At 40.0% G+C, this 481,240-nt stretch overlaps 2 protein-coding genes and 2 long non-coding RNA genes across 11 annotated transcripts; 2 read left to right on the top strand and 2 right to left on the bottom strand.

The window, feature by feature from the left end:
- Positions 1–6,384: 6,384 nt before the first annotated feature.
- On the bottom strand, positions 6,385–44,870 carry STX17 (syntaxin 17). Of its 3 annotated transcripts, none has more exons than XM_037491827.2 (8): positions 44,838–44,870; positions 40,566–40,751; positions 36,706–36,771; positions 27,309–27,534; positions 18,909–19,024; positions 18,780–18,830; positions 13,509–13,595; positions 6,385–12,802 (listed from the first exon to the last, which is right to left on the bottom strand). In XM_037491827.2, the coding sequence occupies exons 2-8, from the start codon at positions 40,686–40,688 to the stop codon at positions 12,563–12,565; spliced, it is 909 nt and encodes a 302-aa protein (XP_037347724.1). In that variant the 5' UTR covers positions 40,689–40,751; positions 44,838–44,870; the 3' UTR covers positions 6,385–12,562. The 3 variants fall into 3 exon arrangements, with proteins under 3 accessions (XP_037347724.1, XP_037347725.1, XP_037347726.1); XM_037491828.2 differs by lacking the exon at positions 44,838–44,870 and adding an exon at positions 44,707–44,801; XM_037491829.2 differs by lacking the exon at positions 44,838–44,870 and adding an exon at positions 44,728–44,801.
- Positions 44,871–61,272: 16,402 nt separating this feature from the next.
- Positions 61,273–77,349, top strand: LOC119232168 (uncharacterized). 2 transcript variants are annotated; one of them, XR_008549633.1, is made up of 5 exons: positions 61,273–61,414; positions 70,619–70,718; positions 70,930–71,022; positions 71,660–71,843; positions 76,878–77,349. It is a non-coding gene; the product is annotated as an uncharacterized LOC119232168 (long non-coding RNA). The 2 variants fall into 2 exon arrangements; XR_008549634.1 differs by lacking the exon at positions 71,660–71,843.
- Positions 76,806–112,315, bottom strand: NR4A3 (nuclear receptor subfamily 4 group A member 3). The gene is made up of 7 exons (XM_037494091.2): positions 112,139–112,315; positions 108,993–109,966; positions 105,296–105,425; positions 104,679–104,851; positions 95,469–95,668; positions 92,481–92,659; positions 76,806–80,041 (listed from the first exon to the last, which is right to left on the bottom strand). The coding sequence occupies exons 2-7, from the start codon at positions 109,962–109,964 to the stop codon at positions 79,794–79,796; spliced, it is 1,902 nt and encodes a 633-aa protein (XP_037349988.1). The 5' UTR covers positions 109,965–109,966; positions 112,139–112,315; the 3' UTR covers positions 76,806–79,793.
- Positions 112,316–118,220: 5,905 nt separating this feature from the next.
- Positions 118,221–428,756, top strand: LOC119231862 (uncharacterized). 5 transcript variants are annotated; one of them, XR_008549417.1, is made up of 10 exons: positions 118,221–118,281; positions 210,559–210,696; positions 319,608–319,747; positions 342,070–342,143; positions 361,255–361,313; positions 363,085–363,396; positions 368,035–368,214; positions 382,811–382,895; positions 427,852–427,935; positions 428,175–428,756. It is a non-coding gene; the product is annotated as an uncharacterized LOC119231862 (long non-coding RNA). The 5 variants fall into 5 exon arrangements; XR_008549418.1 differs by lacking the exon at positions 428,175–428,756 and having other exon boundaries at positions 363,289–363,396; positions 427,852–428,099; XR_008549416.1 differs by lacking the exon at positions 428,175–428,756 and having other exon boundaries at positions 427,852–428,099.
- Positions 428,757–481,240: the final 52,484 nt, after the last annotated feature.

Below are 481,240 nucleotides of genomic sequence, written 5' to 3'. Positions count from 1 at the left end.
CTGTTGGTATTTTCATTATCACATTTCTCAAAGCTAAGGGGTATATATTATGGATACTTGGGAAGGGAATAAATTAAAATTTTCACACTGTGTACTGTGTTTTACTGATTGGTCGGATCTTGCTTATGAAAATTCCATAGTGGTATTTTTTTTTGATTCTTAAAATGTGTAACTTAAACATACTATGACGAGGAGGAAAGCCATAAGCCAGAACATTTGGCAGGAATTGTCCTTATGAATTAAGAAAAAGAAAATGAAAAGCGTTATTAAATTTCTATGAGTTTGTCTAACAACATGGTATTTGGATGGTATTTAAAACTCTGAATTTTATCTAAATCTGGGCAAGGGAGAGACTAGTGCAGCAGGTTAACTGGTTAATTGAACTGGATGACTTCTAAGGCTCCTCCTATCATAACACTTCAGTTTCCAAAGAGAAAAACCAGCAGAGAAATTGTACTTCAATAATTCTAACCTTCTTATGTCTTGTAGAGTCTTATTACAGTTGTATAGATATAAACAATAAGGCACATATGTTTTCCTTTTTTTTCCATTGTAAAACTGTTAGAAGACCCTAACCTCTAGAGTCCCTGATTTCCCAGGCCTGCAGTGTACAGTCAAATGGGTCCCTGTGCCAAGCCGCAATACTGCCAGGGAACAAAACCAGAGGGAGAGGACCCTCAGTGTCATATCAGGAAGCCCAAGGCCAGAGGACAGACAAGTTCAAAATTGGCTTTCCTCTGGGCCTGGGTTGGTGCTATAGGCCAAGAGTCATTTTATACTTGTAGTCTAAGTCAATCCCAGTTTGGGAAAAGATTATTTTTAAGCTTAAAAGACTGACATGTGCCATTATATGTAGTATGTAATATATGTAACATCTTCCAATTCTTTTAAAATAAAGTGAATATTTATAATGGATATTTAATGATTGTTATTTTTAAAAATCAGCTTAGAATTCCTAGTTATGCATGACTGACTTGTCATTTCATTCAGAATAATGAATGTTGCTAATAAGATGGTAAGGGGCATGTTTAGTATATTTTACCAGATTATTAACTAGAAAAGCAAGAGAGAACTTCCTGAAGGTTGGACCTAATTCTGTTCTCTTCATTGTTTTTAATCAATAACTTGAATAAAATCAGAATTGTAAGTTTTCAAGAAGGTCATAGGATGGACCAAATCTGAGGCAATCAGAATGAAAATTCACAAACATTCAGCAAGCTGGCACATAAGACATGCAATTAACTGGAATAACTGTGTGATCGGCTCTAAAATAATAAAAGATAATACTCACTAGTTTAAGGAGAATTGGCTTGAGAGTAGTTTTCCAAAAGACCTCAAGGAACATGTTCCGTGTGATCTAAGATAATGGAGTGGCTATTAAAACAGTGAACAGGCTTGTGGCTGTGGTATTTAGCATTCATGCACATTGGAGCTTAGGATCTAGTCCTGCCACTATCATCTTCTCTAGATTGCAAAACTAGTGAGGAAAGCAAGGACAATGAATTTTTGTCTATCTCCAGTGTGTAGTATTCGCTAATACCTATTAGATAAATCTCTAGGATAACAGATGTTTTAAAACATAGGTACTAAGGCTGTTTTGCTTGAAGATTTGGATCTAAGAGCAGTCTTGGTATTTGAAGGACTGTAATTGTCTAGGTCCTGATAGGGAAGTAGGATTGGAGGAAGTCTTGGGGGAAATTTCATCTGACATTTGTTCAGTGCAGGTTTATTGGTGCTGTTGTATACGATGTATGCAAAGATGAATAGCATAATTCCTTCCCTGGAGTTCCTTATGGTCTGTCTAGCGAGGCAAGTAGATCTGTAAACAATGAGTGTAACAAGGGTTATAGATGTAAAGAAGAAAACAATGGCTAATGGAGCATAAAGGAACAATCAGTTTCAAAGATTTCAGTGTGATTATTTTTATGATGAGCTTTTAATAGATAATAGGTGTTCTTCAGAAGGTAGGGATCTAGGTGGAGAGAATAATCTAAGCAGGTATGAAACAACAAAATGCAATAGAGAAAATAAGTTCTCACCATAGGGCTAGTGTGTGGGGGTAGTGGGGAGGCCTGTGGCTAGGAAAAGGAGAAAGTTGGAGAAAGAAATGGGAACTGATTATATAGGGCCTGTATGCCAAGTCAGGGGGTTTGTACTATATCTTAAGGCAGTAGAGCTCCATCAGATTTTAAGCAGGGACGAGGTATGTTTATATTTAAATTTAAGAAAGAATACTTTGGAAGCAGATGTAGGTATGATAAAATGAGTCCAGAAGAGGAGAGACAAGGGCCAGAGCTAAGACAGAGATTGAAAAGAACAGACACAGGAGGAGTCAAAGATGTGGATTCCATGGGAATTTGTCACCTGCTGGATGTACAGAGAGAACTTTAAAATCTAGAACTCACAATGTAGACTTCTTCCCCTCTGAACCAGGAATCTCAGATGATTACGGGTAGAGTCTTCTCATTTTACCCAGTGCAGCCTGGACCTCAGGCTCCTCAGCTGTGAAGCGAGGGGGTATAAGACTAGACTGAAGAACACAGTTGAGTCACAAAATGAAAATAAGCAAGATACCTGCTTGGCAGCCCACTGCATTTTCCAGCTTTTCAAAAAGTGTTCTAGTGATGAGGGGGACCAAAAGGATATACACTTTTCCTAGGGGAACATTTTTTTAAAAGTTGAAAGGAACCTAGAGAGCAGGCTAGAGAATGGACGTCTAAGTCACGTCAGAGAGAGCTCTCTGCTGAAGTCAGGCTGGCCAAGATTGTATAAGGGAACACGCATGAGAAAGGCCAAAAAAGGGGAGAGAGAAAACAATGTTTGAAATGTTAAAAGCTAAGAATGACCTAAAGTTTTCAGAAAATGTAAAGTTGCCAAAAAGTCTTCCAAAAAACCCTAAGTCAAGACAACAAGAAAATGGATAAATGAATGTAACAGATTAACAAATCAGGAAAATGGAGTAACTCAGTAGTCTGACTTGATAAAAACAAAATGATAAAACTTACAAAACTGAGAACTAAAAAATAACACCTTAAATAATTTCAGGGCATTTAGGCCCAAACTTTGGTGTCCCAGAGAGCTCCTGGAAACTGCAAATGCTTTCAGTTAACTACTGGGAATTTTCAAGAAACCATGGAAGATATAAGGTGATAGTAGACTAGAAATGAACAAAGATCATTCCAGTTCTCAAGATAATTACAATTAATGACTTTAGCTATTTTTCTTAAGTAACACATGTACCCACATTGAGATGTTAGTTGTCTATATTTGGGAGAAAGATTTAAACAGGCGTACAGAATAAAACAATTTTTAAGCCCAATTTTAAAAGACCCTGAAGAAAACAAGTTGGACTTAATTGTTTGAAGCTGGTTATAACTGTTTTATGTATTCATTAATACAGGTTGGATAGGACCTCTGCTTGGCAACTGTTTTTTAGCTGTGTTTGAACTTTTGTATGTATTTCCAAGTAATAAAACTATATTTATAAAGTATTTCTATATTTGAGACTTTTTATTAATTCACTTTGCCATAAATAGTATTATATAATGTGAACATTTTGCTCAGAATCCAGATAACCAGAATCACCAGTTTTTTCTGGTTTTAGATTATTTAATAGTATTTGAATCAGAATGGAAAGTTTTATGAATCCATAAGCTGATTGACTCAAACCTAGCCTTTAGTCGAAGCATCAGAGCTCCCTAAACTCATTTCAGAGAATTGGTCTTGGTACTAAGACTGGAGGGTGCTAGATGTCCCATGAATAATGTAAATAAATTACTTGATTCTAAAAATAATAAAATGGAGGAAGAGCTGGTCTACCCTTAGACAACAGGTTTTGGAATCACTGGAGGGAGAATAGTGCAGCTCACAAATTATTTTTCCAAAACTCCCCCTTACCACCCTCTCCCTCACCTTTTTAGGGAATTCCTCTATTAATGCCCAGGACAATTACCATCACTGGTGGCCCCACAACCGTCTGAGTTTTACAGTACCCAGTCTAATCCTAAATTGGAAGCACATCCCTTTTCCTTATCGCTATGTGAATGCCCGGGAAGCAGGAACTATTCTTTGTATTCCTAGCAACCTAGAGCGCTGCAAGTGATCAATAAACCTCTGGTGGAAAAAAAAAAAAAAAGGGCGAGAAACATAAATGAATGAATATAGGCCAAGAAAGCATCACCATAACTGGGGTGGATTCCAATCGTCTGATGATCTTATCAGTCACAAACATGATTGGGGAAATCCAGTCACCTTGAGTTGTAGCCTAACTTGCTATGGGGTCCAAAGACTTCTAGCCTAGAATAGATTAAAATCTTTCACCTGCTCAGATACATGCCTGGAGTGCCCTCTTGGGCGGTGCAGGGTTCTGCAAGGGTGCTGGATACTTTCCTGCTGACATGACACATTTTCTATGAGGTGCATCTGACTGCTCAGTTTCCCAGCCTTATGGAAAGACAGATGATAGTGAGCTGACAAACACCAGGTGTGGTTCACAAAACACATTTACCACTTAGCAAGTGTGAGTTGTCTACTATTGCCAGGCCCATGCAGTGGTGAACAAGAGCATGCCCCTGCCATCATGGAGCTTGAAGTTGTGTGAAGGAACAAATAGAGGAGTAAAAAGGTGACTAATAGAATGTGGCAGGTGCTCTGCTGAGTGCAGCACAGTTAAGTGTGGAGGCATGCTTACAGCGTTGGGGTCAGGAAGCAGTTTCTTTGGCTAGGAACAGAAAGAGGCTATATTTTCCTAAATCTCATCAGGCTCCCTCTCCCCTCCAGGAGAATTCTATTAACGAGGCTGTCTTTATTCTCATCTCCTGCTTCAATAGTTTAGGATTGCTTGGAATTGCTTGTCCAGTTGTTTTTGACAACTGCAGGCCTCTCAGGTAAAAAGACCTTGCTTGTTTACCTGTTTTGTGTTTCATGTGTTTTATTTTTGAGAGTGAAATGGAGTGTTCATAATTTTACAGGGAGGACAGATGTGCATTAGGGCTGATCCAGACAAACTGGGACGTTGGATCACTCTAGTCCTACTCATTGTGCCACCTTAATAACTAAACCTTTAAAAAGTCATTTTAAGGATTTTTGATATATATTTATCAAGTCTTCACTCATTTTAGTTGTCTCCTTAATGCTATTTTTATAAATACTTGATATGTTCATTACCTTTTCTTTGAACCTTGAGAAAAAAAAATAATAGTAACAATTACAATAATGACAGTAGCAACTAATATTTGCAGTTTATGAGAAAGAGAATGGCCATTTGGGGCACTTAACATATTCTTTTAATCTTTAGGACCACCTTGTGAAATAGGCAGAGTATCAAGGGGAAAGTGGGGGTGCCAGCAGGGGAAGGCTAAGGAAGTCCTGAGATGTTGACCCCCACTCGAACAGACAAGGGGCAGCAGCAATCTGTTATAAAAATTAAATCTGAAGAAAGACCTAATGTCCATGGAGAATTAGTAAATGCCAAGTATTTTCTTGTCATTACTATCAACTCACTGAGAGGCTGTTTGGTGGAGTAAGTATATGAACCTGACTAGCAGGGACTTGGATTCAAATCCTATCAAATGCCTACCTTCTAACTTCAGCCCTGCACGTGCCGAATTCCAGTCTCTGCTTGCCTCACTCAGCAATTCCATTCCTGTTGCTGCCCTATTTCAATACTAAGCCAGCAGATTATAAATCCTTAGGTTCCTCATATTCTGGCCTCACTGATGCTATGTAAGAGAGAAAATAAGCCAAATTTCCTCATACCATATCTTCAGTTACTCAGGTCCTATGGTATCCTCTCTCTTTCAAGTCAATAATTTTAATTGGGAAAAAAGAAATAACCTTTACCTCCAAATTCTTATATTTTCATTTTCACTTCCAAGTCCTAGAGATGTCTTCTGTTGCATCCTTTGTTCCTATGTTAATATACAAACATGAGTACTGAGCAAAGTTTGGTTATGTCTCAGAAAGCTTTTCCACGTGTCAATACATGGCCCTGAAAGACATCAAAGTGCATGTGCTATGACGAGAGTCACTAATAAAGCTTCCTTCCCCTTCTCGCCATACTTAACATTGTAAAGTACTCCAAGCAGCAGACCACAGGGTCTCTACCTGAAAGAAGTCTATAGGCCAGCTGGGAAAATCACCGCACCACAGAGGAAAGACTTTTATACCTATAAAGTAGAATTTACAAATGAAAATGGGAGCCACTGAATTGCAGTGGTCAAGAAATACTCATGTAGAGATGGAAAACTGGACCACGGAGGTCTGGGACACTGAAAGGGAAACTTCATGACTTTCTCAGTGGGTTGCCAATAAATTTTATGGAATGAGTAACAGGACAGGAAGAAAGCAGACATTCAATATTAAGCCGGGGATCTCAAGGCAGAGAGGTCAGAAAGCACAGATCATTTCTTACATGTAGGAAAGAAAAGCAACTATACCCAATATACGAGAACCCAGGTTTATTACTAACTTCCCAGGCAACAAAAGCAAAATGAACTCAGAGGTTACATGTTTCATCTGACACAAAGCAACACGCCAATTCCTTTTAACAAGGAAGCGATAAAATGTCAGAAGTCATAGCCACTTCAGTCCATTTCCATACGGCCTGCTTCTCACTCACAACAAACATTTAATTCTCCGTTTTCTCTAAGTATGTTGTGCTCTTTCATGTTTCAAATCCTTTGTGCATGCAATGCCTCTTCCCCACAACCTTGTTCTTCAGGGTGTGGCTTATATGCCACATGTTCTAGAAAGTCCTCCCCTTCTTCTCCAGCTGGAGCTGGTCATCCCAGCTGTGCCCTCACCTTACTTTGGCCTGCCCTCTTGTGGGTACTTACCCCATTATGCTGTGATTTACCTGCTGTAGGTATCTGAATTCATCATCCTGAGTGGCTCACGAGGATAAATTCTATAGGCCTAATATTTTTCTATGTATTGCTCTGGCACATAACACAAAACAGGCATTCAATTAAATGTTACATGAGTCAATTTATTGCATGTTTCCTTATATAATCATTATTTAGCAACAAAATAAAAGAATTTAGTAGGCTTTACAGGGATTGTAGGCATTCTCACCACCAGGCCTTTTCTTGTGCTTACCCTTGCTAACACCAAAGGTTTTAACTATAAAGTGGAAAATATCTTTAAGGGCTTTAGCTAGTGAAACCCTGGTAAACATCATTTTTTATCGATTAACCTTAACACAGGAAAAGCTCAAGTACTGAGGACTATATGGGTTAACATAGACTCTTGCATGTTTTTCTCAAATATTAGTCAAGTTTCTCACAGGAGCTGGACAAACACTCACTCAAAACCAGAGCACCTATCTACGGAAGAAAAATCCTCATGCTTTGGCTATCACACGCACAGGTGACAAGGCTGACACTGGAGGTTAAGAATCGAGTGCAATTTCTTTTTGTTAGGGGGAGGGTCTCTTTTCCCTAGGAAACAACTTTCAAGTTTGTTAGAGTTTAAACAAATCTCAGTAGACCAGTGTTGTAAAATAAAGTATCACAGAAATTATTTTAGTTTGGAAAAATGCAAACAGTTTACGCTTAGCCACAGGAAAACCTTAAAATCATTCTTGTACAATGTCTGGTTTTCAGTGGCATTGTCAGGTGGTGAGTAGAGAGTTTGAAGAAATAAAGCTGGGGCTAGACTAGTGAAGGCTGTGAAGGCCAACCTAAGGGATTTGAATTTGACTGCATATGCAGTGGGAGCCTCTGAAAATATTTCAGCAGGGAAAAAAAAAAAAAAGATCTGGTTCTTTTCCTTCAGTCCAGCAATGTGAGGAATGGCTGAGTGTTGGGGAAGATGAAGGAGGGATGTGAGATAATAAAGTCTTTCATTAGAATAATGATCATGAATATATTTAGAAATGGATACAACTAATATTCAAAGTAGAATTGACAGGACTTGGTGCCAGGCTAGGTATAAAAATGAAGGGAATCAAGTTGGTGATCACAGTTTAAGGCTGGGGAATCCCCAGCTGGAATGGAGAAAGCATCTGCCAGTGACAAAGCTGAACTACAGCCCTGATCTGCTGATTCCCACCCAATTCCCTTTCCGTCACAGCCATGACCTGCTTTGGAATGACTGAGAGACAAGTCTCAGTAGGCAACTTACATGGCATAAAAAAAATTAAGCTGAATTACTTTGAGGATTTTTTGCTGTGCCAACTAATTTTGTGATATTAGGTAAATATTTGCCTTTGACATCTTTTATATTTTTACTTCTATTTTGAGTAATATTACACATTACTTCTTGTGTCCCATAATAAATTTCTTTGAGGGTAGCGATGTGGATCTTTGACCACTGATTGATTATAAAATACTCAAGAAATTTCTCTGCAAAAGGGTATCAGGTTATTGAGCACAGCAAGAACCACCTGTTAGAAACCAAATGCTGTTAATGAAAACAAACAGACCTTGAACCGTTTACATTAATTTAGGCTTTTGGGGAGCTCCCTACCTTTTGTTGGGCCTCTGACTACGTAAGAACATGGTCTGACGTTCAGAAACAGCTGAGCGCCATGGCCACGCTACATTTGATTACAGGAAAGAGAACCTTTGTCTCAGGCTTTTGCTCATTTCCCCCCTCATCCTTCCTCCCAAAGATTTCACGTGGCAGCAATGAAGAGCAAAGGGGACCCTGAGAAAGATCTTTCATTTCTGAAGTTAACATTAGGATGGTGTGGTTTGGTTTTTGTACTTTCACTGGAGAAAAATACACACTGTGTATTTATATCATGGGTTGGCTCAGCTTCTGTGACTGGTACTGCCAGTATTCAGTCCTTATCACGGCACTTGAGGAGGGGGAAGCAGGCAGCCCACGGAGGAAGGCTGTAGACTCACAGGATTCTCCCTTCATCACACTAAGCTTTAGCATAACCTAAAAGTTCTTCCTCCAGGAACTCTGGCCAGCAAACCCCACTCTTAGGCATCCTCAATTTTCTGGCACCAGCATAAATAAGAATTAAGTTAGCAACATAAAAGCAAAACTGAGGAAGGAAGGGAGGAGAGGTCATAAGGAAAGGAGCATAGTCTGTGACAACTTAACACTGAGATGGCTTTTTCATGTGGTTTGGAAAAGATCTTTGGCAGCAGCTCCAAAAGAGAAGTTTCAAAAACGTTCTAAGAAATACCAGTGTCACTACAGTAAGTGTATGGCCACCTCCGGTTACCATTTTAAAGGGTAATAATTTGATTCTGTGACTTAGGATGAATTTGTTTTTAAAAGCACTTCTTTAATCTTTCAATTAAATATAAAAAGCACTACTGAAGTGATGGCTATAAACCAGAAATACTATATATATTACATATAATACAGGAATATCAATAATAAATTAAGGTATGTGGGTAAGATGGAAACATCTTAAATTTTATAATCTATTGACTGAATTCAGCTCTATATACTTCCGCATTGGCCACCATTAAAAACGGAAGCCATTGGATTTGGTGAACAAAGAGGATTCTTTAAAAAGTGCAAATGAATGCATGTGCAATCTCAAAGTAAGCTTGCCTTAAAGAATGGGTGGATGAAGCAAATTGAGTGGCACACTTCAATTTTGTGTAGAGAAGCAGCATTCTATGAGAGTAGTAAGTTTTGTAGTTCAGCAGACCTGGTTGACATTTTAGCTTCACTCTTTTGTAACTGAATAACCCTTTACTCTGTGACTCAGTTTCCTTACCTGTAAAAGGACTAATGAGCTCCTGGCAAACAGAAGGTACTAGTACCAGTTCTTCTCAAACTGAGGGCAGTAACCCATTGGTAAATCATGAAAGCAAATGTAATAAGTTGCAACCAACACATTTTTGAAACTGGAAAAAATCAAAGTGTACTAAGCACAACAGTAAGCATTCTGTTATGCATGTGCTGAGTTTTACGAAAACATTTTTTTCGCTATGGGTTACAACCAAAAAGATTCAAGTTCTCAGCTCTAAAAATTCTCAGGTCATCATACCAAAAGTCTTTAGATGTGCTGCCTTTCTCCAAAATGAGCCTCTGTAAATTTTAAGACCTTAAAAGAGTTCCTTACCGTCAACTTGTTGCAGTAAAAATGAGACATGAATCTAGAGAAGATGAATTTAATTTGATACTGCAGGGTATTTTAAGATTGGTTTCTATGTCACATTGACTAATTTCTACTTTTAAATACTTTATCACTTATATGTACAATTTGCAGTTGATTAAACACCTAGAAATTTCTACAAAATTTGGTGACTGGGATCTATTATTGGGAAATTAAATATCATTTCTAAATTTTAAATCATGAAACTTTAAAAAAAATCATGTAACTTGCCTAAGCATGAAGACTGCTGGGGTAACATTTCAGTCCTGATGAGTAGTAAAAATAAAGGCCTCGATGAACGCACATAATGGTGCCCCACTCTGGCTCAGTAGAAAGCAGAGATCCCAAAACAAAACATGAGCTTCAACTACAGGCCTCCTCCATCGGGTGCTGACATAAAACCAGCCTGACGTTCTAAATCGTCCCTACTGCTGCGTGGATGCAGGCTAAAAGCACAGTCAGTCGGGTATGCAGCGTGGGGGTGATATACAGTGAAGATTGGGCCACACCGAAGGGTGGAATATTAGCAATCTCTGACATCAATGATACAGCTAATCTTGATGTAGCTACATCTCAAATTTATCATTTCAACAGACTGGGCTGGACGGGCCATTATTAGGATCTTACCTATTGGACTGACTTTAGGAATCCTGTTTTAAATAAGCATCCTGGGTGATTGTGATCCTCATTCAGCTTTGAGCACCCTTTGTTAGAGGTTCAGAAAACAGAAAAAAAGTTGAGTTCAAAAGTAATTGTTGTAACCTTACAGGTAATCTAATATCAAACACTGGATCAAAATGTGACACGTAACTCAAAATACTTCCTTCTTAGTATTATATTAAAGATACAAGTCCGCATGTAGCAATACTTTGATATTTTCCAGTTATTAAATGACAATAAGAAATGCTGCTTTCTCTCATTGAAATTCATTGGTGAGAGTCAAAAAGTATGAAAGAGAAAGGTCTTTTTAGATTAGACACAGAAGTAAAAGGTAGCAATCAATAAAAGTTGTTAACAGTAAACTCAGCAAGAGAGAAGTGATAAGCCATTCAAATGCCTGATGAGTCTGTGTGGCTCCTGCTCAGAGATAGTTCATACCTTTTGTGGTGCGGGTGCCTATTCCAAGTGTCCTCAAAAGAGTAAAGAGTAAGGCAGAAGGTGGTTCCTTCCTATTTCGAGGTTATGGGATGATTCTGCCTGTAAATTCTTTTTTTTTTCCCCTAAATTTAAAAGCTTTCTGCTGTTTAAGTAGACATTGTGTTGGCTGGACCATGCTTGCTGTCAATGTCAAGTGTTGGGATTAGTACCACAAATCCTTCATCAGCACTGAGTCACGGCACCAGGCTTTGTTTATCATCATCTTGAATATAAGAAAAGGCATGAACGTCTTCACATTTCACAGCAGCTGTGAAAAGTGAAGGAAAACACAGGAGATAGCAAAATCGGGGGATAAAGGGTGGTAGTAACAGAAATGAGGTAGTTCTTAGCTCCTGCCAGGGGCAGCTGAAAGAATTTAGGATCAGAAACACCCAGTGTGGGAAGGAAGATGCCCCAAGAAATGACCTCATGGTCCCCCCCCACCTGCTTAACTTTTCATTCGAACTCTAACGATGCTGGAAATAATTGTAGCTTTGTTCCTTCCTTCTTTCTTCCTTTCCTTTCCTCTCCTTTTTTCCCCTACAGATTTCAGGAAAGGAAAGGGTGAACATAGATGGGAGATAACAGAAGGAAATTGATTATGAGGAAAGTCCTCATTCCACATGGGTAGAACTCACCCCACAAATCAAAGAACTAAAAATTACAAGGGAGGGAAGGCAAAGGACATTGGATCTTTGAGGCATCAGGAGACAGGCTGACAGAGCAACCTTAACGACTGGCTTAATAAATCTTCTACCACTTGAGGTTCTGTGTCCTTTATTTAGAGAGGCAGAAGAGCTCAGAAAACAAGCCAGCGTCACAAATTAAGATATCTGAAAGATGGGCCTCGCTTTTCATTTTCTTACTAATTTCCTTCACCAGAAAATATGGCTGGACCAAACTGTTCACCAAATGGACTCCATTATGCAGTTCACCTGTCCCCTTACAAAATACGAATTTCACTATCTGATAAGAAAGGCTCCTGCACCCCCATTCTTTTCCTTGCTGACAAGCCTAAGTAATCTCTTAGAAATATGGTTAGTTTTAGGGTGTCCAAGTCCACATTTCCACACTCACGTCTTTATCAAAGTTATGGGTCAGTCTTCACGTTTCCAGGCAGAAAATCAGCTCCCTGGCAGTCTTTAAACTTTACCTGATAAACATCATATATCCTCAATCTCTAACACCCCAGCACACAACAAAATATATCCACTCGTCACAGTTCAATCCTACTTGAGTGTCTCTAGCCACTATCTTGATATAATCATGTTGCAAGGGCTGACTGAGTGTCCAACAGCAGCACAGGTCCTCCTTAGGGCAGACATGTTGGTGCCATTAAAAATGAAGTTTGGTTTTTTAACTGCATTTTTTGTCAGTCTGGCTGGAGAGATCTGGACAGCTGGAAGTGAGCTTCTCCATCATTTTCTGTTTCTTTCTTTGTATCAATTTTCCACCTGTGAAGCCCAACACCCCACCACCAAGTGCAGCTGCAATTCCTGCCACTTTGAAGCCTGCAAGGAGGCCAATCGGACCCCCTACTACTCCTCCGATGAGTGCACCTGCCACAGGCAGAGCTGCCAGCTTGTATTTTGCAGCCTGTAAAAAAAAAAAAAAATTCAATTTAGAAATTGAGTTGAGAATATCTGCCTGTGGTGATGTGCATTTTCCTCTCATTACTCCTGGCAATGCCTCTTTAACTCTTGGTACATAATTAAGCTTAGAGACTGTACTGGGGGAGGGAGGATGGCAGGGTGGGGGAAGAAAGTATTCCACAGGTAGTACAATTGCTCCAGATCTCAGAAATGAGAAAAGAGGGGTACGAAGAGCAGGCTGCAAATTGATTTTACTTGCAAAACAATCAATCCACTAACTATCTAGCTGGCTTATTTAAACAGGTTCAGCAGCCACAGATACCTCAAGCTTTTATGTTGGACAGAGATCATTCCATGCTATGTACCTGGGGTTAAAAACAACATTCTATGGAAAATAGCTGGTCTCACTGCACATGTGCTGTCACTTTTGCTCCTACTGGATTTTACCCACATTCTCTTGTAACACGAAATGCTTTATAGTGGGTTTTGGTTTACTGTCTCTTTGAAAAAATTTCTCTCCCGACAGAATGAATCTTAGAGTAGAATATTACAACAGCCATTGATTTCTTGCACTACCTATGTGTCATTTCTTCCTTATTTCCTTAATTGCTGGTTCCCTCAACATTAAAGAGAGCAGATCAATTGGGTTAATACTAGAGATTCCTGGGAGCCAGAGTACCATTGATTTGTCAGCGGGAGCAGAATCTTACCTTCCCCAAGTTTTTGGTTCCCTCTTCAACATTCACAGCAGCACTGTTGACATGGTCTTCAATGCTGTCAATCTTCTCCTGCTGAGACTAGATGCAAAGGAATTATGAGTGAGCGGTCCTGCTGGGGAGCAGCAGTCAGCCAATACACACTATTTTAATTCCTGTAATCAGGGCTCCGTGTACTGCAGTCTTGCAGTCTTAATAGCAGTTCATTAATAGCAGCTGATAAACCATGTCGAAAGTACAAATTCACTTGCGTGAAGAAAAAGGAGGGCAACTTAATTATTAGGTAATAAAAGGGTGGCACCTTTATAGTGAAAAGCATCTCACACTAAAATTCATTCAAACATACAAACATAGTATTCTCCAAATGAATGTACTTTCTAGGAGGAAAAAAATGCAAAAAGGCTTTTACATGTCACATTGGGGCTGACGGACAATAAGAAAAACAAATACAAAACCAACCAACCAACCAAAAATCTTTCTAACTTTACTTCTTTGAAGATTCTATTTAATACAGGCAATTTGCCTTCGGAACAAAATGTCCTTGATCCTGTAAATACGAATTACTGTGTTTCAGGAATAAGAACACAATATGGTTTGATATACCAAGAGATCTTTCCACTTCTGATATGCAGTGAATGAATTTTCTGTACTTCACACCTGTACATTTTAATAGGCTTTAAAATCACAAGTTACAGTGTTCCAGATGAAATATATTAATAAAGCATTCTACATAAAACAACACCTGCACTGATACAGCAGCTACTGTGGCTCTGACTACAAGGAGTGTGTAGGTGGTTAGTGTGATTCCCCTCAGATGTGTGACGCTCCACCACTACTGTTCTGAAGTGGCTCCTGAACTTCTGCTCAATACCTTCAGCGACAGGAACTCGTTACTCACCACAGGTTCACATTCCCATTTTAAAATAAGTTTATTTAGACAGAATTTTATAGAATTTATATACAGTGATATGCATTCACTTTTAGGGTACAGTCTGAGGAGTTCTGACAAACCTATATGCCTGTGTGACCATCATCACATCAATACATAGAGTACTTTTTCAATTCACAGAAAAAAAAGAGGAGAATCTCTCTTTGACCCCAGCTAAATGCCAGCTTCTACAATGATTGTGAAATAACTCAACTTCGATTCTTAAGTATCTGATTGTCCTTATATAACTGACCTCTTTGCTTACAGTGAAGCAGATAACACTAACACTCATTCTAATGCCAGTTACATCTTGTTTGGGAATATGAAGCCTACACAACACCATTCATTTCCCCCCAGTTGCTTCCTATCCGCAGCACTGACATTGCTTCCCTCCCCACATGTCCAGTGGGCACCTTTCTCTGTTAGCCCTTCCACGGTATTCCTTCACTTCTGTGTTCTCCATCATATCTTGCCATCTGCACACAATTCCTCAAGCAGTCCTTTATCAGTTTTCCTTCCAACTCCAACAGAGGTTCTCTGTTAAGTGGGCACCAGAATCACTTTGAGGACTTCTTAAAAACACTGATTTCTGTATCCCACTCTTAGATTTTCTGATTCAGCCGAGATGGGATGAGGCCTGAGAATCTGCATTATTTCTATTGAGTTCCGGGGGATGCTGATGCTGCCTGTTCATGATTCTTACACTTTGGGAACCACAAGTATATGTCATATATACGAGATAGGTTGATGGGCACAGTCTCTGGTCAGATGTCCTGCTTCTTGAATAAGGAGTACTCAAAGGCATGACAGTGATAGTTAGGCAGCAAGCTGGTGTTAAGAGCTGTGCATCGGGCCTCCCCTGGTGGCGCAGTGGTTGAGCGCTGGGTTGCGAAGCTGCCTGCAGCCTCTGCAGCACTGGTTCGACCCCTGGCCACTGATGAGGGTCCCACATGGCGCGCAGACCTCTCCTGCCGCAGCTGCTCCCCTCAGCAATGTATTTCGTCAGTCTGCCTGTTCTGCTCCCCGCTCTGGCTCTGGTGAATTCTCTCACCCTCCCGTGCTTCTGACTGTACCCAGTGCTTGTATAAATAAATAAATAAATAAATATATAAATAAATCTTTAAAAAAAAAAAAAAGAGCTGTGCATCATTGGCAGCAGCACGCCAAACTAGATCCCATCCAGAGCTGAATCTGTTCACCACTTGTCTAGTCTTGGCTAGAATGCTGGCTCTGAATGCTGGGCCAAACCACACACACAGCCTGACCCCAGCACAGGACACCAAGTCAACAATAATAGCACCAAAGAGCCGCCTCAACTCTACCTTTCTTTTACTCCTATTTGCTTATGCTTGTTTTCACCTACCTGGGCATCCCATGTTTAACAATCTTCAAACTCCCTGACACTTTATGCTCTGACGCTTCATATGTGATCTCGGTATCCCTTTAACAAAGAGTCAAGCCATTTATGAGGGACGCACAGTGTTTCTCAAGCTAGAGTAATGTACACTTTTTTTAAAGGAAAAGAATTCTCAAGACTAAAAATGTGTGTATGGATTTCATTTTAAGAAACACTGATCCCTTTATCTGCCTGAAAAATAAATGAATCCTAGTGAGCAGTTATAAGAACACCTAAGATTCTGAAGACAATGTAATTCATTAAATTAGTATTTGTCAGATAGAAAGCAATTTGGGCATGTGAAGTGAAGCTAATGAAGAATTGTTTTCCCCTTGCATGTAAATGGAAGAAGCAGACATGCAGTTGAGGTTAGTGGAAAGGAAGGGGGTGGGAAGTAACAGACATCATTTATTTTGGTCCTGTCATGATTTTTACAAAGCTCATTGTAGTCAAATAACAGCCTAAGATCACATAGGTAAAAGATGGAGGAATTGGATATAATACATTACAACTCAATATTGATGCATATAGAGTAAAACTGGGTTCTAAAAACCAAAGGGAATAGAGTCAGAGACAAAACAGGACCAGCAGCAAGGGTGGCGTTCTGTCGAGCAACTAGTTCAGAGTTAAGTTTCCCTGGATTAGAAGTAAGGCTGGCTCTAGTTATAGGAAGAGTGTACTTTAAAAAATGGAAGAAAATTGCCACAAAGTGCCTAGCAGATGGTAGTTCATTGATATCTACTGGATTACACCTGGACTTTCAATGGCTTTGTAGATTCTACTACTAGCGGGGTAAAACATACATACCATAAAATTTACAACTTTAACCATTTTTGAAGTTTGTAATTTAGCGACATTAAGTACATTCACAATGTTGTACAACTATCACCACTGTCCTACAGGTTGTTTTATACTGTTCTTCATTCTTCATTGATTTGACTTAGCACGGTATCATGCTCCATAAATACATGGTTAATTTGTCTAGTTGCTATCGTGTCCATGTGATGGTAATGAGAGGATGTGGTGATTCTAGTTATGTTCCCAAGTCATTCGGTGCCTAAATGGAGCTTCTGTGAGTCCCTGACCATGTGGTCATGAGAACACAGTCACCCCGGAATAATAATCAGGGGTTCTCCTTTGAGCTTTTGCCTGATAGCATTGTTTCATGTCCTGACACAGATTATTATAAATAGGACATTTGTATATAGCTATGGCTATATCTAAAGTTCTCCTGCATGAATCTTTCTTAGGTTAAATGTTAGAAGCTGCTTACAAAACTCAATCAGATAATAAACTGCTAAATAAACATAAACACTTAATTTTCTTTTCACATACCTATCCCATTGGAAGGGAAATGTGTTTGTCTTGAATGAAAAGAATGCTGTACATATCTTATTTTTAAATCAATTTTATTGAAGTGTACTTTACATGCATTATTAACGCATATATTTTGAAGTGTACAATATATATATATGTGTAACCATACATGATGAGTTACAATAATTGAATAAATTTTGAAGCTACTTTGGGATTCTGATTCTTATTGTTTCATTCCTTTTTCATGTAAATAGATTAACAGGCTATACAGATAGCTAATCCAGAAACTTCAAGCATTTTACTTTCTCTGACTTAGAGGTGTCAAAAAAGAAAATGCTTCAAATAATTTACTGCATTCAGTGTTAGTTATTACACTTCAACAAAAAGAATCCACAAACTAGAAAACAGAGTAAGGAAGTAAGGAGCTAGTACTGAAAAGCCTAGAAATAATGAATTCCAGAAGGAATGAAAACATTAGAGAATCAAAGGTTTGTAATAGAAGGAAATATGGTAAGGTGGAATAGGGTGACTAGAACTGATGTTTACAGTGAACTTAATGCAGAATATGCACATGTTGATTCTCAATGATGTACTCCTGAAACTTACATAATGTTGTAATGCAATGTTACCTCAATAAAAAAAAAGTTGAGGAAAAAAAACTTTTATATGGAAAACAGACAAAACTTGTCAGCATTTAGTTTCCACAAGGAAGAATGTGTAAGAGTTAGAGTCTTCAAATGGAACTTCAACATTAAAGTATGAATTATGCTCTGTAAATGTTAAAGAGGCAAAAGACATACTAGAGATCTATATGAGAAGTTGGGGAAAGAGGATTAGATTAGCCAGCTTCTTAAATCCTTTCTAATCCCAATTTTGAGGTTTTATGATCTAGGAACTTGCCAGGTGTATAGCTCATTTTTCACACTGTGATCATTCTGAAGCACAAACTGCATCACATTACTCTAACCTGCTCAAAAATTTGTATTGGCTCCTTAATGTCTGCAAAATGAAGTTCAAATTAGTATGGCCTCCAATTCCATCATAATCTGACCCTCACGCTCTTTGCTTTGCTTTTCCGTGGTATCTTATGCTGTGGACACACTGTGGTACTTGTCATTGCTGAGAGCCCATATATACTCTTCTCTATAGTAAGTCTTGTTTACCTGCTCTCAAATGCACCTGTGGACATTTCACTCATTTTTCAAGGCTCAAGCAAATACTATCTATTTTTTGACACTATCCTTATAACTTCTACCTCATAACTCCTGTCTCCCTCTCCTGGAATTAAAAGCATCTCCTTGGAGCTGATAATATTTTAGATCCAAGCTTACTTCTACTGACTCTAAATTCTTGAAGGCAAAAAGCAGGCTTCATTTATTTCCATGTCTAACCTCAGCAGACCACAAATACCAGGGATCTAACACTGTACATTTTTATATAATACATGTTTAATAAATATTTATTAAACTGATCTGCAAATTGAGAACAATCAGACTTCCATCTATGACTCAATAGCAGTCTGAGAAAGCATAACTTCTATTAAAGTTCTAATTAAAGCCCAGTGATTGATGAAAGTCTTTTATCCTATTAACCCAACAGTTCTGAGCCCAAAACAGACACTTACCATCACCAGTACGGAGAAATCAGTGACCAGTTGACTAAGTTCAATTAAGTCCTTAAAAAAATAAGAGAAAGGAGTTACTCACTTCTATGCCTTTTATTTTTCCAAAAGTAAAAAAAAATTCTCACATACCGCTTCTAAGTTTTCCCATGATTCTGCAGCATTTTGGTCTCGGGGAATTTCGGGCAAGGCATACACCTGAGTCAAACTCTGGGTATCAGCTTCAGTTTCAGTGGTGTGAAGTACTCCTGGATGAACACAGCCCCATATATGGAGTTTATTTGCTTTGTTAGAAAGTCAATAGCATGAATCAATTTCATAAAACAACTGCTATGCAAAATGCTTACCAGCTAAATTCAGACTAAAAGCAAATTGATTGTTCTGCAAAAATAAATTCATCCACAGGCAGACTATTTTGAGGTTAACAAATATTTTTTCCTTAATTATTCTACAAAGTCAACTCAAAATAATGGCTACAAATACTATCTGTTCATTCTGAATAATTCAAGGTATATGTAGAAGAAATACCAAAAGAGAACTATTCTGTCTGGCTAATGTGAAGAAATGTTCAGTAGAAATAGGGTTAACACTTTTCTTTGCTAAATCATTAACCTCTCCTCTGACTATTTTAGTCATAAATATCAGCTTTACAAGTTGTTTAAAGTAGGAAGTGATAGGTTTTTATCTATGAAAGTAAGTACTAGTAACAATTTGTTATCAAAGTAGCTCCTCTGGCCCTGTATCTTTCTGTACACATTGTCACCCTTTTTCTGGTCCATGCCTTCACTGCTTCACTGTCTTTTGAGTTCAACCCAACAGGGCTTTCCTCATTAAACACTGCCTTAATGATGAATTAATTATGCTCCAAACTCTACCTTCAAGCATTTCTTATTTTCTTGTACTGACTTTATCAATCATTCATTTATCAAACTGATAGTTACTAAATGCCTACTCCATTGCCAAGAAATATTCTAAAGTGTTGGGGACACTATGGCAAACCATAAAAACAGTTCCAAGGAGTCAACTCTGCATACTGATTAGTAGCATAAGCCTAGTCAGAAACCAGACTTAGAATCCTCGTTTGGTTATTTAACTAGCTCTTTAACTCAGCCATGGATTCAAGGTCAAAGACCTCCTTGACTTATTTTTCCTCATTTTTAAATAAAGTGATACTTTGCACTGTGCCTCGCTTACATATCAAGTGAACTTGTTAGATAAATAATTACTACTGCTGCCATTGCTTTGAGAATTGAGAATAAATTTGAATTTCATCTGAAAACATTTCTTTATCTTAAATACCAGATACAGAGTAAGTTTCATATTACAACATTATGGCAAGTATCCAACTTTTTTTTTTTTTAAGATTTTTTATGCATACAAGAGCTGGGGTGTAGGCCAGAGGTGTGGGAGGTGAGAGGATTCACAAGACACAGAGTAGGGAGCAGAAAAGGTGGAATGACTGAAATACACTGCTGAGGGGAGCAGCAGGCGAGACAGAAGAGGTCTGCTGTGCCATGTGGATAGCTCCCTGGCTGGGGATGGAACTTGTTGCAGTGGATGCAGATAGCTTCACAGTGCTGAAACTTAACCCCTTGTGCCACCAGGGAAGCCCAAGTATCCAACATTTTATTTATTTATTTATAGATTTATTTATTTATTTATTTATTTATACAAGCACTGGGTACAGTCAGAAGCGCGGGAGGGTGAGAGAATTCACCAGAGCCAGAGCTGGGAGCAGAGCAGGCAGAAGGACCGAAGTATACTGCTGAGGGGAGCAGCGGGCGGCAGGAGAGGTCTGCGTGCCATATGGGACCCTCCTCTGGTAGCCGGGGAGCAGCCGGGGATGGAACCGACTGGCGCTGCAGAGGCTACGGGCAGCTTCGCAACCCAGTGCTCAACCGCTGCACCACCGGGGAGGCCCAGTATCCAACAGTTTAAAAGCTCGCTCTGATTTTAAAAAATGCTTAAAAGTGTTGTTTACCCTATGTCCTAAGTTAACACAGAAGAACTTTCATTCTTGCTTTATTCAAAATTAATATTCTGATTATAGAAAGAATTCCAGCATCTTTAATATGATGGTTAATAATGATAACTTTGCTAATTGTTATCATAAACAGAAGCTTTATAATGGCTACATCCATAAACTTTATAATGGCTACATCCACCTGAAGATTTTTTATATCATAATCTTAGTACTATTAAAGAGAATCTGAATGAAGTATGACAGGGAATATAACAAAATAAACAGAGATTGCCATGCATAAATTCTTGATCTGAAAAATAAAAGGATGGGAAATGTTTGACATTTTAAGCAAACATAAAAGATTTTCCTCAGTCAAAATTAAGAAATGTTTTAAGTCATTCACATCTCACTTGAAACCAAACTACGTCTGCATCTTAGTTCAAATGGAGTCTTAAGACAAAGAGATCTATTCTCTTGCATGGAAAGTCCTGCTGTAAACTTACAACTCTGAACATCACTAATCAATTCAAGGCATGACTAATAACTAAGAAAGGAAACTCTTTAATTTCTACAACTTTCATAAATAATATATTCCAGCCCATATTATCAATTGACTCTAAACTTTCATATACTGCTACAGACATGAGGTGGCAAAACACTGAAACAGATTAGAGATGCAGAAAACAAGGCTGAAGAATTCTTATCCTGTCTATATTAGTCAAAGTTGCCATTGTTTTACAAGACATATTTTCAGATCATTCTATCCATATGCAAATAGCCTAATCACTATGAAATGACTTTTAAGTCAGAAAACTTAATTTTGCTGCAAAAGAGGACATTTATGAAAACTAAAGTTAAAAGAAAATACATTTTCTGAATAATACACAAAACCTTCTACATGTTTCACAAACTGTTCAGCACATGTATATACTTGTGATATAATCTAATATTTCATCAAACTCAATATTCTAGACTGAAATTCCCAGCAGTTTTAAGATTGGATTCTCTATTCTTTTGTGAATATTTGTTTAAAATGTAATAAGATTCTGCTCCTATTGTGCTGGTGAAGTGTGTGTGCTGGATGGCGAGTAAGAAAGACAAAGCTGAAGAGAAGCACTGACTCACTCTGTATGACTTTATATACCTTTCTAAACACAAATCAAATTTGTAGGCTCATCACTTCTCTTGGTGGGAAGCAATATGCTAAAAATGAAACTAGATACACAAGTGAGACAGAAGGGAGTTTCTCAGATCAAACAAGATTGGCAGAGAAGATTTACTTCAGGAACTCTCAGAATCTGTACAAAAGAAACAGCAAAATCATCACAGCTTCCCCTCCCCCCAAGTTTAATAAGCTTCTTTCATTCTCCAGAGAACATAAACCATCCTATTCCATTTGTCATTTCTATCTGTAAATGAAAAACTATTTTTGTATTTTGATTTCACTCATGGAAATCTGGCAACACTGCTTCTGAATCTTTGCTGATGTTTCCAATCAATTTATTTAGAATCAGATTGAATTTTTAAAGGAGAAAAGTATTTTAGGGTACCTCCATGCAAATAAAACACTTTTTTCTGTGTAGGCTGTCACTACTATAATGAATGCCTAAAGTAAAAATAGGGAAGACCAGAGCGCATAGGATAAGAACGACAGAGAAGTCCACAGCTTAGAAAAATACATATGGAGCAAGCCCAATTCCTATCCTACTATTAAAGTCTTTTGAAAATTAGTTACTTTCTTTTTATTGTTCTTCTTTACCATTCTCTCAATTATTTGTTACTAAAAATATTTTGGAATTTAAGGCACCCGAGAAGAAACTTTCACCCTTGGGAAAATACTTAGGCACATAGATTCAAAGTCAAAGCACAATCTAACCAGCATGTTATCTGGAATATGAAATTATACCCACTGTTTTAGGGGTAACTTAGGTAGGTGATTTTATAAATGAAATAACTATCTTACTAAAAATCAGCACTAGTGTTAAAGATTTGATTTTGTAGCTTTCTCCCAGTGTCAGCTGCTTAGGTCTTTAGCCAATTTGGTGTTATAGGAGCCAAGAAGTATGAGATGAAATAGTTGTAAAATTAAGTACACCTGCTATTTCTTCTGCCTTATCCCCTGGTTCTGACCTGATATATATTTTTATTTCCTTTTTACATGTGTCCTCAAATTTTCCTGACATCTTTGTCATAGCAGTCAGCTTCTTACAGAGAAAACTGCCAGCAGAATGGGTAACTGCCTCCTTCTAATAACCTTATAGCCCCCGCCCCTGAAGATATATAAACCCAAGTTAGCTGAGCCCAAACTGTTCTGTTGGTGGAAACACAATTTTAAAAAGCAAGTATTAGATATCACAATATTGTAATAAAACTCTCAGAACACAAATTTTTTGTTTGCTAGGGTACTAGTGATGATGGGCAATTCAAGGCTAAATAGCAAAAGAATGATGCTAGAGATTCTTTTTTTTTTTTAAAGATTTATTTTTTTTATACAAGAACTGGTGTATAGGTCAGAAACGCAGGAGGGTGAGAGAATTCACCAGAGCCAGAGTGGGGAACAGAACAGGCAGATGGACCGAAGACACTGCTGAGGGGAGCAGCGGGCGGGGCAGAGGTCTGCTGTGCCATGTGGGGTTCTCCCTGGCCGGCGAGAAATCGAACCAGCACTGCAGAGGCTGCAGACAGCTTCACAGCGCGGTGCTCATCCACTGCACCATCAGGGAGGCCCAATGATGCTAGAGATTCTTTCCAGAAAATTCAGCTTATCTTCACTGTTATTACTGCCTTGACAAGTGTCACAAAGTCTGGGTAGATAGGATGGCCCCTAGAATAACATGGAACTATAAATGAAAAGGCCACTTTCTCCGTACATCCACATGAAGTGTCAGTTTGCACCAAATAAAAAGAACAGCATTCAGTCTCATCAATATAGTGGTAACTATATGAACAAAATAATGTAAAAAGCAGCTCTAAAACTGCTGAGTATTTGCATTTCCTCTTCCCCAAAACATTTTATGGGTATTTACACACAGAGTGGAGTGATTACAGCACATCTGAAATTACCAAATTGATTTGGAAAAGATGCATTCATTCATATTTGTAAAACATTAATGATCCACTATGTGTCAAGCACCATGTGCTATGTACAAGGTACTATGGATACAATAAAGCAAGATTACCCAGAAACTCTGGATGGTGGCCTAAATGCTTTTTCCATCATTATTTTTTAAATTTCCCTGTAAATGACTAGAACATCAGCACTGAAAATATAAGTTGAAAACACCTGGTTTTGTAGGACAGAAGTAGTAGAGGAGCATCCTGGGTAAATAAAAACAGAAAAATTGGGCAACTATAGGATCTCTCAAATTCTATTCTAATCTGTAATTTATTTATACCCTATCTTTTCCATAAAGATTTAAGGCAACTTAGATTTATGAAATGTTAACAAGATGAGAGTCCAGGAGGATGGTGGTAAGACACTAAGTAAACCTCCTACCAAACACACAAAATTGATGTAAAACAAAGCCCAAAAAGCCCTGTAGGAAAAACTGACTACCACTGCACATGCTGGGAACATCGGCCCAATATAAAGGGGTAGGAAAAATTTCATGTGAACTCTCTTTAAAGTGACAACAGGTGGGGGGCCTCCCTGGTGGTGCAAGGGGTTGAAGTCTCAGCACTATGAAGCTATCCGCAGGCATTGCGGCACGGGTTTGATCCTCTGCTAGGGAGGGGACCCACATGGCATAGCAGACCTCTCCTGTCTCACTTCCTGCTCCCCTCAGCAGTGTATTTTGGTGGATCTGCCTGTTCTGCTCCCCACTCTGTATCTGGTGAGTCCTTTCACTCCCCATACCTCTGGCCTGCACCCCAGTTCTTGTATGCATAAATAAATAAATCTTTAAAAAAAAATAAAGTGACAACAGGGTAGTACCACCCACAAGATGGAGCAGTGGCTGCAGTGCAGAGCCCACTACAGCCATGCACTTGGGCACATGCCAACACTGGGTGTCCTAACAATGGTACTGGGAAAGCTAGAAAACGACACATAAAAGAATGAAGTTGGGTTACTTGCAAATGCTTTACACAAAAGTAAATTCCAAATGGATTTACAAATTATATACAAGCCTGCAACAATAAAATACATTGAAGAAAATAGTGGTGCTATGTTCCATGATATCAACAATAATATAAAGATATTTTGGTGACTTAACCCTTATGGTAAGGGAATTAAAACCAAAAATAAACAATTGGGATAACCCTCAAATTAAAAAGCTTCTAAGCAGCAAAGGAAAATACAAGATGATTAAGTAGAGAATTAGAGAAAGTATTTATACAATATATAAATGATAAGGAATTAACATGCAAGATATATAAAAAAGCTCACACATTTCTACAATAAAAAAATAACCCCATTGGGCCTCCCTGGTGGCGCAGCAGTTGGGCGCTGGGTTGCGAGGCTGCCTGCGGCCTCCGCGATGCCGGTTCGATCCCTGGCTGCTCCCCGGCCACCAGAGGAGGGTCCCGCATGGCGCGCAGACCTCTCCTGCCGCCCGCTGCTCCCCTCAGCAGTGTACTTCGGTCCTTCTGCCTGCTCTGCTCCCTGCTCTGGCTCTGGTGAATTCTCTCACCCTCCTGTGCTTCTGACTGTACCCAGTGCATGTATAAACAAAAACAAACAAACAAATAAATAAATAAAGCATGCCTCTATAAAAAAAAAAATAAAAATAACCCCATTAACAAATGGACAGCAACTATAAACAATTCACCAAAGAAGATATCCAGAAGGCCAAAAGACATAAGAAAAAGTGTTCATCATCACTTCTAATAAGAGAAAGGCAGATTAAAACTACAATGAGATATTCACACCTGTGAGAATGGCAAATATTAAAAAGACCTCCAACAACAAGTGCTTGAGAGGATACAGAGAAAAAAGGAACCCTATTACATTATTGGTGGGAATACGAACTGGTGTAAATATTATAGAAAACAATCTGGACTTACGTTAAAAAAATAAAAATGGAAATACCATACAACCTGGCAATCCCACTTTTGGGCATATATCCACAGAATCTGAACACATCAACAAAAACCCATATGTTCCACCATATTCTCAACAACATTATTCACACTATCTAGAAGAGAGAAGCAGCCTAAATCTCCTTTGACAGATGACTGCATCAAGAAGATGTGGTACATACACACTATACAGTGTAATACTGCCATGAGAAAGGTTGAAATGCAGCCATTTTCAACAACATGGAGGGAATTTGAGTGAATTAAGTAAAACAAAGTAATTCAGAACAATAAAAACAAATACTGGACACTCACACAGCAGCACATATAGCTCACATTTGATAGCATAAAACACTTTTAAAAACTACTTGATATCAATAAACATCCTGAGGGCTCTGAGGTTAAGGAGGGTGGGGAGAGAAAAGGACAAGAGGACACAGGGATGGTGGTGGGGAAAAAACATTTATAGCAGAAATTTCAGGACAGAATGTAAGCATTTTCTCTACACTACTATAAAGGAGACAGGTAGGTATATAAGAGACAGGTAGATGAGAGATTTATATGTACAAACAATGACTTCGTCAGTGACAATTTGCTTTGGCAGGTGTATCACAGGGACCCATACTTAAAAATACCCTCATTTGCATGCAAATAAAAAATAAGAAAAAAATGGTATTTAAGATTTCTGTGCTTGGGAGGAGGAGCAGGCAAAAGAGAAAGCTTTAATGCTGCACCAAGGATCATTCTAAGAGCCTAAGCCAGAAAAAAAGTAAATAAATGGCAAAAATCAAAAATAAACCTTTAAGACCAAAAGGAAATACATAAAGCCATAATATTTAAAAATTTTAATTTCTAGTAAATTTAGACTTAAGTTTTCTAGTAAACAACTCAAGTAGAGAAAGAAACTTTATCAGTTATGCCACACAACACTTCTAAGATTAAAAAAAAAAAAATCAATTGCTTTGAAGTACTACTATGCATTAAACCAGCAATTATTTTCAGGATTCCTTATAAAGTTATTCACATAATATAATCAACTATTATCAATGACATCTTTGAAAAAAACATAAAGGCAATTCATAGGATTGTCTCTTGGACTATCACTTCATAAAAGTTGATGGCATGACTCCCAAAACATATTTTTTTTATGTTGTTATTTAAATTTCAAAAACTGAGCATGGAGATAGAGCTAACAACCCTGGTGAAAACCAAAATGCCTAAGAAAGAATCAAGTCTATATTACCTGGAGTTGAGGGAGAAGTACTCTGCAGACAAAGACGACATTTACCTTAAAAAAAACTTTAAAAATTTATGCTCATTATATAGACAAATAGGCACCTGAAACCTGTACTCTATATGCATAGTCACACAGTTTTTATCCTGAAAACTTTCATGGTATGTATGTCCAGGCATACTCAGGGCCCAAGAATTCAACATACTGGAATAGGAAGTGAACCCCTGAGATTTATATGTCATCTGCAGTATCTATACAAGGAGCTTAGCTTTATTTAATTAATCACCATGATCAAGAGTAAGACAGAATAATACATTACCACCAACAGTCATGGATCTGGTTAAAGAAGGCTGTAACAAAGTTTGTTCATCATTAAATTGCTTCTTAAGTTCTTCTACAGATTCCAAATGGAGTTGGAGAAATTCTGCTGTTGCTGCTGATGCTTCTGCCTTAACAGGATCTATCATTCTCTTCAGAAGTCCTAAGTCATCCTTTCGGACTTTCAAACAAAGCTTCTCCATTTCTCGGATATTGGAGCGGAGTTGCTATAAAAGAAAAAAAAAAAACATTAAAGCCACCATCTTTTAGATATAAAATACCTTTATTTTTAGAGGTAATTTGTGATTATGGTTGTGAATGGAAATGATTACAGGATTTCTACAATAGAAGGCATGCATAATACTTTTTCTATTTTTCAAATCTCTGATCAAGTCTAGTTTTTTAGAACTGACATGCTCTACTTTGAACTTATTTAGCATTTTTACCTTCATTTGATTATGATAAAGTAATGCTCTTCATAATAAATCAAACAATGCAGAAACATATCAAGAAAAATTTAATTATTCCCCCACTCACCAAACCCCTTACTTCTCTTAACCCAATATGTCTACACATTTCTCACTGGGCATACAAACATTAATATATATGTTTCTTTCTCTTTACAAAAACATTGCATTATGTATAATAATCTATAACTTGTCATTGCACACACTAGCTTTACAATACCATCATGGATCTCCCTCCTAGTGAATAGCTACATCGTATTTCATGGTATGGATATAGCATAATTTATTCAATCACTCCTCTAGTGATCAAGTCATTTATGTTGTTTCCGGTTTTCAGTTATTACAAACTATGAAACATGTCCTTGACTATATAAATATATATGTATTATACTACATATAATTATATTTTGTAGGAATGATTCCCAAGAGTGAGAGTACTCAAAGGATAATGTGCATTTTTATATCAATAACTACTGGGCCTCCCTAGTGGCGCAATGGGTTGAGCACAGCACTGTGAAGCTATCCACAGCCTCTGCAGCACAAGTTCAATCTCCTGCTGGACAGGGAGCTACCCACATGACGCAGCAGACCTCTCCTGTTTTGCCTGCTGCTCCCCTCGGCAGTGTATTTCAGTCAATCTGCCTGTTCTCTTCCCTTCTCTGTCTCTGGTGAATCCTCTCACCCCCCTGCACCTCTGGCCTGTACCCCAGTTCTTGTATACATAAATAAATCTAAAAAAACTATTATCTGGTTTTTCCCCACAAGGCTGTGTACCAATGTACTCTACCACCAAAGTATAAGTATCCATTTCCCACACACTGTCAGTAGTACATGTTATTTCACTGTAGTTTTACTTTGCACTTCTCTCCAGTGAACTTACTGAATTTTTGTCAAATGATTTTTCCTGTCTTTTAAGATCATTTAGCAAAATCATAAAATTTCCTATAATGAATTATGAGGTTTCATGGTATAGAATCATCTTTATATTTCTGAGATAAGTTCTTTCTGGTCAATAAAAATTTAAGTATGCTGTTAGATTCATTTTGCTAATATTTTATATGGAATTTTAAAACATATGTGTGTGTACACATACATGCATATGTGAACAGTGTGTGTGTCTATACTATCTTTAATAGGTTTATACTCATTTTAACAGGTTTGTGGTGCTAGATTCATAAAATGAACTGGGGAGTTTTCCAATTTTTTTAATGGTTTATACTTTGAAAGACATAGAAACCAACTATTCTTTGATGATAAAACAAATCTGCAAGAATGATATAAGTATGGCACTTTAAAAAGTTATAGAGCTTCAAAGAAAAAGAAAAATACCGGATGGTCTCACTCATTACAGGAATCTAGAAAACCTAAATAAGGAACCAGGAATAGGTTGTCTATTTCTTACCTGAGTAGTAGTGGTTCCATGAGTACATACAGCATAATTTATTTAGGTGTATATTATGTCTTATTCATTCTATAATGTCACATTTTACAAAACAAATCATTTAAATAATATCTTTACAAAAGAATATTATATTGAGTGGACAATTAGCCTACAGATAGAAATAAGTTTGAAAGAATCTGGATAGGGGAAAAATTGACTAGCAGTCTCACTATGGAAGAATACTGGCTACCACTTTGCTGGATAAGCATAATAATTCACTCATTTCACCAGGTTTCAAAGTTTACGGGACCAGAGACTATGTATAATCTTTGCACCATTATATACTAAAGGCCATATTTGGCCCCTGATACACAGTTTGAGTCAATAATGTTATGTGAATGAATGCTTTCTTAATATTTTCCACCAAGTGGCAACAGTGATCTCCAACCAAAAAAAAAAAAAAAAAAAAAAAAAAAAAAACCCAGCCAGACTTCTTCCCTGGAAAGCATAAGTCGCTAGCATATAAACTATTTCATATGTCATTAGATGGAAGAAATAATGAAAAAACTCATTTTTGGAAATAATTCTGACATACAAGCATAATATAGTGAAGTAGAAATCAAACTCATGAGAGAAAGCAATCTTGCCATCGTGGGAGTTCATAATAATTATAAAAAGGAATACTGGAAATAGTGACACATTATGGAAGTGATTCAAGTTTAGAGAAAATAGTTGTATGATGTAGCAGAAATTATATTGTGATAAGATCATTTTTAAGAGTTTCTAAAAAGTGAAACTCTGACGCTATAAAAACAAGTAAATCTGATAAGAAAGAAAAGAAAGTGGCATCTTAAGAATCCAATATGGTTGTATAAGAAGTGCTATGATAAGCTCTGCATTTTAAGACTTCTTTTAAATAAAGGGGAGGGGGGTGATAAAAAGAAAGCCATGTGAACAACCAATATGAAAGAGTGGTGTGAAACAAGGAGAAACATGTAAGTAAAGAAAGCCCAGAATGAGCGGAGGCTGGTGAAAAATGTTAAGAACAATAAAAAGGATTTAAAAAATATATGAAGAGCAAGAAGAGCAAGAAAGAAGGTTTGGACCTACTGCTTAGGGCAGATGGTATAATGTTAACAGATGATGCAGAAAAAGTAGAATTTGCTTAACTTCTATTTTATTTTTGATTCTTTATTAAGGAAAAAATACTCAAAATTGAAAGGGGCATAAGAAACATGCTTAAAGAAAATCTGAAATATACTAGAAGGATCTAGACAATCTTCATGAAGGAGGTGAGATTTATCTGAAAATTAATAATGGGAACTATAAGACACTAAATAGAAAGAAAAGACTGGGGGAAAATAGGTGGAATAAAAGGATAGAAGCTTACTAAATAATACATTTCATCAATTTTAGGATAAAATATCTTTCCACATTTTAACATCTCTGAAATTTGAACATTTCGTGAAATATATAGTTTAAAAGACATTGTGCCACTTCGTTGAAGCCACTTTTTCTTTCTTAAAGGCATAAAATAATGGTGAGTCTTATAGCTGATGGTTCTATAGATTTAATCTTCTCCCTGTGATTTTTCAGTATCTGTCAATCAGATTTAGGATGTTGATTTATCAGTTCATGAATATTTCAAGGCTGAATTTAAGTTTATATTCCTCTCAAGCTCATAATAATCTAAAACAATTAACCTTTTAATAGCATATTCATTTTAGGAAACTACTATCTTCTCTTCCATTCTATAACTGGTCTTGCTTATTCTTAATCTTTTCTCCTAAATTTGCTCTATCTGTGATTCTCCTCGCTTCCTCATCCTGTCTTTTCTATTGTTTCTCCCTTTTAAGCTGTCATTTTTAAGGAAAAAAATTAAAAAATAGCGCAAGTGTTCTAGGTTCTGTCAAGTAAAATCATGAAAGTCACATTTTATTTTACGTTCCATGGCAGATTTTATTTTCGTAAATTTATGCTACCTATGGAACTGGGACAGGACAGTATCTTTCCAAATGTGGTCTGAACTGGACTGAATCAGAATCTCAAATAAGAGCCCCCAAAATTTGTGTTCTCAATGGCTTCCGCATCACCACTGTTGTGCAGACCTGGCTGATCAGGTTTCAGTAAGTTAATGTTCTTCAGTGAATTACAGAAGTAGCAACAATTTCCAAGTCTTTTACTTAGTTTCAAAATTTGACCACAAACTCCTCCTTAATACTCATGTTTTCTTTCTACTTGCAATTAAAAACTTTAAAAAGCTTAAAAACAGAGTTAACAGCAAGTGCTCCCTTTAAAAACAGAGCACTGGATAGAGTACTAAGGAGGAAGTACTGCACAGAGAACCCTGGAGATGTACAGGAGTCACCCCTGAGTACTCAGCAAAGAACTGATCAGAACAACTAATCAGAACAAGAGGAAACCACCCAAGGCTGGAGTAAAAAACACCCAAAAAGATTAGCATGAACAAGTGCCAATCATTCATTTAAAGCTGGAAAGCAACAGTTCCCACCAGCTAGACTAGAAAAACTAATTCACAGGGCACTGGGTAGAGCACTCGGAAAGGTTTTGCCTCAGTAGTGGGGAAATAATCAGTCCTAGACTTTAGCACTACGCCAGTCAAGTTTAATAAATCACAAAAGAAAGAGTTAAGAGGATCAAACTGTTACTGAGTAATTAAATTCCTTCCAGAACAAAGTTCAACAAGATTTATGGGAACATAAAATATCCATCACTCAGTCAGGCAAAGGCCACCCAATCAAAGATTACTAGATCTACAAAGAAACAGGAAAACACAACTCAGAATGAGGAGAATAATCAATTATAATTGATCCATAGTTGACAAAGATATTAGAATTAACAGAAAGGATATCAAAACAATTACAGTTGCATTCCATATGCTCTAAAAGTTAAAAAAATATGGAAGATAAATTTAAAAAGGCCATAAATCAAAATCCTAGACATAAAAAAAAATAAACTGAATGGATTAAGAGAGATTAGACATTGTTGCTGCTATGACTAGTGACTATAAAGCTACAGAACTAGAAACTTGCCAAATGAAACAGAAAAAAGTAAATTTCCTTTTCCAGATTTGGGACATATTCTCTTATTTCTTTAAATGTTCTCTGTTCCTTATTGTTTCTCTTCCCCTTTTGGGATAACCATTATTTTTATATTACCCTTCCTTACGGTGTCAGTTCACAAAGTGTTTCTTCATTTTCATTTACTTTGATTCTCATTTTCTTCTTTCATTTTGCTTCTTTGTAAATTTGTATCTTCACATTCACTGATTTGCTCTTCTTCCACTTGGCTTGTTCTACTTCTGTTGCTTTCTATAGCATTTTTTCATTTCTCCAATCTTTTTTTTTTTTTCATCCTGAAATTCCTTCGTTTCCTTCTTTATCATTTTCGATCTTCTGTTCATTGATTGTATTTATGAATCTTCTTGTATATCTTTTATCCACTTTTCTGCATCTACTCTGAGTTCTTTGAGTTCTTCAAATTTCTTTATGATGGCATCTTTGAATTCTGTATCTGATAGAAGGAATAGATCTTCCAATTCTTTGTGTTTGGGTTTTGGAGATATGTTCTCCATATGTGGTGTTACAGTCCCCTTTTCACTTTTGCTGCCATTTGTTGTGTTATTCCATCTCCCACCCCTTTTTTTTTCAGGATTTTACTGCTGTGGGTCCTGCCTCTGTTAACCATATCTCCACTCCTCCCACACTGGGCCAGGACACTGAACAGAGGGCAGCTAGGGATTGCTGCCATTGTGCAGGGCCCTGTGTGGCCTGGATTTGAGTGTGCACTGGTTCCCAAGGTGCTGGTGACTGACCAGGGGGTGGTAGAGGTAACTTCCTGAGGGTGGATGGGGGCCACTGTTAAAGGTTGAGTCCCTGTGCAGCCCAGTGGGACCTGCCTCTGCTCTTGATGTGCTGGTGGGTGAGCGGGGGGTGACAGATTCTTATTAAAGGGTAGCTGGGCCACCACTGAAGGGTGGTCTCTGTGCAGCCCACACTTGGGCCTGCATTTGCTCTGAGGCTCTGGTAGCAGAGCCAGGGATTGAAGAACTTCTGAAAGTGATCTTTTAAAGCCATATCAAGTCATCACCTGTTCAGAATCTATCCAAAATTCAAGTTACCACATCCTGAAAGGGTTAGACCCGCCTCTGATTTCATCTCCTTTATCCTCTTCCTCATACCAGCTAAACTTATCTCCTTACTACCCCTTGATTATACCAAGCATCCTCTCACCTCAGAGTCTTCACACTTGATTTTCCCTCTGCCTTGAAAATTTTCTCATGACTAATGCCTTTAATTCAAGTTTCTACTTAAATGTCATCAGAAGCCTTCCACAACCACCTATATACAATAACATCACCTTCTTTGATTCTCTGTTCCCTTTAACCTGCTTTACTTTTACTACATGACACTTATACCCATCTAAATATTGTATGTTTACTTTAAAAAGTTATCTATGTCTTTCCACTCACCATTTTCAGAATATAAGTTGGATGAGAACAAGAATTTTCTTCTGTCTTGCTCACAGCTATATTCCCTTGTCAACAATAGTATCCAAAACATAATAAATGTTCAAATGTTTCAGCTCTTCTAATAATCAGGTCAGAAAGGCAGATTTTCTGCCAAGTTTTGAAATATTGTAGGACTATACACCAAATAAATGGGTCTATAACCAATGTATTAAGTCTAAAAAAAGAAAGCATACTAACTTAGTAATTAACAAGCTTTGCAGTATTCAAGTAGTTAACGGAAAACTATGGTCAAACTTTCAGTAAAATTAAGTGACAAAATTCTTTAGTTTTGTAACTAAGTTTAATAACTAGTTATGGCTTTCCCCCCTTCCTACTGAAATATCCTGAAATTTCTTTCTAAAGATTAAAGATGTTTAAATATATAATTGTCTATACTGATAATTGTTAAAAGTAATTATTCTGAGTTAATTTAAATTCTGAAAAATAGTTAATTATGTATTTAATGATTAAAAGAGTGGCTATGCATATATTTGCCTTTGTTAAATATTGATTTAAGGATTCCTAATGTGTTTTATAACATGCAATTTTGAGAGTAGACTGTGTACAGCAGAAAACATTTGGTATCATAATAATCTGCTTTCTTTACAAACACAGAGCACAAGTCCACTGGTAAACATTTAAACAACTTAGAGTAAATATATTCTAGACATCATATAATTTATTACTATGGGCTCCAGGATCATAACTATTTAATTAAAATAAATCTGAATTATTCTTTTCTTGTATTACCTAACTACTACACTAAGGTATTGATAGTATTGTAATGACTTCACATGTATTTCAACTTCAAGAGGCAGCAAAAACTGAACTATCAAAAGGAGTACAAATAAAGGGAGAAAAAGGTTTCCATTTATTATTCAACATATATCTAATGAGCACCAACTACATAGTTATTAAATGCAGTACTCCAATTTCTATTCACCTGTTAATTAAAGGTATTTCAGATTAAAAAGAAAACATTAAGAGACAATGTTGTAATTCATTCTTTTAAAGGATTTTCACTAAGTGCCTGCCAAGAGCATTGACATTATGCTAAATAAACTGGATTCATGCAGTACCACTTATTAAGACCTTGCCCTTATGCCAGATAGCAGGCATTATATCATTTATTAGTCTCTACAGAATATTTGACTATTAATAATACACTGACATCTATTAGCTTTTTTAGTAAAGTTTTAAGCTATTAAATAATTTGATAGTTTTCATGAATTCATGCCTAGGTAAATTCCTTCAAAACAGAAATTGTGATATATTTTTCAGAACCTTCTATTATTAGCTTACTGCATTACTGTATCTTAAATATTCGGGAAGGAGGTAGGAAGACTGAGCTTTTGTAAATACATATTTTCTACTTTTGTATGAAAAACCAACCAAAATGGGGAAAAGTGATATGATTAATTATAGTGTATTTTAAATTAAACCTATGGAATGTCAACAATTTTTAGCTTGATGTACCAGTTAAAAGTGGGAATATAAAATCAAACATTACTAATTCCTCTTACTTAATGAATGTCTATTATATGACAGGGGCTATGTAGGAACTTTTTACACAAGATCAACAATCCTTCCAAGCAAACTGCAATACAGTAGAATGAGATTTTACTTGCAGAAATAAGTCACAAATGTATAAAATAGTATTGTGAATTCTTTCACAGAGAGAGCTTTTTGCAGAAAGACCTTATCCAAAGGTCTTTTTATCCAAAGATAAATTTGAACACAAGCTTGTTTATAACAACTTTTTTTTCCCAATAACCTATGAGCAAGATTGAAAGAAGTCACAAAGAATCAAAACAAGAAATCAAAAGAACGTGTGATATTATAAGAACTATTATTACCATAAAAAGACATTTCACATGACAGTTGTGTTCCTCCAACACAAGCATTCTGAGAGAGCCAGTGCAAGCTAGATGGCGTTTTCTCACCTATCCTTAGAAGTCAAGCAGCATTACTGCTGGCTTAGCCGAGATTTAATGGGAGAAGAAAACGACTCTACTTGATAGGGGTGAAAACATCCACATTAAGTAACAATCCAAAGAGATTTAGAGTAAATATTAGAAATAACAATATGAAGCTAACTGGTCATAAGACCTACATATGAAAATAAACTATACTTGCATATATACCACCAAAAGTCAGAAAACATAATTTAAAAGATAACATTTAACACCTCCCCCAAACACACACGCATGGTTGCACACATGTGCAAACCAACACACACACAGTATTTAGTAGATTAATGAAATAGATGAACAAAATAAATGAAGGTTGTATTTCAGCCATCTGTTGCTATATAACACATTCCTCTAAAACTTAAGAGCCTAAAACCACTATTTGATTTTGTAGATCAAAAATTTAGGAAGGCTTAGTTGGGTAGTTTTCACTTAGTCTCCCATATGGTTGAGTCAGATGTCAGCTGAGGCCACAACCATCTGAAGGCTTGGATGCACTGGATGTCCAGGATGTCTCACTCCTATGGCTGGCACTTAATGCTGGCAGTTGTTAGAGCTCAGCTGTGGCTGGGGCAATCTATCGCATGCGAGTCTCAGGCTACTTGGACATTTCACATGACAGCTGTGTTCCCCCAACACAAGCATTCTCAGAGATCAGTGCAAGCTAGATGGCCTTTTCTTACCTATCCTTAGAAGTCAAGCAGCATTACTGCTGGCTTAGCCCAGATTTAATGGGAGAAGAAAACGACTCCACTTGATAGGGGTGAAAACATCCACATTAAGTAACAAAGCAGCATTATTTTATAGCGCTAGTGTTGGTGTGGTTTCTTAAAAAGTTCACTGATAGAGTATAAGTCAATATATCATTTCTAGAGGAAATTTTAATAAAAGGAGTCAAAACTTTAAAAATATACATGACATTAGAGTCAGTAATTTTTGCTGAAAATGTATCCTTAAGGAAATAGCTAGTAGGGTATTTATCTTTGCAAAATTTTCTTAAAGCTGTTATTTCTCATATTGAGCTACTAAAAACAATACAATAGCCTTACCTGAACTGTACGTCCTGCATTGATATGCTCTTCGTGTAACTTGTCCCAGATTCTGCATCTTTGATACTGCATAAACAAGACGGGAAAAGATTTTTTTGAAGGGTTTTTAAATCACTAGGGTGATTATTTCTAGTTATTTCAGAAATACCCACTCACCTAACAAAATTTAAATAGCCTTAGTAGTGGCAAGTAACAATCCAAAGACCACATAAGTGGAAAGTTTTCAAAAACATTACATATGAAATTCTGACACATACAAAATGGCCATCCTACCCAAAGCCTATAGATGGCCTATAGAAAGAAGCATGGAGATTCCTCAAAAGACTAAAAATGGCTCTGCAATATGACCCAGCAGTTTATATATATATATATGTATATATATATATATTTATATGTGTGTGTGTGTGTGTATATACATACACACACAGATAAATACATATACATACACATATATGTGTACACATACAAGCCACTGTATAAGTGTGTGTATATATATACACACACACACACATATATATACATATATATGGCATTTCACATGACGGCTGTGTTCCCTCAACACAAGCATCCCCAGAGAACCGTGGAAGCCAGATGGTCTTTTCTCACCAATCCTTAGGAGCAAATACCTTCCCATTAGCACTCTTAAAGATCATCAACTAGCAAGGAAAGTTTATCATGCTATAGTTTAACACAAAACAAGGAAGGAAAGAGGAAAGGGAGGGAAGAACAAGACAGTAAGAGAGGAGAGGAAAGTATAGAGATAAGAAAGCAGAAGAAAACTTAAAAAATAATAATACCACCACCACTGAGAGATGATGAGATGCTATATCCATCAAACAAGAACAGGAAGATTTTGTTTATTTATTTTTAAGTGATATGTTTAATAGGATGGTTTCCACAAACTACACTCTAAGTTTCTAACCATCACAATTCTGTGAAGTACAAAACATTAAGTTACAGGCTATGGGGTGAGAAGGCAGCATCCACGGTGGCACCTTTCAATCCTGCCTGGTCTAGGAGTGGCTGGTAGAGGAGGTTTCTTTTTAAACCAAGCCCTCATTTCAATGTACAAAGGAATTTCTCTGATCAATATTAAATTAAATTGAAAACAAAATGAACTAAAACAGCAACTACTACTCTACAGTGGGGCAGAAATGGAAGGAAGGAATGAGTTCATCAAAGTAAAAGGGAAGAAATCAGAGGGAAGGTCCTGTGGCTGTGGCCACTCACACTGTTCCGTTTTTACTTTTGGTGGTCTTTAAAGGGAAAAAGAAAATAAGAGAGAATTAAGGAAAAGGAACATAGTTAGAAAAAATGTGATTCCGGTTATTTCATCTTAGCAAGTAGCAGGAAGGTGGAGATGACAGGTGGAGCTGATGCAGTCATTTCACATGCAAGATAGAAACAAGTTGAGGAACAGAGAACAAAAGAGAAGGAGCGTGGCTCTTTAATGCCTGTTGAGCTGCCACTGTCACCCTAGATGACCCCTGGAACTATGAGAAAGTAAAAATAACAGTAAAAAAAAGCCAAAAACTTCTATTTAATACATTATTTTGGGGTTTTATGCCACTTGCACCTTAACGATATGCTAACCAATACAGCATGTGCTACACAACAAGTTTTTCCCTTAACACCTACAATATGAAACATAGAAAATTGTGTTCCGAGCTTACTATCTTGTCATTCTTAGCAACTATGCTGAAGTCTATCTTAGATTAGCCAAAAAAAAAAAAAAAGGCTGAATGCTAACACTTCAAATTTCAGGATTATATTCTAATCAAGTCTATCTTGTGTAATAAAACGTAATGCTGAAGGACCTATGGAATATAGTCCCAGGTGTCCACAGCACACTACTCTCATTGTTTTCAGATATTGCAGAATCACTCCACTGAGGCTTACCTTCAATTTCCCTTCAGTCTTACTTTTTTCTTTTAAATTCATATTGGATGACTGATGGCTAACATAATAAATATTTTATCTTTCTACACCCTTCCCCCAGGAAGAATATGCCTTTTTGAAAGTGAGGCATTGTCAGACACCTGGAGTCCAAACTTAGTTCTTAGCTCTTTTGTCCAGAATAAACATGGCAGCTTTTAAATGTTTTTACATTGCCATAAAGTAGCTATTAAAATATGCTATTCAATGTTATATAGATTAAAAATTCACTTTCATAATTAAACTAGAAATCCTAGACAGTAGAATGATCACAGACATGGAATAAAACAGATCAATGTGAGTTTAGCTGCTGAATTTCAGACATCACCTGTTCTATAAATTACAAGTATTCTAATATAGTATGGAAACTTCCACAATAAGTAAAAATTTTACAAAATGCTAAAGGAAAAATGTTCTGGCAGAGAGACATCAACATAATTCTGGAATAATTTTCTTACGATGTGTAGCACAACTAAATCAAATCATTAATGGACCCATTCTCTATTTCCACCCACTCTCTCCCTGGGTTCAGACTTATCAGTTCATGGGTGACTGGGTGGTATATATGGGTAAGATCTGAGGGTAATGGCTTTTGTATAGAATAAATATAACAAAAGGGAAATCTAAGATATGGCAAATCTCAAAGGTAAAATAGGACAATAAAGACAAGACATTTTCCAACTCTGTGAATAAATTCATTGGCCAAATTCTTGTTATCTTTGTAACTGAGCATTTTAATGTGAGCTCAGAACTTTGAAACACATCTTATCAAGCCTCTTACCTGGATAATATCAATTGAAAGTAAACAACTCAACTGCTGTTATAGAGCTAAAAGAATGAGGCCTCCCATTAATCAAAGAACAAGACTCTTTAATTTGTTTATGTTCATGACAAGAATAACCAGTTTACCACACAACCCTGCAGCCTTAAGCATCATAGTACTTACTACTTATGGATAAAGAAGAAAGAAATGAAGGAAAGAGAACATACTAATCTTGAATTCTAATATTCTTGGCACTTATTTCCTATTATGTCTCTAAAAACACTTAAAGACTGATGGTAGCTATAGGAGAAAAAATTGACACTCTTCTTACTTGCATAAGGTGACAGTGTTGATACTGAAAGGCTGCATGACCACTTCTACACCCATGTTCCCGAAATCAGTTGATGGCCACACACCTTAAAATTTATCCTGGGGGGCCAGTGGAGTGGGTGGGGGAGGTCCTTTTGAAGCAAATACCACTGACAGTCCCACAGCAAGTGAGGTAGCATATTCTGCCAAATACATGCTTAGTACTCAGTACACCTGATGGCCCCACATATGCCACCAACACTCCGCCAGCTTCCGGCCAGTACAGTTTCTATGCAACTTCCACCATTCCTTGAAACCAGTTCTTCCCTCACCATTTCCTATACTGACCTCTAGGCAATATTTCTCAATTTTGAGTTTTCCTCAAATGGAAGCAATAATGTTGGGGATTTTCCCGCCTATAACACAATGATTTCACACTTTATCTATGCTTACCTGAAAAGGATATGAGTGACTAATAGACACTCAAAGTGCAAAAACCTTGCCAAAGTGTGGAAAAATTAAGGTAGGATCCTTAGCCAAAGTTCCCCAACTTTGTATCATTGTGCACTATCAAACAGTTAGTATTTTAACTATTAACTGCCGAATAAGTCAGTATGTACAATTTAAAAGGTAAATGATTCTATTCTTTTATCCCATTGTAAAAAAAACAATGAGCAACATATTTGTAGAAAGTAAAAACCAGGTGGAAAAAAAAATAAACAGCATTGCTAATCACAGTAGGAGCTAGATATTTTAGCAAAGCCTCTTATCTATTATTCTAAATTTAACTGAAACTGCAACAAATGATATGTAACTGCTTGTTGTATTATAAAATGGAAAAAAAAACCCTCACCTTCTCAATATTTATCTGGTGCTTTCTTAACCTTTCCAGGTCTGTTGGAATTACTATCTTAGTAAATTTCTGGATAGCTGGTTCAAGACGGCGTAATTTCACTTTTTCTTCATCTTCAGACATCCTAAAAAAATGTTGTGTCACTTCTACTTGCAACAACTGACTTCTCCGCTCATACGGAAAAATCTAAAAGGGAAATATTTAAGAATATTTTAAAATCAGCTTACCGTTATTTATAAAAGCCAACAATTAGGCAATTTTATAATTTATTCTAAATATGTATTCAACTTAATGCTGAACTTAAATGACTTGCTTTCTGTTTATAAAGTCTTTTATTCTAAACCCTTTTTCTCTCTACAATCCTAAGGTATGTTTAGAGTGTTTAGAAAATATAAAAAAGAAAATAAACAATTATCTCTTCACCTATAGTTAACTATTCTTTCCACTTTGATGTCTGTCTTTTCAGGTCTTTTTCTACCGAAGGGTGTATATATGTATGGACTTTTCTCCCCCCAGTTTTTTTTCCCCTTTGTTGAAGTAACATTGGTTTACAACATAATATATGATTTAGGGGATCAGGTTCACACTTCTTCCCACCCCCTCCATGCAAGCAGCCACATTCCTATACCATAGAACACTGAAAGCCCCTTGCACCTTTATTCCTACCCCCACTCTCCCACGCTCCCTCCCCTTCTAGCAGCCTCAATTCTACAGTCATATTTCTAGGGTTTATTTTGGTTTAGTTTTGTCAGCTCCTTTGTGTGTTTTTGTTGTTGTTTTCTCTATATTCTACATGAGTGAAACCATCCAGTACTAAATACCTTTTTTATAAAAAACTAAGAGTCTACTGTCCAAGCTTTCATTTCCCAATGTATCTCAGACATTGAAACATTCTTTTAAAAAAGTATCAAATGGCAAAACTGGCAGAAAAATTTCATTCTTAATGTTTTGGCTTGTATCATACTCCACTTCTAATGACATCATAATGTAACTATATAATGATATACTTCACATATATTATAACATAGGACTCTTCTCATTTATGTTAAGTTGCCTCTTCACCTTCTTACAAAGTGATTAGCACTCTACAACTGATGGAAAAACTGTGAGTTGCAAGTTATTTCCAATTTCCCACTATTATAAACTGCACCACAGTATAAATGCCCTCATACATAAATCCACACTATGCTTAGTTCTTTAAAATAAATACCTGGATGACACAGAAACATTAATTCCAAAGGGCACCTGCATCCCTATGTTTATAGCAGCACTATTTACAATAGCTAAGCTATGGAAGCAACCCAAATGCCCAAAAATAGATGACTGGATCAAGAAGATGTGGTGCATATACACAATGGAATATTACTCAGCAATCAAAAAAGATAAACACATGCAGTTTGCAGCAACATGAATGGAGCTAGAAGGGATCATGCTCAGAGAATTAAGTCAGAAAGAAAAAGAAAAACACCGGATGGTCTCACTCATAGCAGGAATTTAGAAAACCTAAATAAGGGACCAGGAAAAAGACTAATTAATACAAAGTAAAAATCAAAATCAATAAGGAACTATAAACCAGAGACACACTGGGAAGGAAGGGGAGAGGAAGGACTAGGGTCAAAATTAGGTGGGGGGGTGCAATTGTATGGGGAATATAACCAAAATGATAATGCATACATTGTGCAAAAATGAAAAATGATGTAAGAATTATATAAAATAAAATATTAATTAAAAAATAAATAAATACCTGGAAACAGAACTGATACACCTTTTTTAATGATTTTGATAGGAAATGTCCCCCAAAATGATTGTGCCTATTTATATCTCCATGAGCAACATATCAAAATGTTCTTTTATCTATATTCCAAAAAATACTTTATCATTCTTAGACATTTGACTGGTGACAAATATGCATGTTATTTTACATTATTTAAATTACTGATGGGATTGACTTACTAGTCATTTGTATTTCTTTCTCCATGAATTAGTTGCTCATGCCATGATTCTGTTTACTATAGGGTGTGTCTTTTTCTTATTAATTTATAAGAGTTTATTATATGCTACATTCAATTATTCCTCTCACATTAATGTGTCCAGGTTTATCACGGTCTCTTGCATTTTTTCACTACTATGCAGATGACAAACAACAGGAAGATATCTTCATATTGCCACCATTCCTACCAAAATGCTTTTGAACATAACCAATGCTTAAGAGAGGCTGTCTTTTCATATATATATATATATATATATATTTATTTATACTCTCAATGATCAAACCTGGGACAGTCTGAGACAGAAAATAATGAAAGTGTAGAACCACCACCAATAAAAATAAAAACAAGTCCATACTGATGCAAATAAATAACTGAATAAACAAATAAATGGAAAGGGGCTTTCTTTACAGAGCTCCAATAAATAAAGGGAATCACCATTAGAATCTCTCAGTGATAACTACTGAGGGCAAGATCCATCAGTGGATGCTAAAAGTAGCAAATAAAAATTTGAGAACAGGACATTCACAAAGTTTAAAAGCTTTCCCCAAAGATACAAATTACAAAGGGAAAAACTATAACTTTAGAGAATCCCAGTAGCTATCATCCTAACCAAGTGATGGAGAATAATATCAAAAGCAGTAAGTCATATATCTTTTTAGATATGAATTCAAAAGGCACCTAAATATCCACAATATGGGTGAAAATGCATGACCTTAATCTATCATGAGAAATCATCAGACAAACCCCACCTGAGGGACACTACAAAATAACTGACCAAGACTTTTCAAAAGTATAAAGGTCATGAAAGACAGAAAAAGACTTAGAAGCTGCTCTGGAACAGAGAAGATTATGAAGCCATAACAACTAAAGGCAGGATGAAAGATCTTAGACTGGATCCTGCAACAGAAGAAGGACATTAGTAGGAAAAAAAAAAGACGAAATCTGAAGAGTTGGTTCTATAGTTAATATTGTGCTGATGTTAATTTCTTTCTTCTTAGCATTCTTCAGAGCAGCAATAGTTTTATTTACACGATCTTACATGCGCCTCAAATACATGTGTGTATATATATATACAATTGGAAAATCAATACAATTTGAAGGGAAAGAAATAAAGGCAAGGATAGTTTTCCGGGCAGATCCATATCACAGAAATTGATGTCATCTCACCCACCTAATTTTCAGTGATATTTACAAAAAGATAGTCTATCACAGGGAATGATGTTAATTTCTTGCTTTTGATTTTAATAGTTAGTATATAACTATAGTTACATAAGGTGTTACCATTAAAGGCAAACTCCACTTTTGTAACTTTTCTGTAATTATAAGATTTTTTTTAATGTATGAATTGATGTATCACATATGACAGGTGAAAGAAACCTTTTGAAGTCAGAGAACTGCATTCATATTTGCTTGCACTGAGGGGAAAGCGCGTGTGCCAGGTGCTTTACAAACTTTATCCTGGGGTGCTTACGAGTATCAGCTGAGCATCATCACACTCACGTTTCCAACGAGACCAATAAAAATACTGAGAGGTCAACTAAACTACTGAAGAGGGTGTTTATAAGTGAAAAGCCGTATTTCTCAAAATAAAGCGTCCAAAATCGCTGGCAACCCCACCTCGCAGAACTTCCAGCAGCCTGGAGAGCCCACATTCCGACACTATGGAGGTGCCCGAATGCCTCAGGCCGGGGGGCCCGGTGTTCTGACTGCGGGACGGGGTCCAGTGCTGACCCGGGAGAGAAGGGTCAGAGCCTTGGGTCCTACCGTATGGTCACTTCTCCGGGTCTCCCATCCCGAATTCACACAAGGAGGGAGTTAGATCTGGGACCTGTCGCCGGGTCTGGCCGGCGGGGGTCGCCCCCCCAGGGTCCCCAGCCTGGCGGTCACCCTCCTTCGAGTCCCGGGAGCACCTGGGCCACACCAGCCAGCCCGCCCCAGCACCCCAAGACGCGCGGCCCCGTCCCGGGACGCGGGCATCCCGCCGAGCCAGGGCCCACAGTGGGTCCCCCGCAGAGCCGGCGCCGCCAACTCTCCCGCCCCGCGATCCCGGAGGGACCCTGGTGCTCGCCCCACCGGCAGCCCCCCAATATTCTCTCCCACAGGCGCTTCCAAAAACGAAACCGCCACTTCTTGGAACTGGGAGGAGCCACCTCGGCGCTCGCTCTTCCGACCTGATACCCCGCTTTTCGCAGGCGCCGAGCCAAAGCGCCCACTGGGCGCGACGCCCACGGGCCAGCCACGGCCTGACGCCCCCGAGGCGGCCGCCCCCGAGGCCCCTTACCTCCCGCCGGGCCGCCCGAGGCCGGTCGGTGCGCAGGGCGCAGGCGCACGCGCGGCGGGGCGGGGCGATGGGCGGGGCTTCGAGGGTCACGCCCCCTTCCGTCCCGTCCTGGCTTCGCCTGGTCTGGTCCAGGTTACAGTGAGTGGGAACACTGTTTTGCCTCCGGACCTGGGGAATCTTTTTTTAGCAGCTATAAAACAGAGACACACTACGGGGGCGGGGAGAGGAGGGATTAGGGTCAAAATAAGGGGGCGGAACCGCATGGGGAATATAACCATAATGAAAATGCATACATTGTGCAAAAATGAAAAATGATGCAAGAATTATATAAAATGCAATATATTAATAGAAAATAATAATTATAGAAGTGTTCTTAATTTACTTAATGGTGGTGTAACCCCGAAACCTGGAGGCAAGAGACGCACAAACCCTTGTTGGGTCTGGTTGTTTTGTTTAAGGTGTGAGACAGTTCACATTTCATTTTGCAAAACTTTGCAGTACATTTTCCTTTATTCGGTCAGGGATTTTATGGCAGGCTGGCCTATATTCTTAGCATTTTAAACCAGTAGAAACAGAAAGGTTGTGGCTTCTCTCTCACACTCCCCAAAATCTTGTGAGGTGAACAATGCTCAAAAAGTGAAGCTCAAGGGCCTCCCCGGTGGCGCAGCAGTTGAGCGCTGGGTTGCGAAGCTGCCCGCGGCCTCTGCAGCGCCGGTTCGATCCCCGGCTGCTCCCCGGCCACCGGAGGAGGGTCCCACATGGCGCGCAGACCTCTCCTGCCGCCCGCTGCTCCCCTCAGCAGTGTACTTCGCTTCTGCCTGCTCTGCTCCTCGCTCTGGCCCTGGTGAATTCTCTCACCCTCCCGCGCTTCTGACTGTACCCAGTGCATGTATAAACAAACAGACAAATAGACAAACAAACAAATAAATAAAAAAACAAAACAAAAAAAAAAAAAAGTGAAGCTCAAACAAGTTGTGATATCCCCTCCAATATCTTGTGGAGCCCTTATACGAATGACTTATACCGATTTTATTGATAATGACATGGAGTGGCAAAGCTTTTAAATGACTCACTCCAGTCCAACCGGTTAGCAACAGAGTTGGAACTCCAACTGGGTTTAATTTCTGTCCCAAGTTCTTCCAGTTAAACCACCTGCTGCCAATGAACAAGCAGATGGCTAGCTTTGAAACCCTGTTCAGGTGACAGATCCTCCTTTCTGAGTAGCCTAACTCCCAGACGCAGTCTGTTTTATGTGCGTGACTCATATTATTGTCGTCAGAAGTCACAAGGAAGATCTTCCAGTAGAGTGGGAATAGAGGTAGAAATTGTGTGCCAAGGAAGATTAAGGGCCTGTAAGAATGCTTTGGAAGGTAATTTTAAAAAAATTATTTTTTAATTTAATTTTTAACATTTTCTTACATTGTTGTTCATTTTTATAAAGTATTTGATTTCTCCCTTCAAAATGTAGTCTCCACATTTCTCATACTATCTTACCACCCATATTCCCTGTAGTCTTCCCTCTGGTTTTGACCCCCTCTCCTTGCCGTATTCCTCAGATCCATGGTCAGCTTACTGGTTTTGTCTTTTCTTGACCTTTTGTTTGGTTTCTCTATATTGTGCATATAAGTGAGACCATTCAATATTTATCTATTTCCTTCTGACTTATTTAGGCCAGCATAATCCCCTCCAGCTCCATCCAGGTTGCCACAAATGGCATGGGTTTGTCTTTGTTGGTCACTGAGTAATATTCCATCATGTATAAATACCACAGCTTTTGATCCATTTGTCTATTTTGGGGCATTTGGGTTGTGTCCATGTCTCAGCTGTTGTAGATAGTGCTGCAGTAAACATAGGAGTGCAGGTTTCCTTTCAAATTAGTGTTTTTGTGTCCTTTGGGTAGATTCCTAGGAGTGGAATCACTGGATCACATAATAGATCTATTTTTAAGTGTTCTGAGAGTCCTCCACACAGCTTTCCCTAGTGATTGGACCAGCTTACATTCCCACTAGCAGTGCCAGCAGTATAAGGTGGTTCCTTTATCTCCAATCCTCTCCAGCATTTGTTGTTTCCAGTTTTTTTTTTAACGTGGGCCATTCTCACTGGTGTGTGGTGGTATCTCATTGTGGTTTTGATTCGCATTTCCCTGATAACTAATATTGTTGAACATTTTTTTCATATGCCTGTTGGCTGTTCCATATGAAGGTAATTTCTAATATAAAATGCAAAGTCTAAACAACTGGGAGGAGGGAGTAATAATGAATGCTGATGTTTGTTGTACAAACTCCAGGAATTAGCTCTAGAAATGGGGTGCTAATAAATTTCTAATGTAAAGGAGAAAAAATAGGGGATACCCTGGGGAATATTTTTTTAATGCAAGGGCCAGTTAAACAAGGTCTAAAGTACAGGCCATTGATGTTAATTTCTGAAAAAGCTACCACAAGTGAAATGGAGGGTTGGGGGTGTGGTATATAAGAATTCCAAATTTGGGTCAAGTCTTATAGGTTATTATGTGTGTGTTTGTTATAAGTAAGGTGTGTCAAGATAGCTGGATAGAACTTTTTAACCTAACAGTTGGTGAGCTTGATTTATAATCTTTAAATATTTAGACATATGGTGTGTGGCCCTCCTTTTGAACTCTTGCCCTGGGCCCTGAAGTTGTTAGAGGCAGACATGCTATAACTAGCCAACATTTTCTTGAGGTCGAAGGTCAAACAAAACAGTAAAAATTAAAATATATAATAATAAAAATATTGTAAATTATAAATATAAATTCGCGTATATAGTTACTATTTCGTTTGACCTTCCTGAGTCAGTGTTTAAAAACCACTTTCACGTATATACAGACCTACGGGGATGAATTGAAACAAATTCATAGAGAAATAGCTTTTCTAAGCAACAATCGCCACTTTAAAAATATAGTAGGGAAAAGAGCACATTCAAAACCAGTAGAATCAAGTTTGTGTTTATAAGGAATCACAATCCCTATTAAAGAAATAAGAATTATAGATGGGGAAGGGGAGGATGGTGGGACTAACAAAGTTTATTGTGGCGCTGGCTGCATGTATATCAAAGATTACAAAATTGTACATTTAAAATATGTGTATATGTGTTTGTTTGGTGAACGTCAGTTATGCTGGAATAATGAATTGCTCCAAGAGCAGACAGTTGACTCAAGATGGAACAAAATAAGGTATTATTCTAGAAATTTGGGATCAGGACTAAGATTCTAACTTTAGTCTGGTTGGTTCCTTGAAAGAATATTTGTGGCAGAGCTCCTGGTATCTATACTTTTCACACCATATTTTGATGAATGAGAGGAAGCCATGGTGCATATAGATCCCATTTATATGTATAGAGAGATGCCATATGTATTCCTCAGTCATTGTGTGTAAAAAAGCCGGGGGATGGCTTTTTACCATAGTTTATGTTCGAAACCTCATTGAAAATCTACTACCTTCACAGGGTTCTTGCTCTAGTCATAGATTATGGAAATATCTACTGCAGTTCTAAATGCATTTTGTTTCCTTGTGCATTCTATCATTCCAACCATTTTGTGAACTGAAACAAAGTTAAAAATAAAGTGACAATTGCGGTTACTTTGGGGATGGGATTAACTGGGACAGGGAATCAATAGCTTTCTGGGTTGTTGAAAATGTTCTATATATTGATCTGTTCTGATTACATATGTGAAAATACATCAAGCTGTACACTTAAGATGTGTGTGCTTATGTTACATACCACAATACAAACAGAAAATAAAGAACCAGCAATTCTTGATTTAAAACAAACAAAACCTCTTAGTAAACTTCCTTAATATAGTTAAATACTATAGGAATACTTCCTTAATAAAATTTCTATTGCCTCTCTGAAGTAGTGGTGAAATAGTAACAGTAATCCCTACCCTTTGGCCACCTTTGAAAAGATAGTAAAAAACCACGAAAGAAAGTGGAGGGAGGTGAGAATGATCAGATGCACAAAAAAAGAAAGAAACACAATTTGGAGCACATTTGAATTCTTCATTCTAGTAGACTCCTGAGGTTTAGCTGCACCCCAACACTTAGGTCTGGTTACATACCCAAGCCTTCTAACTCCTCACCTAGCCCCCACCTCTGCTTTCTGTTTAATTGCATATTAAACAAGCTCAGGTGAACTGTTGTATGACTTTTGATCAAAAGAGCTTTAAGGGCCCTCCCCCGCCCCCCCCCCCCCCCCCCCCCCCGTTGGTGCAGCGGTTGAGCTCTGGGTTGCGAAGCTGCCCGTGGCCTCTGCAGCGCTGGTTCGATCCCTGGCTGCTCCCCGCCATCGGAGGCAAGTCCCACATGGCACGCAGACCTCTCCTGCCGCCCGCTGCTCCCCTCAGCAGTGTACTTCGGTCCTTCTGCCTGCTCTGCTCCCAGCTCTGGCTCTGGTGAATTCTCTCACCCTCCCGCGCTTCTGACTGTACCCAGTGCTTGTATACATCAATCAATCAATCAATCTTGTATAAATAAATAAATAAATTTTTAAAAAAAAAGAGCTTTAACTGGTCCTCTCTGGTGGCACAAGGGTTAAGTCTCAGTACTATGATGCTATCCACAGCCACTACAGCGTGGGTTCCATCCCTGGCCACTGCTCCACTAAGCAGTGTATTTCAGTAGATCTGCCTGTTCTGTTCCCCACTCTGTCTCTGGTGAATCCTCTTACCCCCACCCCCCACACCTCTAGCCTACACCCCAGTTTTTCTATGCATAAATAAATTTTCTTTAAAAAAGAGCTTTAACTATTGTGGATACAAAATCCCATTTATTTCTACTATCTTATGATATAATTTTAAATTTATATCACTGAGTTTGGTACTTACACCTCTCCACTTTCTGCTTTACTGTCTGTCCTCCATCACGCACACACACACACACACACACACACACACAAACACACACACACACACACATATCCCATCACCACACAGTCTGTTCTCATCTATTAAAATAATACAGACTGGGCCTCCCCAGTGGCGCAGTGGTTGAACGCTAGGTTGCAAAGCTGCCCGCAGCCTTTGAAGTGCCGGTTCGATCCCCGGCTGCTCCCTGGCCACCGGAGGAGGGTCCCACATGGCGCGCAGACCTCTCCTGCCGCCCGCTGCTCCCCTCAGCAGTGTACTTCGGTCCTTCTGCCTGCTCTGCTCCCAGCTCTGGCTCTGGTGAATTCTCTCACCCTCCCGTGCTTCTGACTGTACCCAGTGCTTGCATTAATAAATAAACAAACAAACAAACAAATAAATAAATCTTTAAAAAAAATAAAATAATATAGACCTTTTAACAAACCAAAAGGGATTTTTTTGAGAGCCCAGCATGTGAGCCATGCCTGTACATGGACTTGAGGTCTGAGGGAAGTCATCTGCTGTGAAATAACAGAAAATATATATTGGTCTCTGGTTCCTGACACAGAGCTAAATCCTTTGGAATTTCCTGGGTAATAGAATTGCCTTTTACTTTTAATGAAGCTACTCTTGTTTAACTCCTGGATAGCACCTAGATAGCGCCAGAAAGACCAAGTCACGATTAAAAGTCTGGAGCTTTCAGCCTCACCCACCCCCCCAACCACCCTCCAGGAAGGGGCAGAAGATTCAATTCAAGATTGCTCCTTCCTATGTTTTGGCACCTCCATCAAAATTGTAACAGTAACACTAGAAGGCCAACAGTAACACTAGAATACTCCACTCATTAGTCATTCACCACTTAGGAATGAATGCCCAGCCATCTGCCTATATACTCCTCACCCTCCTTTTAAATTTTTATTCTTTTAACTACCTTAATTCTCAAAACTTACTGTGACCAATTATGGTAGCACTATATGGGCATTTTAAGCAATTTTGAAGAGTAAATTTGACTAAATTTTGCTTTATTCTGTGACTTTTTTTTTTTTAAAGATTTATTTATTTGTTTGTTTGTTTGTTTATACAAGAACCAGGGTATAGGCCAGATGCTTGGGAGGGTGAGAGGATTCACCAGAGACAGAGCAGGGAACAGAACAGGCAGACTGACAAAATACGCTGCTGAGGGAAGCAGCAAGCGTGACAGGAGAGGACTGCTGCACCATGTAGGACCCTCACCGGCTGGCTGGGATCAAACCGGTGCTGCAGAGGCTGCGGACAGCTTCACAGCGTGGTGCTCAACCGCCTGCGCCACCAGAGGAGGCCCTATTTTTTTATTTTTAATGACAATGTTAGTTTATAATATAATCACTCTTTGTTTCCTCATACCCACATTCCTTGCCATCCAGTTTGCCTTCAAAACTACTATACTTGCAATTAAAACACATAAGTTGTGTTAACTTAGGCAATTTATAAGGCACCTTGAATTTTGTGGTATTATTATCATGAATGTCAATATCACTTCATAGAAGTACAGACATGCAAACTGATAAAGATTCTACATGGGCCTAGTCTCTCTAATTTTATCTCCCACTACTCAGCCTCACACAACCTCTTTCTTATATAATCAAACTCAGCCTCAGTATTTTTCATACCAGCCCTTTTCCCAGTCTTACCCTTTTCTTCCCACTGGAATATTCACCAGTTGCCGCTCTGTTTATACATCCAAATCCTACTCATCTTTCCGTGTTCACTCCAAATGTCACCACTCCTAATATTTCTAGGATTTTTAGATTTAATGCCTTTTTCCTCCAAACACCTGCTTTGTAATCTGATCCTTTTTTTTTGACATTTCATTCTCTATATTTTATTACAGTAACTTGATTTGTGTCCAAATTGCCACCTCCAGTGCTTTTCAGCTTTTTTCCTGTCATGGCATAAATAGAAAATGATAGGTGCAAGGCAAACCTGAAAGAAATCTTCTCAGCCTCTGTCTGTGGCTCAGTTGCACAGGTTACTGGGGAAGTCAATGCCTCCACATAGCTGTAAGAGATTCAAGCAATGGGGATTCAAGCAATGGTATAACCCCTTGTTAGAATATAGACTCCCAGAGGGCTGGATCCATGTTTTCTTATTTGTGTATGCACTTACAGAGTCTAATTCAATGACTTACATCTACAATATGTGATTGTAAAGTGAATAAATGTCAATGCTATTTAGTTTGCTTCTGCGGGGTTCTGAGATTCTCCATTTTCAACGCTGACATGTAAAAAACTTGAAAGTCATCATTTCAAGCTTACTATGTTACTTTTCCTGGACTCAAAAAAACCAAAGGCAATGAGAAAATCCTGAAAGAAACAAGAAGGAGAAAAATGCCTACTTATAGAGGGATGAGGATAAAAATGACATCAGAATTCTTATTAGAAACCATACAAGCAGCAGAGAGTGGAGTGGAATATTTAAAATGTTGGGGAAGGAGAAATCCAACAAAACACAAGTCTAGAACTTGATAGCCAAAAAAATGATCCATTACAAGTGAAGAAAGAATGCTTTTCCAGACAAAAAAGGTCAGGGAATTTACTTCCAGCCATATTTTCTGCAAGAAATGTTAAAACAAGCTCTTCAGAGAGACAGAAAGTGATACAGGTCAGAAATTTGAATCTATGTAAAGAAAGGAAGATCCTACAGAGGGGATAAATAAAGTTGAGATAAAATCTTTTACTTTTCAAATTGTCAGAGGAACAGTGAGGACCAAACTCTGGGCCAGTGAATAGTGTGCTGAACAGACTCCACCCCCATCTCCATGCCAACAAGATCCCAACCGCCTTGGATTACAATTCCCAGCATGTCATGAACTGGGCATCCTGAATGGGGCTGTTGGGAAGGAGGAAGGAGCAAGGTGGTTATGCAATTGGTGTGGCATGAGGAGGAAGGAGGAGACACATTGGAGAGGCTGATCCTGAGACTTTAGTGATTTGTCAGGTGGGCAGGATGGTGACAGCCATCATCTTGACCTCATGGTGGATTTTATGATCCATGGTGCATATATGTTATGATCCATTGTGAAATTTGGTCTCTCCTCCTGTCCCAGCTCTCTGGGAACCACCTAACCCCATTTTTGTAGTTCCCCCCAATGGGTGGTACCTTAGACTTCTGGCAAGGCTTTGGGTCTCAGCCATGTCTCCCTGTGACCAGCCTGTTTGCCTAGGCATTTGCCCATCAGAGACAGGTGATTTTTGGAGTTTGATCAGGAGGCTGTTATTTGAAATCTTTTCTTCTCTCTCTTTTTGCCCTTTGAATTTCACACCAATTAAAGATCTTTACCTTGATGCACACAGATAGACCCTTTGAAAGGGTAAAATGATTTTATTTTTCCTTAACAGCTTGGAAGCCTTGGGGCATGCCTCAGTTTTGCCTAGTTTCATTCTTGTTCATTGAGTTAACAGATAAGTGTTCAAAATACTAATAGTGCTAAGTATTGGGTAAAATAAATGGTAGCAGTATTTTAAGGGACAGGAGGGAGGTATTGGATATATTCTGTTGTAAGATATTTGTGCTACCTGAAAGGTGGTAGAGTGATATTTAAGATTAGTTGTAAATATATATTATAAACTCAGAGTAATCACTTAAAAAAGCTTTAAAAGAAATATAATTGATATACCGGAGAAGGCAGAATAATAAGAAACAAATGAAACAAATAGAAAGCACTTACAAACACAGTAAATATTAGCCAACTACATCTTTAAACAAGAATGCTCTGAATATACTAATTTTTTATCATCATGATTTCAGAATGAACAAAAAACAAGACCCAACTTTATGTTTTATACAACAAACCCACCTTAAAATAACGACAGTAAAGTTAAAAGTAAAGAGATGGAGAAAGATATACCACGCTAATATTATTCAAAAGAAAGTAGTAATAGCTGCTCTAAAAATAGAAAAAATGTCCTAAAATGCAGTCATTTATGCCAGACACCCCCACCTAGATTAATATTTAATCTAACTGTAGTTAATATTTAACCTAACCTCTTCCAAAAGTGTATTCTTTAATTATGTTCATTGAGGTAACACTGGTTTACCACACTGTATATGTTTAAGGTGTACAGGTTCCCAACTCTTCAAATATGTATTACCATATACCACACTAACTACCAAAATCCCAATAATCTGCCGTAGTTCCTTGGGCCCTCTCCCCCATTTCCTATGCACCCCCCCCCACAACCCTGTGCCTCTGGGAGCCTCAGTTGTACAGTCAGATTTCTAAGGTTTGTTTCCTAAAAGTATAATCTTAATTCAATCAATCTGGAGTTCCCAGATCAGCCCCAGTGGGGTAACTGAGGGGCCTTTCCAGAGAGGGAAGGTGATTTTACAGGAAAGAATCTTTTATTTTGCTAATAACCCACCTCTTTCTGTCTATAAAAGCCATGCATATTTGTAAGCCCTTGCAGCAACTAGAATCATTTAATACAGCCAATGAGATCTTTAAATTTGTGAATTTTGTTTTTTTAACAAATAGCTGTATTAATTCCAGAAAAAGCAGATTGTGTGCACCTGACTACATAAAATATGACGGAAACCGATAGAACTGTAAGAAGTGGGCAGAGTGCCTTACAAATAGAATATGAGAACAACAGGGCCAAAATTAAGTTCATGAAAGTTACATTTCTTCAGGCAGCAAGACTGTCACAGAAGAACTAAGGAAGTATAACAATAGGGCCAAATGATTTACAAGATACTAAGTACTTCCAGATTCCTGTTGGAGAAGATGCCAGGAGCTCTCTTTTACAGGATTATAGAATCTATCCTCAATCCTTTGACAAGTGACACTCTCACCAGTGAGCCCTCTAATCCCTCAACTAGTGAAATACATTTACGGAATTGAAAATCAACAAAATTCACAAAGAGCCCCACCTTCCCTCTTCTGAACCCAGCAAGCCCCCAAATCCCATTGTCATACCCCTTAGGGGACTTTTTCCCCTGTCTGTGGGCCTCAATGAATTGCAGGGGGTTTTTTGAGTGATATTTATATTTCTTATAACCAAAGACACATTAACTTTATGTTTCTTTGGCAGATTACTACCAAAGAAAGAAATATTGCTTGCTCCATGGAAATAAATTGATAGGTTCAGCAACTATTACTTTGCTTTTATAAGTGAACACTTCAGAAGAGAAATGCTTCAAAACTTTACAAATGGTTTTAAATAAGGGGGGAAAAAAGTCTTGAATCCCCATACTTCAACATTAAAGGACATAATTGCTAAGTCTGAATCCTTCTTCCAACATATGGTGAGTGCTTTCCCCTGCGGTCAGTCTACACCACCACCATTCCAGCAACTGTGCCAGACCTGGTGATTGAAAGTTTAAAAAGATCCCATTCCTGTCCTCCAGGGACAGGACTAGACAGAAAGACAGACAAGTCAATAGGTACTATAAACAAGTGCTATATTAGCTACACTTACAAAAGTTCTATAGAAAGGAGCACAGAAAAGGTAGCTTAAGAATTTAGTTAATGTAGGATTATCAAAGATGGGAGGAAAAGAAATTGAAGAGAGAGAACATATATAAAAGGCACAAAGAATGTGACAGTGTTATGTTCAGGTCCCCAGAGTAGAGGAGGCAAATAAGTAGAAAGAAGGTTGCCAGAAAGCAGGAAGACTAATGTATTTTTGTTTGTTTTTGGAGATGGAGGACAAGTAATGATAAAAACAAGATTCATCTGAATACATTTCAAGATCTAATCAGCTTTATGGAATAATTCATGAGTCCACTGCATTCCATCTAGCATGTAGGAAGGTGCTCAAGGAGTTGTACAAAATATAAGGTTTTCATAGTCAGAAAGAGGATGAAAGCAGAGAAGAAAGATTATTTCAGATGCTGGGGGGAAAAGGGAGTTTCTCTTACCTCAGATAACCATACTATGTTGACCAGGAAATTTCTGATTGGTTGGTTTTAAATTCCACATTTGGGAGAGGCTGAAATTAAATTTATGTTAGCTATTAAGGCTTGATGGGAATTGGCATAAATGACTCATTTTGGGCCTGTTTCTTTTAATAGTAATATTTGTCAAATCTCATATTGATCTGTTCCTATTTCAGATCTGGTTGTGGCATTGTTTAATTTTAAACCTTCCTTGTGAGACCCCTCCATCTATGAGAAACATCATACAGACTCCTTGTGAGGGCTCAGAGGCCCTCCATCAAGTATTAATTTTAATTTCCAGACTCATAGCCCACCGTTTTCTGAAGAACCATTGGAAGAACCATCAGGTTCCTATAATTTCCTATTATCCCATCCACTTTCTTGCTTCTGTGCCTTTTTTCTAGCTATTCTTCTCTTTAGAATGACTTCTACCACCTTTCCATTGATCAATATTTTACTTCTCCCTGAAGACCCGCCTCAAAACCCCTTTTCCCTCAAGAAGTATCCCTATTCTTTCAGCCAGTGCTCCCACAGTACCATGATTTAATTTTCTTCTGCAGTGTAGTTGTTCACACATCTGTCTTTCCATCCAAAGCAGACACTTACTGAAGGCAGCACCATGTGTTATTTATTGTGTGTTCCCAACACCTACTACATGGCCTGGAATGTGGGCTTGATAAATATTTGTCTTAAATGACACATTTGTCTCATCACCTTTGTGATCTCATCAGTCACCTCTAGTTTCACAACTGAGTTGCTCTAGCTGGAGAAACTTTCTGAAACTCAGTTTGCCAATGAGATGAGATTAGAGATAAAAATAAGAAAACCCCCTGAGGTATATATTCTCAACCCCGAGGACACAACAAAGCCACTTGGAAAACATAAAAAATATAGTTGCCTGGGTCCCACATTCAGAGAACCTAATGTAATTGGTGTGGAATGGAAGGTAGGCATGGATGTATTTTTTTGAAGTTGCTTAGGTAATTCTAAAGTTCAGTCAGTCAGTTTTGAGAACCACTGACTTAAAGAGGAAGTGAAAAATATATGAGCTACAGTGATTTCTAATTCACTTTTCTCAAAAGGTGATACTTTCCTCAGGAAAAGATAGCTGAAATATTGGAGGCCACACAATAAGTCAAACTAACAACTTTCTAGAGAGATTTTTGCTACAAGAAGTCTGAGTTATACTGTAAGAGGATTCACATTTTGGGCATGATTCTGGCCTTCATGTTCCTACACAGCATGCCTAGAGAATCTTGTCATTCCTACCCAGTCATCTTTAATATGAACTTGATACTGAGCCAAGGGACTGCTGCCTGACTCACATAAAGCCAATATTATGATGTTGTAAGTGCATCTCCATAAAAGGAGGAGCATTACAGCACAGTGAATTGGATGCCATTTTCCCCACCCCCACTTCCATGTAGCTGCCTTATATTACAAGTTCCAGTGTGCCGTGAACTGGACTTCTGGAGGAGGGGAGCTACTGAGCATTCATGTGGCCCTATGCAGGCAGGCACACTCTCTTGCTTTTTTGGTTTTGACTTGCCCCTAGGGACTTGAGGGAGACCCTGGGAATGGGTACTTGGAAGAAACATATGGGTGAGAGACACATGGGGAGGCCGTCCTTGGCAGAGATAATGGCAGCTGTTATTTTGATTTGTACTTTGGTTTTGAATCTTGACTCCTTTTGTCCCAGCTCTCTGGGGCCTGCTTAATCCCTTTCTTTCTTTCTTTCTTTCTTTCTTTCTTTCTTTCTTTCTTTCTTTCTTTCTTTCTTTCTTTCTTTCTTTCTTTCTTTCTTTCTTTCTTTCTTTCTTTCTTTCTTTCTTTCTTTCTTTCTTTCTTTCTTTCTTTTTTTCTTTTCTTTCTTTTCTTTCCTTTCTTTCTTTTCTTTCTTTTCTTTCTCTCTTTCTCTCTTTTCTTTTTTTTTGCCAGAGGGTATCTTAGACTTGTGGTAGACTTTCAGTCCTCAGTGACCCCACTTCAGGATGAGCTTGTTTGGCTGGGCATTTGCTCATGAGGAGGAGGGTAATTTTTGGAGTTTTATTAGGCATATCCTTGCTTCTCATCTCTCTGTATGTGTGCTAATTCTATTAAACTCCATGAACACTCATTCTGTTAAAAATAAAGGAGATTTCCATAGTGGTCTCCATCTTGGTTCTGTTTCCCAGTCTTTCCTGGCTTGCACTGTCACTTCTGGTGAGAAATGAAGAACCTTCTCATCAAAATACCTCCACTGGAGTCTTTGCCTACCTGATGATGTCTTATCAGAAATTCCCCTAACTGGCAGCCCTTGTCACATGCTTGCTACACTCACTATGTTACACCATCCTGCTGAACTCCAGCTAGAATTGGTCCTTAAATTAGTCACTGTAGCAGTTTCAGAAAAGGTGTTAGTTCCTCCTCAGTATCACTACCCTTTTTATTTTTTCTCACTAGCCAAAGTATCTACAGAGAAGGAAAGTACATATTTTGTGTCTAGAATTTGGCTGTTTTTTGGGGGGTGGTGGAATCAAATTTAACAATATAAGAGCAAAGGAGAGGTTAATTGCAGTAGTGCTATCCATAAAAATTTATCCCAGCACCTGGCAGAGAGTAGGAACCTAAAAAAATGTTAGTTTCTATTGTTCTCGGAGGGTGGTAAAATGTGTGGTATCGGTGATGGGTGGTATAATCTGAGTAGTTTTCTCTTTTTACATTTTTAGAGAGTGTGGAGAGAGCAGCAGGGTCCTCGAGGTTAGGAGAGGATTATTTTTTTTTCTCTCGATGAAATTGTTGTGAAATGAAAAGGAAATAGTAGTTGAGCATGAGAGAATGTTGTATAAACTACAAGGCACTATAAATATATGGCACTATTATTGTCATAAGAGATGTACAAGGCAAATGCCATGAGGGTTTGGAGAGAACTTATCCCATTGTGGAATTCAGGAGGAAATAGCATCTGCTGCTTAGTAAGGATGTTCTTCTACAGAGAGTTGGTTTCTGCACTGCATAGCAGAGGCAAACTGGTTGTGAGAACAGTTGAAAATTTTGTCTGCACTTTGTTAGCTATAGAATAGTAAACAAATACAAGGTGGTGTTATCATAGGTATTCCTGGTGATGGCGATGTTATTTTTGAATTTGAAAATATTGATCAGAATTTAACAGGTAGATCTGGCAGGGAAAGGTTGCATGGGAAGAGAAATGAGGGCTGGGTTGGTTTCCACCAACATTCTGGGCTGACTGAGAAGCTCTGTAACATCTGTAACATCTGTAACAGATTTTCTCTTTGAGCATCGGTTGATATCTATTCTGTCACATAGACCTGTGACAATGCTGGTAACACAATATTGAATAAGAAATGTAGTCTGCCCTTCAGGGAGCTCACCTTGATTTGCTTTTGAGGATGACGAAATATCAGATCAAGAAGTCTAGAGTTAATCTATAGGCAATGGAGAGCCCCTGCACATTGTGGCACAGAGGAGTGATAGGGGCCTGGGTTGCATTTCAGGTACTTCTAGAAAAGTGCTTCCCCTCAGCAGTGCTTTCGGTCCGTCTGCCTGTTCTGCTCCCCACTCTATCTCTGGTGAATCCTCTCACCCTCCTGCACCTCTGACCTGTACTCCAGTTATTGTATAAACAAAAAATAAATCTTAAAAAAAAAATCCCCTATTTCTTTGGGAAAAATAAAAGTACTTAAAACAGCTTTCAACCGGTTCGATTTACTATGGGGAAATAATGTCGGGTTAGCAAGTGATTGAGGCCTTCTATACTCAGGATTTCAAACATAGAATGTTGCCCCTCCTCTAGACTTTATATGGGTGTGTGAGTGATTCAATGGTAGAATTCCAAATAAACTTTATTTTTTTAAAACTTCATGTATCATGGAACTAATTATTTCCTTTTTCACAGCAGAGACTAGAAAGTGCAAGTCATATTTAGCAAGTACATAGGACTTCAAAGCATGCATGAAAATATTTACTCCAGCCCCACTACTTTCCCCACATTCATCTTTTTAACCTTTCCTTTGCTTTTAAAAACATTTCATTGAATTATATGTAGTTTTATAAATAATCTGTAACCCTTTCTGGAATAAGGTTAAGTAATAAATAGATGATGGTTATTACTTATTCTTCTTATTTCATTTCTTAATTCAATTTTTGGTGAAGATTATTTAAAATGTCCACTGGGGAAATTTGCACAAATATGGTATAATTGGAAAAGTGACATTACAAGCATACTTTCTGATACTACTGCTTATCTCCTAACTTTTAAAATATACAAGTCATAACCATGTTATGAATGGTTGTAGTCATGTATAACCTAACACTTGAATATAATGTGACTCCATCAGTAACTGAATATTTTTGCATTTAACGTTTGGATTTTGTTTTCAAAAGAATTTAAGAAAAGATACAAACTTAAAACTACCTAAGTCTTTGTTCCTGTATGTTTTTAAAATTCTATTCAGGTTCAAATAAAAGAGCCCATCGGGACATTAGAAGATAAAATCTGTTATCCTGATTTTTAAAAATCATACATATAAAAATGCATTTGAAACGGAATGAAATCATTCTGTTACTAAGATATTTGTAATGCTCTGATTACATTACTAGAGCAGAAGAAAGGCAAATATAGAAAGTGTATGTCTTCCTATTTTCAATCTCCCTTATCACTTCAAGCTTGCATTTTTGAACATTTGAAAACAAGCTAATTTTTAAGAATTTGAAAGTACTAAGGACATTTCCCTTCTGTTAAAAATCCCCTTTTAGTGATTGTCCCTAGGTCCAGTTTACCAGAACTCCAATTAAATCAAGTTTCCTGGGATTATCAGTATACCTGTGACATGTGTTTCCCTCAAGTACCTGCTTCCTCATTCAACTGACTAGGTGATGGAAATTCATTTTTTTTTTTTTTTATTTCTGGTAGACTTGATTATTTCTGAAAAAATAACAAATCCATTCTCTGAATGGCAATGACTTTCTACCTGTGAATGTTATAGGACAGGGAGAGGGTCAGCCCAAACCCCGCAAACCTGCCTATTCTAAATGGGTTCTGCCATCCGCCGCATCAACACAAAACATAGGAGACTTTAATGGGAAGGAACTTTAATAAAACTAGGAAACAACACAGGTAAGGCAAAGAGTCTAGTTTCTAAATGAAGCACCCAAAGTTACCCGTCCCCTCGTGGGTAAAAGTCCATCCAAATGGGATTGGCCCAGAACAAGGCCCCAAAGCCTGCCACAAGTCTAAAGCATCTTCCAGTGGGGACCCACAGCAAAGGGTCACAAACAACCAGACAAGCCCGGAAGGAAAAGAGCAAAATCAACATCAAGATAAAAGCTGCCATGGTCACCTCCCCACGGGTCTCACCCACATCTGTGTCACCCAGTCCACGACCAAAAGACAAGCGCAGTTTCTTTACGTGTCTCTAGGCTCCATGCGCCTCCTCCAGGTCTCCTGGCTCCATCCTGCTTCCTTCCTCAGTCTCTTCTCCAGCTTCTCCTCTTCCTGCTCAGCTCCACCCTCCCTTGGGTGGGGCAGGGAACCTGGAACTTCCCCCTTTCCTGGGGACCACCCTGTTACATGAAGACAAAATAGTAAACTTGGAACTGGAATCCTGAAAGAGAACTTTGAAAATGTCCCAAATAAAGGCACATTATTGGGTTGCCCTTAGGGTGACTGGAGGAGGAGCAGGAGGGGCACATGGTCAGGATGGATTCACTACTTACTCTTCTGAAGAACACGTAATTATTGCTAAGTTAACTGATTTGGAACATAGAAAATTAAACACCACCCAGTTGACTTTATTATTCAAATGTGAGTTTCACCTTAATTCTGATAAACTAATAAATAAATATGTCTGCTAAAAGCACCACCTAGATCTTAAGTGACAACCAGGCGGAATGACTGTTGAGTTTGTAGTGAACTCACATTGATTCTTGGAGATCACTGCTTCTTTTCTATGCTCAATCACCTGCCTACACTTTCCCTGGGGTTTTACTTCTGTCTTTTTAGGCTCAGATAATTTCCCTATTTAGGAATCAGGATACTTGCTTGTTTCTGGTGTTTAAGTACTTCTTCTCATCTCAAAATATCTCAAATATCTCCAAGGGTGATAAATGGTGTCTGTGTTTCTTGTATATTATGGGGTAAATTTTATCTGGGTCTAGAGATTAGTCATGCAGAGTAGTTAAGGGCACTCTTTCTTCCTCTCCAGATATCTTGAGCCACAGTTCTCTACTTTTGTGGTTTGTCTGACCCTTGTGAGTTCTTATTATGATTCCATTTGTACCAGGAGAAAATGGAAACCTAGGTGAAATTGAATATAAAATGTCAGAACCAGAAAAGCTATTAGATCAAGTTCAGATAAAGAAACAAGTGAGGGATTTAATCTGTCTTATTCCTTCTGAAAACAAGTGCATTGGTGTATATCAAAGCTAATGCTATTAAACACTTGAATTGTGCTAACTCCCCGTGTTCTGAGTCTCTGCTTCAGGCTTCTGATAATAATATGACTTTCAATGCTGATCTGTCTATAGAATTAAGAATATACTTACCAGAGAATCTAAGTCTTGAGGTTCATGGTTTGTACATCAGAAATTGTTAGCATGTGTCCATGGAGAAGGGTGGAGTGGTAAGGGATAAGGAGAAGAGATAGACCCATTGTTGACATATCCATAAATCAGATTTCTAAGGTATAACAGCTAGAATATGTAGATCACAGCAGGCCACTGTCTCTCTGAGGTCTCTCTGGGTACTCAGAAACTCTTCACTACGGGGTACCTTGACTCCATCTTGTTGCTAGCTGTTCACAAGCAACTGCTCTGTGAAGACAGTTCACATTTTGGTTTGCAAGACCAGACATAAAGATAGCTACTTCATGAGACAGTTACTGACCAATACAGGTTTTTCTTCCTAAGAGCAAAAGTCAGAATCCCCCTACCTGTTAAATTCTGTGAATCTTTGAAATGTCCCATGAAACAGAGACTGTTATTTTTTTCTTTAGACATTTGACATGCAAATCCATTTGTACAGTCATACGGTAAAATGTACAGTTATATGGAAAGCATCCAGGACAAAGAAATATTACAATAGATTTCCTTCCAAGTATTTAGAGATTCTTCAAATGCTGGTCTGTAATTTGAGAGTTTGACACATATTCCAGAGTCTGAATTCAGGGTCTTCACAGCAACTAGGAAAAAGGATTGAGGAAGCCTAAAAGCTCTAATGCCCATTAAAAAAAAAACACTTGCAAAATATAATTATTGTAAAATACTATTTGGAACTATGTCATGATTAAGGATGCATCAGAAAATAAAGTTCCTTGGCAATTTTGAGTTACTCTCCAACTAAAAATTCTGTTTAATGGACTTTAAAATGATTCTGTATTTGAGTTTAAAAAGTATATATCTCTATCCAGCTTGACAGCTTAAGTACCAGGCCCCAGCCAGATAAAATCTGAAGTGACTGAGGCAGTGCACCTTAAATAAGAGCAATTGGGACTGCCATCCCAAATCACTGCCATCTCTTCTGGCAAGACTAGATTAGCACTAATTCTCATCTGATAAGGGAATCACCTCAAGCTTGGAAATGGCTAGTTTGGATCATCCAATGAATACAGGATAAAACCAGAACAGGATCCCACAACTCAGTCCTGTGGGTAGTCCACATAGATATAGAATGGAGACTCTTGTAGCAGTGATATAGGTAACACAGACACAAGTGTTGCCCCTGCCTCTTTGGGCCAGAGCAAAATAACAAATACTCTCACCAGCCTCTAAAGGTGAGTCACTGTGATGGTTCTTTTTTTTTCTCTTTATTTTTCACTTCATTGTTCATTTTTAAACAATATTTGCTCCCCCCGCCTCAGGCATAGTCCCCACAGAATTTCCTTCACCAATTCTCTCACCCTCCCCCGCTTCTGGCCTGTACCCCAGTTCTTGTATAAATAAATAAATCTTAAAAAAAAAAAGAATTTCCTTCACCAATGCACCCATGCAAGGTTCTTAACCACATCTTGCTTTACATCTTCTCTTTGTCTCATACTGCCACCTGACTCTGGTTCTGCTTCTAGCCCTTTTGAATTGGGTTTGAATTTGGCCTCTGTGTTTTTAGATCCTGGGTTTTTCTAACAGAATCCAATCTGGTTTACTCTGTTGACTCTATGTGCTGAGCTATCCTGGTTCTGGCCCTTCTGTAGCTAATTTCTAGCACAACCCACTGGATGCCAGAGTGTATGTGAGAGTATGGGGTGCAAGGAGGAGGGCTTATGTACAATTTGTATACTCACTTCCTAAAATGAGAGAGAGAAAGAAAAAGAAAGAGAGAGAGAGAAGTGAGTGGGGAAATAATGCATTTGCTATTCTTTATTAACCATCCCGAGGTTTGAAGTAAATACTTAATTAGGTATTTACTTTCCTGCCAAAAATTTTACCGCAGTTCTCAGATTTTGCTGCCACCTGGTGCTAAAATGTTCCAGGTAGTGATGACTAAATAGTTTGACAAACTTCAGAAAGTGTAACCTAGATTCAGAGATAACACAAATCAGGATGCTGGAAACGTCACATGATTAATAAAAGCTACATGAACTTAGAAAATAAAGCTAAGTTAATATAAAAATAAATGAATGTATTATATTATATACCTATTTTATGTATTATAAAAATGTGTAAGAAGTAATACTAGTCAGTTACTATGCAGTTCTGAGAAATCACCATCTCTCAGAATGATGGCCCCCCTGAATTTGTCACTCCTGAAGATGACAGAAGACACATCATTTCTCTTAGTTAATGACCGCCCCCCCCCCAGTTGAAAGCAGTTTGCTGCCTACTCCTTATAGATCACGATGGGCTCATTTTGCCGATAGCTTATTTATATGAATAGAAACTATTTTTTTCCTTTTATGGCCTTCATTGACCTGCCATTTCTCCCCCTTCTTTATTCAGTCACTGTTGTTCTCCAGGCAGGATCTGTTTCCATTGTTTTTGATGTTTTCAAAATTATATTTTGTCTTTATTCTTCTCTACTCACTGTTGGAAGAGACGTTTCCTTCCAGATAATAACTTATCAGCATTTCCTAATCTAACTTACAAAAAAATGTGGTTCTCTTAGACTCTGAAGTAGAGAAATATTTTGCTGCTCATTTAACTTTTGAGTACTAGGTGTTGAGGAATGAACCCCCCACCCCCACCCCAAGCCCAGGGCAGAGAGAAGTTCAGTAGTGCCATCCATTTGTGGCAGGTTATATTTTCCAAAGATGACCAAAAGAATGGGTCTCATCCCACATGCTCTTGACAATGTGGCCTTGACTCTCCTCCCCTGGAGAAGAGTAATTGTCTCCATCCCTAGAGACAGGGGGTTTGCAGCACAGTCTGTAGAGGCCTGCTAAAACCCAACTATGACACCACAGTCACTTAGCTTTTTAGGCTCAGATATTTCAATTCCGGTTACATCACAGATCTTCCCAAGGACAGTAGGCCGTTATTTGGTGTATAAGCAAAGGGCCAATTCAGACCTTTGTGATGCTGAAACAAAGGACACTCTGCCTCAGGGTGTCTTTGAGCAGGGCAAAAACTGCTTACACCAATTTAATAGCTGTTTTGCATGGTGGGGTTCTTCCCATCCCCCCTCCCCCCCACCAATATAACTGGCACAACAGGCTTCGTGGAAGCAGCCATAGCTCTTGTTCAAAGTCTGCTACTGAGATTGCATTTAGGCAGTTCTCCCTGCCTGCTGATAACTGTGCAGGTGTCTCTGTTCCATTATCATTTTCCTAATAAGCTTGTCCTTTTAAAATGTAACCTTCAAAAAAAAAAAAAAAAGAAAAAGAAAAGAAAAGAAAAGAGAGAGAGAGAGAGAGATTGCATTTAGCACTTTGACATATTGCCAACATAGCTTGGATGAGAAAGGGATACTTTATTAATATTTCTGTGGGGCTAGAGGAAGAGGTTTACATTGAAAAGTGATATTCTAAGACTTACTAAAAGCCCCTGTTAATATTTTTCTTTCGCTAGTCTTCCATTATGGACATCAACTCACACTTCTTTTCAGTCTCTCATCCCAAATCATAAACTCACCCCCATCCTGTAGTTTACCATTTGCATCCTCAGATCCATCAACACTCAGAAAAGGAATCCTCTTTAAAGAGTACCCTCTTTAAAACAAAGAAAAATATGGTATACAATCACAATTTTTTTTCAAATACCTCTGTTGTAAAAACTTCTAGAATCAGTTTTTAGTTGATTTTCAAGTCTTTTTAAAAATTTATGAATGAAATCATTCCTACAAAAGAATAAATGGAATGTATATGTATGTATTAAAGAATTAAAAAGAACAATACACAACACCCAGTTTCCTGGATTATGCTGGGACAACGTGGTTAAGCTAGGAGTTGTGGTTCCCAATATTCTGTTTACTCTGTGATTCACAGCTGGCAAAAGAGAAACTTAGACAAATATGGAAGGTAGAAGAGGCACAGTGGCCATTATTCTCTGAAGGTCACTGTAGTCAAATGTGGTGATGAACAGATGTCAGCAAGTGCCAGCTTGTCCTCACTCTCCTCCACTCTGCCGGTAGCTCTTCTCCTAACTGCTTATTTCCCTGCAGTTCCCGTGTGGTTTGCTGAAACCAAACAGCATACCCTCTGGCAGGTATTAATAAGGCAAATGCTGTTTTTTCAATGCCCATTAATAAAGGCTTCCAGAAGCAGTTGTCAGATTCAGCAGATTCAGTGGCTCTTGAGTATCTTGACAAATAAAAATACAAAATAGAGTACGTGGCAAGCCTTTGTGGGTGAATCCCAGCACAGATTTTTTGAAATTTTGAACTAAATCGTGTCATTTTCTACCAATTTTACTTTTTTTTTAAGAATTTTATTTTATTTTTTAATATTTATTTATTTATTTATACAAGCACTGGGTACAGTCAGAAGTGCGGGATGGTGAGAGAATTCACCAGAGCCAGAGCGGGGAACAGAACAGGCAGACAGATGAAATACACTGCTGAGGGGAGCAGCGGGTGTGGCAGGAGAGGTCTGCGCACCATGTGGGACCCTCGCTGGTGGCCGGGGATCAAACTGGCACTGCAGAGGCTGTGGGCAGCTTCGCAGCCCAGCACTCAACCGCTGCACCACCAGGGCGGCCCCAATTTTACTTTTTCTTTTGAGAAACAGCTTGTGGCTTATTCCTGGGCCCTATTAAAGACTAAACACCTGACGATGGTCACCAAGTTATCTTGCAATATGAGCTGCCAGTCACGAAGTCAGTGATGTCTGACCAATAAGCCAGAATGATGGGGATGCAAAAAAGCACTTCATAATCAGTGGGCCTGACATGTAAGAGATCTGGTTCAAGCAGGTCCTAAAGCATAAAAATTTCACCAGTAAGTGTCTCAGATTCCCATGAACCTTACTTCTGCTGTATTACTTCTCCTCTCTCAGTCTATACCTCACTGTGTCTCACTGGGTGTTCTTTATGTCCAGTTGATTAAGGAAGGCCCAAAATAGGTCCAATATACAGATATTTCTACCAAAATGCTGGTTCTCCAAGAAGTACAGCTGGTTAATTTGCCTGCAAGGAAAGACACAAAAGACATAGATCTACATTAATTCATGGGCAATGGCTAATGATTTTGGTTGATTGGTTATTGACTTGGAGGGAATATTTTTAAGAATTGGAGACAAAGAGGTTTGGAGAAGTATGAGAAATACTTCTTTGAATGAGATATGATGGTATTTGTGTTCCAGGTGAATGTTCACTGAAAACCAACCTTATCAAGGAAGGATCTTAATAATCCAGCAAACAAGGTGACCTTTTTCATGGATGTCAACTAATCTTTTCCCCCAGTCATTCTTGTACTTGTCCAATGCACTATTTCCCCTGCAGGGATAGAGGTTATCTAGCAGTATGGACTTCCTCTTACCAAATCAAGTCTGGTTACCTATGCTGCTGAGTCCTTAGGTGCCAAGAGCAAAGCCTAACACCAGCTAGAGATGTGGCAGTATTTCTCAGGCCACCTGGCATCAGTTTGATTACATTGGACAATTTCCACCATGTAAGAGGAAGTACATTGTTCTTACTAGAATATATACTTATTTTGGATGTGGCTTTTTCTTTCCTTCCTGAAGTGTTTTTTCCAAAACCACTCATCTCTGGACTTAAGAATCATCATCATAGTCTCCTGTACAGACTTGTTTCTGACCAGGAAGCTCATTTTACAGAGGATGAGTGTAGTATTGGTCTTCTCGTCACCTGAAGACAGCTGACTTGATTGAATTATGTAATAGCCATTGGGAGACTCAGTTTAGTGCCAGATGGGTGGCATAGCTTACATTTTGGCATGGATGAAGCAGACTTTGTGTTATTTTATTCGGAGAAGTTTCGTCTGTTTTCAACTGTAAAAAGGATAGCTTAATCATGTTATTAAAAAAGCATGGTCTTGTTGATGTCTTTATTGGAAATTAAATATGGTGAAAGAAGTGTGTGTAGATCCCAAGTTGACAAGGGGTGGCCTGTCTTGGATGATACTATGTCAACCTGGTTAAACTGAGAACTACATTTCCTAGAATTCCATTTTTTTAAATGATTTTTTAACTAGAGTAGGCAAAGAGAGGTAATTGTGCTAGGCTTGAAAGGCAAAAGTAAAGCATTCATTCCTTTTTGAGGATTATTGTGGTCAGGGTAGTGGTGGACAGATACAGAGGGGCCCAGCAAATCCATCTTGTCCTTTCTCACCAGCATTCAAAATCTCTTACCAATCTTTACAAAGCACTTCCTGGACTGCATGTCCCTTGCCATGCTACCCTCTGTACTTCCAGCTAGCTCTGTCCATTTTACCTTTCTCCTCAGTCATCTGCATCTGGCCTCTGTCACATCCTTGCCCCTAAAATGACTCTCAGTGTTCTTCTCCCTGTACTCATTCTTTCTGGATTTCTATTTCTATGATATACTAATGACTTTCAAGAATAGATCTGTCCAGGGCCTCCCTGGTGGTGCAAGGGGTTAAGCACCACACTATGAAGCAGTCCACAGCCTCTGCAACACAAGTTCCATCCCCGGCCTACCGGTTGCTCCATGTGGGAGCAACCTACATGGCGAAGCAGACCTCTCCTGTCTCACCCACTGCTCCCCTTAGCAGTGTATTTCAGTCAGCCTGCCTGTTTTGTTCCCCACTCTGTCTCTGGTGAATCCTCTCACCCCCCCTGCATCTCTGACCTCTGACCCAGCTCTTGTATGCATAAATAAATAAATCTTAAAAAAAAAAAAAAGAATAGATCTGTCCAGGTGTCCACTTTGAGTTTCATACCTGCATAGCCACCTGGATGATAGACAGGTACCTACAACTCAGCAAGTCCATAACTAAACATCTTTTAAAAAAATTAATTACAGAGTTAATTTTCTTACATCATTTTTCATTTTTGTATAATAATTGGTTTCTCCCCTCAGGTGTAGTCCCCATAGTTCTCACACCACCACAGCACCCATGAACTATTACCATATTTTCTTGTGCTCTTCCCTCCCAATTTTTACCTCCCTCTCTCCCTCCACTGCCCCTACTGGATGCCTGAGATTTATGGTCAGCTTGCAAGTTTTGTCTTTTTCTTGACCTTTTGCTCAGTTTCTCTATATTCCACACATATAAATGAAACTATTTGATATTTATTTTTTCTTTTTCCTTCTGACTTATTTTGCTAAGCATAATCCCTTCCACCTCCATCCACATTGCTGCAAATGGCATGAATTCATCTTTTTTTTTTTTTTTTTTTTTTTTGTGGGACCCTCGCCTGCAGCCAGGGAACGAACTGGCGCTGCAGAGGCTGCGGGCGGCCTCACAGCCCAGCGCTCAACCGCTGTGCCACCAAGGGAGGCCCATGAATTTATCTTTTTTTGATCACTGAGTATAACTAAACACCTTACCTCCCCTTGAAACTATTTCTTCTTTACATCTCAGTGAATGGCACAAGCATTCACTCGGGTGTCCAAGCCAGAAACCTGGTTTGCAAGTTTTCTCCTTTCCTGCTGCCATTCTCCTTGTTGCGGGCTCCTTTTTCTCTGGCTTGGATTACTGCAATAGTCATGTGTCCTGAAGTTGTGAAAATCTCATTGACTAAAACAACTAGAGTGCACCATATAAACACTATAGTTAATTTTCAGTGTAGAGCCTGAGAATATGGGGCATTCAATCTGTTTAATGGGAGAAGTTGGTATCAATAATGGACCAATAATTTCCCTGACACTTGCACCACAGTGGACATTTTCAGAGGGTTGTACCTCGTGACAATGCTATTCATTCCACAAATATTTATGAATTTCCTACCATGAGCTGGGAAGTATGCCTGCAAGAGAAGTTTCCAAGGCATTGATTCACTGTGTACGTTTTTGGGCCCACCACCTTGTGACATGCAGAGAATACAAATAAAAAAAGAAAAAGTCATAGCTTCCAAGGCCTATTATTTTCAGAGAATAAATTAAGTCAATCTAGAGACATATGTAGACTGTTGTCTAGAGGCAAAGATTCCTTTCCTGTGACACATAGGGACCACCTCCTTGGGACCTGAATTAAATTGCAAGCAATCTCAGTAATGAATTCAGCCTTGTGCTCAGCCCATTCCCAGAACCTCTGGTTTAATTATGAGAAGAAAACCTATTTATTCTGGGACATCACCACTTTGGGATAAATTCCTGGAAGTCATCAGAGAAGCGAAGGGAAAATCTTTCTCAGAGTCCCTTCTCTGGCTTTCTGAGAAAGAAGTGTTTCATGTTTGGCCTGTCAAGTTGCTTTTAATATCTGCCCATAGATTTGACCCTTATTGAATTCTCTTTGAACTTAAGTTTTCCTGTCTGTCCAAAGACCTGGGGTGTCTCCTGTGGAGGAGTTGGTAAATGTTTGCCTCCCTCTGATATCATCTTTCCCTGAGCACACTTTTCACATTATAGTTTACAAAATAAATAAGTAATAATATTCCTGTAGTACTTTACATCTTACAAAGCTTTTAATGTGTTTAAATTCATTTAATCCTAATAGCAACTCCAAGAGGCAAAACCATAAGGAAGCTAAAGATCAGAGAAGAGTAACTTGTCTAACATGGCCCAGTCACAAAATGACAGACCGCACAAAGAACTAGGTAATTTAATGCCTATATTCCCCCACACCCCCAATGTTCCTCCCTACAGCCATCCAGTGGCTACATTTTTCACTAATTCAAACTGATCCAATTAAATTTTTTCTGAAATCTGAATAAAGCTATGTTGATATTGTGAGCCCCTAATATCCCTGATGAAGGAACACTGATCTTTGGGGACCTATGACATATACCTTTCCCCTCCCCCATTAAGCCAGGCTCCCAGGACTCACCAAGAATAAGGACATGCAAAGGGAAGTTCTCCTGATGCGAAAGTCCTCAACCCTAGTTGCTTGCTGAAGACATGGTAGGTTTTAAAAAAATAATGAATCCTGAGTTCTAGCCCTACTGATTTTTAATTGCTCTTGAGGACAGCCTGGTCATTGAGGTATTAAAAAAATTCCTCTGGTGAAACTAGTGTACAGGCAAGATGGAGAAACATTGCCTGAGGGCTTCCATGTTCACGTGTTCCTTGTTGGCCCTGTTGACTCATTCTCTCTTTTCTTAATGCTTATTACACCTATTATTATTTCACAGTCGTTGAATAAAATTTAGAAAATGCAGATTAAACTTTGGTGATTAGTCATAATTTTTCTACAGAAAAAAACAAATACTGTTAGCAATTCAGTGCATATCTTTCCAGCTATTTTTTCTATGTAGCAACCCATAAATAAGTAAGCCTATACTCTTTAAAAGTCAAAATGACGTCAAGCTAATATTTTTGCCATTTTAAAAAAATGTATCAATAAATTTCCAAAGCTTTTATGGCATTCCATTATTTGGCTATACCTCATTTAGTCTTTAACAACAATAGGACTTTCCTTTTCATCTCCATATCCACTTCCTTTCACACAATTTGACACTTGAAATCTGAGAATCTATTAAGAATGATCAGATTTGGTTGTTTCTCTTAGCTTCTAAGCCAATTCTAATTTACTTGGCAGAATTACAACTAAACACTATGCCATTGTGGAAAAATCTTTTTGGAGGGAAGTTTGGAAACTATTTTAAATATATAAACCACAATAATCTTAAAGAATGAGAGAAACTCTGGACCCCACAATCCTCAAACCACCATGTCTTCGGTTGTTGGGGTCTTTTCTCACATTGTTGTAACCAACTATCTGGGTAAGTTCATTGAGGAAGTATATGAAATAATGCTAATAATAATTATAACTAGCATCTTCTTAGCCAGTTAGAGTGGCTAGTTCTAACATAAAATTAAGAACTAATTAGCATATACTATAGATCCTTATTGAGAATCAATATGCCAGGCAGAGAACTAGGCACTTAATATAGTCCTCTGTTTGATATCTCTCATAAAGATGGCACAGTGTATTTTTATCCCCATTTTATATACAAGGTATCTATGTTCAAAGGAAGGGCCTGAATTTACTACTGAGATATGGATTTTGTCATGGCTTTTTCTCAGCATTATATCTTAGAGCTTAGCTCAGTATCTTGCAGTGGGCCTAGAAATGCAGGCGCTCAATACACAGTTGACGGATGAAGAAAAATTTAATCACATGTTGTTCTATTAATTCAAATTGTCCCTGAGTGATGCAGAAATGTTCTCCCCAGAAGAGATTTGCTAACTGAACCTTAATTTTCTGGCAGTGATTACTCACATAGGAGTGATTTGCTGGGTCATGAAAATCTGCCTGTAATTCTTTTTTAAAAAAAAAGATTTATTTACTTATGCACACAAGAACTGGGGTACAGGCCAGAGGTGCAGGGGGATGAGAGGATTCACGAGAGACAGAGTGGTGAACAGAACAGGCAAATTGACTGAAATACACTGCTGAGGAGAGCAAAGAGAGAGACAGGAGAGGTCTGCTGTGCCATGTGGGTTTCTGCCTGGCCAGGGATCGAACTCATGCTACAATGGCTGCAGATAGCTTCATAGTGCTGAGACCCAACCCCTTGCACCACCAGGGAGGCCCTGCTTGTATTCTTTTCATTCTCTGGGGCAATGGCCCTCAAAATATGGGCCCTAACTCAATAGCATTGGTGTCACTTGTGAGCTTATTAAAAATGCAAATTCATGGCTCCTACTCCAGACCTCTGCATCAGAATTTCTGGACATACATCTCAGGAAACCTTTTTAATAAACTTGCCAGATGATTCCATTGAATATTAAAGATGGGAACCATGGAGAATAAATGAATAATATTTGATTTGGATGATTAGGTGGATGAAGGAGCCCTTTATGGAGATTGGGAAGATAGGAGGGGCAAGTTTGGAAGGAGGTCATGGATTTGGGTTTGCTATCTTAAATTTGAAGTATGTGTGGGATATCCAGTTGAAGATATCTGGAGCCTCCAGGTTTAGAGCTCACGGGAAAGAACTAAGTTAGAGATATAGGTTTGGAAGTGGTAGCTGACGCCAAAAATAAGATTGCCCAGGACAGTAGGAAGACAAAAGGAAGGCCATTGAATACTCAATAGGACTATTTAAGGAGAGTGAGGAAGAAGCCCTCAGAGAAAGAAAAATCTGAGGACAGTCATTTGTCCTTGTAAGTGACTTACATTGGAATGTTTGCCTCATCTTCCCTTCTGGATTATAAGTTCTTTAAAGGCAGAAACTGTGTAAACTTGAATAAGTCACTCAAACAAAAGTACGTTGCTGTACAGTCTGTGAATAATCAGTGAATTCCTACCAGGATTCCACTTTGCAGAAATCTAATGTGATCAGAGCCACCAGCAAGATGTTTCCCCCCAAAAAGACTTCTATAATTTCCCAATGGACAGTGTGGCAGATTAAAAATAAGTGAATAAATAAAGGGTATCATGTGTAATCCACTGATATCCATGCTAACCACATTAATCAGAGTGAATTAATTACACCTGAAAACAGATGCAAAGTTAAATTCCTTAGAAAATCAATTCATTAAACTCATATTGAAATGCACAGTCAACAACCCCCATGTTTAGAAACTATCAGTGTGATTTGTGGCAACTTCTGATTTACTCACAAAACTGCTTAAAACATTTTTAAAGGCAATTACAATTACTGTCTGGCATTTGATGGAAAGAAATCTCGTCAGCATTGTCCCTTGTGTGTCAACTGTCACAATTTTCTAAAAATTTTGAGGCGAAAAATAGGTAGGCTCTACTATTTGCTAGCCTCGATTAGGGTTAATTCAATGTGTGTCTGCAAATAATAGTGTTTAATGTAATCTCTCTAATTAGAGATAAAACACATTTTCAGTCATGCTCATCACTGACAATATTTTGGGATAAGTTAAACTGACAGCTGCTTTCTAGAGGAAAGGAAAAAACAAACCCTTCCTTGGGGTTGTGTTGATTTTCTCTCCTTTTTGCATTAAACTTCAAAAAAAATGAAACTAGACACTTTGGCTCTAGATATCAACTTTGGAAATCATGACATAGTTTACTTCTTGGGAATATGATATGCTTTTCATCTCCTACACCCATCAATGAATATCTAACTTGAAATCACTCAACAAATATTTTCTAAGGGTTTCCAGTGAACCAGGCATTGTGCTAGACACTAAGGAGAATAAGAAGGAAATTTTCTACCAAAGCTGTCTCCCACAACTGGTCTTATGGACCAAGTCAAGCTTTCTACTGTACTAGATGTGATACTCACTGTGCTGCTGTATTTAAAGCCTCTTCTGTGTTAAGTTATTCAAGCCCCACATGAAGGGTCAATGCATGTTCCTCTCCAACTCCAGCTGACTGTAGATGACCCAAGGACACCTAATCCACAGATTGTTCAGGGAACTTCAATTGGCCTGGCATGAAAGGCTGAGTGAGACCATTAGATTTTTCTCTCTCAGGAACAGGAATTGGAAAATATTGAATAAGGTGGTTAGTGGTAAAGGTGAAATTAGAAAATGGTGAAAAACTTCAAAATAGAAATAAGACCATAAGTACACAAGCAACGTCAGGTCTAGGAGGTTATGAGGAAGTGGAAACACGGGGCCTTGTTTAAGGTTGAGTGAATGAAGGGATTAATAAATGAACAAGTAGGGGCCTCCCTGGTGGCACAGGGGTTAAAGACAGCGCTATTAAGCTATCACCAGCCACTGCAACACGAGTTTGATCCCCTGTTCCATCCCTGCCAGCCAGGGAGAAACGCACATGGCACAGCAGACCTCTCCTGCCTCGCTCGCTGCTCCCCTCAGCAGTCTATTTCAGTCAGTCCACCTGTTCTGCTTCCCACTCTCTCTGGTGAATCCTCTCACCCCCCACCCCCACTGCACCTCTGGCTTATACCCCAGTTCTTGTATGCATGAATAAATAGATCTTAAAAAAATAAATGGTGGCGCAGAGGTTAAGCGCTGGGTTGCGAAGCTGCCCGTAGCCTCTGCAGCGCCGGTTCGATCCCCGACTGCTCCCTGGCCACCGGAGGAGGGTCCCGCATGGCGCGCAGACTTCCCCTGCCGCCCGCTACTCCCCTCAGCAGTGTACTTCGGTCCTTCTGCCTGCTCTGCTCCCCGCTCTGGCTCTGGTGAATTCTCTCACCCTCCTGCGCTTCTGACTGTACCCAGTGCTTGTATAAATAAACAAATAAAAATAAATAAATAAATAAATAAATTAAGCAAGGCAGTCTGTTAACAGAATGAATCAAATAGAAGTAGAAGGGGAAAGGTGGGGAGAACAGGGTGTGGAGAGAGCATGTGTATGTGCTGCAGGAGTATAGGTGCTTGGGCTGTGGGTGTGCCAGGGTGACTACACCTGAGGGAGGAAATCCTGTACTTCCAAAACTCTAACAAGGATGTAAACCAATGGTATTTCAATTAAAAACTAAAACAAAGAAAAATAGAAGTAGGAATCTGAAACAACAGCTAAGGTAAAAAATGGTAGAATTTGCAGATATTTTGAGGTCTTTGGACTTCCCTATTTGTGGAATAATGAGTTCAAAAGAATTTCTTTGAGATCCTAAGCAGAGTCCAACTGTATATATATGGGTCACACTAAACTTGTGTTTGTTCCAAGAGCAGCCCCATATATAAGGGATTCTAAAACTCACCCATGATGACACGATGCTAGATTCTTCTACATTGTTAAGACTCTCCAAGTTGAATTTACACCCATGGAGTCACTTTCTGGGACAAGAAAATAGTTATGTTGTCTCTGGAAGGCCACCATCAAATGCCATTTGGAAAGGAAGAATGACATATAAGACAGTATTCAGATTTCTAGCCTGCAAGATTGTCAAAATTACATCACCTTAGAAGCGAGAGAGCTGGGAAGGAAAGGAAAACTGGTCCTGAGGTCAGGGAATGACTTATTCTGTGCATATTGAGTTTGTTCATTCTCCAAAAATGTAACTAGAAAGCACAACAGGATGTCATTTTGCAGTCACTGGATTAGCAAAAATGAACAATTGAGGAATTGAAGGTATTGCCAAGAAAGGGAAGGGGTTTGGCTCCTAACCCACACACAACACTAAGATGTCCCAGAAAATATTTTATGCATGCAATGATGAAGTAACCATGAGCACTCCCACATTCCTAGTTCTGAACCATCACACACACACACACACACACACACACACACACACACACACACACACACACAACCTGCACTGAGATATGAGATATGGTGTTTGGGGTTGAGCCAAATAAAAGCTGCATTTGTGTTGCCCACAGAGAGGGGCTTCTAAGCAGTAATGGCTTCAGCAAAAAGACAGAATTCTATCAACCTTTGGGAACTCTAAGCCTGATTCTTGTAAATTCTGGTTTCATAAACAATATTTTTGATATAAAAATGTTCTTCATACCCTTAAAGAAGACTTTTAGGCAACAAATGATTGAAGTGATACAGTTGAAAGAAAAAGAATTTCATACATTGTGCATGATTGTATCTTCTCAAAGCATCCAGCAGTGCTTTGCCCCCAGGAAGCAGTCAATAAATGGTTATTGAATTTAGAATGTCCTTCTTCCCAATCAGTGAGGTTTAATATATTTCCAATTCAGAATGCCTATTAATTTTTCAGCATTAGCAAGCCTTTTAAAAAATCCATTTGGGAATATGTTTAAGAGTTCACAGCAAATACTATTATATAAATGGTTAAGAGAATACTGTTAAACAAAGCATGCTTATTCAACACACCAGTAGTCATTGATAAAATGTAATTTAATCATTTAAATTTACATTGTTAATATACAAGAGCATTTCTTTCAAACCACAGGTTAACACACACTAAAGAGCAATGCTGTTAGAGGAGCAGAGAAACTTTGCAAAACTCTGCTTTCTGAAATAAAAGCAAGGCACTCTCCATTAACAGCTGGTGGATTCCTGATTTCTGCCCACAGAAGCATGTTCAGACTGAGAGCTCTCCCACCAGGGAAGAATCACCTGCTTTATTTTTGCTGTTCTCTTCTGAGCTAGTTTGGTCATCCACTCTGTATACATTTGTGTGTCAACGTTAAGACCAAGGGAAAAAAAAAAAGAGTTGGTTGATGACTTGGGAGGCTCTCATAGTTGCAATAACTATGGAAGACAGAAGAACACTGGCTATACTTTTTATTTTCAGCACTAGTGTCTGGATCTATAACTAAAACCTTTTCTCACTCCTTCCTACCAATTGCTATCACGGCTAAAATGTCTTTTCCTTAAATCTGATGGGTGTAAAAAGAAAAAGGAACAGCATTTCTCTAGAGCTCTGTTTTTTGCTTTGTTTTCTTTTTCTTTAAGACATGACAAAAAACAAGGAATAACTTTCCAATACTAATGGTGCACAAAAGGGTTATGTATGCACAGTATTTCTAATTTATTCAAATTCAATTTGAATTTGGTCTGAAGCTACCTTGTATGAAATGTTAGCTTTCCTGATATTTAATGATGTTTATTATGTTTGCATATAAGCTCAAAAAATTAATGCAAAAGTACTACTTTACCCATAGTTATCGCCAGGTAAAATGTAAATATTAGTGGTTATGTTAAAAAGCCTGTTTTCCTATAGATGCAGTAAGTGTCTAAAGTCCACAGAAAGGGGAATTAGATCCAAGTTTTAATTCCATTGTTAGCTGTTAGACCTTGGGTGATTCTTTTCCTTTCAGTTTTCCCCTTTATGAATTTTAAGGAGTAAGATTAATTGACAAATCAGGCCCCTTCCAAGTCTAACATTCTAAGATACTAATATTCCAGATCCTATCATCTTGATATAAAAATAATAATCTTTCATAAAAGCTCATACAAACATAATAAGAATCAAATATCAGAATGACTCTTGGGAAAAAAGAAACATATATGATTTGCTATCTGGGTTATTCTTTGCAGCAATTAGGCAATTCATTTGGCATTTGTTTGATTGTATAATTTAATGACAATATAAACAGCATAGTTTTGTTATTTTTTTCTTTAAAAAGACTAAAGCAAAAATGATTTAAAGCTAACAAAAACTACTGTAACATCAGTTTGACATTCAAAGTTGTTTCTTAGCAAAATGGCCAAAGATATTTTGACTTGATACAGAGTATATAATATAAAGACATTTAGGCCTAAAAACCTTCAAACATTATTCGAATTTAGCAAAACATAAGCAAAATTTTAATATCAAAGTGCTAAACAGTACTGCCTTAAAAGTCACTGCAAATGAACCATAAAATAACCGCATGGAAATAACATTTATTGTACAAATGGTTAATAAAAAGACACATTATAAATATATATGTAACCTGCTATATTTATATATATATTTGCTTAATTTCTAATTGGTGTATCCAAGTCACTGCGAACACCCCATTGAAGTACTCTGTAACTCAGCTTCCAGGAGCTGGTGGTCTTGCAATAAATACAGGCAAAGCTATTACAATATAACGTGCATACAAAGGTTTATACAAATAAGGACACTATGCAACAAATTATCTCATAATAATGTGGCATTAACAGTATAAACATACAAAAGGGAGTACGAACACGGAATGTTGAAACGCAGCCCGCTAATCCTTTCTAGTACTCACATTCATACTATTTTTTTTTAGACTAAGACTTGCTTGCTCTCCAGAATTCTCTTTAATCAATAACAAAATTAAATTATATATTCTTAAAAAAAAAGCCACATTTTCCCCAGTGCATACCCTGTGTGATCCAGTTCCTACTTATTTGAATGTTTTCCTCTAGGGATCAAACATTTAAGACTCACTGACTGCTCCAGAGCCTCTGAATGAATGTCAGTCACTTACTGTAACTGAGGCAAGTTTTGAAACTCTGGCTGGGTTGATAGAACACAACCAATACATTTGTATGCAATCTGCCATATAATCCAAGTCCCCTCCCGGTCAGTTGGACATCAGGGTAGGGATCTGGATCCACTGAGAATGGGCCTAAAATCTGAAATGGACCATACATACCTCAGAAGGGCTCTACAGGGCAGGTGGCCTCTGCTAGGAAAATTAGCATGTGTCATTTGCTGATATAACTGCCTCCTTTTTTATTTCCATATAAAATAAAGGAGAGTTAATAAACAAGACTTAGTAAGACAGCACTTTAAAAATTGCACTTGTATATGGAAGCGAACAGCCATTATCATTTTGCTATGTTTGATTTATAGATAATCCTCCATCTTCCACCATTTGTTAAAATAAAATAAAGGAAGAAAGAAAATAAGAAAAGGGAATTTCTGCCTTGTTTGCACCACATACACGCCCTTGATGTGGAAAATGTATTCTAAAGGGCTCAATCTCAAGACACATTTGACCCTGGTGAACAACGTGGCTGTTGTTTTTAAATACAAAGCAACTATAATTGTATTCCCCAGAAAGAATTTTAAAACAGTTATATTATCCTTTTTTTTTTCCTGCTGGGATAGCATCGTCCAAAAGTGCTTTGTTAGCAATTTCTTAGAAAACGCTCATGAACTATACCCCAACTCCCACCCCAACCCCAAAGCCTAAATATAAAACACAACCCCAACACAATACTCCGCAAGTTTTCTGGCTTTAGGTTGTAAGGAAAAGTGCCAGAAAAAAAAAAAGTCTTTTCTATAGGAGCTGCTTCTCCTCTTAAGGACAAAAAAAAATGGTCGCTGTCCAGACCCATCCCTTTGCTGCTTAGCAAGCAAGTGCTAGCAGATGAGGCAGCTCCCTGCTCAGGAGGCTCCTGCTCAGAAAGGCAGGGTGTCCAGGAAGAGCTTGTCGATGATAGAAGGTGGAGACACCAGGTCTTCCAGCTTCAGGTAGAAGATGCGCTGGAGGCCCAGGGTGCAGATCTTCCGCAGTTCCACCAGAGCACCCCGGACCTTGGGCTCGGTGGGCTCCAAAGCCTGTCCCTTACTCTGGTGGTCTTTTAAGCTGCTTGTGATTTTGTTGCATAGCTCCTCCACTCTCTTTGGTTCTTTTAACCCATGTCGTTCTACAGAGAGAAAAGGGCAAGTTGAGGTGGCAGTTACATCTTAAGAAACTCGGCATCGCTACTCAAGGCCCCTGTCCCATTCCACCAGCTGGGATAGCGTTTTGCGAAGTGCACTCCCTCTTCGAGGTTGTTCACGGCCTTTGGTATCAAATCTGCACCGGGGGTGAATCCCCATCACATCACTCCTCACTGTGTACCCTTGAGTAAGTCTCTTAACTTCTCAGCTATGTGTTCCTTCTTAGATGAAGATAATTGTTGCACCCACTTCAGAGTTTCTGGGAGGACCAACTTAGCTAAATAACACATATGAAGCAGACAGTTCCTGACAAAGTGACATTGAATAAATGACAGGCTGGCTGTTATTTTGGACACATTTTTCTACTGAGGTCCACATGCCCTGTCAAGAGGCAACTCTTTTTCAGAACTCTTTTTCACATCCAGGCAAATAAATTAATGTTCCCATCTAACAGATTCCCCTGGGTGGTGTGTGTTCGGGGTGTTCTGTAAATTCCATTTGCTCGTGTAAGGACTGACCGATTAGATGCAAGGTAAAGTGCATTCTTGTGTTTTCATGTTAACTAGCATAGAGGAGAATCCACCTTTCCTTTCCTTTTTTAACCTCTTCAAACACCTATTGCCCTATACCTGGTGCTCTAGACAAGATGCACATGTCCTCCTGCTGTGGAGACGGAAAAGTCAGAGAAGGGAGGTGGCCTAGCAGGATGCAGGGCAGGTACTCTATAATGTAGCCAGTCATTAACACCTGTATATTATATTTATTAAAAAAATATATACACACATATATATATACATATATACAAATATATATACATATACATATATATCTCCCATTGGTAAATTTTATTATCTCTTATTTTATGTGTGAGATTAAGTGATTTTTCTAAAGTCTCCCAGTAGCTACAGGCTGAGATTTGAACCCAGTTTTTTGAGGCAGATTTTGTCCTCAGCTCCAGAGCCAAAGAGTATCTCCCTATAATGAGAAAGGAACCTGGCATCCTTCCCTCAGCATTTAGGTATCAGTGCCTCTTTCCTGAGGGAAATTGGGCCTCAGTTATCTCAGTCAAAGATTTCATCTCTTAATATAATTAATTAATTACATGTAAAACAGTTCTTGAGACATGAAAGATAGCATTCCAATAGGAAATCAAGTATTTCTAATGTTTTCTACATTAATATTTTTAGTTGGAGGTTTTTTTTTTGTTAGAAGAGTTATTTTCTTAAAGCAAAAGTCAATCAGAAAAACAAAGCAACTGTTCAGACATTTTTTTACCCCTGTCTCTTGCCCAGAAGCCGGAGATCTGTATTCTTCCTCAGCTTGGCTACTTGTGTAGGACTTGGATGAGTTCTGCCCTCTCTAGGGTAGAAGGAGCTTAGATTCAATGACCTCTAAGGTCCCTTTCAACTCTGATGTGTTATAATTAAAGCACAAGCATGATAATTGCCAGCAGACTCTCAGTGGCTTGTGACTTGCAAGTCTCATCTCCATGTAACAATGTAGAGAAAAGGGCATTGGGCTTGGAGTCCAGTGGATGCAAGTTTCAATTTGTGTTTTGTCACTGACTAGCCATGTGCCTTAATCTCTCTAAGGTTCACTGCCCTTCTGGGGAAATGGGGGTCATTAGGTGGTGGAAACATATATCTTTATTCCTTTCTGTGTATTTTAAATGTTACATAACAAATTAAAAGGGAAAGTACAATTGTAATAAAACCCTCTTCTGAGGGTCACTGTGAAGCTCAACTAAGATGTGGCTACATGATATGTCCTGTCAGCCGCAGAGGCCACACACGTGGCATTGTCAGCTCCTAAGACAATGCCTTACACGTGGCAAATGGTTGGCAACTTCAGGATCAAACAAAAGACAATAAAGTCTCCTGCATCCCAAGCTTCTGAGAGCATGGTTTCAGGAAACTTCTAGTTCATTAGCCCAAGTGTAAACCTATCTTCTGTGGTTTATCATCACTGAATATGCCCCCTTGTTTCAGTCGCAGAAGAAGCACCCAAGAGTGAACTTCAAGAGGAGTCTTGCCTACAATGATGCTCTGCCTAAAGTTTTATTCCAACCCCCCCACCCCACCAAAAAAAAAAAAGTGAACTATTATACAAATCTGACAGTAAATTTCAAGAGCTATAAAATGTTCATAGCCTCTGACCAAGTAATCCCTCTCTTGGGAATTTATCTGAAGGAAAAATTCAACAGAATAAGACTGTAGGCATGGAAACATTTTGGGTAGCAGCATCTATTTTAAAAAACTGGAAAAAGATAAAGAGTGGAAGAATAGGGTGAAAAGTGGTATGTCTATGTAATAAAAAGGTCTGAGGACATCAAAAAGGACAAATATGAAGAATATGAAGCAACATGGAGAAACACAACACATCAGTTAAAGAGTGGAACATAAAACGGTATATAAACTGTGATTATTTCTATGCAAAAAATAATTCTGCAAATAGAGAAGGATGAAAGGAAATAGAAAAGAGAAAATATTTATGAGATGGTCAGATAACTCTTTTCCTTTCTTTTAGACTTTCCAGGTAAGTGCCGTTGTGTAATAAACAACATTAAAAAAAGAACAAACTGAGCTTTAGTCTTTGTGAAGCCCTCTAGTAGCTATAACATGATCAGGCAGTCATCTTGCTGATAGTAAATTCTGTTAATACTGAGATATATCAAATTAGGTTCATAACCTGGGGAGAGAAGCTTTTCTCAGAATAAAACGCCAATCCATTTATTTAAGCTTTCCCTTCCTCTCAGTCTTGCATTATATACAAGATCCCATATTCATTATCAGGATAAAGAAACTGAGCAATGTGTTGGCTGGATTTCGGGAGGGGGTTGATTATGGAGCTTTGTAACAGACTTTCTCATGGCCAAACTCGGAGTTTTCCCTGATCTCCAACCAGTTGTGACTGCTCAATAACTATGGCAACCATTATTTATTCAGTGAATTCAAGTGGAGATCGATACCTCCTGCCAGCTGGATCAACCCTAGGCCTGGAATTCCTTGAGGAATTCAGAGACACTCCTGTTAGAAGCCAAAGGCACCTTCTTTGTTGTTTCAAACAGCTACTGGATTTGTGGCTTCTTTACTTTTTCAAAAGAGCTGAGATAAAATTCAGTCTCCATGCAAACTACTGTCAGCAGCCAGCAAGATTTTCAAATTGCTAGGGAGTCACTAAGTGTCTGGGACCTTCCTAGCAATCTGAAATTCCTTAAAACCCAAATCACTGACATTTTAGTTTAAGGGACCCCCTATTCTCCTTGTAGCTTTGGTAAACATGGCTGAGAGCTGGTTTACAGAGAGTTGGTGAATTCTGAGGAAACTCAGACATTTGGATTTTCCCCTGCCTAGAAAATTATACATAGGAGAGTTTAAGCTAAGATCTTTGCCCACCATTAAGCAAAACAAGCTTCTCTGTATTTCTTGCGTTTTGATCATTTCTTATCCAACAGTTCAGTACTTTATCTCAGGCATTATATATTTGAAACTTTAAAATATAATTTATAGAAATGGTTAATGGATTTATGCCTCATAATCATAGTTTATATGAATTGGAAAGGATTTGAGTCATTTCATTCAAACTCCAACCTAAAGCAAAATTCCTACCACAAGACACCACAAATAAGAGTGTATCTGGCACCAGCTGGACTAGGAGTCCACCATTTCACCCTGATAATAAAAAACATTTTTTAATAGGACTTTATATACAGCTCCTTTACTTAAAGTATTTTATTGCACTCTCACAACAACTTTTAGAATTAGGTAGAACATCCATGATCTTTATTTAATAGATAAGAAATTTAAACGTGACTTGCACATGGTTAAAATGAGCAAGTGACTAATTTCTTTCTCTTCAAGTCCAGAGATTATTTCCCTTCTACCAGGCTGCCTTGAACATTATTAGAATGTTCTTCTTCCTGCTGAGATGAATCCAGCCTCCATGTAACTCCCTCCTACTTTCTGTGTACCTAATTAATTAATTGATTAATTACTTCTTACAACAAATATTTATGGAGTACCTATTCTGTGCCAGACAATAGTATAGCTACTGGGTTAGAGCAGAGAACAAACCAGAAAGACAACAGATCACATTCCTAACCTGTGTGTGGTGTTAGTATTTAAAGACACTGTTGGATTCCTGTGCATATTAGCTGTCTGTGCCATAGACTTCTCTGCTGAGAGAAAGGAAGGCAAGGGGGTGGGGGGGAAGCAGGGGACTGGAAGGGAGGTGGGGGGAGAGGGAGGAGAGCATGAGGGGAAAGAAAGAGCTGGAGAGAGGGAGAAAGGGGGAGAAGAAAGAAAGAGGAGAAAGGGAGGGAGAGGGGAAGTGTGTGTGTGAAAGAGAGAGAGAGAGAGAGAGAGAGAGAGAGAGAGAGAGAGAGAGAGAGGTAGCTAGTGAAATAATATAGCTATTTAGGTCTGTGCTTGTATTTTTCTCCTCTTCATCTAGCTAAGGTCTACTCATCCTCTAGATTCAAATAGAATCTAGATCAAATATTTCTTCAAGGAAGCTTCCATTTTATTTATTTATTTATTTTAAATATTTATTTATTCATTTATACAAGCACTGGGTACAGTCAGAAGCGGGGGAGGGTGAGAGAATTCACCAGAGCCAGAGCAGGGAGCAGAACAGGCAGACTGACTGAGGACACTGCTGAGGGTAGCCGTGGGCATGGCAGGAGAGGTCTGTCGCGCTATGGCCAGGGATCGAACTGGCGCTGAGGAGGCTGTGGGCAGCCTCGCAGCCCAGTGCTCAACCATAGCGCCACTGGGGAGGCCCGGAAGCTTCCATTTTAACTTCCGGTCTAGACCACGTTCTCCTGTGACAGTCTGTTTTTTTTCTCCCCCTTTGGGTAGGATAGAACGTTTTAAATTAGGTACTTAACTATTGCCAGCCTCACCCTTTAAAATGTAAGCTCCATGGGGGTATGGACTGTAGTTGTTCACCACTGTATCTCTAGCACCAAGCCTAGTATGTAAAAGACACCCAATAAATATCTGTTAAATGAATAGGTAAATGGAGGAGCAAGCACCCATACAATACAATTAAATGAATACTAAATGTGTAGGTTGCTCAGAAAAAAAATGCGGTTATTAAGAAGCTAATAATAAAGAATTTTACAAACTAAAACCTACACATCAGAAGCTTTGGAACAGCTTTCCTGGGTATAAAACTCACCACTTAGCTGGGTGACTGCATCTGTTTTCACATTTGTAAAACAGAGCTAATTATGGTACCTCCTCATAGGCTGTTATGAGAAATAAATGAGTTAAGACATGTAAAGTACTTGAAACAATATCTAGGCTATAGTGAATACTTTATAAATTTTAGTATCATCAATGTCTAAAATTCAATTCCACTCACTCACTTGCTAACTAAACTTCCCCCTCAAATCAGTCACTTCTCTTGAGTTCACCTATTAGTGATATCACAATCCTCCCCATCACTCTTCTAATAATCTCTAACAATTCCTCTCCCCTCACCCATTATATTCAACCAGTTACAAGAACTTTGATTATTAGCTCCGTTATGTTCCTTGCATCTATCTCCTCCTCTCAAACTCACTGCTTCTGGACGGAATCTTCAAGTTCTATCACCTAGATTGTCTTAATAGCTTTGAATGGCCTCTGTGCCACCTATCTCTGCTGTAATCTAATCCAGGTACTTTCAAAACAGGTACTTACTAAATGACATTAAATAATGTCATTGTTTAATGGCACAGTGTCTGGCACTGGGTATTTAAAAATGGTAGCCATTACTAGTTTCAAGGGAGCTCTTGTCATTGCTATTCAAGTGTGGCTCCTGGACCAGCAGCTTCAACATCCCCTGGGGAATTGTTAGAAATGCAGCACCTCAGACTCTGCACCAGACCTACTTCATCACAATCTGCAATCTAATAAGATGCTCAGTGATTTGCATGCACAGGAAAGCTGGAAAAATTCTGCTCTAGTCAGTCTTGGTTCCATTAAGACTCTTGACCTAGTCTACACACAGTGTCTGCCTAGTCTCTGTAAATCTCCCTCTCTAAGGCAGGAGCTCACTCCCCACAGCTGCTTTTTCCAATTTCAAATCATTATATTAGAAAGCTTTTCTTATCTTGAGAAAAATATTGCCTTCCTACAGTTTGCAGTTCTGTCTCTTAGGCCCCTAAACGAAATGTTAAACGTTCTTCCTTATGGCAAAGAGCAGGGGACAAGGAAAGAGATGAAGATAGCCATCAAGAGCCCCTATAAGGAAAACCAGCTCCTCTTTCTGAGCAGGCCTCCAGGAACATGGTGACAATAATATGGTTCTAGTCAAAAGGGAAAAAGAGGGCTCCCGGGGAGAGATGTGTGCGTAACTCAACACCAACCAACAAACAGGATTTCCTGCCACGAGCTCTGCTCTACCTCTGGGAAGTCATTTCACTGTCACTTCTCATGTCATACATAACATCCTTCCCTGAGAAGCAGTCCCTGGGACACTGAGCCCAAACTGGTCAGGAAGCCACAAGTCAGCGGGCAGCCGGTGCTGAGGCAGTAACAGTGTGTTTCAGTCTGTCTTTGATTTTTAGAATCAGACTCTCTAAGGATAAGGGATTGTATGCCTGCCATATGGAAGATGCTCAATAAATACTATTAAATTAATCTGAATTGAAATAAGGTCAATTCTCAGCATTTCAGACCATATTTGCTAAAATACGAAGCGGTGGGTTAAAAATAATTCAGATTTTTTGATATTCACAATCAACCCATTGACTCAATCAATATTTGTTATGTGCCAGACACCTTTAAATGCTAAAACCATTATAAAGTTGAATAAAACTTTTTTTTTGCCCCTAAAAAAACTGCAGTTGGAGCAGACCTCTCTTGGCTCGCCTGCTGCTCCCCTCAGCAGTGTGTTTCAGTTGATCTGTTTGTTCTGTTCTCCACTCTGTCTCTGATGAATCCTCTCACCCCCCTGCACCTCTGGCCTGTACCCTAGTTCTTGTAAAAGAAACTGCATTTGGAAAAGAAAGACACAAATTATTTAATACAGTGTGTTTTCACAATTGTAGGGTTGTGTGAGATGCTTATGGATTCTTAGAGAGAACAGCCAGCTCTTCCTGCATGTGCGCAGAAAAATAACATTTGGGGTAATAATTATCTAGTGTCTTTGTCTCTGCAAAGTACATATTAGCTCCCTCAATTTTTACAGGAAACCTGCAAGTAGGCATCATTATCCCTATGAAAAAAATGAGAAAACTGAGATTCAGAGAGGGTAAGGAACTTGCCCAACATTGCACAGCTAGGAAAGAACAGGGCAAAACCTGCTCCTTAGCATTTCGATCTCTAGTCTTAGATCTCTAATCTTCCAACCCCATGATAACCCTCACCCCTTAAAAAAAAAAAGTCTTACAAATTGCCTTGCTCAGTTTACACTTAGTTTTCCTTGCAATGTAGCTGATGACTTTATCTGATACAAAAACCAGGTAACCAAGTAACCAGTTAGAGTGAACAGGGGAGCTCTGGGAAGACAGCTGGCGGAGGGTGTGGCAGGATCAGCCACCTGCCTAGCCCTGCCCTGTCACTCTTTCATTGCTTTCTGCCCTGGGTTCTGCCTTCCTTCCTTCTGAGCAGGGAAAAGAAATGCATGGGGAATTTTCTTTCAGTGGTGATTTGCAAAATAGCATTTGGGAGGACACTCAAAATTCCCTCCACCATCTGGTCCAAAACTGTCTTTCCAATCTTATTTCCTTTTTTATTATATGGAAAATGCATTTTACTGTGAGGGCAGGTCATAATGCTAGGCCAGCAGATAAATATCAGATAGAATCAATTTTTTTTCCCTGAAAATTCTTTAAATTTCTCAAAAGCTCAGGACACGCTCTCAGCTCGCACTACAAGAAGCAGAGAGACCATGATCTACAGTGGATTCATGTCTTCTCTCTCATGTTCACTCCAAGGTATACAGTCATTGACTATAATGGCCTACACTTTTAAATTTTTTCTCTCCTTTTCATTGAGATTAAATATGTTATTAAACACACAAACAATGCAATGCCACTGAACTTGCATTTCCCCAAACAGCACGTGCTGAGGTGTTCCACTCCCATATTCTTGCTATGCTGTTTCCTTGATCCAGAATGTCCTTCCTCTACATCTTCCCATGTCCAGATGCTACCTCCTTGGAAAGGCTCTCATGGCTAGTGCCTCTATCTTCTTTCACACCCCAAATGTTAGCAGTAATTTGGACTTACCCCTTCAATGAATTTGTCCTTTTTAAGGACGAACACCATACTAACACCTCACAGGGACTGCATTATGTCATAACCATATACAACTTCCTAGTCGACCATACACTTTCTGATGACAGAATTCATGCACTTTGTAGCCCTAGAGACTGACACCATGCCTGGCATATAGTAGAACTCTTGGTGTTTATTCAATGAGTGGATATTTATAAAATGGTAATTCAGACTAACTTTCTGGTTGCAGGGGGAGGGTGCTTCCCATTTATTAAACAGAACGAACTGCGGTTAGATATCACCTCACTATTGTCCCATCAGGAGCAAAGCATTTCTGTTACTCCTATGTCAGGGTGTAGCACTGGTCTAAAGGCATGGTTAGGCCTTTAGACGAACTGGAGACCTAAAAACACTTGACTATCACAAGTGTGGGGAACTCCCTTTTACTGTAGGAAAGGAGAATGATCTGAAAGAAACCATTTCCTGCCCCACCTCACCACCTAGTTTTCACAAAGAGTTGGAGGAAGAACAAAAAATTAGAAAATAAAAAAGTCATGTTTGTACAAACTCCCAATACTATCCACATTCTTAAGAATCTTCCTGGAAATGAGGCTAGTGAAACTTCTAAGACGCCATTTCTTTTTCATAAATTCTCGGTGTTTGGGGGCAGACAATTTAAGCAGGAATTTTCTAATGCCAATAGCCCAACACAATCACCTTCCCACAGTCACCTTGTAAGATCAGCGGAGATAACTTAGAAGTTGAGATTCCACAGGAGCCCATACTCAAACAAAAATGAACATTCACAACAACGAGCACTGCTGGTTCGAGGCATTGCTTTTTCTGCCATTGCCTGATGCTTTCACATATTTCACCCCTCTCCCAGCTAGCAAATTACGAAGGGAGTACTGTGAGGTCCAGAAATGAGAGAGAGGGGCTTATTTTTCTTGCGGTTATGGCTATAACAAGCGTTTGGCACAGGCTGACAGGGACTGAGGGCAAGAACTGGAGCTACCATGTGGTGGATTCTCAGTGACTGTAAGTGCAGCTCGATGCCTTTACTGTCACCGTCCCCGTGGAGCCTCTCTCTCAAGCATCCAAGGAGATAATCTCCAGATGTACTACTTCCACAGCTACCATCTGTTTGCTTTGTCACTGAGTCTGACTACCTAGATTTCCCAGGGGAAAGGGGCATCATGCACCTAATTTTTGGGAGTCCCTGTCACTATTCCTCTAGGATGGAATGTGGTGGACTGAATGCCCATTCTAAATTCAGTTTGGCTACACCGCAAACCTAATTTTCTGCAATCCTCACTGCCACCTCATGGACCAGATGTTCCTAGCCTCAGTTTACAGATAAGGGAACTGAGCTTCAGAGAAATGAAATGCATATCTCAGTAGTGCGTATTTATTCTGTGTAGGCCCTAGATTAAAACTGGGGGGTTCTGGATTCCGAAGTCCATGCTATTTCTGCTACACCAACCTGCCTCCTTCCAAGCAAGTCTCCACATAAATGGACAGCGGGCTGCACAGCTGGGCCCAAAGAACACACAGCTACCTGGAGGCTGAGTCAGGTCTGGCATCACCGTCTCCTAATTTCTATTCTGTATTCTTGGCACACTCCCAGCAGTCTGGGACTGCCTGGCACTCATGTCCTGTTTCATTGTTGTTTATTAGTTTCTACTTAAAGAGTAAAACAAATCAAAGATGTGGGCCTTAGGTGTCCTCCTTTTAAACTATAACTCTTACACCTGGACTGATCTTTTCCCTCTTGACCTCTTTCCTGCTCTAATTTATACTCACAACCAGCAAGTCTGGCGGTGATACCTGTGGTCAAAACTTACTGTCGATACAATTACTCTCAAGATAAACTCCAACCTCCTCACGGAGGTGTGAAATGTTCTTCATTTCCTGCCCCACCTTCGCCTACCTAGCAGTCTTCTTTCCCATCACTATTATTTTAATTGTTTCCTCCCTGAAGTGTATGACAGTCACATTTTCAATGGCTTTAGCAAATTTTCATTTATGCTTAGACTTCTTACTCCCTTCACTTTAGCCTGAAGACATCCCATGCTTTTATCCAGGACTAGCTCCTGTTACTTTGAGCTCACCCCTCATGCCTGGTCTCTGTGCCCTTGTGCTCACTCCCACAACTCCCCACGGCATTCAGCACCTGCCCCACATGTATTAGTTTGCACATTTCTGCCCCTCCAGAGGTGTGTGTTATCTCTGAAAACCCACTGCCATGCAGAGGCAGAAGCTGAGATGAGCAACCACTCGTTGATTAGCTAGATTTAATGCTCCTTTCCACAGGGAGGTGGCAATGTGCTGGTTTTATTTACCAAAAGCCAAGACTGCCTCTAGGTTTTCTTTCCTGTCTTTAATTAACAAAACTCCATACTTGCTAGTTTTGTTTTGTTTTTGTTTTTGTTTTTAAATGCAGGTTCTGACTCAGTGGGTATGGAGTGCATTTCTCTCTTTTTTTTTTTAAAGATTTATTTATTTATGCATACGAGAACTGGGGTGCAGGCCAGAGATACAGTGGGGGGAGGGGTAAGAGGATTCACCAAAGACAGAGTGGGGAGCAGAACAGGCAGATCTACTGAAATAAAATGCTGAGGGGAGCAGGGGGCGAGACAGGAGAGGAGAGGTCTGCTGCACCATGTGGGTCACCTCCCTGGCCGGGGATCGAACTCATGCTGCAGTGACTATGGATAGCTTCATAGTGCTGCGTCTTAACCCCTTGCACCACCAGGGAGGGCCCATACTTCCTAGTTTTGAATGTTTAACTGTCCTAGGAAGAGCTGAATGGTTTAGAAATTGAGCTGAAAATTTCTGGAGTGCTATGCTTGAGCCCTGAATGTACTTATATTCCTCAGGTGTTCCGGCATGCCTTTTGGAAAACCCTCTAAATCAAGCCCAGATTCTTGCAAACTGCCTGTATCTTTTGTGTTGTTAATTGTTCCTTGGAAGTGTCTGGAAGCCCCATCAGAAGAACTGGGTTTCTCATCCAGGACTAAAGACCAAAAACTGCTTGAAATACTGGAAGGGGTGGGGAGGGACAAGGGAGGGGAGGGGACAAGCTAGTTCCTACCATAGCACCTGCCACTTACTTTTCTTTGCCTTCATGTAAACCAGTAAAGGTTAAACAAGCTTAACCCTTTAAAGAACCCCCAAACATCTCCCTTTAGCTACTGGATGTCCTAAGAAGGTGTATACAAACAATACACATTTCTGATGCATTAGTAAGAAGGGCCCATCTGAGCCAAAGGATGCATTTTCTCTGCTGTGAAACTCACCACTGCCTGAAAAGCATGTTTTCTATACTCAAGGGTATCAAATCTGAATGCTAGACCCCAGTCCAACAGCCTCGTCTGTGCTTGAGCCTGATGAAAAGGATGGGAGGTGAGCCCCACATCTGCTACCCTCTTCTGGAACCACCACCTCTTGTCACTGCCTCACCAGGCCTTAGTCTGGGAAGGACAAGATCAAACAGGAAACTCTGAAAGGGTGAAGGGGCTAAGGGAGCTGGGCTCAAAGGCAGCCACAGGGGATGGTATTCTTTCTTACCCGACATGCCTTTGTCTTTTTCTTTCTCTCTCATTCTGCCTTGGGATCCTTTTTCTCCCAAAAGATAGAAAGGGAGAGACATCTAAGGGGAGAAAGGCATACTGCTCCTGGCAATATTTTGTTTTATGCTCTTGGTTCTTAATTGAAATTTGTTGAGTCAAACCCCTTTTTCTTTTTATAAATATCCATTTTCCTCAGTTTGCCAATCAAAGTTGTGAAGTAAAGGTGCACTTTTCTATGCATGCCATTCTTTGACTTTACTTTGGCTCACTAGCCAAGGACTGGAGAGAGGGGGAGGACTCATTCCTCTGCCTCACAAGAACAGGCTGGATAAGGTAATCTTTTGTCAATCCCCCCTATAAAAATAACCTTGAAGCAGCTATTCTAAATGTCATCAGAGGACCTATGGAAATTTAGATTTTTATATATTGGTTCTGCTAACAGTGATAACTCAATAGGCTCAGAACATGACTCATTGCAGATGTATATCTTTTTGTTTAAGCTAGGTTTTGTTTAACAGATTTCAGAAAAATGGCATTTTCCTAATCTGGGGTGTGTGACAGCCAAGGCCAGAATCCACCTTAACACAAGAAAGGAGAGAAAGGGAGCGCGGTCACTTTAGGTGACAGCAAGGTTTTGCTTACCTGTGATCATGCTCAGTGCTGACAGGCATGCTAAGGCTTGGATATCAAGGTTCAGGCTCTGCAAACTTAAGGAAAAGTCTTTAATGGAGTCGAGCCACTCTCCAAATCCACGAAGGCACTGAAGTCGATGCAGGACAAGTCCATTGCAGAACACAAACTTATCTTCAGCAGTGTTCGACCTGTAAGGCCAAGCCATGGAGGGCGGGGAGGAGAAACAAATCAAACAGGTTGGTCCAAGAGGGTAACCTCCTAACACCCAGAACCCCAGGCTGTCACGGGGCACCCTTCAGAACCCAGTGGGTGGCTGCGAAACCTGCCCAGACACCCTGTGTGTGTGCTCCTGCTCCACATCACCACACCACTTGTCTGAGCTGACTTCCTCAGTGATTATCAGCGTGGACTCTGCTCTCACTGCTCGAATCAGTTGCCCGGCTCTCCGTGCGTGCCGGGACAGTACAGGGCAGAGCAGGCACTCACAGACTGGGGAGTGGAGACCAGGGCACACCCTCTCTCTGCAGTGAACATGACACCTTTCCCTTCTGAGCTCCTTTGACATAGCCTCTCCTTTGTTTTCTTAAATGTCAAAAACCAAGAAAGCCTGAGGCTACATGCTACAATTCCATTACGCAGACTCTTAAACACACAGAGCACCAGAGTCCATCGCAAACTCAAAAGGGGCCTGAAGTAAAAGGAATCTTTAATTTGGGGGGCTATAGAGGGCAATTTCTAAATGTGCCCCAATAGGTTATGTGTTACATCCTTAGTCACCCCATTCTTCTCTCATGAAAACTACCCTGGAGCTTCTACTTGGACATCAGCTCTTTTTGGCCTCAGGCACTCCTTTAATCTCTCCGGGCTTCCTTTTTCTCACCTTCCAATGGGAATTCTAATTGCTACCTATTAAGATTGTAGTGGGAATTAAGAAAAGGCTTTAAAAGTCCATGCAAAGTAGCTGGTACATAAGAGGAGCTCAGTGAATATTAGGTGTCACCAATTCTCATTTCTCTGTGGTCTTTACTTTGATTTTAACTTTTCCTTTATTTTTCAAATCTCTTGCCACATAGTTATCTATCTCTCTGGATCTATGAACAAGCTACTATCTCTTTAACTGCTCCTGGAGGAATAGTTTTATTCATTCATTCCCTTAGCAAGTATTTCTGAGTATCAAATATGAGCTGGAGCCAGGCACTGGAAAAAACTTAGTGAATGGGGTGTGTATTGTGTCTGCCCACATGGAGCTTATCTCCTACTTTACACTTCGTTGCCTGCTTGACAGATGATAGTTTCACTGCTGGCTCAGTTTCTGTGCACACCAGATTGGTGTAAATTATGTGAATTACCAGCATTTTAGCTGTGATTCCACCTCTCTGTCTCCTGCATATCCTCCAGAGAGGCACACAGAACAGATAATTCACTCTCAGAGTTTAAAACCTGGGCCTCAGACCAGCAGCATCAGAATCACTGGAATGTGATTTAAAAATGCAGATTTCTAGATTTCCTCCCAGGTAGCTTGAAGCCAAAATACTTAGGAATGAGACACAGGAACCTGCACTTTAAGTGAGTTTCTGATAAGACAGTATGAAATTGACCAGAGGGTGGTAGGGAGGAAAAAGAGGGGGAATGATAATGTTTTTTTCCTATATAACATCTGGGGAAATGTTGGTACCATGTCCCAAAAGTATACAACTACAAGTAAGTAAGGAAAGTGGAATTTGAAAATGCTACATATCGTAGACTGCTCCAGCCTCTAGAAAACAGTATGAAAGTCTCTCAAAAGATTAAAAATGGATTTGCCATATGACCCAGCAAGTCCACTCCATGGTATCTATGTACCCTAAGAACACAAAAACACTAATAAAGGAAACCTGCATTCCCATGGTCATTGCAGCACTGTTTACAATAGCCAAGCTATGGAAACAACCTAAGTGCCCCTGAAAAGATGAGTGGATCAAGAAGGTATGATATATATCCACAATGGAATACTACTCAGTCATCAAAAAAGATAAACTCATGCCATTTGTAGTCACATGGATAAGGCTGGAAGGGATTATGTGAAGTGAAATAAGGAGGAGAAAGACAAATATACAAATGCTGGATAGTATCACTCATATGTGGAAAATAGAGAAACCAAACAAAGGATCAGATAAAGTCAAACTTAAAAATTAATTCTTGAAAACTGACTACAACTGAGGCAACCAGGGGGAGGGGTGAGGGTGAGAACAAAGTGAGGAGTGGGCACAATGGATTATGGTGGTGGATTGTTGGTGCTTTGTGGTGTGTGTGGTGTGGTAACAACACCTGAGGGGATCCTGTACTTCCAAAATACTAACAATGATATAAATAAACATTGCCCCCAAAATACAAATTTTTAAGAAAAGATGCATATTGACTCTATGAGACAATATTAGATTCCAAGTACTAACTTTTTGAAAAATCACCACCTCTTCTTTGGTGTCACTGAATATAACAGGTTGAACCAAATCTTTTGATCCTAAAGCTATCCTCTTTGTGTAAATACTAGGGTTTAAGATGCCGTGGGAACTCTCTAGAGGTCCATCTGGTATATTAGAACAGTAACTTGTTAAATAGAAACCAGTGAGGTAAATGCAATGTTTAAAACAAATACTTGCTCCCAGGAAATACCTCCTGCACTGTGAAGATCATGCTAGAATCAGAATGTTGGCACGGCAAGGGGCATCAGAGATCATCAAACCCAAACTCCTCATTTACAAAGAAGGAAACAGAATATCTGGTGAGGCAAGTCACCTGCTCAACGTCTGACAGTAAGTCACCGTTAGACCTGAGACTAGAACCCAGGAGTCCTGGCTGCCAATTCAGTGCTCTTCCCACTGCTCGATTCAATGCCTGATCACGCTTCATATTCCCTTCTCGAGCCAACTTTCACCCATGATTCAGTTACAAACACAGTAGGTTCTGAACTTCTTTAAAGGAAGGAGTAAACTGAGGAAGATAAATAATAGTGATTACCTGATGGAAAGTCTAAGAACAAACAGCTCCAAAAAGGCTGATTCTATTAGTAATGTCTGATCTTCTTTAGGGAGATCAGTAAATCCGGGAATCTTTTCTGCCCAGCTTCTGGATACATCAATGGAGGCTGTCAGAAGGTTGTAGAACTGTTGTACATGCTCAGCATCTGTGCCTGCAGCGGCCTGGTCAGTGGGACAGTACTAAAATGCAAACCGCAGATTGCAGCGTTATCTCAGTTCAACTGATTAACAACATCATTTTTGCAAACTGGCTCTTCCAATGCTTAAATCCATACTCTTAGGTCCCACTGTTTATAAAAGCCCTTTAGCACTCACGGTCTCATCTGATTCTCACAATAACCCTGTGATATAATAAATAGAGTGAATTTTGTCACCACTTAATAGAAATTTGCTTACATTTCATTAAATGCAGTAGTTTTCAACCTTGACTGCAATTACCCAGAGAGCTTTAAAAAACACTCATGTCGGGGTCATATCCACAGTGATGCTAACATAACTGGTCTGGGATGGGATTGGTCATCAGGAATTTTAAAAGCTCCCCAGGTGATTCCAAAGGGCAGCCAGTGTTGAAAATCATCGCACCAAGGTGTGTGTGCAAGTGTCGACTGATTCCACTGGATAGCACAGCTGTTTCCAAACAAGATGCTTAATTAACCCATGGTTCTCAAAGTGTGGTCTTGGGAATATACTAGAAATGAAAATCTTGGGCCTCACCCTAGACCTACAGATTAATAACTCTGGGGGAGGCCCAAGAAATTGTTTTATCATAATGATTAGGCGATTCGCATGCACACTGAAGTATGGAATCATAAAACTAACCAAGATAGAATGATTTTTGTTGCTGTAGATGGATTTCTGTGAAATAAAGCAAACTAGGATAGGCCGGGTGGGATACTGACTTCTTGGCAGAAGAAGGGCCCAAAGGCCTGGGATGCGTGGCTTCTTTAAATTAATGAAATTAAAAATTGAGTTCTTCAGCTGTACTAGCTACATTTCATGTGCTCAGTACCATATGTGGTATAAAACATTTCCATCATTTGCAGAACATTCTATTGGACAGCACTGATCTAGAGGGTTTCGAGATAAGAAAGGTACAACTAGGAACAGTCTCTACCCTGCTTGTGGACATTCTGGTAGAGTCAGGGTTTTGCTTGAATCACTAGAAGATCTCTCCTGCTTGGGGCAGGAAGAGTGATGTGGCAAGATAATTGAGGAACAGCAAAGCAAAGACTTAAGAGACAGATCTGCATAAATTCTTACGTAAGTGTGTACATCATGGCCTTCACACTAACACCTGAGGGTGCTTTTACATCCCTTTTCTCAACTGATCCTCCTGGGGCACAGGTTTAATCCTTATTTTACAGATGAGAAACCCCGAGGCTCAAAGAAGCGAAGAGATTTCCCCCTAGTTACATAACCAACTGTGGTAGAGCCAAAAGCTAAACATGGCCCAGTGATTTCAAGGCTTAACCTCCTGGCTGTGAATGTCTGACGTTACTACCTGGTCGTCCAGTTTAAAGGATTGTTATGCTGGGCTCCAACTGGAGGCCTTCAGACATATATTTACTGGGCTACGTTTATGTCAGCAGAACAGTGACTGTCACGTAATGGAACTTCAATGAATCATGGCTGAATATTGTTTCATGTGCGAATAGTCAGGGGAGTTCCTTGTTTGGCCACCGTGCCTAAAGGCTGGAGGAAAAACATCAAGTTAAATAGCCAGGTGCTTACTGGGGGACCCTACTTAGGTGTGAGGAAATGAGGCACTGTTTTGATTGGACTTCCTCTTTTTTTTTTTCCCTTTGTGCTTCCCAAGAGGCTCATGAAACAACAAAAGAAACACCCCCAAGGACACCAGCAACCCTGACCCTAGGTTTGTCCTGGGTCCTAATCTGTGAAATAATGTAGCTGTACACTTATTTAGTTGCCTGGGGTCAATTCACTTTTCTGAGCCTCAGTTTGCTTCTCTATAAAAGGGGGATGCTGTGATGATTAAATATGATACTACTTGTGAAGCATCTGACAGAGCATGTTTAACGAATGACAACACTGATGATACTGAATGTCTGTGACACATTGTCCCTCAGCTTCCATATTTCTAAAATGAGGGAAGGGGTTGAACCAGAACGTTTCCTGTTTGCAGCCCTGACTTTCTAGAAACCCATAACATCAGGCCCAATTCAAAACCCTGGCTCCTCTGTTCCCAAGCATTCTCTTGAAGGCTGGGATTCTCAGAAGCCCTCGATGTCCTATGATGTAATGGACCATGGGAGCCAAGTCCAGGAGAAGGAAGCAGTCCTCTTTCCCAAGGATATTAATTCCAGGATGGTGGCAGGATCCTGGTGTGGTAGACACCTTCTCTCACCTCTTTCAGCATCTACACTATCCACTGGAGGAGAGTGGGAAAAAAGGAATTTTATGTTATTATTTTTTTACATTCTCCTGTTTGATAAATCTAACTGCATTTGCTCTCCAAGGGCAAGATGAAATTCAGGGTAGAACCATTTTTTAAAAGCTGGTAGCACTACACAGGAAATTACCAAGTGTGTGGTAATGTGGAGTAGAGAAAATAAGTTGGATCAGGTAGCAGGTCATGGGGTCCTCCTTCTCCAGGTTCTGGCAGTGATTTACTGTGCAACCCTAAAGTCACTTAACCTCTCTGTGTCTGCTTCTTCCTCTGAAGGCACTGGACTAGCTAATTCCTAAGATTCCTTCTGACTCTTGCATTCAATAATAGAAATTGTTTCTATTATTGATTTCTAGTTTAGTTTCATTGTGGTCTGATAGAAAACACTTATGATTTCTATTTGTTTTAATTTATTAAGGTGTGTTTTATGATTCAAGATGCAGCCTATCCTGGTGAATGTTCCATGTCATGGCTTTTGCATTTGATGATTCTAAATGTTGCTAATCACACCAGGTATGATGAAATTGCCTAGAATTTGACACGGATTCAGCACTATTTTGTTTTATAACAGTGTATTAAATGGAGAGAAAAGGACTATAGGCCTGGGAATGGAGCCTAACATTTTCCTTCTTCACTAATTTCCCTGAAACCATGGCTCACAATTCAGCAATTTCTCTGCTTCCAATATTTGCTCAATATCCTCAAGAGTGCCTGGTTTTCACCCAGAGCCCTCTGCAAGCCTCTGCCCCTGCTGGCTTACATTTCATGCATCCTGCACACAGGGAAATGTAGTCCCTGCATATACTACATATGTAGTTTTCTCTGATGGCTCCAGCAAGGGGTAAATCCAGCAGGCCTGATGTACCAGATTCCAGCCAGACCCTCTAGGTTTCACCTACAGTGGTTCTGGTCCACATTCTAGAATTCTGGAGTCAAACTGCATTCAACCTGAGCAACCAGCAAGTTGGGGGATGACTAGAAGATCAGCACATGACACTGGGGGAAAAAGACAACTAAGAATCCCCTTTACTGAATATATGATTTAAAGAAACAGGATAAAACATTTTTGATTCTTTCTCTGCCTGGCCTAACAGTTTATAAAACCTCATTCAAGGAATTCTGGAGTAGCAATCTGAAGAACTGGGCCCCCAATTCGGCTTCTATACTCTTCTATGAGCCAAACTATATAAACATAGTATTTTGACATTGTACTTTAACATAGAACTCTAAACATTGGCAATCTGTTTTCCTCTACATTTCTTCTTTTCTGATTTAATTGCTCCCCCCCAACAATAAACAACAAAACTAAAAAAAAGCCCTCCTCTTCTACCAGCAGGATCACTGTAGTTAGGTATTTGTTTCCTTCATCTCTCTTTCACTGGCATGTCAGCTCCATGAGGGAGGAACTTCCCATCAACAATGTTCTCTAGAACAGTGCCTGACACCTAGGGGCTATTTAACATATATTTGCTAAATGAACTAATTCCTGGAAAATTCAAATTTCTCCTGCTCATTCCATCTCAGCACCCCCAAAAAGCTGGCAAATAGGTGATTCAAAGTAAAACTGAATTGTTCTTACTAAATTATACTGTTGGTATTAATAACTGCATTTGCCAAAGAATCATCCAATGGGCTTGTTAGGTATAGATTTCTGCCTGCTCCCCCCGCCCCTCCACTGCCTCCCCATCTCCCAACACACACACTCCAGTTCTGATCCAGTAGGGCTGGGAGTAGTATGGGAATCTGCAAACACCCTGGCTCTTTCTGACAGAGGCAGCCTGGGTACTGCACTTTGGGGAATGCTAACTATGCCTAGTGGAATCCTAGCAGGTGTAATAGACTGAGGATCTGGAATAGAGAAGGTTGGAAGGATTACTGGAGTGCATTTAGTGCTTTAACATTGTACCTCAATGTTAAATTGAGGTACTCCTCACCATGCAGGAAATTGAGGTCCACAGGAGGGCAGGAACTGGTCTGAAATCATCTAGTCAATTGGTGGTAATATAAGAGGGTCTTCTGGGTAGGTTCACAAGACCACTCTCTTTGCTGACTCTTCATGCTCTTTACTTTGTAGTTCTAATTGTCTCATCATTTCTCAGGATCTCTTGTTGACATATTTAAATGCCATTTGCTGATGCCTGGTTTTTCATCTCAGCAGAATTTCTTGTATTGGGAGTCTGTTACTATGCTAAGTGACACCAATTGCCAGAAAACATTCTATTTTGCTGAAAAATACTTGAAATGACCAATTAATGAGGATGTTAAGTATATTTTCTCATTGGTAATTATGCAAGCTCTGAAGCCAAGCCCCGAATCTATATATACTTGTATTGCTAAATTAAAAGCAACTGTGAGGCAGAGAATAGCAACATTTCGAGGAGAAACAAATCAAATGTGACAAGTTTTGACGGCACTGAAATACAGTGATCTGAGCTCACTTTTGAAGGAGTGAAGTTTGGCCCAAAGGAGAAGTAAAGGTCCCAGAGCCAGGAATGCTTCACAGAGCAAGAAGCTGTCTTGCTGGCCTTTCAAACATTCATTCCCTCTGTGACTTGGAACACAACTCCTCCCTCTCCCTTTCCCACAAACAGGGGAAAACCACTGACTTACTACCTTAGAGGCGCATCAGTACAAAAAGATTAGAACACACCTGTCTGGAAAATATTTTCTCATTTCTCTATTTCCCTGATTCACTAGGGGAAGCTAGCACCTTTCATAAATTGTTTTGGTCAAGTGAGCTGTTTGACTCAAATATGACGGAAAAATTCTAATTAAAATGTAAAAAGTGATGGATAGACACTAAAGTTAACATTGGTTGTCACTGAGGAGTGATATTAGGCAATAATAAATGAAGGAGAGACTTTCGTTTTTCACTTACCCACTTCTAAATGGTTTGCCTTTTTAAAAAATCTGTGGCTATATTATTGTGACTTACAGAAAAATCTAATAAAGCTTCTATTTCTAAAAAAATATAGAAGTGACAGTCTGGTGGGATAGGAACACATTACCTTGAGTAACGTGCAAGGTCAGTGCTCTGTCACTGACCTTAGGCAAGCCACTTAACCCGCCCAGTCTTTATTTACTCCTGTAAAAACATGAAGGTTGGATGGGATGCTCTCAAGGTCACCTCTAGTTCTATGAATTTGTAAATATATAAAACTTTAAGGAGCAGATATTATGAAAATTGAATTTCAATGAATGACATTCTTAAATTTCTGAAGCCATAAATTATACAACATAAAGCTGGGGCTTAAGTGAAATTATGTAAGAACATATGTGATGGTTCCTAACTCAAAGGAGGCACTTGATAAATTTGTTTTATGCTAATTTTTTAGTGAACTAAGCAAGTTCAATTTTGTTAGATGACAAATTACTTAAAACACATATTCTTATGTGTGATTGTCTGTGTGTATGTGTGTGTGTGTGTATGTGTGTATATATAAAATCACTGGCATTTGGGGACAATAAGGTAAACGCCAGAACCATAAAACCTTAGGGCTGGAAGGAAATTAGTACTATCCAAAATAACCTCTTCCCCTGAAATGCTGGTACTTGTTCTCCTTAGTTACTTCTTATGTTGGTGAACTCATGCTTCCACTGCAGTGCCTGCAGCCAAGATCTCATTCGTCCTTGTCCTCAGATTGAGCTGCAAGGGCCCCCTCCTTTTCCCTCAAGAAATTCTCTTGGGAGTAGCAGTTTCCTTTGCATCAAGGCAAAAGGCTGACCAAATCCCACCAAACCTTCTCACTTCCTGTCCACATATTTCCATTTTCTCTAACCACCTCTTACAAGTTTCCAGAAACATTGGGTCTACGACCTTCTTAAATCCCAACTTGGAACTCAGAAGCATGGTCTGATGGGACAGAATCCAGGGGACCCTCACCATACTTCTACTCCTGCAGTTCAAGGCCATTTAACACCCCTCTCTCCCACCACACATACACTTTGTTGCTTTATATTGCCTGTGTATGGAATAAACTCTTCGTAACATGAACCACTGACAGGCCAAGGTTCTCCCATTTTTTGAAATCTAAATGCTGAGATTCACATTTATTTTTGTTAACTTTCTTCATGATGGTTTCAGCCCATCCTGTTCCAACCTGTCGAAATCACTCTGAATGTTGATACTGACATCCATCATATTAGCGATCCCTCCCAGCTTTCTGTCATCTGCAAATGTGATCAGCATGCTTTCTATGTCTTCATCCAAGTTTTTGATGAAAACTCAGTGTATTTTTTAAAAAGTCTTTTAATTTAATTGATTTGGGTCCAATTTTCGATAATTTTGTAAAGCTATCTAAAAGGAGGAAAATCCAAACTATGAGGTCCAACCTGATTCAAAAACAATGCAATAAAATAAATACACTTTACAAAATTGAGCCAGGCCCCAAAGGTAGTATCAATGTGACCCAGACTCTGGCATGCTTAATCTGCTATTTTGGACAAAGCTAACAATTAAATTGGATAAATGTTTGTTGATGAGGATGATGACTCCAGTCTAACACACTGAACAGTACAGAGGCAAGCAAACACGCTGGATTGATTTTTCAGTATGGAGACAGTTCCCAGCTGGGACAACTCAAAGTGCTAGGGCGGCTTTGTCACTGAATGACTAATTAGGCCAGGTAGCCCAATAATTGTATAATTTGGGGCCCAAAAAAATCACTTTTGGGTTTAAATTCTCTGAACTGACCATTAATCGCAATTTCGAATGCTTTGGAACAATATCAGACTGTGCGCTGTGGCCTCAGCGTTGGCAGCACATAGAAGCTTCTTTAGTTCAAGCAAATTGCATAAAAGGGAGGACAGAGTTTTTTCAGGGAGGATAAATTTTTATTTCTGAATACTTTTCTTGCATCTCCTCTCAATGAAACCAGAGAAGCTGTGAAACTTGGTATTTAGGAGCATAGACTTAGGGATCCAATACACTTGACTTTTCTAATTCTATATTTGGTACATACTAGCTATGTGAACCTGGGTAACTCAGTCCTTTAACCTTTTCCAGTTTTAATTTCCTCATCTATGAGTTAGAAATGGTAACACCTACCTGAATGATATTGCAACATGGCACCTGACAGATGTACTGTTCATGCTCATTAGAACTCAATAAATGGTAGAACCAAATTGGTTTGGTCAAGGAAAAAACATACAGGGAACTGGACTAAAGCTTTAACAAGTATGATCTTGTTTCAGTCTTCACAGTCCTAAGGAGTAGATAATATTATTACTCCATTGTAGGAAACTGAGGCATTAAAAGGTATAATGAGTTGCTCAAAGTCACCCACTTCATAAATGATGGTGCTAGGGTTTTAATCTAGGCCTGCCTGGTTCCAACGTCTAAGTCTTTAACCACAGCATTATTCTGTCAGACTATTATCTGAAACTTGACTTTAGTCAAGAGATGCTACTTATAATCAGAGTAAGAGTCCTCAGCCTTTGGTGCTAAGGATCTACCATGCTACTCCTATCAAGTCTTGTGATCAGGTGTTGAGAGGAGGCTTCACAATCTGTAATGAGGGTGAAGATGAGGGCATGAGGATCACAGCGGGTGTATCAATCACCCTTTCATTTCTGTCAACATTTCAACTGAAAGGAGGGCACATCTCAGACAGGCTCACACTCTTTGCCAACTGTTCAACCAGAAGTTTGAAATACTGATTAGACCTTGGGAGGCCACTGTGGTAGTAACTGCCAAGCCAGGTCACCCAGCTGGACATTCTTGGTCTGTGCAGAATGTGTTTCTACAATTTTTAAGAAAGCTCAGAGTGGAGGTAACTATCCTTGCCTTTCATGGTTCTTTAAATGATTAATGAGACAATCTGTCACAGTATCTAGTATGAAAAAAATTACTCAACAATTGTGATCCTTCTTCCTTTCTTTCTTTGGTGTGACGCTGTCTTATTAGAAGTTTGCTTTTCTAAGTCGTTTTTTTTTTTTAAACTGCCTTATAGTAATGTTTACACATTTGCTCAGAAAATCCTTTCACATACTGCTTCTCTGTGTTATCATAATTTCTGGGAATCTACAAAATTCAAACTGATATTTTACAATACCTCATATGAAATTAAAATGTTGATATTTTTGGTTGACTTAAATAACGACGACAGTAATCATTTATGGTTTTCAAAACATTTTCCCAAACACCATTCCTGTGTGACTGATGTTCAAATCATCCCTCTGAGGTTAAATATTGTAATCATCTCCACTGTAGGGATGAGAAAGCCAGGAGTGGGAGCCAGGTGACACAAACAGGAAGCAGCAGAGGCAGCGTTCTATTCCCATCTTCCTGACACCTCCTAACATCAAGGTTAGGGCTTGCTCCTCTCCATCAGTGGTCTAATCCCTCTGAATAAACAGCAGGTCAATCAATGCCCATGCGATTGGGTGAACTACTTAAGGATAACCTGAGGCTCACCCAGATGGTTTGATCACAATATGAAAAAACCAGTAGTCACTTTGTGTGAACCATGAAAGAAATCTACAGATTGTAAGTCACCTGTGCAGATTTTCATTGGCACAACCACCAGGAATCCTGCAACAATGGATATGACAGGTGCAGCACTGTCAGGGTCATTTGTTAAGGCATTTAGAGATTCAATAAAGCAAAAATTATTTGGTGCAATGGATGCACTGAGATTGCTAAATGAAGTAAGAACTGTAGAAAATGCATGAAAACAGTTTAGCACAGTGCCAGGCACAAAATCATTCAACCAACGCCTTATTACTAGTATCATAACAGAGACTGTGAATATTCATTGGAAAGCAGGACATCACACAACTTACTCTGGAATAATCAAGATCTCTGGGCGTTGAATCTGTTAAAGCTCGGACAAGGGCATTCATCATACAGACTGGAGGAGAAGGCGGGGAGGGTTGAGAAGCTTCCTGCTGTAATGGGCTCTTTGGTTTGGAAGGCAGCCGACCTCTCCTCCCTTTCAGACTATCTGTACGGACAACTGATGCCGAAAAAAAGAAAGAAAGAAAAATGTCTTCAAAGATATCCATGAATAGCCATAAATCACAGAAAGGAATCAAAACACACTACAGTTGAGCAATCATTAATGAGACCAACCATTTAAAAGTGGTAATAAGTTTGGAATAAGTTCACACAATGATTTAATGAGAGTTGAAACAAGCAGCATAAAAGTCATCCTATACTTACATTTGATAATGAATTAGCCCTAAAAGTCTCCTTCTTAAATAGAACAAAGATGTATGTACACAAGCTCTCTATTGATTTTGAGAAATTAGAATAAGTGGCCCTCAGCTATTTTTAAATAAAATGTTGGAAGGAGAGGGAAACGAGGAAAATTCACCATCCCAACGTAAATATTAACATTTTTTCAGTGACAGCTGAGAATATGTATGAGCAAGCTGGATAAAAAGCATTATATTCTTACCTTCTTTAACCATTCCAACACTGAGACATTTCTGGAATCGACAGTACTGACATCGGTTTCGGCGCCTCTTGTCCACGGGGCAGTTTTTATTTGCCAGGCAAACATATTTTGCATTTTTCTGCACTGTTCTCTGAGAAAATACAATACAGAGATAGTCAACTAATAGTTTCTGGAAAGAGGTAGGACCTGACAAGATGTATTTTAATTACAATGTGAAAAGCGACAGTGCAATTCGTATAATTAGATAAATTTAATTTCCTAACACGCTAGCCTGCAGGAAAAACAATTTTATTAGTGTTAGCTGCTGACAATGAAAATCATCTCAGATTGTTCTGAAGCAAGTCTCAGGAGACACCCAAGTCTGAATGATAAAATCATATCTGAAATTACCAGGTCAACATATCATACCTTGGAGGATTAGATTATCTCCACTTTTAATATCCCTTTGGGAACAATTTTCTACTTGTTCTACTCCCCTGATTATTGCTGACCTTATTAAAATAAAATCAAAATTATCTGGGATGTACTTTGTTGACTATTACTATTGTAAGTCAAATATCATAGTAGCTGGCTTTGTTCCCCAATAGGGGCAAAATCATAAAAAGCAAAAATCATGACTTGTCTAATTACAGCATATAGGAAATAATGTTTTAATGCAAAAAAAAAAAAACCCAAAAAACTCTTAACCAGCCTGTGTACCTTATTTTAGAGCTAAAAGAATATATCTGGTAACCTGGCCATTTTTTATTTTTGAATGCAAATATTAAAATTGAATACTAAAAATCACTATTACATCCAAGGAAAAAAAAAGAATGAAAGACATATGAGAGCCATTATTTTTAATGAAAATCCCCATTAGTAAGTTATTTCATAAATTACTGTGGACATGGATAGCAAAATAACCTTATTGCAAAAGACACATCACAAAACTTGGGCTTGGATATAAGATAATGTATTCTTCAGAATCACATATAATTTTAAAATGACACATGGAGAAATAACCAAGCATATTTTATGCTCCAAAATTTTAAAGTGCTTTATTTTTTTAAATTAAAAACATTTGTGCAAATGGCTGTGTTTTTACCACTTATGGTGAAATCATTCAGAAATAACCTGAACCTAAAACACTCCAACAGAGCATTAGGTTGGAATTTATCTGACAAATTACATGGTAAGAAATCCAGGTAATTTGGGATTGGTGATGTATTTTGTGTCTAAAATTCTAGATTTACTTTTACTCTTTCAGCAACCCTCAACCCACATGTACAAGTTTTCACCCTCTCAGCTTTCAATTTCATTTTAGGAGATAGTTCCTAAAATGCTTATAGAATACCTTAAAAATCTAACAAAGCTAGATACATTTCCTCTTGCTTTGGTAAGATGATTCTCGTTTAAAATTCAAAATTCCAAAATACAAACATACTTCTGAATTTCCAGCATTTAAATTCTCAGCAGTTTGTAAGGATAGGAAATTTGTGTTTCCTGAATGAAGCTCTCCTTCACTGAACGTGCAGTAATTTCTGAAACTCTGTTTTTTGCCAGCAACCTCAATGCTATGTGCCAATGTGAGCACCAGTGGCATTTTGCTTCAGGTATACATTTTCCCAATAACCTGAAACCTTCCCTACATTTGTGCACAGTTTAAGGACAGGGAGAGATCGTTACAGTTCAATCACTGAATTCCCATCATTAACTGCACTTCATGTCACATTTTTAAAGAATTCAATTTAATGGTAGAAAGCCACTAGGTAAAACCTGCTCCCTTTCCCTTAATTAACAGATCTGTGGGGTGGTTCTTCCTCATCCTACCCCCACTCGTTCAAGTATAGATTTGTTTTCAAGGGATTGTTACAGAAAAGTGAAGCTGTTGGGGAACATTTAATTGACATTCTTAGGCTAGGGATATGTATTATCACTCTAGTATTTTGGTGAACTCCCAATTATTCAGGGGGTGATTACATTTGTGGGTTACTGGTAGTTCTCCTTAATTGTTTTTCTTTCTTTTTCCCCTTTTGGCTGCCCATTTCATTGCCCTTCAGTGTTTCCACTAAGATGCTGTAAAAATCAAATGTGCTCAGGGAATTCAGTTATTTGAAAGTAGCCCTGGTAAAGCTTGAGTAGTTAAGAGGGAAAAAAATGACCACACTGAGGGTTCTTCTACACTTAAAACATCACAATCTTACATACCTGTATGACATTTAAGATATTGCACAGTCTTTCCACAAGAGTATTCTCATTTATCTGCAGAATTTAATTAATCACATGAATCCTCTCCCTAGATCAAAAATAACTGTTGTTTGTTGGGAGGTAGATCAACCCACAAATGTGCATTTTTGCAAATACTTTGTAGTTGGAAATTAATAATGAATTAACATTTTATGGTCCTTTAAAGATTATGAATTGCTTTCATACATATGTTATCTCATTGAATAATGCCCTTTTCTGAATTTTATTCAACTAATAGAGAAACTGTAGCCTGGAAAGACATGTCTTGCCCAATATCATAGAATTGGTAAGTGACAGATCAAATACTCCTATTTGAGTGCTATGACTCTAAAGCCAGCATGTTGCCAGCTATATTCTTATTGGCCTCCCAGATCCCAGTCACCCAGTCAGCACCCAGCTTCCCCTCTCCCTCCACCCTGCCCAGCACTGGAGTGATGTTGGGGGTGGGGGGAGAACATTTGTGGGCTTGCAAATGCCTATACCAATGAACTGGGTTGGGTAACACAGAATTAAGTATTTGGAGAAGTTTGAGAATTAGCAGGAAAGGGAGAGTAACAAGAAAACAAGGCCTCTTCCTCTTGAAATGTTAGAAAGAGCAATGAACTCAAGAGTCAGGAGAAAGCAGGTGGACTGGCCCATGTGCCCCTGAGTCACAGTGCACAGGCTGTACAAGCCTTCACTTAGGTTTCAATTCCTTAAGGATAAAAATATGGGGGAGATTAAAGACCCTCACATTACAAAACTCTCCTTTGGGTCTGTAAGATAACGACCAACCTGGTAATGTGTGTGGAACAGAGGAGAGTAGATTGATGAGACCCCAGTTTCTATCTTCTCTGGAGGAAACCTTCCCAAACTGCATCTAGCCAATTACTCCTGTCTATCCTGCAAGTGCAGAGCTGTGCAAGGGCATGTGCTACATGGCTCCACACATACGTGAGTTGGCATCCTGCCTCCATCTCATTCTCTGAGTGTGTCCTCTGAATCTCCATTTCCTCGTCCGTGAAACAAGTATAATTACTATTTACCTGCAAGATACTGTTAACAAACATAGCTAATAGTGGCCAGAATTCAGTCCCAGGTCTATCTCTCTGATTCTAGAGTCCTAGCTCTTAGGGATATAGGAGATGTCCTGGGTCTGGCACACAGATGAGGAATGCAGAGCGGTTTCTGCATGGTTGAGGTCACAGATCCTTTGGAGAATCTGCTGAAGAAAAATGCTCATAAAGTAATGCTGAATTTGGGTGACCAGACCCCTCAAGTTCATCTCGGGGGTGGGGGGGGGGCTTCTGAACTGAAACCTCGAGTTAAGACTTCATGAGAAAATGGATGTGGAGGTGCCGGGAAAGATGACAGGCACAGACCATATACCAATGGCACCTGTCAAACTCGAAAGGACTCATCTGGATGTTCTAGGGTGCAGGGGAGGAGCTGGCACAGAGGGAGGGGGCGCCAGGGGGCAGCATGCGCTCACCTTGAAGAAGCCCTTGCAGCCCTCGCAGGTGCGCACGCCGTAGTGCTGGCAGGCGGCGTTGTCCCCGCACACGGCGCACGTGCCCTCGCCCGACGACGAGCTCCTGTTGGGGGGCGAGGGCAGGCTGGGGCTCTCGCCCAACAGGCTGGGCGCGGTGGGGGAGGCCGTGAGGCCCAGCGGCGGGAAGGCCAGGGCGGCCGCCCTCTTGGTCATCGGCAGCCCGTAGGGGTGACCCTCGAGCGCGGCGGCCTGGCTGCTCGCGGCCGCGGCGGCCACGGCTCCCAGCGGCAGGCTGAGCGCGGCGGCGGCCGTCGGGTCGTAGCCGAGGTGGTGGCCGCCGGCCGGGCTGGGCGCCGGCGGGTGGGGAGGCGAGGGCTTGAAGTGGAAGAGCGGGAAGCGCGCGCCCGCCACGGGGGGCACCGCTTTCATCGGCGGGTCCAGCAGCGGGCCCGACGCGAGGCAGCCTTGCGCCGAGGGCAGCGCGTCGTCCCACAGCGCCCCCGCCTGCGGGGGGAAGCCCGGCGTGGTGGGGGTGGACGGCGGGGACGGCTTGAAGTACATGGAGGTGCTGGGGAGCACCTCGTCCTCCCGGCCGGATGGGGGCGGAATGGATGGCTGCTGCGGCTGCGGTGGCTGGTGATGAGGGTGGGCGTGAGGGTGAGGGTGGTGGTGATGGTGGTAGCCGTGCGCGCGGCCCTCCTCCATCTTGATCAGGGGCCGAGGCCCCGACGGCTGCATTTGGTACAGGCAGGAGGGCTTGAGTTCGTAGTTGCTAGAGTAGCCTTCCATGAAGGTACTGAAGCTGGGCAGGGAAGTGGTGGCCGTGGCCGTGATCTCTGTACTGCCAAGGTCCATGGTGAGCTTGGTGTAGTCGGGGTTCATGATTTCCGGGGTGTATTCCGAGACATACGTCTGCGCTGCATAACTGGAACCTGGAGGCGAAGGGCTATACTGGGCTTGCACGCAGGGCATATCTGCAGAGACAAGGGAAAGAGTCTCAGAAGCAAGTCAGCACTCTTTTCCAACTAATAGGGCGCGCTGGATTCATTGCTCTCTAATCCAGGAGACAGAAAGTGACATCTTTCTCTCCTGTGGTGGCATAGATTGCAAGCCTGATGCGCCCTTCCGTCCTTCCTTCCTTTCTTCCGTAGGCTGAAAGCTGAATCCCTGAGCGTCAAAGGAGCCACAGGATGCCCAAGCCCGGCCTCCTGGGGGCTCTGTGTGCCCAACTTTAACCCCCCTGCACTGCTGGCCAGCAGATCTGGGAAATTTGCTATCTTCCCTCATAAGCCCATGGATGTTTTCAGAAAGTAGTTGAAATGGACTCAACCACAAGTTGGGGAGACAAAAAGAGCCAGTGACTGTCCTGTTGGTTTATTTTTGGGGAAAGAGGACACTGGGCCCCCAAGTCACACACATTGATTTATAAGCATGTGAGTTAGTTTAAAAAAAAAAAATAAAAGCATTTTACGTGGGCCTTACTGGCCAAGGGAGGCAGTGACATTCTAACATTTTATGAGTGCCAACAGAGGCTACCCACACATGCTGTGGTTCTCTTCTCCTACCCCTTCCCCACTCCTCCAAACTGGACCCCTGTTGATGACTTCAGCCAGCTAGGTGGTGAGGTGGGAACGTAGGCCTAGGAAATGGAATGGGGGAGTTTTCACCATCTGCAAAGAAAAAGATCAGCAGCTGCAAGAAAACACCCACCAAACCTGCTCTCTGACATAGTATGTATATATATATTTCCCAATTTTGACTAATAAACCAGATCAGTGACTGTTTTATGACAAGTTCACAACTATCATAATAGATACATTAGTGTACATAGTTTCTGATGTCTGAAGAATGAGTGGCCATACAAAAGAAGAAAGCAAATTTTTAATAGGTTTATTTTTTTTCTGTCAGCTTGACAAGGCTGAATCCTCAATGCGGCTTATATCTGGGGTGCTTACTATTATTCAGAGAGGTTGAATTGGATGAGGGGGCCCTGAGAATTATTGGATCTAGTGGGTGATTTATCTAATTATTTCCTTTATGGCTAAAAATGAATGGAAAATGGGTAGTTTCTGGTAGTTGGTTTTTCTGAACCAAAGAGTAAACCAGGTTTCTAACATCCATTTAAAGTCTATAGCACAAAAATGTGACTAATAGAAAAGTGAGTACTTCCCATTTCCTTTGACATCTTTCTTTGACACACATTTCCAAACCTGATTGACTCATATGTGTATGGGATGAAATCTTGACGTGAGAAAAGCTGTAGAGGGCCTGTTGGAAGAAGCAGTGGTGAGGAGAGGCCAGTTCATGCCTTGCTTTGACACGCAGGGCCTTTAAAACCCTCACTGAGTAGAAGTTAAAGGATTACTTATCTGCTGTTCAGTTATTGGGTTGAAAAGAATGGATAATCATGTAAAAGAATGAACACTGCCTGATGTGTCATCTGTTCTCCCTCTCCTCTAGGATTTCTCCATTAGTCTTTTCTGTCATTCTTCCATTGCCAACCCCTACCCAATGCTCTTTGTGTCTTTTGAAGTTTCTAGCTAGAAGAGGAGCTGGCAGGAACTGGGTTGTATTTATCTGCATATCTTTGGTATCTACATAGGCCTGGAAACTGGTATCTCTTCAACAAATGCATAAAGAGGTGTTACAAGCCAAACCTACAACCCTTATTTTATCCAACTGAAATTAACTCCTTGCTTTTCAGCTCAAATGTTTTCTCTTTCCCCTGAACGTCAACAATCCAAATTTCTGCACCCAAATGATTTAGGTATGAATACAATCAAAAATGCTTTCTATTGCTCTACGTGGTTCCGGGACACTTAAGTGCTTAAACTAGATGTAAAAGGGGAGATGTAAAAATGTTGAAATGTATAAGACCCTCATCTATTGATGTATGTATATTTTTCCTTAAAAAGTATTTTTTTTTTTTTGAGAAATACAGCGCTTAATTTGGTGGCTCTACTCTATAGCAACAGGGTGTGGTATCCACAGGAGCGTCGTGCAAGGAAGCCACCTGTGCTGTGAAATGCGCGGCCACCAGTCACTGTCCTGGCGCTGGGTTAGAGACCAGCCTGCCAGCTGAGGTGTGTGACTCCCCCACCTTCGCTCTGCCGGAGAGAAATAAAGGGTCGTGTCTTCAGACCTACCTGGAGGATATCTTGCGCGCTGAATGGTGGGGCTGGGGGTCTCTCCAGCAGAGGCTGAGAGTGTAGGAGGCGGGGATGTCTGGCGAGGCGAAGCTGCGGCGGCGGTGCTGCCCGGCTCCGCTGAGGGTCCAGTCTCCCGGCCGGGGCTTGACGGGCTGCGCTCTTCCACAGTGGTCTCTGCGGGCACCGGGAGAGAGGACAGAGGTCACAAGGAGACCAGGCTGGGGCACTGTGGCTTGGACGGGCGTTATTGGGCCACCGATAGAAATAGGGGCCTCTAGAAATGCTACGTTAATTATCAAGATTGCTAACGGTAAGGAAACAGAGCTTAAGGTGCCGGGAGTCCCTGGGCAAGAAGCCTCATACTGCTTTGAGGAAGCCGAGGAAAAGTCCGCACGCACCCCGCTCACCGCGGTTTTGTGACAACCCAACCGAGGCCAAAAAACTGGCAGCCTGTTATCGCCCAGAAATTGATCTCTCAGCCCCCACAATTGGTTCTGTGTTCGGAAAGCCAGGAAAAACGAAGAGAGGAGAACACTTGAGGAAGGAGTTCCGCCCAAATACCGGGGTCAGTGAGTGTGCACGAGCGGAAAATAGCCATTTTCCAATTCCACCCGCCCCCACTCCTGAAATACAAATTTTACACGTTGCATAGGAAATGCACATAGTCCGGAACGAATGCATGAATGCCCCGAGGAATTAAGAAAAGTCTGCGCTTTTCATTCTAAATGCTAATGCAGCTTCGCTTCTATTAGCCGCGAGTTTCTGGGGCCAGGGGTCAAGCAAACAAAAGGGCATGGTGGAAATAGGCCCATGCTGAAAGCAAGACTCCTAGGCGTAAGGCGTTCACGACTGGTGGTGTGGGCGGAGGGAGGCCCCTAAACCCAGCGGGCGGCATACCCCCGGGATAGGTGTCTTCAAGGCGCTGGGCCACCAGGCTGCCCGGAGGAGTCACATTCCAGAAGGCGCAGAGGGCGCCTTCGGACGAGCGTGTCCGAGGAGCACAGCCTCAGCGAAACTTTGGAGCTGGAAGCGCAGCTCCCCTGCCCTCGGGGAAGGATCCTACTGCCCCAAACTCTGGCCTATAGCGCCCCCTTAGCCCCGACCCACTCAGAGCTCGAGGAGAGGGAACCTGTAACCTGGAAAAACAGAAACCCAGACACCTCGGTAGTACGCGGGATGCGAGGGTCGTCTAAGTTTTGTTTCCCGCCGCCCGGGTGCCTCGGGGCTTCACTGCAGAGAGAGAGAGGTGCTGGAAGCCACCAGATCCGGAGGCGCTCGACGGCCTGGAAACTGGGGAATCCCTTGCCACCCCCACCCCCAGCTACTGCCTCAGCTGATCCTATGGAAAGCCTGTATTCGCTCCAGCACCGGCGAGGCGAATCTTGCCATCGCTGTAACTAGCGCTGCCACCCCCCCACCCCCAGCATCTTCAGTGGGGGTCTCCAGCAACTTCTCACCCACCCCTTCTCCAGTACCTGACCCCATCCCCACCCTTCCCCGGGGGATTTGAAGCGGTCTTTCTCCAAGGATCCGCCTCTCACTCAGGTGGGCGAGGTTCGCATCCCAAGGAAGGGTCTCCCTTCCAGCGACCCGCATTCAGGTGAAAGAACCACCCGGCCTTCCCTATAGCCCAGCGGAGCGCCCCACGGCTCTCCGCCCACCCCCCTAAACGGCCGGTTACCTAGGCAAAGCCTCCGCGCCTGGAAACACGTTCTGCCGCTCCAGCTCGCGGCCGCCGGCGCTGGGAGCACGGAGCCTTGGGGTTGTAAATTAGGAAGAAATAACTACCTCTGTCAAAGCCCCTTTCTTTCTCGTGGGCAGGCGAAAGGAACACCCCCGTGTTCCCCTCCCCGTGGTGAAGTGTGTGGAGGAAACCGTGAAACACACCATTGTGACCCGGCTCCTCCGCGGAGTTTCCAACCCCGGGGGAGCGGGGGCGGAGGTTGGGCGGGGGCAGGAGGAGTGGAGGAAGACTGACAGAAAGGGAAAGACAGAGCGAGATTCTCAGAAAGACCGAGGGAGAGGAGACAAACCACGGGGGAGAATTTCTGCGAGCGCACCGTCCCAGGGAAGGGGGTGGGCGGGGGCCGGGGTGGGGAGAGCGGGTGTGGTGGCTGCCCTATAGCTCAGGGAGTCTGATATTCTCATTAGGAGCATCTTTTTCAGCTAAGATAACTCGAATGACCTCAAACTTCATTCATCGTTGCCAAGCCTTTTCTCCCCAACTCGGTTCCATACACTATTTCTCCGCCGTGGGAAAAGAACATGCAGGACTGCATTTGCGCTGAAATGACTGACCGGCGTCCTGTCCCTTTCTCCTGGCACCCTCAGGCTCTGGGACAACCAGCCCGAGTTTTCTAATTACTAAACTCCTCGCAGCTCTTCTCGCTGGGGAATCCGGAGTCATAAATAAAAGGCAATCTTTCAAGAACGTTCTTTGGAATCACAGGACTAATGCCTTCCCTCTCAGGACTGCCCCAAGCTTCCAACAGGTTCTAGAAGTGCCTGAAGAAGTCACAGTCTCCGCAGGCTGTGCTCGCAAGACCGCACTCCGTTCTCACCGCTGTGAACTTTCATTTCTATTAAGAGTAAAACACCCGGAGCAACTTCTCCAAAGGCGCGAGTTCTGTTAACTCAGTGTAAAACGTGTCCTTCCCAAACCACCCCAAGGCCTGGAGGACAGGGACACAGTCCCCACGCGTGTTCGAGCGCGGGAGTCGGTGATTATACCCGATGATCTCCAAAAGGAAAAGTGTAAACCGGCCAGTCGGCGACGCCAGGCAGACGTGCCTAGAGGAGCCCCAGGCTCATTTCAATACAATAAGCCACATTCCTACAATTACGCCCTCTTTCCTGAGATCCTTGGAGCGCCTTTGCAAACTCCTGCTGCTGCGGTCCAGGCTCCTTCCCTCCCAAGCTTCCTCCCAGTCAACCAGCTCTGAGTCACCAGTAGGTATATTAACTTAGGCCCACCGGAGCCCCTATTTTCAAGCCTAGTTAAAAGGCAGGGAAATTACTGCTGTTCATCACCAGAGCTGCAACTCCCTGCCGCCGCGCCGCCGCCGAGAGCATCATTACCATGACAACTAGAGCCGAAATACCCTGAATTACATCGCTGGAGCAGCTACCGCACAAATCCCGGTCCTCCTCTTTGTTAGAGGCTCTTCGCCTCTTGGGGGAGTGGGCGGAGGAGGAAACCCACGAACTCCAGAGATCCCCACCAGTCCACTACTAGGGAAAAGTTTCAAATCACAACCCACCCGCAGCTCGGCGAGCCGGAGCGAGGAGGCGAGCGGGGAAAACCCCACACCCAAAGTTGTTAATTTCAGGCGCTGAGCTTCCCGGCGCGCCAACTTTTCAGCAAGTCCCGCTATTAACTGGGTGAATCTCATACGTACTTGAAAGCTGTGGCGGTTCCGTCTTTAGAGAGAGTTTCTAAGAGCGCTGCCCCGAAATCTGCACTGGGGGGAGTCACAGCTGCTGTCCCGGAAGGGCTGCGGTGTACAAGGCCAGCGGCTCCCGGAGGCGGCGAGCGGCTGGCAGGGGATGCTGCGATCCCGACTCATGGGAGAGCTCCGCCGAGGGGTTCCGCGGGCGTCCAGGCTCCGGCCGCGACCAGGGGGGAAGACACCGCTGCTGTTCCCACCTCCACGGCCACCGCCGGCGCTGTCAGCGTTGCAAAGTGAGCCCGGGAGGCGCGTCCGGCTGCTGCTCGACGCTGCACCGCCGAGGGCGCAGGGCGAGAGGGGTGTGAGCGCGCGGGAGAGAGTGGAGTGTGTGTGCGGAGCGTGTGTGCGCGCGTGTCTGTGTGTGCGAGTGAGGGAGCGGGTGTGAGCTTGTCTGTGTGTGGGGAGCGGAGGAGGAGCAGGAGCTGGAGGGGTGGGGGGCGGGAGGCAGGAGACTCCGCTCTCCCGGCTGCGCGTTCGCTTGCTCTCTCGGCACGTCATTTATGCCACAGGAGCCTAGCGGCCTCTCCATAGAGTGCTTGGAATGCGAGACGTCAATGTGACGCCATGGGACGCTACGTCACCCTCCTCCTCCCTCCCCTGGCCCAGCCGGTTCCGCGTGTGCGAGGGAGGGTGTGCGTGTGTGTGGATGTGCGCGCGCGCGCGCGCTCCCCGGCCAGCCGTATGGCAGCACAATGGAAACTGTTCGGCGTGGCCAGCCCGGGCCCCAGGGCCTTTCGGACCCGCGCTGCCAACTGCTTTGCAGCAGCGGGGCTCTCCCCAGCGCTCGTCCGCGTGAGGTTGCAGCTGCCCGCCCGCGGGTCAGGCGGGACCGCCCAGCTGTCAGGCTCGGGTGGAGCAGAGTTGGAGGAGCGCTGCTGGCGCGCCTCCGAGGCTGCCCCGAGGCAGGGAGCCAGGACGAGGGGGTAAGGGAGAGGACAGCTCTTCCGAAAGGCTGCGCTCCGCCAGCCAGCTTCTCCGAGTGACCTGGCAGTTGGTGCAGGAGTCAGGCGCCAGCCTGAAGACTCCCTGAGGTGCAGCTGCGCTTTCCTCAAGCAGCAGTTCTAAAGCTGTTTACGTCTCTCTGGCCCTCTGAGTCTAAGCTAATTGCTTTCTTCCTCCCGTCATTTGCTGGGTGCGTGTTTCGCACAGGGATGCAGATGGCTCCGGGAAGACAAGGTTTTATTTCTTAATACTCAAGGTGTGAGTTTCCTAACCGGACACGTGTAACCTCAGCGCACATCAGTCATCCACGCGGGCGCTGCAGCAGAAACCAATGTGTGTAAAACAAACACACGTGTTGAACAGCTGAGCGGGTCCGACTGTTGCAAACCCCACTCCCCCTCCCGTCAGAAATGGAACTCTCAACTCACACTTTCACTTTTTGAAAGTTGTAGACGAGCCTCCCCTCCCACCTCCCAAATTAAATATTTCGAAATCAATCAGCAGGATTTTATTAGTCAGCCCTCGCTTGGGAATTTGATCCGGTTTCCTGGGACCAGTTTTCTCATGAAATGGTGTGCAGAAAACCTGGGCGTCTGTGCGAAAGGGAGAACACTTTCTTCCTGGAAATGGATTTATGTGTGAATTTTGCAGAAGACAACACATTCATCAAAGGTTCCTAGTTCCAAAGGTTGGAGCTGAGTGAAAGCAACCTCTTTTAGAAATTAGTTTTTGAGGAAAAGTATTTGAGACCGGGCAGATAGACAAGGTCCCCGTGTAGTCCGCTTGAATCAGGGGTTACATTTTATTTTTTCACCTGTCACAACTTGCGTGTGTGCGTGTGCGTGTGGGTGTGTGTGTGTGTGTGTGTGGAGCAGCGTGGAGAGAAGGATCCCAAGTCAACAGCACAACGTTTGAGAATTCAAGAATGTTCGAGCTAGCATCAGAGACTAGAAAACAAAACTGTAAATATATATGTGTGTGTGGTATACACGCGCACGTATATCACGGATATATTTCCTCGCCTCCACTTGCACTTCAGAAAGGGGGGTGTGGAGAAGCGCGTGGGAGGATGCTCCCAAAGTTGACCCAGCGGAGAGCAGCGAGCTGCTGCGCTGCAGCGGGTTCCAAGCCAGTCTCGGAAGCAAGGAGGGCGCTGCTACATTGTATCCATTCAAAGTCTGGGGGGGTGGGGGACCGGGACCTGGAGCGGCGCGGCGCTGACGCACGCGAGGCGCGTGATTGACGCAGGCGAAGTTACTAAATTCGGCGCTTGGCCGGGCCCTGCCGCCGGCGCGCGCGGCAGATAGCAGAGTAGGTTCCCCTCGGTCACCCCCGCCCCTTCTCCATTCAGCGCGGCGCGGCGCGGGGCGGGGCGGGGCGGGGCGGGGCGGGGCGGGGCGCGCGGGGCGGGGCGGGGCGGGCGGGGCGCGCGGGGCGGAGCGGGGCGCGCGGGCGGGGCGGGGCGCGCGGGCGGGGCGGGGCGCGCGGGGCGGGGCGGGGCGCGCGGGGCGGGGCGGGGCGCGCGGGGCGGGGCGGGGCGCGCGCGGCCGCGCCGGGATCCGGCCGAACCAAATATAGTCGGACCTGGCTATTTTTAGCCGGACCTCGGGAGCGAGCGCGCCGCGTCAGGGGGCGCCCTGACCCCGCCGGGAGAGCGGAGGGGGCGGGGGCAGAGTCGCCATCTTGGACTCGGCTCGACCCCGACTGGTGACCGGCGACGCTGGGCCGGGCTCGGCGGCGGGGGTCGGGGTGAGTGGGTGTGAGTCCTGGGAGAGAGCGGGGCGCGAGCTGTGACGCGAGCGGAGGGTCGGGCGCGGGGTGAGGCCTGAGGGGGCGCGCGGCCGAGGGAGCGGGGCGCGCGACCTGCGGGGCGCGCGGCGGGGCCCGACGGTGATCCCCGCCCGCCGGCTGTCCCGGCTGTCCCCGCCGGCCCGCCACCCGCCCGCCCGCCCCGCCGGCCCCGAGTCGCGTGGGGGCGGAGCCGCCCGCGGCCACCACTTCCTGAGAGCCGGGGATACCCCTCCCGGACGTCACGGAGGAGCCGAGGCGGCGGTGGCGGCCCGGGGCTCATCCTGCACTTGCATCACGGGTGCAGCAGCAGCTGCTCTGCTGCTTTGTGGCTTTTTCCCCTGTTGAGTAACTGCTTTGTTAACTGAAAATACCATGACGGGCCAGTGTGATCACCAGCTCCAGACCTCAAAGAAAGTGAAGCTGTCAGGCAAGAAGAGGGAGACTCCCCCAGCCGGCTGCGGTGGTATCTGGTGGGTGGGTGTAGAGAAGCACTTGACAGTTTCCACGTATTACTTCTTGCCTAACTCTTCACCCCCAAGGAGGTTTAAAAATACTTTTATTTCCATGCTGTAAAAATTTAATGTGTTCTGCACCCCACCCATTCCCCCTTCAGTTTGAAATCTCATGCAGTACTGGAATCGCATAAAGCAAGAACCCTACAGTTAGGGACAGTTTTTAGGAAAGAGGACGTCTTTCAGTGAATTTATTGAATAAATCACTTTTCTAGATGTTAGGGTGTGAAAGGTTCTTGCCCACTCAAGATAGTTACACAGCTGCTAGCCAAGTTTGTGCATATGAATTGGGCTCCCTCAGTTTATAAAGAGATCTGTATCCTTACTTACCTTAAAAAAAAAAAAAAATCCTGGCTGAATATCTCCAGGTAAAAAGCTTTGCTGTCTGAGTGGGTGTGTCTTTCTGGACTTCGATGTTGGTTAATTCTGTGCTTCCCCCTCACTGCCTCTCTTACAGCCTTTCCTTCCTGAGTATCAGGTCACCAATCTTTGTTCCTTTACTGCTGTTAGACTGAGGGCTGTTGTCTGATTGCACTGAGCCAATCAGTGGGGTTAGTGCTTCTCTGGTAGGAAACTGGACTGACTGTTGGAAAGCGTCCAGTGCTCACTGATAAGTGACAACATTTTTGCAAAGAAAGGGAAAGTCGAGGAAGCACAGGCAAGGCTCTCTTACAGACTGGGACACCGCCCTCTGCGAAATCCTGGATCCCTAAATATATGCATTTTTTAATGGAAATGAATCATTCTCTTTCAAATTAGTTATCTTGTACCTTTTGAAGTTTGCTTTAGGCATAATATTCTGTATATGTAATACGACTATCTCAGTAACTGAAACTACCTTTTGGATGACTTAATATTAAGTGAAACTGAATAATTTATAATTAAATTAAAAAAATTGAATTAGAGTAGAATAAGGATACCTTATCTGTGAAAATGTCAAAAACTTGGTTTGGACCTTTATCTAGAAGAGGGACATTCATGTGTGGCCTAGTTTACACACACAAAGCGAAGAAAGCAGTTAGTTTCTGCTTTCGTGAAACGTATGGCAGCCAATCTGTTAAACAATTCTTTCTGTAAAGTAGCGATTACAGATTTACTGGATAATTACCTTTTGTTTTGATTGGTTTTGTAGGTGTAGTCTGCAAGCAAGCAAGCAAGTGCTTTCTCTTGGAAAGTAAAATATGAAAATTTGGGGAAATTTATTTATGTGTGATATAAAGCTATTGCTTTCACAAAGTGGGATTTAAAAATTGCTTTAAATGCTCTTCTGATTAAGCAGTGACATATAATCTTGTAGATTTTGCTAATATGTTAAGATGATAATCTTATTAATGCAAAGATTGGGTGAGGAAAAGTAAAATAAAAATTCCTAGTCAGTTGTTACTTATGGTGTCAGTAGGAAGGAAAAGTAAATGGTGTATAAATAAGTCCAAGTTTCTCTAGAAACTAAAAGTTCTGTACTATATTTAAAATATATTTAGTAACTTCATCAGAATTGATACTTAAGTGTACTGGTCTCTGGATTACTACTACTGTAGTAATTTTCTACCTGACCCACCTGCATATCATTTCTCCTTTACAATCCTCCCAAATCTTCCTAAGATAGTGAGATTTTGTTATAGCACTCTGGGACTCAAAAGCCTTTAGCAACTGGATGTTATCTCTAAAATAAAACCCCAAAGCCGCCACATCCTGGCCTATTTATTTCCACAGAATTTCCCTATCCTAGTCAAACTGGTATCCTTACTGTTCTTCCAACATCCTTTCACCCTCCCACATTTGTTCATAGTTTTCCTTTTTATGGCATTCTTTTCCCGGTCTCTGCTTGTTGGAATCTTACCCTTCCTCGAAAACTAGCTCAAGAAATGAGCACAGATTGTGCTTCAGTCTTTCATAAAATTCTTACTGTCTTCTTTTTGTGCTCTTGTGTGTCTCTAGCTTATTTCCTTCTCAAACTATAAGCTTCAGAAGCAGGCCTCCCACATCTTTGAAATTTCTGTGGCATTTTAGAATGTTCAACACAGTAAATACCCATAAAATATTCCATCAAAATTTGAATAGGAAGCAGCAATAATATAAGTAACAAATTATATGGAGTAGGACTTTCTTGGCATGAATGGATGTATATGCGATCATACATTAGTTATTTTCTTTACCTCAACTTTTATACTGCTGATTGAACACACCTTTTCAAGGTGCTTGCCACAAGCCCAGACAGCCGCATGGTGATACAAGAAAATTGTACTATGGCTTGTAACTGTCACATCAGTGTAGGAAGATTTGCTGATTTCTTTTTTTCCTGATAGACTTTTAGTTTGACTCCTCTTCTATCCTCTTTCTGCCTCGATTTGTATTTTCTCTTATGCTGCTGCTTCTCAGTAATGTACTTACTGCAGGCTAGTAAGTATTAACATCTTGAAAAAAATTTCTGAAGATTTTGAAAAACTGAGAACCATGACATCTATGTATAACCATTTAAAAATTCTTGAATTTCTTACCTTTTCCAAAGTATATTTAAATATATTTGTGTGACATTGTATATATGCAGAAGTAAACTGGGCAAAGAGATTTTTGAAATTAAGATTTATTAGAAGATTAGAGTGAGGCCCATGTGATTCAGAATATTACAATTAACTTTAGCAAGGAAAAAGTAATATAATAGATCAGGCTTTCTGTGTTACAGAAAATGGTAAAAACCTGAGGTGAAAAGATTACTTAATAGTATAAGTGCTAACAAGATTTTTAAATCTCATTAAATAGTATTTCTCCATTCATTAATAAATAACAGGACAGGCTGGCAGTCTGGTTACAGAGATAGTTAATTCTTAGTCATGTTTTGCCTAGTCACTGGTAAACTCTAGATCACAGTGATTTAGGGAAGAAAAGTTATTACTCATGTGGTAAATGAATTCAGGATATTGTTTATGCCTATGAAGAGCTGCATTTTAGTAAGAATTAATGAAGTAAATATCTCTTTCCACATTTAACTACATAACCCTTTACTGTCACCCAACTCTGCTGGGCGGGCGGAGTGGGGTGGGGGGGAGATTGCCTCACATTTACCAGTTCAGTTTCTACAGCATATTCTCCAAGAGTGGGATGCTGTATTACATGAACGTGCTAGATTGCTTTTCAGAGGCCTGGATTTGGGTTTGCTGCCATGAAGCTGCCCAATCTTGGGTAAGTTAATTAATCTTTTGGGCTCCTCAGTATCATCATCTGTAAAATGATAGTGTTGGGCTCACTATATGATCTTTCAGATTCTAAAGTTGAATGCTTATACGTCAGTTAAATATTGTGAAGCATGACTCAGCTCTGGTCTGGTCTCTTGTCACTACTTGATTACTGTAGTCAGGAAGCTCATTAACTCTTTTGTATATAACACACATGTGTATACTAGTAATATAATATTACTGCTACCATTATATTAACCTTAGCCTACATGATAATGAACTGTCGCCATTGAGTAGGATCTTGGTGGCCTGGGAAAGTTAATGTACTGTTAGCATCATAGGCTTCTGTTCATAAAGTGAAAACAAGCAGAAACCTGGATAGTCCAAAAGTTGTTTTAAATTTAGCTTTGGAATTTGTTTTTGTACTTTAATTTGAATATGGATGAGTCACAAATTGACTTCATACAAATTAATAAACTTTCATTGGAATAGATTCTGTTGTTTGCTCCTCTTCAGTTCCTTTCTGATCCTCACTGCCTGCTAGGCATAAGCCATTTCTTTTTAAGCCTAGCAACAGAGGCGGAACTGTCCTTTTTGCTTTTCCTGGACAAGGACTAGTGATGGTGGGATTGCAAGTCTTTACATCTCCTGGTAGAGTGTGAGTAGATAGAGAAAGTGAAATATTAAGAAGGCAGGGCAAAAGGAAAGTACCGAGTATTAAATTGAGAAAATGTTAAATAAAAGCAGGAAGAAAACAATTAAATTGTTTTTGCAAATTTGTTCGGTTTACAATTGGATACATCTTTACAGATAAGAGCTAACTTTGTAGGCATTAGAAAATAACTGAATTTTCACACTTTGCTGTGAGGTCTGAATAGTGAAAACAGTTTGCCCATTAATTTAGGCTTTTTTTTTTTTTTTAAAAAAAAAGCATGTTCTACATATTTAGGTATCTGGTTTCCTGCTTAGATCGTGTAATTAGTAACTGATTCTGATTTTTTACCATAATACATTTTCCAGTACTTATTCTGCATGTTTATAGTTCACTCCTGGAAAAATTCCCCCAGACATCTGTTCTGAATTAGTTTCCTTTTCCAGCTATGTTTTCCTGTTTTATCAATTGTAGTGATGAGAACAGAAAGCCATATTTTAAGGAATTGTGTTATTTGTTTAGTAAAACAAATAGCAATAGAAGTGATTGTCTTACTTTAAATTTACATATTAAATCATTATTTTCAGTTTTTAAAAATAATAGAAGAGCATTTGTAGCATTTTATATTTGTCAATTCATTTTAATAACTTTTTCATATTTCAGAAAATTTTGAGAGACACTGATTTATCTCAGTATTTTAAAAAACTATTTCTTTTGGGCATATCTATTTGGGGGGGAATGGACTTTTTGAACATTTCTAGAGCAATTGTTAATATAGAATAGGTGCTCTACAAACATTTAATGAATGAATGGAAGCAGTTTTCAAAAACTTAATTAGAAGTATTCTATTTTCTTTATCCTAACCAGCATGTGGCCTTATTAACTTTTCTGAAAGAGTTTTGGGATTTAAACAGGTTTAAATAGGTTTACAGATAGAAACAGCCTAAAGGGTGTTGTACATCTTTGTGCTGTTGTTACTACACTACCCTCTCCCACATTCCAACTAATCTACAGAAACTTCTAGTTGCTCATATTGAGGGCAATTCTCCAGAAATACATTATTCTGAGAGCATCATTCTGTGATGTTTGCTTGCACTGAGAACCAATTTAGGTATCTTGTGGAATTGTATGACTTTTTGACCCACAGACCCCTAAGAATTAATCTCTGACTTATCTCTTTGTTTTGATGTTCCACTTTTGCTATGTTACTGCCATAAGATTGTGTTCTTCCCTCTTTTCTTTACTGTCTCTGCCTTGGGCACATGCTACCTTTTGATGGGTGAGTTTTTCACTTCTAGTCACCATATTGCTGATTGTAACTGTTGCTCTGTTTTCCATTTCTTGATTCTACTCTTCAGGGCCCCCTTGTCATCTATCACCCAGAGACTTAGGGGCCCAAATATAGACAGTGTTAACTAGGAACTTAAAGTATATATATGTAACATAGTTAAACATTTTAGTATTTAACTTTTGGAAAGGTAATGTGTTCGCTTGATTCAGATAACAACATATAGGAAATGAGAAGTTTCTCTTTCATCCTGCGCCCCTTTTACTCAATTCTCATCCTTCCAGAGTTTTAAAATGCATATCCAAGTCCATACAAGTATAATAAATTGTTTTCCTTTAAAAAAATACAAATGAAGGGTTATATATATTATTCTGCCTTTTCTAATTAACAGTATATCTTAGAGTTCTTTCCATAACACTGGGAAAATATGCAAGATATAGTTCTCTTTAATAATATGTCTTAGAGATCTCTTCCCCATCATTGTGTGGATATGGCATCATTTATTTTACCAACCTCTTATTGATGAACTTTTGGGAATTTTTCAGTGTTTTGCTGTTGCAGATAATGCTGCAGTAAATACTTTTGTTACATAGATTATTTCACCCTTTGCAAATGTATTTGTAGGGTAAATTCCCAGAAGTGGAATTGCTGACCTAAGATTATATCTCATAGTCATTTTATAGGTACAACCAGCCCTCCTTAGGGGTTGTGCAGTTTCCACCCCCACCAGAAATGTAGGAGAATGCCTGATTACCCATATTTTTTTGCCAACAAAATATATTATTGAACTCTTGGACTTTTTCCAATCCAATATGTGAAAAATGTTATATTAGTATATATGTTATATACTACCATATGTATTAGTATAGTTTTAATTTCTACTTTTCTTATGAATGAGTTTGAAAATTTTTTTATATGGTTAAGAGCCATTTATTTGTATTTCTTTTTTTGCCAAGTGTCTTATATCCTTTGCCTGTTTTGGTAGGTGGTGGTGTTTTAAAAATAACCTTGTAGCTGATGCTTATGATATGGAGATTTCTCTTTGTGATATGTATTGCAGCCTCCCACCTCCCACTCCAGTTTGTTATTTGTCTTTCAACTTTACTTATAGCATGTTTGCTATATAGGATTTTTTTTTAATGTAGTTGAATTTGTCAGTTTCCTCTTCTATGACTTTGGGATTTTGTATCATAGTTAGAAAAGCTTGCCTCAATACAAGGTTATAAAATAAGTCTTTCATATTATCTAATTGTCTGCTGATTTTCTGGTTTCTGTTTTACACTTACGTTTTTAACCCATTTTTCTTGGTATGTTTTTCCCCCCAAGTGGCTACTCAGTTGCCTGCAAACCATTTGTGAATTGTTCATCTCTTCATTATTTTGCTGCTTACCAAAAACAGGACTGATTCACTGACCTTTTTTTTCCACACCTACTCTGCTGTGACTGAATAGAAATACAATTCCTATAAAATGCTTTCTTTCATGGTGAAGAGGTCTTTCACCATGCTGCCCCCCTGCTTTCCACAGCAGCCCTAACAGTCTCACAGCCAGTTAATGTTTCAATGAATGCAGGCTTTGCCCAGGATTTTGCATAGAGCAGTAACTGGCTAGCAAAAAATCCTAAGTACAATGAGGTTCCTTAGAGGACTCTTCAAACCAGAGACATCTTCTAACTTTCTCTAACATACTAACCACATCTTCCAGAAGCTGAGGCCTCTATCTAGGTCCTTCACTTCTGTGGTAGTACAATTCAGATTATTTCTCTTCATGCAAGTTCATATCATCTGCCACCTCTGCTTTGTCTGACAAAATATGGAAAATTACCTTTTATGATTTGGAATGGAAACCATAATATGCAAAAAAAAAAAAAAAAAGTGATTTGGATTATCCATCATGCAGTGGCCAGCTCCAGAACAACCACTCTGGGAAACTGATTGTGGATGAAAGATTTACAGATCATACATCCTCCATTTGAATCCCAAACAGATTTTTTTTTTTCCATTTAGGGAACCTAGGGAAAACCCCAGCATTGTTCTGTCTTGGGGAGAACGTCCAAGCAGGCAGATGAAACTGAATTTACTTTAAATTTTTACTAACACTTTCTAAGCTACATGGGTTGGTTTTACAACTTTTTTTTTCCAGGTTGAACCATTGTTTGAGGTGGTCTTTCTCTTTTACTTGTTTAGGCCATCTTACCTGTTGTTTATTGAACTTTTTTTTTGAATCCTATTTCTTGTTTCTAAGCTTTAGACTTTTTCTTGAAGCGAAAAGTATATTCTGTCCAATACCATGTTATACTTAGAGTTATTTTGGCTAAAACTAATTTTGGCCAAATATAATTTAGTTGAAAGCAAACTGGTCACATGGACAGTTCGGTCAAAATGATTTGATAAAAAATGAATATCCTAAATTTCTACTTTTTGAGTGGTGACAGTCTTAATGTATTATGCATTGTGATTAAATACTTTTTGGTCCACTTTCTAGGAATTTTTCTAATTTTCATTTTATATTTCAAATTAATTTCCAACTCTAAGAACACTTACTTTGTGATATCAAAAATTTCAAACAGCCTAGTTGCCCAAAAAGAGGAGAATAGTTGGATGTGCTTGAACTTAAATACAAGGCAAGAAGAAATTAATTGGAACAACTAAAACTTTCAGTAATAAGACAAAAACATGTTTCCTTTATTTTTTCCCCCTTATTACAAAAATAGTACATGTACAGTATAGGATAGTCAGAAAAATATAGATATGGGATAGAAGGACAAAAGAAAAAAATTAATTCACCCAGAAATAACCTTCCCTGTGTTTTCAAATGCATTTTATGCATATAAAATTTGCATTATTAAAACATTCTCAATTATGGTTTAGTTACCTTTGACCTTTATCCCTTTGTCTTGCAGCTGTGGGCCAGTTCACTTTAACTGGGAATAGATTGTTATTCTCTTTTCCTTATGTCCATCAGTCCTGCCTAGATGACCTCTGCCTGGGCACCAAAGATACCCCTCACCCCCCCAGTGAGAAAGTTTACAAATGAAGCCATTCTCTCTATCTATGAACTTGGAAAAGAAACTCAACTCAAGAATTCCTTTTTATATATAAAGGAACTCTTTATATATAAAATAATTTTTGGAGTTCATACTTAATGTTTATTTTGTATATGTATATACACACACATGCACACATATACATGTAAATTGGATGGTGAGAATGAAGTGAGGAGAGGGATTAGATTGGGTTCCCACTAAAATAAGAAACGGAGATGTTGCAACAGAGAAATCCATTATCATTGGAGGGGAAATTATTTAAAGAGATTTCTCTATACAAGGGTTTGCAAATACTTGCTATGTGTTATCCTCAAAACCCAAGTCCATGGTAGACATCACTAATCAGTCATGGCACTATTTGTCTTTGGATCCAAACTCAGCTTTGACTCTGCCTCAAATTGGGTACTAGGTGAGCTGTATTTACTGGAGTTGCTATAGTAGACAGACCTGTTTACTATTCTTATCTAAAATGTTGCATTAAAGTTTTTTAAAACAGTAACTTGATCAAGAAAAGTTATATTGTTTTATATTTGATAAGTAAGTTCATGGTATTAACCATGGGATGTAAGCAAAGAGTTATCTAAATCTCAGGCAGAGCACATGCCTCATAGTTAAGATCATGCAAGCATCATATTTGTTTATTATGGAGTGAAAACAATGTTACAATAATTCTGATAATTATAAATTACCCATGGCATAGTCATTGTGGTCAACTCCCAGCGCTCATCTTCTGCCCCCCATTTTTCCCAGATGATTAGTCTAAGCAATCATGCTTAATCCCATTTCCTTTGCCAGTGAAGTTAGGAATGGCCTGTAAACTATTCTGGCCAGTAAGATGTGAAGGGAAGTCTGGAGGACTGGAGCGCTTCTGGGAAAGGTTTTCTCGTTCCCAAAAAGAGATAAAAGAGATGGTACCCCTTCTTCCTCTGATAATATGTCTGAATGTGATGGCTAGAACTGCCCAAGTCATTTTAGTACAATGAGAAAAACTGACTTTGGGTAAAGTTGCTGTAGAAGATGGCAGAACAGAGAGAAGAAACCCAAGCGCTTAGTGATCTTAATGAACTCCTGATTGTAATATACTTTTTCTTCCTTACCTCTGAACTTCCAGTTCTTGAGATAATGCAGTTCCTTTTTGTGTAAGCCAGTGTGATCTGGCACTTTGTCACTTGCAGCCAAAAGAAAGCATTCTGAGTGGTATTACCCACTTAGTCCCAAAAAGATTCACATCAGGTGGATTGAATTTTATTTTGATAGATTTTCTTACTTTGGGGCTCTTCCAGCCCCTGTCTTCTGGCTCATAAAGTGGGTGTTAATTCTAACTGGCCAATTTTTGTCTCAGTCTTCTATAGGGAGCTCTGTCTTAGACCAGGGTTCTTCACAGGAAGCTGCAAGGAACCACCCAGCACTTACCATCCCTTCTGGATCCTTTGGATTGTTTGAATATCTGGTAGTATGATTGATCCTGTTTGCCGTTCGTTACATCTTTTCCTGATTCAGATTCTGATTTCTTGCCTGATCTTGGGTCACTGCTTTTGTATATTTTGCAGCTTATTCTGGTCTCAGGATTGTTTGATAAATTTATTTTTCTCTTTTCTTCCCCATCCCTCTGCTCCTTCCCATTATCTCTCTCATCTACTCCTTCTTCACTTTGTGGTTTTACTTTGTGGTCAGTGGGAACTATTCTAAGTAAATGTCCATGATCTTTACCAGAAATAATGGTGAATTAAGTAATACTGCTATTTACTCTGACTGGTATGGTGAAAAGGAAGCATTTGGTCCATTTCTCATCTGATGCCTTTAGCACTAGATATGGTCTGTGGGTCAGGGCACTTGATTCTTCACTATGGCTTCACTATTTGCTACCTGAAATTTTGAGCAAGTAACTTAAAGACACTGAGTTTGTTTTTTGAGATCTGTTACTAAAACTACTAATAGTGTTATTGTGGTACAAATGAAAAAATGCGAACATGGCTAATGAAAAAAACTTAAAAAAAATACTAAAACTTGGTTGGATTTACTCATTAATTCCAAGTGAACCAATGTCAAAGTCTTAGTTCTGTTTAGCTAATTAGTCTAAAAAGGCAATGGACTATGATATAGGGCACAATGATACAAGTCATTTGGAATTGAAGATAGCATTTTAGTGGCACCTTGCAACCTGAAATAAAAAGAAAGACCTACACAATATGAAGGGGAAATAAATGTTAGGATTTTGGCCTCAAGACTGACTTCTAGGTCAGCCAGAAATTCTAGTGAGCCAAATTAGGGGAAAGAGAAACCAATAGAAGAAACACCCCCCTCTAGTGGCGAGGAGCCAGGTACTTCACTTGATTGCTAAGATGGGTGATGGGGGAATGGATGACTTAAGTTTTAAGAAGTTTCTTAAGAAGAATCCTAAGGATCTAGAGTTAGAATTTTTGAGGATATCTTTTACTCCTGATTTTCTTACCAAAGAGTTAACACATTTCACAAAATAGGTAATATCTTGCCACTCTCTTGTGGAATTGTCTGAAAAATGTAGAAGCTACAGTTGTTGAAAGAAGGTCATAGTTTACTTTCATGTAGACTATTCAGAGATAAAAATTAGGAGACTGTAATTAAACTTATTACTGATCTGAGATGATATAGTAGGTATAGGGACCTTTATAAAACCATTTGGGGTGGGGGTTAGTGCCTGTTTTTAAAGTCATGGATAATGCCATGTAGTTCATTTATATTTCTACAAAATAGTTGCTGTGGATTTCCTAAGTATAATTCTTGATATGAAATTTTAATTGTAATTTTGAGAACCAAATGTTTAATTTGCATTTTGGAAATGTCGTAGTTGCTACCTGTGGAAAGATAATGAAATTAAGAATATTAAAATAACGTATTACCCACAATTCAGTGGCATGATAGGACACCTAATGTGTTCTTGAAGGACAGATCATCTTAAGGACGCATGTTTTCATGGTGATGATTCCAAATCACAGAGTACACTGAGGTTTTCACTGTTTCAGTTTCTGGTTTTGAAAAATTCTTTTAAGTTTTCCTTAAAGATCTCTGAAGAGGCAAGAATTTCAGAGAATAAAATTTTTATGGTATTTCGTATTAGATATAAAGAATATTTGAATGTCATTCAACTCTAATACAGAAAAGAATGCTTAAGGCACAAGAAAATAAATTTTGACATAAAACTGCATTATCAAAGTGCCATTTCTTTATCAAATTTTCTTGCCCTGAAGGACAGAAATTTGAAGTTTGTAGTAGAACTAGCCTCTCAATAATTTAAAATGTATTTGATGATGTTTCTTGTGAAATATAAATGGAAAATTTTTATAGAAAATATTTTAAACTTATACATAAATACAATGAAATTATAGAGTTATGAAAATTAACTTTTGTGCAAATCTTGTGGAACTAACTAGTTTATAGTTATACTTCATAAGTATGCTTGATTTCAGGAAAGAAGAACTAGGTCTGGCAGTAGATCAGGATCCACCTATTGGGGAAAACCAGAAATAGGAGGAAGAGGTTATTAATGGTTCATTCTTAGCTGAGAAAAATTGAATGTGGAATAATTAAGGTCAATCAAAGAAAGAATTATGATTATGTTAAGTGAGTTCACAGGTATTGTTGAAAGCAAATCAGTTGGAACTGATTTCTTAATATATACAGAACCAATAAACCAATTAGGTGGTCTGTTTACTAAATTAGTGTGACAGTAGTAAAAGATTACTGGAGGGAAGTGAAATAGATAAAGCTAGTGGTAATTAAGTCGTCTTTATTAAATTCTAGTACTAAAATGGTACTGCATACATTTGTCACAGCTTAATTTTATAAATAAAATTTGATACTAAGAATTGATATAATTTTGGCATTGCTAAAATGAGGAAAGTATTGATTTGTGCAAAAGGTTGCAACAAATGGGCTTGAATAGACAGCCCAGACTCTAAACCTCATTTGAAATTCCAGATAAAGTATTTGTGTAGGATTTCATAGTATTCTGAGTACTTTTGCATACATGATCTCATTTGATTCTTATCCAAACTCTGGAGAATAATAGCACAGGTTTCATTATTGCATTTTTACAAGTAAGGCAGTGGAGACTCAGGAGGGGCTAATAGACCTATTAAAGAGTATATAGTGACTGCTTTGTAAGGAGTGGGAGTTGTACCCAGGATTCCTTACCAAAATATCTTTATTCATGATATTAATTTCCTTGCTATAACAAATTACAGTAGATTAAAACAATAGAGAATTATTTACTCACAGTCCTGGGAGGCCACACTGAAATCAAGGTGTTGGCAGGACTCATTTACTCCCTGTGGAGCCCTTAGGGGAGAATTTGTGCCTGTTTTAGCTTCTGGTGGCTATTGGCATTTCTTGATTTGTAACTGCCTCATCTCCATCTCTTCCTTTGTGGTCATTTAACCTCCTTCTGTTCTGTTCTGTTCTGTTCTGTTCTGTTCTGTTCTGTTCTGTTCTGTGTCTTTGCCTCTTCTGTCTAACCCAAATCTCTCTTTGTCTTTTTCTTGTAAGGACTCTTACAAGGGCCAATCTCACAAGGACTGACTTTAACACTCCATTTGTCATTAATTTAGGGTCCTCCTAGATAAATCAGGATGATATATTCATCTCCAGATCCTTATTTTCATCTGCATAAGTCCTTTATTCAAATAAGGTAGCATTCACAGGTTCTAGGCATTAGGACTTGGACATATTTTTTCAGGGGTGACCATTCAACCCTTTGTATTAATTATATATCATTTAATTTTGTATCTTCCTTTTGGATTGAGGAAATAATCTGTCTGAAGATGGGCAGGTAGACTAAGGAGTTTTTAGTTACTATATGAGAGGAACATTTAAAATATTTCTGGTTGGTGGTAAGAGCTTAATAATTAGAATTGAACTAGTGAACACTGGAGTTCCACCAAATTGTTATCTAAGCTTTTGCATTCATAGAATTATAAAAAATGGGACTAAATTAAGTTAAAATCTTTCTATTCATTATTAATAATATTAAAAGTTGACTTGTTTCTTGTGTAATTGAGTTAAAAGGGGTGTGTGTGTGAATGTGTGTGATGCTTTGTTAATGGCTTTGGTCTTAGGGTTAGTTTCTTATGTCACATGGGCATTCTAATTTGGGTTATATAAACAAACATATACATATGTTAATTCTTTGAGGGAAGGGACCTGATGTTTCTGGTTCACAGTTAGATTCCCAGTACAATTCCTGACATGTAGGTGTTTCAAACAGTTTGTTAAATGAGTGAAATAATGTTTTATGACACCAAAGCAGGTAGCCTTAAGTGGTATACTTTTTCACTTTTTGGAGAGACCTGAACCGCTGTAAGATCCTACTGTGAGTCCATTCAGTCTCAGTAGAATCTAATTTCAAGCCTAATAATAAGTTGATAGGCTTCCTTTTGCCCAACTTCTCACTAGCCTGGAGTTCAGATTCCATTGAGGTTTTAAGGTGGGACTTATTGTCCAGGTCTTCATATCACTAATGCTATATGTTAACCTCTGGGGAGGATTCAGGCTTTTGTACTCTCAGAAATTTGACTCATACCGCTTTTAGTGTTCACAGAAAGAAGTGCAGTGACTATGTGCTAGACACTTCCATGTGTTATTTCAAATACTTCTAACCAACCTTAGAAGCTGAGTACTGCCATCATACCCATCTTACAGTAGCACAAAGAAGTAACTTATCCACTTACCCAGGTGGTTTTACTGCGGAGCCTGTGTCCTTATATGTGTCCATGCCTCATGCTCATTTATTTGTAACTTCTTTCTTTCTGAAAGCTAACATTTTTTCTTTATTCTTAAGCTTCAGAAATTTCACAAGAATATATTTGTGTATGCCTTTTTCATTTCTACTGCCATGCACTCTAGTCTTTTTGATCTAACTAATCTCTGCAGAGGGAAGCTTTCTTGACTGTGCTTTGATTATTGTTTTTCCCGGTATGGTCCTTTCTCTTCTGCTGGAACTTCTTCTACTTTTAGTTAGGCTTTCTTGACTTACCCTTAGTTCTCTTTTCCATTCATTCAGCAATTCCATTTTTAAGTTTTTTGCCTTGGATAGTAGATACTATTAACTTGCTTTTCCAGATAATAAATTTATTCTTCAGAAGGGTCTCTTCTACTTTTTACTTCCTCACTTGAAATTTAAAATTTGTAAGTCACACTTAAAGAATTTACCAGTCTATTATTTTGTTCTGGTTTTTCCTTCACATTCAACAGCATTAAAGAAAATACCATAACCAAATAAGCATGGTTTATTTTAGAAATGTGAACGTATTTGAACGTTAGGAAATATATATATATATATTTTTTAAAGATTTATTTATTTATTTATACAAGCACTGGGTACAGTCAGAAGCGTGGGAGGGTGAGAGAATTCACCAGAACCAGAGTGGGAAACAGAACAGGCAGACTGACGAGATACTGCTGAGGGGAGCCGCGGGCTGCAGGAGAGACCTGCGTGCCATCTGGGACCCTCGCCCGTTGGCCGGGGATTGAACCGGTGCTGCAGAGGCTGTGGGCAGTTTCACAACCCAGCACTCAACTGCTGCACCACCAGGGAGGCCCTGAATGTTAGGAAATATTAATGTAAAATATATATATATATATCACTTTAGTAGATCAAAGGAAAAAATAACATAGGATAAGTTCCACAGATATTACAAGTGTACTTGATCAATTAATGCCTATTGATGATTAAAGAAAACCACAATAAAGTAACGGAAAATAGCTCTTGGTAATCTGGGAGATAAAGGATATGTTCTTTTTTTTAAGGTCAAATAACACAAAACCTCTTTTCATAAAGATGTTTGTTTACCTATTATCACTTTTCATCACTTTTGTTTTAGTGCTCTAAACTGATTTTCAAAGACACAGTCATGAGTATATATGATTTTTTTTAAGATTTTATTTATTTTGCGTAGAAGAACTGGGGTGCAGGGTGGGGAGGAGAGAGGATTCACCAGAGAAAGAGTGGGGAGCAGATTGGTCAGATTTACTGAAATACACTGCTAAGGGAAGTAAAGAGTGAGACAGGAGAGGTCTGCTATGCCATGTGGGTCAGCTCCCTGGCCAGAACGCTGAGACTTAACATGCTGAGAGAATTAAAAGGAAAGAGTGATAAATTCTGGCAGCCTAGCTAGATAATATAACAAAGGATATGCCCTTAGCAACCAATGTCATACTTAACATTGAAATATTTAAACATTTCCTAAGTGTATCCTCTGAACTATGGAGCTGGTATTTTATGTAGTAAAGGATATCTTGTTTAATTAGTTAGGGTAAAGCAAGATTTTGTAACAAATACCAATATTTCAGCAGCTTAATACAATAGAATGCTATTTTTCCCTCATTTAATTGTCCAATGTAGGTACTTCTGGTTGATAGACAGTTTTTCTCTAGCACATGACTCAGGAATTTAGGTTCTTTGCAATCACATGGGTCTGTCATTCCCTAGGGCATTGAAATCTTTTGTTTACAGCTGGTAGAAAAGCAAAGATAGGGTGGAAAATACACACTCTTAATTACTTTGACTTGGACATGACACACATTATTTTTATTCACATTCCCACATTCCACTGGTTAGTGACTTAACCTGCCTATAAAGTAAATGTGGATGGGGGAGATGAATGGGAACTAGTATGTGGCTGGGCAGCCACAGACATGAAAACAAATAGGCATTTTCATTTGATGTTGGAAGGAGAAGAAGTTAGGACCACTTGAATAGAGGATGCTGTCATATTATCTGTCATATTAAATAATATACATCTCCTTTGACCTTAAAACTCTTCTTCTACCAATTTTCCTGCAGATATACTTTAAAATGTGCATATATTTATATTTTTAAGGATATAACTATCACTACTCTATGGCAAAAGATTGAAAATGTCTGTATGCTCATTGAGGGGGAACTTGAGGAATAAGTTATCGTATATCCATAAAGTCAAATACTCTGTAGCCACTAAGGGGAACAAGGCAGTGATATGTGTACTACCTGGGGAGAGAAAAGCAAGGTACAAAACTGTGTGTGCTGCCACAATGTATTTAAAAAGAGAAATATATACACATTTGCTCATGTAGTCACACTATTTGTGAAAGGATCACAAGAAACTGGTAACTGGTTGCTTCTGGTTAAAATTATAAGATAATGGGGAGATGGATTGGGAGAGAGACATGCTTTTATATTGTGTACTTTTTTGTACCTTGATATGCATCTATTTAAATAAATATGAAAGTCAGTTGTGGAAGAACAGTAAATAACATGAGATTATGGTTTTAATGTATTGTCTGAAAAAAGCTGCTTACTGAAAAGAATGTACAATGTTGTCTCATTTTTGTAAATAAATTTTAAAATGGCATACATAAACAAGTTTGTGATTTTTGGCTTATATGTATTTTTGATTTTTAATAAAGAATATATACCACTATTGTAATTTGAAAAAGTATAAAAACAGAAAATGAAGCACAATGAAAACTTTCCTACTTTTATGTCATGAAATCTTCCCCAATCCTGTTAAGGTTGTTGACTGCATGACTGCCCTTTTTTGCTTCCATGCTACATTTTTTTATAGCGTTCATCACACTCTGAATGTACACATTTATCTTACCTATGCATTCTTTAAGGGCCTGGATCACACATATCCGGGTATCCTTATCTGTGCCAAGAACGGTGTTTATTTCCCACACCAGGTGTGCAGTAAATATTGAGGTTGTGCCTAAAGCAGGGAGTGCAGTGAGTAAAGTGGTTGTAAAGTTTGTTCTTGGTGATGAAACCTGTGTTCAATATTGTACAAATTCAGTGACTCTTTAGTAATGCCAGTGGCTTATTATGTACAGTGTGAAGCACATGCCAAAATGATATTAATTGCCTCCAGGGATCTGTCTCTACATCTTAAGTCACTATGTTTCTGTTATAGAAATATTTGTAGTAAAAAATGACAGCATTAAAAATAAATGTAAAAATAATTAAACTGCTAGTGACATGGCCCTACTCTGAAACAGCAGACATACTCCTAACCACTTGGTATGTTTATTTACAGCATTTTCCTCCAGTTTTTCTCTTCATACCATTTTCTTTTTCTCATTGCTATCCTTTTCCCACATTTCCTCTTTATATCTGTAGCTGTATTTTTGATGTGATCATCAGGAGTCAGTTATGATTGCAGGAGGAGAAATACAAATAGAAGAATTGGGAGTTGATGCCTTGCAGCAGAAAGATTTTAATTGAAAACTGCTTGAGAAAGAATAGATTTGATGGGTTTTCTGCAATTCCCAGATTTATTGCCACCATGATCTTGTTTTGTACGTTTCTTCCCTATGTTTTAGTCACAGAGGTTGACTTAGGACACTCCAAAAGTTATTTTCAGAGCCTTTTCACAAACCTTTTCTCATTGGAAGTTTCTTGCATATATACCCATTGACTCAAATACTGCCTTCCTGGAAAGTGCCAATGCAGATGCCACCTCAAAAAAGTCATTATAGACCCTCCCACTCAATTTCATTGTTTACTCATTCTTCCATTAAATTTTTATACCTCCATTAGGGCTCTAATTACAGTTTTTTAATTAATTTGTTCACCTATTCTGTACATGTTCAGAGTGTCCACTGTGCCTGTGTTATTCTGGGAGCTAGGATAAGAGACTGCTAAGCCTGTCCTCAAGAAGTTTACAGAGTATTGGAGGAGGCATATAAGCAGACAAGTTTGAGTTAACGTAACAATATATTAAGTCCAGTGAGTTCAAGATTCCATGTGAGCACAGAGAACAAGTATTAATTTAGCAGGGGATGGGGAATTCCAAGAAGCTTTGAGTTGAAAATTAAAGTTGTAGAAAAATGTAGGGAAGGGAATTTCTCAGACTCATGGAACAGCATGGAGATATGAAATGTCTTGTATGTCTGAAGAATAAGTAGATCTGGCTGGACTGTGAATGAAGGAAGTGTCAGGAAATGAGGATAGAAACAAAAGGGGTGAAATTGTGATGGGCCTTCTGTGCTAAACTGGGAATGTAAGCTTTCTAAAGCAATGTTAGAACCCTTGAAAGACTATGTGGGGGGGAGTAAGCCTTGAATTCCTTTTCTGTGGAATCAAATCTTAAACATTAGTATAGCACGTTAGTAACTAGTATAGAGCTGAATGCATAATGGAGGTGTAGTAAAATTGAGTTGGGTTTCTGGGTACTGTTCTAATTGTTGGAAAATTTATTTATCTGAAATAATAACAACAATAATAATGTTGAGCACATTTTGCACTCTGTCAAGTCTACAAGCATTATTTTACCTAATCCTAAGAACTTCTGTCTGAGTGGCTTAGAGGGTTCCAAATTCAAAATGCACATGGCTAGTTAGCCTGGGGAATGTCTTCCCAAGGTCTCTTGAGGAGCTGATCTTCTAGTGCTGACACCTGGTATACTGTGTCAAGTCTTGTTGCTCTGTTCTCCACAGTTCCTAGATTTTTCCAACTTTAGGACCCAAGTGGGAGTCTCATGTTGGAGGATGTTGTGCAAACCACATGCGTAGAGAAAATAATTTACATTTTTCTTTTCTTAGCTTCTGGAACATCAGCGATTCCATCCTCCCACTTCTATTGGGCAGAAATTAAGGCAGTCTCCTTATGCTCCATCATCTTCTCCAAACCTACCACATCGTGTGTGTGCACGTGCACAAGCACACGCACACTCACCCTCTCCTTTCCATACATGTCAGCAAGTGTCCAGCATAATTACTGTTTTTCTGATTCAAGGACCCAAGAACTTACCATGGCTTTGGTAGTATTGGCAATTCACTTTTTCTTCTTGATTCATACCCTTTCCACTCATCACTGTCTTAACTTTTTTTTTTTTTTGCTCACCATTCTTTATCTCTTTATCCCTTCCACAATGCCCATTATATAGTAGGTATTCAATCAATCGATTTTGAATCAAAGACAAATGCATTACCATAATGATACTCAGTTACAAAGAAATATGCAAAAATGTCACTTTGCTTTAAGCTTTTTAATGAGAGCAGATTGTTCTTAGCTTGAACAATTTACTGTTCAAGCTACCTTCACCTTTACTGTCACATTGGAGACCCCACAATTTCTAGGTTTATTTGATTACTCAAAGTATAGGTCTGAGTAATAACTGGATGGATGCATCACAAAAGTGGAAGATTTCCAGGTTCGTGTTTTTTCTTTTTTGTCCTTTGCAGTTGTAATGATTTCACAATGGAAAAGTTTCTACAGACGTAAAGCCATAAAGGAAATTAATAAGCCACAGGAGACATACTACTTACTGTTGGAAAGGGACTAAGAGAAAATAATCTGAGCAAAGTAGAAGATAACAGAAAACCCAGGGTGATTGCTTCAATGCACGTTCTCTCTAGGTTTAAAACTCCTTAGAGACTGGCTTCTAAAGACTTCCAATCTAGAGGGCAGCAGGCCTAATCCTTTTAGTTTTCAGTTTTTGAACCTCTTGCTTAAATCATCAGTTATATTTGAAATTGTAGTAATCCCACTATGTTGTCCTCCTATGCAACTATCCTATATATTCTAGTAACTTTACTCCCATCAACTCTATAATCGGTCAGTTGACATCACTTGTTGATCAGGGTGACTAAACTATAAGATTATAGCTGTAGATTTCCAGGGACCATGTTTCAAAATAAATAACTCTCATAGTCTTGCTATCTAAGAGAAAGCAAATTTATGTAGACAGTGATGTTGCGATTCTTCATCTTTACTGCTTTCTAGGAAATCCTCCAGAAATGCGAAAAAGAGGCTTAAACTTTCAGACCTTATCCTTACCCAAAAGACCAGACTAATGCTTAGCCTGGGCCATGATGTTGCACCAGCAGAGTGCGTAGATGTGAATGTGGCTTCTCAGGACTTTGGCCCTGGGTCTCATACAATGTATTGCGTTGCATAAAAACACTCATTGTATGTCTAAAGATTGTAAACTTTTCCTGAAGTCCGCATATCACATGTGTATGTGTGTGTGTGTCTACAACCTGGTGGTAGTCTCCAACACTTCAAGGAAGTGATGCCCACGCTTGAATTTGATGTGATTCACACACAGATCTTGTTCACTGCCTGTTCTGTCTCTAGACTTTAAGAAATTAGAAAAAGAAGACCAGATTAAAACCAAACCAAGTAGGTAAAGAAGCAGAAATCAGCCAAATAGAAAATAGAAAAGAAAGCCAAATAGAAAAGAGAGAAAATTAATATAGCCAAAAACTTGTTCTTTGATGAGTATAATAAAATTGATGAACTTTTATCACAATTGATGAGATAAAGAGAAACTACCAACATTAGGAATGAAAGAGAAATGTAACTATAGATCATACTGACATCGAAAGAGAATGATATGAAAATTTTATGCCATCTTGAATGTTTTTAAATTCCTTTAAGACACATGAAAGCTAATACAAGATGGAATAGAAAATCTGAACAGCCTTCTATTTAAAATTTTTAGTTTGTGATAAAAACCTTCCTGTAAAGAAAACTACAAGGCCAGATGGTCTCTCTGGTGGAATACTATCAACTATTCAAAGAAGAAATAATATGAATGTTAAATTCAGAAAATAGAGGAGGTACCATTTTCTAACTCATTTTATAAGGTAAGCAGTACCTATATACCAAAACCTGAGAAAATATTTCAATAAAAGAAAATTACTAATCAATACTCCTTATGATCATAAACACATCAAAAGATTGAATGTGGTGCCCCAAAATTCATGTGTTGAAACCATGATGTTACCAGAGGTGGAATCTTCAAAAGGTAATTAAAATAGGATGAGGGTTCTCATGACTGAGATTAGTGCCTGTATGAAGGGGAGCCCAGAGAACTCTGTCTGCTTTCTGCCATATGAGGATATAGTGAGAAGTCAGCAGTCTACAACCCAGAAGAGGACCCTTCTCAATACAGAATCTGGCTATGCCTTGATGTTGAACTTCACTGTCTCCAGAACCACGAGAAATAAATGTTTAAAGTCACCCTGTCTTTTCTATGTCCAGTGTATTCTGTTATAGCCATTTGAACTGATCGAAATAAAAATTCTTAATGAAATATTACAGGTTGAATGCATGATGATTAAGTGGGATTTACCTCAGGAATATAAGATTGATCCAAAATTAATATATTTTGCATATTACCACAATAAGGGAGGAAAACCATATAATTCTCTATTTAACAAAATTCAGCAATTCTTAACCCAGCAAATCAGGAGTAGAAAGAAATTCACTTAACCTGATAAGGAGAATCTATAAAACACCTATAGTAGCATCATATGTAACACTGAAATGTTGAAATCCCTTCCTCATGATTGACAACAAAGAATGGCTGTTTTTCTCTTAGTACTTCTATTCAATATTGCCATGAACTTCTGGGCATTGTAATAAGGCAAGATAAAGAGGTAAAATCTATATACCTTGGAAAGGAGAAGTAAAATGCTCTCTTGGACACAAATCTTTACATAGAAATTCTTAAGGAATCTAGAAAACTACTAGAACTAATAAGTGGATTAGAAAGGCCATAGTAAATTGAACAAGTGAATTTAGAAATAGTGTAAGACATAATAAAAATCAGTTTATGTAAAAATTAGTATTTTTTAAAATTGAAGTATAGCAGTTTTGTCTTTTAAGACTAACCATCTGTGTCTATGCAGGTGTCTCTCCCTTAATAAACTTTAAACTTTCCTTAATAAACTTGTGTGCAAAAAAATAAAATTGAGGTATAATTGACATACAGCATTATAATTCAGATGCACAACATAAAATTTGATATTTTTATGCACTGTGAAATGATCACAACAGTATAGCTGCAGTAAACATGGGGAGCATATATCTTTTCAAGTTAGTGTTTTTGTTTTCTTTGGATAAATACCCAGAAGTGTAGCTGTGTTTGTGTTAGATCTATTTTTAATTTTTTAAAGAACTTCCATAGTGACTGCACCAATTTACATCCCCACCAGCAGTGCACAAGGGATCCCTATTTTCCACACCCTTGTCAACACTTTTAATTTCTCTGCTCTTTGATAATAGCTGTTCTAACATGTGTGAAGTGATATCTTCTTATGGCTTTGATTTGCATTACCCTGAAGATTAGTGATGCTGAACATCTTTTCATGTGCCTGTTGACCATCTGTATGTCTTTTTGGAAGAATATTCAGATCTTTTGCCCATACTTAAACTGGATTGTTTATTGTTTGATTTGCTATTGATTTATGTGAGTTCTTTATATATTTTGAATATTAACCCCTTATCAGATAATGGTTTATTGATATTTCCCCCATTTACTAGGTTGCCTGTTCATTTTGTTGCTTTCTTTTTTTAAAAAGATTTATTTATTTATGCATACAGGAGCTGGGGTACAGGCCAGAGATGCGGGGGCGGTGAAAGGATTCACCAGAGACAGAGCGGGAAACAGAACAGGCAGACCGACTGAATACACTGCTGAGGGGAGCAGCAGGTGAAGCAGGAGAGGTCTGCTTCACCACGTGGGTTTCTTCCTGGCCAGCCGGGGATCGAATTTGTGCTGCAGAGGCTGCGGATTGCTTCATAGTGCAGTGCTTAACCCCTTGCGCCACCAGGGAGCCCCATTTTATTGCTTTCTTTACAGAAGTTTTTGAAATCAAGTGTATTTTTTCCAGATTGCAACAAACAGTTGGAAAATGCAATTAAGGCTATAATTCTACATTAGGAAGCACCACAAGCTTATAAAACACAGAAGAAATGGATCACATGTCAAATCATAAAATCAAAATTATAAAGCTTCTAGAAGAAAATGGGAGACTATCTTCACAAATTTGGGTTAAGCAAAGGTTTATTAATCCATAAATAGTCCAAAAGAGAGAGAAAATTTTTTTGATAAATTGGAAGTAAAGAATTTTGCTCATGAAAAAATGCAAAAATACAAAGAAAAGACACAGACTGAGAGAAAATATTTATAATACAAATTTGACAAGGAATTTATATCCAGAATAAGAAAAAACTTGTGCTCAAAAATAGACAAATGACCCAATGCAAAATAGGCCAAAATACTTGAGCAGGTAGTTTATGTAGGAAGATGTACAAATAACCAATAAACTTATGAAATTGCTCAATACCATTAGTCTTTAGGAAAATTTCAGTGAGATACATTTCATACCTATTAGAATGGCTAAAATTAAGAACAATTAACTGTTGGTGAAGTGCGAAGTTCTGGTGGCAACTGCTAGTGGAAATATAAAATGACACCATGCTTTGGAATTTTTTTGATAGTTTCTTATAAAATTAATCATATATCTATGGTGTTGTCCAGAATTCTAGGTATTTGTCCAAAAGCAATTAAAAATACATCCACAAAAGAACAAGCATAAGAATGTTCACAGCAACTTTATTCATGCTAGCACCTAACTGGAAAGAACCCAAATGTTCATCAACAGGAGGATAAAATATACTCTGATTCATATAAAAGAAATTACTCAGCAAGAAAAGAACTACTGATACATGCAGCAACAAGAATAAATCCCCAAAACGTGCTGAGTAAAAGTAGCCATACACAACATAATACATACTGAATCTACTTATGTAAAATTCTAAAAAGGGCAAAGCTTATGTTGATAGAAATAAGAACAGTGTTTTCCTAGGAAGGTAACTTTCTGGAATGATAGAAATATTTGATATTTTGATTGAGATAGTGGTTATTTGGGTGCATATGCTTTTCAAAACTCATTAACTTGCATCCTTAAAGTTAGGCATTTTATTATATGTATATTTTGTAAAGACCAAACCAACAAATAATTACATTCCTTTATAACACTGACATAGGGGAAATGAAAATACAAAACTGGGGAAAACATGATCGTAAGAATATTCAAGCAAATGGGTGCACATATCTGACATAGACTTTAAGTCAAAAGCATTACATGAAATGCTCAATAAATTAATGCTTTTTATATTGAATTTATATTGAAGGTTGAGTTTATCAATATAACTGGAAGGTACATTGCTAAAATTTATAAACCAAAATATTATAAATAAAAGGGGGATTTAAAAGGACTTCAATAACTGCAGGGCATTTATGACACAACTCTCAGTAACTGACAGAATAAGCAAAGCATAAGTGGATAAAGAAATGAATATATATAAAATTTGAATGAGAAAAATCAGTGTCCTATAAAGAAACAACATGCATTGTTTCCTAAGACCCATATTAAGCACAAATAAAATGTGATTATATGGTGGGCCAGATAGAAAATTTTTAGTTTCCAAAATCAGGAAACATATAGGCCACAGTCTGACTACAATACCATTAAAAATTTGAAACTGATTAAAGCAGAAAAAAAATATTGAATATTTTTTTTAAAAATGCTCCTAAATCACTTCTTGGGGGCAAAGAGAAAATGCATTTCATGAATACAGTGAAAACTGCTCCTAAAATACAAGGATGATCAAAGCTGTGCTCAGAGAAGATTCATTGCCTTAAACATATTTAACATTAAATATGAAAAAGAGAAAAATGAATAACTTACAAATAGATCGACAGATACAATGGATTATGGAGGGGGCTAACAGTTAAATGTTAACATTATAGAGTTGTTAAACACAAAGAAAGTGGAATGATAAATCTATAAATGTAATAAATAAATATTTCATATATTGAGAAAAAACATAAATAAACCCTCTAAAAAGGCTAATAAAGGAAGAAGGAAGGGAAACCAACACAATAGGATTGGAAACAGGCATGAAACCACAGATATGAAGGAGATGAAAAATTACAAGTCAACAGTGGTACTTATCTTTAAGCTAATGGATCTGAAAGTCATAAAATAGTCTTCCAAGAAGAAACAAGTTTCCAAAATAAAAAAAAAAAAAAAAAACAGCAAAACCCCTGGGCTTCCCTGGTGGTGCAAGGGGTTAAGCATAGCACCATGAAGCTATCAGCTGCCACTGCAGCACGAGTTCGATCCCCGGCCGGTAAGGGAGGTGACCCACATGGCACAGCAGACCTCTCCTGTCTTGCCTGCTGTTCCCCTCAGCAGTGTATTTCAGTCAATCCTCTTGTTCTGTTCCCCGCTTTGTCTCTGGTGAATCCTCTCACCCCCCACACCTCTGGCCTGTACCCCAGTTCTTGTACGTATAAATAAATCTCAAACAAACAAACAAACAACCCTGCATACACTAGAAACCATGCAAGGAAATATAAAGATTGTTTAAGAAATGTTTATCCCAGAAATCAAATTTTAATTTTTATGGATAATTTCTGGAAACATTGAAGGAACATTTTAAGTAAATATTTTGGAAATTAGAAATATGCATAATTATCTTCAGTTCTTTGTTTTTTTCTGAAGCAAACATAAATCTGACACCCAACATTGTTTTGACAGCAGACCTAACAAAACATACACACAACTATATCATTCTTACCATTGAAAATATTCTATAGCAAATACTGGAAAATTGATTATGTGAAACATAATATACCATAACATGTAATATAGGGCTCATTTCAGGAATTTGTGGATAGTGCAAAGTGAAATTTAGTGATGTAATTCATTAAATAAAATAGTCTAAAAGAGAAATAAATATGAAGGCATTTAATAAATAGGAAGGCATTTAATACAATTTGCTATCCTTTCTTGATTTAACACTCTTAATAAGGTAGGGCTACAAGGAGTTTTTTTAAATTGAGGTAACACTGATTTACAAAACTGCATGTTTCAGAGGTACAGGTTCATACCTCTTCAGATGTATGTTACCACACCATACCTGCCACCAAGGCACCCATAGTCCTCTGCCATAGACTGTTGGGCCTTCCCCTTTTTCTCTACCTTCCTCCCACTTTGGTAACCTCAATTTTACAGTTAAATTTCTATGGTTTATTTTAATTTTATTTTATTTGCATAGAAGAACTGGGCTATAGACCAGAGGTGCAGGGAGTAAGAGGGTTCACCAGAGACAGAGTAGAGAGCAGAACAGGTAGATCTACTGAAATACACTGCTAAGGGGAGCAGCGTGTGAGACAGGAGAGGTCTGCTGTGCCATATGTTTGTTAGCACCTTGCCTGGGAATTGAACCTAGGCCATAGAGGTTAACCCCTAGGCCACCAGTGAGACCCTATGGTTTATTTTTGGCTTGGTTTTGCCTGACCCTTAGTTTTGTTGCTCTGTATTCCACATAGGAATGAAACCATCTGTATTTGTCTTTCTCCTTCTGCTTTACTTTGCTTAACATAATCCCCTCCAGTTCAAATCTGTGTTGTTGCAGATAGCTGAGGAGTATTGCATTGTGTATGTGTATCAACTCTTCTTAATCTATTCATCTGTTCTTGGACATTTAGGTTGTTTCTATAATTTGGCTATTGTAAATAGTGATGGAATGAACATAGGCATGTATGTATCCCTTTGAATTAGTTTTTTTGCACTCTTTGGGTAGATATTAGGAGTGGAATTGCTGCATCATAAGGTAGCTCTATTTTTAGTGTTCTGAGAAATCTCCATACTGTTTTTCACAGGTGCTAGACTAATCTACATTCCCACCAACAATGAGAGTTTCTTTTTCTCCACACCCTAGTCAACATTTGTTATTTCTGATCTTTATTCATGGGCCATTCTCACAGGTGTGAGGCAGTATCTCATTGTGGTTTTGATTTGCCTTTCCCTGATAAGTAATGATGGGCATTTTCTCATGTGCCTGCAAGCCGTCTGTATGTCTTCTTTGGAGAAGTGCCTATTTAGCTCTTCTGCCCATTTTTTTATTGCATTGTTTTTTATTGTTAAATTTTATGAGTTCTTTGTATGTCTTGAATATTAGTTCTTTGTCAGTTGTAGGATGTGTGCATATTTTCTCCCATTCAGTATGGTGGCTTTTCAGGTTAATGATAGTTTCTTTTGCTGTTCAGAAGCTTTTAAATTTGCTTTAGTCCCATTTGTGTATTTTGCTTTTTTTCCCTTACTGTTGGAGTCGACAGTGCCCAAAGACATACATGAAGCAATGTTGTGGATTGTTTTGCCTACGTTTTCTTCTCTGTAGTTTATGGTTTCAGGTTTACAATCTTAAATACATTTTGAGTTATTTTTGTATTTGGTGTGGTCTAGTTTCAGTCTGATGCATGTGACTGTCCTGTTTTGGCAGTACTATTTGTTGAAGAGACTTTCCTTTCTCCAGTGTATGCTCCTGGCTCTATAATGACATTTTCCTAACATACTAAGACTCATTAATGACAAAATAATACTACTTAATGATCAAATTTTAGAAATATTCCATTAAAGTTGCCAGATAGTGAAAATATTTAATGTGGATTTTTAGCCATTGTTTTAAACAGGAAAAAGTAAAACAAGTATTATTGTTGCAAAGGAAGAAACAAAAATTATTTTATTTTAAATTATTTGTAACATAAGAAATCAAATGAAAAGCTTTTAGAGCTAATAGGAAAAATTGGTAGATCTCTGATTAGTATATATCTGTATATACACATTCATACACACACATCATATATCCACACAAATGAATAGATGTATATATACACTATACACACATACATATCTATACATGTATATTTACATATTTGCATGTATATATATTATACACACATACATATATTTCTTAGAAACCAACACAAACAAGCTAGAAAACAAACAAAAATCCCTTTCACAACTGCAATAAAACTATAAAGACTTAGGAGTCAATTTAGCAAGAATTATATAGGAGCACATGAACAATGCAACAAAACTTTCTCAGGACAAAAGAAGACTTACAGAAGTGTAGAGAGATCATATTTCTGGCTGAAAGACTCAAAGTTATAAAAATGTAAATTTCCTCTTAATTATTTTGTAAATTCTAACCAAATTCGCAATTGCAGGTTTTGGAAATTGGAAAAAAGCGTTCTAAAGTTTGGGTAGAATTACAAACATTCAAAGATAATTAACAGAAGTATTTTAAAAAGTAATAAAGGGAGGGCCTCCCCTGGTGGCGCAGGCAGCTGAGCACCGCACTGTGGGGCTGTCCGCAGCCTCTGCAGCACCGGTTTGATCCCGCCGGCGAAGGTCCTGTATGGCATGGCAGACCTCTCCTGTCGCACCCGCTGCTCCCCTCAGCAGTGTATTTCCTCAGTCTGCCTGTTCTGCTCCCCTCTCTGTTGCTGGTGAATCCTCTCACCCTTCCGCGCATCTGGCCTGTACCCTGGTTCTTGTATAAATAAAAATAAATAAATCTTTAAAAAAAAAAGTAAGATCATGCTCAGTGAAATAAGCCAAAAAGAAAAAGAAAAATACCGGATGGTCTCACTCATAGCAGGAATCTAGAAAACTTAAATAAGGGACCAGGAAAATGAATAACTATAAGAAAGTGAAAATCAAAATCAACAAAAAACTATGAACCAGAGACACTTTTTGGGGGGTGGGGGGCGGGAGGGGAGGGATTGGGGTCAGAATGGGGGGGTTGCAATTGTATGGGGAATATAAAAATAAAATTTATTATAAAAAAAAGAACACAGCTGCCTTTAAAAATTAAAAAAATAATAATAAAAATAAAGACTCTGTAAAAGTTAAAAAAAAAAAAGTAATAAAGGGAGATTTGCCCTGTAAGTTACTATATGAAAGTATGATAATTTTTTCTGCATGGAACTGATTCAGAAATAAGGAACTCACAGGAATAGAATCTAAAATCTAGACACAATCACAAGTGTATGTAACATATTAGCATATAATGAAGTTATAAATTCACTTTAAATCTAGTAGAAAAAGACTGCATTTTATATATATATATATATATATATATATATAAAGCATTTGGTTGGGGAACTAGTTAACTAGCTTTCCTTCTCCATAGTCAGTGTCAAATTACTCTAACTTTTCATCTTGCGTAGCTGCTTCCAATTCTCTTCAATACCTCTTTGTCCAAATTTTCTTTAATATTCTTTCTTGGATCCAGCTTTATCTTTTTCCTCTCCTAGTCTCCCTTTCCTGGATCTGTTTTCCAGTTGATAATTCTCTCCCTTTCCAGTGTGACAAGTCTTTTTGGCTTCATGCACTGATCTACCTTAAAAAGATCTTATTACAGGTTTGGACAAAACAATCTTTTCTTGTGAGATGTTGACAGTGGCGTTGAGTGAATGGGGTCAATCCTTATTAGACAACAACAGAATGTGGGCCTACAGGGAAGAGGCTATGAATACTTGGGTGATATTTTTGAAATACTTGATATTTTCCTTACCAACACAATTAAATAAATACATGAAGTGGAATGTGTTCACTGTAACTGACACTAAGTCAGTGATTTTCAGAATGCCTGGGTACTTGTAAGATGGCTCAGAGGCTGCCAAAGGTGGACAAAGAGTAGGGCTGGCAGTCAGGAGGTGACTTCCTAAATATGCTTGAGCCAGAGCAATATTTATATATTGGGGGTTTGCATAAAAATTTGTTTCAGGGATGGTTTCACTGCTAAAAAGTTTGAAGCCTCTACTTATAAAAAACCAAGTGACAATATAAATATATTCAACTGAAAAAACTGATTTAAAAAAAAACCAGCATGATTTGTAAATTTTTAGAATGCGTGACTACAAAAAACACTTAATAGTAGTTATACCTGAGTGATGGGAAGTGCATGACTTTATGTACTCCATTTGCTTATCTTTATTTAAAATATCTTAGAGTGTTGACATATTGATAATTGTTTTTATATAATTTAGATACAATAAATTACACAAATTTTAAAGTGTATAAATCTGATGCTTTTCACATACATATATATCCATGATCAAAATATAGAATATTTCTGTCTCCCCAGAAAGTGACACCATGTCCCTTCCTAGTTGATAGCACTGCATCCCACCAGAGTTAAGCACTATCTTGACTGACTTTAGATTTGTGTTTGCCTGTTCTTAAAGTTCTTGTACATGGACTCATGTAGTTTGCACCTTTTAGGCCTGGGTTATTATTTCTGAGAGTTATTCATTCATATTGTTGTGCATATTGTAAGTTTTCTTCAAATTACTGATTAATATTCTATTTTATGATTGTACCACAATTCTTTATCCATTCTTTCATTAGACATTTGGATTGTTTATAGTTTTTGCTATTAAAAATAGTGACTACAAAATCTTGTGTGATTTTTGGGAGGTGGACATATGCATTTCTCTTGAGCAAATACCTATCAGTGGGATATAACATGCATGCATCCTGACTTTTCAAGATTTTGCCAAATTTCTATATTTCAATTAGCAGTACTTGAGAGTTACCCATTTTGTTTTCTCTCTGCTGCTGTAAACAAGCATGTCAGACTTTCCCTTATGGGAACACTGTAACTGAATCTGGGGGAATATGGCAAAACCAACTCCTCTGGTCCAGAGTCCAATCCAAGATAAATAAGCAGAGAGCAACAGCAGGTCTTTGGGTCAGCAGTTGTTCTTGGTGTCTGTGTGTCTGGGATGCAAGGCCAGAAGGAGTGTATGAGGCAAAGTAAAGGATGCAGAAAGCCAGTCTCAGGAAAGGGCTGGCATTAGATGACAGGTCCAGTCCCCCCCACTAACTTGCTAGGATTCCAGCTCCTTCGGGGGGGATCTTGGAAAGAAGGGGTAGATTCATGAATCAGCCATATGCTGATTGCTTAGATGATTCCAGTTTCATTTGATGTTTACACTAGTGTCAGGGTTGCTGTTGCTTTACCTTTCTGGCCATACAGGGGAGGGCATTTTTAATGTACCCCTAAACCAGGGCTGGTTTGAAACTGCAGGGACAAGAACTTACAGACAGACAAAGCAGAGCTATGTAGACAGGTCCGTCAGTATCTTAACCCAAAGTCTACAAATGAACCTAATCCTGGGATACAGGATGTGTCAGTTTTGTAGGTAGTCTTTCTAAGTGTGGGGAAACTGGGTCTATAAGTGTATGACTCAAGTAGGTGTTACTTTCCAAGACAAATGGAATCAACTGAACTAAATAACTGTTGGTTGGTGCTAATATGACAATGACAGTGAGGTAGGTTCAGATATAATCTCAGATATAATCAGATATATCAAGGTTAACTGCACACAGACCTTTGGTCAGTTTCAGGGTCATAGTCTGGATCCTTAGGTCTCTTTTGAGGATACAAAACATTATTATGGATGGTCTAGAGAGAGTACAGCTGACTTGACTACTTTCCAAATGTGCTTTGAATCCTTTGGCTTCTTTCCAATTTTACTGCCATCAATTTAGTTGAAGTCCCCATAACGTATTTTCTGTGGGCTATTCCAGTAATCTCTGTACTGGTCTCCTGTCAACTTCTGTTCCTACTGAGATTCCTTCCACATAGCATTTCTCATCTGATCATGTTATTCACCTTCTACAAATCATGTTGAAATTTTAGGAGCATGTATTTGAAGTTAGATAATATATATCTAGGAAATGTGCCAGTTTGGGACTTAGAATTTCTGACTCATATTCTAATGCTGGGACAAGTACTAAGCTGTGGGATCAAACAATCCCCCCCACTACCACCACCATCTCCCAGTTTCTTCAACTATATATAGAAGACTGAACCAAATGAAGAAGTCTCTAAGGGTCATTGTAGACCTTGCATTTTGTGCTACTTTGTGATGCTGATTCAGAGGACTTTTTATAAGTTCTTGCTTGGAATGGAGAGAAGTGAGACCCTGGATGGTATTTCAGTCAGCTCTCCTATTTTTCTTCTCAGAGATGCCAGGAATCTTTGAAACTTTGATAGTTCCCATACACTGAGGAAAACCATATGAAAATATTTCAAGAGCATTTCCTCATTTTAGCAGGTGTGCCTCAAAGACTGAGAAGTTCCCTGTGGTTTTGCACTGCTGGTGTAAGCTCTTGACAAGTTCTCTGTGCTTCACTGCCACCCAATCCAGGCCTCTTGGTAGAAGGTGAATCATGAGTCCATGAAGTGGTACTACCATCATCATAGGATCCTGAGTGGTGGTTGTAGACATATACATTTGTCCAGTCTGTTTTTCTTTTTTTTTTTTAAGATTTATTTATTTATTTATACAAGCACTGGGTACAGTCAGAAGCGCGGGAGGGTGAGAGAATTCACCAGAGCCAGAGTGGGGAACAGAACAGGCAGACTGACGAAATGCACTGCTGAGGGGAGCAGTGGGCATGGCAGGAAAGGTCTGCACGCCATGTGGGACCCTTGCCGGTGGCCGGGGTTCGAACCGGCACTGCAGAGGCTGCAGGCAACTTCGCAGCCGAGCGCTCAACTGCTGCGCTACCAGGGGAGGCCCTGTCCAGTCTGTTTTTCAAAATATAAGTCTTATGGCTAGAATTAAGCATACACAATGTGCAAATATCAATTTCCTGGTTTTGATATTTTCCGATTGTTACGTAAGACACAACCAATAGGACCTGGGACCTCACAGTTCTATCTTTGCAACTTCCTATAATTTTTTAATTATTAAAAAACTTAAAAAATGCCAGTTTTAACAAAAATGGTTAACAGGTCACACTAGGGCTGATTCCATAGCGTTTCCTTCAACTGTCTGAGTGGGGGATTTTTCCCTAGAGCAAAATGTAGTAGCTGATAACGCAATGGCTATTTATAATTTTGACTGTGAAGTCTATTTCCAAAGAATTTCCTGTTGAAGGTTCAACCCTTTACTCAGTGGCCTCTGTATTTATGTTGTGTTTGATCAGTACCAAGGCCGACCTATCAACAGCACTAGGTATGCTGGTCTTTTTGGATCTTTAGATTCCATGCTGGGTATCTCCTTTTTCTATTTGGAGGTTCAGCCCTCCCTAAGTCTGTGCAGACAGAGGGTTGTGAAGAGGTCTGATGAATCTTCCTCTTACACCTTTAAGGAGACAATCCTTAGATGACAGCTAGGGCACATGGGGTGTGGCTTGCCCAATTGTCATTTGGGTATTTTGTCAGAATCCATTCTTCTCTAGATCAGGGTGAAGAGTGTCAAGGGATGAAGCCAATGGGCTGAAGGGAAAAGGAATGATTAATGCCCCCTCAAAGATGTCCATGTCCTCATCCTCAGAATCTGTAAACATATTAGGTTACGTGGCAAAGGGGAATTAAGGTTGCAGATGGACTTCAGATTACTAATCTGCTGACCTTAAAATAGGAAAGTTATCCTTGGTTATTTATTTATTTTTTTTGATCCCAAGGGTTCTTAGAAGTAGAAGAGGGAGCTAGGAGAACAGAGTGAAAGAAATAGATGTAATGGAGAAGCAGGGTTAGAGAAATGAGGATGTCTTGAAGATGGAGAAAGGGGCCAAAAGCTGGCCGATGCAACTGAAAGAATTCAAAGTTCTCAGGAGGAAAAACTCCTTGACTTTAGTCCAGGGAGACTTATGTTGGATTTCTGACCTACAGAACTGCAAGGTAATAGATGTGTGCTGTTTACAGACCCTGGTTTTGTAGTAATTTGTTACATCACAATGGAGCACTGATGCAACAGAAAACTGACAGAATGCTGCAGTCTTGTATTGCAATCATGATATTTCAGGGTCTTTAATGGAGGAAGGCCTGGGATTTAGGAATCAGAGAAGAAAGTTTTGGGACTGGGTTGAGTGAAATCTGAGACAGGAGATAGTGACTGGGAAGGTCAAGAAGCTCAAGGCTTGGTGGGTAAGGCCTTAGCCAGAAGGACAGTGATAGGTCAGGAGAGACTGTGTTAAGAATCAGGGAAAGAGAATTTCTACTCAAGCGGTTTTGGGGATTTGGATTACATGGATGGTACCATAGAGGTGAAACTTGGGTGGGGAAAGTATATGTGGGAACAGCGGGTTTGTTAACACTGGGGAAGAGAAACAGAGAATAGAAAGGCAGATCAGGAAACCTGGACTTTAGTTGTCCTTTCTGAGCTGTCTGGTACAACTGTCTTAAAAGCTGTCCCTCAGCCTTCCCCTATGAAAGACCCAGAGCTCAGAGTTTGGGGACTGTCTTTCAAAATGAAACAAAATGACACAATTTGGTGAAAGACGTTAGTGAGCTCTTTAGGAATAACCTGACTGTGGTTACATTTCAGTTCACTCTGTCACTAAGTCAGCGTCCTCGGACACAGTTCAGTGCAGGGCATGTAAATGACGGTGGCATATGACTTCTCCTGAGCAAAACAACTTTGCTCCGCTTATGAGTGTTTGTCATATTCTTCCATGTGGAAATAATGATGGCATATACAAGACTCCTGTGACTGAAATATTTTGTAATTACAGTTGTAAGTTTGCGATGTTTTTCATGGGGCAAGTTCAAAATCTTTGCAAACTGCCATCTGACCCTGCTTGGGGTAGGCAGATAGTAACCTTTTTGAAACTGGCCGAAAGAGGAACACAGGACTGTGGCTCCCCAAATCTCTCTTAATTGTTAAGCATTAAGTATTCCAGAATCCCGAAGGACTGAATTCAGTAAAAATGTCTTTACATTCTGTTTGATTTTGTACACTTTTCAGTTTCTCACAAACCTTTTACTGACAGAGCATCGGAGCATCTGCCAGTGATAGGGCAACCAGAGGGTTTGGCAGCTTGTGGGTGGGAGTTTTCAGGGTTTGGGGACTTGGCGGCAGTTAGATTGGGCTGTTGGTGTGGGAGGATGGAACTGTGTATTGATGATGGTCTTGGCTTTTCCTAAATCACAATTGCATCATATGAGATAGCTGAATTTATGTTGAGCTTTACAAAAGCCTCCTGGGAAAAGGGCAAAACTGGTTTTAATGCGTAAGAAATTTATTTATGGCAATTATGATACCAAGCTGAGACTGGAGACTGTGGAGAATCTGGACCATTTTCTGGTGGAAGAAAGAAAAATATTTTTTAAGTAGGAACCATGTAGTAGAGTCACTCTCATTACAGTCTATTTTAAACGTGTTCTTGTCCTGCCACAGGGCAGCAGGAGGGAGATTCACGTTATACTAATTCAAACAAGGACGACTTCTGGATAGACATGTGAGGGAGGGAAAAAAATGAAAAGAATAAGGGTGTGAGGAAAGCAAATGGCCAGCTCCCCAGGAGGTGGTTTGAGGATGTCAAGTACGGTTGGCCAGGTTCCTCATGACTCATCTGTACGGCAGAGCTGGATGGCTGGTCCGGTGGAAACACAGGGTCACAGCTTTTTGTAGTATTCATAACTCATAGGGACTGTAGGTCCCATCACAGGTTTATCTGATGTGCATAAGTGGGATTTACATCTTTTTATAACTTTGATTTGGTTTGTAACTTGTGGTGTCCTAGTTTCTAGTGATAGAATGTCATGGGAAGAAAATTGTATTAAGTGATTTTTTTTTTAAACAAGAAAATTAGAAAACTAGAGCACACCTTCATCATCCTTACATATTAGCCTCTAAAATGGATTATTTCGGGTAAGATTCTGATAAAGTTCTTCTAGTATAGTGTAGTATAATGTAATCTATCTATTGATAACTTGGGATATGTTAACTTTTTTCTGGTCACTCCTTACAGTTAAACTCTGTAGAATCTTCCTTTCCTTTAATGGCATTTTAGTAGGTATTGAAGCATCCTGTTCATTTTTGGTGAGTAAAGCTCAGTCTAGTACAGTTTTAAAATCCAGTATCATCCAGTTTAAACCCTAACTCATTGCTCGAGGGACCTTCCCCCACCTATCCCCCACTCCCTCACCAGCCTACACAAAGATTCTTAGTTGTACTGGTATGTCTATTATATTTATTTATTTTTTTAAAGATTTATTTATTTATGCATACAAGAGCTGGGGTACAAGCCAGAGGTGCGGGGGCAGGGGGTGAGAGGATTCACCAGAGATAGAGCGGGGAACAGAACAGGCAGACCTACTGAAATACACTGCTGAGGAGAGCAGCAGGCAAGATATTAGAGGTCTGCTGCACCATATGGGTAGCTCCCTAGCTGGGGCTCGAACTTGTGTTGCAGCGGCTGCTTCATAGGTTGCATCTTAACCCCTTGCACCACCAGGGAGGCCCATGTCTATTGTTTATTTGAAATAATGCAACTTATATCTTGGGTATTCTAATACAACTGTAAGAGAAAAGTCTTAGTTTTGTTGGAATATGTATGTCTGGAGAATTTTTAGAGAAAGCAACTTATACCTTTGACTTTTTAATACAACTCAAAGAAAAGAATCTTAGTTGTAGTGGAATATGTATATCTGCAAAAATTTATTTGGTAGAAAGCAACTTATATCTTTGCTTCTCTAGTACAACTCCAAGAGATTCTAGTTTTACTAGAATATTGCTTTCTAAACAGTTATTTTGTTTTTTTTTTAAATTTTTTTTTTTAATAGAGGCATGTTTTATTTATTTATTTATTTGTTTGTTTGTTTTGTTTATACATACTCTGGGTACAGTCAGAAGCGTGGGAGGGTGAGAGAATTCACCAGAGCCAGAGCAGGGAGCAGAGCAGGCAGAAGGACCGAAATACACTGCTGAGGGGAGCAGCGGGCGGCAGGAGAGGTCTGCGCGCCATGTGGGACCCTCCTCTGGTGGCCGGGGAGCAGCCAGGGATCGAACCGGCGCCGCATAGGCCGCGGGCAGCTTCGCAACCCAGCGCTCAACCTCTGCGCCACCGGGGAGGCCCTAAACAGTTATTTTGAAGAAAGAAATTTATCTTTGCTTTTGCTTTACTAATACCAATGTGAAAGAATATTAGTTGTACTAGAATATGTCTAGTAGCCACAAACTGATTAGAACAATGTGATTTATATCTTGGGCATTAGCATACAAATGAATACACACACACACAAACACACACACACATATATAATTATATATGTATGGATGATTGATACCTATATACCTATCTTTCTAGATACAGCTTCTGAGATGGCTCTTCCCCTTCTCTCTGTATATGTACATGATCATCCAGGATCAGGTTGACGGGCTTTGGGATAGAGCAGGTAACAGCAGTCTCACACACTTGCTCACTGGCCTCTGTGGGAAGATGCCCATGGCCTTACTCTGGTCACTCTGGTTCTGTCTACTTGGCAGCTGCTGCTGATATAATAGTCTCTGTATGATGGTTCCTTGTGCAGGGAAACCTGATCCACTCTGTCAATGAAGACTTCCTTAGAGAGGTGCAGGCCTGTTGTGGTCCACACCACTAGCCCTCTCTGGCATGGTGTCACCTCATTTGTCCTGGCTCTCTGGGTAGTTCTTTTTGTCTCTTCTCTGTTCTGTAATTCTTTCAGTGGACCAGTGAAAACCACTGAGGTTTTCTTCTGTCATGAAACTAGGGCAGAATTGCCACATATCCTTTTCTTCCTGGTACTACTACTCTATACTTTCTCAGCGTACAGCTACAGGGCTACTCCAGCAAGCTCCTTGCCTTCAGGGACAAGTGGGTACAGGTCTCTGTGTTCAAGTGCATACCTCCCAGCTTCAGCCATGCCCTCCCTAGAACTCTCTCACCAGGCTCCACTCTGCTTCACTCATGGCACAGTAAGGCTCCCATTTTTGTAACTACTGTCAACTTTGCAAGAAGGACCCCCCCACCCCCACCCCCGCCACCCAACAAACTTGGCTTGGTAAGATAGTGAAAAGAAAAAAAATCCTTACTGTGACACTGTATTCTCCGTAAGGCTGGGGACTCCCATCACTCTCCTGTTTCTATCCAGACTCTCAGATGGACTAGGAAGACATATGGGGGTGGAGTTGATGGCTGTCAGTCATAGGTTTAGTTGTGACTACGAGTCCGCCTTGAAGGAAGGCATCTGTCTCGGGAGATTTGGAAATTGAGTGCTGTGGATTTCATCTATAGGCCCTAGCACCAGCTTTCAGGCTATAGGAAAAATTCTACTCAACATTCTGGCATAATAATACCTGGTTTTTATATATGACTGCTGCTCTTGTCAGCCAGAGGTCTTTCAGTGGATGGTGTTTTTGTTTTTGTGTCTGTCAATCCATATTCCTAGAAAATTTCTATTTCTTTTCATAGAAAATAATGGGTTATAAAACATAATATAAGGCTTTTTACTTCTGTACTGACTTGTTTTCCAGGAAATATTTGATTTCCCTAGCTAAATGCTATAAATATGGTGGGACTTTATATCACATTGTTTGTTATAATAGGGATTTATTTTGTAAATAAAATCATGGTCTTCAAAATGTGTTCTACACAATAAAAGCTAGGGAAAGTGGCAGAGTGTATGTTGAAGTTTGGTCAACTTGGGTAGAATCAACAGCTACGTGATACGGGGCAAGTCACTTAACATCAGGGGGCCTCCCAGGTGGCCTAGGGGTTAAATATCAGTGTTAGCACCACTATGGCCTGAGGTCCCCACCTCTGGCCTATAACCCAGTTCTTCTATGCATAAATAAATAAATCTTTTTTAAAAAGTCACTTAACATCTTCCTCATAGGCAAAATAAAAATTTGAAACCTACCCATTTCACAGAGTTATGAGAATTCAGTTGAATAGTGTATGTAAATCACTTAACATGATACCCAGATCAAAGAAAATATATAATAATTTTAGCTACTTTTATTATTTCTGTTGTATAAATAATGCCATACTATCTATATGACCATGTGATTCTTCTAAGATTTGAATAAAATCACATTGAATTGGCCAGGGGAAGCCAAGACTGGGAATTCTACTAGAGCTTTAACATATATATCATGTTAGGAAAATGACTCTCGTTTAGGAGACAGCAGAGGTGAGGGAGTCCATCTAAAACGCTGGTAGAATCTTACACCAGTGAGAATATCACACATTAAAAAAACTAGCAACAACAAATGTTGGCGAGGTTGTGGAGAAAAAGGAACTCTCCTGCACTGTTGGTGGGAGTGCAAACTGGTCCAACCACTATGAAGAGCTGTGTGGAGATTTTTGGACCTACTAAACATAGAGCTTCCATATGATCCAGCAATTCCACTCCTAGGTATTTACCCAAAGGACACAGAAACATCAATTCCAAAGAGTACCTGCACCCCTATGTTTATAGCAGCACTGTTTACAATAGCTAAGCTTTGGAAACAACCCAAATGCCCAAAAATAGATGACTGGATCAAGAAGATGTGGTACATATACACCACGGAATATTACTCAGCATTCAAAAAAGATAAACACATGTAATTTGCAGCAACATGGATGGCGCTGGAAGGGATCATGCTCAGCAAAATAAGCCAGAAAGAAAAAGAAAAATACCGGATGGTCTCACTCATAGCAGGAATCTAGAAAACTTAAACAAGAGACCAGGAAAAAGGATAACTATAAGAAAGTAAAAATCAAAATCAACAAACAACTATGAACCAGAGACACTCTATGGGGAATGGGGGGCAGGGAGGGGAGGGATTGGGGTCAAAATAAGGGGGTCACAATTGTATGGGGAATATAAAAATAAAATTTGTAATAAAAAAATAAAATAAATTTCAGAAATCCACTGAGGAAAAAAAAAAAAAAACACTGGTAGATACAAGATCAGGAGTTAAGGTCAAAGGGTATGGATAACACAGCAAGGATAAAGCCTGGTAACTATGGATTTGAAAGATAAGCCAAGCACTTCTCTCAGAGGGGAGACAATTGGGGTGGTAGTTTGGGATAAACCAGCATCTCTGACAGTAATGTTGCTTGAGATATGAGGGAAAGTAATTGCCTATGGCATTTCTCCTTTTGCCAGATCCCTACATATTTTTTCCTTAGGATCAGGAGGCCTCATTTCTTTTGTTTCTTTTTTACTAACTCCAGTAAGGGTGAAACAAAATTGAGTATTTTTTTTCCAATTATTGCTAGTTGGATAGGCAAAAATAATCTTATTCAAATTTTTATTTTTTGATCAGAAATAGTGTTTTATATTTTAATTTCATGTATTTGTTAGCTGTTTATGTTTAATTTGTGAATTATTATTTATGCCACTATAGTTTGTTTATTGATATGTTAGGGTATTCCTTATAAGTCAGTACATGCTCTTGATATATTGACTCTTTGTCAGTCATATCTGCTGAAAGCATTTTTCTCCCTTTGTATTTTGATTTTGCTCTTTTAGTGCTTATAGAATCAGCAATTGAAAAGGAATGGGAGAAAATATTTGCAAATCATATATCTGATAAGGGATTAATATACAACTCAATAGCAAAAAACCACAAATAATTATTAAAAAGATCAGTAAAGAACCTGAATAGGCATTTCCCCAAAGTCATACATATGACCAACAGCTAATGAAAAAAACACTTGACGTCCCTATCAAAGAAAAGTAAAAAATGAAAACCACACAGAAATATAAGCTCATTCCTTTTAGAAGGTGACTATTACCAAGAAGCCACAAGAGAAATGTTGGTAAAGATGTAGAGAAAAGGAATCCTTGCACTGTGTTGGTGGGAATATAAATTGGTACAGTTACTATGGAAAACAGTATGGAGGTTCCTCAAAAAGTTAAAAATAGAACCACTCTATTATCCAGCAATCTCATTTTTGGGTATATATCTAAAAGAAATAAAATAACTGTTTGAAGAGAGATCTTCATTTTTATGTTCACTGTAGCATTATTTACAATAGTCAAGGTATGGGAACAACCTATATAGATACAAATTTGTCACAACATTATTTGTTGTGTATTAATTCTCTTTTGAATTGATTTGTGATCTTTATCACATATCAAACTTATGTGTAGTGAGCCTGTTTATGTGTAATTTCTGTTCTTTTCAAGAATATCATTGGTGTTTGACCTCAGCACTTTTAGCATGGAAATGTGAAAACAGAGCTTCAGATTGTGTGTTTACCTAAGGCATCTTCTTTGGGGGTCACGGTTCGCGCATGATAGTGTAAGCTCAGTATTTTCAGAATATAATTATCAAGTGATGCTATAGCTCATTCACATTTATTTATAAATGTCAGTCTTTCCACATGTGTCCAAAGCTCACTTACGCTAGGGTTGACAAGAAGCAATACATGCAATGTAGTTTCATTAGCAGGGAGAAGTGAAATAAAAAAGAAAATCTGCTTTTATACATTTTATAGAGTCATTAGTTATTATGTCATTATTTGTTTTTATAGGTATTACTCTCCTGTACTACTCTTCCAACTAGGCTGATGGCTGTTAATTCAGCAAATTCAATTTTTCAAGTGAGAAAAGTTGGCCTTTCACCAAACTCATGAATATAATACCTGATAGTGGATATAATTCTTCTATTATCAGCCTCATCCCTCAGGACAAGGCAATTGGCCAGAACTGTGAGACTGAACATGACAAAAACTGGTGAAGATTCTTCTTGCTTAATTTCATCAGTGGATTTTGTTTCTTCATTCTGACAGTGATGTCTGTCTACACATAGGACTATATTTAGATGGTACAGATTTTCAATATTAAGCCACATCAGATCTTTTAAAGAATACTTTCATCAGGATCATTCCCTAATATTATTAATTGAGTGACCTTGTCCAGTTGAGTATGCTGTTCTCTGGGCAAAGGTCCTGCTTAACCACAGTGCTGCATCTGAGTTTTGTTACTATTGGATCATGCAGGAGAGGGATGTTCCAGGACTGTGAGGTCTTTCTTGAGATTTAACCATCCTAGCCAATTTACACTTCCATTTGGATTATTCTTGTTCTTAAGTTCCTCTAAGCTCCTTAGATTCCTGAGTTGATGTGCACTGATTTTTCTGGACTTGACCAACTGACTGAATCATTCTGTCTCCTCTCATGCCATTCTGTCTGGCAATGCAAGACAGAAGCAGGAATACTGGTCTTGGTGCATTAGGAAATCTGGCTTAGGTTAATTCAGGAATTCTGTGGAGGAAGGATTTTTTTTTTATGATGAATAATATTTATTTATTTATTTTTAAATTTTGATTTTATTTTTATATTCCCCATACAATTGCAATCCCCTTATTTTGACCCCTCACTCTCCTTTCCCAGCCCCCACCCTCCATAGAGTGTCTCTGGCTCATAGTTGTTTGTTGATTTTGATTTTTACTTTCTTATAGTTATTCTTTTTCCTGGTCTCTTATTTAAGTTTTCTAGATTCCTGCTATGAGTGAGACCATCCGGTATTTTTCTTTTTCTTTCTGGCTTATTTCGCTGAGCATGATCCCTTCCAGTGCCATCCATGTTGGTGCAAATTGCATGTGTTTATCTTTTTTGAATGCTGAGTAATATTCCATGGTATATATGTAACACATCTTCTTGATCCAGTCATCTATTTTTGGGCATTTGGATCTTTTATTGGAATTGGAGTCACTGCCTATAGATTTGGTGAGGTTATAGGAAAAGTACAAAAACTTTGTGGAAAGCAGGCAGGTTGTTTTTGGAGTTCAGGAATTGGACAGCTTTGGTAGTTGAGATAGAGCTGTGTGAGTGTTCAGGGATTTAAGGAGAAATAGACACATTTCTTGAGTTTGGGCTATTTTCTAGTATTCATGGAGAAGAAAGTTTTTTTTTTATTATTTTATCTATATATGAAAGGTTTCTTTTGTATGTTCAGGACAGGATGGAGGAATCAGGTAAAACCTGTTGCAAAGTCTAATAACCTGGGGATGAGCAGTGGCATCCAGTCAACTGAGGAAGAATGTTTCCCAGTCCTTGGAGATATAACCATGATTGGGCTTTGGTCTTGGTAAGGAAATGGCCAGAGGGGAGAGTAAGCAAGTAATAAGTGGGCTGGCCATAGCTGAGGCATCCCTTCATAAGTTCAGATGTTTCAGTTGCATTTGATCTGATAAAGGAGAGGTTATTTTTTTCTCCTAAGATATTACTCAGCCCTATACTCACTGGAAGAATGATCAGTTGAAATGAAGAGGCTCAGACCCAGACCTGAGTTGTGTGAGATCCCAAGAGAGAAGCAGTAAAGAAGGGAACCCAGGGTTAGAGAGTGGAGACTAGAGTCTGAGGTACTAAGGATTGCAGCATTTAGATTAAAGAGATATAAGCAGACACTGGAATCAAGGATCATTATGCCTTGGAAGCATAGGTAACATCAGTAAGAAGGCAGGACTTTGAGAGAAAGGGATCCTGTTTAAGATTTTTAGAAGAGTAGCACCTATTAGATAACTTGTAACACCAAAGATTCCTCTAATACACAATTTAAAATAAAATTTGGTCTCCGTCCTGGCCATGGTAATCATGTGTCAGTAACAGCAAAAAAGGTCTCTAGAAGGTTTGAGTATTGATAATGCAGATTAAAGCTGAAAAAACATATCACAACATACTTGTGACTATTTTTTTCCCCCAAATTCTCAAATTATAATTATGTATGTATCATATACTTAGGAGACAATATCTATTTGCTTATCTACATAAGTTTATATCTATCATACAATGTTAGCTTGATTCTTTTTCTGATTGTGTTTATTTTTGGTTTTCTATTTGTAATAAGTGACTCAGAAACGGAAGTGAAAAATCATTTTGCAGTTTGATTAGAGCTATCTTTTTTTTTTCTGTTAGGGTTGTTGTAATTCTTATATAATAAGAATACAAACCTCTGAATGTTTATTAGAAGTCTGGTGCTAGGTTTCTGTGTAAAACAATACCAGCCCCCTAGCTTCCATGCCTCTCTAATTATATGTAAACTTGTTTAAGATCATCAAGTACAATGATTCATCACTCCAAGGTGCTCTGTGAAAGGCTACATTGTTATAAGACTATTGTTCCCTACTAAATATATTTATTTTGAGCTTTGGTTAAATTTTTTATTTTTAACATAAGCTCCAGATCTCTATCTGTACATATTATGTAAGAAATAATAAACACTTGAATGCAGTTATCTATGTTAAAATTTTTACATCTTATAGTAAAAGTAGAAAGCTTGTGCATTCTTAGAAATGTCTGTTTAGTTTTATTGCTGCTGTTATCAGCTGCATCATAATTATAATCATCGTCTGTTAATATCAGTTGCTAACTGTTTAATTCAGGGATTATTGTAAATTCTACAAATGGTAAATAACATAGTACTTGCCCTTAGAATAAAGAGGGACAAATGAGTAATGGGTCAAAATTGTAGTACTTCCTAACTTTGGATTGATTGCCAAATTTTGTTTGAAAGGTTGTTTTGTTTGACCTCAAGGCCCTTTTTATTGATTACCTGGTAAACAATGGCATAGCTTGAGTTTGTGTACCCACTTTTGCTTCTAAAATCCACTCAGGAGTTGGAATTCTGTATTTAATCCTGTGATAGAATATTTGAATATGCATCTATTGATAAAAATCTATGAAGACTTCACATAGACTCTTTCACTAGACTAATTCTTCTATTTCTGGTGTCTTCATATGCCCCCAGGGAAGACATTTATGTCCTCTCTTGTGGGTTGAATGATGTCACCTTTAAAAAATATTTTGAAATTCTAACCCAGGCCCCTGTGAACGTGATTTATTTGGAAATAGCAGGTTTGCAGACATGATAACCTATTTAAGATGGGTGGGTTTTAGTCTAGTACAGAGATTGGTGTCCTTAAAAGAGGGACATTTGCACATGGAGCGCCCAAGCTTGCCATATGACAGTGGAGGCAGAGGTTGGCATGAGGTGTCTGTGAATTATGGAGAGACAAGGATGGTTCACAACCACCAGGCACTGGGAAAAGAAGTCTTTCCCTTGAGCCCTCAGAGAGAACATGGTCTCTAATACCTGGGCTTTGCGCTTTTAACCTCCACAATTAAGAAAATAAATTTTTGTTCAGAGCTATCCAAGCTGTGGTGATTTGTTGGAGCAGCCCTAGAAAGCTAACATACCTTTTTTATTTTTATTATTTTTGTTGAGGTAGCATTGATTTTCACCACTATGTATGATTTAGGGGGATAGGTTCACACCTCTTCAGATATTTATTTTTTGTTTGGTCTGTTAATATCTTCTTGTATGTTTCCTTATTCATGTTTCTTTCCTACTCGTGTCTTCCAAAGAAGAGGATAACCAGAAAAAGAATGCATCTCATTTCTTTATCTTTTGCTGAGAAAATGTCCTAAAATATCTTTGGATTGAGAACAAAGGCACTGTATTGAACCTGCTTATTAAGTCAAAGGGTAGGATGGGTGTGTCATTTTGAGTACTCAGAATAACAAGTGCCAAACTTGATTGGGTAATTATCATTTGATACCTGCCTTTCCTCAATGCCTTGCAAGTTGCAGCATTCATTTACAGCTTTTTTCTTTTCTTTTTTTCTCAACTGAATATTCATTTACAACCAATAGACTCAATCATTTGAAAACAGGTTATACTTTGATGGTATACACAATGAAGAAACTTTATGCTTAGCAAGGCATGGTTCTTGCTTCATGGTTTCTAATAAAAATGACTGGAAAATTCCTCTCCAATGCTCATGTGAATAGAGTCCAACATTGCTCAGCGCAAACAAATGTCAATTGTGAGTTTCAAATATTCACTAATTCAATAGTCTCTTTTAAAAATCAAAACTCCAAGAGCCCTATATTTGAAAGCACACTCTCTTGAAAGATTATTTAATTTTGGCTCATAACAACAATAACAGATAATAATAAAAAAGATTTGTTTTAATCATGGCAAGGTCATTTATAACAACTTTGTCTATTAGAACTCAACATTCACATTTTAGTCTGATTTAAATTTTTTCCCCCCACCAATATACCTTATACTCCTCCAAACCTTTCTTCCCTTCCACCTACTCCTTAGACTCAAAAGCCTCACTTTGTTTATTAGTGTCCACTAGCTTTTATGACTATTTTGCTTTGTTGAATCATTTACCGTATAAATGTCCAATATTTGTTTTTGTCTTTCTACAATATTTGTTTTGTCTTTCTACAATATTTGTTTTTGACTTACTACATGTAATTCCCTTGAACGCCTTTGATTTTGCCAAAAATGACAACACTTTATCATTCCTTATGGCTGAATAGTGTTCCATTGTATGGATATACCACATCTTCTTGGTCCAGTCCTCTATCAGTGGGCACTAAGTTTTGTTTACACTCATTAATTCTAAATAATACAAGTTCTAAGTAAACATAGTTTGCCGTTAGAAATTTCTTATGTGTCTATCTGCTTCATTATCGCTCTGGAAATGGAACTATTACTAAAACAAACCTTAGCACGAGTATGGATTGACTGTGTCTCTCCAGAATTCATATGTTGAAATCATAACCTCCAGTAAGATAGTGGAGCTTTTGGGAGGTAATTAGGTCATGAGGGTGGAGGCCTCATGAGGGGGATTAGTTCCCTAAATGTACTCCAGGGAGCTCTCACCCACTTTCCACCATATGAGGATGCATGGAAAGATGGCAGCCTATAAGCCAGGAAGTGGGCCTCCCACCAGACACTGAATCTACTCAGAGAATTAGTCTGGGTCTTTTCAGCCTCTAGAATTAAGAGAAATAATTTTTTTTTTCCAATTTATGAGAATTAGCATTCTGTGGTATTTTCCTTACAGCAGGCCAAACATACTAATAAGGCAGCATGCTTAAGTTTGATTTGTGGTTCAGTTTGCCATCTTAAGATGGTGATAATATTTAGATGACTATGTTGTTAGTGCTTAAAAAACAGAAATCCTATAGTATATTAAAAAAATTAAAATATGAAGCATGAGTCCTACAATTTGTAGAAACACCACAAGTCATGAATATATGAAGAATATGAAAGCCTGTATAATACTAATCTGTATGTGCTAATTCTTGCCAGAAAACACATATTAAGTAAAGATAGATTAGACATAATTAAGTTTTAAAAATAAGGTTCTATGTTTACTACACTTGCATTTTTTGTCAATTGAAGCTTTGATAAACCCCAGATTTCCAAAGTAGCAGGAATCCATTATAGCTCTAGGGTTCCCCCTCTCTTCAAAATGGTCTAAGAATCCAGGACCTTAATGTGTTCAAAGAGGCCAGTCATCTTTCCAAATACCTCACAGAGAAAGAAAAATAGAGAAAGGATTGGAAAATTTGATTAATTTTCTGTTGTGTTTCATATTTCCATCTGCCATTATTTCTACTGTCCACAAGGTGCTGGTAACAGCAGGTCCTCATGGTCTGATGCATCCTTTTCCATGCCTGCCATGAAGCACTTTCTAGTCAATAACCCAGCGTAGCAATATTGTGTTTCTCACTTGGATAGCAGCTCTTCAGTTCATACTTAGGTTAAGGGTATGGGATTAAAAATATGACAGTCTTCTGTCTGAGTCCCAAATCTGCCACCTACTAGCTTGTGGCTTTGGAACATTTACTTAAGCTCACCAGGCCTCTATTTTCAGAACTGTAAGTGAATATACTGTTGTATCTTTCTCATAGACTAGTTGTAAGAATTAAATGAGAAAATGTACATAAGTATTTAGGAAAATTCCTGGCACATGGCAATATTTATAACAGTGAGACAATGACTCAGTCACAGAGGGTTATATCTCTATGTTTATGAAGAGATTTAATATGTAGGAAATACTTATGATATCATTTTAAGGGCAAATACATACACACACACAGTTGTGTGTGTGTGTAATGTGACAAGGAGAGTGGTGATCACCAAACAGTATGTTTTATCTCCTTGACATTCTATCCTTCCTTCCGTAATTAAGCAGTTTTGAACAATGGGCTATGGGTCAGAGGCATATGTGTCACTTCCAGGCTAAAGCAGAGAAGAGCTGGTATGAGACCCTCCAGCTGTTGCTTTGTCCTCTAAGGTGACCAAGGAAGTCACGTGGTCCAGATGCAATTGCAGAATGGTGGAGTTTCCAATTCAACCTGGGTCCTTGATGGGTTAAGACCCCTGCTGTACCATGATGGTATCCAATGACAAATAGTATGAGTGAGAAATAAACCTTAATTGAGTGAGGTCAATGGGATTTATTTACCTAGAAATAGGTATTAAAGGACTTGAAGACAATTATCCAAAATTGTGATAGTGGTTATTGTCAGATAATATCATTGTGGGTGATTTTAATTTTCTTAATTTCTTTTTCTGTATTAAGAAGCATTTTTAAAGGGAAGCAATAATATGTTAAGTTTTGTTTAGAAAAAAATTTTGGTTAAAACTGGCTAAATTAGATTCACTGACTCTTAAAGGGTGAACCTTAACTGTTTAGAGAATATTGAACATTACTCTCTAGTACTGACAACTAAGTGAGGATTTCATGTGGATTAGGGGTTGACCAATGACAGCTGGTGAAACAAATATGTCCTAAAGCCTCTTTTTGCAAATAAAGTATGATTTGGAACCCCACACTCTTTCCTTAATTATTGTCTGTGATGATTTAGCTCTACGGTGGCAGAGTTGCATAGCTGCAAGAGACCTCGTGGCCCAAAGCAGTTACAATATTTTCTATCTGGCCCTTTTCAGAAAAATCCTACCCTGTGTGTGGTGCTGCAGGAGGTCTTGTTGCCCCAGCCAGATAGGATACTGACAAGCAGCTAAGAGAAAGGGCCTCATACCGTGGGGCTGAAGATCTGACATCCCTTTGCTTTTTGTTCATGGACATAGAGAAAAATTTATCAAAAAGTATATTAGGCAATAAATTATATGTATCAGCATATTGTAAGTAAATAGCATGAAAAATTGTTTGTTTAGAAATTAGTTGTTGGGCAGTTTGGCCCACTTGACAATGGGAGATGGTTTATTAAACATGCCTGACAAGCATTACAATACAATAATTATAATAGGTCCTTCTATTTTGTTTTCTCTTGAAGTTTCTTGGAAAAGTTTTTAATATAAAGCTATTTGAGTTAAGGAATTTCTAGGTAGAAAAAGTTCTGATAGCTAAGCAACAGCTGGTCTCCGGCTGAAGGTCATGTGAATAAAATAGTCCTTTGATGCTTAGGCTTTAGCTGATAGGGATGCACTGGCGGTTATTCACTGTTTTAAATAATTGTCTAAATGAAAAAATAAGTAGCTTTAATGTTAGGTCTGGTTTATTATCTATTAACCTTGAAAGCTGCCGTCTAGCTGAGACCTGTAGGGGCCAGTAGTCTATGGGAAACATAATATACTAATTGTTTTTGCTTTACACATGATAATGTATTTCCTTATTATTATTACTAATAATGAATAAAAAAAGACCTGCTGAGTCTCTCGGCAGAAGATACTAGCACCTCACCAAGTGTCAGTGTCTCCTCATTCTACCTCATCCCCTTCCCCTCAGCCCCTAAGTTTCAGATCTTTCGTTTTCCCCGACGCCGCCGTCTCATCCTTTCAGGAACCCCTGACACGACATTTTGCCGGAGGCTGGTCCCTGACAGTGTGGGTTGTAAACTCTGAGCAAGGCTAAGAGTTGGATGAAGAGAGTGAAGCACTCTCCTGGGTGCAAAATTTAAAGGGGCACCCCAAATCTCAATAATCAAGATTAAACAATATTTCAACTTTAGAAAAAATAAGCAATGCAAAAAATCCATGATGAACAAAATTTTAAAATTTTACCTAAAGGTAGAATCAGTAATAGAACCACACCAAGACCATCAGAGCCTAAGGCAATACTATATGTGTCGGTCTGAGGAATTCTAATATGTTGTCCATCATGTAGGACAGAGAAGTGCCCTGAATTCCCCAGCACAATGCTTAGTGTGTAGCAGCCTGGTGATAAGTTGTTTTCATTGATTATGAATTTATTAGCCCATGATACTTGCAAAAGAGAATGTAGAAAAACTATGTGAGGGGAGCAGTCTGGACCAATTGTTCTGGCAGTTACATGATTACGTACTAAGTATGTTCAGCAGTTTGGTGCATCAACAAACTTTGGCAGTGGATTTTGCTTTAGTCCTAGACCCATGGGCACCATCCTAATTTATATGACTAGTTTAAGGTAGTATTTTGGAGACTTATTATACTTTAAGCATAATTTTGAGCATACTTTTTTAAAATTTAGATCGTCTATGAAGACTTGTTTGTATAATTTAAATGCTTGACTTATTACTTTTTAGCCAACTATTTCTGGCAGTTTCTCCCATTTTTTAGTTAATATATTCATCAGATAGACTAATCTTATTCTGTTTTTTCAGGCTCTTCTTGTAATATCTCCATTCTGACTCTACATCACATTTTTCAGGGTGCAAAGGCTCATGCAGTACATACACTTGAACTTTACTCAATAGGATATTTACATGTTGCTGCACCCAGGAATGAATATTACATTGCTTACTTTTTGGCACAGAGACCCATTGATCAGTACAGAGACTTGGGCCCTATGGGATAGGGAACATTCACCTTTCCTTTCTGGTGAACTACTCACTATTGTGGAGAGACAGGTACCTTTGGTAAAGGAAGTTATATAACTATCATGAGCCAAATATTTTAATTAATTAATTAATTAATTAAATATTTTATATAATTCTTACACCATTTTTCATTTGTGCACAATGTATGCATTTTCATTTTGGTTATATTCCCCATGCAATTGCACCTCCCCTTATTTTGACCCTAATCCTTCCGCTCCCTGCCCCTCCCCCCTCTCCCCCGTAGTGTGTCTCTGGTTTATAGTTGCTTGTTGATTTTGATTTTTACTTTGTATTAATTAGTCTTTTTCCTGGTCCTTTATTTAGGATTTCTAAATTCCTGCTATGAGTGAGACCATCCGGTATTTTTCTTTTTCTTTCTGACTTACTTCACTGAGCATGATCCCTTCTAGCTCCATCCACGTTGCTGCAAACTGCATGTGTTTATCTTTTTTGATTGCTGAGTAATATTTCATTGTGTATATGTACCACATCTTCTTGATCCAGTCATCTATTTCTGGGCATTTGGGTTGTTCCCATAGCTTAGCTATTGTAAATAGTGCTGCTATAAACATAGGGGTGCAGGTGCCCTTTGGAATTAATGTAGAGTTTCCACACAGCTTTCCATAGTGGTTGGGCCAGTTTGCACTCCCACCAGCAGTGCAGGAGAGTTCCTTTTTCTCCACAACCTTGCCAACATTTGTTGTTGCTAGTTTTTTTAATATGTGCCATTCTCACTGGTGTAAGATGGTATCTCGTTGTAGTTTTGATTTGCATTTCCCTGATTACAAGTGATGTTGAACATTTTTTCATATGCCTGTTGGCCATTTACATTTTCTCTTTGGAGAAGATTCTTTTTAGCGCTTCTGCCCATTTTTTGTCTGGATTATTTTCTTTGTTTTTGTTGAGTCTTATCAGCTCTTTGTAGATTTTTGTGATCAGTCTTTTATCATTAGTGTTGTGTACAAAATTTTTCTTCTAGTCAGTGGGGTTTCTCCTTGTTTGGGTTATTGTCTCTTTTGCTGCGCAGAAGCTCTTTAATTTGATGTAGTCCCAGCTGTTGATCTTTGCCTTCACTATCACTGCTTTGGGTGATGTGTCTGTAAAGATGTCTTTGAGGTGCATGGCATGTAGCTTTTCGCCTATATTTCCTTCTATATATTTTATGGCTTCAGGTCTTATGTCTAGTTCTTTAATCCATTTTGAGTTGGTTTTTGTGCATGGTGTGAGGTCATAGTCAAGCTTCATTCTTTTGCATGTAGTGACCCAGTTTTCCCAGCACAATTTATTGAACAAACTTTCTTTGCTCCAGTGCATAATCTTTGCTCCTTTGTCAAAGATTAGTTGATCATCAATCTATGGGTTTATTTCTGGATTTTCTATTTAGTTCCATTGGTCGGTATGTCTGTTCTTGTTCCAATACCATGCGGTTTTGATGATTATGGCTTTGTAGTATAGTTTGAAGTCTGGGAGTGATGCCTCCATTCACTTCTTTTTTTTTTTCAGGAGAGCTTTAGCTATTAGGGGTTTTTGGTGATTCCATATGAATTTCATCAATAATTGTTCTATTTCTTTGAAGAATGTCATTGAAATTTTTATTGGAATAGCATTGAATCTGTAAATTGCTTTTGGTAGGATGGCCATTTTGATAATGTTAATTCTTGCAATCCATGAGCAGAGGATGTCTTTCCATTTCTTTGTGTCTTCTATTTCTTTTAACAGTGTTTTATAGTTTTCTTTGTATAGGTCCTTTACCTCTTTTGTTAGGTTTATTCCCAAGTATTTGATTTTTTTTGTTTAAATAATAAAAGGGATTTTTAAAAATTTCTTCTTCTTCAGATTTATTGGGGTTCTCTGTGTATATTATCATATCATCTGCGAATAGTGATAGTTTAACTTCTTCCTTCCCAATTTGGATTCCTTGTATGTCTTTCTCTTGTCTTCTTGCTCTGGCTAGGACTTCCAATATTATATTGAATAGCAGTGGTGAGAGTGGACATCCTTGCCTTGTTCCAGATCTTAATGGAAATGCTTTCAGCTTTTCGCCATTGAGAATGATACTGGCTATGGGCTTGTCATATATGATTAGCCAAATATTTTAAAGGGAACCTAATAAATGAAGAATATGTGAATATAACTATATTTTTAGTTTACCATGAAAAACAAAAACACACATCCAAAGGTAGTCACTCAAATGCAAAGAGAAAACTGCTCATGAAATTCTGATAAACTTACATATAGTTTAGCATGAATTATATTTATAATATTAGCTGGCATTTTGCTAGATTGCATTGTTACTAGACTTATGTTTCCTAAAGGTAAAATTTATGGTTCTGCTTCCTGTAGGGAAATAGAGAAAGAACAAAAAACATCTACTTCCTCACTTTAGGTTTTTGATGTGGATAGAGTGGGTGCGAAGAGAAAGGCAAGTTGAAGAAGGTAAGAAGTAAAGTGTAAAAGGAAGCTAGGAAGGAGAAATATGGATTTTGAATACAAAAACATTAATTTGATGAAAATAATGCACCCCTGGGTTCATTGCAGCATTATTTACATCAGCCAAGAGCTGGAAACAAGTTAGGTGCCCCCAATAAAAGACTGGATCAAGGAAATGTGGTATATAATTATAATACAATGCTATTTAACTACATTTACAACAACATCAGTGGACCTAAAGAATATTCTGCTTTTCTTTCTTATAACGAGTGTAAGACAGAGTACGACAAATACTGCATGGTTTCACTCATATGTGCTACATAAGGAAACAAAACAAATGACCTATACAAAATAAAAATAAACTTTTAGATTTTTTTTAAGATTTATTTATTCATGCATACAAGAACGGGGATACAGGCCAGATGAGCAGGAGGGTAAAAGGATTCACCAGAGACAGAATGGGGAACAGAACTGGCAGACTGACGGAAATACACTGCTGAGGAGAGCAGCAGGTGAGACAGGAGATGTTTGCTGTGCTATGTGGGATTCTCCCTGGATGGGATTGCACCCTCGCTGCAGAGGCTGAAGACAGCTTCACAGCACTGTGCTCAACCACCTGCGCCACCAGGGGAGGCCCAACTTTAAGATTTTAAATTCAGATTATTAGTGATTATCAGAAGGGGAGAAGGGTGGGTAAATCAGGTATGGAGATCTATGGTGTGGTGAAGGATGGAATTAGACGGACTTAATATAGAAAATACAGATGTTGATTCATCACAATGTACACCTGGAGCCTATATATTATAAACCAATGTTACTTTAGTAAAAATGTTCTTAAAGGAGAAATATGGAGTGGACAGGGAGAAGAGGCTGTGCAGAGGGTACAAGAAACAGAAGTCTGGGTTTAATAGTTCCATTTCGTGTGCTAGCTGCAGAAAATGTGATGGACAGAGATGTAACAGCCAATAGTAGTGGAGACTCATTATTTACTATGCAAGTGTCTTGCAAATCAATTGAATAAAGAAAGGACCTAATTTACTTTTGGTGCCTCTAGGATGCTTTTTCTGAAGGTACTAATATTCTGCAGTTTGAGAAAATTCCTGTCCCATATAATGAATGAATGATGAAAAATAAATATTTATCAGGGACACACAACAAAGATCTATGCAGAAGTTGCCTGAGAAGTAAGACTCCTAACACTTCATTTATTTCCCCATCCCAATTTTCTTTTATTTTTCCAATTTTTGACATACTTTAGTGAGAAGTCTCTATAGCTTGTTTTCTGGTTTATGAAGACATAGAAGAGTTTTTCTGAAGAAAAATTCACCTCTCAAGCTTTACCTTGAGGAATTGGTGCCTTAATGTTACTCTATTTTAAAATTTTTTGAGAGAACACTTGAGGGCTTATTACATAGGCAGTTTTCTAACATTACGTAGCTGAGTCATGTGAAGGGACTATTTCTACCGTTAACAATTATCTTTTCTCTGGAGAGAATAAAAAGAGTGTTTCTGTGTACTTCTCATAGCATCGAGTCATGTGCTTTGTTTACAGAGAGTTCTCAATGAGAATTCTCAAAATTATGAATTTCAAGGTCTTTATATATACAATGGTATATACGTAAGGGATTTTTTTTTTCTACGTAAGATTTGTGGGCTCTTAAGGCCAACTTGTGTCTGTTATATTTCATATCTGAATTATACAGTTGAGTTTTCTTTTTAATTATTTTTGTTAAACTTATATAAATGCATGGTTAAAACATTTAACCAGAACAAAACTTATAATGAAAAACAGCAATGTCCTATGCTGTTTACTTCCATCTGATTCCTGCCCCACTAGTTTTCATTTTAGCTGTTCACCTCCTTACTTCTAAATAATCCTCTTGTACTAAATAAACATTTTCCACTTTGTGTACCAATAACATCCTCCATTAGAGGATGGAACTTTAGCTCTCCCACACCATCTGTTATTTCCCTCCCTTCTTTTCCTAATATTGTCATATCATAGTTTTGGGTAAATTGATATTTAGAAATTCTTCAACATTTTTTTAGTGGTTGTTCTTTGCCTTATCATGTATGCTTCTGGGAATAACCAAAACAAAGAGAAACCCCACTGACTGGAAGAAAATTTTTGCATACAACACTAATGATGAAGAACTGATCACAAAAATCTACAAAGAGCTGATTAGACTCAACAAAAACAAAGAAAATAACCCAGACAAAAAAATGGGCAGAAGTGCTAAAAAGAATCTTCTCCAAAGAGAAAATGTAAATGGCCAACAGGCATATGAAAAAATGTTCAACATCACTTGTAATCAGGGAAATGCAAATCAAAACTACAACGAGATACCATCTTACACCAGTGAGAATGGCACATATTAAAAAAACTAGCAACAACAAATGTTGGCAAGGTTGTGGAGAAAAAGGAACTCTCCTGCACTGCTGGTGGGAGTGCAAACTGGCCCAACCACTATGGAGAGCTGTGTGGAGATTCCTCAACCTACTAAAAATAGAACTTCCATATGATCCAGCAATTCCACTCCTAGGTATTTACCCAAATGACACAGAAACATTAATTCCAAAGGGCACCTGTACCCCTATGTTTATAGCAGCACTATTTACAATAGCTAAGCTATGGGAACAACCCAAATGCCCAGAAATAGATGACTGGATCAAGAAGATGTGGTACATATACACAATGGAATATTACTCAGCAATCAAAAAAGATAAACACATGCAGTTTGCAGCAACGTGGATGGAGCTAGAAGGGATCATGCTCAGTGAAGTAAGTCAGAAAGAAAAAGAAAAATACCGGATGGTCTCACTCATAGCAGGAATTTAGAAATCCTAAATAAGGGACCAGGAAAAAGACTAATTAATACAAAGTAAAAATCAAAATCAACAAGCAGCTACTATAAACCAGAGACACACTATGGGGGGGTGTGGAGGGGTAGGGAGCGGAAGGATTAGGGTCAAAATAAGGGGAGGTGCAATTGTATGGGGAATATAACCAAAATGAAAATGCATACATTGTGCAAAAATGAAAAATAATGTAAGAATTATATAAAATAAAATATTAAAAAAAATCTTGGTGGTATCCACAAAAATTTTATATATAAGGATGTTCATTACAGTCCATCAATAATTATGAAAGAGTAGACAAGAGCCAAAGTCTTGCAATAGGAATTTTTTTCTCTTTTTGTTAAAAATCTGTCATTATTTATTCATGTGACAGACGATCATACAACCATTAAAAATACTATTTTTGGAGATAGTTAATAGCTTGAACAAAGGTTTATGATATAATGAATAAAAAAAGATAATAAACAATTACTGATATACCTAGATGGTTCTAAAAAGAAAAAAATTGCACATATCATAAGGATATGGAAGGCCATGTGCCAAAATATTAACAATACTTTTCTCTAGTTGATAGTATTAAAAAGTAATCTTGTTTTCCTTTTTATGTTTTCCTATGTGTTCCAAATGAATCAGATTGGTAAATTGTTTTCTAAAAGGGTTCTAGTATTTTGTGATACTATCAGACATTTACATGATAAACAGCTTTATTGTATTCTCAACATTATCTAGTGCTGCTATTATAAAAATTCTTGCTATAATAACGTGTGTTCATTTTTTTATATCTGGCTATCTCTGTGACTTTTGATAGGAACTAAGTTCACCCATTTTAGCTATATTTCACAGGAATGCAAGAAACTGTCATCAATAGATACACTCAATCATTTCTAAATTAATTTTGCTAATTTAATTAACAAAAATTGCACCTTCCTTTGAGTATAATTTTTTTTGTGTTCAAATATTTTTTCACAACTTTCTTTTCTTGTGTATTGACTCTTATGTGCTTTGGATGCAGATTTTGAAATAGTAAGAGGGTAAGTAGATTATTTTAAGCAGAAAAAAAAAACCATGAACAAAGACAAAGAATTATAAAATTGTGGACTGGGTTTGTGAGATGGCGATTCCTAGTTGATGTAATTGTGGTATACATGTAAGAGGATAAGGCAGGAAAAGGTAATACCTTAGAGATATTGATCCTTTCCCGCTCTTCTAAAGGATTCCTTCTAAAGCCCTGCTTCCAACATTCCATTCTCTGAACCTGTTATTCTGCCTACCCCTATGTGATGGATCCCAGGTGAATGGAATAGGATGGACATGTGAGCCAAGTACGGACGATCTGTAGGCTGTTCTGCGGCGTTCTGTGATCCAGCATGAAAGATAGACTATGTCATTGGGACTTGGTAGGATTTGGAACTGGGAAATAAGGAAACTGGATCAAATAATAGTGGGGACAGAAACTGTCAGCAAGTGTTGAGAGTTGCCAAGGTTTAGAAGGTATTTGGGAGTGGTCATTTTATGCTGTACTAGCTGATTCTATAAGGGAATGGAAACTGAATAACCAGAGGAAGCAAGGCAATAGAGAGAAGGGAAACCGAAAAGAGAAGCAGAGACACTGATAGAAAGAGAGAGTTATTGAGTTTTAGAGCTTTCTTGTTTTCTGAGAGCCATCAGTTGATCAGTGACTGCACTTTAAAATGTTTCACTTTTCTTGAGGTCTCTTGGGTAGATTTCTATCCCTTCCAAGCATATAGACATTTTGGGGGTCATATTATGAAGACCTTTGGATGCTAATGTTTATAAATTGCCAGACAAAGGATAAATATTAACTATTTTTGAGATGCTGAGTAATATTATTACAAGTGTATTAAATGAAAATTAATCTAGAAGTAGTATATAAGAAAGATGGAGAAACTGGTTTGGGAAACTATTACAATAAGATATGAGGGAGGTACTTAAGGCTGTGAAATGAGGACATGACAGAGTAGGTAAATGAATGGACAGATGTGAAAACATAACAAGAGTCTATAACATCTGATAATTTAATAAATAAAGGAGACAAGGAAAAAGAGCACCTCAGAGTTGGAGCTGAGATTTTAAGACTTGGAGGTTAGAAGCTGGTATTATCGTAAGGAGAAATAGGGAAGTTAGGAGGCTGAACTGTTTTGGGTTGGGGAGGGCCAGGCAGCTGTTTAGTTTTATTTCTGTTGAGTTTCAGGTGCTAGTTGGAAATACTGTTTACTTCAGCTTAAATAATTTTTGTTGTGTTCCTATTCCCCTGCCCCAGGCACTGGATTGTGGAAATGGGGGACTGAAGTATAGAATGAATAAAACACGGCTTGTGCCTTTGAGGATGACCTAGTATTATAGATGAAGTTATCTGTCAGGAGGTAGCTATCTGTGGAGCACTTGGAGAGGACTTTTTGACTGGAGATCCCAATGTGAAGGGAGCCCCCCAAAGAACTGGATTATTCAAGGATACAATCAAGCAGTATAAAAAGGAGGACCAAGGGTAAAATGATAGGGAATACTTGGTGGTATAGGACAGAAGGAAGAACAAGAGGAGGCATGGCCTAGACATTCTTAGGAGAAGCAGGACAGTAAAGAGTCACAAAGCCAAGGAGAAGGAGGGTCTCAGGAGACACAAGTTTCACCCACAGTGTCAAGAAAGTTTGAGGGAATAAGGTGGATTTGGCATGGAGGAGGCCAGTTTTTGATTCTAGAAGGAATTTGTGAGGAAAGGGCTAGTGAAGAATTGTCAGAAAAGAATAGACCAAGGGATGATAAGAGGAGAAAACTTCGGGGAGGGGACAGGTCAAGAGATTTTTGTTTGTTTCTCTTTAAAGACAGGATCTTCCCAAGTAGGCTGAAGAGATGACTGGTCAGGAGAGATTGAAAAAAATTAAGGAAGAGAATTGAAGGAGCAAAGAAGTAAGCAGATAGGAGGGCTTGTGACCAAGTGGAAAGGGAGAGAAGCTCATGTTACCAGAAGGAGACATTTCATCCTGGGGCCCATGTTTGAAAGGAAGAATACAATTTACAATACAGAGGAATTCAGAGGGGAAGAGAAAGGAATTTAATAAGAAAAATACCTCAGATAGTTTCTATTTTCTTAGAAAAGGAGCAGGCTACTTCTAGTCTTGTGATTGGGGATTTTAGGAACATAGAGGAAGAGAAAGTTTTGAAAGGCCACTAAAGGGAATGCAACAGGGAATTAAGAAGAGGTGAATGAGAAAATTTTTGAGTAGTAATAAGGAGACAAATAAGGATGACAGGTGAGTGATGAGTCAGGAAAATCAAAACTATTTCAAGGAGTAGTACTGAAAAGAATTTTATGGAGTTCCTCTTTCCCCCACCCACACTATTTTACAAATAAATACTTTAATTCCAAACAACTTACTCATGGATCTGTTGGAGTTCCAACTTCCCCTCCCCCTGTCTTTCTTTCTGAATGGAAAGAGATGGGATAAGCAATTATAGGATCAATTTGCGGAAATCTGACTAAATCTGGAAAATATAAAATTGACCCAACCAAAAGATCAGTGTCTCTGTATGTTGAACAAATATGATACCAAGTCAGTGAGTCACAGGAAATGATTCAGGAATATTCTCTAAACTATGGTGTGTATTCTGACTAAGACTATTTTTTTTTTCAAAATTTTAAACAATTCTGATTTTGCATATAAATATTTAAATGTCTGATTTATACAAAACGGATGCCCATTAACTTATTATCTAAAAGAAACTCAATTGTCACATTCTGTAATAAAATTCCAGTTTTCAGTGTGAGAGTTACAGTTGTGGAAGATTGGAAAATTATTGCACATTCAAAAGTGATCAATCATTTGTAGATGTGAAATGAGAAATTGTTAAAAATGTTTTAAAAAGTATTTAATTTATTCCCAGACTTTTGTCCCTTAAGTTTTTACAAATAATTTAAAGATCAGGCTTTAATTTTCTGAGAAGTCTCTTTTCAGCAAATCTCCAGGGGATGTTGAATACCCTGAGGTAGCAGTGAAGTAATTTCCCTATAGTTTCAATAGTCACCAATAGGGGCCACATAAAATGATCACATCCATGCTGTCACCTGCATGGGCAATTTTAGTGGCCTCAGACAGGAAACTCAGAATTGCCTTAGTAATAGGCAGAATATTATTATTACACCTGGTTAGAAAAAGGTTTTTATTTATCCATTTATCTTTGGTTGTTGAAACTAAATAGAAAGTGATTCCAGAAAAAGGTGAAGGTTTTGTTAGATATTTTGTATTTTCAAGTGCATTGTAATTGTTGGTTATCCTTTATCCCACTGTGACGACAGATGGGAATACCATCGGTGATGTCCATAGACATCAGCATGAGGTGGGGGGTCAGTGATCGTTCTGGCTTCTTGCCCAGGAGATGGAATGGAATGACTCAGTTTTCTTGGCTGAATTCCAAGGAGCCTCTGGAGAGCCCTTCACACAGAACTGGTACTGAAACCCTTAACACTTTTCTGAATTGGTATACTTACCCCCAGGGTAGAGACGATGCTAGTGATATGTCTGTCTCTACTGCTGTGAGTGTGTGTGTGTGCACACGCGCGTTCGTGCGCGCTGCTGCTGACAGTCCACTTTTATAACGGTACAAAGGGACAGCTAGCCTCTGATCCTTCCTATCTCTTAGGTCTCGGTTTAGGAAGGGATGTTCTGCATTTCAGAGTATTCCTAACCGAAAAATTCACCTTTCATGATGACCTATTGGGCACCTCTGTGGATAAAACCTTGGTTTGTCAGGTCAGGTTCCCTATCTGACTCAAAAGCTTGGACTTTGTCTATAGATGTCCTTATTTATGAGGCCACATTCTAAAGAAAATGCCCCCCTCCTTAAACTGTGTCTGAAGAGTGAGTCAAGAGCTATCATAGGGCCACTTTTCACTAGATACTCAAGCTACTTTAACTTCTTCCTACCTCTGCTCCAGACATCTTTCACTTGCTTTAAATGTCTGCCAATGTTTTCCTGCTCCTTGGCTGTGTGGCATCCCATTTGCTGCCTCTGTGCCCGGAATTCTGAACAACTTCACCTTGTATGGGTAACAGTTCTCAAAGGGGAAGGCAGAAAAGCTACCCTCACCCTCACGTTTTGTGCCCATGACCTGGCTGGTGTAAGATGGAGCTGGAACCTGGTGTTTCTCCTGCCACAAAACTAAAGCTTTCCTTAAGCCCAAGGTGATGTTTTTTTGAGTATGCCAAGACTCATGACAGAGGATTTGTTAGTTTCCACATTTCCTGCAGGGGCTATCTTGATTCTCTTTAATAAGGAAAATAATGGCATTTACCTTTTCTGTCAAGACAACTGTGACTTCAGCATGCCCATCATACACAACTTGTGCCAGTTTTCAGCAGAAGTAGTAATGTAGTTTAAAGCAAAGAACACAACCATGGGAACCAGCAGGATCTGGGTTGAGCTTCTCATGCTACTACTTTCTAACTATGTGATCTTGTAGAAGTTGCTACAAGCATTATTATCCACATAGGGCTGCTGTAAGAATTAAATGAACTGGGTCTCCCCTGGTGGCACAGCGGTTGAGCACTGGGTTGTGAAGCTGCCCGCAGCCTCTGCAGTGCCAGTTCGATCCCCGGCTGCCAGTGAGGGTCCCACATGGCGCGATGGACCTCTCCTGCTGCTCCCGCTGCTCCCCTTAGCAGTGTATTTCAGTCAGTCTGCCTGTTCTGTTCCCCGCTCTGGCTCTGGTGAATCCTCACCCTCCCACGCTTCTGGCTGTACCTCAGTGCTTGTATAAATAAATAAATAATCTTTAAAAAAAAGAATTAAATGAACTAACGTATGTGCGGTTCATAGCATAAGGTCCTCACCTGATAGGTACTCAAAAAATGGTAGTTATCATCATCACTACTACTGGTCTTCCTGAACACAGATCATAAATCCTTATGAAAATTCACAGCCAGGACAGTTATAACTTTGATTTTGGTAGAGTGGCAAGTAAATACTCCTTCCAGGCATATTTTGATGAGTGACTATCTTGTGAGGCTGTTTGGTAGCTGTACTCCTTGGGTAACTTCCAGTACCCATTGAACAACATCTGGGATGAATGAATACTGAGACTGAGGAATCATTGACTTTTTGAGTGACATGATATACTTCTATGACTTATTGTCACATAAGTCCCTGCTTTGGATACTTCTTATAAGCCTCCTGCAGTATCTTTAGGTTAATTCTATAAAATATGTATATGAGACCTTAAGGATAAGACTAATTTTGCCCTTCAGGAATTTGCCAAGTCAGGGATATAGATCATGTCAGTAAAAGTGCAGTTGACTCATGTCCTTACCCGAGTATTACAGCCACACAGTGTGGACAGTTCCACCTGTCACTCAAGTCATTTATGTCCGTTCACAGGGAGCTTTGGGATCCACCTTTCTTATCACTATAGAATTCTTATGCTACAACCTGTGGCTTTCTTATAGCATTCAGTTCCATAGCAGCTGTTTTTGTAGCCCTGATACTTCGCTTCAACTTACTGTACCTCTGACATCATGGATGCTTCTCATGACCTGGGCAAAATGCAGACTATTCAGAAGGGCCTTCAGGAGACGCTCGCTACCAAAGCACCAGTATAGGAAGCACTCAGGTTAGCACTTTAGGGGAGCATCTAGGGGTTGTGATGTTTTCTTATAGCCACTATGTCCTTGAGCTGAAAGCAGTTTCCATTCAAGATGGTTTGAGGGGATTGTTCTGTCAAATGTCATTATCCAAGTGAATCAGTCACACCATCTACACATTCTAATATGTCATTATACTATATATATACACACACACAAATATATATATATATATATATTTAATGTTTGCTTCTACCTACTGTGTATTTCTCTATATATACAACCTCAAGATGAGAAAGAGGTGGTTTTAATTTGTTTGTTCTGAAAAGAATTTGGTGAAAAATTGTTTTTTTTTTTTTCAAAAAGGAAATGAAACTTTTCACTAATCTAGGAACTAATTTAATGGCTAAAAGTTATTATCTGGGACAGCCAAGTTTATGTATTTTGTGTTTTGGACTTGAAAGTGTTTCTTACAACTTGTATCTTATAAGATACCATAATAATAAAAAGAAAGAAACCTAATAAAAATGAGGAAAATATTTGAACTAATATTTCAGAAAAGAAGATAGACAAATGGCTAATAATGAGGCCATTAAAAAAGTGTGCTCAACATCATTAGTCATTAGGAAAATGTAATTTAAAACCACAATGAGCTAACATTTAATACCCACGAGAGTGGATAAAGTAAAAAATGTGTGGTACCACCAAATGTTGGAGAGGATGTGGGACAACCAGAGCACTCTTTGCTTGTTGATATGTTAAGTGGTTTGACCACTTTGGAATATTTTGTGGGAATTTTGTACATAGTTAAGCATATAACTTCCTTATGATCCAGCATTTCCACTCCTATGCATTTACCCAAGAAAAATGAAAAAATGTGCCTACAAAAATACTTATACAAGAATGTTCATAGCAGCGTTATTCATAATAAATAAAGCAAAACAACCTAGTTGCCTATCTACAAGAGAATGGCTGAAAATACTGTGGTATATTCAAATACTGAGAAATACTACTCAGCTATATAAATGGCAAACTACTCATATACACAACAATATGAAAAGAATAAAAAAAACTCCCCAAACTACACTGAGTAAAAGAAGTATACAAAAGAATAACTATTTTATTTTATATTAATTTTTGAATAAGCAAAAAGAATTTATGGTGAAAAAAATCAGAACAACAGTTGCCTCTGGAGATGTGGGCCTGGAATCGACAGGGAAAGAGCCAGCAGGGTCTCTGGGTTAATGGTAATGTTCGAGAATTTCATGGTGGTTAGATTACAGGTATGCATGTATCAAACTCATCAGCTATTACACATAAGTTTTCTACGGCTGCTGACCTGATTAAGGAAAAAGCGATCAAAAGCAGCGGTGCAGTAGGGTTTGCTAGAAATGCCCTCAAAAAGGTGAAGAGGATGAGCTCTGCAGCCAGACTTCTTGTTTCCAGTCTTGACACTGCTGCCTACTTGCTGTGTGTCCTGGGGCAAGTTAAGTAACCTCTCCTTCTTAGCCATAGAATGAGTATAATCACCTATTTCCTGGGGCTCTTGGGAGGACAGTTCATGGGAAGTCTCTAGCACACCTCTTGGCACTCAGTGAACACTCAGTAGCTGTAACGATCATATTGTTATTATGAAGGGCACCAGAAGCATGGCTGCAGCCAAGGAGAAAGTAATCAATAATCTCTGAATAGGTGTGGTAAAATATTATGGCTGTAAACATGTCATAACTTCAGGGACTTGGAAGGGAATGGAATCATAGTGCCAATTTATGATGCGGGACAGATCCCTCTATGGTGCTGATTCAGCCCATGCTCCCTCGTCCAGAATGCATCCCACTTGCTAACCAGGGTTAACATTAAAACACAGCTCCCCCTTACTAGATTTTGGAGATCCTCTTCTAATACAGTTCTCAGATGATAATTTTCTAGTAAATATGTGCATGGGTGTAGGTTTGCTAACTTCAGCTTAGAGACTTCTGCCTAAGAATTTGAATCTGTAGTGAGTTACCTGAAGAAGCAGGGATAGCTTAAAATTTATTTGTGGCATTCAGCGTGCAATGGTGGTGCCACAGCTCCCTAAGTGGCAGGTGGTGGCAGTCCAGCCATGCCATCCAGTAGTGATCAGTAATGAGGGCATAGCCCCTAACCTCATTCTTCCCGCCATGTGCCCTTGGCAGTGGTTCTGGCTACCTACATTTTCCTGGTTTCTGTTCATATTTTCAACCTAGTTCTATAGTCTTTGTATTGATTCTGTGAATTACTCAGTAGCTTTCAATGAATTCATTTTTCTCAGTTATTAGCGAGGGTTGGTCTTATGGTTGCGATCTAAAAGTCTGACTAATGTGCTGATTTTTTGGTGACCCATGGATCCTTTCTGTACCTACTGTGGTAATGGCCATTTCTCTTAGAACCCATGTACTCATCATAGAGAAGCCTAATCTTTGTCTTGTAGTCTTTAGATCTCAACTGTAACACACAGGCTTTGTGTACCCAAACATAATCCACTCACTGTGTTCCTGTCAGAAATTTGCTGTATTACTACAACATACAGTATATTTATCCAGTTTACCAAACACCTACTGACCATTTACTCTATGGGCAAGCCAATTCAGCCACATCCAAAGTGGGGTGGGGTAGGGTGGAGACAACAATAAAATGAGTGGGCAGGAATGAGGGTGGAGGAGGCAGAGTAACATGGTTAACATCTTGATAGAGAAGTTCCACTGGCCTTAGTTCATAGCCAAGCTTTCATTTACTGTATGGTATAGGATAAATTATTTAACATATCTAGACCTCCGTCTACTTATTTGTAAAGTGAAGATAATAATACCTATATATTCATATTATCTTGAACTATAAATAAGATGGTGGCTATAAAGTGATTAGCACAATGCTTGGCACAAGATTACATACTTTGTAAAATAGTAGCCACATTCATGCCCTGGGACAGACTTGCCTGGTGGGATTGTGTAAATTCCCAGGTTAAGCTCAAAAGTATTAGTTCCATTGACAATTTTTAGTTCCTAGTTCTATTCTGTTATTCTTAACATGAGTTGTTGGAAGTGTATGCCTTCTTTCAGCATGGATAATCTACAGTTTTAATTAGAAATAGGCAATGTTTTCTGCCTTTTTTTCTCTACTTGATGCTGTGTAACAACACTTTAATAGAATTTTTGGCTGCAACATCATGCTGGGCAGTGTCTTTCAAGGAATTTCTGTCTTTTCCTTGGGTCAGAGTGGTGTCATGATATAGACTTGAGAGTATTTTTTTTCCCCCTCAAATGCATAAATATGTACATTACGTACACTGAAACTTCTCTGTTTCTTTCCTGCTTCCTCTTGGGCATACACTATTGTTTTGACATACTAGGCCTGATTTGTATGCTTCAAAAGAATCTCCCCCTAGCAATTTTTCCCCATGAAGTTGAAGATGATTCATTGACCCAATTTGCTATCTGATCTTTTCCCTGAGTATAACTTTTTTAGACCCTGATTGTTAAATCACCATTCAGATTCAACTCACTTTTTTTTTTTTTTAAAGAAAATGTGTTATAAAGAGTGTTTTATTGCCTTTGGAGTCCTTTCCAAAGTATTTCTTAAAACATATTTGTCCTAGTTTTCAGTTTGTAGCTAACCTGATATGTTTTGTGGGTTTCCTTGTTTTCCTTATATGGGCTAATTTTCTATTATTAAAAACTGATTTAAAAAAAAAAACCTGTAATTTTTGTTTTGCAATCAATGAGATAGGTGGAGTTTTTGTTTGTTTGTTTATTCTTGGAAGAGTTTCAATTAAAAAATGGGGAGATATATTCTCTTTCAATCTTCTATACAACTTTATTTTTGGCTCCTGATGAAGTGTTTGAAAATAGTCTCCAGGCTACTATTTTATTTTTGCTTTTCATTCACTTCTCTTCCCACTCCAACATCTGCATTTGCTTATGTGGAAATCAGTGGAAATGGTACCAAATGAGGGATTATAGACTGGAGTTCTAGACCTGCAACAGCTTCAAAATCATTGTCTGGCTTGGCGAGGTCATTTGACTGCCTGGCTTCTAATGTCCTCATCTGTGACATTAGGGGAGTTTATTAATTCAGTCAACAAGTATTTTTAGGTACATATTAAATGGGAGTTACTGTGCCAGGTGCTGGAAAATCTACGCAGCGTAAAAAAAGCTTTTACACGGTGAAGAAAAGAGTAAGCTGTGTTCCTCATGTAATGCATATTCAGTTCTGCGAAATTATATAAACGCCAGGACCCCTGTGAGTTTGTAGCACTGTGTGTATAATGACACCTCCACTTAGTTCCAATTCTCTTTCGAAGATAATAGAAAAAAAGTAATATGTCTGAGATTTGTTTCTTGCTTTTGGGGATTCCTTTGACTTAAACACCTTGAAGTTGGTCCTGCAAGGTATTTTTCTAGGACTGGTGTGAAATGCTCTATCTTGATAAGATTTGGGTCAAAAGCTACATCCAATGTTCCCTCTCTAAAGTGAAGCTTAAAACACTTCTGGAAATACACTTCAGAGCTGATTTTTGAAGTACTAAAAAAAAAAAAAAAGAATTACTGGAATAATTACCACTGACCTTTATTTAGATGTGGGAGTCTGTATTCATAAAAGAGGAAATGAAAGTTTTCTTTGTTGCTGCAAATATGACGATACCGATTGAATACTGAACTATGTTCAGCTATAGAAAGTAAAGCTTTTTACTGAGGATCAATAATAATAGTAAATAATAATAAATAGTAAATATGTAGATTTTATTATTTGATTGACAATATAGTATGTGATGTTCTAGGAAAAATAATGGACAAGTTAACTTTTAAACTTACTTGCTAATGGGTTTTAGTGTTATGGGAACTGTTGCAATAGTAATCCTTAAAAGAATATTCAAGCCAAGACTTCTTCCCTTTCCCTGCATATTCCATTTCACTTACAGTGGGCTATTTGTGGGAGTGCTAAAAACCAGGTAGTAAGGAGTGATTGGAATTATATTGAGGTAATTTTGGAACTATTATCAAAATGGAGCCTTCTGAAGGGATTGTTTATAATAGATAATGGCAGTCAGAAAAAAATAAATAGAATGAAAGATGTAAGCAAAGTGACAGAAATAACCCACGAGCTGGTAGAAAATCCAGAGAACATCTTGTATGAAAATAACTCATAATAGGGTTTTGCTAGATTTTATGGGAAGAAATTAAATAGTAAATGTTCACTTTTGTCTGTTTCTTAGAGTTTGTCTTATCAAGGACAGACTTTTTTCAATGCTTAGTTCTCAATTGTCAACTCTTACTTATCACACTTGCATTTTTTTCTGTTTGAGAATTCATATTAATTTTTTTAATATCATGACTCTCATTTGTGGCCCTAGATGAATCTTTCTAAAAATTTAGGAATGATAATCTAGTTACTGAAAGCAAGTAGAGTCCAGTATTCAGAAATGTTCATGCATGCACATATTTATTCATACATAAAATTAAACATACAAATATAAAGTAATGCCAAAGGAAAACTGCTGGTAAGGAGCTGTGCAGATTTCAGGGAAGGGAAAGAGTACTTTAAAATTGGAGGAAAAGGGAAAAATTTGTGCCTAAGATTTGTACTGGCCTTAAAAGTTAGTAAAATTAGGCATTCAGAGATGCAGGAAACACTTTCTAGATAGCACTATATAGTAGAAAGTACATTCGCTTGGCTTTAACTGAACTTTGATTCAATTTTCTTCAAATCCTATTTTCATCTGTAAAAATTGGAATAACATCAAAACCTTGCTGCAGGGTTGTTGTGATGTTTAAGTGGTATAATTGAGTAGAAATTCCTAGCAAAGTTCCTGGCAAAAACTGCTTGGACAAAGACCCTCCATTTCTTTTTCATGTAAATGCGGAGGACATTTGAGGCCAAGCTGAGGAGTTTGCTGGAGGCTTAATCCTGGTTCTACCATTTACTAGCTACATGGTCTTGGGCAACCGTGCTCGCTATCATTTTTTTCATCTTTAAAATGGGGATACTAATAGTACCATCTTCATAGGGTTGGTGTAAGGAATAAATTAAGTTCATGCTGAAGGCTTATAAAACATGTGACACAAAGTATGTATTTATTAACAATTATTATTTTTTTCTAGAGGCCCAGAGGAGCAAGTGGAAGTTTTGAGTCAGGGGACTGAGGCCAGTGACTCAATCTTTGCTCTAGAAAAATCTATGTATCAGTGATTTATGAATAGGAATTGGGTGGTGAAGGATTGGGGAGAAACTAAAAGTGGGAAAGATTAGTTAGGGAATTGCTGAAATACTCCCAGTCAGAAACCTTGACAGCCTGATGTGTGTGTAATAGTGGTAGCAGGAGGGAAGAGGAGACAGTCTCTTAGACTAGAGATGTGTTTTTCAAACTTTTTTGTATGTGTGAATCACTTGGGTGTCTTGTAGAAATGCAGATTCTGGTTCAGTGGGTCTGAGATGATGTGTTTATAACAAAATTCCAGGTGGTACCACATTGAATAGCAAGGGTTTTGCGGGTAAGATAGGAGTTGATAACTGATTGGCTATGGGGAAAGGAGACAGACGGATAGTGAATTTTCAATAGGACCTAAACTGGGAAGGAAAATGATGAAATCAGATGGACAGTGGGCTTCTTCTCCTGAAACAATACTTTTAGGAAGTAAGACAGTGTGATACTGAAAGGGTAGATTTATTAGCAGAACCTGGAGTAAATCCTGGTTCCAAAAAAATAAAAGAAAGGACCAAACTGATTACACCATTTGTTAGAAAGATGATGTTGGGCATTAGCTCTTCATTCCCAAACGGGAGATTACAACCACCTCAAAGGACTGTTTGTGGATGAATGGAGATAGATTGTGGTGAAAACTTTTCACACTATGGCCAGCGCATAGGTGGCACTTAATGAATAAAAATTAACTTTATAGATGCTATGGAATTTATAGATGAATGCAGTTTCTGGCAAGGCTGATCTGGAATTTAACATATATATTTTTCCTACAATGTGCATACTGATACTTCAAATAGTACAGTAATTTGACAGTCTTCTGAACTTTATGTTTTCTAAGTATTCATTAGCTGACATAATTTTAGGGGACTTGAATGCCAGGATTGGCAGCGGTTCCACTAGAGCTACATCCATCAGAAACCTGCAATTGTCAGATTCTTCCTTTTAAGGCACTTCTCCAGGAATAACTGTCTGAATCAAAGAGGAAAATATCTGGTCAAACTCATTTATAATCATAGTCCTATAATGGTAAATGGCAGGCTGTGGGATAAATCTGTGGACTTTACTTACATTTCCAACTAGAGGCAGCATTATTGATGATTGAAGAGGTAGCTCTTCAGAGCTTATCTTCAACCTTGACTTGGATATTTTAGACTAGTTGAAAATAAATATTTTCCTCTTAAACTTAGTTTGAACTTTCAGAATTGTCCTTGCATCTGTCCCTATATATTACTCAATCAGTGAGATTTCAGGGATAAGATTAAACTAAAGCAAACAAATAAATTTGTGATATACAAAGAATTTATGGCACATATTTTATTCTGGAAGTCTTCATGAATAACTATTTATAATATTAAGAATTCATGGTCACACCATTGTGTCACTGGACTACTCAAGAACGAGTTCCTTTATCTCTTGCTTCATAAAGGAGGTCACTAAGAAGAGAAGTCCAGGCCTTATTATCAAGATATTCTCTCAAATGTAACTGAGATCAAGTCATCCAAATATTTGTTGTTATAGTTCTTTTAAAAAACAACATATCTTTTCAAAAATTAAATTACATAAAAAATTCTGTAATGTTTTTGGGGCTTGACTACAAAGACAACAACAATTCAGATTTAGGGACTTTTATCTTCTTGGAAATTCAAAATCATGGGTGTGGATTGATTATTAAACATAGCATCAATTTCTACTCTGTCCCCCTGCATTTTGTCATCTCCAGTATTTTCCATAGCCAGAATCCATTATTTTCATTAACTCTAAAAAAAAAAAAAAAAAAAAATTCAGTCTCTCAAGGCTGAAAAGAGCTCCAGAAGAAAATTTCTGCTGCCAGAATTATTTTGATCTTGCTTGAGTAGTTGGCTGAAGTCCCTGCCAACCTATTTACCTTAATTAACTCCATAGGTATGGCTCCCTCAAGATAAACTCTAAATGTCCTTGACTCTAGGTTCAAAAAGGGAAACCCTCCATCTCCTGAAATTACAGAACCATTAAGACTCTTAGAGACTTCCTCAAATAACATCAAATTTCTTTTTAAATTGAAAGACTAAGTCTCATTCTAATAACTTGCTTGCATAAGAAGCTAACCAACTTTAGCTATAAACCATTTTCTAGAGCTAATGGCTATTAAAATATTTGTTGAATTAGTGCATCTATTATCTATTTTATCTCCTGAAAAGAATAATTGACACCTCTGTAGAACTTTTATATAGATAATTTTCTCTTTCTGTATCTAACCATCATCTACTTAATGAACTGAAAGAGAAACCTATGCTTTATTCTGGAATCCTCCATGCTCTCCTCACATACACCCAATTCCCAACATATGCTTCTACAGCCTAAATGTGTGTTGGATCTGTTCTCTCCCTGGCCCTCTTCTGGCACTACTCTTGCCCAGGCCCTCATGTTTCTTTCAGGGCTTTTATAAAAGTATCAAAAGGGCTCTCTCTGCTTCTAGTTGTGACCTCTTCCCATTTACACTTCCGAGTGATTAAAATTCACATTTAATTGGATAATTTCCTTTCCATGGCTCTCCATCACTCATAGTAAAAAACCAAGAAGTCCCAAGTTCCTTAGTATAGAATTCAAGGCCTCCCATCATCTGGTTTTTATGAGCCTGTCAGGTTTATTTCCTACCTGCTGCTCACACCTCATACTGCAATAGGTATAATTTCATTATAGGTCAGTATTTGTCCATATAATAGGTCAATTGGTGCTATTGACATTTGGGGCTGGATAATTCTTTGTTGTGGCGGGGCTGTGCTGTACCATTTTAAGATACTTAGCGGTATCCCTCATCTCTACCCACTTGATATCAGTGATACACCCTTCTCCCAGTTATGACAACCAAAACTAACTCCAGACTTTGCTAGGAGGAAGGGGGCAGAATTGCCCCTGGTTCGAAATAAGGGTTGGGTGGTAGATCCCAAAGTGTTTGCACACACCAGACTATGTTTCGATGCTGCCTCTACCCCCTTTGCTATTTGTGTTCTTTGTTCCTGAAAAGCCTTTCTCCTTTATTGCCTAATGTAGAGAGAAAGGAAAAGATTCTATCCTGTCTTCTCTCTTCTTTGTTTCCTCTGCAGAGGAGGGTCTAGTGATCTGTTTGGTCAAGTGCCAGGACACTGATTGAGCCACAGATGGGATAATTTCTTTGAAAGGACCACATATGGGTATAACCCACTCTTAAAAAAACACACACACACACAACAAAAAATCAATTACTACATGCATCCATACTTATGAAAACTCATATAATATAGAAGATAGAGTTAAAAGTGAAAACTTTCCCAGTTGAAAGCATTCTAATTAAAAAAAAAATGATACATACAGCTTAAATACTATCACTCCCAGATATCCTCCCTTTTCGTGACTGCGGCCCCTTGGGGTTCTAGCATTGTGTGCAGAGAACCAAGACTCAGCTGACTCATCAAAACACAGGAAAATTTTGATTCTGTGATGCTTGGCAGGATTACTGGAGCAGGTGATTTACATTTTAGGCCTACCTAGCTCAAAGAAAGACATTTCACTAGGCTGTTATAGACCACCTCCTCCCATATTACCTTCTGTGTACTTACAGGTCTTTAATAAAAATCTACGGTCCATAACAATCAGTGTGTGTCATTAGAAAGACCTTTGCCATTTTGTGAGGTACGATGTGACAAACATCAGATCTCATAGCCAGCCCTCAAAATTCACCTTTACAAAGGGGAGTCCTCAGCTCAGCTCTGTATTTTTCACCAGTCCCCCTCCAGAAATAGAGTCTGATCTCTGGTTTGTATGGAAGCCAGTGACTAAAGCACTACAAATTAAAATGCAAAAAAAAAAAAAAAGTCTCCAGGTACCCAACATTTTGACAGACAGATGAGTCTGTCACTTCATGTTCATATGGACCCATCATCTAGTGTCCATACTTAAAAAATTTCAAGTTACAGAAACCTTATAGCAGATGGAGAAAAAGATGTCCCTACATACCTATGTACCAAATACCAAGCAGGCCTAAAAAACGAACTAGGTAAAGAGGAAATACCTGCAAGTGTTCTTTTTTAAGATGATAAAAACATGCCTGATGGTGGGAAAATTAGCTATTTTCATAAAAGTTTCCAGCTATGGGAACAAAGAGTGAGAGAATCCCCTATCACACAAGTTTAAGTCTCAGGACCTCATTCCTTAAATTTAAAAATATCATTTTCTTGAATTCTGATGATTTTGTTTAAGCCTTTCTCACCACTTAGAATCCCATGGGAGGTCACTGAGGATGGTGGGGTGAAGTTTTTCTGGTATTAAAACGAAGATGATGGAGTGAATTGGGAAAATGCTTTAAACCCCTATTGAGATGAACCTAACTACAATATTGTATCTGTGCTATGATTATAACAGTAAAAATTCTGTCTGCATATGGACAGGACTGAAAGGGAGCATGAAAAAATGTAAACAGTTTGGTTTGTAGGATGGCAGAATTTCGGGTGGATTTTTCTTTCTCTTATTTTGAGTTTTGTCAATGTTTTTGTAATGTTTTGTAATAAACAATACTATAAAAGAAGCAGCTGAACCTGCTGACTAATTATTGTTAGAAAGAACAGCTTAGCATCAATTCTATCAGAGCTAAAATTGCTGCTTTTGGCAGATGCTCGCCAACATTTAGGCTGATAAGATTTGATAACCTTAACCAAGAAGTCAGCCCCTTCTGCAAACTCATTCTGACAGGTGTACTAGGTACTATTCAACTGGGGCCATAAGGAGGGTGTTTCACTGTTTTTATTTTATTAAAAAAAATAGTTGAAATGGTTTATTGGCCACACCTACCCTAGGAAAGGTCGGGGATCAAATCATCTGCAATATAGGGAAAAACTCAGGGTCCTCAAAATAGCACTAAGGGTGCAAGTGAATTCAAACTCTGCTTTGAGGAAAATAGTGGTGTCACTTGCAGGAACCCCTGCAGCTTATCTTTGTGTAGAAATGGAATGGCAAGAATACATGTCAGGTTCTTGAAAATTTCACAACAGAATGTCAACCTTACTTCCTGCACATCTGGTGTTTAAAGCATATGGATAATCAACATCATAGACTATTGGCACTTCAGGCACTTGCTAACAAATTCAGTCCTGAAGTGACTTGTAACTGTGCACTTGCCAAAAGCTCACCTAAGACACATAATATTGGAGAGACAATTTAATGGACAGGCGATCTCTCCATTTCTCTTCTAAGAGCTCTAATCTCTGATCTTGTGATTTGTTACAGTATCAGAAAGCAACATATCTGGGCTGGATTACCTCCATTTCTGATAGAAATGCTCTCGCCATGTTAAAAATGTAATGTTATCCTCTGAGTCTTTGTAAGAATCACTGCAAGAATTTTGTATCAGAACAGTGTTTTTGCATTTTTATTTTTGCAAAAAACACTGCTGAGAATGTTGTGCCTTATGAGACCTAAAATCTATTATTAAAAAAATTACATGACAATTCTTTTTGGAATGAGGATGTTAGTTTTCCTTTGCTTGTAACACAGTTAGAAGCCATACATTTCTCTTTGTGTCTTAGCTACTGGGAAACTCATGCCTTCTCCCTACCTCTTCACTGGCAGTCTTGTTCAGGTCAGAGGAGTTTAAGAAATCAAATGGCAGAGCTGGGTCCAACAAGGGTGTGCATTTTGGTGTCCATTCAGTTACTGTGTCTGTTATAGCTTAGGGAAGATGCAATGCTATCAACTTTAATGATCTCATTAGAAATTTTTTTCTTCAGAATTTGTTGTTCCTAAAGTGTTAGATTTTCATAAAAGAAGAAATGCATTTCATTTTCTATAAATATCCAAATTAATTACTCATCGTGATAACTATTCATTAAAATTCAAAATTAGATGAGAATGTTCTTCGTAGATTTTTTTAAGAGATTCATTTATTATAATATCTACAGCTCTACTATTTAAGGAAATTATGACATAAGGTTCATAACTGAATTAAAGATATATTAAAGAGGATAACGGAGGTGGCAAGGACAGCAACTATGTTGGAGAAGCAACAGTTGAAGGAAATGAGATGTTTAGCATATAGATGAGAAATCCTAGTGTAGGTGTGTCTCTTTCCATGCTGGAAGTGCTACCTTGAAAAAGGGATAACAAGTGAGCAAGTGAATTTTTCTTGTGTTTGTCTGGATGGAAAGAAGTTACAGGAGGTGTAGAGTATGATTACACACACACAAACACACACATGCACACACACTTTTTAGGAGTAGAATTTTTATGTTCTACAGCAGGGCAGATTATCTTCTGAGGTAGTAGATTCCTTATTGCTACAAGAATTTGACTGGAGAGTTGCTAATGATATTGTAGAGGAAATGGGAAGGCTAGTGTTTATTTATTTTTGTTTCTTACATTTTTTCCTAGGGACAAAAATACTCCATGTACCAACAAATCATCATGAGTATTCTTTCTTGTATTGACTTTTTTTTTTTAAAAGATTTATTTATTTATACAAGCACTGGGTACAGTCAGAAGCGCAGGAGGGTGAGAGAATTCACCAGAGCCAGAGCGGAGAACAGAACAGGCAGACTGACGAAATACACTGCTGAGGGGAGCAGTGGGTGGCAGGAGAGGTCTGCGTGCCGTGTGGGACCCTCACCCAGCAGCCGGGGATTTAACCAGTGCTGTAGAGGCTGCGGGCAGCTTCGCAACCCAGCGCTCAACCGCTGCGCCACCGGGGAGGCCTTCTTGTATTGACTTTTAAGATATTTCTGAAATCTCCTCAAAATCATACTGAAAACTTGTAGAGAAAAGGTACCTGGTTTATCCTCTTTGTGTTCCCTTCAGGCACGAGATTTTGTATATAACAAGAACTCAGAAAAATACTTGTTGATTGAATAATTTTGTTTCAGTTCACCTTTATCTCTGATCTCTGATGGGATCATCGCAACAGCTTCCCACTGGTCTCCTTGCCTCTTCTGTTCTTTCACTTGCTCTCTCTATATACATATATGTATGCATACATATACTTGCATATATGTATATATACTCACATACTTATATATATGCCTATCTATAATTGCATATCTATGTAGAAAATTATAACTATGGTGTACAGTGACTAGCTCAGTATACATTCTATATTAAACTAATTATTAAAGTATATGTAATTACATATAAATATTATATATCAATCTGGTTATTGCAGTGACATTTCTATTTTATTGGAAATTGTGAAGATTGTGGTTAAAAATGATATAACATGAATTTGCTATTTTAACCATTTTTAAGTATATAGCTTTAGATACCTCATCGCTGCTGTGTGACCATCTCCATGACTATTGTCATCTTCTAAACCGAAACTGTGTCCCTTAAACACTAGCTCTCCAGACCCCTTCACCCAGAGCCCTGGCAACCACCATTCTACTTTCTGTCTCTCTATTTGAGGGCACTTCCTGTTAGTGGAAATAGATAGAACTTGTCCCTTTGTGTCTGGGTATTTCACTGAGCGTGTCTTCTGGTTCACCATGTTGCAGCCTGTGTCAGCATCTCCTATATGCCACATTTTATTTATCCATTCATAAGTCAATGGAATCGCAGTGATATTTTATTTTTTAAATATTGCAGAACTTTATAGTAACTAGTCCCCATTATTCTCAGGGTAAAGCTAAAATGTTTTACTGTGCTTTGCAGAACCCCAACCTAACAGTGCAGTCTGCTTTTATTGATCTATCCTTACACCTTCCCCTTTCTCCCCCACCCCCACAGTTCAGTAGGGTTACCTGGTTTCCACAGGCCTTTTCACATCTCAGTCACTGACCCTGCTATTTCCCCAGCTTCCAATACCGTTTTTCAGGATAAGCTCAGCTTGTACTCCAGGCAGCTTAAAACATCACCTCCTCCAGGAAGCTTTCCCCTTCTCACCCAGGTTGGGTTAAGTGTACCCCCTTTTTTGTGCTTATAGAATCCCCTGAACTTCTTTCTACCAATGCACTTGTTACACTTGTTTCCCACTTCACTCCCGAGGTCCGGCATATCATGAGTGCACACTGCGTGTCACTGACTGAGTGAATCATGGGATAAGGAGGACTTAGGCATTGCGTCGGTGCCTGTGTGACTACCTCAAAGCCACCGTATGTGAAGGAGTAATTCCATGTGCCCACTGAGTGCTGACTCCCTTCACGCCCAGGACACCGTGCATCAGGCACTTTGTGCACATAGTAAGCTGACTCACTGCGTTAAGTGAGCTTCACCTTCCCCAACCCTCACCTCCCCGAGTCCTGCTCCCCTGAGAGGTGTTTTGGTAGTTTCTGCACAGTTTAATCTTTTGCTCTTTTGGCAGATGATCCTTGTACCCTTCCTGCCTCTCCTTTCCACCAATTCTCTTCCTCACTTTCCTCCCCCTACTCTGAACTTGGAAGCAAATTCACGTGTTTAGGTCACTTACACAAAAACGAGACTTTATTCTGTGAAGTAAGTGTTTAGTTTGTAAAAGGATCAATGGGCTATTTTGGATCAAATAACTGTGTTTTCTTTAGCCATTTAAAATGGTCTATTTTCATTTTTTAAGCCATTGCCTTGTGAAAGGACCTAAGAATATCCCCAACTTAGTGTTAGATCCCGTAATTACATTTTCCCATTTTGAAAGCAGTTATGCAGTCCTTACAATAGAGTCAAGGCGGCTAAAAATAAACTCCAAGCAGTTCATATTAACTGGGTAATAATAACAGGCAACAAGGAGGCTTGGTGTCCAAATATGATGAAAACAGGAAGTTCATTACACAAGCTGTTCTTTCCTGATAGATCTGAATTCTTAAAGCCTTAACTCAAAAATAATTCCTCCAGGTTATAAATAAAAGCAGAGAATTGTCTCTTACATGTGGTTTAATAGAGATGATAACATTGGAGCTAAATAAATCCACATAGTTACGGAGAGAATGTAACACCAGAACTGAGAGCAGGAAGGAGCAAGTTTGGAGACCCCCTCTCCTGGCAGGCAGCTGGGCTCATTTGCCCCAGGCCTTATTCTTTCCTCACTCGGGTCACAAGTTGCCAAGGAGATATTGTTTTACTTTGGTACGATGGCAGAGAGAGCAGAAAGCCTTCAGGTGTAGAATAGAAAGGATTTTTATTTTTCCCTGGAGAGAAAATAGATGAACAGAACAACCCCAACTCTAAGTGTCTGCCAGGTACCGTAAATTTCAGGCCTGGGTTCTCAGGATGAAATGGAAATGAGACCCCAAGGAAGAGGCTAAACCATTTTCCTTGCAGAACTCATTTTCTCCGGTGAGTGTTACTGATTGCAAAAGATTCAGATTTTCTTGATTAAAACAAGGTGAACATGGAGGATCTTTTTTTTTTTTTATTTTAAATAACTAGAATCATCCCCACTTGCTCCCTTCTTAAAACCAAACCCCAGCCCCCAGGCCGTCAGGAGGTGCTGTGAGGACCTGCCATCCTGTCCTCTTTGAGACTCTCTCCCTAGTTGTGACTACGAGCCCCGGTAATGTGGCTCAGGCCCTAACAGGGCACATCTTCCTTAGTATCCTGCCACACAATGGGGACCAGGTTTAATCAGGACTTGACCCCAGGATTGGGAGGGGGAAAGGTCAGGGGTAAAAGAAGATGCATGTCACAGAGGGGGCAGGTGCACACTGATCTGGCTGGGCAGAGGCGGGTGTGTCTGTGCTGTGGCAGGCCTTGTCATGAACAAAGAGCACACTTGTGGGGTGCTTGCCTTTCCATGGCCCCAAACTTTCCAGGCTATTCTTATTCCTCTCCTATATTGGGCGCACCCGCTCCCAGGAGAGTGAGCTCTTTCTTTCACCATACAACAAATCTGGAAATATGTCTTGGGAAGGGGGTTCTTAGCACTTTTAAATTGAGAACAGCTAGGGTCCGATACAGTGGGCATCAGAATCCCACACTGCTGAGGCCTCACCTTGGAGAATAGCCTCAAATGTAGACATTGGATATTGTTTCTAAATGAGGTTAAACAGCCACAGACATACACTGATCTAACTGGAAAAAAAAAAGAAAAATCACGCATGACTTTAAACTTACGTTCTATAACCTATCACTTTAGCTGTTGGGTACTATAAATTTTATATTTTGTAGACCTGTGAATAACACTATGGTAGGGCACTATATATATATGTATTTCTTGAGTGTAAACCTTTAGAATATATCACATTTATTTATAGTGCTGTTTTTGTAATTGTGCCATTCTCAGAAATTGGAAATGGTCTGGTTTCTGAGAGGCCTTGGCCATAGACCTTCTCCACCCTCGATGCTGCCCACAGGGAGTGAAGGACTTCTGTAAGAGAAGGAGGGAGATTTACAGAGATACTCCCTCACCATGGGCGAAGGCAGTGGTTCCTACACTTACCTGTGCAATAGAAACTTCTAGGAAGTTTGTTGGAAATGACACCCGGTGCAAAGAATTTCCAGCCCAGACTCAAGATCTCCACTCAGGGATTCTAACAGGATTCTTTGAAAGGTCCTGCAACTCATCACAGAGAGGGGAGTGGGGGTGTCAAAGGGTAGAAGAGGCCCCTGCTGGGGGATAAATCATGATTCCCTCTGGGAACAGTGCAGACTGTCATAGCGGGAGGTGTCTTCCTGTGGGATCCACAAAGAAACCAAACAAGGGACCTGCACGGAGAGAACAGAGGGCAGGCAGAGATGAGCATCAAGCCTGGCGGCGGAGAGAACTGGGTTCACTGGGGAAATGCGGGATGTGGGTTTGAGCAATTGTTCCAGAGGAGCATATGAAGAGGACACTTCAGGGCAGAGCAGGGCTCTCCAAGAGGGTCTAGGAAGCTGAGAACAAAGTTGAGGAATAAGGGACTCTGTGAGGCTTTGCATACAAAGAAAGCCCAAACTCACCACTACTTCTCATGATTTCAAACAAGCTAGAACACTCCCTCTGGGGCCTCAGCTAATATATGCACAGTGAAGACTGGCTTCTCATGACATTTTTAAATTGAACACATCTTACTGTAAAAATAGAAACATTTAAGAGTGTTTGGGATGGGGAGACAGGTGTCCTGTGCTGTGGGGTAAGGAGTGTTTTCCTAAATTTTTGAGTTGTGGTTTCAGCTGAGTGTGGTATGTGGTTCCTTCCTAATTCAACTTGTGCCTCTCATACCATTAGCATTTCTGCCTCAGGGTCAGTTTTTATATACTTAAAAGATATAGTTTAAATACATCAATTTCATTTCTATGGTCCACTTACAACTTACTTTGTTAAATGAGCAGATCCGAAAATTCTTCTGTGTTACTTTGTGTCCATTCCAAGGACCTACCACAAAGCCTTCCTATGGGTAATAAGAAAAATGTATTCCTCCTAGAATTTAGAAAACCTAAATAAGGGACGAGGAAAAAAAACTAATTATAATAAAGTAAAAATCAAAATCAACAAGCGACTATAAACCAGAGACACACTACAGGGTGGGGGGGGCAGGAGGCAGTAGGATCAAAACAAGGGGGGTGGAAATTGTATGGGGACTATAGCCAAGATGAAAATGCGTACATTGAGGGCCTCCCAGGTGGCGCAGCAGTTGAGTGCTGGGTTGCAAAGCTGCCCGCAGCCTCTGTAGCGCTGGTTCTTCCCCGGCCACCCGGTGAGGGTCCCACATGGCGCGCAGACCTCTCCTGCCGTCCGCTGCTCCCCTCAGCAGTGTACTTTGTCAGTCTGCCTGTTCTGCTCTCCACTCTGTCTCTGGTGAATTCTCTTACCCTCCCGCGCTTCTGACTGTACCCAGTGCTTGTATAAATAAATAAATAAATCTTAAAAAAAAAAGAAAAGAAAAGAAAATGCATACATTGTGCAAAAATGAAAAATGATGTAAAAATGTATAAAATAAAATAAAAAAGAAATATATTCCCTCTTTATATGGCTAAATAATTATTGGCCTTTTTTTTTGGGTTTTAAATATCAATGATCTCCAGTGACATTAGCTTTTCTTAGTTTTACATTTCATTTCTTTAATTTTCACTAATGATGGCCACTATGCTCCACATTTTGGAGTTATCTTGCTAGCAACTTGACTATGGGCTATTTGAGCTAACAGTACCATTCTTAAGCTTTCTGGTTTACAAAGCTCTATTGTTTTCTTGACTTCCACATATTATCCATTTCTTATAGTAGAACAACAGTAATAAATTACAGCAAAAAGTCATAAAACTCAACTTCTATGTTGCATCTGTTGTGACCATCACAGGTGATAATAGTTCCCAGATATAAAAATAGAACTAGTTAGCAGGACTTTGAAATCAAGGGTAGTTGTTGGATGTATGTGTGTGCTTGTGTGCTTTGTATGTAAGAAGTCAAAAGATAAGTCTACTTAAATAATTCAACAAATTTATTTAGTGCCTAATATATGGCAGACACTATTTAGATGCTGGGAAGATAAAAATGTATAAAACAATGGCCCTATTCTCAGGGAACTTACATTCCCATGGTAGGACAACAATGGGGTGGCAGGAAGTGGAACGTGTGTACTGTTTTGTGAAAGGATAGTTAGAGAAGACCTCTATGATACATTTTGTTTGAATAGAGACTTGAAAAAAAAAATGAACAAATCTAGCAGATAGCTGGGGGCAGAGCTTTCTTGGTGGAGGCGAGAGGCCTTGAGACAGAAGATTGTACAGCATTTGGAGGGATATCAAGGAGACCCGTGAGAGTGGGATGAAATAGGCAAGGGGGAGAATAAGAGGCAATGAAGTCAGGCAGCTACCTGGGGGATGATCACGTGAGGTCTTTTAGGTTGTGGTAAAGGCATTGAATTATTTTTTTCCTGGTGAAACATGCCACTGGATGGTTTTGGGTAAAGGAATGATGTGAACATTCTATCAGGATCCCTGTGGCTGCTTGCTGTATGGGCAATGTGTTAGGCTGAGTTCCCTAGAAGTAGAATCTGAGATGGGGATGTGTATGTGATTCATGGAGAACTTGGTAGGGGGTGAAGGAAGCTGGGAAGAAGAGAAGAATGGCAAAAATGTGGCTTTGGGTGATGCGTAGCTTCAGCCTTATCCACTGGGGAGCTCTGGAACATAAATTACACTGTAGCTGTTCACTACCCCCACCTGTTCACTACCCCCACCCTGTTTATTGGCTAAATACTTTAAGGCAAGGGGTGGGCAATATGGATCCAGGCACCCCTAGGTATGTGGGATCCATTGCCCAGGTGCTATTCTGACTTGGTACAGAATAGCATCCAAACTGATGAAGGGATTCCAGAGGACCCAATAGCATCTTCTGGATGGAATAAAGGTAGAAGTAGAGACACCAATTAGGAGGTAATGCAATAGTCCAGAAAAGAGATAAAAGTGATTTAGACTAGATGGTAGCAGTGGAGATGTGAGAAGCTGGGTTTTGGAAAATTTGTGAACCCACAGGTCTTGCTAATGGATTATCTATAGGATGTGAGAGAGAAGAATCAAGGATAACCCCGAGGTGGGTGTGGCTAGCCATTTATTGAGAAAGGTTTTAGAATGAGGTGACCATTAGAGGCTCCGTTTGAGACATATTAAATTAAAAATACTTTGTAGATATTAAGGAGGCAATTGGATGTAAGATTGTGAAGTTCTGTGAAGGTTTCAGTTCCTAGGTTCAGATGACCGACTGCCTATAATTCTAAAAGAATGTGCAGATGTATGTGAGGTAGCGCTCGCTGCTGGAAACTTTTGGGTTTCTGAGGAAGGGATGAAGACGTGTAGAGTGAGAAGGCTAAAATTAGTTTTAATAAACCTCAGAAAAGGGCACAACCTATGTCCATAAACTTGATGATAACTTCAGCCACTATTTCTAAAATACATCATTAAACACTTGATTTTTTAATAACTTACCTAAAGTTGTAATGATTGGGAGGTACTGTGGATTCACAAACAACAAATCAGACCATACTGGCTCCGGTTGCATTTTACAAAGCTATTCTAGGGACAGAGGTTTGGGAAATTCTGCAGTCTGTCTATATCTTGATTTTTATACACTGTTTGTTAAATTTCATTATCATATCTCTGAAAAATAAAGAATTACGGGCCAGAAAATAAAATAGTTATGTATCTTTCTAGGTGGCTAAGCAATAAAAATAAGTAATGATCAACTCTTAGATTGCTTTTTTGCTATCAAGTTTTTACATCAGAGTCTTCTAGTCATATTTTTTAATCAATTAAATGAAATGCTTGAAAGCATATTATTGTATTTGAAGATGACAAACCTCTGAAAAATAGCTGCTATATTGAATTACTATAGAAAGAAAATGAAATAGAGTAGTTTAAAAGGAGAAACCCAAACTTACAATTTGAAATTTAATAGAGATATTAATAGAAATAGCAAAATAAAGCAAACACCCCATTCCCAGATTGTGAGCGATCTCCCTTTGTAGCAATAAACAGAATTAACATTTTTATTTAAACAAAGGTTTATTTTTATTGAATCATTTGTGACATTAAGTTAAGAGTGCAGGCTTTGGAGCCATCTGCCTGGATTAGGGTCCTAGCTCAGTTATTTACTAGCTGTATGAGCTGGGGTATATTTCTTTTGTAAAAAATTGTGGTTTACAACACTGTATAGGATCACACCTCTTTAGGTGTATGTCACCTTACCACACCCACCATCAAGGCACCCATAGTCCTGCACTATAGTCCATTAGGTACCCTCCTACCCTGCTCCCCATCTCCTGCCCCTGCCTCAGGTAACCTCAATCTTACAATCAGATTTGTTATTGATTTGGTTTTATCTAACCTTTTGTTTTGTTTCTGAAACTTTTTGTTTCACTGGCATATTCCACATGCCAGTGAAATCACCCAGTATTTGTCTTAGGGTATTTTTTAAAAATCGTGTTTCATTTTCCTTGGAAACAATGATAATAGTATCAGTTCCAAATAGTAGGGTTGCAGTTGTTGTAAGTATTAAACACAGGTAAAGTATTTAGAACAGTATCTAAGAGTAGTAAGTGTGTAGTAAGTAACTACTGAAACAGGTTCGTCAGTGTGCTTTATTTGCTAAAAAAGGTAAAGCAGCCTTTGGCACAATGGTAAAAGTGAACTATCAAGATCAAGGGAAGTTCATGGCCCACCGTCCTCCTTACTGCTGCCATTTTGTGTTTAGTTATGAACACTCCTAATTTAAAAAGTATCTATAAGCTGTGAGAGAGTGAATGCTCATGGTGTTGGGGGGGTGTAGAATCACACCAAGGAGGAAAAATGAAAGGGCTGAAGATTGGAAAAGTAATCAAATAGAGCCTTTGTTGTTCTGGAGACAGAAGCTGGGGGCAAAGTAGGATTGAAGGTGACAGTGTAGAATGTGTGAAGTGTTTTGACTTTAGTTATGGGCAGAGTAATGACAGAAGCCGGATCTAGCTCTGTCTCTAAGTTACTGTCTCATTTCTGTTCTCTCCACTCTACAGGCCTCAGTTTCATGATCTGTGAAATCGGGACTTGGATTAGATGTCCTCTAAAGTGGATAAATTGGTTTATTAGTGGACAGACAGTGGCTTTATGTCACTGACAATATTTATGTCGAGGCCATGAGACATGTTAGAGTAGCAATTATTGTATTTCATTGGAAGTCAATCTAAATGACGTCAAGGACCTCTTTCAATTCTAAGATTCTAGTAAAACTGTTTTTGTAATTTAGTTACCTATCCATCCACCATCCCCACTTCTTAACTCTGCTTTTTCCAAGGATGTGTGTGTGTGTGTGTGTGTGTGTTTTCAGACAGGAAACTGGCTATGAAAACTAAGCATTTTACCTAAGATCATGTGTTTTTGCTGTCTTCGTACTTTTGCTATTGGTGAAGTAGGCCATGGTAGAGCTTCTGACTCAACTCCAGTGTACTTTCCACTGTGCCATACTAATAAGAAAGGTCAAAAACAAATATATAGACTATAGTCTATATCAAAGGAATGGCACAGATAAGATGTGTTGTAGGAATTCAGGAATGCAGATCACTGTGGCTGGGTGTAGAAGGGAAGCAGAACTGTGGAAATGGGTTAGTGCTTGAGAGGTGGAGACCAGATGTAGCATTCCAGACAAGGTAAATATTTCATCAAAGGTGGAAACAAAAAGAGCAGAAACTTAAGGAGATGCTTATGGGGCTGCCATGTTTGGCTAAACATGTGCCCCATATACTTGTGCCCCATATAACTCCACGGGTGGCATTCATATAGATTCTGATATAAATGGCACCCTACAGGTTTTTCAGGGTACAATATGCATGATGACTTGGGGGCAGCCCTGAATTTGTATGTCAGTGGGCTGAGCAGAGAGTTTAGTAGGGAGGTGAGCTAGGAAACTTGGAAAGATGGGCAAGGAACTAAAGGGTCATGGAGAGATGACCGGATTAGAGTTAAAATTTTTCATTTTAACCAATAAGCATTGGATGATTTTTAATCAAAAGAGAGTCACAAAGAAAGCAATATTTTGGGAGACCAGAACAGATAACATTTTGGTCACCTAAATGTGAAATAAAATGGATTTCAATAGTGCTGGTGGCAATGGGAAGACACAGAAAAGGACAAATGTGCAAGCTTCATTCATTAATTCCATACATGTTCTTTGACTTTCAGTAAGTACAAGGCAATGTGCTACATGCCAGTTATTTAATAGTGAACCAAATAGTCATGGATGTTGCTGTTCTAGAGTTTATACTGGTAAAGGAGGCAGACATTCATCAAATAAACATAGAATTTAATTTCAAAGGAGTATGATAATGCTTGAAGGAAAAACAGCATGATTTATAACAAGATGGACTCTCATCTGCATTGGCAGATAATGATGAGGAATGTTTTTCTCGGAGAAAAAAGATGTTTGAACTGAGATTGGGTTGGTGAATGGAAGTGAATTATGCAAAGGGAGGTGAAAAAAGGGAGAATGGCAATCCAGACAATGGGAACAGCATGTACAAAGGCCCTGTGGTGACAGGAAACATGCGTTAAAAAAGTGTCAGAGGATGGGCCTCCCCCTTGGCACAAGGGGTTAAGACACAACCTATGAAGCTGTCCGCAGCCACTGCAGCATGAGTTCAATCCCTGGCCAGAGAGCAACCCACATGGAACAGCAGACCTTTCCTGTCTCGCCCACTGCTCCCCTCAGCAGTGTATTTCAGTACATCTGACTGTTCTGCCCCCCACTATGTCTCGGGTGAATCTTCTCAACCCCTGTACCTCTGGCCTGAACCCCAATTTTTGTATGTATAAATAAATCTTAAAAAAAAGGGTCAGAGGATAGTAGGGTTAATTTATGGCAAGCAAGGTGAAGAGTGGCTGACGAGACTGGAAAGAAAGGCAGGTACCCCTAATATTGGACTCTTTGTTTTTATTTCAGGAATAATTAGAAGACATTGGGATATTTTAACTGGGAGGTGACGTGCTTAGTTTTGCATTTTGAAATGCATATACTTGTCTCTATGTGGAGAACAGGAGGTGGAATCTTAGGGATACTGGTAACTGCAGAAGTCCAGGAGACAGATCTTGCTTGATGGATTCAACAATAGAGATGGCACTGCAGAAGGAGCATTATGAAAGAGGAATTACCAGGACTTGATGACTGGTAGAATATAGATGAAGAAAGGAGAAAAATAAATCAGACTTGCGGTTTTGGACATGGGAATCTTGTAGCCTGGTGGTACCATTAAGAGATGCTATGGAAAGTGAGGAGTGGCGTAGACTGAATATGCAGGGCTAGGGAACATGATGGGTTATCCAAGTGAATATATCCAAGTGTCTAATAAACAGTAGGACTGAAATTTTAAAAAAAAGATAAAAGGATTGCAGTTGTAATATTGAGAAGTCAAAATCAAAGTAGTTAAGAGATGAGTGGAGGAATCTATAAGTGGGGGGACAGTGAAGAAAAATAGAATCGAATTGTGTAGAAAGGCACCATTGGGTAAGATAAGTTGAACCTAAAAATAAGTGGTCCCAGAGATAAAAGGGTATTAGTACAAGAAAAATGGAAATTTAGCCATGAAATATAATTCTCTTATAACCTCATATATACTTTACTGAATTAAATACCAGTAAATAGCTACCAGGAAGAAATTACTATGTAAACCATAAGGCTGTTGGCACCATAATGTGGTTGCTTTCAGAGCATAATTGTTAGGGATGGACACAAATCAAATGGAAAGCCACCCCACCTCTGTATTTACGGGTCATGGGCAGAGAAACTACATTTGCAAGTGAATGTTGAAGTTCAGAATCAGATTCTGCAAGACGTATCCATTTGTAAATAAGTAGACTCAGGACCTAAACTCATCAAGATGCTTTTTTACCCTAAAAATTTAATAACTAGACTGCTTCTATATTTGAGAAGTCACAGTGTGTTCCTGAGACCAAAGTACACCAAACTTCCATTCTTATTCCAAATGTCTCTAAAATCCAGTAACACTTGTCTCAGCATTTGAATAAGCATATTAAAAATAAAGTTGTCAACTTTCTTTGCTGAACTTTTTCAGCCACTTACAGGTATGACCAAAGACTTTAGTCCTGAAGGATTGTAACATGCTTGACTTGTGCCAACTGCTGTCAGGAATTATGGCTCAAATTGGTTATTTTGGGATGTGAAACCAGCTTGAGGTTGGCACCAATGACTTAATGCACTTGCAAGAAAAAAACATTTAAGTGAAAGTCAATTGTGTTTCTTCTTTGGAAAGTCTCTTGTGAGAGTAAAGCTCAGGTGGCTTCATCTAGCCAAGATTATACTCAAAGCTGAGTATTCTAAAGACAGAAATGGAAAAGTTCAAGTCAATGAATTGGGGATTTTGTTCAGTTTATGAAAAGTTGAAAACATAAGGCAAGACTGCCTTATAGTCCCTCCACATCTTGGACTGAGGGGGTGGCTGTGAAGAAAAACTTTATGTAAGTTTTTCACCTGGCAAGTCAGCTCTGATCGATTGTCCCATAGTAGGCTGGTAAAACTCCTCTAGTGTCCCTGGGATTTGCCCCACCCTCTCATCAGAGTTTCTTCTGGAATGCTATTATCCCTCCCCTACTCCGCAGGATCTGAGCCAACATTTCAGGTGAGTAGAGGGAGACCACTACTCCAATGTCAGCACAGGAGGTTTGTGGAAGTTTAGGGAGAATCAAGCTCTATGTATATCAAAATTCAGGGCAGAGCCAGCATTTTAGGAAAAATTTATATTTTTATAGGTTGTATCTAGGGAGGTACCTCCTAAAATCTAACCTTAAAAAAATTCAAGTGTATTTTCTTTTTCTTTTTCTTTTTTTTAAAGATTTTTATTTATTTATTTATACAAGCACTGGATACAGTCAGAAGTGCGGGAGGATGAGAGAATTCACCAGAGCCAGAGCGGGGAACAGAACAGACAGACTGACGAAATACACTGCTGAGGGGAGCAGCGGGCGCGGCAGGAGATATCTGCGCACCATGTGGGACCCTTGCCAGCGGCTGGGGATCGAACTGGCGCTGCAGAGGCTGTGGGCAGCTTTGCAGCCCAGCACTCAACCTCTGCGCCACCAGGGGAGGCCCAGTTCAAGTATATTTTATATACAGCAAAACACTAACATTTTTTAGGTTCAATCAGTTTTGATGACTGCAAATCAAGACAAAATATTTTCATCAGCCCTGAATGTTCTCTCATGCCCTTTCCTGGGCCATCTCCATCACAACTCAACTACTGCTCTGTTTTCTATCACAATAGGTTAGTTTTGTTTAATTCGATATGTTTTTATAAATGGAATCATGTACTATGTGCCTTTTATGTATTTTGGTTCTTTCACTGATCATAATATTTTTGAGTTTTATTCATGTAAAATTTTTTATTGTTGAGTAGTAGTCCTTGAATATACTTCAGTTTTGAGTGTACTATGGTTTGGAAAAATTCCCTTCCCTGTTAATGGGCATTTAGATTGTTTTCAGTTTTTGGCCACAATGAATACAATTGCTGTAAACATTTTTATATGAGGCTTTATGTATATGTCCCCCCCTCCCCTTGTATGCCTCAGATCTATAGCTTGTTGCAAATTTTGTCTTTTTCCTAAGCCTTTGTTTGGTTTCCTAAACCTCTATATTCCACATGTAAGTGAAACCATTCAGTATTTATCTTTTTCCTTCTAACTTAATTCATTTAACATAACCTCTTCCAGCTCCATCCATGTTATTGAAAATGGCATGAGTTTATCCTTTTTGATAGCTGAGTAGTTTTCCATTGTGTATATATACCACATTTTCTTAATCCATTCCTCTATTTTGGGACATTTGGGTTGTTTCCACAGCTTAGCTATTGTAAATAGTGCTGCATTAAACATAGGAGTGCAGGTTTTCTTTCAAATTAGGGTTTTGATGTTCTTTGGGCAGATTCCTAGGAGTGGAATCACTGGGTCATATGGCAGATTCATTTTCAGTGTTTTGAGGAACCTCCACACAGCTTTCCATAGTAGTTAGACCAGTTTACATTCCAACCAGCAGCACAAGAAGATTCCTTTTTCACCTTGTCCTTGCCAGCATTTCTTGTTTTCATTTTTCCCCTCTATGGGCCATTTTCACAGGTGGTATCTCATTATGGTTTTGATTTGAATTTCCCTGATAACGATTGATGTTGAATATTTTTTTTTTCATATGCCTGTTGGCCATTTTCATCTCTTCTTTAGAGAAGTGACTTTTTAGCTCTTCTACCCATTTTTTGATTGAGTTTTGTTGAGTTTTGTAAGATCTTTGTATAACTTTGATATCAGTCCCTTATCAGTTGTATGGGGTACAAATATTTTCTCCCATTAAGTTGGGCGTCTCTTTATTTTGGTTACTGTGTCTTGTGATATTCAGAAGCTTTTTAGTTTCATGTAGTCTAGCTGTTTATCTCCTCCTTTGTTTTCCTTGCTTCCAGGGATGAGTGTTCAAAGATGTTTCTGAGTTTATGTCATGGAGTGTTTTGCCTATGTTTTCTTCTGTATACTTTATAGTTTCAGAACTTACATTCAAGTCTTATATCCATTTTGAGTTGGTTTTTGTGCATGGTGTGAGAGAGTAGTCTAGCGTCATTCTTTTACATGTGACAGTCCAGTTTTCTTAGCATCCTTTATTGAAGAGGCTTACCTTGTTCCTTACCAGTGTATACATTTTGCTCCTTTGTTGTAGATTTGTTGACCATATATGTGTGGTTTTATTTCTGCGCTTTCAATTCTATTCCATTGGTCTGTGTGAACACTATATATTTGTCAGATGTATTGTGAATATTTTTCCAGTCTATGGCGCGTCTACTTTCTTGATGGCATATTTTGGTGAGCAGACGTCTTAACCTACCACAAAGTGTTAAAGACCTTTCTCTTAAGTTTCCTCCCTCCCCAACTTAATTTTTCCTTTTATATTTAAATCTATGACTCATCTCAAGTTGACTTTTGTGCACAGTGTGAGGTAGGAGTCAAAATTTTTTTTCTCTCTCATTTTTGGTATGGATATCCAGTTGTTGAAGAGATTTTCCTTTCCCCACTGAATTGCTTGGCGCTTTGTCAAAAGTCATTTGAATGTATATATAGGAATTTATTTCCAGACTCTCTATTCTATCTCAAGCTCGGTTTTCTAAGTATTGGTAATGATTTTGAATGTATGGATTTATATTTTAGGTACACAGAGGTGTAGATGTCCCAAAGTAAGCACCTTTTACCACTTGAAAATGTGTGTGTGTATGTTCAGTGAACACAAGGTCACTCATTTATTTACTCATCAGCCAGGGCAGAATTAGCTGTCATGAGAGCAAAAACAGAGGGAAAAGAAAGTATAGAAATGTAGGTCTGCCAGTGTTGGAAAAGTCAACTATTTCTGAATCCAAATAAGCTGTTGCCTTTCTACTTAAGCCTATTATTTCAAGTGGTGGCAGTGTAGCTGCCATAAATTTATTTTTTATTTATTTATTTTTTACTGAATTCATTTCTTTTTTTTATTTAAATATTTTATTTTATATAATTCTTACGTCTTTTTTCATCTTTGCACAATGTATGAATTTTCATTTTGGTTATATTCTCCATACAATTGCACCTCCCCCTTATTTTGACACTAGTCCTTCCTTTTCCCACCCCTCCCCCCACCCTGTAGTGTGTCTCTGGTTTATAGTTGCTTGTTGATTTCGATTTTTACTTTGTATTGATTAGTCTTTTTCCTGGTCTCTAAATTTAGAGAGGTAAAAATTAGGCCACACTTAATTTTTCTCAATTAGTTGCAAATTTTCATTGAATTCTTCTTACCCATGTATATGGCGCTTGGTGTCTTTCCGCATTGTCCTGGCTCAAGTGAGCCACTGTTTCTGTCTCAAATCTCTTTGTAAGGACCCATATTTCCTTAGAACTCAGACTCCTAAGTTGTCCTATTGTTGCAGCTCCTGATGATTCAAGGGAAGTTACCATTTGTAGTATTTCCAGCTTTGTCTTGTTGTTGTGGTTGGACTGAACTTTCCCAGGTTTTTATATCCTAGGTGAAAAAAGAACTCCAAAGAGTGTGGTGTATAAAGGCTCCCTTCACTTTATAAAATAACCTTTTAAAATATCCTTTTAAATCACAATCCTTATTACCATTCCATTCCAATGTGTTTATTTATTAGATCTTACTCATCTACCTCTGAACTTGTAAACCTTGGCTCCTGGTGTTGTGAATTGGCATTTATTTTTATTCCCAGTAGGGCCTCCCCAGTGGCAGAGCCGGATGAGCGCGGCACTGTGGAGCTGTCTGCAGCCTCTGCAGCACCGGATCGATTCCTGGCTGGCTGGGGAGAAACCCACATGGCGTGGCAGACCTCTCCTGCCTCGCCCACTGCTCCCCTCAGCAGTGTTTGCCGTCCGTTTGCCTGTTCTCCCTGCTCTGTCTCTGGTGAATTCTCTTACCCTCCCGCACCTCTGGCCTGTACCCCAGATCTTGTATAAATAAATAAATCTTAAAAAGAAAACTTTCACAGACCTAGCACAATTAAAAGACCATGTTTATTGATTAATCGATGAATGAAATGTCCTTGACCAGTCTCACTTGACAACTTGCCTTTCAAGACCAAAAGCAGTGCCACCTCTTCTGAGAAAGCTCTGTGAGTTCCATTTGGAAGAGTTAGTTGTTCTTTGTGTCTCCTATTTAATGGTTTGTATACCCCTTCACTGGTGTGATGATGATTTATATCTTTCAGTCTAGCATGTGAATTTTGGGGGAGCATGAATCAGCTCTTGTTATTATCTTCACATACATAGAACAATGTATGTGAATTATAACTTAATTTGTTAAATGGATACATAAAAATAGATTTTCCAAATGAATTATTGCGTAACTCTGTTGAATGATTATACAAATGGATTTACAGTTATGCTACTTTTATTGACATGATTCATAGCACAGAGACACACTCTTTGTACCCTCTTGTAGTAGTGTGTTTATATGTGAGTATGTATTACCTCTTAATTATGTAGGTAACTGCATATAGGGCAAAGATGGAAACCATGTGATGCCTCTACCACCATTTTCTCCGTGTGTGCCAATGGCAGACAAATGGTTTCAGTTTTTTTTCTCCCTATTTATTCCAGGCATAAACTCAGAAACTTACCTTCCAATGACAACTCCACCAATGGACTGAACATGGAATGAAGATTATTTTTCCTTTCCCTGATCTAAATGATTCCTAGGAGGTCAACCTTAATACCTTTACTGGATGGAGTCTAGAGGTAAGATTCTAATGCCCTGCAGACACTTTGCAGATTCCTGTCTTTCAGAACTTAATCACATTTGCATTTTGGCTATGATCAGATGGTGGAAACGCAAACTCCAAAGTGTCAATCAAGTTGGGCCTCTTTTCCAACTTTTACTAAATCAATTTCTTCAAAAATATTTGAACACCAAAATGATACAACTACGTTTTAAACAATAACAAGTTTTTGTACTGATATACTGTCCTATACTTGATAATCTGGAATTATTTATTACTAAAAATCTAGGAGATGTGCTTATGAATACGTGTGTGAGTATAAGCTATCATATGTGAATTGAAGTGTTCATGAGATTTGGGAGAGAAAAGAGGAGAGGTATTTACTGAAAATATATTCATTTTATTGTCCAGTTTTTGCCTTTAAATATCAGTAGAAAATTTTCTGCAGCATATAGATTTCTGGCATGTAATTTATCTTCAAAACAGAAATTAAACCTAACCAGTTATAAATTTGAGTTTCTTTCTGAATTAACCATGTTGGCATTACCCCAGCTACCTCCTTATGTTCATATGGTTGCTTCCAGACTCTATGTGGAATTTTATGCCTCTGTAGTATCAAATTTGTTAAATGGCATATTTTTATATCAGTAATTTTTATAGCATATTGTTATTCCAGACTTTTACATGCCTCTAATTTATTCTTAACTTCAATATAGCGGTATTGATTTTTTTCTTCTAAGTTTGATGGTATGAACACTTTAGTTGTGACTTAATGTCATTTCAATACCATCTCTAATTTGTACTTCACTTTCTATTCTTTTGCATACTGGATATTTGGACAGTTACAACAGTAACTGTTAATGCTTCTCAAGTTTCCTTTTTTTATATCTCTGAGAAAAATCTAGATAATTTTTTAATATGATTGAGATAATATGAGTGTTTCTGATGACCTTGGATTATCTATGATGCTTAAATGCAGAATAGCAAGGCCATTTTTGGTTGTAAATGAAACAGAACCTGAGATAGCATTGGTTTACACCCCCTTAGATGTTGTTACCACATCACACTCACCACCAAGACACCCATAGTCCACCACCATAGTTCATTGTGCACAATTTGGGCTTTTTTTCAACCAATATTAAATACCTCTGTTTTTATCCTGTCATTATGTGCTATACTGTCTTCATTTGCATGACTGTAAAGTATTCCATTATGTGAACTATCATAACTTACTGTCTACGGTGAACCTTTGGGATCATTCCAATTTTTCCCCTTTATAAATGATAATGTAAAGAACATTGTAACACACACAATTTCTATTATAATTGTTCAAGAGTTTCTTTGAGATGGGTATCCAGAAGTGACTCTGCCGGGTCATAGAATGTATATCTCTTCAAATGTATAGGTAATTCTAACTTTTTTTTTCAAAGTGATTGGACCAAATTATGCTCCAACCAGAGATGTATAAGAATTTGAGCTGTTTTACACCTTTATCAATGCTTGATATTATCAGATAGTGTAATTTTTGTTATGCTGCTGGGTGTGAAATGCTTTCTTATTTGGTTTATATATTATTATTTATTATATATATTATATATTATTATTATTCCAATTAATGAGGCAGAACATCATTTCCTATAGTTTATTTTATAATGAAATGCTTATTCAGGTCTTTTACTTAGATTTCTCATGAGTTTTCTTTTCCTTATTGATTTGTAGAAGTTTTTCTTTTTTTAAAAAGATTTAGTTTACTTATTTATGCATACAAGAACTGGGGTGCAGACCAGAGGTGGAGGGTGAGAGGATTCACCAGAGACAGAGTGGCGAGCAGAACAGGTGGATCTACTGAAATACACTGCTGAGGGGAGCAACAGACAAGACAGGAGAGATCTACTGAGCCATGTGGGTTAGCTCCCTGGCCGGGCATCGAACTTGAGCTGCTGTGGCTACAGATAGCTTCATAGTGCTGAGATTTAACCCCTTGAGCCCTGATTTGTAGAAGTTCTTTATATAATCTAGATGTTATTCTTTCAGTTTTATGGGTTCAAACATCTTATTCCATTCTGTTTTTTTACTATCTTCATTTAGTAATAGTTTAGTGATAAACAGATAATCATTTTAATGTAGTCAATTATCAATTTTTCCTTCAAGATTTATGCCTTTTGTGCTTTTTGTTAAGTAAGATTCCCTTTCAAAGTATTATGGATATTCTCCTACATTGTTTTCTGAAAATGTTGGAGTTCTGCCTTCCACAGTTAGGCTTTTAATCCCCCTGGAATTGACTTGGTACATGATGTGAGCTAAATATTTTCCTTCTTTCTTTTTTCTTTTAAGTAAGAATAACCAACGATCCCAGAGCAATTTATTAAAAATTCACTTTTCCTCCACTGATTTACAATGTAAGTCCTGTCATAAACTAAGTTTCCATATATGTTTTGGTCAATTTCTGGGCTATGTAATTTGTTCCTTTGGTTAATTAGTTTGTCATTTTGAAAATATCATACTTTCTTAATTTTTAAACTTTATATGAAGATTTGATATCTTATAAAACAAACCTCAGTTTGGGCCTCCTTTGGTGGCACAGGTGGTTGAATGCCATGCTGTGAAGCTGTCCACAGCCTCTGCAGGGCCGGTTCGATTCCCGGCCGACCAGGGAGCTACCCACATGGTGCAGCAGACCTCTCCTGTCTCTCCCACTGCTCCCCTCAGCAGTGTATTTCATCAGTCTGCCTGTTCTGTTCCCTGCTCTGTCTCTGGTGAATCCTCTCACCCTCCTGTGCATCTGGCCTGTACCCCGGTTCTTGTATAAACAGATAAATAAATCTTAAAAAACAAACAAACAAACCTCAGTTTGAGAATTAAAACATTTTTTTAAATCTATCAAATAATATATAAAACATACAAAATCACATAAGTATAGGTGGTAATGAGTAGTGCTCAGAAGACATCTAAACTTTGCTTCCTCTACTTATAATGAAGTTTCCACACAAGAAAATTTCTTAATAAATTATTTGAAGAGGGAAGTCAGTTTATTTTTGCTTCATACTTAGCCTGGGGTATAGCCATTTGAGATCTCGACTTTATGGAAAGAATTGCTTTTTAAATTTCCCGCCTTCAGTGGTTCTTAAGAGGTTATGAAAACTTAAATTCAAAGTAAGCTGGTTAGCAATGGTGAAATCCAACTTCAGTGCTCTCTCTTTTTTCCCAGAGTTTTTGCCTTCATTTAGTTTTCAGACTGGGGAGTTCTTATTTTCCTATGCCATAAATTAATTTGAGAAGATATATGCTATTTTTGCCATTTAGTTTTAGTATTTTAATTATTAAAAAGCTAATTTTAGTATTTAGTCCACCATACTACTGGAATGAAGGTTTTAGTAAATTACCTTTATAAAGTCTGGGTTTAAATGAGTGCATAATATAATAAAGCACTCTGTGAATACATCAGCATTTATTTTACAATTAATATATATTTTAATGTATTAAATGAATTCATTTATTAAGTTAATATACCATGTTACTTAACCATTCCCTTTTTATTGGGCATTTATCTTGTTTCCAGTGTTTCTCCACTACAAAAATATTATAATGAAGTAAAAAAATACTGTAGTGCTTCCTACTAGTTCTGCCAGCTTTAAAGCCACACGTTTTAAAAGGGACATTGACAAACTACAGGTGGGTGGTGAGGAGAATGAAGCAACTAGTGCAGAGATTGGTAAACTATGGCCTAGGGACAAATCTAACCAGCTTCCATTTTTTATAAGTAAAGTTTTATCAGAACAGAGCCTCATCTATTCTCTATGGCTGGTGTCATAGTAATGCAGGACTGAGTATTTATGACAGAGGCACTTGAAAAACCTAAAGTATTCGCCATCTGACTTTTTGCAGAAAAAATTTGCTGACTCCTGATCTACCTAGCACAATCTGTGCTGCATGCTTGAAGGAAATGGAGATCAGGCTGAACACAAGTCTTTTATCACAAGGTGAAAGAGACATACAATACTTAATAAGAACAGTGTCTAATTCAGTGCTCACATGTACCTGCACTTGTAGGCATTATTATATTCTACAGTGAATAAAGATCATCTTCCCTACTAGGTTATGCATGCCTCAAGGTCAAGTTTATAATTCCAAGTTTAATGTTCTAGCATCTAGGAAGTATCGTCTTTGAGTGAATGTTTCCAGAATTAAATTAAATTAAACAGACCTATCAAGTAGAAGAGATGAACATCCATTCTCAGAGAGCAGAAGAGAAGTTTCAGAGAAACAGATTTTAGATCATTGAGGAGAGTTGCCCCATGATAGTCATGCCTGAGAGGGACTCACAGATCCTGCCACTCACCTCATGGATGTTACAGAAGGATTTCTCACTAGGACTGAAAGTTGAACTAACTGAAGTCTTGAATTCTAGGATCCTACCATTTAAACTGGGAGAGAGAGAGGATTAGAACTCAGAATTTAGGTGTTATATAGTTTGCTTTCTACTGTATCACACTGCGTCCTTTAGCATTTCCACAACAAGAGCCATGAGGAGATTGGTGTTGTAGTAGAAAGAACATATCAATAAGCACCAGGAGGTTTTGGGTTATAATTCTACTTTTGCAACTAATGTACTGTATGAGCCCCGCAAGTCCTTTAATCTCTCAGGGCCTAAGTGTCCTTTAGTGAGGGGGCTGGATTAGATAATCTCTAAATTCTCTTTCAGCTCTAAAACAATTTTATCCAAGGATTAGCAGGGCCTCTCCTATTGAAAGTACAGAACGACTGGTTCAAACAAGATGTTTCCCTGTTATGTATTGCCAGAGCCCTGAGGTTCTGCTATTAAAAATGGGTTGTCACCCTCCTGATCCCACCCCAGTCTCAGTTGCTCAGTTCATTCCTTTTCTGTATCCCTCTTCCCAACTTGATTTATGGCACTTTTTTCTCTCAAGAAATTTAGGTTTAAGTAGGCTGATTTTAGTTCCCTTTAGTGTAGTAAAGACAAGTTCTATCTTGTTAAATTCTGCTCCTTTGGCTGATGGAATAACTTGAAGCCGTTCCACTCTTGGGAGGTTGGTTGATATTAACATTGACCTCCAAAAGGTGATCGGGCCTCCTTTATTTAGGGCACAAGACAAGGAAAGCTCATATTTCTCATGGGGGAACATTTTATTCTTGGTGGAAGCAGTTTAAATTTCCAGAATGAGTCATCTACTCATTTCTTTATTTAAATTCTTTAACTAGAGAACTTAACCTAAATTCTTTTTTAAAATGATGACAAGATTCAACCTTAAGTGGACCCTCATCTAGAATCATTTGCCTCACATCCCACTCAAATAGACATCTCCTATTAGCTGTGGTCTCCAATTTCCTCTTGACTTTTTGTTTGAACTACCCAAAGTTTTAAAAATTTCATTTGGCTGAAGTACTTAGTATCAATTTCCTTATAGTTTTCCTCATTCCACACTATATTTGACCATATATATCTTATTAATTCTAAATAGGCCTACAAACTGCAATGTCATGTTAAGAGCTCCTTTTAGTCCAAGGCATGTCATGTTGCCAACATCCAACTGAGTCCCATCCAGAAGATTAGCAAGGCCGCCACATGGTGTTCTCTTTTTTTACAAAACATTGTTGCCTGCATTGTAGCTAGGACTCGATCTGGTAACATTAATCCCAAATCTGCAGACTGGCACTCTTAATTCTGCTTGGGTGGAGAGCACTTTGAGCTCTCAGCACAAGGCTTTTATTTTGGGAATACCATTCTTTGTGATGATTTCTAAAAGGAATATTAGACTGTTGTTAGGAATTTTATTTCATTCCTGAAAAATACTGTATTCTGTCTTTACACATTGAGATACCCAGGTTCCACATCTTTAGTGACTATCTCTACCATTGATTTAGGTGTTGAATATCCTTCTCAGACATGTTTTAATTATTCATTAAGAAGCTATAGGAGTTCCAGCTAAAAATGAAGCTTGGCTAGAAGCTCGGGGTGAAGTCTTTTCTAACTTTCCTATTAAAATGCCTATAAAGTCAAAGAAAAGCATAATAATTTAAACATAAAAACAACAGACAGCATAACTCAAAATTGGTATAGAATCTATACTGACTATAAAGCAAGATTGAGAAAAACCTACCCAAGCCTTTTTATGGCACACCACGTCAACTTTATTACACAACACAGAAATCTTTTGAAATGAGGAGGGAAGGCTCTGAATCCTCTGCACTGTCTGCCCATCAGCAGGAAAACTGGGCAAGTGGGCTTGTTCCCATGTGGGTGGATTTGTGAAGTTGATTTGTGAAGTTGTCACATCATTCTATATCCAGAGAATTAGAGTTCTCAGAAGACAATTTGGATTCTCAGGAAATAAGGTCATTTTTGGTTGAGTCAGAAGTATATTGCATTTTCAGAGGAAAATTTCTTGAAGCAAACCTTTTTAGGTTTAGACTGGGTCAGAAACAAGGAAACAAACAAAGCAAAGCAAGACTGAAAACCCAAGTCACCCCCACTACCACCACCAAAACCTTGGTAATAGCACCCATTGGGGATTATAGACTTTTCTGTACATTGCAGGTTCACAGGACCAGAAATCAGACAGGCTGGGGGGCAGGATAGATCCTCAGTAGAAGTACCTGGAGGGAGTCACGCTGGAGCCTGGTCTGGACCTGAGGCATGCGCATTCACTAGACAGCAGCCCAGGGAAGTTCAACTTTCCTGTCTTTGATAATCCTAAAAATGAATAGATTTCAATTTTTTCAAAGACTAATAAAGAAGAGAAAACCACATGAAATCTGTGAGGATGACTTTATTGCAGGGGAAGAAAGAGTAGAAGAACCAGAAGACCTCAAAAATGATTTATTGGAGGGTCCAGCAGTTAAAGGATTTTAGGAAACTGTTTTGCTTCCTTCATGGAATATAAAATACATGGATGTTAAAAGATAGAGTGTACTTCTATATGGGGATAATTGATATTCCTGAAAAAGATATTTGACTTATGGGGGGCGGGGAAGCATATGAGTTATGCTTATTAAAATTATAAGAGGAACAATTTATGAGCAGAACTAATATCTATATTGAAAAAATCATTGTGTTCCAAACAAATAAGTACACAAAGGCACACATAATGATGTGTCCTGGTAACAAATTTATTTAATAAGGGTAAGAAAATTTTCTTATAAGCATCTAAGCAGAAGAAAAAGACTACCTAAAAAGAAAAAAAAAAAAAAACCCAAAACCAAAAACCTGACTAGTTCTCTGACTTTTCCTCTGAAAGCATAAATTTCAAAGAAAATGGAGTACCATATATGGAGTTTTAAGGACCCAACTTTGTCACTTACTACTTTTATACCCAGCCTAGACATTTTTAACCTGTGAAGTGACAAAAAGGCATCTCAGATAAGCAAGGACTCAGAAATAGTACCCTCCCTGGGAACAAGTACTTAGAGGGAAAGCCCGAGAATGGAGAACATAGACTAGAAAAGGATTGTCCTTAGGTTCTGAAACAAATTTTAAAAAGGATATCTTCAAATTAGTACTTAGCAAGCTTTTTTAGTTATAAAATTCTTTTTTTTTTAAAAAAAGATTTATTTATTTATGCATACAAGAACTGGGGTACAGGCCAGAGTTGCAGGAGGTGAGAGGACTCACCAGAGACAGAGTGGGTGAGAGGACTCACCAGAGACAGAACAGGCAGACTGACTGAAATACACTGCTGAGGGGAGCAGTGGGCAAGTCACGAGAGGTCTGCTGCACCATGTGGGTAGCTCCCTGGCCGGCTGGGGGTTGAACTCATGCTGCAGAGGCTGTGGACAGTTTCACAGTGCTGTGCTTAACCCCTTGCACCACTGGGGAGACCCAGTTATAAAATTCTTTACCCAGAGGAAAACTTTCTTGAAAACCTAAAATATAAAACCAGCAATTATTTGGATAACGAAGGTATAAACAACCAAGATAATGACCCAAGACAACCTGTGAGGTAATGTTTCAGAACCCGAGGACTTTAAGGAATGAAGTCTGAAAGCTACTTCTCAAAAATAATTATGTAAACCTGCTTGTAGAACTGAAAGCTGATGTCAAAATGATTTTCAAAAGAGTTTTGTAATGTATAAATTATTTCAATAGTAATCTGGATATAGAACTCCAGTTAATAAAGGAAATGATAAACTGATAGACATCCTATGACGGTATTTGTGAGAGTAGTGAACAGATAGAGCAAGTAAAAGGTACTGTTTTGTACTTGATTCTGACAATTAGAGAATAGATAGAGGCTTTTGAAAAGCTAGAGCAATTATTAGAATTTTAAAAAGGTCCATCTACAGAAACCCATAAAAACAGTAAGGAAAAATGAAAACAGAAAGCAAGATGAAAGAATAAAAATCAGATATATCAGTTATAGTTGTTAGTAATTGAAATAAACTACTTATTAAAGGATTTAAATTCTCAGACTAAAAAATTTCTATGAACTTTACCTTAGTGCTGTGTAAATTTATCTAAAGCAATGTGATTCAAAATTGGGAAACAGTTTGGTAGGAAAAATAGTATTATTTTAGTAAAGGGTATAATTCTATCAATAAATGAAAATGCATTTAAGCAGACCAACTAATATTTCTTTAAAATATGTTGAAAATTTGTTTAAATTGTAAAGAAAAATTAATCACTGACAGATTATGTTAAGAAATACTAAAACTGGAATCTTTTCTATTTATATTCTTTTATATCTCTCTATTCTCTATGTGTTTTGGGGTATTTTGGGATGCTGTTGAAAACATTGTCCGTAAGACTTTAATGGAAATTCATTATCCATTAGTTCCAAAAGAAAAAAAATCTTTATAAATATCAATAGTGGAAATTATACAAAAAATTCTTGACCACAATATACTAAGCTAGAATTTGATGATTGCATTTAAATAATAAAAAAAATCAATCATTTGAGAAACATTAAAAAAGTACAATCTCCTAACTAGTACCTGTGGTAACTAGGAAAGTAAGTGTGTAATTTCAGACTTCAGAATGCTCAGAACAAATTTCTAAAATTTTAAAACCTAGGCCTTTCCAGTTATAAAGATTTCACCAAATTTAATTTTTTTATATTGAGGTATATTATCCAATCAGTAAAGTAAGCAGATATTAAGTATAACTGATGTATTTTTACAGCATATATACACATTTTTAGATTTAACTTTATGAAAAATGGACAAAGTTTTCAAAAGCAATTGTTACATTGCAGCACCAGGGAGAGTTTCAGCTACTCCACATCATCACCAACATCTGCTATTTACTTAAAAAAATTAATTTTATAAAGAGCTTTTGCACAGCAAAAGAGACAATAACAAAAACAAAGAGAAACCCCACCAACTGGGAGAACATTTTTGCACCCAACACTAATGATAAAGGACTGATCACAAAAATCTGCAAAGAGCTGATGAGACTCAACAACAACAAAGAAAATAATCCAGTCAAAAAATGGGCAGAAGAGCTTAAAAGAAACTTCTCTGAAGAGGAAATGCAAATGGCCAACAGGCATATGAAAAAATGTTCAACATCACTTGTCATCAGGGAAATGCAAATCAAAACTACCATGAGATACCATCTTACACCAGGGAGAATGGCACATATTAAAAAAACTAGCAACAACAAATGTTGGCGAGGGTGTGGAGAAAAAGGAACTCTTCTGCACTGTTGGTGGGAGTGCAAACTGGTCCAACCACTGTGGAAAGCTGTATGGAGATTTCTGGACCTACTAAACATAGAGCTTCCATATGATCCAGCAATTCCACTCCTAGGTATTTACCCAAAGGACACAGAAACATCAATTCCAAAGAACACCTGCACCCCTATGTTTATAGCAGCACTGTTTACAATAGCTAAGCTTTGGAAACAACCCAAATGCCCAAAAGTAGATGACTGGATCAAGAAGATGTGGTACATATATACCATGGAATATTACTCAGCATTCAAAAAAGATAAACACATGCAATTTGCAGCAACATGGATGGCGCTGGAAGGGATCATGCTCAGCGAAATAAGCCAAAAAGAAAAAGAAAAATACCGGATGGTCTCACTCATAGCAGGAATCTAGAAAACTTAAATAAGGGACCAGGAAAATGAATAACTATAAGAAAGTGAAAATCAAAATCAACAAAAAACTATGAACCAGAGACACTTTTAGGGGGCGGGGGTGGGAGGGGAGGGATTGGGGTCAGAATGGGGGGGCTGCAATTGTATGGGGAATATAACAATAAAATTTATTAAAAAAAAAAAAAAATTAATTTTAGTGGGTGTGGTGTGGTATTCCATTGTGGTTTTAATTTATATTTTCCCTGATGACTTATGCTGCTGAATACCTTTTCATGTGCTCATTAACTACTTATATATCTTTAAGTCCCATTTAACTTATTAATTTTATTACTGATTATAAGTTTTTAAAAACAAATATATTTTGGGTATAAATTCTTTTCCAGATATATATTATAAATATTTCCTTGTAGTTTAGCTTAAACTTTCATTTAATGTCTTTTGATAAGCAGAAATTTCTATTTTGATAAAGTCCAATTTATTAATACCATATGATTAGTGCTTTTGAGTACTATGTTCATTTTTTTCTGAAGTTATGAAAATATTATCTATATTTTATTCTAGAAGGTTTATTATTTTGCCTTTCACATTTAGGCATATTGTCTGCTTCACATTAATTATTTTTTTACTTGGTAACATTTGAAGTTGAATTTTTTCATTATAGATATCTAGTTGTTTTGCCATACTCATTGAAAAGATTTTCTTTTCCTCAGTGCTTTGCCTTGACATCTTTGTTGAGAATGATCTGACCAAACATGCATGAGTCTCTTTATAGATTTTCTTTTCTGCTTCATTGATCTCCAGTTTTTCCTTGTGCCACTGCCACATATAGTCTTTTTTTTTTTTTTTACTTTAAATAGGAGAGATGTTTACTTTTATTCATAGTGGAAACAGCTGATCATAAACATAGGTACTTCCAAATATGGATACAATCTTTACACAACGTTTTTTATATCTAACTGACCACTCTTAAGATATTTGTAAAAATTCAGTCTTTTGAACATCACTGCATTTCTTTTTTATAATTTTGCTTACTTGCAATTTAGTAATTTTTCTTTGTTACAACTTCACACTATCAATATTCAGTTAGACAGTAAAAGCAATAATCTTTGTACATTTTCATCAAGTCTGAAATCAGAGTTTTTTGGAATTTAGTTCTCAGGTTCACAATTACATTTCAAACCATGATTTCTGTTTTTGGAAAGAGACTTCAGTGTGGCAAAGTGGGTCAGATTGCCAACTGAGTTTCTTTCTTTCTTTTTTTTTTAAATAATAAATTTTATTTTTATATTCCCCCATACAACTGCACATGCCCCATTCTGACCCCAATCCCTCCCCTCCCGGCCCCCACCCCCCCAAAAGTGTCTCTGGTTCATAGTTTTTTGTTGATTTTGATTTTCACTTTCTTATAGTTATTCATTTTCCTGATCCCTTATTTAAGTTTTCTAGATTCCTGCTATGAGTGAGACCATCCAGTATTTTTCTTTTTCTTTTTGGCTTATTTCGCTGAGCGTGATCCCTTCCAGCGCCATCCATGTTGCTGCAAATTGCATGTGTTTATCTTTTTTGAATGCTGAGTAATATTCCATGGTGTATATGTACCACATCTTCTTGATCCAGTCATCTATTTTTGGGCATTTGGGCTGTTTCCAAAGCTTAGCTATTGTAAACAGTGCTGCTATAAACATAGGGGTGCAGGTGTTCTTTGGAATTGATGTTTCTGTGTCCTTTGGGTAAATACCTAGGAGTGGAATTGCTGGATCATATGGAAGCTCTATGTTTAGTAGATCCAGAAATCTCCACACAGCTCTCCATAGTGGTTGGACCAGTTTGCATTCCCACCAACAGTGCAGAAGAGTTCCTTTTTCTCCACACCCTCGCCAACATTTGTTGTTGCTAGATTTTTTAATATGTGCCATTCTCACTGGTGTAAGATGGTATCTCATGGTAGTTTTGATTTGCCTTTCCCTGATTACAAGTGATGTTGAACATTTTTTCATATGCCTGTTGGCCATTTGCATTTCCTCTTCAGAGAAGTTTCTTTTTAGCTCTTCTGCCCATTTTTTGACTGGATTATTTTCTTGCCACATATAGTCTTGATAGTAACTCTTTATAGAAAATCTTGATATTAGATCTTGTCACTTCTCTGACTTGGTTCTATCTTTTTAAGATGATTTTAACTATTCTATATTTGTTTCAATTTCATATAAACTTTAGAATCAGCATTTCAATTTCTTTTAAACATGCACTTAAACAAAAACACCTGTTGAGTTTTTTTTTTAAATAATAGATTTTATTTTTATATTCCCCATACAATTGCAAACCCCCCATTTTGACTCCAATCCCTCCCCTCCCACCCCCCACCTCCCAAAAAGTGTCTCTGGTTCATAGTTTTTTGTTGATTTTGATTTTCACTTTCTTATAGTTATTCATTTTCCTGGTCCCTTATTTAAGTTTTCTAGATTCCTGCTATGAGTGAGACCATCCGGTATTTTTCTTTTTCTTTCTGGCTTATTTCACTGAGCGTGATCCCTTCCAGCGCCATCCATGTTGCTGCAAATTGCATGTGTTTATCTTTTTTGAATGCTGAGTAATATTCCATGGTGTATATGTACCACATCTTCTTGATCCAGTCATCTATTTTTGGGCATTTGGACCAGTTTACACTCCCACCAGCAGTGCAGAAGAGTTCCTTTTTCTCCACACCCTCGCCAACATTTGTTGTTGCTAGTTTTTTTTAATATGTGCCATTCTCACTGGTGTAAGATGGTATCTCATGGTAGTTTTGATTTGCATTTCCCTGATTACAAGTGATGTTTTTTCATATGCCTGTTGGCCATTTGCATTTCCTCTTCAGAGAAATTTCTTTTTAGCTCTTCTGCCCATTTTTTGACTGGATTATTTTCTTTGTTGTTGTTGAGTCTCATCAGCTCATTGCAGATTTTTGTGATCAGTCCTTTATCATTAGTGTTGGGTGCAAAAATGTTCTCCCAGTTGGTGGGGTTTCTCTTTGTTTTTGTTATTGTCTCTTTTGCTGTGCAGAAGCTCTTTAATTTGATGTAGTCCCAGCTGTTTATCTTTGCCTTCACTATCACTGCTTTGGGTGATGTGTCTGTAAAGATGTCTTTGATGTGCAAATCCCGTAGTGTTTCGCCTATATTTCCTTCTATATATTTTATGGTTTCAGGTCTTATGTCTAGTTCTTTAATCCATTTTGAGTTGATTTTTGTGTATGAACACCTGTTGAGTTTTGATTGAAATTGTTTAAACTGAATTGTCAATTTGGATTGAACTGCCATTTTATTTTTTTATTATTTTATTTTTTAATTTAATTTTTTTAAGTTTTTACATCATTGTTCATTTTTAAACAATATTTGCTTCCTTCCACCCTCTCAGTGTGGTCCCCATAGTTTCCTTCACCGATGCACCTGTGCACCATCACCTCAGTCCTCTGTGTTCCTCCCTCCATCCTTCCTTCCCTGCAGTATGTCTCTGATTTATAATTGTCTGTTTTTGCTTTGTTGTGTTTTGTTATTATTTTTTACACTGATGTTTCATTTGGCTCCCCTCTTTTCCTGCTATAAGTGAAACCATCCAATATTTTTCTTTTTCCTCCTGGCTTATTTCACTGAGCATAATTCCTTCTAGTTCCATCCATGTTGATGCAAATGGCATGAGTTTATCTTTTTGATTGCTGAATAATATTCCATTGCGTACAGACGCCACATCTTCTTGATCCAGTCATCTATTTTTGGGCATTTGGGTTGTTTCCAAGTTTTATGTATTGTAAATAGGGCTGCAATAAACATAGGGATACAGGTTGAACTGCCATTTTAACAATATTGAGTTGTCCAGACCATAAACATGACTATTTCTCCATACTTTCAGATCTTCCTTAATTTCTCTTAGGTTTTTGTTTGTTTGTTTGTTTATTTTAGCATTCAGGGTCCGGGTCTTGAACAACTTTTGTTAATGTTGCGTGTTTTTTCATACTATTGTAAAAGATAATGCTTAAATTTTGTTTCCAATTGCTAGCAGGTCATATAATTGACTTTGCCTATTTATTTTGTATCTTGTTTTTCTAGAATATGATGTCTTAGTTACCAGTATGTGCAAATACAGTAAATTTCTGTTTATATACTCTTATCTACCATGAGCTTGCTAAATCTACTTCCTCACTCTAGGTGTTTTTCTGGGTAGAATTCTCAGGATTTTCTACATAAACAATCATGTCATCTGCAAATATTGTATGTATTTATTGATGCAATTGCATTCTGCTTTTCCAATATTAGAATCAAATTTTTAGTTTGAGCCTCCTTCACATTCAAAGTCTAAAATCCTACCTGCATCTCTTTTTGTAGTCATCATAGTGACATACTGCTTTTTATTCCTGTTCTTCTGAACATAACCACTATTCACCTTTAGAGTTGACAGTTTAATTTGAAGGCATACTGAAAGTGGTTCACTTGCTTTTTCTATTGGGTTAACCTAATAATTTTTTCCCCTTAATTGAAGTACATATAGCTGGATGACAATTAGCAACTCTAGAAAGTCAGCCAGCATTGGTCACACTCCCATTCCTAGCTTTGGAAATTCTGTTAGCTGTCTGAGAGATTTGTCAGTTTCTACTACCTTTGATTGTATTGCCTTGCATGAGACAGAAAATCATCTGTATACACAAAAACTTTCATTTCAGCAATGCTGCATGATATGATATTTTGGATCACTTTTATAAGTTAAAATACAGAAATAGAAATCATTATGAGCTAAAATTTACTCCCATGTTGGGCTAGCAATGCAAATAACTCATCTGAGGTGACGGCAGGATGAACGTATCTTCCATGCATGCAAGATCATATGTAGGTGGCAACTACAACTTGCCTCAACTTATTCCTCTGCTTGGCCCCTGCCAAATGCTTTTGACATCTAAGGAATGACAGATTTCAAATTTCAAAAAAGTTAAAATTTGAAAATAGCACTACTTAATCCTAAAATGGTAGTTATTGGAATGCTCAAATCATCAAAGAGCTGCTTTTTAAGAAACAACCAGTAAAGGTGTGCATTTTCACAACTATATTCAAGGAAGAGAAAAAATAGATAATGCACATTACTAAAATAATTGTTAAAGCATACCCAGAGTAATAGTAATATCAAAAAATCCCAAGGTTTTAAAAAAATAGGAATGATTTTCTATGAAAAATATGTTACCAACATCACCTCAAATAGAATTAGGAAATGTGAATAGTCAGTAACCACTAAAGAAGTTATAACAGTTGTCAAAGAACTAACTCCTAGAAAGGCCCTAGGCTAGATGCATTTATAATCTTTTAACAAGTTTCAATGAATGGTTAATTCGTATGTATAAACTGCTCCATATAAACAGATGGTAAACTTTTCAATTAATTTCATAAAGCTAACAGAGCAATTATACCCCAAACCTTAGAAACACTGTAATGAATATGAACTACTTTTATTAAAAGATTTAAAGAAAATTAAAAATAAAGGCACTGGAGGCATGCAGACACCTTCAAAAAATTTTACGTAGACTAAAAATTAGATCCCCCAAAAGGTAGGAAAAAAAATGAACATATAGTGGGTTGGTGGTAGAACCAGACATAGAAATTAAAATTTTTCATTAATATTTTCTCAGAGTGAAGTTGTATGTTAAGATTATCCATATATATATATATATATATATATATATATACACACACACACACACACACACACATATAAACTATTATTTGTCTTTTTCTACATCTGTTTATCTGTCATCTATTATAATGACTAAAAATTACTGTATGAAAAATGAAGAGTAAAATAATCCTTGAAAATTGCTCTCTAGAAAAGGGATGAAGCTTTAAAAAAGTTGGAACCATAGCCTCCCCAGTCCTCAGCTTCATTTTCTGTTGATTGTTGGACTCCTTTCCTTCTTGGTCATTCAGTGGCATGAACTGAGCCTTGGCTTGACCCTACAGTCGTAAGAAACCAATATCCCGAGTCAACGTATGAGATTTTAAGATGATGGCAGTTTTATTTATTTGCAATCAGGAATGCTCCAGGTTTGATTGAAAAGTGTGTATATAGAAAAGGAACACAAAATTAAGAATTCAAATTTAGTTTCAAAATTAGGGCTTGGAGGTAACTGTGCAACAGAGGAGTGCTAAGGTGTAGGCATCACCAGCCTCAAAAAAAATTTGCCTTTGTTCTCAGTTTTTCAGCTTTTTTTTAAAACTTAGTGCAGCTCCATCCAAGTTGCTACAAATTCTCAAAGTGCCACTTCCAGAAATTCTTCACCAATCTTTTATAATGGTTAGGACATTTTCGGTTGTATGGGATGGGAACCCATCTAGCTTAGATGCACAAAAGTGCAAGGTGTGCACAGGTAGGGCCCCAGGGATCTCTGAGACTTCTGGAATCAGGAACTCACATATCTTTGGGGGTTCTCTCATTCCTTCTTTTTATCTAACAGCTTTGCTTCTCATTCTCGGTCAGATTTATTCACTCATTCTTCATTTTTTCCACTAGATATGAAAACATGGTTAGGAGAGGCTTCCAGGTTCACATTCCAAATTTGCTTTTAAGAGGGATTCAATCACTTTTAGCATCTCCTGTTTGAAAAATCCTGTAAGGATTCTGATTGGCTTGGCTCAGTTGCACACTCATCATTTGGTCCAAAAACTGTGTGTGTGTGTGTGTGTGTTTGCATTAAGCATTAAGATCAGTACTTATTAAAAAAATAAGATAAAATTATATTTTAAGAGATGAAAAGAGAACCTACAATTCCTACTAAAACCATAACCCCACAACTCACAAAACATCCACAAATAACCTGCATTTCTGTAACTTGTCTATCCTGACACTCTCTGTTGTAAACTCTCTCAGACTATGAACTCCAAATGGGCCGATGGTCACTTGGTTTAACTTCTTTATATAGTGCCTGACCATTGATGTGAGGAAAATCTATTTCTTGACTGATTTTTGTTTCAAATTATCATCTCCCCTTCATACTCTTATTAAAAAAGAAGAGTCCCAACGCTCCCTCAATTTCCTTCCATTTATTAATGCTGTTCATTCAAATTTCCACACTCATTTCTCTACTGAAACTATTTCTCATGAAGGTTGGCAGTGGCTTCCAAATGTCAAATCCTATGATCACTTCTCAGTCTGCTTTCTTGGCCCATGTTATTGGCTCCACTTTTGTCTCTGCCTCAGGCCCAGGTATTTTCTAAAGTCTGGTGCTCTTGGGACCCTCCACCGAGCCATGGTGCTGTTTCTCTCCATGACTCTGCGGCTTCTCTGTCAGCACTTATAATCCTAAACTGCTAACTATCTCCTGGAAGGCCTCATACAGACACCCTGTAAATTACAACAATTTGGATTGCTAATTTGGATTCATATCACATCTTATTTCTAAAGGTAGAAATAAGATTTCAGAAGATTTCAAAAGGTAGAAATAAGAAATAAGTACCTTTTTTCTAAAGGTAGAAATAAGATTTCAGAAGATTTAAACTAATCTTTTTACTTCCTGGTGAAACTTTGTTTCATCTTCAAGATAAAGCTGAGAGTTGCCTCTGTGAGGAAAGCTCCCCACATTCCTACAGTCTAATGAATTGAATCACCATTTGAGAGTTGAAGTCATTTTAATTGCACCCTGGTCATAGATTTCTATTATAAAAAGTGTGACTACATCCCCAACAATTTGGGAGTTACTTGAAGGGCAAGAAGCAGCCTTTTAATCCTTTACCCTTTACCTGCCCCATTCTGAGCATAAAATCATGCAGATAGGGGAACACTCAGAAACTGTTCTAAATCTGGCCTCTCTGAATTGAACTAGGACAGGAGGGCTGGGCTGGGTTCATCAAATAGGTAGTTTTAAAGCAAATAAAAGGGAAGTATTCTTTTACACAGCAGGGAGTAAACTTGTTACTCATCTAGGTAGAAGACTATAGATGATGAAAATACACAGGCGTTCTACAAGAATTTAACCAAACCTTAGAGAGATGCATAATGTGTTTCCAGGGGACAAGAGGGATATGCCTTACCTTTCAAGTGTAGGCCACTCACAATTACCATGACTTCTCAGGACTGTGGGCTCACACAGGACATTCAGTCACCCTCAGATTTGGCAACAGTTCAGTTATTCTGTTGAGTTCAGAGTGCCGAGCTGCCTAATGCATGCTTTCCACTTCACTGCAAGCTCTGGAGTCACAAATGCTTGTCCACACCCTAGAGTGCATCCAAGCTGAGGTTCAGCACAATTAGTTATTTGTTTCCTCTAACATCTGAACCTTGTGAGATTCAGCCACCTCCTGGGAACCAGCCGTCTGCCAACGAGGCATGAATAAAACAGAGAAGGTTCCAGCTGGCATCACCTGCTGTGTTTTGCCTTATTTCTCTATACACATTTCTAGACTTCTGAAAACCAGGGGTCTCTCCCAAGAGGGCACATGCCACATGGGCTGGGCCTCTGAGCCCTTGATTCTATGTTGGATTTTTGTTTTTGAGTCTCAGTGTGACTCAGGGATAGACAATGGATCTGGGACCCTGACCCTCAGATTCTCACATGGTTCTGACCCTGGCCATCCTCACATTCAGACCCTTCCCATGCAGCTCTCTGGTTATCATCAGTCTTCAGATTGTGTAAGATCTCTGTTTAAAAGCTCATCTTTTAAGAGTACCTGTACTCTGCCAAGATTTCGCTCGTCTTATGACATAGCAGTTTAGGCTCATTCTCATTATACTGCAAGCCATGGTTTTATTGAGGCTTTGCTGCTTCTTTCCCTTTATAGCATCTCTCTGTGAATACACAGATAACCCTTTCTCCTTATTTCTGCTGCTATCATCTTAGTTTAACCTCTTGTGACATCTTGCTGGCTCTTATAATGACTGTTCAAATTATAGTGGTTAAAAGCCTGGATTCTGGAGTCTGATGAGTTGAACTTAAATCCTGGATCCTAGCTGTGTGACTTTGGGTAAGTCATAAGACAAATTTGTTATGGTGAATTCAGGGTGTTCAACACTGAGAAAAGAGCAAAAAAGATCAGTTTTCTATCCACTAGTTTTCTTATCCCAGTTTCCCTGAGAAAGCAGGGATCATACTCATACCCATATCCCCAGGTTATTGGCATAATTAAAGGAGTGAGTTTATATGTAAAATAAAACTGCAGTACCTTTCTGGAAAGGTACTAGTTGTTATTAGCATTTTTGTTGTGGTCATTATCCTTTCTACATAAGACACTGCTTTTGCACAGATCATTGGTTCAATTTTTGAATGGAAAAGGGTTATTTCTGAGCAATTCTCTGTTAACCCCCCCCCAAATACATTAAAGAGAACCTCTTGTAGTGGATGCATGGAGAGGAACTCAGTAAAGATGAGGTCTTCTAAGGGTAGGTAATCCTCAGAGATGACACTGGAGAGGTAGATGGTGAAAGAACTGTAGAGGACCTTTAACACGTGGCAATGATGTTGGAAGTTATGATGAAGGCAGAGGAGAACCCTTGAAAGTTTTGAGCTGGAGAGTGACAATGGACACTGAGAGATTAATCTGTAGGAGATGCCTGACTCATTTAAAGGATAATAGAGCTCATTTGGAAGGCCAGCTCTGTAAAGTCTGTGTTCATTTATCCATTAACAAGTTTCAGTGGATACTTCCTGCTAGACACCAGGTATTTGCTAGATTCTGGGCATATAATGATGAGTACTACTGACACAGCTTATGTCTTTATGGAGTTTATGATCTAGAAGGGAAAGACACAATAAAAATAAGCAGCTGCAGCAAAGCATGGTATGTACTGCAGAGGGCATGAATACTGCCTCTTCCCGTTCATCTCACCCCTTCCATTCACCCTGTAGGAGTCAGTGGTGTGGGTGGGACTGACTACTCCTAACTCCAGGGGTGAGGTTTAATTAACAGAAGCCACAGTTTCTAACTCTGATGCACATTCCAGTTACTTGGGGAATTAAAAAATTCCCCAAATTATAGGCACCAGGCTGCCACCCTTAGAAAATAATTGATCTGGGATGGGACCTGAGAATTGGTAGTGTGTTGATAGCTTACCATGTGATGCTAACACATAGCCAGAACTAGAATCACTGGTCAAACCATGCTGGGTACTCTTACTCTTACCCTCCTTGCTCTTTTGTTTCCTTTTTTTTTTTAAGATTTATTTTTATTTATGCATACAAGAACTGGGGTACAGGCCAGAGATGCAGGGGGTGAGGGGATTCACCAGAGACAGAGTAGGGAAGAGAACAGGCAGACTGACTGAAATATACTGCTGAGGGGAGCAGCGGGCGAGACAGAAGAGGTCTGCTGCGCCACATGGGTAGCTCCCTGGCCGGGGATCAAACTCGTGCTGCAGTGGCTGTGGATGGCTTCTACAGGTTGTGTCTTAACCCCTTGCACCACCAGGGAGGCCCTTGTTTTCTTTTTGTTTCTTGATGTTTTGTGAGGAATTGTCAGGGTGAAGATCATAGATTGCAGTGTATCATTGCCTCTGATCATGGAGACTGGCTTAAGGGAAGTCGCCGGAGTGAACCTTTAGTGCTTTTGGAAAATATATAATTCACTGTATTTATTTTTCTTTCAGAATACTAAGGGAACTAGCATTTTAGAATTCACAGAAATTATCAGTGATTTTTGATAAACCATTTTTGATAGAAGAAATTCCAGAAAACTTGGAATAAGCAAATATTAAGACTTTCTAAAGGAAGAACAAAATGTGTACCACACCCCTACCCCATCAAATGAGAGCAGCCAACTTGATGTCGATCCCTGGGAAAATTCTAAGAATGCAACCATGCTTATGATTTATTTATAAGCATTGAGAACAGAAAACTGACTGTTAGAAACTAGTGTGGATTCACTAGGGCTGGGACAGTTTCTTTTTCTTCTAATTGACTGTAAGACCTGTGGATCACATTAATACTATAGACGTGGTGAATTTTGATTCAACAAAGCATCTAACAAAATTCTCACGATATCCTGGGATACTGGGATAAGATATTTAGAGAAATGTGGTCTGGGTGATCTTCCATCTTTATCTCTGTTCTAAAAAGTTTTCTGGTGGTTTTACATAATATCCAACATGATGAGACAAAAAAATGAAGAAGTGGAGAATTTAAGGGTAAAGGAAAAACAAGTTTAGGGAAAATTAGACAAAACCACAGGTATGTGGTTTGTCCATAAAACATACGCCATGTGCTTCTGTCCTTCCGTACTCTGCATACATTTTGGAGGTAGTTTACACATTTTGCTGTGGGTTTTCTAACAGCCCAAGCAAAGAGGAAACATCATAAATAAAAGTGTCTGTAAAAAAGAAAAGCAGTACTGAGAGCAGAGAGAAACTTCTGTGGGTTCTTGTAAAGGGGACATATGTCATATAGTAAGCCATCTGCTCATTATGTCCTTACATAAAATATAATGGTGCGTCCCAGGCAGAGCTGCTTCTTAGGAAGTACCTTTGTGAGGCCAAAGCATTATTATGTAAAACAAAAATTGTATGGACAATTGAGAGCGCCATCCAGATATGCGATCTTCAGTTGTCAGGGGGATGCTTTACCTTTAAGCTCTACTTTGACAACTGATGTATACAACTTCTCCAAAGATCATTGGTGAAAGGATTGACGTCTCTACTACTCTGCTCTATCGTTGGATACTCAGAAGTGTCATCGAAGAGGAAGCCATTGAAGACACTCTTCACATTTTTGGAGAATGAGAATTTGGGTGGGATAGCAGACATAGCTAAATGATCTTAATATCTGGAATATTGGGTGTCTACAAGATAAACTTTGGTAACTATCAATATATAAAATAGTGACTTTAGGGTAAGACAAATCCCTGAGTTATAGAGCCAGGGGCAGCTGAAAGCAAACCAGACTATTTGAAAAGGACCCCAGGGGTTTCGGTGACTGCAAACTCAGATGGACCAATGATGTGATGTGATTTCTACAAAACTAAGGTTGCTCTGTAAATGCGGTGTGCCTGCAGAGTTCTGTCATGCTCTGCCTTAGCCAGATCACGTGTAGAGCCCTGTGTTAGATTTTTATGCTGCTTTTTAGGACAGGTAGTTATTTAAAGGAGAGTGTCTGGGATGCTGGGGTGTCTAAAGGGAAATTTAGAGAACTGCAAATACTTGTACCAGAAATGAAAAGACAAAACAAAATAAAATCTGTCTTAGTTAAGGAGGTAATAGGTGGATAAGAGACTAATTTCTTCCTGGATTAATCTAGAAGGAAGTAAAAAGATATGATTGATTACATAGGACTACATAAAAGAAACTATTCTAATCTTGAGAGCTGTCTGAAAAGTCAGAATGTTTTTTCTTGTGAGTGGTGAGCTTCTCGTCACCAAAAGAATTCAAGGAGAGTCTAGATAGTTGCTAGGAATATCGTAGAGGATGGTTTGTTGAGGGTAGGAAGACTGTTCCAGATGACCTCCAAGTTCCTTTCCACCTCTAAGATTTTATGTACCTTTATCTAAAATGAAAATTTCAACAGTTCAAAAAAAATCCACAAATTATTTAAGGGAGAAAATCAATCTAGTCTCAGACTATTGTTAGTGCCTCAGACGATCTGCTCCCAAATGACTAAGTTAAAATAACACAAGCAGAAGATGATGAATCATGCTGCTTTTCCTAATGGTCTCTAATGTGCAAAGCCCAGGATTGCAACTGCCACTCTGAGTGACTAGTGGGGAGGGAGAACCAAATTATGGTAAGGATAGCATTGTAGTGTTCCCAGTTGGTAGCTTATGTGTATGTGATTACCTAGTATTCCTTACCAGCTGTTTTTTAACATTAGTCATACTGATTTAAAACAACCACCCTCTTTTCATTTATCTCAATAAGCACTGTTCTTTTAGAGGGAGCAAGACGTTTCATTTAAAAGTGGAAGCTTTTCTTAGTTCTTAAGTGTACATGATGCAAGTGAATATATATATCTGTCTGTGCTTCAGAGGGTCTTTGTAAGTCTCAGGTGAGGAAATTATGGAGGTTCTGCGGTCTCTTCTTACTGTTGACCCGGGTCATCGAAGTTGGGCAGGGGCATAGAAGTGGGGAAAAGTAGTCTCTTATCGAGTTAGAATAAAGGAAGGTTTTAGTGGGTAAGCAAGTTTTTTGGAAGGGTCTGTGGAAGATGAGAAATCAGGACAGAAGTTTCCAAACTGCCTCTCCCTGTTCTGGTGTGAGGGTAGATGAGTGGGGTATTTTTTTCTTGGACTTAGTTGGGGCTTGAATGAGGCAAACCCCTAAGGTAATAGGAGTGTGATTGTATGAAGTTGGGGGTCATAAAGGGAAGCATGGTCAAAGGCCGGAAAGAACAGGCACCCTTGGAGCAATGTAATCAGGAGTAGAGAGGGGAGAAGACACTGAAGCCCAAGTCCAAATTCTGAAGACAGAGTAAAAACCAATCGGAGTGTTTGTACAATAGAAGTTAGAAAAGCATCACACGAGGGCTGTCCGTACAGACTTTGCTAAAGGCATTGTTGACTTCTCTGGCTAACTTTTTGCCTCAGTCATAGGACACTTTTACTCTGTTAGTGACACTGTAAATTGGTAGGACCATTATAGAGACCAATCTGGAAATATATATTAAAAGTCTTTTAAAAATGTTATCCCCTTTAAGCCAGTAATTATACTTAAAGAAATGTATTCTAAGGAAATACATTACATCTGCAAAGAAGTGTAGATAAAGACATTAATTAAAACATTATTTAAAATAACCAAGAGACAGAAGTGTGGAAATAGGAAATTTGTTTAAATAAATAATTTTAACATTAATATACTGGCATATTATATGATGGCTAAAATTACATGATGGCTGAATTTTGTTGGAAGTGGCTTTCCTTGGAATTAATGGAGTTGTTCTAAAGTCACTATTAAGTGGTAAGGATCAAATGTGCCCTGGTCAATATTTCTTTTATTCTCCAGGATCAGATACTGTTACAGTCCTACGTCCTCTTGCATAGCTCAGGATCACCACATTGATACCATCTAATTTATTTCTTTTAGAACTTTTCACTTCCCTGGAGCTTGCATGAAGGCCTTCTCCATCTTGGTATTTATTTTGTCCAGTGCTTTTCCCCTTTGCTGGTTCTGCGACATGGCTTCTCTAAATATTGGCATATCTCTGAGTTCGGTTCTTGGACCTTTTGTTTTCTTTTACCCTTGCTACTTTGATCGTCTCTTTTGCTTGATGGCCCTTGAGATCATGGATGTGCTGATAACTCCCAAATTTTTAATCTGGACCTCTCCCCAGAACTCAGATGAACATATCCAACTATTTATTTAACCTCTCCACTTCAATGGCTAATCAATCAGACGTCCAAATTCCTAGCTACCTCCCACTACCAGCCTGCTCTTTTTACAGTGCTTCCTTTGAAATAAATGGTAACTCTATTCTTTGAGTTTCTATGGACAAAAACTTTGGTGATATCCTTACTCTTCTCTTTTTTTCATATGCCATATCAAAAGTGTCACGACATCCCGTGGCTGCATCTTCAAAATCTGTGCAAGATCTTCTGCCACTTCTTGCCCCTTATACCACCACCCTTACACCTTGTCCATTACACCACCACACTATCTCTCGGGTTTTTCCAGTCTCCTACTTGGTCTTCCTGCTTCTACTCTTGCCTTCTGCAATCTGTTCTTAGCAAAGTCGATCCTCTAAAGCCCCAGGTCATGTCATGTCACTCTTCTGCTCAATACTCACTGATGGGTTCCACCTTCTTCAGAGAAAATCCAAAACTTTCCATGGTCTACAAGGCCCTGTGTGGTCATGCCTCCAGCTACCTTTTATGACCTCATCTTCTGTTACTTTCTTCCTACCTCCATCCTACCCCAATTGGGCTCCATGCTGCTCTTAGAACATGCCCAAGTACTTTCTCATTTCTCAGACACTGTCTTCAATACTCTTCCCTATGACCTTTATGGTTCACTTCTTCCCCTACTTCAGTCTTTGCTCCAAAGCTACTGTTTGTGTCACGGAATTTTCTGGCTTGCTATTTAAAATAGTATACCTCTACATCCCTTACTTATCCTCCTTCCTTGTTTCCTTTCCCTCCAAAGCAGCTGTCTCCATCTAACATTCTCAATTACTTTCCATTTTCTGTTTCCTCCAACAGGAGTAGGAATTCCACTAGAACAGAGATTGTTTATCCTTTGCTCATGGCTTTATGCCAAATGTTGAGAACGGTGCTTTGTACATAGAAGATACTCAATGCATATTTGTTGTTGAAAGAATATATGACTGTTGTATCTGAGTCTGAGGAAATACCAAGGTTTTACCTTGGGTGCTAAGGTGATGAATGAAGCTCAGAGTCATTTGGAAACTTTTAAGTGCTCATGGGATGAATGACTGCTGTAATATCATAAGATGCCTGGAGGTAACAAGGGAAAAGTAAGATGAGACCTCTGAGGTTCAATTAGGATGATGGGTGTTGCTTCACTCTCTTCCGATTATGTTCCTGTCACTTGACATGGAATATAGCTTGTTATGATGATGGAGGGAAAGGTGCTGAAACTGGGAGACAATTGTGAAATATTATAATGGGATGTGGTTCAAAATATTCCTGTTAACGCTAGGTGGAAGATACTCATGGGGAAGATATTATCTTAGGTAAATCTCCTAAGACTATCTGTATCCTGTCAGTTTCTATTTTATTTACATTATCCAAATACTTCAAGGCTGTTATAGGGACTAATATAAGGGATTTCTGACTCTTATAGAAAATATAAAAGGACAGAGAAATATATCCACCATATAAAACATTACAAAATACCATAAACATAGTAATTTGTCTAGTTAGTAAAAAAAAAAAAAAAAAAACCACTATGCTTCATATCTATCTAAAGGTATATGTGCTTAGAAAATGTAATAAAAGAATATATGGTAAGGTCCTAACAGTGTCTCTGCATATTGGGACTGTACTTTAATTTCTTTTCTTTTTGCCTTTCTATATTTCTAATTTCTTATATTCCACAAAGAATGCTTTTGCCTTTTTAATAAAATAAATCATGGGCATGGTTGTAGAGTAATAGTCTATTTGAAGGTATTGGTAGATTGTAGGTAATGACCATGTAGTCTCCATGTTGGAAATGAATTTTAGTTGATAAGGCCAACCTCACCAATATCCTTGACAAGTAGTTTTCTACTTGAGTGCCTCTGCTTTTAAGTCAGCCCATTCCATATGCCTGCCTGTCATTTCCACACAATGGAGATTCTACCCTTTCCTGGAATCAGAGGTTCTGGATTTTTACAATTGTCTTCTACTTGGTCTTCTTACTTCTATGTCTTCCTCTTTAAGACCTATTTTCAACAAAGTGATCATCTGGAACCCCAGATCATATCCTGTTACTTTCCTGTTCAAAACCCCTTTTCCCGCTCCCTTAGAGAAAAGTCAAGGCCTTTCCATGACTTAAAATGCCCTATTGTCATTTAATCCATCTCCTACATGAAAACTAGTTCTCTTATTTATGTCTTTGAGACCCATTACCTGCCTGGACATTTAATTTTGTGCACTTTTCTCCTCTAAATTTTCTCTTAGAGTGTTTGGCCTTTGAGTTGAACATAGTATTCCTGGGATTGCTGAACATTAGAGTGTAGAGCATGTTGATATTATCCTTGTTCTGGATGCTTTACCCCTTATAATTCACCCCAAGTTTAAATTATCCTGTTTTGATAACATCAAGAGAACAAAGAAAGAAAGACCATTTTCAAGTTTCTGATTTATACATTGTTCATGACTACACGAATCTTTCAGTTCTTTCTCTCTCTCTCTCTCTCACACACTCACACTCACACACACACTCACACACCCTTATATATAATTTCAGTCAACAGTAAGGGGAAAAGAAGTGGAGAAAAAAGCAGAAAGAGGATTTGATACTAGGGACTGAAACTTAGGGGAAAAATCAAGCCTCTCTTGGTGTGTTTGGAGAAGTATCACTGATATAAATCAAATGTATCCTAGTTCTTAGACTTTTTAGTAACTATAATCTATCTTTAAAGATATTAAATTCTCTTCTGTAGAAGGAATGCTATGGTAGGCACTGTTGGTGATTAAGGAAAACAAAAAATATAACAGGGATTGAAGATATGGGTTTCTTCCCCATAAAACACATCGTCTAGTTAGAGGTAGCAGACATGCACAAAATTGTATAAAACATCCTGAGAGCAGACACACTGTATCATAAAATGAATCATAGACATAGGACTGGAAAATTAAGGGGTGATGAGAATACACTGGTGTTGATAGCCCACTCAATATTTTTTGAATACCTACTCTCTATGAATGACTGTGCAGAAATATACAAGAAGAATAAAATATTGCCCTCACCCTTGGTGCCTATGGCTCCGTGGAATGCTAGATTAAACAGTTATATAAGTTTTAAGAGACTTAGCAAATGTTCATGATGTTAGACTAAATAAATGGTACACAAAATTACATATCCAGTATGATTTCAACTGTGTAGAAAGTTCCCAGAAGAATTGACAAAAACTAGCTGAAATGTTAAAATAAAAAAAAAAATTAACCATTCTTACTGGTGTAAGGTGGTATCTTAATGTGGTTTTGATTTGCATTTCCCTGATGATAAGAGATGTTGAACATTTTTTTCATATGCCTGTTGGCTATTTGCATTTCCTCTTTGGAGAAATGTCTTTTAAGTCTTCTGCCCATTTCTTGACTGGATTGTTTATTTTGCTTTTGTTGAGTCCTGTGAGTTCTTTGTATATCTTTGTGATCAGTCCCTTATCAGTTGAATGGAGTGCAAAGATTTTTTCCCAATCAGTGGGGTGTCTCTCTGTTTTCATTAATGTCTCTTTTGTTGTACAGAAGCTTTTCAGTTTGATATAATCCCAAGTGTTTATCTTTTCCTTGACTAACTTTGCTTTGGGTGATGAGTCTTTAAAGATGTTATTGTAATGTATGTCTTGTAGTGTTTTACCTATATTTTCTTCTATATATTTTATGGTTTCAGGTCTTATGTCCAATTCTCTTATCCATTTTGAGTTAATTTTTGTGCACAGTGAGAGGTAGTGGTCTAGTTTTATATTTTTGCATGTGGTGGTCCAGTTTTCCCAGCACCATTAATTGAACAAACTGTCCATGTTCCATTTAATGGCACATATAAAAAAAAAATAACAACAAATATTGGTGAGGATGTGGCAAAAAAGGAACTCTCCTACATTGCTGGTGGGAGTGCAATCTGATCCAACCCCTATGGAAAGCTGTCTGGATTTTCCTCAGTCTACTAAAAATGAAATCATATGACCCGGCAATTCCATTCCTAGGGATCTACCCAAAGGACACAAAAACATTGATTCAAAAGATCACCTGTACTCCTATGTTTATTGCAGCACTATTTACAATAGATAAAACCTGGAAACAACACAAATGCCTGAAAATAGATGACTGAATCAAGACAATGTGGTCTATATACACAATGGAATATTATTCTGCAATCAAAAAAGATAAACTCATGCCATTCGCAGCAACGTGGATGGAGTGAGAAGGAATTATGCTCAGTGAAACAAGCCAGAAGGAAAAAGAAAAATATTGGATGGTTTTACTTATAGCAGGAATATAGGGGAACCAAATAAGACATCAGTGTAAAAAAAATGATAACAGTACAAAACACAAAAAGCAAAACAGACAATTATAAATCAGAGACATACTGCAGAGGAGGAGGCAGGAGAGGGATCAGAGGGAGCAAGGGAGGAGCACAGGGGACTGAGGTGATGGTGCACGGGTGCATTGGTGAAGGAAACTCCATGGGGTCTACACCTGAGGGGGTGGAGGGAAGAAAATAGTGTTTAAAAATCAACAATGATGTAAAAAAATTAATTAATAAAAAAAATTAACCACATCAGGGTGTGGGGGGGATTGTGGTGATTCCCCTACCCTGTCCAACTTCTTTATATTTTTTATATACTTACCAATTTCCTATTGTAAAAGGCATCACTGTGTGTTACAATCTTTAAATAAAGTTAACTCCATCCAGTTTACTGACATTATTGTCTTGAAGGATAAAAATGATGTTATCCTAAGTCCTGAGGCCGGATCTGAGCCTTTATTCTTACTGATTGCCATAGGTTTTGACCACATTCTTTGAAAACATGTACTTGACTTCTAAGGATTTGTACTTTTCTAGTTCTTTCACATCTTGCGTTTTCCTTACTGTCTCCCTAACCCCCCAAGTTTGTGTCTAGCCCCTACCTCTTTCTGGACCACCGATGAGCAGGCTAGTGGATCACAAGTGCACCAACTGTGACCTTGGCAGCACATCCAATTCCTGAACCAAGATCCTAAAGTCCTGGTCTTCCTGTGGTGTCAGTAGCCACACTGCTCCTCTGTAGTACATGTGCTCTGGCCCTTCCACATGAGATCATTTTCAAAGGTGATGTGAGGCAGTGGGACAGGGGCTTGCAGCTTCATTTTAACTAATCTGACTCCATTTCTTTATCTGAAAAGTTGCACCTAGGGTTATTATGAAGCTTTAAAGAATTAAAAAAATGTAAAGTGCCCAGCATGATGCCCACATGTAACAGCTGCTCCAGGAATGTTCTTTCCCTTCTTTCCCCTTTCTTCCATTTTTTACCATCTGCCCAAATACAAGAATGATGATTTTCAGGGCATATTGTCTGCAGTTCTTATTATACACATCTATTAAAAATCCAGTTAATCTATTTTGGTTGCCATCAAAGCAAAGGATTGCCATCAAAATGTCTGAGCAAAGAGAATGGAGTACTTTATTGATCCACCAATGAGTAGTGTTCTACTATTTTTGTCTAGTCTCAACTTTTTGGATTTTCTTCTGCAGTTAGCAAAATGTCAGAGAATAAACAAATAAAATGAATGTATTATGTGGGATTAAAACAGTAGCATAAGGGATTACTGAAATTACTTAGTTTCATTTTCATGGTTCTCCTAGTGCCTGTTTTACTTCCATTTGTGAAGTTTGAGGACAGTAGAAATCTGGGCACATGCCCCAACAATACACAGCAGAATATGGAAAATAGCTATAATATATTTTACCAGAGGGTATTTTCTCTTCCCACCCTGAGGTCCCTTGGCATTAAGGTGAGAGGCAGTGTGGTATAGTGAGGAGTGTTTCGTACTTGGAGTCAAACTAGCTGGATTTGCATTCAGTTTCCAAAGAGAGGGAGATAATTTCTATTTCATGGGGCTAGTGTAAGGATTCAGTCAGTTGGCATCTTTGAAATCTTTTTTTTTTTTTTTAAAGCTAGGAGTGTAAATCATTATTATTTCTTAGGTTGATACACAAATCATCTGGAAATGTCTTTTAGCCTTCTTGATATAGTTAAATATTTATTTTTTTCCCACCATATTCGCCCTTTAAGCAATAGCAGCAAAAAAAGAGAGATAATTATCTTTAAAAAAATAAGCAGTGCATAGCTTAGAGTTTGGATGCTCAATAAATGTTTATTGAATGAGTAATGAATGAAATACATTTATCCCACTCCTGTTAAAGGAATAAAGTCATGGTGATGTTTTATCACAGAGGATACCAAAGTTCTCTGTCCATTCTTTTTTTTAATATTTATTTTATTTATTGATGCATACAAGAACTGGAGTGTAGGCCAGAGTTGCGGGGGTGTGAGAGGTTTCTCCAGAGACAAAGTGGGGAGCTGAACAGGCAGTTCTACCCAAGTACCTTGCCAAGGGGAGCAGCAGATGAGACAGGAGAGGTCTGTTTCACCAAGTGGGTTAGCTCCCTGGCTGGGGGATGCAACTCATGCAGCTTCTCAGAGGCTGGTGATAGCTTGATAGTGCTGAGACTTAACCCCTGCACCACCAGGGAGGCCCCCTCTGCCCATACTTGAAAAGGAACCATGAAGCTCAGATCAACTAGGACTGGAGCTCACTGAACACTGAGTACAATATATGCTAGTAGGTTTCAGGTTGGCTTCTGACTATTAGAAGCCTCTTATTTTAAACTAATCTACATTTTTAAATTAATGAGCTTTAAAATGTGTTGAGTACGGCCTCCCCTGGTGGTGCAGTGGTTGAGTGCTGGGCTGCGAAGCTGCCCGCAGCCTCTGCTGCTCCGGTTCAATCCCCTGCTGCTCCCCCGCCACCGGAGGAGGGTCCCACATGGCTCACAGACCTCTCCTGCCGCCCGCTGCTCCCCTCAGCAGTGTATTTCGTCAGTCTGCCTGTTCTGTTCCCTGCTCTGGCTCTGGTGAATTCTCTCACCCTCCTGCGCTTCTGACTGTACCCAGTGCTTGTATAAATAAATAAATAAATAAATCTTTAAAAAAAAAAAAAGTGTTGAGTACTTGTAGTTTATGAAGCACATTCATTGAAATATCTCTTTTAACATTCCAGAGTTGTACTATTTCTATATTACAGATGAGGAAATGAAATTTAAAGAAATTAAGTAACTTGCTTAATTAAGGTAACATAGAAGAGTAGAAGCAGAATCTAACTGTGAACTCAGATCCTTTGGGTCCAAGCCCAGGGCACTTTGACCTCAGACCCCTTCTACATTGGCTGCGGCTAAACTGGTACTTGTTTTGCCTCTAAGTTTCTCCAGGGCCTAGGATGAGACACTGGGAGGCAATTTGGTTTTGGAGGTGCGGAGGGGGAAGCTGGCTGTTCTACAATTGCTTGCTGAGCCATCTGCTCTCTCTTCCTCTTCAGAAATGATGCATTTATTACTGTGGGCTGCTTTTGCCGAACACTTGGATTATGTCATTTTCCCTGTATGTCACATGTGGGGCATTTGGTGACATACAACTCAGCCTACATTGGTTTCGCTACGTAATGTGAGAGGTGCATACACATTTGCTTTCATTTCAATATCTGAGCAAATGTAATGCTATTTAGACAAGAGTCACATGTCTATGCAACAATAGAAGCCTTCATGTTTCCAACTTCCTTTTTTGTATAATGCTAATAGAAATTGGAAGAAAAAAATCACATTCTTGCACACCCACAAAAACACAACAAAAACAATGCAAGGGAGGCTTTGATTAGGTAGGACACTGGTCAACCGTGTCATTAGTGTTGTGTTAGTAACAACAATAGTGTATGTGGGTTTGTCTGTTATTTTACAACTTAGTATCCAAACTTATTCATGTTTGGAATAATTACTAACAATTATCTTAGAACAATTTGTAAGTGAACCAGTAGTTAAAAGACTTATGTGTGGGTGAGAGAATTAATTTTTATCATTGTAAGAATATTTGGTAACATGATTAGGAATCAACAGACTTGGCTTAGTACTACTGCTAATGTATTTTATGACCTTGGGGAAGTAATTTTATCTCTTTAGACTTCAGTTGTCCCATCTATAAAATGATGAATATAAAAGATTTCTGATAGTTATAGCTCTTTGTGGTTCTGTGATGAGTTGATTCTATGATATCCAAATAATTAGGGGTGACATGTTCAGGGCATATTTTCAGTGAGCAGGGAAATAGTTCCAAGTATTCTGTTTTTCTCTTTGTAAGCAGAGGGAGAATTACAGAAGAGTTTTCAGACTGTGCATATATCCCCAAACACTGAGAGGCTATGAAGCTTATTGTTTAGATATGATGCCTATATGAGCCAACATTCTGGCAACAAAGGACTGGAAAGTTCCATTTCGAGAATGTGTTTAATGCCTCATGGTTTATTAGGATGCTCAGAATTCTCAAAAACTTGATGGGTGATAGCTTATCTTCAAATATACAGTATTTACTCTGTGCCAACCACTGTGCTAGATGTTGGAGTTCAAGGGTAAATTTAACTTATTACCTGACCTCAAGGCACTCCTAGGTCTAATAAGGAAGGCAGGTCTGTAAACAGAGTGCAAGTGCAATAACAGAATGAATGTACAAATTGACATAGTTGTTGAGAAGGAGGGTGAGAGTAGCCTTCTGGGAAAGGTTGATGAGAAAAAAAATGACATGAATCGTTTTACAGGAGAAGAGAATTTTTTTTAATTATTTAAAAAAATTAATGTAGTACTTTTTTCATATACCATTGTTAGTTTTTGGACAATATATATCTCCTTAAGTGTAGTCAATGTAGTTCTTCCAAAGCACCCATGTCTATCACCATATTCTCTTGTGCTGTCCCCTATTCTCACCTCTCCTTACCTCCTCCTCCTTCCCTTCCCTTTCTGGATGCTTCATATATATGGTTCTTAATGTTTGTTTTGTTTGACTCTTTGTTTATTTTTTAATATTCCACACATAAATGAAACAATCTGGTATTTATCTTTTTCCTCCTGATTTATTTCACTTAGCATCAACCCTTCCAGTTCCATCCATGTTGTCACAAATGACATGAGTTTACCTTTTTTGACTGCTGAGTAGTATTCCATTGTGTATATATACCACATCTTGATCCATTCATCTGTTTTGGAACATTTGGGTTGTTTCCATGTCTTGGCTTTTGTAAATATTGCTGCAATAAACATAGGAGTCCAGGTTTCCTTTGAATTAATGTTTTTTTGTTCTTTGGGTAGATTCCTAGGAGTAGAATAACTGGGTCACATGGCAGAACCATTTCTAGTGTTTTGAGGACCCTCCACACAGCTTTCCATAGTGGCTAGGCTGGTTTACATTCCTACCAGCAGTTTAAGAGTGTTCCTTTTTCTCCACATCCTCCCCAGCACTTTGTTGTTCCTGTTTTTTTTTTTTTTTAAACAGGTGTGAGGTGGTATCTTATCATGGTTTTGATTTGAATTTCCATGATAACAAGTGATGATAAACAATTTTTCATATGCCTGTTGGCCATTTGTTTGCTTGTTTTGGAGAAGTGTCTATTTAGCTCTTTTGCACATTTTTTTGATTGGGTTGTTTGCTTTGTTTTTGTTGAGTTGTGTGAGCTCTTTGTAGATCTTTGATATTACCCCCTTATCAGATGGATGTTGTACAAATATTTTCTCCCATTCAGTGGGTATTTTGGTATTGTCTATTTTGCTGTACAAAGCTTTTTAGTTTGGTATAGTCCCAGCTATTTATATTTTCCTTGCTCCTGGAGACAAGTTCTGAAAGGTGTTTCTGAAGTTTACGTTATGGAGGGTTTTGCCTATGTTTTCTTCTATATGTTTCATGGTTTCAGTCCATTTTGAGATCATTTTTGTGCATGGTGTGAGACAATAGTCTAGTTTCATTCTTTTGCAGGTAGCTGTCCAATTTTTCCAGCACCATTTGTTGAAGAGAATTCTGTGAGGAGAAGATAATTTCCAGGTAGAAATAGTAGATGATGGGGAGAATATGGGAAAGGATAGTCTAAGCAGAGGAAACCATGGGCAAGTCAGAAGGTATAAACTCATGAGATGCATGGAATATTGGGCAGTAACAAGTAGTGAGGTGTAAGTGAAGTATATATGTGATTGTAGATTGATGAGGCTAGAGAGAGAATTTAGAGACCAATTTTGGAGAAGCTTGATGCCAAGTTAAAGAGTTTGCATTTTATTCTTTTCTATTAAAGGACTCTAAGCAAAAGAGTGGTAGGAACAGCTTTGGATCTACCAGTGCTAGTACGTTATAGACAAGACCACTAAAGAAGTTTAGGCCAACTGAATGTATAGACCTAGAAGATTTCTATAGGCACTAAATTTATTTCTTAATTCCCTCCCTTTAGGAAATTTGTCTAGTAGTTTATGTTAAACTCTTGTCTACTAAGCACCTTGGTAGTGGTGTCTGTCTGATGGGGCTGTTCAGGAAGGGGGAGTTTTGTTTCACTGAATACAGTGGGAATATGGAAAATCATGTGAGATAAGGGTGAAAGTGGAACCAGAGCCTGGAGAAATTCTCTAAGTAAACAATAGGCAGAGATAGGAAATTAGTAGAGCCTTATTGTGAATAATGCTTGAATAGGGTTCATGTGGAAGTCCAAAAGATATAGTTCTCTCTTGCTGTAATAGGCAAGAGAATGGGACATCCTCTTCTCAGTGTTTTCAAGAGTATTAGGAAAACATCTTGATCATCTGCTACTTGGTCAGATCCATAGCAATTGTTTATGTCTCCTGAGTTGTGATAGTTTCATAGATGGTAGGTGTAATTTGCCATCAGGAAGGTTGGTCTCTGCCTTGAGCAAAATAATTACTATTATGGAAAAGCAGTAAGTATTCTTGCTTTTATATACCCCAAAAATCTTTGTACTTCTAACAAAGTTGCTGTTTTCCTTGAGGAACTGCCCCAGACCTATTATACAGTAAAGCTTTAAGTCTTTTATGCTCTACCTTCTTGGCCAACCATAGAAATCGAGGTCAATCAGACTCCGGAATTTTTGTATCTGGGCAGATTCATCCAAGGAAGGAATGCCATTGTTGCTTAGTCATCCCATTTGTAATGTCCTGCTGATGAGATGTTTGGAGCTCCTCTGGTTCTAATTCTCCCTGGTTGTCCTGCTTGCTAATCCATCCTTTGAATCTATGATATTTAACCATCACTTTCTTTTTCTTGTATGCCTACAATGCTGAGAGTTGGCTTCTGAGTTCATGACAAAAGAGTCTCAACTATTGGAGAAATTGGTACCAGGAGTCCTCCAAGTTTTATAAATCATCCTTTATAACTTCCAGTAGCCAAAGCCCAAATTCTATTCTGTAAAAAATCACTCTTGCAAGGCATATAATGAGGATATAACTTGAACAGAAGTCTTAAGTCGGCAACCCATAAATCAATCATTTAAGTTGGTTTTTGGGTGAGTTCTTATGTTCATGTTACTTAGAGAAAGAAATTGGCTCCACTACTTCTCCTTTTTCTTTTTCTTTCCTTCTCTTCCTTTCAGATGATCAGAATTCTGGGGGCACTCAGGACTATGCCAAGAAAGTGGTTATGGTTGATTGGGCAGGCAGAGCTGGTGGGACCTCTAGGGTTGAGAAGAAGAAGGAGGTGGTCCAGGCCCATGGGGCAACTGTTACCTGTGGGCCTGGAGTCAGAGGTAATTGAAACTAAGGAGGCCAGTTAGGTTGGTAGAACCAGAGCAGGAAATTCATCAGAACAGGAAGGGCCAGGAGGTTTCAAGGCTGTTGGGGCCACAGTCCCACTCTTACGGATTCAGAGATTGGTTAAATACAGGATAAATGAGTGAACTAGTAAGTCTGTTGAAGATAATGGGAATCAGGATTTTCACTGTTGGAGAATGGATTCGAGTCACAAATATGAAAAAGACAGAAGGCTAGACTGAACCCTCTGGTGTTGAATTGGAACTGGAAATATTAGTGTGTATTCATGGTATACATATACACTGAGTTAGATACAGAGAAATGGGTGATCCTAATATTGGAACAATGTAGTATAAGATGAGCCTCAAACATTTTTCCAGAATATAAGGAGTTCAAAAATGATGGATGCTTCTAGGCAATCACCCAAGTGAGTTGAAAGCTTTATGTCTACACAAAAACCTACACATGAGTATCTATGGCAGTTTTAATCATAAATGGAAAGCAACCAAGATGTTTTTCAATAAGTGAATGAAGAAACAAACTTTGGTGCATCTGTATGACGGAGTATTATCCAGTGATGAAAGGAATGTGCTATCAAGCCACATAAAGATATGGAAGAAACTTAAATGCGTATTGCTAAAGTGAAAGTAAGCAGTCTGAAAAGGCTATATACTGTGTGACTCCAAAGGTATTCTGGACATTCTATAAAAATTCAGTGGTTGCTGGACTTCAGAGGAAGGGGACAGGGATGAATATATAGAACACACAGCATATTTACAACAATAAATCTGTTGTGTATGACAAGGTAACGATGGACCCAGGACATTGTGCATTTGTAAATACCAAGTGAATGTACAACATAGTGATTGCACCCCAATGCATACTATGGACTGCAGTTAGTAATAATGTATCAATTGTAGCAAATGCAATATAGCACAAATTGTTAATAATAGGAGATACTGTGTAAGGAGATTAAAAGGAGCTGCGTATATGGGAACCCTGTACTTTCTGTGCAATTTTCCATAAAATCAAAACTGGCTTAAAAAGGTCTACTTAAAAATTATGGAGTCTTGTCAAAAGGACATAGGTGCCAGCTTAAAGAGACTCCCATTCTGGGGACAATTTGAATATCATTATAATATCTTTAATTATAAAATCAAAATAGTCTAAAATAATGAATTGATTATAAGCCTTGAATAAAATAGAAACCCATGAACATGTACCAATTAATTAAATAAATGAATAAATAAAGCAATGGGTGGAGAATGAAAAGTTCTCATTTATATGCCAATAAATGCAGAGAAAATTATGTAGTTAAAAGGTCCCCATTTAGCAGTTACCAAAAAGAAGGGAAACTGAAACTCTTGTTCACTACTCTTTGGCACTCACCCTTATCAGAAATGTAACAGTGTTAGTGTGCATCTGTCTTATGATCCAGCAACCCCAGTCCTGGTTATATGTTCCTACAAAGGCAAAAAGGGATGATATACGAATGTAGTCAAAAGTGGAAGGTAAACTACTTCCTGCAGAAAATGGATTAATGACATACTGGATTTATATTGTAGAATACTATGTGATAATAAAAATCAATAAACTTGAATATAGACAGCATGGATCTAGAACCCCCTCCCCTACACACACACAAACTTCATAGTGTTAATTGAAAAGCTGCCAAATTGTTTTTCAAAGTGGTTGTACCATATACACTCCAATCAGCAGGCTAGCTGACAGAGCCAGTTCCTCCAAAACCTTCCTAAGACTTGATAGGGTCAGTTTATGGTGAGTTTATTTATTTTTTTAAAGATTTATTTATTTATACAAGCACTGGGCTACAGACCAGACGTGCGGGAGGGTGAGAGGATTCACTTGAGACAGAGTGGGGAGCAGAACAGGAAGAAGGACCAAAATACACTGCTGAGGGGAGCAGTGTGCGAGGCAGGGGAGGTCTGCCGCGCCACATGGGAATCTCCCTGGCCAGTGGGAATAGAACTGGCACTGCAGAGGCTGCAGACAGCTTCACAGTGCTGTGCTCAACCTGCTGTGCCACTGGGGAGGCCCTATGGTGAGTTTATTTTAGACATTCTAATTGCTAAGGAATTATATCTTTCAGTTTTGATTAGCATTTTCCCAGTGACTATGTTGATCTTCTTGTGTATTTTCCCTTCATTTATATTTTCAGTTGTTCAAATCTTTTGCCCATCTTTAAAATTGTTTTTTGTTTTCTTAATGAATTTTCAGTGCTCTTTATATAATGTAGTTTTGATTTCTTTATCACATGTCAGTTGCATAAAGACTAGTATTTCTATGTATACTTGTATTTATGTTTTTTTATTTTTATATACTTTCATTTAAATTTGAAATGCTGTTAGTTTGAAAATATGTTTTTCTAGTCTGAGAATTGTCTTTTTGTTTTCTTAATAATGTCTTTACAAAGAGCCAGAGTTTTAGATTTTTATGAAGACTTGTTTTTTTTTTTTTTTTTTTTTAATGGGTCGCACTTTTTAGCCTTTGCCTAATCCAGGTCACAAAGATTTTCTCCTACCTTTTCTATCAGAGTTTCATAGTTTTAGGTTTTACATTTATGTCTATGATTCATTCTCAGTTAATTTTTCTATACTATACAAAGTAAATAAAGACCATTTGAAAAATATGGATATTTCTCCCTGCCTCCCGCTTTGGTAGTTTCAGTTCTATAGTCAAGATTCCTAGGGTTTGTTACTGGTTGGCTTCTGACCCTTTGTTTTGCTTCTCTATATTCCACATATAAGTGACATCATTTGGTACTTGTCTTTCTTCTGATTTATTTTGCTTAACATAACCCCATCAGGTCCATCCATGTTGTTGCAAATGGCAAGAGATTATATTTTTTGGTAGCTGATTACCATTCCATTATGTATCTATTACATATTCTCCTGATACACTGATCTGTTTTTAGGCACTTAGGTTGCCATTGCTTGGCTATTGTAAATAATGTTGCAATTGCCATAGGAGCACGTTTCCCTTTGAATTAATGTTTTTGTGTTTTTTGGGTATATACCTAGGAGTGGAATTGCTGGGTCATGTGGTAGATCCATTTTTAATGTTTTGAGAAACCTTCATACTGTTTTCCATAGGGGTTGCACCAGTCTACATCAGTCTACATTTCTACCTACAGTGTAAGAGGGTTCCTTTTACTCCACATCCTTTCATTTCAATATAGGATATTCTCACAAGTGTAAGGTGTTATCTCATCGTGGTTTTGATTTGCATTTCCCTCACAATTAGTGATGGTAAGCATTTTCTCATGTGCCTGTTAACACTTTGGAGAAGTACCTGTTCAGCTTTTTCTACTCATTTCATTTCTTTTTTTATTTTTAATCAGCACATGGTGAGTTTATTACAGAAAAGAGAAAAAGGAAAGAGAGAAAACTCCATAGACACAGGCAGGCAGAGAGCTGCCTCTTCTGCCCATTTCTTGGTTGGGTTATTTATTTTTATTGAGTTGTATGAGTTTTTTGTAGATCTTGGATAGCATCTCCTTGTTGGATGCATGGTGTGTGAATATTTTCTCCCATTTAGTAGGGTGTTTTTTTGTTTTAGTGACAGCTTCTTTCATTGTTCAACAACTTTTTAGTTTGATGGTGTCCCAGTTGTTTATATTCTCTTTTGTTTTCCTTATAGTTGGAGATGAATACACAAAGACATCTCTGAAACCTGTGTTATGGAATATTTTGCCTATATTTTCTCCTATGGATTTTATGCTTCCAGGTCTTACATTCAAATATATTATCCATTTTGAGTTTAATTTTTGTGTATCATGTCATATAGAGTTCTAGTTTTATTCTTTCACATGTGGTTGTGAGTTTTCCAAAATTTCCACCATTTATTGAAGAGACTTTCCATGCTCTAGTGTACAGTCATGGCTCCTTGTCATAGATTAACTGTCTATATAGGTGTGGTTTTATTTCTTGACTCTCCATTGGTTTGCATATATTTTTGTTCTAGTACCATACTGTTTTGATTATTATGGATTTGTAGTATAGTTTGAAGTTTGAAAGTGTGATACTGCCGTTCTTCCTCCTTTTGGTAAGAATTTCTTTGGCTTTCAGGGTCTTTTGTGGTTTCATATAAATTTTAATAATGTTTGTTCTATTTTTTTTCAAGAATGAAACTTTGATAGATATTACATTGAATCTGATTATTTTGACACTGTTGATTTTTGCAATTAATGAGCATGGCATATCTTTCCATTTCTTTGTGTCTTATTATATTCCTTTTATCAATATATTACATTTTTCTTTATATAGGTCCTTCACCTCCTTTGTTAAATTTACTCCTAGTTAAATAATTCTTTTTGGTATTAGTGTAAATGGGATTATTTTCATAATTTTTCCTTCTTTCTGCTCATTGCTTGCATATAGAAAGAGAACTGATTTTTGTATATTGATTTTGTAGCTGCTACTTTGCTGAACTGATTTATTGTTTCAATTAGTTTTTTAGTGGAGTCTTTAGGGCTCTATTTATACATTATCATGTTGTTTGCAAATAATGATGGCTTTACTGTTTCTTTACCAATTGAATATTCCATTTATATCTTTCCCTTGCCTAAGTGCTCTAACAAGGACTTCTATTACTGTGTTGAATAGTGGTGGTGAAAGTGAACATCCTTGTCTTGTAGCAGGAAAAGCTTTCAGTTTTTCACCATTGAGAATGATGCTTGTTGTGGGTTTGTCACATATGACCTTGATTATGTTGAGGTATGTTCCAGTTATTCCCAGTTTTTTGAAAGCTTTCTTTATAAATAGATATTGAATCTTATCAAATACTTTCTTGGAATATATTGATATGGTCACATGGTTTTAATCTTTTCTTTTATTGATGTGGTAAATTATGTTGATTGATTTTCAAGATTTTGAACCATCCTTGTGTCCCTGGCATAAATCCCACATGTTCATGGTGTATAATCTTTTTAATGCTTTGTTGAATTCAGTTTACTAAGATTTTGTTGAAGATTTTTGCATCTGTATTCATTAGAAAAATTGGTTTATAGTTTTCTTTTTTTGTGTTATCTTTGGTTTTGGCATTAGGATAATGCTGGCCTAATAAAATGTGTTTGAAGTACTCCCTCTTTCTCAATCTTTTGAAGGGGTATGAGCAGGATAGGTATTAGCTCTTATTTGAAGTGTTGGTAGAAAACACTTGTGAGGACATCTGGTCCTGGATTTCTGTGTTTTTGGGAGACTTTTGATTACAGTTTCAGTTTTCTTGCTTGTGATTGGTAGATTCAGGTTTTTTTGTTGTTGTTTTTGTTTGTTTGTTTTTGTTTTTTGAAATTTCTTCCCTATTCAGCCACAGATAATTATATATTTCTGAGAATGCCCATTTCTAGATTACTGAACTTATTAGTATATAGATATTCATTGTAATCTCATAATACCCTGGATGTTCAAGATTTCTGTTGTAAATTCTCCTCTTCTGTTTCTGATCCATCTTATTAGGTTTTCTCCCTTCTTTCCTTTGTCAGCCTTTCTCGAGGTTTTTCTATTTTGTTTATTTTTTTTTCCCCAAAGAACCAGCTTTTTGTTTCATTAATCTTCTGGATTGTCTTTTTGATTTCTGTTTCATTTATTTCTGCTTTAATTTTTATTATTTCCTTTCTTCTACTGGCTTTTGGTTTTATTTTTTTTTTTTCCCTCTGTTCCTTCAGGTAGGAGAAAGGTTATTTATTTGACCTTTTTCTTATTTCTTGATGTGGGCCTGTATTGCTATATACTTCCCTTGTAGTACTGCTTTCGTTGTGTCCCATAATTTCTGGAAGATGTGTCCTTATTGTCATTTGTCTTGAGGTATTTTTGAATTTCTTCTTTGATTTCATTATTAACCCTGTTACATTCGGTGGTGTTCAGTTACCACATTTTAGAGGTTTATCCTTTCTTTTGTGGTGATTTCTAGTTTGAAACCTTCCTTAATGGTCAGAGAAGATGCATGGTATTATTTTAATCTTCATGAATTTGCTCATACTTGTTTTGTGACCCAATATATGATCAATTCTGTCCCATATGCAATTGAAAAGCATGTATATTTTGGGGGTACAGTGCCCTGTAAACATCTACTAAGCCCATATGGTGAATTCTTTTTCTGTTTAGTTGATCTAAAAGTGTGGTGTTGAAGTGTTTTTTCTAATGTCAAAGTGTTTTTTCAGATTTACTTAGTAATTGCCTTTTTTTTTTTTTTGATGCTTGTATAGCCTTACCTCACAGAGTCAGATAATTCTCAAAGTGTTTCTTCACATCTCTCTTCTTCCGTCTGAATTTTTTGTGCATAATCATCTTCAAGGTCACTGATTCCATCTTCCATTTGATCTATTATACTTCCATAGCTTTGTCCAGATTTTCTCATGTCCTCTGTTGATCTTTCTGCATCCTGCAGCTTCATTATTTTCTTGTTTAAAGTTTCAATTTCAATATTCTGTTTGTTAATTTTGTATCTCAGAGCACTCATTTCCTCTTCTGAGTTTTCTTCCATCTCTTTATTATGGAAATTTTGAATTCTGTATCTGATAGGAAGAAATGATTTTCCATGCCCTTGTGGTTGGGATCTGGAGATTTGTCCTGGTGAGATATTTTCTCATACTTCCCCTTAGTTCTTTAGGCTTCCTTTAGATCTTGAACATGTTTTTAAAAGGTGATGTAAAATCTTCATTTAGAAAGTGCAACATCTGGACTTTCTCAGGATAGTTTCTGTTGACTTTTTCTTTCTGTGTATGAATCATGCTTTCTTTCCATGTCACTTTAAAAAGCCAGACATTTAAAATAATATAATGTGGCAACTCTGGAAATCAAATCTCTGCTCCCCCAGGATTTGTTGTTGCTGTTTGTGGTTGTTGCCATTTGCTTGCTTGGTGACTTTTCTGAACTAATACTAGGAAGTCTATGTTCTTTGATTTGTGTTGCCACCAAAGCCTCTGCTTACTTAGTTTAATGATCAGCTAGTATTCAGACTGTTTCCTTAAATTCTTTGCCAACAATTTTCCAAACCTTTGCTGAGGGACTCTTAGAGTTGGGCATACCTTTCACATTCATCCAGGCAGTTTACAATCTGTTTTAGTCTTCACCTCTTGTTTCCACAGAACCTCAAAGATTAATTAGGACCTTCTTAAGTCTTTCCTGGGCATATGCATTACTCTGTTAAATGCATGAGAATTTTTGGATCTGAGGAACATGTTTGAGCCTTAAAAAACTCCTGTGACCTCTTATTCTCCAGATTTTCATTTTATGTTTTTAAAGTCAACTTCTTATTGGCCCCAACTCTTATCAACACTCTGGACAGCCACAATATTAAATGATGCTCACTGATGGTTTTTGACAAATGCTTGAGGCAAGGGCTGCTCTCCCTGAGTAACCCCCAATTCAGGTTGTATAAATATGAGCTTTACATATAGGGCTAATAGAGAAACTGCCAAATATGTCCAATAGCAACAATTCTCCAGAATTGCAGTATTTGGGCAGCTCTAAATATGTCAGCCTCTTCCAGTGACTACAAGGCTGCTGGCAGTTATGATGGAGATGCAAGAGGAGAATGGAAGTGGGAGAGGGAATAGGAAAAGGTAAAACATCACAAAATTCACTGTATGGGTAAGCCATTTTTCTTGAATAAATGTTTCTCAGATTGTTGCAAGTATTTTGTTATTCTCCAAAGTTTTAAAAACTTGATTTTGACATTTTTTGTTGGTTTTCTTGTTTCTTTCATGGAGGAGCAGATTTTCAAAGGTTCTTATTTCATCATTCCAAAAGTGAGTCTCTTCCAAATGCTTTAGAGACATCCACTGAAATACTCAGATGATGTTTAGTTATTACAATGATAGACTTATTTTCCATTCCTAGGGAAAAATCCATATGTTCATGATGTATAAATTTAAATTATATATTTGAATTTAGTTAGCTAATTTCACTTAGATTTTTTAGATCTGTATTGTAGAGTTACTGGACCAATAGTTTATTTTCTTGTTCTGTAGTTATTCCGTTTTGAAAGTTAGATTATACTGCTCATAAGAAACAAGTTAGATTGTTTTATCACATTTTCTATATTTTGAAAAAAAAAAAAAACTTGTGTAAGATAGATATTATCTGTTTCTTCAGAGTTTGGCAAAATGTACCTGTAAAGTTAACTGGAGTGGGCTTATTTGGGAGGATATGTCATTTTCCTTTTGTCATGCTGTATTTTTCCTTCTCTCTCTTTTTTTTATAGATTTATTTATTTATGCATATAAGAGCTGGCCCCACAGGCCAGAGGTGCGTTGAGGGAGGTGGTGAGAGGATTCACCAGAGTTGGAGTGGGGAACAGAACAGGCAGATTGACTGAAACACACTGCTGAGGGGAGCAGCGGATGAGTCAGGAGAGGTCTGCTACGCCATGTGGGTAGCTCCCTGGTTGGCCAGGAATCCAACTAGTGCTCCAGTGGCTGCAGATAGCTTCATAGGTTGTGTCTTGACCCTTGCACCACCAGGGAGGCCCCTCCCCTCTCTTTTTTTTTTTTTTTATTGCTCTCTCTCATCCTCTGGCATGGAAGCCTAGTTTTTGCATCTACATAAATTATCACACAAAACTTTTTAACAGTATATTTTGCTTCTTGCGGGAGACTATTTCAGAAAAATGATTTTTCTTTTGATTTTTAGGATGTTGGACTTCTCCCCTTCTTCTGCATTGTTTTTATAGCCCCAAGGTTGTGTGTGTGTATGATTTATTAATTTTCAGATGTGATTGTTATCCATACAGAGGTTAGTACATGAGAGAGATTACCCGACTTCTCCCTTTTCTAGCTGTCTTTCATGCCAAACTCCTTTTTAGATCTACCTTTGGTTGCTTGCAATTCTTAGCTAAGTACATCCATGTAGTATGACTCTGCTTACCAGAGAGGCTATCAACTGTTCACTCTGTTTTTCTGATATTCTAAATCATGGAATAAATAACAAACTATAGTGCCCATATGAATTGTTCAGTGCTCTTTCTTCCATGCCCACTTACAATTTTTTTCTTCAGAATTTCATTTCAGCATATAATACATTTCTGTTAGTTTTGCCTTTTTAGTGAAATGCCATTCCCCCCTTAACAATCCTAGAAGTACCTTCTTTGAATGAATGTAGAAAGAAGAAAGGGTTGAAAGAAAAGTCAATTAAAAGGAATATCATAACCAGAGTGATGGCTGCTCAACAATCTGGTTGGCCCTGACTCTAGTTTTCTGAGCCAGGGAAAAGACTGTCAATGAGAGACAAGTGTCTTCATATCTTATTTCATATTGTTGGGACTTTTAATTTATTATTAGTGCTCTTGTGAAGCAGAAGGGAGCCACCAGTTGTTTTTCTCAATCCAGCTCCATAGGTCTTGTAGATAGTGAAAATTCCTTTCCAGATTCTGGCAAACAGCTTGTCTACATGCTTCAGTTTTCAGGCTTGTTTTTTAATTTTGGATTTCTCCTCTTTCTTGGTAATTTTACAGAGCTGCTGGAAGTAACTGCACCAGGGATTGCTAATTTGATTCAATTTAAAAAAGGAATTCCATTGCAAATGAATTTAAAAATAATTTTTCAAGTTATATTAGGAGTATTTGAGGTTCACTTTCAAGTGGTTTAATTTGTAGATTAACCTGTAGAGGTTTTTCATTTTATAATATTTATTCTTTCCTTTCCAGAAATTTTACACAATTTAACATAAATTTTGCATTTCTCCTTTAAAACATCTCTATTTTATATTTTTGTTGTCAGTATGAATAAATTGTTTTTATTTTAATTTTGAACTGCTGGTAATGATATAGCAATGGTATAGAGTACAATGCATTTATATTTTATTCTATCACTGAGTACTTTGCTGACATCATTTTAAAATAACTGATAAATTTATCACTGGTAAAATTTTTTTTTACAAAATGATATTGCCTGAAAAATAACATTTGCTTTTCCCTCTGTAACATCTAAAATTATTAAAGTGTCATTATTTTTGCAAGAAGCTGATAGGCAGTGTTAACTAGTAAACTGTGATAATGGGCATATAAATTTTGTTTCTGTACTTAATGAGAACATCTCTAATATTTTCTTCAATTACATGGAATGCTAGTTCATGGTTTTAAGTGGATACTGCTTTGATTTGAAAATCTTTCCACATAGTAAGGATTTAATAACCTATTTGTGAAGTTAAAAATGAAATTTCTTTCTATATTTTCTGGTTAAACATATAAATAACTTCTTATGTTTTTTGAAAACCACTTAAGTATGTTTTTTATTTTGTATGTTATTAATGTGGTGTATTATTTTGGCAATTTTTGAATGTTTAATATTAATTAAGTACCTGTGACTAATCCTACTTATTCATGGTATATGTTAGTTAGTAAATAGTTGAATTCTGCCTGCTAATATTTTGTTTATTATTTTTGCAAATATATTAATAAATGAAATTGGCCTATAGTGCTTTTGGTATTATCTTTTTGAGGTTTTTGGGCCTATGTCATAGTTTACTTATGGCTTTACCATTTTAGCTATGTTTAAACATGGTTAATAATACATTCCGTGATCATTTTAGGTAGTTGATCTAGAAACTCATAAAATTTCTCTGCTTTCTTTGTTATTATTTTTAATTTTCTAATTTTTATCATATTTTATAAAAACAAATTATTTCATTACATGAGATTCATTTTCATACAAGTGTGCATCCATTCTTTTTATTTTATATTTTGATGATTTATTACTTCTATTTAATTTATTTGCATTTTACTCTCAATTAAATTTTTTACTATTGGTCTAGCTGCTTTCAGCACGTCAGATTATGGTTTTATTTTCTCAATTATACTTCTACTCAATTTTCCAATATACTTATTTAGTTTTGTTTTTCCCTTTTCTTGTTTTTTTTTAAACCTTTAAAATATTCAGCTGGTTTTCTTTATTTTTTAAAAGATGAGATGGATAACATTATGACTTCTCCTCCTAGAGTTACTTTTGCTGTTTTCAACACATACATTGAGTTTTCAAGGACATCATTTTCTATATTGTCTACTATTGTGCTTATTGTTCTGTAAATGTATTGTATTTGTGGAATTTTTAAATAGTCAAAGGTTTTGTTCATTTTCTTGTTGTTTCTTAATGACAATTTTTGTTTCTTAATGCAACTTTGTGAGAGTACCTAACATTTGTATTACTTGGGGGATGGTGAGCTCTCTTCAAAAACTCTGGTGAGGGATGAAGAGCATATTTACCTTTCCCTTAGTGGGTGTATTAAGGCCAAAGTTATTATAAGCTCTATAACCTTATTATTAAGGTTAATGTTTGAAAGACAGAAATTACCAATATCTCTCTACGGGTTACACATATGATAAAACAAAACAAAACAAAACTGGTAAACAACTATATTATGCTGTAAGAACTTTGATTTAAATCTCATTTTCCTAGTATTTTACTTCTTTGCTCCATTTTGTAGCTTGCAGAGCCATTTTCATAGATACATTCATTTGATCCTATAAGAACTCTGTGAGACAGATAAGTAGCATAAGGTATTGATCTATTTTATACACCAGAAAATCAAGGCTCGCGGAAGTCAATGATTTTCTCAAGTCACCAGGTTAATTAGTGCAATATCTGTCAGTAGAACTCAAGTCTCTTGCCTCTTAAGCTCATGCTTGTTGCAAAATATCACCGTATTCCAAGTCAATACTAAGTTTAAACACTCCAGTGTGGATTCTTTTCTAGTAGTTGGCTATAAACGATATATAATTTTAATAACATATGCTTATTTCCAGAGAAAGGATTTTACTCCCATTCTACGCCAATGTTATTTTAATGTGTGACATTACATACATAGCAGGCCGCATACTTTTACATGAAAAAAAATCAGAAAACAATGTTTGCATATATCTATTTTTGAAGATCTATTCTATTTAAGGAAGCATGATGATTGAAAACCTGTGTTTCAGAACAAATTAGAATAAAAATTTCTGTTACATTCTGACTTTACCCTTCTTTGAAGCCAATGTAATTCTAATGAGAATTCTAACCTAGGAAAATATTTAAAATTTTCGCGGTGAATTTTATGAATGAAATCTCAGGACAGGTATGTGTTGGAATCTCATACTTTCCTTCTTGTCTCACTTTACCAAAGAACTCACCACTGGAGCTTCTTCTTGGGCACGAGGTTTACTCTAACAATTTTAGTGATAATACCCATTCATCCCCCTAGTTTGTACTTTGAAGTTTACAAAGCCCATCCCCTGATAATTGTTCTGAATTCCTGTGATAGAGACAGGTTAAGGGTTATCAGATCTGTTTTACAGATGAGAAAATAGACTCAGAGCTGTGAAATCTCCTTCCTAAATTCACAATGGGTGGAATTCTGGCTTAAACCCTCATCCTTTGACTCAAGGTTTAGGACTCTTTCTACTATACCATAATGCCTTCAGTAAGGAGATCTCTTTGATAATTAGAATGCTAATGGTTTAAATCATTCTATAATAGCAAAATCATGACCACCTTGCAAGATTGAAGAATAGAAGGAAATGGTTTTCTATAAGATATGAAATATTTTGGAATGAAAATGAGTAAGAGGTTTTGCAGTTCAGTGTAGGGACTTAAAAAACAAAACCAGGGCCTCCCCAGTGGCACAGTGGTTGAGCGCTGGATTGCGAAGCTGCCTGCAGCCTCTGCAGTGCCGGTTCGATCCCCGGTCACCGGAGGAGGGTCCCACATGGCGCGCAGACCTCTCCTGCCGCCCGCTGCTCCCCTCAGCAGTGTACTTCGGTCCTTCTGCCGGTTCTGCTCTCCGCTCTGGCTCTGGTGAATTCTCTCACCCTCTCGCGCTTCTGACTATACCCAGTGCTCACATAAATAAAAAATAAATCTTAAAACAAAAACAAAACACATGTCTCTCTGTACTCAGTGGTATTATTTTGATCGTTAATAGTCATTTTGATTATTTTTTGGTACCATGTTCTTTGGTTTTGCTTCCATGACATAAACTAGTATGCCCGCATGCACAAATACATGTACACAAAGAGTTAGATGCATATGTACTTGTAGTCAGAGATGCATATGCTCATATGCGCAAAAATGTTTTCTGTCGAGATTCCCCCAGCTTCCCAAGAGAATTAGAACTACTTTTAAAATAGAACCAGAATTTTTGTCTCCCAGTCCTTGTCCATAGGCAACGTAAGCACAAAGACTGCCCTCCAGAGAAAAAAATTTGGCCAGTTCCCTGGACAGGCAAATAAATCAGGGTATGCTCTCCTTTGTTTGCACAAGGGGAGGTTATGTGTGGGGTTATTTTTCTCACTTCTGAATGCAGTCCTGGTGCTACAAAGTTATTTTTTTTCTTTTCACCCTTATTGTCATCTCTAACTGTCTAGGTGTATGATATTTCAACTGTACACTTGGTAGTACTCTACTTCAAAATAATAAATGACAGGGAAGAAGTCATTCTAGAAGTCTTACTTACACTAGCAGATGAAGACTGGATCAGGGCATCCAAGTGCTTTTGTCAGCATTGCTCAACCCCTGGATTCGGTGCTGTTGTGTTCTCCTGTTCTGTTCTTCATGCCCATGAGATTAACATGGCAGTCCCAACAGTGACTCAGTTGTCCACACAAACAGCTGATCTTGTCATTTTCTTGAAAGTTAGTAATGAACCTCTAATCACCAAATCCAGTGCTCTATTCTTGATCACCATTATCCCAGAAGCCTTTGCATCTTTGCTAACAGTCACTATAGGAGGAAACCTGGGTTTAGGGGTAAGTGAGAGGGTCCAGCAAGCTGAGCCTTAAATATTATATGGCAGAAATCAAGAAAAGCAGGCTACATCCTAAGGTAGAGAAAGAAGAGTGTGATAAAGATTAAGAAAGGATTTATTTTATTTTTTTTTTTTTGCCTTTTTTTATTTTATTTTTTTTTTAAATATTAAATTTTATTTTTATATTCCCCCATACAATTGCAAACGCCCCATTCTGACCCCAATCCTTCCCCTCCCGCCCCCCACCCCCCAAAAAGTGTCTCTGGTTCATAGTTTTTTGTTGATTTTGATTTTCACTTTCTTATATTCATTTTCCTGGTCCCTTATTTAAGTTTTCTAGATTCCTGCTATGAGTGAGACCATCCGGTATTTAAATATGAAGTCAGAGTGCAGTAAGAGGTAGAAATAATTCTTAGACTCTGTGAAAAATATACTGGTTACCAGAGCATATATGGAGAAGGGAAAGCAGGTGGGAGGGGAGAGGGAGAGAAGGGATAAGGTATTGGCACTGGAACCTTGGTGGAGGGTGAGTGAAGTATGTGCACATATGGAGGAGTGAAGTTGTACCCCCCAAATTATATAGTTTTGTAAATGGTTAGCAAATCAATAATATTTGAGAGAAAAGAAGGATATTTTGCTATTTTATAACGGTGCTAACTACAGTCCTCCACAGTACCAGCTGAGCTATTGAAGGAACTATTTTGCTACTTTAAAAACTCTTAAAATAGAATGTTCTAAGAATAAAATGGGTATCATTCACTTACCTTCCATCTCTTCATTTTGAGGTTTTCTACAGATTCATTAAACTGTGCTCGCCTAACTTTTTTGATGTTCAGAAATGATGAAAATTATCAAATTCAGAAACTTAACAAAAAATTATCAAAATCTCCCCTTTAGTCATTTTTTCTTTTTGGCAACATGTTCTCGGTTCCCCTTCCCCATCTTTCCTCTTGGTCATATATTATAAATAGGTTAGCATTTGGGATATTTACATTTTGTTCCATCTGGTCACAATTCTCTCTTTTAAAAAAATGAAAGCAAATTGCATTTGATATATATGTATATAATGGTAATACATATTCTACAATAACATGTCTTTGGGGGAGCTCATTGATGGATCGTTATGAATTACAATTCAGACTTAGGCGATGGAATATTTATAACATCTTGAATCTAGACTTAAGATAGATACTTTTTTTTAGCACAAAAATACTTATCTTTGAAAAAAGCAGGTTATATTTTAGAAAATAGATAAACCAAATACGCTTTCCAGATTAAAAAGTTACTTTTGTCTACAAATATAAAATATTTTATGCATAACCTCATTTCTAGTATTATTTGGTATATTCTGTATAAAGTATTTATTAATCATTTAAAATGGAATGATAAAATTTACTTTTGTGAGTTTTCAATTTTTCTCTATATGGAATTTCCAGCTGCTGAGTTAAAAGGAAGAGGGCATTTATTTGCTTTAGCTTATTTATAGGAAGCCTTAAAAAATTGAGGACAGAGAAAATCATCAATAGAGTATCTTGTGGTAAATTCCTGTTTCCTGGAAGTACTGTGGTGACCTCCACAGTGTCAAGCAGCAACAGGAAATCTACATATTTAGGATTAGAGTTGTGAGGTGGAGAAGAATGTACCTGAAACTAATTGAACTCTGTCCAGTTAGTGTTTCTGTGCTAACATGAGTGATAACATCTACTTCAATTTTTCCATTGATCATCTTCACAGACTTCTATACACTGTACCCCCATCCCCATGACTGTGCTGATTTCCAGTGAATTTTATTGACACTTGGATTTAGTTTCTTGCATAGATGAAATTGCTGATGTTTGACAATTTTCATTCACTTGTAACAGTGGTTCAAACTAATATTACAGAGTATCTCATAAAGTGAGAAGGAATTTTTTTTTTTTTTGGCTAGAGATGTGCTTTCATAAAGAGGGCTTTTAACTGAATGGATATTGGAGAGGAGAGTGAAAAAACTAAATATAAGAACAACATGGCTCCCAATAACTGGGACCAGTGGGTGACAGTGCTCAGAAATTCTCAGGGAAAAATAGCAGGTTAGGTATTCTCAATAAACTAAAATGGAGCCCTTGAAAAAACAATTCATAGTGATTTGGTAAACACAGATTCCTGTCCCTACAGGTTGATGCCACACTTGTAGGGTCTGAGAGAGCTGTTAGGAGTTGAAACTAGTTAAACTATCTTTTACACCAATGGAGTTATTGTTCCTAGTTGACCTTGGTACATTAAACAAGGGTCATTGGACAACGATACGATCATCCAATCTGCATATCTTCTTCTGATTTTATAGTTTTTATTATGAGATGTTCAGTCAGACATAATACTGAGTGAGATACAATACTTTATATCTGTGGGCTTCACCTGTATCATAAAAATGGACCATATTTGTTCTGTCTTGTTCTTAGTGGACTTACATTTGTGTTTTATAGAAGAGACTCTGTTCAAAGTATCATTGCAGTCTTCTTTCTCCTTCCTGACTGCTAAGGGATTAAGACTTAGTGGTAGCAGTCGACTAGTTTATCCTTCCCCAGACCACTTAGGCAGACTTTTGTTCTTCTGGTATTTGCAGGATCAAAAAAATTTCCATAATAATTACATAAGCCAAAGATGATGTAATACTTTAAGTCAAAAGAACACTTGCTACAGATTTAAGGAGTGCTAAGGTAAAGATAAGTTCTCAGCAATGTTTCAGTAGATTCTCGGGGCCTCTTGAGAATGCCACCTTCCCTTTTCGATTGTACCACAAGAGCAGGTTCGGCATTCAGAGTGCAGTTGGGAGAAAGACACTAGGGTGGTACTATGCTTTGCTGATGGCTTGTGGATGGACACACCCCAGCCAGAGAAGCCTGCGCATTCCTTTGTGTGAGTCAGTCTTACAATTTCTTCAAAACTAAAGGGTGGTTATTTCAAGTGACTTAAAATAACGATCATCCCTACAATTGTTCAAAATGAGGAGAGGGGAATAAAGGGAGCTGCAGGTTGGCCTCATACGACAAGAAAGTAACCACTGAGCACTGCCAATGCAGCATCCACTGGAGTCATAATTAGGCAGAAAGTAAGAGGTACTTGAAATTATCTATGATTAAAAGGTCAAGGAATTTGCACATCCATTTTCTTTTATTTTTTTTCTGAAACTCCTTCTCCTCACTCAATTTTTGGATGGAGAGCTCTGGTTTTCTGGTTGATATAACCCATTTTCTAGGGGGAGAGGGAAGGTGGGGAAGTTGTCCTAAGCCTTTAAGTATCAAATTTCCGTGTGTGTGTGTGTGTGTGTGTGTGTGTGTGTGTGTGTGTGTATGTGTGTGCATCTTGCACATGCCTTCTGAACTCTTAAGGAGTTCTGAACTCATACTTGTTGCTGGTGATCACACCTTTCTTTTCTGGGACGTTCAAACAGAAATACATGTGACTCTTTGTGGACCTAGATACCTTTATTTCATTTCTCTTCCCTTTTTCACTTAAGCCGGTTCGTGTGATGAAAAGTCTTCATGTTTTTGTCTTTTTTTCCTTACTGAAAAACGTTACACTGCCAGTGTAACGTTTATAGACTTGAATGATCTTATACAGCCTTCTTCAATACCTTCATCCACACAAGATGCCTCTCATCTTGACAATCTTCCTTCATTAGAGAAATTGAATTAGTAGGAAACAGGGCAGGGAAAAGTCCTATAGGCTCAACCTGCCTTGCTGCCTCTGGAGAAGGCTTGGTTGGGCCACCCCCATTTAGCTGTATTGATTTCAATGGGGATCACCCATATTTCCCACATAGGAATGTTTTATCAGAAATGGTCTGTTTGCTGAATGAAAATGCAACTCTATTTAATAACCACCACCTTATTTTTCTGATGGTGAGTTAGTTTTACAAGCACCCGTGATTTGTGTTTCTTAATAAGCTATGCTGGATTTTAAAAATACTGACCATCGAGTTTACTGAAGTTCACAATTTTAGTTTTTTATTCTTAATTCTGTCCCTAGATAAATATTTTTCTCTCTTGTACCTACGGAGTTGTATGAGGTGGAGAAAGATTCAATAACTTGACAAAAAGAAGCCCCTTCTGCAAATAAAAGACATACCAAGAAGGCATTTTAACTAAACAAACTAAAAATGCCATTGTGTCATTGTGGTGCTCCCAGGGAAACCTGTGATTGTTAGGTGTGCTCTCTTGAAAATGACACCAAGGCGGGTTCACACATCCCCAGTTATTCAAGTGGGGCTGAGTTCTTGGCATGATTAGCAAAATGGGTTTTCCAACACATTTATTTTGGGGACTTTTACCCCCTGTGAGTCTTTGATCTGGTTGCCAGACACGTCCCTAATTTCGTTGTTCTGTGCTTTTTTCTCTCATTGAGGACGCTATTGGGGAAAATTCAGAGGCATATTGCTCAGCCTGGTGAGAACGAGGGAAAAAAAATGACCATTTTCTGACATTTGCTTTTTAAGGAGATTTGCTTGCTTCCCTGTTTGATTGACTGCACTGACATTCTAGTCAAACATCTAAGAAAGACCTCATTCTAAAAGATGGTATTTCATGTAAACGCCCTCTTGGTATAGCTATGTACACAAACCCCGAGGGTCCCTGTCACGCACCACTCTTGTTATGAGGGCAAATCTACCCTATCTGAGTCCTCCTTTACCACATCAAGCTTTTTTTTTTTTTCAATTTTCATAGCAACTTCCTCTTCTGAGTCTAAAACGAAAACTATTATATATCTTCCTTCTGAATCCAGGTTTATTTGACTGCAGACCAAAAAAAACTTGTGGATTCGTGCAGAAGCAACCCTGTGTATAACTAAAACCATTTTCTCTCCCTCGTGCAGATCCCATGAAAAGACCACCTTTCAGTGTCCCCAAACTCCCTTAGCCAAATTAGTCCAGTGTCTTGTCTTTCAGCTTAAGGGCTTGACCATTTTTGTTTCTCCCAGTCTATACTTCCACAATCATACACTCCCATGCCTGCCATGCATCCATAGGGCCTCTCGTTAGCCTCCTTGTCCCACAAATAAAAGGAACCTCTTCTTTTTCAAATCCCACAGCATTTTTCTCTCTTATGCCTCTAAGCATTTTCTCTCTCTGCCTATAGTTATTTTACCGCCTGGTTTCCGTGTTAGAGGCTAAAATACTTGAACAGGAAACACGTCTGAGCAGAGCTCTATATCTTTCCTAGTCTCTGGTACAGATCCCCACACAGGGAGCACTCAGAAATGCTGAACACTGATGAAGAAATGAATGAAAAGGACAGGAATTAGGTTTGATTAATCATTAGGAAGTGAAGTGGGGGTCTGCTGTCTTCTTTGAAATCTCGAGGCGAGGGAACAAGCTTAAACCATGGGAACAGGATGCTGATTCAACAAAATTCAAGCTATGGAAGTTTATTGGTCAAGATACATGATCTTTAACTAGAGAGATTTTGAATTTCCTTTTTTAGTTTTTAAGGGCGTTTTTTTTGAGTTCTGGATGTGGGTAGGTGGAGCAGGGGTGGGGCAACTAGAACTTTTGCTGGATTTATTATTGTTTCTAAGAAAGCAGTCCAATTCAGAGCAAGGATTGTCAAAAATAAAAAAGTATGACACCAAATGTCCTAGCAGCTCCCAGAAATGAATGGGAAGTTCAGTTCTAATTTATAGAGATAGTTGCATGTGTACTCCCTTAAACATTGAATAAAATAAATAATAAACATTATATCACCAAAATAGCAACCCAATTATAGCATAATGCTTAAAGACCTTTGCCCCTAGAAGTCTCAGAACATGCCATGAAAAGTCGGCTATCCAAGAAAATGTACTTTTCTGGTAGGACACTCAGCTTTGGACTAGGAATGTAAAATCTCTCTCAATCATGGTTCATTATTTCCAGGAGTCTGCACCACAGCCCCATCTTCCACCACGCCCATTGTCCACTTCCTCAAATCTATTATATTGGTAGAAATTCTGTTTTCCCCAATATCAAGCCCCAAATCCTGGTCTTCTTTGAGGCTTTGTCTCACTTGCCGCCCAAGCAAACATTTACAGATCCAGAATGAATCACTTCTGTAGAAGTGACACCCTATATGCCAAGGACTGTGTAGCTGGACACTATTTTATTCCCTTCCTCACTGGTTTCTATTTCTTCTAGCTCTTGCTTTTATTTTCCAAAGATCATTTCTCCGTCTTGTGCTCATCATGATCAATACCTGTTAGTGGTACGCCATTAATTATACCGTAAATTCTAGACTCAGTAGAATGGCATATAGAATCCTCTATAGTTCCTCCCTTTGCTCTTGTTCTTTCCTGTCAAAGCTTTGTCTATTCTTTCAGATCCCACATCACCATGTAAATTGCCTTCCCTGCAGGTATAGCTCCTTGAGTGTAGGAACTGAGTCTGACTTAGCTCTGTATTCCCAAAGTGGCTAAGTCAGTGTCTGGCACAGACAAAGTCTTGAACTCTGACTTCATGAAGGTAAAGACTATGTCTCATTCCCCTTTCTGATGCCAACTTGCATGCAGTGTCTAGCTCCAGCAGGCACGTTTCCAACGATAAATAATGAAAACCAATGTGTTTTCATGAAGGAAATTCTAGTCCATCCTGCTTCTAATATCTCTGTAAAGAGTAGTCAAACTATGGGCAAAATGTTGATTATTGTATTATCTTTGCTATTCAGACCTTGAGGTTATCACTATTCTCTTGGTTTTTTGCTTTCATAAGAAGATGAAGTTAAAGCTTAAATCTAATTGTGTGTGTGTGTGTGTATGGGAGGGGAGAGAGGGAGAGAGAGGGAGAGAGAGGGAGACAGAGAGAGAGAGAATTCCATTGGTATTTCCTTGGGGACAGGGAAATAATCTTCCTCACAATTAGGCTTCACTTATATAAATTACCACAGGGTGATACCAAGGCCAAAAGAAGTTGAAGTTTAGAGTTCAAAGAGGTCCTTTTATCTCCTGAAGCTGGAAGAAGCAGTGATTTATGTTTGCAGCCTTGACTTGGCTCCACATCTTGGGCCCTAATAATGATAAATCACATCAACCACTAAACTCATCCTCTGTAGTTTACAGAGTACCTTTGTTTCTTTCTGTCTGTTTTTCTTTCTTGTTTTGCTACAGATATTTTCCAAGTGCTTTTAAATCTCTAACCATTTCATTGGAGTTTTGTAAATACTTTATAAAGTAGCCTGGGTAGAAATGGTTATAGTTTTTTTTTTATTGTATTTTGGTTTTAGAGTTAAATAGTCTTACGTTAAAACATTTTTTTATGAAAGCATTCTAACCAACCTTGGCTTAGAATCCTACTTTATTTCTTATTAACTATATGGTCTGCAGTAGGTCACTTAATCTCTCTGAAACTTGGTCCCTCATCTGTAAAATGAGGTTAATAGTAGTGCTGACATCACAGGTTTATTGTGAAGGATTAAAGAAAATAATGCTTATAGACAGTTATTGTGCCTAGATCGCTAGATCTCAGTAAAGGATAAAATAGAATATCTGTTATTTCTTGACAGAGATCCCCGTATTATTTCCTAATGTCTTTTAGGTTACAGGGCAATTTCAGCATCATTTTTTATTTTTAACATTGCCAGTAAAAGCTTTCAGTTCTATAACTCGGGTTTGATGTTGATGTTGGGTCTGGGAATTTAACTCAGGTTCCCTGACTACCGTTACTCCTGGAAATTCTTGTTATTTTTTTAAAAGATTTATTTATTTATACAAGAACCGGGGTACAGGCCAGATGCACAGGAGGATGAGAGGATTCACCAGAGACAGAGTGGGGAACAGAACAGGCAGACTGACGAAATACACTGCTGAGGGGAGCAGCAGGTGACACAGGAGAAGTCTGCCATGCCAGATGGGATTCTTACCGGTGGGCTGGGATTGAACCCACGCTGCAGAGGCTGGGGACAGCTTCACAGTGCGGCACTCAACCACCTGCGCCACCAGGGAGGCACTCTTGTTCTTGTTTTACTCTTTTTGAAGTTGCTGTTAGGAAGAGACTCAGGGCCAAGTCACTTCAAGAGCTGAATCTCTCATGCCAATTTGAAGATCCACATAAGCTTCATCTTCAGACATTTTTCTGTAACTACCTGTGTCCTAAGCCACTCCTGAGCCAAGAATGAACTTAAAGAGGTTCTTCTAATTTTTCTATAGCTCATGATCTCCTTAAGGACATTGACTATTTCTTGCCTAACATCCTGGCACTTGTGCAAGTCATCTTGTTCTATTCTTTGCATGTGTGACTATTATGTATGTGTGACTCCTAAGGAACATTGATTAGAAACTTTTAAAAAATGCCCTCCCCGGTGGCGCAGTGGTTGAGTGCTGGGTTGCGAAGCTGCCCAAAGCCTCTGCAGCACCAGTTCGATCCCCGGCCATCGGGTGAGGGTCCCTCATGGCGTGCAGACCTCTCCTGCCAACTGCTCCCCCAAGCAGTGTACTTCGTCAGTCTGCCTGCTCTGCTCTCCGCTCTGACTCTGGTGAATCCTCTCACCCTCCCATGCTTCTGACTGTACCCAGTGCTTGTATAAATAAATAAATAAATCTAAAAAAAAAGAAAGTTTTAAAAAAGATATTACGATTTTCCTCCCTCGCATATAAGTGAAACCATCTGATATTTATCTTTTTCCTTCTGACTGATTTGTTTAGCATAATTCCTTCCATCTCCATCCATGTGCTTCAAATGGCCTGAGCTTATCTTTTTAGATCACTGAGTGGTATTCTATTGTGTATATGGACCACCTCCACTCATTTGTTTGGGGGCATTTGGGTTGTTTCCATATCTTGGCTATTGTAAATCGTGCTGTAATAATCATAGGAGTGCAGGTTTCCTTTCGAATTAGTGTTTTTTGTGTCCTTTGGATAGATTCCTAGTAGTGGAATTGCTGAATCATACTGTAGGTTCATTTTCAGTGTTTTAAAGAACCTCCACACAGCTTTCCATAGTGGCTGGACCAGTTTGTAGTCCCACCAGTAGTAAAAAAAGAAGACAAAACTTGTGAGCTGACCACAGACCTGAGGCATACAGCAGGCGAATGGAAAGGAGAAGGGTCAAAATAGGAGAGGGAAGAGCACAAGGGACTATGTGACAGATTATGAGTGCTATGGAGGTGGAAGAACTACAGGGACCACACTGGAGGGGAGAAATTAGATATTATCCAAAAATTAACAAAGATGTAAGAAAAAAATAAAATATTAAATTTTATTTATTTATTTTTTTTATCTTTTTTTAAAATAAATTTTATTTTTATATTCCCCATACAATTGCAATCCCCTTATTTTGACCCCCTTCCCTCCCCTCCCCGCCCCCCACCACCGTAGAGTATCTCTGGTTCATAGTTGTTTGTTGATTTTGATTTTCACTTTCTTATAGTTATTCATAAAATATTAAATTTAAAGAAAAAAGATATTAGGGCTCTGTAGAACAAAGATAGAAGCAGCAAAAGTTGTTACTACCATACTTGTTAATGACTTAGATTCTTCCCTCTAGGGCCTCAAAATGTGGCCCTTAGACCAGCAGCATCAATATCACTAGGGAGCTGGTTAGAGATGGAGATTCTCCACCTGAGCCCAGACCTGCTGAACAAAAATTATCAGATTCTGCATTTTAACAAGACTTTCAGAGAAAACTCTGCCCTTGAAGTTTGGAAAACACTGTTCTAAAAGACATGCTCTCAGTCCAATCCAGTGGTGAGCCATGCCTGGAGAACACCATGGAAGATGGACTGTGCTCACCAGATTAGTGATACTGCTACTAAAAGTATAATAATCCTGGCTTTTCTAACTTGCCTGCTTCTCGATATTGTCTTGTTTCACTCTGATACCTGCTCTTTCTCTCTCTTTCCACTAACATCATTTTATCAGTCCACTGAAATTTAACTTTTAGGGTACTTGGTCTGTCTACTCTGCTTTTCACTTAGCAATAAGCGTTCCCTCTCCTGACATGGTTTTCCTGCAGACTGCTAGTCCCAAAGCACCCCCGCCCTTCTCATGGGCTGCTCTCATAAAGCAGTCAATCTTTCACTGTTTCCTTGTTCGGGCCTTAGTCAACAGGACTTTTCAAAGGTCAATTAAGAAAGTGTGTGTGGGGGTGAAAAAGCAGTCAGTTATGCTGAGCCCCAAATGAAATGTACAGGTATTAGTGAGACAATCTTTGAACATGGTGAGGACTGTTTAAGAGATGGTGGCTGTCTGGCATTAGACTTTCTTCTTAAATGCAGGTGCTACATTTGTTGCACAAAATTTTTATTAAAGAGAACTTATATGACTGGTGCTCTGACACTGAATTTAAAACAAATCAAGCCACTGGAGGAAAGATATGATTTTTAAAGTTTTTATCTTTAGGAACAAGGGAGCTTCTGAATCTTTTCTATGTTGAATTGTTTTGTGTGTACAGCAAAAGACCAAAAGGAAACAAATTCAGCGCAAAGAAATGAGGAGCATAATGACCTTGGATGTTTTTATCATATTTTTTGTAATATTCTTCCACTCTTTTGTAAGGTTTCATGGTGAAATAACACCCTTGTCAAAATGTATCAGTACTCTAATAATAGGTGATGGAGAAATGGTGACAGAGGGAAAACAGGTGTTTTTAGCTCACTAATGTAGCATCCAGGCAAAGATTTCCACTCTTATCTGCTCCACCAAAGCAAGTATTTTAGAGCTGCAGTCCTGGTGAGAGTGAAAATGACTGTGGGTAATGTTCACTTTCTCAAAAGGAAAAAATTTCGTATTATTAAAAATGAGGTTTCACTATTTTAAACCTTCTCTTTGATTACTAATGCTGTTGTTTCAACACTGGTAGGAAAAAAAATCTGTGAATGACAGTTCTATGTTAACATGTACTAAGGAGCTAAGAAATATTTTCTTACCCCTAATGTGGAAATACCTTTCTCTCTCGTATATTTCTAAAAATATATTTAAATTAATAATGGTTCATATCTCTGTCATTTAATCAGAATTAGGTAATTTCAAGTGATCTACTCTCATCAAAATTTATTGATTTCTTGTCCCTTTCCCCAATGCAATGATATGTGATTATTAAATAGGATTACATGATTATGAGACAAAAATACCTGCAAAGTCTATATTGTTGTACAATGTTATTCTATTGCATAAAATTGAATGTACAATGTGATGAGAAATTTGCACAAATGCCTTACTAAATGATGATGGCTTCATATATAAGCTGTCAGGGTAAAAGTTGCATTGTGACTGCCACTTGTAGTCTGTTATCCTACAGAAGTGAATACTATGCAATTTTCTTTGCCCCAAGGTATTCTACATAGGAGTCACCTTCTGTTCAGGGCAGCCTGCTTTGCACCCCACAAATCAGGTTTGCCACAGTTGCATGCGCCTTTCCAACAGTGGAGCAGAATCTGGTTCTATTGCCTAAAATCATACCTTCTAGCAGGGGACTTCTTTATCTTGGTGAGAGGATCCACATTTTTCTATGGACAGAATTTCAGGATACTGCTTTGAAGAAGTCATTTCATATTTGTGTTTAAAAATCTTGCTATGCTTGACTTCTAGAGTTTCTGGAGTATAGAACTAAGTTATGGCTTAGAATTTTGTGGTCCAATATGGTAATCTCAAGTTGCCAGTGGCTGTTGTGGATGTGTGATTAATTAAAAATGCAACTGGATCTCAAAGACTTAGTTAAAAATAAAAGAGAATGCAAGAGATTTCATTAAGAGGTTTTTAAATATGGATTAATAAAGTTGAAATGATATTTAGGATCTATAGAGTGACTGAGCCCATTCAAACTGTTATAACAAAATACCATAGACAATAAGGGAAAAACTTATGATTACTACAGTAGGTCACATATGCTAATCTTAATAAAATTTAAACATGCAAAAGAACCCAAATACTATAAATTGGGTGACTAACAAACAACATATATCTATTGCTCACAGTTCTGGAGACTGGGAAGTTCAAGGCCAGGGCAGCAGCAGATCTGGTGTCTTGTGAAGGCCTCAGTTCCTGGTTCACAGACACTGGCTTTTCACTGCAACCTCACGTGATAGAGGGGCCAAGTGAGCTCTCAGGCATCTCACTAGATCACTAGTCTCAGAGCCTTCATGACTTAATTATCTCCCAAAGTTTCAACCTCCGAACAACACAATGGAGATTAGGTTTCTATATATGAATACTGAGGGGGCACAAACATTCAGTCTACACCATTAAAATAAATGAAGAATTTTATTAAAGGTAATTTTTATCATTGGTGCAGTCCTTTTTTAAAAAGCAAATTCAATTATTTATTAAAAATAAAATACCATTTAACAAATATGCATGTTTTTATGGGGGCATATTTTGATGCCAGAAAGATACCTATTTATTTTTTTTATTGAGGTAAATTAGCTTACCTTATTGTCATTTTGGAAGTATAGGATCTTCCCCTCAGGTATCTGGTGCAGTCATTTTGGAAAGTGGTCTGGACCTTCCTTTAAAAACTAAAAATAGAAAAACCATATGATCCAACAGTCCCATTTCTGGGCATCTATCAGAACAACATGAAAAATTATACGCTCCACAATGTTTACTGGAGCATTATTTATTACAGTTCAGATATGGTAGCAAACTAAATACCCACTCATTGATAATTGCATAAAGAAGCTGTGGTATATGGATACAGTGGGATACAGACACAATGGGCTACTCTTTGACCATGAGGAAAGATGAAATCCTGCCATTTGCACCAAAATAGAAGGACCTATAGAGGATTATTCTAAATGAAGTTAGCCAGAAAGATAAAGACCAATATCGGATAATTTATCATTGATAGCAATATAAAGAAACAAAGTGGATGACCTGACAAAGCAAAATAAAAATAAACCAGCCCATGTTGATAACTGAACTGAGGTGGGGGGTGAAGACCATTTGTAATGTGAGCTTATCCAGCTACAATCTCCATGAAGGTGTCAGTGGGCTTTTTTGTTGTTTTTTCTGGTACTAAATAAATATTGGTTGAATGAATGGATAGATTTTACATAACTAGGAACTCTCTCTCTCTTTTTAAAGATTTATTTATTTATGCATAGAACTGGGGTACAGGCCAGAGGTGTTGGGGGGGAGGTGAGAGGATTCACCAGAGAGAGTGGGGAGCAGAACAGGCAGATCAACTGAAATACACTGCTGAGGAAGCAGCGGGTGAGACAGGAGAGGTCTGCTCTGCCATGTGGGTCAGCTCCCTGGCTGGCCAGGGATGGAACTCGTGCTGCCATGCCTGCTGATAGCTTGATAGCGCTGTCTTTAACCACTGTGCCACCAGGGAGGCCCACTAGGAGCTCTTTTGATGTCACTTTACTTATCATGACACGGTTGCCCTCCTGGCTATCTTTTCATGAAAAAAAGGAAGACATGGTTCTAGCTGAGCAATTCTGCTATTTCTATTAGTTGACACCCATTGACCTGTCCCTTAGTGCTGTTACTGTTCTCTTTGCTTGGACAGCACCTTAAGCCTGTTTCGTCCTTCTCACCCCAACCCTCAGTCCCCAAGAAGTCTCATCTCATTCAGAAGTTTAGTCTTTCTGATAATTATGCTTACTGATCTAGTTTTCTTGGTGTTGTTATGCGTTTATATGATCTGCCTTCTATCCTATATCCTTTCTTTCTTATGTGTAGATCATTTTCGATGTACACATAAGAAGAATGGTTTCAATTCTTTATCAAGAAACTCATACAATAATGTTCCAGCAGTATCATTCATATTAACAAATACAATATGAAAACCAGAAACCATAAATTCCTTTGAACAGATACTGGATATATCAGTTGTTGCTTTGCCACACATAGCAATAAAAATGAACTATAACTACATGCTATAGTTACAGTACACACATATGATATATAGCACATACTATATATGCATGTATAAAATAATGTGTGAAAAAGTAATATCTGGAAGAATATTATTACTGATGTTAAAAAAAAGCCTGTACTTAAAATAAATTTTTTTATTAAGGTAAGAATAGAGAAGCGGTTATGTTAAGTGCAAGGAGGAAAAAAAATATTTAAATGCCCCAATCTCTCTCCTGAAAGTTCGGAGAGTTTAGAGTATAAATTCCATTTAGCATTCTCTGCCATGACAGCTTATCTTTTATCTTTTTGGAATGTTTTGTATTTTTTTTTAATGTCAAAGGCCAAAGTCTAATGATAAAATATTGCTCCTGGTATGCCTTTTTAATCAAAGATTGAAAATGTCATTTTATTTTCTTACAGTTCTGGAGGTCAGAAGTCTGAAAATCAGTTCTACTGGGCTGAAATCAAGGTGTTAGCCAGACCACACTCTTTCCCAACGACCTAGGAAATGATTTCCTTGTCTTTCACACCTTTCTGGTGGTAGCTGTATTCCTTGGTGGGTGGCCCCCTCAGAGCCAGCAGTGCATCATCTTGCTTGGGTTGTCACATTGCTGCCTTCTGTGTCTTCTCTGCTTCCTCTCAGAAGAACACTTGTGATTACATTTAGAGCCCATCTGGATAAACCAGATTAAATCTCCCTATTTTAAGATCCTTAACTTAATCACACCTGCAAAGTCCCTTTTGCCATATAAGGCAACATTTATAGTTTCCGGAGATGAGGACCTAGACATTGTTGGGGACCATGATTCAAATTACCACAATAAGAAAACAGAAAGCAAAGTGGGGAGGGTGTACAATGACTATGGTGGAGAACTGTGGGTGCTTGGTTGGTGTGGAGGGGTGACATGCATCTGAGGGGGGTGGACCTGCACCTCTGAATCACATACAATGAATGAACCAATGCCACTTCAATTTTTAAAAAATGCGTGTATATATATATATATATATGTAAAGAAGAATTTATTAAGAAAAGCCTGAAAAAAAGCAGAAAGCAGAGTTTTATCTTTATATGATAAAGGCATTTTTTATATAGGCAAAAGATTAATTATATAACATGTATAAATAAACCAAAGTAAGTGGTGTATATATTTCAGAGAACTAATGGTGCCTTTCTGTGGTTTGTGGGTGATTTTTACTTGCTTTTTAGTTTTTCTCATCAGTATTTTCTAAAATTTCTCCAAATACGTAGTTTATTGATATTAAGAAAAACAAAATTTACATTTCAAAGCTTAGTTAAAAGTTAATCTCTTTAAAGTGTGATCTGAAGCACAGAATGAACTTAATGTTGGGAGGGGATATTTATGGAATATGTATGGAATACCATTTTAAATATTAAATGTAATTATAATGCTTATCAAAAACAGTTATTTTTCTTTAACTTGTTTAACTAGAGAAACACTTTGGAAAAGAGAGTTATCTATAATCAGTTTTATTTTCCAGGTTTTTGAGGAAAATAATTTTAACATCAGAAAATAATTATTTTTTTCCTTTCCAGTATTCATGACTCTTCTCTCTTTTTTCTGCACTTATCGATTTGCAAGAAATACTAGAATAATTTTGAATGACAGTGGTAATACTAGGAAGATTTATCATATTCTACTATTGAATGAGGTGGTTTCTAATATTTCATCATAATTTCTGAAGTTGTATTATTAATATGATAAGTATTACCATATTAAAAATTTTTAAGTTTATGAAGAATCTTCTTTTAAAATCAGAAATAGATATCAATTTTATTTAGACTTTTCAATATGTATTATATATCCCCATATCATTAGCTGATATTATGGGTGTTATTTTTTTCTCTCCTGACCTATTGATAGAATAAATTATCTTAGTAGATTTCCTAGGTTAAATCTTACTTGACCGAGAATTATTTTTCTTTTTATATAATACTATATTTGTCTTGTATGTAAGCTTAGAATTTTTACCTCTATTCCATAAATATTTTTTCCATAGGCCCTTTTTGGTGTGTTTATTTTATTTATATTTATATATTTCTCTTCAACATTATTCGAGAGACTTAAGTTGTTTTTTGAAAGACTGGAAGAATTTGTTCTTCACCCCATATGTGACTGTGATTTTCAGGGAGAGTAAATTTTGGACAATTCTATGATTTTTCATCCATTGCCATTTTCTATGTTTTCTTGGGTCAATCTAACGAATTTATCTTTTCTTAAAATTGTCCCATTTCTTTCACCTTTTCAATCTTTTAGAAGAGAGAAAATTTTTCATTGCAAGTGTCTCTCCGTCATCCTCCCATTTCATAGGGGCAGTTCTGCTCCATCCAGTGTTTATCTACTATGGGAGTGAGCAAAACTCCTGCCAGTTTGGGCCACTGCTCTTAAATTGGCCATTGCTTTTTCCCATGAAAACCTGCTGGCCCCTCCCTTCCAGTTGCTTCTGTTCTCAGCCCTATCCTGCCACAGACTCTGCTTTCCTTGCACAGATCTTACTCTTGTTGATTTGTCCCACCCTCTTTTGTTAGGGACTCATGGAGACACCTGACACTCAGTTTTCCTGTAAACCTTGTCCAGAGGTGTTGACTTTGCTGTTTAGTTATCTGTCTTCAAGTGGACATTTGGAAATACACAGAGAAGCCCCTGACATCTGTCTTCCCAGAATCCTCTCTTTCTTTTTAGTTAGGTTAGAAGGTTGTTTACCTTGTTGCTGTATTCAAAGATCAGTTCTTGGGTTTATTTATGAATTCTGAGGAAATGACTCATCTTTTTTACTTTTACTTTTCTTATGCTCTGTTGTGTTTGTTCGTTCCTCTCTTATATTTTCAAAGTTATCCTGTTGTTCTTTCACTAGATTGAAAAGTTCTCATCTCTTAAATACTTGTTAAATATGGAAATTTATTTCCCCTGAGAATTGTTTCAGTATTTTTTTTAAAGATTTATTTATTTATACAAGAACTGGGGTATAGGCCACAGGCACGGGAGGGTGAGAGGATTCACCAGAGACGGAGTGGGGAACAGAACAGGCAGATGACCAAAAACACTGCTGAGGGGAGCAGCGGGCGAGACAGGAGAGGTCTGCTGCACCATGTGGGTCTCTCCCTGGCAGGCAGGGAATCAAACCCACACTGCAGAGGCTGCGGACAGCTTCACAGCACAGTGCTCAACCCGCTGCATCACCAGGGAGGCCCCTGTTTCAATATTTTATAAAATTTTTATATATAGTTCTCTTATCTTTATTTAAAAATATCTGCTATTAACAATTGCTTCATAGAATGGTTTTTAAATTTTAAAGGGATGGCTTTTCTTTAAACGTATTCATACATTATTTTTGTTATAGTTTTGTTAATTTATATCTGAAAATAGAGTTTGCTAAACTTTGTACTGCTCCACAGAAGTGGCCTTACTTGCATGACAAGGGAAGACTTGCTGGTCAAAAAGAACTCTCAAGTCCTTTACCAAGGATTTTGCAGTGAAACGGTCACAGGGTCAGTCCTAAGGAGTGGGCTGCCCAGGTGGGTTGTACCTTTACATGTGGGGTAGATTTCCATTGCCACCCTGGGGGGCTGAATCCCTAGGACTGTTTCTCAGAGACTGCACTGTCAGTCTAGTGAGGGGAGCCAGGAGGTGCTTACCAAGTGCAATAAAATGTCCTGTGTGCCACGATGGGAGACCTTGGAGAGTGAATGGGATCCAGATAAAGGAGACCTGCTCTGCCTGGGTGGCCAAGAAAGGAAAACCTCCCAGGGATGTAATAAGTTTACTCCTCTCTGCTATGGCTCAATCACGTGCCTATGCACAGGGGGCAGATATCTTGTCTTTGTACATTAGTTTACTGAGTGTAAGCATCCTTCACATCCATTTTCTCATTTGAATGATAGAGTGACCATTTCATAGACCACGACACAGAGTTGAGAGGTAAGGAATGTGCTGAGAGGGAGCAGCAAAAACAGGCACAGAGATGATACTGAAATGTAAGACTTCTGAATGGCAGTCCTAACTTCTGGTTCACCGGAAGGATCAAACTGTGCCTCCCATGATTCATTCATTTATTCGTTCGTTCACTCCTGCCTCCCATGTTCCAGGCACCACTTTTGGCTCTGAGAATACCAATCTTCTGGTGTCCTGAGGACTCCAATCATGTGGTCAAAGCCTGCATTATTTTAAGAATTCCACAGCATGAGGAAACATGGGGTGGGGTGTTTAATGCAGCATGGGGCAGCGGAGCAAAGAGCACCTAGGTCAGAGATAGGGCTGGGCTGACAACACTCAGCTTTAGTCTGTTGCTTTGGCTCCTGTAATCACTGGGGAGGAAGCGCCATTCCTCCTGAAGGCCTGGTGGACTCCTGAGCTTCTTTAGATCCACCCCAACCCCAAAAGGGACAGAGCCTCCCCACCACATCCTGGGTTCACCTGCTGTTGTGGCCGTAAGCCCAGCGCCCTCTTGCTGCTCCTCTAGTCTATCCTGCTGGAATATACTGTGCCTACAGGGTGCCAGAACTTCAGGGTCTGACCTGGGGAAAGGTACTTAACCACTCTAGACCTCTGCTTCCTCACCTGTGAGATGGGGGAATATTAGTGTTTGGGACTAGTGAGATATAGCACATAAAAGGCTTAGTTTAGAGGCTGGCATAGAGCTATCCACAAATTGAAGATTAAAACAATGATTAGTCCTAAGAGTTGCCTGGAGCACTTGTTAAAATGCATGTCCCCAGGCATACTCATAAACATTCTGACTTAGTTATACTAATGGTTAACAATTAGCAGGATCTTACTCTGTCCCAGGAGGGACACATTCTAAGTTATATCATTTTCTCTTCACAACAGCGGGCAGGTACCATTGTGGTGTTCAGCTTACATGGCGGAAAACTTAGGCTAAACTGCATGAGGCAATTCTCTGAGTTCACATAGCTGCCAAGCGTTGGAATCAGGATTTGAAAGCAGTTTGACTTCTGGGCCTGTGTGCTGACAACCCCCTCCCCCCAACTCGCCCTGTCCTCCACCCTTCCCATCCCCTACACACCCCACATACTCTTACTACTTCTGAGGGCTGAGGGACCACACCCTATTTGATTGGGAAACATGATGTGTAGATTGCTCTTCAAGAAAGACTGTGAAAGCTGTTAGTCTGCCTCTCCCATAGAGCTTGGGGAGCAGGATTTCTAGGACCCACCTCCTGCTGTTGCCTCATGTGGGATAAGCATTTGCTCCCATGCCTGCTTGACCACAGTTCATGCAGAGACTTCTGGAAGTAGGACAATGGGAGAACTCTACTGCCAGAATCTGCTCATGGCTTTTCTTTCATTTTGGGAATGCCTGCTTATTACTTCCTGTCCCACTATTTCCCTCTTGAGTCGGTTCCTACCTGTTTACCTGTTATTTACCTGGTACACCTGAGGGAGGAAGACAGGATGGAGTGCTGAGTAGTCCTTCCTTCAAGTTCCTGCTGGAACTCCCTCCTACAGGGGGGATTGTTATGAAAATGTTATTTGTGGATTCATTTTCCTTGGAACATTCAGTTTCCTAGGAACACTGGCATACCGTTTTCTCTGGGGTCCTGGGAGGGAATGGAGGAGGGCTTCTGGGGTTCTGCCAAGTTCCTTTGAAACTTGAATTTACACACAACAATTGAGAGAGGTTGTGACATAACCTCTGTTTGGTCACGTCTCTTCCTCATGTAACCTGTTCGTGACCTCTGATTGCCTTGGGGCAGAGTCCAAAAGTCCTAACGGGTCTCCAGAGACCCATGATGTGGCTCTACCTACCTCTCCAGTCTCTGTTCATTTTCTACTTTTTCAAAGTCCTGTGGTCACACCAACTCTCTTTCTGGTCCTTGGATGTGCTGGGCTCCTTCCCACCCCAGGGTCTGTGTGCACTGATCCCTCAGCATTCCTCCCTGGCCAACCAGCTTACTTCTACTTTGGATATTAGTGTAAATACCATTCGGGACGGTCTTTCTTGACCCTCTGGAATAAGTGAGGTTCCCCTGCCATACCTCCCATGTTTTTGTTCACATTGTTGTTTGGATGATTATTTAATACCTGACTTCCCCCACCAGATAGTTCCATGCTCTCACGGCCAGTGTTTGCCTTGCAGAGCTCTGTATTCTAGTGTTTAACATGGTGCTGCCTACACAGTGCATGAGTCATGGGAAGGTCAGGGGGACTGGAACCTCCTCAGTGGTCATAGAGAGGGACTGAGGGGGTGACTGGGAAGCATGTGATGTTGTGGTGCTGCTGGAAGGCTTGCTTCTAGGGATCTTCAGTGAGTTCCTCAAAAAGAGCTGGGCAGAACCGTGGCAAGCAGAGTAGGGGAAAACCTGGGCCCCAGGGAGGCCAGGCCCTTTCCAAGAATGTGTTTTTTGTAAGTTGGTATCACAACAACATTGGTTATCCCAAGAAAGAGAAACTTATTTCCCAGTAGAAGCGCTAGGTACACTCCTGGTGCTTCTTATACCATGATGGACAGAGCTGGAAGGATCCTTAGAGATGTTTGATTTCCAGTGATATAGAGCCTAAAACTCAGAGTGGGAAAGCAGTTTGTTCCAGAGCTAGCGATGGACCACGACTAGATCTCCCAGCTTCCAGACCAATTCTTATTTCATGATAACATACTGCACCTTGATTTGGGGCCACTGTTGGAGGTGAAAAGAAATCATTAGAAAATGAATGTTTCCTGAAATATCACCTGCAATTTATTGCACTCAGAATTTCACACTGATAAATAACCTCTTTCTCATTAACATGCAGGCTCTCTACAATTAGCACTCTCATTTGCACTATGTAAACAGCTTCTAACTGTGCCTTTTACCTCTTTGTTCAAACAAAGATTTCTGTTAGCAAAGAAACAAGAAGGAAATTAGTAGCAGGTGAGAGCTTATTTTTAATTATATTGAGATTGACTGTTGTTCTCCAAATCTTCTCTAATTCCCCCAAGATATTTATTTGCAGACCAGAGTTTTCAATCTATTAAAGCAGCAGCCATTTCTGATCTTTATTTACTAAATGAAAACACAAATGGCAGCAGTAGATTTCTGGCTTGCTGCCAAGGGAGGCAGCATGGGGGGATGGTGCTGCATCAAGCTTTTATTTTTTAATTGTATCTTTTTTTTTATTATTAAGGTAATGTTGGCTTACAGCACTGTTTATGATTTAGGGGTATTGGTTCACACCTCTCCAGAAGTAGATTACCAAACCACATCCACCTCCAAAACACCCATGATTCTCCCCCATCATAGTCCATTGGGCCTCTTCCCCTTTCTCCACCCCACTCTCATCCTACCCCTCTGGTAACCTCAATTCTGCAGTCAGATGTCTAGGATTGGTTTTGGTGTAGTTTTGTCTGTTCCTTTGTTTTGTTTCTTTACATCCCACATATGAGTGAAGTCATCTGGTATTTGTCTTTCTCCTTGGACTTATTTTGCTTAGCTTAATCCCCTCCAGTCCCCCAGTTCCTTCCATGTTGTCACAAATGGCAGGTATCAGGCATTGGTCCAAGAAGCCCAGCAGTCAGAGAAGTCTTAAGTACAGAAAGTGTTGAAGGGTACCATTTGGCATGGAATGGGCCTAGACTCCCCAAATCTAGATTTTCTTAGTGCTAACTCTTAGTTCTATTACCTGAAGTCAAATTTAGATTAATCCACAGAAGGGTTGTAGTATGTCTTCCAATGATGAAGTGACTGGTTTAGAGCATTTTATGATCAAAATATTTCAAAAATTATCTATTGGAATTTCTCACCAAGTGCTAGAATCCCTTTTGAGACTTCTGATACCTGAAGTTGTAGGAGCTCACCATTTCACTGGCTCATGGCCCTCCACTCTCATATTTTTCATCCCTGAATTAACATCTTGGACACATTTCACCCTTTGGGAAATCTGCCCTGAAAGAAACTATTTCTCCTTTTGCATGTTAATCCCATGCTGCTGTATACACCTAAAGCTGGGGCATGTCCCCTGAGCCTTCCTCAGTCTATGTGACAGTATTTTTAATGCCTTTCCAGGCCTCTTATTACTCTGGTGGGTTTTCTTCAGACACACTGTAGGTGAGGAATACCTTATAGTGAGATGTCCAGGGTTGAATGCAGTGCTCCAAGAATGATCTGATCAGTGCAAAGTAAACACAAACACCCAGATGTTCCACAGCCATCCTCCCAGCTGCAGACAACCCTGCTCACCAGTCTCTTGGGAGTTTTCATCTGTATATGGAGAACATTAGAATACTCTAATTTCCTTTTTAAATCTACTGTCCTTTCCTAGGAACAAGAAAGTTTTCTTTGATGTAGATTCTTATCACATCTGAGTATATTTTATTTAGCATTTCTGAGCTATTTCTATTAGTTGTTCAATAAATTGCATCTCATAAAAAATTTTATTTTGCAAAGAACTTTCACAATAGCCCCAAGAGATAAGCAAGGTCAAGATTGTTACCCCCATTTCACAAATGAGGAAACTAGACCTAGAGTTGTAATGACAATGCTATACAGAGTTGGGATTGGAGCTCCAGTACTTGACGGAAGGTCCAGACTTGTTTCCATTACACCACAGCTGACTCTTCTTAGCTGACAATTGTCTTGAGAGGAAACAACTAAGTTGCTGGTGCAACTACACAAGGTCTTGCTAATCTATCAAGGTCAGAGTTCTTTATCCTCTCATGTTGGCAGGTTGAAAAGAGCCCCAACGTCAACTTGGAACTATAAAGATGCAAGATTAGTCCATATTCATGGTCTGACTAGAGAACGTGAAATTTAAGCTAATGCTTACATAGGACTTATTTATATTGCACTAATGTGTAATTTATACCCTGATTACTTCTAGGTGACCTAATGTGAAGTTACATTTTAATTAAATAATTAATCAATTAAAGCTTGTATTATTTTTGTGAGAGTAAGTTGGTTAATACCATACATGATTTAGAAGTATAAGTTAATACCTCTTCAGATGTATATTGTCACACCACACCCACCAAGGCACTCATACCTTTTAAAAGAACATGTAAAGGATTACCTAGTAACAGAAAGAGAAACAATTGTACCTAGAAATCTAAGCTAGGAAGAGTTACTATCAGCTTTCAATTTCCTGGTGTCCTAGGCAAGAATAGAAACAATAGGTTAGCTCCCCTTTTCTTATAAAAGGAAGTAAACAGTAAGAAGTGATACCCACAATGATTGTAATCCCTCACTTTCATCATGTGTAAACAGTTCTGAACAGTGTCAGGATCCATGACTTCACAATGTAGGAACAGTTGGAGAATCCATGCAGGAGGTCTGGGGTGTGTTTTGAGAATCACGCTTTGCTCCCAATTGTTTCTGGTGATCAGTCAAATTAGGGAGTTGCCCTAATTACAACAAACTAGGAAAATACTACCTCAGAATGATTGTTAAAAATGTAGATTTCAGGCTCTGCCTCAGATCCATGTGCTTGAGATTCTTACCTCTTGCCTGCGCTTTTGATTAGAGTAGTACCTAATAACTGGTAGGTAATTGGGTCTCTCTCATGAGTTGTGGATAGAAGCTGTTCTTTATAGAGCCAAGAAGACAGAAGCAATGATGTCATCTGGAAGTTGGGCATCTGGATTTGTGATCTCACCAAGACAGGATCACTCCCTTTCAAGGACTGGTCAGGATTGCCTACAAGCATGGGCCCAGATTTCTCTTATGTAGGTAGCGTTTTTGAGTTCTGATCAGTTGCTCAAGTCATTGTTTGTAGCCCACAAGGCAAAAGAAAAACTTCTATACAGGAAGATTTTGGGAGGAGGATCTTGTTAATCATTTGGTTGTTGACAAATGAAGCTTGACTTGCCTCCTATGGAATGTTTGATTCTGCATAAAACTGCAGTTATGTGGTTCTCCGTACAATTCAGTGCCCCTCTGCATAACTTGATAAATTTGCCTGTTAAAGTTATTTAACTTTGTGCATATGAATTCTTAGGAGTGTCCACGCTTTGGAATTAATGTCAGTCTTAGACATGATAAATGTGAATCTAGTGACTCCTCTGAGAAGCTTCACTAGTACCATTTTATTGTTTGCTGTCTCAAAAGCTTAAATCTCTTCTGCCTTCAGTTCATAGGATAAAAACATGTGAAATCCCTGGGATTTATATAGGCAGATTTGGCAGCTCTTTCAATTTCTACTTGGACTGTCAGATATAAATCAACATTACAGTACTCTTTCCAAGAATGTGTTAGAATGTGCATGTGTTTGGGGAGCAGACATGGTATTTCTATTATAATTTTGTTTGTTAGGTGTGATCTGAATTGTTTGGTTTTGTTTTATAACATGTACAATTTATGGTTATTTAATTGGTTCTCCTTCATTATCTCCACTGAGTGACTGGTCGCTTTTTCTTTTCTCTATGCTTTTATTCCTGCCCCAAATGCCCACCCCCTCTTGCTCATCCATTAAGACCTAAATCTGGAACACCTTTCTTGGGAAAATCTTTTTGGCTATATCTAGTCTATATGGATTTTTCCTTAAAGTTCTTAAAATTTGTCACTAAGACTGTATATTTAAATTTTACTTACATTTCCTAGCTATTAACCATTTCTACCATTAAACCCAACACTTTTAAAGTAAAATTTTATTGATTTACCTATTATTTACAATACAATATAAATTTCGGGGGTATGTCTTCACTACTATGTGTGAAAGAACCTCACCACACCCATCACTAAAGTTCTAGTTCCCACTATCAGATCAATCTTTATATCCTCACATTTCCTCCTCCCCCATCCCTCTGGTAACCACCATATTTTTTGCAGAATCTAGGAGTTATTTTTGTTGTTATTTGTTAGTTTGTTTGTTTTGTTTATATTTCACACGTGAGAGAAACCATCTGGCAATTGTCTTTCAGTTTCTCACTTATTTTGCTTAGCACAATCACCTCATGTCCCATCCATGTTGTTAAAAAGGGCAACGTTTCAGTTTTTTTAAAGTAGCTGAGTAGTATTCCATTGAGTATGTGTACCACAACTTCTTACCCAATCCCCTCTTGATGAGCTTTTAAGTTGTTCCTATGCTGTGGCTATTGTGATAAATGCTACCATGAACCCAAGAATCCCATATCTTTTTGAATTAGTGTTTCCATATACAGGAGTGGTATGGCTGGGTCATATTTAAATTTTCACTTTCAGTTTTTTATGGATTCTCCATATCATTTCCCATAATGGCTGCCCAATTGGCTATGCCAATTTCCATGCCACCAAAAGTCAATGAGAGTTCCCTTTTCTCCACACCCACACCAACACATGTTGTTTCTAGTTTTTTTGATATGAGCCATTTTCACAAGTATAAGGTGATATCTCATTGTGGTTTTGATTTCTAGCACTTTATTTTCTTTTTTAAAATTTCTTTTATATATTTTTTACATCATTTTTCATTTTTGCACAATGTATGCCTTTTCATCTTGGTTATATTCCCCATACAATTCCCACCCCCCTTGTTTTGATCCTGCTCCCTTCCCTCCCTGCCTCCCCACAGTGTGTCTCTGGTTTATAGTTGCTTGTTGATTTTTACTTTTGCTTGTTTATTTTATTATAATTATTCTTTTTTCCTGGTCCCTTATTTAGGTTTTCTAAATTCCTGCTATGAGTGAGACCATCAGGCATTTTTCTTTTTCTTTCTGACTTATTTCACTGAGAATGATCCCTTCCAGCTCCATCCATGTTGCTGCAAATTGCATGTGTTTATCTTTTTTGTTTGCTGAGTAATATTCCATTGTGTATATGTACCATATCTTCTTGATCCAGTCATATATTTTTGGGCATTTGGGTTGTTTCCAAAGCTTAGCTATTGTAAATAGTGCTGCTATAAACATAGGGGTGCAGGTGCCCTTTTGAATTAATGATTCTGTGTCCTTTGGGTAAATACCTAGGAGTGGAATTGCTGGAACATATGGAAGCTCCATTTTTAGCAGATTGAGGAATCTTCACACAGCTCTCCATAGGGCCAGTTTGTACTCCCACCAGCAGTGCAGGAGAGTTCCTTTTCTCCACATCCTTGCCAGCATTTGTTGTTGCTAGTTTTTAAACATTTCTAGCACTTTATTTTCAACTGCCCTGTTGACAGCCCTTTCACAAATCTAATTATTTTCCCAGTTAGATTTTAGTTCATTGTGGACAGAGTCCACCTTATATCTTTTTTTTTTTTATACTACTCCCTCCACAACTGTGTGTGTGATCAGGGCTAAGAGCATACAGATATGTTTTATTCAGGCTGCTATAACAAAAAGTACCATGCACTGGATGGTTTAAACAGCAGACAGTTATTTTCACATTTCTACAGGCTGGGAAGTCTAAGGTTAAGGTGCTGATTCCTCGTGAGAGCCTGCTCCATGGTTCGCAATGGCCATCTTTTTGTAGTAGCCTCACAAGACAGAAACCAGAGAAAACATGTTCTCCCATGTCTTTTCTTAGAAGGGCCCTAAACCATCACTGGGAGTCTACCCTCACTACTTAATTACCTCCCAAAGCCTGCATCTCTAAATAGCATACCCGTGGGTACTAAAATTTCTTTATATGACTTTGGGGTGATTGTTGACCCCCTTCTGTTTGCAGAATCAACTTAAGGAGTAACAATGACTTTGATTATAAACTCAATGAAGGCAAGAACCATGTACACTCTTATTTATCACTACATCTCCAGCATATGTCTTCAACAACTTGCAACAGTTGCTGAATTAATTTGCTGAGTGACTTCTTTTAGCTAAATCCAACCTCATCTGAATACATCTCACATGAATCTTATGTGTAGGAATGGAAAAGAAGTATTTATTTCTGGTGAGATATTTATTTCTGGCAAGGTAGAAGCTTCTGAAGTTTGAGATGAGCTTGGACTTGTTCTTTTCTTGCTACTTTCTAAGCTCATCATTCCCTGTCACATCCCAAAATGAACAAAATAAAAGTGCCAAAGGGGAAGCTCTGATTCCATGACATTATAGGGGCAGTATCTTCTTCCTTGAAGAAAGCCCCAATGAAGTCATTTTTTTTTTTTAGATATTTAACCATTTGGACTTTCCTGCACCAGAAAGAAATTTAAATTCTTTTATGTTCTCTTACTCAAGGGTCTAACATGAAAAAATCCTATCTATATAGATTTAATTTACCAGGCAAGGTATAATCAAATCCTTGATAAGATGTCCTGAATGTGGAGAAAAGATTTAAAAGCAGTGGGAACAAAGAAAAGTCATTATGTAAACAACTTGCCTTTCAACTCTGGGGGAAAAAAAGCAGGAACAACCAGACTTAAAAACCTTTCACTCTTAAGTTTTCATATTAGACATGCAAGTATTAGTAAAAGGAAATATGGGAATGTCCCTTCATCAACCACTCAGTTACCAGACTTCCATTTCTTCAGTGCATATTTCCCATGTAGTCACAACCAGTTCAAGAGAACTTCAAAGTTTTGGTGGCCTTCCTCTGTTTGGCTCATTTTACTTCCCCTAAAAAGAGGATTTGGTTGGGTCAGCTTTTCAAGACTCCCCCAGTGTGGAGTCCATCCTTATGGGTCCTGTTCACATAAGATGCTTAGCATGGGCACCAATCTTAACACCAATTCACAGTGATGAGTGTAGCAGTTTGAGTTTCACTTCTACAGCAAGTGATTTGCCAGGGAATAGCAAGAGAAAGCAGCAAAGTTGGTTGGGGTTTCTTCCCCCAGAACAAGTTTGGCAGCTGCTGAAGTCTTTCGGGATTGTTCAACCATCCAGTTCAAGACTCACCCAAGAAGTTTAGGGGCAAAAGTGACAGGACTGAGGATGGCAAGGGACAGGAAAGGAAGAATGGTGACTGGTGTACAAGGAGGAGGTAGGAGGCAGAGCTTCTTGAAGAATACCTAGGAAAGGATGGGTTTCAGAAGAGACACCCAGAAACTGGGAGTGGCTATTCTCTTCTTTTTATTGGTGAGCAATCCCATTTCTCTGTTCCCACTCTTGTAGGGGTGATTCATAGATAATTTTATTCCAGGTTAAGGGATTTGGGCTCATTTATTAGATGTTCTTTTTGTGTCTACTGATGTGCCACTGACTAGTCTTTATGAGGACTTAAGCAAGTTGACATTAGTGACCAGGATGAATAGAGAACTCAAAACCATATTCTGAAATACTGTTAAAAGTCCTCTTCGTCATCAAGTCTCAGAAGGTCATCATGGGAAGGCGGAGTTAAGAGTGATTCTGTGCTACTTCAGAGGCATCATGAAAACCACTTGGTGCAGGATGCAGGGAGGCAGATTTGGACTCAATACAAGGAATTACCTATATTTGAATTTGTTCTAGTGGCCATTCACTAGGGTTGTTGGAGAAGAAATTCTCTTTAAAAAGTAACAGTTTGTCTTTAGTCTCTACAGTAAAGGCTTAAGAGACAATAAAGACAAGAGCAGGGGTAGGCCTTTTCCCTTTTGAAGCCTCAGTTTCTTCCTTTCAAAATGAGAAGGCTGAGCCAGGTACCCTGGGAGTTCAGGTGGGCTCTGCTATCCTGTGCTAATGCTAACAGTCCAGGTAACTTGCCATTCAGTTTTGAGGTGACATTGCACAGCCAGGTGGTGTGTCAGATTCTTTGACTACCTCAATTCTGTCCTTTGGCATAGCAGTGGGAGAAAGTTGAGCTTTGGTTTTCATGACCTCTTACAGCGTGCATCAAAGACCTTGGAGATTGTTCTTGGCAGCCTGCCAGTTTTCTTGGCCATTTCACATCCTAGCTTGCGTGTGTGCACTGGGGACCTCAGCCAAGCCTCAAGAGACATTGCTCAGCACATGGGAAATGCAGGCTTTCAAGGAGCAGTTGGGGACTGACTCTGTTCTAAGAGTGCTGGGATTTCAACTCTGATATTTTGACATGTTCCTAAATTGAAATTTATAGGAACTTCCTTACCCCAGTTCTAGGATAAAGAACCAGGGATGGATTAAAGAGAAACCCTGTGTTCCCATCACCACACCTAATGAATAACACAATGCCTGCTGCGTTGTGGGTGCTCAACTAGCACTTGCTGAGTGAAGGATCTCTGTCAGCATGTTGGTGCATTTCCTTCCAGTGTTTTTTCTCTATGAAATATATATGAGGGGGAAGGGGATATTTTCCCTGATTACATCCTAAACATTTTCCCAAGTCATTTGAAAAGACTTCGCATTTTGGAATGATGCTGGAACGCAGGGAAAGGTACAATGCATCATCTGTCTCCTTAATTTGAAGGTCCTATGATCTTGGGTGTGGCTAAGGGGAGGCTGTGGTGCTGGCCTCCCTCACATGTGTTGCTACAGAAAAGAAACTGTAACAGCTGCTTTGTGACTACAACAGCTTACTAAAAGCAGATGGTTTACAAAATCCTGAAGTCTACTTAGGAAGATCCCTGCCAAAGACCAGGAGACTAAATAATTCTCACTTTCTGAAATGACTCTCCTGGTTAGCTTCACAGAGGGGTTTTTAGGCACCAGGAACTCAACATGTCTCAAACGTCTTCTCTCTCTGCCTTATGCAGATCATTTAAAATCCTCACCATTCTCTTAGTGATTCAAGCTACAAATTTTGGCTTCCTCTTTGACTGCTCCTCTCTCTCCACATTGGAGAAGTTCTGCCAGTTCTGTCTTTGGAAACTCCTGAAGCCTCTTGCCTCCATTTTCCTTGACCATGACCCTGTCCTCTGACCGTCAGCGTTCCATCTGGGACCACTGCAGCACCTCCTCACTTCCTGCTTCACCCACTCCTAATTCAGCCATTATGTTCTAATGAGTGTTTTCCCCCCAATGCAGATTTGATCATATGTCTTTTAAATTTTCTCCTCAAAATCCTTTAAGGTTTCTCTTGCCATTGAACAGAGTTCTTGCTCTTCACTAAAGCATTCAGGGCATTTGATCCCAAGCTGTATTTCCAGTTTTGTTTTTTTTTTTCTGGTATAAAATACTTTAAAAAAAAAAAGCATCGTCTTTATTACAAAAAGATAAACATGGGCCAAGTCCCTGGCTCTGCCCCCTTCTAGGTGGTAACTTTGGGCACATGATGTTGTGCCCACAGAGCAGTCACATCATGACTAAGGACTCAGGAACACCTCCACCTGGCTTCACCTCTTACTGATGGAAAAATGACTTAACACTCTCTACAACTCATTGTCCTTATCTCTGAAATGGGCTTTGCATCTGTTTAGTTGATTGCTGTGAGGATTAAATGAATGAAAACAGTTAAAGTTCTTAGAACAACACCCAGTACATAGTGCTAGATAGGTGTTTGCTATTATTGTATGAGACTTGGTTTCCACATTTGTAAGATGGGAATGGCATTACCCACTTATTACCTAGGGATATTCTGTAAATAAAATAATGTAAGATTGCTGATGTGGAAGCGCCTACAACCTCCAGTACAGATTAGATGTTCAATTCTCTCCATTATCAGACTTCAGCTGATGGATAGAATTCATTTCTGGCTCTTGGGAACTTCTGTTAGCCCTTTGTTGATAGTGTCAATACAATACCAATTGCTAATTATAATTTTATAATAAGATTAAAATGGTATAATATATTTTCTGTATATATAGTACTATGTATATGCATACACACATGTGTATATGTGTATGTGTGTAAATATATATGTGTGTGTGTGTGTGTGTGTGTGTATATATATATATATATATAGTGTCCCCTAAATTGTTAGCTTCTTCTTGAAGGAGAGGGCTGTGTATTGTTAATTTCCATATCAATAACTCCTGACTCAGTCTTAGGCACGGATGGGTGAGGCAGTATAGGCAATGATTATGAATGCAGCCTCTTGAGTCATACAGACAAATTCAAACTCCAGCCCTGCTTCATGATGGGTGGAGGGTCTTGAGCTGTTACTTACCCTCCCACCAAGACTGCCCTGCATGTGGCTCTGACTGGAGAGTAGATGAAGTAATTAAACATCAGGCACAATATCTTTATCATAGTAAAATCTCAAAGAATGTTGTCTGGTAACAATAATTTATAGACATTTGTGTATTTTCATTATTATCATAGGAATGCATAGGTTTCAATGTTTTAATTATCTAAAATCATTTTTTATTCCTTTAGATTATGAAATAGATGGGTGTAAGATATGAATTTACCATTTAAGTTTCAGTTATGACTTTAACTTCTTCTAGAAGTAGGGACATGATGTAAGGACTGAAATGGGAAACTCTATACTGAAGGGCAGGTTGAGGAGAACCTTCCTGTATTTTCATCAATAAATAACAAAGGGAGACCATCCATGTGAGAAAGGAACAACCTTTTCTAGCATTTCTTTGTTGAAATTGAAGAAATGAAATGAGCATTGACGGGGATGGGTGATGTCACGCTGTCATCTGCCACCTCTGAAATACCACTTCCTCTTCATGGACACCTGAGGACCCAAGACACAAACAAACACAGCGTGGTCACTCACCGAGGGGACGTCAGCTCTTCAGATGCTCATTTTTTTTCAATAAACAGTGATTTTATTTTAATTAAGGAAGTGAATATTAAAGTATTTATATGCACTCTATTTGTAACAGTAACATTATAATAAAAACATTTTCAAGCTCTTAACATTTTTATGTGCATACATATTCCCCTAGAACTATAATATTTAAATACCTTCCATTTACGAACAACTTTAGATGCTCATTTTTAATGGGAAGGTGTCATTGCCAGACACACGGCTACCTGCTCTTTGGGGAAAAATAGATATATGATGAAGTACATAAGACATCAACATACGGCCTCTTACTTCTCAGATAAAGTCTCTGAAAGACCTGATCTGTTATGTACTTCCCCATCCCCATCACACGTACACGTCAATTCAATTTAGCAAAATCTCTGCGCCACACATGTGTGGGCATTGTTCTAGATGCTGTGGGCAGGCACCCTGGGGTCATGCAGAGATTTCTCTGATATTGTAATGCCCTCAAGAAAGTTTGTGATCTAGTGGGAAGACAGAAGTATATTAAAGTCATCAATAATCTAGAAAGCAAAACATCATAAACTAGTGAAAAGCGAGCAAAGAACCATGGACCCTGAGGAGGGGGGATCTCTTAGAAGGAGGAATTAACATTTGCTAAGCCCCTACTGTGTGGCATGTGATATGCTAACAGTTTTACATTTATTCTATTATTTCTTTCACACACAACAAAATCAAATGTGGTCAGTCAGTGTTATTAACTCCTTTATAGCTGGATACATAGTATCTCAGAGAGGTGAAGCAACAAGCTCATGTCATATTGTTCACATCAGTTGGGGTGGCATCCGGTTCCGAGGACATTTGGTGCCAGAGTCTTGGCAGTTTCCTTTCCTTCCTTTCCCGGAAGGCCAGGAAGGTGGCTTTTGACCTGAACTTCAAAATCTTTCAAAAGGTGGGAAAAAGGGAGCTAGAGGGAATATGAAGAGAAGGATTTTTACCCTGAGGCGAGGATAGTGTGTGATGAGGTATTTCATAACCATGTTGCACCCTGCCTGTCTTCCCTGTTCCTTCCATAGCATCCATTCTACCTTCAAACATACTGTGCTGTCTACAAGTCAGGTCCTGTACCAGTTGCAGAGAGGTCTGGATGCATAAGACAGAATCCACCACCTCACTCATGAGTGAAAATATACGTGCAAGTGTGTGAACTACATGTAGCATTTTGAATGCCTGATATGGCACTGGGGAGCTATGAGTCATGGTTATTTTACCAAAAAGAGCCCATCAAGGGGCACTGGACTGTAATTAGGGGGACCTGAATTCTAGTCTTGATGCTTGTTATTTCTTGACTTTGTGACTTTGGACAGATCATCTCTGTTCTCTGGGTCTGAAGGTTCTTCATGGAGGGACTGAAGATTAGTTTATGGCATTTTTAATTTCTTCCTTGCAACTCAGAGCATACACAGGGAGCTTTGCTAAATTTACCCTTTTTTTCCTGGCAGACTTTTCTCTTCTTTCAAGTTTCCTTCCCTGTATCTCTCCTATGATGTCCAATGATCCAGCTTAGGATCATTTACTGCAAGCGCCCAACCTACCTCAGAGTAAGGGAGCAGAAGGGGAGGAAAGAGGAGGAGGGCTGAGCAGAGGCGTTGTCTCAGAGGAGGAAGGGAGAGTTGGATAACAGCTCAAGGCAGTGTTGCTGCCTCCCTGGAGGTGAGCGGACTGTGGCTGGGAAGCCCAACCCAGAAAACCTCTTGGGTCTCTTCATCTCTGACCATCTGTAGCTCCAAGAATGGAAGTGGCACAAAATGCTGGCATCATGTCCCCAGACACCAATTGTGTTAACAAATATGACTTGTAAATTCTGGATAATTGATCATATCTGGTTAAAACAGGAAGCCACTATTTTGTACTTCAGCTCATGGGGATGACAAAAGGGGAAAAACAGATTTGTCTGAGGCTAAGTTTTAGCAGTTGGGTCATTTATTACCACTGAATCCCTAATTCTCCCGCCCCCCAACCCGTGGTTATAATAAATACAAATGTATTGTCAGATTGGTAAATACACAAACCAAATAGTCTCTTCCCAGGTACTCCATTGAAAGGTGGTTGCCTAGGAACTATAGGGTTTTACAAAACATTTAAAAAGCTTGTATTCATTCCAATCTTACTAAGACTCTTACTCTATGTGGCATATTAGACAAGCTGCTAGCCCCTTTGTGCTTGAGTTTTCTCATTAGTAAGATGAAGAAATTGGGCAAGATTAACGATTTCATTCATTAGCTTTAACTACCTTTTTCTGCTCATTGGCCCCATATTTTAAAGCATTGTCCTCTCTAAAATTTACATTTATTAAGTGCTTTCATTTATCATATATGTATAACATGGGTAGTCACAACTTCTGGTCACAATGAAGTGCCCGGTGTAAACATACTGTGAGGATAACATTCTAGAGAAGAATTCTAGTGAAATCTAGAGATGAATTCAGAGATAAAACGGCCTTTGACCTCACTTGGGTAGCTTCACCGCAGGAAAACTTCTGGAAAGATGCTGAAAGGTTGAAAAGAGCTGGAGGAATCAGATTGACAAAAACATGAACAGACCTAGGTTTTGAATGTTTTTATCCAACCAAAAGAAATCCCATATTCATTAAGCAGCTCTTCCCCCTTCTGCCCCCAACTTCCCACCCAGTCTCTGGCAACCACTTTTTGTCCGTATGTTTGTCTGTATTGGATGTTTCGTATAAATGGAATCATTGACCTTTTATGTGTGGCTTCTTTCACTTAGCATGATGTTTCCAAACTTCATCCATATTGTAGCCTGTAACAATACTTCATTTCTTTTTATGACTGAGTAATATTCCAATATACGACATGAATTGCTTTTTACCTTAGAGGCTTCTTTGAGGCTCTGACTACACACAAAACAATACACTCCATTCCTTACACAATTACAAGTTCTTTTAATGCATTAGCACAAACCCTTAAGCCCATTAATATATTCCAGAGGAAGAACTCTTGTTCATGGAAAAGACCATTTCTTTTATTCGTTCATTCATCCAGACAATTTATTCATAATTACTAATTGAGTTAATTTCTGGGGGAAATAAAAATGATTTTAAAAAGCAGGCAAGAATTTCCTGCACTCATGGAGCTTCTTTCTAGTGATGGGTGACAGTGAACAAATAAATCATGTGTATGGTATATAAGAAAGCCATACTACCACTGGAGAAACAAAGCTGGAGGAAAGGGAAGTGGGAAGTGCTGAGGACAATTCATTGCAATTTTAAATAGAGTAGTCAAAGGAAGCTACCCCAAGAAGGTGATCTTTGGAAGAATATTTGAAGATGCGAGGAATTAGCCTGAGTTTAATTGTACCTATAGGAAGACCTGATTAGCAAAGAGGCCTAAGAGGCCTAGATTAATGTTCCTTCTTCCTGTTACAGGAGAAATTCTATCTTTAAGTTAGTGTAGACATGAATGTCAGCAAGTCTTCCTTTCAAAAAGTCTAAACTTTATATGTTTCATAGTAATTTAGAGCACAGGCTTGGGATTCTATCTTGCCACTAAAAATTCACATGTTTCTAGAAAATCATTTATAGCCATTTCATTTGTAAAATGGTAATAATAATAACAATCCTATATAACTTATCCTTCTTATCATAATTCTTTTCAAAACACCTAGGACACTCCTTGGAGTATAGATTTGCTCAATAAATGGATAACTTTATTTGCTTACAGAACACGTGCTGAATGCTATTCTCCCCTGAAGTGAAATGCTTCTGCATGTTGCTGAACCAGAAGGAAAAAGGAAGTGTTCTGTTGCATGTGTCTCAGTGAAAAAAAGGAAGTCGGACGTATATTATGGGGCTTGAAGAGAAGGAGCCCAACTAGTTCAGCTCTGTAGATACATGTGGGTTGATGTCTGTACTTCAGGTATCATTCTGGATTTTCCTGGGATTTGAGTTCTTTTTTTTTTTTTTGTAAAGAATTTTAATGACACAGTAAAGTATTCACCAGATACTAAGTGAGGAAAAAATGTACGAAGTTCGGTATCCATAGGATGATTCTAGTTCATATGATTAGGAGACTACTAGTTCATATGATTAGGAGACTACTACAGGGACTACATGTGAAGGGATTTGAGTTCTTTATCTCTTGTTTTGGCCTCAAAGGCAGAAATCTCTCTTACCCTGCTCCCTCCTTCCATTCTTCCAGGTCTCTATTCAGAGACTCCTTCCCTGGACTCAACTTTCACCTCTCCCTCCCTAACGCTATTACTCACCACCACTCATTATGCTTTATTTTTCTTGAGACAACACAGTTTCTTGAAATTCCTAATGCACAGAACCATGCTTAGCACTAGTGGTGACTCAAGAATGATTTGTTGAATAGGCAAATTTAATGAAAATTTAAGAAGTCATGAACTTTGTGCATTCTGTCCATTTGATGCTAGGTATGACTCAGTTATTTATTTAAAGCAAGAATATGTATGAGTGGAAGTGACACCAGGTCATGCTTGGGTAGAAGTTTAAAGGCCTGGGGCATTCTTTTGCCTTCTCTTTCCTTCTGTCAGCCAACTAGCAATACAATGCCTACATAGTTATCCCTAGTCCCAGAGTGATTATAATGAATGGAGCCTCTCTGGATGGACATGTATTATGGGCAAGAAGCAAACCCTTGTTATTTTCAGCCACAGAACCATGTGGCTTAAATATATGTTGTTACAGCAGTGTAACCTAAACTGTCCTGTTACAAGTACCAATCTTATAATTTAGTCTTTTTATTCTCTCCCCAAGAGAGAGATCTGAGAATCATTTATCTCTAATAGAAGACCTATGATCAGAAAAAAATGGGGGTGGTATTATAATATCACATGAAGTCCCATCTGAATTATTCAAAGAAGTACATAGGACAACCATTGGTGAACACCTATTGTACATGCACTTTAGGCACTGGAGAAATAAGATTTAGTTTCAGAAATCATTTTCTTGAGGGAGCAGATGTCTCTCCGCATGAAACAGACTTCCTCTAGCCCCAACTCTAGGCTGTTAGTTCTTCCTTAGTTTCTGCTTCCCAGACCAAGTGTCTCTGCCTCTGATCAGTTTACCTCTTTAATGTTAGTTAGATAGCAATTAGCTTAATGCTCGATTTTAGGTTAGATGTCTAAAGATTTAGTGTAGTGAGGGCGAAAGTTCCGAAGATTTAGCATTAAAGGATTTTATGAAAGTATCTACTTACTAACTCTACGATCTTGAGTAACTTGCTTAATTTTCATGAAACAAAGAATCCTGGTTTTAAAATTGGGACGACCAGGTGAGTCCATGATCTTTCCCACCAAAACTCGTTAGAATTTTTCATATCTCAGAAAGGTAATAATTTCATATAATATGGTGTGAGTAGCCTTCCAAGAGCAGATATATTAATATTTCTGTAGCACAATCTGTTGATATTTGAGCAAATAGAATATAGACTCTGAAGAGGCTCATTTAAGGCTCAGGTTAGTCTTTGTTATCATATGAATCCCCCTACCTCTAATTTTTGGTTTTTAGAGTTTTAAAAACTGATGGATAATGTCTTGTGAACCTGTACCTTTTTCAGTTTGTTATCAGGAATAGGTGAAACAAGTGTATAAAAAGGATGTGGTGTACAATGCCACCATAAAAATGAGAATTGTTATATCTTTATAACACAGAATTGCTGGTTTATTCAATACCATTAAATAATAATATTTAATGAGCATGTCTATGTGCTTGTCATTGTTCTAGGTGCTAGTATTTAGGTCATTAATAGAAGCAAAGATCTATATCTTCCATTTGATCTCTTTCTCAGAGGATCAATCCCTCCCAAATGTGAGCACATATAGAACTAGTCGTTTGATAGTTTTTTAGGCTTATTAAGACACTTAATTATTTGGGGCTTCATAAAGATGTCAGATCAATTAAATTTCCTACTTTTCAGAGCAACTTAGCCCTGGAAGGTCTTCTGGTGAGTCACATTCTGAGGAGGGAAATCTGGTATTGAGGCATAATTAACATTCTGGGCTGCCCCCAGTTTCTATGGAGATGAGTCTAGCCCCTCAGGGGAGGTGTGATGGATGTGTAATCTCCAAGAAAGTAACTGACAGGTAAGAAATTTTCCTTTCTCAAATGCATTAATTATTCACATTCATTATTCATCAAACACTGTGAGTTTCCATTTAGAAATTGGACCAAAGAGTTAGAGAAATTCTCCCCTGTCCACCCTCTTAATCAAAATTTTCTGGGAATATTTGAGCATCTGAGCAGGTCTGCCGTTTGGTCTAGTTTAATGGCAAGTTTTTATCTAATATCACAAAAAGATGAAAGAAAGACTGCAGTAAACACCTTGTTGACTACAGTAGCAAGACTTTCAACTCTCCCAGCCTTAGCAATATTTGACACAGTATTTATATTGTCATCCTGGATCCTAGAATAATGACAACAAATTGAGCCTTTTCTGATATCTTGTGATGAGCAAGTCACATGAACCAAATGATATATTTTACTGTTGTTTCCTCCCTCTACAATGTAACCTTAGTAAGAACCCAGACTTTGCCTATCTTGTTCACTACCATATTTCCAGCCCTTAGAACAGAATATAGACACTTGATAAATATCTATTAAATGAGAGAATCACTGGACAAGATTTAGGTAAGGGGATGGTAGGGGCCATTGGTGTAAATGCATTATGAACTGTCATGTGCAGATACAATCCTAATTCTTTGAGAAGGATTACTCCCACACCTCCCAGCCCCAGCTAAGTGATAACATAGAATGAGGCATAGGGAGAAAGCAGTTGGGGCAAGATTCTTAGCCCATTTCAGGATAGGCACCTCTTGGCATCCTTTAAATCCTTTCTTCTAGAGAACACTGCCTTTTCAAAATAAAAAAAAAAAAAGTCAATTTATCTGATACCACGTCTGTTCTTTGCCTGAAATGTATCCCCGAATCATGATTACTCGGGAACTGTGGATTGCCTCAATTGACCAAGCTGTGAGGGCCACATAGTGCCTAGTCCCAGTATTCAATCTTAGGTCAAGGTCAAGGTCAATTTTTCAAGAATTATTTGCAATAAACAATTCATTAAAGGTTGATTTGTCCAATAGCTGATTTTCCAAAAATAAGTTTTCTGCTACCAACTTACAAGGTAGGAATGCCGTGGTGTTCCACGGTGTGCTTGCAAAAACCTTTTTGTTTTTCAATTGTGTCTTTTTGCTCCACGTTACTGTTAATTTTATGAGAGTCACTTCTCTATGGCAGTCAAGGTTTCTTGGTTTGTGGACTTTGGATATGAGGCTTTTTTGTGTGTATTTCAAATCAGGCAATGTGCATGTCTTAAATGTTAAAGATAGTGTAAATATAGAGTTGGTGTCTTGTCTAACACATTCTGAATCCACTTTACTACTTGTTAACTGGTTCAAACAAATGAACATATTGTTTGGGTTTCGAGCATTAGAGGATCTAAATTATTAAACACATAAGAAGTTGGTGTTCAGGCTCCCTAAACAGGAAGGGCTAAGTCGCTGAGGAGAAACAGTTGGAGGAAAACTAAAAACTAATTGTGCTTCTTCATAGCACAATCTTCCTTTAATTAATGAATTAATTCAACATATATGGAGTCCTTTTTTAGTGCCAGGCCTTGTTGTAGGTATGTGGAATAAAAGAACAATAAGAAATGGTTCTTACCTTGGAGATTATTTTGAAATCTGGTAAAATGTAGGATCCAGTCTTTTGAGTTCATTTGACTTTTGAAGATGAAATGTGTGATCATTCTTTTAGCCTATTTTACCTTCTGCTTTATTTATTTAATTTAATTAATTTATTTTATTGAGCTATCATTGTTTTACCATCTTGTATATGATTTAAAGTAATAGTCTCACACCTCTTCAGATCTCTGTTACCACATCATACCTACCACCAAGGCACCCACAGTCTTCTATCTGCAGAACATTGGGCCCCACTCACTTTGTTCCCACCTGCTCTCCCCTGCCAGCCTCAATTCAGCAACTTCAATTCTAAGGTTTGTTTTGGTTTAGTTTTGTTTGACCCCTTTGTTTTGTTTCTCTGTATTCCACATACAAGTGAAACTATTCATTTGTCTTTCTCATTTTGATTTATTTAATTTAGCATAGTCTCTAGTTTCATCCATGTTGTCATAAATGACGATTTCATCTTTTTTCCTGCACTACCCATTGTGTTTGTATACCGTATCTTCTTCATCCACTCATCTGTCTTTGGGCACTTAGGTTGCTTCCATAATTTCGTTATTTTAAATAGTTCTGCAATGACCTTTGGAGTACAAATCTCCCTTTGAATTAGAATTTTTGCATTCTTTGGATAAATACCAGAGAGTGGAATTGTTGGATCATACAGTATATATCTTTTTTATTTTATGAGGAAACTCTGTATTGTTTTCCATAGGAACTAGACCAGTCTGCCTTCTAATTTTAACTGGTATAACTTAAGTGTCTTAATCATACTGGGTTTGCTCCATGGCCTATCTTAATTCTCATGAAACTGTCCTTTCTCATTAACCCACTTAACAGATGCAGAGTCAGAGTTTCCAAAGGTCAAATGATTTGCTGTGTTCGCAGTTGGTAAGTGAAAGAACAGGACCTGCACTGCTCCTCAGATTCAGGAGACCTCTTACAGGACAGATCTGCTAGGCAAGAGCAGGCAGAGAGGTTGATGAAACAAAAACCACATCTCTAAGAAGCCGGTTAGGCTTTATAAGATGAGAAAGGGCATTTTCATGAGAATTAAGATAGGCCAGAAAAATCAATCCAGTGTGGTTAAGACAATTATTAAAAAGTTTGAGCTTTATTTATGGAACCACTGAAATAACTGTGTATGTGAGCCAGTGTGTGCCAAGCACTGTTGTAAGCACTTGTGTACATCAGAAGAAGCATAAAAAGAACACCCATGTACACAACTTAAGAAATAACTTAAGAAATCACCAGTCCTTATAAGATCCTCTGTGTTCCCCTCCTCAATGGAATTTTTCTGATTCTCTAAGAATAACTCAAACTCTGAATTTGATGTTTGTTATTGTCTTAGTTTTCATTATAGTCTTATTCATATTTGAGGAAACAGGGTCAATAAATATTTATTGGATAAATAAAAATACATGTCCCTGTGTGGGTGGTCTCTAGTAGCCTTTCTTTTAGAAATTTCTTTCCTCTTTGTTGTCATCATCCCAATGCTTTTACCAGTTCTGCATCCTCAGCTTTCTTGTTTTGCATGCTGATGCATGTCTTTATTAAATAGTTGTACTTATTATTGAAGCAAATTTATACAAATTACTCTCAGGACCCCTTTTCTTTATCATAGATACTATTTATAATGTCTGTCTCTTCCCATCTTTATCCACATCTAAGTGGAGTCATTATAATGGTAGATCTTTTGTGTTAGTGCTTGAGCTTTTTACATCATGTTATTTTGTAGCTTCTGTCTTTCTAGGTAGTCTTTGTGTTAATTATTTTTGTGACTTCCCACTATCCTATCAAGCAAATACATTATAATTGCTGAGGATTCAGGTCCCTTCTAATTTTAAACTTTTGTAAGTGACATTGTTATAAACGCCTTTTTACTTCAAGATTTTTTTTCCTGTTTTGAATTATTTCCTTAGGATATATTTTCAAAAATAAGATTATTCATGATTAATTTTGTGGTTCTTGTTCCCTGAGGGGCTTATTTATATTATAGAATTGTTTATTTTTTTGATTATAAAAGTAATTGTGTTCATTATAAAACATCTGGAAAATAAAGAAATGTATAAAGAGAAAATAAAAAAATCTTATTCTTATCTCACAAAGATAACCACCATTAGCATTAATCTCTCTTAAATTCATTAAACATTTTGACATAGTTCCACAAAATTGGAAACATATATTGTCTTATATCCTGCTTTTTAAATTGATCATCAGCTTTTCCCATGTCACTAAATATTTTCCAAAGAAGTGATATTTTTCATGGCCACAGTAATACTGTACTTTGTGGGTGGTTATGTATCATTTCTTATTGGACTTGCTGCTAGAATAAAATAATGCTGTAGATGTACAACCTGATATAAACTTGATGAGAATTCTGATTGTTTTCTTAGGACAAATGTTTGCAGGTGAAGTGTTGGATTAGGGATACAAATATTGTCAGTTTTTGATTCATGCAGGAATCATGCATCTTGACTTATAATAGTCCTTTGCTGCTCTGTGTAAGTTTCCTATTACTGCACTAACAATTTGCTGCAAATTTATTTATGTTTTACAGTCTTCCTGATGTCTTTGAATATATATCATTCTTGGTAGTGCCATTTCTTAAAATTTGATGTGGGAGGTGCCTTTTCTATCTAGAAAACTATTCCTGTAACTTATAGGGCAGTTACAAATACACCAATGATTGTAGCTAAGTATAGCTACTAAGCATAGGTATATGGGAGCGTGGGGTAACTTAATGATGTTATTGTCTAGAAGCAGTGTGAATTGTCACAAATTTAATGGCTCAAACAAATGCAACTGTCTGATCTTACAGTTCTGAAAGTTAGAGCCCAAAATAGCTATCACTGGGTTAAAATCGGGGTCAACAGTGCTGTGTTCCTTCTGGAGGCTCTAGAAAGAAAAAATTGTTTGGCCTTTCTACCCTCTACAGGTTTCTCACAGCCCCTGACTCATGATCACCTTCTTCTGTTTTCAAAGCCAGCAGTGTTGGCCCAAGTCCCTATCCTACCATTTCCTGCTCTCTCTGCCCCTGCCAATGATTACATAGGGCCTCCCTGGATACTCCAGGCTGCTCTCCCAATCTGATTAGGAATTAATTCCATCTGTAACCCTAGTCCCTCCTCCTCCATGTAACCTAATATGTTCATAGATTTTGGGGATGAGGACATGACCACCATCATGGGCTGGGACATTATTCTGCCTAGTCCTCAGTCTTTCCATTCTGAATTGCTTTCTGTCTCTCAATGCTTTGATATAGTCAGCTTCATCAGAAATGAATGGAAAGTCAAAAGGGTCTTGGTCCTTGAATGTGTGTAAGACATTTTACTAGATCCAAAGCCCTTAAAGAACTTGTTCTCTGATAGAAGAATAGCTCCTGCTACCACTGCCTTAATACAAGGCAAAGTATGACTCGTGAAAAATAGTAGTTTCAAGTAGCTCAAAGAACACAAGAAGATAGCTGATTTGTTTTCTCTTTACTTCCTGGCACTTGAATTGAAAGTTAATGATGGTAAAAGTTTTATAGGTAGAGATAGGGGATGATTTTTTAGACAGAAAGACTGGAATGACTAAAGGCACACAAATGAAAAAACAAAGAATGTGTTCAGAGATTGGTGGTTGATCTGATAGAATTTTCTGTGGTGATGGATAAGTTCTTTGTGCTACTTGATTAGGTAGCCACTCACCACAAGTGGCCAGTGAGCACTTTAAATGTGGCTAATACAACTCAGGAAATCAATCTTAAATTCAATTTCAATCAATCTAAGTTTAAATAGTCACATGTGGCTAAAGGCTAACATACTGGACTACACAGATTGGCAGTGACTGAATCAGGGATCTTTGGGGGACAGAATTTTTGGAAGATTGCATTGGAAGTTCCATTGAGGGTATATAACAGAGGGCCTTGATAACCATGCTAGATAAAATGTTCTCAGCATGAAATTAGCATGATCATAATCATGGCAGGGTTAAGAAAGTTTTCTGGTTATATTTGGAGGATGGGAAGGATGGGAGGAAGTTTAAAGTCAGCTGATACCAGGAATGATACATGAGTCCTGTTAAGTTCTCTACATACTTCCTAGTCAGTGTTAACATTTTAGGGTGAATTTATGTTCACAGTCCAGGAATTGGTATAGAGATATCCAAAGGCAGCCTTTCTGTTGGAGTCTCAGCGCTACTGAATATATCTTCTGTATAAAACCCAGGTTATTATTTATCTTATTTAGAATTTTCCTGTCATTGTTCTTCTTTTTTCTTTAAATTTTAACTTAAAGCAATGATTGGAAGGGCTGTGAGGGGTACATGTCATGTTTTTCACTGTGTATTTCCCGCTCCTTGAAGAATACTTGGCAAAGCATAATTGCTTAAGAAGTATTCTATGAATTAATGTCTTATCAGGTGTTGAAGATCTTGTGCTTTTGAAATGATGCCCCTGTACCTTTCCAACCACCTACTATCAACCACAGTCCTGAGCAACAAACTTTCTCATCCTTCTTATGTCACCAGATGTTCACCTCTCATGGCTGCTTGTCTTTCAAGGTTATAGCCTTCAACTAGAGAAAGTTCGTCCACTGGTCTTTCTGTGTTATCCAGGACTTCAAAGAGATGAGAGATTCCCATGGTCTTTTGGATGCTTTCTCTCTATATAGATATGTGTAGTTTGGTAAGTTTAGGAAGTGATCTCTCTAATACCTGTGACTGTATATTCTGTCCATTCAAACCATGACCACACCTCAACAGAGACATGTCATCCTTGGTAGTGGAATGCTCCTTCCAGTATCAGTATCTGATTTATCTGCACACCTAGCTCTTCAGAATCCTTATTTTTTCACTTGGCCACTCATTTTGGCTCTATTTTCTATTACCATTTTGTTTCCTATATCTATACCTTGTTCTTTCTTCTCTCTTTATTCTAGGATATATTTCTTAAATACAGGTGTAGACATAAATAAAGACCACCCACGTGAAAGTAAGTAAAGGCTATTTATTCATTGCTATATGGTGAGGGAGTCAGCCACCATCACTTGGGTTTGGCAGAGATTCAAAATCAGACAGGAAAGTGGAAAAGCTTTAGAGTGGAACAAAGGGAAGGTTTCAAACATGTCCTGATTAGAGGCTGTGGTTGGGGGAAGCTGGAGGCAGGCGAACTAGAAGTGGGGCTTCCTGTGTGATTGGTTAGGAGTTCATATTTGACTTCCTCTGGTTGGTCTTTGAAGCCAGAACAAAAAAAAGAAAAAAAAAAACTGGGAAGCTGTGAGTTATTAATCAATTACCACTGTTTTGGGCTGATTGCTATAGGAGTTGCTGTTGTAGATAATAGGTTGACTTCCTGGACTGATGATTGCAGACTTTGGGTCAGAATTCCATTTTTATGTGTGGTCTGACCATTGTAGTTTGTATATTCAGTTTCTTATGGAGCCATGCCTCATGTTTCTGTTATACCCGGTCTTCCCCCATGGTCTTCTGGTCTTCCATTTTTATCACATGCTCAGACACAGAACAGGTGCATGGTAAACATTTGACCGAATGATGTAGCAGCATATCAGGTAGAAATGAACACTGGGCTTAAGTTCTTTTGCTATTACTTTCTGACTTGAACAAGTCATTTCTATTCCAATATATGCCATTGCATCTGCATGCATAGTAGCCCTGTAATACGTTAGATCCTAGGACAGCTCAGAGAAGAGTGATACAAAAAATCCCTGCTCCCAAATAATCCTCAAAATATACCTCTGTAAACCTTAGGTTTTTATTTATAAAATAGCAACAATAATTGCACCCATCCCGCTGGGTTGTGAGGCTAAGATCAGATAAAACACGTGAAAGCACACCATAAATCATAAATAGCTATAAGACATGAGCAAGTTTTGCTGTTTTAAATATTTAACAATTGTTTTCCTAAAAAAGACAGAGTACCCAGGAGATGATGTATCTTGATAAACTTATCCTCTGTGTCCTATGAGTATTGTTTATAGCATGATAGCTACACCAATTATAGAAAACCTCTGCATTTTCTTTCCTAGATATTTCCTGAGGGATCTAGGGTGTAATTATACCTCTGTCTTTTTAGGGGGTGATACAGTTACAAAAGCCTGTTTAAAGGATTTCTAGTTGCCAAGCTGTCCTGTGAACTGGCCAATACGATTTCTTGAATCGCCGCCCAGTACGGACCCAGTTTATATTTGGAATTTCATGCCATCTTGAAGGAACATCATCCAGTGCCAGGGTCTTCTCTGAGCTAATTGGGCTTTGGCAGTGATGTCATTCCGTGGTGGGCGTTTGTCGAGACTATGGCAGTGATAGCTCAAATCTCGTTTTTTGGCAGCATGTGTCCATGTGTGCAAAGAGGCTGCTCCCCTCCCTCACATGTAATCCCTCTCCCTGCTGAAGTTTCACTTCTGGTCCATTTCTGAAGATGGGAGATTGGTGGGCTATTTATACCCATGGCTAGAAGCACGCCTCTCTTGCTATGCTGCATACAACTGTTTCTCCTGTTACTAATATGTCTTAAAATTAAGGGGAACAATAATCAAAATTATTCAACTTTATAAACAGGAAACAGTCATAGAATCCCAGTAGGAAGTACTGCCTAAAGTTAAAATTATAGGCATTGGAATCAAGCAGATGTGTCCTCAATGGCTGCCTAGCCACTTTTAGCTTTCTATGTTGGACAGATTTACTAACCTGTATGAACTTTAGTTTCCGCCTCTGTAAAATGAGGGGTTTTTTTTTGCCTTATAAATTTTTAGGTTAATTGTAATACAGATGCATGACTATTCCCTTCTATCTGCTGGGTTTATTTATTTATTTATTTTAAATTTTATTTTTATATTCCCCATACAATTGCAACCCCCTTATTTTGACCTCAATCCCTCCTATCCCAGCCCTCCACCCCCCATAGAGTGTCTCTGGTTCATAGTTGTTTGTTGATTTTGATTTTTTCTTTCTTATAGTTATTCTTTTTCCTGGTCCCTTATTTAGGTTTTCTAGATTCCTGCTATGAGTGAGACCATCCAGTAATTTTCTTTTTCTTTCTGGCTTATTTCACTGAGCATGATCCCTTCCAGCTCCATCCAAGTTGCTGCAAATTGCATGTGCTTATCTTTTTTGAATGCTGAGTAATATTCCATGGTGTATATGTACCACATCTTCTTGATCCAGCCATCTATTTTTGGGCATTTGGGTTGTTTCCAAAGTTAGCTATTGTAAACAGTGCTGCTATAAACATAGGGGTGCAGGTGCTCTTTGGAATTGATGTTTCTGTGTCCTTTGGGTAAATACCTAGAGGTGGAATTGCTGGATCATATGGAAGCTCTATCTTTAGTAGGTTGAGGAATCTCCACACAGCTTTCCATAGTGTTGGACCAGTTTACACTCCCACCAGCAGTGCAGGAGAGTTCCTTTTTCTCCACAACCTCACCAACATTTGTTGTTGCTAGTTTTTTTTAATATGTGCCATTCTCACTGATGTGAGATGGTATCTCATGGTAGTATTGATTTGCATTTCCCTGATTGCAAGTGATGTTGAACATTTTTTCATATGCCTGTTGGCCATTTGTATTTCCTCTTTGGAGAAGTTTCTTTTAGCTCTTCTGCCCATTTTTTGACTGGATTATTTTCTTTGTTTTTGTTGAGTCTTATCAGCTCTTTGTAGATTTTTGTGATCAGTTCTTTATCATTAGTATTGAGTGCAAAATTTTTCTCCCAGTTGGTGGGGTTTCTCTTTGCTGAGTCTAGATTAAGATTCAATTCTGCCAAATAATCCTTATGTCCCAAGAACACTGAGGAATTCGAAAGAATTTTCTGTTGATTTCCCAGGGAAGGTGGGCAAGGGATTTCATCACATGTCCCACAATGGGATTTTTACAATCCCTAAGACCTCTCCCAACCACTGCCCTCAGCCTCTTCTCCATTATTTCTGAACACTTCAGTTCTTCCCCAGACTTGCATGCCATTGTCCAGTACACAGTCATCTCACCACTCAGCTGGACAAAAGCCCTGCCATTAAGTGAACACACCACTATCAGAATGAATTTTAAATCCTCAAATGTTGTTAGTTTGGTATGTCTTTGGGGCCTCATCTCTTATTCAAATGGCCTATCAAAATGTGACTTCCAACCATATTCATATTTCCTCCCAGATAGGTACTCTAAAGGGGAATATAAAAATAACTTCCTCCATTTTTACACATTAGTTTTACAGTATATGAAACATAAAACACAGGCAAAGGCTACACAGAGTGATGCTCAACTAACAGAAGTTCATTTTAATAAATTAGACAAAGTAAAGGCAGTGTAGTAAGATACACAGCTTTGTTATATCTGGAACAATGGCTCTCCTTAAGAATCTATGTTCTGCATCCGTCCTTTAATTGTTAACATTATATTAGAAAAGGTATTAGCACCTCTAGCCAGAGGTATCCAAGGCATGAGAGGCAGCAAGGGTGTGTCACTTTATGCTCAAATTCCCATTGGGAGACAAGAATTCACCCCACACAGACAGCACAGTAACTTAGGAGTGACTTCTCTGGCTCCCTACTCCTTAGGCAAAAATGAATCCCTCCCATCCTGTGCCTCCCACTGTGTCTAGTTGTAAAGGTAGGGGCTAGAATAAGTACTTGACTGCCATTCTATCTTCTCCATAGGCAAGCTGCATTGACCCAATCTCATGGTCTTTCAATAGCCTCAGTGAATAGTTACAGATGTGCTTAGCTAATTTGGTTGAGAAGACTCTCCTTTGTGGGTCATAGTGATTCCACTACTACTGCAGGTTTGCCACCTTCTTCTGGTCACCTGGTGACTTTTATTCCATTTAGCTACAGAGAATGTGCTCAACCAAATAATGCAGTAAAGGACGAGAGAAAATACAGTTCTCAACTACAAGTCTCATGGAGTGGTCTGTTCCGTATACTTGAAGGGCTGAGCATACAGAGTGGTGCAGGATGGAAGGGATTCATTTTGCCTAAGAAGTAGGGTGCTGGGAAAGGTATCAGGAGCCTTGATGCTTGATGTGGACCCTGAGGAACCAGTAGAGATTTTCTAAGCCACAAATCAGATGATGACAAGCTTGCCAGATTTTTCAGGTATGTCAGCTGGAATCAAAGTGAGCACTACAAGAGGGAAAGGAAACTCAAGGGGACAGAACGAAGACTTTTTCTTCCATCATCTCTTCCCATGTGGAAACCCAGCTCAAGAACTGGAGGAATTTGTATTTTTCTTAAACAGGCAAGACCATTCCCTTAGAAGTGAGGGTTCTTTCCCTCATTTGCATAAAGTGGTTAAATAACCTATGGAGAGTGGTTAAATAACCTGTTCAAGTTTGCATACTTAGTAGGTAATAAGCAGAATTTTAGCCTAATAGCTATCACAGGGCCTTGATCCTTGTTTATGGTCAATAACCAATATTTACTGCATGAAACAATAAATGAGTGAATAATGAATGAATAAGTGAACCAATCCTATTCTCATTCCCATATAGTATGACTTCTGCTACTTGGGCTTGTTATTGTCAAGCCCAAGTCACTCTACAAGCAATCACTCATTATTATCACCATCCTTAGTAGCACCCCAAGGGATATATCTTGAGATCTTTGTGAATAACCAATATCATAAAAGCATCGCTAACATACGGATTTTTCTTACTGTGAAGCTTTTACATAGGGCAGGAACTTTCTATTATTCCTGCCTCTACTCCCCAAACCTTTCACTCTCTCCTACCCAGGGTCATCAGGGGTTTGTCTTAATTGTACCTTGAACCACACCCTCATGTTCTTCCCCTGTGGACTTTCTATGGCTTATGGGCTAAAATTGCTTCCTGAGCCCGGGTTTGCAATCTGCTCCTGCCTTTTCATTCTTACCTTTCACTTCATTTATTCTTGTATTCATTCAGCAGCCACTTACCAAGCACTTCTTGAGAATCAGACCTCATGCTGGGTACTGAAGATATAGGGGTAAAAAGGAAAGGTACATAGTCTTGCCTCATGAGACTCACTAGTAGAAGAAGCAGCAGTAGAAAGTGAATGTTATTTAATGCTGTGTATTATGCAATGGCAGTTTTGTTAAGTGCCACAACATCGAAGTATATGGTGATGAGGTGGTTCAGCAGGATAATCTTATGTATTTGGGAGGGTCAGGGCTAGCTTCCTTGAGGGGCTATGTTTAGGGGACTAAGAAATGGTTCAGCAAAGGGAAGGGGGAGCACTTTCCTGGCAAATGACACAGCGTGGGTAAAAGCCCTGAAGTAGGACAGAACTTGGCTTTCCCGAGCAAATTTGAAAAGCCCCACATGCCTTAATGAATTGGCCCAGCAACAACTTTACAGTGGCTTCCCTTGATTGAGAACAAAATCCAAAGTCTTTTTTTCCTAGTCAATAAGACCCCACAAGGTCAAGAACCCTCTTACAGCTCATGTTGCCTGTCTGCAAAAGTAACACATGGTTCATTTTCTAGGCACCCGTGTTTTATCTCCCTTCCTTTTTGACATTCTCATATGATATATCTCCATAACTCACTCTCATTCCATTTGGATTTGTGTTAGAACTTTGTTATCAGAGGGGCTTTCTCTGCTCACTGTTGCTACACTCGTGATCTTTCCTGCTCCCTGCCCCACTACTCTGTGTCTTGCTGCTCCTCACACCTACCACCTCCTGGCATATCATCCTTATTTGTTAATAACCTGAATCTCTCCATCCCCTTGTAAGGGTCATGAATAACGGTACCTTCTTGACTGCTCTATCTCAGCACCTAGAGCAGAGCCTGACTCATCACTGGCACTCAACAAATGTGTATTATTGACAGTTGAATAAGAAAAGTGACACAAGGTCAGGCTGGAGAGAAAGCCAAGGACCAGAAACTGACATGCATCATGCACTTTCCTGCCTCTGGATTTTCCCTCCACCTGGAATGTTCTTCTCCCTGCCCTTCCAGCGCTATCTCTGCCTTTGGAGTTTCCATTAACATTGGAATTCTGTTGCTTGAACTTCACATAGCATTTATTTAAGTTCTCTTTATATTCTGGTGAGTGGGGTAGATGTTTGATTTCTGTCCTCAAATAGACAGCTGGGTAAGACCATATCACATCCTTGCCTGCCCCAGCCCAGCATAGAGCTTGGTTCAGAGGAGGCACGCAGGAAAGTTTGTTTCACTTTGTGAAAGGAGGGCAATAATCAAAGAAGTCAGGGAGCTGAGTGCAAGTTATGGCTGGGTTTGAAGGAACGACTAATTAAGAGAATGAACTCAGCTGGTTGCCTAGGTTTTGAGTCTGGCTTGGTCAGTTACTAGTGATTTAACCCCTGAGCACCTCAGCTTTCTTATCTGTAAAATGGGCATAATAAGACTACCTTTTCCCTTAAATTGTTATGGAATTTACCTTAATCACTGTATGGAAGTATTCAGAACAGAGCGAGGAACATGATGTGCTTGTGCTTTAAAATAAATTGAAAGCCTGAGATGTTGTCTACAGGCATGAGATCTCAGAGTCCAGGAGTGGCCTGAAAGAACTTGATAGAGGGCAGCATCTGGAGAAGCACTTGGGAACCTGGGCAGGACACTCAGAGACAGGGAGATTCTGGAAGCGAAAGCCTAACCACAGCCAGTGCTTCAGTCTGAGTCCAGAAAGCATCCTCCCCACAACTGCCACTGTGGCGGAGGAATGCTGGCAACTCAAGTGATCCCCCCTCCACTTCCCAGTCTCATGATCTCCCTGCTGTTTCTTCACAGTTTCTCAGTGGGCACCAACAACTGGCTTTTCAGATGGTGCCTTGTTATTTATTTCCCTCCTGTTTCTCAGACCAGTTGTGTTAATTCATAGGAAACAACAGAAGGTGAACTACGAATTAAAAGCCAAATCAGCACTAGGAAAGATAGAAGAGGCCAAATGATGGTGAGGTAGGATAGGAAACAACATAGATGACCAACAAGACAAGGGTCTACAAAGTTGTTATTTTCATGTGCAAATTAAGTTCTGAGCTTCCTAATGGCCCAAGTGAAAAGAGACATATGGTGAATTATATAAATAGAAAATGAAAGTGTTTTCCTAATTCTTAGTCCTGAAAGAAGTTTTTCAATTATACCAGGCTTTCAGGATGACATTTTAAGCAAACATTTTCTTCTGATGATCTCCATTCCATGTACTAGGGCTGACTTGGCTGATGGATTGCCCAGATTTCTTCCTTAAAGATGGTTATAACTTCTGGATTTGCTTGAAAAATCTTAGATCCTCATTCTAACTTTGTTGTGATTATGGGGTTCTTCCAATCAGTCAAGAACTACATTTATGATTCATCCTCTTAGAATTTCATGGTCCTTAAAGACCATAAAGGTCACTAAGTCTAACATCCCCATTCTACTCACCTTCTGATAATTGAATCTTCTCTGCAAGAACTCCATCAAGTGGCCATTCAGTTTTTTCTTGAATACCTCCATTGACAGGGGGCTCACTACTTTTAAAGGTATCTCATTTCATTTGGCCATGAAGTTTTTTATTCTATTGAGATGACATCTGGATCCTAGCCATACTTATTGAAAGAGAATTTCATCACTAAGGAAAGAAATCAAGTCAAATTTTGCCAGCAGGAAGAAACTCTGGGAATCCTGAGCTTCATTAGAAGTAGACTTTTGTTCAAATAAAGTGTTAAAATTAAAGCAGTATATATCTGAGTGGGGCCAATTGGCATTAACTCCTCACAGCATATGGTGTGCTTCCTTTTATATGCATGTTTAGCAGCTAGTGGGTACCAAACCTCACACAGCTCTCAATTGCTAGCACTAATGAAGGATCTGTTTGCTTTGGGGGATAAAGATGGTATCACTGATTCACAGTTGTTTTTCCAGGAGTGATGAACAGATTTCACTTCCTTATCCACACTCTCTTGCTTGGTCCTTTCTTGTCCCCACTACCGCTGCCCTACTTCAGGCCTCTTTGTCTCTTGTCCGGACTGTTCACATGCCTCTGATTGACCTCCCGCTTCACTCTGACACTCCCTGGTTCAAGGTCACACCACCAGAGCCATAGCACTTCTAGCTTGAACTCCTTCAGTGGCTCCTGTTAGTTCCAGTGTGGACTCTAAGCTTCTCAGAATGTAAGATAAGCTGGGCAGGGTGGAGGACCAGGAAATAGGACAAAGCAAATTGTTTCTCATTCTGGGATAGTTGAGACCTTGAAGTAGCGTAAGGCCTTCTGGAACAATAGCTCACATCTGTATAACTTTCTAATATTCATTCTACTCATTGAAGAAAAATAATTTCATTTCCAGGTAGCGAAAGAAACAGAGACCCTCTGACTACCACTACTAAGACTGTTACTGATGATAACAATATTGACTGTTACTGATAAGACTGTTACTGATGATAACAATATTGAATATTCTTCTAGCACTTCCTGTGTGCCAGGCTCTGTTTCTAAGCACTTTCTGCATACAATTTCCTTCACTCCTCACAGCGAGGCAAAGGCACTTCCCTGAGAGCAAGTAGCTCCTGAATACCATGCCTGGTGCGTCCTCATCCTTGTCCCAGCCCTGGCAGGACTTGTGTGTTGGTGACACGTGGAATAGTTTTGAGGGGAATCTCCAAGTCTGGTCTGAGCAGAGGTCAGCCTTGCTGCTGGCCAGAGCCTCAGCAGGATGAGCCCAGAGTTTGCACTCAAGGTAGGAGAGCCAGGAAGCCTTTGGACAGAAGGCAGCATGGCGGAGAGGGAGGATCACAGGGCTGTGATCCAGGTTGCCACTTGTGATGTCCTTCTCCATGGCGCCTCCTAGCTACAGTGTGACCATGGCAGTGAAAGTACCTGGTGGGCTGCACAGAGAAGTACTGAGGCAGCATGAGGTGGCGAGAGGGTGTGCAGGTGACCGCCAGCAGCCTGGGGTCAAGCCCACCCCCAACACTGACTCACTCAGCGAGCGTGGCACGCAACTTACGCCTTCTTGGGAAGACTTCATATCTCATTAAGGTGAATGAAACAACTCAGCTTGACAAAGACAGCTGAGCTTCACATCCACAATTAGGAGGACAGCTCCCGGCCCACCCACCTAGCCTGCAGGCGGCCACAGCCAGAAGCAGCATGGCCTTCGAATCAGAGCCCCCGCCTTGACAAATGTCTCCTTCTTCCACAGCATCCTGGGACTGAGCCCCACCAGCGCTGCCATCATCCACACTTCCCCTGGGTCTTAAAACACGCCACTTCTTCAAAGCTTGAGGCCACCTTAGGAAGTGTGAGATCCATGTTGATAACTAGCTAGGAGGCTAACTGAAAATATTTTAGGGTTTGCATGTTAGCTCTGTCAAATCAAGTAAAAAATCATTCTTATCTATAGTAACCAGCAGTTATGCAAATCTGCCAATGGCATTAATTAGAGGACTTCCTTACTTCTCAGACATTTATCCTAAATGAGGAACAGAAACATTCAAGGGGCCTATTTCATTCTCTCCAGCAGCCACAACCCCCACTAAATTAATGCCATGTGGGGAGAGTCCACTCTGCAGGGAGGGGTAATTTGACTCCTGTGGATGGATACCTGGGTGCCTATTTGCATTGCACTGTATGGGACAGGCCGCCCCCCAAGTGGACTGTCCCACTTCCCACGTTATCACTGGAGAGCCAGGCTTCACCTTGACCCTGTGTGGTGGGCAGAGTGGATCACTGTCCAGAACCACTTAACATTCAATGTCATTTTTTCATTTTCACTACACCTCTGTGAATTGCGGATGAAAAACCTAAACTTCCTTGCTCTAAAACAGGATTGATCAAAATTTTTGTGAAGGGGCAGGTAGTAATTATTTCTGGCTTTGCAGGCTCTAGGTCTATGTCAAGACTCTCAGTTCTGCCAATGTGGCATGAAAGCAGACCTAGACACCCAGGGGAACAAGAGACAGGGCCGTGTTCCAGTAGAAGTGCTACTGAGGGCTTAGGATGATACCCAAGCTTCTGGAAAGAACAGATCCAAATTAGGCCATGCAGGAGCCAGTTGGAACGAGACAGGTGGTTATAAGTGGCAGAGAAAGAGAAGTTGAGGTGAAAGTTGTCCCATGGCACTGAGTCATAAGGAAGGGGCTGTCTCAGGGCTGTGGCTACGTGAAACATTAGGTTGCAAGTCATATTGCTGTGGCTGCAACCTCTAAGCTCTTGGTCCTGTGCCAGGGGGAGTTCCCCATATGCATAAACAATAAGGATGACCTCACTTTGGGCTGCTACTGGCAGGGCTTTGAGATCACAAGGCATGTTCCCAACCTTTATTTGTTCATCTTCCTAATAAAGGTGATGAAATTGAGGTTTGGAATAATGCTGTTATGCCCAAGAATTGGAAGTTTGAATCTGGCACTTTTTCCTAATTCTATACCACACCATAGTATGTGTGCCCAGTGTTAGGTGAAGAGTCATGGAATAAGAAAGTATCCGGCAGGATGTTAAGCAGGAAGAGCCACAATCGTGGACTTCAGGCTCAAAAGAAAGCTGTGGAAGGAGAAAAATTCCCACCAGTTGGAAGCTCTAGCTTCCCACGGAGCGTGCTTTTGTTCTTGCTGAGTTGTCTAGAAGGACCAAGCGTGATGGGGGCGACACTACCTACTAGTAACACATCATCCACCCCCTCGCCCCCAGGACATGGGTGATGTGCTCGGAGCACTTCTGGGCTCTGCCTCGCTGGTGTGGAGATTTTACTCTCAACCTAGTCTCTCTGGCTTCTAATTCTTTCTGACCGGCATCTTTGGATCAGTTATTTCTTAAGGCAGTTCTTCAGGGTTCATCTCTGAGAGCATCCCAAGCCAGTGTCTATCTAGATGGCCCAAATGCCAGGACTCACATTCCTGATGTGCCTCCCATGCCTGTTTGCAGCATCAGCTCCAGGCCAGGTTCTGCCCACAGCCCCAGTGAGGCCCTGCCAGACCTGGGAGAAGATGCATCGCACCACTGAAAGGCACCTCTCTTTGTAAGACTAGAGTCCAGCTTATACAGTATGTAAATCAGTAATTTATATGACTGCCTTTGAAGAATAAACATACATTGCATTGTGCATGTGGTTTAAAAGCCATCAATTTAAAAAAAAAAAAGCTGATATTTCATTTACGCTGGTTTACTTGACCCTGTTTTTGCTTTTTTTTTTCTTTTTATATGAAATACCAAAAGCTCAAAACACAGAAAGACTAAGGATTTCTCTTGACTCCTGAGGAGCCCTGGAGTTCCAACACCCCAGTTTTCTGGGAAAAGAAATTGGATGGAGAATTCTAGCCCTTGCCTTCTGTCCAGATCCTGGTTAACAGAACAGCTCTCCTCTCAGTCTCCTAAGCTAGAACCCCCACTCCAGTGCCTGCTTCTGCCCACACGGCCACTGCCTTCATCTGTTCTTCTTCATTTTTCCCTTGGACTGTTATTTAAACATTCTGGGACGTATCCTTCTGTTACCAGTTTCTTCCCATGCACTCCATTTTCCACCCTGCTCTTAGGGTGATCTCTATCAAAAGCAAATCTAATCATGTTCTCCCTGGCTGAAAACCTCAGTCCTTGGTTTTATTCCCTGCTGGGGTGGGGTTCATTGTTGCTATCAACACCCATGGTAAATTCTCACACACAGGAGTCCTTTCACACTGGGGGACAGCTCTCCTTTCATTGTCAGAGAAGAGAGGCAGCTAAGGCCAAGTTCTCCCTGGTGTTCCCTCCCCTGCCCCGCCAGCCTCCATCAGACCAGTCAGCCTGACGATGGTGCCAATGTATGAAGTTTCTCCCAGATCTGAGCTGGGACATGCAGTGTCAAGATACAAAGTCTGGATACTTACTCCTTGTTCTTTTTCAGCACATGAGAAAAGGCCTTAGGTCCTTTTAGAGATGTCCTTTTGCCTCTCTGCTCCTGGGTTCGTCTCTCTGTGCAGTCTCCCCATGCTTCCCTTTTCAGTGCTTCAGTGTGGCGTCCTCACTGTACACCTTTGCCCAAGAGGCAGGTGCACCTCTTTCGGATCTTGCAAATTTGAGTGACATCTCATATCTCAGTGGGTCCCAGAGTGAGAGGTGAGGGGCGGCTCTGGCCCCTGGGTGACTGTGAAGCCACAGTTCCAGTTCACATTCCCTCTGTGGGGAAAGGTGGCTGACTTCTTTACATGGTTGTCTAACAGGCAACATAACTCCCTAAGCAGCAAGGGTTTTTTTTGGTCTGTTTTAGAAATGAGTCAACTCCATTTCAAGCCCCATGGAGGAAAGGGTTTTTCCTCCCATTAGCATGCCTTCACCTGGCCCTTTTTAGAAACCTACATGTCCTCATTGTTGGGTCTGGTTTTAACTAACAATCCTGGCTTTCCATGTAAAGAAGCCAGACTAACTGTAAGTGACTGCTGTCTCCGCTATTCAGGAAGGACACCTGGCCTGGACCCACATCTGATAGAAAGGGGAAAGCGAGGGGCTGATGGCACACCAGCCAAGCAGCCTGAACTCCTGCCATGAAGAACTTCCGGCCATTTGCATTCATTTCCCAGGGCTGCTGTGACAAATGACCACAAACTTTGGTGTCAAACAGCAGGAACATGTCTGACAGTTGTGGAAGCCGGAAGTTTGAAATTGAGGTGGCAGGCTGTGCCTCCTCTGCAGGCTCCAGCAGAGAACCTCCCCTCGACTCCTCCAGCTTCTGGTGCCCCAGGCAGCCCTGGGCTGCGGCAGCCCCTCCCCCGGCACTCCCATCTCTGCCTCCTCATTGGCACAGGCTTCTGCTTTGTTTGTCTTTCCCTTCTCTTGGGTCTCAAAGCTCCCTGTTTCTTTTAAGAGGATTCCTGAGGTAGTGAGCCAGGATAATCCCGGATGATCATCTCACAGTCCTTGGTTTACTTACACCAGCAAAGATGCCTTTTCCCAATACAGTCACCTTCAGAGGCTCCAGATGTTAGGATGTGGATGTACCCTTCGAGGGGCCACCATTTAACCCTATGCTGTCCTGACACAACCATGTCCTTTCACAGCTGTGCCTTCGCATAGCTTCTCTTCACTCTACCTTTGCCGTCTGCCCATCTGTTTTCCTCAATTTATGAACTTGTTTTAGCCTTAGAATATGAATGCAACCTCACTTGCTGAGGGAAGCCTTTTCTCCTCCTTGGATGTGCCGTGTTCCCTCCTGTGGGCATTGCGGTGCTCATGGGCCTGGAAGATTATTTCCAGCCCGAGTCTGGAAAGAAGCAGGTGAGATAAGCGAGCACAACACCAGGCAAGAGAAAGCCTGAGGGGTCAAAACAAGGGAGGGGGGCCTCCCTGGTGGCACAGGCGGTCGAGCACCACAGTGTGAAGCTGTCCGCAGCCTCTGCAGCGCGGGTTCGATCCTGGCTGGCCCGCGAGATACCCACATGGCATGCAGACCTCTCCTGTCTCGCCAGCTGCTCCCCTCAGCAGTGTGTTTCGTCAGTCTGCCTGTTCTGTTCCCGGCTCTGTCTCTGGTGAATCCTCTCACCCTCCCACGCATCTGGCCTGTACCCCAATTCTTGTATAAATAAATAAATCTTTAAAAACAAACAAACAAAAAACAAGGGAGGGACCAGCACAAGAGACTATGGTGATGGGTCATGGGAGCTGTGGTGGTGGGAGAAACTATGAGGGAGGAACTACGGGGACTACACCAGAGAGGAGAAATCAAATAGTGTCCAAAAATTAACAAAGATATAACATAATAATTAAAGCTATAAAGATATAATTAAAGGTATAAAACAATAATTTAAAAAATCCTCTCCTCTTTTTCACACAAACTCAGAAATTCTTGATATAAAAACAACCCAAGGGCCTATGATGAACAGTGACGAAAATGTGTTACACACATTGGAATATTACTCAACCATAAAAAGAAGGAAATTCTGTCATGTGGGATAAGCGGAATGAACCTGGAGGACATAATGCTAAATAAAATAAGCCAGACATAGAAAGACATATATTATGTGATTTTACTTATATGTGGCATCTAAAAAAGTTGAACTCACAGAAGCAGAGAGTAGAAAGCTGATTGCCAAGGGCAGGGGGCTGGAGGCCAGGGTTGGAGAGATGTTGGTCAAAGTGCACAAGCTTTCAGCTATTGGATAAGGTCTGGAGATCTGTGTACAATGTGGTGATTGTATTTCTTAATACTACATTGCATACCTGAAATGTGTTAAGAGTGTAGATTTTAAGTATTCTCACCACTCACAAAATATAATGACTATGGAGATGATAGATGTGTTGGCTTGATTATGGACATGTACAAATCATGACATTGTACACCTTTAATATACACAATTTTTATTTGTCAACTATACCTAAAGTAGGGCAAAAAAGAGAAACCTTTAAGAGGAATAAGGTCTTTCCCTTCCTGTCAAAGGTAATATGGGAGAAAGAATTGTCCCCTTTGTATATAGTTTCTATCAGTGCCTTCTCAGTTAGCTGTGGAGGCAGAGAGCAGGCGGACTCCTGAAAGATGGGGTCGGGGGTTGGGGAGAAGGAGATCACAAACACCAAAGACATCCAGGATGTTAGTTGATACTGCTTAGCCTCAACTCTCAGGGCTGGAGGGAAGAGGCAACTTGCCGCTGAAGAATGAATACTGAATTAGGAAACGTCAGTTTTAAGACTGAGTTCTGTCCTAACCTCTCATGACCTTTACTTTGCTGGGCTTTGCTTTCCTTCTTAGTAAGATGAGAGGGTGGATCAGGTGAGCTACAACAACTCCCTCGTTCTAGCAGTGCTGTCATCAGGAACATTTTGTTCTTTGGGATTGATTAGTACGTTTATACAAGACTGTCTCATCACATGAACTTTTAAGACCACAGCGGAGGAAATCTCCTCTGTCTACACATTTTTGGGAATCACTGGAGAGTTAACAAATACTTGATAGATACAAGGAGGCCAAACTCCAAGTGGCACTCAGGACAGAGAGACCATGCTGGCTCTTGAAGGACTTTATGATCTAATGCACATAGCTTCAAGAATTAGTATAATACAGGTCAGATAGTTATGCATGATGTGATACAGCAAATTAGGGGCAATCCAGGAAGACTTCAAGGAAGAGGGGACATTGTAGTTGGATCTCAAGTGTGAGTAGGAAGTAGGCAAACAGCAAAGGAGGAAAGGAGGGAGGGAGGGGCTTTTAAGCAGAACGACGATTATTAACAGAATTCTTGGCGAATGGGCTGATAGGTTATGAAAGATGCTAAAAAAAATGAGCCCAGAGGGGTATATTGGGGTCTAAATCAGTTACAGGAGGATTATTTGCTTAGGAAACTGAAAGGTCCAGGAGTAGAGCAGAATTCAGAATTCATCTATTTCAGTGGCTTAATTGTGTTCTTATAGTTTTTCTTTCTTTTTTGCCTTCTGCAGAGTCAACTTCATTGAAGAATGGTGCCCCTCCAGCCAAAAGATGGTTGCTAATTCACTCCTCCCTGTTCTTCCTGGTGGATGAGTCTTCAGTCCAGGAATAGAGAGGAGATTGCTTCTGGGAGCTCTGTTGGAAGGTTAAGGTAGTTACTTTCACAGAATCCTCAAGCAAATGTCTGCTTTTATTTCACTAACCAGAACTGGTTAGCAAACTGGTAGTTTGCTCATCTCTGAACCCATAACTGTGGCCAGAGGTGGCAGCTGTGCTCATCTGCATACACTAACTCACACGCACTCTCTATAGGTTGAGATAAGAGTTAATTTCTTCCAAACCCAGTGGGCTGCTAGTTTACAAAAATCAGCATGGTCACTAAGGGAGGAGGGATTAGATGTGGGTGATACAACACTTATTGTAGTTAAGTGATCTACTTGTGGCTAAAGACCTGCCACCAGGAGGATGCAGGGAGCAAAGGGAGATTACTGTGTGGGCAGACTGGTGTTTCTGACAGACATGGCGTCAGAGACATGGCGTCAGAGGCATCTGCTCTGGGGTGACTGTGATAGTGTTTCTCTGCACAGTTATGCTAGAACTAGCCCATGGAATGGCTGGAATCATCTCCTGGAGAGTTTTCCTCCTGTATGTGTTGTTTCAGACTATAAAACACCCAAGTCTTATTCTTGGGCCCTCCTGGACATTCTGTGAGGTGTGTAACGCCCTTTCATAAGCCCCTTTCTGTTTATATAAAGTGGAGTCTGTTGAAGACTTCCTCCATAGAGTTAGATGGTGAAAAGTTATTTTTATGGTAAAGAATGTGATCCTTATCCTTTTATGCAAAGGACAAGAAATATTGGCAGGTTTTAAATGGGAAAGTGGTAATGATGGGAAAGATCTTATTCTCCTTTTCAACACACCATTGCACTGAAACCACTTTTTTCAAGGTCAAAGTGAATTCCATTTTGCCAAAGCCATTGGTCATTTCCATTGCTTCTTTGGTTTTTGTTTTCCCCACTAAACTGCTTAGCAGCACTGATACAGTTAACTGTGCCCTCCTTCTCACTGCTTTCTTCTCCTAGTTCATTATGTGATACTCTCCTGTTTTCCTTCCACTTCACTAAGTGCTCTTTCTTACTATTCTTTGTTGGTCTGTCCTCTACTGCTAAACCTCTTGATATTGGAGTGCCCTGGGGTTCTTCTCGTCTCTTTTTATCCCTTCTCTCTAGAAATTCTGTGTCTTCCAGTAGCAAGCATGTATACCAATGACACGTAGGTATTTAGTCCAAACTTTCTGTTTCTATCTGGATTTGTACATCTAGCTATAGACTTTTCCTTGAATGCCCAATGGATACTTCACAGGTAACACATTCAAGGAAGAGCCCTCATTTTTCTCCTTCATTGCTCACAGTCAAAATGGAACCTCCATCCATTTAGTTGTTCAAGCCCAAAACTTGGTCATCCTTGACTGATTTTTCCTTTTCCCCATGCCACATCTATCAGAAAATATTATGAACTCTCTCTCCAAAACATGTGATGGGCCATCTTTTAATTTTATTTTCTAGCACTTGCATCCCAGCTTCTACTCCTCCTTTCTTACTTCAGTTCCCACCACTTCCCCCTTTCACTCCAGGGTCTTCTTTTTGTTCTTCACACAGCTATACTTATTTCTATTTTCCAGATCAACTCTTTGCTTTATCTGGAAATTCTCTCAATTCTTTGCACAATTTCTTTCTTGTCTCTAAGGCCTTAGTTCAAATAAGACCTGACCTACCACATAAAGTATCTCCCAACCCCAGTCTTTCTCTCCCAAGACCCATTTCTTTTTATTGCTAACCAGTTATCTGAAGTAATCTTGTCTATTTTGTTTACTTGATTAAAATTGTCTTCTCCCTCTAGACAAAAACAGGTACTTGCCTGTCTAGATCACTCATCATACCCAGAAAAGTGGCTGGCACCTAATATCAACTGAATATATAGTTGCAAAATAAATGAGGGCATGCTTTAGAAAAAAATCACTCTGCTGACAATTTGGAAAATAGACTAGAAGGGAAGAAACCCTGGCTTTAGAAAGTTCCCACTGCTTAGAGTGTGCAGTGTGGATTGAGCTTGGAAACAGTACAGTCTCTTGGAAAACCAAACCTTATAGGTTGCTTGGTGAAGTGAATTCAATAGGATTATAGCCCAGAAATGATTGAGGAGATTTCATCATTGATTCCAACAGCTGATTTTTTTTTTCTTCCCCTGTGCTATTGCCTTTAAGTGATTAGTTAAAATGTGGCCAGAATAGATTTCTGTATTTGGGTTGCCGACAGACACCACAAGTGTGTGAAAGTGGAATTAGATACTTTTCCCGTGGCAGCTCCTGACCCAAAAATCATGGACAATTGCTGCAAGGACAGAGTCACTCTCTGAGAGTGGTCTGGCAGCAAGGGTGAGGGGAATGAGCTGCTGTGGGTGCGCGTCTCTCCTCTACTCAGAGATGCTTTTGGCTGGCCCGGTGCTGGATAATGTGGGGACAATTCTTTTCTGTCCATCTCTTCATCACTGCACAAAAGAGCACACAGATCTTCACAGAAAAGGGGTTAGCCAGGCTCCGTAACTCTAGGATCCTTCTTTCTCTCTTTATCCCAGAGCCCGAGTTCTCTTGCTCTTTTCAAAGCACAGTAGAAATAGAAAGGATGCTTAGAAAAGTGGATAAAAAGAAAACAGAATAGAAATCTCCCAAAGCTGCCAGTTTTTTCTCCTGCATCCCATTTTATGCAGAATTTATATTCAGTAAAAAAATTTTCCAGGACAAATAAAAATCCACCCCAGTGGTAACTAGTCCCTTCTTTTTCTTCTTCTTCTTTTATTTATTTATTTTTGGGGGGTAGACTTTATGAAGTGATTTGAATTCTTAGGGCTTTTCCTACTTTCATTGTGAAGACTGTTAATTGTAAACCTCGTAATCAGGAGTGCTGGGTGATCTGAAAGGGCGGGTAAAGTGGACTTGAGGAGCTGACATAGTCCCCGTGCAGCCATGTGGAAGCAGAGCTCTGCCAGCCTGCAAGGACAGTGCCCTTTCTAAGGCATAAAATGCTGGATTTGGCAGCAGACATAGCAGAAAAGCGTAGAATTAGAAGGAGCACTGGGACCATGGTCTTCATGGATGACCTTGGGCCAGCTATTTAAGTTTTCTTAGTCTAGGCTTTCCTGTCAAACAGTGGGAGTAATAATGCATCCTTCCCCCAGGGGCAATGCTATTCTGAGACTTAAATGTATGTGTGCAAGTGCTGAGGAAACTGGAAGATCTCTGTGTATCTTAGTCATTATTTTCCAGTTTGTCAAATCAAAGTCTTAATCTAGAATGGATAAATCTATTCACAGTGAATGTTCATTCATTAGACACACTGATTGATGATGAGTTGGGATTCTGGATTCAAACCAGAAGACGGAAATAAATCTACTCGATGATATTTTAGAGCCTCTCCAATTTAATATGACTTAATTTGCATGTTTAGTATAGAACTTGAGTATCAGATTGGGCTAAAAACGTGGCTATTGAGATTTAGTGAGAAAAGATGGTTTTATTCATTCAGTATTTACTCAGTAAATATTTGGGGGGCACAGGTAAAGTGTTTATAATAGCACTTGGCACATGTCAAGTACTCAAGATATCCTCACCATTTTCATTGGTGGTGTTATTTGCCTGGTTCGGGTTAGATTTGGGGTTGTAGATATACATAGCCATGGTCTGTCTCCAGAAACTCTGAGACTAGTGAGGGAGACAGCTATGTGGGTTGGAAGTTACAGGAAAATGAGGCCAGTGAGGGGCAGTCAGTGACTTACTGGAGTCAGCCTGTCTATGTTTCAGTTATGCTACATTATTCATTAGCTGGGTGAACCTGGACAAGTGATTTCACTTTTCAGGGTTTATTTCCCTCATCTATAAAAATCAGAGAATAATAACTTTGATCATGAGAGATTATTGAGTGAGTAAAATTAGGTAATTATTCATTTGCTTATTTATCAAGCACTTGATATATCTTGAGTATCCATGTCCTAATCTCCAGAACCTGTGACTATGTTAAGTTACACGAGAAAGAGGCATGAAAGTTGTAAATGGAATTAAGTTGCTACCAAGCTGACCTTAGAACAAGAAGGTTATTCTGGATTAATGGGATGGGGCAGATGTCATTGCAAGGGGAGAAGGAGGCAGGAGAGTGATCAGAGTCAGAGAGATTTGAAGGTGCTTCCCTGTTGGCATTTAAAAATGGAGAAATAGGGCCTCCCTGGTGGCACAAGGGGTTAAGCACCACACTACGAAGCAATCTGCGGCCTCTGCAGCACGAGTTCCATCCCTGGCTGGCCAGGGAGCCACACACATGGTGCAGCAGACCTCTCTTGTCTCGCCTGCTGCTCCCCTCAGCAGTGTATTTCGGTCAATCTGCCTGTTCTGCTCCCCACTATGTCTGTGGTGAGTCCTCTCACCCCCCGCATCTCTGGCCTATACCCCAGCTCTTGTATGCATAAGTGAATAAATCTTAAAAAAAAAAAAAAAAAAGAAAATGGATAAATAGGGTTATCAACCAAGGGATATAGGTGGCCTCTGGAAAGTGGAAAAAGTAGGGAAAAATTTCCCCTATAATCTCCAGAAGGAATGCAGCCAAGTCTACACCTTGTTTTTAATCCATTGAGACCCCCTTCAAACCAGAGCTGTACAATAATAAGATCATGTTGCTTAAGTCACTAAGCTTGTGATCATTCACTACAGAAGCCATAGAAAACTGGTACAAAGGTGCACCATGTGCCACCCAACTCTGTTCTGAGTGCTGGGACTAAGCAGTCTCTTACATACAAACACCCTCCTCCTTTGAAGCTTAATTTTAGGACAAAGAACTAAATAGACAAGCATATATCAGAGGATAATAAATGTTATGAAAGAATATTAAAGCAGGGTAAGGGTACTGGGGGATAAAGGGATAGTATTTTGCACTGGAGCAGTCAGAGGGTCTTTGAATTGCGATGGCATTTGAACAGTAACCTGGGGTAAAAGTAACCTGAGGACTTGACCATGTGGATATCTGGGGCGAAGCAGCCATAGGTGAGACAGCTCCTCTCTAAGGGTCATTCCAGAAAAGGAATGCACCTCTGAGCCTTCAGGAGCCCCAAACCCCAGCCGCTGAGAAAACAGATGCCTCAGTCCTGAAGGAGTCTGATTCGTGGGCCACAGGCAGGCACAGTGGGACTGTACAGCAGGGGGTCAAGAGGGCAAGGTAATTTGTTCTAGGATGTTTGCATGGGAGAAGGGGAGAAATAGCCAGATTTAAGATCTATTTTAAAATAGAAGTCCCAGGATTTGCAAATGCATCAGCTAGAATTGAAAGGGAGATGTGAAAGCTGACAACAGGGAAGTGGAATAGACTTGCTACTGCCTGAAATGGACAAGGGCAAATTTCAGGGACAGCAATCAAGAGTTTCATTTAGACATATCACATCTGAGCTATTTGGTGTCTCCAATAAGGGGATGTTGAGTTTGGGACTGAGGAGAGAGGTTAGGACTGGAGATGCAACTTTGGGAAAAAGCTGTGGAAATGACCTCATAAAAATGAAATGACAATTCAAAAACTTCAGGAAGTGGATGTAAGCAGAGATCCAAAATTGAGTCCTGAGGCTCCCCAGCAATGAAAGATTAAAAAGACTAGAGAAGGTTCCACAAAATCTCAGTGTCAGCCCCATTGTAAGTGCCCAGGACAGGGTAGCTCCCACGGTCTGGATTGTGTCTCCTCTCCAATTCATATGTTGAAGCTTGACTCCTAATGCGACTGCATGAAGATAGGACTTTTAGGAGGCAGTTTAAGTTAAATGAGGTCATAAGGGTGGGGTCCTGATCTCATAGGATTGGTGGCCTTAAAAGAAGAGGAAGAGAGAGGCCACCCTATCTCTTTTGCCATGTGAGGACACAGTGAGAAGGTGGCTGTCACTAGCAGGTGAATTGACTGACACCTTGATCTTGGACTTTTGCCTCCAGAACGTGGAGAAAATAAAATTTCTGTTTGAGAAAATGAATGTGTACTACTGAGACTGTGGTATTGTGGTATGGCCGCTCAAGCTACCAAGAAATTAGTGGTGCAGGCTTGACAAAGGGCAGGGGTGGCAGGCTACACAGCATCAGGAGTACCCAGAGGATGCTCACTCTGTCCCCAACTTTTAAATGCACATTCATACATATGATTTAGGAATGGAATTGCTAGAAAACATACTGCATCCAGTGGATTTTAGAAATACCTTTAAAATGAAATTGTTGGGACCTCCCTGGTGTCACAGGGGTTAAAGACACAGTGCTGTCAAGCTATCACCAGCCACTGCAGCACAAGTTGATTCCCAGCCAGTCATGGAGCAACCCACATGGCAAAGCAGACCTCTCCTGCCTTGCCCGCCGCTCCCCTAAGCAGTATATTTCAGTAGATCTGCCTGTTCTGCTCCCCACTCTCTCTGGTGAATCCTCTTACCCCCCCCCCAACTCTGGCCTACACCCCAGTGCCTGTATGCATAAATATATAAATCTTTAAAAATAAATAAATAAAATGTAATTGTTTATTCTGGTAAATTCTGCATCACATAACAGCATATTTTAACCACTATCCATTGCCAGAACACCTTCATTTTCCCAACTGAAACTCTGTATCCACTCAAGAATAACTCCTCTTCTTCCCCCGTCCCTGCCAGCCACCGTATCACTATCTGTCTCTATGGGCTTGACGACACTCAGTCACTCATATTAAGTGGACTGGCACAGTATTTGCCCTTTTGTGTCTGGCTTACTTCACTTGGCATCATGTCTCCAGTTCATTCATGTCATAGCCTATGTCATAATTTCATTCCTTTTTAAGGATTAATATACTATTAGTCACGTAGATTTGAAATCACAAGACCTATGCCCAAATTCCAGCTTTTCTACTTATGATCTCATGTGACCTTGACTGTGCCCCTCTGCTTCTCATTTCCTCATCCTTAAACAGTGAAAATAGCACCTACTTCATAGACAGGTTGGGTGGAGAATTTGAAATAATGGATGTGAAACCTCTTTAGAAATACTATGATACATATGGCTATTTTTAACTCTAAGAGAGCAGTGGGTTGGCTGCCAAGGGTTAATTCTTTCCCTTGGTCATCCTAATGATATCTTTCCAAACATTTCCTTGGCCCGGCTACATAGTTGATCTAATTCACTTATCATGGCAGTCAAATAAATGGACTTGGTTATTTCCCTGTCTGCTTCTCCATGTGTCACATCGGCACAGCTGAAGATAAAGAACCTCTGTCTCTGACCCAGACTCTTTGGACCTGGGTGCTTCTGTTGTATGCCAGGAATGTACAGCCCTAAGAGCTGGAGGAAACTCTCCACCCCTTGGCTTTTTCCTACATTCTAATGCAACATTAGGCTCTTGGTTTTGGGCCTGACTCTGGGAGGCCATTCATTCTGGAGAGGGTAGGAGGATGGATTAGTGGGAAGTGACATGAAGCCGCACAGCTTGGGAGTCTGGTTGCTGAGGGCCAGGCCCAGTTGCCTATGGACTTGCTATGTGACCATGAGCTAGACGTTTCCCTCCTCTGGGCTGGCCATCCTTCTCTGAATGATGAGGGGTGGGATTTGATGTTCTCCAGGTCATTTCTAGTGCTAGACTCCTGTGAATTAAGAATGATTTATAAATTACCATCCCTCTTTCTGTCAAGGACTTTTGATCTTTGCTTCACCCCCGCTATTCATGTGCTTAATGGATCTCCAAGAGCTCCTTAATCAAACTCAAAGTTTATCCTTACCCCTAGAACTGACCCTATTGCTTCCCTGCCTGCTCTTCACTTTGATTTCCTTTATGGTCCAATTTTCGCCATCCATTGGAGCTGGCTTTAGGATCAGTCACTTGAAAGACTACAGATCATGGCTTCAGTTTTCATTTTACTTGCATTTTAGGAGAGGAGCAATGCTTCAATCTCAAAAGAGTGGCTTTACCACAGTAGAATCTAGATCCAGAGTGGGGAGATATGCTTAAAAGTAATTGGGGCGGGGGAGAGCAGGTTATTTAGGTTTCTGAAGCAAAGCTAATTGGTTGGACTCTATCCAATGGCAGCAGGGAGCTGCTAAGGGTTTGGGGCTGTGTCTGAGCTGTATCTTCAAGAGATCACTCAGGCAGCTCTTCAGAGGCTGGATTAAGGTGGAAAGAAAGCAGAGACAGGCAGGAGAGCGAATCTAGGATCTAACTGGGAGAGACCAAGGAGAGTGGCGGTGGGGATGGAAAGGAAAAAATTGATCTAGAGGTTTCAGAAAACCCTCTTGATTTGGACCCCAGGAAACCTGGGCGTGAGGGAGAAGGAGGGGTTGAGAATGGCATTTGTAGCTTAAAGGGTTGATGTGGTTTTGTCTGTAACTCATATAGAAAAGTACGTTCCCTGCCAGTCTCTCTGGCTCACGCTGCTGCTGCCATGTCCAAATCTGCTCCTGCCTCAGGACTTGGGGGTCCCTGTGCCCAATTTTAGCTCACTGTTATTTACGTCTTCCAAGAAACTTCTTTGATGACCCAGTCTAAACCAATTTCTCTGCTCTCTTTTTCCACCTCAGGTATTTATTCACCTCTTTCTTAATCTCTAGCTGGAGTGAGCTCATTTATCTATGTGTTTACTTCCCCTAGAATTTAAGTCCTACATGGGCAGGGGGCTTCTGTGTTTCATTCATGATGTATTCCTGGCACCTAGTAATAAAATAGGGTTTGGCATAGAGCAGGTGCTTTGAAATTATAAGTTTGATGAAATGGAAGGAAGTAGGGGAGGAAAGAAGGAAGCAAGTAAGCAAGGAAAAAAGAAAGATTAGAATAAGATGTGGCAGATTATTTCCAAAGATGGCTGGCACAGTATCTCCCACTTGCACGCCTTTTGCAATGAGACTTCTGCTCCTCTTACAGGTGGAGTCTGCTTGTCTCTCTTGAACTTGGGCTGGCCCTGTGATTTGCTTTCACCTTTAGAATGCAGCTCAAGTGACATATATGGCTTCAGAATCTAGACTTTAATACTTGTGGCTTCCATTTTCACACTTTTGCAATGCTTTTTCTTGGAATGGTGTCGAGACCATCATGCTGTGTGAAAGCCCACGGCCCTACAGAGGGAAACAGGACATCCCATCCAAGGCACCACTAGAACTGACCAGCCCCCAACAGGTCCGTCAGTTGAATATGGCTGCATGAATAACACCAGGCAAGAAGAGCCACCCAGCCAAGCCAGAGTTGTGATATTTGGGCTTTGAGTTTAAGGAACTGGTGGGTATCCAGGTAGAGATCTACAGCAGCAATTGAATATAACTGAATACAGACAGACAGACAGACAGACACACACACACACACACACACACGCACACACACAAACAACTATATCATATATGTGTGTGCATAGATATGTAGATATGTATGCATTTCAGGCAGAGAATGGTTTGATGACCTGTGTATGCGTGTGTGTGTGTGTGTGTCTACCTTTAATATGATGAAGAAAACATTTTCTTTGGTTTCTTGATTTGATGGTAAAGGAAATTGCAACAACAATGTTTCCTTGCTCCCACCCTGATGTTTTTTCAAATGGATGAAAGGAGGAAGTTATAGTCAGATGAAAGAAAAACTCTCCATCTCTGTGATGTGAGGAGCATTGAGGATCCTGCCTTCCTGAATTTTCTGCCTCACTGCATTCCGCTCCTGACACCACTCCTCTGCCCTTACTATGACTCCCTCAGCTGAGAGTTTGACAGTGGATGCAGAAGCATTAAGCCCAGGCCACTTTAGAATCAGGAAACATGCCTCTGGCGCTTTTTACCTTACAGAGCAATTTTCCCATCATCATCTCATTTGGTCCTCATGGCAACTGTGCATAGGTTGTGATTTCTTTTAAATGGGGAAACAGGAGCAAACTGAGTTACACAGTGCATAGGTAGCAGAACGAGGATGGTTCCAGCACTTTCTAAACCCCTGGACCAGCATACTTTCACAATCATTCCAACAGAACAGTCTATTTGCTTCTTGGAAACTGAATAACAAAGAGAGTGACCTTGGTCTTGAAAGCCTTTCATTGTCACAGGAGACACTGAGATACCATCTTTGGGCAAGGTCTTCACCCACCTCGTAATTTAAGTAAAACTTTCATGCTAATTTCCTCTCTCTCCCAGTGCTAGCCCTGGCTCCTGGGAAAGGAAAGGAAGTGCTTTCACACTTTATAGACAACCTTGGCTTCAATCACATCATTTGCTCCATTTTTTTTCTCCTATGAAATATGAAAAAGCAGATGTAAAGGCTTTTCTGTTTCTCTTTAAAGGAAGAAGATAATAGTTGTTTTGCACATTTTAATTTAGCATATTTAAAAAGATTGAGAGTTGATTTTTTTTAATTGCAAGATTTATTTTGGATAAAAAATTAATGTGGGATGAGCTAAGAATACTTATTTTTTGAGTATTGGGAGACAAGGAAACGACTCTGGAGATCTGTTTGCAAACCTCCAGCAGCCTTCATGATTTTCCTGAGACCAGACAGACACAGATGGGCCCATTCTGGTATCACAGGCACTTGGGCCTCAGTAAAAATATTTGATGGGGGGAGAAGGGAGTGACCTTCCTCAGCAATTTTCTATATGGCATGAAAGGCCATCTCTGACTCTCCTTTTCTCCCACCATTTCATGATTCATCCAGCTTTTTCTCACTATGGAATTCCCCACCCCTCTCACTGTGCCCCTGAGTCCTACTTATGGTACCCCACTCCCATTCACCTCCCTCATTTGCTGAGATCTAGATTGTTCCATGTGGACTTCCCCACTAAAAACAACTTGTGGAACTGGGAAAGGAGTTGGCATTCTCTTAGATCTCGTATGTTTAGACATTATATTTTCATACTAGTTAACATTGTAATTTACTTTGAATTTCATTCTGTTTGGCTCTACAGTCCATCATCTCTTCTATATCACTGTCATCTCATTGATCAACCCCCTCTGTCCAGTCTATCTACACCAGCAACCATAAACAGCAGAGTCTACAAGCTGACACCCCCTCAACCAGCCTTTGCCCATATTCTCCCTTTGCCTGGTCTATCCATTGCCTGACCGGGCCCCTTAGTTCTTTAAGTCTCAGTTTTCCTAAGGCCCTTTCTGATGTTTGGGCTTTTCCACAGCTTCCATAATCTTCTATGCATACTTGCACCAACTTGCTTTATGCTACCTTCTTTATCCTCCCAGTACGCTGTAGGCTTCTTGAAGTCTCATTCAATGTTCTGTCGCTCTTGCCCAGACTAGTGCCATGTACCTAGATTGTGCTAGGAAAAGCCTTAGATTTTTAATTAAGGACCAGGTTTCAAATCCTGTCTCTTCCATGCATTATCCCTGTGACACAGAAAAGCTGCCTTTTCTGCCCGAGCCATGCTTCCTTATCTGTAATTATTCTATTCACCTTTCTAGGAAAACATTGAAGACCAAATGAGATAATAGAAATATTCCTTGTAAACTATCTATCTTCTATCAAAGTACTGTGAAATATTTTATTACTTGGGAATATGTAGAAACAAAGAATCAAGATTATGGATTCTGTACAAATTTTTCCAACTTCCATTTATTCAAAAATCTACACAAGGAATTTTCTATCAGTGTGGTAGTCTGCAAAGAGCAGTGAGCGAATTTTCTCTTTGTTTTAAAAACCTAGTCAATATGCTTGGAGGTGCTAGAATCAGACCTGTGAAAATAATCAGCTAATATTACTTAATAGCTGTGACAAGAGCACTAATTTAGCTTCAACATTAGCAGAACATGAGTCTCCAGAGAATCTTAAAGAATTTATGGCATCACATCTTCTTTTCTCGGTGCCTTTAGATGGCTTTTCTATTCAACTCTTCCAAATGGCAGCTTTTATACACTTCTCAATTCTGTGTGAAAATCGGGCCGTGGAGAAGGGACGATTCAGAGGCTATTTCACAAACCAATCTGATTTACCTTAAGTAAATGCATGTCATTTATCCAATTCCTTCTCGATTACTTGGCAAGAACAGAGGAAAAAACAGTCCCACTCGGCAAGGGAACCTCCCAGTTCAGATAAAAGACAATTAGAAATAAATGGCCAACCAGTCACTGGGAGTCATCTTCTCTATCAAGTCAAATCTTTGTAGAAAATGGAAGCTGGAAAACTCTTAGTTCTAGGTCATGCAATAAAAAACTTTGATAAGCTAAAAGCATCAAGCAAAAGGAACATGAACATTTCCTTTTGTGGAACAGGGGTCAGTGCAAGAATCCCCAGACAGGGGAAGTTATTTTGGGTGGAGTCAGGCCAAAACCTGGGCTTTGGAGGCAGACTTGGCTCCCCCACCTACTGATCAGATGGCTGTTGGCAGGTGATTGTGTCTGTTTGACCTCAGTTTCCTCCTGTGTCACCTGGATCTATCACAAGACCTGTCTCATAGATTGATTGAGAGTGAACAAGCAAGCAAGTGAACCTGGTCTATATTCAAGGAATAATAGATATTGTTTAAACTTACCTTTGAAGAAATGCAAAAATGCAGGGGAATAAGGAAAGTTTGGAAAGAAGTGTTGGGGCCAGGCTATGCAGCTCTTGAACTCCAGGGTATAAATTTTAGATTTTTGTTTAGATGAGGGAGAGACTTTGAAGGTTACAAGCAGAAGTATGACGCACAGACAGGTGTGCTCCTTTGAAGACTGATCTGGAAGCAGCACATGGAGTAAACTTGAGAGAAAATATCAAGAGGCAGAAAAACCAGGAGGGGAGTTACCATTTTACTTCAGTGAGAACTGAGAAAGGCTGACCTTGGGCAGTGTCATAGGGACAAAGAAGAGGGATGTGGCTGGGACAGAACCAGCAAGAGGGAGTTGTTAAAGGCCCCTGTGTTTCACACCTATGTGACTGAAGAGTGGTGGTGCTCTTCATTACAGAAACAGGAAGCATGGGCAGAGAAGTGGGCTCAGGAGGGTCTATAATTTAGGGTTGGACTCACATGTTTTGGAGGCTGCTAAGCTGTCAAGGTAGAAAGAGCCAATAGACATTCAGTTTATATAGCTGACTAGCACTTTGCCTATAATAGTTTTTTGGCCAACTTTGTCGGACGATTGGATCCTTTGGGAACCAGTGTCTGAGGAGAACACAGGCCTCTGAGGAGAAAAATCTGAGGAGAAATACTCTTTGGGCACTAGCGTCTGAGGAGAAAAATCTGAGGAGAAATGACTGTTTAAAAAGAATCTATGTTTGATTATTTAAAAACACAAATCAGTAGGAATATAGGATTCACCAACAGAAACACCCTCTGTAGAAACCCTGGCCAGAGAGCACACCTTCCTATTGAGTAACTGCTTCATATTTCCCAGCCCATTGCTGTGCTCCCCAGGTTAATCACATTTGTCTGCTGTTGGGAAGATGTTTGACTCTCAGCAAGATCCCACGCAAAACTCATCTCTCTTTTCTTCCTAGGATGTCTGTGCTCTATTCCCCACCCAAATCGGCTGAAAACATGAGCAAATCTGATCCCAGTACAACTACGTTGAACAGTCTGTTCCTTCATTCTCCTTATCAAAGAACTCAGTCTGGCTGCGGAGGCTTAGCCTCCCCAGGGAAGGCCACGCTGAGACCTAGTGTCACATCCATCTTATCTGTGTTGTACTATTCTGTCCTTCTTTAAACTCTCCATCTGTTGTCCTGATACCCAGGTGAGGCTTAATGGTCTGTAATCCCCACGTTCCCAGTGGTGCCTCTGAGAAAGATTGGACCCACATTAGCAACTTTCCAATTACTGGCAACAGTTGCTTTGTAACCCCATTTCTCTGTTGACTATTTCACACTTCATGTCCAGCCCAACTCCAGGCCAGGAAGTATGGGTTTCACTGTCCTTGCTGATCATATTCAACTCCCTAGGATTTGTTGTTGTTTTTTTTTGAAAGAGGCTTTAGTATATTAATCAGTTTATCTTAATGTGTATTTGGATTTATTGTGTGCAAAGCATTGAAGTAGATAATGCTGGAGGCCTTCAAGGATGAAGGAGACATAAATACTTTTTGTTTTCAAACTGGACCGAGATCCAGTGGGGAGGTTGAGACATACACATTGGGAGCAGTGAGGCTAGGTGGGGTGGGCATGTGGAGGAGGAGGTGGAAAACTAATTATGAGTTAAATCTTCAACTTATCAGCTACAAGACTTCAGTGTTATATTGAAGATAAGCTACTTTTAAACCCTTTCTCTTCAGAATGGCTGATGGTATAGTCCAAAAAGACATTGGAATCAGGCCGAGCACCCATTTCATTGCCCTCTCTCAGGCATTTTAAGCAGAGAGTGTTCTGTTCGCTGGAAGAATGACCCAGAGGTCTGGTTAAAAGGACCGTTTTGCTTAAGTGAAAACAGGGCAAACATACAAAAAAGAAGTTGAACTACCATTTTTAATGAAATATAAAGGACATCATCTTAAGTAATTTTTTTTTTTTTTGGTTTAAATCTAGAACCCAAGTAAGGTTTCTGTTAATTAGCTAATTAATTTTTTGGACTTTGATAGTTTTCAGACTGAGGATCTCATTAATGCAACCTCTAATGGAACACACATTTTTTGGGTAATATTCCTTATATTGTGTGCAGAATGTATGTGAATTTATTGCATATTAAATTTACATTTTCCATTTGATCTTCATCCCAGTCCTATAAACAGAGCAAGTCTTAGCTCAAAATTTATGAGGCTCACTCCAGTTTCTCCCTAACCAGAGTGTAATTTTCTGGAGGTTAAGAACCATCTTGTGTCTCCAGGGGCTAGAAAAAGAACTAAACAAAGAATCTGAGACAGAGCTGCCTCACAAGTTTTTCTGTCTGTGCTCTTGTTAAAGAACGGAATAAGCAACCAGTTTGGGTATAGCGGGTCAGTTGGGACTACACCTAAAAGAACATCTCTGATGCTGGCGACATCACTAGAAGACTAAGGTGCTTAGCGGAGGTTTCAGCATAACCAGAAATTCAGAAGTTGCTGAGCTCAGGCAGGAAAATGAAGACTCAAGTCTATAGGTCTGGGCTTAGCAAATGATGAAGCCAGAATAGGGCCAATGGATCATAGCTCCGAGGCCACTGATATGTGCCTCTTCCTTTAAAAGACATGTTCAGTCTCAACTGGTTTGTCTTTAGGTTTCTATGGCCCATTTCACTGTCCTGACCAGTAGGGCAGGAATTTGGGGAGACAGTGGGAATGCCAAGCACTTAAAACATCTCGGAGTCCCGTAAGTAGAGATGCATCCTTATCCATGTCTATATGCTTAGTTTAGCCAAGGCTAGGTCCTTTAGTGAAACTTGAGATCCAGTAGTTTGGAACATGTCCACAGTAATCCTGGTAAATTGTATTCAAAGATGGCAGTGCAGATTAAGTTCGGAACATTCACTAGGGAAGAATTTTCCTACTCCAGGGCAAGGTCAGAAAGTGTGGCCTCCATTGAATTAGGTTTAAGAATTGTAGTTTAACACTTAGGGGGCACTGGTTCTTAGAACCAGGTCATTAGACAAAGTGTGACAACAGTACAGGAAGCCTGTACTAATTAGGGAACATTACTGGCGTTAGATATTATTTTGGCCTAAGGCCCATAAAAACATATAAATTCTGCCTTGGCTCAGAGTCTTCTCTTCCTTATATATTTTAAAGACATACATTTACAGAGACCAAAAGAAAAGAAAGGCAAATTCACATGTTATTGTTAGCTGAACGTGAGACCCAGTCCAATGCAGAGAGCTTTGGCAGGCTGGGATAGAGCACTTTTCCTCAAACTATGTAGAACTTAAGAACAAGCAAGGGTCACTTCATTAGATCTATTAATAGAAGGGCAAAAATAAGTAGGGAGAAAGAGACTCATCTAGGGGCCAAGCTGCCTGGACCATCACTGTTAAATTGATTAGTTTTTTTATTTTATGTTTTATGTATTTTGTGTCTGGAGTAAACAACCTTTGCCTACTTCAAAGTCTCAAATGTTTCTTTTTATATATCCCTATAGGAGTGTTATAGTTTTGTGTTTTGTTCTATGATCAATATTGGGTTAATATTTGTGTATGATGTGAGGTGAGGATTGAGTTTCATTTTCTCCCATATAATTATCCAGTGATTCTTGCAAAGATAATATATGTAAATAATATATGTAAACAACACAAAAAGAGTTACCCAGTAAGTGGTACCTGTCATCATCATTATTAGTAACTATTGTCACATGAGGACACATGGTAGCCTCAGCGACAATTCAGATAAAATTGTATAGGTTACTACTTACCCAGAAGCATAAAACTGGGGGGAAGAAGCTTAGGAAATGAGGGGTGATGATTAGGCAAATTATTGGAAAGACTTAGTATCTTAATACAAGAAGGGAATAGAGCTTTAGAGATCTCAGAGGTTTGATGGGAAGGTCCTCATTCCCAAATGTGGAGGTGTTCACATTCTTAGAAAGGAGCAGGTTTTCAGAAGGTGAGGTAGAAGAGTGCTATATATCATAGGACAGATACTTGAATGCAGATGCATTGAACTGTGAGTCAAATCTTGAGAGAGGCAAAATATAAAAGAATGTATTATTGATAGGAGGGCATCCTGGAGATCAGCCAGCCAAATGGAAGAAACAGACCTGACCCAGGTGGCTGGCCTGTAAAGGAAGGAAGCTATGTAAGAGCTGCATCTTGTTGTGTCCAGCTTGCTTTTATACCATCTCTTGAAGTCCACTGCTGCGCTGGCTCTCCATTCTCTCATCCATGTCTCAGTCTCTTAGAGATGCCCACAACCACTTTTCATAGAAAGACCTTATAGTTGACTCACTGCCCCCTCCCTCCCAGAGCACATGTTTGTCTAGATCGAGGCACCAGAGTGTGTTCAAGTAAAAACTCCCCATGTTGGTATGTGGAACCTCTCTTCCACAGAATCTCATGTTGCATGACTGAGTCTGACCAGTCTTGCAAGACTTCTCCTCTTTTAAAGTCAATTATCTCCAAGAGATCATGCAAATATTACAATTTGCTTTCTGTTGAGCATCCCTACCTTGCCGCTTACTCTGAATGCTACTTATCTGCTTGAGTTCTTTTCCCAAGAAACTTTTCAATTCCCATAAAATTCAAAGGATAAAGCTAGAAGCCAGACAATGTCAGGCATAAACAATTTTCAAATTCTACCTAGTTTCTAGTAATTTCTTACTTGTCCTACATTATCTTCTCCCAGCAAGTAGATGAAGTACTGAGATCCTCTTATATACCTAATTGTGATCAGAAAGGAAAGAAAGGGCTTGTTATAGCCATGGGGGAAAAGAAATCCAGAAACAAGAGGTGGTTATTTCACAAGGTTTGAGAAGGTCTTCATGCAGGCATTCTGTCCATGAAAGTGTGTACAGTCCTGATGAAAAAGAAACAGTGGTGGTCTCTAAGTGGAAAGAATCCCTGGGCTTTATAGGAAGCTCTATTTGAGCTCAGATATTCTAAGGACAGGAGCAGAAACCAAAGAATGATTATAAAGGATGATGAAGATTTGTTCAGGTGACATCAGAAAGGCAAGCATTCAGGATAATTTGTGACTTGTGGTCCTTTGAGGTGGACCAGGCTGGGCCTTGTGGTGTGGAAGGATTCAGAGATCTGCACCCAGATGGCTGTTCAGAGGATCAGGAGTACCTCTAACCTGAAGTCAAGTTCAACACAAGGGTCCAGGAGAAGAGTTAAAGGGCCAAGGTCCAGGAGTCCTGTCCACCATCACTGTGATGGACAATGGTAGAGCAGGAGCTCAGAGGTGAGTAAATGTGGAAGCAAAACTTGAAGTGAGCTCAACATAAGAACAAGGTAAGAGAGTGGCTTTTGTCTGTGAGGGGTGCAGAGGCAAGGGTCTCAGAGCACATTCTTCCTGGATTTCTACTACAAGGGGTAATGAGGTTCAGATGAGTCGAAAAGGGTCGGTTTCCCATGGTGGGACTACTATCTCTATAAGAAGAGAGACATTAAGTGTGAGGACACTCAATGAAGTGGTCATCTGCAAGCCAGGAAGAGGGACCTTACCTGAAGTGGAACCTGCAGGTACCTTAATCTTCCCGGTTTCCAGAACTGTGGGAAATAAATGGCAGAACTTCAGGGGAAAGACAGTGCCCCCCAATGCCACTGAAAGGGAGCAGCCAATGGTACTTTGTTATAGTAGCCTGTGCTGAGACGGTTGTCAATTTTACCTTTTTGTTTTAAAGTGACAAAGGACACATAATGTAAACTTCAACATCATCACTTTAAATGCACACTTCAGTGGTATTAAGTTGTTCCTGTTGCTGTGAACAGAACTCCAGACCTTTTTCTTTTCTCAAAACTGAAACTCTGTGTTCAAAAAACAACTCCCCATTTCCTTTCAATTTTACTTTTTGAAAGAAAAAATTTATCAAAGCAACTAAAGAGAAACACTACCAAGTATTAAAGAAACTGTTACAAGAGCAAAAAAAATAAAGATGGTATAATTTGGGATACTTTACATTGTACTGATGTATCAATAGCTTAATTCGTGTATTCCTTTTCCATTTATTTTTTTGAAGAGAAAAAAAAATTCTTTCTCCCATTTACCTACTTGAGTAATGAGATCCTCAGGTTACTGGAACCCAGATTTTAGCTCTGGTAGAAGGACTTTCACAGCTAAGACTGGCATGTGGAATAACCCTAGGAGAATGTGTCTTATTTTTTGTTTTTAAAGAATCCCTAATTTCTATTGTTGCCTTCCTTCTTGCTACTGAAGAAATTTCCTGGAGTTTTAGAATGTCTTCTCCCTAGAGTTCTCTTTTTCATATTTCTTGCACATGGCTTGACCAAAGCTCAAAGAAGAGATAACTGTTACCTGCATTCCACAGTTTCTAGCATGAAGCATGGTCGTTTTCTTTGCCCTGATGAAAATGAATTTTCTGAAGTCTATTTACTAAGCAATTTCTCTACATATGTAACTCTTGTAAATTTTAGTGGTGGTTGTTGATGTTTTTAAATATAGATTGTTATTTAAAAGTGCCAAGAATTATTAATCTGTATAAGCAACTTTTTTGGTACAAATAACTATTTTCTGAAAATACAAGAATGCTGTAAAAGAAGTCAAGGATTGGAGTAAAAATGAAAGCACCTGCCATTTTATGTCTTAAAAGAAAAAAAATTCAGTTAAACTGAATGTAACCAGAACTCCCTGTAGAAGGAGCCATTGATGCTGAAGCTGTGGGAATTAGGGTCATGAGTCCAGAGTCAGGACACCTTGGCTGGACTGATTTCTCCATGGCTTTCTAGCTGTGCACCCTGAAGCTCTTTATTTCGCTAAGCCTGTTTCCTCATCTCCAGGGTAGGGATAATTACTGACTTGTGGGATTAGGTGCCACAGGACATCCGAAGCCCCTGGCATTAGTGCCTGGGATATAGTAGATGCTCAATAATGGCAGTATCAGAATTATAACTAAATTAGTTTTTTTTTTAAATTGTGGGAAAACACACATAACCTAAAATCTACCATCTTAGGAGCCAGTTCATGCTATTATGTTGCTGTGTAACCACCACCACCATCTAGCACAATAGTCATTGTTAATATGGCTTTAATACATCATTCTGGAGGAAAAACAACAACATGGATTTACTTCCCTCCGGTGTGAGGCTTTAACAGAATAGACTTCTTCCTAGTCTTTCAAAATCTTTGCAATTGGGTCATATCTATCTGTGGCTAAATTTTGAAAACCCCTTCATGTGAAGTGTTCAAGGTATTGGACTGATGCCAGTTTATCTAGCTCAGAAGTGGGGGCTACACGGACCTGCACAGCTACTCCTGGGGAAAATTAATTCCTAAACGCCCTCCCTGACACTTTGCAGTGTCTTCCTCAGCAGACGCTTTTCTGACTGCTGCAGGCCTAGGCTCTGCTAATGGAGGTTTATAAAGGCCTTCACAATTCCTATGGTAACCCAGGAAAAAGGCTGTTGCCATGGGGACTAGCGAAAACTATATAAACCTTCCAGCTCCATCAGACAGATGAGAACGATGTGAGAATGAATCCTTTACTAGTTCACCTTCTGAAATTGCTAACAATTATCTCCATTTTTGGAAAAGGATTCATCATTTCTTTCAGGTGGAAACTCATTCATGTTTTCAGCTTTAAATAAGTATTACTTAAAAGCTTGCTTGCTGATCTTGGTGTCAACTAAAGTCACCCAGAGAATGAAAGGGCTGGTGATGGAACTGTTTCCAAATTTCTACAGCGTTACCAGCCACTGAATAACATTTGTCACAAGCGTATGAACTTCATATTGTTTATAAAAAATACTGTGTTTCTTTGAAATGTATTAAGCCTAAGCATGTATACATTTCCCCCATTTTTTTCAGTTAACTGTGGGAGAATCTGAGCTCCTTGAAGGCAGGGTCTACATTCCTTTGCCTCCTTATCTCCACAGCTGGTTATATCACAACATTAGGGGTTCAGTATGTACACCCTCACATTGATGAAGGGAGAGATAGCTTATTGGTGTTCAAGTGTGTGATAAGTAGAAGCTTTTGAAAATATTTATTCACTTGTTAAGAGACAATCTGTTGATGCCTACCAACTTTGTTCATTCAGCAAAGGCATTTTTCCTGCTTTTAATGCACAGAGCTAGCCTTTCGGTACGGCGCCCTGAACAGGGCAGGTGTCCTCTTCCTGGAGCTCCTGATCTGCATGCAGGGAAAGATGGATTCCCTGTCAGAGCAGAGAGACATCGGTGTTAGAGTACAAGTGCAGTTGCTCAGATCATACTTGATTCTGACTGAGGCTCAGGGAAAGAGAGTGTGATGTTTCTCTGGGCCTTGAAAGATGAGTAGGAACTTCACAGGCCAAGGAGACTGCAGTGGTTGTGTGTGGACAGATGAGACCTGCAATCAGGAGGAGCAGCAAATGTTAAAAAGCATGGCATCTGAGGGGATGGTAAATCTTCTCAGGTGACTGTGAGGAGAAAGCACGCATTGTACAAAAGGGAAGAATGATGTAAAATAGATATAAAATAAAATTTAAAAAATAAACAAACTGAAAAAGAAAACAAAACAAAACAAAACAAAATCTTCTCAGGTGGCTGAAGTATAGGTTTTCTGAGGGCGGAAGCAAGAGGCTGAACCGTGGCCAGATTATTCTGAGCTAACGTGCTATTCTTACCATTCTCCACCTGGGCAAATGGGTACCTGGAGCCTGGGATTTGGGAATCAGAGCTGGGGATTTGGGAATCAGAGCTGGACGAGGGCCTGCCCCCAGATATAGGTGTAGAGGGAGAGGGTTCACAGAGCGCTTCCAGGACGTGGAGGCAGCTCAGGCCCAGAGATACAGCACAAGGAAGCATATTCAAAGGGTCAGACAGTTGGGTACCAGCCCCAGACCTCAGGAGTAGCAGGGTGGGGAAGGCAGAAGAGGTTGGGCTGGTGTGTAGAACTAGATCTCTTTTATTCTTTCTTTTTTATTATTATTAATTTACTTTTTAATTTTCTTACACTGTTGTTCATTTTTGTACTATATTTGATTTCTCCCCTCAGCTGTATTCCCCATGGTTCTCCCACCACCACAGCACCCATGAACCATCACCATAGTCTCTTGTGCTCTTCCCTACTTTGATCCTTCTCCCTCCCCCTCCTTTACAGTATGCCTCGGATGTATGGTTGGATTGCCTGCAAGTTTTGTCCCACATCTGTGTAAGAGGGAGCCTCTGTTCCTGCCTGAGATAGGCAGGCCTGGATGGAGACAACACTAAGGAATGTACTAAGGAATTTTTTTTCCAGAAGAGACAAGACATGCACAGAATTCACAGAACTCAGATGTGCGCTACATAGAGGCATCCTTCTAATGCAGGCAGTAAACGGAATGGGCAGAGGGGAAAAGCCTGGAGGTGGCAGTCCATAAGTAGCTGTCGCAGAGAGGAGAAAGGCATTTTTCTCCTTTCCTTCAGTTATTTACTGACGGCTTATTATTTGCTGTGGGTTGTGGTAGGTGCCGGGAATGTTGAGCTAAGAGACAGTACCCCCCAGTCTACTGAGAGAGACTCACAAGTAGAGTATAAATTATTAAGCCTAGTGGTATGTGAAGAAGTATTTCAGATGGACTTGATGTATGACTGGCTTTTAAACCTTTATTGAATGAATGAATCAATTAGAATTGAGAATTAGAATTAGAATTGATGTTTGGTGTAGGCAGTGGTTGAAGTGAATCTAACCTAGTTTCTGCGACTGGGTAGACAGTGATCCAGGAAGGCAGAACTGTAGGAGGAGAGGCAATGCTCCCCAAGCCCAGCGTGATAAGGGGGCAAACTTCAGGCATCTTGGAGAGTGAGGGTCCTTACCTACTTATTCTCTCATGCGTAAGGCAGACTGTGTCTCACCTTTGGGAAGGACAAATACTGAAGGTGGCTGTTAACCATGCTGTCAGCAAGAAATACTATTTTTTCTTTGTCTTCTCCCAACCTATCTCTCTTTTGCCCTCCTCTCTCCAGATCCAGTGACTTCGCACAGCCAGAGCATTCCCATATGAGCTGATTTCATTACCTGACCTCTTGAGGATTGCGTGGTAGGTTGGGGTTCCAAAGGCATTAGGTTCAAACTCCACCTACCCACTGTGTGGCTTTGGGCCAACTTACCACCCCTCTGAGTTCAATTTCCCTTTTTGGTAAATGGGAATAAGTGCCTGACCCCCTCACAGGATTCTGGTAAATAAATGAAACATGAAAATGCTTTGTAAAGTGAAAAGTACAACTCAGTTGGAGTTGCCAGCATTATTTAGGAAGCTCTTTCCTTGCTTGCTTTTATTCTACTGCATTTGTCTCAAGCAATGTGTAAAACAGACACGCTGAGTCTTTGCCTTACCCTCAGCTGACATGCTAAGTGGAGGTTCCGGGGGTGGAGATGGGAGGCGGGGGGGGGGGGGGGGTTGGGGGGGGGAGGGCATCAGGTAGTTTGGGGTGGGAGTAAGGATGTTTGTTCTGTTTTGTACATTACTTGACCTCCTCCGCCCAAAGGACAAAAAGCTTGTTTTTTTAAACTACATTAAAATGTGCTTAATTTACATGGGCTCATCTAATATGTGAAGTATATTTAGGGCAGAAACAGGACTGATCGAAGCTCCCCAAAGGATGTTTTATTCCATATTAATGATAAAAATCCCAACAGTTAGGTTCCTGGTATTTTGTAGAGTTCTCAATAAATTAACTATCGTATATCTTATGGTAATTTCCTAGAATTTTAGAGCAAGAGGGGATCCAAGTTATGCTGCCCTCATCAAAATGATTAAGAAAATATAATCTCTTTTTCTAAACTCTGGAACAGAGTATATGACATTGGAGTCATTCTTTCTCAAATGTTTGATATAACTTATCTGTGAAGCCATCTGTACCTGGAGTTTTTTCTGTGGGGTGATTTTTGATAGCAGATTCAATTTACTTAATAGAAATAAGAATATTCACGTTTAAAATTTGCGTTCTGGAAATTTTACAGTTTCATCTAAGTTTTCCAATTTACTGGTACAAAATTTTTCATAAACATTCTTTTAAATTTCTTTAGATTATGTAGTGAGACCCTCCTTTTTTTTTTTAATCCCTGGTGATATACAATGTCTATCTCTCTTTTTTTCCTTGATGAATCTTATCTGTTGCTTATCAATGATATCAGTCTTTTGAAGGAACCAATCTTCGGTTTGGTTGTTGCTGGTTTTGTGCATTTGTTTTCTATTTCATTAATTTCTCCTCTTTATTGTTTTCGTCTTTCACATTTAAAGATTTTATTTTGCTGTTCTTTTTTCTAGGTCTTTGAAATAGATACTTGGACCTTTGCTTTTTAGTCCTTATTATTTTCTAATATAAGCTTCAGACCTATTTTCCTCTCAGCTCAGTGTTAACACCCCCCAAGTTTTCATGTGCTGCATAATTATCATCTTTCAATTCAAAATATACTCTAATTTCCATTATCACTACTTTCTTGATGCATGGGTTATTTAGAATTATATTGATTAATTTATAAACGTGGGGTTTTATAGTTATCTTTTCATAACTGATAGCTAACTTAATTTTGCATGGTCTTGTCAGAAAACATACCTTAAATGATTTCAATTCTTTGAAATTTATTAAGGCTTGTTTTATACTTTAGCATATGTCAGTTTTATGACTGTTCCTCATGGACTTGAACACATATCCCAACTATATCTGGGATGTTCTATATATGTCAATTCAGTTAGGTTTTTTAGTTGCATTATTTAGGCCTTTGTTCTTACCGACTGCTTGAATAATATTTGTTATTATGAGAAGTATATTAAAGTTTTCCACAATGATGAACATTTAACTATTTCTTTTAGGTTTGTAAAATGTCATCTAATATATTTGGAAACTATGTCTTGCATGTGTATAAATTTAGAAATTGTCATATCTTCCTGGTGAAGTGAACCTTTTATTATTATCAAAAGTATCTGTATTTTGGCATTAATTTTTTTCATTAAACTTTTTATTTTCTTACATTGTGTTTATTTTTGTACAATATTTGATTTCTCCGCTTATGTGTAGTCTCCATAAGTCTCCCACCACTGCCTCACCCGAGCACCATCACCACAGTCCCTTGTACTCTTCCTTCCCCTGTTTTGACCCCCTCCCTCCCCCTCCCTTGCTGGGTGCCTCAGATCTATGGTTTGTTTGGAAGTGATTTTTAACTTAAAACTTACTTTGATATTTGTAAAACCACATTAATGTTATTTTAGTGCTTGTACAATGTATTTTTTTTTTTTTAAGATTTATTTCTTTATTTACATAAGCACTGGGTACAGTCGGAAGTGCAGGAGGGTGAGAGAATTCGCCAGAGCCAGAGTGGGGAACAGAGCAGGCAGACTGATGAAGTACACTGCTGAGGGGAGCAGAGGGCGCAGCAGGAGAGGTCTGTGCGCCATGTGGGACCCTCACCCAGCGGCTGGGAAACAAACCGGCGCTGCAGAGGCTGCTGGCAGCATCCCAACCCAGCGCTCAACCGCTGTGCCACTGGGGAGGCCCACAATGTATCTTTCTTATATTTTTTACTTTCAGTCTTTCTGTGTCCTTGTGTGAAAATGTGACTCTTAAAAGCACCTACACTTAGGTGCTTATATTTAATTTTTATTCAGTTTGATAATCTTTGTTTTTTAATAGCAGTTTTTAGTACTTAAATATATATATATATATATTCATTTATTCTGGATTAATAAAATTTTTTGTTCCATTTTTGTTCCATTTTTCCTCTCTAATGTGTGTTTTCATATATGTATTATATATGTTTTTAATATATTGCTTGTGTTGTATATATTGCTTGTTTTTAATGGCTATTGGAAAATGAAATGACCTATTATGGTCAACTATAAATTAGTACTTTTGAAATTAGCACTTTCATCATCTCACTGACAATGCTGGGGCCGCAGAGCACTTTATTCCACATTTCCAGCCACACCCACAGTTTGTGTTACTTTACATAGCCCACACCAGACAGTGTCACCATCACACTCAGCGTTCATGTATATTTGCCCACCTGTTTGCTCTTACCATTGTTCTTCATTCTTTCTTGAATTCCAGTGTTTTGGAGGAATCAGTTTTCTTCTTTATAAGGAAATTCCTTTCATATTTCTTTCAGTTCAGATTTATTGGTGATGAATTCTCTCAAGGTCTTTTAGGTCTAACAGTTTTTTAATTTATCTTTTTAAAAGACTTTTTTTTAATTTTAAAGACTTTCAAATTAAGAATATTTTTCACTAATAGTTTAGGGACTTCCCATATACCTCCACTCAGATCCTCCAGCTGTTAATATTTTGTCACATTTGCCTCTTCTCTCTCTCTCTCTCTCTCTCTCTCTCTCTCTCTCTTTCTATATATACATATATATATATATATATATATATATATATATATATATATATATACTTTTTTTTCTGGACCATTTAAGAGTGAACTACAGATGGGATGTACCAATGCTCTTCAATATTTTAGTATCTGTTTCCTAAGAACAAGGGCTGTCTCCTATGTACCCACTAACCAACCATTAAAATCTATAACTCCTATTAGAAATTATCCAATTGTTCTAATATTGTCTTTTATTAGCCCAATATGCAATCCAGGGCCATGTGTTGCATTTAGTTATCATATACTTCAGTAGGGAAAGTTCTTTTCTCTTTCCTTATCTTTCATGACATTCATATTTTTGAAGAATGTAAAACCATTACTTTGTAGAAGTCTCTCAATTGTGATTTTTCTAACATTTCCTAATGTTTGGATTCAGGTTATTTATATTAGTCAGAAAAATCACAGAAGCATGACATGTTCTTCTCAGTGTATTGTGTTAATCAGGTAGCACGTTATGTTGATTTGTGAGATGATGGTGATATTAGGTTATATCATTTGGTTAACATGGTGTCTACTAGGCTCTCCACTCTAATTAATAACTACCTTGTATTTAGCAACAATTAAGTATTTTTATATTTACTACTTAGTAAGTATTTTATAGGGTGATTTTTTGAGACTATGTAGATAGCTTGTTGCCCATCAGACTTTTACACATTAACTTTAGCATTCATTGATGATTTTTCCTGAACCAATTATTATTGTAAAGGTTGCCAAATGACAGTTTTTAAGTGTTATCATTAATTCCACATTAGTTAGTATTCAGTTTTAGGTATAGCTTCCCCTTTGCTCCCATTTTTTATTCATTTACTCATTTGTGCCTGTATGGACTTACAGATTCTAGTTTTATACAATGGATTATAATAAACGACAGTCATTACTTATTTTGATGCTCAAATTTTCCATGATTTGACCAAGCATGAAGCATGGATGTTTGATAGACTAGAGACAGGTGAAAGGAAGAAGCCCTTTCAAACTGGTCTGGTGTATTTGGTACATTCTGAAGAGTTTTGAGCACTTCTTACTTTTTGGAGCCAAAATATGTTCCTGGCTTACCTTGTACTTTCATTGTCCCAACCCTATAATCCCCCATCTTTACACTGAGCTCTGGTTCATTTTAGTGGAGAATAGTATTTTAGAAACCAACATCTGAGTTACTAGGTGTGATCATTGCTATTCCTGCGTCACGGATTCGATTCTCTTGGTAGAAAGAACAAGGCAATATATTGACATACACACATGCACACTCCCACATAATTATCTCTCTGTGAAAAACCATGATTTCACACTGATATAGTCCGTTCCATTCCAATGTCCTTTCCATATTTGAAACTCCTTTTTTAAAAAGAGAAATCTTGATCACATTTTCTGCCATTTATTTGCTTACTTAGTCAGTCCTCCCATAGGTAGCTAATATACTCATATGGTAAATTTGTAGAGAGTAGAAAAAGATGCCCCTTCTGAGTAAATTCAGTCCTAACTAGGATTCATGACTTCTGAGAGATGCAGGATTCAGGCCCCACTAATCACTCAGCTGGTTGCCTGTGTGCAGTGAACAACATTCATAGTCTACAGCAGCCCTCTCAATTTCAGAGTCGTTGCTCTTGACAGTTATTCCATAATTCTTCTTTTAGTATAATTAAAATTTATGTGTGACACTGACAGAAATGGCATAAATAAAAAGCAATTTGAGTCCAATAAGCCATCTCGTTTTATCTCTGCCTAACTAAAGTCTTGTGTGTGGTTTCTTCAAAGTTAATCATATTCTTCAGAATAGAGAGCTCAAGGAAAATTTGGATGTGTTACCCCGCTCTGCTAAGCCCTGGTGTTACTGCAGCTGGCACATGACATGGCTTTGGGCTCAGAAAGTTTAGAAGAGATAAAGTTAGAGAAAAAGCTCTAAAGCATAAAAACAAGGTTGGGAAGATATGACATATAAGGAGAGAAAGAGAGTGAGCTAAATATACCAGTCTGAGCATATATAAAAGGAAGTTGAAGGGGCCCTGACTGGTTTATAAAGAATTTAAAGGGGATTATGTAATTCTTAATTTCCTCCTTTCCTAATTTTCTGATTAACACTCAAAAAGAGAGGAAGAAATTTTTTATAGTCCAACGTTAATGTCATTGCCTTCATGAAATCTTCCTTAACATCTACTGGTGCATTCCCATTGCCCGGGCCCAAATCACGGCCGAAATTTGGGTGTGAAGTGACAGGAACCTGAGGCAGAGTGGAGAGAAAGGAAGGAGTAATCTAGAATTAGAGAAGGCACAGTGATGGCAATAAAAATATATTGGGCACTAATTATGTGCACTTACCACGTGCTCACATATTTTTCCCTCACAAATGCACTATAAATGGGTTCATACTGTCATCCCGTGTGTAGATGTGACAATTAGACACCCAGCAGTTGAGTGACTTGCCCGGGGCCAGATGTTACTGAGAGGTCACAGGGTCGTTCTAGAGCCAGGAGACAGCTTGGGTAGCTGGTGTCTGGGGCGTCATCAGGGTATCCTGCTCCCCTGACAGTGGGAAGATCATGACGCCCTTTTCCAGTGTCACCTTTCCTAAGCTATTCCTGATTGTCTAGAAGCAGAGTTGCCTGTCAGCATGGATACAGGTGTTTGGAGAACCAGGGCAGGTGGTAGGAGGGTGTTAAACCAAGACAGAACTAGGGATAGACAGACTTGTGGGCAGGCACCTTTGAAAGGGGAATCTTTATTAGTCAATTTATTTTCTTACCTTATTAATTTTTGGACAGTATTCGATTTCTTCCCTCACATGTCGTTTCTGTAGTTCTCCCACCACTGTGACCCCCATGGTCTTTCTCCCCCATCCCATGTGCTCCTCCCTCCCCTGGGTTGACCCCCCTCCTCCTTCCTTCCCTGCTGTATGTCTTTGATCTATGGTCATCTTGCAAGTTTTGTTTGGTTTCTCTATATTCTGCATATAAGTGAAACCATCTGATATTTATCTTTTTTCCTTCTGACTTATATTGCTTAGCATAATCCAAAAGAGGGGAATCTTCAAATATTTGTTTGATATTTTAGAAGGTTCAAGGAGAAACTTGTCCTAGTAATAAAAATGGTGTGCCTCTTTATGCTAAAAAATAATTGAATATGTTTACTCAATGTATTCTAATGCTTATCTAGAATTGGCTAGGATTGTGCTTTTTCAGAATCAGAAAGTTTTTGGAGAGGTATATTAAAGAACTTAGTATATGTGCTGCTGAAGCGAGCACTATTAAAGGACTTAAAATTTAAATAATAGAAGAAAGCATGTGTTCCCTGTGAGCAAATGGGGAACTGCACTGTACCATTGGGCTTTAGGATATTAACTAGCTGGAGACAGAGTAGGTGGTGCATACAGTGGTTGCACTGTGCCCTCTGCATATGCACAGAACAAAATTCACCTGGGATAGATTAATACCAGCTAAGAATATTTTAAAATTTCTTTTCCAGTGTACTCTGTTGGTTTCAACAGGTCCACTTTATATTTAGCCAGTTATTTAGAGGATTTGTGTGAAAATCTGAGTTAGCTGGCACCATACTTCCCTCTATTCCAGCAATGTTTTATCATCCATCATAGGTTGGTATTCCCATCTAGCAGCAAAAGCCAGACAGATCATAGCAAACTGTAAGAAGTCTCAGTGTTAAACTTTTCTAATATATGTGTGAAAGTTTGAATCATTTCCTTTAGAAGCCATCCATCAGCTGGCCCCCTCCGTGGCTATGGTGAGCAGGTGAGTGAAGCATGTGGTGGGAATTTGAACTTGTAGATAAATTATGTCTCTCCTAAATGCTAGCATGTGTATAGAAGCTTCAGGACTAGAAGATAGTGCCTCAAGGAAATATGTAAGCCCCTTTCAATTCATGAAGTGCAAGGATCAGGTGCTGAATCAAAACAGTTGATAGATAAGCAAGTTAGCTTCACCTTCATGGAGGTCCCAGTCCATTTGGTAAATATATGGGTGCCACATCCAAAAGTCGGGAAAACAATGGCTTCCCAAGTTGATCTAGAAAGACTGCGCCTTGTAGTTGCATTAACAGCTGGCCTGTAATTCTTGGGACTTATCTCTATCCATCTTCCTCTTCATCATCTCCATCATCAGCACCACATCCCCACCATTATGAGCATTTTTTGAGACATCTAATGTCTGATAAATGAACCCTGGGGGTTCTGAGAATGGCAGTGCTTCTCAACTTCAGCATCAGGAGAGTCACCTTGGAAGTCTGAGAAAATGAAACTGCTGGACTGCACCCTTGGGTCCTGGGATCTTCTTTTCACAAGCCCCGCAGGTGGTCCGCGTAGCTGGCACACTGCAGGGCTCAGTGGGTAACTGAGAGCCATAGGCGCCGCAGGCTGCTGGCAGGCCACTGATGTCTTGACAGCTTGGGAGCTTTGAAACCTCATTTTATACAAAACCCTTGAAAATCAGCAAGGAGTGATTTACTCCTCGGGGAACCCCAGGAAATTGCTTTCCGTACACATACAGAGTGACTCAGACCTGTGCAGTATCAAAGTCATCGTCTCAGATTTGCTGTTCCACAGGTTGTTCTGAAGTGTTACATTCTGCCACCTGACGTTGCTGAGTGAGGCTACTGAGGGCTTATCTGAGTGCATCCCAATTCCTGTTATAAGTGACAGTTTAAACAGCAACCTTGATTTCTGGAAGTCTTGGTGTAGGCACTTACACTAAAACACTCAGACACCAAGAGTTAAGAAAATGGAAGGCTATGCTTTATCAGAATGAACACTGGGTAAGGAATCCTTCTTAACTGGCTCCCGAGGTTTTCATTTGCTAAACGGGATGGTTGGGTTAGGACATCTTTGAAGGTCTTTCCACAATATTTGTAATAGTATCTGTCATTTATTGCATGCCTACTATGTGCCAAGAACTATTTTATGACTTTTCCTTTATTGTTTCTAGTAGCTAATTCTTGGGATAATGTGACAACATATCTTCATGCTCCCACAGAGCAGTGTTATTTGTTTAGTTAAATATCCACTGACAGTTTGCTGTGTGCCAGGCGTCATGGTGGACAGAACACTTGGCCAGGCACTGAGAAGTAGTAGGAGGGGAATCAACCTTAGATAAGTCAAACTGAAGTCCCAACTCCTTCTTCCTCTCATACATTTCTTCTAAGATTCTATGTCTATAAAATATATGGAGATGAGTGACTTACCCCCTTCCAGTACCCACACCAGTGTTCCCCCTGGTTACACATTAGAATCATCCGAGACCTACATTCAAGCCAATTAGATAAGTATTTCTAAAGGAGGAGAAGAGGAAAGAGGAATCAATATTTGTTTTAATAATTCCCCAGGTGATTCAAATGTGTCACTAAAATTGAATACCAAACCTTGTAGATACTAGCTATTTTTGCTCATTAACGTTGTTCACAGAACATGAAAATTGCCATCTTAACTATTTTAAAGTGTACAGTGTCATAAGTGCACTCACATTGTGGTGCAACCAATTTCTGGATCCCTTTTTACCGTCTCACACTGACATTCTGGACCCATTAAGCAATCTCTCCTCATTTCCCCTCCTCCTAGCCTCTAGCAACCATCATGTTACTTTCACTCTATGAATGTGCCTATTCTAGGCACCTGATATAAGTGGAAGTCTTTTTGTGACTGGCTTTCTTCATTAAGCATAATGTCTTCAAGGCCCTTTCATGTTGTATCCTGTGTCAACATTTCTGTCCTTTTTATTTTTATTTTTTTTTTTTTTTATAGAGGCTTGTTTTATTTTTTTATTTGTTTGTTTGTTTGTTTTGTCCACACAAGCACTGGGTAGAGTCAGAAGCGCGGGAGGGCGAGAGAATTCACCAGAGCCAGAGCAGGGAACAGAACAGGCAGACTGATGGAGAAGTACACTGCTGAGGGGAGCAGCGGGCGGCAGGAGAGGTCTGCGGGCCATGTGGGACCCTCCTCCGGTGGCCGGGGAGCAGCTGGGGATCGAACCGGCGCCGCAGAGGCCGCGGGCAGCTTCGCAACCCAGCGCTCAACCGCTGCGCCACCGGGGAGGCCCTTCTGTCCTTTTTAAAGACTGAGTAATATTCCACTGTGTGCATATACCACATTTTGTTTGTTCATTGATAGGCACTTCCAACTTGTGACTGTTATGAATAATACTGCTGTGAACATGGATGTACAAATATCTTTTCATCTTCAATTTCTTGCTTTCAACCCTATCTACCCAGAAGTGGAATTGATGGATCATATGGTAGATCTATTTTTAATTTTTGAGGAACTGCCATACACAGTGGCTGTGCCACTTTATATTCTCAACAGAGCACAGGGTTCCCCTTTCTCCACATCCTCATCCACACTTGTTATATATTTACTTTTTATTTTATTTTATATATTTTTACATCTTTTTTCATTTTTGTACAATGTATGCATTTTCATCTTGATTTTTATAGTAACTATCCTAGTAGGGGTGAGATTATAGGTTCTAATATTTAAGTTCAATCATATTTTTGTGTGAGAATTTATTTTAGCACATAGTTTTAGTTATTTATCTGAATTTTAAAAATGACTTCACTCTCATTTGGCATTATTTTTCTTCCCTCATTTGGAGAATCTCTCTAGGTTCAGCACTGATCATGCTTCTCAGAATAAGGAGGGAACTGGTGTGGAGGAGGCAATAGCCAGGCTCTCTGCTTTTAAGTTGCTGGCTGATAGCTTACTTTATAGTCATGTATTTTGTCTTGCCTCAAGTCATACCTGTTCCTACCAGGTAGCTTACTGATTTATTTAAGCCCTTGAAAGACAAATGGTTAAATACGCTCCATAGCCAAGTGTAGCCGAGTACCCACCCAGGTGAAGGGTGAGAAGATATTCCACACAGAATCAGTGGAGTGAATTGTGGAGCTGGGAATGGCCATGGTATTTCGGAAAGAAGATGGGCCTAATTTGGACTAAAATTCATGTTGGCAAAAGGTGGGAGGTAATGTCAGATTAATTAAAGTCAGATTTGGGAGAATCTTGAAAGTCAAGTGGGACACTGGGGATTGTTGGGGCCGTAATAGGGCTGTCACCCAGGGCAGGACATGGCACCCATCATTGTGTTTGTACAGGTGGGATGGAGAGGTGAGGCCCAGTACTGGGTGAGCAGTCGACACGATACTCACTCAAACAGGAACACTGGCAAGGACACCAGACTGGAAAGGCAAATCTAAAACTTATCTTTAAGGGAACAACTGTGAACTTCAGAAACAAATTGTACATGGGGATTCTGAAAGAGAAGAAACTTATTTCAAAACTATGGAATGTTCTAGAGCAAGGCAATTATCTCTTCCAAGGGGAATAAAGTTGTGGGGGATATGAAAACCCCAACATTGCTATTAGTGAACCCTACACTTGATTGCAAGGGACGGAAAACCCAGAGTATTAATGGTTTAAACAAGGTGGATGTTTCTATTTCCGTCCTTAAATCAACGTCTAGAAATGAGTATAAGCCAGAATAGCTTACTGACAGAAAAAGCAGAAAGTAATTAGTATTGGTGAGGATTCATATAGCTGGCTGGGCTTCCCACGGTCACATCAACTTCAGGGCTGTCCTCTTGCCTACCTTTGCTCTTTCACTTTCATCTGACTATTAAAATCCAGACCGTATCCCTTTCTGATTCCCTACAACCAGCCCAGAGTAAATGGCATTGACCATCCACCACATGTTTGTGATTTGCTCTCCTGCCCAGCTCTGAGCTCAGCTCTCTCTGGATTTTATTTATTTATTTTGCCACAGCCTCCTCAAATGGCATCCCATCTCCTCACCATCCTTCTTGTGGCTGCCAAGTTAACCTTTCTTCAGCACCCATACACCTCACTCACAGCCTTCTGATGACCTCTCCTACAGTTTTTAGAATAGTTAGAGCTCTTTATCTTGACAGTCTAGGCTCAAGCTCAAGAAACTAAAATCTTGCCACCTGAAACAATTGCTTAATTTTATTTTAACATCCTCATTTTAATCTCATCTAATTTTCAAAGCACTCTAAGGGAGATGACTTTGAGATAAATTTCTCTTTAGGAGGGTTAATGACTAGGAGAAACCACTTTAGTTGAAGTGTTTTCACATTCAAGGCCAGATGACAAGCTGACTGCACTCCACCTTTTCCAATGTAGTCCAATTTTGTCTTATTAGATCAAGACTATTTTTCTAGCTTACCAAAGATCAATGAGATTTTTGGAGTCTCTTTTGGTCCCCACAGAGGCAGGAAGCTAGATCTGAGAAGGGTCAGCTTGACACCCAGAAACAGGACTAGACGAGGTGCTGCAAGTGCCAAAGGCCTGTCCGGCTCTGTGTGATGCTGGGAAAGAGTCCTGACGTTCCTCCCCTGCCACAGGAGGGAGTAAAAGCGGGGGGACACGGGGAGAACTTTCATGTTCTTTGAGGTTGTGTTTCTGGGCCTGACTTCACATGGATGTGGGTTTGAATCTCAACTCTACTGCTTACTCTTGTGATCTTGGCATTTGCCTTGTATCTCTGGCCCCAGCGGCCTCCCCTGTAAACTGGAGACTTATCACAGGATTTCCTACGCTCTTGTGTTGTTGGTATAAATATCAAAGATACAGGATGAAACCCTTTCTAACATAGTCTATGTTGTGGGAACTCTGGAAAGCCGAAGCCAAGGTGTTAAGACCACCTTTATGCTCTCCAAAGGCTCTAGAGACACATCCTTCCTTGCCTCTTCAGAGCTTCTGGTAGTTGCCAGAAATCCTTGGTGTTCCTTGACTGCATCATTGCAATCTCTGCTTCCATTATCCTGTGGTGTTCTTTCTCCTTAAGTGTCTGTGTCTGTTTTCTCTACTCAGTAGGGCAGCAGTCATTGAAGTAGGGCCCATTCTAATTCAGCCGGATCTCATCTTGATTAGTCACACTTACAAAGGCTATGTCCCAAAAGGTTCACATTCTGAGGTTCCAGGCAGGCATGACTTTTGCAGGGACACTATTCGGCACAGCACATACCCTTATTGTGGGCTAAGAACTAAGTATGTCAGGCTGAGGGCTTGTCACAGATGCTACAGAGAGAGCACTGAGTGGGGGCCTCCTCCATGGGCCCCTTTCCCTGTGCCTGCCTGCAGCACCATGGCCTCGGGCTGCCATCTGCTAGACACTTCCTCTCCAGGCATGAAATAATCAGGTCACTATGAATTGAAAAATCCTCTTCTACAGGGAAAAGCTTTCTTTTTGTGAGAGTGAGAGAAGACGCTGAGGACCAAATACTTCAGTAAAATGACCCATGAATGGAAAATTTGAGAAGTATAATTTTGAGGGTCAGATCATCACTCACAAAAATATGTCCAGCTTTCTAACAACCCTATGTGTAGTACATTCATATTTCACAAGCAAAGAGGGCTGCCACCTTATTCTACCAGTAGTCAGTGCAGCGTGGGTAGGGTTGGCTTCCAGAGGGCCACAAGAAGCCACCCGGCAAAGAGGAGACTGACTTAGGGAGACTTAGGGAGGGGCCAGCACAGGGGAGGGAGACAAGGACCAGGTACTCAGGTCCCCATCCTGCTGGCTCTGCCCTGACTCCATGTGGAATCTGGGGTAGACCCCCCTCTTGCCTGGGCCGCAATTTCCCCATTTAGTAAATGAGGAGCTAGGCTCTGGGAACTCTAGGATTACAGGCCCCTGAGTGACTTGGGAGGAAGAGGATTAAGGAGAGTCACAGACAGCTTTGTTCTAGGGCTTAAAGAAAGCCACCTGCCTCGCAGATCACTTATAAAAAATGGACATTCATAGTAAGATGCTGCACAATATATAAACTTCTCTCATCTATGTATTATTTTGGAATAACTACGGGGTGGGAGTAGGCACATTAGGTGTTAACATCCCCACTGTGCAGATGGGAAAATTGAGCTTTAAAGCAGAGTGTCCTATGACACTGTAAATACAGCATTTCCAAGATGCCACATGGCAGCCACCCATTAGCTAATGTCACCTCACTCTTGGAGTGGAGATGTCTTCCTGGACTCCGTGTCACACAACATGATACCACACGCTGCAAGTGCTCTGTGAATAGCTCTTCATGGTGGATGATTCAGACTTTGGGGAGGAAGGAGAAACTAGTGAGCAGGGTGTGGCTCAGCCAACACATATTTATCCAGCTTCTACTACCGCGTGCCAGGCACTGACCTAGGCTTTGTGGGCTCAGCAGTGATCAAAACTGCAGAGCTGCAGGGAGACAGGCCCTTAGCGTGCTATAGAGGAGCGATTCCAGTGCTTTTGGTACCCAGAAAAATAGAGTGATTCCCTGACCCTGGGGAGTATGGGAAGGATTCCCTGAGGAGATGAGGCTGCAGCTGAGCTCTGTCAAAGATTAGCGGTGAGACTGGGGCTGGCACTGAGGTTGGCCTCAAGGGTTACGGGAAAGCTGGAGGAAAGACCAAAACAAAAGTCCTGTTTTGCTTCTTTTGTTATAACTCTAACTTCCTCAAAGGGTACCTTAAAAAAGAGAAAATGGTTTCAGGGCCTGTTATTTTTTGCTTCCTTTCACTTGAAACTGAGCTGGGTGGAGGAAGTTTAATGTAAAATTTTTAATGTGTTTTTTGGGTGTATTTATTTTTTTATATTGCAGTTAATTTTAGGACAGTGTTTGGTTTCATCCCTCAGGTATGATCCCCATAGTTGTCCAACCATCACCACAGCACCCATGATCCACCACCACAGTCCCTTATGTTCTTTCCTCCCCTGTTTTGACCCTTCCTCCTCCCCCTCCCCTACTGCATGCCTCAGATTTATGGTCAGCTTGCAAGTTTTGTTTTCTTCTTCACCCTTTGTTTGGTTTCTCTAGATTCCACATGTAAGTGAAACCATCCAATATTTATCTTTCTTCTTCTGACTTCACTTAGCATGATCCCTTCCAGCTCCATCCATGTTGCTGCAAATGGCATAAGTTTATCTTTTTGATTGCTGAGTAGTATTCCATTACTATATATTACCGCATCTTCCCTATCCAATTATCTGTTTGGGGAGCATTTATGTTGTTTCCATATCTATCTTGACTATTGAAAGTAGTGCACTTTTAATGTGAAAACATTTATTGTCAAAGTGAAGGTCCCAGACTTGTTTCATCCCTTGATGAATTGAGGCCCTTGTTTCCACTTGTGAGGCACACCCACTTACAGTGGCCCCCAGAGATTCAGGGACCAGCCTTTCCTTCACCTTAGAAGCCAGGAGGGTGTAAGAACACCCTTCTTGTGGTCTTGTGTGTTGGGCTGGACAGCAGTCACTCCATGCTGTAGTTTTCCTCTCTGTGTGCACCTGATGCTAGGCTTCTCACTGCTGGGAAATCTAAAGGATTGTGGTCTAAAATCCCATAACATATAATAGAGGCTGCCCAATGACAGTGGAAGTTAAGCGCCTATTCCTGATGAATCTGGAACTGGGCCATGCAAACAGGAGACATGGCCGTGACCCCTTGAGGCCATGTCGTCATCTGACCCCGACACTAGGGTGACCAGCAAGACTATCCAGTGACTTAAGAAGTCAAGGGTTCAGATCAGAACACATGACCTTTAGCTGCCCAGCACAGAGGGAAGTGGAGGCCTCTCCTGCCCTCTGTTATTTAGCCTGAAATCATGTGATAAGCATGTGGTTGATCGCTCCTTTCCCTCCACAGTCAAGGCTATTCAAGGGGGCAGGTACAGACAGACACTAGAAACATAACTGGAGAAATTTTGCTTTGTCTCCATTCTTTCCTTACTAATTCCATAGGCCTCACCTGTAATGCAGGGTGATATTGCCTACTCCATAAGAGTAGTTCTTTGAATTTTGCTGATTTTGGATTATATAGTTATAGCAATAGGACTCAGAAAATGAGGGGATTTGTAAAAATTACACAGCTCATAGCAACAATCAGCAATGGAGCCCTGGTCTTCTGTCTCTAGTTCCTGTGCTCTTTTCACTAACAAAATTCACCCTGTGGGCCCTGGCTTTGCTGTGCCACCAATAGGTCCCTAAATCTGCCAGTGTTAATCGCCTGGAATGACCAGGTGAGACTGGGCTGCAAGAAAAAGAGGGTGAGAAACCCTGCAAATAGGACATAATAGTGAAAAATAAACCTCAGCTATGCTGGTGTTACTCTTCTGCCATATCATTGGTCATAGATTTTGTTTTTTGCTCTTTCTGTGACCAGTCACTGGTTGGAAGCAATTTGCTATTAGAACACTGGCCGAGGCTTAGCACATGCTTTCAGGCTAAATAACAGAGGGTAGGAGAGGCCTCCACTTCCCTCTGTGCTGGGCAGCTAAAGGTCATGTGTTCTGATCTGAACCCTTGACTTCTGAAGTCAAGGGTTCCACTGCCATTGGGCAGCTTCCACTGTCATTGGGCAGCTCTAATACATGTTATGGGATTTTAGACCACAATCCTTTAGTGAGAAATCATGGATGACTGAGTCTGTGTCATCTTTTTTTCTTCTCTTTTAATTCCCTTTTTTAAAAAATGAAAGGAGGGCCTCCCCGGTGGCGCAGCGGTTGAGCACTGGGTTGCGAAGCTGCCCGCGGCCTCTGCGGCGCCGGTTCGATCCCCGGCTGCTCCCCGGCCACCGGAGGAGGGTCCCACATGGCGCGCAGACCTCTCCTGCCGCCCGCTGCTCCCCTCAGCAGTGTACTTCGGTCCCTCTGCCTGTTCTGCTCCCCGCTCTGGCTCTGGTGAATTCTCTCACCCTCCCGTGCTTCTGACTGTACCCAGTGCATGTATAAACAAAAACAAACAAATAAATAATAAATAAATAAAAACATGCCTCTATAAAAAAAAAAATTATAAAAAAAAATAAAATAAAATAAAAAATGAAAGGATGGGAGAACTTTAAATATTTTGAAAGAGACAGTTAATCAATACACATTATTCTCCAAACATTCTAGGATATTCAAGGAAATTATAAAGTACCTCCTAAAGACCTCTTCAGATATCTGTGTGCCTGCCCTTCAGATAGAAAGTTTCCTCTTGGCACATAAAGAAGTCAAATTAGACCCAGAAGAGACTATCCTTGTTGGAGTGTGAATGTCAAAGAAACAATCTTCAGGAAAATAGCTTTCTCTCTCAGCACACTCTGGATGGAAGAGTAACTTTGGTTATTGGTTAACGCCTGTGTAAATCATACTGAGAGTTACCGGGAACCACAAGAATTGATATTCGTGTGAGATCTGAATGTCTTGCTAAGGATTTTCACTTATTCCATCATTAGTAAGGATAATTCACCTCAGAGGGATTTGGAAGATGCAGAAAGAATAATTTCCAGTCCCTCACAAGCCAGGAGGGAAATCCTTTCATCAAGGCTCGAAGCTTCCTTAGATGGTTGGTACAAAATTGACCCATCTCTTCTGCCAGCTTCAGGACGAGAACATATTTTGCTTCTGAGGTTAGGACTTTTGTCTCCAGCCCAGAGGAGAGAACACTTGAAGGATATTTGCGAACACATTCCTGGTGACTAGCTTCCATAGCTGAAAAATTTCAAGAGAATTAGAGAAAGAGGTAGTTCCTAGGCATTGCAAGCTAAAGAGTTTCACAATCGTTAATGAAGCTAAAGTTCATCTTTCCAGTCGGTGAATCCCATGAGGCCAGGCTGGGCCAATAGCCTGGAATCTCCTGTGGAGAGACCCTTGTATAGCCTGAGAAGACATTACACTAAGAGGAGTGAGAAGCACACATTTCTTGAGGCAGGAGGGTAATTGCTGGGTTAGAGCACCAAAGTGGCTTGAGTAAAATGAAGTGGGAAAAAATGAAATTGAAAGGTAGAGGGAAGCCAGATCAGCTCAACTGGGATCTTGCAGAATATGGTTAACGTTGGCATTTGTTCTGAATGGTGCAAACTATTGGAAGTCTTGTGACTGATCTTTTTTTATCTCCTTTATCTTTAAAGGGTAGCTCTGGTTGCAGCAGGGAGAATAGGCTGTAAACGGGAAGGCTAAAAGGAAGACCAGTGAAAATTCTCGGGTAGTCTTCCAGACAATGAAGGCTGTGGGTTGGAGGAGGTGACCCTGGTGGAGGTGGGAAAGTGGTTGTGTTCATCATGTGTTTTGAGGTAGAAGTGAAAGTATGAGGAATGGGTTGAGTCTTGGTGGGACTGGATGGAATAGAAGATCCAAAGATGACTCCCACTCTTTTTTTTTTAAATAAATATTTTATTTGGGGATAATTGTAGATTCACCTGTGGTTGTACAAAATAATACAGAGACATCCCATGTTTCTTTTTCCCTGTTTAGCCTTATGGTAAGATCTTGAAGAACTATACTACAATGTCACAACTTTTTAGTATGTTGATACTGATACAGCCAAGATAAAGAGCATGTCCATTGCTACTAGAATCCAAAGATAAGACATATTATTATCTTTGCTTTATTTGTATATTTATAAAATGAAATTACATAAATGCAAACATTCTATTTATTTTTTCTTTTCAGCATAATTCTTTAGATATTTAACCAAGTTGTTCCCAATTTTTTATTTATTAAACTTTTTAAATATTTTATTTATTTATTTTTTAAGATTTACTTATTTATTTATACAAGCATTGGGTACAGTCAGAAGCTCTGGAGGGTGAGAGAATTCACCAGAGCCAGAAGGGAGAGCAGAGCAGGCAGACTGAGGAAGTACACTGCTGAGGGGAGCAGTGGGCGGCAGGAGAGGTCTGCGCGCCATGTGGGACCCTCACCTGGCAGCCAGGGATCGAACTGGTGCTGTAGAGGCTGCATGCAGTTTCGCAACCCAGCACTCAACCACTGCGCCACTGGGGAGGCCCTTAATATTTTATTTTATATAATTCTTACATCATTTTTCATTTTTGCACAATATATGCATTTTTATTTTGGTTATATTCCCCATACAATTGTACCCCCCATTATTTTGACCCTAATCCTTCCTCTCCTATCCCCCCAATAGTGTGTCTCTGGTGTATAGTTGCTTGTTGATTTTGATTTTTACTTTGTATTAATTAGTCTTTTTCCTGGCCCCTTATTTAGGTTTTCTAAATTCCTGCTATGAGTGAGACCATCTGGTAATTTTCTTTTTCTTTCTGGCTTATTTTGCTGAGCATGATCCCTTCTAGCTCCATCCATGTTGCTGCAAACTGCATGTGTTTATCTTTTTGATTGCTGAGTAATATTCCATGGTGTATATGTACCACATCTTCTTGATCCAGTCATTATTTTTGAATATTTGGGTTGTTTCCATAGCTTAGCTATTATAAATAGTGCTGCTATAATCATAGGGGTACAGGTGCCCTTTGGAATTAATGTTTCTGTGTCATCCCACTCTTGCTCTAAGCAAATCAAATGGGTGAATGGAGTTGTTCTTTACTGAAATGAGAGCAATTGGTACAGGAAAAGGCTAGAGAGGTTAGAAATCAAGAATCAAGTTCAAGATAGCTGTCAGATAGCAGAATTAATCACTGTGTTTACTACTCGTGTGTGTGAGTGCTTGGAAGATTAGCTGAAGGACTTGCTTTTCTGATCAGGGACACAGAAAATATCCTAAAGTCCGTGATCACAGACCTGAAGCCATGGGGACACCCACAGAACCGACTCCCAGAATGTTCATTCTTAGGAAAGATTCAGAGCTAGCAGGAGGAAGGCTAGAGCAGCTAAATGTTAGATTGCATTAGTGGTGAATATGTGAACACAGAGATGTTTAGATTTGAATATTTTATGTCACTAGAAAAGGAAAAGGAAAACTTGGATTCACATACTGCTTTACAATTTAATAAGACATTTTCACATCATCATATTGATGCTTTATGATATATATTATTATCTTCATTTTTCAGATGAGGAAGTGGAAGTTCTGAGAAGTCCAATGACTTACCCAAGAACACACAACTAACAGGTGAAGGTATCCTCAAATGTAGGTTTTCTTACCCCCAAATTATTTCCATTTTATTGTATTATATTCATTCCATGATGGTTGTTTTAAAATAGCCACATATTAATTCCATCAGGAAAAAAAAAATGAGTCACTAATACCTAAGAAAGGTGCAAAATGTCCTTTTTGTCCTTTATTCACCCCATGTGGCCCATGTGCTTAGCTCCACCCCAGGTCTTCCTGTCCAATCCAGGATGCTCTTGCAGCTTTGCTTCCTTGGCAACCAAATGGCTAATGAGTTTCACTCCCCTCCCCCCAACTCCCATCTCTTTTGACAAATTCCTTTTTATCAATGGTTCATTTGCATTGAAAGAGGTTTTCATGCCAAGCAGTATTTTTGGGAACATTTTACAACTCCTGTGCGAAAGTTCTGAAAAAAGCTGCTTCAAAAAGGCCCAAACCCTTTCCCCCATTGGATCATTTCAAAACCCATTTGGAAGAGAATAGTTTTTCAATGAGTATTTCAGTCACTCCTGTAACGTACCACTTAGTCCTGATGGAGACCACAGCTGTGGATACAGAGTGCTAAACATCTGGATGAAAAATGAAGATGGAATGCATCGGGATGTTAAGATTGGGTCAAAGTCAGCTTTGATATCCTGAGACACTTAGACCCTAGGGTCATACAAACGCCCTTCAGGTCTGGTCTCAATCATGGCAGTGTATAAAGAAGGAGACAGGCCTCCCCTGGTGGCGCAGGTGGTTGAGCACTGGGCTGTGAAGCTGTCCACAGCCTCTGCAGCGCCGATTCGATCCCCAGCCACCGGTGAGGGTCCCACATGGCGTAGCAGACCTCTCCTGCCGCTCCCGCTGCTCCCCTCAGCAGTGTATTTCATCAGTCTGCCTGTTCTGTTCCCTGCTCTGGCTCTGGTGAATTCTCTCACCCTCCCACACTTCTGACTGTACCCAGTGCTTGCATAAATAAATAATAAATCTAAAAAAAGAAAAACACTTTCAAAAAAAAAAAGAAGTGGACAGAAGAAACACGAACGAGATGTTAGCCTCGACTTTGACACTTCCTGGTGGGTGATCGCACCCTGCCTCAGCTTCCTCTTCTGTGAAATGGACACACGTTTACCCTCACAGCTTCCTCAGACATTTATAAAGAATAAATGAAGCAAATTTTAACAAGGCAAAGGTCATATTGTATTTATCTTTGCATCTCCTATACCAAACATGGGCATGTAGTAAGGGCTGGAAACAGCTTTGTTGAATAATTTATGAATGAATATAGTATAGGCAACTCTATTGCTTTAGCACCTATTATTTATATAACCCTATTTACATTTGCCAAGTCCCTCTGGTACTTAAGCAAATTTACCATCCTTAGAATATAAGGACACATCACCCAGAAAAAAATATTTACTAAAAGCATAAAACGTACTGTGCTAGGTGTAAATAATTTTTTCCCATTTAGTCCAAGTGGTGAATAACCCCAGCTTTTGTTCTATTTGGAGCACCTGTTTGTAATCCATGTCATAAATATTTTCATGACTATTGCTTAGTAGTCAATGAGTTTCTTTGTTGGCACAGAATTTAAGATATTTCCCTAATAAGGACACCCAGTGTTAAAGCAATGAATTTCTATAGCTATGCAGTTCAGAGAGTTACCTAGGAGATGAAAAGCTAATCTGTCTGGAATTTCTGCCCTTGAGACCAAAGATACTATAAATTTGCTCGGGAGGAAAATAATCATGGTAAGCATCTTAATTTCTTCCATCTCGTTTCCAAGCAGATGTCGCCGTGTTTTAGCCTGGAATTCATCATCTCTCTGATACATCAACATTGACATATTACATCTTCATCTCTTATTATAGAAAATGGAAATGAAACCAGAATGTGAGCATGTTGAATGAATTGGACTCCCCAGAGACTTGGGGGAGAAGAAAACCTCCCACTCGCCTTTGACTTTTGCATTTCTTGTTTCCCTCATGTTTAGATTGCACTTTGAGAAGTCCATCTGGAAGTTCACTTTTTATGTTTTGCAAATGCGAGTCAGGCTTATTGTCAAAAGACCAACCCCTACCTAAAGGATGAAAAACAGTGGGTATGTGGGGGGTGTTGGAGAATCACCTCAAAAATCCAATAAGAGTATTTAAGTTTTAACTCCAGAGATGAAACTCCATTTATTTCTGGACTTAACTTTGCCAGTCTGCTAGTTTGAGTGAATGCATGGATATGTTTAGCCACTTGCTTCTATCTATTAAGCTCCCCGTTTAGAGGATGAGTTTGGGTAGGTGTCAACACCTGCAAATGTCATCAGTCCCGTAATACCTTTGTAGCCCTGAGTTATCAATGTAACACTGCATAGTCTGCCTGAGACTTCAGTCATCCCACAGCGGGCACTGGTACACATCTCTCCTTTTTCTGGCCTTCAGAAAACATTCTTAGGATTTTAGGATCCTATTATATGTTGAGTGAATTGCGTTCTTCTTGAATTCCTTATGAAGTCACTCTGGTCCTTGGAGATTAGAAGTTTAAACTTTGAAGGCCATACCTCAATGAGTTCTCTTCACCTTGACTCCCCAGCCATTTCTGTGGCAGCCAGACTTAATCCTCTTCAGAAATATCTGGTAAACCATCAGTCAAGGTGGTCTTTATTTCCTTCCACATGCTACAGAGATTAAGGCTGCCTGATTTTCTCATATATTCCCTGGCACCCTGACCACAGATTCAGCTGCTCTCTGTGGTTGATGTAAATAATGTTTACAACTTGGCCCAAACTTGATGGCCATTTACAGGAAGAAACAATCTTATCCTAGAATCACAAAGGCTAATGACATCTTGGCCATAACAGGAGAGCGGGATCGAGTATTATCACCCTAGATTCCCCTCTATGTATAAACCAGGAAGGATAATGAACTGTTTGCTTCGGTAAGTCTGGGCAAATCTGGCAGCATTAGGCAGAGAGGCCTATAAAAACAGCACTGGTTTTATAGTTGAGATCCAGTGCAGAGGTAGCTACACTATCCCCTCTGGTAGTGTGCTCTTGGACAATGAGCTCAATCTCCCTGGGCCTATATTCTCTGGAAGATGGGAATAGTATCAATTGCCCTTCATGTATCATTAGATTTGAGAGCATCTTGAAAATAGTGAAGTGTTCTTTATGAGCTATATTGAAAGCTCCCACTATTGTCTCCTACCTCACATTGTAGGTTGTCTGATGACTATTTATTGCAAGTTTTAGGACAGAATTAAATATGTTGAGATATTCCTTATCTGCTTCTTTGAGCCTCAGTTTTCTCATTGTAAAACGAGGTGGAAATAATAGTGCATAGTTCACAGATTCCATGAGATAAGGAACGAGTGGGCCTGGTATGCTCAGGATGATGGTCTTACTGCCTCTCGGCACTAGCCTGAGCACTGATAGAGTAGATACACATTGCATATTTTTTAATCCAAGCCTCCCACAAGCAACTTCTTAAAAGCTGTCTGGTGATAATGTCAAAGATCTTGGTTCTCCACTGCTGAAGACATTTGAGATCTTAGCAAACAATGAAGCAGAGAATCGGCCTGTCTCCCTGCCCCAAAGGTATGAATTGTCCTCTGTCTCCAGTCCTGGAGGTTCTGTGCATTCTGTTGTAAGAGGAACGTTCAAGTGAGAGCACAGTCAGTGGGGAGAGACCAAAAAATAGGGAGGGAATTTGAAATCAAGACAGATGAGAGATATTTAAGGGATACTGAATCCAGCGGGTGGAAGATGTAGGTTCTGTGACATAGTTGTTATCTGAAGGAATTGGTTTTTCAAACTTTTCAACAGCAACCCAGAATAAGAAATACATTTTATATCACAAGCTAGTACACATTTCCATGTACATTTTAATTGTTTATAGATTTATAAACATAAATCTATAAACAACTAAAACGAAACTTAGAAAACTAAAACCTGTTTTTCTCAAACAGGTTTGCTATGAACTCTGATATTTTTTATTCTATTGTATTCTATCCTACCCTCTCCTAACCTAACCTAATTTCATTAAATAGAATGCTGGATGTAATTCCAAAATTGAATTTATGATCTATTAATGAAAAATATTTATGTAGGGCCTCCCCGGTGGCGCAGCGGTTGAGCACTGGGTTGCGAAGCTGCCCGCGGCCTCTGTGTTGCCAGTTCGATCCCCGGCTGCTCCCCAGCCACCAGAGGAGGGTCCCACATGGCGCGCAGACCTCTCCTGCCGCCCGCTGCTCCCCTCAGCAGTGTACTTTGGTCCTTCTGCCTGCTCTGCTCCCCGCTCTGGCTCTGGTGAATTCTCTCACCCTCCCGCGCTTCTGACTATACCCAGTGCATGTATAAACAAAACAAACAAACAAACAAATAAATAAATAAAACATGCCTCTATTTAAAAAAAAAAAAAATTTTTATGTAGAAGACATGTGTGGTCCCAGAGGATAGAATTAAGACTTTGAAATGAAAATTAGAGCAGATTTCAGCTCAAGACAATGAAGAAATGACTAATTACTAGATTGATTCAAATACAGAATGGACCTTTCAATACAGTGAGAGCTTGTCCTTAGATATTTTGAAGATGGACCTAATTTACATGCTGTGCCTATGAATTAGGAACATACCTAATTCAAAGATTCTAGGCGACCACAACTTACATTGAGCTAATGGAGAAATTCTAGAACATAAAGCAGAGTTTGATCCAAAAAATCTAAAAGGAAAGAGCCACGGAGGTTGGGTGAAAGAGTTTTGAAGACTGTCATTCCTTATCTTCTCTCCAGTTAAGAGAAAACGCTATGTTACATTTCTGTTCCCTATTGAGTAAACCTCCTTCTTTCAAACACTTGTTGCTGTTGACAGTGTCAATTTTTAAAATTTTTATTTATTTTTAACTGAACTAATATTAGGGCATCCCCATCAGGTATTTCCACCATGACACCATTCCTTCTAAGCTGCTGGGTTGTTCCTTTTTCAACTTTGCAGCCACTTTTCATCCTCATCACACCTTAGATGGTCTCTTTTGAATGATCTCACAGAGTCTGTCTCTGTCACTGGGCCTAGCAGTGTCAGGAGGAGAGTGAGCACAGATAATTGCCTATTGTGCTAATGAATGTAGACACCGCTAACTTCCTTTAAAAATGAGCATCTTTGAGTCACTAAGTAGGTATCTTAGTAGGAAAGTATGTGTTTAGGAATCAGTGGGAATGGAAACGATCACTGAAATGCTGACCGTCACAGAATTACCTCATATGCATATTGATAATATTATGTATCTAATAACAATACCTAACTCACATGACTATATAATCTCCATCCACATTTTACACATTGCATACATGTACATGTACATGTACTATATATTACCTGCACGTACACACAAATGCAAGGACTGTCACACTCATATTCATACCATCCTGATCTTCTTTCCTGTCCTTCTCTTTCTTTCATCCTTCAATAAATAGCTGCCACGATTGCCTCCCTTGCAGGCTCACAATTTAAAACACAAAAAAAGTTGTTTAGTGTTCATCTTTGGAGCAGCCCACTCTCACCTGGTGCCTTCTCAACAACTAAAGTCTGGGTAACTTCCTAGGGCAGGAGTGTGAGGATTTTTGTTTCTCTCTGATGAGGTTGGGTAGGGAGGACCCAGAAAAGCAGGGAGTTAGTATAAATCCATTTTCCACCGTGTGTTTTCTGAAAGACCAAAACTGTCTTAGTTAATACGTGTCAATATCCATATTAACATTTTGCCAGTGAACACATATGCTGTTACAACTGATAATGTTTGGGGAAAGGATGTCCTGAACGAACTCCACAAACAGGTTTTATGGACTCCACCCCACACCAGACCAAAGAGATCCAAGGCGCCAAGGACTACAAATCCCATAATGCCATCATCACCAAATAAATGGAGGATTGCTGGGAACTGAGGGTGGAGTTAAGCAGCCAGCCTTGGTATATAAACAAACATGTGAGCCTTGGGGGTGCTTGGTTTTTCGCTCATTTTCAGTGTGCTATTGGGGTCCTAGCTCAGCAGAACTGGCAGGACACATTCACCAATTTATCTCTCCTCTTTCTCCCTGAGTTAGTCCTTTCTTCATTTTCCCCTTTTTGTAAATATATCCTATAGTAACCTTTTTGTGTGTGCCTGCTCTTGAGCCTCGTAAGCCTCTTTTAAGCACACAGGTGAGGACCCACAGTCAGGCAACCCATTTCACATTGGGGTTGCCCTATAACAATAAAATAGAAAAAGGACTTAACCAACATTATGATTAATAAGAGAACATAATCAATGAGTGTTAGTGAATGTCTGAGAACCACCAGAGCCTATAAATTAGGTTGGACCATACGAAATTGCGAGTTGTGAATTTCATGAAGTTTAATGCCTTGTGAGTTGTGAATTTCATGAAGTTTAATGCCTTCTCAGTAAAACAGGTGATATAAAAATTATGATCTTGTGGGTGTCAGCAAAGAGTTTGGAGTTATAAAGGGCTCCTAGGGCAGCCAGCCTCCAAATGGCCCTTCTGTCCTCACCTCACTGTGTCCACGTCCTCATAGTATCTTCTTCCCTTGAGTGAGGGCTGGACTTAGGACGTGTGTCTAGTGAATAGAATACTGCAGAAGTGATGTAGAGTGGTATGTCACTCTAAATGAGATAAAATATCATAAATAAAAATAATGATGAATTAAAAAATAATGCAAGACTTCCCTTTCCAACCTCCGTGTGCACTCTGTCTGTCTCAGTTAATTTGAGGGAAGTCAGTGGTCACATCAGCCTGCACAGAGGAATTGAGGCCTCCAGCCAACAGTCAGTGAGGCCCTGAGGCCTGCCGTTACCCCAGGAGAGAGCCTAGAAGTGGACCTCAGACTCACTGAAGTCTCCAGATGACTGCAGGCTTGTAGGACTCTCAACTGGCCTCCCAGGTAAGTGGCTCGCGTGTTCCCGACACTCTGGAATTGTAGGAGAACATAGATGTTTGTTCTCATAAGCTGCTAAGTTTTTAGTTCCCACATATGCTCACATATATCCTATAAATCTTACAAGACAAGTTTTAATTCTGCATCATTACTGAGGGATTTGAAGCAGTTATCCATTGCTAGAGAAAATACAGTATTTGGTAACAGAAGGTGCCACTTATTACCTGTGTAAACTTGTAAATTATTTAGTTTCTCTGAGCTTCTCTTTCCTTTTAGACAAAATGCAGGTGATCATAATGCCCACCCTATCCTACTTCTTACTGTGAGCATCATATCGTGAATATACTGGATTGGCTCTAAAGGGCTTTTGAAATGTTAGTTTTCGTTGTGGACAGAATTAATCATCTCTCAATAATGACAGTTTGATCAAGCTCACCTGGTATAGGCTAAGAACCCACACCAAAGCCTCCAAATGTTAAGACTGGGGTGTATATAACTTTGGGCAAATCACCTTTACTGTATGAGGCTCCGTTTCTCCATAAGGAAAATGAACAGGTTGGACAAAGTAAGGCAGAGTCTTTTTAAGCCCTGAGCAGGGACTGATCAAACCCAAGAAAAGAATTCTTGTCTAGGTGACTGTGTTCCCAGAAAGGCAGGTTGGGGTGTGTATCTGACCGAGACCCTGGGCTGGCCGAGCCCTGACACTGGGGGAGGCCCTGTGATGTGTGCCGCGCGGGCTGCAGCCTCCGTGCCATGCAGAAGTTGTTGGTGCCACTGCTGGGGAAGATGGGGCCTACTCTTTTGTGCTGCCAGCCCCCACAAACCCCGGCAATAGCATCCTATCATTCGTCACTTCAAACCACATACACTTTGGATTTGTGCTGGTGCCAGGGGAATTCATAATGAATTCAGTTTCCCATTCATGCAGGAAAGAAATGCAGACTTGGGGGAAAAATCTGAAAACATTGCCTTAATAGAAGATGATGAGCTTCGCCTTTTGAATGGGGCTCAGAAATTCAGGATCCCAGTTCCAGAGCTTGCACAAGCCTGACGACGGGACTGTCAACCAGTGTTTGTAAGGCACTCTACAGTTTACAGAGCACATTCAAGTATATTTCTTATACTGGCGCTGATTATGCTCTTTTGAGCTGAGAAACTAAACCTCAGGCAGGCCAGGTACTTTGTGGCAGGCAGAATCAACTCTTGGACTTCCTTTATGATTTTTCTCTCTCCTCCTACCACTTGGGCTGCACTTTGTGGTAATGTTTCCTGTTTCTGACAGTGGTGATTTTGTTATTGTTGCTGGTTTTGTCCTCTAAGAGTGAGAACTCCTCAAAAGCAGACTAAGAAGAAAGATGTAGCTGTGGTCCCACATTATGAGAGAGAAGGTTTGTAATTGGAGAGATTTAAAAGTTGAGTTTTTGCAGAGTGTTTATGGCAGATTTCAGCTCCCGTCTATGTACCGCTGAACATCTCCATGAGTGTGGAAAATCGGTGTTTGATCTTACATGGCTTTGTGGTTGGAGATCAAGGGTCTCTTTGTAGAAACCAGAAGAACTGGGTTTGCTCTTTTGCTGTTAATGTTGATGTGGTCTTGGCCCTGGCAGTCCAGGCCTGGGAGGGGCACTGTGGAGCAGGTCTGGGATCACGTGGCTGGGGAGGCTGCCAGCTGCAGCTGATACTGCTCGAGGGTTTGTTCTAGCAGATCTGATCCAGCCAGCTGCCCGTCCTTGGGCAGATCATTCCCTGCCTTTGTCCCATGTTTTCACAACTAGAAATCATCTTTAGAACTATTACCTGTCCAGTGTACCTATTTGTTTTGACTGATCCATGAGATCTTATCCTAGACGGGGGTCATGGAGCAGGGGTTCCCAAATCCAGCTGCTGCCTGTTTCTGTATAGCCCATGAGCAAAGAATGGTTTCACATTTCACATTTTAAAATGGTGGGAAAAGAATCAAAAGAAGCACAATATATTGTGATCCATTAAAATTACATAAAATAAAATTATATTTATTTTCTTCCATCACAGAATCGTACATTGATAACAATATATGCAATGTAAGGATATTATATATTATAGCATAATGATATCATGTACACTATTTTATATATTGCTTTTCTAATTTCTATGAAGTATAAATTATGTTTATATACAAATATAAAATTAAATTTTAGTATCCATAAGGAAAGCTTCATGGGACCACAGTCATTCATTTACTGTCTTTGTGCTTCTTTCATGCTACGCTAGCAGAACTGAGTCACTGTGACAGAGACATCTGTAAGCTGAAAATGTTTACTCTATGGTCCTTTATAGAAAAAGTTGGCTGACCCCTCCTTTAACAGGCCCAAAGTGTTCATATCACACAGTCAAGGAAGTGGAGAAGTGGTGTTACTCTTTTTGACAGCACAGAAAAGAGACACTATGAGAGGAAAAGTGAATTAATGTCGCATGGTTTAAAAAAAAAACACAGGGGTTTGTACTGGAACTGCAACTTTCAACTGCAAGTGACAATCTCTTAATTCATGATTAAAAATTCCTACACACATTTTTTTTATTTTGGTTAAATGGTAGACAAGTCGAGGGATTAAGTTGTGTCAAGGAGATTAGTAAGTGCAGGAAACCCAAACTGTGTTTGGGCCACCAGAACAAATTCTGGCAATGTCAACGTACACAAGAGATTGTGACCAGTAACAAACTTAAGGAAAGTCTTCCAACTGCACCAGTGATTAAAGAAGGACATATTTTTTTTAAGTAAGATACCATCATGCATTTTAAATTAGCAAAAATGTTAGATATCATGATACCAAATATAGGTGACAATGTACTGAAACTGAATACTTTCATATTGCTCAGAGCAATATAAATTAGCAAAAAATACCCAGCTGAATTTAATTTGACACTATGCATTTAGGGCCTTTGAAATGCTGTTGTTCTTTGATTCATGGATTCCATTTCTGAAAAGTTCTTCTTGAAAATAATTCCAAATGGGGGGGGAAAAAGCTCATTGCAGTGCTTTAGCATCAATTTAGAAGTAACTAAGTATCTAAAAATAGAGAGCTGGTTAAATAGTGACATGTCAGGTTGAGGGGATATTATGCAGCCACTGGACCACTAGAGACTAGACAAGATGGAGACTCATGTTTTTGTAATGTGAAGTTAAAAAAAAAAAAAAAGCAGACAAAACATGTATTTTCTACTGTTTTTACTGTGCAAAAGTTTTATTTGTATTGCAACAGGAGAAAAGAAAGCAGGTGATTTCTTAAGATGATAGAACTCCAAATCCATTGTTGCTATAGCAGTGACCAGAAAGTAGAAAAACTAGGGTCTTCTCTCCCAGAGATTAGGTCTGAATTGGCTGAGTTGCCATGTTGCCTACATTTACACTGAGACCTCACGCTCCCCTTTCCTTTGGGCCAGGATAGGGTCCAGAGCAGGGGATCAGGATGAGCCCATAGCTGGGATTAAGAAGGCATTCCTGCACAGAGAAGGGAAGAGGACCAAAGGGGTGGGCATGTCCCTGTTAGCAGAGATTCATGTGGGACTTTCAGCTCGCTCGGTGCTTGTGCTGCCTTAGGAAGGTGCTAGAGGTAGAACCAAAATTCTGTGACCCAAGGCCAGATTTCTGAATCCGAAGGGCTTGCTCAGGAGTGTGGAGATGTGGGTGGGAGGCAAGGACCAGTACCCAATTATGGAGAAGGACACTGGCTGATCATCTGCTGGGCACCAAGGAGACAGGCAGGATGTGGACTCAGCTTTGTTTTGGGAGCCCCAAAAAATGGCAATTACAATAACAGTATACTATAGGGGGGGAAAGAATGTGAAATATACCAAATTTTCCCAGAGGAGGAGAGCCCTCTAGCCCAGTTTGCACATCTCTGTGTTCTGAGGCTCTTCACATGGCCTAATTGATGGCTGTTTCTGCACTGACTGTGCACTACTGTTTCTTCTGCATTCACATTTAGCTTCTCCTTATTTACGAATTTTAATCATCTTACAGAACCTTGTGTATTGGAAGCCCTGTGAGGATACTTTGCATCTTTCCTGGGTAAAGACTCCCCACAGCTCTTCTATTGCTTGGTTTCTTAGACTAGACTGTATTTTCCCTTCCTGAAAATCCTATCTGACTGTGGGTGAACTTCTGATTCAGAATTTCCCTGGTTTTAGTAATTTAGCTTTCCTCTTCCTGTATGGGTCATGGTACCACCTTCCCCAAGTCTTCTCACCTTAACCCTCCCTCTTAATCTGCCGGTGAGGGTAGCAGGGTCTCTGTCCTCTAGGAGCTATCAGGGAAGAGAGGGAGATAAGACCTGTCAGCCAAGAACAGGAGAAGCACAGAGAATGAGTAGAAGATGGGTAGGATTTGGGCAAGAATATGAGGGGCTTATTTGGGGAACAGTGAGTGGGTCCCATTGGAAATAATCCAAGAGTAATATTTTCTGGAGTGAGAACCTGGAATGAGAAATGGGATTTATGTTGGAAGATGCCCTAGAAGAAAAGTAGATGAAAGGGAGGGACTCAAGGTGTTCCCTGCTTGGACCTACAAATGGTATAGTGGGCCCAGGAAGCCTTAGGACCTGCTTAACAAGTTGTTAAGAAGCAGTGATAGTCCAAGAAGGGCAGCAGTAAAACTAGATGTTCTTTAAACAAGTTCTTACACTTCTGTAATAGAATCATCATCACTGTGATTATTACCTGTTGAGTGATTCTGTGAGGTACTATTGCTGCCATCTTACAGATGAGAAACTGAGGCTCACAGAAGTTAAGAGACTTGCTCAGGATCACACAGCTGGAAGGACTCAAACCCAGGTCCACCACACCTCAAAGCCCTTTTGACCAGTCTGTTGCCTCCAGGCATATGAGTGGGTAGATGGCTAGGATTAACCACTTACCACATGCTTTTCTCCAGGGACTGAGGGAAATAAGACATGCACAGGGGTATTTTGAGAAGTGATCTGTGGACTAGACACCTAGCAAGCTGTGAGATTCAGCTGCAGAGAATGAACACTCAGTTGCACTGTCTGTGAAACAGAAGCTGGGGTGACTGGGGCATGCCTCTTGGAAGCAGGCTGGTAGAAGAGCTTGGGCCCTGTCAATGGAAGAACACTCAGCTGCTAACAGCTGCCTAAATGAAAGTAGGGATGTAAAATCAGCTTACTTCTGCATAGTTCTGTGTAGTTTAGGGAGCTCCGCCTTTCATCATTTCATGACCACTGAGGTGATAATTCTGCTTTTACAAACCAGGGAATAGAGGCTGGGGTGCTGTGTGTTTCTCCTTAGGTCACATAGCTTGTTAGCAGTGCCATTTGCACTCAAATTTTCTAAAGGCATCCTCTCACCCCACCCCCATTTCCATTATATTTCTGGAGGGGTTTGGTGACCAATGGGAGAAATCATGATGATGCTTGTCAAGAGGTTTGGGGGAAGTAAGAAGAATCAGATGGAAAAAACAAATAAAATCATGAAGACTAAACACCAGACACAGCAAAGAAACAGCAGGGTCAAAGGTGTTCTTTCAGAGGACAGGTTACAGAATGGGCTCAGCTGTGGCAGCTAAATCGAAGTCCACAGAAGACAGGAGAAAGCGGGTTAGGAGATACATGGAGAAATGAAAGAAACACACATCAAGAAAAGGAACAGTGAGGAAAGGGGAAGGCTGTCTGGAGAACAAGACTCATTTATTCATTTGTGAGGGGAACTTGGGAGTCCAGAGCAATTCTGAATGACAGAAATTATTGTCAAGATATGGGTGAAACCCAAAGATGTGATAGAGCTCATATATAAACAGAAATTGGAGATCTGTTCATAATTAAGGCATGATAGCATGAAAAGCTGTATGCACTCTTATTACAATAATTATGGCTGACTTCGTTGTTAAAGGCACTATTGGGAATGAAAAACAATGAATTCAGAGGTCACTAGAGCCAAATGACCGGCTTTGGGGTGCTGTGAGAAACATTTAATCCCATGCCCTCTTGAGTCCTATTTGACTCCTTGATTGGACCGTTAAGGCCACAGACCAGACTGCCAGGACTGACTATTTCTGGCTATCAACCAGGCGTTGGTCCCTTGGCTGTGCTTTTGGTTGAATTCCATAAGCTGCGATGAGTAATATTCATGAATCCTATTCTAAAGATGCTAATTATTCTTTAAGAGTACTATTATTGGATATCTCAAACCTTTTTATAGAAGTAGCCAAAGAACAGTTGCATCAGTCCCACAAGCCCCATAACCTGGAAGAGGATGTTTTAAAAGTAATTTACTTTTTATATTCCATGAGAAGTTTAGCAATTTCAGTATCAGGGAACATTGCTTGATTCATTTTCAAATTTGTTTTTTAAGACATCTCACAATAAATTTGTTAAAATCCGTGATCATTTAAGAAACTCTGGGGCCTCCCCAGTGGCTCAGCGGTTGAGCGCTGGGTTGCGAAGCTGCCTGCAGCCTCTGCAGTGCCAGTTCGATCCCCAGCAACCGGAGGAGGGTCCCACATGGCGCGCAGACCTCTCCTGCCGCCCGCTGCTCCCCTCAGCAGTGTGCTTCGGTCCTTCTTCCTGCTCTGCTCCCCACTCTGGCTCTGGTGAATTCTCTCACCCTCCCATGCTTCTGACTGTACCCAGTGCTTGCGTAAATAAATAAATCAATCTTTATTTTAAAGAAAAAGAAAAATGTCTAAGTTTTTTAATTTAATTTTAATTTAATCGAACATTTAAATGCTCAATTTTTAATTGAACCAAAACTCAGGTTATTAGAGTTTTTTGTTCTTGAATTGTACAAGTTCCTTACGTTTTTTGGATATTCACCCTTTATCAGATATATGATTTGTAAATATTTTCTCCTGTTGCATAGTTTGTCTTTTTACTTTATTATTTCCTATGTTGTGCAGAAACATTTTATTCTGATGCAACCTTTATTTAGCTTTGCTTTTGTTGCATGTGCTTTTGGTAGCACATCCAAGAAATCATTTTCTAGGCCAATGTATGTGTTCTAGGCCATGAAGTGTTTCTGTTTTGTTTTCTTCTAGGAACTTTTTAGATTCAGGTTGTACATTTAAATTTTTAATCTGTTTTGAGTTGATTTTTGTGTATGGTGTCAAATAGGGTCTACTTTCATTCTTTTGCACGTAGATATTCATTTTCCCCATGATTTATTGAAGTGATGGTGGGTAGAGGGAGACAGTGGTAGCACTAATTTAGCAGAAGCCTGGAGCTCAGTGAGCCCAGTGTGGAGCTCAGAGTGAGCCCAGTGTGGAGCTCAGAGTGAGCCCAGTGTGGAGCTCAGAGTGAGCCCAGAGTAGCTGACAAGGCAGTGAGAGGAGTGGGTAGAAAAGCAATTTGATGATCTTTTTGGCAACATGTTGTCTATTTGAAGCTGAAAACAATTTAACTTTGATTGGATAGAAAAACTATACTTTTGCTCTTCACCCCCTTAATATTTATGTTATTGAGGTCACAATTTACAATTTCATATTATTTGTCAATTAACAAATTATGTAGCTATAGCTATTTTAATACTTTTTTCTCTCAACTTCTATACTGGAGTTAAAAGGAATTTATGCACTGATATTAAATTATTCTTAATTTGACTATATACTGACCTACTGCAAGTTTTGTGTTTTCCTGTTGCTAATTATTGTCTTTTCATTTCAACTTCAACTTCTTTTTATAATATTAAGGTAGCTCTGTTCCATGATTAAGGTAGATCTGTTCTATCTTAATAAAGTCTTTTTCATGGTTTTTTAGCTCTTTGTTGAACTTTTCATTTTATTCATGTATTTTTTCTTGATTTCATTTCATTGTATATGTGTATCCTCTTGTAGCTCACCAAACTTCTTTAAAGTAACTATTTTGAAGTTTTTGTCAGGCGGTTTGTAGATCTCCATTTCTTTGGGGTCAGCCACAGGGGCTTTATTTTCTTCTTTTGTCAGGGTCATATTTCCTTGATTCTTTGCATTCCTTGAGACCTGGCATTGTTGTTTTATATTTGAAGAAGTAATCACCTCCTCTAGTCTTTTTGGATTGGGTTTTGGAGAGAAATAACTTTCATTCAACCTGACTACATATGTTAGGTTTTTTTCTTTTCTCCAGACCTTTTCTAGGAATGTATTCCCTCCACTCTTCTTCCCTGTTGTGTGGAAAATTGTAAGATTGTATACATTCTCCCAATCCTGTAGAGCCACACCAATTGCTGAGAGCCTCTCATTTCCCCAGCTAGTGCTGTGCCTGAAAATTTCAAGGTTGTGATGCATCTCCTCTTGCATCAGAACCAAACTGGCTTCTGCTATCTGTGTGCTGTTTGTGGGAGCTGACATAACTCTCTATGGAGGATTCCACGTATCTGTGAGCCCCTACCCCTTTTCTCTGCTCCTAGTTCTTTCGAGATGATTCACTCACGCTGATTTCCTTAGTATTCTGGGAGAGGTAAGACAAAAATTAGTCTTTTGGGCAACATCCCATAAAGTTGGAAAAGTTGAGTACTCACTTTGCTCTCAACGTTTCCTCATAAACTAAGGGGATCTCTCTTGACCCTGAGCTGTGCCACCATGGGGGAGTGGTAGCACAAGTAAAGTAAGACTGTTCTTCTAATCCTCCTCAGTGCATCTATTCTCAGATATTTTGCTCATCTGCGTGTTGCAAACTCTCAACTGCACTCTTATATATAAAAGTATTCTCATAAAAGTATCTCATCCATGAATAGTTGTTAAGATAAGATCCGTGTTTCTATGGGAAGTATGAGAACTAAACCTCATACTCCACCATCTTGCTAATGTACTTTGATTATATTTTAAGAAAACTAAAAATAAAAGAGAGATTGCCAAGGCCAAGCTGAATTCTGAAAGTTTCCAGAAGGCTCTAAAGCTAGGTAAATTACTTTGAGCTTGGTAAGGAAGGCTAAGGGGACTAGCACAGTCCAGAGATATAAAGCGAAGAGATTTGATAGTGTACGCAGCTCTCAAGTGGTCTCATGGCCTGATTCCTAAATGGCTTCAAATAACACTAGACTTTTTCCAGGCAGGGTTAAGGGAAGTGTGCTCAGTGGTTCAAGAGGGCACAGTTTGAACTGGTGGAGGGGAGATATAGAGGGTAGAGTCCAGCTCTGTATGAGAAGATGCTTTCCAGTAGGGTTTTCTGAAGACTGGAGGGATCCTCAGAGAAACCAAGCCAGCTACAGGGGTGGTGGTGTGCAGACACAACACAGGGCCTACCTTTAGGGGACACTTCAGGGCACAAGGGCAGCCACTAGCCTAATCCCATGAAATGGCCCTTGTGCTTTGACTCCACTAATCCCCTCTTGCAAAATTTCAGTCCTTTTTTCTTTTTCAGGTAGGTTCATAAATTCATAAACTTTTATCTTTTCTGTGGCAGCAAATGATATTAGAAAGCTAATTAGCTACAGAGCTAATTTTCATGTCAGAGTGAAATTATAGGTTTCATGGTATAGAACAAAATTATCTTTCAGTCCCTCCTCATCCTCCACTCCCCCACCCACTTCAGTTTCTTCTTCCAGCACATGTATATACTCCCCTCTTCTGTCTGGTCACAAATGTCAGCAGAGAGGGGTGGCCACTCAGAAGTCCCTTTCTCTTCTGTGTCAGGCATATTTGCATTTGCAAGCAGCTTTAATTGAGTAGAGTTTTTCATTACTCTTTTTTCTTGCTCCTGTTTTTAAATGCAAATGTTAATGTTTGGTTAGCATGGGTTCAGAATTAAGCCCCTGCTACCTGTGGCTGCCTCCTTCCCTAGGTTCTAAATAAGCACCAGTGGAGTATCAGGACCTGCTGAGAGCTTGTGAGTACTGGAAGGCTGGAGTCCAGCTAATTGCCAGTCATGCTGAGAGGGCTGAGCAGAGCCTTGTCTCACTTACCAGCTCTCATGGAGTCCTGCTTCCTACCAGCACGAAGGAGAGAAAATTAATGTACAAGGTAGAGAAAGGGAGGTGGGGAAATGGCTGCTTTTTGGAATTAGGTTCTAGACTCTTGCCATCACAATTTTGTAGACTTGATGCCATCAGAGGCCATCAGGTTTGAGTCCTCAAAATTGAAATCTCTGACTGGGGTTGTTGTCAGATCTCTGCTTGAATACTCCTCCAGATGGAGGGAGGCCTGTTCCTTCACTAGGCAGCCCTTTGCACTGATAACTATTTGTTAGAAAAGGTATACTTAACATTGAGCCATCTCCAGCCAATGGCTTCTGTTTTCTCATAGAAAGCAGTTGATCTCATTTCCAAAAGACAATCTTATAGCTATTTAGAGGCAGCGCTTACAGAGCCTCAACTGCCTTTTCTTCTACAAGCTAAAGGTTCCCAGTTTCTTCAAATCTGTTACATATCTCACTTTTCATCCATCCTGCTCCTCTTCCCATTGTGGATCCAGGTTATCTGACTTCCATAAAGCAGGAACTCTGGGAATCTGCTAATCCAACTATGGACTGACCAGCACAGTGTAGAATGGGGCTGCCCATCTCCTTCCCATTCATTAGAGCTCTACCCACTTACGAAGTCTGCCCAAGATGCTGTAGACTTGCTAAGTGGCTATGTCGTATTATCCATCCTGTCTACACTTACAGCTAATGCCAGCCCCAAGCTCTTTCTTAAGACGATGTCTTTTAGCTGAGTAAACAATGTATAATTCAACCCTTAGCTAGGGACCACTGAGTTCCTCATTTAGTGACAAAGAAAACATTTTCTTCTAAAGTGTCAGATTGAGCTCTAATCCAGTGAGAAAATCTCACAGGGGATATAAAAATATCATAGAGCATATGTTTACAGTGTGTCCAGTTTTCTCTTTTAGAAATCATAAGCCTGGATGCTCAGAAATCTTAGCAAGGGACCACGGTGATGGTACATGGGTGAGTTGGAGGTGGGAATTTCTCGGAGACTATAACCGAGATAAGAAAGCATACATTGTACAAAAATGAAGAATGGTATAAAAAATATATAAAATAAAAGAAAGAAAGAAATCTTAGCAAGGGGAGTGTCCTAGAAATCTATGTGTCCCACTTGCCTTGAGCCTGCAGTACATGATTTTGGTAGTGAAGAGGAGTCAAATCTGAAACCTGAGTCTAAAAGAAATGAATCAGAGAAGGAACATCTGGAAGTGAACTACTTTTGGGAAAGAGGTTACAGTGGCTTTAACGTAGAGGGCCCAGGACTGTTAAAGACTGTGTGATTAGGAGGGGAGAGATAAAGGAGACAAGAGAGCAAAGAAGCTGTAACCAATAGCAATTCCTATTTTACTCTAGGTGGAGTGCCATCCCATCACCATAACAACCCAGATGAAACCAGATGCGGTATTTGTAAGAGACAGGAGGAGCAACCTGTCACTGTGACCTTTGTGCCTGATTCAGAGATGTTTGTCTTCCGAGATCTCACCTAATTCTATATTTTTTTCTGGACTCTGGACATAATGCATTATAAAAGAGCCTCAGAAAAGCCCCATCTGAATTTGGCCTTTCTGACATCTTATTAGCAAGGATATTTCTCTTAGATTCATATGTGAGCTCCCCCATATCTATAGCCAAGAGATAAGATGAATACTAACGTTGTGTAAATTCTGCACATTAAACAGTGGAAAGATGTAGGATCCATGCTGTCTGTTTTTGACTGGACCCTACACATACATACACGCACAGTGTGCAGAAATATTCTGAGGCTCTCCCAAGTGGTTTTTTTTTTTTTTTAATTTTTTTTTTTAATAGAGGCATGTTTATTTATTTATTTATTTTTTGTTTTGTTTGTTTGTTTTGTTTATACATGCACTGGGTACAGTCAGAAGCGCAGGAGGGTGAGAGAATTCACCAGAGCCAGAGCGGGGAGCAGAGCAGGCAGAAGGACTGAAGGACACTGCTGAGGGGAGCAGCGGGCGGCAGGAGAGGTCTGCGCGCCATGTGGGACCCTCCTCTGGTGGCCGGGGAGCAGCCGGGGATCGAACCGGCGCCGCAGAGGCCGCGGGCAGCTTCGCAACCCAGCGCTCAACCACTGCGCCACCGGGGAGGCCCACTCCCAAGTGGTTTTAACCATAGATAAGGAAATGGAGGATGCTGAGGCACTGACAACATTGTGAATAAAGGGAGTTAAACACTGGATCTTTACACAACTGCCCAGGACAATTTGAACCAATTCCATGGTATATAGCCTTTTATTTTCATCATCTAAACACTCCTTTTGCTAAAATAAATACATTCAGGGTATATTGACTTTCTGTAGTAATGGATGGGAGGGCATTTTATTTTTATCACTATTTCTGAACCCTCATTGTAGATACCATTCATGGTTCTGGCCCTGATATTCTTGAATGATTCCATTTGCGGTTCGAAATTTGAACTTTCAGAGACTGCTGCCTGTTGCAGGGAAGAGTTCTTGTGCTGGGATGAGGTTTGTGAATAGAAATGCTGTGGATAGGCCCGACATGGAAAGGAAACAGAAAAATAGTGGTGCTTGTAAGTGGAGAAGAGAAAGGAATAATCAGAGGAGCATAAAGCCTCCTTTTTGTGTTTTAATCTACCTCCAAATTTTCTGGGTAAATTACTTCATTGAGTCCTTACAATAACCTGTGAAATATAATAGGCATTTTTCATTTAAAAAAAAAAAAAACTTGTTGAAAAACATAAAATGACTCTCTGAATTAGCAGTGGCTAGAAATTGGACCGGCACGCAGGACTCCTCCCCACAAATCCTGCACTCTTTTTTCTACTTTTCCTTGAGTTGAAAGTCTAAAAGGGTGACCTGGTTAAAAAAAAAAAAAAATCTATGGGTAAGTGCTGGATACTCTCAGTTAGCTTGGAAAAGAATCTTCACTAAAATCCCAGAGTAGGGGCCTCCCTGGTGGCACAGCAGTTAAAGACACAGCTCTGTCAAGCTGCCACCAGCCACTGCAACATGAATTTGATCCCTGGCCAGGGAGCTAACCCACAGGCACAGCAGACCTCTCCTGTCGTGCCTACTGCTCCCCTCAGCAGTGTATTTCAGTAGATCTGCCTGTTCTGCTCCCCACTCTGTCTCCGGTGAATCCTCTCACCCCCCAGGCCCCAGGCCTACACCCTAGTTCTTATCTGCATAAATAAATAAGTCTTAAAAAAATTATTTAAAATCCCAGAGTAAAGCTGCTCTCAAGGGCTGGATTTTAGCTGATCTTATTGGTTCAACTACAATTTCTTGACTGCTAAGTGAGTCCAAGTCACTGGAGAAATGGAAATGAATCAAACATGGCTCTTGCCTTCAGAAAAGCCAGTTTGGAGAAACACAGATGACTTGCATGAATCATTATACACAACCTAGGGTCACATATATGAAATGCAAAAGAAGTAAGTATATAGACAATCAAGTAGGAGTCCTGAGGTAAATGAGACTAGGAAGAGCAATGAGAATCAGGAAGGTTTCCTGTGCATGGAGGTTGGGAGAGAAAATTTAAGGGACAGGAGAAGTTGTGAATAAAGATTCTGAACTAAGAATATTGAAATGTATTTATGATGAAGGAGTCTAATCCACCCAGAGCATGGCATGCCAGGGAGAGGTAGAAAGACTATCCTCTAGTTCCCCTTAACTTGTTTGATTTTAAAATCTTTTATAAGGTGACTTACCCCTCTGTGCCCTCTACATGTATTCCAAACCAATGGGTAAAGAGCTAAGTGGAAAGATGAATAAATTCATATTTTAAAAATCACTGCAAAATGGCCTCCACAATCATGTCATGAAAAAGAAATACACTTGACTGCCTTGCTCTAATTTAATGGACTCTGCCAGAGGCCTCTTCGTTGAAAAGTTATAGACAAATGGCCTTGTCTCAGGATGCTGTGGTGTGGTGACATCTGCAATGGTGCACTAGGAGTGATTTCATCATTTATTTCCAATGCCCCAGCCAAGGCACCAAATTAAGCCATGCACACAGTGGGATGCATTGTTTCTGGGCTGGTGGTTTATCATAATGGGAAATGAGAACAATTAAAATTAGAAAAAATAATCAAAAGCAATTTCTAAGGAATAAAACAAGTCTGATACGTCCTCCAGAGCCACAAACTGATCAGTTAAACTAATTAATTAATTCAGTAAAGTTACAGTATATAAAACCAACATGCCAAACTCATTGAGAGGATATTTCATATTAAATGTTCTTATCATAATCATAATCATCATAATAAAGATTATATACATGCAAGCCCCTTCTCTCTGGACCTCAGTTTTCTTATCTATAAAATGAGCAAACTGGACTTAGTGATGCTAGTTCCAAATGTTAACCTAAGATGTTTTTTCCATGTTGGCTCCATGTGCTTAAAAGAGAAATAGCACTAAAAGGGTATACTGGCCAGCTCTTAAGTGAAACTTTTAAATATCTAATATGAATTAAAAGGAGCAAAATTTTCTCCTTTGTTTTTTATTATTTCTCCCCAAATTAAAATAACGCTGCTAGAAGCAGGAAAGCCACCCACAATCTCATTCCCTATACCGCTGTTAACATTTGATATTTCATTCAGAACTGTTTGTGTTAGGTTTTGTTTGTTTCTAGTTAAACTCATACTGTGTGTGTATAATCTGGGGTCCTATTTTTGGTTATTTTTTTTCATTGATCCAACCAACAACCATCAATTGATAATATTTTTTGTATTAGGTGTGATGCTACATATTAAGGAAGCAAAGATGAACAAGACAGAACCCTAGTTCTAAAGAATCTCATAGTCTGGATGAGAAAATAGGTAAGTAACCCAATAATTACAGTCTAATGTAATAAATTCTTCAGGAGGGGCATGTAGTCCAGTGGAAGCAGAAAGACTTCTCAGAGTGCAATTTGCAAAATCTTAAGTTATAACACATATGACTTAGCACAGGGATGCTCAGCAAAACACATTTCATAGTCACCTTTGAAGTCAATTTGGGTGAATAACTAAATTATGGCCACTGAAGTGTGCTTGGATGTAATATATTTATATCTGCTGAATCCTTCCCTATCCCTTTAGTCCTTCATTGTCGGCTCTGATGGAAGGTGCTGGTGGGACCAGTAGCAACCTTAGACAATCTTAGATGTAAGCTGCTTAGTGGGGATAGTAAAGCAAAAGGATGAGAGGAATCAGGGTTCCTATACCAGTCCTGAATTGCTTACACTTAGATTGCTGCATTAGGGAGAAAATAAAAGAATCTACTTTGTTTAGAAGCCACTGTAACATTCGTGTCTTTGTTACAAAGCTGGAAACTCTATACTTGTTAGTACAGATGGCAGGAGATGGGGTTTAGTGAAGTAGACAGAGACGGGGGTGTCAGAGACAGAGGAGCTAGTAAGACATTCTCAGATGTTTGAACTTTATTCTGAAAGCTTGGGAGAGCCATTGAAGAGTTTTAGACAGGACAGTGCCATGATCTAGATTGTATTTTTGGAAAATTACTCTGGCTGCTGCATGAAGAATAGATTGAGGCAGGTAAGAATGGAGAAAAAGAGAACTATTAGTAGGGCATGGCCATCATGTTGATGCATGAAGTTAGTAGAGAAACCAAGGCATTGGAAAGTTACTGAAGGTATTGAAGAAGCACCAACATGTTTAGGATCACCGGATGTGACAGTGAGAAAGAGGAAAACAAATGTCCATGGTTCTTACTTGGATTCACTAACAGGAGGCACAAAAGGTAGATCATGGTTTGAGGGTGGGTTGACCTTGGGGATAAAAAGCTCAATTTTGGATATGTTGAGTTTGAATTCCTTTAGGCCATTCAGATGGAGGTATCCAGTAGGAGGCTGGCTCTATAGACCTAGCATTCTTTCAGGATAGCTGAGCTAGAGTTACAGATTTGGGAATCATCAGGATGTAAATGATAGCCAAAGACATGGAAGCAAAAGAATCCATCAGGGAGACAGCCAGATAGAAAACAAAGCGCCGGTGGGCAGAGCCAATATCTAAGGAGAGGGAGAGGAAGAGGAGCCTGCATACGAACCTGCACAAAGAACCCCCAGAAAGGCAGAGAAGTTTGTATTCCCAAGACCAAGGGAACGTGGCAGTGTAGATGACAGAGGCCTGACATGCCAAATAATGCAGAGGCCAATTAAGCCAGGAACACTGAGCATGGTGTTCTGTGAGCTCAGCGTTTACTCAATACATGTTGGAGTGAATTGCTAATTGGTAAGCCACTAAATTGATGCTGTTGTTTTTAACTTAATTATTTGCTCTGTTTTGGTTTTCATTAGAAACAGCACATCTAAATTGTATTTGTTGAGACAAAGTGGTAAGCCCTGCTCATGTTAATTCTTGTTTCTTAGGTTAAATAATGGACTTAAAACTTAAAAAAATAAAATCTTTGTTGTTTTGAGTGACTATAAAGATTCTCTATTCACAAAAGAAAATTTGACAAATATAGACAAGAAGAATATGAAGGCCATGCCAGGTAAGGCAGATGGAGGCTGGTGGCTACTTCCTTTGGTCACGGTCATAGTTCCTGGAAGCCACGCCAGGGAACAGAACTTGGAAGTTAATGGGGCAGCTAAGAACAACTGATTTTCCTTTGTATGGGTCAGGGATGCCTCTGAGAATCTGATAAAATCTTTGGACCTTCTCCGCAGGAGAATATCTGTAGCATTTATGCATACAATTTTGCTTTGGATTTTGATGATACCTGGAGAGATATGGGGACTTCCAAGCTCAGCAGGAATTGTTTCCATAGAGAGCCAGCCCCCTCTGCCCCCCAGCTCATAAGCGGCCCTTCCAGATGTGCCCTTCCAGACCTCTTGCCTGGGCCTGGCCTTCCCCCTCTACTTGCGGAGTATAGACATGCTGGTCTCATTCGATGCCCTGACTTTTATCCACCACCAGCCACCACTGGACTTGGGACCAAGGGTCAGTTCAGCAAGGGCAACTATGGCAGTTGCCTGTGACTCTCAGCAGCTTCTTACAGGGGAAAAAGCACTGGGTTTGGGAGAAGAAGATGTGGGTTTCAGTTTCATCTCCCCTTATTCACTGCCTGATCTTGAATAAGTCACTCCCTACTCTGAGGCATCTTTGTCACATAGGAATACCATGGTGGCCCTATCTGCCTCACCGAATAGAAATTCAGTGAGTTACCAGATGTGCTTTATAAAGTGAAAAATATGACAAATACGAGGGCTTATACAGAGTCATTAAAGTGACTAATATTCATTGAGAATTTACTATGTGCTCCCCTTACACGAAGTACTTTATCTTCATCTCATTTCATTTCCACAAAAGCTCTATGGGGTCATTACTCATTGTTTTGCCTTATGGAAAAAAAATAAAGAAGGCTCAGAGTAGTTAAGTAACTTGCCCGGACCTATCACTTGGTGAGTGGTGGGGCTGGAATTCACAAAGGCTAAGGAAATGGCTGTGCTGTAGCAGTTGGGCCTTACGAGAGATGAGGATCAAGCGTGCAGGGAGGAAACCCTTTGTGGGTGCTTTTAACCTATCAGGTCCTTCACCATTTGCCTTGGGGCATTCCTGAGTAGGTGGCGCATGTTTCAGCCAAGGCAGACCTCAACAATAGTGCCCGTGCTGTACCATGTTATGCCATCAGTAGGTATTAGGTTAGAATCATAGCGCGGTAACGCCCATTGTACAACAAGAAATCCGAGGCTCAGAGAAACTAAATGAGCTGGCCAAGAATATTTACTGGTCAGTAAATAGCAGAGCTGGACTTGGTATTTGAGTGTTTGGTGACTTGAAATCCATGCACTTTCTACTGCCACACACTGCCTCTTGTAGAAAAAAAAGCTGGTGTATATTTTCCTTAGATCCTCTACCCTTCAATCACACCCCAGGGCCTGGAAGTTCCAGGATCTGTGGTCCTTAAGCACTGCCTGCTACACTCTTTGGAGTCACTATGCCAAATCCCCAGATTCAAGAATTGGTACCATCCTGATTAGACATTTATTGGCCAGATTCCTTGTCTGTCAATGTGCCAGCTGATAGCTGACAGGCACAAGCCTCCAGCCCTGGGGACTGTCTGGTTTGAACAGCGAGCCGTCCTGTTAGCGGCTGGCTGGCCCCACAGCCAAGCCCGGAAGGCTGGAGGGGAGGGTTGGAGGGATCGCCAGATGACGGGTAGGAGACAGCGAGTCTGCACAGGGCGTAGAGAGGCTTTCTCTCCAGCTCTGGTTTTATTTATGCATCATTTAGGCCCCAACAACTTCCCAAAATAATTTGACGTGGCTAATGGCTAAGGTTTATCTAGTGTTTCAGTTTACAGAGCACAGCTATTTAGTGATCTGAGTCATGGAAACATCTCTGGAGTGGTGATATAACTTCCATTATACAGATGAAGAACATTGAGGTTAGGTAGGCAAATAATCTATCCAAGGCCACATAAATGTATAACCATCAGGGCTGAAGCTCAAATCTAAGGCTTCAGACTCTACAGTTGTATTTCCACCCTGCAATGCTGCTTTCTAATGAAGTATCCATTGGAGATGGGGTGGGAAGTGCTTGAATAGAGGTGGAGGGTCTGCACCAAGGCTGAAGTCAGTGTGGGGGCTGGTAGCCAGGTAGAGACATGTCTGACTTCCCCTAGCATTCCTTCCTGGGATGCTGGACCCTAATGGCTTGACCAGGTGCTGCTCCAGCGTCCTCTGAGGGCCTTGCTTTGGCCAAGTGTCCTCTAAGCCGATAGTTTGTTAGCTAAGTTGGAAAATATAGCCTGCCTAGATAGCTTTAACAGAGGCCTGTGGGAGCATGGCGCCTCAGGAGACTAAGAGTCCTTAGGGGCTGCTTTTGCCTGGGGTTCTGAACAGTGTGAATTCTGAACAGCCTTGCTCTCTCCTCCTGCCTGCCTTGTTTGAGATTAAGTCCTTTTTCCTAAGCTGGAGTCAGGAAGAGAGGATTAAAAGTCACTGGGTCTTATCCTTAATCTTAGACAGATAGGGAAACTGAGGCTTATAGAAATGACAGCATATATTTCCTACACCAATCTTGTAAGATACTGTGTTTATAAATGGTATTGCCAAAGTCTCTGGGCCATCGGCCCAAGCTCTTGGCCTTGGCCTTGCTATTGCTTGCACCCTAAATAGACTTATAATGGTCTAACTGCATGTGCAGCTCTAGTCAGATCTTTGACTGGCCTTGACTTGACTTGACTGGTATGACAGCCCTGTTTGTAGATCCAGTCTGCTGTATTCTCATCAGAGGCAAGGGTTCATCCCAGCCAAGTTGCCAGAATCCCAGTGCAAAGTAGCCATCTATCTTTGACCTCTCCTGTTCCAGGAGCTAGTGAATGAGAGAATGAGATCAGCGTTAGTGAACACAGACTCCTGGGATGGGAAATCCATTCCTCCAAAGCCTTCAGATCCTTCATATTGGGGCAAGACACAGTGGTTTCACTGTAAGTAATCATCTCAGATCCTTGGAGCAGTGTATCACAGTCCTTTCAAATGAGTGTGTGTTCTGCTCATATTTCTCCATTTGTTTTTGAATGGGTCAGGGTAAACCCCATGTGAAGTCAAATGCACTTTAGTTCTCTTAAATATAAATGACTGCAAGGAAGAATCAGGGATCACACTTCACAAAGGTGTTGCAAGTTTTTTTAATATCCTTCTCTGAAAACTAGAAGAAAATGGTCTAAAATGAAAAAATATGAATGTATCTTGCAGAACATGCTATAAAATGGAATGCTGATTTCATTCTCAATATATAAAAAAAAATCCTCCAAAGTGGTAACAAGTGCTGGAAAAGAAAGAACTGATTATGTTGTTAGGAAATTTTATTTTGGACAAATGCTCCCTTCTCCAATATATAATTAGTGATTTAGTTTGCCTAATCCAAAAAAAAAAAAATTAGTTGTTCAAAGTCAACAAATGTTTAGTGCTGGGTTATGTACCCAATCTCTGCTGTGCAGGGATTCAGAAGACCCATTACCTGTCCTTCAGGAGCCCAGATTAATGGGGTAAAGCCCACACCCAGCATTTCAAGGTAACAATAGAAATAAACATAATGTACAGAGGGGGCTTAGGGAAGGAGTCAAGGAAGCCTTTGCAGGGGCCTGGAGTGGGAGCTGGACACAACCCGGTATGCTTAGCCCTGGGAATGTGAGAAAAGCAGAAAGAACAGGGACTTCAGATGAAACCGGATGTTTAGATGATAGCATAATATGATATATATATCCATCAGATCGTTTAACTCCGACTCTGCGTCAGAGTCTAGAAAAAGTGCAAGTAATGGCAAGGCCAAGGCCAATTCAATTGTAAATAGTTGAACTTTTTATATTTATTATTGTAAAAATAATTATTAGTGTTGTTATTACTGACATTAGGGTGTTCAAATGACATATCAAGGTTTTTGAATTTATAGTACGATTTACAGAGAGTAAAAGTCATGTTTTATGGTATCCACAGTTCTACAGGCTTTGAAGTACACAGAGTCCTGTATCTTCCACAACAATCATTAGAGTAGTTCCAGCTCCCCAAAATATTCACTTGTATTCAGTCCTTACTCTCACTCCCAGCCTTGTTCTCTGTCTCAATTGTTTGACCTTTTCCTGGACGTTATAGAAGTGGAAGCAGACAGTAGGTAGACAGGCAAGTTCAGAGGTTAGCATGCTTTCATAAAGTCAGAGGGAAGAGAAAATAGTGGGATAGTGAAAAGTTAGTGAATAGGAAAACACAACTTCCCATTCTGCTCCCAAATCATTGATAGATTGGATGAGCCAGAAAAGTCCCAGCTGTGGAGTCTTATAGACCTTTAATTCCCTCCATCCAGGTTGCTATCACTGATAACTTATACCTCCTGCACATATTTTATTCAACCTCTAGCTGTGTCCCCTAAGCCCTCCAGTCTCCTCTTCTTTGAGCACAAAAAGATTGCAGAGATTCGGAGCACGTCACTGGTTTCCATTAAGGAAATTTTCCCAGTCAGGACTTTTCTCAGAAAAGAGAGCAAAAGGTGGTTTGGTTGGACTTGTTGGGCCTCTGTGCCAACTCAATGGGATCATAGATCCATGGGCTAGAACCAAAGAAAGGAAGCTCTGAGATCTAGCTCCACAGGTCCAACAATTTGAGGCTCAATAAGTAACCAAAAGCAGGTGGTTGATGTAGAATGAATTTAGGATTTGTAAATCCAGGGCACCCAGAAAGCATGTGGTCAAAGAATTTTACATGCACTGGGGACAGCAGAGTCACAGAAGACAATGGCAAGGATGGAGAGGATCACTTTTATCCCAGAGTGGAAGTCCTCAGGTAGGAAGAAAAGAGATTAGGTGAAGACCGCTTGGATATTTTTCTTATATTCATTATTATCATTTATGTTGTAAAAGATTTATTAATAAATCCAAATATATAAGACAAAAATCAACTCTGGGTGATTTTTTGTGGTTTTTAAAATATATATATTAGAAGTAGAATATTCTCATGGCAAAACATTCACACGAGGATAGATGGCGATAAATAAAAGCCTCTCACTCTCCTCCCTATTAGCATTTCTTGGCAATTAATTTCCTTGAATATTCTAGAAAGTTTCTATATTAGCTATTCCAATTTATCCATTCCTATAAGATCAAATGAGATCATATTATTCAGCACAGCAAACTTGCTTTATTTTTAAAGATTTATTTATTTATGCATACAAGAACTGGGGTACAGGCCAGAGGTGTGGGGGTGAGAGGATTCACCAGAGACAGAGCGGGGAACAGAACAGGCAGACTGACTGAAATACACTGCTGAGGGGAGCAGCGGGCAAGTCAGGAGAGGTCTGCTGCGCCATGTGGGTAGTTCCCTGGCTGAGGATTGAACTCAAGCTGCAGTGGTTGCGGATTGCTTCATAGGTTGTGTTTTAACCCCTTGCACCACCAGGGAGGCCCCGACTTGCTTTTTACCATCTGTTATCTTCATGTATGTTGCAGACCATTCTACATGAGAATATACAGCTTAACCTTCTGTTTTTAAACAGCTGCATGATATTCCATAATATGGAAATATCACAATTTATTCTAACCAGTCTCCTATGGAAAGAGATTTAAATCATTTCCACTTTTTTCCTATTACAAATAATGCTGCAATGAGCATCCTTGTACGTATGTCACCATATACTCTTTCCAGGGTGCTGCCAAGTATCAGCATGAAGAAAACAGTTTCTTGAATCCAACTTCTATCTATGCTTCAATGTTTCTTGTCTTTTGTTTCTATGATGCTTCTGTCACCAGGTCCAGCCACCGTTGGAAACTGATCTTTTAATAAGTCCAGTCTCTTTTTGTTTCTCTCTCTCTTAACCTTTTCTCTGTGTAGAAAGATCACCCAGGTTTCTCTTGAATTCTTCATGTTTTTCTTCACCATTGGTCTGGATCTTTTAAAATATATTCACGATTGCTTCATATATTTTTAAATTCATACAATCTAAAATAGAGAACTCTGTTTATCTGATGACCTAGCTGGTCCCTCCTCTCTGGCTAGAGGATCCTGAGTGGGTTGTGAACCTGGTTGGGTGGTGGGAGTTAGATATAAGAAGAATAAAAGAGAAATAATTTTCATATTTCTAGCAAGAGTGTTGTGGAGCTTCAACTTCCCATCAGCTGGGGGAGGAGGAGAGTGAGGCTGGGAAGTCTGCCACAATATTTGGCATGGCTGGGCTTCCAGATTGTATCTATTTTTGTAGCTGCACAAGTTGGGAGGAGATTAGAAGGATAGTCAAATTTCCTGCTCCAGGTTGTAAATTGATCAAGGGGTGCAAGGAGCACTAGATTGGGAGTCAGAAGACCTGGTTCCTGTTCCCAAAGTTCCCAGATATTAGCAATAGAACCTCAGAAAAGTCTCTGTCCTTCTCCAAACCTCCCTCAGCTCTGAACAAAGGAGGTTGGATTAATTGATTCAAAGTCTTTTCATCTCTAATATGTTATTGTTCTGAAGTTCTAAGAATGTTTACCCCATTTAAAAAAATTATAAATTGTAAGAATGCTTACCCTTTTATCAAAAAGATTAGTTAGGTGTATCTTTATTAATAAATAAATCCGGAGGTAAATTGGGCGTCACACTTCATCCAGGGGACCCTCAATTTCAAAGCTTTGCATCCGGCAGTAAAATTTGGGCTGATGAGATGTGCAAACTAGTAGAAGAACCTGGAGCCATGTAGGAACCTCCAGAAGAGATTGGTCAGATGCCTCAGAAGCAGAGAAACCTCATGGGCTCCAAAGAGAAGCTAGGAGGAAGGGAGGTCTGTGTAGGGCTAGTGATTGGTGCCACCTCTTTGTGGGGTTCCTCTCAGAGGAGGCATTTGGAGAAAGCTGATGTGAGCACATGTGCACCTCATGTTCCTGGCAGGAGTCTTCAGCCACCCCTGTCTGAGGACACCTCCAGACCTGGCCCTGCCTGAGCACGACCTTCAGGGCTCTCCAGAGTCTCTTCAGAGACCACAGCCATGGTGCACCAATCTGGGAGGGCCCTTTCTCACTTAAGGGGACCTAGGGTGCTCCCAGGACCCTTTCTCACTTAAGGCATTCCCTGTGCTTTCAGTAATGAGGCGTTTTCATCAGATTATTCTAAGCCCTAACACCTCCCAAGGGATCTTTGACCTCTTGGAAAATTGCCAGGTTTGGTCTACACAGCAAACTACATTTGTTGTTGTGGTTGTTGTCTATAGGGTAACTCACACACGGTGGCTTTTAACAAAACTAAAAAATTTTTCATTATCTAAAAATGAACAAGGAAATGATTTCTGTTGAAGCAACATATTCTTTTCTAAGGAAAATGTTATTAAAATACCAAATTTCAATCACTAGCAAAGAAATCACTATGTAACAATATGTTATAACAACAAACAATTTATTCAGTGTCTATAATGTAAGCTCCCTGAGGTCACTGGCCTCGTCTGATCTGTTAGACGCTATGTCTTCAGTTTCCTAACAGTATCTGGTGTCTGGCAATTGCTTACTATGATCCAGTTGGTTATTACTATTGTTTCCATTTTATAGATAAGGTAACGGAGGCCTACTGGTCAGAGAGATGGTCTTGCCTGAAATTACAGGACTAGTAACGTTAAAGCAAGTGACCTCTATCAGCATGATGCTAAGTGAAGTAAGTCAGACAAAGAAAAATACTGAGAGATATATATATCTTTGTCTGATTTACTTCACTTAGCATCATGCTGATAGAGGTCACTTTTGCTTTAACGTTATTAGTCCTGTAATTTTATATATATATATAATTATATATATTATATATATGTATATAGAGAGAGAATCCAAAAGAAAGGCAAACTCATGGAAACAGGGTAGGAATGTGGTTGCCAGGGGCTGCAGGGAAGGGAGAAATGGGAGGATGTGGGTCAGAGACACAAATTTCAGTTCTAAGATCCGGGGATCTTTGTACAGCGTGGTAACCATGCTTAACAATACTGCGTCATGTATTTGAAAGTTGCTAGTCTATATGCTAGGTCTTAGATGTTCTTACCATGCATATACACAAATTGCATTATGTGAGGTGAAGGACGTGTCAAGCATTTTGTAATATATACTTTAAGTGTGCTTTAAACTTACATGATGTTGCATTTTAATTCTATCTCAATAAGGTTTAAAAAAATTAATGGACTATATTGAACACATAAAAATAATGTCAATATTTTACCCTAATTTCAATGGGAGACTAAAAACTGAATCAATAAGGGGGAAAAAAAAAAAGGCCACATTGCTACTTGTTCTTCCGTGTTTCTAGGTCATTTCAAGCTCCTCAAGGTGAGAGACCGTATCTTGGTTTTTCTTGTAGCTACTGTGGACGATGGCTTATTGCGTTGACTAAGTGATCACCTTTTGTAAATTTCCACTCTTGCAAAAATCCCACTGGGCAAAAGTAGAATTTTCTTAAGAAATCAAGAACATCCCACATATGACCACTGTGGGGAATGAGAAATTGGAAAATAAGGAAGTAGAATTTTCTGCTTTCTTCAGAATTATTATTGTTCCAATTTCTAAGCAGAGATGCTGATTGCTCAGAGAGCTTTAGGATTACTAACTTTCTTGTGAAAAGCCTATGAATGCTGGATGTTAGAAACACCTAAAGTGAATTTCTGAAGGCTGTGTATATTTGGGAGAGAGACTTATTAGAAATCTCATTCTCCGCCTCACTCCTCACATGCTAATTTGATGCGTGCACTTACCCAGAAGATGACTGATTTGCTCGGCGGCTGATTGATATTTGGCATCACCCCCACACTGCTGCTCCTCACTGAAAACGCAGGAACAATAATCAAATGTTAAGTTTCTCAAGAACCTTTCTTCCAAAGAAAATCAAACCACTTGCCCTTTGTTATCTCAATTATCACCAGAGTACCTTGGAAAGAGCTTGTTTTTGCCCTTATTATCAGGGAGGAACGTGTGATGGGAAGGGAACCAGGTTTAGAAGACCCGGTATGAATCCTACTCTGTTACTATGAGGATTTAGAAAAATCACTTTTTTCTGCCCTTTTGAGTACAATGGAAGAACCTACCTCATAGGGCTTATGAGGTGGTTGTGTGACATGCTGTGGGGAGAATGCAGTGAAATCAGTGTGCTGATCCAGGTCAGCGTGTTGTAAAGAGCATGGTCTCTGGAGCCAGAAACCCCAGGAGCATACTCCTACTCTGTCTCTTATTTACTGTGTGACATTAGGCAAGTTCCCTGACCTCTCTGTGCTCCAATTTCCCTGCTTGAAATAAAAGTTAACAAAAGTATTCCTGCCTTGATGAGTTGCGCTGATTAACTGCGATAAGGTAATACAGGTGACAATAGCAGTGCCTGGTCCAGCGTTAGTCAAAAGGTTATGACAAATACTGGCTTTTTGTGAGGAATAAATGAAATGGTTTATATGAAAATACATGTAGATTGTCAACACTGAACAAACAGTCATTCAGGGAAGATCCATCGAGCTGATGGGAATAGAAAGAGGCTCAGACAAAAGTTCTTACCTTCCGCTTGCTGCAGCTGGCATGGGAAGTGGGAGGGTGGGGGTCACTGGGGGCAGTGAGTGGCGGGTGAGGGAATTCAGCCTCTTGGAGAGGTGTTCTACTCTGGCCAAGTAACCTTCCTGCTGGCTACAGTGACCTTCAGAGAAAGCTTTATTGTTTGCGAAGCACTTTCATGAGCTGCCTTACTGCTGCCCCTTTCCTTGGCTCTGTAATCTGGCCACAGAATCAACATATTTCTTAGGTGGGGGCACAAAGGTTGTGGTTTTCCTCAGGGCTCTGTGCTTCTGAGTGACGGAACCCGGGCTCCCTCTCTCTCTTTCTCCCGAAAACATGCTTGGTGCCCTCCGTCCCGGGCCAGATCTTGTGAGTGTTCTAGGGTATGTTTTTTTCTAGTTCTCTGCAGTACCATCATGGTTATTAGATCCAGACAGTCTTCTCACAGGAAGTGGTGTTGATGAGGGGAGAGAAAGGGAGCTGGCAGGTAGGAGGCAGGGATGGGAATTTCATTGCCCTATGAGCAGACTGGGTGGGAGTGATGCATTCCAGAGAGATCAGGTGTCTTTGCATCATGGAGATCATCTCCATAATCTTCTACTTCCTCATTGGTGAAATGGGCTAATAAAGATCTCCTGACCAGTAGGGTCTACCATAGGATTAAAAGAGAGAAACAATAAAGAACCTTCAAACTTGGGGTCTCTATGACTGAGTCCTTCAGCCTACCCCTCCTTCATGGAGTCAGCACCCCAGAAAACTTCTTTCCTAGTCCACAGTCACCACATGGGTTTTGGTGAAGGTACAAGGTGGAGGGGAGCTTCTGTGACCCCATGGAACACCCACAAAAGTTCATCTCAGGCTCTGGTGAAGGAAGAGGAACTGGACTCTCTTACTGTTTTTTGACCTCTAACTCATCCCCCCTGTTTGTTTCAGCCCCATCCCACAGGCAATGGTGTGGGAATATCATTGAGTCATGCCTTATTGCAGGGGTCACAACCTAGAGGTCATCTAGATCAGTCACCCCTGCATTTACTATTCACACTTTCAAATTATCCTTCCACATATCTGAGGGTGCAGGACATGTAGGTGGTGTCTAAGAGACCTCTGGGATCAGACACCAGAGTGAGAAATCCCTTCTGTATCCTCTTGTCTCGCTGCTCAAATCATTCAAATGATAGGAGGTGTGATTAAGTTTTGTGGTAGTTATTTTGCATAGATTTGCATTCTTTCTTTTTTTTTTTTTCTTACTTTTTAAAAAGAATAACACTAAGATGTTGTTGAGGTAAGAGGAATTTGTAGTTACTGATATGAATCCCGGTGCTGAGTTCCAGCCCCTTCCACAACCTACCTCTTCAGGAGGAAGCAGCCAGCCTGACCCCCCACTTGTCTCCACCATGGTTCTGAATAGTTCCTCAGGCATTGATGGCCAAGCAACCTGGCAACTCTGGTCATTACTGATTGTGTCAGTCAAACTCCAAACTGGTCAGTGGCAAAAAAAGAGGTGATGTTTTTGATTGCCACATTTGGAGAGTATTGGTGGCATCTACTGAGTAAAGGCCATGGATGACACTAAACATCCTATAAGCCACAGGACAGAGATTTTCTAAAAGATTAATACTGTTGCCATTGAAAAACTCTGGTTTACATCATAATCATCAAAAGATAATAAAATATTATTGACAGAAAAAAAAAGGTGATGATGATGACAAATTGGACAAATCCAATTTTTTTCTCTTGGGGGATTGAGTGAAAGAGTTTAACATAGTAATCCATTTGTATTTGCAGCCAAGACAGAAACACACATGGAAAGAAGCAGGGAAAGAGACAGAAGTCAGCTGAATGGAGAGGCCAAGGCTCAGGGTCCTGTGTTTCCAATGTTGATGGTGCCAGACCTGCCTGTGTTCCAAGCAACTTACCATTTCTGAGCAGCTCTCTCTCATCTCTGAAAGGCAATCCCTCTTTTGCCTGGGAGTCTGGCTGGGGAGAGTTTTTTCCCTCCATTTTTTGGGGACTGGGCCCAGAATAGTGATCTTAGTTACTTTATTTCCATGTATATCCTTTCAGTAAATTGCTGATCCTTTGAAGTTACCCAAGAGATTCTTTATTCTTTGTAACATCAGGCTTGAAATGTCAACTGCCAGTGAGTCCCTGTCCTTTGCTGGGGGGGACCAGACGACAGAGAAGGTGTACTGTGCTGTCTTGAGTACATTGCCAACTGACACCCCTCAGAGCGGCCTTCCTGACCACCCAGATGCAGGTGGAGATACTCAGCACCATATTCCTGAGGACGGTGGCTGACCGTCCAGCTGAGAGCTGCAACCTGTCCACAGTCGGCCAGTGACACCATCAAGTCCCCTTGTATTTTCTTCACAGACATTTACCATCATCTAATATGACCTTTGTACAGCTTTTCCTTGACTTACAATGGGGTTCCATCCTAATAAACCCATCATAAGCCAAAAATGCATTTAATACACCTAATCTACTGAACAGCAGAGCTCGGTCTTACTGACCTTAAATGATCTCAGAACACTTACATCTGCTAACACAAAGCCTATTTTATGATAAAGCCTAGAATTTCTCATGTAACTTACTGAATACTGTACTGAAAGTGAAAAACAGAATGCCCTAATTCCAAATTCAAAGTACGGTTTCAACTGAATGCTTATCGCTTTTCACACCATCGTAAAGTCAAAAACTAGTAAGTCGAAGACTTGTAAATATTTGTGGCACTAATAAATGAATGAATGGAATGGCATAATTTCCGAGGCTCCTTCTGTCTGGATTCAGATTCTCTTTTGGATCTTCTCAGCCAGTGTTCTCTAAGTCAAACTGTTCTGCGGGGTGCTATTTCTGCAATGCCTTATGAAAAAAAAAAAAATCCTGTGGTCAAGTAAGCCTGGGAAATACGTTCACTGTATTTTCTTAGAGATGGTCAGTGCACATTAGCATATTAAAGTCCCTGAGAAGTTCCACAATTCTAAAGCTTATTTGACCAGAGTTATTTTTTTTTCCCTTGTTATATCCTTTATTAACATCCCACATCCACAAGGAACACTTTTCTTGTTGGATTGCATCTTTTTTTCCCTCTGACCTTGTTGAAATCTTGCTTCTCTCCCTTTCTCTTCTTCCCTGCTTCCTCCTTCTTCTTTATTTCATCCAGTTTTGGGCCTTAGCCTTCCTAACTGTTGTGAGTCCCATTTGGCTTCTTGGCCTTCCCTATGGGTCCTTGTTGGAGAACACGCTCTCTCTCTTGGACACTGCTCTTAAACGTCCCCATTGCATTTCTGAATTCATTTTTAGTTATTTGAATCTAATCTATTTCTATCTTATGGATATTTTTTTAAGTCCAGGTTTTTCAAAGAAACAAGGGAGGTGTATTTTCTGATGTTTAGATATTTCACAAGTAAGGATCAAAAAAAATCAACCCACTGACAGTTTACCTACCAAATCTCCTTACCTGAGTCTTGGAAGAATTACTTTTTATGATCTGGAACTTGCTTAATTTTCTGGAATTGCTGATCCTGGAGACCCAGTCACCAAGACCATCTTGGTCTTCTAGCAGTGCGGTCACCTGTGCTGTATACTTCACTACCTGAATGGGGTCAGAAGAACTATTGTGAGGATAGACACTCATGCTGTCAGAACCCCATGTCCGGAGAAGTTTGTCCTCCCCAAATTAAACTCTAAACTTTGAACGACCTTGCAATTCCTGGCGTATCTCCCGGATCCAACCAGTAGAAGTTAGGTCCCACAACAAGCATGTTTGTATGTAATCATATTTCTCTATTATTCTATTGTTCGTAATGCTTTCACATGCATTGTCTTGCACAACTATCTCAGTAGCACAATACCGGGTCCACAGATGAACAAACAAAAATGCAAGTTCATGCAGTCTGTAAATAGGGGACATTCAAGACTCAACTTAAGATCCTTAGACTTTGCCAGTGCTATATTTATATAAATAGAAAGAAATGAGCAAATTATCTGCAAAGTGCTTTTATGCTTGCAGTACATTTCTATATTCACTCTTGTTTAATCCTTGCAAGTGTTCTGTAGAATAGGCAGAGCAAATATTTTAATCCATGTTTTATAAGTGACAAAAATGGAAAGGCTGAGGCTCACACCACATAACTAGTCAATGGCAGGGACTAGATTAAAAACAGACTCCCTTGGACCCGAGGGTTTTTGGAGGCCTCATTACTGGGGGGAGGGGGAGAAGAAACAAAATATCTGAAAAATAGAATCTAAGGTTGAAAAATTCCAAACAAGCTTGCAGTAACAACTAACTGAGGTGCTGGAGGTATAAGCCATAAATGCTCGGGACCTTCATTTTTTCCTAAACTCAAGGTGTCTAGCTTTCAGAGATGGGGTTGGATGTGCAAGGCCCTTGCAGAGTATTTCAAAGGTAGAGTCAAAGACTGAAGGGAATTTTACCCCTTATCTCTATTCCCTATTCACTGTCTATCCTCATTGTCAGGAAGTTCTTTTTCATTTGTAAACGAATTCCCTTTTGCTGCAATTTGAATCCGCTCCTCTTGTTCTGCCCCAGGGGAGAGGAGCCTAGTTTGTCATCAGACCTTTTCTGTTCAGCCCTGGCTAGAATATACTTGCAAGTTGTCTGAATTTTAGTTGCCCTAGTGCCTGTCCCCTCACCTTGAATAATTCACTAGAGAAAGCCCTTTCTTTACAGCTTTTGGGAATCTCAGTAGTTAATATGAAAACTATTTTTTTTAAGTTATTAATTACCCCCTGGAGCAGGTTGGAAAAACTCCACTAGGGACAGGATAGAGGCTGGAGAGGACTCAAGGACACAGAGCAGGGCATGAGCTCTTCTGCCTCCAAAGTTAGATTCTGCCAAGGTCTCGCACAAGGCCACATGGCCGCGTCTCTGTCAGCGTGTAAGATGAACTTGGGCCCTGCTGAGAGTGGGAGTCTCATACCCTGTGGAGACTAGTCTTCTCCCCTCCAAGAGGATTGTGTTTCTGGAGGGAAGTCACCCAGCAACTCCACATAGGGAATTTTCTCCCCTCCCCACATGGAATGATTTATGGCAAGCCCCAAAATAAGCTCCTTAAAATATCCAAACGTTGTTGTTGGTTTTTTTCTCTCCCCCACCCCCAAGCGTTTTACATCCAGGCCTCCATCAGGCAAATTTCGGATAAAAGGTGATTAGTGTTTTGGCAGGATTTTCATGAGGCTTTCTCTTGTATTCCTGCCAAAGAGCTTGCCAGGCCCAGATTTGATTAAAATGGCAGTGGGCTCTGCTACTTGAATGTAATTAGAACCATTCATTAAAGCTTTTGCTGACAGTTTGGCAACCTGTGCATTTTTCAGAGTATGGCCAGCAGCCCATGGAAACGGCTCAGAGGAGGAGCGAGGGCCCGGCAGGCCGAGCTCGAGGAATGGGGCATCCTCCACGGCCCGGGCTTTCTGCATGGCCAGACTGGCATTCACAGCCAGGGAGAGCGCCTTTAATTGGATTAAGGGGGATAGGCGTGCTCTCTTCTCACTGAAACCAAAGTGAGGCAGGAGGTTTGGTGGTGCCTTGCAGAAAGAACACTGAGTGCTGAAGTTCTAGTGGCACACACCCCGAACATAGCCATCACACAAGCACAGAGCGCCGAGGCCCAGCCACCACTGTCTTAGCAAGGCCAAGGTCCTATTCTTTCTCCCTCTGGTGCCCAGTGTCAGATCTGACACTTCGTAATGTTTGTAAAAAATAGTCAGATGAGAATACTAAGAGAAAACGGGTTTGTTTTGACATTGGTTTTCAGAGGTGCGGCTTCCCTGCTTCCAGGCTGGCTCCCTTCAATCCAGTCGCCACAGCGAGCTTTCTAAAATGCCAGTCTGGATATCTTGCTGCTTAAAACATTTCAGTAGCTCACGTGGTCCTTACCACGAGGTTCACAGCATGGTCTCCAGGGTCCTGCAGGACTCTTGCCAACCTCTCTCTCTGGCTATAGCTCTGCCACCCTCCCATCTTTCCCCCTTGCTGCCTTTGCTCTGTATGCTCCAATTCTACGCTGCTCCTGACATTCTTGCCGCTCTACCTTCTCCTGATCACCTCTGCATATTTGGAATTCTTGGCCTGGCCTGGCCTGGATGTCACTCACTTCTTCCATGAGGTCTTCCATGTGTCACTCAAGTCTACTGGCCCCAATAGAGTGTGACCAACACACTCTATTAAAACAATTTCAAGTCCCACTAAAATGTTACCCTCCTGAGAGCAAGGGACTATGCCTGGTTCACCTCCAAATCCTCCTGAGCCTAGCACAAGACTTGAATTTGGAAAATGCTCAATAAGTATTTTGAAATGAGTGAACGAATGTGGTTGAGCGTAATGAATGTGTGTGTGCTCTGTGATTTGATTTCACAATCTTAGCCATTGTGCAAAGTGACTCCGATGTCATGACTTGGCCTGAAGATGATTGGTTCAACCTTTGGCAGATGGTGCCTTTAAGACAGAACAATTGGGGAGGCGTGTGTTTGGCTCTGCAAACCAGGCTTCACGTCAGGGAATCACAACCCACTGGGATGACTTGGTCGACCATGCAAATTCTCCAGAGCCCCTATCCCGCCCCATCACTGTGTCGGTGTTGACTCTGGTTTGTGTTTTGCTCAACTCTTGGCATTGCCCATTTTCCCTCCAGAAAACTGCCACAGTGGCTTCACTCTGGCACCCTGATCTGATCTCTTAGAATGCTTTTTGCCTATTGTTCTTCTAGCACTGAAACCCCAAATTTCAGCCACACCATACCACACCTTGCTGTCCCCTTTTGTAGGTGGTACGCTCAAAAGGCTGGATGACAGCACCGAGAAAGTCAGCAGTGCAGCCAAGTCTCTGGACATAATGTGTGTTGTGTGCACCATGGCAACAAGCAGAAAGTTGGAGGTTGTGCTGAGTCATTCTTAGCTGGGAAGATGAAGAAACCTGAAAGGTTGTAAAGAGTGATTCACAATGGAATTGCAACAAACGACAAGGTGTTTGAAGTCACTTGCCTTTGGCAATAATTTTAATTATCTTTTGTCCCATATTTTGCTAAGCATCCTTTTTGCCTACTTCATCTGTGGGTGGGCCTTCTGGGATAACCTTTTCCCTTTATTTGATTTTTGTTTAGTTTTAAAAATGATATTTGCCCAGTTCATTGAAGTTAGATAGTGGGGAGAATATATCTTGAATCAAGTGACATCAAGAAGGTGTAGTCACCCAGGTCTACAGGAGCTGTGCTGGTTCTCATGAACACGTGGCCTTTGTCACTGAATACCCAGTGGAGATTATGGTGTGAGGTTTCCAAAGATGAAGATCTCCAATGAAGCAAAGGTCTTTTTCACAACTTGCTTGATGACTCCTAAGAGCATTCCTGCTGATTGTTAGGGGGGGAAATGAGGAGGGGAACTGCTTGGTGATGGAGGCATGGAGTAGACTGAGAGGGGACCATGATGCAATGCAGAGGCCCTTCTCTCCTTTAATATGCTGTGATGGTGTGTCAACTATGGGCAGGGCTGGAACTATCCTTCGCCTGTTCCTCAATACCAGCAGGCATCATGAAGTCACTGGAATTTGTCCTTCTCTACGTTGACCAGGACCCTGGAGAGTCACACAATGGAGGGGAACCCCAGCTACTGATAATAGAGATTTCCACCATGTTAATTACGTATCAGTTAATTACTTCAATTGAAAAGGGGTAAGAGGAAAGGGATACGTGAGTGTGAACCTAAGAGTGAAGGCTTTGCTTCAAATCCTGGATTCACTTCTTGCTGCCTGTGTAACCCTAAGCTTCCTGCCAGTCTAAGCAGCTCAGTTCCTGTGTGACAAATGGTCCCCATCTCATATAGTGCACGTGCCCTTAACACTTGCATGACTGGGGCAAGGGTCAAAATGAAGACTTTCTGCCCATGGGCCCCTTACTCTTCGCCCCCCAACTTGTGTATCTCAAGGGGCCTAACACATAAGTTCAAGAGCACACGCATTCACACACATACACACACACAGACAGACACACACACACACACACACACACACACACATGTTTCCCTCCTTCCTCACCCCTTGGAAGCCCTGTGGCCAGGAGCCACATACCAACAGAGTATGAGGATCTTTACACTCCAGAGAAGCACATGGAAGAGCACTTGGAGAGACGCTAATTGCAAAAATGTAATTCACATCACCTACGGCCATGCATCTGAGTGTGCAAACCTATCTGAAAGCTCTAGGGCTGAAATAAAAGAGAAAGAAGAAGGGAGGGAAAAGATGAGGCTGGAGGAGAGGGAGGAACACAGCAGACTATGGCAGAGGACCGTGTATGCTTTGGTGGTAGGAGAGCCATGAGGACCACAGCTAAGGGGAGAAATCTTAGGCTGTCAAAATATTAACAAAGATGGGCCTCCCCAGTGGCACAGCGGTTGAGCGCGGTGCTGCGAAGCTGTCCCCAGCCTCTGCAGTGCCGGTTCGATTCCCCGCCGGCGGCCAGGGAGAACCCCACATGGCGCGCAGACCTCTCCTGCCTCGCCTGCTGCTCCCCTCAGCAGTGTCTTTGGTCCGTCTGCCCGTTCTGCTCCCCGCTCTGGCTCTGGCAAATTCTTTCACCCTCCCACGCTCCTGACCTGTACCCCAGTTCTTGTATAAAATAAATAAATGAATCTTTAAAAAAAATTAACAAAGATGTAAAACAATGATACTTCATTACTTTTTTTTTTTAAAAAAAAGTGTTCACAGATGATAAGGTGGTGGGAGAACTATGGGACTATAACAATGTAAGGAGAAAAATTAATTAATTAAAAAAGTGTTCTTGCCATGGGAATGTAGGACAGAGCATCTGGCTGGACTGTGAACCGTATAACACTGGCTATGAGAAACTCAGAGACGTCCCCAGGCCTGTCTTAACCTGAGTCTTGGGAGCAACTCCTGGTCCTGCAGCTAAACTGCAGATGCTGAGTTATTTCCTCTTCATGAACCTCAGTACCTTCATCTACAAACTGGGGGGAAAGGTGCCTCTTGTACTACCTCACCAGGCTTTAGGGAGACAGCGAGAAAATGGAATACAGTAGTATCCTCTGAACATGCAGCGTGTTCGCTGCTGTTGTTGCGCCACTCTTTTTTTTTAAGATTTATTTTTTATTTACTCATACATACAAGAACTGAGGTACAGACCAGAGGTGCCGGTGGGGGGCAGGTGAGAAGATTCACCAGAGTGGGGAGCAAAACAGACGGATTGACTGAGGGGAGCAGCAGGCGAGACAGGAGAGGTCTGCTATGTGGGGCAGTTCCATGGCTGGGGATTGAACTCGTGCTGCAGTGGCTGGTGATAGCTTGATAGCTCTGAGACTTAAACCTGCACCACTAGGTAGGCACCACTGGGATGATCTTATCCTCCAGAGGAAGCAACAACCTCTTGGAGTCCCTGGGATGATCTCATCCTCCAGAGGAAGCAACAAGAAGAGCGCCTGTGTGACTTGCTGATCTGGTGGGGGAGACCAGAGGCGGCACTTTTCTGCCCTGCGCTAGGGCAGCTTCAGTCCATGACAGTGAGTCAGAGGAGCTCTTGTAAGCTGGAAGCTTCCTCTGCTTCTCACTGTGCATGTCTGCACTCCCTCTAGGGCCCCAGGGTACAGCTGAGGTGGATGGATGTCACAACTAGACCAAGGCCTTGTTCCTAAGGACTCTGCTGGTCTTTCTGAAAGAGCTTCCCAGTCTTGCAGGCAGAGATTTTCTCCTATCCTCTCAGATCCTGCATAGGATTTGATTCTTTTTGCGCCCCGGTGCTACCTCTGATAGTAGTAGGCAGGTAGTTTGCCCGGCTTTGAAAGCATAAATCTCTCAATTGTTGAAGGAAGATGGGGGTGTTGGTAGGACAAAGTGGCAGGCACTTACTTGCCAATCTCCGGAGGAGCACACAGATCTATTGTTCTTGTGAAAGACAAGCCATCTAAATGGATACATATTTTTGCATATTTGTGTGTACATATGCCTATATCTATCGAATTATATAAATAGATATATTTGTATATCTAAACATATGTCTAAATAGATATGAAATAGGTATTTTAAAAGCTTGGGGAAAATGTAGATTGAAGGACTCATGTAGAGAGGGCACTTATGCATATTTATAGACTTCATTAAAAAAAGGATTTGAAATGATGTTTTTGACTTTATTTTTGGTGTTTTTCTACCTTTGTTTAGCCATTTTATTTCTGAGAGTCTATTCTAAGAGGATAACTGGATCTTGTATGTAAATTGTGTGTATGTATAAGGATGGTCATCATGGCATCATTAACATATAAAGCAAACACTGGCAATAATATAAATATTCAACCATGGGCACTGGTTGAAAAGAATCATGCTATTTCCTTAGAATGAATTCATGGAGCTCTGAAAAATAATGTTGTAGAAAAGTATCTATTGATAAGTCACTCACGATCTTTTGCCATGTGGAAAGAAGTATGAAACAACATACTATAGATGATGATATTTTTGTTTACTGAACATATACTCTCCAAGAGAGACAAGGTCTGGAATGGAGACAACAAAATGTCTGCGATGCATCTTTGGGAGAAAGGTTGGGAAGTATTTTAATTTTCTTTTGTGATACGTATTTTCCAATTTTTCTACAATGGAAAGAAGAAATCACATTTATAATAATTTAAAAAGTTATAAATCAGAACTGTGCCGCCTGGAGTTTAGCACAAACATGGGGCTCCAACTGGGGCTCTGCCATTGCCAAGGAAAGCGGAGAAACCAACTGTTTGGTTTCACACATGATGTTGGTGAGACTGCAGCCAAGGGCAGCATTTGTGTGTGAGTGTGACCATTGAGACCAATGCCCGGGAACTTGATCATCACTCACGCCCACGTCCTTCCCATATTGTTCCCAGTCTGGTTACGATGAGGCTCAGAAGATGCATATTTCACTCAGGAGAGAAAAGTCGGAATCAAATTGGGTCCTCTGCTTGCTACACCGCACACTTGCACCAATATTTATCCCATCTGTTCTGAGAGTCTGCTCCCCATTACTTACAAAACTGTCAATGGCTCCCCATTATTTACCAATTCTTTGGCCTGGCACACAGGGTCTTCTGAGGTCTGCCCCCAGCCTACTTTTCCAGCCATCTCTCCCTCGAGTTCCTTTCAAGTACCTTCTGCTCTAACCAACTGGGTCTGCCATTTTTTAATGACTCGGAATGATTTCAGCTGCTTTGATCAGAAACCCAAACTGACTTCTGTAGAAAAGAAATATATTCTCTAACATAACAGAGATTCCAGAGATTGGGTGGGCTCTAGGGATAACCAACTTCACAACTCAGTGAGGTCGTCAAGGACCCCACCTTTCTGCTCTGCCTTTCTCAGTTTGGATTCAACCTCAGACCAGAAGCTAGTGGTTGCAATCTCATCCAGACTTGGTGACATCTTGAAAACAAAAGAGACACTGTCTTTCCTATGGTTAGACCATTCAGGAAGCCCTCCTAGGAAACTCCCCTCTTGGCTCACTGGCTCATGACCTTCATCATGAATCACATTACCCTTGACCAGTCAGGGCAAAGGTGTTGGTCTTCCCTAAGGCATGTGGTTGCATGAGGAAGGGGCAGAAAACAAACAAACAAAAATATTTAGGGTTCAGTTAGGAAGAAGGGAATCTTGAGTAGCTGCTCCATCAAAATGACTCATTCTTTCCTGTCTTGTGTATTTCTTCACACTGCTTCCCCTGCCTGGAATGACTTTTTTCTATTTCTTCTTGTTCAGATTTCAGTTTAGTTCATCTTTCATAGCCTGACTTAAGCTCCATGAAGCTGAATCTGGTCTCCCCATCTCCCCCCGCCCCCGCAGTGGTAATGTCTTCCTTCTAAATGAAACTGTGCTATGTATTTTATGCTAAAGATGTCTTTAACATAATCTACTGTATACAGTGCTTGTTTGTGAATGTATCTGTTTTTTACACATGATTAGGGATTACAAGATGAATCAATGTATTTATTAGAATGATTAGAACTCAAGGTCAGTGTGACCAACATGTAATAACTCATGCAAAGAATGGTCTATGTGCCTCTGTTCTCTTCTCTCATGTGTATGACAGATGGAGTTTATTCTAGCTCTATTTCTAAATAAGCCTGCACTGAACCTCAGAATCATTCTCAATACAGTATTCCAGGAAGCCATTACTAGATATTGTTGTTAATGCTGAAAATCAAGCCTAATTGTCTTTTTCGGCCTAGTTTTTATAAGGTCCAGGTCAGTCTTTAGAGGCAAAAAGTCAGTCAGGGCTGAATGGATACAGAGATGAATGGTACATAGTTCCCTGCATCCAGGAAAGTAGCCAAGAAAGCTATCCATATACAGATTGTTGAAAGGCAAGGCAGGAAGTGATGAGCCCCATGGAGACATACAACTAGCCATGTGAATGTGGGGCACTGGGGGAGACTTCCTGGAGAAAGGATCCCTTCAGTCATTCTGTGTTCACCCAGAGTAAGAGTAAACATACCTAACTAGTCCCCTGTTGCTAAGCAGTTAGGTTATTTCTAATCGTTCAATATGAATAATAACAGTAGAATAAATATCCATATAGTCAATTTTTTTTTAAAGATTTATTTATTTATTTATACAAGCACTGGGTACAGTCAGAAGCACGGGAGGGTGAGAGAATTCACCAGAGCCAGAGGGGGAGCAGAGCAGGCAGAAGGACTGAAGTACACTGCTGAGGGGAGCAGCGGGCGGCAGGAGAGGTCTGCGCGCCATATAGGACCCTCCTCCGGTGGCCGGGGAGCAGCCGGGGATCGAACCAGCGCTGCAGAGGCTGCAGGCAGCTTTGCAACCCAGCACTCAACCGCTGCGCCACCGGGGAGGCCCATATAGTCAAATTTTTAATGTTTTTTAAATTATGTGATAAATTCCTAGAAATAAAATGGCTAAAACAGAGTTTGTAGATCTTAGGGATATACATTTATGCAATTGAGACCCAAAAGGGAATGTTAGATCTCAGTTGTGTAAATATATCATCGTTTATGCACCCGATTACTCAGCAATTAAACTGTGGTTCAAAATCCAGAGGTCATATGGAAAAATTGCTAGAGATGCCTAAGCATTATAAAAAATTTAAAATTTTTACAGCAAGAACATATCAAAAGATAGTAAAAGAAAAGGACAAACAGAAAAAAATATTAACATGTCACAGATTACAGGTTAATATTCTTTATGTGCAAAGAATTAAAAATAGAAAAGAATAAGGTCAACGACCTACAGAAAAATTAAACTGCCATGAGAAATTGTGCATAATTTTTTTATTTTTGCTAGTTGGTATGATTGGGTCAAAAGATTACCACAGATATGATTTTTAACGATATTGCCAAATTCGCCTCTTTTCCCACCAGCAAAGTATGACTATGCCTATTTAAGTCTTGCCAATAGTCAGGTTTTTGGAATGCATCTCAATGTCCTTGCCTTTGGTTTTCCCTAATTTCTAGTTATCTGGAGTAATTTTCATATAATTGAGAACCATTTGCTTTTCTTATCTCACACCAGTCTTGCTTATTTTTCTGTAGGTCATTGACCTTATTCTTTTCTATTTTTAATTCTATGCACCTAAAGAATATTAACCTGTAATCTGTGACATGTTAATATTTTTTTCAGTTTGTCATTTGTCTTTTACTATCTTTTGATATGTTTTTGCTGTATAAAATTTTTAAATTTTTTATAATGCTTAGGCATCTCTAGCAATTTTCCATATGACCTCTGAATTTTGAACCACATTTTAAACATTTTTCCCATTCCAGTGTTATAGAATTGACTTTCTTTTAGTACCTATACAATGTTTCTCCTTTTATTCCTCTATTTTCTTTTTTCTCAACATATATACCTCTATTCCAATTAGATTTTATTTTAGTGTATGATGTGAGGAATGGATCAAATTTTATCTGTTTCCATCTGGCTATCTAGTTTATCTTGGATCATCTCTTCTTTGTTGATTTGTCTCATCATGCACTAAATTTTCTTATGAAATTGGGTCTATTTCTGAATTTTCTATTCCATTCTATTGGTCTATAGATATGCCAATACCCACACATTTAATTATCCAACTTTGAAATGTGTCAGATACCTGGTAGTGCTAACCTGCTCCCTAATTGCTTTTATTTTTTTTATAATAAATTTTATTTTTATATTCCCCATACAATTGCAACCCCCCCATTCTGACCCCAATAATTGCTTTTATTTTCCAGAGAGTTCCTTATTGCTTTTGCCTGCTTGTCTCTGAAATGAATTTTAGAAAAAATAAATACCTATGATATTGTTGTTAGGATGACAATAAATTTGTAGTTTAACTTAGGAAGAATGGACTTCTTTATGAATTTGAGTCTATCTAACCAAGAACATCTTTCTGTTTATTTGAATTGATTTGTGTGTCTTTGGAGAGTGTTTTTTCCCCTTTGCATTTTCTCAAAGTTTTAAAAACTCCTTGCTAGATTTATGCAAGACACTTTGTGTAAATAGGCTCTACCTTTCATTTTATCTTCTAACTAGATAGTATTTGTAAATATGAGGGTCTTATTTTTTTTTATAAAATTTTTATAAAATTTTTTATAAAATTTTATAAAATAGAAATAGTACAAGGAACTTCCATCTACCCTTTACTTGGATTCATTCATTGCTTACATTTTGTTCCATTTGCTTTATCATTCCCTGTCTCTGTATCTGAGTCTCTCTTTCTGTCTGTGTATTTTGTTTTGTTTTGTTTGCTCTAAATAATTTTGAGAATAAGTTGGAGCTATGATGCTCTTCTACACCTAAATATTCAGTCTGTGTTTTCTGAAAAGAGAACATTATGTTTCAAAACTAGAGTATGGTCATGAAGTCCAGAAACTTACAACTTACAACATGAAGTCCATATAACCTAGAACTGATATTTAACTTTAATCAACTGAACCAATAATTGTTCAGTATTTTTGCCTCTCTTCCTCTGCCCTCCCCCACCCTGGTCTAGAATCTAGTCCAGGATTACTTAATGCATTCAGCTGTGTTTCCTCTTCATTCTGGAACTGTCCCTTGACCTTTGGTTTTTCTTTGCCTTTCTTGACCCTGACATTTGGGAAAAATATAGGTCAGCTATTTTGTAAAACATGCCTCAATTTGAATTGATACTCAGTCTATTTATAATCAGATTTAAGGAAATCTATTGAGGTTTCTATATTGATTTTTATAACAGGTTACTGTACTATGATCTCCTATTGTGTGTGATAGTTTTGTTGTTGTTTTCTTTTTCTGGAATCTCTTGAGTTTTCCAGATACAGAAGCAGACCCACTGCATAAAGTGGTAGTTTTATCTCTCCCTTTCCATTTCTCATGCCTCTGTTGTCAGAGACCCAGAAGGGAAGGGTGTTTGTTCTTTGCCTACTAGATAATGCTTACATCTTTTCTGACTGTCTCTGACTACTGAAGATTCACTATTTGGGAAAGACTGAACATTTCCAAGAGGAATTTGCTTTTCCTAAAGTGGGCAAGTGTTGGGAAGGCAGTGACGGTGGTTGGTGGTTCATCAATTCTCCAAATAAAAAAAGGATTCAAGGGGAGAGGTACAGGATTATTTGCTACGAGATAAAGAGGTGTATTCATTTAGTGAGAATATTTTAAAATATTTAGTGAGAACATATTATGTGTCACAGCTGTTCTAGACAATAGTGCTATAAAGAAGTTTTTGATTAGCATGTGTGGGATTATTTAACCCCATGCTCCTTGCCTGTGGTCCTGATTCCCTCATCCTGCTCACTGCTGTTCCCAGGACACTAACTCTGAAAGTGTGATACAGTTTATTGATGCTTTGTTTGTCGCTCCACTAGAAGGAAAGTTCTCTGAGTACTGGATCTTTGTCTTCTTGTTCTCTGTTGGAACCCAAGTGTCTAGAATATTGTTTGGCATGAATAGTTTCTCAACAGACATTTTTTGAATTAATAACTAAAATGCTTAATGTTGTGTGTTGCTATCATAGATTTTTTTAAATCACTTTTTGACTACTGACTTCGGCTTTCTCAGGAATTAATATGCATCTACTGGACATTTTACTTCTTTGTTTACCTTACAAAGGTTTGGGGTTCTTCTCGGATTTTTAGAAAGTGAAATTTTTCCCTTTTCCTTTTCTATGAGAATTCTCTTTTGCAAATATTTCTAACTGTACATCATCTTTATATTAAAGTCTATAATAACCTGTTCTTTCAAAGTTCATGCCTTCCTGAGGTTTCTCCATTGAGGCTAATGTAATTTGCTTATATGTGTATTTTATCTGTGTGTGTGTGTACCAGCTCCTAGTCTTCAGAAATTGCCAAAGACTCACCACGTCCATGGTGTCGTGTGTCTCCTGAGAAGCGCTGTGATCTACTTGAAATACCCAAGCTGTGCCAACGAAGCCAGTTCTATCTCACTGGATGTCTGAGCTCTTTCCCACCTCTAGGCCGATTTCGCTCATTTATAAAATGTGAACTTGGCCCAGATAATCCAAAGAGAACTGTTTGTTACATTCTAATATAGCCACAAAGCCTAATCTTTCCTGCTTTGTTTATTGATGTGATAGATTAGGCTAATAATTTTCCTTGTGTTGAACCAATTTTGTCCGTTTGATAGACTCATTCCTTACTATAGTCCCTGACACATTAACTGTGTTCCATGAATGTGTATTGAAGGAGAAAGGAAGGAAGAAATAACAGTGAAAAGATCATGAGATTTTAAATAGAAAGAAACTAGGTTGAAATCTAATTTCTCCTAGATACAGGCTGTGAGATTTAGAGTCTCTGTGTCATCTTTTGTAAAGGGAGATACTTATCTAAAATATTTATTGTGACAATTAAATGTGGTGGAAAATGTGAAAGAACTGAAAACTGTAAGATGTCATGAAAATATTATTATTATTGCAACAAAAATATAATGGCTTACTAAATTCAGTATATTCTATCAGGATTACTAATTGAAAAAGAGCATCAGATTTTTTCCAATTTTAGCCTGTGATATATGATTTGAATATATCTGGCTTCCAAGTACTCCCCTTCACCCAAATAGCCACCACTAAATCTAGTTTACCAATATTATTGATACTCTTCCCAGATGTCCCACATCTTCTCTGACCCTATTGCGAGAACCAAGGGCATCCATATTTTGGCAGCTCTTGTATCTGACATATAGAAGCACTTAATACTAGTTAACCATTAATTGACTGTTTTGACATGGGTATTGGCATTTCTTGGTCTTGGGTGAGAAATTGACAAAATCACATCGACTGAGGTTACAGTCAATGTTCACTATTTACTGCTTTTTTCTTCTTTCACATGAAGTTGGGACATGCATTTTCATCGAGGTGGTGTATTTCCTCTCAAAGTAAGGTATTAAGCACAGCTGGAAATGTCTTAAAAAGATATGCATCTGTAGTGGAAATATCTGTGAACCAAGGGTTAGGGAGCCTGATTTTCCTCATCCCAACTCCACCCTGGCTGTGAGAATCTGAGCAATTCTCTTAACACCTTTACTTCAGTTTCTTCACCTTTAAAAGAAGAAATTTAGAAAGGATCTCGGGGGCCTTCCCAGCTCTGAAAGCTATGATTTTAGGTAATGGAATGAAATCTCAACACTGAAAACACTCTTAAAACCACCCAAACAAAAGTTAATAAAATTTAAAAAACAAGAAGGCAATATCACTCTAAGGTAGATTAAATCTAAAAAGGAGTCAATACACTTTAAAAGTAATTAGTTGAAAAAAGACACTACACACAAAAACTAAGACTCAGCCACAACCTGAGAGCTATTAAAACAATGAATAACTTCCCTGAGCATGGAGTAGTTGACTTTCAATACCATAAAGGACTGAGAAAGAAAAAAAAAAGTAAATTAAATTCTTAGTTCTCTAAATCCAGGTAAAACTAATCCAATATCACAGTAAACCACATTCAAATGGGACAGACAATAGAATTAATCTAGAGCTAGCCCTGCCCTTTGCATCCCACTTGGCATCTTGAGTAACAGGACACTGGGGGCAGCTGGCAAGAGGGCACTGTGTGGAGGAAGTCCCGAGTCTGAGCACCTTGGACAGAAATCCCCTAGTTTAGCAGGAACTGGGAGCTTACACAAGTGCCTGCTGATCAAGCAGAGGAGTGTCAGGCACAGCTGCTGACCCCAGCACAACCGGTCCTCTCCGGGTTCATCAGAATTGGACATGCTGACAGCTCCACATACCTGTTAGGTTTGGAACTCTAACTGCTCATTCCCTGGCAGTTGATAAAAGCCTGGAGCAAATATGACTGAGAAGAGCTTAGGCAATGTGTGAGGACACTTGATCTAAGCCCTCTGACAGTCTGGAGAAATGGCAAGAATGTCTTACACAGCTAGTTAGCGGGAATCCTCAAGTCTTCCATTTTGCAGCTAGGTTTACAAAGTGGTTACCTATGAGCAGGAAGTATGAAAACAAAGTGAGGCAAGCTGACAAAACAACTTGAATCAATGCCCTGATTTATCTTGAGGAACAGTTCTCTCTTCCACCCCAAACAGAACCTCCTGTCTGGGAGGAATTACTTTTAATTTGGATGTAGATGGACTATGTGTTGGATAGGGACATAAACTTCAGGGATACAGCAATCATTCATTTGTTCAACATACATTTATTGAGCATTTTCTGTGTGCTGACCCATGATCTATGCTCTGATGATGTTTATGATGTGGATTTCTGGGACACCCATTTTTATTAAACACCCTCATTTTATTGTACTTCTGGTGTTAATATTTGTAACAAACACAAGCACACAATATTTCATAATCAATTCATGATGTGTTTATACTGTGATGGTAATATATGCAATCTAGACTAGGGAATATTCACTTGAAAACTGCAGTTTTAAAATTTTAATTCATTGCCTAAACTACATTATTGTAACTATTAAAAGAAATCAAGATGGCATTGTGGGACCTGGTAGCCAGATGTGAAGGGAGATTTGACATAGCAAGTGAGGGAACATTGCAAGGATATAAACTTAGAGTGTTCAGAAATAGCATCTTTTGATAAAGGACATTTCAACTGAGTCTGAAATATAAGAGGAATGTACTGGGTAGAGAAAACAAAAGGTACAAAAGAACAGATTTAGAGGGAGGAAAAGTGAACAAGGTTACCTGAAGTAGAAGTGTGAAGAAGAAAGTGCCTCCCCTGGTGGCACAGCAGTTGAGCGCTGGGCTGCGAAGCTGCCCGCAGCCAATGCAGCGCCGGTTCGACCCCTGGTTGCCGGCGAGGGTCACACATGGCATGCAGACCTCTCCTGCCGTGCCTGCTGCTCCCTTCAGCAGTGTACTCCTTCAGTCTGCCTGTTCTGTTCCCTGCTCTGGTGAATTCTCTCACCCTCCCGCTCTACTGACTGTACCCAGTGCTTGTATAAATAAATAAATCTTTAAAAAAAAAAAAAGAAGTGTAAAGAAGTAAGAAAAGAGAGTGAGGGAGGCCAGAGATGACATGGTGGGGCAATGGGATGAAGGGGTAACGCCATAAGATTTTTTTTTATTTTAAAAAGACTACATTACACTTCTAGTGAAAAGCCTGTTTGCTATGGGACCCAGATTGTAACCTATTAAAACGGTCCAAAGAACGTAATATAGAGAAGAAAACTGCATCTCCAACAATTCTCATTAGGGCAACCACTTCGTAGTTATAGCTAAGAACATATCTGCCAAATTAATGAATTTGAGATCAATTTCAGAAAGGATGCTGAGAAATGGTAATCACCCTCCAGACTTTAGCACAGCCCAGGCATCTCTAAAAGTAAAAGAAGTGGCCCTTGTTTGTAAGTTAGAGATTTACTGTGAGCCAGACCTACTTGCTCTCTGAGTGATTCGTCCATCTAAAATTCAGAAAAAGAATACTTCTGAAGATAATTAGAAAGAACATAACTGGACTGAAGCTGTCAGCGACTGCAGATCACTTCTCTGCAACCACGTCTTTCTCAGGCAAATAGCAGACTTGAACAGAATGGTCCCTTCTCAAAGGAGAGGTGAATAATAAGACCCACTGTGAATCCTACATATAAACACTACAAAAAGGAACAGAATGAGGGAAGTTAAGAAGTGATAATTAAATGATTAATTTCCATCTGACATAGAATTATTCCAAGCTAGGAGAGAAAATCAGTTCAGAATATAGAAAAAAAATGATACTTTTCAACCATCAGAAAAGCTAAAAAGCTTTTTTAAAGGTTAAAAAAGAATATGTATTTTTGAAAAGGAACACACAGCAGAGAAATAAAGAGCTCAAGGAAAAGATTCATTAATGATCAAAGGAGAAAAATTGCATTGGCAATTTTAAGAAACAATACAATAATAAAACTACTACAGAAAGAGAAAGTTATCTTCAGAAGCTACAAAAAACAGAATCTGGACTAGGAGTAAATTTAGAAAAAAGGAAAGAAGTTGTTGAAAAATTGTTAGAAAAACTATGGACAATAAAGTTCAACCAACATAAGCATTTCTGTTTCTGGAGAACAGATACATAAGACATGAATATGTTGTAAGATAACATAGAAGAAAACTTCTCTTTAGTAAAGCAAGAGCTGAGATAGCAGGTTAACAGAGTACTCATTCCAGGAAGAAAGAAAAAAAGACCTTCAGAACAAAAAAACTTAGCATATCTTAAGTTACTGAACTTCATGAATAAAGAGTATTATAGCCATAATTTTTATTCTGTGTAAAGTATTCCATGTGAAAATAAGTCAAGCTGGCCTCTGATTTTTTTAATTGCAGCATTTAATGTCAGAAGACTAGAACACTGCGTACATAGTTATGGAGGAAGTTTTAACATTTAATATTTTCTATTCATCAAATTATAATTTATGTATGAAGGTAATAGGCAGACATCCATTAAAAAATGAATTCAAAGTGCAAGTATTTCTTGGGAAAAACTATCTATTTATAAACAACTTCCAGAGGAAAATCCCAGGATATAGACTGCTGACAGCAGTAGTGATATTTTTCTCCATATGTCCCTGTGTTCATTTAAACAATAATAGTAATAATAATAATAAAGTGAAGTGTTAATAATAGCAACAGTAGTAGAAATGTTAGTAATAATAGTAATAATAGCAACTATTTATGGTGATTCCTAAATACCAGACACTTCATAATCATTATTTTACTCCATACTGAAATTACCTCATGGAGTAGTAGAATCATCACCCCATTTTATATTGGAGAAATGCTTATACGTCTGGAGAAAGAAAGCTTTAGAGCTAGCAAGCAGCAGATCCACATGTTGTCTTTTTATTTTACACTCACATCTCTTTTATCACTTTAATCTCTGTCTTTTCCCTTTCCATTCTCAGATGGTGCCTCAAGACCATCCTCTACATTACAGATCTGATTTTCTCCAAACTTAGTTCTGTCCTTTACTGCCTTTGTTGATTACCAAAGTACTCTGTGGCAATATCTCTGCACATATTTTTTCATTACGTCTCAATACACATTAATATATTGTCATACCATCTCTCCTTTCTCATCTGTTATTTCTTAGAATCTTTGCTCTTTTTCCTCCAAGGTATAATGTAGATGCTATTTAAAGTTAACTTCCATGGCCTGCATGAAATATGTTACACCTGAAGGGGGAGATCCTATACTTCCAAAATACTAACAATGATGTAACTCCATGGCACTTCAAAAAATAATTAAAAAAAAAAAAAGAATAGTCTTTATCTCTGAGTGCAACATTTATCTTCTATGTTGCACAAGGTTTTTTATAGCCCCTCTGTGTGTATGAGTGTGTGTATGTGTGTGTCTTTATTTTTTTTAAAAAAAGATTTATTTATTCATGCGTACAAGAACTGGGATACAGGCCAAAGCAGAGTTGTGGGGGGTAAGAGGATTCACCAGAGACAGAATGGGGAACAGAACAGGCAGATTGACTGAAATACACTGCTAAGGAGAGCAGTGGGCTAGTCAGGAGAGTTTTGCTGTGCCATGTGGGTTAGCTCCCTGGCCAGGGATCGAACTTGTGCTACAGTGGCTGCCAATATCTTCGTAGGTTGCGTCTTTACCCCTTGTGCCACTAGGGAGGCACGTGTGTGTAACTTTATATCTGAAAAATTGATCCTGTATTTGTCCATAATCAAGGATGACTTCTTCTTAGGTCTTACTTGGATGGACTTAGAATCTTTAAGCTGACCAAGTCATCCTAGTTCAAGGATGCACTTGTCTATCAAAAGAAGAGGTCTTTTATCAGGGGAACTTCAGATTAAAAAAATTTTCTATGCCCATATCTCTATCCCATTTAGCTTCCATCCCACACAGATGGACTGTCTGTGGCTCACCACCTTCACATATGTCTGTCTTCCACATCAGAGAAAACCTGGCCATATCAGCCACAAGCAGAGCCACTTTAGAAAGACTCCTGAGCAGAGACACATCCTATTCTCTTGGGTTTTTCTCCTGGCAGTGGGAGGTTCCACCTGGGCTGTCAGCAAGGCTCACTCCCAAAGATTTTTCTAAGGTAGCAAGAGCACTTCCAGATGAAGTGGTTCCTGCTCTCTCACGACCCTGTCTGGCCTCCAGCCTATAATCCTCGGGAACTAGGGGCCATCCTTTGTCTTAATGACATCTTTCAATCAGATGTCTGTTTGTTCATTTGAAAATCAAAAATGCCTCAAAATTTGTAATGTGTGGTTGAGATCCTTCTCTAGTGATGTTTTTTGCCCCTATTTTAACAGCTTTACATGATAATTTCACTTGGTTTCTTAGGAGAGCTTTATGCCTATATGCACAATTTCTTTCCCAATCCCCTGCTAATATTTTTGCTTTTGACAGCTGGAGCAACCTTATCAGATGTTACTCTGTGGCATATTGGATTCAAATCCACACATGATTTCTGGCTCAGGCTATTGTCTCTATTTGCTGTGCTGGGGCCAGAGTGAGGGGAGAGCCCTCTGCTAACCACAGTTCAATGGCATCCTATAAATGGATATTTTTGCACTGAAAGTTTGGACATATCTCAAGTATTTATTGAGATACTAATTTTTCATATATTTTGAATAAATATTTGACATAGATCTTTGTCATAAGTGCTTCAATAATTTGTTTCCTTCTCTTTCTGGTTTTGTCGTGGGGGTGTTAAATGTTTATTAAAGCTTTTAAATCATCTCCATCTACAAATAGAGCACATATGTAAGCAAAAGTCTCTTAGAGCAGAACTAATGGGAAAACTAAGGATCCCTTGATACACTGGACCCTCACCACTGCTTGGGTCAATGCTACAGAGTCATGTTATAGTCGAGTTCATTGAAAACCCAAAAAGAGTTTAGTAACGCCATCTCCAGGATAGATTTCAAAATAGATTATACCAGGATGAAAGTGTTCAGCTCAGTTTTAAGATGCTTTGTGACCTAAAAGGGACCAGGAACTTGTGGAAATCAAAGTTAATTTAGAAGCTGAAACGTGTGTTTCCTTGGCAGAATTGAATGTGACTAAAAGATTCTGTCAGTGTGATTCAACCCTAGCTATTTGGTAGAGCCCTAGGCAGAGGTAATGATGGGAGAGGACACCCAGAAATAGAAACCTCGTCAATCATGGGTGCAACTTATCAAGGCCACAGTCAATTGAACAAACCTGTTTCACTTATATCCACTTGTGCCAAGATGGAAGCATTCCCATAGATAAGGAGACAATATGCTTAAGAAAAGATCAGAGTGGAACAACCTTCTCCAAAGGAAAAGCTGAATCCCATGAAGGGGGAAAAATGGGCTAATGCTTTACGTAAAGGCAAAACTGAAAGTTATTGGGCCCTATACATAGCCACCTCTCTGTTAGCATTTGTCCTGGGTTCTGGTTGGATTCCAAAAAAAGTGGTTCACTGTTCCAGTAGCCTTGGGGCTCTGCACCAAATGTCAAGGTGGGAAGAAGATGAGTGACTAAACAGTATAGTTGCTTCTTCTCTCCCAGGGCTTTGGCTGGACTCCATCAGAGGGATCTGAATATACGACAGGGTGGGGGCTCTGCTCCCATCAGCCGGCTGAGAGAAGCAGCTATTTGGAGTGTAAGGAGCACAAGTAATGGGGCAGCTGATCTGAGCTGGGACAGCTGATGTGACATCAGCCTTGGCAGGGGAGGTGCTGATGGCAGTGGTTGGAATATGGACTGGTGTTGACAGACACTAGAGTAGTGGGCAGGAGCTTTCGTGCGCTGTCCCCCATGCAATGTTCCTCTCCGGAAGAACTTCCAGTATGCATATCATCTACTGAATACTCGAGCCAAAAATGCATTGATGCTGCCCACAGTGATGGAAGAAATCAGCAGTTGGCTATCTTGTTTTGATACTTGCAAACAACCATAAGAAGTAGGATTTCTGTAATCAGGTGCAAAAGCAAGTAACTGCAGACATTTTATTATGGGAACTTATGTGACATTGATCCTATTTCTTCAAATAGAAGATAGTAATGTTTGTATGACCCATGATTATTTCACTTACACAAGAAAAGTATGCTGCCCAATGAACTACAACGTACTAATGCTTGGAAGTTAACATTTCGGAAATGTTGAAATGAGAAAAAACCACGCACTTTACATGCACTGTTGATGTGACAAGAACATAGAATATGTGCAGGGAGATCAGTTAGGAGATTGTTGTAGCAATTTAGATAAGAAAGGATAATGATTTATAATAAGATGCTGTCAGTGGAAATGGAAAGAAATGAGGACTCCATCATATATTAAAGGGGACAACAAATTAGCTGTTTTGTTTATTTGATTTTGTGTGAGGGACTAAGGGTAAAAGGATTCAATTGGCATCAAAGCTAACAAGAATATGAACTAAAGGAAATTCCAGCTACAGACTGGAGTCCCCTTCTGATATTCTAGTGTCCACTGTGGTGCAGATAAAATAATGATTCCACACATTTAGATTGTTCTTAAAACACACTATTCTATTGGCACAAAAATGATTCCATTGTTTCCATAACAATTCATCCTCTCCAAATATAATTACTTTTCTAGATATTATTGCCATGACCATAGATAATTTCATGCTTATGGGCATACATTGTTCTGTATACTGAAGTTCTGTATACTGTGTTATGTTAAGCTTTTGAAGAAACATCCTAACAAGAAGCAGTCACTATGGAAGCTTTTAGCCATGAAGCACTTCCAATTTGTATGGAAGCATTCATTACATGCATGTTTTAAAAATGAAAGGCAATTGTTGTCCTCAAAAGAAAATCACTGAACTGAAAATAAGAAAGCCTGGTTGAATCCTCAACCTCTTAACTCATTGTGTGACATTGGGCAAGCCAGTCAAATAAATTTCATCTGTGGAATGGAGAAATAGCTTTCTACGTACCTTGCAGGGTTTGATGAACATCAAATGAATCCATGACAAATACTCATCGAGCCCCTACAATGTTTAGAGTCTAACATGGCGGAAGGGATACAGTAGCACATAGCAGAACCAGTGACTGTGCTCAGGAGAGGCTTATTACAGGAAGGAAGTGGTGTACTGTAAGTTATTATAGGCATGTGAGGTAGAACTCTGATCAAATGTTAGATGCATAGAATTTCTTACTACAGAAAGTGGACTTTAATTTATTTATTTATTAAAGATTTATTTTTATTTATGCATACAAGAACTGGAGTGTGGGCCAGAGGTACAGTGGTGGGGTGAGAGAATTCACCAGAGACAGGGTAGGGAGCAGAACAGGCAGATTGACTGAAAATACACTGCTGAGGGGAGCAGTGGGTGAGACAGGGGAGGTCTGCTGTGCCATGTGGGTTAGCTCCCTGGCCTGGGATCGAACTCATGCCACAGTGGCTGGTGATAGCTTGATAGTGCTGAGACTTTAACCCCTGTGCCACCAGGGAGGCCCTGGACTTTAATTTTAAAGGATAATTTTCAAAAAGGTAAAATTTTGACTTTTTTTCAAATATAAAACAAACACATGCCAAAGATTTTATTCAACTCATCCATTAATGAAGGACCACTAGGATGTTCAGACTTTCCAAAGAGCTTTGGAGCTCTCAGGACTTATAGTACTGTTAGGATTAGATGCTGGGTTAGATACCAACAGGACTATAATCCATCATTCATTGAGATTATGTGATCCACCCAACAAAAATCATCTGCAGCTCTATCAGACAAAAATCTGTTACAGGGCAGGGAGAGGGACCCCCAGGCCCCGAAAACCTGCCTGCTCTAAATAGGTTCTGCCATCCGCCACATCAACACAAAACATATGATACTTTAATGGAAAGGAACTTTAATACAATTAGTAAACAATACAGGAAAGGAAGAGAATACAATTTCTAAATCAAGCACCCAAAGTTGCCCGTCCCCTTGTGGGTAAAAGGCCACCCAAGCAGGATTGGCCCAGAACAAGGCCCCAAAGCCTGCCCCAAGTCTAAAGCATCTTCCAGTGGGGATCCACAGAAAAGGATCAGAAACAACCAGACAAGTCTGGGAGGAAAAGAGCAAAATCAAAATCAAGACAAAAACTGCCATTGTCACCTGCCCACGGGTCTCTCACCCACATCTGTGTCAACAGTCCACATCAAAAGGCAAGCACAGTTTCTTCACATGTCTCTCGGCTCCATTTGCCTCCTCCAGGTCTCCTTCTGGCTCTCCGTCCTGCTTCCTTCCTTCCTCAGTCTCCTCTGCAGCTTCTTCTCTCCCTGTTCAGCTCTACCCTCCTTTTGGGTGAGGCAGAAAACCTGGAACCTCTCCCTTTCCTGGGGACCACACTGTTATAAATCTATAAATTGTTTTCTGCCTGTAGACAGTGTTGTAAAATAACCTAGTTAATAGAAAGCTAACCTAATGGGCACACCAAGTAATCTGTATTTCCAAATTTCAATTCTTTTCCTGATAACCTCTAGTTCTCTTTATTTCATTCCTCCAAAGGTCACATGCAGGTTGAAATCTTTTGGAATAATGCAATTAAGATATACTTATGATGAATTTTTCCTAAGATCATAGCTAGGATTGGTTGACATTCCAGCAGATTAAAGTGATTAAATGAGGACAGAGGACTGTAAATGAAATGGGAAGTGAAGGCCTGGGAGAAATAAAATAAACAATTTGAGTGACCCAGGAATCTTCAGAATTTTCTGAGTTGCACAGCCTCTCTGTAGATGACTATTTTCTAACAAGACCTCCCCAATGCTCCATTGGAGCGAGCTATCGAAATTACCTGGCACATTTCCACCAACATTTCAACAAACGATAATAATACTCTCCAGATGTCAGTTGAAGTTACTCTCTTCTTTGAAGATTTAAAATAATGTTGGCTTGAGATTTTACCCACTTTCCATGGGAAGTTCACTGTCCCCCCCCTCCCCTCCAATGTCTGAGAATTCTGCTCCCAACATCTGTGGCTTCTGTTCCCAGGCCACTTCTAGCTCTAATTCCTTCTCCTGTTGACATCGTATTCTCACATGTGGCTCACCTGTACCTCTGCCTATTGTGGTAGACTTTACCAAAGTAAGGTGAAATGAGGGATATGGTGTCTATCCCAGCTGAAGGATGTTACAATAGGAATCTGTTTTGTTTGCAGTTAGAATGACTGATTAAGAATAAAGCAATGGGGCCTCCCCGGTGGCGCAGTGGTTGAGCGCTGGGTTGCGAAGCTGCCCGCAGCCTCTGCAGTGCCGGTTTGATCCCCGGCTGCTCCCCAGCCACCAGAGGAGGGTCCCGCATGGCGCGCAGACCTCTCCTGCCGCCTGCTGCTCCCCTCAGCAGTGTACCTCGGTCCTTCTGCCTGCTCTGCTCCCTGCTCTGGCTCTGGTGAATTCTCTCACCCTCCCGCGCTTCTGACTGTACCCAGTGCTTGTATAAATAAATAAATAAATAAATCTTTAAAAAAAAAAAAGGAATAAAGCAATGGCCTCAACTATCACCACATCCCAAAACAAAGTGTTGAACAGACTGCAGGTGTCTTGCAAAGAGGTGGCAGAAAATCAGTTTCCTAATTCTTAGCCTGTCATCCACCCTGAAGGGATCTAAGTGTTGAAGTTAGAGAGACAAAGAGCTGATCATGTGCCCTAGTATTTCTCCCCCTAAGCCACAAGAAGAGAAGTTGGGTTTTGCCCATTCACTGAGTGAGGGGACCATTTTGAAGAGAACCATTTGGTCAATTTAACTTGTGAGCCCTGATTTGTAGGGCACAGAATTTGATGCCAGAGTCAGAACTGAAAAAGAAAAATCCACAGGCTGCTGAAAGGATATATAGCAACAGAATGGAGAGCACTCTGGGAGCAAACTGCACTTCCATGATGTAGGGTAAGGAAAAATGTCAGGCTTTTCTGCCCTCAGCCATCAGGATAGATGATGGATCCTTGCGGTCCTGAATGCATGCCTGATGGCGGGCACCTGGAGTAGGGTGTGGGCATAGGTAGATGGGATTCACCTGGGCTAAGACTGGGCTTTTAAGGTCGGCATCACGGGGACGCCAGTAGAAGCAGCAGAAGCCGAGAAAGAAGTAGCAGAAGCCGAGAGAGAAGCAGCGAATGCCTGAGAGCCCAGATAGAGTGAAGACTCGCTGGGGGTTGGGAGGCCTGCCAGCCTCCCGGCCCCCCAGCACCCCTGCCTGCCAAGTACCTGGTAATCCCAATAAAAGACCTGCAAAAAAAAATACTGAGGACTCTGACTTCTCCTTTACCCTGTCTGCTGGATTGGAAAACCCGCACTGTATCTTCCTGACCTTTACACATGAACAATGCAGTGCTGGGCTGAGGAGGCATTTCAGGAGTCACATTAAGGAGAAGGGAGGAGGAATTAGCCTGGAGTCACCTTGAGTTCTCCCCCACCCCCAAAAGGGTGATGGAAGGGCCTCTAGGGCATGAGGAGATGCTTCACTCACTTGCTGGGCCCACAGCCTGAGCGGCAGAGGCATTGTTTCTGATTCCCGGGGGAGAAGCAATGAACAGTGGGATCCATCCTGCCCCAAGGGCACCCAAGTGCATCTTAGCACCACTCCTATCCCTTACTTCTCTCTCCACCCCTCTCACTGTTCCCCATTTTATTTCTAACCCTGGAAGCCAGAGACAGCCCAGTGAGGGGGCAAAAAGTAGAAGATCAAGATGGGGAGAGAAAAGGAAAGAAACTCAAGGCTGACCAGGCCAAGGAGATTGGAGAGCTTCAATCTTAAATGAAACAATGTTTTGACAACTGTATTTTACTGGTCAAGGCAGAATGTCTTTGTGATTGAATATATCAGGACTTCTGATACTCAATGGTGCCTAGAAAGGTTGAGGGACTTGCTTAGACTTTCATCAGGGGAAGGAATGAGGCCTCACGGAGCTTGGCCCTGAGTGCTTGGGACGCTTGAAGGGAGACTGGCAAGGACAGATGAGTCTTACTGAACAGGTACAGTTGTGGTCCTCTGGACTGGCTGTCTACTATTTCATGTTCTATGGTTCTGATGAGGACAGTTGGGGCTGCAACAGATGAGCCCATAAGAGATGCAAGCCCAAGCAGCACCCTTGCATACTAAAAATCCCTCAAAACTTCCAACTGAACTCCAGCTGGTGGACTTTCTACTGTGTTCCTCTGATGCAGATGCCTCTTTGACCTCTCTCTGGAGGTAGTCAGGGTCTGTTGCACCTCCATAAACAGAGAGGTGCTCTCCTGCATGCTCTCTCTCATTTAGGCTACCCAGCCTGAGCAGTTATAAAAGAAATGACATGCCAGCTCCTCTTCTTATAGGCCTCTCTTATTTTTGTGAATGATTGCAGAGGGGAAACATGTTACTTCAAGATATTCTAAAGGCAGGAATAGCCTTTCTTTGCAAAAGCAGCACTGCCCAAACGCCTGACCCTCTCCCACCTCCCACCCTTCTCCTATGGAGTTGGAACATGGGTCGTGGGTAGGGAGGGTGGAAGGGCTGATTCTGGAATCTGCACTCTCGATAGGTCGACATTGTGGCTGGGCGACGTCTCCCAAACCCCACTTGAGGAATTGGGACGCAGATGGGATACCAAGTAACTTTTGTTCACCACACAGGGCCTCAGTTGCAATTCTGGGACTCTAGGAAAACCTTCCTTTGACAGTCGTGTTCTAGTTCGCCAGTGAAGACCCCCCCACCAGGACCCTGCTGGAACAGTCAGGTCTGTATCACCTGTTTCCAGCAGTGCTTGTAGCTTCATCCCTAAAACTATCCAAACACTTGAAAAGTCTATTCCTAGTGCTTGCCAGTAGCCATTCTTGAGTTAGTATCCAGCACACAGCTATCATCTACCAGGTGCAATAGAGCTACTGAGAAACCAGCCTAGGATAAAACCAAAAGGAGAAACGATAGGAGTTTGAATCCTCTGGAGAGTTCTTTTATGTAAAGGTTAGGTGACTGTTTTCCTTTGCAGGTCAGGGCGGCTTGTTTTAAGAGGGCAACAATTTTAATGTTTGTATGTAAGCAACCTGAACAATAATGATTTCTTGGATTAGTGTAAATGGGCCTATTCCTCCTCTGTGACTAATTAAGCCGAATTCCTTGCATAAGGGAAGCTGCTTGGCATTTGCCCGTATCCGCGCTGACCCGCTGTGTTTGATTACCCACCATTAGTTCATAGCAGTTGGACTGCCCAGCCGACTTCCAGGATTGTCTCAATTATCAAGATACCTTGTCACCTTTCTGGCCAAGTTTTAACATCTTCACATAATCCCTATAGAGAGAGCGTGTTTGAAACTTGGCCTCATCTGGAGGATTAGTGAAAACATTGGGGCTTCCTCCTTAGGTGGCTAATGAAGGCCCCGCAATGACAATAGTACAGATTAGTTTAAAATAGTTTCTATTTTTGTCAGTGCTAAAAATATTCTTTCATTTATATTTTCTCCCAGGCTTCCCATGTCTCTTTCCAAAGTGAGGGATGGAAAACGATAGGTTCTGAGTATCACCTATTAGACTAACAATGCAACATTTAAGAGGATGGGCTAAAAATGCATCTTTGAATGATAAATAATGTACAATACAGCCGTATAATATAGTGCATTCTACAAAAATGCTTTTTTTTCTCAGGAGGTAATTTTTTTCCACTTGTGGATTTATATTAAAGTCCCAAGTCCTAGCGGGGAGATCGATGGGCCGAGCTTTAATTGGGACTCTCTGGTGATTATCTAGATGGGCAGCTGCTGTCAATCAGCTTCTAAGGAAATTTCAGAGCCAATGATTAGTGGGCTCCTGGAGATGTTAGGCCTCTGCGGGAAATGTTAAAGCCCCCAATCACAGAGAAACCCTGAAGGACAGTGGAGTTATAATTTTCCAAGTTGCTGGCTTACCTGGCCACATACATGTCCCAGCTTTCTGGCTGAGTCAACTCAAAAGACTGATATTAGAGAATGTGCTGGAGTTACTTAGTTTTATAAGCAAAACAATGTCTGAGACTCTGTGTCCCTCACAGGCAATTGCTCACCCCATTGCTAGAATCTGTGTTCCTCAGATTTCACTTTTTCCTACTCTGAAATATTTCTTACATCTTTACATTGCTACCTGTTAAAAAAAATAGTAAAACAACAACAGTACAATGACAGTGCCCCATGTTTGTTTATAAAACACAATTTCATGTCATGCATTTAAACCCCATTGATAAAATAACAATGTATTACTGTTCTTTTCTGGGAAAAGATACACAAAGTCACAAAATTTCTCCTCCCTCAGTGCACATAATATTGTTTTAGAAACACTCCTCATATGAATTAAAAATCCAAACCAGTTTTTGATTAATTTAACATTTTGTGATGGCTTAATCTTGTTAATTCAGATTTCACCAATTTAAATTTCATGATAATTCAAGTAGGACTGGGCTAAATTTGTTTTCTCCTCATCATTGAATTATGATGAATAATGATAAGAAGTGTTCTGTTGGTTAAAAATGAACTGCCAGCTTCTTATAAGGTTAAATGTACACTTATTTACCACATGACCTAGCAATTCCATTCTTAGGTGCTTTTCTCCCAAAATGGAAATACATGTCCACCCAAACACTTGCATACAAATGTTCAGGGTAGCTTTATTTGTAATAATTTTTTTTAAAGATTTATTTATTTATTTATGCAAGCACTGGGTATTAGTCAGAAGCACAGGAGGGTGAGAGAATTCACCAGAGCCAGAGCAGGAAACAGAACAGTCAACTGACGAAGGACACTATTGAGGGGAATAGCGGGTGCAGCAGGAGAGGTCTGCGCGCCATGTGGGATCCTCGCTGGCGGCCAGGATCAAACCAGCTCTGCAGAGGCTGCGGGCAGCTTCGCAGCCCAGTGCTCAACCACTACACCACCAGGGAGGTCCTATTTGTGATAATTAAAAACTGGAACCAACCTAAACATCCATCAGTAGGTGACGAGGCAAACAAATTTTGAGTTATCCCAACAATGGAATGTTATTTAGCATTAAAATAAAATGAACTACTGAGACATGGAGAGGAGTCTCGAAAATATAATGTTGAATGAAAGAAGGATAGATACAAAAGATTATATGCTGTATGGTTTCATTTACATGAAATTAATTATAGTGATAGAAAGTAGATCATTGGTTACCTAGCAATGGGGGTGGAGAGATCGATTGGGCAGGAACACAAAGGAGTATTTTTAGATGACACACATGTTCTGTATCTTGATAGATGTGGTAGTTATAAGGGTATATACAGTTGTAAAAATTCAATAAACTGTACGCTTATAATGTGGACACTTTATTGTATGTAACTTAAACATTAAAAAAAATAGGTTTTTTAAAAGGTACATGACATCAGATATATCTTCATTAATAGCATGATTCTTGTCCTACCCCTTGTGTCTTTCTTTGCTTCCCCTTTCCAGTGTGTTAATGTGTGTGTGTGTGTGTGTGTGTTGCCAATATCATTTTCAACATGCAAATGGTATGAGGAATTCCAGCTTGAGTTCAACAGATATCTTAAAAGAAAAAGAAGAATCCAAGCCTTCCACCCCATACCTAGTAAGTCCCCCAATTTTACTTAGTATTATTCCTAACTACAGTTCTTCTTGTGTGTGTTTTTGATTTAGACATGAGTCCAACCTTCATTTATATGGTTCTGCTTCGCCTTCTGTTTCTCCTTTATCTCCTTTCTCTTCCCCTCCCCCTCTTCTATTTCTTCCTAAGTTTTGGCTTGGACAATCTGATGAGATTTAATGTATAAGTTGATCTTTGTTTTATGGGAGATTTAATGGGCATATGTCTGGGGCACTTTTGCAACCTTTAACTTGGGAGTTTTGCTTCTGGAGGGGTGTGTGTGTGTGTGTGTGTGTGTTTGCATTTTTTATAATTTCCTTTTTGGATCAAAAGGAAGTGAGCCTCCTATTCTGAGCAAGAGTCGGCTTGAACAAATTCTGCCTGATTTGGACAAGCTCAACTGGAGGAGTTTCAGGCTTTCATGTTCCACCATAAACTAGATTTAGAAAAGGCAGAGACCCACATGATGGCACAAGGAAGAGCAGCTTCCCTTGACCCTGGTAGCTATAAGGGGGCCATGCAGAAAGAGGAACCTTGTGTGATCTATCATGAAAACCTGTCAGTTTTCCTTGTGCTCATTCATTTCACAATCAGTATATTAGATGTTGGCTGATGTAGCAGGGGACGTGTCCACCTTGCAGACTGCATAGTTTGCTATCAGAAGGATTTCCTGGTGTGATCTGATCCTCATGATGTTTTGCTAAAGACTCACACTTCTTTGAAACTTGCAGGCATAAAACCCTGGGTGCATGACTCCAGAATGAAGAAAGCCCCAGAAGGCAATGACTTGGAGACCAAAACCCTTTGGTTTAATGAAACTGTTGAAGACGTGAGATACATATTTAAGAAAAAGCCAAAAACTGAATTTTTTTTCTCTTTCAGCTTCTGTTGCAGGATACCCAAGGATTAACATCCAGTGAACAATGGAAACCCTGAGATGATGAATAAGGCTATGAATCTTCCTTGGTAATTGCTCCAATGAAACTTTTTTTTTTGTCCTTCCAAAGCCAAAGTATGCATGATGGCATCTGAAAAATGTGACATCTGCTGTCATCACTCCCAGCTTTGGAAATCTGATTTTGACTTTATGGGGGAAAATCTTAGCTTTGATTTTGGCCTTTAATTTTTGATACTTGCAATTTGTGAGTTTTTTTTTTAAATATATAAGCTTACATGTTTGATATTTCCCTTTTGTGTTTTTGCAGACTCTTTAAACAGATACATGTGTGGTTCAGGTAAACAAATTGCCTGACTACTTCAATGTGTGTAGAACTGCCTTTCCATCAGGCAGTGGTGAAAAGAATCTAGCCTAAGAAAACTAAGGCTTGTCCTCTTACAGAAGAAAGAGAGAGCTCTGTGTCTTTGCAGTGGCAAGTAAAACTACAGTTGTACAAGCTATTCCATGTGACTTAAATGGAAAAAAATCCTTTCTGTGTCCATATGTTGTATGTCTATGTATCTTCCCCTTTGTGTCTATTGTCCTGGTCCTTGGAGGATATAGAAATCGGTACAGAAAGCACCTAAAGAAATGATGAAATTAAAAAATATATATAGGGCCTCCCCTGGTGGTACAGGCGATTGAGCGCCACGCTGTGAAGCTGTCTGCAGTCTCTGCAGCTCCGGTTCAATCCCAGCCAGCCGGCAAGAATCCCACATGGTGCAGCAGACCTCTCCTGTCTCACCTGCTGCTCCCCTCAGCAATGTACTTCGGTCCATCTGCCTGTTCTATTCCCAGCTCTGTCTCTGGTGAATCCTCTCACCCACCTGTGCAGCTGACCTGTATCCCATTTCTTGTATGTATGAATAAATAAATCTTTTTTTAAAAAAAATAAATAACATATATAATATATATATATAATATATATATATATATATATATAGGGAGTTGGTGCAAGTGCTTCCAAAAGCATGGTCTGAGATAATCTGTGGCTAATGAAAACTAATTTGGAATTTTGAAATTTAATGGTTTGCTTTGAAATCTGTATATCTTTGAAGTTGTGCTATGGAGTATAATGTTGTTATTTCCTTTTAATTCTGTCATTTGTGCTGGTATCTGCAGCTCAGAAGAGGCAGCCTGAAGTGAATGGTTTAAGTCACTAAATGGTGAATGAAATGGGAGTTGGGATATTAAAGGGCTTTGAAGGTTAAGAATTCCAGTTGTGGAAGTGAAATAATAAAGTTTGGTGAGAGATAAAAAGGTTACTTGTGGAATGAAATCTAAGAAGATGGAAGGGTCTAACTCTGTTAGCATTGTGCTGGTGGGATGTAGTTGGAGTTCTGATATCTTAAATTGTCACCATTGGGTGGAGTGTTTTAAGTTATAATGTTGAACAAATTTCCTTGTCACTATGTTATCATCAGATTTAATTTTGGTTATTTCAGAGTTTTAACATTTACAGAAATGGTTTCTGAGAAATTAGCAAGAGAAAGATCTTAACATTTCAAAACTCATGCTAATTGATAGGACTCAAGATTAAGTATTTTCTTCATAGAACTGAATGATCTTAATATAGTTTTAAAAATATTACTGGTTTTTTGAATCAGGAATTTTTTCTTTTAACTGATCATGATTTGAGTAATGTTAAATTGCATTTTGTGAGCAGAACTAAATTGTGTTTGCATTTTCTCTCTCCTTGATACCATCATAATATGGAAAAATGGTAATAAGCGTTCTTACTCCTTGTGACAATGTGTCTATCTCTGCGTTCTGTCAGTAAGATCTTTTATTTATTTCTCCTTAAAAATTGAGAATTGGAAATAGATGGTTACATTGCTTGGACTTTGATTGGAATGTCACAGTTGAAAGCTTCTGTTGTTGAGATTGAGCAAAACCCAAACTCAAAGGTGCAGTTTGCCCCAGTCCCTACCATCTACCTGCCCTTCATATTTTTCTCTCAATTCACTGCTTTCCTGACTGCCTGTAACAGCATTCTGTCCTGTATGTTTTAAGAGAATGATTTCTGTCTGTATCTTCACATTCTTCTTGGATTGTCAGAGGTTGGTAATAGAGAATGGCTACCCTGGAGGAAAAAAGGTGACGATTTTAGGTTGGCTTAGTCCATTGTAAAAGGTCTCTAAGAGCCTTTCCCAGCTCTGAAAGTGCCTTTTTGCAAGACTCGGGGTAGGATAGCATCCAGTCAGAGATTTCCCATTGATTTCCCATTTGTCAGGAGAAGCACAGACCCAGCTCGGAGATTTCCACCTTAAACTTTCAAAAGAAGCCACTTGCTAAAGGTTCTGGAACTGTGGATGCCTGAGGAGCTGCTGAAAGTCAGACAAGTTAGCAGAAACTAGATTTGACTTTTGGCCCCAGGGGTCAGAGAGATGGAGATGAAAGCTGACAGGCTCCTCCTTGACAAAGCCTCTGTGGAGTGGAAATGGGTGATTCTCAAATCAGAGTGGCACTTGCTCTCGTGGGCCACCCTGTGGGCAAGGCCTTTGCGGCCCACCCAGATCCTCCGTGCAAATGGTCTCCGGCCTACTGACTGGCAGATAGGCCTGCCATCCCCAATGCAGGACACCTCTTTGGGTGTATGGTTTTAATCTCAAAGACAACCAGAGATTCAGCACAGCAGACACTTCTCAAGCGTCCAAAAAATCAGTATACATTTTGTCATAGGCAGCCATTGGCATGAACCTTGTTTTCAGAGTAGCTTCTAGTCCTGGTCACCATTGATAGGCTGTGCAAACTTGCTCTTGAGTAAGTTACTTAGTATTTAGGGGCCAGGGCTTCCCTACTGTAAAAGAAAAGGTGCTCATTTATTGTTTTGTGGAAGTGGTAGACTTGTAAACAGCAATGATATTAAAGTTGGTGATAATGTGTGGGGAGACCCGATGAAGGCTAAAGTTATCCCATAGGGAGGAGATGACATTTGAATAGAGTTTTGAGGAAGATGTAAGAGTTTTCTAGTTCGATAAGAAAGAAGAATATTCCATACAAGCTAACACATTCCTAAACAGCAAGAGCAACATGAAGGAGGGAGGATTTGATGAGCCCACTGTAGAGGAGAAGAAGTAGTTTGAGAATGTAAGATTGGAAAGTTAAGAGTGTTTTAAATAGAAAATCAGTAGGTTCAATATGGCTGCCAACTTTCAAGAGAGGATGGACTGTACTTGGCAGCTGGGAAGATGATAATTTAATTAAATAAAACACCCAAAGCAGAAGAGTGTAGGAAAATAATGAATCTGATGTCTGAGATGTTAAAACAAAACCACCCATAGTTCAACCAACTGACAGGTCCAGTAGACAGCTGAGTAAACAGTTCTAAAGGGGAGTGGTTAAAGACAGAGAGCATAGACCTGGGTGTCATGGGCTTAACATTGATCTAGATCATTTCAAAGTTGCTTTCTGAATCTAAAAATCATAGAATTTGTGACCATAAATAGACAAGTTCAAAAATAAGCCTTTCTTTTCTCCCAACGCATTTCTCTGAGATACTTGCTATGTTTTCCCTGCTTCCCTTCTTGTGGTGTTTATGTGTCATTACGGATGTCCATAGAGTTCTTGCTAAATCTTGTTGTCTTGAGTTGCTGTCATCTGTAGTTGCAGTGTCTTGGACAGTGTAGAAGGATCTCAGCCCAGATAATTAAACATGAATCTAATAGCAGTGATGAATCCCAAAAAGGCTTCAGAAAAGACTCTCGGCAATTTTCATCAATTATCAGTTGTTTCCCATTTTATGATAAAGTTCAGGCTCATCGGTTTGCATTTAAGTCTCCCTCCCTCCCTCTCTCCCTCCTATCTCTGATTATTAGCTATGTCTTAAGCATGCTGTGGAGGGGCCCGTTTGGGGAGAAGCCCATTCTTTCAGCAACCAGCAACATGGATATAGGTTCTCCAGACCAATGAAACCTTCAGATGTAACATCTTCTCACAAGAGACCCTGAGCCATCAGCCCCCAGCTAAGCCAGTCCTGGATTCCTGATGCTCAGAAACTGTGAGATGCTCAACAACCGTGTTGTTGCTTTAAATCTCCTAATCGTAGGGTAATTTTTAAAGGAGAGAGCTGGAGAAGAAAGGGTGCTCTTCTGATACACGGAAAGGTTTGCAATCATTTCAGCACTTCAGAGGAAAGTTCAGTAAGGCATGGAAAGCCTCTGGGGCCCTCGCTTGACTTGTCTGCCTATTTGCTGAGTGGCCTTGAAAACGTCTCATTGCCTGTTTGGACCTCATTTCCCTATTTGAAAGTGAAAATGGAAGCCTTGGTTCCAGACTCCATACTAAGCCCTTCCAGACATACATTTCATAGTTTACAAATTATTTTTTTTATCTCGTGGTTGGGACCTGGAAATGACAAAGAATTGTCTCCAAAACTTTATAGTAAGGGAAATAAAATTGGCTTTTAGGGATTTAGATTCCAAATTAACACATAGGGTTGAAGACAGAAATGTACTGAGGTTCCTCAAAGTCAAGTTTGAGTCCTTTCCACTCGATGTAAATTAGGTCCAAAATATAATTACTTTCTTCTTACCAGTGAATAATGGAAAATATGCTCAGTTTTTAGTGCATGAAAAGCTCGTAGGAGATTTCCTGGAAAAACACTAAGTACTGAAGGGTGCTACTTATTATCTTTATTCATAACCAAGGGAAATTTAGTAAACTAATAAAAGGGTGGTTGAAAGATGTCAAGATTTGATAGCCATAAATAAGGGACATAGTGCCAGAATTTTTATTTATTTATTTATTTATTTATTTATTTATTTATTTATTTATTTATATTTATTTTTGCGTAGAAGAATTTTATTTTGCATAGAAGAATTGCGTACAGGTGTGGGGGGGTGTGTGACAGGATTCCAGAGACAGAATGGGGAGCAGAACAGGTGGATTTTAATGAAATACACTGCTGAGGGGAGCAGCAGGCAAGACAGGAGAAGTTTGCTGCACCATGTGAGTTAGCTCCCTGGCCAGGAATCAAACTCAGGGCTCAGCTGTGACAGTGCTGAGACTTAACCCCTACACCACCAGGGATAGAATTCTGGCTGCTGCAAAGGATGCTGGGCAGCACAGCAAACTTCTAGCCATGTATGAACAAAAGAGAGCTAGAGTTCTTGAGAGCTCAGGCAGGCCACTTTATTATCAGTGCATCATCAGAGCTGTCATGAGTTGCTCATGATTTTCAATTGCTGGTATTCTTGAATTAATTAAAGCACTTTGTAAAATTTTATACAGTTGTTATTCTTATTGATACTTTTGGGGGGTAATTGCTGCATTGTTATAATTCAAATTTTATTTTGTTCCTCTCTCATTTTTATCATGATGTTATCTATCAGGGAATAGAAAAGAGTAGGGTAGGTGATTTCTTGAGGCTTGCTCTATTTAATGAACCAGAATAAGGAGCTTGAAAACATTGACTTAATGGCCTTTTTGGTCCAGGCTTGACCATAATGTAAGAACTTAAGAACCCAGCTAAAGCAAAATATGCCAGTCAGCTGTGGGATAGCTGGCGGAAGTAGGACAATCTTACCCTGTCAGTGTCCATCCAGAGCTCTCTAGAAGCGAGAGAGCTTTGGTCAACTGTCCCCAAAAAAAAGAGCTTATCTAATAAGGATTTGACCAAAGTTATCTCACCTCTAGAGATTCAAATTGCATCAGAAACATGTATTCAAATAGCATGATTTCATTCAACATCATTTTGTTATAACATTGATGGGAACAAAAAAAAAAAATAATCAATTCCCAGAAGGGAACTGTGTCTGTGTAGAGTTTGTGTGAGTTTCTTCCCACATCCCAAAAACATGCACGTGAGGTTGAGTTCATTGTTGTGTTGACAGGTCCTGGTCTGGGTGAGTGTGTTGTGTGTGATGTGCCTGCCACAGCGGGACGTTTGGTCCAGGGTTGGGTCGTACCTGGTGCCCTGGTCTGCGGGGACAGGCTCCTGCCACTTGGAACCCTGAACTGTAATGAATGGATTGGAAATGAATGAATACAAATTGTTTAATATTAAATGTGTTTTGGGTCTTTGTTTAAAAATTTGGTAATATTTTTGTAATCCAAAACCGGGAACTTCACTCTTTTCGTATTAGTTAGCTTATAGGAGAATAAGTTTTGTTCTAAGTCATTTCTCAGACCTTAGATAAGCTCTTAGAATTTCCTTAGATAACCTTAGATAGGTTCTTAGAGTTTCCAAGAACCTATCACTGACTATATTAAGTGAAGATTTGCAGTATCTATCATTAATTGTTCCCCCAGCTCTCAGAGCAGTTCAGATAGTCTTTCATTAGTCCCATTCCGTTCTCAGAAACATCCCTTGTCAGCTGTCAGCCCTCCTGTTCCAGCTTGGATAGGTGACCAGAATTCTAGATCTATTTATATCTAGGATCCCTTCTCCTTGAAAGCCTCAGGGTAGTAATGAAGAAAGGGGGAAAAAAGACCGGATGACTTCTGAAGTCCCTGCTCCCCATTCTGGAACCTTGGCGCAGTGATGGAGTGTTATGAGAAGCCCAAGTCAGTTCCAAGGATTGGCTGCGCGCCATACCCTTGGGCCAAAGCTACTTAGTCACCCCAGTTTGGACATGGAATCCTGGGTCCTGCCAGTTCCATCCCAGTTTAGATCACTGACTCTGACCTCTCATGTCTGCTGCTTTCTATATCTTGATCATTTCTGTTGTCTTGGATCCAATAATAAAAGAAGAGAAAGGGTCAACCATTTTAGTGGGAATTCCTAATTCCCCAACTCCAGCCTTGGAAGTGCCTTCATACTTTTTGCTCCTCCTTTGTCCTATTAGACACAAAATGATTAGTCCTTACTCCAAAAGTGGAGACTCCAAGTTATGAGGAAAACTGTGAAAGTTAATATCTTGTTATGCTCTTATCTAGGAACTGATTGAATTTCTGAAAGCCCTTGAGGTGCCCCTGCTGACAGCTGTAACAGAAGGTTGGAAGCAGAGAAACAGAGTATGTGGGGAAACACTTTTACTTCGTGATTTTCTTCTCACACCTGGCAATGGAATGAAATATGCAAGGGGGCAGTGGGATGGGAATATAAACACTACAATAATGACAGTAATGCTTTCATACCTGGTGTGGGGTCGAGACTCGATTTGGTCCTAAGGAGGATGAGGCAGGGAGAGCCATGAAAACGATTGAGATGCTGAGGAAACCCAGCAAGGTGAGGCTCTCTTGGAGAGGGTGTTAAGAAGCCCGCGCAATGTCTGCCTGCTTACTCTAGCATCAAGGGCATTATCTATCCTTTTTGTTCTCATTTAATGTTATGTGTAGCACAACTGGAGATTAGGGTGGAAAAGATGCTCCTGGGGCTTCTCTGAAAGCAACGGCCCCACCCCCATGACAGGAAAAGGATTGATGCTAGGAATTACCAACTCATAAATGGAAATTAATACTCTAATTAGCAAGATAGGAAAATCCATCTTATTGTAAATAGTGATACTTATAGATTGTGATATCCCCCCTGGGACCGCCAGGTTATTTAAAAGGAATAAATCAAGAACCACATTCAGGCCCATGAAGAATATCAGAAATATTCAGAGCAGACAGGCACTTACATCTGACAATATTTTCACCAAGGTTGTAAAACAATGGATAAAGTCGATTTTTAAAAGGATACATACTTGTGATTTTTGACGCTTCTTGTTGGAAAGTGTTTTCAGATTGGCTTTTGAATATCAACATTGTCACCTAGACAGCTTTGTAACAAACAGAGTGGAGACATTGGATGAAAAGATTAGTCTCACAAAATGAGGAGATGAATACTGCATTTCAAATAAAAGCAAGGGTCTCCAAGGATGAAATATAAACATTCAATAAACCTGCAGCTGGGATAAAAATCTATATAATGGCCTTACATTTCTAGAGCAGCTTAAAATGTGGAGCCTGCTCTCACATCCATTAACTCATTTAATTCTCAAAACTGCTCGTGTGTGTGTGTGTGTGTGTGAGAGAGAGAGAGAGAGAGAGAGAGAGAAAGAAAGAAAGAGAGATGAGAAGAGGTAAATGAGAGTTGTGGATTAAAAAAGCGCCTTGATTTTAGATGTGGAGCCTGGGAAGACTCAAGCTCACGCTGCCTTGCAGGTATTAGCAGACTGTGTGCTTTAATTTGAACCACCCCTGCATCAAGTTAAAATGCATGAACACCGGGCGGGGGTCAGGGGATGGGGACGAAGAGCATTCTAGCCACAGTGGGGTTGTGAATTCAAGTTTATGAGTTTGAGAACAAACTGACACAGAGCGGTTAGGAAAACTGCTCCTCTCTCCCCTTGGGAATACGGATTTAGGGAAAGCGGAATTTCATGGTATTGCCCCCATTATCACACCCACATTTGACAGGTTGGCTGGGGCTTTGTTAGTTACAGTGCACGTTGTCATCTGCCTTAAATCAGGGCTCATTGTGTGTGAGTGTCTTCCCTTCTGGGCCACAAAAGCCCAAACACCAGCAATCAAGTTTATAATATATTGTATCCCTTCAGTGCCCACCTCGATGGGGGTACTTCATAAACCTGGGTGGCATCGAAATAAACAATGGAAACAGACACTTTGCAATTCCACCAATTGGGTCATGATGTAGGCATGCAGACTGCAAGACAGTTACGGCCTCTTGGAGGGTTAGAGGTGTCAGATGTTGCCCTTTTAAACCATGTAACCCCATTCTTATCCTCTGGATAGTTTGATTCCATTTCTTGGGACCCTCCTCCATTTTCATATAGATTGAAAATGTGTATGAAAGTCAGATAATCAACTCACATGCTAAAAAGGGTAGTTCTCAGTTTCCATTTTCCCGAACTTTAAGACCCCTCTCAGGAATGCTAGCCCTGTGGTGGTATTGGAAGGAAACACATACATGATTGCCGTGTGATGTTACGGCCTCAGCTCCACCCTAGACACACCCTCTGGCCCTATGCTCATCCAGTCTCTCACGCAGGACAGGACAGACTCCAAGCTCACTGGAAAGTCAGGGATTGGTTTGCCAACTCCAGGAGCATCCATGGAGAAAAACTTTGCAAACTTGAAAGGGGAAAACAGCATGTGGTAATTCCTATTTTGTACAAAAAAGGGTGGAGGGAGAAGGTTAAAGTAAACATATGTTAGCATAGACCAAAAACAAAAGAAATTTTTAAATGTTAAATTTTGGTTTGTTGAATACTCACTGGACTTTTTCTATTGCCTTCATGTAGTCACTTATTAAGCATCTTTAAATTAAATTCTTTTTAATGCTAAAATCCTCTTTGATGACCATCCTGGAGATGAACCAATCCTGGTTCTCACCCCACTACCCAGAAAATAATCACATGTCACTGTGGCATGCATTTTTCTAGAGCTTTTTCAGTTTGTACATATTTATATATATGCACATAGAAATGCACAATATTGTTTTGTTTCTACATAAATGACATCATCAATACAAATTCTGGAACTTCCTATTGGTATCAGTTACATATAGACCTACCTCAGTAAATAAAGAAAAAACCCAAAAAAATCCCATGAAATGGGGAAGCTGCAGTTTATTTAGCCCAGTAGTTCTGCACTGAGTTATATAAGCAGCCTTAAAGTCAAACCAAGGCTCCACCCCAAGAAATTATGATGCAATTTGTTTTGGTTTCCCCTCCCCTCTGGTGATTTTAACTTGTGCTGTTATAACAGTATCTCATTGTGCAACCCTGCACATGTGTGTGGGTGGTACTCCAGGAAGATCCCCCCAAAATGCATATATATTGCGATATCAACATACACTCCAGCAGAAGTATGAAAATAACCCTCTCCTCATACACTTCTCCACCTTGAATATTATCTATTTTTAAAGTTGTTTAACTTCTTGCTGCTTTGATGGATTAAAACAAATGGTACATTTATTTATTTTCGTTTTGCTGATTAGTTGTAAGATTTACATCTTTCTATGTATACAGCAGGAGATGACAAGCACAAATTTCCCAGGTTGGTAGCTCAGCTCTGCCACTTATGAACTGTGTGACTTCAAGCCAGTTGCTTGACCTCTCTGTGCTTCGGCTCTTTCATTTGTAAAATGGGGACAATAATAGTGCCTATTTCATAGGCTTGTTGTGAGGATTAAATGATTTAATATAGATAAGGTTTTTTTTAAAGATTTATTTATTTCTACAAGAAGCAGGGTACCCGTCGATGTGTGGGACGGTGAGAGGATCCACCAGAGACAGAGTGGGGAACAAAACAGGCAGACTGACCGAAATACACTGCTGAGGGGAGTAGCAGGTGAGACAGGAGAGGTCTGCTGCACTATGTGGGTTGCTCCACGGCCATCAGCAATCGAACTGGCACTGCAGAGGCTGCGGACCGCTTCACAGCGCAGAGCTCAACCGCCTGCGCCACCAGGGAGGCCCCAATATGGATAAGGTTTTTAGATCAGTGTTTGGTAGAGACTAATATGTAATCAATATTATCCTCTTGGGCCATTTGTACTTTGTTTACTTTGTTAGCATTACTGATTAATCAGAAGACACAATTATTTTTTTTTTTTTTTTTGTGGGACCCTCACTGGCAGCCGGGGAACGAACCCGCGCTGCAGAGGCTGCGGGCAGCCTCGCAGCCCAGCGCTTAACCGCTGCGCCACCAGAGGAGGCCCGAAGACACAATTAATTTTAAAATACTGGCCCATCCAGACAAAGCTAGCCAGGGAAGCCACAAATCTGTCGTGGTTAGAGGCCTCACATACTTTGTTCTTATCCTCAGTAGTAGAATAGGAATGGAATGGCAAGTCTGTACCTGCTTGAAGACCAGGTAGGTAAACATGTCCCTTTGGGGACCCTAACAAGTCAAAGGTGATAGTCTTAGCCCATCATTTCATATCAGGAAGAAGAGTGCTTTTGTTTCTATCAACACATTAGTCTCCCACGCATGGAAGGACTTTGGACATCTTCTTCCAGATATTATATTTTACATACCGGCTAAACTCCCATAATCATCCAGTGGCAGAATCTGAACAGAGCCCAATGTTCTTGAGCTCCAGGACACTTTTAGTTGGTTTCCTCTATTGCTCATTTGAGCCTAGGTCATAGTGTCTTGAGGGGCAATTTCCAATGTCAATATATATGTGAGAAATTAGGTAAAAAGATTTTCAATTGTGTTATTTTTATTGAGATAATTTGCTTTACAACACTGTGTATGGTCTAGGGGTATAGGTTCATACTCTTCAGATGTTACATTACCATACCATGCCTGCCACCACAGCACCGTGGCCCTCTGCACCCTGCCCCTCTGTGTGCCCCCTCCACCCCTCCGCTCTGGTAGCCTCAGTTCTGCAGTCAGAATTCTAGAGTTTGTTTTAGTTTTGTCCGTAACTTTGTTTTGTTTCTTTAAACGTGAAACGTATGGTATTTTGTGAAAACGTTTGTGAAAACGTATGGTATTTGTCATTCACCTTCTGACTTACTTCACTTGATGGAATCCTCTCCAGTTCCATCCATGTTATTACAAATGGGAAAATTGCACCTTTTTTCTTTAAATAGCTCTGTAGTATTCCATTGTATATACACCACATATTAATTATTTTAAAGATTATTTTATTCATGCATACAAGAACTGGGGTACAGGCCAGATGCATGGGAGGGTGTCTCTGGATTTGCCAGAAACAGAGTGGGGAGCAGAACAGGCAGATCTACTGAAATACACTGCTGAGGGGCGCAGCGGGCGAGACAGGAGAGGTCTGCCACGCCATGTGGGTATCTCCCTGGCCGGCTGGGATGGAACCCATGCTGCAGAGGCTGCGGACAGCTTCACAGCACTGTGCTCAACTGCCTGCGCCACCAGAGGAGGCCTCATATTAATTTTTGATGCACTAGTAAATGGGGTTGTTTTCTTGATTTGTTTCTCTTCTAGCTCAGTGTATATAGGAATGTAACAGATTTTTTTTTATATTGCTTTGTAATCTGCCACTTCACTCCATTCATTAATTGTTTCTACTTGTCTAAAGGAGTCTTTAGGGTTTTCCATATATAGTATCATGTCAGCTATAAATAGTGATAGATATACTGCTTCCTTTCCAATTTGTATTCCTTTATTTATTTCGCTTGCCTAATTGTTCTGGTTAGGGCTTCCAATACTGTGTTGAAGAGTAATGATAGGAATGGGCATCCTTGCCTTGTACCTCATCTTAGAGTTTTTCATCATTGAATAGGATGTTAGCTGTGGGTTTGTCATAACCTTTCAGTCTATTGAGGTGTTTTGCTTCTATCCCCATTTTATTGATAGTTTTTTAAATCATAGTGGGTGCTGGGCCTTGCCATATGCTTTCTCTGCATCTTTTGATAAGATTGTATTTTTATCTTTCCTTTTGTTGGTGTGGTAAATTACATTCACTAATTTGTGTATGATGAACCATCGTCGTATCCCTGGAATAAATTCCGGTCATGATGTACAATCGTTTTAATGTATCGGTAATTCAGTTTGCTAAGATTTTTGTTGAGGACTTTTGCATCTATGCACATCAGAAATATTGAGTTATAGTTTTCTTTTTTTTTATGGTGTCCTTGTTTTGGTATTAGACTAATGTTGGCCTCATAAAAAGAATGGAAACATTCCATTTTTTAAAAAAATTTGGAAGGTTTGAGGATAAGTATTAGTGCCTCTGAAGATTTGGTAGAACTCACTAGTGAAACCATCTGGCCCTGGGTTTTTGTTTTTTGAGAAACTTTTGATTACTGTTTTACTTTCCTGGCTTGTAATTTTTCTGTTCAGGTTTTCTATTTCTTTCTGATTTCTATTTCTTTTTATCTTTCTTGGAAGGTTGTATGATTCTAAAAATTTGTCTATTTTGTCTAAGTTATTCAATTTATTGGCATAAAGATGTTCGTAGTTGTCGTCTTTAATGATCCTCTGTATTTCTGAGATGTCTGTTGTAAATTCTCCCCTTTCACTTCTGATGCTATTTTTTAATTTTCTCCATTTTTCTCTGGTAAGCCTAGCTAGAGTTTGGTTCATTTTGTTTATCTTCTAGAATAAAAATTAATTTTACAAAATTAAGGCCAAAATGTCAGAATAATTAGGACTTGCTATTTTTTATATAATAAAGATACAGAAGTATTTTTAACTATAATTCTCCTTGAAACTATAGTATTTTTAACTATATTAACTATTTTAACTATTTTAACTAGTATTTTTAACTATAATTCTCCTTTTAACTATAATTCTCCTTATAACACCTTGAAAGTATTTTCTGTGATGTGGCAGTTATCCTAAGTAAAAGTTTCTGTGAATCCATCCATCCAATTCCATATTAAAATATTTGAACAAAAAATACATACAGATATCTAGAAATATATTATTTAAATAACTAGCAAAAATGTGGAGTCCTAATATGATTTTTTAAAAGTCTCATACTCATCCAAGGATTGGGGGATGGGGGATGGGAGAGATTTTTTAACCCATAAAAAAAATTCAAAAAATTTTCCCAAATGACTGTGAAGCAATTAATTTTACAGAATGTTAGTCTTTTAAAAAGAATTACATGTCTAGCTCTGGTTTTGAAAAAGGCAAAGATTAAAAAAAACTAACAAGAAATATAGGCATCTTATTTTGTCAATAAAACTAATTATGTGAAATATTGGTGAACTTTTGCCATAATTTTTTTTTGTAATGCCTGAAACAGGTGAAAAAAATCTTTATCTTTTATTTTCTCTCCGAAAGTAGAACCTTCAATTAGCGTATTCATAAGTCATCAAGGGGATTCAGTAGGCTTAGGGAGAAATGTTAACAAGAAGCTGGCCAGTCTGGATGCTAATATAAGGCAATGAGGTCTCAGGGGCGTCATCTTGGAGCACATCATTCTGAATCCTAATTTCCATAAGGCAGGGATGAGGGAAACAGTGCTGGTATCAGCCCTTTGCATTTCATTTCCTGGGACTTGAGATTTCACATCTGTTAATAATGACTTATAGTGCTGGATTAATTCTGCTACTCCCCACTTGCAGGAGAGACCAAGGGGAATGGTCAAGTGCCTTATACAAAATATAGTAGAAATGCAAGGACCTGAAATTTGTAATTTTAGATACATCAAAATTTTCCCTTGTGTCAGTTGAGTAAAAAGGGGTCAACTGTATGGTGAAGCATGGACTGAGACTTTTAGCGGAGAGCATATGTAGTATGTACCGAAGTTGATTTATAATGACATACATCTGAAACCTATGTAATGTTATAAATCAATATGACTTCTTAAAAAAAAAACTTTTAAAAATTGTCCCTAAAATAGGTAAAAATACACCATTTTCAGTAATTATCTCATTTATTTGTATGTTATTTTTCTAGTGCTTTGTGACAAATTATTCCCAAACTGAGAGGTTAAAGAATTTAACATTTATTATCTCACAGTGTCTATGGATCAAGAACACAAAGGAAGCTTAGGTGGGTGGTTTTGGCTTTTTTCTCTCATGGAAGACATGGTTTGGGTTGGGAATCTACTTTCAAGGTGGCTTGTTCAATTGAATGGCAATTTGGTGCTGGCTACTGGCAAGAGAACTTAGTTCCTTGCCATATAGACCTCTCTATAACACAGCTTGAACGTCTAACAGCAACAGATGGCTTTGCCCAGAGCAAGTGGTATAAGAGGAAGCAAGGCAAAGCCACAATCTCTTTTATGAACTAGCCTCAAAAGACACACATAACAATTATCACACTAATCCATTGCTGACACAATTCAAGAGTTTTTGATGTGCTAGGGAACCACACAAAGACATATTTACTAGTGACTGAGGATCGTTGGGCACCATCTTGGAAGTGGCTATCAGACACTGGGCAGCAAGTTGTCTATCCACACCTCACAAAATGGATTTCTGGAGGTCTCAGAGTTGAACAAATTTACTCTCTTCTGTGTGCCCCCTAGTCTCATAGGAAACTTTTTGATAGAGTAGGTGGGTGTCCATCAGTTAAATGGAAGCTCGGGCATTATTCGGCGCCACCGCATATTGGGTGGGGCTTATGTCTAGCTGCCCCTTCCCATGGCCCCACTTCCACTCCCCCATACCTATCGCTAAACAACTTTTCTCTTTCTTCTACTCCACAAAGAGGTCCCTTTTACTGCTAGTGTGCTTAAAATATTGAAAATAGTTTAGTAACATTCCTTTGCATTCAAAAAAGAGATGTATTTTCTGTGTGTTTACTTCAGCATCCTGACAAGAACAGCAGATTTTGACTTAAATACTCTGAGTCCCCATTGTAAAAACACAAAAATTGCTTCTACAAGGGTGTTGTGATATCAAATGAGATAATTCACATAAGGTGCTAAGCAAGGTGCTAGGCACAGAGTAAATAATTACTTATTGGGCATTTAATAAACATTTATATAGTGCAAAGCATTATAATCAGAATACTGGATGCCATAACTCTTCCTGAACCTCAGTCTCTTCATCTGAAAAAATAGACTAGAGCAGGGAGGGAAAATAGGCTACCAGATCCCCACTCTTGTAAGAAAAGTATATGGGCTGTCTCAAGAATTCTGAGACTAAACTCAGGAAGGAGGACTATATCACAGTAGAATGGTGGTATCTGCTAAGACCTGGGAATACAAAGTAGGTGACAGGTCTACTTTTCTTTTGCCATCCCTGGACTAGACAACCAATTGGACCTATTGAACTTCAGGAGTACAAGATTTCATGATCCACTTCATACCTTCTCACACACAGGGAAATGTTCTGAAACCCATTGCTGGGTTAGCCAGAGTTTTCTAGGACCAGCTCAGTCATAATCGGCGTGGCTTGATGAGCTCTATTCTCTTTTGTAAATAACCAGCTGGTTACTTAATCAAATTCACCCAGTTGTTTTCAAAACAACCAGGAGTAGGACCAAATTCAGTCTTTTCTTCAAACTAGTTTTGCGTGTCTCTGTGAGTCGCTACATGACGGTATATGTTATTTTAAACTCTCCTTATTTTTAATGATATAAACAATGAAAGCCCAAGTAAGAGAAAGGAGCTAACACATTTATTCCCATTCTGCCATCTGTTTAAAGCTGCTGATGTAATTCCAGTTTGAAATTGCATTAGTGCCTGCCTCCTGGACTTCTTCCTTATTTCCTTTTGTATTTCAGGCCTTCTGTACTTAGAGAGCGCGGCCTCTAGGATGTCGGTCAGTTAATGAGAAGCTACAGTATAGCTCTGGCCATTTTCAAACTGGCCTCCGATTTGAATTTCCTTCACGATTAGCTAGAATGACTGTAACTGGAGTGTTATTTGCTTAAATGTATTTGGTATTTAAGGTTTGATTAGTGATGTTTTCAGCAATATCATCAACAATCAGCAGATTTGTTTACACTGCAGAGGATGGCAGAGATGAAGGGCTGTGGTCGTGCATACTCAATCATCACATATTGACTTTCTTTTGACTCTTATCTCTTGGATTATGCTTCAAAATTCAATTTTCATTTTGTTTTTGAAAATGCAGCTCCTGTATACTGGTTGGATAATATTGTGGGAGAAGGTTTTGTTAAATTGTGTGATATTTTGTGGTGTGTTGTCTTTTAAGAGGCTAGATCTCATTTAAAATTTTGAATGGGTGACCAGCGTGTACCTTTTTTTTTTTTTTTTTTTGGCTTGGATTTAAACTGGGGGCACAGGTCAAATCCTCTTTCTTTTTCCTTTCAAATACCCACCCTGTGGGGACTGGTGTTGGGTGAGGTGGTGTGAGGGCAGGAAAACCAGAAACTTGAGCAGCTTCCTGCTCTTTCCTGCACTTCATCCCACCTGGGATTATACTAACTGATTCTGAAATCTTTCCTGTCTAAACAAATTCTATTGATCTCCCAAACAAGCACTTTTCCCTTTTCCTGAAGTCACAGTAGTGGAGGAAACTGCTTGGGGGGCTTGAAATTGAATCCTGATGTCAGAGATTATCATCAGAATAATATACTGTTGGATGGGAGGCAATCTTAAGAATGCTTCCCAAAGCTCTTTCAGACTCAGTTGTATCCACCCTCAGAACCTGAGGGTATGGCCTACAGAGGACTGTATTCACTGAGCAAAAGAACACGGTTGGGCTACATTTATTTACAGTATCACTTTCCACTCAGAGCTATGGCTCATACCACTGTGACTCAGAATCGTCTGTGATTTTTTTTTTAAATCAATGTTTGGGTCTTATATTTGACTTGCCAAATCAGAAACATTGGGAGTGGGGACCAATATTTGTATATTACAAAGCTCCCTGCTAGTTTTTGGCCATAGTCAAGGTGGAGAACTTGTTTTCTAGACATGCATATCACTAATATGCAGTTGAGTCAGCAGAAAGAGATCTGATGAAGTAATCCAGGCACCAGGGTTTGAGCCATGACCCAGAATTGAGGAAGTACAGAGGAAGGAGAGAAGAATAAAACAGCCAGGGGAAATCAAGGGAGCCTTCATGGAGAAGGTGACTTTTTAGTTAGCATGAGTAGGAATTTTCCTTTGGGAGAAGAAAAATGATGGTGAGAAGAAGCCCTTGAAATATGCAACAGAGAGTGTGTGACAAAGCAAGAGAAACAAAATAATTTTTTTTTATTATCTACTCATCCAGAGACCATGTGAGATGCAAGAGAGAAATGGGCATATCTCATGTGAGATGCAAGAGAGAGATAGGCAAGAGAGAGATAGGAGGATAGGTTTCTCCTCCATGGAACCTTTGACTGGATCATACATGGATCAGGAAACTATCAGGAGTTATGTATATAAAAGTAATCTGTATCATTTTACTGAAAGTCATGACTTCCAGGTAATGAATGAATTTGGAATTGATTCTGTAGGCTGTTCACAGGTGTGAGGTCACAGCACAATATTATGTTCCCCAGATGTGTGGGACTGTGGTAATGAATTAGTGGTGGCCATTAAAGAGGAGAAAAGTCAAGAAAGCATGCTCTGGAGCCAGACTATTGGGATTCAATCCCAGTTTTCCACTTACCCACCACCACTTACCCAGGGCAAATTATTTCCCTGCTTAGTGCCTCAGTTTCCTCATTTGTTTACTAAAGATAATAATGGCATCTACTTCATCGAGTTGTTATGTGGATTAAATGTTTGTTAAACACTTAACAAACACAGATGTTAGCTATGTAAACATCATTGTTATTACTCTGATTATTGTTATTCTATAAGAGGTTGAAAAATCATGCACACACACTGCTTTATGTTTATTATAGTTCACACTCACTGCTTTATGAAATGGCAGCGCTGAAGGCAGGTTTAGGCATTGTTTGGGAAGTCGTATACAGCCCCGGTCACATACTGGCCATAAGCGGGTCCCATGCGTGGCCTCCAACATGAACCACCACTGCAGAAATGTCGAGACTGCCCAGGCATACCCGAGTAAGTTGCCAGATAAAATACAGATAACCTGGCTAACTATGAATTTCAAATAAAGAATAAATAATTGTTTAATATAAATACGTGCCTATTATTGCATGGGGCATAAGTTTCTAGCAAAAATGACAAGTGTGAGAGAAGGGTCCACGTGACTCTTTGGTCACATTTCAGGAGCCAGTGTTCCTGCCAGAGAGGCTGGCTCTCCACGGCCTCTCTGAAGGGGAATTCCCTCAGGCAGGAGAGGGAGCGTCTTCCCTGAAGGCTACAAGAGATTTTGATAAGTGGGGAAACACATGAGGGGTTGCAGCCAGCAGCGTGGCATGTTCCAGGGTGCAGAGGCATGGGAGAATTCACCATGCTTGGGAACCGTTGAGAACATAAAGGGGGTCAGAGCTTAAGGAGAGTCTCTGCTCTGGGGTGGTACTTAGAGGACATACAGTCAGGGAAGTGTTCGGGGGCCAGGAGATCAGGGGTTTAAGAAATCAGATTGACTGAGTTACCACCCAGTTCCTGAATTAGTCATTTTGCTTCCTTTCTTAATGGATTTCATTAGACATTCAAGTTTCCCTAAGCATTGCCATTTCTCTTTCTTATTTTGATTAGTCTGTTTATTTGTTTGTTTGTTTGTGTTACAATTCTTCTGTGTTCAGTTAGTGAAAGGTTGTCGATGGATAGGAACAGCAAGACTCAATGATTATTTAACAAGTAATAAACTGACTGCAGTCAAACGGGCTTATCATTGGGAGCCTTGCTCTGCTATCAGATGCAAACGTGGCAGATCTCATTTATTTAATTAGAAGCTGTTTTTACTGGACCCCTTCCAGGAGGACAGTGTGTGTATTCTGTGGCGTTTCAGGACTCCACAGCTTTCAGAGGTTTCCCGGGTAGAAATTAAATGAAAGAGGACAGGTGAAATAAAAGCCTGTAACTGCCTTTTCTCCAGGAGGGTCTGTTGAATTCTTCCTTCCCCTTCAGCTGTTTGGGGATGAAAACCTTTATCCTCAGAACTAGGCAGATATAAATTACATAAAAATGTACCCAGTTCTTTTGGTGTTTTTCCCAGATTTAGAAGACATACATCTTGCCATTTCTTGATTAATTACTACATGGAAGTTGCTGAGAGGCAAGCTTGGCTTCACATAACGAAGGGCGTGCAGGCGACTGGAGAATGCTGCCAGGCTGGGCGAGGAGGCTTTGGGTTCTAGTCTCAAGGGCACGTGTCATTCTTTGTGGGATCTTGAATGAGTTGTTTCCCCTCTTGGGCTTCAATCTATTCATCTCTAGAATTTGATGTGGACCTTTACATTTTTAGCTGCCCCATTCTGGAGTCCTGGGGCAGCATGGCAAGAAGGCTGTCCAAAGACGGGTGTGCAGGCGAGCCAGGGCAGCAGGAGGGGCCAGCTGAACAATGGTGACTCTAAGTGGGGCCAAAAGGAAGGACAAGTACAGATGTAAGGAGAGAAGGGCGTATATTTATTCCAAGCAAATAATCACAGATGTAGACAAAAACATACTTAGATGAAGGAGATGGTGCTGCGAGGTCATTTGGCTATTAGTGTTTTGAGACTATTAAGTGAGTTTGTGAGTGTGAAGATGTAAAGTTCTTGCCACAGTGCTTCTTGTTTCTAGGAACAGCAGAATAGTTATTTAGACCAATCCCCCTGCTGAAAGCAACTAAAAATACAGATCTTTAAAAAAAAATCTTCTTAGAAGCATCAAGGAGATGAAAAGAAAATAAGGATTACTGAATGAAAAATACAGGGAAAATGAAAATCTCGTGAGATAAGCAAAAAAAAAAAAAAAAAAAAAAAAAATGCTTCTGAGCTGAACGCATATGCCAGTCCCTCCAAATGAAAGTATTGTGCTGTAATGTCAAGGAGAAAGAGGGCAGAAATCAAAGCCCTGACCACACACAGTGAGGCAGCTCCCAGGGGACCTTTTCACAACATTGGCTTCAGCCTGAGGATGAGAGGAAACCAAGAGAGACCCCGCAGCATTACAATCTGGTTCCAATCTCCTGAGTCCTCTTTTCATCTCTTATCACTCCAAGTTTGTCCATGGGCCCATGATAGGAGCAGCATCAGGGAGCTTCTTAGACATTCTAACTCTTGGGTGTCACCCCAGACCAACTGTATCAGAATGTATGCTTCAACAAGATCTTTCATAGAAGGGAATCTAAATCCTCTCAGGAGAAATATCCTGTCCTGTAGAGTTCAAATTAGTCCTGAAAATAGTTTCTGTAGTGCAATTTCCAGCAAATAGCCAAAGGTAATAAATAGGAGAGAAAATTAGTCTCCATAAAAGAGAAGCAGCAGAAACAACAGACAATAGAAGCAGAACTAAGGGACTTCACACAGTGGAATTATCAGGTGTAGTTTATTAAATAATAATTTAACTCACAACAGTTACTGTGAAAATGGTCATAAACAGACTTGAACATGTCTGCAGTGAATTGTTAGCTATAAAAACATTCACAGCAGATTTGAAAAAGAACCATAGACATTCTAGACATGGGTGTTTAGCCTGATTCTTGGAGCTCATCCACTGGTGACTGGCTTGGTGGGGTGAGCCACTTGTCACTGTAGTTATGTGAACAAGCTAGACAGCTGGTGATCAGCTTTGTTGAAGGGGAGTATAACATTGGCTGGGGTTGGTCTGGTCATCTTCAAGTATTCTGGTAGAGGTTTTAAGATATTTTCCTTAAAATGAGACATTTTCCTATTGGCCAGACTCCTTGGAATCCTTTCTAGTTTGACTTCTTATGTAGGTTTGCGAATTCCATCCAAAGTTGGTAGATCACCCACTGCCTTGGGGCAAGTAACTCCACAACTGTGTAATTTTCAGAGAGGTAGGGTTAATCTGCAGAAACTCCAGATGACACAGAGGGAGCCCATCTGGGCAACACAGCAGATGCCATAGCTCCAGGAGAAACGAATGAACTGTGAGCCAGGCTGACTATTTGCACAATTCTGCAGAAGTCTGAGCAAGCCCTGTCCACTTGTTCACATTCTTAGAACTTCATCCTCCTCACAAATAAAAGGAGAAAACACCAGCATCCTCCTTTTGGTCTTCTGTCCTTCTGGCTTTGTTTAATCCCCTCTTTGTTTCTCTACCAAACACTCCAAAAGAGAGGTCTATGACCATGTTTTCTGTCCATCTTTGCCCTTGGGAACGCCATGCACCCTAATTTCTCTACATGCTGTGAGCCTATTCAAGTTCTACTTTTTTTTTTTTTTGAGTCATCCTCCCCAGCTTATCTGTTCACCTTATTCTTTGGGCTCCCTCTCTGGGAATCACAGTTACCATTCTGGGAGCCCCCAAACTACTTTCCATGACATCATTTAATCCTCATACTAATCATATCAGATAAGCATTTTTGTTACTTCCATCATATAATAATATGCACTCATTCTAGAAAAATTAGATAATCCCTGGAAACGAAAAGAAGTAAATTGAAATCCTTCTAATTTACTACCTAGAGATAACTTCATTATTGTTCATATTTGGTATATTTTCTCCAGACTATTTTTCTATAAATTTTTTGCAAGAAATAAGATTTGAAAACTAAGCATATGATCTTGTAACCTGTTTTTATACACTGACATTAGATTGTGAACCTCTTTCCATGTTAGCAAACAATACACCTACAACATAATTTTTAATGCTTGAACAAAATGGATATATGATTACGCCATTTAGAAAACCTTCCATTGTTGGTCATATGAATTAATTCCACTCTTCACTACTAAAATTGCACCTTATAGCCATATTTGTGTGCTTTTTCTTAATTATTTCTCCAAGATAGATTCCATGATGTAGAAATAGATTTGTGCTTCAGATTTTGAGAAATTTCTGCTCCAGAAAGTTTGTACTATTTTAGACTCCCAACAATGTGTGAAAGTGAGCATTTATCTGCACCCTAACATTTGGGTATTATTGTTTTTGTCATCTTGGTTAATTTCATAAGCAGCCTTTTATTGCTGTTCTAATTTTATTATAAATAGGGTAGGATATTTTCTCATGTTTCTCTACCATTTGATTCTTTTTCTTTTGTGAATTAAGCTGTTTGTCTTCTGAATATATTAACACTTTATCTGGCACATAGAATAAATATCAGCAGCAGCATCAGGATAGGTAGCAGCCCTTGTATGTTGCAAATCGTTTTCTCAAATTTGTCGTTCTTTTCATTAATTCTATTTCATTAATTTAGGCCACACAGAGGTTGAAGTTTTTGATGTGAACAAATTAATAAACTTGATCTTTACGGTTTCTGCCTTTGGTTGCACGGTTAGAAAGGCCATTCCCACTCTAAGATTATGTAAATAATCACCTTGGAGTATTTTTATCATTTCATCTTTTACTTTTAAATCATTAATACTTCTGGAATTTATTTTCATCTAAGAATGGGATAGGGAGCAGTGGTATTTCACAAAAGACTTAAACGGTTTTCCTACTCAACATTCTAAGTATCTTTCAAATGGAACCAGAGCAGAGACATTTTTGACTCGAGACCCGTGAATGGCTATATCTCTGAGTAGAAAGGAATTAATTACTGCATGTCAGAAATCAGCATGGGGCCAGAGCTATTAAACATACTAATGGCTTGGATGGAAGAAGAGCTGCAAAGCAGGCTGTGAGCTTCTCCCTGTCCAATGGTGATTTAAGTGGGTTACTTATAGCCCAAGATGACAGAGTGAGGAAAGCCAGACAGCCCTGGGTGTCGGGGAAGGGCGCAGCCGGGGTGTCAGCAGACAGAATTGCATCTGGTTGTAATCAGCCTGCGAGGCTCACCCAACTCTTTAGCCCTCATTATGAAGACGGGAGAGTGAGCAGGAGGCCTGAGAAGGGCCAGGGCCTTCAAAAGCATCCTCCCTTTGTGGTCAGGCCCGGAAAGCACACACCCCAAGGCTTCATTAGCTTCCCCCAGAGCAGCCCCTGCTCTCCGGGATCCCCTGCAGCACGACTATCCTCTTTGCTTTTGCTCCATGGACTTCTGGCTTCTGCCTCGCTCTCCTACATCCCCCACCCCACTGTTTTCTTCAAGACACGTATTTCATATTAAAACCAGCCTTCCCTAGACTTCTCCCCGCATGCTGATGCTGCATGACTGTCCTATCACTGTATGATTTTTCCACCTTTAAACTGTTTTTCGTTACGCTGGTTTTTCTGAAAGTGGACCTTGGTTATTTTACAGGCAAGAAACATCATGATACTACTTGACAATGACAACTTGCTCCCACGTGTTTTTATATAAACCTCTGAGTAATCCTGACAGGTAGGTGGGCAAGATCGTGTGGACAAAGCCCACATGTGAGGAGTGTTTCTGTCTGAGGGACACAGTGAATCAGGCACAATCTGGAACCCCGCCATGGAACTCTGCTACCCCCCGCTGTGACCCCTTTCCTACTCATTGTGGTGGTTGGAAGCCCTGTTTTTCAATAAAACTCTAATAAATTTCTATGTTGCAGCCCCAGATAGGTTTTAAGGTACCAGGATAACGGAGTCACCCTAGTCTCCCAGCGGGTTCACTCCAGGAGTTTTGCTGTGGATTTCCCGTATGCAAAGTGAGAGGCGGATGAGGAGTGTTAACCCCAGCCAGGCTGCTGGGCAGCAAAGGCTTCATGAGAATACTGAATTTCTGCAGGTGGGTTGGGGTCTGTCATGAGATGAGATTTGGGTCTTTTAAAAGCAACTGTTGTCCTGCCTGACACTCCCCACCTTTTTTCTGTTCTCTTCCCTTGCCTCCCCCACCCCTGCTCTCAGCTAATACAATCACATTCTCTGGCCACATCTATGGGGCCATGTTATTCCAGTGATACTTGACCCTAGGGTTTTGTGACATTTACTGGGGCGGGCAGGGGGAGGGGAGGATATGTCACTCTCTTCAAGGGGTAGCTGAGAGCTGGCGACCATCTTGGTTTTTTGAGGGGAGAACCTACCTGAGGCCAACCCACAGAGAAGAGCTGAATTGAGAGAGAGGGTAATACTAAGTCTACGGGACATTGTCTAGGCTCTGAATCCAGCCACCCGTGGAAGCAGATGTGTGAACCAAGAGGTTCCTTTTTTTATTAAACTATTTTGAGTTGGTTTCCTATCACTTGCACCCCAGAAGCTGTTGACTAATACAGTCCCATCCAAACCCTCAGCAATGAGAGTCTCTGGCAAGCTGGAAGGTGGGATGGTGTCCACGTTGCCTCAGCACCTAGTACTTCTGCCTTGCGGGTTCAGCTGCTTGGCATACAGGAGAAGATCACCTGATCTTAAAATTGTCAATTTTAGTTCCTTATGGGGTGAGTTTCTAGACTGGCAGGACTCCCAGGCCAACCCCCCTGTAGAGGGGTCTAGCTGTGGGAATCTGATGTGAGGGACACTAGTGATGGCTGGGAAACCTTACTGTCTGTCTTTCTAGAACAGCACCCTCCCTTCTTCTGGAAAATAACCACTCCCCCTGCTCTAGTCACATGGTTTGAATGGGAGCTGTCAGTCTACACAGCCATGTGGCCAAGGTGGTTGGTTTGGAGTGAACATCTGCCCAAGGATAGGATGGAGAAGACATCTTGGACCTTCTCTAGCCACTAGATGTCTAGAACCATCAGTGACCAGGTCCCTTGAACTATGAAAGACACAGAACTTGGCATGAAGGATGAAGCATAGAGATGGGGCAGGTGTTATGGGGTGATTTTCTGCTCCCACATACCATTTGTCCTTGAGATCCCACCCTATGCTCCTCTTGATTCAGTGAGCCTTCTAATAAATCCCCTGGCAAATAGCTAAGCCATTGAGCTGAGTCAGGAGGCTGTCATTTGTAACCTACAGGACCTTATCCAGCTGCTGACCTCCCAAAGGCCAGGCCTGTCTCCAGTAGCTGACTAGCTGCCTGTTAGGTAAGGATACCTGCAGCCCTGGCTCGCCATAGAATTACACAGTGGTACCCAGGCCCAGCTCCAGATGCCATAGAATTACACAGTGGTACCCAGGACCAGCTCCAGACTTATGTAACAGGTCAACAGGTGTGTTTTTAACCTGCCCAGCTCATTTTAGCAAGTGTCCAGCATTGTAAAATACGGCAGAGATGGCCGACATACCCTCCTCACCACTTTCAATGGCAGTAAATTGTAAGGGAAAGACAATTCTGTGATCTCAGCATCAGAAGGGCTCAGTCCAAGTCCTTCTCTAATTGGTCACTAATTCTGTAGGCAGGTCCCCATCAGGTCTAAGGTAGAAATAGTAACCACTGCTCTGTAGTTCTTGTAGGAAACAAGCACTCCAGGATCCAAATCCTGCACCTTCAAGAACAGAGACCGCACCTTCATGTCACACACCCTTCACACAGTGGAGGGGAACAGGGTGACATCATTGCATCTTTTCTGTAGTCAGAACTGAAGCCTCAGGGGGGAGAGAGGGCAACTGTACCTCAGCAGAGGAACACCCAGAAGGTGGGTCTCCACTGGGGCTGACACGGGATGTTTGTGTCCTCACTTCCTACCCCTTCCCCATACCCACCCCACTCCACTCCAACCCAACCCCATCAAAGTTCCTGTAGGAACACCTCAAAGATTCGTTGTTCAACAGCCAGCCTCCCATCAAGGCTACTTAATGATCAAATCAGGCTTCCTAGGCCTTTTCCTAGAGCATTTTTAATCTCTTTCCTTGTTCTCCCCTGGATTTTTTTCCACCACTCTTTGGCTTTAATAAATGCCTTTCCAGAAGGCTTCAGCCCGGCTGGAAGTATACTTGAACAGCAATTCTAAGTCCTTATTAGCTCTATAGTGATCAGGTGAAGGAATAATTGATCTCAATCAGGAACACCTGGTTTCATAATTGCACAAATGATTATAATTCAATAATAAAAGTCAATTTAACTAACTTAATTCAGATTGCTTTAACCTCTCACAGACAGTTAAGAAGTGAAGAAGCAAACCGGGGAGAAAGAAGAAAAGAAAAGAAAACAAAGCTGTGTCTAAACTTCCTGACCAAATAGGACGCTACTAGAATGGATTCATTTTTCCCCACCCATGGTGTGTTTGGTCTCCTCTGGGCCTTTGTTCATTATATTATTTGTGTAGATGCCCTTCCCCCATCTTCATGCTTCCAAACCCCGTCCATTTTTCCAAATCAAGTTCAAATACCTTTATTTTTTTCTTTTATAAAAGATGTATTTATTTATGCATACAAGAGCTGGGGCACAGGCCAGATGCATGGGGAGTGAGAGGATTCACCAGAGACAGTGGGGAACAGAACAGGCAGACTGACTGAAATACACTGCTGAGGAGAGCAGCGGGCTAGCCAGGAGAGGCCTGCCATGCATGTGGGTTGCTCCCTTGCCGGCTGGGGATCAAATTTGTGCTGCAGAGGCTGCGGATAGCTTCATAGTGCTGCCACATAACCCCTTGCGCCATCAGGGAGGCCCTCAAATACCTTTAGAAAGCTTTGGGTGCTCAGAATGGCAGGGGGATGAAGGGAAGGAAAATAATCCCCTGAGTACCTATCACAAGTCAGACTTTCACTCCTGGCATCACTTATTTCTCAGAGAAAGGGAACTGAGGCTCAGAAAGCTTAGCAATTTACTCAAAGTGAATAGCTGGAGAGGAAGCAGAGGCAGGACTGGACTCAGGTGCTCCCTGTTCCAGAGCCTGTGCACTTTGCCGTGAGCCCTGGTTCCTTCCACATAGCTCTCCCCTTACTCTCTCTCGGCCCATGGGTGTCCGGGTGGACTTGCAGACCTCCTTAGCCAGTCACTTCAACCTTGCAAATACCAGAAACAGATCTTCAAGGAATATGACCTGGTGGATGAAGGAAAATGTGACAGGCTGAGGCCCAGAAGTGGGGGAATGTCCAAATGCCCTACTCTGCCTGCTGGGGAGAGGGTGTGTGGTGTTTTGCTCAACTGTGCTGGGTGAGAAGGTGGGGGCAGCAAAGCAAGACCATATGGGGTTGTATTGACCCACAGCACCATTCAGGAAACATTCATGGAATAGCTACCAGACTCCATGGAAATTCTGAGCTTGCTACTGCTACGATTATGATGATTATTAATGAGCAAAACACACTCACTATTTACTGAGTACGATAGTCTGCTAAGGTTATGTATGTACTATCCATTTCAGTCTTATAAAGTAGGTATTAGTATCATCTCCCTTATCCAGATGGGCAAGCTGAGATTAAGGGAACCTTAATCATTTACTCAGGGTCACAGATCTCATTTGTGGTAGACAGAGCTAAGAATCAAAACCAGGTATCTGACTTGAAAGACAGAGCTCTCAACCAGCCCTTTACAGAACATCTCTAGTTTGTCTCAAAGCATGGCCCTACTCTCTGGGGTTCATTGCCTGAAGAGGAATGTGGCATACACATGGATAGTAGGAACTCGGTATGAAAGTGCTGTAGATGCATATACAGGCTGTAATGGTAGAACTAGGGGGAAATGTAATTTATATGGGGCTAGAATTGAGGAATGATCTATTAGGGAAGGTTTCCTGTAGGAGGCAATATTTGAGCTCAATGCATAAGGCTATGTATTAAGGTGAGGGACGTTCCAGTAAAAATGATCAGCTTAGGCCCAGGCCCAGACATGGAAGGAAGGCTGGTGTGTTCAGGAAACCTTCAAAAGTCTGGTGCACTGAGTGGTATGTTGATCTGGTAGGCGAGCCAGGGTGGGGTAGATGAACTGAGGCAAAAGAAATGCTCAGTGTGTTCTCTGGGACAGTATGCTGAAATGCAAGGCCCTGATAAGTAGGGGTTTAAAATGATTGACATGGTTGCGGAAGATGCTGGTGGCTGGGCAGACATGGGTGTTGGGAGCCATGTGCAAAAAGGAAGGCCAGACTGGGATGGGAGGGGGACATATCTCCCTTGGGTTTCGGGCACACTGTGCTATTGACAGTGGCAGCAGAGGGCCCCCTTCTTCATGCCTGGTTGGTCGATCTGTCTCCATGGGGTCTCCCCTCTACGGCTTGCAAAGACTGAGTTCTCATTTGACATGGATGTACTTGCCAGTTTCTATTTTGGAACACCCTAGCCCTAGTGGATGTTGTTTCTTTGGAGAAGCTGTCACTGTCAGCTGTATTATCCCCCCTCACCCCACCTCAACAGTTCAGTTTTAAAGTAATTCATATTGATTGTAGAAAAATGAGAAAATGCAGATAAGCAAAAATTCTTTAAAATTCCCTGGAAACACCATCACCCAGAGACAACTGCTGCCAGAGTGTTGGTGTCTGTTCATCCAGAGATTGTCCGATGGTCATGGAAAGAGTGTGCGTGGACCTGTTTTTCTTTTACAGAAATGGCATCACACTGCAATTCTGTGATGTGTCCTGTCTTGGTCATGTGGCGATACACAGTGAGTGCCTTCCCGAGAGATCACTCTTTAAAAGAATGGTTCCTCAGCCTTTGCAAACTTTGCAATTTGCAGCGTGGCAGTGCCTGGGTAATAATGTACAGTAGCAGTGAGGGTCACGGGGGACGAGCCAGAGTGTTTGAGCCCTGGTCTTAAGCCTCCCACTGGTTGGGAGCCCCTCTGAAACGCACTGCTCCCCCATTTCCTGGGGATAATCCTCTTCCCTTTGCAGACATCCCAGAGGTGGGGCAGTAGACGGGGCTAGAACTGAGGGAGAAATGTGTACTTCTGTTGGGGCTGGAGTTAAGGGGTGGTGTCTGTGTCGGGCTGGTGTAGACCCCTGTTACCAAATATAAGCGATCTCTGAACACTCTTGCCAAAAGTCCTTCACCCTTTCTGTTGTGAGCTCTGGGATGATACTTAAGAATCCCCAGATTCCAGGCGCATCCTATGGTGCCCATCAACCAGTCTTCCTGGCTGGTGATAGTAAGGTTCTAACACCAGGTTCTTCCATCAGGGAAGAACCATATCCAGCTGCCTGGCTTGCCAACCTTCTTTTTCTGCCCCATTTTCCAGTCTGTTGGCTCCTGCAGGCCCCTATTCTAAACAGGTTGGGCATCCTTCACAGCAACCTCTTCATAGAGGTCTGGCACAGCACCCCTCGGAGGCTCCCTGTGCCTCCTGCTGCCTGTCACCATCTCCCTGTGGCTCTGCCGGCCACCTCCCCACCTTCTCTTATCGCCTTTCTCCATGACTCCTGGAGTGAGTGCTGTCTGCTGCTTTTCAGTCCAGGCTCAGAATTGCCTGGCTTCTCCAGCCCGCCTCCCAGGTGCTGCTGTGGCTCAACCGGTGCCACCTGGTGTAACTGAGTTTTGAATAGGCCAAAGGCACTGATGGCCAATCGCTCCATCAATGAAGCCAGAGTGGTGCCTAGACCATCCCCTGAATCCTAACAGAGCAGAAGGAACTAGAAGCAGATTCTCAACTGTTCCCTTTCCCTGCAGCCCTCTTCCCAAAACATTTCCCTCATGTGCCCCTGTTCCCACTTGCCTCTTCCCCCAGGTTTCCTCTACCTCATCCTCAGACTCACCTGGCACCTCAGGACCTCCCTCACCTGGCAGGACTACTTTAGGTGTTTTAGCCCCAAAGCACCTAGTGCTTGTCGCTACCGTAAGACTTTCTTTTTTCTTGTTAACCAGTCTCCAAGGAAGGAAGGGATTGTGTCTTCTTTTCTATCATTTCCCAGAGCCCAGCACATCATAGATGCTCGAGACCTGCTTGTGGAATGAACGACCGAACACCCTCGATCTATGTCAGTCCCATAGGGACCAGCTTGACCGCTGGAGCACAATCTCCATTTGAGCTTCTGCAGAAATCTTTGGCATCTCAGAAATCCTTCCTTCCTTTCTCCTGTAGCTGAGTTATGGAAACATGCCACAAAGTCAAGGCTGACAGAACTGCTGCTGGTCCTGGCCTCTGTTGCTTGCCCCAGAAACTCAGGTGGAGCCCTTGGAAATCTGTACCTTTTCTCAGGGGAAAGGCAGGCCCATGCCTGACAGGACTTTGCATGTCCACACGGTCTATGATCCGTGACTTCCTGGCCTACCTTCCCCAAAACTGCCTGGGACTGATTCCTTTTCCAAGTGAAAGTGAATTTTGTTAATATCCTGGGAACTTTGTGATATCCCTAAAGGTAAATGCAAAGATGCAGCTCAGATTGCACAGGGCTACCTGGGAAGCTGACTTGGGAATAGCTGGACTTCCTCCTTTGCGCACATGCTCATTGATTTGGTGCTCAGCATAAGGGGAGTTTCTGTCATGCCCCAGGTACCGCTAGTGCCAAGCACGCAGGCTGCTCTCCTCTTAGCCGATGCCACTGGCTGAAAATCTCCGCCTAAAGCCATTTCTTCCGTCGGTCAATTTATGTAATGACCAGTTTGCCTAAAACTCAACCTGCCTGTGTATTTTTTAATCTTTTTAGCTCTTCTGATTTAGCTATTCTTTTCAGTGATTTAGCTTTTTAGATATTCATTTTACTCTTTTGGATGGGGAGGGGACATTGAAAGATTGATTTTTGTAAAGAGTTCATCTTAGACACTTCCTCTATCAATTAAGCTGTCAAATCTTTTTAGGAAATAAGGTAATTAAACAAAACTGAGGTTTGAAGACTGGAGTTGACAGAACTGGTGGACTTTTTAAGACTTTGAAATCCTGTTGCCGGGCTGCCGTGGGGACATTTATTTTTGGTGAAGGGGCGGGGGTGGTTTGGGAGGAAATAATTCAAGCAGAGAACCTCTGGGATAGGACATTGTCTGATTCCTCTGCAGAACTAAGAGATGGATCCTGGGAGGAGGATGCAGACGAAAGGTCCAGGGATCACATCAGAAAGGACTGAAAGGTTCTGCACGTACCAGGAGCCCAGCCCGAGGGCAGGAGGCTGCTGACCTCCACCCTTGCGCCAGAGGCACGGTGGGGTTAGCGCCTAAACCTCCCGGCACTAGTGCCCTGGGCTGTGGAGCTGTGTGGAGGGAGAGTCTGAACACAGCCCCAGACACCACAGAACAGATGAGGTGGCCCCGGGGACCAGCTGGAGAACTGCTGATATGCCCTGGTCATCCAGGTTCGGCAGGGCTCCCGGCCAGCAAGATCCGCTGAGATCTGAACTCTTTGGGTTCCAAGACACACTCAATAACATGCAATGTTTAAGGGCCTCCCCTGATGATGCAGCAGTTGAGTGCTGGGCTGCGAAGCTGCCCGCAGCCTCTGCAGCACTGGTTTGATCCCCGGCTGCTGGCAAGGGTCCCACATGGCACAACAGACCTCTCCTGCCGTGCCCGCTGCTCCCCTCAGCGGTGTTTTTCGTCAGTCGGCCTGCTCTGTTCCCCTCTCTGGCTCTGGTGAATTCTCTCACCCTCCTGTGCTTCTGACTGTACCCAGTGCTTGTATAAATAAATAAATAAATCTTTAAAAAAAAAAAAAAAAACATGCAATGTTTAAGAACACATAAGAGAACATAAAGTCCCTTCAAAGAATACTGCATGTCAGATGAATATTATTTTGGAAGTCCAAAGTAAGTTGAAAACGGCCAATTTTAAATGTAAGGAAAAGGTCATCTTTGCAATATATATAAAAAAGAAGAAAACGAGGTAGTGAATTGATAGATCATTAGGCACATTGACCTTGAAACTGCCTCACGCCACACATTCCGGAAACAGGCAGAACTAATGAGGGACCCAGGACATGGGATTGGCATTGGCATCTGGTCTCTGCATTGCCAAAAAGAGGAGGTCCAGCTGTTTGGGGCTACACTTGGAGCTGGAAAAACTGAGTGTGGGGCAGGGCACCCTCCCCGTGAGCAGAGAGCAAGCAAAGGTAGCCAAGCTGCAGCTGGCGCGCAGGGCTGGGCTCAGACTGTGCTGCCTCTGGACACGGGCCAGCCCTCTCTGAGCCCTGGACTCAGGGCAGAGATCCAGAGTGCAGCGGGGAGAGCATCCCTGTGCGCCTGGAAACCCTTGGCCCGTGGGTGGTCAAGACCTCGGGCTACAAAGACCCCTAGGGATTATCTAGTCCTACCCCCTCATTTCCCAGAGCAAGTTGCTGAGGCCCAGAGGACAGGACTTGCTCACCGTCACTGGGAATGTCAGTGATGCAGGCTCCCCAAGCAGGGTTTGGTGTCCTATGCTGAACCCTGACAAGGGATCCTGAGTCGCCAGTGGGGTCATCACAAAAATCAAAACAATCACAACACTCAATATCTTCCAGTCACTGAAAAAGTCTAACTTTGCTAAATTCTCAGAGCATAAACATTTGCTAATCAAAGTATTTACCCAAGTAACATTCAATTAAAGCAATACTAAGGGAAATAAAATGTGTACTGACCACCTACGCAGGATTTATATCATATTCTCTTTAATGAGTGTTAATGGCAGTTCTCACTGGCTGAGATTTGAACAGCAGGGAATGAGTGGGAACCTCTAGGAGGATCTGACAGGTGCAAGAAAGACTCAGAAACAAGAGTCAGGAGAGCAGTCTCCTCCCTTGGCTCTGACTCTGAAGGGCCCGTTGACTTTGGGAAAGTTCTTCAGTCTCCTTTCCCAACCCAGTAAGTGGTTCAGAAATGCCCTGCATGATGGAAGGCATCACCAGGGGCAAGATGGGGGGATGCTCCTGATGAAGTTTTCCGGCTGTTCACAGAGACCCAGCAAGCAGTGGTCCCTCTTTTCTCCTGTTGTGATTGTGTCTGGACAACACATCTGGTACTGCTGTGGTTGTGCGATCACCAGTCATCTTGTCACTAGTTGTAGGGATAGTTGTTGGGTTCAGAGTCCAGAGTGCTGACCATTACACCCTGGGACAGTTGCAATCTATGGAAATGCTGAACCTGGAAGCATTGAGATCTTGCAAAGATGAATATTAAGTTGCATGTTCCCTGAGTATGTAAAATAAAGATAAAAACACTCTGAAGGGCTATCCTGAATATTACTAATAATGATAGTTGGCATTCACTGAATACCTGTACCAGCTATGGTTATTAGTAATATTCAGAATAGCCCAGTTGCAGGTGTTGGGCCTGCATTAACTGAGTCAGATGTTATTTTACATGTCCATTTTACTGTTGAGAAAATGCAGGCAAAATATGTCACACAGCTACTAAGTGATAGAGCCAGGCCTTGACTTTGGGCATTGTGACCCCAAAATCAATGCACTCAAATTCTATGTAGGGCATATTAGTTTCCTATGATTGCTCTAACAAATTATCACAAATGTAGTAGTTTAAAATGATACAGATTTATTACCTTATCATGCCAGAGGTCAGGAATTCTAAAATCAAGGCAAGGCTGTGTTCTTTCTGGAGGCTCTAAGGGAGAATCCCCTCCTTGCCTTGTTCAGCTTCTAGAGGCCTCCTGCATTCCCTAGTTCATGGTCGCCTTCCTCCCATGACTCCAAACTGCTTCCTTCTCTCTCCTCTGATTCTCTTGCATCTCTTATAAGGGCCCTGTGATTATAATGGGCCCACCCAGATCATCCAGGATCATCTTCCCATCTCAAGATACTTAATCACATCTGCAAAGTCTCTTTTGCCACATATGGTAACATACAGTCACACGTTTCAGGACTGGGTGTGGACATCTTTGGAGAACCATCATTTCAGCTACCACATAGGGTTCTTGAATAAATAGTAAATGTTTGAAAAGCACTTCACCCCAAACAGGAACATAGCAGAAATCAATGTTAATAATACTGAGCATGTGGCTAGCTGGCAAAGACTGCCTGGCCAACTTCACAACTGTCAAGAACCAGCCACTTGAGTCACCAGCCTGAGGACAAAGCCAGTCTGAGGACAGTAGAAAGGTAGAAAGAACACAGACTCTTAATGATATCTTTAAGCTGCTGAATCAACCACACTTGATGCCTGCTTTTCCCTAAACTTCATTCTTTTAGAGAATAAATCCCGTTCATTGTTTGAACTAGTTTTTCAATATTTGCTACACAAAGCATCTGAAGTGATATACTAGCTGCGTGACCTTCGATAAACCACTTAACCTCTCTGAGCTTTGTAATAATCTACTCCTGAATGCTCTCAATAAAGATCAGGTGAGACGGGACATAGGAAAGCACATTTTAAACTATATAGTGTCGGACAATTTTATCTATTACTGTTGTTGTTACTATTACTATTTTAAACTTTTGTAAATGTGCATCAGCCAAAGTGAGTCTATTAACTCTTAGCATCATTGATTTATTCCAACCTGGACTCTGCTTTGACTAAATAGATTCAGCTTCCTTTGTTTTGGAACCATAGTATCATCAATGGACAGGGACTCCCCCTTCCTCTGTCCTGTTGAACTTCAAATGGTTCCCTAAGAAGGACACCGAGAAACCCAAAGTTTGTGTCAAAAGAAAAGTGCCAGGGGAGGATAAACAAGGCAATCTTTGCTGGAAAACTTCCTGGAAAATCAGAGTCCAGGGACACTGCAGAAGTCACATGGCCCAAAGCCTCTGGCTGCCCCGGGACTCCCAGGGGCCTGAGGCTCACTCTGCTGCCTCCTGCCATTGCACCTCCCACTTGATACATTTCTGGGGAAAAAATTGTAGTTCTGAGGGTTCCCAAACAGTGCCTGGGCCATCTGCTTCCTCTGAGTATCTCTTCTTCAGCAGAAGGAAACTCTAATTGATGAACCTCTGCCCTTCTCCATATCGCTTTTTCTAAGAACAAGCAGCGATGGGCACAGACTGTAGCTTCTCTGTTCGTCTGCACGGAACTGCTCAACAGGATGCAAGCCGAGGCAGAAAGGCCTCAGGGCCGGGGAGCAATGGCATGGAGCAATGGCATGGAATGCAACTGCTTGGGGGTGACTCCAGCAGGGTGGCTTCCAGCTGGTTCTTGAAAGATGGAGGGTCAGGAAGCCAGGGAGAGCAAAGGGTGTGGAGCCTGCAGGTAAAGGGCCGGTGTGAGGGCCAGAAGGTGGGGCAGCTCAGGTGAATTGGGGCATGGGTTAACTAGCTCCAGCCTGCTGACCACAGCAATCTCTGATCATTTCCCTCTAGTCCACAGAGAAAGTAAAAAATAAAAATAAGGACAAAAAAAACCCCAAGTTTTGAATGAAGCTAATTCATTCCACTTGAAGTTTTATTTTTTTACTCTGATGTGATGTCCTGCGTAGTTCCGGGTACTGAAATACCCTTCCTTTTATGAAGTGACTGTTGTCATCGGGGTCACCAGTAGTCGTGGGTGCTGGTCAAGACCATTCAGACCCTCTTACCTTCTGGGCACCTGGGAGGATGCATCTTCCCAGGCCCTGGACAAGTGACTTGTCTTCACCAATATATTCTAAGAAAAAGAAACTGTCACTTCCGGGAGGAATTTCTGAGAGTTGGATAATCTCACTTTCCTACGTGAAAGACTGTGGAAAGGTATCAAGATGCAGCCTCTGTCACAGCCACCAGGACCCTGCCAGCCTTGCTGGGCTTTAGTTTGAGTGAAAAATAAGCTTTTGTTGTACTAAAGCTGTAGGACTTGGGGAGTTATCTGTTCCTGCAGCAGTCTGACAAATAGAGAAGCTGTTTTTGTTTTTGTTTTTTTGGTTTTTTTTCATAGCAAATTGTAGTAAGATGAAATGTTGCCAATTGCATGCTGGGTGTTTTTATTTTATTTTTGCCTCTTTCTATATTTTACTGCCCCAGGGAATACAGTCCCGGGACATTCTGGCACTGATAACTGGAGCGTCCTTTCCTTGAACAAGAACCATAGGTTTCAGGTCAAGGGCCACAACAACGGGGCTCCTGAGCCCCCATTCACTTAGAGTCACACCTGTTTTATCTGTGTAAAGAACAAATGAAGGACAATGCCAACCTCTGCAAAGGATTTCAGCACAAGGGAAGGGTGGCAGAGTTGGAAAATAAAAAGTTGAAAGTTAGGTGGCAGAGACTATGTGGGGCCCTGAGGATACCATGACACACTATGTCTTCTCAGCTTTTTATACGTTGGTTACGGTTTTGGTTTTGTGGGACTTGGGAGGGACCGGAAGGGCAGACAAAAGACAAGTAAACAGGGCTTCCCTGGTGGCCTAAGTGTTACGTCTCAGTACTATCACTGGTGTGGCCTGAGTTCAATCCCTGGCCAGGAAGCTACCCACATGGTGCAGCAGACCTCTCCTGTCTTGGCCGCTGCTCCCCTTAGCAGTGTATTTCAGTAGATCCGCCTGTTCAGTAGATCCTCTCACTCCCCACCCCTCTGGCCTACACCCCAGTTCTTCGACGCAAAAATAAGTAAAATTTAAAAAGACAAGTAAACAACTAAGGAAAATAATTAAACACAGAAGAGCGCTATGTAGGTAAGCTATTGCAGGTGCAGTAGGGAAAAACAGGAGGGGCCATTTTAGGTAGAGTGGCCCAACAAGACTTCCTCTGGGGGGTCCATGTTTAAGGATGAGATGCTGTCGACAGGAATCAAGTGGGGAAAGTGTTCCAGGAACCACACTGGGGAGGGCCATGGGTCATGAAGGTGCAGGGCGGCTCACGAGCCTGAGGCCTGAGTGCTGGAGTGCAGAGGTGAGGAGAGAGGGAGGGTATAAGTTAGAGGGGGCAGGTCAGCAGAATATGGTCATGCCCAGCCGTGCAGGCCAGAAGGAGGCAAGCAAAGGAGAGAAGTAGTAGCCAAAACTGCCTCTGCCGTGATGCCACTGAATAAACTCTCGAACTTGGTGTATTCAAAGTCAAAGTGCTGAAATTCTGACGTTCAGGGACTCACTCACTCCCCCAATCTGCTCTCTCCCTCCCTCCCCAGCTCATAAATGCCAATTCCACTCTTTAAACTGCTCAGGCCAAAAGCCAAGGAGTAACTTTGACCACAGCTTTAATTCCATCAGGGCATCCTATTGGCTCTCTCAGAGAACTTTCCTCAGTTCCTATTTCTGTGGCTTGCTCCCTTCCTTCCCTCAGAGCTTTCCTCACTGGTCATGTGACCAGGGCCACAGCCATGGACACTCCTCTCTGTCATTCCTGTCTTCACACCAGTTCCATATTCCTCCGTGACATGAATGCCACCTGACGTATTGTATACTTATTTTTCTAGGACATAGGTTGGCAAACTTTTTCTATAAAAGGCCAGATGGTAATTATTTTAGGCTTTGCAGGCCATACGGTCTCCATCACAACTGCTCAACTCTGTCGCTACGGTGTGAAAGCAACCATAGACGGTATGTAAATAAATGAATGTGGCCGTGTTCCAATAAAACTTTATTTACAAAAACAGGTGGTGATCTAGATCTAACCTGTGGGGCAGAGTCTGCTGACCCCAGATGTAGGCATTTGTTGTCTATTTCCCTACTGACACACAATCTCCAGGAAAAGAAGGATTTGGTCTTTTGTGTTCAACACTCTGAGGCACAAGCTGAAGTCCCTGTCATGTGGTAGGCAGCCCATAAGTATTTTATTAAAATGATTGATTAATTGATTGATTGATTAATGAACTCTTGGGGAAACTTTGCTTTTAGGGGCCTGGTTAAGGAGTTTGGCCTTTCTTCTTTAAAAAAAAAAGTTTAAAAAAGTCTTTGCCAGTTTTAACAACGTTCATGACTGGTGATTGACAGATCTTTTCTACAGTCTGCAATTCTCAGAATGAAGACATTTTGAGACAAATGACAGCCGCTTGTTCCTCTCCTGTTTACTCCTCTCGTGAGAACGCTGTATGATGCACATCGCACATGGAGTCGAGCGTGTGATGCATCCGACCGCTGCCAACAGAAACACATCGAAATAAAATCATCATCTCTGCAGGCAACGGCCTGGGGTGACACTCCAGATGCCCTCATGAAAAGAAAGGGGCCGGCTCAGTTCTTTTGGGATCAGAATCGAGGACACCACCACCTCATTTTCTGGGAGGAGAGAGGTTAAGGCTTCAGGCTGGCCCTGACAGGATGTGCTCCTGAATTCTGAGGAATTCAGAGAAAGTTGTTTCTTTGGGGAAGGGGAATTTGGATATGAGGTACTGGACTGTGGATGACCTTGCAAGTCAGCCTGGGGAAACTGGTACCATTTGGGCATGGGGATGCCACTAAGGTTTTCCAGGAGAAGTTGGTTGTCATGGTGATAGAAGCTCATCTGCAATAAGGTTGAGACATGAAATGAATGAGCAAATGAAGGAGGTGAGAATCTCAGGTGAAGGAGTCAGAACTGAATCCTAAGGGCACATCCCCATGCTACCTGCAATAGACTTTTAAGTAGAGTGAGATGATGCACTCTCTCTTTCCAGTTGAAATGAATGGGTGTGGAATAGGAGAGACTCCAGGGTCAGGAGACCAGTTGGACCTCTGCTTCTAAGGATTTCCTTCTCTTGGACATGTCGTCACATCTCCCTAGTGCGGTTACCTCCTGTACACCAAGTCAGTTTGATTTGCTAAATTTGGCAACCCCACTCAGGGGCTACTTTCTCCATGAAGCTGTTCCTAGTTTCCCCACCTAGAGGAGACTTTACCTCCTCTGAGTTTTCATACCTTCTCAAATATTCCCTCCTCAATTCAATGAGTATTTTTCATCTTAGCACCAGCCTAGCTGGATTCAAACCACAGTCCTACCAGTTGCTAGTTCTGTGGTCTTGGGCAAGTCCCTTAGTCTTCCTGGGCCTATTTCCTCACTGATAAAAATGGAGATAATAATAGTACCTTTCTCCTAAGTTCACTGTGAGGATGTAATGAGTTAATGTCCACGGTAGACTGAACACACTGCCTGGGATACAATGAGCTCTGCATAAGCAATGACTGTTGTTCTTATTAGTAGTATTTCTATTAAATTAAAGTTATTTGTGTCCATGCCTTATCTCCTGTAATAGATTTGAGTCTTTTGAGGGCAAAGACTGTGCCTTATTCATTTTTGTATTTTCCTCATTAAATAGCAAGATCTTTCACCTATATGTGCTCAATAAATATTTGTAGAGTGAATCAATAATAATCAAAAGAATGAATATAACATTTAGAATGAAATTTGTGGTGCTTCAAACAAAGAACTATTTATATTCAAGGATACTTGGATCTTTAAAGGGAAAAACAATCTATGTGGGTAACAGCAGGGACCTTGGCATCTGTGTACAGAGGCGCATGTGGTCAACCCCACAGCAAGTGTTTTCAAAACCCAGCTCTGTGCCTTGATTTTCCCATCAGCAAAATGAAGAGATTCCATTAAATGATCTCAAAAGTCCTAAATAGCTCTAACATTCTATTATTGGCATCACTAGAGTCGCAAGAGTTTTGTTTTATGGTGACTACACCATTAGGAATTTCCTCGAAAAGTGAGTGGAATAATTTTTTTTAATTGAAAAAATACTTTCAAAGGACGTTCAGTACCAAGACATAGAGGAAGATCTTATCAAACGTCATGAGGGCTTGTGTTAGAGGGGGATTCTCTGTTCCTCACTTTAATTAGGACTGACACAACAGAAGAGAACAATGAGAAGCACCAGCAAAATGAATCCAAGTTCACTGGGAAGTTAAGGATGCGGCTGAGTCTGTGGCTTGTGTATTGAGTGGGCCACTGTGGGCCTCAGGGCATTCAGCCTGAGAAGTGAAGACTCTGTGGTTTCTAGAGACTTCTTTTGGCTATGACAAAAGGGGAGCCCTGTGCCTGATGTCCCCATCATCTAAGTCCCTTGGAGCACCCTCTTCAAGGCTTGGGTACCAGCTGCCTGTGTGGCTATCATTTATGTCACTGGATGTGAATTCTCCAAAGTTTATGCATGTTTATCCCAGGACCCCCTAATATCTTATAAGTGCTCAACAAATATTTACTGAATGAATGAAAGTTGGCTAAGCCTTAAAATCTAGCTCTGGGGCGTGCTGACATGAGAAAGGAAGAGCTACAGATACCAATTTCCAGGTCACAGGGTGGTTAACCAACGTAAAGTCATTTCTGGGTTAAAAAGAGGCAAAGTTTTTCATTATCAGACAAAGGTGAAGCAAGTAGCTCATATTCTCCTGCCTTTTCTCTTGACTTCTCAGTCGGCCTAGGCTGGAAATACTTGAGATGTGAGCCTATAGCTCTGATATGGGTTCGGAGAGGGACTCTGCCCATCTCTGAGGTGCTGCTGGTGATAGCGAGGAGCTGGCTGCTGGGGGTAACAAAAGCCATGTGGCAGCCACGGCTGATTCCTGTTGGGACTCTGCCTCTCCCCCACTTACCCTGCAGCATGTGATCTCCCTCTAAAGAGCCCTGGACTGGGTTCTGAGCAGGGAGAGGGAAGCTAGATTCCTCCTCAACAGATGTCACCATAATTAGATAACTCATTATATCAAGGAATAAGGAAAGGAGATTGACATGGATACAAATGCGAACATATTGATAGCTTTTCTGCATGTGAGTTTGTGCAATCTTGGAAACTTGATTTCCTGGATGAGGCTCAAGGGATGAGTCAGCGGTTGGAGCCTGGGGAGATTTTCCACAATGAAATTCTAGTCCCAGTGAAGTATCCTCAGAGCCTTCCACCCCGTAAGACCATTCCCAGGGGTGGCCAGGGTTGGAAGCCAGTGTGGGTGTGTGCCTGTGTGCGTGGGAGAAGCCCAGCAGGAGCCAGCGCCTGGGGGTGAGGAGGGAGCGAGGCAGGAAGGCTGTGGGGGCGGCCGTGGTGTGGGCAGGGCCCACGCGGCCACGAGGTCCATGGCTGCCCAGCCTGTGCTGAGAGTCCCCCGGACTTCCGGAGCCCCTTCCTGCCATCTGGCTTAGGGAGCTCCTGGGGAGGTGCCCTGTTCCCCTTCACCAGTGTCCCCACATGGCCCTGTTCATTCTGTTGGCGCACCCATAATGTACTTGCCGCTGTTCCCTGTGGCAAATGTGAGGGTTTGACTATACGATGCTTTCCAGCTCCAACATGGGCAACTCGGAAATACCTTTTTTAAAATGCGGAAAAGGAAGGACACGTGGACCAACATCGAGCGCGTGCCCGCTCCTTGGCTGTGTTGACCACATCTCTCATTCTCCAACAAGTCCGAGGCAGGCCTGCCTTCCAGGGTTCAGGGGCGGTGAACCCTGCGGCTTGTATTTCCCACCCCACATCGCACACACCGTCTCTTGGACCCACAGAAAGACCCTCCAGCTGGCAGGAGGGCAGGCATTCGTATATCTTGGTAGGAGTCCTAGAGCAATCCTTTTCAGGCCCTGGAATCCACAGCAGATAACACTAGCCCGGAGGGGCTGACGCAGGCAGGCTTTAAATCCGAGGAGGATAGACGCGTCAGCAGATAATATGCAGGGGCCCACGCCATGCTGGCAAGGGCGAGAAGGTGACAGGCTTCTTGTGATCTATTTTGAAAGAACTGGTGGTTCTTGCCTGAAAGTCCAGACCTGAGTATCAGACAGATGACTCAATAAAAGTGGGAGCTCCACCCAGCCGGCCCCACAGATGAGAGAACTGGTGACTGTCCCCCGAGGCACTGATACCCAGACCTGATCCTGCTCCTGGGCTGTGGGGGGAGGGAAGCAGAGGACCTGTTTGCCTGGGGAGCCCCAGGCTGGTGGAATGCCTCCCCCCTCCACTAGCATCATGGGCATCAGCCTGCCTGGTGCGGGGAGCCCTCTCTGCCTCTCAGCCCTTCTCTTCCTACTTGGTCTTGGGGGAGTGAGAGAGCGCATTGAAACTTTCTAGACTGGCTTTTCTCCTCCCTTGTGAGTCTGCACAGCAGTCCATTTAGAGGACTTGTTTATTGCTCCAATTCGGGGACAAGGAAATGAGTCCTTAATCTAACTAATAGCTCCCTTCCAGCCCCACCACCTACTCATTCCCTCTGCAGGCACCGTGCTTTGCTTCCCTCTGTTTCCCTTTACGGCCAAATCTGAGCAGCCACAAAGGACCTGTTCAAATCTCCCCTTGCAGGGAAACTTCTGGGCGCTCCCTGTCCTCATCCCTCTCACAGTCCTGTCCTGCGGACTCAACCAGAGGCGCTGCTCTGCCCACTGTGCAAGGAAATTTCTCAGGACACCGACACAGTCCCCTGGGCCCCAGCACTATGCTGTTGACTGGACATGACTTGCAAGGGAAGGAGCATATTTTTTCCCCACATGTCAGACGCTTTACATTTTCTCACTTCACCTTCCTTGCTAGGTATGCCATTTCCACTTTGCAGATGGGAAGGCTGAGGCTGGAGAGGTTAATTAACCAGGGTCACGTTGATAGCAAGTGGCTGAGCTGAACTTGAGCCCAAGCTTGGTTATGTTTATTCCCTGCTCCTTCCCTGTCCTTACCCCTCCCGCCTCCTGCGGCATGAATGGAGGGGTGACTCAAGACAGAAGTGCTAACAGGGTTAGGTGGTTAAACACGGCTTTACAAGCACAATCTTTCCCCACCAAAACATGTGTCTTGTAGACCTTTGAAAACTTTCTAAGCAACGCCTGGAAGAGTGGAGTAAATGTGAAGGACATGGATAAAAGCAGGAGCAAGAAGGGAGGTCAGGAAACAAGAGTTGGGTTTTCTTCTGCTCATTCCTCTCCCATTTGGTTGAGAGAAGGGAAAGAAGGAACTTGCAGATGGGGTAAGTGCTGCTGCTACCAAAACGTGGCCAACTTTGGGGAAATATAAGAACAAAAGAGAATTTCGCTGTGATTCACTCAAGACATCTTTCCATTTGGCCTATTTCAAAGAGACCTCGGTGAAATGTCAATGGGTTGCCATTGCTCTCTGGATGTCAGACTGTGCTCCTCACCAGCAGTCTCCAGTGAGGGGGGCCTAGAGGTTCCCCCAGCATATTAGGTTCTGTGCCACTTGTCATTGCCAGCTGGGAGCAATGTTGACACCTGTGCTTCATGGTGAGGGGGAATGGGCTTCAACTCAAATCTCCAGCCCTGGCCCGTGGCCTCCCCTAGGCCTTCTCTGTGCTGCCTGTGCACCTGGCCTGGCCGTCATCACGGGAATCTGGTCTGAATGTCCAGGGACTTCAGCAGGGAGGCTCTCATTTTCCTGCTTGCCCCTCGGTCTCAGGATCCCGGGACTGATCACTTGTGGGATGCTGGCCATCTGCAATTCAGTTTACCATACATTCAGCTGCTTCAAAGTTGCCATGTGGCTGCAGGAACAGGGACCACCAGTGTGTGGCCCAGTTTTACTGTGCATGCTAAGCCCCATCTAGAGTACCAAGGGCCTCACACTTACATCCCAGGCTGAGAGGGGACTGGAAATAATACTCCAGGGGAGATGCTTAAAGGAACCTGACAGGTTGCCATTGTGCTATATAATCTCTAAAGGCCAGTCTTCAGGCTGAGAGACCTCTTGTTGCATTGGATGGGGAGCCAGGGGGAGTATAAGAAAGCCCTAGGGGGGGCGGCTTTCCCCTAGTGAGAGAACCTTCCTGAGACATAGACCTTCCCATCTATGGAATGAGTGACGTGCTCGCCCTTCCCCTGGGTGTGGCCACACAGAGTGGGAGGCGCACAGGGCCTGGCGGCACCAGGCAGGCTCTTACACAGGACATGTAGCCTGTGGGGTTTTCACGGCACAGATACAATCTGTTTTTTTTATTTTGCATTTTCAGTTCATGACTCAGGGAAACAGAGCAGCCAGGAACTTTTTTGGAAAATATGAGAGTCCAAGGTAGCCAGTTGTAAATGACCCAGAAACCAAAGGAGCTCATATCTAGCAAATTTGCCTACAATAAATATCATTTCTATTTTGAGCATTTTTACATCTTTAAACAGAGACTGTCATTTCTGGCTCCAGCTTCAGAAACAATAACATACCCTTAGGGCTTGTAATCCACACTAGAGAAATCATTAGCTCACACACCAAGCGCCATATGAAAGAGTCCTTACATTCCATTTGAATCAAACCAAAGCAGCAAATATTTACCGAGCACCTCTGTGGTGCTGGGCAAACCAAGATGAGTAAGATCTGGTCCCTGCCATTAGGCAGCAACAGGAGAGCGGAGGGGAGAGAATAGGTTTGTGAAAAGCTTACTGACAATGATGTCACCTCTTCCAGAACTTTCCCAGCCATTGCAGTTATTTCTTTAAAACTGCCAGCTGCCCCGCTAGGCTGTGAATTCCCTCCTCCTCACCCAGGCATCTCGGGAAGCTGTTCTAGCTGGTATTTACAATTAGGTCCTCGCCTAATTGTAAATGCAGGACTTCCTGGAGGAGGTGACACCTGAGCTGAAGCCCAAGAATGAGCCAAGATCCACCAGATAATACAACCACTACATTCATTTATATAGTGCCTTATGTTTACAATGCATTCTCCTATGCATTTGGTCCTGACAAAAACCATCTGAGCAGAGGTAGCAATATATACATTCATAGGTAGTTAATTCTCATTATTTAGATTCTATATATGTGAATCTGCCTGCTTGTTGGAATTTATTCATACCCCCAGAATGATTATGCACAGCACTTTTATGGTCTCGCACACACAGGCAGAGCGCTGAAACATTTGAGTTGCCTGTTGCACTCGTTCCCAGCTGCGGTCAACCAAGGTGACACTCTGCCTTCTCATTTCAGCTCTCACACTATAAACAAGTGTCCTTTCCATGGGCTTTTGTGTGCAGTGCTTTTCATATTCTTCTGCTTTTTTTGTTGTTAGTGATTTCACTGTTTAAAATGTCCCCAGGCAGAGTGCACAAGGAGGCGGTGATGTGCCTTATAGAGAAAATACATGTGTTAAATGAGTTTCCTCTGTGGCTTATAGTGCTGTTGGCCAGGAGTTCAACGTTAATGAATCCACAATAACATCAAAAAGGGATCTTTAAGCAGAGACACGCATGAGGCAATGTTGCACTGTGCAGTTGATAAAGAGGTTGTGGCCAGGGGCTGACTGGAACCTGAGCCTGTGATTCTCCTAGGAGCATTTGTTAATTCGACATTCCCAGCAACTTCACAGAACACGATTATCACAAGCACTGAGCACACAGTGAGATTGTATGTGTGTGTGTAGCCCACCCAAACAGCCAGAGGTCACACACCTGATGGGCAACCGGGCTGGCACTGGAACTCAGGTCTGTCTGGGTCCACACTCCATCCACCACTATCTCCTGTGGGAGGTGGGACCCAAAGAGTTGCACAAATGATTGCCATTTGCAGAGTTTGGATAAGGAGCCTCACTCCAGATGTTTTCAAGCTCTCCTTTGCTCTGCCGCTGTTTCCCTCCTACCCCTTTGTTTTTGGATAGCCTGTGATCGCTTTCTCATTGCATGGAAGGTCCTTCTGAACAAATGAATCTGTAGGTACTTCTTGCTGCAAAGCACAACAAAGAGGGACATAGGGAGAGAAACAGTCAACCCGGAAATCAACTCTAATTCAAGTTCAAATATGAGCCAGTGAAAATTTTCCTACATTAGTCTTGCTGATATTTTAAACTCTAGAATGAGGCAGAGGGGAAGGGATGAGTTCAAAGGGCATCTACACCCTCTTTGACCCCATTCCTGGCAACCTTCACAAATCCTTGAGATTCTTACCCTCCCCATGGAAGAGCAGCACCTCTTTGTAAGCGTTTTCAAACAATCAGTGTCATTTTGTGGGAATTTAGAGCCAACATATCCCTTTTCACAGGTCCCACAATGCTTCAATGATGCACGAGGTTGATGAGTTTGACAGGCATGACAGAGGAAAGGCAGGAGGGCGGAGGAGAAGGGAGAGGATTAACAAGTGTCTGCAAAGTGGCATTTATATTTAGAATTTCCTTTCCTTTCATGGTTGGTGCACCAGTCAAGACTCTTGATATAAACAACCGAAAACCCACCCTCGTGCATTTCATTGGAAAGAGAATTTTTCAAAGAATATTTGATAGTTCACAAAATCCCTAGGACAGCCAAAGAGTACAGTGTACAGGTAGACAGCCAGGAAAATGCCTAAACGACATAATGTAGAGATCAGACCTTCAAAGACTCCCCACCAGCAACACTCCTGGGCATGGACATCAGGGTTCTCACCAGCCACACTGAGTATTCAGCACTAGAACTTCAGGTTCTGACACCCCGCAAAGCTGCTCGCCTCCTCTGCTTCTCTGGCCAATGGGTAGATCAGAGCAACCCGCCTTCCCCTTGTCCCACTTCTGAATTGAATTCTTTGATGGGCACCTCTGATTGGTGGACCCCAGGTCACCTGACTGAGCCCTAAATGCAAGGTGAGCTGGGAACATGAGCTCTGATTTTACCTCAGGGTGGCTGGACTCAATACAAAATTTCTCTTTACAGGGGAAAGCTGTTCAGATGATACCAGCAGTCCACAATTTGTTGGGATTTTTCTACTTCAAAGGTACCAAGTTGATAGCAAGAGATTCTCACTCCCTCAATGCCATCAGCTCTGCCACCATGCTCACCCCAGGCCCCATGGTCTTCTCCCAAGTGTGACACCTGGGAGTCCGACACCACTTCTCAAGTGAAGAAGTGATTGAATGTATTTTTGAGCCAAAAATACCTTTGTAGCTACCTCAGGGGGAAACTCATGCACTCTGACCTCTTCTTTGCTATGTGCTTTTGTTTTCAGTGCTTGTTACTACCAAATATGACACATCCAACTAGACCCAACTCTTAGATGACACTTAAGCATTAATGATGTCAGGACTGTCCTTGAGTAGTGGACTTTCTTGCAAGTAATGAGTACTGAGAAACATAGTTAAAGCTTCCCTGATGGATTTCTGGTCCCCTTTGAGGAGCTCCACTTAGGAATTCAGAGAGTAAAGGAAGACAAAAAGCACAAAAGATAGCAAAGGATTTCCATAGGTGAGGCTACTTTGGGGAAGACTATAAAACTATTCACAAAACTGTGAGCCAAGAAATTGCCCAGGAGACCTGCCCAGCAGAACCTGCCTATAGGGATGTTCTTCCCTAACTCTGGGAAAGGAGCAGGTATGTAATGTGTCATGGGCCTGCCATAGCTGACCCATCAGTGTCCTTATTCCTGCTGTACTCTCCCACATCAAAACATGCCAAATTATAACTGTTAGAAGCCAGAAGCCCCTTAGAGACCATCTAGGCTAGTGGTGGTTCAAACCTGGTCTATTAGTTTTCTGTGACTTCTGTAACAAGTTACCACCAAGTGACTGAAAATGACAGAAATTTATTCTCCCATATTTCAGGAGACCACAGTCTGAACTCAAGGTGTCCGCTGAACTGCCTCTGGAGGTTCTGGGAGAATCCCTCCTCGCCTGTTGCAGCCCCAGGTGGCTGCCGGCACTCGTTGACTTGGGGCCGCAACCCTCCCATCTCTGCCCCTGACCTCAGTATCGACTTCCCTACATCAGATCTCCCTCTGCCTCCTTCTTGTCACTGGCTTTAGGGTCCACCTAGATAGTCTGGGATGATCTCCTCATCTCAACATCCTTAACATCTGCAAAGACCCGTTTTCCAAATAAGGTAACTTTCACAGATTCCAGTCATTTGGACACAGACACATTTTGGTGGGATGACCTTTCACCTACTACACCTGGCTACAGGTTCAAATCACCTGTGCTGTGTGTGAAAGTATAGATGCTGAACCCACCCAGACCAAGAGAATTGCAAGCTCAGGGGCTGTGGCTTCCAGTCTACCAGCCGTTGCTGGCGTTGGCTCTCCAGGTAGTGTGCTGCTCCATCAGACTTAAGGACCAGTGATGGCCCAATCAGATCTTTATGCATATAAGAAATGAGGCCCAGACACCCCTCAAGTCACACAGCATAGACTTTGAGCCCAGGCTGAGAACCCAACCGGCATTTCTCATCCACCTCCCACCTATGTGCTGCCCCCAGGTCTGCTCTGGCCTTGGGAGAACACAACAGCCTGCATGTGTGACCCTCCTCAGCTGTAAGATTCACAGCAATGCTTAGACTCAGACCTGATGGGTTCCCAGAGCAGGCCCAGATCAACTTGTTAACTTGCTGAGTGACCTCAGGGAAGTCACTGAACCTTCCTTGTCTAGTTTCCTCATCTTTAATATGGAGGATTTAGCTCAGCATGCTCTAGGGTGACTTTTAGCTCACACACGCTATGATTGGGTGAGTCTTAGCATCTGAGAATGCTTTATTTAGCACTTGGCCACCCCAGGATGTTTGATAAAATCTGATCATTTGGACACATCCCAGGAAAGGAACAGATCAGAGCTTGTGATGGGTGTTGAGAGCCACCTGATGAGAGAATGTGCATGTGGTACAGGGTGGGGGGTGGAGGGCGAAGCTAGAAGAATTACAGATTTTTTTAGCCTCTCTCTCTCCCTCTATCTTATTCAGCTCATTTTAAATAAATTCATACAGCTTGTTTTGGTATTAGATTTGGTATTAGATTCTCATTCCTGCTTTTCATTCCAGGGTTCTTTGTCTCACAGGAGGGATGACAAACAGATTCCCTTTCCTGTGCTAACTTTGATCTATTAGCAATTGAGCATAGTCTTCAGAAATGTTCTCAGGTGCTTTCCGATGAGTGCTGCACTTGATTAGCGATGTCTGTGTGGACCACAGGAGGGGGCAGTGATCATTCAAATCTTGCCAGCCCTGAATTACCAGGCCTTCTTTTGGAACCAAACTGCCAGTGTGGAATTGGAGCCTCATTCTCCATAGAGAACAATGGAGGTGGAGGAAGGGCGGAAAACTACACATCCTGTTCGGTAGAAGACTCTTGAAAATACCTAGCCCCAAATTAAGAGGTGGTCACAGTGTATATTGCAGCAACTAGGTCACAACTACTGTCAAAATTTGCAAAGTAACATTGGAAACAAACAGTAATGCAAACAATGAAAAGAGCTTTGTGAGAACCTGGATGGTGGAAATAAATTCCTAGAAAAGCAGAACCAGACAACAATTAAGTTAGAGACACATTGTACACCATGTATCCAGAAGATTGGGGCTTTTTTTTATGTTGCTACAAACTGTATTACCGCTTAGACTGAGTTGGTGAACTTAATTGATTTATTTTCATGAGCACAGTTATAACTTAAAGACTACATGAGCGTGTGGATTAGTCACTCCTCCATGCCTAAATTTAATTCTAGTTAATAACAATAAAACAATAATTGTCATTATTATATAATAATATATATAACCCTCATTATAATCTTGTGAGGTAAATACCATTATCATCACTGTTTCATAGATGGGGAAACTGAGGTTTCGATGGGATGAGGGACTGGTCCAATGTCACCAATTAATAGGTGTCAGTGCTGGGATTCAAATCAAACTTGAGATTTTTTTCACTACATGTTAATTAAAAGCTAGACCTAACCTAAGGCATAGCTGAGAATTTATGGAAGTTACTAGAGAGAGGTATAGGTTTTTCTAGAACTGGCCTTGAAATCCCAATCCCTCTCTCTTAATATGGAAGCGACATCATGATCTTCCTCTTGCTTTGATGCAGAATTCAAATCCCCAAACTTCTTAGCCTCTCTGAGAAAACTAAATGACCCACCAATTCAGAGGAAGCTTGTGGGGTTTGTGCCCAGATATTTCAGATTTTCCCCAAGACACTGACACAGCCAGTCCAGGTTAAAGGATATCAATACTGCCATACACTCTTCTTTTTCCCAAATTAATCAAGAAGTAGGAATTTCTGACAAATGCCATCTGCTGATTTTTCAGAGAGACAAGTTTTGGTGGTGTGACCAGCAGGTGCCTCGGCTTTTTCTAGCATGCAGTACCAAAATAGTCACCATGGCAACCCTCAGAGGGCAGACTTCCAAAGAGATGCATTGTGAGCACAGAAACTCTAGAGCACTTGCAAGTAAGAAGGAAGGAGGCTCAGTGGGTGGGTGTCCAATGGTGGAGCAGGAGCTTCTCCCCACACCCCCAGGCAGAACCCAGGTTGCACAACCAGGCCCTCCCTTGCCCTGGGGCTTTGTTCCCAAGAAAAGAAAGTATATGAGAAACTAAGAAGAGCAGGCAAATTTTTTTGCAAGGAGTAATGAGCTTGAAAAGGGCCCTTGGCTTATAATCTCCATCCTGTCACTTGCAAGCAGTCACCTTGCCTCTCTGCGTCTCAGCTTATGTTTGTGAAGTGGGGATGGTGCGCTCACGCTGCTGGTTCTCAGGGAAACTGAGGGTGAGATGTCAGGCCAGTGAGAGCTATGAGTAAGGTGTTCCGTGGGCCACACAGAGCAAAAAGGAGCAAGGATTTGGGGCTCAGGAAGCCTAGAGTCCTAACCAGTCTTTGCTACTTTCTGAACCTTTGATGTTGGGTGGGTCATAGAGATTTTCCAGACTTCTGTCTCCTCACCTTACCGGGTTGTTACTAGGCACTGCCTGGCAGCATGATTGTGCAGACTGGTGGCGTCCAGTATGCATGGTTGGGACCACCAAGCCTGTGCTCTCTCCCCTGGGACTCCTTTATCCCAGGCTCCTCTGAGACCTGGCATTGCACACTCCCCTGTGCTGTTAGAAGTGCACACCAAGACAGGATTAAACACAGCAGGATATGACTTGGAGAAACACCCAAAAGAAAATGGGAAGTGAGGAGGCTGGGGAGCTGTGACACCATGATGCAAGTCTGACCTAAATGCAGGATGGGAAGAGGGAGGAAAAGTTGGGTGGAAGCGTCCTTGAAACAAGGCCATGAGCAAGTCCTAGAGCCAAGGTCACCTATCAGAGAAGCCCCCCTTTCTCCTGAAGACAGGTGCACAGCAGCTGGGGTGCAGGGTTAGAAGCCAATCATATTCTGCAGGCGACCACACTCAACCTGATCCTGGCACCTTTCACCTGAGACCCATGTGAGCTGCCCCCCACCTCCTCTCCAGGACCTCATACCCAATACCTACCACCTCCTCACCCAGAAACTGTCGCAGGGCCCCGACGCTAGCAGAAATTTTTTAATTTCTCACCTCTCGATTAGACTATGTAGCAAAGGTACACATGGGCTGTGTCTCTGTGCTTGAATGGACATGTGTGTTAGTCTGCCCACTTGTGTGTCCACTGGCATGTATGTGAGTGGGTATATGGGGGCAGGTGGGGGAGCATTTATATGTATATGTAAATTTATATCATGATAACATTAGCACTAGGCATTTTACACACTGAATCTCATCTCTACAACCTTCTTTGAGGTAGGCAAGTAGTCAGTGCTAGTCTTTTTCAGCTTAAATGCTTTCCCCAACATGCCACTCAGATTATATAAGGCAGAGCCATGGATTGAACCAGGAAAGTTTTCCTTCAAAGTCTGAACTCTTGTCCTCACCACCACGCCCCCACTGCATCCGCACACATGACCATTTGTAACTTGGAGCCACGTGTGTGTGTCTATATAAGCTAAATGAAGACAGAGGCGAAAAATCTACTTGAAGAAGTATAGATTGATGGCTGATGAAAGGACATGCTTCCAGAAGCACTCCCCCCACTCCCCAATATCATTCTGTGGGTATGTATCATTTAACAGAAACATTTTTCATCCTAACTGTAAGAATTTTCTGTGTAATAGGCCTCAGGGCAAATTTTGAAGTTACTAAGTAATGTGAGGCTGATTCTTCTGGTATAATCCGATAGGAGATCTCTTTTTTGATTCTTCCCCCAAATCCTCGTTCCCATGGCAAGTTTATCAGCCTGCCTTGTGCTGGTGGTTTTGTCCTATGGGGCAGTTTTTGTTTTTTTTTTCTAATCTATTCCAACACTTCAGTTTTCTCAATCATTTGCCTTTGCTTGTTTCCTGGCAGTAGGAAATAGCTCTGTGTTTGAGGTTTTCATAAAGGATCACATTTGATGTGGGTTCTCATCAAAATGATCCCCATTTTATAGATAAAGAAATAAGGCTCTGAGAGGGGGACTCTGTTAGCAAGGCTGCAGAACAGAGATCAGAGCGGTGCTGCTTGGCCTCTGGCCTGGCTCTTCCCTCTATACTTAACTCTCCAGGTAGAAAAGTTCTTTGGTGTTCCAGCCCGAATCTTTGGTGTTCCAGGCTGTGGGTTGGTTCTGCTGTAGCCTGGGAGGGTGCAGGACCAGCCACACCCAGGAGGGCTACTTGGGACCAGGGCAGGCAGACTTACCTGGAAGAGCACGAGCTGGCTGCAGCTTATCCACTCTCTTCCCACTTCCTTTCTCAGCCTCGTTCCCTGGTTCACAGTGAAGTCCAATTTCTGCCGGTCCCCACTGCCATTGAAGCCTTTCTTCTTTGCAAGAGTTTTGAAGAGGAAAATCATCGTGTGCTCAAAGGGGTCTGGGTAATCAGAAGTGTCTGGAGATTTTGAGCTGTTAATGCAGAGAGGTGACAAGAGTACTTTCTAAGACATCCTTATGGGCCCGAGCAGCAGCTGGAGCCAACGTAGCTGGCGTCTGGGCAGGTTTCCAAAGCACGGCCGAGAGTGAGTGAGGATGCAAGAAGGCCCCAATATTTAGAGAGCGCACTACAGTTTGCCAGATGCCTTCAGCTCCACTCTCTCAATCTGCCCGGCAGCCCCATGCAGCGAGGGGTGTCACAGCCGAGGAAACTGTTCAGAGAGGTGCAGGGACTTGCCCTGCCAGGCAGCTAAGGAGCAGAGGTGACACTCCCACCTGACCCTTCTGAATCCAGGCTCAGCATCTCAGGATTGTACCTGGAACCTAGACCTGTATCAGGGGCCAAGGGCAGGGTCCCTGGCCCTGGAAATGGACAGGAAGGCCTGTAAAGGGTAAGGGAGTTGTCTTAGCCAACTTGGAGTGCAGCAATCAATACCATAGATGGGGTAACTTAAGAATAGCAAATATTTACTGAGAAATAATATTGTTATTCTGTCTGGAAGTTCAAGATCAGAGTGCCAGCATGGTTAAGTTTTTCCATCTTCTTTCTGTGTTCTCACCTGGTGGGGAGACAGCCAAGAAAGGAACAGGGTTTCTCCTGTCCCTTCTAGTAAAAGCACTAATCCCACCTCGTGGGCTCTCCCTTCTGGCCTAATTACCTCCCAAAGACTCCAGCTCCAAACACCATCGCATTGGGAATTAGGGTTACAACATATGAATTTGGGGAGCACAGAATCAAGTGTTCAGTCCACAGCAGAAGTAGAGAGCCATGGATTCCCATTTCATGTAGTAAACCAGGCACTGGGTAAACACTGAGAATATGGTATGAATGAGACTGTCCTGGCCCTTCCCTAAGAGTCCTAGTGGACAAGACCCACCATTAAACAGACAGCACAAAGGGACTCACATTCTGGGAGAAGGACATATAGACCCTGTGGGAGCACATAGGAGGATGTCTCACCCAGACAAGCTATTGGGCCTCCTAACCCACTATCCAAGTAAACAAAAGTGACTTTGGATCTGGAATAGCAGTGAAAATGAAGGTGATGGTTATGGGA

Source organism: Talpa occidentalis, unplaced genomic scaffold (genome assembly GCF_014898055.3).
Source record: "Talpa occidentalis isolate TD23 unplaced genomic scaffold, MPIMG_talOcc4v2.1 talOcc4.7, whole genome shotgun sequence".
In the NCBI taxonomy this organism is placed as follows: domain Eukaryota; kingdom Metazoa; phylum Chordata; class Mammalia; order Eulipotyphla; family Talpidae; genus Talpa; species Talpa occidentalis.
The sequence above is the reverse complement of the archived record's forward strand: the minus strand, read 5'-3'. Positions and strand labels throughout refer to the sequence as shown.

Bases quoted from the DNA above. Each gene is read 5' to 3' on its own strand.
- STX17 (XM_037491827.2), bottom strand. From the start codon at position 40,688: ATGTCTGAAGATGAAGAAAAAGTGAAATTACGCCGTCTTGAACCAGCT. The intron at 27,535-36,705 runs GTAAGGCTATTG...TTTCTTTTATAG, and splicing joins ATGCAGGACGTACAGTTCAG to CAACTCCGCTCCAATATCCG. The intron at 19,025-27,308 runs GTAATGTATTAT...GTGTTCATCCAG, and splicing joins CAGATCCATGACTGTTGGTG to GAGTACTTCACACCACTGAA.
- NR4A3 (XM_037494091.2), bottom strand. From the start codon at position 109,964: ATGCCCTGCGTGCAAGCCCAGTATAGCCCTTCGCCTCCAGGTTCCAGT. The intron at 92,660-95,468 runs GTAATCACTATT...TTGGCCTTACAG, and splicing joins GTTCTTAGACTTTCCATCAG to GTCGAACACTGCTGAAGATA. The intron at 80,042-92,480 runs GTAAGCAAAACC...TTCTCTCTGTAG, and splicing joins AGCACTGAGCATGATCACAG to AACGACATGGGTTAAAAGAA.